General features: G+C 45.9%; 14 protein-coding genes and 1 non-coding gene across 42 annotated transcripts; 7 read left to right on the top strand and 8 right to left on the bottom strand.

The window, feature by feature from the left end:
• The first annotated feature begins 21016 nt into the window (after nt 1-21016).
• LOC117050864 (low molecular weight neuronal intermediate filament-like) lies at nt 21017-32343 on the top strand. The gene is made up of 4 exons (XM_033156766.1): nt 21017-21775; nt 25495-25812; nt 27312-27436; nt 31692-32343. The coding sequence occupies exons 1-4, from the start codon at nt 21017-21019 to the stop codon at nt 31948-31950; spliced, it is 1461 nt and encodes a 486-aa protein (XP_033012657.1). The 3' UTR covers nt 31951-32343.
• A 13515-nt stretch (nt 32344-45858) lies between these two features.
• LOC117052305 (aldo-keto reductase family 1 member B1-like) lies at nt 45859-71803 on the top strand. Its single transcript, XM_033159121.1, has 10 exons — nt 45859-45982; nt 59378-59545; nt 60145-60261; nt 62007-62084; nt 62804-62920; nt 64865-64971; nt 66493-66580; nt 69179-69262; nt 70019-70107; nt 71488-71803. Exons 1-10 carry the CDS (start codon nt 45911-45913, stop codon nt 71528-71530), a joined length of 963 nt encoding a protein of 320 aa, XP_033015012.1. The 5' UTR covers nt 45859-45910; the 3' UTR covers nt 71531-71803.
• A 2834-nt stretch (nt 71804-74637) lies between these two features.
• C8H2orf42 (chromosome 8 C2orf42 homolog) lies at nt 74638-85321 on the bottom strand. Of its 5 annotated transcripts, XM_033159123.1 has the most exons (10): nt 82275-82375; nt 81785-81836; nt 80833-81667; nt 80426-80536; nt 79929-80030; nt 79009-79113; nt 77764-77871; nt 76416-76516; nt 75448-75610; nt 74638-75282 (listed from the first exon to the last, which is right to left on the bottom strand). In XM_033159123.1, the coding sequence occupies exons 3-10, from the start codon at nt 81653-81655 to the stop codon at nt 75074-75076; spliced, it is 1722 nt and encodes a 573-aa protein (XP_033015014.1). In that variant the 5' UTR covers nt 81656-81667; nt 81785-81836; nt 82275-82375; the 3' UTR covers nt 74638-75073. The 5 variants fall into 5 exon arrangements, with proteins under 5 accessions (XP_033015014.1, XP_033015015.1, XP_033015013.1 ...); XM_033159124.1 differs by lacking the exons at nt 81785-81836; nt 82275-82375 and adding an exon at nt 85248-85321; XM_033159122.1 differs by lacking the exons at nt 81785-81836; nt 82275-82375 and adding an exon at nt 84745-85044.
• A 1200-nt stretch (nt 85322-86521) lies between these two features.
• TIA1 (TIA1 cytotoxic granule associated RNA binding protein) lies at nt 86522-111759 on the bottom strand. 6 transcript variants are annotated; one of them, XM_033159129.1, is made up of 13 exons: nt 111506-111756; nt 102570-102666; nt 101985-102083; nt 101520-101574; nt 101314-101346; nt 100010-100097; nt 94975-95050; nt 92872-92980; nt 92369-92464; nt 92195-92279; nt 91379-91502; nt 89936-90075; nt 86522-89470 (listed from the first exon to the last, which is right to left on the bottom strand). In XM_033159129.1, the coding sequence occupies exons 1-13, from the start codon at nt 111529-111531 to the stop codon at nt 89323-89325; spliced, it is 1176 nt and encodes a 391-aa protein (XP_033015020.1). In that variant the 5' UTR covers nt 111532-111756; the 3' UTR covers nt 86522-89322. The 6 variants fall into 6 exon arrangements, with proteins under 6 accessions (XP_033015020.1, XP_033015019.1, XP_033015022.1 ...); XM_033159128.1 differs by having other exon boundaries at nt 89936-90078; nt 111506-111755; XM_033159131.1 differs by lacking the exon at nt 101314-101346.
• A 379-nt stretch (nt 111760-112138) lies between these two features.
• Nucleotides 112139-112209, bottom strand: TRNAG-CCC. Its single transcript has one exon. It is a non-coding gene; the product is annotated as a tRNA-Gly (tRNA).
• A 1964-nt stretch (nt 112210-114173) lies between these two features.
• On the top strand, nt 114174-126262 carry PCYOX1 (prenylcysteine oxidase 1). The gene is made up of 6 exons (XM_033159134.1): nt 114174-114313; nt 117741-117947; nt 119780-119954; nt 122341-122552; nt 124631-124786; nt 125082-126262. Exons 1-6 carry the CDS (start codon nt 114199-114201, stop codon nt 125729-125731), a joined length of 1515 nt encoding a protein of 504 aa, XP_033015025.1. The 5' UTR covers nt 114174-114198; the 3' UTR covers nt 125732-126262.
• A 629-nt stretch (nt 126263-126891) lies between these two features.
• Nucleotides 126892-130638, bottom strand: SNRPG (small nuclear ribonucleoprotein polypeptide G). The gene is made up of 4 exons (XM_033159135.1): nt 130504-130638; nt 129229-129251; nt 128698-128822; nt 126892-127054 (listed from the first exon to the last, which is right to left on the bottom strand). The coding sequence occupies exons 1-4, from the start codon at nt 130533-130535 to the stop codon at nt 127004-127006; spliced, it is 231 nt and encodes a 76-aa protein (XP_033015026.1). The 5' UTR covers nt 130536-130638; the 3' UTR covers nt 126892-127003.
• A 1948-nt stretch (nt 130639-132586) lies between these two features.
• Nucleotides 132587-137073, bottom strand: FAM136A (family with sequence similarity 136 member A). Its single transcript, XM_033159136.1, has 3 exons — nt 136913-137073; nt 135437-135577; nt 132587-134687 (listed from the first exon to the last, which is right to left on the bottom strand). Exons 1-3 carry the CDS (start codon nt 136997-136999, stop codon nt 134499-134501), a joined length of 417 nt encoding a protein of 138 aa, XP_033015027.1. The 5' UTR covers nt 137000-137073; the 3' UTR covers nt 132587-134498.
• An 87792-nt stretch (nt 137074-224865) lies between these two features.
• Nucleotides 224866-270847, bottom strand: TGFA (transforming growth factor alpha). The gene is made up of 6 exons (XM_033159137.1): nt 270752-270847; nt 253557-253610; nt 234413-234530; nt 232831-232980; nt 227761-227870; nt 224866-225503 (listed from the first exon to the last, which is right to left on the bottom strand). The coding sequence occupies exons 1-6, from the start codon at nt 270792-270794 to the stop codon at nt 225496-225498; spliced, it is 483 nt and encodes a 160-aa protein (XP_033015028.1). The 5' UTR covers nt 270795-270847; the 3' UTR covers nt 224866-225495.
• Nucleotides 270848-298510: 27663 nt separating this feature from the next.
• Nucleotides 298511-316176, bottom strand: GMCL1 (germ cell-less 1, spermatogenesis associated). Of its 2 annotated transcripts, XM_033159139.1 has the most exons (14): nt 315835-316170; nt 314145-314268; nt 312808-312904; nt 311922-312019; nt 310742-310854; nt 309710-309775; nt 309502-309586; nt 308318-308408; nt 307608-307748; nt 306549-306618; nt 301849-301924; nt 301353-301498; nt 300300-300387; nt 298511-300081 (listed from the first exon to the last, which is right to left on the bottom strand). In XM_033159139.1, exons 1-14 carry the CDS (start codon nt 316074-316076, stop codon nt 299953-299955), a joined length of 1566 nt encoding a protein of 521 aa, XP_033015030.1. In that variant the 5' UTR covers nt 316077-316170; the 3' UTR covers nt 298511-299952. The 2 variants fall into 2 exon arrangements, 1 of the variants encoding a protein (XP_033015030.1); XR_004427244.1 differs by lacking the exon at nt 298511-300081 and having other exon boundaries at nt 300306-300387; nt 301812-301924; nt 315835-316176.
• Nucleotides 316177-316401: 225 nt separating this feature from the next.
• On the top strand, nt 316402-329141 carry TSR1 (TSR1 ribosome maturation factor). The gene is made up of 15 exons (XM_033159140.1): nt 316402-316557; nt 317365-317468; nt 317742-317958; nt 318042-318176; nt 319445-319866; nt 320011-320170; nt 320716-320882; nt 321791-322005; nt 322262-322424; nt 324316-324426; nt 325465-325597; nt 326768-326884; nt 327828-327968; nt 328680-328754; nt 328867-329141. The coding sequence occupies exons 1-15, from the start codon at nt 316446-316448 to the stop codon at nt 329043-329045; spliced, it is 2451 nt and encodes an 816-aa protein (XP_033015031.1). The 5' UTR covers nt 316402-316445; the 3' UTR covers nt 329046-329141.
• A 2033-nt stretch (nt 329142-331174) lies between these two features.
• ANXA4 (annexin A4) lies at nt 331175-358690 on the bottom strand. Its single transcript, XM_033159141.1, has 13 exons — nt 358544-358690; nt 346778-346820; nt 345622-345709; nt 344074-344168; nt 342529-342642; nt 341597-341687; nt 341288-341367; nt 340304-340360; nt 339880-339973; nt 336301-336396; nt 334347-334405; nt 334112-334234; nt 331175-333378 (listed from the first exon to the last, which is right to left on the bottom strand). Exons 2-13 carry the CDS (start codon nt 346778-346780, stop codon nt 333319-333321), a joined length of 960 nt encoding a protein of 319 aa, XP_033015032.1. The 5' UTR covers nt 346781-346820; nt 358544-358690; the 3' UTR covers nt 331175-333318.
• A 6654-nt stretch (nt 358691-365344) lies between these two features.
• On the top strand, nt 365345-452996 carry AAK1 (AP2 associated kinase 1). 15 transcript variants are annotated; one of them, XM_033159143.1, is made up of 21 exons: nt 365345-365590; nt 366018-366438; nt 395087-395205; nt 395661-395769; nt 397656-397798; nt 399270-399391; nt 400656-400737; nt 404791-404923; nt 406459-406562; nt 408146-408225; nt 409233-409369; nt 410865-411166; nt 414961-415197; nt 421015-421238; nt 422536-422693; nt 424094-424210; nt 426689-426778; nt 432492-432593; nt 435683-435784; nt 441018-441122; nt 452775-452996. In XM_033159143.1, exons 2-21 carry the CDS (start codon nt 366276-366278, stop codon nt 452855-452857), a joined length of 2712 nt encoding a protein of 903 aa, XP_033015034.1. In that variant the 5' UTR covers nt 365345-365590; nt 366018-366275; the 3' UTR covers nt 452858-452996. The 15 variants fall into 15 exon arrangements, with proteins under 15 accessions (XP_033015034.1, XP_033015035.1, XP_033015033.1 ...); XM_033159144.1 differs by lacking the exon at nt 441018-441122 and adding an exon at nt 436471-436582 and having other exon boundaries at nt 365346-365590; nt 452775-452963; XM_033159142.1 differs by lacking the exon at nt 452775-452996 and adding an exon at nt 442894-443265 and having other exon boundaries at nt 365346-365590.
• A 10634-nt stretch (nt 452997-463630) lies between these two features.
• On the top strand, nt 463631-476354 carry NFU1 (NFU1 iron-sulfur cluster scaffold). The gene is made up of 8 exons (XM_033159158.1): nt 463631-463703; nt 466832-466938; nt 467698-467833; nt 468861-468927; nt 470493-470607; nt 472479-472542; nt 474320-474494; nt 475862-476354. The coding sequence occupies exons 1-8, from the start codon at nt 463654-463656 to the stop codon at nt 475904-475906; spliced, it is 759 nt and encodes a 252-aa protein (XP_033015049.1). The 5' UTR covers nt 463631-463653; the 3' UTR covers nt 475907-476354.
• A 3003-nt stretch (nt 476355-479357) lies between these two features.
• Nucleotides 479358-521045, top strand: GFPT1 (glutamine--fructose-6-phosphate transaminase 1). 4 transcript variants are annotated; one of them, XM_033159159.1, is made up of 21 exons: nt 479358-479397; nt 487604-487711; nt 488317-488424; nt 490420-490545; nt 491589-491647; nt 493190-493324; nt 496354-496415; nt 497498-497577; nt 498924-498977; nt 500938-501043; nt 503084-503247; nt 503904-503999; nt 505058-505155; nt 505938-506058; nt 506325-506381; nt 509496-509653; nt 515008-515122; nt 516928-517055; nt 517879-518046; nt 520255-520416; nt 520713-521045. In XM_033159159.1, exons 1-21 carry the CDS (start codon nt 479391-479393, stop codon nt 520755-520757), a joined length of 2157 nt encoding a protein of 718 aa, XP_033015050.1. In that variant the 5' UTR covers nt 479358-479390; the 3' UTR covers nt 520758-521045. The 4 variants fall into 4 exon arrangements, with proteins under 4 accessions (XP_033015050.1, XP_033015052.1, XP_033015051.1 ...); XM_033159161.1 differs by lacking the exon at nt 506325-506381; XM_033159160.1 differs by lacking the exon at nt 498924-498977.
• Nucleotides 521046-527785: the final 6740 nt, after the last annotated feature.

The raw sequence follows: 527785 nt of genomic DNA on the forward strand, positions 1-527785 counted from the left end.
AAATAAGGGGGTGACCAGACTGGCTCTTAGCTGCACTCACGGTGGGAATGTGCGTGTGTGAAAGGCTTTTTGGAAGTCTGTTTTCACCAGAATTTCGTAAGTGACTAATCAGCAGCTGGCCTCAGGCCCAGCCCTGGCTCTGGGTGTATCAGGCAAAACTGCATCCACAATTGGGTATATTATGAGATATTTGCACTAAAATGTTACTGAATTTTCACGAGGGATATATATCAATATATATATCACACAAACTGGTGCAGATTGGGTATATTATGGGATATTTGCACTAAAATGTTACTGAATTTTCACGAGGGATATATATCAATATATATATCACACAAACTGGTGCAGAAGTGCAAATGAATGAACTTACAACTGGAAAAAAAGAGAAATGGAAGGACATCTAAACTGACAGATTTGTCCACCCCCAGACGCTGTATATAAACACTGGGGCCCCCCAAATGAATTTGGGCCCTGGTCCCACAGCAGAGCAGAGCTGTCCCTGGTGCGAGTTCTGCTGTCTGAGCTCCCTGCACAGCACCATGTGTGCTGGGAAGTAAAGGATGTGAGTCCCCTGGTCTCCTGTTCCTCTGAAATGGATTCAAAGAAATGACTAATCAGCAGAGGTAAGGAGCAGAAATGTCACGTTTCAAGGGAATTCCAGATGGGCGAGTCAACAGTTTTGTGGTCTCTGGGCTGTCGGAACTGAGATGGAGAGCTGCAGGGGAGCATCTGCAGAAGGACGACCCTGGGATTCTGCCTCCTGGGGCAGTTGCCTCCCTCTGCCTCACAGACAGCCTGGCCCTGCAGAGCATGTTCTTCGTGGCTAGGAGCCATGAGCAGCACTCTCCTCCATGAATTTATCTAATCCTCTTTTAGAGCTATCCAGATGGCGGCCATCGCTGCCTCCTGTGGGAGGAAAAACAAAATAAAAAATTCCTTCCAGTAGCACCTTAGAGACCAACTAAGTTTGTTCTTGGTATGAGCTTTCGTGTGCATGCACACTTCTTCCTGTGGGAGGGAGTGCCATAGTTTTAACTATGCGCTTCATGAAGAAAGGCTTTCTTTTATCTGTCCCGAAAGCTCTTTTGCCCCATACACAGATTGGAACGCTGGGGAGGGCATTTTTAGAAAAGTTGCTTTCACGTGTATCAGATTTAGGGAAAGAGGCGGGAATCTTGAATTTCCTGAAAGGAAAGCAAAACCGACAAGCAACAAGCAATATTACGTTTCTGATGGGGGTTGTTTGTTTGTTTGTTTGTTTGTTTGGCCGTCCGTTTTCTTGGGCTTTGTTTCGGTTCTGGAAGGCACCCAATATTATGCAAACAGCAAGAACATTTGAATTTGAGGCTGGCTGTGAAAAGTTTGCCACACCCCCTCTCTGTCTTAACATTTGGACTTTGGATTTCATTTTGTGTTTCAGAAAAAGCGAAGAAAGGCTGTCATTCCAAAACGGGGGGGGGGGGGGGAGGACGAAACCACGATGCTGCCTCTAAAGTCCTTATTGGAGGAGGCAGTTCCCCCAGCCATCTGGTGCTTTTCCTGCATTCATCTCTACTCTTCCTGAATACATACCAAAAGAGATCCCTTTGCCTCCATTAGATGGTAAAAGAAGGGGACATGGCTGTGTTAGGATTTTGTGTAGCCTCTGCTGCTTCAGCTTAGCTATTGTGATTAGTATAAATCACATGAGTGTCTGAGAGAGTGTGTGGGAACGGAAGACTGTCTTATCTCTTCCGCCCAAGTGTGCTATTGTAAGTTTAGTTTCATTTCTGCTGTGCCGCAGTTTGTTTCTTGTTCTGCCAGAGCTTGGAGAACACAGACGTGATGATGGACTGTAAATAAACGTAGTTTAGATCTACAGGTGTTTCCTTCTTCTTGCTGCGTGATGCTAGAAGACTTGTGTGGTCTTCTCATAAGAGATAGGGGCATGCCAGCCAGAGAGGGCCTCCTGGGAGATGCTCAGGGGTCTTGGAGTTCGCCATCTCCGAGCAAGCGTCATTCCCAACAGGCCGCAGGCAGGGCAGCCCCACCCCTTGCCAAGGACTGCATTGCCCAAGGAACCCTTGACTGAGGGTGGTGTGGGGGGATGCCACCTCCAGCTGTTTCTCTGCATCTCCTCTTTCTTGCCAGTTCAAACCTTCTGTGGCAGTGCCGTGGCTTGCGCGGATGCTGTAAGCATGCCCTGTTGGCAGAATTTTGAGAGGGCCGGTCCCCTCCTTGAACATTTTGGGGGACCCTTGGCCCCCATCCCCACCCAGATGGCACCCCTGTACCTCATGCACACCTCTCGTTGCCCCTCTCATAGCTTCAGCAAGCTGGGACCCAAAGCAGCAGGCAGGCATGGTTCCCAGTCTCTGCCAGCTCCACACGGAGTTCTGCCTACGTCCTCCTCCTTCTTCCCAGAACACCTTTAGATTTCAAAAAGGCCACATTTTTCTGTGACATCACGCCAGCTGGCAGGGGGGGTAGCTGTTTGCATCTCCAACTGCCTTTAATTGTTTCTCAGTGGCTCTGCACTTAGCTAACGCTGCCAGGCTGGCTTGCACAAGGTAGCCCAGGAATTTCTTGTCTGGCACAGTTCTGCAGCTAGTATATTCCTTTCATATCCCAAATTTTATCTAAATACTGCCCTTTATTAATTTCTCCCATTTGCTAACAAACTCTGGTACCCTAGATCTATGACGGTATTTTTTTCCCTGCAGAGTTGTTTGATTGGGGGGGGGGGGCGCGCACACACACACACACACACGCACGCAGTCCTGTCCTGAGATCTGTGCCTTTGCTCTCCAGAATGCAGGATTATGTAAGGGAAGATGGCAGCCTACAAGCATCTGTCATTGTTTCTATAAATACTTTGTACACAAAGTGCTTAGTGTGTGGCTCCCAACCAAACCAGAAATGCCAGCCTTCCAGGTGGTTGGCAAACAAATTTGCACGAGGCTATAGGAATGTACACTTTGCCGGGTCATTTCCAGCTAAGCAAAAGCCCCTGCCTGCCCTCCTGAGTCAAATCAGGGGAGTCGGGGAGCATCCTTCACACATGAAGGTCTGCAGTCCCTTAGCTGGGCCCCTGTTTGGGGGTATTCTTTCATACAAATGAAAAGGTGCAAAGCTTTCTGGGTGGGGCTCAAGCCAGAACAAAATACAACAGGAAAATTACAGCCCACCTGCAAGTCCAGCCATGGGGGCTGATCCAAGGGTTGCCCAAGTGTAATGCTAGCCTGGCAGCTGGCAGAGATGATGTTGCTTCTTAACCAGCCAAGGTCAATTGGACCGTTCAACCCTAGCACAGTGGTGATATTTAGTGTGCATTATACAAAAGACGCAGGTGGCACTGTGGTCTAAACCACTGAGCCTAGGGCTTGCCGATCAGAAGGTCGGTGGTTCAAATCCCCGCGACAGGGTGAGCTCCCATTGCTCGGTCCCTGCTCCTGCCCACTTAGCAGTTTGAAAGCACATCAGAGTGCAAGTAGATAAATAGGTACCGCTCCGGCGGGAAAGTAAACGGCGTTTCCGTGCGCTGCTCTGGTTCGCCAGAAGCGGCTTTGTCATGCTGGCCACATGACCCGGAAGCTGTACCCCGGCTCCCTCGGCCAGTAATGCCAGATGAGCGCTGCAATCCCAGAGTCATCGACTGCGACTGGACCTAATGGTCAGGGGTCCCTTTACCTTTACCTTTATACAAAAGTTTAAAATCTACAAGGCTCACCCTGCAGGCGTATAAAATAGCAAAACAAAGGGCAAGGAAAACGCTTACGATCTAGCAAGCTCTACAATGGAACTGTTTGTGGGATCTTCTGCTCATATTCCCAAAGTGCTCTGTAAAATCACCTAAGGAACGTAAATGTAAGACTGCTGGATCAGGCAATGGCTTTTCCAGTCCAGCATCCTGATCTCACAGTGGCCAGCCAGATGCCCTTTTATGTTCTTAGTCCACACTGATCAGAATTCTAAATAAATTCTCAAGGGCCCTGAGAATCAGGCAGGATAGAGGAAGCCTCTTTTGAAGAGAACTTTCAAGAAAATGGAGGACAGATTTGAGCACAGCATTAGTATGTACTTCTGTCATGCAGAGCCAAGAGAAAGGCACACAAGCATTTTGCTGTCTCTGTCTTCTGCCTTAGTCAGCACCAGAGAATGATGTTGTCATCATCACCGTCAGTCAGTCTCTACAAAATGGCAATGAGAGGAAAGGGCCACAGGTCAGGCTGACAAAAGATCAGGGAGCCAAATAACACTCAAAATACTTAAGGGGATTTCAGGGGCAAAAGATGCTCTCTCAAGAACCCTGAAGCAGCAAATCTGTCAAACGATGAGTTATTCAAAATGAGGTCATGGGGAACTGGTGCAGTCTCCAGAGTAAACTGCAGATTATATTATAGTGCCATTCTTTGGAAAAGAAAAAGAATGATCTGTAGAACTATCAATGGAAATGTTGGTTTGTATACTCCCTGGGTAGAAGGGGGAGAAATGGAGGCACTGAGTGATTTTACTTTCTTGGGTTCCATGATCACTGCAGATGGTGACAGCAGTCACTAAATTAAAAAAAACGCCTACTTCTTGGGAGAAAAGCAATGACAAACCTAGACAGCATCTTAAAAAGCAGAGACATCACCTTGCCGACAAAGGTCCGTATAGTTAAAGCTATGGTTTTCCCAGTAGTGTTGTATGGAAGTGAGAGCTGGACCATAAAGAAGACTGATCCCTGAAGAATTGATGCTTTTGAATTATGGTGCTGGAGGAGACTCTTGAGAATCCCATGGGCTGCAAGAAGATCAAACCTGTCCATTCTTAAGGAAATCGGCCCTGAGTGTGCATGGGAAGGACAGATCCTGAAGCTGAGGCTCCAGTACTTTGGCCACCTCATGAGAAGAGAAGACTCCCTGGAAAAGACCCTGATGTTGGGAAAGATGGAGGGCACAAGGAGAAGGGGACGACAGAGGATGAGATGGTTGGACAGTGTTCTCGAGGCTACTAACATGAGTTTGGCCAAACTGCGAGAGGCAGTGAAGGATAGGCGTGCCTGGCGTGCTCTGGTCCATGGGGTCACGAAGAGACGGACACGACTAAACAACAACAGCATACTCCCTGGGGGTGGCGGTGGGGAGAAGTGATTCATAGCCACCAGCATGGTTTTGCACTAAAAGGGTCAGCCTAACCGGTGCTTTTGCAGATTATGGGGTCTTTAAACAATCGGAGAGTCATTGCTCATTCGTTTCACCCGAATCCAGGTGACCTCACTCTGTTCTGTTGCAGTGATATCTCACTCAACCCTCAAACTGAAACACGTCTGGAATCCATTGTACCTGCTGCGGCCTTCTCCAAATCAGCCGGAGGGTTGAGAATTCTCTGTTAAGAGAACCAGAGACTTTGCATCAGTTCCTCCTCGGTCAGGAGATTTAATGATCAAACAATCTTGAAGCTGTTTCATTGTGGATCACTTCCACAGCATCCAAAAAGCAGTATTTTGACACCGAGAAAATGTGATTTTGCCCTCAAGGTGATGTATGTCTTCTGCAATTGTGATATCTGAGAGGATGTGGTTGCCACAACTGTTATTTTCTCTCTCTCTTTCTCTCCCCACCCCACTCCCACCCCCATGCTCTCCTACAAACCCTTATGGCAAACTCAATTTGCCAAGTGCCAAAACAGTATTAGCCACAGACATGGGGGGGTTTGGGAAGAACCCAAACTTCTGCTGATGTACAAACATCTTTGCAGGAAACCTCCTCAAAGGTGAGGAGCCCAAAAATTGAAAACCAGAGTAATGGATGAGATGGAGTCCCCTGAAAGAGGATACTACTTGTTCTGAGTAATTTCAAAGTTTTCCCACCCTGAAACAGTACTGTGCTATTGCCACTTTGCCAATCTCTCTGAAAGCTGGTGGGCTTCATCCCTTGTAAAGAAGTAACCTTGAATGCAGTATAAGTAAAGGGACATGACCATTAGGTCCACTCATGGACGACTCTGGGGTTGTGGCGCTCATCTTGCTTTACTGGCCGAGGGAGCTGGCATTTGTCCGCAGACAGTTTTTCCAGGTCACATGGCCAGCATGACTAAGCCGCTTCTGGCTAACCAGAGCAGCGCACAGAAACGCCATTTACCTTCACACCGGAGTGGTACCTATTTATCTACTTGCACTTTGACATGCTTTCAAACTGCTAGGTGGGCAGGAGCAGGGACCGAGCAACGGGAACTCACCCTGTCACGGGGATTCGAACCACCAACCTTCTGATCAGCAAGCTCTAGGCTCTGTGTTTTAACCCACAGCGCCACCCACGTCCCTCTTGAATGCAGTACACATCCCAAAAACTAAAAAGTCAGAGACTTAAAAAAAAACACCTTTAAATGTTCCCTGCTTGAAAATCCCTTGGCAGATCTGCCTGATGGGCTTAATCAGATGTGGAGGGGCTCATTTCACCCACTTGCACAAAAAGGAAAAGAATTACTGTTGTTTTTAGATTCCCCATTACAGTCAATGGGAGCAAAACATACCTTTGGATTTAGCTTATCAGATTTGGGCCTAAATGATGAATCAAATGGGAATGACAGCGGGTGCAAAGCAGATCAGGCTGCTTGTGGGCTTCCTATAGGCACCAGGCTGGGGGCTGTTGGAAACAGCCTGTTGATGTTGCCTTTTTGGTAGTGAGATGCAAGCGTGTGAAAGGTGTCCCAGCTGGAGAGAGAGTCACCAGAGTCAGCTTGCTTGGAAATGGCTTGTGACATCACAGCCAAGAAATCCACTGCTTCTCTCTAGCTGGCTTCCTTCCTGCTCTCGTTGATCATACCGTGGGTTGCGCCATGGGAGAAATGGAGCAACACATTTTAGCTGATGCAACTCTCGAAGTTGTGCTGTTTCGCACACTTTGCCAAAGAACCCTGCAAAGTACTGTACGTACGTACATGAGCACGTAATGTACAAAAGGTTTTGCTTGTTTTTTCCCCCAGGGGAACAAATCTGCCACTCCCACCACAGAAAGACCCATTACAGTGGTACCTCGGGTTACATACGCTTCAGGTTACAGACTCCGCTAACCCAGAAATAACGCTTCAGGTTAAGAACTTTGCTTCAGGATAAGAACAGAAATCGTGCTCTGGCGGCTCAGCAGCAGCGGGAGGCCCCATTAGCTAAAGTGGTGCTTCAGGTTAAGAACAGTTTCAGGTTAAGAACGGACCTCCGGAACGAATTAAGTACGTAACCAGAGGTATTTGATTCACAGCTCTGGCTACTAATCACATCTTGTTGATTGAAGAGAGAGGCAGTCATTTCATCCAGGCTTTTATTCTGTCTGACACTGAAAATCACAGGACTGTAGAGCTGGAAGGCACCCCAAGAGTCATCTAGTCCAACCCCCTGCAATGCAGGAATCAGAGCTCAAGAATCCCTGACAGGTGGACAACCATCCTGTTTAAAAACCTCCGATGGGAGAGAATCCACCAGATTCTGAAGAAGCCTATTCCATGGCTGAGCAGGTGAGGGGTATGGCATGCACATAATGCAGGGGCACCGCGAGGAGCCAGAGGGTGGAGCCAAATGCATAGGCAGTGTGGCTTCAATGGCCGGTGGCTCTCCTCTGGTGCTTGGCCCCCTCCTCCACCTGCCACCACCACCTGGGTGCTGTTTCCCCCTCCTTCCCCACCAGAGCAGCAGCAGCAGCAGGAGTTGCCGGCCACTGAAGCAATGCCGTGACACATGGCTCTGAGCTCGGCCTCCTCCACAACTGATTGTTCTCAACATTGGGGTGCCCTGCCGCCCCCAATATTTTATTGGAGGGGCAAAGGGCCTCTTAAAGTTGGTGCCTATGTTCCTAAGGTTTAGTCAGATTCTCCTTTCTTGTAATTTGAATCCATTGGTTTGGGCTCTACCCTCTGGAGCAGCAGAACACAAGTTTGGCCATCTTCTGTGTCACAGCCCTTCCGCCATTTGAAGAGAGCTCTTATATCACCTTCTCAGTCTACGAGGGCCTTGGACCCTCGTACCTACGGGACCGCCTCTCCTGGTATGTCCCATGCAGGACCTTATGGTCTTCAAATGAAAACATATGGGAGATCCCGGGCCACAGGGAGGTTAGGCTGGCCTCGACCAGAGCTAGGGCTTTTCGGCCGTGGCCCCGATCTGGTGGAACGCTCTGTCACAAGAGACTAGGGCCCTGCAGGACCTGACATCTTTCCACAGGGCCTGCAAGATGGAGCTGTTCCACCAGGCCTTTGGCCAAGGCACAGTCTGACCACCTTTCTCCTTCTGTAATCCTCATAGAACTCTAGCCTGATGGTTGCCATTAATTTGATTCTGAATTGATTTTAGAATGTATTTTAATTAATTGACTGTGTGATTTTATGTACACTGTGTCATTTTTACTTGTTGTTAGCCGCTCTGAGCCCAGCTTTGGCCGAGGAGGGTGGGATACAAATGAAATAATAATAATAATAATAATAATAATAATAATAATAATAATAATAATAATATTCTAATCTCCATGCTAAATATCCCCATCTCCTTCAACCGTTCCTCATAAGTCTTGGCCATTGACCATCTTGGTTGCTCTCCTCTGCACATGTTCCAGCTTGTCAATATCCTTCTTAAATTGTGATGCCCAGAACTAGACACAGGACTGCAGGTGGGGTCTACTAACCAAGGCAGAATAGGGTGGGACTATGACTTCCCTCCATGGGGACACTTGATTTCTGTTGATGCAGCCTAGAATAGCTTCTTCTTCTTCTTACCACCATTGACTCGTGTTAAGCTGTTGGTGGTGGCACAGTTCCTTTCAAAACAATCTGGCTTTCTGACCTTTCCATTCCTCCTAATATTCTTGGCAACCAATTTTTTAATCATTCAGGAGCAGGCAGAGAAGCTGTGTGCAAACAATTCATGGCCGATTCATGGGTACCATAGACAGACCCTGAGCCGGGACATGAGAACACACTTAAGAAGAGCCTCTTGGACCAGGCCAACAGCCCACGTAGTCCAGTATCCTGATCTCACAGTGGCCACCCAGATGCCCCATGGGAAGCCTACTGGTGGGATCTTTGCAAAAGAACAGTGCTCTCCCCACTGACAGCTTCCAGGAGCTGGTATTGAGAAGCATTGCTGCCCCTGACTGTAGCAGCAGAGCACAGCCATCATGGCCAGGGCCCCTGGATGAGGGGCCTTCTGCCCCCCCAGAAGCCCCCCAAGGTGTACCCCAAGGATAATGAAGAGAGCATCATAACATCAAAGAACTATAGAGTTGGAAGGCGTCCAAACGGTCATCTAGTCCAATGCCCTGCGATGCTGGCAGCACTGCATATGCTTCCCCCAGGAGTTCCCTCCTCCGTGCTGGGCTGAGCACCGTCAACACTGCCCTGCAACTCCCAGGGAAGCTTATCAGGGCAGGCCAGTGGAGGCTGGTTCTCACTGCAAGGGCAGGGAGGACAACTGCAGGTGGAACCAGAACAAAGGACTGCTGGAGCCAATACTAGGCAGAGGCAACTCGTGCTGGTTTGGTCCCCATCCGTCTCCTCCCTGCTGAGTTCTAAAAAGGCAACGGCAAGGCTGAGGGGGAGGAAGCCAGCAGCAGGCAGTGACGGACCCTGGATCTGTTGCCAGCAAGGAGGTAGACAAGGTGAGGTGTGGTGGAAGGCAGGCAGAGTAACCTATTTGCCCCAATGGAGCAGTCTCTGCTGGGACAGGTGAGGAGGAAGACCACCACCACCAGCAGCCAACTCCGGGTGAATTGGCTGCAGTTGCCAATGGCTTTGTTACCCAGGAATGCCTCGAGGCCCCATATCAAGTGCCCACGCATCCTCACTTGAAGAAGATGTCTGCTCGAAGCAGTGGTTCCCAAAGTAGGTGGTAGCAACCCTTGGGGGCCAGTGGGATCACTCAGGAGGTACTAAGAGTCAGGGGGTGGCAGTGGGGTGCTGGAGGTGTAAGTGGCTAGGATCAGGTTCATCAGGTTTGTTAATTACACTAAATGGTTTAAACTGGATTTTGAATAAATGAGCAGTGGATCCCAGAGCGGGAGGAAGGAGTAGTAGGAGCTGCAGCTGCTCTCCCTCCTTTCCTGCTGCATCTGGGAATGTCAAGCTAAGCGACAGGCCCTCTTCTGGTTGTGCTGGTTGCAAGATTGTGCCCAAGGTCTGTCTTTAATAATTAGTTGCAAGCTCCAGAGGAACGAGCCCAGCGTGCTGCCCTGCCCAGAAAATTAAATTGGCGATTTCAACTCATGAAATCCTACAGGCCACCCAGCAGCTCCTTGGTGCTGTCTGACGAATGTTGACAGTCAATAAACAAGTGGTTGCAGTTGCTTGGATGCAAGGAACTGCAGGGTTCAGAGCAAGATCTTCGAACCAGCGCCGAAAGTTCCCTGGTCCAATAAGATGCTCACCAAGCTCACTCCATGTACACCTGCCTCCTGCAACCTCCAGATTTTGGACTACAGGTCCCACAACTGGGCTGGAGTTGTGGCTGATGGAAGGGGCTGTCCCAAACACCTGGAGAGCACCAGGTTGGCAAAGTCAGGCGTTGACATGAATAGAACTCAGACCTTTCCCATAGAATCATTGAATCATCGAATTGTATAGTTGGAAGGAACCCTGAGAGTCATCTAGTCCAACCTCCTGCAGTGCAGGAATCGCAGCCAAAGAATACATGACAGATACCTAGCCCACTTCTGTTTAAAAACATCTGATGAAGAAGAGTCATAGAATCCTAGAGTTGGAAGAGACCACAAGGGCCATCCAGTCCAACCCCCTGCCAAGCAGGAAACACCATCAAAGCATTCCTGACAGGTGGCTGTCAAGCCTCTGCTTAAAGACCTCCAAAGAAGGAGACTCCACCACATTCCTTGGCAGCAAATTCCACTGTCGAACAGCTCTTACTGTCAGGAAGTTCTTCCTAATGTTTAGGTGGAATCTTCTTTCTTGTAGTTTGAATCCATTGCTCCATGTCCGCTTCTCTGGAGCAGCAGAAAACAACCTTTCTCCCTCCTCTATATGATATCCTTTTATATATTTGAACATGGCTATCATATCACCCCTCAACCTTCTCTTCTCCAGGCTAAACATACCCAGCTCCCTAAGCCGTTCCTCATAAGGCATCGTTTCCAGGCCTTGGACCATTATTGGTTGCCCTCCTCTGGACACGTTCCAGCTTGTCAGTATCCTTCTTGAACTGTGGTGCCCAGAACTGGACACAGTATTCCAGGTGAGGTCTGACCAGAGCGGAATACAGTGGTACTGTTACTTCCCTTGATCTAGATGCTATACTCCTATTGATGCAGCCCAGAATTGCATTGGCTTTTTTAGCTGCTGCATCACACTGTTGACTCATGTCAAGTTTTTGGTCTACCAAGACTCCTGGATCCTTTTCACATGTACTGCTCTCAAGCCAGGTGTCACTCATCCTGTATTTGTGCCTTTCATTCCCCCCCCCCCCAAGTGTAGTACTTTACATTTCTCCCTGTTAAAATTCTTCTTGTTTGCTTTGGCCCAGTTCTCTAATCTGTTAAGGTCATTTTGAAGTGTGATCCTGTCCTCTGGGGTATTAGCATATCCAGATATTTTTAAGCACACCAACTGGAGGTTGCCTTCTTCACTCTAGGCATTTTCTGCTGCCTGGCAGTTCCACACGTCTACCTCTGCTAGAACAGGAATCCCTGACTAGTGCTCAGGGGCGAAGGGGTGCTCAGGGGAGAAGGGGTGCCCGCAGAGACACCCAAATCCGCCGCCCGGGCTCCCTTGGTGGAGCGCAAGTCGGGGCAGGGAGAGGGACGGGCCAGCAAGGAGGGTTGTCACCCCTCCTTGCTGGCTTGCCCCTCTCCATGCCCCGGCTCCGCAAGCCAGCCAGCGGCGGAGCTCGGCATAGAGGCAAAGGGTGGGTGAAAAAAGCCGCTGGAAGGGGAGGGGCTATTTTCGGAGCTGCCAGGTGCGGAGCCACAGGGGCGGCCAGCGAGAGAGGTGACACCCCTCCTCGCTGGCCACCCCTGTGGCTCCACCCTGGCAGTGCCGAAAATGGCCTTAAATTTTTTTTAATTTTTTTTTTGAAAAAAATTTAAGCCCAGGGGGCAGGGCCACCACCTGAAGTGTCACCCCCAGCAGGGCGCTGCCCAGGGCCCCCCCCCCCGCCCCCTTGCTACGCCCCTGCTAGTGCTCTCTGTTTGGAGTAGGTTTCCTGGCCACAACACAAGCTGCCAGCTGGCTCAGCCCCTGGAAAATGCAGGGCTGATGTTCTTACCTGGACATGCGTAAATAGCAAACTGCAGCACCACCTGCTGGGGGGAAAGAAAAACTTCATTTTATCACTGGCATGTTGTTTTCTGTAGACCAGAGCAGGTGCATGGAGCAACAGACTTGTTAGGGGGAAGGTAAAATGAAAAGATTTAATCTAATGCTGCCATGAAGAAGGACTAGTTTTGGGGTCTCATCTCTCTCTTGGATGCAGGGCCATTTGTGCTTTATGCTGAAATTGTCCAATAAATTTCTAAGTACCTGCTCAAGATTGTGAGAGGGAAATATGAATCCCCATGACCCATGTGTGTGAATGGGTAGTGGCGGCAGCGTAAATAACAACAGAATTGTCTGGGTGCCTGGATTCAAAATGGAGGTCTTTGCACATTCTCCAGCAGGAGCGAGCGCCCAACAGAAGGGTTTAAACATACAAAAGTCAAAAAGCAGTCCAGTGCTAGAACTACAAGTTGTTAGTCTTCATGCACTTAAGTAGCACTCACACATAGTTATGTTTGACTGCAATTTCCCTCAACGATAAACTATGTGTAATAAATCTCTTTGAAGGCCTCACTAACCATATCTCAAAAATTCATGAGGCCACATAATACTAATACTGAAAAGGATGTTACATCTGCCTTTAAGAAACAGCAAGGAAATAAATGAGATTAAAATATTGTTTTAGGAAAGAGGAGGAGAGGACGACCAGCTGCAAAGGAGTAGAGATTTCCTGTACTTGGAACAGCTTGGTAGAAGCTGCAAGTCTTTCTTCAAGTTGGAACAGAGCAGGGCATCTAATACCAAGCAAAAACAGAAACCTTTCCCCTTCAATGTACAAAGTGCAGTTCAGAAAGGCAAATTCTCCCTAGTAAACCAGAAGGGGGCACTGCTGTGCTCCAACAGAAGACGCAACACCCTTTGTGGGATTCCTCACATTTGCTTTGGGCTGATATTATTATGCATTTCATTTCTATATCACTTTATATGCACCCATGTATAAGATGACCCCTATTTTTTGAGCCCAAAATTAAGAAATAATTTATTGCAACATTCTTGTGTATAAGACGACCCCCAATTTTGAGCTTTAAAAATTTGGGAAAGAATATAGTCTTATACACGGAAAAATACAGTATATTATATATTTTTAAGAGAGAAAAAAACCTCAAAGCAGTTTATAACGCATTAAAACATCAAATAAAACAATGCAGAATAAAACATTACTGGATGAAGCTAATTATAAAGTATGCATTCAGAGCAGCATAATTAACAGGAAACGAAAATATTATCTTAAAGATTTCAAAATAAAACATTACAAAGGTGGTCATCTACAGAAGGTACATTTAATGCAGCGAAGTTAACCAAGAAAAATTATCTCAAACATTTCAAATGAGAACATTACTAAAGGAAGTCAATCATGTCCATCTTTTTCTCCATCCCTCCTCTCCTTATTTTTTGGTGTGTTTTTTTGGAGGCAATAGAGATTGCTTAAAATTGCTATAATAAGATTCCTTGCAATAGGCTGTTGTTGTTGTTCAGTCGTTCAGTCGTGTCCGACTCTTCGTGACCCCATGGACCAGAGCACGCCAGGCACGCCTGTCTTTCACTGCCTCTCGCAGTTTGGCCAAACTCATGTTAGTAGCTTCGAGAACACTGTCCAACCATCTCATCCTCTGTCGTCCCCTTCTCCTTGTGCCCTCCATCTTTCCCAACATCAGGGTCTTTTCCAGGGAGTCTTCTCTTCTCATGAGGTGGCCAAAGTACTGGAGTCTCAACTTCAGGATCTGTCCTTCTAGTGAGCACTCAGGGCTGATTTCTTTGAGAATGGATAGGTTTGATCTTCTTGCAGTCCATGGGACTCTCAAGAGTCTCCTCCAGCACCATAATTCAAAAGCATCAATTCTTCGGCGATCAGCCTTCTTTATGGTCCAGCTCTCACTTCCGTACATTACTACTGGGAAAACCATAGCTTTAACTATATGGACCTTTGTCGGCAAGGTGATGTCTTTGCTTTTTAAGATGCTGTCTAGGTTTGGCATTGCTTTTCTCCCAAGAAGCAGGCGTCTTCTAATTTCGTGACTGCTGTCACCATCTGCAGTGATCGTGGAACCCAAAAAAGTGAAATCTCTCACTGCCTCCATTTCTTCCCCTTCTATTTGCCAGGAGGTGATGGGACCAGTGGCCATGATCTTAGTTTTTTGATGTTGAGCTTCAGACCATATTTTGCGCTCTCCTCTTTCACCCTCATTAAAAGGTTCTTTAATTCCTCCTCACTTTCTGCCATCAAGGTAGTGTCATCAGCATATCTGAGGTTGTTGATATTTTTTCCGGCAATCTTAATTCCGGTTTGGGATTCATCCAGTCCAGCCTTTCGCATGATGAATTCTGCATATAAGTTAAATAAGCAGGGAGACAATATACAGCCTTGTCGTACTCCTTTCCCAATTTTGAACTAATCTGTTGTTCCATATCCAGTTCTAACTGTAGCTTCTTGTCCCACATAGAGATTTCTCAGGAGACAAATGAGGTGATCCGGCACTCCCATTTCTTTAAGAACTTGCCATAGTTTGTTGTGGTCGACACAGTCAAATGCTTTTGTGTAGTCAATGAAGCAGAAGTAGATGTTTTTCTGGAACTCTCTAGCTTTCTCCATAATCCAGCGCATGTTTGCAATTTGGTCTCTGGTTCCTCTGCCCCTTCGAAATCCAGCTTGCACTTCTGGGAGTTCTCGGTCCACATACTGCTTAAGCCTGCCTTGTAGAATTTTAAGCATAACCTTGCTAGCGTGTGAAATGAGTGCAATTGTGCGGTAGTTGGAGCATTCTTTGGCACTGCCCTTCTTTGGGATTGGGATGTAGACTGATCTTCTCCAATCCTCTGGCCACTGCTGAGTTTTCCAAACTTGCTGGCATATTGAGTGTAGCACCTTAATAGCATCATCTTTTAAAATTTTAAATAGTTCAGCTGGAATATCATCACTTCCACTGGCCTTGTTGTTAGCCAGGCTTTAATCTACTAATCTACTAGGCTAGATTCTGGGAATTCTTACAAAGTGTGCCATTGATCACATGGTGTAAAAAAAAAAAAAACACCAATGTCTGACTGATAGAAAAACTAATCACTGAACTAGAAATAGCAAGGGGACATGAAACAAAAAGGCCTTTATTATGTGCAGTGCAAGAGAGGAGAATGTGGGATCTCCGCTATATTACTGAACATCTTGGTTGCCGCGATTGGAAATATAAGTAACTTAAGGGATGCTCCAGAGAGCAGGACCCAAAGCAACCGATTCAATAAAGTAGATCTGGAAGATCTTTATGGTGGTAAAAGCTGTTTGACTGTGGAGCTCCTTCCATGTTGCACCATGGTGTTTCTTTTCTCAGCACTCCTCCTGGTGGCCATTCATCCTCTGGTCGCTGCTATGCATACATGACCTGTCTGTCTCCAGCCACTGCGGTCATCTGTAAGGGTTGGGTTGATGTTATCAACCTTCATGTTATGTTTGCAGATATCTTTGTAATGCAGTTTTGGTCTGCTAACTGGCCTAATGCCTAAACTTGGGGATTCTTCCATCTTCCATCGTGTGAACATGACCAAGCCACCGTAGATGTCGCTGAGACAGGACTGCAAACATGTTGGGAATGTGGGCTTGGGAGAGCACATCTCTGTTTGACACTGTCCTGCCGTGTTGATGCCCCCAATCTTCCTGACGCAGCGCATGTGGAAGGCATTGAGGCGTCGCTCCTGATGGTTGTAAGTTGCCCATGACTCACTGAAGAAGTGTGCATGCACATGAAAGCTCATACCAAGAACAAACTCAGTTGGTCTCTAAGGTGCTACTGGAAAGAATTTTCTATTTTGTTTCCATAAAGCAGTGTGCTTAAGGTGCACAATATTAGAAATAAAGTAAGCAATTAAAAATACAATTTAATGCGGACATGCCATCAGTCACCTGAATGACGCTTAGGGACCCCACTGGCGGCCCACAGACCACCAGTTTGGGAATGCCTGGTACATAATTTAACTCAGTATGTATCTGAAGAAGTGTGCATGCACACGAAAGCTCATACCAAGAACAAACTTAGTTGGTCTGCAGGGCCGGCGCGTCCATTTAGGCGAACTAGGCAGTTGCTGGCCAGCCTGCCCCCCGCCCCAGCCTGGTGCCGCTCTGCCAGCGGCAGAGTGGCGGGGGAGGGGGGAGCAGCCCGAAATTGGGCTTCTCCGCAGGGCCGGTGCTAGGGATTGGCCGGGGGGGGGGGGGCGCCAGAAGGTGATCTCGCCTAGGGTGCAAAAAACCCTAGCACCGGCCCTGTTGGTCTCTAAGGTGCTACTGGAAGGATTTTTTAAAAATATTTTTATATTTTGTTTTCAGTATGTATTGCGCAGCTTTCCAGGTGCTATTTTTAAAAGAAATCAAAGAAGTATATTGCATCCACCTTTGCCAACCTGTGCCCTCTAAGATGTTTTAAACTAGAACTCCCATCACCCCTGTGCTGGATGGGCCAATGGGAGTAGGTTGGCAAAGCCTGGTCTAATAGTTTGCAAGTGATTCATGAATCCTCTGGCCAGCCCATCAATGCTCGCTAGGACCCCACCATCTGCCCCTCCTGCTTAGTCACCCAATGCTCCAGGAAGATGCTCTGGGTGCCTTTTCCACACAGAAACTGCACCAGGATTCCAAACATAGCCGAGTTCATCCTTTTGCCCTCTCGCCGCAGTTTATTTTCCTGCCCTGCTGAACAAAGCTGTTTCAACATCCACTTTTGATGCTTTTTAGATTCATCAACCTGACAGCAGATGGGGTCATGTCTGGTTGCTTCTGTATTTTTGACACACATACACACACTCTCTCTCTCTCTCCTCCCCTAAAAAGAAAATCTCTTGCTACAAAGTTGGAATTCTTTCCCTCACTTATTAAATATAAGAAATAAGAAGTGACCCCCCAGCTTCCAGTGAGAAAAGGATAATAATGATGCCGATTTAAATTATGTATATCCTGCTTTTTACAACAACCAGTGATCTAAATGGCTTACCAAAAAACACATACTGATATTACAGTATATATGAAATGCAGAGCACACACACCCCGGGCTACCAGAGAACACTTCCGCTGAGCCTAATTTCATCAGAGAGGGGTGACTCTAGGGGCCCCAAGGACGGCTTCTGGGGGTAGATATGGACCCACAGGCACCACACCCAGGTGACCTCTGCCAGGGGGGCAGGAAGGATGGCTGTGGAAGGTGGAAGAGTTAAACTGTCATTGCACCATATCTCCTGGCAATGAGGCTTCCTCACTTTGGACCTTTTCATTCCAAGGGATGAGCAGCTCCCTGGCTTTGTTGTGGTTTAGTCGTGTCCAACTCTTCGTGACCCCATGGACCAGAGCACACCAGGCACTCCTGTCTCCCACTGCCTCCCGCAGTTTAGTCAGACTCATGCTAGTCACTTCGAGAACACTGTCCAGCCATCTCGTCCTCTGTCGTCCCCTTCTCCTTGTGCCCTCCATCTTTCCCAACACCAGGGTCTTTTCCAGGGAGTCTTCTCTTCTCATGAGGTGGCCAAAGCATTGGAGCCTCAGCTTCAGGATCTGCCCTTCCAGTGAGCACTCAGGGCTGATTTCCTTCAGAATGGATAGGTTTGATCTTTTTGCAGTCCATGGGATTCTCAAGAGTCTCCTCCAGCGCCATAATTCAAAAGCATCAATTCTTCGGCGATCAGCCTTCTTTATGGTCCAGCTCTCACTTCCATACATCACTACTGGGAAAACCATAGCTTTAACTATACAGACCCTTGTCGGCAAGGTGATGGCTCTGCTTTTTAAGATGTTGTCTAGGTTTCCATTGCTTTTCTCCCAAGAAGCAGGCGTTGTCTAATTTTGTGACTGCTGTCACCATCTGCAGTGATCATGGAACCCATTAAATCCCTGGTCCATCCCCTCCACACCCCGGCCAGGCTCCTGCCATAATGAGCAGGTGCAACGGATATGGCTGATTCAGCATTAGCTAAACCCTCCTCTCCCCCCCCCCCCACCAGGGCCAGGCTTTAGATGCCTTCTTGAAAGGAGCATTGATTTATCAAACAAAGAGGCAGAAATTAAATGGGGAATGGACAGATGGTGCCGGCCATGGGGGGTGGGGAGAGGCGCCATCAGCCGCTGCAGGGAAGCAGAATGTGAAGAAGCCATCTTTTCATTCTCGTTTTTAAATAGTATTGATTTCTTGGTTGCATGGTAAAATCGTTTATAGTCTCTCACACACAAAAAGAAGAAAACACACCTCCCTTCCTGAGGATCTTTCCTCTGATCCTGTGGACATGTGGAGCTACAATGGGCCACAGAAAACACACACACACACACACACACACACACACACACACACACACTGACACCAGCAGGCTCTGCAAGGCCTAAGAACATCAGATCAGGCCAGTGGTCCATCTACCGGTAGTCCAGCATCCTGTTCTCACAGGGGCTAACCAGGTGCCCCAACGGGAAACCTGCAAACAGGATCCAAGGACAGAAACCTTCTCCCTTCCTGTGGTTTCCAGCAACTGATATTCAGAAGCATTTACTGTCTCTGACAGTGGAGACAAAGCAGAGCCATCATGGCTTGTAGCCAAGCTCTCTCCACCTCTATTAAAGCCACCTTGTTTGATGGCCATCAGTGCCTCCTGCAGGTGTGAGTTCCATAGTTTAGCTACGTACTATGGTGTGAAGAATGGACGCGGGTGGCGCTGTGGGTTAAACCACAGAGCCTAGGGCTTGCTGATCAGAAGGTCGGTGGTTCGAATCCCCGCGACGGGGTGAGCTCCCATTACTCGGTCCCAGCTCCTGCCCACCTAGCAGTTCAAAAGCACGTCAAAGTGCAAGTAGATAAAGAGGTACCACTCCAGCGGGAAGGTAAACGGCGTTTCCGTGCGCTGCTCTGGTTCGCCAGAAGCTGCTTAGTCATACTTGCCACATGACCCGGAAGCTGTACGCTGGCTCCCTTGGCCAGTAAAGCGAGATGAGCGCCGCAACCCCAGAGTCGGACACGACTGAACCTAACGATCAGGGGTCCCTTTACCTTTACCTATGGTGTGAAGAAGGACTTCCTTTCATCTGTCCTGAATCTCCCAGCATTCAACTCCACTGGATGCTGACATAAGGCCTTTAGTGCATTCAGGGCAAAACCAGTGGCAGGTCCTGGAGGAATCTGGCAGCCCAGAGCAAAGGCTTCCAAGGCACATCCCAGGGGACAGGTGGTGGGGGGGATCACCTGGGTGGCCCAGCAAGATGGCTTGTTGCCTATGTCCCAGCAGGGGGCTTTAGGGGAGCTCAGATTCCCTTCAGGAAAAGTGGCAACTACAAGCAGGTCCTGTTGGGAATATTACTCCCTGCCTCCCTATTACCGCCGCCAGAGCAACGCTATACAGAGTTCTTTGATAGAAAGGCTCACTGGGAGTTAAGTCTTGGGTACCCTGGACGGACCACAGCTCAGCAGGAGAGCATCGGCTTTGCAGGCAGATACATGCAGCCACTGCTGGCATCTTCAGGCCGGAATGGACAAACCCTGTGTGCAAGACGGGAGAGCCGCTGCCGGTCAGAGCAGACGACACTGAGCTAGGTGCACCAACGTAGCCCGATTCCAAAATACAGACGCGCTTTTACCCTCGCAAGACTGAACGTTTTGCCCTCGGCTGTATTTGAGGGACGATTCCAACAGATTCCACGTGATAAAACGCTTATGCCCCTGTGGAGACAGCAGCACCAAAAGAGTGGCACATGCCCTCCTGTCCTGTTCTCTATATAAAAACCTGAGGAACGAGATCATCACCCCACTCGTATTGCCCATCCCAGGGCGCTCAGCCACTGCCACAGGGTCCTTTCTCCTGCCAGACCAAATAGAGCAGACACCAGCAAAGGTTGCTAGGTTTTTAGCCGGGGCAATCAGAATAAGGTCCATTATGACTGTTGACTCATAATGTGCTTTTATATTTAATTTTCACTTTTTTTCTGTGTTGTAACGTTCTCTTGCTGCCATGGCCATTGGCTGAGGTGAATAAAGTTTCTATTAAAAAGTGGTGCATCGGTTTTTCAGTGTTGGAACAGTCAGAATGCCCAATATCCATGTAGAGTCAACTGCTAATGATCTGCCTTTCCCCCATCTCCATCGATTATCTGCCACTCTGTCTGGGGGGGGGGGTCACCCAGGGGTCTCCCAGTCTTTTTAACTACCAGCCTGGTCATTCATGTCATTTTGATCATTGGCCAGTTTTATCCTGTGTTGCTGTTTCAGTCCATTTTATTAAACTGCTTTCAATCTGTATCATAAGCTGCCTTGCAGATTTAAAAAATAAATAAATGGAAACATAACCTGATTCTGCAAAAGGCAGCACCCGATGCTCCCATGGTTGCGATTTCCGCCTCGGGGGGCCCGATCCGCCTTTTGCAATGCACCCGCATGGGGAGACACGACGGGGGCTCGTCCGCCTCCTGCCACGACACCCTCCCCGTCTATATTTCGGGGCTGGGTCAAGGCTGATCTCCGCCACATTTGCTGATGAAGCTCTTGACGGCGGCGGCCAGCGATAAAAATCCTCCTCCTTTGCCCCCCCCCGCCCCGAGCCCCCCTCCTCCCCTTTGCAATTGGCTGCCCGACGTGACTTTGTCGCTGCTGCGCCGCTAGGATTGGCGCTGGCCCGGCGATAAAAGCGCCGGCGTGCCGCGCTCCCCGCCCGCTGTCGAAGAGCCTCCGCCGGCGCCGCGACCCTCTTTCCTCCCGCAGGATCGCCCCCTTCGCGGCCCCGGACGCCCCTCGCAGCCGCGGCCATGAGCTACAGCAGGGACCTGCTCTTCGCTGCTCCGTCCTACGGCAAGAAAGCCTTCGGGGAGCCCCCGTCGCGGCTCTCGGCGGGCCGGAGCGTTGTGTACGGCTCGACGGCGGGCGCGGGCCGGGCGGGGGCAATGCAGCCGCCGCGGGGAGGCTTGGCCCCCTCGGCCTTCTCGTCGTCGTATCGGAAGCTGCCGGCGCCGAGCAGCTCGCTGGACCACCTGGAGGCGCTGCGGGCCGGGGGGGCGGCGTCGGGGCCGAGCGCGCTGAGCAACGAGCTGAAGATCGTGCGCACCAACGAGAAGGAGCAGCTGCAGGGCCTCAACGACCGCTTCGTCACCTACATCGAGAAGGTGCACCAGCTGGAGCAGCACAACCGGCTGCTGGAGGCCGAGGTGGCGGCGCTGCGGCAGCGCCAGGCCGAGCCGTCGCGCCTGCAGGCGCTCTACGAGCAGGAGGTGCGCGAGCTGCGCTCCCAGGTGGAGGCGCTGCGGCACGACGGCGACCAGGCGGCGCTGGAGAGCCAGCAGCTGGGCCGCGCCCTCCAGCGGCTGCGCGACGAGGCGGCCCACGAGGCGGCGCGGCGCCAGGAGGCCGAGCTGGCGCTGCGCGACGCGCGCAAGGACGCCGACCGCGCCGCGCTCGCCCGCCTCGAGCTGGAGAAGAAGGTCGAGGCGCTCCTGGACGAGATCGCCTTCCTGCGCCACGTCCACGACGAGGAGGTGGCCGAGCTGCACGCCGAGCTGCAGGGGGCGCAGGTGCGGCGGGGAGGGGGCTCGGCGGGGTCGCGCGCGGCGGGGCAAAGGCCACTTGAGTCGCAGACAAGGGCAGGCAGGAGACTTGCTGGATCACCCGAGGCGCCGTCCGGTCCGGCATCGTGCGCTCACAGTGGCCAACCCGGAGTGCGCGCACTCCTGTCTAAAGGACTTGATGGTGGTGGAGGGATGCTGAATGTAGCGAAAGCAGCACTTATGACCTGGATCAGGCCAATGGTCCATCTAGTTCAACATCCTGTTCTGGCAAGTGGTCACTCGACTCAGATGTCCCTTTTGGGACACCTGCAAGTAGGATTTGCGCACAGGAGCCCTCTCCCCACCTGCCGTTTCCAGAAATTGCAACTGTGGAGGCAGAGCATCGCCATCAGTGGCCCTCTCCTCCATGACTTTGTCTAACCCTCTTTGAAAGCCTTCTAGGCTAGTGGCCATTCCTGCCTCCTTTGGAAGAGAGTGCCCTAGTTTAGCTGTGCCCTGCTGTTTAAAGAAAGACTCTTATCTGTCTTCCAGCCTTTAGCTTCACTGAATGTCCCTGACTTCCAGTCTCACTCCTTTTCCAAGAGTCAAGGCTACATCCTAGGAGGTGCTTCCAAGGATCGGCATGAAAGATTGAGAAAACTAACCATCGTGTGGACAAAGCAGATGGATGGAGAGAAGTTTAGTTAGGGTTGCCATTTCCCCCAAAATGAAAATCCAGGCAGAGTTGTTGAGCTTTTTCTGTGAACAACCCCCCCCCAAAAAAAAATAGAAAGATTTTTGCGCTTTTAAAGAATTTTTGGGATTAATTCTTTTTAAAAGCACCCTACTTGCCACATGTCTGGGTTTTTCCTGCACATTTTGCAAAAATCTGCCTGTGCGCCATTTTCAAGCCCAATTCCCGGATGTGTCCGGGAAAACCCGGACATATGGCAGGCCTAAGTTTACTTCTCTTAGCATAATACCGTACTAGAACTCGAGGTTAGCCAGTTACCATTGTCTGCCTACACATGATTCATTTAAAGAACAGTTAAGGCAAGTTTTGCCTCCTCGTGGAACTGTGGGCAGTGTAGTTTGCTCAGGGTTGCCAGGAACTGCGACTCTGTAAGGAGTAAACTTCAGTGCCCGGAATTCTTTGAGAAGGAACATTGTGCTTTAAAGGAATTTCATGTGAGAGTCAGGGCAAGCTAAAGCTTCTTCACATACAGTGCAGTTATTTGGGGAATTGGTTGCTGCCAGATGTAGCAGTCCGTGGAGGATGTCCTATCTTTGACTGGGGTGGTTAAATGCAAGCCGCTCTCTCTGGGGGTCAGGAGCATGTGGGAGAGGGCTGCTTGCACACCACATGTGGGGTTCCCACTGGGGCATCTGGTTGGCCACTTGTGAGAAACGGGTGCGGTGGACTTGGTGGGGCTTTGGTCTGATCCAGCAACCTGGCTCTTCTTGCATTCTTTTGTACAGTTACAGGTGGGTAGCCGTGTTGGTCTGCCATAGTCAAAAGAAAATAAAATTAAAAAATTCTTTCCAAAGGATAAACGGACATAAATCTGATATCTGGAATCACAAGACAGAGAAACCAGTAGGAGAACACTTCAATCTCCCAGGACATTCTATAGTATAAAAGATCTCAAAGTAGCTGTCTTAATACAAAGAAATTTCAGAAATAGACTGGAAAGAGAAGTGGCTGAATTGCAACTAATCACCAAACTTAAAACCATGGAGAAACCTGGTCTGAACAAAGACATTGGATTCTTATCTCATTATACATGACAAAGCTATCTTTAGCCATCTCACCCGTTGCCTTTCCCTGCAAGACCAATTGCAGCCGTCAACAGGTTTTCCACACCTATCACCCATTCCCACCACCCTTCTGAGTAATACCCCTCCCCACTCCCTCACTATATTTAAGGGTCTGGTGACTTCCGTTTCAGTGTATCTGAAGATGTTTGCGTGTACACGAAAGCTCATACCAAGAACAAACTTAGTTGGTCTTTTAAGGTGCTACTGGAAAGAATTTTTTATTTTATTTTGTTTATTCTTTTGTACAGTTGGGAAGCGACATGGATTGTGTGCTTGCGAGCACAACTCCTCCCCTCTAGGGTCACGCAGTGAATGGTTCGACAGGGAGTGCTTCTTCAAGTGTCAGCCGATCATTGGAACTCACTGCTGCAGGGTGTGGTTGTGGCTGCAGGTTGAAGTGGATTTGGAAGAGAAGTGGCGCCTTCCAGATGTAGTGGACTATGGCTCCCAACTAGCTGTGACCATTGGGCATGCTGGTTGGGAGTCATGGGACTTGGGAGTCCTGGGTTAGATACATGGTGAACAGGGCTCTCCGCAGCTTATTGGGAGCGGAGTTTGGAGAGCAGCAACAAGAGGCTATGGCTGTGCTCTTCCTGCACAGCTGGAGGCAGCAGTGCTTCTGAATATCAGTTCCTGGAAGCCGTAGGAGGGGGGAGTTGCTCTTGTGCTCGGATCCTGCGTGCAGGTTTCCCACTGGAGCATTTGGCTGGCCACTGTGAGAACAGGATTCTGGACTAGGTTGGCCTGATCCAGCAGGCGCTTCTTACGTCCTTATGAGACACTTGACATTTCAGATCCCTGGCTGTGGCAACTGCTGCCTCCCGAAGCACATGGTCCGAGCGACCAGCCTTTCTCCCAGATTTGAGGCTGCAGGTCAGCGGAGACCACCTCTTGCTGAGTGCCAGCTGCCCCTTCCGCCACCCCAGCTCCTTGGTAGTCCAGTGGCTCTGCATACAGAAGGTCCCAGGTTCAGCTCCAGGCAGCATCTCTGAGTAGGGCTGGAAATGTCCCCTGAAACCTCATCGCGAAACCATACTGAGCTCAGGGGACCAAGGGCATAGAGCAGGGGTCAGCAAACTTACCGCGCCTCGGGCCGGTGTCTCCAGTGCCGATGGCGCAGAGGGCGGGGGAGCGTGCGCCCATACGCGTGTGCACACGCTATTTCCGGCGCACTTCCAGGTCGGAAGAGCACAGCAAATAGCTTGTGCGCATGTGCACGGGCCTCCTCCAACCCGGATGTGACTGGAAATAATGCTTGCGCATGCGCACAAGCTATTTCCAGTGCTGCTCCGACCCAGAAGTGGGCAGCCGCGCCGGTAAGAGTGGGCGGCGGGGGTCGCCACAGGCCGGATAAATGAGTCCCTTGGGCCGTATTCGGCCCGCGGGCCTTAGTTTGGAGACCTCTGGCATAGAGATTTCATAAAGGCAGCTTCCCACTTTCCTAGGGGTGGGGGCGTTTCGGTTGCTTGGAAGCCCAAAGCCCCAGAGCAGCCAATCTGGCAATCCCTGTTGGCGCTTCCAACAGGAGGGGTTAGCGGGGGCATTCTTGACCTCTGGGGGTTGGGGAGAAATTTAATTCCGTTCACAGTTAAAGGTGAAATTGCTCAGGTAACAGTTTCTGAAACAATATGCCGGCTGAAATATGCCAACACCCACCCATTGAAATTTGCACCTCTCTGAATTTTTCCTTGCAGTTCTCTAAGTTATGTACATACAATGGAGGAAAGTGTACTTAGGAATGCATATATTAGTGAAAATCTGAGCTTATCCACACGGATCTCACCTCAAGCTCCATCATAAAGCATGATAATAATGGTAATCCCAGCCACCATCATAATAAATGGAGCAGATTCCCAGGGCCTCTCATTAGGAAGGGTGGACCCTTTCCTGCCACTGAGGGCCCTTCCCTCTTATCTGTTCCCTTCCAGGTCTCCGTCGAGATCGATATGAGCAAGCCTGACCTCACGGCTGCCTTGAAAGAGATCCGCACCCAGTACGAAGTCCTGTCCGCCCGGAACCAGCAGTCGGCTGAGGAGTGGTACAAATCCAAGTTTGCCAACTTCACTGAAGAGGCGGCTCGCAGCAGCGACAGCATCCGCCAGGCCAAGGAGGAGATTTCCGAATATCGCCGGCAGCTGCAAGCCCGGAACATCGAGATCGAGTCCTTGCGCGGCGCCAACGAGTCCCTGGAGAGGCAGCTGCAGGAGGCTGAGGAGAGGAGCAGCAAAGAGCTGCGTGACCTGCAGGTGCGTCACACGGAAGCCACGGTTTGTTGAGCTAAGAGTCGTTAGCAAACCGTGGCTTGTTTTCCCAAGGTTTGGCCGTTTTCCAGCTGCCTCTTTAGGTTAACCTGCATAACTTTGCCTGTTGCCTTTTTTGTCCTAAAGGCCTAAAGTTGTGCTCCACAGATTAGTTAGGGACAGGGTGGATTTGATTTAAATCAAACTGATTTAAATCACGATTTAAATCAAACTGATTTAAATCACGATTTAAATCATGATTTAAATCACAGTTTTCTACATAAAGACTAATTCTTGCTGGTATAACTTTAATATGCAAGTAGATGAAGATTTTTAGAATAACAACTTTTCATATTAGTTTTTTTTTATCCCCAGTTTAATAGGTTAATCATTCATATTTGGACAACTTTTCATTACCTTAATAATAACAATTTAAATAATCATTACCTTAATAATAACAATTTAAATAGATTTATTAGATCCATTCCACTCCAAACAATCAGAAAAATATGGTTTCTATTCTGTTCACTGAACTTCTTGAAACTTAACACTGAAGGGGTTGATTCTGTATTCATAGGTTTGTATAACAATAGGATTAAGGTCTTTTTCTCAACTCTGTTCATGTTATAACATTTTTGCTGTGAAGAAGAGGCATGTGATCTCTGCTGAGTCAAATTCAGTTTTGAGAACTGCAAAAGTAAACCAAGCATCTGTGATAATATCTTGTAGGCAGAGAAACTGCCCAATAATCTTACAAAAACCTGTGGAAGAGCATAAATGACATTGTGAATGGATTAATGGAATTTATTTACCAAAAAATTAAACATATACAGCCTTATTCTACATAATTAAAAAAACTAATCTTTATTTCATGATTGAATAACCTTTGGATGGTAATATATTTTCCCCAAAAAGCATTTTATTGGAAAAAAATCCAATTTAAATTTTTAAAAATCTGATTTTTTTTTTTTAAAAAAAAAAAATCATTGATTTTTATCCACCCTGGTCAGGGAACATTTGTAAAAATTGTCCTTGCTTTTACTTGTCTATTGTTTTCCTTCTGCCCTTATTTCCCCATCTTCTCCCTGACAATGAACTCCATTCCTCAAGCCCTGCTCCTCCTCTGTCAATTCTCGCTTGCTGTCCCAAAGTTCTGCACACCTATCTCCTTAAAATCCACTTTTTCTGGACAGCCCCCCTGCCCCACAGCACATGATCCCATCCCCCCCATGCCTGTCTCTTCCATCCCGTCCTGTTCTCTCCTTTGACAAAGTTCAAATCAGCCATCCTCATCTCAGCGTACGCAGGAAGGTTGGACTACAACTCCCAACATCCAGTGCATTTGGCTGTGGCTAATGGGATGTGGATTCCACAGTTGGGCAGTACCTGGTTGGGGAAGGCTGGTTTTGATTGGCAGCACCTCGGGGATGGGCATCTGCCTTCCTTGTTATGCTTTAAAGTGCTACAGGTATTGATGTTAACGTAGAAATCGTGATACATTTCAGGAGACCATCAGCCAGCTTGAAAATGCCCTGAGGACAACCAAGGGGGAGATGGCCCGTCACCTGCGGGAGTACCAGGACCTGTTGAATGTGAAGATGGCTCTGGATATTGAAATTGCAGCATACAGGTAGGAGGGCTTTTGCCACCGGTCTTCATAGCTGCTTGAGATGAGTGCTGCCCATTCCTGCTCATTCTTTGGGCTGTTTGAGGTAGAAACGGAGGCTGGGCATCAACGTTTTGGTCTCCAACATGCAGGCCTCGCATAAACTAATGCTAATTTTGGGGTGGGGGCACCATCCACCAGGAACGTCCCCTGCACAAATCATTGAATCATCGAATTGTATAGTTGGAAGGAACCCTGAGAGTCATCTAGTCCAACCTCCTGCAGTGCAGGAATCGCAGCCAAAGAATACACGACAGATACCTAGCCCACCTCTGTTTAAAAACATCTGATGAAGAAGAGTCATAGAATCATAGAGTTGGAAGAGACCACAAGGGCCATCCAGTCCAACCCCCTGCCAAGCAGGAAACACCATCAAAGCATTCCTGACAGATGGCTGTCAAGCCTCTGCTTAAAGACCTCCAAAGAAGGAGACTCCACCACACTCCTTGGCAGCAAATTCCACTGCCGCTCTCACTGTCAGGAAGTTCTTCCTAATGTTTAGATGGAATCTTCTTTCTTGTAGTTTGAATCCATTGCTCTGTGTCCGCTTCTCTGGAGCAGCAGAAAACAGTCTTTCTCCCTCCTCTATATGACATCCTTTTATATCTTTGAACATGGCTATCATATCACCCCTTAACCTTCTCTTCTCCAGGCTAAACATACCCAGCTCCCTAAGCCGTTCCTCATAAGGCATCATTTCCAGGCCTTTGACCATTTTGGTTGCCCTCCTCTGGACACGTTCCAGCTTGTTAGTATCCTTCTTGGAACTGTGGTGCCCAGAACTGGACACAGTATTCCAAGTGAGGTCTGACCAGAGCGGAATACAGTGGTACTATTACTACCCTTGATCTAGATGCTATACTCCTATTGATGCAGCCCAGAATTGCATTGGCTTTTTTAGCTGCTACATCACACTGTTGTCTCATGTCAAGTTTGTGGTCTACCAAGACTCCTAGATCCTTTTCACATGTACTGCTCTCAAGCCAGGTGTCACCCATCCTGTATCCCACCTCTTGTGGGAATCTGCTCCACTATTGAACAGCTCTTGCCCTCAAAAGGTTCCTCCTGATGTTTAGTCCGAATCTCCTTTCTTGCCATTTGAATCCATTGGTTTAAGTGCTACCCTCTGGAGCAGCAGGGAACAAGCTTTCTCCATCTTCCATGGGACGTATCATTATTGATATTATTTAAATTGGTATACCGCCCTTCACCTGAAGATCCCAGGGCAGTTCACAACAGAAAAATACAAAATGAGAGCACAAGATACATAATAAAACCCAAACTAGCTGATGATCAACCTTGCACAAACACATTTTAAAAGCCATAGAATGTTAATCAGCCCGACACCCGGTTGAAGAGAAACATTTTCACCTGGCACCTAAAGTTGTGTAATGAAGACGCCCAGTGAGCGTCTCTGCGGAGAGCATTCCACAAATGGGAAGCAACTGCAAAAAATGGCCCATTCTTGTGTTGCCACCCTCTGGACTTCTTGTGGAAGAGGCACACAAAGAAGGGCCTCAGAGGGTGATTGCAGGGTCCATGTCGGTTCTTATGGTGAGAAGTGGTCCTTGAGGTATGGCGGTCATATCTCCTCTCAATCTTCTCTTCCCAACTCCCTCAACTGATCTTGGCTTCTTTTCCAGGCTTTTGATCATCTTGGTTGCCCTCTCCTGACTTTTTCCTGTCGGAATGTTTAGGAGTGTGGATGAGTATATATTATTTATATATCTCAATCCCAGCTTGTGTGAGCAAGCTCCAAACATAGCAGAGTCACATTCCCTTCTAAAACACAGCAGAAAACGGTTGCATAGGCTTGCTAAAGCCTCTATAAGAAATATATATTCTTGGTATATTCCCCTTGTTCCCTCTTAAAAGCAAAGACACAATACAGTACTGATTATAAGATATAAAAGTTTACTTACAGTCATCGTCTATGAGATACAGTACAGGTTCAAAGAGGCAGATAAGCTTAGATAAATCCATTTACATGTGGTGAAGCTGATTCCATAGGGGAACAGGCTTCACCTCTGCTTCTCTCAGCTGCAAGCTGCAAGCTGAGAGAGAGCATCCTGCTTGTTCAAATGACGAGGCAAAAAGGGGAGTCTTCTTTGGGATCTGGTTCCCAGGTAAGACCACACCTACTTCTGGTTCCTGTAACTCAGTCCAGGTAAACAGGAAGTTAAGCCTGGAGGACTGAGTTACCTTCATGTCCACTCTAGCAGTGTTGTGTTTGGCTGTGTTTACATCCCACATTTCCTTTTTTAATTCATCTGTTTTTAAATGTGGAACCCAAGCTGTGGTTTCTAGGTAGGTTTCCATGCATGTGCTGAGAAGACCCCAGACCTTCTTAGCTTCAGCAAACTTGCCTGCCCAGTCCGGCTGCACCCTGCCACTGTCCTTGGTGCTGCCCTTGGCAACATGCTGCAGGGTTTATTTCTCAAGGAAGGAAGTACTTGGTTGGGTTTCTACAGCAGTTGTTTCCAAGCTTTTTGGGGGCCACTGCCCCCTTGGTTCCCTAAACCCATCCCAAGTGACCCCAACCTTATTAAAAAGCATTATTTCAGAATAGCAGCTTGTACAACCCACTGATTCACAGAAAATCTAAAAACCTAGCCAAAATTCAACAAAACTGATGCATTCGATCCAGATTTTCAAAGGCTGATAGTCACTGACACCTCCATCCTACCTATTAAAGGTCACAATCCATCATACTTTCGCTGCATGAGAATACTCGTGTGTAGGCAGCATGTTAGAAGCTTTTGTCCATTTATCAGAGTTTCTGGAAACAGTGGCCAGCAATTGAAGTTACACTCCCAGACGCTGTGCAACTCAGTCAAGGGATTTATTGCTTGACTGGTCATAAATGCATCACGGTAGTATTATTTACAGTCATTACAGCAATAGCTGTACCGGAACACTTAAGTTTCAGTCCCTCTTTTTCTCTTTAGCAATGACATAGGCAGACACAGTCCATCGGCAGTCAGGATGCAGCCGTTTGCAGACAGCATTTGTTGGTCAGTCGTCTTAAAAGCTAAAACGAAATTTCTCCTTTTATCGGCGCTTCCAGCTGAAGCAGCGCGTGCTCAGAGTGCCACTCCCACTTATATACAGGCAAAACTCGAAAAATTAGAATATCGTGGAAAGGTTCATTTCTTTCAGTAATTCAGCTTAAAAGGTGAAACTAATATATGAGATAGGCTCATGACATGCAAAGCGAGATATGTCAAGCCTTTATTTGTTATAATTGTGATGATTATGGCATACAGCTGGTGAGAACCCCAATTTAACAATTTCAACTTGGGGGTTTTTATCAGCTGTGCGCCATTTGTTGTTGTTGATGTTCAGTCATTTAGTTGTGTCCGACTCTTCGTGACCCCATGGACCAGAGCACGCCAGGCACGCCTATCCTTCACTGCCTCCCGCAGTTTGGCCAAACTCATGTTAGTCGCTTCGAGAACACTGTCCAACCATCTCATCCTCTGTCGTCCCCTTCTCCTTGTGCCCTCCATCTTTCCCAACATCAGGGTCTTTTCTAGGGAGTCTTCTCTTCTCATGAGGTGGCCAAAGTACTGGAGCCTCAACTTCAGGATCTGCCCTTCCAGTGAGCACTCAGGGCTGATTTGTTTAAGAATGGATATGTTTGATCTTTTTGCAGTCCATGGGACTCTCAAGAGTCTCCTCCAGCACCATAATTCAAGAGCATCAATTCTTCGGCGATCAGTCTTCTTTATGGTCCAGCTCTCACTTCCATACATTACTACTGGGAAAACCATAGCTTTAACTATACGGACCTTTGTCGGCAAGGTGATGTCTCTGCTTTTTAAGATGCTGTCTAGGTTTGTCATTGCTTTTCTCCCAAGAAGCAGGCATCTTCTAATTTCGTGACTGCTGTCTCCATCTGCAGTTATCATCACAATTATAACAAGCAAAGGCTTGACATATCTCGCTTTGCATGTCATGAGTCTATCTCATATATTAAACTCCAGTAGCTAATGAAAACAATTGCTTATATAAATGGACTTTCCCCACGATATTCTATTTTTTCGATTTTCACCTGTACAACTGTTCTGGAGTCTTCTCCCCGTTTCTGGGTGAACGATTCCCTAACACGACCGCCTCCAGGGGGCGCCACCACCACTGCTCTAAAGCATCAGTGGTGGATCTTGAGGAATCCGTAGTGTTGTGTTCTGACGTGGTTTGTGTGTTTTCACCCCTGCAGAAAATTGCTGGAAGGGGAAGAGACCCGCCTGAGCACCGTCAGCAGCACCAGCAGCAGCAGTGCTTTCGGCCTGAGCTACCCCTTCTCCTCGAGCCCCCTGGCCGGCTTCAAGGGGTTCTCGGCCAGCACAGTGGCGATCCGGAAGGACAAGAAGGCAGAGTCCCAGGACAGCCCCAAGGAGTCCAATGACTCAGGAGAGTCAAAGGACGAGGACGATTCTGGAGATGAGAAGTCTGCAACGGGCGTGCCCAAAACCTAAAACGGTGTCCCAAAGGCAGCCCTCCCCACCCCCCCTCTCACTGGATTTCCTCAGAATGGGGTGAGGGTGTTGTAGGTGTTTCAGACATGGGATGGCTCTTGGGATGAGTCCGTCAGGCAGACCACGATAACCGGACACCAAATTACTCCTGGACAGATCCGCAAGCCTCTGGCAACTCTCCAGGAGCCAGCACCGCACAGATCTGCCCAGAACTCAGTTGCATATCACAAGCAGGGGCTTTAGAGCTCTTGGGCAGATAGCTGGGCCTCTTGGCTCTCTGGCATCACAAACCTCTGCAAGTTTACTTTGGAGTAAATCCCAGTGTGTTCGTCTGTGAGCGACACACAGAAGTCTTCCCGTGTCTGAAACACTTCTGGAAAAACGTAATCTTCTGAGTGGGAAACTTGACAGGGGTGTGTGTGTGTGCCTGCCCTCCATTCTACCCCCCCCCCTTTGTTGACCATCTTCAGTCTTCTAATCTGGAGGGCACCAGGTTGGGGAAGGCTCATTTAGGTTACACTAGCATTCCCCATTTCTGCTCTGAGGCTGACCTGACTTCAGACAAGGTCCTTGAATGCCGAAGTGCATAGATTCCCAAATGCTTTCAGGCCGCTGCCCCCTTGGTTCCATAATTTCAACCCCCACTGCCCCCTCCCCTATGAAAAGCATTATTCCAGAATAGTGGTTTGCATGACCCGCTAGGGAAAACCACCATGTAGTTAAATTGATTCAACAGAACTGATGACCGGGATCCAGTGAGACCAGCTTTTCAAAGTCTGGTTGTCATTTGCACCTCCAGCGCCCCCTGCTACCCCCTTGCCTCTTAGTGCCCCCCTGGGAAATCCCACTGCTGCCCCTACGGGGTGATCCTACCCACTTTGGGAACTGCTGCTCTAGAATATATTTAATACTTCCGAGTTAACGCGTTTTGTGCCTCTTTCTCATTCGAAACCTCTGACTTTAAAAGCCACAGGGCAGATTACTGTGGTTATGTGATCTCCGCCCCTATGTCTGTCTGTCTGTCTGTTCAGAAAAAGCTGCAATCAGGAGGAGTGGCAGTCAGTTCTCGGGGAGCACTGGCTGTTTTACTCTTTCCTTTTACAGGTGGGTAGCCGTGTTGGTCTGCCATAGTCGAAACAAAATAGAAAATTCTTTCCAGTAGCACCTTAGAGACCAACTGAGTTTGTTCTTGGTATGAGCTTTCGTGTGCATGCACACGAAAGCTCATACCAAGAACAAACTCAGTTGGTCTCTAAGGTGCTACTGGAAAGAATTTTCTATTTTGTTTTTACTCTTTCCTTGGCAGCTTCTTGCCCATTCAAAACTGGTCTTCCTCCCCGTTCTGCAGGTAGACAAGCAGTTTAGAGTAGCTGGGTGGTGACTTACAGCTGGCAGGGAAAGGGTTAGGGTTACTCAGATCCTTTGTCGTAGAACTGTAGAGTTGGAAAGGGACCCCAAGGGTTGCATAGTCCAACCTTCCCATGTAGGAATCCCTGACAGGTAGCCAGCCACCCAACCGACCTCTGTTGAAAAACATCCAATGTGCGCTCCCCCACCAACCAACCCCCCCCCCACCTCTGCACTTATAGATCCCTGCCTGCAGTTAAAGGCACAGTGCCTTTGGATGGGGCAGACAGGAAGCCCTCCCTCCTCACCTGTGCATGTTAAGCTTTTCCTACTTCTTTGTGCAGCTGCCCCAGGTGGTGCCTCTAGCCATGGAGGGTCAGGGAATTAAAACCCACCTCTGGGCTCCTGTTTTTCCCCCACAGGCTTTGCCCTTTTTAACAGCGGTCCTAGCCTTGGAAGTTATTCTCTTTACCTGTTAGGCTTCCTAAGGTGTGACCGATCTCTGACTTTCTAATTCTTTGTTATCTATTTATATAAAAAGGGGGGCGGGAGTTTTGGGGGAAACTGATTCTGAAACAGAAGGTAAGTACCCAGAGGGATATGGATGTCGCAAAAGAATTGTTCCTGAGCATCTGTAATGCTTTTGTGTTGATATACCCATTGTTGAGTCCAGCCTGCCCATTTAACAGGGAAAGAGCAGAAAGGCAGTTTGTGGGCTTAAGCTTTTCCCTGTGTCAAGGTTCACACACACACACAACACACAGTTTGAAATGTGTGTCCCTTTGCAAGCACACGTTTGAATGCCATTTGTTTCTTGGCTCTAGGAATGTACCCATTGCATGCTGAGCAATTTGTAGGAAGGGGTTAATTGAATATTCTAAATTTAAGGCCTGTGGTGACTGGTCCGCAAGCAATACTAGAGAGCTGCTAAAGGAGTTGAAGAATTTAAACGACCCATTTTGGGTCCTTTTTAGAGAAAGGAATTAGGCAAAGACATTTACTGGGCAAATGTTATCCCTCTCAGCTGATTGGTGGCAGGCACAGTCTGCAAGGAACATCTCCCGGTGGCAACTCAGAAAAGTGGGAGGCAACAATCAAATTGGAATTAAACATTCCTATTGTAGAATGACATTTAAATGGGAAGGTGTCAGATATGCAAAAGCATTTAAATAAGAAAAGTTCATTTTCGTCGTGTTCTACTAAAAGTTCCTGGAACTTTATAAAACATAGTCGTGTTGTAGAAGAAATAGATATGTTAGAAGGATGGATAGCCAGTCTGCCATAACTTGCATGTACAGTCGTACCTTGGATCTCGAACGCCTTGGCTCCCGAACAAATCGGCTCCCAAACAGTCGAAACATGGAAGTGAGTGTTGCTGTTTCCGAACGTTCTTTTGGAACCCAAATGTCCGGCATGGCTTTTGCGGCTTCTGATTGGCTGCAGGAGCTTCCTGCAGCCAACCAGAAGCTACGCTTTGGTTTTCGAACGTTTTGGAAGTTGGAACGGTACGACTGTAGAAGTGAAGGTACCACACAATGTTAAATACAAGTACAGTGGCATCTTGTGTGCATTTAACCTGCACAATTTCAACCATATGCAGTTGAAATTGTGCACGTTAAATCCAAGCAAAGCGGAGAGCTCAAAAAGCTTTTTTTTTTTTCCTGCGCCGGGCCCTTTTGTGATTACTGTATATTCTGGCGTATAAGACTACTTTTTAATCCAGGAAAATCTTCTCAAAAGTCGGGGGTCGTTTTATATGCTGGGTGGAGAATCTGCGGTCGAGTATATCTCAAACACTGTATTTTAACTGGAAAAGTTGGGGGTCGTCTTATACGCCCAGTCGTCTTATATGCCGGAAAGTACGGTACCCACTACGGAAAGAGCTTTTAAGCCCTCTGCCTTGCTTGGTGGAGCCAAGACCCAGACAGTGCGCTAGCTCTGGGATGCTCTTGCCAGACCTTGCAGGGAAATCTGAGGTCCGGTGAGATCTTCCACGAGGACCCCTGGCCTTCCAGAAGTGGTGCGCTGAGCAGGCCTTGCCTCTCCCCCAAGCAAGGTGGAGATCTTAAAAGGTAACCCCAAATGAAATGGAGCTTTTGAGCTCTCCACCTTGCTTGGGGGGGGGGCAAGGCCTGCTGAGCGCACTTGCTCTAGGAGTCCTGCAGTCTCCCCCCCCCCCCGCCTGCCAGCGGGGACAGCCCCAAGGGGCTGGGTATGTGCGCCCTTCATGGAATACAGTCGGGGGTTGCCAACTCCCAAGAGACTGTGATCTACTCACAGAGTTAAAGTTGTTGAGCTTTTATTTAGGAAGGAGGAAGGCCCATTGGGGCGGGGGCGGGTCAAAGTTGTTGAGTTTTTAGGGGAGCCACAGTTGTTCAGCTTCTTTCGAGGGAGCCGGTGATCTACCACAGACGTCCAGTGATCTACTGGTAGATCGCGATCTACCTGTTGGACATCCCTGTACACAAAACTCTTTGAACCGAACGTCTGCATAAGATGCGAATGTGCTGTAATCCCATTGGCCGCCCGCAGTCTTCATCTTAACAGCACGAAATTAAATGTCCCAGATGTTCCTCTGGTTGGGCGTTTTCACCCGAGAGATGCTCCCGACAGATTCTGCCCCAGCTCCCTTTGGAATGTGCGGAAGTACGCGATGCCTATTAGAGAATGCAATGCATGTCCAGATAGAGTTTTGAAGTGTCGTGTGTATAAATGTAGAGGAATGCAAATTGAATGTAAGACAAGGAAGGTCATACGGTCATTTCAAATGCTGCTTATTTAATCATTGGTGTTACCTGTGCATGAACCTACATTCCAGTTGATGTCCTGTGATTGTTATTTATTTATTTATATATTTATTTTCATTGTTTATTTATTTGGAAGGCAAATAAAATGGAAACAAAAAGCCCCGTTGAACGGGATTGTGCCTTTCCCCACCCCCTCCCTCTGTTGCCCCGGGTGAAATCGTGTTGCGATGCTGCCAGCATCAATATCCCTTTGGTTTCAAGCGGGGTGGGCTTTGAAGTTGTGCTTGATAAATGTTGAAACCAGCAGGAGTTGGAAATTGCCTAGATTTTCCTGGATCATGCCCCCTCTGCTTTAACCGCCGAAATTCAATTCAATCTAGGCAGAATTCAGAACGGTTATTGAGGCTCAACCCCGGTGCAGAACGTCCGTTCGTGGGGCCTGTTTAGGAAATTTTCAGGTGGCGCATACTTAGCCTTCGGAACTGCCTGCCACAGGATGGCTTTGAAACAGGAAGAGACAAATTCATGGAGGAGGAGGGGGCTATCCGTGGCTCCCAGCCATGTCTGTGCTCTGCTTCCACAGTTTGAGGCAGAAATGCTTCTGAATCCCAGTTGCTGGAAACCAGAGGAAGGGAGAGTGTTGCTCTTGGGCTTCTGGGCTTCCCTTTGCAGCATCTAGGTGGCCACTGTGAGAACAGGATAATGGACCAGACGGTGCCCCTATGGCCTGATCCAGTAGCTGCCTCTTCTTGCATCCCAATGCAACGAATGCCGATAGCCTTGGTGTGATTCCTGTATTACTGGAAACTTCTTCGAAGATTATTGCATTAAGACTCAGGCTGCGTTAATAAAATACTCCTGCAGAGGGAAATACACCTTTGGCAAGAACAAGAGGTACTTTCCCAGAAACTAATAGATCAGAAAGTGGCCCCCAATGAGCCATTGGTAAAGCAGCCCAGGAGAGGCAGCTAATGAAATGAGGGAGTTAAGTCTATGGATTATTGATATGGGTAGAAGCTGCTTGCCAAAGTATGTGTAGGGCTGGATAGATTAGATAGATAAATTAATTAATTGCATTTAATTATTCATTTATTTATATCCCGCCCTCCCTGGCCGAAGTCGGGCTCAGGGTGGCTAACATCAGATACATAACATTGGTATAAAATCAAACAATAATTAAATTACCTCCTAAAAACACCTCAAAATCAAATTAAAGTCTAATTAGATGGCTTTCCACAGGGTTAGGGTTGGGAACAGTAAGTGCTCCACTGAACTGAAATTTCAGCCTTCATGACATAGGAAAACAGCCAAGTGAACAGCTATTTTGGTGGAGGAGGGTCAAGATATTAACCGATACGCATGAAATTTCATATATAGCTATATAATCCCTAGTATAGTAAGATAAGACCTTCGGAGCAGGCATTTTCAAAAATAAATAAAAATTTTTAAAAAATTGTTCCATGATAATTTGTCACCACCTCCATTATGGAACCCGGGGAGGCCAGCCCCCCTTGCTATGCCCCTGTTTGTATCCCACCTTTTCATCAGAGGAGCTCACTTAATCTCCAACAACAACCCTGCAAGGTAGGGCTAGGTTGAGAGGCAGTGACTAGCCCCCGGTGAGCTTCATGGCCAAGTGGGGATTTGAACCCAGGTCTCCCAGCTCCTCGACTGACACTCTAAACCACTGCACCACACTGGCTCTCATGTATGTATGTATGTATGTGTGTATGTACGTATCACAAGAGTGAAATTGGTAAAAACCTGATGGCTTCTGGCATCTCTCCATGTGCAGCCTAAATAAACACTTTCTACCTGCTTTTAACCACTATTTTCCACATCAGGCCTGGGAGGGCAAATGTGGTCTTCCTCTCCTAAGCGGTAAGGATACTGCCCTAAACAGTCTGTTTAATGCACACTGACTCTGCCTAATTGAAGGAGACGGGAGCCAGGCCATTTGCTGCTAATGCCTTGAACCCAGTGCTGTCAGGAGCCTTCAGCAGAATTGAATCACCAATGTATTTTCCAGCCTTAACACTGGTGCTTTGCTAGGCAGAACAGGCAAACGAGATTAGGGGCTCCCAGTCTGGATCCTTGATTCTCTTCCTCTGTGACGCCTCCTATTATAAATTCAAAAAGCACAACAAACAACAATTCAGGTTTCCCGCAGATTGCTGTTTGCTCCGATTCAGCATTAAAGAGCAGGGTTTTGGGGAGGAAGCTCGCAGGCATAAAAATAGAGTGCTTGGACATGGAGCATTACAGCACAGAGGTAATGTGTGGACAAGCCCTCAGTGGATGTTGGTGGAAAAGGCAAGATGTGATGCTGGGCGATCATTCTACTTGGCCACTAGAGTGCACTAAGATCCATTGAATCTCAATACTGGTTGGGATGTCTAAAAATTAGCACATGTACTAGAGATTAGTACATATATTATTTCGGTCTTGTCACACATCATTAAACCACCTTTAAAACAAACAAAACCCTATACCAATTGGCAATTTTACAGACCCATATACATTAGAGAAGGGACCCGGGTGGCACTGTGGGTTAAACCACAGTTTAGGGCTTGCCGATCAGAAGGTTGGCGGTTCAAATCCCCACGACGGGGTGAGCTCCTGTTGCTCGGTCCCAGCTCCTGCCCACCTAGCAGTTCGAAAGCACGTCAAAGTTCAAGTAGATAAATAGGGACCGCTCCGGCGGGAAGGTAAACGGCGATTCCGTGTGCTGCTCTGGTTCGCCAGAAGTGGCTTTGTCATGCTGGCCACATGACCTGGAAGCTGTCTGCAGACAAACTCTGGCTCCCTTGGCCTATAGAGCGAGATGAGCGCTGAAACCCCAGAGTCGGACATGACCGGACCTAATGGTCAGGGGTCCCTTTACCTTTACCTATACATCACAGAACTTGCTTCATTTTGTCCAATTTCTAGCATGTTGTTGTTTGGTCGTTTAGTCGTGTCCGACTCTTCGTGACCCCATGGACCAGAGCACGCCAGTCTTCCACTGCCTCCCGCAGTTTGGTCAGACTTGTGTTGGTAGCTTCGAGAACATAACTCGAATTTCTAGCATAGCTCCTCCCTATTTGACTTGCAAATCTGTTCCTTGTGTACTTTTATGGATGAGAACCAAATTGGATAATGTGCCAAAAAAAAACCCAACCCTATGAACTTGCTGCAGTTCTTAGGTCCAAATACAGTGGTACCTCGGTTTACGAACTTAATCCATTCCGGAAGTCCGTTCTTCAACCAAAACCATTCTTAAACCAAGGCATGCTTTCCCTAATGAGGCCTCCTGCCACCGGTGCCCTTCCACTGTTTGGCTTCCGTTCTTAGACCGAGGTAAAGTTTGCAAACCGGTACACTACTACCAGTTTTGCAAAATTTGTAAACCGAATCATTCTTAAACAGGGCTGTTCTTACACCGAGGTACCACTGTATGTCCAGGAGCCTCGCAATATCAAGGGCAAAGTCGTCATTTCAGCGTGTAACACTGTTTCTCCCCATCTAGCCCTGGCAAGAGATAAACAAATCATTGATCCCCTGGAGAGCACAGTTTTAATCATGCACCAAATCTCAACTCCAAGTGCAGAGTGGTAAGTTTCTTGTGCTGGAAGGTACAGTGACCCACTTGTTCCTTTTTTAACCTAATTACGTTTGACTGAGGAGAGAGAGAGAGAAATGCCCTCTGCCATCCCCTTGAATGGTTTTAAATGCTGAGAAAGCAATTTAGTGTTACTGCAACTCCTCAGAGTGCTCAGCTCCCAGCCATCAAGCCTCTGGGTCCTTCCGGAGGCTGACAAAAGTAGCAGATTTGGGGTGTCACGAAGGACATCGGAGGGAGAAAGCTGGGAGCCCTCAGGGCAAGCCTCTTCACAGCGGCTGGGAGGGGAACAAAACAAGGCAGTTTGCAGGATACGTTGCGAGGAAATGGTATCCTGCAAAGTGAGAGAAAGGAGAATGTGACAGGGACCTCACTGGGGTTGCATGCTTTGCTTGTACAGGACTAAGCTAATGCATAGTTCGAGGCTGTGTCAACAAAAAGTGAGTGTCCCAATGGAGGGAAGTAATACTAGTCCCACTTGCATCCTGGGAATCACAGTTTAAGATGGATATTGACAAGCTGGAACAGATGCAGAAGTGGGCAACCAAGATGATAAAGGGTTTGGAACCTAAGCCTCATGAGGAGTGATGGAGGAAGTTGGCAGGGGCGTAGGTAGCCGCTGGGCTGCCGGGTGTGGCAAGCCCAGCGGCACCCATGGGGGCGGGGCGTCGCTCCGTGCGCATGACGTCATGACGCATGCGCACGGAACAACGCCTCCGCGCGGGCCACTTGGCCCGCCCCTCTCCCGCTGTGCTCCCACAGTGACGGAGCGAGCGGCGGTGCGTGGGGGTGACATGCGGCGGCCCCTCCCACCACTCCCCATGCACCACCGGTCACCCCGGGAGGAGCAGCGCTGCACGGACGGGGTGCTCGCTCGGCCGAGCAAGCACCCCGTCTGTGCAGCGCTGCTGCTCCCGGGGTGACGGAGGGAGCGGCGGTGCATGGGAGTGGTGGGAGGGGCCGCCGCTTGTCACCCCCACCCGCCGCTTGTCACCCTGTCACTGGGGGCGTACCGCCCCTACCGCCCTTCCCCAGCGACGCCCTGGGCATGTTTAGCCTGGAGAAGAGAAGATTGAGAAGTGATAGGATGGATAGCTATCTTGAAATATCTGAAGGGCTGTCATGTGGAAGGAAGAGCAGGCTTGTTTTCTGCTGCTCCAGAGGGTAGGAACCAAACCAATAGATTCAAATGTCAAGAAAGAAGATTCCCGCAGAACATTAGGAAGAACTTTATAATGGGAAGAGCTGTTTGATAGCGGAATGGACTCCATTATCATGGATTCTTTAGCTCTGATTCCAGCAGTGCATGGGGTTGGATTAGATGACACAAGGGGTCACTTCCAACTGTACTATGTTCTACGAATAGTGCAATAAAATTATTAATTGTTTCTCACCCATTCAATTGAGTGGGTGGGTGGGTGGGTGGGAGCTTTTAAAGTTCAAATCCTAACATAGCTGGCCTGTCTTTTTTCTTCCTTCTCTTCTTCTATTCCTCTGTTATATAAATTTCCTCTAGGAGTCAAAATCATCTGCCTATTTGAATGGGAATCAAAGGTGAATTTTGTTCCACAGCCACTACAGTATTAATATAGCAAGCAGGCCTGCTCTTGATATTTATTATGAAATATTCCAAACTGCCACAGGCTAGCTTCAACATCTTGATCAAATGACGTGGTGGGGTTGAAGATTCGTTTGGCACAATTATCCCGCAATCTGTATTCTTTCTCTCCCTCCCCCCCTCCCCCCCCCAAGGGTACTGGAGAAAGCCTCATGTTGACAAGGTCACAGGCTTTCCTTGCTTGGTTTGATTTCCATCTCTAAAGTGCTTAGAACTGCAGTGAGTGGAAGTGTCAGCAAAGTAATTGGCTCGCTCTTACGCAGATTGGAAAAGAGAGTTTTAAGCAAATGCCTTTGACCCAGACCCTCACTCAGGGAAAGTGCCAGTGGCTGCAAGGAGGCCCTCCAGACTGGGTTTGATTGTGGGTGTCTTGGTTTTAACACAATCATAGTGCACTAAAAAGGGGAAGAAATGGAGGCAGTGAGAGATTTTACTTTCTTGGGCTCCATGATCACTGCAGATGGTGACAGCAGTCACGAAATTAGAAGACGCCTGCTTCTTGGGAGGAAAGCAATGACAGACCTAGACAGCATCTTAAAAAGCAGAGACATCACCTTGCCGACAAAGGTCCGTATAGTTAAAGCTATGGTTTTCCCAGTAGTCATGTATGGAAGTGAGAGCTGGACCATCAAGAAGACTGATCGCCGAAGAATTTATGCTTTTGAATTATGGTGCTGGAGGAGACTCTTGAGAGTCCCATGGACTGCAAGAAGACCAAACCTATCCATTCTGAAGAAAATCAGCCCTGAGTGCTCACTAGAAGGACAGATCCTGAAGCTGAGGCTCCAGTACTTTGGCCACCTCATGAGAAGAGAAGACTCCCTGGAACAGACCCTGATGTTGGGAAAGATGGAGGGCACAAGGAGAAGGGGACAACAGAGGATGAGATGGTTGGACAGTGTTCTCGAAGCTACCAACCTGAGTCTGGCCAAACTGCGGGAGGCAGTGGAAGACAGGAGTGCCTGGTGTGCTCTGGTCCATGGGGTCACGAAGAGTCGGACACGACTAAACAACTACAACAAAAGTGCACTAGTTGTTGTTCTGCTTTAGCTTTATTCTGAGATGCTTCCCCAGTGTTACCACATACATAGAATCATAGAATTGTAGAGTTGGAAGGGACCCAGAGGGTGATCTAGTCCGACCCCCTGCAATGCAGGAATCACAGCTAAAGAGTCCAAGACAGATGGCCATCCGACCTCAGAAAGATATTCCGAATGATGAGTTGGAATCTCAATTTTTGTAACTTGAAGCCATTGGTTCAGCATCTCCCTTCTGGGGCAGCAGAAGACAAGCCTGTGCCACCTTCCATGTTATTCCATGATATTTGAAGGTGGCTGCCATATCTCCTCTGTCTTTTCTTCTCCAAGCTAAACATACTCAGTGTCACGGGCCAGGAGTCGGCTTCACCTGCCGAGCAGCAGCCTGAAGTAGCAGAAGGCAAAGTGACTCCATCTGCTGCTGATCAGCCTTCTTGCTGCTGATCAGAACCAGCAGGCTCCAGCTTTCTTAAGCAAGGTTTCCAGCCTCAGCCAGTTGCTGGAAAGAAATATCTGTTGTTCCTGGCCAGACCTTGCTGCTGCTTGCTGCTTCCCAAGACCTTGGACCCTCAGCTTTCTTGACCCCCCGGATTGTCTGACTGCATGAACTGAGGTATTCCTGACCTTTGGACTGGACTGAACCTTGCATACAGACTCTGCCTCCAGGCAAGTACGGTACCCACCCCCCCGAGACTCGACTGGTTGGCTGGCTTCTCCCTCCCCTGAGCTCTGCTATGGTTGGCAGCACAGGACTATGACACTCGGCTCCTTCAACCGTTCCTCATAAGGCTTGGTTTCTAGACCCCAGATCCTCTCCGTCGCCTTGCTCTGCACACCTTCCAGCCTGTCAATATACTTCTTAAACTGTGGTGCCCACAACTGGACACAGGACTCCAGGTGGGGTCTACTAACCAAGGCAGAATAGAGTTCTTGGGTTCCATGATCACTGCAGATGGTGACAGCAGTCACGAAATTAGAAGTCGCCTGCTTCTTGGGAGAAAAGCAATGACAAACCTAGACAGCATCTTAAAAAGCAAAGGCATCACCTTGCCGACAAAGGTCCGTATAGTTAAAGCTATGGTTTTCCCAGTAGTAATGTACGGAAGTGAGAGCTGGACCATAAAGAAGGCTGATCACCGAAGAATTGATGCTTTTGAATTATGGTGCTGGAGGAGACTCTTAAGAGTCCCATGGACTGCAAGAAGATCAAACTTATCCATTCTCAAGGAAATCGGCCCTGAGTGCTCATGGGAAGGACAGATCCTGAAGTTGAGGCTCCTGTACTTTGGCCACCTCATGAGAAGAGAAGACTCCCTGGAAAAGACCCTGATGTTGGGAAAGATGGAGGGCACAAGGAGAAGGGGATGACAGAGGATGAGATGGTTGGACAGTGTTCTTGAAGCTACTAACATGAGTTTGGCCAAACTGCGGGAGGCAGTGGAAGACAGGAGTGCCTGGCGTGCTCTGGTCCATGGGGGTCGGACTGAACGACTGAACAACAACAACGACTTCCCTTGACCTGGACACTCTACTTCCATTGGTGTAATTTAGAATTGCATTAGCACTTTTGCTGCTGCATTGCACTGTTGACTCTTGTCGTCTACTAACACCCCTAGCTCCTTTTCACACATACTGCTGTCGAGCCAGCTGTCCCCCATCCTATATTTGTGCATCTGTTAATTCCTGCTTCATGCAGGAGCCCCGAACCCCCAGCATCATCCAGCTGTGCCAGCTACGGCTGATGTGACGTGTCGTTCTACAGCATATGGAGGGCACCAGGTTGGGGAAAGTTTCCATCTGGGCTTGGCCTAAATGGTTTATCCTGGTCTGGCAAAATACCAGAGTCCCACCCTGAAAGGATCCCTTGGTTTTATCCAACCTATTCATGCCTCCTCCACACTGATGAGAGTTCCTCGGGCAGTTCTTTCAACATTCAGAACCTTACAGGCGCTTTACAAAGGGATCGGCGCCTCCCAGGCAAGAATCATGCACCCCGCAAGAGAGAACTTGAGAATCCAAAGCACTAAGCTTTCTTTGGAGGCATTCAGATTAGAGGGTGCGGTTGGGTTCCCACCGGCTTAGTATTGTGACTCGGGTAGGGTTCAGATTTCTACTGTCAACAGATTTCTACTGTAACAATGCACTTTCAAAGCCTGCCACTGAATGAAGGGCTGCAAGTTCAGACTAGTAACAGAGGACAGGAGGGTAAAGGGTAAAGGGGGACATGAGAACGGACCACCCTTGGTGCTCAACCAGCTTGCCTGGATAAGGTCAAAGGCCCACTTAGTCCAGCACCCTGCTTGCGGCAGCGGCAAGGCAGATGCAGCTGGGGAGCCTGCAAATGAGGCCTGAGGGATACTGCTGTTTGTTCCCCAGCGACTGGCATTCAGAGATAGAGTGCCTCTGAACATGGAGGTTTTCACGCTCCATAAATTTGCTCAAAAATACATCTAAATGAGTCGCAGGGTGGGCTCCCTTTAAATCACATTTGAGGCACATTCTTTCCTCCAGGGAAATCTGGGCACTGTAGTTCACCCCTCACAGAATCACAGTTCCCAGCAACCCTTAAGCCAGGGGTCAGCAACCTTTTTCAGCCGTGGGCCGGTCCACCGTCCCTCAGGCCTTGTGGGGGGCCAGACTATTTTTTTGGGGGGGAGGAAATGAACGACTTCCTATGCCCCACAAATAACCCAGAGATGCATTTTAAATAAAAGGACACATTCTACTCAATGTAAAAACACGCTGATTCCCAGACCATCCGCGGGCCGGAGTGAGAATGTGATTGGGCCACATCCGGCCCCTGGGCCTTAGGTTGCCTACCCCTGCCTTAAGCAAACCGCAATGCCCAGAATTCTTTGCACTGAATGTACACAGCCAGCGCCTGCCATCCTTCTGGAGAGTTCATGGCAACAGTAGTCATGGCCAAAGGGCCGACTCTGCCACAGGGCAAAGTGAGGCAATCGCCTTGGGTGGCAGACATGGACAACGGCCCCTTAGCTGCTCCTTTTAAGCTCTGGGGCCATTCCTCTCTCTCTCTCAAAGGACAGAGTTATTTACAGTACAAAGGGCTGTCAGTGCTGTGGAAAATGCTGTCCGATTCCCAGTACTGAGTTAAGACTCAACAGTCAATCCACTTGGCTTCTGTGCAAGGAATAATGAGGGGTGTCACCTTGTACTGTGCCTCAGGCAGCAAAATGTCTTGGGCCGGCCTTGTATGGCCAATGCAAACACATGCATGCAACCACAAAGCCTTCTCTCTTGTGATTCCTGCTTTGCAGGGCGTTGGGCTAGATGACCAATGGGGTCCCTTCCAACTCTACCATTCCATGATTCACTGACCCTCGCAGGCATGCCCCCACACGCACGCACCCCATCTGAAATGTATAAGGTCTTTATGTTTTTTTGAAGGGTGGGACTTCACGGTCCGGCTTCAGATAGTTATGTAAAAGTTTTCACCCTCGAGCCTTGCATTGGCTGCAAACATAGCCAATGACTGGGGAGCGTGTGGGTGTTGCAAATTCCCCAGTTTCCTAGATGCCGTGCATAAAAACCCAGCGCCTGGAACGGTGAAAGGGGACAGCTGAGAGAAACCAAACTCCAAAGAGTCCCGATGGCTTCCACTACATTCCTGACTCTGCCTTCTGGCAAGAAGATGCCCCAGCTTGGCCTGGGCACCTGGCTGGTAAGCAAAAAGGATGCCTTGCTCATTTTAATTTTTGTTCCTCTCTCGCTGTCAGGAAACCTGGTGGGAAGCTGAGAGCCAGACCTCCTCAAAACTTTCTCCCAATTTAGGGGTGGCTGTGGGATTCACTTGAGAGAAATGCACCTTTCCCCAGTCAGTGGCAGTTTGTTTTATTTATTTATAAAGGCATTTACATACCACTATCCAGAAAAGGAGGGGACCCAGGTGGCGCTGTGGCTTAAACCACTGTGCCTAGGACTTGCTGATTGGAAGGTCGGCAGTTCGAATCCCTGCGACGGGGTGAGCTCCCGTTGCTCGGTCCCTCCTCCTGCCCACCTAGCAGTTCAAAAGCACGTCAAAAGTGCAAGTAGATAAATAGGTACCGCTCCGGCGGGAAGGTAAACGTGGTTTCCATGCGCTGCTCAAGTTCGCCAGAAGCAGCTTTGTCATGCTGGCCACATGATCCGGAAGCTGTACGCCTGCTCCCTCGGCCAGTAACGCGAGATGAGCGCCACAACCCCTGAGTCGGACACGACTGGACCTAATGGTCAGGGGTCCCTTTACCTTTTTATCCAGAAAAGGTATCGGAGCCATTTACAACAATTGAATGTTAAACCACACAATCAAAACTTTATTTTAAAAAGTTTAAATCAGAAATCGGTGAACTGTTATGGAAAGATGGCCTGGCGGAATAGTAAAGTTTTCATGAGGTACTTAAAAGTTGGCACAGAAGGCACCTGCTGAATCTCTTGTGGCAGAGAGTTCCACAGCACTAGGCCAATGAGACTAAAGGCTCAGCTCCTTGCTGTTGTAAAATGCACCCCACCAACTTGAGGAATGGCCAGTGATGCTCCTGCAGATGATCACAGTGATCGAGCTGGGATTTGAGGGTTCAGGAGGTTCCTGAGGTACTCTGGACCTAAGTTGTTCTGGGCTTTGTTGATTAATACAAGGACCTTGAACGTGGCTTGGCAGTAGATGGGGAGCCAGTGCAAATGCTGGGGGGGGGGGAATTAGGAATGGAAAGAGGGCTCTTGTGCTCGTTCCCTACTTGTGGGTTTCCTAAAGGCATCTGGGAGAATAGGATGCTGGACTAGGTGGGCCACTGGTCTGGTCCAGCAGCCACCCTCTTCTTACTTATTATTATTTTATTTACTGCATTTCTATCCCCCCCCCCTTTTCTCTGCTGAGCTCAAGGTGGCAGAACGTGGTTTCCCCCCTCCTCATTTAACCCCCACGGCAACCCTGCAAGATAGGTTAGGCTGAGAGGGAGTCACTGCCCCCCAAGGTCATCCAGTGAGCTTCACGGCCGAGTGGGGATTCGAACCCAGGTCTCTTGCAGGCTCTAGTCCAATACTCTAACCATTACACCACACTGACTCTCAAGTTCTTATCTGTAGCCATGATCTTTTGTTTTCTGTTAATAATTTTAATATTTCTTGTAAACTACATGGAAGCTTTACTATAATCAAGTGGTATGTAATTTTTTTTATTAATATTTTTTATAATCTGGCAGGCCAGAAGTTAGCCAACCATGATCTAAACATTGGAGGAGGAGAGAGACCTTTGAGTTTAGCAAATAAGTTGACTAAGACTGAGGTTTATTGTAGGGAGACGGAGGTTTTGCTCCTTTCTAAATGCTACTATAAGATTCAGTAGAGGCCACTAGCTTAGATAGCTTTGGGTAAGGAAAAAAAAATCCCAAAAATTCATGAAGGATTGGTGGAGCTTCCATGTTCAGGGATAGTCTACCTTTGAATACTTGCTGGGAGGAAAGGAGAAAGGAGGCTTGCTGCCTTCATGCCCCACCTGTGAGCGTTTCAGAGGCATATGGCAGGCTGTTCTTGGAGATGCAATAATGGGCTGAGTTTGAGGCTGTGTAAAAGGTAAAGGTACCCCTGACCATCAGGTCCAGTCGTGTCCGACTCTGGGGTCGCAGCGCTCATCTCGCTCTATAGGCTGAGGGAGCCGGCATTTGTCCGCAGACAGCTTCCGGGTCATGTGGCCAGCATGACAAAGCCGCTTTCTGGCGAACCAGAGCAGCGCACGGAAACGCCGTTTACCTTCCCGCTGGAGCGGTCCCTATTTATCTACTTGCACTTTGATGTGCTTTCGAACTGCTAGGTGGGCAGGAGCTGGGACCGAACAACGGGAGCTCACCCCGTTGCGGGGATTCGAACCGCCGACCGTCTGATCAGCAAGCCCTAGACTCTTTTTTTGTTTTGAAGGGACCCAGGTGGCGCTGTGGGTTAAAACACAGAGTCTAGGGCTTGGCCAGTAAAGCGAAATGAGCGCCGCAACCCCAGAGTCGGACATGACTGGACCTGATGGTCAGGGGTCCCTTTATCTTTTACCTTTACACACCACTATATCTTGAAAGCACATTCAAAGCACTTCCTTGTTGTCATATCAACAATATTCCTTTGCTTTTCTGTTAGGATTATGTAATGTATATGATAAGACACAGCTGCATGCACGTCCTCTAGTTCCTCTTTGGTTTCTTAATTGAGTTGAGAATGCTTCCTCCCTACTTAACAACCATCTCTTAAGGTATGCACCTCTTAAAGTTTATTTTGATGCAAGTCCCCTGTATGTTCAAATGGCCTTAGTCTCTAGTAATACATTTAAAACTTCAGCCTCAAATTAAAAACCCCCAAGCACCTTAAATACTATTAGTCAATAAATTGTGGCATCAGCTTTCAGTTTGTCAGATTTGTGTTTATTGGCTGAAATTCATTCTCATTCATTTAATTTGCAAGAGCAGATATACTGGAATGTCCCATTCTATAATGTGAATGTTACTAGCACTGGTTGTAAAATGGGGCCTTTGTTGAAATGAAAGAAAGTTTTGAGAAATTATGTGCTAAATTAAATTTGATTAATTCAAATTAGGCACAGTGAGAAGGAGATTTAACATTTGTGACATTTATTAGGAGGTCTGTGTGTGTGTGTGTGTGTGTGTGTGTGTGAGAGAGAGAGAGAGAGAGAGAGAGAGAGAGAGAGAGAGAGAGAGAGAGAGAGAGAGAGAGCGCATAGGGAATCAGGGATTATTCCATGCCCATTTTCCCCGGAGAGATCAGCTTTGCTGCCAGGGTTTAACTTGGCAATACAGTACTGCACTCTCTCTCTCTCTCTCTCTTTCTCTCACCCTTCCCTCCTTCCTCCCTTCTCTCTCTCTCTCTCTCTCTCTCTCTCTCTCTCTCCCTTCCTTCCTTCCTTCCTTCTCTCTCTCTCTCTTCCCTCCTTCCTCCCTTCTCTCTCTCTCTCTCTCTCTCTCTTTCTCTCTCCCTCCCTTCCTTCCTTCCTTCCTTCCTTCCTTCCTTCCTTCCCCCCCTCTCCCTTCCCTCCTTCCTCCCTTCTCTCTCTCTCTCTCTCTCTCTGTCTCTCTCCCTTCCTTCCTTCCTTCCTTCCTTCCTTCCTTCCTTCCTTCCTTCCTTCCTTCTCTCTCTCTCTCCCTTCCTTCCTTCCTTCATTCTCTCTCTCTCTCTCTCTCTCTCTCTCCCTCCCTCCCTTCCTTCAATTGGCCGGGGGGGGGGCGGGGTGCGCCAGAAGGTGATCTCGCCTAGGGCGCAAAAAACCCTAGCACCGGCCCTGGCTCAGAGCATGATCTGCTGGTGACCACAGCTTAGCAGTTCCCTTGCTACTGACGCTCATTTTGAGCTCTTGATAACGGATGACAAAGAACTTTCTTAGTGGACCTTTAACCTAAAGAGCAAAATGCTTTGTGGTTTGTAATGGAAACAGTGCCGGGGGGGGGCATTGCAAAGCAAAACGAATCCGCTTTGGGAGGTGGCTTACGAGCACGCCCGTTTTCAACTCTGGGGTGTAGGAGCCCCCATTCCTCAATCGGGTGCCCTCTGCCTGTTTGGGGGACTAAAACACCCCTCCACTGCTAGCCATCATGGCCCTGCTAGATGGGTCTGCAGTTGTAACCACTGTCATAATTATCCATATCCTTTTCCCCAGGCTGGGACTCAAAGTGACTTGCCCAAATTAAAATGACACAGATAAAAGAGAAAAAAGCTTAAAACTTATAGAAAGGTAAAGGGACCCCTGACCATTAGGTCCAGTCGCGGACGATTCTGAGGTTGCAGCGCTCATCTCATGTTACTGGCTGAGGGAGCCGGCGTACAGCTTCCGGGTCATGTGGCCAGCATGACAAAGCCGCTTCTGGCGAACCAGAGCAGCGCACGGAAACGCCGTTTACCTTCCCGCTGGAGCAGTACCTATTTATCTACTTGCACTTGGTGTGCTTTCGAACTGCTAGGTTGGCAGGAGCAGGGACTGAGAAATGGGAGCTCACCCCGTTGCAGGGATTCGAACCGCCGACCTGATCGGCAGGCCCTAGGCTCTGTGGTTTAGACCACCGCGCCACCCGCGTCCCTTCAAAACTTATAGTAGACAATCGTTAAAAAGTAACCAAGATCTAACAAAGCTCTAATGGAAGTAAAACGAACTATTTAAAAGCAGGTGTTTACAGCACATCTGGGTGGGGGGTGTCAGGTTGGGAAGAGCTGCTCTGGAGGGGGAACGGGCCCCTCCCAGGCCTGCTGCATTCGGGGCAAGCTGGCAACTTTTCCCAGCCCCATCTTGCCCCGCAGCAGCTCTCCCTGTCCAGAAGAGCCAGATTTTGGCAGGTGGGAAGAGTCCGTTGGCTGGACGGAGAGATGAAATAAGAAACATTTTGCTCTGGAAATCTTATCCCATCCTGGGCAGCCAGGAAGCGCCTTGGGGAAAGGCAGGGGAAGGAGAGGAGAGGAACCAGCGGCTGGCCACCTTCCTTGTCCGACAGAAAGGCCCCTACTTCGCCCCAGGCGACCAAGCCCCAGCTGAGCTCCGGAACATCCACCCTCCCTCTCTCCCGTCCTTTGGGGGAAGGAACAGCCAAGCACAGCACAGCAGAGGAGCCACATCAACACCCCTGTCAGCTGGCGGTGACCCCAGCAATTATTACCGTGATTCATATAATTGTAAAGTTGGAAAGAATCCCAAGGGTCAGCTAGTCAAGCAGCTCAGAATGCAGTTAGATAGCACTTACATCGTGACCAAGGCTCTTCCAAGTCTCCAACAGTCCTGTGGGGTAGACCAGTACTATTGTCCCCATAACTTTTCTTTATGCTTTAAATCCTCCAGCAGGCATGTCCAAAGTCCGTTTCGGGTGCCTAATACGACCCCTGTGGCAGTTTATTTCCTGGATGTAAAATCCTAAAAAAAAACCTCAACAACTCCAGTCCTTAAAAAAGGTCAACAATTTTGGTCGGCCCTCGTGGGCCTTCACTTCATCAAATCTGGCCCTCTTTGAAAAAAGTTTGGACGCCACTGCGGGAACGAAAGGCAGGTTCTCTCCCAGACTTTCCTGATGACAACCTTGCGGGGTAGAAGGGGGGGGCAGGGATCCCACCTCCAATACTGAAGATAGCACATGCCCACCATGGCTGGCAGACACTGGTCCTCTTTATTTGCCATGAAACTGCTCACTGAAGTTGACTTTGCCTGACCTAAGGTGATTTGTGGCACAGGGGGCGGGAAGGGGGGCACATCTCTTTCAGGCCCAGGCTGCTAATTTTTATAGCGGAGGGTGTCGGATATACACCATAAAAATATTTTCAGGGCAGGCTGCATCATCAAACTATATAAAATCAGCAAGAACAACCTTATGAAATCTATAGGACACAACATAAAATAAAGAAGACCATTTCTCCCTTGGTCATCCTGTGATAAATAGGCCATTCTTAATTCAAGAAGAAACTCTGGTGGAAGAGGGATGTTTTAGTCTGGGTTCTTCAGTAAATGGGCTCCCTGCCCCCCAGCCCAGCATAATTCGCATCAGCCAACCCTCTCCCCTTCTTGCCAGAATACCAATTTCCTTTGTTTACACAAACACAAAATTTATTCCAGTTGGCGTAAACCTGGCTCCGGGCAGGACTTCTTTCAGGACAAAAAAAACAAAAACCCACTCACGTTCTGACTTTGAGAACAGCATAACGCAAAGCAGACTTCTTTGCTTGCTTGGCAAATTGAGGTCAGGCTCGCTGTGACATCCGAAGAAGAGAGAAAGACGGTCTTCGTAGCAAAGACGGCAGCAGCTTTGGGGCAGTTTTTGGTGGGCAACAGGGGCTGGGCGTGATGTGAGTTGAACTACAGTTTGTGGACTACAGTCGACTCTACGCCATCAGTTCTATAACGAAGATAGGCAGCATAGAAATGAATTTAAATGAAATAAATACGTAAAAGGATTATGGTGGGGTGTGGGAAGGGACCATTTTCAGGCAGAGCGTCAGATCACCTGAATAGAATAGGGATGGACAGGGTCAGATCCAAAAGTGGCTGGGGCCACATACACACAACCATACACATTCCCAGTACACAAACACACACACAAACAATGGGTAGAGTTAGTGATTGTTTTCTTGGGTTTGGGTAATACTTGGAGAACAGTGGTTTATTCAATGCTTTTAACTTTAAGCTACTACAAAGTTACAGAGCTGGTAAATTCTAATCTGTTTAAGCACCCTTTTTTTTTTTTAAGTGCAAATTGCAAAATGAATTATGCAAAATTTACAATGGAGAGGAAAAAGCCAGATGTATAGAGTTTGCAAACAGGTGTTCCCAAAGGCAACGAACAAAATCTGTTTCGCAGTAAATCTATACACATTTGTGGCATTAATTTGTTTTTTAGAAATATATTCTAAAGTGGTTTCTTATGTACATTAAGGATACATATTTAAAATCTGATTGTGGTTATATTGACAGATCTTTTTCTTATGTTTGTACATCTAATTAAATAGTAGCAATATATTATAGGGTGTTTTTTAAAAACCTTTTACAATTTTTTTTACCCATGACACTCAAAATATTAATGAGTCTCTTGTGCGCTCTCTGCACAATCAAGTGAATGTTCTTAATGCAGGGTCAAAACAAAATGAAATAAAAAATTCCTTCCAGTAGCACCTTAGAGACCAACTAAGTTAGTTCTTAGTGCAGGGTGGAAGGTGGCAAAGGGCCTCTTGCAAAATCAGATTTTACATTCTAGTCCATGAATATTAACACAATATACATTGGAAATGCAAAACAAGTGTATGGTTTAGGTATGTCTAGCCTGGAGAAGAAAAGACTGAGGGGTGCTATGATGGCCATCTCCAAATATCTAAAAGGCTGTCACATGGAAGATGAAGCAAGGTTGTTTTCTGCTGCTCCAAAGGGTAGGACCTGAACCCATGGCTTCAAATTACAAGAATGGAGATTCTGACTAAACTTTAGGAAGAACCTTCTAATGGTAAGAGCTATTTGATAGTTGAGCAGACTGCCTCAGAAGATGGTGGACTTTCATTGGAAGTTTTTAAATAGAGACTGGATGGCCCCTTGTCAGGGATTTTAAAGCTGTGTACTCCTGCCCACCTAGCAGTTCAAAAGCACGTCAAAGTGCAAGTAGATGAATAGGTGGGAAGGTAAATGGCGTTTCCGTGCGCTGCTCTGGTTCGCCAGAAGCGGCTTAGTCATGCTGGCCACATGACCTGGAAACTGAACGCCGGCTCCCTCGGCCAGTAAAGCGAGATGAGCACCGCAACCCCAGAGTAGCCCGCGACTGGACCTAACGGTCAGGGGTCCCTTTACCTTTACCTATTCCTGCATTGCAATGGGTTGGACTAGATGTCCATTGGGTTCCCTTCCAACTCTACGATTCTATGATTTAAATACACGTGTTGGAGTTGAGTATCATTTAAATTGGTGGGACTGACTTTTGAACAATATGCATAGGTTGTCATTTTCCAAAGCGCTAGTTCTTACAGAAAGGCAGATAAGCCATTTCTTTTTAAACCCCGTGAAACTTCTAATCTACAGGGCTCTTGAAATCATTTTACAGATACTGGAAATTCCCAAACGGTCCATTTGGACTTTTGAAGAACTTACTATGGGCAGCAAAACTTTTTTTCTTTGCAGCCACGGGGCCTGCCTTAATGTTATGCATGATTTCACAGAAAATTGTGCATTTGTTCTTGCCCTCCCCCACAAAAGGCTTCCACTGGCTCCGTTCCACAATTCAGAATTAAGATGCCGTTTGCTTGACTGACACAGGTTTCGAGTTGTATTTCCTGAGGCCAAGCCCAAAATTAAGTAAGCCCAGATGGAAGGCTTGGAAGCTTCAGTTCTCTCCTCCACCGCCCCCTGCCGCATAAACAATTTAATCTTAGCTGAGATGTGGGGGACTTCTTCACGCAGCACAGAGTTAAATTATGGCAGTGATGGCCACCATCTTGGATGGCTTTAAGAGAAGATTGGACAAATTCATGGAGAAGAGGGCCATCAGTGGCTACTGGCCAAGATGGCTATGATCTGCCTTCACAGTCAGAGGCAGCAATGCTTCTTTGTTTTCCAGCAACTGGGATTCAGAAGGGGAGAGGGCTCTCGTGCTCGGATCCTGCTTGCAGGTTTCCCATTGGAGCATCCAGTTGGCGCCTGTGAGAACAGGTTGCTGGACTAAATGGGCTCTTCTGATGTTCTTACATGTGTGCAGCAGGTGAAGCCAGCTGCAGTCATACAAGGCTGGATTCTGCAAACTGGGTAACCTTGTTATACTTCCAGTGGCTTCCTCATGAGAAGACTCCCAACTGCCCACCGACTGCAGAGTAGGAAACGATTGGCTGCGCCATCTCAACAGAAAGGGAGCCATATCTGTCAGAGTGCCCATTAAGTGGGACACTGTTATGTATTGAAGTTCTCACCCTAGGCCACCAGGGGTGTTGTGCATATACCGGTAGTTTTCACTCAGGTCCACATCAGTTAATTTAGGCCGGGAACCCTGGGCTGTTGTTGTTACAATGTTGTCAGCCGGCTGCCTATAAAAGCAGGGCCGGCTAAGCTGTTTGTGTTCAGTGCAGTTCCAGCTTACTTATAAAGAGCTACTTGGAGAAATCTCTGTGTTGTCTGCTAGGTCCACCCACTACTTAATAGACACAATCTAAGCAACGCACTATGCGATTCCTTGAAATATCCCAGAGGTACAAACACTTATGACACATGGTGTGGCTTCTGGTAAGAATAGGACAAGATTCTCTCTCTCTCTCTCTATAATTGCTTATTTCACATCATCATCTTCTTTTGTTCATCTGATAAATATAATTTTATCAAGCATTTTCAGGGCAGCTCACAACATTTAAAAAAGGATGACAATAAGATGGTTAAATCAAATTAATCAACCCAGTCAGTTGCAGTCTCCCTCACAGGGTTGTGGGGTGGGGCAAGTCTAACTGCACAGCACTTTGTAAATGATGTACAATCCTTGCAACTTGCTTGCATTTGACTTGCACAATTGCAGCTTCACAAATTTGGCAGGTCGGAGAAATAAAAATCTCTTTCCACTGTGGGCTTTCCTGCTGCAGTGAGAGCTGTTCATCTTTCAGGCTTGCTTACTGGGCTCTGGGAGTTTCCCAGAGCCTGGGAAGAAAGGTGAAGAGCTTAAAACCTTGCTGCTTTGCGTCAGGGTGGGGTGGGACAAGGCCTGCTTGGTGCACTGGTTACACAAAAGTAGGATTGTTCACGCAGGGGCGGTTCTGGGGTTGTTCTAGCTACACTCAATTTCAACTTTACGCACAATCTCAGAACCTAACCCCTGCCCAAGTCATGAGTAGACTGTCTCTCTATAGGATGGAGAACCCTAGCAGTCAGAATGAGGAGGCATCTGCCACGGCTAGTTCTTGCAAGTTGCTTCCTCAGCTGTGCCTCCGGGGTGAAGGCCCTGTTCTTGCTCAGTCCATTTGGCTTAAATCTGCACCCCAAATTCCTGGTGCAGGTTCCCCGTTATTTCACCCAGACTAATGTTCGGACAAAAGTTGGAGCGCAGATGAAGGACGGCCTCCCAGCCTGGCTGTTTACAGAAGGAGGCCTCTGCCGTGTCACGCAAGGCCCCTGGCCACGTTGCCAGCCCCGAGGCTGCCTTGAACGGTCGGCATCTGCGCCTCCAACACAGAGCCAGCCTGCCCAACCTCTCGCTCAATGCTTCCTTGTTCTGCAAAGCTGGCAGCCACCTCCATTGGGCGTTATCATGCCAAAATCACAGCCACACGCAGAGGCATGTGACGACTGTTCTGCCAGCTTAATCCCATCCACACCCTGCAAGCTAAGTGGAGCATTGAGCCAGCCATGAAACTTATTGAGAGAAAGCCACCTGAGGGCACATCTGCACAAGTGACTTACAGCGGCCTAACCCTTCCTCTCCCCTGGGGAGCAGGGAGTTCTGAGAGAGAGGCATGGGAGGAATGTCCTCTACCTCTATGAGAGAATCTTTGGCAGCAGCCAGCTCTCTTAGATCACATCCAGATGACCTGTTTCTTGAGCTTTCATCCTCGTTTGTTTGCACAAAGTCTTTGAGGAGGATATAGAATCAACGAATTGTAGAGTTGGGAGGGAGCCAAAGGGCCATCTTGTCCCAATTACATCTATTGCTTATTGAACAACAATTTCTTTGGGCAGAGGTTATGCAACAGGCGTCATCAACACAGTACCCATGGACACCAGTGTGCCAAGCAGCATGTTGCATGCATCTTAGCATATATCTCCTCAAAAATCCACAATGCACAAGAGGTCATTTACTCTTCCTGCTCAGATCCTGTTTGCACAGCCTCAGCCAATCCTACAACATGCCCCCTTAGCCATGCCTTCCGTTCACTGGTTGCCAGGATTGGCACTGGGTGCCCACCTTCCCACAAGTGTGGCAGCTGATGTCGGTTCCTTCCAACCCATTGAGGAAGAAGGCTGCGCTGGGGAGAGCATACCCACACCAAGATGTGCTCATCCTGTCTCTCTTTTCTGCTCTTTTACATGTGGCAGCCATTTTGTGCTGTGCCACACCTCCAGGGCAGCCATTTTGTGACTGATGCCTACAGCACTCTCTCCAAACTTTTGGTGGGGCCCCCCATTACAATGTCACATCAAGTAACCACTATTGTACACTCTTCTTGTCACTTGAAACCATTGGTTCAAGTCCTACCTCCCAGAGCCAGGAGAAAACAAGCTTCTTCCATGTAACAGGCCTTTATATATTTGAAGATGGCTATCATACCTCCTCTTTCTGGAGTTCTCAAAAGCTTTCATACACTATTTTGTGTCGTTTTGATTTGCCTAATTAAGCCTATTGGCCTAATAATGGATTGGGGTTGTATTATTTATTTATTTATTTAATTTATTGCATTTATATACTACTGTTTCCTCCAAGGAGCTTAAGGTGAGCTACCTGGTTCTCCCCTTCTTCACAACAGCCCTGTGAAGTAGGTTAGACTGAGAGGCAGTGACTGGCCTCCAAGGATTCCCAGTGAGCTTCATGGCAGAGTGGGGATTTGAATCCTGGCCACCCAAGGCCTAGTCTGATGCTCTAACCACTACACCACGTTGTCTTTCATTTGAACTCTTGCCTCTTTCTTTCTTGTGAGATGGGACAACTGAGCCTGGCTGATGAGACCAGAAAAGGTGCAAAGCCAGGGAGCCTGGCTGTGGCAGGGGGTTGTGTGTGTGTTTCTCCAGAGGCCCAGAGCACCTTCCTGTGCCTCGCCTTGCCAGAGAGCTGGGGTTGCCCGAGGGACTCGGCCACAAGGCAAATAAAGCAGGTGGTTTCAGGCGCAACAGCAAAGGAGCTCCTTTCTTCTCTGTTCAAATAGACAGAGCTCAAATTCTGATCCAGCCCTTGTTGACGTGAAATGGGAAAGGGCCAGTTCAAGATAATGGTTTGTGCTATCAAGTTCTTGCTTAACAAGGAAAATAAATAGTACCCAGCCCTCGCGTACACCCCTCTCAACGGGTGGACAGGGGTTTTGGTGTCCAGTTAATTCATTCAGGTCTGACTTTTGCTTCTTCCGGTTCTCCCCCCCCCCACAGACCATGGGTGGTTCCCCTAAATCTGGCCACAAAAGGGCCGTTTACCTGCAGTGTTCCCCCCTACCCAGTTTAGATGTGCATCTTACTAGGAATGCTGACCATGATACTCCGACATCAGAGGGGGAAAAAGGGACTTTGAGAATGGAAGAAATGTTTAGGATTTGGTTAAAATGGGTTGATTTAATATTTTTTAAAGATGGAATTAGAAGTAACAAGAGCAACAGTTTTACTGAGTTAAGAGAAGAAAGGATACAAGAAGCTAAGATTTGAATAATGATGTTTTATTTGATAAGAATAAGTTTTATGATTTAAGATAAGTTGATTATAATTATAAGATTAAGATTAGTTGTAAGAAACTAGATTTGATTATGTTACAAAGTTACTGAAGAAGAATAGAAATGAACGCATTAGAAAGGGCGTGAGGAAGTCCTAAGCTTAAGAGTTAAAGATGTAAAGGATTTTAAGTAATATGTGTTTATTGGGTGTATTGTGTTGTTATGTGTGGGGCGTGGGTATTTGTAATGTGGTTTAATTTGGGAAATCCAATAAATTTTTATTTAAAAAAAATAGATGTGCATTTACGCTGCTCAGGATGTCGGATCATGCCCACAGAGCACCTGACTGCTTAAGTCTTTAACAGGATTCTTTAGCTGAGATCTGTGCATTGCAAGGAGTTGGACTGTCACTGGATAACCCTGCGAGTCTCTTCCAGCCCTACAGTTTTGTGATCTTAGGCCAACAATTGACTGCCTTTGTGTCTGCTGCGGATCAGGTCAGATCAAAGACGTTGTTGCCCTAGATAGAATGTGTGCTACCCTTTATACGACTCACCTAGGGAAAGGTTTCAGTTTTGTTTCATAATTTCCTGGAAGATCAACCAGATTATTTGAGAATTAATGGTTGCTGGCCAGTGCGCACGCATTTGTAACCTGGCACAGGGGGGCTTCCCAAGCTGTGGTCCAGGCAGCAGCAGCTGTCCATGAGCTTCATTCAGGTGGCCATAGGGACTCTGTGGATTTGTGGTTGGAGACAGCAGGCAGCACATCCATCACGCTAAATATTCATGTTGATTTTTTAATTCTTGAAGTCTCCTTGTCTCAGACCACTTGAAACTTGATCAGTGGTCTTGGTGGACCATTCGGTGCTTTTTCTGTCTTTTCCAGCAACTGTACTGTGTTGTGCTAGATTAGTCATAGCATCGTTAAATCCTAAAATTGGCTGGGACACCCAAGGGTCATCTAGTCCAACCCCCTGCAATGCAGAAATCACAGCTAAGGAATCTCTGACAGATGGCCATCCAACCACTGTTTAGAAACCTCCGGTAAAAGAGTCTGAGATGCCAAATGATTTCTAATCCAATTTTTTTTTTTTGCTGCTTATATTTATTATATATTGCACTGAACCCCTGACTTCCTCTCTCACTTCCAGGCATCACCTATGCTTTCCATGTGTGTTTGTGAAAGGTAGGTCTTGAGGGCATGATATCTGCATTTCCAAGCGTCAAATGAAATCTTTTCTTTCTGTCAGTCTCCTCCAGGTATCGTCCAGGGGGCCGTTGAAGTGGCGATAAAAATCGGCTACCGGCATATTGACTGCGCCTACTTTTACGACAACGAGGGGGCCATCGGGGAAGCTCTCGAGAAAGTGCTGAAGGAAGGGACAGTGAAGAGAGATGACCTTTTTATTGTCAGTAAGGTGAGCTGCTGCTGCTGCCAAGAAGATATGAAGCCATGAATACAAGTCCCTGGGGGAGGCTGGGTCTGAAATAAGCTTTGAAAGCAAAATCCAGAAGTCTTGAAGTTTCTAGTCCACAGCTTCAAGTTCAAATTTCAGAGACCGGATTTCCAAATTGGCATCTTGTTTTCCCATCATTTGGTGGATACAAAGGCGAGGAAGTTTTTCCAGAGAAGATCCCACCCTTGTATTAAAGCCTTTGATACTTTTTTAAATAAGAGAGATTACAACAATATTTAAATAAAATTTCCAGTTATTTTGAATTCGTGCCAGCTTTTAGACATGCACAGATTCTGGTTAGGGAAACTTTATGGAAGACAATCTTACTCGGCTACGAGTGATCGCCAGAGAAGAAGGGAAACTGCCTGTGTCCTGTGATGCTGCGAGGAACAACAGCAAGAAGGGCTGCTGTCCTCAGGCTATCCATTGGGGCACCTGATTTATATAGGGAACAGGCTGCTGTCCTAGAGGGGCCTCTGGCCTGATCCAGGCACAATGCACTTCTGATGTTCTAAAATCCATGTCTCCTCAGACTCACTTGAATGCTCTTCCTTTGGCAGCTGTGGAATAGCTACCATGCTCCTGAAGATGTGAAGCCAGCTTGCCTGGAAACCCTGAAGCTGCTGCGTCTGGATTACCTGGATCTGTACCTGATGCACTCTCCCATGGGCATTAAGGTGAAATGGAAGTCCCCTTGGTTATCCTGAGCTGCTCATTCTTCCAGCTGTTTCCCCGGAAAGGTCTCTCTGGAAATGCCCTGCTCTGTCTAATCTGGAAGACCCCACCCTATAGCCCTTGATTGTGCTGAGTTTTTTTTGGGGGGGGGGAGGAGAGACACTTTGCGGCTACACAGGAGTCAGGGAAATGCACTCTGCATCAGCTCAGGGGCATTTACGCCTGTTTGCGTTTTGTACGTTTCAGTAGCACCGAGACTTGCAACTCAGAATAAAGGCTGCCTTTGGTCTGCTGTCAGTTTCAGTGTAGGGAGTTTGGATATTCACAGGTGGGGCTCACCTGAAGCAATGAAGCAGTAGGCAGACAGATCTGCCCCATGGAAAGTGATCCATGGGGTGGCTCCTCTGCACAAGCCTTGCAGAAATGAACAGCACCCGTGCAAGAGGCTGGCCGTCATGTCCTGTTCATTTCAGTATGGCTCTTGCACGAGCAGAGCTTTCCAAACTGTGTGTCGTGATGACACGTTCGTGTGTCGGCTGCAGTGTGTAAATATGTCAAGTGAATGCTCCCCGTGCTGCTCCTGAGGCTGGAAAGGGGTTTAACCTCTGGTTTGCTTGTAAAACTGAGTGACCGTGTCGCTGAATGATGCAAAACTGAATGAAGCATGTCTAAAAAGCGTGTCACCATGTCACATGAAAAGTTTAGAAAGCTCTGTGCTAGAGGAATAATCTGTGTCGCAGGTACAGCAGGAGGGAAACGGGCACCACCTGGTGGCAGCAAGACGATCCTGCTGCATGCCATCCTGGTTGACTTTATTCAGTACTGGACTGGTGGACTCAGGGAGTGCTCATGGTCCATGGGTCAGGGGGCACAATATTTGCCTTGCCCCGGGCACTGGCAACCCACACTATGCCACTGGCACCAATATGTCTCCTTGACAAGGGAGCTTAGGTATGCCTGCTTGGGGGGTGTGTGTGGCAAGGCAGGTGTGAATAGCCATGCCTTGATGGCTAGCACAGTCTCTCTCCCCCTCATGCTCTCATTCTCCTTTGTGTAGGATAAGGATAAGGATAAGGATAAGGAATAATTTATTGGCCATGTACATTTTCCAACATACTTGGAATTTTGCTTCGGCTACATTGCAATGTAAACATACCTTATACAAACACTGTTCCACTCACAATACAATGACACTGCAAAGAAACCCACCCATAACTGGCCTCCCCTTCCGCTACACAACTATGAATTTAACAATTTAATGGCTCAAGGGGAAAAACTGTTCCTGTGCCTGGCTGTTTTTGTGTATAAAGTCCTGTAGCGACGTCCAGATGGAAGTAGATCAAATAGATGATGACCGGGATGCAAAGGATCTGCGACAATTCCCTCTGCTCTCTTCCTAACTCGGGTAGCATAGAGTGTCTCTATTGAAGTCAAGCTGGCACCAATTACCATTTCTGCAATTCTTACTGCTCATTGGAGCCTTTTCTTGTCCATCTTGGAGGCTGTGCCGTACCAAGCAGTAATAGAATTACAGAGATCAGTTTCAATGATGCCTCTGTAAAATTGGATCAACACTTGCTGGGGCAATTTAAATTTCCTTAGTTGACACAGGAAATACAACCTCTGGTGAACCTTTTAAATAATACTATTGATGTTGCCTGACCAATTTAAGTTTTGAGAAATTATATATGCCTTGATGGCTAGCACAGTCTCTCTTCTCCTCATGCTCTCATTCTCCTTCGTGTAGAACGTCAAGGGTGATACCTTGCCCCAGAAGGATGGGAAGGTTCTGCAGACTGATGTCGATTACGTGGACACGTGGAAGGTAAGCAACAACCACTGTGCCTCTTGCCACAAGTTGCCTGCTGGATCAGAGTCCTGCTGATAGAGACACCGCCAAGGAAAGGGGCTCCTGACTTGGGAGTAAGCCCCACCGAATTCAATGGGCCTTCCGGGTAGTCATGGCTAGGCTTACACTGTCTGTCATGTTCCTGTCCTAGGGACTAGTTCACACACAGAATCATAGTAAGCAACAAACATAGGCAGCTTCTTAGAAAGTCCACCTTGTATCCCTGGTGGTGGGAGAGAACAATGCTCTGAGGGCAGCTCATCTTTCTAAAGTCCCCCCCCCCTGACTTTGGAGGGGCATGACTTCTGACCCTTTCTGACCAATAAGATGCTGAGTTCGTTAGTCAGATCTTGTACCTCTCCCATAGGCCTCTTAACCACCATTTTTTTTTTTGCAGAGACTGGCAGGAGATAAGTGACAGACTAGCCTATAGAAATAGCGGGGGCAGGTTAGGGTCTTTCTTCGCAGCCCACGCCACCCCCAAAACACACAGAGCTACTACTTCATACCTTTGTCTACCAGCCAGGTGTGTAGAGAAAACACAACTGGATCCTCTTCCCTCCCATGTCCCCTGTTGCCTCTAGAGTGACCTTTGCCAACCTGGTGCCCTGCAGATGTTTTGGACTACAACTCCCATCATCCTTTGCCAGGGACCAGCTGCTCTTAAACTTTTGGACTTGTCCCTTTTCTTGCAGGCTATGGAGAAGCTGGTGGACGAGGGCCTGGTGAAGTGTATTGGGGTGGCCAACTTCAACCAGTGCCAATTGGAGCGGCTGCTCTCCATCGCAAGAATTAAGCCAGATGTTCTCCAGGTATTCTTCTTCTTCCTCCTCCTCCTCCTCCTTCCATTTGGAAGTGTCAGAACTGCATCCAATAGGAGGGAGGCCATGTTAGACAGCCCTGGCCATGGGCTCAAATTCCCACTTGCTTGAGAATGCACCTGGTGGCCTTAGAAGCTCATGTTATGTGCCACCCCACTCTCCAAGCAGTGAGAGACTCCAGGGGTTCCACGTTTGTAGCCAGGGTTTGGTTTCCTTGTGCTGTTTTTAGGATGTATGGTGTAATCTTATGCAACCCGAGCATAAGATGGCGGGACTCACAGCACCAGCACCAACAGATCTTGAATCTCCATTAGTCACAGCTTTGGATTCAGCACAGAGCAAGCAGGTCTCTGTTTCTCCATCTCGCAGCCTGCTTCCAGCTCAGCTCTGTCTCTCACACTCTGGCTACTGTTCTCTTACCTAGAAGCTAGTGAGCAGCTGGAGGAAAGGCCCACCATCACTTGTTCTAGTTCTTGCAACGTAGCCCATTCTTTTGGGATGCTGATGAGGAGGACACTTAAGTGGCCAGCTAAGGTCTTTGTCTTACAAAAAAAAATCTTGTCTGGTAAGTCCAGCAACCTCTTCTGTTAGATTCTGACCCTCACTAGGTATAGGACCCCAGTAATGGGAAGGGACTCAGGGTATCATCCTGGCTGACTCCCCAAACCCACAACATCATACAGAGATGGACTTTGGTCTTGCAAATTTCAGTGGCACCCTGTGCAAGGGCAAAATTCACCACATCACAGGTGTAGTGCCCTGTGGTGCCCCCTAGGTTTGGCCTCCAGTGGGGGGGACGGACAGGTTGTGCTGCATCGTATAGGTGCAGAAGAAGATGTCTCTAGGTGCTTGCTGAGATGGTTGGATAGTGTTCTCGAAGCGACTAGCATGAGTTTGGCCAAACTGCGGGAGGCAGTGAAAGATAGGCATGCCTGACATGCTCTGGTCCATGGGGTCACGAAGAGTCGGACATGACTGAACGACTGAATGACAACAACAATTAAGCATGCTTCCAAGAGGACAGATGAAAAGCCAAAGCCTTGAGGTAGAAGCAATGAGTCTGTCCATTTTGGTTTGTCTCCGTTTTCCTCTCTCAAACATAGGTTGCCACATTTCCACATGGTGCATGTTTAGAAACCCTACAGCTCCAGCACACAGAAAGCTGTGTTGCTGTTACAGTAACCAGAGAGAGAGAGAGAGAGAGAGAGAGAGAGAGAGAGAGAGAGAGAGAGAGAGAGCTGAGCTAGAAACAGGTTGGAAGATGGAGAAACAGAAACCTGTTTAAAAACTCATTAAAACTCAGCAGCACTGCAGCGCACATGTCACCTAAGACACACATTTTTGTAAGCAATTCTGCCTAATAACACACATTGCTGCAGAGCTTCTTTTCTCAAATATAATGCACACTTTCCCTAGACATATGCATTTTGGAACACATTTTTAGGTTGCGCAGCCGCATTGCCAAATTAGGAGTGTGAATTTTGAAGAACAGTTGCATTTTGATTTGTGCATTTCAGGAAGTGCAAATTGGGCTGAATCAGATTTCTCTCCCCCTCCCACATCCCTACCCTGGAGGCTTAGTGAGGGCAGCTGGCCGGACAGACTGGCACACCTTGCAGCTTATCATTGGCTCTGGGCTCAACACTGTAAAACACATTCAGTCTTTAAACACTGCGGTTGAGGAAGGCAATAATGGGCTACATTGGATAGCCCTGTCCCAGGAGTGGGCACTTTAATCAGCTCTGCATATTTTGTTCATGCAGTGAATTATTATCTCCCATGAGTGGGCTCACTCTGCAACCTCCCAGTCCATCATTCCTCCACCCCCTGCCCCATTTTCAGGAGGCTTCCAGGCCTTTGGGGCTGTTTTCCTTAATGAGACATAATCCGTTTCCTTGTCAATAACTCTCTAGCCTCTCTCTCTTTCCTCCACAGGTGGAGAGCCACGTATACCAGACCCAGCGCAAGCTGATTGCTTTCACCAAGTCCAAAAATATGGCCCTCACTGGATACAGCCCCTTGACATCCCCCAAGCGTCCCTTGTAAGACACTGTCTTTTGTACCTTAAGGGCCCCCTGTTCTGCTCTGCACAACTTACGCATCTTCAGTATTTCCTTTGGCAGGCAATACCGGGTGGGGGGTGGGATGGCTAGCCTGCGAAGAAGGGCCCCTGCGAGTGGCTTGTGGACTTGGCATGCGTCCTGATTTCCCTGCACACAGCCTATGGCAGATAATAGATTATACCCAGTCTCTATTGAGCATTCATTCTGTTTTCTTTGGGTTGGATATTTATATGACAATAAGCATCCTGCCTCCATCCTGGTCCCTCTTTCCGTGTGTCATTCGGCCACTCCACACTTTCCCATCCTCATTACATTCCAAACCTCCCCCAGCAAACAAACCCCTCTCCTTTAAAGTGGATTGGTTGTGCTAGGGCAGGGGTGGCCAACTTCCATAAGACTGCGATCTACTCACAGAATTAAAAACTGGCAGTGATCTACCCCCTTTTGCAGGGCTTAGGTCGAGGTTTTTGAGCTTCTTTAGGTAGGAAAGCCATCCGTGTTTTGGGGGGTTTGGGTCAAAGTTGAGCTTTTTTTTCAGGAGGTAAAGTCCTGTTTGGGGGGCTTCAGGGCAAAGATGTAGAGCTTTTCTTAGGGGAGCCAAAGCTGCTGAGCTTCTTTGGGGGGAGCCAGTGATCTACCACAGATGTCCAGTGATTTACCAGTAGATCGCGATCTAGGGCAACAGAACCTTTCAACTCACTTTAATGGTGCAGACACACACCTGCAATTTGGGGGATGTGCTTCAATCCCTTCTGAAAAATAGTGAGAGTCTGTCTGGAGCAGCCACCCTCAAACTCAGCCCTCCAGATGTTTTGGGACTACAATTCCCATCATCCCTGACTACTGGTCCTGTTAGCTAGGGATGATGGGAGTTGTAGTCCCAAAACATCTGGAGGGCCGAGTTTGGGGATGCCTGGTCTGGAGGCACCCTGAGTTACATCAGAACACAGTTATCCCATGGAGCTTCATTCCTATAAACTAGGACCAGGTGGAGTGGAGCTGTTGGGAGTGAAGGAAGTTTCCCCCCAAACCTGGTCAGCTCTTGCATGTAAATGGTACCAAACCAGAATCACCAGAGCAGTCAACTCACCAAAGGTGTTGTGACTTGATTTACTGAGTTAAAAAGCAGGTGATTAATCAGTTGATTTGATTCAAATGTGTGTTCATATTACTCTTATTGAGACACCGAGGAAAAGGAAGATGATTTGTAATTTGATTTTTTTAAAAAAAACCATATGTTAGACCTTTAATAACCTCATTTTCTCTTTAATTCATTGCTACAAACATTCAACACAAGCAAAGTAGATTGAAAACCAGTCCTATCAATTAAGGTATTTCTCCGCTCCCAATCCCCCCCCCCCCCGAATTAGCTTTGGTTGCTTAATCCACATGCTGATAGCCCCGGGCTCCTTTGGAAGGGAGGCATACACACTTTAAAAAATAATTGATTAACAATGCAAAAGAAAACAGCCTTAGTTTGAAAGGCTCTTTCCCCTCTAGCCCTCCAGGTCCTCTGGATCCTAAGAATGGCATGGAGGACCCTGTGGTGAAGGAGATTGCTAAGAAGCATGGGAAATCCCCAGCTCAGGTAAAGTGTTCGAGGTGTTCGTGGAGGTGTGTGCAAATGGTACCTGTTCAAACGGAAAACTTCTCCCTTTTTGCAAGTTGGCAGAGAGCAAGGCAACGGTACCAGTTTCGAAAGAGTTGTATTAATTTTGCTTGCCAAAGAATTCACAATCATGCAACACAACCACTAAAGTGCTGCAAAGATTGTTTCTCTAACTAGCCAGCCAACCTAGTAGCACAGAGGGATGGGTGGAGGGGGGCACTGGAGGGCATCTCGCAGAGTCCTTTCCCTCAAAATGTCTGTGTCCCTAAAGTACCGTACTTACCATTTTCCTGCCATTAGTTGTTCAGTCCAAGTCTCTTTCTCTGTTGACGAAGGCCAAAGTTGCATGGCAGGCAAGCTGACATTGTGATTGCAGGGGTCTTTGGTCTTGTCAGGATGCTGTTGTCCTTTGTGGAAGACCACTGCCCTGACTAGGCAATTTCAACCAGTCCTTGCCTTGACAAGCTGTAACTTCCAAGGAAAGGAGATCGCTTCTTGGTTCCCCAAAGTCAAAGCCCTGCTTATCTGAGATGGTTCAAATTGCTGAAAGCTATTGTCGGCTGAGTTAACATCCAGTCAGACAGTTTCTCCTTCATTCAGCATGTGACTGGTATCTGAAGAAGTGTGCATGCACATGAAAGCTCATACCAAGAACAAACTTAGTTGGTCTCTAAGGTGCTACTGGAAGGATTTTTTTATTTTGTTTTGACTACATTTAAAAGAGTCGTATGATAGAGATAATGGAAGCAAAAGTGTCGTGAATACATGAGTCCACAAGGTTTATTGAACAAAATAGCTGTTCTTGATCATGGTTCCAGTTACAGGTAGGTAGCCGTGTTGGTCTGCCATAGTCAAAACAAAATAAAATAAAAAATTCCTTCCAGTAGCACCTTAGAGAAGTGGCTGAATTGCAACTAATCACCAAACTTAAAACCATGGAGAAACCTGGTCTGAACAAAGACATTGGATTCTTATCTCATTATACATGACAAAGCTATCTTTAGCCATCTCACCCCTTGCCTTTTCCTGTAAGACCAATTGCAGTCGTTAACAGTCGTCAACAGGTTTTCCACACCTATTAGCTGATCACCCATTCCCACTACCCTTCTGAGTAATACCCCTCCCCACTCCCTCACTATATATAAGGGTCTGGTGACTTCCGTTTCAGTGTACCTGAAGAAGCGTACATGCAAGAACAAACTTAGTTGGTCTCTAATGTGCTATTGGAAGGAATTTTTTATTTTATTTTGTTTTATCATGGTTGTTATTGCATGTACAGTTTTTCTTGAGCTACTTCTAGGGCTTCACGTGAGTTAGAAATAACAATTTAAAAATCCAGTAAAGGATTTTAAAAAACATAACAAAACACCTTAATGTTTTAGAATGCCTCTTCCTGAATGGTCTCCTAATAAACAGCTTCAGGACGTTGGTCAGGCTCTGACTTTGGTGGATCTCTGGAATGCCCTTTCCTAAACCACTTCTCTTTGTGCCTTTGCTCTCTGAAGTCAGTGCAGTGGCAAGGAACGGTCTTTGTTGTTGGTCTAAGGATTGGGGAGGGACCATAGACTCAGATACACAGCTACAAATAAAACGTTTTAAGTGTGTTTTAAGTGCAATATACAATGTGACACTGGATGGCGATGGCGAGCCTTAGGGAAAATTCAATTTATTTTAAACACTTTTTTTAAAAATAAAAGCATTCTCAGAACGTTTTTTATATGTATAACTGCATGAAGAAGCTCCTATGTTCAGTCCCTGACACTTCCAGTTAAAAGATTTGATAGCAAAACTGGGAAAGACCTTGGAGAACTCTGTGGGCAAAGCAGATGATAATGGGCTACATCATCTCATCTGATCCTGTGTATAAGACAGCTCCGAATATTCACAAGGATGCACCATGGCACAGAAGCTGTATCAGGAAGGGGATGGTAGATTCTTACATGGAATCTGAATTGACTGGCACTGCATAACTGCTACTTGCAGTATCTGGGATAGTAAGAATCTCTTCCAGGTGACCAGGTGGGGGGGAGCTTTTTCTACAACTGACAAAGAAAGATAAGAAAAGTTTCCTGTCACAGAGTCAGACCACTGCTCCATTTAGCTCTGTACTGGCAACACTGGCCAGCAGTATCTCTGCAGGGTTCCAGGCAGAGGTATCTCTCAGCCGTACCCAGAGAGGCCAGGGATTGTACCTGCAGAGACAGCGACTCCTTCTATTCACATGCATCACTAACAATATCCACGGATGTATGCTGGCAAGCTATATTATTATTACCAATAATATTTATTTCTAACCACCTCCCTTTTCTGTTTAAAAACACACACACGAAGTGTTTGCAGCGAAGGCACAGTAAAAATATTTGCAAGGCCTTTGTGGTGGCTGTACAGTGGAGGGGGCACTGACCATCCCATGGGTGAGGGCAGCTGGTTCAAGGCAAACTGGGTTGGTGGTCCTGGCTCTTGAAAGAGTCAGGTGTCCAAGTTTGTGATTATGAATGTTGCCAGTTCCCTGACACAGCAAGTACACGGAGAGTCCAAATGATGACCAGTCTCTATGTATCGCCAATGTCTCCACAGATTCTGATCCGCTTCAACATTCAGCGGGGCATAGCCACTATTCCAAAAAGCCAGACACCTGCTCACATCATCGAGAATTCAAAGGTAAAGTAGACATCATGCTCCTTCTGCTTTATACGCTTCAAGATGCTGCAGACTGGAGGCTGAAAGGGCCAAAGTTTGGGATGCTACTTCAAGTATTAATCGTGTGATTTTGCTGTTAAGGGGCAAGTAAGCTCTTCTGTACTTGATTATTTGAATATTTGTTCCTTTGGACTATTAAGCACTGAGAGTATACCACGTATTTTAAATCCGCATGAAAATAAATATAAAATTGCAGCATTAAGCTAGATCTTGAAATGCCCATGATGATATTCAACTATCTTGTATTCCGAGCAGACAAACTGGAAATTAATGGACATGACTAAGTTGGGTCCATTAATTTCAGTGGAAATTACTTAGATGGTTATCACCCAAAAAGACCAGTATCACAGTTAAACAATATCAACTTAAAATGGCCAATTTTTGTTTTACAAAAGGGAGGGAGGAGTTCGCCTATGTAACCTCAGCCAAATGGAAGGCCAAACACTGAGTTTTGGCACATGGGTTGTGAAAGTCTCTTATAACCCCATATAATTTGCCTCCCTCTGACATTGGGGTCAAAAGGTAGTTGGGGTGGTGGTCCCTGGAGCAGGAGAAAGCAGTTAAAAAAATAAATCCATTAATATCTTTGCTACCAACTTGAAAGTAAGGGGGTTTAAAGTTTCTGTCTTGGATATCAAGGCCTCAGATCCTTTGGGGTTTTCTCCTTTTCGAAGACTGCACCTACCTGCAAAAGCCATTGCTTCTGTTCTTTTATAGGTTTTTGATTTCCGAATGACTGATGAAGAAATGAAAAAGCTGGAATCGCTGCACTGTGGGGCACGAGCTGTGGCCTGGGACATCTTAGGGTGAGTCTGTGCGCTGAAAACATTGGACACTTTAGGGTGTGCAATACGTAATTATTTTATTGCCGTAAAGGTAAAGGGGCCCCTGACCATCAGGTCCAGTTGTGTCCGACTCTGGGGTTGCGGCTCTCATCTCGCTCTATAGGCCGAGGGAGCCGGCGTTTGTCCGCAGACAGCTTCCGGGTCATGTGGCAAGCATGACTAAGCTGCTTCTGGCAAACCAGAGCAGCGCACCCCGTGGCAGGGATTCGAACCGCCGACCTTCTGATCAGCAAGCCCTAGACCCTGTGGTTTAACCCACAGCACCACCTGGGTCCATTATTGCCTTGTATCTCACCTTTTTCTTAAAGATGCTCAAAGTGGTGCATGTGGTTCCCCCCCCCCATTTAATCCCCACAACAACCCTGTGAGGTAGGTTAGGCTGAGAGGCAGTGACTGGCACATGGTCACTTACGGCCGAGTGGGGATTTGAACCATGGTCTCCCAGGTCCTAGTCTAATGCGCTAACCACTATGCCACACTGACTTCCCAGCACAACATGGAGAGCAAAGGTGCTGTCTAGGTGGATGAAACACCCACATTGGCCTCTGTTTGACCTGTAAATAGGAGAAATGTGGCTTTCCTGAGCTCTCTCCAGCTCAGTTTCCCTCTGTAGCACAATTGTCATGAGGCTGTTGACAGTCAGATTGGCCAATTAAGACGGGCCACAGCTCCTTAGCGATAAACCCACCCACCGCATTCAACAGATTTGCCAGAGACAGCAACTCAAGTGTTCAGTGTCCTTATGTAATGCCAAGGGCAGCACAGCTGGTAAAGACTGAGCAGAGGTTTGACCCCACATAGTGGTGGCCAACTTTTCGGGTGAGCACCCTGCAACTCAAAACCACAGGAGGCAGCACTAACTTTGTTGGGTGCCTTGTTTATTTATTTCATAAATTTATACCTCGCTTGATTGTTAAAAAACAACAACAACCAAAAACCTCAAGGTGGTTTACAAAAGAGCGAAAACAATAAAATTACCAGTAAAAACAACTCTTCAAAACATTCATAACATAAAATCAGCAATAAACCAAAAACAGATCAAAACGCACAGCAACATTCTATACGTCTGGTTAGCCTTGTCTAAACAAAAATGTTTTTAGCAAGTGCCAAAAAGAGTACAGCCAAGCTGCCTGCCCGGTATCAATAGGCAGAGAGTTCCAGAGTGTAGATGCTGCCACACTTAACTTTAGCATCTTCACGCGGACACGAGGCTTTGTAAGCATTGTTCCTATTTGGAAACAGCCGTATGTGGCAGGAACGACCAGCGTTCAAAGCAAAGCTTTTAGGTTGAAGATGCTGCAGTGCTGTCAGTGATTTAAGGAGTGTTGCTTTTCCTTGCAGGATGGGGACCCACAAGTTCTACCCTTTTACCAAGGATGAGTGATTCTGCAAGCAACAGCGCTCACCCCTCCCAGGCTTCAAGGCATGGAAATAATGGAGACGGCTTTTGCATTTTGTATCTAACCAAAGCGAGTTGATTCTGCTCCTTGTCCTCCCTGTGTCTCATGGGACATAAGCGAAATGAGCACCAGTGGTTTGTCTGCAGTGAGGTCTGGTGGAAGGGGGGGTTCAGCTGTGCATCTGTGTCTGCTGGACTTTACCCTGCCCCACTGGCGGAGGAAGGGGTGTATGGTAGGTGTCATCCTTGGGGAGGGGGTGACATCGCCGCCCCACCCCCCTGGGTCACTCACTGTGGGTGACTACCCCCTGGGAGGCTAGCCCCACCCCCAAGTGCACAGCTAGCTCCGCCTCTGCCCTGCCCCACAAGTTGGAGTTTAAAAGCCTGGCTTTATATGCATGCTCAGCTTTCTACATCGCACCTGCTGTTTGAAAAGATTATGTGTGTGTGCTTGGGATGAGGGAGAATGTTAAGTGTGTTCCTTCCCCCCCCCACCCCCGAAAGTTCACTGAATGAATAAAAATATTCTACCACAGTACGATTACACGAGTCTCGTGACTTATTTGCAACTTCACTTTATTTCTGATTTGTAATTAATCTTGAATTATTTGTAGAGTTTGGAGATTTAACTTGAGGCTAAAGCAGGTATGATTGCTGTGGACCGAGTCTCTGACCCGTTACAGAACTTGCAGCTAACGCCTCAGTCTAAAAGGCATTATCAGCATTCAGAAGGACTGGCTTCCATAAAAGCGGAAGCTGCGGCCACAAGCATAAACGTCAAGGCGTAGGAGCAGAACTGTTACCTCGGTATTTCACACATTCAGCAGGGCTTTGACAATTTACGCAGCCAAGAGAAGGACCAATGCTGAGCTGGGAAAAGGGGTTATGGTCATATGTTCATTTAAATAGTGTAAATGGCAGGGTTAGAACTGCCTGTTTGAAACCATGCTCTTTTCTGTACCGCGCTGGGACAAGCAATCCTTTGTGAGGAAGCAATGAAGAAGCAGAATTGCAGCCTTTGCTTCTCCCCAGTCCTTTTATCAAAAAGGCAGCCTGGGATGTTGAATGTACCTCCAACTGCCGCCTTTGTGGTTCCTGCTTCGGGCAACACTGCCTTCTAACGTTGCTAAGCAGTACTTTTATTTTGCTTAGAGTGGACCCTAGTCCAAAAAGACCAGGGGATGGATGGCCTGTTACAAACCAAGGTCTGCTGCTGCCAGAAATAGTAGCCCCTGGGTCAAGTTCAGCATTCGAAACTCCCATTGTTCTAGGCACATTTTGAAACAGGGAATTTCATTAGCACGAGCAATTTCAGATCTAGGCGCAGTAGTGTGCCTAAGATTTCGGATTTAGAGTGGAAGGAGGACCTTTTTCTGCCTCCCCACTTCCAGCTACTCTGCAGACTGGAGAAGAGACCCTCTTAAGAATATCAGGGGGGGTGGGCAGGTGAAGGACCAGACCATGTGAAAAATGAATGTAATGTTTTAGCTGTTCATTCATTTTCAGCTTTGTGTGGCTAGACACTCCATTGTTGCACACATAACCTGGGTTTAAGGTGCCATTTGGCTGCTAGCTTTCATATCTCCGTTTCCAACACTGCTCAAGTTCTTCCCTCTCCGATAACATTTGATGCCATCTATTTCTCTACTCACTTCCGTACATTACTACTGGGGAAACCATAGCTTTAACTATACGGACCTTTCTTGGCAAGGTGACGTCTTTGCTTTTTAAGATGCTGTCTAGGTTTGTCATCGCTTTCCTCCCCAGAAGCAGGTGTCTTCTAATTTCGTGACTGCTGTCACCATCTGCAGTGATCATGGAACCCAAGAAAGTGAAATCTCTCACTGCCTGGACCATAAAGGAGGCTGATCGCCGAAGAATTTATGCTTTTGAATTATGGTGCTGGAGGAGACTCTTGAGAGTCCCATGGACTGCAAAAAGATCAAACCTATCCATTCTGAAAGAAATCAGATCCTGAAGTTGAGGCTCCAGTACTTTGGCCACCTCATGAGAAGAGAAGACTCCCTGGAAAAGACCCTGATGTTGGGAAAGATGGAGGGCACAAGGAGAAGGGGACGACAGATGAGATGGTTGGACAGTGTTCTCAAAGCGACTAGCATGAGTCTGACCAAACTGCAGGAGGCAGTGGAAGACAGGAGTGCCTGGCGTGCTCTGGTCCATGGGGTCACGAAGAGTCGGACACGACTAAACAACTACAACAAAAGTGCACTAGTTGTTGTTCTGCTTTAGCTTTATTCTGAGATGCTTCCCCAGTGTTACCACATACATAGAATCAAAGAACTGTAGAGTTGGAAGGGACCCAGAGGGTGATCTAGTCCAACCCCCTGCAATGCAGGAATCACAAGGAGAAGGGGACAACAGAGGATGAGATGGTTGGACAGTGTTCTCGAAGCTACTAACATGAGTTTGGCCAAACTGCGAGAGGCAGTGAAGGATAGGCGTGCCTGGCGTGCTCTGATCCATGGGGCCACGAAGAGTCAGACATGACTGAACGACTGAACAACAACAGATTTCTCTACTGATTTGCTTCACAACATTGAATGGCCTAAGATAATTTGTACTAGAGAAACGGGAAGCAGGGGACTTTCCCCGGGGCTGGTGTTGATGTTCATGGGAAGTTGTAATTCTGTCCTGAAACTTTTTAAAATGCCACTGATGGCTCAAGGTGCAGTGTGTGCTTAAATCATGTCCATGCCATTAGTAAGACTTAGTGCTCTGCTTTGACTGGATCCTGTTTGTTGTCTCTGTTCAAGTGCGGAAGAATGCAGTGCTATTCTTTGCAAACTCCACACATCCTCTGTCCACAAAGAAGTCTTGAATTTGGTTCCCGATGCACAAACCAGCTGATGCGTTCATCCTGCGCAAAGTCAGTTCACTTGCAGGAGTTTGCAGCAACTGCATAGCTAATTACTGGATACAGACCCCAACAACCCAGAAATTACAGCCTCAGTTTTGCTTTTGTATTTTTTGAAAGTACACTCTAGGGGTGACTCAAAGCAGGGACTGTGTGAATGGGAGAAGGCTCAAGCTTGCTGGTGTTTATCCGAGAGACTGAACTCAAAACATTGGAATTGGTTCAATTTAGTTTATTGTAGAAATATATTGCAAAATATGCCAGTAAGGGGATAGTAATTAGCCAAAGCAGCCAAGCACCTCGACATTCTGCTCCACCCTCACCAGTAATCTGTCAACTGTGCAAAATAGGGCGGTGGGGAAAAAAACAGCAATCGTAGGTTGGCGCACAGGTGAGTCTCAGCGTAGAAGTGGAGAGTGCATGGATTAACTTTGTACCAAGAAGCGACTGAAAATGCTGTTTGAAAGGAAAGAGGCAGAAGTTTCTAGTGCAGCTGCTTAAAAAGAAGAAGTGGGTCATTTGTAGTGAAGCCCCGCTGCATTCCGGCTCCTGGCGCGTTCCCCAGTCAAATGGCTAACTGATACCCGCAAAGGCTGACCAGCTACAGGGCAGGGGTTGTGCAAACTGAGCTGTGCAAGAACTGCATGGCGAGTTCAAGGGAAGGTGATGGTGGTGAGAGGCATAAGCTCCAGCGTCTGTTCAAGGGAAGTGCGCTGCTCCTGGTAGTCGGTGGTGTGGCCATTTCTGTAGTGGCCATATTCAAACTTAATCCTCAGTTCACCAATTTTCGACTGGGGGAGGATATCTGGGATCCACTCAATGATGAAAGGCGTCGGTTCCTTCTGATCAGGGGATGTGTTGCCTGGGAGGAAGGAAGCCAGAAAGAAAGAGGAGAGGAGCACTTTGGACCTTCTTTCCCCATTGTGAGTGGAAAAATCAAGTTTCTCCAAGAGGAGGGTTGGGCTCCCTTCCAACTCTACAAATCTGTGAGCTGGTGGGAAAAGAAGGGATCATCTTATACACCTACCGACTTTCAGGAAGGTTTTCAACTCCAGAGGCCGGAGGACTGGCTGCTTCTCCAAGCGCCCGTAAGTGTCTGGGATGCTCTCCACCTCAACTTTGGGGCACTTAAAGGGCTCGTAGGTGCCATCCTGGTTCTGGATGAAGCTGCGTGTTATTTTCAGAGGCATCTGGGAAGAGGAGTTGGGAATGAGAGATGAAAACACAGGATTTCTGAGCAAGCAAATGAGAGCAGCAGCCCTTTGCAAGAGGCGTCTGTAAGCCCAGAGCCTGATCCTCACCCTGCAGAAACCAGGACGCCAAAGTTAGGGGAGATAAATAATAATAATAATAATAATAATAATAATAATAATAATAATTTTTTTATTATTTGTACCCTGCCCTCCCCGGCCGGAGCCAGGCTCAGAACAGCTAACATCATATAAGTAATACAATATGCATAAAAACAAGCAATCAATCGATTAAAATGCATCCCAAAATTAATTCAAATAAATTAAAATTAAAATTAGTAAGAACCTAAGAAAAGCCTCGCTGGATCAGGCCAGTGGCCCATCTAGTCCAACATTCTGTTCCCACAGTGGCCAACCAGATGCCTGCGGAACTCTGCAAGCAGGATTTGAGCACAAAAAACTCCCCTCCTGTAGTTTCCAGTGACTGGTATTTGGAAGCATTGCTGCTTCCGACTGTGGAGGCAGAGTCGAGCCATCAGGGCTAGAAGCCACCAGTAGTCTTCTCCTTCACGAATATCTCTAACCCTCTTCCAAAATCATCACAACTAGTAGATCACAAGAGAATTCTTCTAGGAAGCTCATGCTAACCTCCGGAGGCCAGTTCCCCAAACTTTTAATCCCAGGATGCAAAATAAAATGTTATGCCTAGCGCTGGCCCTTCCTCCCCAACCCCCCAATGAATGCCCTCCCATCTTTTCACATAACAGAGAAAAGCCATAGACAAGAGGAGCAGGGGAGGTCTTACCTCAAGGGTATCAAAGATCTGTTTGACTTGCAAGATGTTTGTGATGTGCCACGTATATTTGGAAAAGGTGCCCAGGGGCAAAGCATCTTTCCGGACAAAAGCTGGAAAGGAACAAGCCCATCAAGGTGGTGTGATGGCGGCCACATTCCTCCTCCTGTGGCCAACTCCAATAGCAGAGGGAGCCAACATCATTCCCATCATTCCTGACCTTTGGCCACGCTGGCCGAGAGTGATGGAAGATGGCGTCCAACAAGACCTGGAGGGGATCTGTTGGCAATCCCTTTCACATGGTGTTGAGAAAGGAGACGAAATGTGATCTCAAGGGAGTCACAGAAACACAGAGTTGCAGAGTTGGAAGGGACCACAAGGGTCATAATCACTGTGGCATAACGTCCTTCAGAGGCCACAAGGAGATGCTGTGAAGAGAGCCATTACAAGGGACTGGCCCCCTTCAGCTGCTGCTCCCACTGTCCCTGAGAGTTCATAGAATTTTAGAGCTGAAAGGAGACCTAAAAGTAGGCTTCCTCAACCTCGGCCCTCCAGATGTTTTGAGACTACAATTCCCATCATCCCTGACCACTGGTGCTGCCAGCTAGGGACCATGGGAGTTGTAGGCCAAAAACATCTGGAGGGCCGAGGTTGAGGAAGCCTGACCTAAACGGTCATCTAGTCTAAGCCCCTGCAAGGCAGGAGTCAGAGCTAAAGAATCCCTGACAGGTGGCCATCTGACCTCTGCTTAGAAAACTCCAGTGAAAGAGAGTCTATCAGCTTCCTAGTGAGTCAGTCTCACTGTCTTACAACTAGAAAGTTCTTCCTAATATTTAGTCAGAATCTTGTTATTTGAATCCATTGGTTCTGGTCCTCTCCTCTGGAACATCATCATCATCATCATCATCATCATCATCATCAACAACAACAACCTGGCTCCATCTTCCATGGGACAGCCCTCCACATATTTGAAGATCACCCCTCAGCCTTGCCTTCTCCAGGCTAAACATCCCCAACTCCCTCAACCGTTCCTCATGGGCCTGGTTTCCAGACACCTGATCCTCTTGGTCACCTTCCTCTGCACACCTTCCAGCTGGTCAATATCCTTCTTAAATTGTGGTGCCCAGAACTGGACACAGGACTCCAGGTGGGGTCTGTCCAAGGCAGAATAGAGCAGTACTATTGCTTCCCTTGATCTACTTCTGGAACAGGATTAGCTTCTGTTGCTGCTGCATCACACTGCTGACTCATGTTAAGCTTTCTTATGCCTCAATGCAGCCTTTCTATTACAAGCAGCATTGATGTGCAGCTAATATCCCAACTGGCTTCCCGCAGAAAAGATGCTCTAAAGGTTGAGTACCTGTGGTCGAATTTGGCATCCGCTTCTTGATGCTCCCAACAGAAATCCTCTGCTGGAGAGCCTCAAAGAAAGCCTGGGGGATGTGGAACACCAGTGGCTCTGGTTTGCCTGGGTAAAAACATGCACAAATGAAGAAATGCTTTTGAGGAACAACGTAATAATGTTTAGACATTTCAACAATGAGCAAGGCTCAAGCTGGATCATAAAAAGGAAGGGGGGAACCTATGGAGGTGAAAACTCTTGAAATAATTCACAAAGATAACCAGAGAGGAGGTTGGATGTATAAGAGTGAAAGAGAGAAAAAACTATGGGGTAGCTATGTAGGATTTCCTCTGGGTGAATATTTTGTGGGCAGCTAGGGAACAGATAGAGACTGGTGTGTATGAGAGAGACGAGAGAGACCAACCAACCACCCCAAACCTCTGATATATGGGGCAGTTTTTATCAGTTAGTCCAATTCTCTCCTATGCTCAAACACATACATATATATTTTATTGACTGGCTCCTAGAGTAACCAGCAGGCATTCTGCTTGCAACTGCCCAGGTGAAGTGAAGGGAAGTGGCCAAAGTATTCTGTTTTGTGCAAGAATGCACGAATGGTTGCTTGGGGACGGACAAGCCATCTCCTTGCTGCAGTGTCCGTCCTGCGCCTGTAAAGGCTGGGAGATCAGTCAGGCTGATTTGCAGTAAGTGTACACAATTCTTTAATGAAACACTAGAACTGGCCATTCTGTTGTTTTTGACATCCTGCCTTGGTACTCCTGCACCAAACCGCTCCCACAAGCCCTCCTTTGGGGTCTGCAGTTCGCAACAGCACTACGTTCAGCTGGGAACCAGGAGTGCCCCTGTAGATTGAGTCCGTGACTCCAGAAAGCAGTATAGGAGTACAGGAGGAGGCAGGAGGTTCTTGATTGGCTCCAGTCAATCAACCTTGTCTAGATCTGGTTTCTGCTGCTGCCAGTTTATTTGAGCCCAGCTTGTAAATTAAACATAGTGAGAGGGCATCTCTGCCAGTTCCATTTAGCCATAAATGCTCTCTCTCTCTCTCTCTTTCCCCCTAAGAAATTAACAGTGTCGAGTGCAACTTGACACCAATCATATCAGTACCATCTGAGTGCTACTGGAGAATAGCCTTATGCAGACAAAAGCCACTTACACAAGACACTGCAGGATATTCCATCCAATGATCCTCTTATAATATGAACAAGAATTCAAGGGATAAAGGTGAGGTCAGAGGAGACTTACCGTCAAACTGGTAATGCATGGCTTGGTGGATGCGTTCAGTGACACTGGCCAACCACTCTTGGAAGGACAAGGTTACTTGTGATTCATCAAGCAGCTGACTGCAAGCTAAGAAAAAGGGAAACTTTTAACTTAAGAACATCAGGCCAATGGCCACCTAGTCCAGCCTCCTGGCTCACAGTGGCCAACCAGATGCCTCTTTTGGAAATCCTGCAAGCAGGACCTGAACACAACAGCACTCTTCCCTCCAATTGGAGAAAAGCCTCTACTAAAGGCCTCGTAAAGAAGCACAAATTCGGGAACAAAGGGAGAAACGAGCTAAGAGGAAGGTACGTTTGGAAAATCCTCATCGCAATCAACTCCCACCCGGAAACCTATGTCCCCACTGTGGAAGAATGTGTGGGGCCAGAATTGGCCTCCACAGCCATTTACAGACACACCCCTAAGGCGGTGTTCATGGAAGACAATCTTACTCGGTCACAAGTAATCACCAAGAGACAATCTAAAAATATGTGAATGACACAAAAGGAAAAAGGGATGGAGAGGGGGAAAGAAAACAAGCAAACAAACACAGGCACTCAACTATTAATGTTACAAAGTTCTTATAATGACCAGCTTTCACTTTAGGATGCTCAGAATCTTAAGAGGGACAAGCTCAGTGTTGAGGTTTCATGTCTTCAATTTCTTATATTAATTTCTTTCATCATGGAGAGGGAAGGCAGCGTAATACAGTTCTCAGGTGGCCACTGACCAAACCCAGACATGCATATAAGGCAGGAAGACCAAAAAGCTGAAGGAACTAAAGAACACAGCTGGAAAGTAGAGTGTAGGCTGAGCAAAACTGGCCTTTTGTGGAAAACCCTCTCAGTCCATTTCTGCTTTGCGTTCCTGCAGCTTGCCGAGCTGGCAGAAATAAAACTCACCTTGCCTTTTCAGTGAAGCAACCGTTGGCTTTTTCAATCCACTTTTGCGCAGGTTGGTGTTTGCCACGTCTTGAGGCAAGAGGGGGCTACTTGCTTGTGTGCCTTAAAAGTAAAAGTTGAAACAGCTTTAGAATGAGTGACACTGCGAAAGCGAAGATGGTGCCTGCCAGGTGCTGTTGAACGACAACTCCCTTCAGTCCCAGCTGACATGGCTAACAGGGCAGTGTGATGAGAGTTGTAGTCCACAATGTCTGGAGGATATTGCGTTGGCAACCCCAGAATAGGACATTTCAGTTGCTTCCCATGGGTATTTTCTAATTGTGGAAGTATGTCTCCAAGCCACACAGGACTCAACGAAGGCTCTAGCACTATAACAAATGCTGCTAGTAGGTATAATGCTCCCCGAAAGGCAAACTCTGCACTATGGATGCAGGTAAGAGTCATCCATATCAAAGCGGAACATGTAACACAAAGAAGTCAAAATTTAATATTCTCACCCATTCCTTCATCTTTTTTCCTCTTTTTGGCCTTGGAGGCAGCAGCCTCTCCAGAGCCCAAAGCGGATTCAGGCTGACAGAGAAGCTGGGCTCCTACTGTTGACTTCAGACCTGGAGTTGCAGGAGAGAAGAGGTTGAAGGCCTAAGTCTTCACTCTGCGTTTCTCCTCGTAAAATGTGAGCTTAAGTGCAGTGAGCTCCCTTTGCTTCTAAGCCTGCCTACGGGGACTGTGAGTGGTATTCCCAGAGTGAGCTGCAGGGGCCCCGCCCTTCCAAGGTATTCCAGTCTGCACACCCCACACCCCACATACAGGCATGGCAGGGGGATTCTTTATTTCATGCACTTGGCCTGAGCTGTCTGCTGACCACATCCTTTGAGCCTCACTCATGTTCTCTGACCTTACCCACCGCTGGAATCATAGCTGAGGAAATCTGCAAACTCCTGGGCCAAGAGATCATCGCTGGCAAAGGCACAGAGGCAGGCAAAGAAGTGATTGCATTTCTGGCTTGCCTCTTCCTTAGCAGAGGCGGCCTTGCTGGACTTCAGGGACTGGCACGAGCAGAGGAAGCGGTGTTCCGCCCTGCTCTTATGGCCAGCCTTGTGGGAGAAGGAGATGTGGAGGTAACCCAAGCTATGCTTCTGGCTGGCTTTGCACTTCACCACTAGGATATTCTTGGTAATCCTCTGAACTAGGGGCCCTGTGGACTCCGTGGCCAACTGCCATAAGGTTTGCTTTGTCTCAGCAGAGGCCTGCAACGAGTTCAAGACTGAGCTTTTCAGGGGCAACGGGGTGGCCTCTGCCTGGCAGTTCACAGCCAGCTTAATGTGCTGGCACTGGTTTTCCACCACCCCTTGTGCAGCCGCCTTCAAACATGATGGGACGTAGCAGCGTCCAGAGCTGAGCTGTGTGATGATGGTCCCGTCTACTGTCTGGATGGTGGTCTCCGAAACTCCCAGCTCCACAAAGCACCGGTACTCTGGCCCCCTGTCCCTCTGCCGCACTGAATAGACCTGTAGATCAGAGCCAGTGTTGATTTTGACCGCGTCGACACTGGCCTGCTTCCGGGTGCCGTAGCGGAAGATGGTGCCGCAAGTCTTGTTCTTGCAGCTCAGTCCGCGGGTGCCGTTGTAAGTGCCACACCGGGGGCATTTCCTGATGCCTCTCAGGGTTGCTTTCCCCAAGTCTGATAAGAAAGCTGGGACTTTACTCCTGGCAGGGTTTGATTCCATCCTTCAGGCAGCCTGGACAAAAGGGAGGCACAAAGAAATGAGAGATCTGATCAATTGGAATGCCTTGCTCCAAGCAAAGGTGCTCTGTAGGGGCTTTCAGAGGCAAACATGATGTCAGAGATAATCCACCTGTTTGTTGTTGTTGTTAAAAAGAAGCTGCAAGGGGGTCAGTTTTGAGCAGCTGTGCAGGAAGCACAAAAAAGAGCTGCTGTTAGCTATGGACAGACAGAACCATATACCGGTAGACATCATAGCCCCCTGTATATTCACATCTCAGCAGCAGATACAAGTGTGTGTGCATGTGTGTGTCGGGGGGGGGGGCAGGTTAGCCCTCTCCACAGCAGTATGACCTAACACACTGCTTTCAGCAAAAATAATAAAATGCTTCTGAGATGTCAGGTCTCGTTTGTCCCTCAGGTACACCTGACCTTTTCAACCTTATGAAACACACACAGCTTGGGTCATCTTGTCTTCATTTTCCCTATATGCCCTTTTAAATCCGGAGTGATAAATATGGCATTGGAAGAATTGCCATTAAAGAAGTAAAGGACCCCTAATAACATCCGAACTCCGTTCAAAACACTAATCAGTTCAGACATTCATTTTCCAGGTTGCTAACCTTAGGTGACCTTTCCCGCAAGGAGGATCAGATTAAGCAGAACTGCTCCAAAACTTAGGCATCTCAGTCCAGTTCCACTTGGTGGGCAACATTATCAACCAGCAACAAAAAATGTGTGTTTGTGGAGAGGAATCTGTACTGCATGCAAATCAGAGCCTGTTTTCCATCTCCTAAAATGGGAGGAAGGAACTTTCCTTACAGGACTGCAGAATGAACAAAGTGACCAGGCTGTTGGACTCCTGACTCCCAACAACTGTATCCAATGTGGCCGCAGGCCAAGAATGATAAGAGCTCTCCTCCAGCAACACCTGGGGAGGCACCATGTTGGCTGTCCCTGATGCACAGCATCGAACATACCAATCCCCACTGCTGCTTCCCCCAAAGTCCAATGGAACATCATTAGCCAGTGCTGCCTGTTCAGTCCAATGTCCAGCTATCCATGTTGAAAGTAATATAATCTGTTAGGTGCCTGTTTTACATGACCCCAGAATTGAGGATGGACCAAGAGGTGGTGGGATCTAGTGATGCCATGAATAATTCTCAAGATTCTGGCAAGAACTCGGACCATCAGCACAGTGGTGTCATAATGAAGCAGTTTCTGGCACAGAACCTCTGCTGTGATTGTTCCAGTGAGGTCATAAAGGGGGAAAGATGCATGTGAAATGTGCATCTTGCCACTGGCCCTTGCGTTCTCAGATTCTGAGTCAGAGGAATCCTGGGAAATCACAGATGTTGGGAATCACTGCTGCTGGAAGGCAAATATTGATTTGGGGACTGCTCTCTCTCTCCCCAACTCTGTCAACAGTGGAGGAGGAAAGGACTGATCAGATTCTGCCTATGTCAAGGTTCAATGGACAGCCAGGCAGACCCTTTTCCCACTTAGAAGCATCACCGCCCCCAACCCAGATGCATCATAGTTTCCAGCCTACTTCTGGCTCTTAAGGGATGCCCTGCATTTCAGATTATTCACGACACATCTCAAACTATAAACAAATGCAGAATTATTAAAATAAACAAAACTCTTCAATGATTAGTACAAAAAGGTGAATTCAAGGGAGAGGCAATCATTTATTTCTTTATATCTCACCTTTTTTTCTAAGGAGCTCAAGGTGGCGTATATTGTTTCCCCCTCCTCATTAATCCCCACAACAACCCTGAGAGGTAGGTTAGACTGAGAGGCAATGACTGGCCCAAGGTCATGCCAAGTGAGCTTGCTGAGAGAGTGGGAATCTCCCAGATCCTAGTCAGCACAGAGGGGTGGATCGAAAGCCCCTGATTCTCGATCCCCAAGCCACGCCAATCTTGAGCTACAGCATTGAAAAACTGCAAAATGCCCACCCTACCTGATGAGCCAGTAGGAGGGCTTAAAATGTGGCTATAGATTTGCTGTCTCAATCCCCTCAACCCCATTTAAGATTGCCCTGCCCCAGTATCTGCCAGAACTCATAAATATTCATTCTTCCTCCCCCCACCCCATTCCATGGTTCCAAGACGTCCTCCTAGTTCATGAACTATTCCACAGTCCATCAAGTTGTCTGGTCGCCTGCCAGCCAAGTGATCATTAAAATGAGAGAGTTCAGAGCTAGGAGAGTGGCAGTTCATTTTTTTATATCTTTTGCCCACTCCAGGCACCAGATAGCAGCACACACAGTTCCCCTCTTACCTATTTTATTCTCAGAACAATCTTATGAGTTGGGCTACACTGAGAGAGAATAACTGGCCAAGGTCACCCAGGATGATGTACTAACCTGGTCACCACCAGATGTTTTGGACCACAACTCCCAGCAGTGGAAGCTTAGCCATATGATTCTGGGGCTAATGGAAATTGTAGAGCAAAAGATCTCTAAGACACCAGGTTGCGGAATGGTGCTCAAACCACTACCTAACAGTCTCCAATGTACTATTTGCACAGGTTCAAATCAATTCATATATTTTGTTGTGAAACTTGCAAAGGTTTCCACCTCTTTAGCCACCCAGTAAGTTATCACGAAGCGTTCCTTTGCAAGTAGTACTGCTGAAACAACGCAGCAAACCAGAAAGCAGTGATTCAGGCGTTTTTAAGAACATAAGAAGTGTGTGCTGGAAGCCGCCCAGAGTGGCTGGGGCAACCCAGTCAGATGGGCAGGGTACAAACAATAAAATAATAATCATGGTTGTTGTTATCATCATCATCATCAGGCCAATGCCCCATCCAGTTCAGCATCCTGCTCTCACAGTGGCCAGCCAGATGTCTGTGGGAATCTGCGGCGAGCAGGATCCGAGCCCAAGAGCAGCCCTCTCCCATCCTGTGGTCTCCAGCAACAGGTACGCATTGTTGCCTTCGACGGCAGCAGCAGCAGAGCAGAGCCAGCCTGGCAAACCGGGGCAGCGGCTTCCTGCCCTCTCTCCTCCGTGTGCAGCCCACCCAGCAGGCGGTGGCAGCGGCTTCCGTGTGGCCGCTGCTGCCTCCCCAGGGGCGAAAGACACTCACTTGGACAGAGACCGGGCAGGGAGGCGAGGAAGCATTCGTTCCCTTCACAAAAGGGAAGGCGCTCTACGCGCTCAGGGGCACATAGCCCGTGCGAGCTTCTTCAGAGAGGCAGAAGAAAGCACTCTGCACATGCTCAGAGGCACCCTGCCTTCATAGAAGCCAGAATGCGTTTTGAGAAGCAGAATGGCGCCATCCCTCCTGCCCGCTTTGACGTGCGCAGCTTAGCCGGCCCAAGAAGAAGCCATCCTCCGACAACCGCGCTTGACATCTTCCGCATGGCGTCACCAGCAGCGCGACGTAAGGCGATGACGTCACGAGCCAGCAGCTGCCGCGCCCCCTCCTCGTTCGCATGGCAACCGCGGGCGGGGCGGGGAGAGGCGAGGCCTAGGCCAGAGAGTCTCCCTCCATCCCGCCCAACGTCATTTCCTGCCGCTCCCTCCGCAGCGGGCGCCGAGCAGGACCCTTCCCCTTCCCGCCGAGGCCCCCGCCGCGTCGCCTTTTACCTGGGCGGCCTCCTCAGCCTTGGGCCCCAGCCGGGCGGCTGGCGGAGGAAGTCGGCGAGCGGCCTCCACTATGGCTCCTTACAAACGGCTCGCGGGCCTCGTCTGTAACAGCGGCTCCCATTGGCGCAGCGGAGGCGCCGCCGGCTCGCGAAGCACGACGGGAAACGCAGTCCTGCCGCCTCCTAAGGTGGCGGAAGCCGCGTGCGGTGCTCCTCCTTATGTAAAAGGGGGCCCGGGGGCTCTAAAGAAAAGGATATGGGGTGGGGGGGATAAGAGGCGGATGCGTCAGGGCTGCACTTTATATTCCTTACAGGCATAGGACCAAACTGCCCCTACCTGGCTTTTTTGGCGGGGTGGCCTTTGCAAGTCTCGCCTAGTTTACTTAATGTTCTTTCGCGTTAAAAAGCATTTGAACCGCGGCTTGGAAGCCCCCTTGCGATTCCCTCGCTGTTGCACGCCTTTAAAGGACGGGGCTCTCCGCTTTCACCCACGAGCACCGAGGCAGGATGTCCAATAAGCTTGAGGAACCTGCTTACTAAAGTGGCAATATACCACTCCCCATAAAGTGCAAGCTGCATGGGTTGCTTGAGGCAGTGAAGGCTTCTATTCAGGATGTGGCCTTCTTTGGGTCTAGGTTCTGAAGTTTCCAGGAGGCTGCACAGCAGAAATACCCATTAGGAAAGGCTCCAGAGAATATGAGCCTGTGATTGATTAGAGCTGCTTCTATTTCATAATATGCCACAACTCCCATTTTCTATTAAGTGATTGATTATGAGTCACCTCTCTGAAAAATACAGCCTTATTACATTTCCACATGATGGTCAGCAAACAAAGCAATGTGTCACTGAAGAGTTCACCCAGAGGGTTTTTTGTTTTGTTTTTTTGCTGCAGAGTTGGAAAAACACAACCTGTCCAGTGTGAAGTAAAGATGCTAAAATAAAAAAACCAAAGGGGTTATGGGTTTGGACATTCACCTCTATGCCTGGTGAGAGATGCTAAGGAAGAAGTGCAGGCAAGTGCCAAAAGCCCACTCTTTACTTATTAACACACATAAGAGAGGTGGTGAAATAAGGTCTCAACAGCTCTTCATTTGATTAGGATGGCTACCCAAGACACTGGTTGCTCTTGCTAAGGCCTCCTTCAGAGTCTCATCACCCAAGAGAAAAAGGCTGGCAGGTAATTTAGACTTGGCAACTCAAGAGACCTTTTCCAGTTCCACTTTTCTCCCAAATCTGCGCTAGAATATCTGAACAGTAAAGTAAACAAAAGGTTACGGATGAAATACGCAAGCTCACATCTTTTATTAACATCTTAATGGCTTTCAAAAGTCACGGCTTCTGGAGTGAAGTTCTTGAACTTCTAAACACAAGTATCAAAATACATTAGTTCAAACGAAGCTTTCAATGTTCATACAGAGACAAAAATGGGCTGCTACTTTTAAAAACAAAATAACCCAAAAACAATGCCCCAGGCAGCTTTATCCTCCTTTGTTATCTGTATGGGGCATTACTCTCGTTTACATTTACCGTATTTTAAGAAGACTCCCTTTTAAAACTGAAAGGCTGCTTAAACTAAAAACAAGAAGGAAAAGGGCAACAGTGAGAGAAAGAATGCTTCACCTACTTTTTTTGTAGGACCACTGGAGAAGTTACAGCAGAAGAGGCTGACACTTGGTAAGCAACTAGTTTTTACTGTGGCTTATGTCGCAGAAGTGACCTCCAGAAAAGTATGAAAAATCCTAGTCAGAAGTAGCTAAGCAGTAACAATTGTATAACTGGAACGGCCTCATCCATTCATTTTTCTCAAAGCATTTCTAAGTCTGAGGAACTTTAGAATTTTAAGTCTTTAATTATGCTCAACAAAAACAACCTGAAATTCATGTCTTTCCTGGATGCCCAAACGGAAGAGTAGGGGAAAAGCAACCAGCACTGACATAATATTAAAAGCCTTGTTTGTGTGTTTTTTAAACTAGGTAACAGTATCTCAGACAGTTCTATTGACAGGAATTTTATTTAGGACAACTAAATCTGGGCAGTTCTATTGCTGAAAATACACACATAGAAATTCCAGTGCGACACCAAACTCACCTCAAACCTATTCCTGTCCTCTTTTGAAAAAACTGTACAGGCAGAGGTGGTAAAAATAATTTTAAAGATATGTTTAAGCATGTTTAAAAGGCAGCAAGGAGGCAGAAATAAGAGTGGTCTATGAGTTAAAGCTGTCTTTTTAGTATGCTTCATTTTTTTAAACATATGGGGGGCCAGACCCTGCTTTCAGGGTAAAAATTGGTTTTTGATTGTTATTTTTTACAGCCAGGTTTCACTGAACTCAAGCCATCTGGCTCTGCTTCCTTTACAGAATTCCAGTTGTTAAACAGTCAGGGACAAGAGTTTCTCAAGAGTCACCATAAGTTTTCCTTTGTCTTTTCCTCTACCCCCTCCCACTGCAAAATTATATTCGTAGCATACTTTCAAATTTTAGAACACCATTCACACCCGGCAAATCATGGAACACTCCCCAAAGGTGAGGGGTTGAAATCAAGACAAATAGGATTTTAACATCTCCAAAGCCAACCCTCTATCATAGGGTCACTTATTTCCATAAAACACATTTGTCATAGGACACTCCATATATCATAAACTCAATAATCCCTTGATACATTGCTCCACTACAACCAATGCAGAATAAAAAGCATACACCTCCATGGGCCCAGACATTAACCGGGATAAATAAATATTACACCTAGGGGTAGCTTTCTTTTTTGCACTCTCTGAAGGCTAAGTCAAGGAGGTAGGATAGCAAGGTTTTCTTGTTTTGTTTTTTGGCCTCTGAACAATTCAAAATGCTTAATCCAGCTGGTCCTTCAGGTTTAACCGGAGCATTCCTCATACTCCTGGCCTGATCCGCACAATGCTACAAGTAATCAGAGCTCTACACCTGTACATGCTAAATCAAGTCAAATTTACTCCACTTGAGTAAAAAGTTGCTAAGACCAATGTATTCTCTACATATTTGAAAAATGAGAGCATGACTTGTGTATTCAAAATCTAATAATGTATTTGATATTCACATGCAAAAAGCCAAGGTTTAGAATCATACTCATTAAGTCACATAGACCTCTCTGCCTTTTACCCTTTCAAAGAAGGAGACATACAAAAGCTGACCAACTTTTGTGAAAAATATTAATTTGCTAAAATAGTTTACATGGTATAGGATACATGTAAATGTAAAAACTGAGAGATTTAGAAAAGCTGGTTCATTAGAATGTGTCACATTTTTAATAATATCTGAAACTGGGTTGAAGTTCATCGGTGAAGATCTTTGCACAAACCCAACAGGGATTTCCCAGGCACCTTCTCACATCTAATAACAACAGGAAGAGTTGGATCCGTTGGAGAGCTCTGAACAACTACTGCTGCCAACCACCACTTCCCACCGCCACCCCCATTTAATAATTTAACAGCTGACAGTAAGGCAAAAATCACTTTTTGAAAAATGTCTAGATACAAAATAATGTAAACCAATAAGTTATATTTGAAACCCCAGTATAACAAAAGTGAGGAGATGGGACACTTTATACAATAGGCTCTCTTTAGAACAGAATTGTGCACAAGCTGAAGATCACAATAAACCTTCAGAACTCACACAGTTTTGGCGTGTTTTGTTTTTGTACAACTTTTCATATACATTTTCAGTCATACTAGGAATGCAACTAGAACTGCACACTACTTCAGTGGAAAAAAAGTTTGATATTGTGCAATATTCTGCCCCAATCTAAAAGTGGCAGAAATCCCTGCATTAGTTGTGTTTCAAACAAGGATCTTAAGAAACACATCTCAAAAGAGGAAAAGAAGGCAAAAGTTGGCAGATATCCAGCATCTAGTATTTCCTGTGTGTGTGTTTTAAAAAAAATGTGGACAACATAGTTTCATGATTAAAAATAAATACTGTTTTCTGACTTTTGCACTGACTTGATTGGATAGGTTTTTTTTAAGTAAACAAAGGGTTTTACAATGCTCCATATATAGCCTCAAAGCCACCAGTTGTTCTATTCCAGAGTCTTTCTCTGTTCCTCTCACTGTGTTTCAAAACCTGCCATTCGATATCCAGTTTGACTAGTTAGAACGCTTCCATTTTGCCCCTGGGGTGGGGGCGGCGGCGGTGGGGGTGGCGGCGGCACACCATAATTTGCACCCATCCATGCTGCAGAAGACTGTGTCTGACTGAATGAAAAAGGAAATGAAATAAAGCTTAGAAAGTTTACACAGGCATAATAAACTGGAATAAAGACGACAGTGAATGTCAAACCAAATATTCATTTTATCACCTTATCCACCACCACTAGCCCAGACCCACAAAATTTAACCACATAGGATGCCTTCAGAAATTCATTCCCACTTTGCACCAAATAAACAATGTACAAAATAATTTCTAAGATATATTAAGATAGTTTGTTAAGTGACTGCTGACTTCTATCATTCTACACACAGCAATGTGGATCAAAAGGGTCTGTATTTTGCTTAGAAAGGACACAGAACTGCAAGTCCAATGGCCTGTTTCAGAATCCAACATAATATGGTCCAAATGAGAAGTTTCAGAATTAAAGCCTTGTTTCATGACTGCGCAGTTATTTTCATTCTGAAAAAGATACCTTGGCACAGAGCCTGTACGAAACAGCAAACACTTACTTGAATCCCTGATTCCATGCTTGTCCATACATTCCATACGCAGGGACCTGCCAGCCATTAGGCATGTACTGGCCAATCTGCTGTGCATTTCCATACCACTGACCCCACTGCCCATAAGGTGGTGGGTATCCCACTTGATTCTGCTGGAAAAGGTCAAATTAAACGAAGTTAGCACATTGGTACAGGGAAGACACACAAAGGTGGATGGTTTTGAGTTACACTGCCACATGCCCCTTTGCCTTTTGCATCCTAAAGCTCATGTAATCACAAACGCAAAAGTGTTTTAGTTCGTACAACAAAGCTCATTCCAAAGACTTGTATGGACTGTATTTCACAACATTAAATAATTAAATCATACCATGTTGGGGAGCTGAAGAATTTGTTATTTGTTGCATATGAAACTCAACCGTAGGAGTCAGTCAGACCAGTGGTACATCAGTGGCACATCTGCTCTGTCACTGGCCTTAGGCAGAGCCAGTGTCAGAGGTAACAGAAAATAAATCGGGGATCTTACAGATGCAAAGTAAGTTCTCTACCATTAATTTCTGGCCCTCTTATGGGAAAACTATTGTAAGAAAGCTAAACAGCTAAATTTTCAGCCAGCGCAGTTAAACTGTGGAACTTGCTCCTGCAGGAGGTAGTGATGGCCATCAATTTGAACAGCTTTAAGAGAGGATTAGACAAATTCATTGAAGAGATGCCTATCAATGGCTACCAGCCCTGATGGCTATGCTTTGCAACCAATGGTTCTGAATACCAGTTGCTGGAAACCACAGGAGGGGAAAGGGCTCCTGTGCTCAAATCCTGTTTCCTGGTTTCCCATATGCATCTGGGTGGCCACTTTGAGAAGAGGATGCTGGACTAGATGGGCCACAAACCTGATCTAGCAAGCTCTTATTATGCTATCATAACTTCTGCTGCCCACAAAAATACATTTATAACTCTAGCTTGTGCTTGGGTATCTCTGCAGCACAAGCAGGGGCTTGGACCACAAAAGCTAAATTAGGTAACTGAGGCACCAAGATTCGGCACACTCCCACTTATTTCTATACAGCATGCCACCTCCACTCCCCATTTTCCAAAAAACAATTTTGTGTCAGTGCTACAGTGCTCCACACACCTTAGGATGTGTTGCTAGGTCTATGGTTAACCATAAGATTATTTTCCTTAAATCCTCTTAATTTTATACTTTTATTCCAAGAGTTCCACAGCAACTGAAGAAATATTTTCTAATGACCTTTAACACCTCCAGACCCTATTATTTGTGTATGTTTTATGGTTGGATCCCATGTTAAGCAACATGTGGGAAATGATGCATATAAATGAAATGAACAACCAGTAAAGGGGTTTGTGGTCTAACTATTTAGAATGAAGAAATCTATCAGCACAGAATTATTTCTGGATACACATCCACCCACCCCTTTTTTTTAGGTAGAGGCTTACCTGTTGGATTGGGTTGATCATATCTGGTGTTTCTTTGCCCCAGTAACATTTCACAACATGTCCTTCTATAGTTGTGCCATTGACTGAAACAATTGCATGTGCAGCGCTTTCATGAGAATTGAACCTGTAACCATTTGAGAAAATTAATCAATAATACAAAACCCCGTCAAACATCCAAGTAATACAAATCCCTCTCACCAAAAAACCATCCAGCAATTCATTTCAAGGGATAATCTATCCAATATTGCAAGTCCACCATGTGTAGATCCTTCACAATGTATGACATATGCACAAGGCCACGGGGGGGGGGTCACATCTTTGGGGAGGAAGGGCAGGATATAAATTCAACAAGTAAGTAAGTAAGTCAAGAAACTTGTGAGGGCTCCAGGGAAAATTGCAGGCCTGATACATTGAGCTGCTCAGCAATCACGGCATAGCAGGAGCAAGGTGTTTTTTTTTTTAAGGTCTTTGTGCAAGACAATGCCTTCCAGAAACAGAATGAAAGTGGCCACCATCAGCCGCCCCTCCATTCAGCCACTGTATTAGGAGTCAGAATACTGAAAGAAGAACATCTGAGTAGCTGCTGTGATGTCAAAATCAGGTGCAAAACACCCAACAGCCCCAAGACACACAAATGAAAGTTTTATGTGAATGATTGCAGGTTCCTGTTTCTTAGAAACAATGAACATGAATGGCAGGACATTGGAAGGTGCACACTTTAAGCCACAGTTTCAAAAAGGGCTTGCAATACTTTAAACTATACACTGTGGCATGGGCTTGCTAAGAAACACACAGGAAAGACAAACAGTATCATACCGTACAAAGGAGTATCCTTTATCTGGGAAGACCCGAATTTCCATTATTTGCCCAAATGGAGAAAATGTCTGGCGCATCAGCTGCTCTACAAATCGGAAGACAGAAATAAGGATGTCAGGATATGGAGTTAGGGACAACTTCCTAAGGCTACTAAAAACTCATGAGGTGCCATACCTGTTAGCCCTGAAGTAACACCTCCACAGTACACTGTGCAGTTGCTTGGACTGGACTGATTCACAACATCATCATAGGATAGTTGTTTGGCGTTTGCTGTTTAGAAAAAAAAAGGTTACACAAGTCTCTAATTTGCCCACAAAGAAAAAAACCAAACATTTGTAGAAAGAATTGGCTGTCCACCCCCAACCCCCAACTGCCATGGCTTATGCTTTGTAATATAGAATTACTGTTTCAAGTTTACAGCCACATTCTACCCCAAAGGCTTACAATTCTATGTGGCCAGGGCTCCTGTCCCTGAGCAATTTACAATCAAGGCCTGCTTGTAAGGTGTTCCACCCAAACAAAATTCTATTCAGAGCATCAAACTCACCACCTAATGGGAGGCAGCACATCAATTAAATATGCTGGCTATCCCTAGCCCTAGACTGTCAGTTCTAAAAGCTTATTCTAGGCTGGAGAGGAAATATCTCCATGTGTGTTTTGGAAGCTAAAATACTCACACTCATATGTACTCTTTGGAGCTGGAGGTTTACGTGTTGCCCAGTTTGTCCTGATTTGTCTTCCACCAAGCCACTGTCCCCCCATCTGCTGAATTGCGTTTTCTGCATCCTACAGAGAAAGCAAAACACTTTCAGAAAGCAGCTCCATAAGAAAGAAAACTACGAACAATGCTAATTTATAGCAAAAATATTTGTTTCAATTACAGAATCACTTCATTACACAAAGGCTGCAAAAGCATCAGATCAACAATTATACGTGGTCTCTTTAAATCTGCAAAAAATAAAAATACAAAAAACCTCCAAATACAAAGGCAGCTTACAAAAGGCTGTTCTGTGAATAGCCCTTTTGTCCATAAATTTTCTCCAGATGCTCCAAGTACTTCATTATGCAAATGAATGTTAAATGGCAAATGAAAATTGAGACAAAAGGTGCCTCCAACAACCAGAAAAATGGGCTGGATCTGAAGTTTTATTCGGCGTGGATCCATTGTAATGAAGTACCCTAAGTCAGTGCCATTTTAATATAAAAAATATCAACTTGCAGGTATAAAGATATGAAGCTCTATCATTCACAGGTAATCAGCTATCAAATTCTGAAAGACTACAATTAGACTCCAAACCCAAATAGTACTCATTGTTTGAATTTCCCTACTGTGCTCCAAGAACCTGCAGCTCCATGCATAGCCATGGCCATTTAGGGCCCAAATCACACATGCGGGGCAATTGCATATATTCTACTCCGATTTAGTCTGCTCACATATAAGTTGGTCTGCACTCCACATAAAAAGGAGTATGGGGACATGGAAGCAAAGCCCCCCACTCTCAGTTCCTTTGCATTACTTTACTACACTTTCAGCAGTTTTCTCCCTGGGTGGCCGATATCAAAGCCAGGCTCAGGGAGAAACTGCTTATAAGCAGCAGAATGTAAGGTGGGGGGGGGGAATTTACTGCTTCCCCACATTGTGTAAAGAGTACCCCCCCCAACCATGCTTTGTATGTGAATGGGTCAAACAATTGTTTTAACATGTGGCAATTCTGCCCCCCCCCCAACGAATCTTAGCTGTCAGGAAAAGTGAACTGTTACTACAGTTTTAATACGCTTGAAGCACAGTACGTTATGGCATGTGTTCCACAAATGAAGAACAAAGGATGAGGTTTTTAGACTGTAAGCTCCTTCCAGAGAGAGATCAAAAGGCCAGAGGCTCATGAACTGGCTCCTGGATGGAGAAACAAGTGATCTAACTCAGAAACTCACTGATCCTGAGAAAACCAGAGTTATACTGCTGCAAACCACTTTTGTAGATTTTTACCACCACAATTAAGGTGATATAGTTATATAACTGAAAGAGACCAATAGCATCTATTTTAGCATTTCAAGTTAATGTACAATTCCATTCATTAAGCTGCACTCAGTATTATTGGCAGAATATTTTCAATTAGCTCTCTTAAGATAAAAGAAAGATTTAAAAGTGTCATATGTATTAAAGATGCACCTTTTAATGGAACTACATACACAAAAAGTCCTGACTGCGGGAAATGTAGTCTATGTTTTCCCTTTACAAAAATCTTGCTCACAAAAAAAAAGTATCTTCAAGATGCTCTTAATTTACTTTAACGTAAATAAAAATCCTATACAATCCGAGAGCAGTTAACAGAAATCATCTAAACAGATTCTTATTCAGCCATTTCATAGGATGATCTTAAGCTGCCCTGAGTATGCTGATAGTTACACAAGCACATAACTATTTAATACTTGCAGAACATTAAAATTTATTGGTGATTGCAGAAACAAGGGTAAGACCTCTGGTACCACCTCCCTCCATGGAAGAATAGATCAACCAGCCCCTAACAGGATTTGGATGCCCAGTAATCCCCATCTGGCATCATCAAACCCAACTCCATCCTCTTCTTTCCCCATCCAGTCCTCTTTCCTTGTGATTCTTATCTTTTAGATTGCAAGCCTGAGGACAGGATCTGTATCTTATTCTGGGTTATACACAGCTTGCCAAGTTAGTTCAGAACTCTAAGAACTCCATTATTTTATTAGATTCTGGCAATGTTCATTTCTGGAAGAAGGGCTCTTAAGAATCAACATGCACTCACCCATTTATTGAAGAAAGAAACAAAGCCATATCCTTTAGATTTTCCTGTTGCCATGTCCTTAACAACCCGTGCATCCCTAAAAAGCAAAGAGAAGGCCAGTTAAACATAAAGAGAACAGAATCCAAGTGAAAATGTCTCACACGCAGCTCCTTTAATAAAATGAATTTCTTAAATGCACCAGCAATACATAGTCAAAGCAATTCTCCCTTTTACTAATGTTTTATCACAATAGCAAAAAATTAAACTTAATTGTGTAAACATGCAAAATCAATAGCTCTTTAAAACAAGTATTTTACAGTCGTTGGTTCACAGTTCAAAATGCTCTTACATACTGTTAAAAATACTACGCATGGTCAAAGCAGCTATTCAAAGGAATAACTGAGGGCATGTAGCTAACTAGCATATTAGCGAACGGCTCTCTTTAACCATGCAATTTATAAACTTACTATTGGCCAACACATTCTACCTACTTATTAGAAATAGAAAATAGAAAAAATGAAAAAATAGGAATTAAAAGGCATACGTCGCCTGTTAACTGAATTCTTTAATTTTCTCAGGTCAATTCGTTACCCCCTTTTTGGACTTGGGCAGCTGTAAATTTTGAGAAATTGACATTTTCAGAAATGGTTGCATTATGGAAGAAAATAAACACTAACATGTTTTTTCTTTTTTACTATACACTATTAAATAATCTTTTAAAGACTGCATTCGTAATTAACAATCATACAGGACTGATTGAAAACTACAAAGTATATAAAGTAAAAAATTTATAAAAGTAAATAGAAAAACTACAACGTTTGTCCACTGTGAACTGTAGCTTGCAGTTAGCCATGGCAATGCTGTCCATTCTTCAGAGACATTCTGCAAAATAACCAGAGCCCTATTATTTGAGATTGAGTGAAAAAAGACAAAAGACCCAGCTACAATAGCTAAACCCCACTGGTGAAAACTCTGTTTCTATTAGCTATATGCTTCTCAGGCAATTTGTATACATGACTAAATGGTCAATAACATTTTCAAACACACAGGCCTACTTTGCCCTCCCCAACCCACAAGAATCAGGCATTTATTACACGCAAACACACACAAATATAGTAAGAAAGTCATGCAGTGTAACTAGTGTAACTATACAGCAATAATGTGAGAGGCTGTACGATGCCAGACGGTCATCAAGGGAATTTCAACACACGCTACTATTGCATCCTGTATGAAGAAACTTGATTTAAGGAAGGGAGCTAAATAATGCTGAGATCGCTGAAAGTCCCAAATAAAATTTAAAATGTCACTCCATGGAAAATAACCTAATTTTAACAATGCACATATGCTTTAAAAGAGTTCATTACTCTAAGTTAAGACTATGTTACAAATTGCCTGAGAACAGTCACTTTAATCATCACATGGATGGTTCTCTCTGCACATCTTAAGGGGGGGGGGGATCCTCTATACCAGGCATGGCCAAACTCGGCCCTCCAGTGTTTTGGGACTACAATTCCCATCATCCCTGACCACTGGTCCTGTTAGCTAGGGATGGTGGGAATTGTAGTCCCAAAACAGCTGGAGGGTCAAGTTTGGCCATGCCTGCTTTATACCAAGGATAACCAACTCCCATCAGCCCCAATCAGCATGGCCAATGGTCAGGGATGATGGGAGTTGTAGTCCAGAAAAATCTAAAGTGCTACCTGCGACTCTATACTTACCCCTCAACTGTCATTCTTGAAAATGACTCAAGAATGATGTGCCCACAGTTACTATGGGGTTTTTGCATTAAAGTTCATAGTTATAAAGACTTGGAGTAACTGCACATCAACATTTTTATAAAGGAAACATGAATATTAAGATTACAAACAGAGGGGCATTTATTTGCACTAAAGAAATTATTTCTCTCAGCTTTAAAAATGAAAAGAAACTTTTGCCTATATCTTGTCTTTTAAAGAGTGTGACCATTTGTAACATTTAGAATTATAAACCAGCTATAAAAAAAAACAACTTTGAACACTCGCTATTGGAAAACTTTTAAAATGAGGGGTTTTTCACTTTGATCTGTGTCAAGTTTGTTTTCTATAGATTAATTTGAGAGGATACAGTTCACAGGCTTAAGGTCTAAGTGATCTAAGTGGCAAACAACTGTGAATCCATAAAAATATGTCAAGTTCAAGTTCTTCTTTCTCCCAGCAGCTGCTTCAGAGGTAACAAAGTGCTCATGAGAGACAGTGTGCCAACACAAAACCATTCTCCCTGATTAGGCTTAGTGCCTAATTCAAGTTCTAATTCAAGGCAGTAAACTTGGCTCACTCATGGCCAACTTATTTTTAGAGGGTTTGGGGAGGGGGGGAGAGTGTGTGGCATTTTTTTCAACCCAGTATTTACTCTGCCTTCCCTGCTCCTAGTATATCAGCACACATTAGTTCCACCGTACAACTTAGGCTTAGATCAACAGCAACCAGTCAATGCAGCTGCATCACTAAGCAGGAAGCCAACCAGAAGGTCTTGGTGTTTTGCGGACTTATTCCAACAGAAATGTAGTATAGAAGGACATCAGAACACTAACAGAACTCTTAACTTTAAGAAGGAATCTTGTTAATGCAAGCAAAGTGGGTTTTAATTTTATCAAATTAAGCATACCAGAAGCACTCTGATTTCAAAGTCACACAGATGCTTAAGCCAGACTAAAATTCATGGGACTAAAATATTTAGCACTTGCTTTGCTATCACAGACTTCGCTGCCCTAGGCCTTCATTGGTAAGACTTCTGCGAACTACTCTGTACCACTTTGTGTATAAGCAGACAGCTAGAACCCTGAGAATTTCAGGTCTTACTCAAATATGGAAGTACATTTTGAGCAGACGCTACACAGAAGTGGGCCAGCCTCATGTGGCCTTTCTGCAGATGAAATTGCATTTTTGGGGTGCAGGGATTCTAGCTCCTCCTACCCAGCTGTCCCAACCTTTTCACTCCTATGGTCTGAAGCCCCTACTAGGAGGCAGCAAGTATAACTATTTAATGTAGCCTTCAAGAAATAGGATGACTAGAGTATATGGGTAGGCCCCCTTTTAGTACTGAGAGCCACATGTTGAGTTTCATAAAAGGGTCCATGAAACTGATAACTTTTACAGTTTGTATATCAACTATATTATTTCCTTGAACAAGGCTGCTATCGTTGATTGCCTTGATTCTACAATACTCCCAAGTTACTGTGCTTGAGCATAGGTTTTAGTGTTTGTAAGCATGATTAGGTCTTCTTTACTTACCCTCCTTGTTTCTGATCCTTAGTGTTTGAGACATGTTTTGAGCAAAAACTCTTCTTCAAAGGCTAGCAAGAATATCCACTAACCAACGTTTCTTTATACAACTGTCCAGCTTTTCTGATCTTCCCGTGAAGCAATGCTTCTCCTCAAAACATGTCAGCAACCTGAAGTTCCTGCTGTGTTTGGAAACCCCCAAGGCCTAGCAGTCTTGCAGCAGTAGTTGCTAGCCCTTCTAGCTGTTGATTCCATTGAAACAGATCAGGTGACCACGGCAGCTGTTAGGCTAAGTCAAACCTTAGGGAATACATTCAGGCTCTTGCCTCCATGTTCCAACACCTCAAACACAGGTATAACCAGGGAACCTCTTGGGAAGAGGAACTTTTAAACAAAGAAACTCCATTCCTCCTCTATTTGGCCCAGGCTTGGGTCACACTCCTTGGCTCTTGGTTGTAAGAAAAAATCATGTACTGTACACGGGTGCTAACAACAGGCTTTGGATAGGTAAGTTACCCTTACACCCCACACCCCTTTTTTTGCTAGGATAAGGAACCTTTCTGACCAGCCATATAGAATGTGACTCATACGTACAATAATGCATCTCACAAAGTTGGCTTGAGTGCAAACACACTTGTGCCATAATGCATTCGTGAATCTTCTAAGATGCCACAAGGCTCTAAATTGCTTTTGTTTCAAGAGACTTATATGATTACCCCTCTGGAAATTGATACATATGAGGCTACAATCTCATTGTGTTATCAGTTTTGAGATTACCTTCCAACAAGTTCTGAGAGTTGGTTGATATACTTCACAGGAGCATGCAACACTTGGAAGAATTAGTGACAGATAAGAACAAACATCCAAGAGATACACTATGTCAGGGGCTGTTAATGTGGTGCCCCCCAGATATTGGGACTCCAACTTCCACCAGTCCCAGCAGCATAGCCAATAGGACAGTTGTAGTCCAACAAAATCTGGAGGAAACCACATTGCATATCCCTGCACTACATCTTGCTTCCATTTAAGCAGGTCTGCCTGCATACTAAAACAAGTAATTCATAACAGAAATCTTGTTCTCAAGTTGCTGCAATTATAATTCAATCACTGATGAGGATTTACATCAGATCTATCAGGAAATGCTACCAATGATGTACTTACAATACAAATATTATGTTGCAACTCAGCCTAATTGGTCATTGCTATCAACAGCAAACTTCCAAGTCCTAAAACTAAAAGAATGTTTCTCCACGGAAACAATACAGCTGGTTCCCTGGTCTGTTACACACACTTTCACATGCCTTCCAAACTAAGACAATGACTGAAACCAAGAAACTATACTGAAGGCCGATTTCTAGTTTATTTTATTTAATAGAGCACCCATTTCACAAAAAGCCAAAATCTTATAGGCCATAACTTCTATGAAATCTGATATTTATTAAAGCTGCTTTTATAAGACTATGCAATGCCTTTTCATTGGTGTAAGTCACCCAGAAATCAGCTTTCCCTTAGAAAACCCATTCTAGATTATCTAGTAATTAGATAATGAAATGAATCAATACTGTTTTTTAAAATTAAGTTGCAAGTCTAAAATACAGAAATATAAATCCAAAGTCTAGAAATGCACATTCAAATAAAGCAAGATGAACTGTTTGATAGCTCTGAATAACTACAAAAAGATACAAATATTTAGAGAATATAGGTATCCTTAAATATACTGACACTCTAATCAGCACATTTTCCTTAGTTTTAGCATCAAATTCTTGCCCCATTATCTTACATAAGACATTACTTACGATATTCTTCCAAATGGTGCAAAAGCTGCTTTAATATCTTCAGTTGTAATTTCTGGGCTGAGGTCTCCAACAAAGACATGGAAGTGGTCTTACCAAGAAAAAGAAAAAGAAATGTACAAGTTTGCAGAGAACTCATGGAAATACAGGATAGGTTTGCTTTTTAAAAAATAATATTGTATCAATTTCCATACATCTGGAAAACTACATGAGAACTAGAATCTTTTTACCTAACAGATAACAAAATACATTATGGTTTAATATATAACCATGAACAGACATGATAGTACACAATTATAGAAATTACATATAACTAGAATTTTTCATTAAATTATATCTGTAGTTATTAATAACAGAAGCTATACTTCCATGAGAGCTAAGTCCATTTAGTCCAAAGCCAAAAAGTTATATTACAGCTTTATTTTATAATGCTAGAGTTTAGCCTTAATTATACACAAGTTTAACAATAAAGAGCTAAATATGTCTACTGGTTCTGTGAGCAGAACAGAGTAGGATTTACACAAACCAGTATGGACAATATAAATTACAAGCAGCTCAATCTTAGTCATATTTGGTGAAGAACAGTCAAAAAGATACCTTGCATTGCAACAGTTTGATGTTAAAGTATTTGACAGTTTTCTGAAAAGCCAACAGTTTTGGTTGCCCAGCCTTTACACCATGTGAATCCATGTGAATTCAAAGTATGTGAAATCCATGAGCAAGTGAACTAAGACTGAAGGCAACAGAACGGAAACAGTAATCCCTTCACAGTTTGTTAGAGCCATTTACATAAGAACTGGTTGATACAAAGATCTCATATCTAAGGACTTTCTTCATACTCACATAAAGCCCATTTTAATTATCATCACCTCTAACTGATTTCAATGCACACATGACACTTTACATCTCCACCTTGGAAAGTCTACTTTAATCCTTCCCCAAAGTTTTAAAGTTCTAAGGCCAGACAAGTAGAGAAGCAACACACTGGGTTGCATAGGAGCAGAAGGGAAAATGATCCAATTGGAATAGCAATTTTGATATACCACAAGGGGGGGCTTATGGCTCAGCACAGCCAGCAGCCTTGAAGGAAGCTGGTTATCTCACCCTCACAGAGAGAGAAAGAATTCTTACAGCAATAGCAGCTTAATGGGGTCAAAGGGCTTAAGAGTCAGCAACAGTCCACATCCTGATCCATTGAGAGAGGAGGGAGAAATCTTGTGACAACAGAACAACCCCCCCAAATAGCTTCAGGCGGTTAGTGAATACCCCTGAGAGATTTCATTTTATGTTTAAGAAGATACAATTACCTTGTGAACGCAGTGTGTTGACAACGGTACTACCTGATGACAAAGATTAGATTTGTTCTTAAGTTTATTAACACAAACACATTAAATAATATCTTAGGATAATGATCAAAACAATAGGGCAAATATTTGTATGATGCTTATTGCTTAACATTTAAAACACTTTTGTGCAAATAAAGAGTAATTACTAAGAATTGTGAGGAACTTACTGCTGGTATCTTTCTTCTGGCTGCTGGGGGTTGTTGCCCAGTTCACTTTGACCTCCTACAAATAATATTTGCTAAAATTATATTCAAGGAAGTTATGTTTACATAACCCACAAACCCTCAAAATGTAGTGTGTTTGACAAATTTGATCTATGTTTTATATTATTTTGCCATATTTATTGCAAAATATGCTCCCACCTTAATGAAGTTGAGTGATATTAGGCAATATCAAATAACCCTTATTACTTTGCCAAGCTATTTTATTTGCAAAATACAAAGAATTTCATAACTTTTTAATGTACCTGTCTTTATCTATATGGTGTTTTTTAAAAATTAAAATAAAACTTCTACTATATACAACAGGATAAATGTTTACCTTTAGATCTTCTTCTTTTTACAAAAGCGGTTTCATCCACAACCTAAAGCCACACTTCTGCTCCAACTCACCCTTTAGACCTGAGAGCTTACCTTACCCATTATCTTCCGTCCATTCATAGCCGCTAAAGCTGCAGCTGCATGTCGATGCTCATAGAACTCCACAAAACAGTATGGATCATTTCCAGCTGTCTGTGTAACGCAGAAAGGAAAGCTATCAGAAACCGTTGCTGAGCCATCTCAATGTCTGTGTTGATTTTGTTTTATGATATCTCCCAAGCAAGCAGCATCATCATTTAAGTCTGCAATCCTAGGTACTATTACCATTATTTTGTGTTTAGGATTAGCAAGAAAAGAGAGTTCCACAGCAATAAGTAAGATTTTATGCCTAAAGTGTTCAAAAAGTGGACTGTATCTTTAGACTTTGTAAATTATGCACTGATTATTTTTAGTGGAAACAGAGTAATTTGAAAACTACTTATAGCTTACTACTTTTTTCTTAGTTTACTTGTTAGTTACCCTTCAGTTTAATTTGTTTTACTGAAATTTCTAAAGGGAGGGCAATAACCTGTGAAACTCCTGGGGGAAGAAATCTAAACCTCATTAGAATCCTCAAAGCCACAATTTTTATATTAAAAGATATTTTTTGTGCACAACATAACCACTGCATCAACTTACATCCATGATCATTTTGCAATTTTTGCATGGTCCAATCTGGCTGAAGAGCTGGAGAATTAGGGCTTCAGTAACATCTCTTGACAAATTCCCCACATACCTGCAAAAATTATCCAAATTTTAGATCCATGGAGGTCTGAGTCTCAAACAATGAAGACCTGTTTGCCCTGAGGGAAGGGAGAAGTGAGGAAGCCTAGGCCATAACACTGGCTCCTGACAGAACTATCAAGGAGAATTGTTGGGGCAGCCCTCACCCATCTTCCCCCTGGAGCTACTTAAGAAAGACCTGTGTGAGCAACACATAGCCTGAAGGACTCTCATTCTACATTTTATTTGTTTTTGTATTTTAAACCACTTTGTATTCCTTGGCAGAAATGCAATAAGTAAACTAACCATCATAGTCAGACTTCCTTAATAAAAGTAACTGTACCTTTCCAAAGCTAAAACAAAAATAAGCACTCAGTCACAAGAACAGGATGCTCAGAAGTTAACAAAAGAGGGAGAAGCAGGCTTGAAAATGTGTGCAGAACAAGTGAGTATTTTTTCATTGTTACTAAACCTAAAGGCTGAGAACAGGTGAAACCACAATACAGTTTTATTCAATATATTTGCTGCACAAATTACAAATGCTATAAAAAAGTTTGCAGAGCAGTAGTACAGTACATTTATAAGAAAACTAAGTAAGGTATTTGTATCCCTTTCTCCATTTATATCCCTCCACAAAATCCTTCCTAAGACTCCATGTTTACCTGACCACTGTCAGCATCAAGTGACCAAATTTAAAATTCAGCACCAAATGCAACCCCATTTTCAGCAGGCATAAATTCAATCCGGGCCTGCCAAGGAAGAAGAGAAAAATAGACAGCACACTTAAAGAGTATGCACTTGATTCTTCCTTTGAAGTATGAATCATGTGATGTCAGATGACTGACAGTTGTCAGCCCCACCAACATGTCAAAAGTGACCTGGGGTGGGCGGGCCAGATCCATCCACCACTGTTTATGCTTAGATTGCCTCTAGACAACAGGCAATCCTCATTTTGCATGGGGGTTACGTTCTGGATCCCCACACGTTGGAGGGGCCTGCATAAAGCGTTCTGCCCCTCCTCCATGCTGCCCTTTTAGTGATATTTTAGGGTCACTTCTGGGTTCGACCCCGGACACACATGTGCAATCATGGGTCAATCAGATGCCCATAAATCGGCCCTTGCCCATACGTGTATCCGACATGTAGATGAAGATGGTTCAGAATTTTCATGTGGTGCAAAATGCACTGGCTCAATGGTTAATGGGATCAAAACAATTTTCATATCTGAAGCCTAATTTAAAGCAGTAGCAGTGGCTACAGATAGGATACAGGCCCAAAATCACAGTATTGATTTTAAGCTTTAATGACCAAGATAGCATGAGTCCTGATTATCTCAGAGGTCACCTTGTCCATTATGTGCCTAACCTGAATTAAGAAGTACCAGTGAGGCTCTGCTAAGACATTCCACAATATGTGGTTAGTTTAAGGTCAGAGCTGAATCATCCTCAGGAACTTGGCATGATTTCCATTTTTACTTCTTTAACAAAAGGCAAGTTAAAGCTTTCTCTTTTTCATTCTGCCTTTGCGAGCTGAATTATTAGCCTACACTGCTTTATTATCCGATACACACTTAAGCTGGTGTATATTATTTTGTTCACCATTTTCATAATTTTAAATTGAAAAACTGCATTAAAATGTTTTAAAAATCAAGGGTGGAAAACCTTTGTTGGACCAAGAGTTGCATTCCATCTTGGCCAACCCTCCCTGGGTCTGCAAGCTGATGGTGGGTGAGACCAAAACAATAATGAACAGGCCACTGCACCCTCTCACATGCACATACTCCAAGTAAACCCACCAGCACACAGACTCTTAATCCCCAAACAACTGTCCAAGGGGATATAATTTTTATGTGGATTTTGGCTGGGGAGGGTTCACCCTTTTCTTACCAGTTACACAAAGATTATCCACCTGCATGGCAATTAGGCTTGAAAACAACCTTCCAATGGTACCAACAGAAGGTTGCTTTCAAGCCTAATTGCAGTGTGGAGCATTGCAGCAGAGGCATAGGATGGTTAACTCTTTCTTCTGCAGCTGGAACCCAACCCACAGAACAATTTCCAATGCCACAAATAGGCTTTCAAACCTGCCTCCTACTGGCACTAATAGAGCAGCAAGGCAAGTCCCAGCACCATGGAGAGCTCCAAGTGAACATTTTGCTCCAAAAAGAGCTGCAAACCTTCAGGGGAACTTTGAGCCACTGCTTTCAATCCTGCCTCTCCTCCTGGCAACCCAGTGTCTCCTGAAGGGCCAACCCTCTGGCAATTCTCCTGTGCTCCTGTCTCCCACCTGCTGCATCACTGGAATGATGAGGTACTATGTGAGTAGCTTGAAGCTGAGGCTCCAATACTTTGGCCACATCATGAGAAGAGAAGACTCCCTGGAAAAGACCCTGAGAAAGATTTGAGGGCACAAGGAGAAGGAGATGACAGAAGATAAGATGGTTGGACAGTGTTCTCGAAGCTACCAACGTGAGTTTGACCAAACTGCAGGAGGCAGTGCCTGGCGTGCTCTGGTCCATGGGGTCACGAAGATTCGGAAACGACAAAACGACAAAACAACAAATGTGAGTAGCTTAGGTCCTCAGGCCCAGGGAGAGATTCATATGAAAGTCATTGCTCTGACTCTATGGAAGCTGGTGCTGTGGGAGCTGGTTCAGTTGGCTTCTAGTTGCCAGCCTCAGTGCCCCCATGATCTCCAACATCAGGCTCATAGTCTGATGTAGCCCGCACTTGGCATCCTGATCACAACACACTTGAACTTACATACTCTTCTCTCAAATGCCTTAATTTCTACTTTTCCTGAAGTGGGATTCACAACTAATCAACTATTTGAAGGCCAATACTTGTCATATAACCTAAACTTCTTTTCAGTGTTGAATGTTTAAGAAAAATAAAAGCAGTTTGTTTTCCCCCCAGTTCAAAACAGATGGCTGTGCTTTTTAAAATGATTAGGTTAATATTAAATAATCTGGATATAAGCATGTCAGTCATACAATTACTCTTAACCAAATCAATGCTTCTACCAAATATATTAAGTTAAATGAGGCTTGTTATACAGAGAATCAATATGATCAATCCTAAAATTTAATTATTTATACCTACTAACATAGGCATTTCATTTTCGCCTCATGAAAATACAGTAAACTGCTTTAGTCTCTCTAGTAACTACCAGGCCTTCATTTGACCTGCTACAGAGTGCAGCAGAAAGGAGCACCACTGGAAAGAAGAACTTTTTAGGACTATTCTTTTAGTATTGTTAAATTATGTATGGGCTGTATGTAGAAGTGTGTGTGTTTTTGTGTTGTGAAATCGTCATGTGTTTTGTTGAGTCACATATATGATGTGTGGTGATTTTGCTGTTTAATAAAATAAAATAATTTTTTTTAAAAAAGGAAAGAAGAGAAGACAAAAACGTCCAGTGCAATGGTTCCTGCATTTCCTCACAATGTGCTTGTCATAAGAAAGACATTGTTATGAACCTATTTTCAATACACTCTCCCCAATGGCAAAAAAGAGAAAAGTGCATAAAATGTGTAAAAAAGTAAGGTAAAGGACCACTCAACAGTTACGTCCAGTCAAAGGCGACTATGGGGTGCAGCACTCATCTCACTATGCAGGCTGAGGGGGCCAATGTTTGTCCACAGACAGCTTTCCAGGTCATGTGGCCATCATGACTAAACCACTTCTGGTGCAATGGGACACTGTGACAGTAGCCAGAGTGCATGAAAATGCCATTTACCTTCCTGCCACAGCAGTACCTATTTATCTACTTGCACTTTGATGTGTTTTCGAACTGCTAGGTTGGCTGAAGCTGGGACAGAGCAATGGGAGCTCACCCCGTAGTGCGGATTCGAACCACCGACTTTCCGATTGGCAAGCCCAAGAGGTTCAGTGGTATTGTGCAAAGATATGCAAGGATTTGCATGAATAATAAAATAATAGTATACTCTTCTTTAATTCAAGAATAACACGGTTTAATGGTCAGATTTAGCACCATTTCCCAGAAAATATACAAAGAAATATCAATGACTTATATCAAACAACCCTTCTTTTGGGGAAGGAAAAGCAGATGCCTTTCATACTCTGAAATCCCTTTCTGAAGTGCCTCCTCCACCACAGATCTGTTAAATCAGAAATGCAGTAACAGCATTCATGGGACATAGTCATGGGGGGGAGTACACCCTCTTTGAATTCTGTGGTTTTATATATTCGGACATAATAACAATCATCTGCTGCCTGACAGGTCTTAAAATGAGGTAAAAGAACCTCAGATGAACAACACATGCCATTACACTGTGTCATGATTTATTTAACAAAAATAAAGCCAAAATGAAGAAGCCATGTGTGAAAAACTAAGTACACCCTTACTGCTTCCATAGGAATAAAGAAGCGATGTAGCAGAAGGTGCTGCTAATCAAATGCACTTGCTTAACTGATTATCAGCAAGTGTGACCTCCTGTATAAAAGTCAAAGTTTCAGCAGTTTGCTCCTCTGGAGCACTCAGGTGTGTTTTTACACAATCCCAAGGAGGAAAGACATCAGCAATGCTCTTAGAGAAGCAATTATTGCTGCCCATGGAACTGGGAAGGGTTATAAGGCCATCTCCCACCATCATTCTACAGTGAAAAAGATTACCGGTATTCAAAAATGGAAAATGGATGTCCCAGCAAATTCACCCCAAGGTCAGACCGTGCAATGCTCAGAGAAATTGCAAGAAACTCAAGAGTTAGGCTTTACAGCCACAGGAACTGGGAGCCTTGCAGTCAATTGAGTTGACCATGAATACTGTATACCAAAGTATTCTAGAGTCAAATGTGAGGCCATCTGCCCAACTGCTGAAGCTTGGCTGAAACTGAGACATGCAACAGGACAATGATCCCAAGCACACCAGCAACTGTACAATAGAATGGCTGAAAAAGAAAATAATCAAGGTGTTGTAATGGCCCAGTCAAAGTCCAAACCTCAACCCAACTGAAATGCTGTGGCGGCACCTTAAAAGAGCTGTGCATTGCCAAATGCTAGCAAACCTCAATGATCTGTAGCAACGTTATAAAGAAGAGTGGGCCAAAATTCCTCCACAATGATGAGAGACTGATGGAAGTCATACAGAAAACATTTACTTAAAGTTATTGCTGCTAAAGGTGGTTCTACAAGCTACTGAATCATAGGATATTCACACATGGCTTCTCCATTTTGGCTTTATTTTTGTTAAATAAATCATTACATGGTGTAATATGTCATGTGTTGTTCATCTGAGGTTGTATCTACCTAATTTTAAGATCTGCTAAGGAACAGATGATTATGTCCTGGTATGTAAAACCACAATTCAAAGAGGGTATACTTTCTTTTTCCCATGTTGGTAGCCTGAGGAAGTACCATCCACCTTGGGCCTGCCCATAAAAAGAAAGTCTAGAGTGAGAAACTAGGGCAATGTCCCCCGTTTCCAGGAACTCTTCTGGTTGTGAGATTTTTGTGGGTGAACTAAGAGTTTGTTTTGGACCCTGGGTGAGAACTCAAGAGGCTGTTAGGGAGGGTCTCAGAAGGAAAATGAAATGATATTGATATATATTAGTAACTTTGTATTAATGTGACATTTTTATATGTAACTGTATTTTTGTAATAATATAAAGTTGTCACTTCAGTTTTCTGTACAATGCTTAAATATGTTTTTAATATATTAAGCGGCCCAGATACTGTGTGTGCAAGCAAGCAAATGGTCCAAAGGGCTGAGGAAGGCAAGAGTGCTGCAAAATAGAAAATGGTAATGGTGGAGAAGAGTGCTGATATAGTACAGAGGCTAAAAGACAATAAACAAGCCACTAGTAGTTCAGCCACAACCCTTATCCGCAACATGAAGGTAATACAGATCTCCTTTACAAAGTTAGTCTCTAAGGATTATTCATGTTATTTAGAAAATATAAATATGTCCCTTCAGTATTGCCAGAGTGGCTGACAAATTCATAATAACAGAATAAGCTACCAAAACAAACAGCAGACAGCGTAATAAAATAGTTGGTTAACATAATTAGCAAAATTCATATGGTATTTCATAATACCAAATAAAAATATAAAAGGTCCTGACACTCCGTAAACAGTGTACCAATAATGGTGCAGAACTGAAACGCCCCCCTCTATGGCCATGACCTGTCTCACCCTCAAAAGGTGGGGGCACCCAGAAAAGATCATTACATTAATAAATGTAGGGGACACTTCCCTGCCATTCCATTGCAGAAGCCCTAGTTAATAATTGATCAGCTACATTTTGGACCACAGAAACACCTTCCATTGGTGGTTGCATACTGTTGGAGAGAGAAGGAGATGGAAGATGATGGTCTGCTCTACTTAGGCAGTAAAATGAGGCCTCTGCCACTCAGAGCTACAAGTGGAAATTATCATTTTTGAATGCTGATGCATATTTTGTTTTTAAACTGCAAGTAAAAAATCAATTACTGTACCCAAACCTAACTATGGGCAACAGATTTAATCTGACATTCTTTCTCCGTTTACTCCTGCCTTCCATCCCCTTCATCCACTGGCTCTCTATCAGAAAATATAGTCTGTTTACTAGTGTAGTAGCCACAGATCAAAAAGTGCAAGTAGGTGAATGGAATTCCATGCAAATAAGGAGTGGCCTAGCAAGGGAGAGATGGAGAGCTCTGTCATAGGAACACAGGCAAGCACCTTATATAGTAAGAACACTGGTTCACTTAGCTCAGTACTGTCTACACCACAGGTCTTCAACTGGTGTGTCAGGACCCTCTAATGGTTTATAGCCTAATTCAAGATGGGTCACAACAGCAGCACTGCCACTCTGCAAATATATTGTAAAAGATTAAGAAATTGGTCCCCAAAGAAGTGTTTGAGATAAAAGTGGGTGCTGCCTGGGTCTGAAGTTTGAAGATACCTGGCCAATACTTTCTAGGGTTTCAGATGCTCCTCCTCTGTGTCCACTATCAGAAGGAAAACCTCCTCCAATGTATTCAGCATAGAAATGAAGCTGCCCATGGTGTTATGAGGTTTTTTTTTGGGGGGGGGAGGCTGCATGCCCCACTAAAGATGGGTCCTTAAGGGAACAAAGGGAGTGGCTCTGTGCCACAGGGGAAATGGGGGGCCTACCTCTCTCAACTGTCTCTTTCTTAGAAAGACAGAAGGCCAGATTTCAGAGTGGAGTTATGTGAGCTTAGAAACTGGATGCAAAAGCTGTAAACTGGAAAGGCAGAGAGAGAGCCAGGCCTGATTTCTGCTGAGAGAGCGTCATGTCTAATTTCTACCCATAGGCTATGGCTATGGGAGAAGCAGGACTCTCTTGGGATGTTAATGCTGTGAACCCCTCCATCACAGGCTCAGGTTGTATATTTGTGTAAATAAACCACAAAGCATAAAAACGCCACTGTCTCTGCTGTTCCTCACTCCAAAAGGAAACACGAACTCTGAATAAGCGTCTGAAACCCCTAGAATCTTGCACCACTCACGAGATTGGGGTAGTATGCAACAATACTTTCTCTGTAAACCCTCAGGTAGGCCTATCAGAAATTCTAGTCACTTCTTTAAGTTCCTTGGGGACCAGAGACTTGTAATCCTGCCTATGTAGCATACGGTGCTACAGAGATAATAGCCAGTGCAAGGATTCTAGCTATGCACACACTCGTTGTACTGTACTGCTATCGGCTGTTCTGTTTTTCACAAGGAAATATTTTTTAAAATCTGAAATGGGAGACTAGATTCTATCCTAGAACTGGGAGATGTAGGTTCAAATCCACACACTCCATCAAGCTTCACTGAGTGATCTTCAGCCAGTCACACTAAATGCACCCCAGGCTCTCTCTCTCAGCCCAGCCAACCTTCCAGGGTTGTTGTGGAAAAAATGAGTGAGCTGCCCTGAGCTCCTTTCAAGAACAGCAGAATAAAATAATGTATATATATTAACAGTCATTAACATAAAAGAGCCTGCTGGATCAGGCCAAAGTGGGCCCATCTAGTGCAGCAGCTTGTTCTCACAGTTGCTAACCAGATGCCTCTTTTGGGAAACCCACAAGGAGGATTCAAGCAAAAGAGCAACTCTCCCCTCCTGTGGTTTCCAGCAATGGGTATTCAGAAGCACTGCTGCTTCCAAACTGTGGAGGCAGAGCATAGGCTGGTTAATAGCCATCTATTTCCCTCTCCTCCCCGAATTCGTCTCACTCTTTTAAAGCCATTTAGGTTAGTGGCCCTCGGTGCCTCCTGCGGGAATGAGTTCCATAGTTTAACTATCTGCCCTGACTCTGCCAACACTGAGCCTCACTGGCTCGCTCCGTGTTCTGGGGGGGGGGCTTCCCTCGGTCCGCTTTCTCCACGCCATGCGTGGTTTCATGAACTTCTATCATGTCGCTTCTTACTCTCCTTTCCGCCACAAAGCTAAAAAGGCTCAAACCCTGCAACCTTTCTTCGTGGCGGGGGGGGGGGGCGGGGGAGTCGCTCCCCCCTCTTGATCATTTTGGTTGCCCTTTTCTATCCTTTCTCGAGTTGAGGCGAGCAGAACTGTGCACCGTATTCCAACCGCGTTGGATCCATCTAACAGTATTTGTGGTACTAGCGATTTTCAACACAGAAGCTCGCTCCGCTGCCTGAGAGGAGAAAAGGCCAAGGCCACCCCACCAAAAAAAAATTGTAATTCAAGAGGGGCGAATGCTTCCCCCTTCGCCTCCCCCCGCCCCGGTTTTTATGGGGAGCCGAAGGGTTTTATTCGCCCGCACAAAAGGAGAAAGAGAGGCAGTGGGGGAGGGGATAGTAGACGGGACGGAGGGGGCGCAACGTGGCTCGACCCCTCCCCCTCACAATAGGCCTCCTCACAGCTTCCCTCCCGGCCCAACTCACAGCGTCTTGGGCATTTCGTCCTCCATGGCGGCGGCGGCGGCGGCTCCTCTCCCTCCTCAGCCCTCCAGCCAGGCCTGGTCACAACCGCGCCCGGCTCGCCGCAGGCCAAATCCGCGCGCGAGTGCGGCGGGGGTGCGGGGCGGGAGGCCTCCGGGGAGCCCCGACGACGGCGCGGCGGACAACAAATCCGCCGCTGGCCTCTCAAGATGGCGCTGGTGGGCAAAGAGAGGGCCCGGGCCGGCCGACGGAAAGGACCATCGGCGCATGCGCCGCAAGAAGGCAACCGCGGCGGCGCCGACAAACGCGCACGCGCGCTGGCGCCTCCTCGCGAACCGCAGCCGCTCTCTCGTGCCCAACGTAACCCCCCGCCGGCCTCTTTGCAGTTTCTTCTCCTTTCTCTTGCTTACTCTCGCGAGATTTCTAAGCCAGTCCTTGCGTGTTAGGTACGGTTTAAATCTTAGGAAAGCTTAACCCTCAGGCGCGCGCGCGCAAATCCGGCTTCACATCAACTTTACAAACAAAACAAAAAATCTCCCCCCCCCGCACTAGTGGTGTACTGAATAATAAAATTGCTTTGATTAGTTGTGGTGGTTGTTAGTTTTTGGGGTGTTTTTTTTTTACGCAAAATACTCTTGCGCCGCCCGGGAATCGAACCCGGGTCGCAAGAATGGGAATCTTGCATGATACCACTACACCAGCGGCGCTGACGAGAAGACGGCTGGGAAATAGATGTTAGGAAGCAAAACATTTAACAACAAATCACAGGTATGCAAAGGAACGGTGAAAAAAATGGCAATGGACACCAGCCACTCTCTTGCCAATGCTAATCCTTCTGAGCATGAGCCTGTGTCTGAATAGTGCGTTCAATTGTACCTGGGAATAAACCCCACTGAATTAAATGGGACTGACTTCAGAGCAGACATCTGCAATCCTACATTTGGAGTAAGATCCAGGGGGGTCTCGACTCTCGCCCCCCCCCAAATGAGGAAAACATTGTTTATCTGGTTCCTTGATTATTTTCAAAATGTATACAGTACTGTATATGCAAATCCAGTAGCATAAGCTCTTTGTGCAGCTTCCACTGACAATCAAAACAAAGGAATGCAAAGCAAGGTAAAAGACTATGAAATTAAGACCTGCATAAAATCCAATACTGTACACTTTTTAAAAACAGCATGAAACGAGCACAGAAAATAAAACTAGTACAAGGAAACTCTGAGTAGCACCCAAAGGAAATAAATCTTAAAATTCTAAGAATACCCAGAATATTCTGAAATCACTAAGTTTCCCCCCTTCAGTTCAGTAGGGTTTCATTGACTGCCTGTACATAGGATTAGTAGAACCTACAACAGTTAACATTACTAATAGCCATTATGGTTCATCTTATTCAAACTTGTTTTCACTGAGTATGCGGAGTAGTTTAATATATTACAGCAATCTCCATTGCAAGCACACACTAAATATTTTAAATTTTCAAAATGTGCCAAGGGCTGCAATCCTATGCAGAAGTGGGGTCTAGTGGGGTTGAAGAAGAATTGGCGATACGGAGCTTCAAATCTGCATTCAGCCATCAAGTTCAGGGCGGGGGGGGGGGGGACTTGGGGCTAGTTGCTAAGTTTCAGTCTAGCCAGGCTATAGGGTTGTTGTGTGGGTAAAAAGGATGGGGAAGGAGGGCAAGCCAAGAATGGCGCCTTGAGCACAAAGGATAAGTTCAACTGAGATGTCCCCAATATGTGTGTCTCTCCATTTCATCAAACCCAGGGGAGATAAGTTGTGCAGTTCTGGTCCCCCCCAATCTGAAAAAGGATATAGCTGGGAAAGGGTTTGGAAAACGGCAACCAAAACGGTCAAAGGGATGGAGCAACTCCACTAGGAAGAAAGTCAAGTAAGAGATCAAACGGTAGAAGCGTATAAAATTAAACGCAACATGTAAAAAGCAGCTAGAGTAAAGTTTCTCTCCCTTTTTCTCATGGGCATGCAATGAAGCTTAATGCTGGAAGGTTCAGGACAGCTAAAAGAAGGTCTTTGACGCAGCAAGCGCACCGTTGATCTAGGGAACTCGCTTCCGCAGGAGGCGGCGCCGATGGCCACCAACTTGGATGGCTATGAAAGAGGAATAGACCAGTTGGTGGAGGCTCTTCGCCCCGGCGGCTGTGCTGTGCCTCCAGGGTCTGAATCCCAGGAGGGGAGATTCAGAAGAGTTGCTCTCGAATGCTGCTTGCGGGGTTTCCCTGGCTTGGGGGCATCTGGCTGGGCCCCGATCCAGCATCCAGGCTTTCCGTATGGAGCCTCCGGACCCAGAGGCAGTCTACCTAGATCCCTAGGTCCTTGCGGGTACTTGGCCAACTGAGAGAACAGGAGGCTGGACTAGATGCGCCACAGCAGGCGCTCCAAGCGTGATGACAGCAGCCAGCCGAGATGAAGCTCCTCGCCCAGAGGCAGTCTACCCGTGAAGAGCAGAAGCTTGGCGGGAGGGAGCCACCCCTTTCAGGCTTTCTTTGCGGGCGTTGCAAGAGGAATCCTCCAGGCGCAGCAGCAGTCTACCCTTCTCGCGCCGCGCCGCCCCGCCTCCCTCCCGACGCGGCCTCCCGTTTCCGCCGCCGCCCCCCAGAGGCTGCGGGGCGGGGCGCGGGTGCAGGAGAGTCCCTCCCTCTCCGCTTCCTCTTTCCCGAGCAGCAGACGCCGCCGCCGCCATGGCCGAGAGGGCGCCCGTTCGCTGCCTGCTCCGCGCCCTGCCGCTCCTGGCCGCCCTGTGGCAGGGAGTCGCGCGGGGGAACCAGGAGCTGCGCCACCCGCCCTCCAGGATAGGTAGGGAGTCAGTCGCGGAGGGTGGCTGGGGCCAGAGCAGGAGGGAGGCCGGAGGAAAGAAAGGGGGGGAGGGGTCCCTCTGCCGCCTCGTTACTTTTCGGCAAGGTGCTTCAGGGCAAACACACACATATTTGCAATTGCACCTACGCGCACACTCATGCATTTATGCAAAGGTGCCCTTAAGCATGTGCAGAGCGCTCAGCTTCCAGAGTGCTACACACATGGAGGGGAAGGGCGCTCTGCATATTGCCTTTATGATCTTGATTGCGATAGTCATTGTTTTGTTTTTGAAGTTGGTGTTTCCCCACACGGATTTTGACAACGATGAGATATAACAGAGTCTTCCATTCATTTCGAAGATAATATCTAAAGGGGCTGGCTCCCTAGTCACACATTCGTCCTTTGAGTCAGCTAAGTTTGGAAACTTATGGACTGCAAGAAGATCAAACCTATCCATTCTCAAAGAAATCAGCCTTGAGTGCCCATTGGAAGGACAGATCCTGAAGTTGAGGCTCCAGTACTTTGGCCACCTCATGAGAAGAGAAGACTCCCTGGAAAAGACCCTGATGTTGGGGGAAATGGAGGGCACAAGGAGAAGGGGACGACAGAGGATGAGATGGTTGGACAGTGCTCTCGAAGCTACTAACATGAGTTTTGCCAGACTGCGGGAGGCAGTGAAGGATAGGCGTGCCTGGCGTGCTCTGGTCCATGGGGTCACGAAGAGTCAGACACGACTGAACGACTGAACAACAACAACAAAGTTTGGAAACTGAGTTTGAGATCCTGAGATACCGGTAGATCTTGCTGAGAACTTCAAGCAGATGCAAATTCTCCGCCCTGTGCCCCATCGTGATAGGAAAAGCTCTGTAGGGTGAATTTTCACATCCATGCAAATCTTATGGCATTCAGCATACATCGTTTCAGCATCTCATTAATGCAGACAAAATACCACCTTTAAAATTCTAGTATCCTTACATGGGCAGGGGAGGCCTTTTTACTGGGCCATGGCAACCAGCAGAAAACAGGGAAGTGGGCTTTTCTTGCCACCCCTCCTCCTAAGACTGGCATCACGTACTTGGGAGTTCATCCTTTGAGGAAACTCACTTCTCAATAACCATGAGCTAGTGTAGACATGCATTTCACATGAACTTTCAATTAGGTGCAAAGATAAAATCGCCTTGAAGCAAATAATGCTTTGCCACACAAAATTCTGCCAGCCCTATTAGGACATGAGTTTCTGCGCGCCATTGACTCATGGACCTGTGAAACATGTGCTGACCCTAGTTGGAAACCCACAGGTGGCTTTTCGAAACAAGCTAGTCCAGTTTTTCCTTTAGAAAATGCTTACACCAAACTCCTTACACCAGTTCGACAACTTATATGTGAGAAAGACCTGCACAAAAGCCAATGCAATTCTGGGCTGCATCAATAGGAGTATAGCATCTAGATCAAGGGAAGTAATAGTACCACTGTATTCCGCTCTGGTCAGACCTCACCTGGAATACTGTGTCCAGTTCTGGGCACCACAGTTCAAGAAGGATACTGACAAGCTGGAAGGTGTCCAGAGGAGGGCAACCAAAATGGTCCAAGGCCTGGAAACGATGCCTTATGAGGAACGGCTTAGGGAGCTGGGTATGTTTAGCCTGGAGAAGAGAAGGTTAAGGGGTGATATGATAGCCATGTTCAAATATATAAAAGGATGTCATATAGAGGAGAGAGAAAGGTTGTTTTCTGCTGCTCCAGAGAAGCGGACACGGAGCAATGGATTCAAACTACAAGAAAGAAGATTCCACCTAAACATTAGGAAGAACTTCCTGACAGTAAGAGCTGTTTGACAGTGGAATTTGCTACCAAGGAGTGTGGTGGAGTCTCCTTCTTTGGAGGTCTTTAAGCGGAGGCTTGACAGCCATCTGTCAGGAATGCTTGGATGGTGTTTCCTGCTTGGCAGGGGGTTGGACTGGATGGCCCTTGTGGTCTCTTCCAACTCTAGGATTCTGAATGTTCTGTACCATTGGTCCTCTAAACCATATGGGTCATTCTCAGCTTATGTGAGCAAGTGTTGAATGGAAGTCATACACCAGTGCACAGCAGTGCAGATTGCCCACATGACATTGCAGTCTCCTCCTCCAGTTGGAAGGGCTGTGGAGAAAGAGGCACCCTCTTCCATCTATGGTGGAACTGCCCACAAGTATCCAAATCTGGACAATGGTTTGGTCAACACATGACCAAATTACTCAAACACCCCATTCCAAGTTCACTCCAGCTTTGTTTACGAAATCTATGGGATGATCAACGGAAAGGTTTCAGCTCTCAGTATACCTGAAGGAGTGTCTCCACCCACATTGTTCAGCCCAAACACTGAGGTCCAGCTCCGAGGGCCTTCTGCAAGAAGTGAAGCTACGGGAACCAGGCAGAGGGCCTTTTGGTAGTGGCGCCCACCCTGTGAAAAGCCCTCCCCTCAGATGTCAAGGAAATAAACAACTATCTGACTTTTAGAAGACATCTGAAGGCAACCCTGTATCAGGAAGTTTTTAATGTTTGATGTTTTATCGTGTTTTTAATATTCTGCTGGGAGCCGCCCAGAATGACTGAGGAAACCCAGTCAGATGGGCGGGGTATAAATAAATTATTATTATTATTATTATTATTATTATTATTATTATTATTATTATTATTATTATTCTCAGGAACTCCTGGGACATACCTTTATGGTAGATTGGTGATGCCCCTAAATGGCATGCAAGTTTTTCACAGTAATCACCCTTGGCATCAAAATGCCAGTCTGACCCCTCCCCCTGCTATTTAATCTAGATCTACTTTTTCCGTGAAATATCCAGTAAATTTTTAAAAACAAACTGTTGCCAGAGACCTTTTAATCCGTTCCGGAGGTCCGTTCGTAAACCAAAACAGGTTGTAACCCAAGGCGCACTTTCGCCAATGGGGCCTTTAAAAAAAAAGTCCGTAATCCAAAAAAAATGGGTTGTAATCCAAAAAAAAGTCCACAAACCGGGACACACACTTCTGGGTTTGATGTGTTTGTAATCCAAAACGTATGCAAACCAGACTGTTCGCAAACCAAGGTACCACTGTATTAAGCCTCTGCCTGGACTTCCGTTGCTCATTACAGTTTATTTAAGTGGTTCCAAAACTCTTTCAGGCCACTGTGCCCTTGCTTCCATAAACACATCCCTTGGGCCTGATCCAGCAGAATTGTAGAGGAGGAAGGGTCCCCGAGGGTCATCTAGTCCAGCCCCATGCATTGCAGGAAACTCGACTGAAGCATCCATGACAGATGGCCCTCCAAGCTCTGCATAAAAAAACTCCCATGAAGGAGAGTCCACCACCTTCCGAGAGAATCTTATGCTGGTTACCTTATTCTGAGTTCTGTTGAAAGGAATTAAATACAGGAAAATTACCTTAATTCCAGGTGTGATTGGAGCTGGCGTCGGGGGCACATCTGCAGCCTATTTCCTGCGCCAGAAGTTTGGCAAAGACATCCAGATTGATGTCTTTGAAAGAGGAGAAGTCGGAGGCCGTGCGGCTACTATCAATGTGGAAGGGAAATACTATGAAGCAGGAGGAGCAATCATCCACCCCCTTAACCTGCACATGAAACATTTTGTGAAAGAGCTAGGTATGGACACCTTCTTTTCCCTAGGAGCAGGTTTCATCCCTGCTCCTTTGTTCTTATGCCAGTGGAAACTGTTTTGGTTCCTTTTCACACCCATGCTTGCTACAATGCAGCCTTCCCGGCCCACCAGATGCTTTGGAATAAAATTCCTATCTGATCCGGCCAGTTATAGTCTAAAACATCTGGAGAGCCCAATGTCTGGGAAGGTTGCTATAATTAATACCTCTTTGGAGGAAATAGGAGGGGCATTTGCACTGTGTGTGTGTGTTCGTGTGTCAACGACAACATCTGGTTATTGCTGCTTTACTTCCTCTCAAAATGTAAGCTGTAAGCCACAATCACAAAAATAAGACGGGTACATCTCAGGTGTCATAAGCCAGTGTAAAGAGGTGTGTCTTCCACACTTGCCAGAAGCTGTATAATGAAGTTGTCTTCTCTCCACCACAGAAAAGGCCCTTTCCTGGACTGCATCCCCCAAGAAGTCACCCTATGCCATTCTTAGCACCCAAGTGTGTCTGTAGGGAAGGAGGCAGTCTTTCATTTACCTGGGGTTGTTTAGTGAGTAGTTTAGGCCTTTAAACACTCATGTGAGCACCTTGATTTCGGCCCGGAAATGAACCGGCAACCAGTGCTGTTGTTTTAAAACACTGGTTTTATGAAATCTGAATCACATCTACGTAAAGTGTGACAAGTTCTGCAATACAGTAATAATAATAATAATTTATTATTTGTACCCTGCCCATCTGGCTGGGTCCCCCCAGCCACTCTGGGTGGCCTCCAACAGATATTAAAATACATTAAAATATCACAGGTTAAAAACTTCCCTAAACAGGGCTGCCTTCAGGTATTTTCTGAATGTCAGATAGTTATTTATCTCTTTGACCTCTGCTGGGAGGGTGTTCCACAGGGCAGGTGCCACTACCAAGAAGGCCCTCTGCCTGGTTCCCTGTAGCTTTGCTTCTCGCAGTGAGGGAACCGCCAAAAGGCCCTCGGCGCTGGATCTCAGTGTCCGGGCTGAATGATGGGGGTGGAGACGCTCCTTCAGGTATACAGGACCGAGGCCATTTAGGGCTTTAAAGGTCAGCACCAACACTTTGAATTGTGCTCGGAAACGTATTGGGAGCCAATGTAGCTCTCTCAGGACTGGTGTCCCAGTCACCAGTCTAGCTGCCTCATTCTGGATTAATTGCAGTTTCCGGGTCACCTTCAAAGGTAGCCCCACATAAAGTGGATTGCAGTAGTCCAAGAGGGAGATAACTAGAGCATGCACCACTCTGGCGAGACAGTCTAGGGGCAGGTAGGGTCTCAGCCTGCGTACCAGATGGAGCTGGTAGACAGCCGCCCTGGACACAGTCGTACCTTGGATCCTGAATGCCTTGGTACTTGGACGTTTTGGCTCCAGAACGCCGCAAACCTGGAAGTGAGTGTTGCGGTTTGCAAACGTTATTTGGAAGCCAAGCGTCCGACGGGGCTTCCGCAGCTTCCGATTGGCTGCAGGAGCCGTGCCTTGGTTTCCGAACATTTTGGAAGTCGAACGGACTTCCGGAATGGATTCCGTTCAACTTCCAAGGTACGACTGTAGTTACATACCAGAAAGGAAATGAACATTTCCCACCCTCTCAAGATTTCCGGAAAATACACAAGTGAACAGCAGACTTGCTGGAGTTCAAATCTTAAAATACGGGTTCCTACCAAATACTGTATCTGACAGAGAGGCCTGTTTGCACCCATCCATCACCCACCCAATCTCAAACGGATGCTGAGTTCTCACCCTGCTGCCCCAATGTCAACTTAGACTTTCTCCCAGTTCACAGGCTTTGCTTTCAAACCTGCAGGTCTTTCCGCCCATCAAGGTCATGGTGGCCTTTTGGGCATCTACAATGGAGATGAGTTTGTCTTTGAGGAGAGCAGCTGGTACATTTGGAATTTTCTCAAGCTCCTCTGGCACTACGGACTGAATCCTGTGCGGATGTACATGTGGGTAGAGGAAGTGCTGGACAAATTTATGAGGTAAGGCTGCCTTTCTCAATGCAGGCCCCCTCCCCACCAACCCTATAGCCACTGCACCTTTCTCTGACACCTGTGGGGCCCCAGCCCTTGCCAATACTTTTGAAACACCTGGAAGGCACCAGACTGGCAAAGGCTGACTTAACCCCAAACTGGGATGGTTTTACTGCATTCTGGCTAGGAAGTTGGATGTTGCCCACCTTTTAATAAAATAATAATAATAATAATTGTCAGGAAACCCCCCTCCCCACGACAGGTAGCATCCCGGGAGAGCCTGCAGTACAGGGAACCACCCCCTTTGTTCACCAGTTCGTCATCCCCCTCCTCAGCAGGAAGCGACCATTCCTCCAGTGGAGAGGGGGAGTTAGAGGCAGGAAGTCGGTGCAGGGGCTGTGAAGAGATCGCAGAGCCTGAGCACCAAGGGGGAAGCGGGGAACAGGGACAGTTTCCCACGCCTCGAGTTCGCAGACAGGAAAGACATGGAAGGGGGAGGCGGGGGTTCAGGATCCCGCGCCTCTTTTGCTGGACAAAGAACTGGAAGGGTTCATTCCCGGACTCTGCAGAGGGATGAGATGGACGTTTGAACTTTTGCCCCACTGTAAATATCTGCACAATAAAGAACTTAGTTTTAGAAGTTCTGCGTTTGGCTGATTTCTCATGAGCAACCAGTGAACGTAATAATAATAATAATAATAATAATAATAATAATAATAATAATAAGTACCAAGTATGACATGGTGCACAAATTCTCAGTGACCCTGTTAGCTACCAAAGCTAGGAATGTCATCTCATAGATTTATCCTGTGATCAAGAGGATTTATTGATTACACAAATGTAAAGGATACTGCCTGCCCTCCGCCCCCTATGCACTCTAGACTATGGACTTGTCGAGCTGGTTTTCCCAGCCACTCTCTGATACCATATCAAAGCTTCAGCAGCAAGCAGAAGAACAAGTTTGCAAAATGACTATAACCACCTGAGTATCCAGCAAGGCAGTTAGATACAAGATCAGGTGCACAGTGAAGTCTATCTTTACCTGGGGCCCCCAAATGGAAGAAGCCTACAAAGAAGAAACTATATATGTAAGGAATCAATTGCTTTACTCCAGGCCTGTTAAAATATGCTCTCCCTTAAACCTCGATTCACTGGCAGTATTTTCTGTCTCATTAAGCCAGTGCGCATCAGCATTATTAGGACCCTTTTTTATTTGCTATTTACAATCAGTTTGAAAGCACGTCAAAATTCAAGTAGATAAATAGGTACCGCTCCGGCAGGAAGGTAAATGGCGTTTCCGTGTGCTGCTCTGGTTTCGCCAGAAGCGGCTTAGTCATGCTGGCCACATGACCCGGAAGCTGTACGCCGGCTCCCTCGGTCAGTAATACGAGATGAGCGCTGCAACCGGGCCATTCCATGAAAAATGATCCTGATAAGAATGCTAGATGAGCGCTGGACTTGGGTGAGGAAGATTCGAAACGTGCAGTCTAACCATTTTTTTAAAGCTAAAGACAAAAGAAGTTTAGTTTATGGACCTTCTTTTCAAAAGTCCACCCACGTAGTCTTCACAGAAGTGTTCAAGTTAAAAGTTTTCTGATGATTGTCCCACCTGTGAGAGCATTTTTCCTTAATTTTGTATCGTTAAATTTCTTAAACTTAATTTCTGATTGCATAGTTGTAACCAATAAACATTGATTTAAACAGATATGCTGAGTTTATCATTGATTCACATCTCAACTCACAGAGTTTTTCCTTAAATCAAACTTATCTCAAGCTCCATGTCCTTTTTTTGTCCCACCCGTGACAATACTTTTAACTTTTAATAAAATGGTCAAAAATATCCATAAAAATAATAAAAAATTAGTAAAAATGTTCAGTATCTTATTAAGAACATAGTTTGAATTTTGGTTGTTAATTTTTTTGTATATTTACATTGTTACACGTGTGAATACCAGAAAACATGGTCCAAGTGTCCCACCCGTGACAATGGAATGGCCCAATCAGAGTCGTCCACGACTGGACCTAATGATCAGGGGTCCCTTTACCTTTACACGGTGGGGAGAGAAAGAAAAAACCTGTCCTATCAACACTGCACAGTCCTGTGCATTGGAATAAGTTTCAACTGAATTAGGGTCAGTATTCTTAAGAGGTTGTGCATACTGGTAGCACTCAGCAAAGCAATAATGAACTTCAATTTATTTTCTGTTTGAGAACAACACAAAGCTTCTGAAAGGACCCCACCCAATATAAGTAAAGTCTTATCAAAAACAATAAAGGTGAAGGTGATACTAATACTAATCACTAACTAATACTAATACTAGTCACTAATTCTGTCTTCCTCCTGCACAGTCTTTACTTTCTCATATCTTAATTCTTTCCCCCCTTTTGCACAAAGGATCTATCGGTATCAGGTTTACGACTATGCCTTCAGTAGCAACGAGGGTTTATTTCATGCTCTCGGCGGGACTGACTTCGTTCAGATGCTGAATGTTACCATTGATGAAGCCTTGCAGAAGACCAGCTTCTCTCAGAAGTTCATCAATGAGATGGTGACTCCAGTTATGAGAGTCAACTATGGACAAGGTGCCAACATCAATAGCTTTGTGGGTAAGTGGCAATGCTTGTTTGCAGATTTGTATCTTGCCATATCTTGGAAGGTTCAAGGAATTGAAAATAAAACCTGCTGGTTTTCATAATGCTGTTATACAAACCCATGTGGTGGGTCTGCATTTGCAATTCTGGTCACCTCACCCCAAAAAGGATATTGTAGACTTGGAAGAGGTGTTGAGAAAAGGCCAACCAAAATGATCAAGGGGTTAGAGCGACTCCCGGTTCCAGCGTTTGGGGACTTTATAGTTAACAAGATTATGCAGGGCACAGAGAAAGTGGACCGAGAAAAGTTTTTCTCCCTCTTTCATAATGCTAGAACTTGTGTACACCCAATGAAGCTCGATGTTCTTTTATCTGTCCTGAAAGGACTTCCTCATGCAGGGCATGGTTAGCCAGTGGAACTCGCTCCCACAGGAGGCAGGGATGGCCACCAATTTGGATGGCTTTAAGAGAGAATTAGACAAATTCCTAGAGGAGAGGGCTACCGATGGCTCCTTGGCATGTTGGCTGTGCTCTGCTTCCACAATTGGAGGCAGCAATGCTTCTGAATGCCCCCTCCTGGAGGCCATAGGAGGGGAGAGGGCTCTTGCACTCTTTCCTGCTTGTGGGTTTCTCACAGGCCACTTTGAGAACAAGATGCTGGACTAGATGGGCTTGTGGCCTGATCCAGCAGGCTCTTCTTATATTCAGGGATAGATTACAATAACTCAATATGTCCACAAAGCACAGCCTTTAGATATGTCACTGAAAGGTGCTGGAGGGCCAGACTCTCACAGGGGCACTTCTGCAGTTTTTTAAATAAAAAAATATCCAAATTCCTCTTCCTGGTGGCCACCACCAAATAAAAGGCATTTTGCTGCCTGGAATAATCTGCATGAAGGGGATATTTGAATGATGATCTCACTGACAAAATTCACTTTCTGGTACCATATTTTTCCATGTATAAAACTATACCCCCCCTATTTTTTCAAGTTTAAAACTGAGGGTCATCTTATACACGGATAGTGCATATGGGGGATTTCTTTATTTGGAGTCCCCAAAAATAGAGGTTGTGTTACACACGGGTGCGTGTTATACACAGAAAAATATGGTATCTGTCTGTCTCACTATCCGAGTCAAGAACAGACCTGCTGCAAACATGCTCAAAGTACATGAGGTGATTTGCATGGCAACTGGGGGCTCTGTGAGCAGAAGTTTTGCTTGCGAACCAGCCTGCCTGCTGTGGCGTCTTGGTGTCAAAAGCACGAATGACAAGAGAATTCAGCAGGAGTCCTGTGAGTAGGACCAGAGGCCCGATAAGACACAAGGCCTTGTTAGTCATTCTGGTTTTAGGTTAAATACACACACCTTTCTACAATCCTGTCTTCTGCCCTCCCAAACGTGGGATATGACTGACACTCTCTAAGCCGGCCTTCACAAGCCTGGTGCAACTCCCATCCACCCCAGACAGCATGGACCACGGTCAGGGATGATGGGAAGTTGTCATCCCGAGGGCATGAGACCCAGGAAGGCTGCCCTATAAGTTACTCTCTCTGATTGGGCCTGCTACATTTTGTTTTCCCCAAGGACATCTATACAGTGCCTGCGTGCCCGTGAGGTGGGCTGAGGCAGCCGCCTTGGGTGGCAGAGTCCCTTGGGCAGCAAAACCCCTGAAGGTATCCTGTCCGCCCCTGCCAGGGAAGCAAGGAGCAGCAGCAGCGGCTTCTGACAAGACTTCACTGGAAGCCCCTGTGCAACCTCAGCAAGCGAGGCCTTGGTGGTGGTGGCACCTTCCCATGTTGCCTCAGGCGGCAAAACAGGACTGGTTGCCCCTGCTCATTTTTTTGTCTGCCTTAAATTATGGTTTATTGTAGGTTACCTATTTGTGTGTGTGTGTGTGTGTGTGTGCTATACGTTGTGTAAAGTTTTATTCACATTTTTGTACACCCTCTCCCCCACTCTGGAATCTTCTGGTGATAAAGAAATAATAAAAAAAAGAAATATTCTAATATTATACAATCTTCAAATGTTTTTTTCTTCAGTTAGTTGTACAGTTCTGCAGTTTGTGTGAAATTTTATTCTTGCCTCCCTGGTAGGTGCCGTATCTTTGGCAGGTGCCGATTCTGGACTTTGGTCAGTTGAAGGTGGCAACAAACTGGTATGCACTGGCCTTCTTTATGCTGCTAAAGCACAACTGATTTCTGGCACTGTCATCTCTCTGGAAGAGAAAACGCTGAAAAGGGGACGCTTAGGTGAGCTTGCGACAGCATTCTTACACTTGGGATGCAGTAGAAAAAATAATAATTGCACTAGAATCTGCTGGTTGATATATATTGGTTTGGACAGGGGAAGTCAAAACTGGCTGGTAGATGTAGATAATAGAAGCCAGAAAGACCACTTGTAGTTGCAAGTACAACTTTTTTCCTCTTCAAAGCCACCTGAAATTGCTGGAAAACTGGCCTAGTGCTACATCAGGCGGATTACCCTTGATTATGTTTTAAATAAACAAAGTGTTGCTTTTTAAAAAGTACTTTCTTTGTCTCCCAGGAGATACTGCGAAGCTGTATGAAGTCACCTACAATTCTACGTCAGGATTAATGTCAGAGCTATACGACATCATTCTGATTGCTACCCCGTTGCAGCGTAAAATTGCCAACATAACTTTCCGCAACTTCAAGCCACCCATTCCGGAGTTCTCCCAGCCCTACCATCAGACTGTGGCAACGTTTGTCCATGGGCGCCTTAACACCTCCTTCTTTGGCTACCAGGATCCTTCGAAGTTCTCTTTAAGTGCCATTTTCACAATGGAGCACCCAAAGTTGTTTATCAATAGTATTGGCATTGTCTCTCCAGTTGAAGATAAAACAAAGCAGCTTCTGAGCCCCGCTGTTTGGAAAGTGTTCTCAGCCCAGCCTCTCACCAAGGAGCAACTGAATTTGCTTTTCTCGTCTTATGATTCTGTTGAAATGAAGACGTGGCTTGCCTACCCACACTACAGCCCCCCAGAGAAATGCCCCCCTATCATTCTCCATGACAGAATGTACTACCTCAACAGCATCGAATGGGCTGCAAGTGCCATGGAAATGAGTGCGATCGCAGCCAAGAATGCTGCTCTTTTAGCCTACCATCGCTGGTATGATAAGGCAGACATGATTGATCAAGAAGATTTGCACGAGAGACTCAAAACAGAACTCTGAGGGAGAATACACACGGCTGGGGAGGAAATCTAGGTTGGTGTACTGTATTTGGTGGGGTGGGGGAAGAGGAGAAGAAAAAGAATGGATCTGAAGATTTAGCAAGCTGTATCAGACCATGTGGTGCATCACCTACTGAAAGCTCATTTACTATATTTACAGGAAAAGATAGCAACGAGGCACAGTGGGGTGAAAGAATAGCTGTCTGAGCCATGCAGGTTTAATCAGGATTTTACTTTGTTAGCAACATGCAAGAGCCATCAGGTGCTGGGCCGGGGTGGATTAGCAACTGACAGCAAGTAGCTGAAAGAAAAGGAGGGGTGACATTAAATGAAATTGTTACGATTTTCCCATCAGTATACTGATGCCCACGAATTGTGTGTTGTCATACTGTCCAATTACGTATCTCCCTTACATAAGTCCCAATCTTATACACTGTGATAATGGATAGCTCAAGCCATATTATTGCTAGACAAAGCAAGATTTCTGATGTTTAGCTGCGTCTGATATAAAATACAAATGTAGCCCAAGAAAGGGGATTGTGTATTATTTAGTTGCTTACTAAAGGTGGCTACTTACAGTTGGTCAGTTGACAACCTTTTGCCATGAGGCGCAAGACTGCTTTAAGCACAATCTAAGTTCACTAAAAGTAGTAGGAAATTGATTATCTTAAATGCACCTACTGCATAGATCCAGTTTATCTGATGCTATGTATTTCAGACTGCTTATGCTGCCCACTGTTTGCACATCAGGCACAATAACGTCACAACATGCCTGGTGAAGAGCACAAAGTTAGTTGTGTCCATTAGAGTCTACTAGAACTAGCATTGAATACCATTCTATAAAATTATGTGCACTGACCTTTTGCTAGTATTCAGGAATTCTGACAATTGATCTGACAATTTCTTTTAGTCTCTCAGCAAAAGGAAGTATGTAATGGGTTCATCTTCATTATCCCAATGTGCTCTAGTACAGTCTCTTCTAAAAGGGTAGGGTGCCTTAACTGATGAGCATTACTGCTACATGCTAGGACAATTCGTTCTGTTTATCAGATGAAAGAATTACATGGAAGAAAACAGAAGAAGCCCTCATTTTAATGCACTGAGAGTCAACCATGTAGACTTCAAACCACCCTGAATTTACTTTCAAAAAAGTAGAGTAAGTTGATCCAATTTTAACAGTTTATTAAAAAAAAATCACAAAGAATGTGTCATGCCTGTAAAATCTACAATACAAAAACATATGTCCACATTGTTGCTGGTTCCACTGGTTTGTTTATACTCGTTCCAAAGCTTCTAGCATAATGATGCTGTTTCCACGTATTACCTAGAAATAAAAACACTGAAAGTTAAAACGCCAACCAAATACTGCCAAGCGGCTTAAGGAAGAATATTACAGACTCACAAAAGGGACCCGTTTCCCACATCACGAAAGACACCAGCTGCAGAAAGTCACCACACGTCAGTGCTTAAGCTTTGTTGTTATTATTCCTACAATATTTGTGCAAAGCCTTTTAAAGGGCAATAACAAACAATAGTCATACTCTTGATTTGACCCACTGACAACTCAATTATTCATTATAATTGGTCTACTTATGATTATGACTAACAGTGGACATCACCCAAAGCAGCTTAATCTTCTAAGTGGAAATACCAAAACTAAAAGGCAAGTCATCACCTGGCACTGAAAGGCCAAACTCTGTGCCAGGTGAGCTTCCTTAGGGAGACAGTTCTGAAACTGCAGCGCAACCACTAAAGTTGATCTCATGTGTTGCTACCCAGTTAACTAATGGGAGGAGAGAAAGCCAAAAAGGGCTCGTCTCAGATTGGACAGGTTCATGTGGAAAGAGGCAGATCTGAAGGGAGTCTAGACAGAAACCATGCACCTTGGCCAATGTCAAGGTACCAGCTGTCCCAGGAACATGGGACAAGAAAACAAGGGGTTATGGAGAAGTCAGAGGAGAGGAGAGCCTTCTGCAAGAATTAAAAAAGATCCACAGCTACACTTAAGAATGTAAGGGCCTGCTGGATCAGGCCAATGAGCGTCTGGTCCAGCATCCTGTTCTCACTTGAGCACAAGAGCCCACTCCTCTTCTTTGGTTTCCAGTATCTTGTATTCAGGATTACTGCCTCTAATATTATGTTAGATTGGTCTCTTTCTTTTCCCCATAACTCTTAAGTACACAAAAATGAGATCAAAGTTGGAAACACAATCCGATACAATGGCAGCCTCGGAAGTATTTCTGCGGAGAAAAGACATAAATGAAAAGTGGCTAGGGGAATGTTCTTGTGTCATCGTGTTGCGCACACTGGCTGCTCTGGGTGACCTCATTTTAAGAAAAGGATGTTGCCAAAGATCCAAAAGTGCTGTAAAATCTTTGGGGCTAAAAAGATATTTTCATGAAGAAATGCAGCTTGATTAGACATCTAGAAGATGCCTTTCAAACAGATCCTAAAATTCTTACTTTGATGTATGAGTTCCAAAGCCATTGTACCACTTTTTGCCAAGTATGAGTAAAGCTTTGGTATACTCTATTGTGAACAAGTGTCATTTACAAAAGAACATGGATATTGCCTGCCTTCAGTGCACACATGCCTTTGGAGCAGTATCCTGGTACAGTATTCAGAAGTCTTCCGTGAAAGGGGGTGGGTTGGGGGAATTATGAGGTTTATTTTGTCTACCTCTTTAGTTTGTTAATTCTTGTTCTTTTTATTACAGCAGCTTTTGTAAGCTTTGAAAATCAATAAAACACAATTAAAAGTACTGCAAGATTTTGGATTATAGTTTGACCAGGCAAAAATGCAAAACCACATAGTTGAACTCCTGCATCTTTAAAAAAAAATCTAACTCAAAGACATTTTTCTAGAAAATGCTTTTGATAAATTCTCAAGTACAACAAAAAGCTGGATGACATTAGTTGCCTTTTTCGGTTTCAACTACTTTTAAAAGGTTAATTAATTTCTACTTACCACCATCCCTATGTTGTTCTGTTGTCCTCCTGGTGCCATTTCAACACACTCATCTATTACAAGATTCATAAATGGATCAAATCCTCTTAAGATGCCTTGGACATGCCGGCCACCATTTAATTTCACTGTAAGGAACAGTCAGGTTAGATTACTTCCTCTTGGTATTTTATATTGATTCTACGTTTGATATGTCCAAGGCAACATTTATGGAATTAAGATGGACAGATATGTAGGTAGTCTGTCTTTATCCTTTCTTGCTCACAATTGTGGAACCCAGTTTAAACCAGGGGAAAGATGTACTGCTCACTTTCATACGTTTGTTTGGCAGCTGGTTGTGCATCACATGGAATCTAGGCCACTTTCCTGACTAAACATTTGGGATACTGCTACAGAAGCAAAGAATGGGGGAAGTGAGTGCAGGCTGCCATTCCGCACAAGTTAAGACGACAAGAGACAAATTAAGAGTCCCAGTAAAGTTTTCCTCCCAAAATGCAGCAAACAAACAAAAAAAAAAATAGCCATTCAACTTACACGACAGCTTCTTGTCCATAAATCTGAAAATTAAATAAGAGTGAATAATTAAGCATCACTGCAGTCAAATTCATCTCAACACAGGGAAAGGGTGAGTTATATGTCTTTAGAAAGAGAGAAAAATAGAAATAAAAGAAAAAGAGATAAGGGACATGGAAAACAAACCCTATAAAAAAGAAGTTGAAGAAACTGCTTAACTTTGGGGGAATATAGGAAGCCATCTCATGCTGAATCAGACCCTTAGCCTATCTAGGTCAGTATGGCTTACGCTGACTGGCAGCAACTCTCCAGGGCTTCAGACAGGGATGTCACCCAGCCCTTCCTGGAGAAGCTGCCAAGATCCTGCTCCTTCTGCATGCACAGCAGTTGCTCTACCACTGAGCTACGACCCTTCCCATGAGGATGATGAAAAAGGGAAATGGACACACTCTCCAAATACCTGAAAGGCTCTCACACAAAAGAGGGCAAAGACTTGCTCTCCTATACTGCCTCCGAAGTCAGAGCTAGAGCTAGTGGGCTCAAGACACAGGAGAGTGGATTTTGATGGGCCTTTAGCAGAAACTCGTTGACAGCAATAACAATTTGCCTCAGGAGTCAACAGCTACTTGGGGGTGAAGCAGGCTCTCCATCTCTAGAGGTGTGGAAACAGTGTCTGGGGAACCACCTGTCCAGGCTGCTCCTGTGTTGGACTCCTTGTATGAAGCCAGGGGATGCGGACAGCCAAATGTGGTTTGCCCCTCCGATGCTGTTGGACTGCATCTCCCAACAATCCCAGGCAGCATTGCTGGAGTGACTGGAGTTGCAGCCCAGCAACTTCTTAAAGAGCCATTGTGGTGCAATGGTGAAGTGTCAAACCAGGGCCCGGGAGACCTACCTTCGAATTACACATGAAGCTCCCTGAGTGACCTAGAGCCATCACTGCCTCTCAGCCGAGCCTACATCATGGGGTTGTTGTGGGGATTAAATGGGGGAGGGCACCATGAAAGCCACCTTGAGCTCAATGGAGAAAAAATTAGGACAGACAGAAAGACAGGCCTCCCTCTGGTTCTATGATCAATTCTCCCCAAGGAGGAAAACTACGGCAGTCCCAAACCACGTGCTGCTCTATTTTTTCGTAGCTCTATGACAAACACGCGCGTCGTGCGGTGCATGATGGGAGCGAGAAGGCCCAAGCGCCGGCTCGCGAACTAACGGCGGCCGCCCCGCGCTCTTTCTCGCCTCCTTCCCATCGGGCTCCGCCGCCACCTGCCGCCCCTGCCGCGCTCCCGCACTCACTTCTTCAGCTCCGGCGGGTGTGCTTTGCTCATCGTGTCTCCTCACAAGCAGCTCCGGCGACGAGCGTCTTCCTCCCGCCTTAGCACCGTTCTGGCGTATGACGTCACCGCGCCGCTTTCCACTCTTCCCCAATCAGGATGAATCTGTTGCGCCGGCGCGGACGACTAGCTTAACGCAATCCGCCTGCAGGGCGTGGACTACCTCGTCCTCGCAACCAATCACCGCCGAGTAGACGGCCGCGGTCTGCCCTCGTATTTCCGCCGCCAACCAATCAGCGGCTGAGATGTTTCCTTTGCGGGTGGGTCCTTTCGACTCGTTTCCACCACGTGTAAAGCAGCAAGTTATGCTTTATTTGCATTTAGGGTTTATTTGCATATATGCTAATATGTTTATGTATAGGGTTTAAGTATTTTATTTCAGACTTCCCTTTCCATCCCAGCTAGTGGACAAATAAGGACTCCATTATGCTCTTGGGAAATTAAGCCACACGTTTACTTGAGAGTAAAACTCATGTAGTGCAAACAAAATAAAATAAAAAATTCCTTCCAGTAGCACCTTAGAGACCAACAGAGTTTGTTCTTGGTATGAGCTTTCGTGTGCACCTTAGAGAGTTGGTCCCTAAGGTGCTACTGGAAGGAATTTTTTTATTTTATTTCATTTAGTGCAGTGAGTTTTACTTCTGAGTAGACAGGCAAAGAAGGGAGTCTGCCTACAATCTTGAGTATACTCGGTGCTTTTTTCTGGGGGTTACGCAGGGGTAAGCATACCCCTAAACATTTTGTGAATCTTTGTACTTTTGTCCATTTACTGTATTTATTTCCCCCCCGATTTGAACTATAAAATGGTGATTTTCTTGAGTCAAAATGAGAGTACCCCTAAACATTTTTTTTAAGAAAAGGAAGTGTGGAGAATGCAAGTCATATTGACATCATTAGTTGTTGTTGTTGTTTAGTCGTATCCAACTCTTCATGACCCCATGGACCAGAGCACGCCAGGCACTCCTGTCTTCCACTGCCTCCCACAGTTTGGTCAGACTCACACTGTCCAACCATCTTGTCCTCTGTCGTCCCCTTCTCCTAGTGCCCTCAATCTTTCCCAACATCAGGGAGTCTTCTCATGAGGTGGCCAAAGTATTGGAGCCTCAGCTTCAGGATCTGTCCTTCTAGTGAGCACTCAGGGATGATTTCCTTCAGAATGGATAGGTTTGATCTTCTTGCAGTCCATGGGACTCTCAAGAGGCTCCTCCAGCACCATGACATCATTATTACTTTATAGTAAAAGTACACAGGATCTCTGGCTGCATGCAGTGGAAGTTAAACTTAGAAGCAAATATACTTACACGGAAGCCATTTCTATTATCACATCCTTTTACCGCTGCTGCCTGGAATAATTACCATGCTTAAAATGCTGTCCCTATTCCTGTGATTGTAAACTGTTTTTAACAAGCTATTAATTCTAGATTCTAAATTATTATAGCCCATCCTGAGATCTGCTGGTGAGGGGTAGGTAATATAATAATTCCTCTAAATGCAATCATAGGCTACATTCACACCATACACCTAAAAGCATATGACTTTCCCCAAAGTAAACCAGTTCCCAGTCCCAGGCCTCTTTGTGGGGAATTGTGTGCTTTAAATGTATTTTGTGGATGTGACCATAGTTTATCTCCCATGCATCCCCAGTACCACTTTTTCAACACAGCTAAAATACCTACAATACACAGTTTTCATTTTTAAAAACCATTTTTAATTCAACTTTAAGAAAATAATTCACAGTTTAAAGAAAGGAAGGGAGAAATAGGGGCCTGGGGCTTTGTTAATTCTTGGAACAGTATTCCTGCAGGCTCATTGTCGTTGGGATGAGCACATTTACAATAAATGCTGTTTACTGGTCAGCAAATTTCTGGTTGTTGGGCCTAATCCAAGCACTCAAAGCTCTACCTCCTACATCCGAAGGGGAAAAACATTACTATTGGATTGGAAGGATGTAGTGCGAGGTGGCTCTGCAGCAGGGAATCCAAACACTAATTAAAATAGTTACAGAATTCAGACGCAACTGAGAAACCGTTTCAACACAGCAGCAATACTGTTGATCAATACACATAAATTTAATCACACGTATAATGCATTAAACAAAAAAGTATGTTTTCAATGCAAGGGTACGAAGGAATTATTTATTGTTTTGCTTGCTGAGGAGCCAGGTGGGGCTGTTATATGTCACATTCTACTTGTCCCACCGACATCTTTTAGTAGAATTGTTATGCATAAACCCGAACATGACACTTGAGTCTTCAAAGGCTGTTCCATAAACAAAGCTTCATCCAAATTTTACAGCACTCTAGCCATCTACAGCTCCCTGCATCCCTTAGAGGAAGACACAAAAAAGCTGTTTGCCCCTAACCTTACCTCCTCTTTACCATGATATACCTTTACAGTCATATACCTGAAGTTATTTTAAAGATTACAAGATAGCAAAAGCAGCCATGGCCACTTCCTCCCAGGGACAACTTTGTCTGCTAGATGCCTTATTGTAACATCTCACAGGAGTGTACAGTGGCAGCCTGCCTTTCAGATGTTTTGGACTACAACTCCCACCACCCTTTCGGCAGGGGCTAATGGGAACTTTAGTCCAACAACATCCAAAGGGTATCACACTGGCTTCCCCTGCCTTACCACAATACATTCACTGCTTCTACAGCACACAGGTCAATAGCTGCCAATGAAAAAAGAATGGAATAATTCTTTTGCTTGGGTTGGGATCCCACAGTAGGTTCCACTGGGAAAATGTTCTTCACAATTGTCTTTGTGCAGGGAAGGAGAGGAGGGAGTTGTGTTGAAGGACTGTGGGTGCTTTGTGGCCAACGAAGGATTTACCCCCGGCTGAAATGAACTTGGGAAATGACTCACGCATTAATGCCTAGACTTCAAATGAAACTGAGAAACAATACAAGGTTTTAATTTAAGAATCAAGTTTTATAAGTGTTCAGTTTGGGGCTGACTTTCAGAATGAGGAGTTTCAGATAAAAACCAGAAAACAAACGTTGCTGTGTTATTCCAGTGCCCAGCAAAAACAAAAACACACAGAGAGCTGTTTAAGAATCCGTTGAAAGCCACATTTCTGATTTAATCAGCAAAATCCAAGTGGTTTGCTTTACAGGCTGCATTTTGCATGGTGGGGAGGTGTCATTAATGCCCGCTTCCTCACTGGGTCGGTGGAACCTCCCCTGCACACCAAAAACTAGCATTTCAACGAGAAAATTTGAGCCTACACACTTCTCCCAACCTTCCCCATATGCATGGGTCCAATTTGCTCTTCTTCCACACTGGAAGCCTTTGCGCAAGCAAGCTTATAGCTAGAGTCTGAAGTGGTAATGTCGAGAAGAAGCATTAATTCTAGATTCTGTTGAAGGCATAAGGAGCCACTCAGCTTTGGGGAATTCCTATTTGGGGGCCATTTGGTTTCAGCACTGCGATTTCAAAAAATGTAATATCGCTATAGAGAAGCAGGTTTGCCCCAAGCAAACCATCTCCTTCTGAAGAGACCACAGAGACGGAACTTCTGCGCGTCTATATTTGTAAGGCAGCTGAAAGAAAGAGATGCACAGCCAGTGGCTCTTGTCTTGTTGAGACACCAGGTAGCACATTTCGGAGCTACCTTTGTCGCACCTTCCGGATTCCCCTCCCCACACCCAACATTGCTACAAGGTGGGGAAGAACCACAACAAAAGGGTTTGACACACACATCACTGATGCCAAAGGAGCCTGTCGTTTTTTTTTTTTTCCTTTTACACAACCTGACAATCTGCAGCCTTTCTCCCAAACCAAACCCTAAATTCTCAAGCACTTCAGGAGGCCACGAGTATATAGTCACACCATAAAAAAGTCATTCTGGACATACCCTATGTTTGCTTTCTACGTTTCCAGAAAGGGTAATGGTGCCCATCTTAATTTTAATTGATTATCTCCCTTTCCCGTTCCTCCGCAAAGCCAGAGTGTTTACTGGGCAATGCTGGCCAAGTTCTCCTTCATCTTTTTGGTCATGCTGGGGATGAGGAGCATGTGGTCGTCCACACACTTCGTCACGCAGTTGTCCAGCTGCAGTTTGATCTGCTTCTCTTTGCTCCCTGAATCTAAGGAGTCCTTGGCTTGGTCATTACAATGCATCGTGCAGCGGGCGAGCCGGTCCTGCAATTAGCAAAAAAAGAAACAAACATGGAAATCAGAGGTGGGCAAGGCTAAGAATAAGTTGCATTAACAGCCATCAGTGGACAAAAAGAACTTAGAAGCTGCCATCCAAACAGGACTCTTAAAGAGCTTTTAAATTATTGTTTCAAGAAGAAGAGGAAGAAGAAGAAGAAGAAGATTAGATTTGTAGAATTGGAAGGTATCTCCAAAGGTAATCTAGTTTAACCCCCTGCAGTGCAGGAATAAATCAAGGCTACATTCACACTATACATTTAAAGCAGTATGATACCACTTTAAACAGGCCTGCCCCCCCCACCGGCAAATTCTGGGTGCTGTAATTTGTCAAGGGTGCTGAGAGTTGCTGGGACACCCCTAGTCCCCTCCCAGTGCTACAATTCTCAGGGTGGACCACTTCTCAGGGAACTCTGGGGACTGTAGCTCTCCTAGGGGAATAGGGACTCTACTAACAACTCAGCACTTTTTACAAACTACAGGTCCCAGAATTCACCGGGGGAAGCCATGACTGAACTGGTATGATGCTGCTTTAAATGTATGCTGCAAATGTGACCCGAGACGTGCATTTGTTTAAGATGCTAAGCACATGAATCTGGTGGTTGAGCAATCCAGACCATTGCCCCCTCGAAAGATAAGAGAGCAACCCTGGAGGGTCTTGTGGATTGAGACCAAAGTTCAACTTCCCACTGACCAGCTAGTCTCCCACCTACACCCACACCAACTTTTCTCCTCACCTGAAATCTCTCCAGCTCCTGAGTGACCACGGCCTGCGCCTGAGCCAGGGGCGCATGGCAACGCTCAATGCACTGGTGCACTTGCTGCATAGAGGCCTTGTTGTTCTCACAGCAGGTCGCGCTGCACCGGAACATGATTCCCTGGAAAGAGCTGGGTGTCAGTAAGCGGACCTCAGAGAGAACCACGCTGGGTCTGGCCCTGCCAGCCAGGCACTCCTGGGAAGCTCACAAGCAGCAAGGGATGAGGGCAACAGCCCCCCACTGTTTGCCCCCCAGCAACTGATTTTCAGAGGTAGACTGCCTCTAAACATGGTGGTTCCATTTAGTCATCCTTGGTCCACAAGGTTTTCTCTCTAGCAGCAGGGAAGAAGAAAATCCTGCTCTGTAGCCCAGTTTTCAAAGAAACAATCCAATGGAAAGAAACTTGTGGATCAGTAAGGTCACAGGGTGAGCAGAGAGACTAGTGCAATGGTTCTCAGATTTTTTTCAGGCCACGATAAGGTTACCAGATTTTTTTCAATGAATCCGGGGACACTTTTCAACTTCCTGCTAAATAGATGGATTTTGTCAGGGGTCCGATTTGTAAATCCGGGGACTGTCCCCGGGAAATGGGGACGTCTGGTAACGCCCCCCCCCTAGTTCCTTGGTCCCACCCTCAGTGTCCTCTGCTTTATAAACTGGGCTGTATTAAAATCTATGCCCAGTCGTGAAGCTCACTGAGGTCATCTGCGACTGAGGGGAGCCTGCTGCAGGGGGGGGGGTGCAAACAGACCACCACAACCACTCTGGAGGAAGGGCAGGGTTGAAATGTGGCAAATAATGGCCCATTCTTGCTGGGCTGCCTATCCTAACCGGGCGCCCTCCAGATCTTGCAGACTACAACTTGCATCTGGAATCGTTCAGCCACACTTGTTGCGGCTGATGGGTGTTGTAGTCCAAAACACCTGGTGGGCAACATCAGGTTGGAAGGCTGTTGCTTGGGAATCGCAGAACACCCACCCGCACCCCGCCTCTCTGCCCATTTGACCCCTTCAAGCAAATCAACAGGGAGGGACGTGCAGTTTCCCAGACCTAAAACCAGCACGGTATCCATTGCGCATCGCATTTATACCTTGCTGAACACAGATGATTTAAGAGCGTGCTGGATCAGTCCAAAAGGGTCCTACCCAGTCCAGCGTCCTGTCCTCACAGTGGCCACCCCGATGCCTCAATGGGAAACCCGCAAGGAGGACCCGAGCACAAGGGCACCCTCCCCTCCTGCGGTTCAGAAACATCGCTGCCTCCTACCATGGAGACAGAGCACAGCCTCCATGGCTAGCAGCCACCGATAGCCCCCACCTCCTCCTCCATGAATTCGTGTAGCGCTCCATTAAAGCCTAGGCTGATGCCCACCCCTGCCTCCTGGGGGAGCGAGTTCCCGCGGCCCGCCGCCCTTCCCGGGGCGCATCCCCACGTGCGCTCCAAGCGCCGCCCGACCTGCATCTTCCGGATGTTCTCTCGCTCCAGCCCTTGCACCATGCCGTCGATGGCCTCCTGCACGCGGAGCTGCTGAGCCTCGGCCATGCCGCTTCGCCCCGCCGCATGGAGGAAGGTCGCCTCGGCGGCAGCCCAGCCCTCTCCCCGCCCCTCCGGGCACTTCTTCCCGGGTCAAGGCCCGCCGCGCTTCCGCGGAGCTCGCCCGGCTTCGCAGCGCCACAGCAACCTCGTGCGCCCGGCGCCCGGCACTGCACTGCGCGAGGAAGGAAGCAAGCAAGCAAGCAAGCCGTTCTGCAGGTGAAGCCAGCTCGCTTTTATCAAAGCCGCACCGGTTGGATTCCTGCCAGCCGGGCTCTTCCCCAAGCAGAGGAAGGAAGGTCCGGGCGAGGCGTTGCCGCACCGGGAGCGCGGTGTTCCGTGCTCAGTGTCTCTGCTCCGCATCCAAGGTCGGAGGCAGGAATGCTTCTGAATCGCAATTGCTGGAAACCGAAGCGGGGCAAAGGACTCTTGTGCTGGGACGCAGCTTGTATCTAGCTGGCCCAGGGTGGATAAAAAAGCAATGGTTTTTTAAAATTTATTTTTTAATTTATTTTTTAAATCGGATTTTTAAAATAAAAATGCTTTTGGAGGCAAAAATCGTTCTAAAGATAGCTTTCTATTTAAATTACATTATAGTCTGTGTAAAATTGAATATCTGAGCAGAATTAATCAGAAGATCGGCTTTAGCAGGTTAATGTTAGATAAAATTGTTTAGAAGAAATTTTTGTTGTGAATGATTTAATTGTTAAAGAGTACTTTAAGATATTGAGTTTAAGTTATGATTTATATTGGATTAAGTAAATCTAAAGAGTATTAAGAGATATGGTAAATGTTAATGGAAAAAGACATAAAGTTACCTAAAATGTATATATGATTTTGAAGGCAGTGGAGGGAACAGGGGAAGTCCCCTAACAGAGAAGTTAGAAACAAGAAAAGTACAAAGATAGGTGTTGGTTAAGGTATGTATATGTTTTTCTTATGTTTGTTGTTATTGTTATTGTTTTTATTGTGTTTATTGTTTATTATGTATTGTGTTTTTATTGTGTTTATGCTTATGTTGTGTTTTCTCTTTGTTCTATTGGAAAATAATAAAAAATCTTATAAATAAATAAATAAATTACATTATAGTCCTGTTGTAAGAAAAAATATGCCTTTATTCCCTTAGGGGGTACACAAGAGCCCTTGCAAAGTCCTCTGCAGGTTCTCCATTGGTAGGAGTAAAAAACAGAGGCCAGCCAGAGAAAACTGAGAAGCAAAGCAGCTAGTAAGCTTGATCTTTATTGAAGCTGTTGCAACAGCGGTGATTTTCAGGGGGAAAGACCCAGAACAATGCAGGCATGCTCTTATAAAGACATTTCAAAATCCCTCCTGGAGTCTAGCCCACCCCCAGAAACATCAATCACGGAAGAGGTGTAACCCAAGCTCATCACCCAGATGCATCACACCTACACAAAAAGGAGTTATGCGATGCCTCTTCTCAGTAGCCTGGCCATTCCTTTGAGATGGTAATCTTCTTTAATTCCTGGAACAATTAAATCCCTCACCCCTCCTTCCTTGCAGAGACCTATTTGGTAAACATTTGGTCATTTTGAGAGTCAAAATGGTGTGAGGCCTGTCTGCCTCAGGCATGTGGCCTGTTTGCTTGGAAAATTAATAACAATTATAATATATATACAAAAGAATTGTAAATTCTTATAACAGTCCAAAACAGGGGTCCCCAAACTAAGGCCCGGGGGCCGGATGCGGCCCAATCGCCTTCTCAATCCAGCCGGCGGACAGTCTGGGAATCAGTGTGTTTTTACATGAGTAGAATGTGTGCTTTTATTTAAAACTAGCTGGCCCGGCCACACGTTGCTGTGGCTGATTTGGTGAAATGGGAAAGGGAGGTGCCGTGCAAAAGTGGAAGTGTTTGTAAAGCACTGCTTTAGTGAAAGTAAAGTGCAAAAGTGAAAGTAAATCGGTCAAGTGGTTACAGAGAAAGGTGGTACAGCACAAACACCCACCTTTAACGATTTTATATATATATAGATGCATCTCTGAGTTATTTGTGGGGCATAGGAATTCTTTCTTTTTTTCAAAATATACTCCAGCCCCCCACAAGGTCTGAGGGACTGTGGACCGGCCCTCTGCTGAAAAGGTTCGCTGACCCCTGGTCCAAAGGCTATTCATCAGGAAATTAGGATTTGTTTTAAGTTTTTCATGTCTGCTGAAACTCAGTCTAAGTTGGCTTTTAAGGAAATTGTTATTAAGGAAATTATTATGTTTCTCCGTCCAATAAAGTACAGCAGAAAAGTTGTCCAAATATAAACAGTTAACTCATTAAACCTCACAATAATTTCATAATTATCTATGTATTTCTAATAGTATAACCAAATCTCTGGGAATTTATTGTTCCAAAAATGAAACCTTCATCTGGTTGTAAATATTAAGATTATACCAGCAGGACTGTTTTTCTGTAAAAAAAATAAAAATGATTTAAATCAAGTCTTGCTGGCTAGTGATTTAAATCGTGATTTAATGAAATCCACCCTGTATATGTGAATATATACATCAAGATGATATAAGAAATACTTTAAATGTAATAAAATACCTGGAGTTAAAAAATGGTAAAAAGCAGCAATGATGTTCATTGATGTTGAAAAAGCTTTTAATAACATATCTTGGGATTTCATGAAAAAAATTGTTGGAAGAAATTGAATGTGGACCTCAATTTTTAAAAGGAATTAAAGCAATTTATTCAGAACAAAATGTGAAGTTAATTGTAAATCAGGTGATAACGAATGAATGTAAAATACAAAAAAGGACAAGGGAAGGATGCCTGCTGTCACCGCTGTTGTTCATTCTGGTACTGGAAGTACTTGCTAGGAATATTAGAACAGATAAAGAGATTATAGGAATGAAAACTGGAAAAAATGGATTTAAATTGAAAGCATTTGCTGATGATTTAGTGATTATGGTAGAAGACCCCCCAAAAATCTCTTCCTAAGGTAATACAGAAAATTCAAAAATTTGGGGAGGTAGCAGGATTTACATTAAATTTAAAAAAAACACTAAATTATTAGTTAAAAATTTAAAAGAAGATGAGAAAAAAGATTTGCAAGAAATTATTGAGATAGAAATCCACAAAAAAAGGTAAATATCTAGGAATTTGGTGTTTCTTCTTTCTTCCATCCTTGTGCTAATAAGACTCTTGCCGCAGTTATAGCGTACATAAATAAATTCTAAAACATTTTTTGTATATCTTGTCCTAAAATTCCTAATAAGAAAGCTTCCAACTTTTTAACAAAAGTCCTTTTGAACATTTTTTTCAGTTCATTATAAATCATTTTCCAATAAAAAGCAGAGACATCACCTTGCCGACAAAGGTCCATATAGTTCAAGCTATGGTTTTCCCAGTAGTACCGGTAATGCATGGAAGTGAGAGCTGGACCATAAAGAAGACTGATCGTCGAAGAATTGATGCTTTTGAAGGAGGAGACTCTCATGGACTGCAAGAAGATCAAACTTATCCATTCTGAAGGAAATCAGCCCTGAGTGCTCACAAGAAGAACAGATCCTGAAGTTGAGGCTCCAATACTTTGGCCACCTCATGAGAAGAGAAGACTCCCTGGAAAAGACCTTGATGCTGGGAAAGATGGAGGGCACAAGGAGAACGGGATGACAGAGGATGAGATGGTTGGACAGTATTCTAGAACAGTGTTTTTCAACCTTTTTTGGGCAAAGGCACACTTGTTTCATGAAAAAAATCACGAGGCACACCACCATTAGAAAATGTTAAAAAATTTAACTCTGTGCCTATATTGACTATATATAAAGTAATTCTCTTGAATTTTTCAATTTTTCCCACGGCACACTAGTGTGCCGCGGAACAGTGGTTGAAAAACACTGTTCTAGAAGCTACCAACGTGAGTCTGACCAAACTGTGGGAGGCAGTGGAAGACAGGAGTGCCTGGCGTGCTCTGGTCCATGGGGTCACGAAGAGTCGGACACGATGGATAAACAACAACAACAGATAACAGTAGCATGTTTCTCTTAGGATTCATCCACACTTCAGTTTCCTGCTGAATGGCAAACAGGTTGTCCATGGATTGTGGTTTCTTCACTCGGACCGCTTGGACCCGACCCTAGGAAGTTTGGGACAAGCGTTGGTCTGGATGAGACCTGGATGTCTATGCTTAGACCCCTGTGCAAATGACCAGTGCAAAGCCAGTGGCCAATTTAGGCACAGAAATAAATATCTGGCTGCAGGGGGTGAACTTCCTTTCTGTTGGTGCCAGCTACCTGATGGAGCCAACCCTGAATGCAGGACTGAAATTACATTGTACACCAGTCTCCCACTGGGGGGCAGGATTGCCCTGAGCTGAAATAAGCACACAGCGGCTTTCCTCTTGAGTTCCTACCCTAAACTGCTCTCCAAGGAGAGGATTAGGCTGCCCTGGGAATAAAAAGGTAGAAAAAACGAGCAAAATGAGCGAGATGCAGCCTCTTCCTCTCAAGTATTTTGGAAACATCCTCTATGTCCAGCTGCAAATATTGCAAATTTTGCACATATATTGCACCTCACAAAATGTGTGTGCCCATATTCATTCAGCTGACAGCGATTTGCCAGGAGTTATTTATCTAAAGGTAAAGGGACCCCTGACCATTAGGTCCAGTCGCGGATGACTCTGGGGTTGCGGCACTCATCTCGCTTTATTGGTCAAGGGAGCCGGCGTCCGCTTCTGGCGAACCAGAGCAGTGCATGGAAATGCCGTTTACCTTCCTGCTGGAGCGGTACCTATTTATCTACTTGCACTTTGACGTGCTTTCGAGCTGCTAGGTAGGCAGTTTATTTATCTACATTATTATTATTATTATTATTATTATTATTATTATTATTATTATATTTAATTTTTATTTATTTATTTATTTATTTATTTATTTATTTATTTGCTGCCCACTTTTTTTTCACCAAGGAGCTCAAATGGGGTGTGCATGGCTCTTCCCCCCCAACACACACTTAATCCTCACAACAACCCTGTGAGGTAGGTTGGGCTGAGGGGCAGTGACTGGCCCAAGGTGAGCTTCATGGCTGAGCAGGTCTCCTAGGTCCTAGTAGGCCAATACTCTAGCCATAACATTTCCAAACAGCGGGTGGTTTATACTATAAAAGCGCTACTGATTTCTTTTCTGACAAAGGTCTAGTTTCTAGCCCTCATGGGTGTGATGCTAATAGGCCTGAGAGTGCACATGTCAAAATTTCAGAAGCTGGAAGGTTGGCTGAATATTATTTCCAGTATGGTGGGTGGGTGTGTTTTCCTGCCATGGATGCAGCACTGTAAAACAAAACCACCAACTCAGCAAATCTGATTTGCAAAGATGGTGCTGGCTAATTTCCGTAATCTGCAGAGGGGGTGGCATCCGTGTGTTCTTGCTGCAAAGTCTGGATTGCCTGGGTGTGGAAGGTTTAGTGCAAAAGCCCATTTTATGAGGGGTAGTAAAATAATCAATTGTGTAGCGCTGAAATGGAGAGAGTCACGCTGGGACAACTGCCTCATCCTATATGATCCCTGCACACTTCCTGGTGCAGGCTGAAGGCTGTGGATTCTGCCATTATGTAAGGAGAATTTGAATCAGCCTTCTCCGACCTGGTACCATGGTGATGTTTTGTGCAAGGCTCACATCAGCCCCTGCAGCATAAAACCTGGAGGGCACCAGGCTAGGGAACGATTATAGTCACAAGGAATATGGCCTGGTCCGATTCCCCTGGGGCCAGGGGGCAACAAGGAAGGTCAATTGCCTAGGCACCATGGAGAACGCCAAGTGATCCACCTGCTCCAACAAGAGTTGGGAGTGAACTGAGGCCTTTTGAGCCCCTGCACATGGGCATACCCAGGGGGGGCAGCTGCCCCCCCCCCAGAAGCAAAAAAAATATTAAATGGTTATTGGCAGCCTAAAAAGGGGGGGAAAGCTCTCCTCCTGAATAAAAGCTCAACGACTGGTCTTTCTCCCCCTCCCAAAATCTCTCTTTTTTGTGCAAAATATATTTTTATTTTTCAACAACAAACAAAATACAAACATGTAATAATTGAGCTCTTGCCCTCCTGCCGAGGCACAGTTGGCCACTGTGTGTGTGTGTGTTGCGCCGGCTGTTTCCCCCTCCCTCCTGCCGACAAAGAGCTGGCGTGCCTATCAGAGACCGGATCCTAGCCTGCACCCTGCTTGGTCAAATGGGGATGCAGGCTGAGACTTGGGCAGTGTCAGGGGGCGAATCTGAGGGCTGACCATGGTCTTAGCCTGGGTTCTCATCCTTCCTCGTCTGCCTGCTTTTTGTATCCACGCTACATCGTGCTGGCAAGAGAGGAACAGTTTCTGAATTTGCCGGGATTCATCGTTGCAAGGGAGCTTGGGAAAGTGAGTTCCCTTGCATGGTGAGTACCGGTAGTTCCTTTGCGAGGACTGAGGATCCTGGGAAACTGAGTTTTTCAGCCATTTGGTGCTTTCTGTGGGGGGGGGGGTTCTGTTTTTTGAAGCTGTTTTTGTTTTTGAACCTGAACGACCATGGCTTGCCCCCCCCCCCTAGTTTTGATCCTGGCTACGCCCCTGCCCCTGCATCCTACAAATTCACCTCTCCTAGTTTCTGGAGAGCAAGTCACATCTACACTGTACATTTAAAGTGCCTGCCTTCCCCGAAAAAATGCCAGGGAATGTCGCTTACCCATCACAGAGTTACGATTCCCAGTGCCCTAACAAACTACAGTTCTGAGAGTTCTTTGGGCAAAGCCATGTGCTTTTAATGTGCTTCAACTTTATGGTGTGGGTGTGACACTAGAGTCTCCTAGAGGGCATGTCTTCTGTGCTCCTGGCCTCCTGCCTGCTGCCCTCCAGTCCAGGGATCACCAGATCACCAGAATCAAGGCTAACGGCCAGAGATACCGGTAATGGAGCCTTCAATTCACTGTCCTGGTCACTCTGAGACTCCAGGGTCACAAGAGCCTCTCATGCAAAATAATTACTTCTTCTGATCAAGGATTCCAGTAGTGGGGATTTCAGGAAAGGCATGAGTCAGAAAACGATGTGATAATCAAAGGCAAATGAAGGAAATGAAGTCAAAGGCAAAAGAACCTGATACTACAGAAGGGAATGAATGAATGAATGAACGAACAAACAAACGAATGAATGAATGAATCACAAATGCATGTTTTCATGATCAAATAAAGACTTAACTAGGAAGGGGTGGGTGCCCCACATTGTGTCACAGACTGAGCAAGACTATATCTGGTATCTGGTATCTGAAGAAGTGTGCATGCACACGAAAGCTCATACCAGGAACAAACTCAGTTGGTCTCTAAGGTGCTACTAGAAAGAATTTTCGATTTTGTTTTGAGCAAGACTAAAATAGTTGACGGATTGAATCAGCTGCCTATATCTAGAGGAGACTTTCCTCTTTCTAGGAAAGGTTTTGGTTCCTGCTTCAAGTGAGATGAGCGGAAGAGAAGAAAATGTGAGCCATGCTGAATTGTGGGGACTCATGAATCATTGCTGCTCCACCTTCCTCCTTAGCACACTCAAGTTCTTCCTAATTTTGACTTCAGTACTTTCACTTTTTGCCTGCCCTTTGTATTTGAGGCCCTCAAATTCCAAAAAAAGGCTGCTCTGTGTGTACACCCTGATACACACAAGGGGCAGAGACTGGTGGTGTTTCAAATCCTCATTGATACACTGGGCAATAGATATTGGTCATAATATAGATATGGAAGCATGGGGACGATTGTGGAATTTGGATATAAAATTTACAGCATGTTATGGTTTAAGAGAAAATTATATGAAAACGAAATATCATTGGTATCTAACACCAAGTAAATTGGCAAAAATGTATAAATCTAAATCTAAATAAAACAAATGCTGGAAATGTAAAGAGAAAGAAGGTTCTTTTTATCATATGTGACGGTCTTGCAGTAAGGTTAAAGGTTACTGGGAAATGATATATTATGAATGGAAAAAGATGATCAAAATAACTTTTATTTAAAAAAAACAACCCAGAAGCTTTTCTTTTGGGAATTATAGGAGCAGAACTACCTAAATTGTACAGAAATTTATTTAGGTATGCTACTACAGCAGCAAGAATGTTACTTGCCCATAAATGGAAAGAAGCAGAAGTCCCTGTAAAAGGAGAATGGATACAAAAAACTTACGGAATATGCAGAAATGGCGAAACTTACTGGAATAATAAGAAACCCCTGCCCCACCCTGCCTCCCTCCCTCCCTCGGGCTCCCCACTGGAGTGGAGAACCTTGCGGTGTGATCAATATCTCCGATCACTTTGTGTAAAAGGGGGTGGTAGCACAATCAATGCAACAATTTAGCTGTGTCTGAGCTCTTCCTCATTGTTCCACACCTCTAAGGATAAGAAGAGCCTACAGGATGAGGGCACTGACCCTTCTAATCCAGCACCCTGGTCTCTCCGTAACCAACCTGATGCCTGTGGGAAACGTGAAAGCAGAATTTGAACACAAGAGCCCTTGAACCCTTGCCCCCCCCCCCCCGGTCTTCAGAAGCATTGCTGCCCCCGGCCATGGAGGCAGAGAATAGACCCCATGGTGGCTAGCAGCCTTTAGCCATCACCTCCACGAATTTGTCTAACCCTCTTTTAGCACCGTCCAAGTTGGTGACCATCCCTGCCTCTTGTGGGAGTGAGTTCCATATATGCACTGTGTGTACAAGTTGAATCTTCTAACATTCAGCTTCACTGCATGTCCATGGGGTCATATGTTGGGAGAGGGGCAAGGAATTTGCAAATCTGTTGTATAGCAGACCTTTCTGCCTTTTCAAAGGTTACTTTGCCTTTACATTTGGTAAAGGTAAAGGTAAAGGGGTGAAGGATAGGCGTGCCTGGCGTGCTCTGGTCCATGGGGTCACCAAGAGTCGGACACGACTGAACAACAACAACAAAGGTAAAGGGACCCCTGACCATTAGGTCCAGTCGCGGATGACTCTGGGGTTGTGGTGCTTATCTCGCGTTACTGGCCGAGGGAGCTGGCGTACAGCTTCCGGGTCATGTGGCCAGCATGACTAAGCCGCCTCTGGCGAACCAGGGCAGCGCAAGGAAACGCCGTTTACCTTCCCGCCGGAGCGGTACCTATTTTATCTACTTGCACTTTGATGTGCTTTCAAACTGCTAGGTGGGCAGGAGCAGGGACCGAGCAACGGGAGCTCACCCCGTCACAGGGATTCGAACCGCCAACCTTCTGATCAGCAAGCCCTAGGCTCTGTGGTTTAACCCACAGCACCACCTGGGTCCCTCAAATACAGAAATAGGTAATGGTAAAGGGACCCCTGACCATTAGGTCCAGTCGTGTCCGACTCGGGGTTGCGGCGCTCATCTTGCTTTATTGGCCGAGGGAGCTGGCGTACAGCTTCCGGGTCATGTGGCCAGCATGACTAAGCCATTTCTGGCAAACCAGAGCAGCACACGGAAATGCCGTTTACCTTCCCGCCAGAGCAGTACCTATTTATCTACTTGCACTTTGACGTGCTTTCGAACTGCTAGGTTGGCAGGAGCTGGGGCCGAGCAACGGGAGTTCATCCCGTCACGGGGATTCCCGTCATGGGGATTCGAACCGCTGACCTTCTGATTGGCAAGCCCTAAGCTCTGTGGTTTAACCCACAGTGCCACCTGCGTCCCATTTGGTACCCTTCTGTTTTTATTTTCTCCCTTCTCTATAATATTAAGTCATACACCACCGATGAGTCACTCGTGTCATTCAGGCCAGAGCCATCTAGTGATTCTTGTTTCATGTCGGAATACGTTTCACGGATCCGCCATGGATTCATATTTATTTGGTTATTTTATAAGTTTTTCGAGGTCTACTTTTGGTATAATTGCGCGTAAAAGCGAAAGTGAAAGCATGAATGAATAGTGTGGTTCACTTATGAGATTAATCCGCCTTTATTTTGTAGATCCGGTCATGTTCAAAGTTGTTAATGAGCGTTAAACTTGCTTCCCGCCTTTTTGGAGGGCAGCAACAGTGATTTTATTGGTTAAAGTACTAATGATGATGTCACGTTTGTTCCCTAATAAAAGGCAGAGGCACCCCGCTTAGGCACGTACAGTTTTGGGTAGGAGAAGTTCGTTTATTTCTTTAGTTGGGTTTTAGTTGAAGTCAAGTTTAGTTTAAGGGGTTAGGAGCGGGCTGGACGGGTTGGATGGGTTTTTCTTTAGTTAGAGTTAGATCGCGGAAGATCATTCGGTTTTAGTTTTAGTTAGGTTCTTTTAGGTTAGCCTAGGGTTAGGCCCGCGGAAGATATTTCGGTTTTAGTTTATTTAGTTAGCCTCGCGGAAGATCGGGCGCGCAGGGTCTTTAAGCTTAGGAGAACTTAGCTTAGGGGACGAGCCTACGCGGGTTCTGCCGAAGCCACTAAAGATACAACCGGTGTCTGTCTTCCTTTGGGGTTAAAGGGGGGAGTAAAGTAAAATTTTTAATTTCTTTAATTGGGACCGCCTATTCAGAGTCAGGGTATATATTTTATTTCACGAGGCAACTTTTCTTTTAAGAAGGCAACTAGGAACTCACACACCATCAGAGTCTTCAATTGGCTTACTCATTATCCTTCAGACTGTGAGGCTTGGCCGGCGACCGTGCTCAAAAGCACGCGGAACGCTGGCCGCTTTCCCCGCAACTGGTACCTCGTGCATAACCAGTCCAAGGCCGTGCACGAGGAGCTCCAGCACCCATACCCCGACAGTTTCACTGGAATCTGTACTGCTTATTCACCCCATCTTTGGTTTGTGACATTTTAGCTCTTCAGCTGAAGCTGCTTCCCGTCCCTTTCCCACATCATTGCCAAGCGTTTCCTCTTCTGTTTCCATTTCTTCCTCCTCCCACAGAATGGGCAGTTGCAACAGGGTGAGAATATGAATCAGGTCTATTTAAAAACCAGCGCTTTCTGTTGTACACTACCTGTATAGGCAAAGGGAAATTCCCGCCTGGGTTTCATCCCAGCTTCTCTGATTAGGTCTGGAGTTGGCTTGAATAATTTTCTTCACCTACGGAAGGAGGTTGTAGAGTTGGAACAGGTCCGGAGAAGAGTGGCTAAAATGATCAAGGGGGCGGAGCAACTCCCCCTGCAAAGAAAGGTTACAGCACTGGGGACATTTTAGATTAGAGAGAAAGCGAAGTTTTTCTCCCTCTCTCAGAACACTAGAAACTCATGGACACCCAAGGAAGCTGAATTTTGGGAGATTCAGGACAGATAAAAGAAAGTCCTTCTTCACACAATGCATATTTAAGCTTCCCAGTTTCCCCTGGGCACCTGGTTGGCCACTGTGAGAACAGGAAGCTGGACTAGATGGGACTCTGGCCTAATCCAGCAGCCTCTTCTTATATGTTTCTCTGCTTAGAGTTCCAGCCCTTAAGCCATTGCAAGAGCATTATTTGTTTTTTTCCCTTCATATATAACTTGTCCCTTGATTCTCACTGCTTTCATTAAATCCTCCCTGATGGCATAGTTAGAAAAATATTTTATTATGTTCCCGGGGACAGGGGAGGCATTTCCCTTCGGTTTTGCTCCCCGACTATAGTGGACACATTACTTGTATTTCACAAAATATTTCCCTCACCAGTTGATTGGGAAACCAATTAAGTCCTTGTTCTTAATAATTATTATAACAAGGAGCAAAAAATTAACCAGGAAGATTTCTCATATTAACAAAGAAACCTGGAGCCTCATGGCACAACCTTAGCAAGTTCCTGGAGACCCAGTTCTCATATTCTTACTTTTCAATGTGGAAAACTAATCACAAAGCCAACTGACAATGTTGATTCCTGGTGATGAGCACCAGGTCCAAATGCACAAACTTCATGAACATGGGGTTCATATGTGTTGTTATGTGTGTTGTGTATTGATTAAAGGGCTATCATATCTGTATTACTATTGTCTGTATTCACATTAGGGGAAAGTAACTGCCTTCCTGATCCAGAAGGAACAGCTACTATTGGTTCATTCAAGTTGCTGCATTTGGATCCTCAGTCTTATTGGTTCCCACCAAAAGGCAGCTTTTTGATTGCTTGAGATTGTTCCCTCCAAAATGTATTCTTTCTAGCCAGTCTTCTGTCCCTATAAATGTAGCTTCCCTCTCCTCAGTTCCCCAGTATTGTGCATCCCACTTCCTTTGGGTTACATGGTAGAAGAAAATGACAGAAATAAACAAGTCTTTAAGGCCTGTTTAAAACACCCAGGGGATGGCACTACTAGAATGAAATCCGGCCATCGTGGGGCGACCACCATTTATCCACGAGGTCACCCCTCCAACTTCCTTTATGTACTGGAATCTCAGGGCTACTTGAGAGGCAGATCATTATGGATGGCAAAGCAGGTCTGCTTACCAATGGACATATATGGTGTCTTCTTCCTTTGGCGATCACTCGCAGCCGAGTAAGATTGTCTTCCATAAACATGGTTTTAACAGTGAGCCCATAAGTGACTGTGGAGGCCAGTTCTGGATCCACACATCCTTCCACAGTGCGGACATAGGTTTCCAGGTGGGAGTTAATCATGGTGAGGGTTTGCCAAGCGTGCCTTCCTCTTAGTACATTTCTCCCTTGCGTCCTGAGTTTGAGCGTCTTCAAAGCCCATGACACCTTTGGTAAAGGCTGTTCTCCAGTTGGAGCCCTCGCAGGCCAGTGTTTCCCAGTTATCAGTGTTTATACCACATTTTTTAAGATTTGCCTTGAGAGAGTCTTTAAACTTCTTTTGTTGACCACCAGCATTACGCTTTCCATAAGGCGATCTCGTGGGTAACCTTGTCCCAAGTTGCTAAGATCTTTATAGGCTAGTAGTAACAGCCGTATAGTTAAAGCTATGGTTTTCCCAGTAGTAATGTACGGAAGTGAGAGCTGGACCATCAAGAAGGCTGATCGCCGAAGAATTGATGCTTTTGAATTATGGTGCTGGAGGAGACTCTTGAGAGTCCCATGGACTGCAAGAAGATCAAACCTATCCATTCTGAAGGAAATCAGCCCTGAGTGCTCACTGGAAGGACAGATCCTGAAGTTGAGGCTCCAGTACTTTGGCCACCTCATGAGAAGAGAAGACTCCCTGGAAAAGACCCTGATGTTGGGAAAGATGGAGGGCACAAGGAGAAGGGGACGACAGAGGATGAGATGGTTGGACAGTGTTCTCGAAGCTACTAACATGAGTTTGGCCAAACTGCGGGAGGCAGTGAAGGATAGGCGTGCCTGGCGTGCTCTGGTCCATGGGGTCATGAAGCGTCGGACACGACTGAACGACTGAACAACAACAAAGTAACAGCTTTGACTTGGCCTGGGAGCAAATTGGCAGCTAGCGCATGCTACAAGGGTGCAGACAACCAAGGAGACACCTGTTTGTTCCAGATAGAATTCAAAGGCTGGTGATCATGATCCCCAAGATGGTCCTCCACCATCACTTGAACCTTACAGGGAGAGATCCTCATCTTCTTTGGATGAGCTGTTGCTCTTTATCTCCCCAGGGGGCTCTGAAGGAAGATGCCAAGTATCTCCCTGGGCCAGACTGATATGGAAACTGATAATTAATTTCTGCTCTGTGGGACCTGCCAACACTGACAGCATCTTAGTCGATATTAGTTGAGCACTTCATATTAAAAACAGGATGAAGGGGGCCAAAAGCAGCAGCCCTGAGAGGGTTCATCAGGTCAGGGAGACATCTGGATGGAAGTCTTCCCGGGGGATCCTTTGAAGTTTAGCTTGCCTCTCATTTCTTGGGGTTACAAGTGGTGGAAAAGGACCGAACTCCAAATTCCACCATTTGTACGTAGCGGCTGAGTCGTTGAGCCCAGATGTTGGGTTGGATGCGTCTCGGAAGCTGTCTGGAGGGAGTCGTTTTGATGTGTGGTGTCGTTCTGCTGCTGCTTTAACTGGGTGCATTAACTGGGAATGTCCCCAAGGCATCAGATATACAATGATCATCACACACGGGAGATCCAAAGATTCAGTGCCCAGAGAAGAAGCCCAAAGGCTGGAGACACACAATCGCTTGGGGGAGGGGGGAGTCGAACAGGGTGCAGGGTTGCAGGGTGAAGCAGTTGCCTTGGGTGGTGGAAGCTCGGCGCTTTGCTTCATTCCTTCCCACTCGGGCTGCGGGCGGAGGGGAGGGGCTTGGCTTGGCTTGGGTGTCGCGTCGGGGGCCCCGCCCAGAGTGTAACCCCTCCAGCCTGGAACCCGGGCACCCCGCCCCCTTCACACACACCCCTCCTACGCCACTGCTCTCTTGTACCACACGTTCAAGTTTGCCCCTTTTAAGTCCTTCCAGAATGTGGCTATAATGATGCGCTGCCAGTACGAGAAATCCAATTACTGGTTTACCCACCAAGTCCTGATTCTCATTTACATACAGATTCAGCAAAGCAAGCTCTGGAGACTTCGTGATACGTTGATGTATAATTTTATTTATCTTAGACCAGGGGTAGGCAACCTAAGGCCCAATCGCCTTCTAAATCCAGCCCACGGACGGTCCGGGAATCAGCATATTTTTACACGAGTAGAATGTGTCCTTTTATTTAAAATGCATCTCTGGGTTATTTGTGGGGCCTGCCTGGTGTTTTTACATGAGTAGAATGTGTCCTTTTATTTAGAATGCATCTCTGTCTTATCTGTGGGCACAGCAATTCTTTCATATTTTTTTTCCTCAGAATATAGTCCGGCCCCCCACATGGTCTGAGCGATGGTGGACAGGCCCACAGCTGAAAAAGATTGCTGACCCTTGTCTTAGACCCTTGCTCTCCCAAATTTGCCATCTTTAGTCTTGCCCACTGCAAGTGCCTTGAGCTGCCCCTGTCCCCACACACTCGTCAGTGCATAGAACCATAGAATTGCAGAACTGGAAGGGACACTGAGGGTCATCTAGTCCAACCCCCTGAAATGCAGGAATACATAGGAGAGGTGTGTTAATGCATCTATGGAAGTTTAACCGCTGTTAAGTACCATTTCTCCATTGTCTTCAGCATTGCTTCCTTGAGGCTGGCTGAGATGGCTGACTGCTCCAAAGTGGACCGCCTACTCGGTGGGGAGGTCCTAAAGGCCTCTTTCCACAGCAAATGTGCTTGCTTTCTGCTGAAAGAGATGCACGGATCAAGGATCTCACCAACCTCAGCACGACTCACTGACGTCAAGCACTTTGCAAACAAAGGCAAAGCCCTGGTGTTCTCCACCTCCAACAAGACTGCTCATGTTGAGTTTCGGTGATGCGCAGAGACTTACATGAAGGTGGATCAAGTGAGGGTTAAGTACCAGCCATTCTGGTTCTCAGCTCCTGAAAGGCACTGCTGCTTACACTGGATATTTTGGGACTGAGCTGCAGCAGGGGGCAAGCACACCTCAAGAGGCGCTCTCCTGTTACATGCATAAGTGTTTTTTGTTTTTGTTTTTTTGGATGCAGGTATTAATTCACTGCATGATCACTGCAGATGGTGACAGCAGTCACGAAATCAGAAGACGCCTGCTTCTTGGGAGGAAAGCAATGACAAACCTAGACAGCATCTTAAAAAGCAGAGATATCACCTTGCCGACAAAGGTCCATATAGTTAAAGCTATGGTTTTCCCAGTAGTAATGTATGGAAGTGAGAGCTGGACCATAAAGAAGCCTGATCGCCGAAGAATTGATGCTTTTGAATTATGGTGCTGGAGGAGACTCTTGAGAGTCCCATGGACTGCAAAAAGATCAAACTTATCCATCCTTAAAGAAATCAGCCCTGAGTACTCACCGGAAGGACAGATCCTGAAGTTGAGGCTGCAGTACTTTGGCCACCTCATGAGAAGAGAAGACTCCCTAGAAAAGACCCTGATGTTGGGAAAGATGGAGGACACAAGGAGAAGGGGATGACAGAGGACGAGATGGTTGGACAGTGTTCTCGAAGCGACTGGCATGAGTTTGGCCAAACTGCGGGAGGCAGTGGAGGATAGGGGTGCCTGGCGTGCTCTGGTCCATGGGGTCACGAAGAGTCGGACACGACTGAACGACTGAACAACAACAACAACAACAACAGGTATTAATTCTACTGGAAGAAGCACCATTGAAATCATAGCAATCTAGGAATCAGTATACCAGTTCAGACCATTGGAGCACCCTGTTCAGTATTGTCTACACTGACTGGAAGCAGCTCTCTGGGATTTCAGACTGGAGGCTGATAACCCCCAAATTTACAATCCCACTTTGACCACGCATCTCTGCCCACCTCCAAACCAGCAGCCTGAAGCTCCACTCCCACTCTGGGCTGGAACGGAGTGTTTTCGAGGGGCATCTCATCTCTCCCCCCCCCCAAAGACAGGAGCCTCCATCTTTCTGAGCATCCTCTCTCCAATGCTTATAAACAGATGCCGGTCAGTGGGAGTCCAAAGGCATGAGAATTTCCAGCAGACCTGTAGGAGGAAATCAGATGCATGGCTGATTTAATAGCTGGGTTGCTTACAACAACAGCTTTGTGCTGCCCATCTCTGAGGCGTTCCTTGGACATTTTCACCCACTGCAGCCTCTGCAGGATCTCGCAGGCCTCTTCCCAGCTGGTTTTGCTCCCGTTCAGGGAAAAGGTCAACCAATTCTGGGTCAAAGCCTCCCTTCTTTTAAGAATATGGGTGGTATGCAACTAAGTTTCACTCAGAGTAAACCCATTCAAATTAATAACCGTGACTAAGTTAAGTCCATTAAGTTAGGTTTACTCTGAGTAAGACATATCTGAATACAGCCTACTCAGGCATATAATTTAGTCATCTGTATTTGGTTGTTGTTCTTGTTTTTTTAGCAGCCTCTACTTGCGTTCGGTAATGTTTATCTCCTTTTTTGATCAAGATGGCGACGTGAAGAGCAGCCTCTACTTGCGTTCGGTAATGTTTATCTCCTTTTTTAAAGTTCTTTTAAACTTTTTTTCCTTTTTAAGTTCTTCTCAATGTTTTTAAGAGCCTTAATGGTGTTTTAGAATTGTTTTTATTGTTTTTAAGACTGCTGTCTTTAACTGTGCTTTTTTGATAATTATTTTATTATTTTTTTAACTCTCATTAGATATTCTTCTGGTTGAGCGGCCGATACCGTTTCCTAAATAATAAAATAAAATTAAAATCAGATTACCTTCCAGCAAGACCGAATAGAAGTTTCTTTCTGCAAAACTCTGACGGAGAAAGCAATTTCTGAGACTCTAACATGAACAGTTTACTGCTTGAAAACACATTACATCTTCCAAGTACTTCTTGCAGACATGAACTAATTCACGATATTTGCAAAAGTTCCATCCCGGTAAAATAAAACAAGGGGTGACAGCTCGGAATGGATGGAAAAGTCCCCCGTTCAAAGGCCGCAGTGTGTGAAAGTAGGGTCAAAGAGTTTAAGAGACTCCAGATGTACACAGCTCACTACTCACTGGAAAGACTCAAAGGGAGCCAAGGATGAAGGCTGGTCGGCTCGAGAGAACGATTTATATGGATTCTGTTTGGAAAACCCTGCCTGGGAGATTCCAATGAATGCAATTCTTCTGAACTACCAACGCAAACACTCAGTGACTGATCTTCAAGCAAACATGCCGATTCAAGTGAAGCGTATCAGTGCCAGAAGTGAAGGGTGCATGCTCCCATACTGGTGCAAATATAATTGGCTGGTTATATTTTGCTCCTCATCCAACTAAGCATTTGTCAGGGAAAGAGGGACTACTCGGGAGGAGCAGGGAGAGAGAGAGGAGCAAGCTAGAGCTGGGAGGGAAGATAGCGATTCCTCCAGGGAAGGGGGGGTCACTGGGGTATAGAGAGCAGCTACCCATAATCTCCACAGATTCATCTTCCTCCTCCAGCCCCCCGTCAGGAAATGTCTCCGGAAGAGAGGGAGATGCCAGGCTTGGGGATGACAGAGCAGAGACCCAGCACCGTCAGTCACAGACAGGAAGATGAGCCAAGGGGGGGCGGGTAGGACGAGACGCAGACGTCATTTTAGGGTACCGAGCCGTTGGTTGTGTTGGCGGGCAAGAGGAAGCCCGCCACTCCGAGAAACTGAAACTGACTGAGCAGTCATGGCTGCAGAGACTCTGCAATTCCATTATGGACAATAAATAGTTTTAGCTTACCTAAAGGCTTGTCGTTACTCATGAGCAACATCCAAGGGAAGGAGTAAATCCATGACAGCATTGATAGCTCCTTAAAGGACTCAGGGCATAAGATCGTGGCACACATTTGCACAGGGCAGTGGACACCTCTGGACAAATTAAGGTGGCAGGAGGCTGATGAGGCCTCAAAAGCATTGTGCTTCTCCGTGTTCCCAGCAGCAACCCTTTAAGAAAAGATAACCATGAATAGTCTTTTCTGCTCTCTCGGAATCTCTGCACCTATTCATGTACGCGACGACAGCAGCGAGGATACTACTGGCCCAGAGACGGAAAGAAGACGAAGTTCCAACCAGAGAGGAATGGCTGATGAAGGTGATGGACGATGGCGAAATGGTGAAAATCAGAAAACAGGAAGAGAATAATTTTTATAAGGAACGGGAATTCACGATGTATTTAAGATAACGTTGTAAACAACTAAAAACTTTGAGTAATGCTTGTAATGGACAAAAAAAAAACCCAATGGAAAAATGGACAATATTCTTTTAACAACAGAGGAAATAAGATAAAGCAGATGGAAAATTGGATTGATAATGGAAGGGCGGAGGGAAGTCAAAGGATTGAGAGAATCCTAAATGAGGAAGTGATTGATGTGTTTGAATTTAAATTTGTTATGTAAAACTTAATAATAATAAAAAAATACAGAAGAGAGAAAGAAAGAAAGAAAAAGAAAAGAAAATCGTTTTATGAGAAAAAAAACCCGGTATTGCAGGGGGGTTGGGCAGAATGACCCCTTGGGTCCCTTTCCAACTCTACAATTCTGTGAAAGGAGGACAAGATCCATGGCCTGGCATCAACGGTCTGGGGCTTGGACCCCCCCCCACCCCTCTGATAAAACCTGTGATAAACTGGCAGGGACTGCCATTTTCCTCTTCCAGAACTGGGACCAGTCCACCTAGCTGCAGTGGAGGGGGACACGAGACAGCAAGACCCCCTCCATCGATCTGGCCTGGGATCAGCTGCCACTGAGGCCACTCCTCTTCTGGAACTGACTCCTGCAGCGACCACTCTGCCTGGCTGTTTGTTATTCCCAGAACAGCTGCATGATGGAAGTCATAGTCCGGAAGGCTGCTGTGGGTGAAAGGAGATGAAAGGGCACGGGTGAGGTCTCCCCCAGCGGGCACGCAGGAAACGGAGATGTTGAAAGCAAATATTGGACAACAGCTTGGCTGCACGAAGGGTAGGCAATGAGCCAACGATGACAGCAAGGCAGTATGGCTGTGAGACATGAGAGGGGAGCCCCTCCAGGAATGAGTGGCCAAAATTGCGAATCTGTATCGAGCAGCAGGTATGATATGCTCCCAAAGGAAATGGTGGTTGAATGCGCCCACATCCTTTCTGCGTAAGTGTAAGCCCTGCTTTGCTAATAAAATTGTTACTCAACCTCCTTCCTAAACTAGAAGCGTGGAAATTAGGTGGAATCTGTGGCAAAAGGCCATTTGGGGAGGCGGGTCTTAGGCAGGTCTCCATGGTGTAAATGACCTTTGCAAAGCAAGTTGCTGCTTGGTAATGCAAAACAAGGATGATTTCCTCAATATTACAGGGGGTGGAAGGGCTGAGTGTGATGCTGAACACAGCGGACCAGGGTGCACGTCGTGGCCGTGGACTCATAGAACTGTAGCGTTGGAAGGATAATCAAGTCCAACCCGTGCAGTGCAGGAATCACATACCTTCCAACTGCCCCATTGTAAGCGGGACACTCCCGGAGTCATGGATGCACCCCAGCTTCCGTTTGGATGCAGGAATGCCCCACTTCCCCCCTCCAGCACCACTGCCGCCGAGCTCGGGGAGCAGGATGAGCCAGCCAGCCGAGCCTCTCCATGGCCGCCACTGCCGGCCTCCTCCCTTGAGCAGCTCATAGCAGCTCCTGGAGAGTGGGAAGAAGAAGAGAGACAACCACTGCTGCAGCATAGCTGTCAAGTTTCGGTTTTGAAAATAAGGGATCAGCAGTCTCACCTATCCTGGGGACAGTCACATGGCAGTGGTGGACGGAGCCAGAAGCAAAAGTGGGCGGAGCAGCAATGTAAACTCCAAGTGGGCTCGGAGCGGAGCAAAGAGGAGGGCAGCCAGCAAAGAGGAGGGCAGCCATGTGCTCCGCGCGATGGAGCCCCATCGTCTTGTCTGATCCCATCAAAACAGGACAGGAAGCAGCAGCTGCTCAAAGGCAGCCAGGCTCCGCCCGCCAGCTAACCCTATTGGCTGGCTGAGGGGCTCGGCGGCAACAGATAGGGGATGATGCGGGGGGAGGAATACACCCCCCTGTAAGCACGGGAAATGGCTCCCACTTGCTTTGAGGGCTGAGGCTTTTCTCTCCAAGTAGGCGAGGTCTTCCCACCCAGTCCCTGGCCAGCAGGGGAGGAGCTGCTTCCATTGAAAACAGGAAAATTAAGGGAAATAAAAAAATAAGGGAGAGCAGCGGGAAACTGCTTGAAATAAGGGAGAATCCCGGGGAAAATGGGATACTTGACAGCACTGTGCCACAGCCCAGCCCCTAAAGATGTACCAGAACCAGCAGCTCCTCCTGCTATAGGTGCCGCCAGTCCTGCAAGGTTGATCTCCCTTCAGGGGCCGTCCTGGCCCCCCTTGTGCCCAGCGGAGGAGAGTTGCAGCCCTGTTCCTGCCACTGCTACTTCTCCCTGCCGCTTCCGCCCCCGGCAACTTGAGGCACGCATCATGCCTGTGTCCCAGATCCAAAGGTAAAAAGGTTGGAGGGTATGGAATCACAGCTAAATGGCAAAAGCCTGGCAAACTGTGCTGATCTTGCCTGTTCTCCTCCACTGCTAGCAAGTAGGAAGAAACAATCCCTGACTTAGCGCTGCGTCCCGGACAGAGGCCAGCATTTGTTTTCTTCAAACGGCGGCGGCGGCCCTGTGTCCTACTTTACAGAGGGCAGCCCTCCGTTTGAGGGCTTCCCAGTGCAAGTCTGGTTCAGAGATGAGGAACCGTGAAAGGGGAGAGCAGCTGAGACTTGGAAGTGTCCCACAAGTGGCAAAACCTAGAGGGCATCCCGGGCAGCCCACAAGTCACCTGGGGTCTTCCTCACTATGGGGAGATGCACTGGATTGCTATTTAAATAGTAGCAACTCTCAGAATCATAGAATCTGCATTTGTGTCAATGCCGTACTGGCCTGAATATAAGCCTCACTTTTCCCTTTCCAAATTCCGACTGTGAAAAGTTGAAGTGTGGCTTAAATTCGTGACCTTACAAAAATTGGCTTTTGCGATATCACTGCTGAAACAGACATACGGTAAAACGGGTGTGAATGCCTGCAGAATTTTAAGGGAGTGGCTCATATTCAGGTAAAGGTAAAGGTAAAGGGACCCCTGACCATTAGGTCCAGTCGTGTCCGACTCTGGGGTTGCGGCGTTCATCTCGTGTTACTGGCCGAGGGAGCCGGCGTACAGCTTCCGGGTCATGTGTCCAGCATGACTAAGCTGCTTCTAGTGAACCAGAGCAGCACACGGAAATGCCGTTTACCTTCCCGCCGGAGCGGTCCCTATTTATCTACTTGCACTTTGACGTGCTTTCAAACTGCTAGGTGGGCAGGAGCAGGGACCGAGCAACAGGAGCTCACCCTGTTGCGGGGATTCGAACCGCCGACCTTCTGATCTGCAAGCCCTAGGCTCTGTGGTTTAACCCACAGCGCCACCCGCGTCCCTTATATTCAGGCAGTATTGTCTTTTTTTTCCTTCCCCCCCCCCTTGAATTTTAAAGGTGCGGCTTATATTCGGGTGTGGCTTATATTTGGGCCAATACGGTACATCTAAATCACAGTATACAAATTCTATGCGAGAATGGCATCTTTGTTGGAAATGCATCATAGCTCGAGCAAATCGCAACCACTAAGCCAAGAGCAAAGCACAGCTGCAAATCATGGTTGGTTCGGAGCAGCCCAAACCCAATGCCCAGTTTGAATGTGATGCTAAGCCGAGGATCATGCTTTGTGTCTGCTATATGCTAGCAGGGAGAAGCATTTATGGCAAACAGTGAACAGTGGATCTACCATGATGTGCAAACAAGGCTCTTCTGTTAAGGCTGAGCTAAGATCTGGACCATCAAGAAGGCTGATTGCCGAAGAATTGATGCTTTTGAATTATGGTGCTGGAGGAGACTCTTGAGAGTCCCATGGACTGCAAGAAGATCAAACCTATCCATTCTCAAGGAAATTGGCCCTGAGTGCTCACTAGAAGGACAGATCCTGAAGTTGAGGCTCCAGTACTTTGGCCACCTCATGAGAAGAGAAGACTCCCTGGAAAAGACCCTGGTGTTGGGAAAGATGGAGGGCACAAGTGGGAGAGTCGGACACGACTGAACGACTCAACAACAACAAAAGATCACAGACTCATAGCTCATGCTCTTAACCTCCCTGCGGCACCAGCTCTGTTGCTCAATGAAGTAAATAATCCCCACCAAAAAAAAGTACCATGACAGGGTCCTCGCAGAAGGAAAGGGGAAGGAAGAGCCGTCATGCTGCAATGAGTGAAGCAACAACAAAGCATACCGGATAGTTTGCTGATGAAATGTCTCCTGTGTGATCTCATTGGCACAGGCACACACAAGAGAAATCCCATCACAAGATCGTAAGAGGATCCCAGCAAGCTCAGACCAAGGGCTTACCTCAGGTGTCTTCTTCTTTTTTGGCGATCCCTCGTAGCCAAGTAAGATTGTCTTCCATAAACACGGTTTTAACAATGAGTCTGTAAGTGACTGTGGAGGCCGCTTCTGGATCCACACGTCCTTCCACAGTGGGGACATTGGTTTCCGGGCGGGAGTTGATCACGGTGTGGATTTGCCAAGCGTGCCTTCCTCTTAGCACGTTTCCCCCTTGCGTCCTGAGTTCAAGTGTCTTCAAAGTGTACAGCTATTAACCAAATGAAAAACAACAAAGCCAGTGGACCTGATGGGATACCTGCCGAAATCTTAAAAGTGGGCAGAATTGAACTTGCACAACAACTTCACAAGCGCATCGAAAAAAATCTGGGAAAGAGAAGAGATCCTAGCAGACTTTAGGGGTGCCAAAATTATCAATCTCTTTTAAAAAGGTGACAGAACTGATTGTGGAAACTATCAAGGCATCTCTCTACTAGCTGCGGCCAGCAAAATTCTTGCAAGGATCTTAGCAAACCATCTCTTAACAATATCTGAGGTGACCCTTCCTGAATCCCAAAATGGTTTTCGGCCTTCTAGGGAGACTGTGGACATGATTTTCACCGCTCGACAGCTTCAAGAAAAATGCAGAGAGCAAAACCAACCCCTGTATATGGCGTTTATTGACCTGACTAAGGCTTTCGACACTGTAAATCATAATGCCCTGTGGACTGTCCTTCTGAAAATTGGCTGCCCAGGTAAATTTGTAAACATCATTCGGCTCCTCCATGATAATATGACAGCAACAATGGCAGATAGCAATGGCTCTCAAAGTGAACCATTCGCAGTGGGAACAGGGGTTAAACAGGGTTGTTATTGCCCCAACTCGATCCATTATTTTCATTGCCATGACCTCAGGTGTGGGGAACTAACTGCTGGTTCTCCAGATGTTGTGGGACTACAACTCCCATCAGCTTCAGCAAGCTGAGGGCAAGAGATGTATCCTAGCAATATCTGGAGGGGCAAAGTTTCCCCACCTAGCCCTGCATCCTGTTCTCATCATGGTTAGCCAGATGCCACTGTGGGGTAACGCTCAGAGGGCCCGAGCACAACAGCAGCCCCCTCCCCACTTGGGATTCCCAGTAACTGGGATTCAGAAGCGTCTTGATCCTGATGGAAGCCCCCAGCAGGCAGCCATCACAACTAGTAGCCACTGATAGATTTATCATCCATGAATTTGCCCACCCCCCCAGCCCCCACTTTGAAGGAATCTAAGCCATCAGCACATCCTTTTGTGGATTAATGGTGGGATGTGTGAGAGGAAGAGCTTTGGCATCCGAAAGGAGCAGACAGACTCTGAGTGGCTTCCAGCGCCTCTCCATTTCCAGCAGGGGGAACCACATCATAAAGCTATTCTGTGGAAATAACAGTTAAGAAAAGATTTTTATTTATTTTTTAATAGCAGCAGAACTCCTACTTGATTTGTCCTGGCGTTTTATTTTCGTCATGCTTTGCACTGAAGAATTCAGGGCTGCAAGTTCTGTTTGTGGCTGGGCAAATCTTGCCTCCAAATTGCTCGACAGGAGCTATATGGGATTCAGTGTTTTAATTTCCCAGAAATGAAGTCAATTATTCTGCTGAAAGAGCCCGGGACCTCAGAAGACTCATTCATCACCCAGCACACTGTTTCTCACAGTGGCCGATCACATCCCTCTGAGAAGCTGCATTAAAATTATTATCAATATTTGCTGCATCTCTCTCCCACCCTTTTCTCCAAGGACCTCAAGTTGGCACACATAGTTCTCTCTCCCTCCTCATTTAATCCCCACAACAACAACCCTGCGAGGTGGGTTTGAGTGACTGGCCCAGTGAGCTCCATGGCTGAGCGGGGATTTGAACCCTGGTCTCCTGACCACTGGCGCATATACAGGAGGGAAAGGGCTCTGCTCCCCTGATAAACCACCATTTTGCATCAGCGTCTACCTCCTAAGTCACCATTTCCCATCTAATCTCAGTTGCTGGGCCTCAGGATTCTAGTAAAAATAGAAGCCCAAAGTAGATCCCACAACCTTGAAGTCTGTCCTTCTTTGGCAGAGGTGAGAAGCAGACAGTCCGCAATCTAAGGCTCACCATTGCTGTCGATTCAGTAGGTGGCCTTGTGTTGTTGTTGTTCAGTCGTTCAGTCGTGTCCGACTCTTCGTGACCCCATGGACCAGAGCACGCCAGGCACGCCTATCCTTCACTGCCTCTCGCAGTTTGGCCAAACTCATGTTAGTAGCTTCGAGAACACTGTCCAACCATCTCATCCTCTGTCGCCCCCTTCTCCTTGTGCCCTCCATCTTTCCCAACATCAGGGTCTTTTCTGGGGAGTGTTCTCTTCTTATGAGGTGGCCAAAGTACTGGAGCCTCAACTTCAGGATCTGTCCTTCTAGTGAGCACTCAGGGCTGATTTCTTTGAGAATGGATAGGTTTGATCTTCTTGCAGTCCATGGGACTCTCAAGAGTCTCCTCCAGCACCATAATTCAAAAGCATCAATTCTTCGGTGATCAGCCTTCTTGATGGTCCAGCTCTCACTTCCGTACATTACTACTGGGAAAACCATAGCTTTAACTATACGGACCTTTGTTGGCAAGGTGATGTCTTTGCTTTTTAAGATGCTGTCTAGGTTTGTCATTGCTTTTCTCCCAAGAAGTAGGCGTCTTCTAATTTCGTGACTGCTGTCACCATCTGCAGTGATCATGGAACCCAAGAAAGTGAAATCTCTCACTGCCTCCATTTCTTCCCCTTCTATTTGCCAGGAGGTGATGGGACCACCAGTGGCCATGATCTTAGTTTTTTTGCCTTGTCTCCTCTTTAAAGATCACTTCTCTTGTCCAGAAGCAGATGCCTGGTGGAAAACAGTATGTGTGGTGCTGCTGAGAAGCAGCCAGTGGGAGGAAGAACAGAGCCCAGCGGGACAGACGCCAAAACCACACATTTGTTTGTTTGTTTGTTGCATTTATATCTTTGCTGGCTTGGCCATGTCGACAGAATGGGAGAAGGCAGGATCCCCAAGGATGTGCTCTACGGGGAGCTGGCTTCAGGCACCAGGCCTGTTGCCAGACCAACTCTATGTTACAAAGATGTCTGCAAATGTGGCATGTAGGCTGGCAACATCAACCCTGCCATGTGGGAATCCCTTGCAGTGCCTGGAGACAGGCTGTCAGGTCGTGCATCCACGGCAGTGAACAGAGGAGGAATGACCGCTGGGAGGAGTGCAGAGAAGAAGAAGAAGAAGAAGAAGAAGAAGAAGAAGAAGAAGAAGAAGAAGAAGAAGAAGAAGAGGAGGAGGAGGAGGAGGAGGAGGAGGAGTTTGGATTTGATATCCCGCTTTTCACTACCCGAAGGAGTCTCAAAGCAGCTAACATTCTCCTTTCCCTTCCACCCCCACAACAAACACTCTGTGAGGTGAGTGGGGCTGAGAGACTTCAGAGAAGTGTGACTAGCCCAAGGTCACCCAGCAGCTGCATGTGGAGGAGAGGAGACGCGAACCTGGTTCACCAGATTACTAGTCTACCACTCTTAACCACTACACCACACTGGCTCTCAAGACACAGCACGGTGCAGCAGACACCTTCATCTGCCCCAGCTGCAACAAAACATGTCTTGCCCTTGTCAGTCTCTACAGCCGCAGCAGGGACTGCAACCTTCCAACGGTTTGACTTCACCTCCAAAGGCACACTCCTTCATTGTCTCCCAAGACAGATGGGTGCCAACCAGCCAGCACTTATAGCCCACCATTCCTGCAAGGAGCTCAATACAGCATGCATGGTTCTCTTCCTCTCCGTTTTATCTTTGCAACATTTTATGTTTGCAAGGCGAGGTTAAGCTGAGAAGCAGCGGCTGGCCCCCAAGGCCACCCAGTAAGCTTCCTGGCCAAGGGGAGAATTCAAACCCTGGTCTCTCCCAGGCCCTGGTTTGACACCATAACCCCTATCCCATACTGTCACACACACACCCTCAAATCAATACTCAAGAAATGAGAGCCACGGAATCTCTCGGGGGGGTGGTGGAAATAGTTAATTGCTCGTGATATTTGGATTCTGCAAGCTGCTATTTGAACCAGAATTATTCCTTTGGCGGCCACAAAACCAAAACCAAAACCTTTTGGGTGCCAATTTAGCAAACATGCAATTAAATCTGTGCATGCAGTGCTGTTCCCTGTTCTTGAGCATCCCTTTAATGTGCCATCTCTGGGCCACATCTGACTTGAAGCAGCCTGCAGCCTTCTATTTCCGAGCCGTATTTTCAGGCCTGGAAAGAAACAAAACATCCCTTGCCTCAAAGGTCCAGGGAAGATTCCAGGAACGGGGTTTATGAAACTGCAGAAAGAGAAAACACACACATTTGTGTTCAAGTGCGGCGGTTTGCTTTAATTCAGTGCAGGCCATTTGAGAGAGATGAATTTCCACCACCTGCTTGTGGGATTATCACCCAGCTCTTCTGGGGACCCAAACAATGCCAGATCTACACATTTTGCCATAGGGGCAGAACTCAGCAACACACACCTCTCTCTGACGGTGAGCAAACTCCCACATAAACTTTTTACAATTGCAGGCAATCACAAAAGGATTTTTGACTCCAGGGGCGGAGCAAGAGGAGCGGGGGGGCGGGCCGCCCCGGGTACCGCCCGGGGGGGTGACACTCGGGGCAGTGCCCCGCCCCTGCGATCGGCGCCGTCGGCGCATGGCAACTTTTAAGGCTGCTGTTCGTGCGCTGCAGCCTTAAAATGTGCCATGCCGCCACACGGAAGGGGTGCCGGCCGCTTGCGCCTGCCATCTTAGGTGAAATGTGCAGTCCATCTGGAATGCTGCATGCACCGTGACGTCATGCCGCACGCGCTAGGGGGCAGCGCTCCGCCCCCAGGGGGGGTTCTTCTGCTTTGCCGCCCCAGGCAAAGTTGCTCACTATGCCCCTGTCTGACTCAGAATGCTTCCCAAACTTTTTCAGGACCCCCCCCCCCCGGTTCCATGAACTCATCCCAAGTGCCCCTACCCTATTAAAAACATTATTCAGAATAGTGGTTTGCATAATCCACTAAGGAAGAAGATAAAATTCAAAACGGTAACAATGAGTTGCACATTTATTCAACATCCAGGTATAATTTGATTAATTCAACAAAACACATTAACACGGTCCAGTGAGACCATCTTTTCAAAGTCTGTTAGTCTTTTGCAGTGCTTTTTTCCCTAAAAAAAAACCAACCAAACGTTTAGGGGTACTCTCATTTTGACTCAAGAAAATCTCCATTTTATAGTTCTAATCGGGGAAAATAAATACAGTAAATGGACAAAAGTACAAAGATGTTTAGGGGTATGCGTATCCCCAGAACAAAAGCACTGGCCTTTTGCATCTCCAGCACCCCCTACCATCCACTTGCCTCTTAGCAACCCCTCCTAGGTATTCCCACTGCCCACTTCGGAAACCACTGATTTAAATTAATCCCTTCAATTGAGCGAGGCCATCACCCATCAAGGGGTTCTAAAAGGGCCGTCAGATTTGGACAGGCTTAAGGTGGGGAGGAGGCAGTTGCCAAGTTCTTCAAGGCTTCCAAGATTCCACTTGCAATTGCGGCTGGAAATGGTCTTTGAATCCAAGGCTGGCCCAAGACATTTGGCTGCCTGGGGGTGACATAGCAAATGGTCTCCCCTGTCCTCCATTCAAGATTGCATTTTATTTCATTTATTATCTATATGGTCCTCCTCCTCCTCCTTCTCATTGTTCTCTTCACAACAACCCTGCGAGGTAGGTTAGGCTGAGAGGCTGTAACTGGTCCAAGGTCGCCCAGGGAGTGACAGAACTGAATGGGGATTCGAACCTTGGTTTCCCAGGTCCTAGTCCAGCAGCCTAACCACTACACCATCCCGGCTGTCCTGGATTTGGTGCAATATGCCTTCTTGCACCCAAGATTGGCCCAGCTACTCTGGCATCTGAAGCAGAAAATCCCATGAGTCGTTCTCCCTGGGAGTAGTAATAATAAGAATAAGAATACTAAACTGAAAGCACTCAAAACCAGCTGCCTGAGGCGGCTGCCTCACCCCGTCTAATGGCAGAGCCGACCCTGAAGCTTCTCCCTTCAGGAGAAGCTTCAGGCACTCCCTCCCTTGAGAGCCAGTGTGGTGTAGTGGTTAAGAGCGGTAGACTCGTAATCAGGTGAACCGGGTTCGCGTCTCCGCTCCTCCACATGCAGCTGCTGGGTGACCTTGGGCTAGTCACACTTCTCTGAAGTCTCTCAGCCCCACTCACCTCACAGAGTGTTTGTTGTGGGGGAGGAAGGGAAAGGAGAATGTGAGCCGCTTTGAGACTCCTTCGGGTAGTGAAAAGCGGGATATCAAATCCAAACGCTTCTTCCCTGCTGAGAGGGTCCCAGCCTTTTAAAGGTTATTCTCTGTGCTTCTGGCAGTTGCATTGCTACTTCTTCTTTTTTAAATAAGAATCTATTGGTATTTTAAAAGAAAAAATACATACAAATTACAAATACAACCTACAAAACACAAAACTAATACAATACATAACTAAAAAGACAAAAACAAAACCTCACAACCAAACATCTATTTAACTATTCTAATCTTATTTAAATCTTACTTGGGGGACTTCCTCCCAACCTCTCTTCTGTGTTCATTTCAAATATACTGTAGTAACTTTATAACCACTTTAAATTCCTCTTTCACAACTAATCTTAATTCTTATCTATTATCTTATATCTATAATCTTATTCTTAACAAAATTACACAAAATCACAATTCTACCTACTTACCGTATATACCCGAGTATAAGCCGACCCGAATATAAACCGAGGCACCTAATTTTCCTACAAAAACCTGGGAAAGCTTATTGACTCGAGTATAAGCCGGTTCACCTTTGCCGCTGTGTAGGAGGAGGAGGAACGAGCAGCCCGAAAGCAACCCTTTGGGCTGCTCCTTCCTCTTCTTCCTTTGCCAAGTTTGCATTTATGCGAGCAGTTCAGGAATGGAACAAGCTGCCTGGGGAGAGTAAAGAGCAGGTGGAGGCACGAGCGGAGAGAAAGGGCTTCTTTCTCGCCAGCCCCACCACCCGCCTCACTCGAGTATAAGCCGAGGGCAGCTTTTTCAGCACAAAAAATGTGCTGAAAAACTAGGCTTATACTCAAGTATATATGGTATATCCTATTTTAAGCTAACATTTTATACTATCGCCTATTGCATCCACTGATTTCAATTTCAAATTTCTAACTTTTCACGTCTTTTCAAATAGTCTTTAAATTTCTTCCAGTCTTCTTGCACCTTCTCCTCCCTTGCATTGCTTCTGCAGCCATTTCTATTTTGCACAATTTCTGGTGCTTCCAGATAGGTGTTCATTGTGACAACTGTGCTTCTCCTGCATGCACATTGTGGTTTCAGAATGCGATATTCTGCCCTGCCCCCACATTTAATCCAGATTGACCCTTTCCAGGGGAAATCTGATGAGTAAAAACAAACAAACCCTGTTGCCCCATATCCATTTGTGACGTCTCAACAACCTGTTTGCAGATTAATCCCTTGCTTGGAAGCTCCCCTTATTCAGCTGTTCCCTCTCATTGTGGAGATGGATAAGGGCCTCACACAGAGCGGCCCTGGAGGCCTGGTCCTGTGAAATTTTATTCAGCAGCCCTTATTTATCCTCTGAGACCTTGCCAGCAGGGGCGTAGCAAGGGGGGGGGCAAGGAGGGCGGTCCGCCCCGGGTTCCATAATGGAGGGGGTGATAAATTATCAAGGAACAATTTTTTTTTGGAAAAAAAATTCCGATTTTTTTTTTGAATTTTTTTTTGAATTTTTTAAAAAATGCCTGCTCCGAAGGTCTTGTCTTACTATACTAGGGATTATATAGCTATATATGAAATTCCATGCATATCGGTTAATATCTTGACCCTCCTCCACCAAAATAGCTGTTCACTTGGCTGTTTTCCTATGTCGTGAAGGCTGGAATTTCAGTTCAGAGAACACTTACTGTTCCCAACCCTAACCCTGTGGAAAGCCATCTAATTAGACTTTAATTTGATTTTGAGGTGTTTTTAGGAGGTAATTTAATTATTGTTTGATTTTATACCAATGTTATGTATCTGATGTTAGCCACCCTGAGCCCGACTTTGGCCGGGGAGGGCGGGATATAAATAAAAGTTTTTTTATTATTACCTGTTATTATTCTTTTGTAAGAAAATATGAAATAACGTAAAACAATTTTTGCGGGGGGGGGGATCAATGGGGGGGTTGACAAGAAATTTTCCGCACCGGGTACCACCTGACCTTCCCATGCCTTGGGGGGGGGGGTGACAACATTTTTTTTGCCCCCGGGTACCAATTTACCTTGCTACACCCCTGCTTGCCAGGCCATTATAGCAGCGCAAATCTAGTGTGGTGTAGCGGTGGAAGTGTTGGATTAGGACCTGGGAGACCAGGGTTCAAATCCCCACCCAGCCATTAAGCGCACTCGGGAACCCTGGGCCAGCCACTAAACCTCTCAGCCTATTCTATTTCAAAGGGTTGTTGTTAAATGAGGGGAGAAACCATGCATGCCACCTTGAGCTCCTTGCAGAAAAAGGCGGGATAAAAATGCAAGAAATAATGAGTATTTTATTTAAAACAAAACATAAGGGCTAGGAACTTGTTTTCAAAGCAAACAGGAATGTGAAAATGCTCAGGAAACTGAATTCTGCATCCCTGCCTGAGAAAAACACCCTGTGCCCTTTCTGTTTTTTGCTGACTCGTGGCGTGCGCCGAACTCTGTTCCTCGCTGTCCACAAGAATACATGGCAGGCAGCCGTAACTGGAGGAAGAACAGCTGTGAAGCCACAAGGGAGAAGGGGTCAGCCAGATCTGTCCATAGACAGTCTAGCATAACTGCAAGAGAGTGGCGGTGGCGTACCGGGGCTGGATCCTGACTCGAAGGAAGGAGGAGTGACCCTCTGGTTACTGGCCACCACTCCTGACAGCTACTGGTCATTAGCCAGGGTGAGGAGTGGTCTAAATTAAGGGCGGTGAAGTCATTTCACCAGCATCCTGAGCATTTACTCTGTCTGGGGAGACACAGGCCTCCAGGGCTCCCTCTGGCTTCGATTCACTAACTGCCTGGCCTTATATGGCAAGCTGCTGGAACGAGTCCATCCCAAGTGCGTACAACATCACATCCTTTAGGGCTGCAGGAAGCAACGCTGAGCTGGACCTGGAGGCCTGCTGTTTGGTTTTCCCCTTGTGCAACTGGAGCCAGGCCGTGCCTGGTGTTGAGACCCCAAGGCAAGTTGTGTGCCAGGTGCCAGGTGCCAGGTGCCAGGTGCCAGCTTCTGAAGGCCATTATGAGCAGCTATTCAGACCTAAGGTCAGGCAGTGTGGCTGCAGCTTCTGGGTTCCTGCGACATCTCATGAGAGCTCCGCAAGATCTTCCCTGAACCTGGAAGCTGCAGTCGCTTCTCCTTGCCTCTTTGGTGGCAGCAGCAGTGGGTGGTCGGGGCACCCCTTGCCACAGGAGAAGGGAGAAGTTGCAGCAGCTGGCAGCAGGGGAGGGTTTGTGCCACCCGAGGGGGCTGCCTCCATCCTCCTCCTGGGCGCTCCAGCCCAGAGTATTGTTTGCCAGGACAAATGCATGCACAGATGTTAAATCTTGTATGTAGTCATCCGCATGGCATCCACAACAGGCTAGGGAAATCCTTTAGATTGCAGATTAAGCTCACAGCCTAGAGAGTTGAGATAATTTCTCCATAGTGGCTGCTGCAACTGAGGTGGATGGGAGATTACTGGGCAACCCAATCAGATGGGCAGGCTACAAATAATAAAATAATCATTATTATTACTGTGCTGTACTATTGTTAATTAATCATATAAATCGAGAGATATGGAGTCAAACCCATCTTTCTTTGATATCCCTCTTATCGCCCTCTGATGGTGAGTTATACACGCTATAAATGCTGTATTCCACACTTATTGGGCCCAAGTTTCTGCTGTGGGAGGGGATGTTTCTAACTGGAAGCAACTCCCTGCTTTTGTAAGTTTGCATATGAAAGGAATTAGTCTGTCTTCCCTGGGGAAAGCCTCCATCCGAAGTGCTGCTGTGCCCCTCAAATGTTGCTTGTCTGGATTAGGCCATTATAGGATAAGTGATGCCTCCACAAAGCATCATCCACAACGACCAATTTACCCTGCAGCACAGGAATGACCAAAATGGTCAACAAACTCTGTCACCTGTGCCATGCTTAAAAAAATTATGAGGAATTACTGTCTGTCTTGAGCCATTTTGTGTGTGTGTGGGGGGGGGATCTACCTATGTAAACTAATCGAAGGAGCACATTCTTCCCGAGGAGGGCCCTGCATGGATAAATGCTGTTTCTGTGGGGTGGGGGCAGGACCGAAGGCAGGCGTCTCTGCGGCAGCTCAAGCTGATTCATGGGCTCAGATGCGCATTTGGCCTGTGAGCTGCTTTTTCCAGCTAAGCCCTGGAAATGCAACCCCAACTGGCCACCCGCTCCTGTCTTTGGAACAATTCCTGGCTTACCTCTGGGGAGAAACAGCTGGGCTCGCTCTGCAGTCGCTGCTCATGGCAAGAACAGAGGTGCAGAGGAGCCCTGGATTTCCTTCAGGAAGCAGCGATATTCTGTGGGGAATAAATGGTCCCCTGAGTCACTTGGTGTAGTGGTTAAGAGCGGTAGACTCGTAATCTGGTGAACCGGGTTCGCATCTCCGCTCCTCCACATGCAGCTGCTGGGTGACCTTGGGCTAGTCACACTTCTCTGAACTCTCTCAGCCCCACTCACCTCACAGAGTGTTTGTTGTGGGGAAGGAAGGGAAAGGAGAATGTTAGCCGTTTTGAGACTCCTTCGGGTAGTGATAAAGCGGGATATCAAATCCACACTCCTCCTCCTCCTCCTCCTCCTCCTCCTCCTCCTCCTCCTCCTCCTCTTCTTCTTCTTCTTCTTCTTCTTCTTCTTCTGTGAGGATCCTCCTAGCGTTCTCAGAAACGCTGCTTCTGTGGGACAGCATCTTATCTGCCGCACTTAACCTTCCTTTCCTCTCTCTCACAGAATTGTGGAATCAGAAGGGACTCCAAGAATCATCTAGTCCTACCCCCTGCAAGGCAGGAATCACAGCTCAAGTATCCCTGACATGGGCATAACCAGCGAGGGTGCGGGGGGGCAACTGCCCCCCCGAAGCAAAAAAATAAAATAAATGGTTTTTAAGTGATGAAACGAAACAAAATTAGGTAGGGCGATGGCGAATAATCAGTAGGGCGATGGCGAATAATCAGGGAGGAAGAGGTCTCTAGCGAGCCCTAGCAGAGAGAAGAGGGAATCTTCTAGAGGGGTCTAGTGAGTTCCGCGTCAATATATAAACTGAGCCGCCCGCCGCTAGTTGATCAGTATTTTAAGTGCTTTCCCGTCCACTACTGTTGAACGATCTTTCACTACCCTTCAAAGGGTAAAGACCTGGCTCAGAAGTACAATGGGAGAGGACAGACTGACTGGGTTATGTTTGATGAGCGTCCATCAGAAATTCTTCAAAGAAAATCAGGACTGGATTGAAACGAAAGTTTTGAACAAGTTTTCTTCAAACCCAAGAAAAATGATATTAGTATAAGACATGTAACTAGAATAAAAATTAAAAAAAATCAAGCAAATAATTGTAATAACTACCATAATAAAGCACTGCTATAATTATATATAATTTTCTTAAAATTTTGGTTTCATTCGCCTTTTCCGTGCTGAAATGTCACAACCTGAACAACCATGGCTGGCTCCCCCCCCCCCCAGTTTTGATCCTGAGTATGCCCCTGATCCCTGACAGATTGCCATCCAACCTCTTTTCAAAAACCTCCAGTGAAGGAGAGTCCACCGGCTTCTGAGGCAGTTCGTTCCACGGTTCAACAGTTCTTACATTCAGAAAGTTCTTCCTGGTGTTTATTTGGAATCTCCTTTCCTGCAAATTGAATCCACTGGTTCAGGTCCCAACCACAGGAGCAGCAGAAAGCAAGCTTGCTCATCTTCCATGGTGCAGAGCCAACTTTGGAAAGAAGAGCCTTGAAATGAGACGGCAGCCTGGTTGAGGGTTACGGGAGTTGCAGCACAAAGCATACGGAGACTGACAGGTGGGGAAGGCTGCCCATCAACAGGTGGATGTAAACCTCTCCCCAGGTCTTCCTTAGGAGATAAATCAAGGCGAATAGGTGCTAAAAATACACCCTTGACCTGCAGGAACAGGCCAATGGCCCATGAGCCCAATGGCTGGCCAGATGTCTTTGAGGAGTCCGCAAGCAGGGCTCAAGAGCTACTCTCCCCTCCTGTGGTTTCCAGCAACTGGTATCTAGAAGCAGTGCTTTTTTCTATTAAAAAAAAATAGAATCATAGAATCCTAGAGTTGGAAGAGACCCCAAGGGCCATCCAGTCCAACCCCCTGCCAAGCAGGAAACACCATCAAAGCATTCCTGACAGATGGCTGTCAAGCCTCCGCTTAAAGACCTCCAAAGAAGGAGACTCCACCACACTCCTTGGCAGCAAATTCCACTGTCAAACAGCTCTTACTGTCAGGAAGTTCTTCCTAATGTTTAGGTGGAATCTTCTTTCTTGTAGTTTGAATCCATTGCCCCGTGTCTGCTTCTCTGGAGTAGCAGAAAACAACCTTTCTCCCTGGTTGCTAGACCTGTTTGTGCATGCCAGAGGCTGAATGCAACTCATGACTACAGGTGCTGTGCAAGGGGGTGGCTAGCCTTTTCAGCTGGAGGCCTCCAAGGGTTGAACATGGCTATCATATCACCCCTTAACCTTCTCTTCTCCAGGCTAAACATACCCAGCTCCCTAAGCCGTTCCTCATAAGGCCTCGTTTCCAGGCCTTTGACCATTTTGGTTGCCCTCCTCTGGACACGCTCCAGCTTGTCAGTATCCTTCTTGAACTGAGGTGCCCAGAACTGGACACAGTATTCCAGGTGAGGTCTGACCAGAGCGGAATACAGTGGTACTATTACTTCCCTTGATCTAGATGCTATACTCCTATTGATGCAGCCCAGAATTGCATTGGCTTTTTTTAGTTGCTGCATCACACTGTTGACTCATGTCAAGTTTATGGTCTACCAAGACTCCTAGATCCTTTTCACATGTACTGCTCTCAAGCCAGGTGTCACCCATCCTGTATTTGTGCCTTTCATTTTTTTTGCCCAAGTGTAGTACTTTACATTTATCCCTGTTAAAATTCATCTTGTTTGCTTTGGCCCAGTTCTCTAATCTGTTAAGGTCATTTTGAAGTGTGACCCTGGGATATTAGCCACCCCTCCCAATTTGGTGTCATCTGCAAACTTGATCAGGATGCCCTCAAGCCCATCATCCAAGTCATTGATGAAGATGTTGAATAAGACTGGGCCCAAGACAGAACCCTGTGGCACCCCACTAGTCACATCTCTCCAGGATGAAGAGCAGCCATTGATGAGCCGTTAATAATGTTTAGGGGTACTCTCATTTTCCTACTTATATTGAATGAGGCCAAACTTAGATTCACAAAATGTTAAGGGGTATGCGTACCCCTGCACCCCCCAGGAGAAAAAGCACTGTCTAGAAGCATTGAAGAGACACCCCCTTGCTGACAAAGGTCCGTATAGTTCAAGCTATGGTTTTCCCAGTAGTGATGTATGGAAGTGAGAGCTGGACCATAAAGAAGGCTGATTGCCGAAGAATTGATGCTTTTGAATTATGGTGCTGGAGGAGACTCTTGAGAGTCCCATGGACTGCAAGAAGGTCAAACCTATCCATTCTGAAGGAAATCAGCCCTGAGTGCTCACTGGAAGGACAGATCCTGAAGTTGAGGCTCCAGTACTTTGGCCACTAGGGCGTGTTGAATTTTTCATCTTTAAAAATCCTGATTTGAGGGGTGTTAAAAAGTTGTGGTATGATTAGGTAATTTGAAATATATTTTGGTTACTTGTAAATATTTAGGTCTTGCTTGGTAAATATCTATGTGAAAAGTTCCTACTTTTTAATTTTTTTAAATTTTTCTGTCATTTAAACGTATATGTTATTCCCAAATTTTCATGAAAACAGATGTTGATAAGTGCCTAAAATTGATTACAAGATATTGTAGTTCTGTTATATATGTATTGTAGTTATCTGTATTATTAATATTAATATTAATATTATTAATTATTAATATGTAGTTATCTGTATTATTAATACTGGGTATGTTTAGCCTGGAGAAGAGAAGGTTAAGGGGTGATATGACAGCCATGTTCAAATATATCAAAGGATGTCATATAGAGGAGGGAGAAAGGTTGTTTTCTGCTGCTCCAGAGAAGCGGACACGGGGCAATGGATTCAAACTACAAGAAAGAAGATTCCACCTAAATATTAGGAAGAACTTCCAGACAGTAAGAGCTGTTCGACAGTGGGATTTGCTGCCAAGGAGTGTGGTGGAGTCTCCTTCTTTGGAGGTCTTTAAGCGGAGGCTTGACAGCCATCTGTCAGGAATGCTTTGATGGTGTTTCCTGCTTGGCAGAGGGTTGGACTGGATGGTCCTTGTGGTCTCTTCCAACTCTAGGATTCTATGATTCTAATATTATACAATGGTATGCGATTTCTTTTTTGCTTTGTACAACCAGTGATAACTGCTTCACTATGACTACAAAGAAGAGAACAAGGCAGGGAACATTCACACATATGAGCAACCTTATTGGAAGTGGAAGAGACATGTTGCCTTCTGAATTACCAACTTTGCGAGACATGTTAAGATATGGACTGTTGCTGAGAGAACAAAGTAAGTGAGGATATGAGAAACTATCCAGCTGCCAGTGTTGCAAAAGACTTATAGCCTAAAGTACTTGAAAAATGGGAACGAGCAAACTGTTCTTTTGTTTTCCCTGTTGTGAATTCAAGAGTTACAGTATTAGCAAAGATTCAAGAAAGTTGAGAGCAAGCAGAAAACTTGGAAGGGGCAAGTTAGATATTAAAGAAGCCTTTGCTTCAAACTTGACAAGCTCTTTGACATTCTCAATTGCAAATGTGAAATCATTATGTGCTCTGAATTTGGCTGTGCTACTGATTGCACAAAAAGAAGCTCACATTAATTGCACATGCTCTAAAGACAAGAAGATCCCAGTGAAAGAACTTGCTTTCATTAAAGGCCAGAGAAACAATATTGGTTCTATTGGACCACACCAAATTGGTTTGCCAGATTTTCCAGAACATAACAGACTGATAAAGAAGCAAAAGCGAGGAGAAGTTGAGAGAACAAGACTTGCTGATGCTGAATAGAAAAAGGAATGTTTGCAGACTTCTTCACTTCCATCACATGAAGAAAGTTCCTCCGGGGTTGGAAATGAAAAAGAATCTGATACAGAAGATGGAAGTGAATCAAATTATGATTTAGCAGCTCCTTCAACTTCTAATGGAGTTTTCTTGGCAGGGATACTGGAGTGGCTTGCCAGTTCCTACTCCAGGTGGATCACGTTTGGTCCAAACTCTCCACTATGACCTGTCCATCTTGACCTGTCCATAGCTTCCTGAGTAATTCAAGCCCCTTCGCCACGACAAGGCAGTGATCCCATGGACTGCAAGAAGATCAAACCTATCCATTCTCAAAGAAATCAGCCCTGAGTGCTCACTAGAAGGACAGATCCTGAAGTTGAGGCTCCAGTACTTTGGCCACCTCATGAGAAGAGAAGACTCCCTAGAAAAGACCCTGATGTTGGGAAAGATGGAGGGCACAAGGAGAAGGGGACGACAGAGGATGAGATGGTTGGACAGTGTTCTTGAAGTGACTGGCATGAGTTTGGCCAAACTGCGAGAGGCAGTGAAGGATAGGCGTGCCTGGCGTGCTCTGGTCCATGGGGTCACGAAGAGTCGGACACGACTGAACGACTGCACAACAACAACAATCAACTTCTAATGGAGAGAAACAGTACAATACATTAGATATTCCTAATGTTTCTATGCAGAGCATCAGATACGGTGTTGGTCTTCGTGCCACAGCTGCAATTACCACCGCTGCATTTATTGATATTGGCTTGATCACTGAAGAGAATACGGAACTTGTTGTTGACCACAATAAAGTAAAGAGAGCACAGGAGAAATTGATGTCATCATTAGACAATGAATTTGAATAAATTCAAATTCATTGTCTAATGAATTTGAAATTCAAATTCATTGTAAGGTGGCTTACAACAGCAAACAGACTTTGTCGCTTGTGAGTTTCCAAACATGGCCTAAAAGGCAAAAACCTCAATAATTTAAGGCTGATTGTAGAATACATTGTTGGTGTGTACTATCCGTGTTGGTTCAATATAAAAGTAAAACATTTGTGGATAGAAGGCCCATGTCATTTGTTGTTTCAATTGCAACAGCTTATACTGCAAAACAAGGCTGCTGTTTTGCTGACTGTTAAGCGTTCAGCGTGGTATGCATTTAGTGAAATGTTAATTCAGACACTGCTGTGCTAAAATAATAAGGAAGAAAGGAGAGCTGGAATTCAAAAGATCATCGATTTGAGAGGTGGCAATGATGATATATTTGGAGACCTTTCGGTACGTCCAAGGAAGACACCTTCTATAAACACCTCTGCTTCAAACTTATTGGAGTTGATAGACTGGTTTGATGGAGTTTATGAACCTCCATTAACATGCAAAATGACCTTGACAGAAATAAAGGAATTTATTGACAAGCCTATGCAAGTTCCTCAGTGGCCTTGTCATGGTCAAGGGATTGAAAGATGTGTGAAACAAGTCATGGAGGCTGCAGAGAGGCCAAGAAGCAGGTCGTCTGCTTTTGTCAAGAAATGAATCAATACAGGACTTGATGAAACTTGTTATTAATTCCAATTAATGTTATTCTTGTTTTTTTTAACTATAATAGGACGTTATAAGATAAAGTGATGATATGTTGTTACAGCTGGAAATAAAATTTCTTTATATTTTGCTTGTATAAAATGATTAAAAACTTTAACTTTGCTTCAAAATGCGAGTTTTTGGCTTTTTTTTAGTGTATTTCAAACAAATCTCAATTTACCAAGCTAAACATCAACCAATCATAAAAATAATTGCAGATTTGGATTCCTCATGTGCAATTACCTATTTTTAGACCCCCTCATTGAGCAAATTCACAAAATAAAATTTTCCGTCCTTAAATGACACGCCCTATTGGCCACCTCATGAGAAGAGAAGACTCCCTGGTGTTGGGAAAGATGGAGGGCACAAGAAGAAGGGGACGACAGAGGATGAGATGGTTGGACAGTGTTCTCGAAGCGACTAGCATGAGTTTGGCCAAACTGCGGGAGGCAGTGAAGGCTGATTGCCGAAGAATTGATGCTTTTGAATTATGGTGCTGGAGGAGACTCTTGAGAGTCCCATGGACTGCAAGAAGGTCAAACCTATCCATTCTGAAGGAAATCAGCCCTGAGTGCTCACTGGAAGGACAGATCCTGAAGTTGAGGCTCCAAGACTTTGGCCACCTGACCTCATGAGAAGAGAAGACTCCCTGGAAAAGACCCTGATGCTGGGAAAGATGGAGGGCACAAGGAGAAGGGGATGACAGAGGATGAGATGGTTGGACAGTGTTCTCGAAGCTACCAACATGAGTCTGACCAAACTGCGGGAGGCAGTGGAAGACAGGAGTGCCTGGCGTGCTCTGGTCCATGGGGTCACAAAGAGTCGGACACGACTAAACAACAACAACAACAGAAGCATTGCTGGCTCTAACTGTGAAGGCAGAGCATGGCTTTCATGGCTGGTAGCCATCAATAGCCAGGGCTTCCCAAGGAATTGTAGCCACGAATTCTCAATTCCAGGGCCCAAATTCAAAGCACCCCCACCCCCAGTGCATGTTATGTTTGGGCTGACGCTGATTCAGGGGTGAGCAGAGGCTCATACCTTTGAGATGAGCTGTTTGCTTCGTGTCACTCAGAAGCATTCTGGTGTGGATTCCTGATTGTTCCTTGCCAGCTTGTGAGCTTGTGGGGGATGGGAGATGGGGGGGGGTGTCCAACCGTGTGCCTTTCTCATGAGTTCAGTCTCCACAATTAGCAGGGTCACATTCCTGACCCCCGCGAACAAGATGACGACAGGCCGCTTGCATTTACCCCGGTACACGCGACTGAGGCAGCGAGCTGGAGCGCCCCAGATGTCAATACAGCCAGCCGAAAGCTGACTCCTCGGATGGCAGTCATAACTTTGGCACGGCTGCAAAGGCTCGTCAGCTGCCTGCGGGGAATTATTTTTCGCTGTTTATTATTCATTCCCCCCCCCCCGTACCTTTGCAAACAGGTTCCTCCTAGACCCAAACAGGTCAGAAAAACACAGCTTGCCCCACTGAAAAGGCCAGCTCATGCCCTGCCTAACTGGGTCACGCATGAACCACATGGGGAAATGCTGGAGAATGGATTGTGCAGCAGGCAGCGGTGCTGGAGGAGAGTAATGGCATTTTGTTTGGATTTTAGGTGGCATCCACACCATACATTTGAAACACACTTATACCACATTAACTGCCATGGCTCCCCCCCCCCCAAGTTAGCACAAGTTTGGAAACAGCAGCAGATTCCAAGTATAGAAGAATGGCAGCAAAAAATGGTGGGATATATGGAAATAGCAAAATTGACAGCTAGAATTCGGCAATCGGGAAGCGAAGCATTTGAAAAAGAATGGGGGAAAATTTTGTTATATTTAAATAGGATGTGCGGAATATGAATTGTAAAATAAAACTCATGGCTTAACATATAACTCTTTATTGGAGGTTGAAAATGTATAATGCAAAAAAAAGACAATATGTAGATTACAGATTAAGAAAATAATTTAGAATATAAGAAAAACAATAAAGAAGTGTAAAACTGCGAGAATTAATTAAAAGGAACAATAAAACAGAGGAAGATGGGGGAGGCAGGGGGGGATGAAAAGGGAGGGGGGTCTGGGGGGGTTTAAATGTTGGTTGGTTTGTACAGTAAGAAGAGTGGAGCATATAAAATGTAAGGTGAACTATAAATTGTAATGTAACCCTACGCAATGCAATGTAACCCAACGCAATGTAATGTAAATGTAAGTTATATGTATGAATGTTAAAAATCAATAAAAAATTATGAATAAAAAAAACTGCCATGGCTTCCCCCAAGGCTTTCTGGGAACTGTAGTTTGACTAATGATGCCGAGAGGGGTTAGGAGACCACAATTCCCAGCATTCTTAGCAACTACAGTTCCTAGGAATCTTCAGGGGAAGCCCTCACAGTTAAAGTGATATAAGAGTGATTCAAATGCATGAGAAACGGCCTAATTCTCCCTTTTTGAACCGATGTCCCGGGAAATTTGCTCTTCTCTGAATTTCACAATGAAGTTTTCCAGCCGAACAATGTGCACAGTAACGTATACTTTAGGGGGAAAGCGGGCATAAAAACGAATCACTGCAAATAACATTCCAAAGGGTACCGGTAATTTTTATTAGGTAAAGCTGCTTGCAAAGATGTGTACATTTTATATTACCAAAAACCATACACAAAAGGTAGACAGAGGAAAAACAAATTCACTTAAAATGCTGACGAATGAGGATTTGAATGTTTGTTTGTTTGTTGCACATTGCTGTTGATATTTGAAGAGCTTAATTTCTGATGAACTATGCAGAGTTGGCAAAGTTAACAGATAAACTACGTGAAAAAAACAATACTGTAGTGACTTTGAAAAAAGAATGGGAACCTTTTACATCATATTTGCAGAAACATATATATATATATATATGAGAGAGAGAGAGAGTCATTGGAAGGATTTAAATAAACATTTGCAATTTTTATTTATAAAAAATAAGAAATCTAATAGTAGGACAAAAATAAACAGCAGAATGTAATATGTGATGTAATAAGCCAGGGATGGAAGTTGAGGGAAGTCAGTAGGGAAGGGGGAAACTGAAATTTGAATGTAATGTAATGATTACAGATATTGTTTTTAAAAACCCCAATAAATATGATCTTAAAAAAGAAAAATCTGATGGGGTGAAAATGAGAAGTGGAGAGAATGGAAATTGACAGATTCATCCTGGAAGCTGCCATCACAGCCACATAATCCCAGTAAGGCTTTGGTGGGAGCAGCTGAGAGGAGGTATTATTATTATTATTATTATTATTATTATTATTATTATTATTATTATTATTATTTTATTCAATTTGGCCTCAGGAGCCAAAATGGGACAGGCCACCCCAGGTTAATGTGCTCCCATTTTTTCCCCCATGCACCAAAACACATAGAGATGATCACACCAAGACTCCTGGTTTAGCTGCTGCAGCCTGTAAGCAGTAAATCCATTCTACAGCCTCACAATTTGTGCTCACTTTCATCTGAGCCTCTGTGCACCTGCATTTTCCCTTCCCAGATAATCCCATGGCCTGTTGGACACTGCAGTTCAACCACTGATAAGACAAATCTTGATTCTGCAGAGGAGGGAATGTCCAGGGCCTTCCGAACAGCAGAATGCTGAACAAGAGAGATTGTCCCATAATGCAGCCAGCAACTAGCATTCTGTTACACAGAACAGAAGCCAGAGACGGACAGCTGCCACGGAGCCTTACGTGTCAAAGTAAACAGATATTGCTGTCTGCGACATAGTTGGGGTTGAGGGATAGGGAGTGCTGTATATTTCAGGCTTGGGGGTCACCAGCAGGAGGGGTGCAGGATTGGACATTTTCCATGCTCCGTCCAGCTCTGAGGACGCTTGCCTGCTCAACAAACAGCAAGGAAATCTTCACCCACCACATTCCTGGCTGTAAATAAATAGGGTCCTAAATAGGATACAAAGCAAATGCACAGTCTAAAAACAAGCAAGAACAACAACACAGAGTCTTGTGGCACCTTAAAAACCGACACATTTTTTACAGCATAAACTTTGGTGGGTTGCAGTGCAGTTCTGTAGATGAACGAAGGCTTAAAGCTTATGCCGCAGGCAAGTTTACTGCATTTCTAGCCCTTCCACTTCCTCAATGAATTCCCACAACCACCCTGTGAGGTAGGATAGGCTGAGAAAGTGACTGACTCGAGGTCACCCAGACGGCTTAGGGGCTGAGTGGAGATTTGAACCCGGGTCTCCCAGGTCCTACTCTGACATTTATTAATTTTTAAAAAATCATTTTTATTAGGTTTTCCAATTACAAAAATCACATCATATAATTATAAATATCAATTAATCCAAATAAGTCAAAATATATTGCCGAATTATTAATTTTTTATAAATGACTTCCCTTGCTTCAGGCAACTAGGATTTTGATGGGCTTCATAATTCCGTTGCTTTCCGAATCCGATGTCATCCATCTCCTTTCTGATGTTATCCGTCGTTCTTTCTGTTTTTCTTTCACGCCACTGAGTGCTTTCACAAGTGAGATAAAACAACCAAAAAGTATCATGACTGTGTGGATTTCCTGCTCTGGCATTCTATGCACCACACCACCCTGGCTCAGTTGTATATTGTTTTGGCTGCAAACAGAGAGGTAACACACTCAGGCACCGCTCTGGAAATAAAAGCAAGCAGTAAACCAACAGGTGACATGACATGAAGCTAATGCAGGTTGCTTCTATACCCTCCAACATTTCTCTGCTGAAAAGAGAAGAGTTTGGATTTGGATTTGTTATCCCGCTTTATCCCTACCCGAAGGGGTCTCAAAGCGGCTCACATTCTCCTTTCCCTTCCTCCCCCACAACAAACACTCTGTGAGGTGAGTGGGGCTGAGAGACTTCAGAGAAGTGTGACTAGCCCAAGGTCACCCAGCAGCTGCATGTGGAGGAGCGGAGACGCGAACCCGGTTCACCAGATTACGAGTCTACCGCTCTCAACCACTACACCACACTGGCTCCCACCACTACACCAGCACTTGCCCAGCTTTGGGAAGGAGATGTGAGGGCTCTAACAGGAGCCCAAGGTCACCCAGCAGCTGCATGTGGAGGAGCGGGGACGCGAACCCGGTTCACCAGATTACAAGTCTACCGCTCTTAACCACTATACCACGCTGGCTCCTATTCAATAATAATAGCTATTATTATTATTATTATTATTATTATTATTATTATTATTATTATTCTCCACCCATCTGAGCTCCCAGAGTGTATGACGCAAAAGGAAAAGGGACAGGGTTGTATATTATTGAAATTATGGTTCTTTGGTTCATATTTTTGCAAGATGCCATGGGACGAGGCCTCTTCCCGACGGGTGACCCAAACAGGTATGAAATGGAAAAATAAATTAAACAAATCAACCAAAAGAATGGTGATCAGCTGCACTGCCAATTGGGGGCTAATTCAGAGTTTGTTTAAGAGATGAAACACCCCTAATCTGTGACCTCTGAAACCATCTCCCAGCATCATCCATCCAGAATAACTGCTACACTCTCAGATCTTCTCCAGTTTGGTCTCCATTCAAAGCAAGTGACTTTTCTTCTTCCTTTCCTATTTTGCAAGCAAAAGGGTGAGCTGCAGTCCTTGTGAGGAATCACTGCTTGCCTGTGGCCACTTCCCACCATCACATGGTGTGCTGTGACGCAACACACACTCCTGTATCCTGCAACATTGTGCACTGCGCCGCCACATGCATGATGTTGATGGTTCATGAGCCTGTTGCAAAAGAAAAGGCTCCCTGTGGGAAAGACCCCAAAATGACTCACACCCCAGTGCAAGAGCAGGAAATGGAGCTTTCGGTGTTGTAAGTTAAGAAAGTGGCAACAGGCAGATGGCAAACTCCCTTGCTTCCTCCCAAAGATTTCCTTTTGTGTTGCAGTACTGGGGTAACAATCTCAATCGCGCTTATGCAAGGTGCTAAATTAGTGAGACCGGCAGCTGCTGCATGCGGGCCTGTTCTGCGGGGCTCTTTTGATTTTTGGTTACATGGAACAATACAGTACTGTACAAACATTTGAGAGGTACAAAAATGGGCAATGGCTTCCCTGTTAGACTTTATATGGTCTACAACTTAAGAGAGCAAGAAAAGGATGAAATCCAAATGTCATGCAGTAGAACTGTGAAAAACGAAATAATGAACAATCAATTTGCTGCCATTTATGGCCACTGGAATTGGGTCCTAATGGTTGGGTGGGCCCTAAAGATAAAGGGACCCCTGACCATCAGGTCCAGTCATGTCTGACTCTGGGGTTGCGGCGCTCATCTCACTCTATAGGCCGAGGGAGCCGGCGTTTGTCCGCAGACAGCTTCCAGGTCATGTGGCCAGCATGACAAAGCCGCTTCTGGCGAACCAGAGCAGCGCACGGAAACGCCGTTTAGCTTCCCGCTGGAGTGGTACCTATTTATCTACTTGCACTTTGACGTGTTTTTGAACTGCTAGGTGGGCAGGAGCTGGGACCGAGCAACGGGAGCTCGCCCCGTTGCAGGAATTCAAACCTCCAACCTGATCAGCAAGCCCTAGGCTCTGTGGTTTAACCCACAGCGCCACCTGGGTCCCCTGGGTGGGCCCTGGCGACCCCCAAAAGGCCATCCTGCTTAGTCCATCCTGCTTCCAGCACATCACAGAGCTAGCTTTCCAGTTACAAAATGGACCTACCTCACAGGACTGTTGTGACGCCAATCAAGGCTGGAAAACATTTTACAGGCCAAGGTACCTAAATAATAATAACAGCAGCAGCAGCAGCAACAACAACAACAGTAACTGTTTTGGATAACTTAGGCCTCCTAAGATTGGAGGTGGCAATAAATAGCCATGAGGTTCCAATGCCCACAGAAATGCAGAAGCATTTGAAGCATCCAGGGAATGTGTGACATGGCAAAAAATATCTGCCCCCATCAGCTCAGTGGGATCGCTGTGTCCACGCAGACGGTCGAGAGCCTTTTCTGAGCACAGAAGCTCATTAAGTGTCGGGGTAAGGTTTCTGCAGCACAGCTGCCCCTCTTTTCGGGCCCAGCCCCTCCTTCCCACCACCTCACAGCACAGCTTTTCTTGGCATCGCCTCCACCATCAGCATCAACATGATGACTACGTTATTATAGTTTTCTTGCTGAAGCCATAGGGGCTAGAAACTTGCTTTTAATAGCTGCTGAGATTTCGGTGTGCTGAATTCTGCACCTACAAAGAAATCTCAGGCAGAATAAGTGGCAGCCTGACTTGGACTGGCAAGCCATGCTGCGGGTTTGAGAAAGTTCAGTACTTTGAGGCAAGGAAGTACAATGATTGCTAAAAAATAAAAAAAAATAAGGGAGCAGTACCCATAGCAGAGAGCCTGAGAGTAGTTTGGTGATTAGAAGGAGGAGTTATTGTGTAGGGAGAGCCTTTTAATGCAGCAACGTAAAGCAGCCTGCTTCAGGCAACAAGATCCACAGGGGCAGATTCCCTGCTATGCTGCCACCACCAGAGAGGCAGCTTCTGGGTTCCAGGCTTCTTCCAGCGAGAAGGCGAGAGGGGCTGTTGCAGGGGCAAGAATGCCCAAAAGGTCATGCACATTGAGTGAAAATATCCCCACCCCCTCTCTGAGGTGAACAACTCCGTGCTAATGTGGCTTGAAACTCAGTTGCCTTTTAAGCCACAAATTGGAACATACCCAAAGCTGAAGAAGGAAATTGAAGTGGTGCAGAGAGGGTGATCTGCAAGTGTGGTGGGGGCTTATTTGGAGATGCCATTGTCTGGCCCAGCAGAGCACCCCCCACCCCCCAGATCCCATCAGTCAGGCAGGAAAAGTTTCTATTTAAATTCTCAAAATAAATGTTATACTTTCCTGAAATTATACTTGTCTACCATGCCCCAAACCCCCAACTCCCACTTTTCATTTTTGCTACGTTTGTTTAACATATCCTCCAACTTACAGAAGGCTTCCACAAATTCGCCAACTATTTTGTAATTTTCTTTTCTTGCTCTTGATAAAGGTATTATTAGCCTGTCGATGCTTTGATTATTTGCATTCTTATGTGCCGATGCAGCTGCGAGCACTTTAGAAATAAACCAATTCACTTTAAACCTCTATTTCCCCACTCCCAGACTTTTGCATTACAAAATCCTGATTTATTCCCTCAAAGTCAGTTTCCTCTTGTCAAGCTGCACTTGCTAGACAAAAACGGCCCGGTGGCTGCAACCATTCTTGCCCCCAGCAGGACTAGTTGACTGAAGCTCCTTTCAGCTTTTGGCAGAATCACACTGACAGCACATTTCACTGAAAATTCATTAAAAATTAGTAGCAGTTTGCGGGGGGGTTGTTGCTGCTGTTAAATTTCATTTAATAAGATAAGTTGGGGTAGATCATACTATTTCCCCATAATAAACTTCAATATCCCCCCCTATAAGAATATAAGACAGATGTGGACTTGGAGCTTTAAAATTTCAGCAGTGCCCTGTTCCATAGTTTAACTATGTTCTGCATGAAGAAGGGCTTTCTTTCCTCTTTCCTGATGGTTTCTTTCACAAAGAAAATGTCTGTAATTTTGGTGGCAAAAAGCTGGAAAGAACAAGAACTTCCAAAAATTTCAGATTGGCAGAGCAAATTACAAGAATTCGCTGAACTGGCCCTACTAACTAATAATCTCGGAGGAAAACCTAAACAAAAATTTGCTGGAAAATGGGATATATACAAGAAATATGCCCAAAAGTATAATAACAACTTTACTTCCATGCCAGCTTTTGAGTGCTAAAGGAAAGGCAAAGAGTTGGGGAAAGATGGATATATAATATGGCGGAATGTACTGGAAAATATCTGAACGAAGTAGAATTGTTTGATTTACATTCAATAATAAGAGAGGTAGACGCATGGAGATTTGACAGGAAGTCTGATTTGTGAAATTAAAGTTTTGTCAAGTTAAGTTTGTTATGTATATGTAGGTAAGAGAGTCTAGATATATATAGGTATGTATAGGTAAGTGGATGCATGGACTATCTAATTATATGCCTGGCTGATTTTTTTTTCTTTTTCTATTTCCCCCCCTTTCTTTTAGTTTTCTCTTAAGATATAAACAATAAGACACAGATACGACTATGTGGGATGTTAAATTTTATTCAGTAATATTGTATAATAGCAGTTGTAATACTTTTTTTCTTTTTTTGTTAAACAAAATGAATTAATAAAAATTAAAAAAAGAAAAAGAAAATGTCTGTAGTTTTTTGTGTGAAGTAAAAGCTTCTTCTGGTTTTGCGGGCTCTAGCATCACATGTGTTAGGGCTGAGCAGAATATAAAACAAATGTTATGGGTTGCTTTGATCTCCAGTTTAGATTCGTTTGCTTCCCCACCTCCTCCTCCCCCCCCGGCCCAGGATCTGGGGCTCCAGTAAAATGTATACCCCACACTCACACCCCACACCCCCCCCCCAGCAGGCAGGCTTATGCCCCCAGCATCCGGCAGAGACAATGTTTCGGGACAACAAGACAGGTTTATGGAAGCCTCCTTTGTTCAGTCTCCTCAGCTGAGCTGTTGGGAGAGATACCAGTTGCCCGTGGCCTACATTTCTTCCTCCCACCCCAGGGACACTCATGCATGCATCACTGGAAGGAATCAAGGCAGAACAAAACACAGCAGCACCGAGTCTTATCAGCTGGTCTCCCATGGGAAAAGCATTTTTGTCTCCTTGCCAAGATTCCTAGTGAATAAATGTGCTGTCTTGTGAGGCTGGTGAGCAATCCATGAAAGAGGAGGAGGAAGACGGGAGGGGGCAAGGAAATTAGGACTGAAAAAGCATTTGCTCCCGAGAAATGTCTCCTTCAGACTTTGACTTGCCAAATGTCGCTCGCTGTTCTTGTTGGCATCCCGCTGTCTCGAGAGACAATTGAGTGCGCCTCCGGGCGTGAAGTCAAGCCGCCGCGTTAGCAGCACCAAAGTGACCTCCCTGGGCAGTGTGTCTGGAGGTCCTGGGCTGCCTAGGCGACAAGACTCCCCTCTCGGCCTCACTGATGTGGTCCAAAGCGAAGCAGAGCAAGACGTTTGGCACCAGCTTGGCTGCAGGAGTTGCCAGAAGGAGGCGTACAAGGCGCCACCCAACCGTTTTAGGGACTCTGTTTCAGATTTGTGTAGGGTTTACTCCTTTTCCTGTCCCAAAAATATCCCGCAAGACAGTGTAGGTTTAGGACCAGAGTTTTCCTTCTAGAAGGGCTACCTTCCCAGGTTGATGAGCCCCTCACTTCCTTCTACAGTGACACAGGGACATCTAATGGCCTCTGATCCTTGACTTCGGAGTTTGTTAGTTGGCACTACAATCGTTAATACATGCAATTTATTTGTTTGTGTGTGTATGTATGTATGTATGTATTTAATAAGCTGTACATGCTGCTTTATTGAAAGAAAAACACCTCAAAGCGTTTTACAAAAGAAGGATAAATATCAATAACAAAAATGAGCAACAATAATTTAAGACTACTGAAAATTTGAAATAATGGAAGACTGAAAATGGATGAAAACTAGCACCAGCTTTCTCAACATTTGTTTAGACTTGTTGAAACAAAAAACGTTCTTAGCCAACACCCAAAAGAGTACCTGCCTGGTATCCATAGGCAGCGAGTTCTAAAGTCCAGGCACTGCTGTGCTGAAATATTGATTTCTTACCATTGCTGAACGGCTGTTATGTGGCACCTGTAATGTAACAGTTCTGCAGACTGAAGCCATTGAGGGGGCAGCCAGGTATGGGATTGTGCAGGTGAACTGCTCCCAAGCTGTTAAGGGCTTTGTATAATAATAGTAACACCTAGAACCTGACCAGAGGAGATCTCTGCACAAGCCGCAGCTTTGGGATCAAGTGCAAGAGACGCCCCACACAGAGTGCAATGTAGTAAACCTTTACTGAAGTAACCGGTACATAATGTTGGAAGCCGCCCAGGGTGCCTGGGGAGACCCAGCCAGATGGGCGGGGTACAAATAAATTATTATTATTATTATTATTATTATTATTATTATTATTATTATTATTATTATTAACTGCTATGGCCAGGCATTTAAGGCTGCCATATTTCAAGAAGTAAAAATCCGGACACAGAAAGAATGGCCGTAGCTTTCAAACCAATTGCAGTATTAGCGCTTGATCAATTCCATGCCATGGGATTTGAGAGTAGGCAGCTGATGAGATCTCGTAGCTGGCGCTTGCTTAAGCAGGTAAGACACACCAAGAAGTCTGAGCTGCGTTTCAAACGCTCGCATTTTTAAAGGGGGGATCTGAATTCCACCAGCCACAGTTTGTGTGATGAAACTGGGTTGTTGTTTTTTTTTTGCAGATGGCAAATAATTCGATTCTCCCCATAAAGTAATGGTGAAGTTTTGCTGTTGCTCTTCCAACCACAGATCAAGTCATGTCCTGAGCCCCATGGAGACCTCTTGCCAGGGCTGGTGAGTGGAGGAATGAGGAATGAGAAGAGAGGGCAAAACTGGATCCTAGAAAGGGACCCAGCAGGTCTGGGAGGCATTGATCTAGTTCCTGGGAAGGGTAGAAGCTTGTTGCGAGTCAATGACCCACCCCCCGCGTGGAGTAAATAAAACACACAGACACATGATTTTATGTTAATGGGTAAAATAAGGCCACAACTTTGTTGGTTACAGCGTGTGAGTGGTATTGGCTTAGGCATTGGATAAGAGCGCAACACCAGACTCCACCCCGTGGGGGGGGAGTCACTTTAGGGTTAACAACCAGTGGGAGGAGCTTGTTGGTGCAAATTCAACTGGGAGCTTCCCCTGACATCACTGGGGGTCGTGCCATGGCCCTAGCCACTAGCAGGGCATTGGACAGGATCCACGACCGCTGGATCCCTTTAAAGGGATACCCCTAGGAGGTAGGTGATGGCCACCACCTGACCTCCAACACACCACACATATTACATCACTTATTGAATATTCCAATGCCTAACCGCCAATACCATAAAGTTGTGACGAGTTGCTACGAGGTGGGCAAAAAAACCAAGAGGCCAGTGCCAATTTGCCAAATGGATAAAAAACTCAAGCAAGGCGACCAACCGAAGTCCGTAGCAAGGTCAAAAAACCTAGCAAGACCTAAAGGGAGGGAGGGCGGGAGATCCGATGCAGAGTGCAGGGTGCAGAATGAGTAAGATGGCGTTTGCCGGGCTGCTTGAATGCAGCCAGACACCGCCCCCCCCCAGCCAGCCCTATTGGCTGGCTATGGGGCATGATGCGGCAGGAAGGAGGGGCTAAGGCAGGGGTTCGAACACCCCCCCCCCCGCACAGGCGGGAAATGGCTCCTGCTTGCAACCCCTCCCCTCCGGAAAGAGGAGATGCTTTGTCAGGGGAGAGTCCTGCTCCAACTGCAGCAGTGGAGATGCTTGACTTGACTCCAGCACCACCTCCTGTCTCCACCCCTAAGATCAGACCAGAGAGTGAGTTCCTATCTGCTTCTTCTCATCAGGCATGCTCTCCTTCCTGTTCTGGTGGGCTGTGAGGAGATCTTGGGAAGCTTTTGCTTCAATTTTAGATTAACCACATCTTACCGTGTCATCCGAACCCAACAAACTGCTTATTTTCCACCGCAGTCTGTTGAGAGAAGCCAATTTCAAACCCTAGTTTATGAAGCTAGCAAAGTAAGTTGACCACAGTTTAAGGCGTAGATGCAACACTAAACTGTGGTTGATCTAAATGGAAACTTCCAATCCCCTTCAGTCACTGTACTGGAGGATGGAGGATTGTGCGAGTCCTACAATGTCTGATGGATGGAAATTTAGATCAGAGTTTGCTATATAGCAGCCCTTTCCCAAGAAGGCCTTGGGTCAAGTCCCTCCTTGGCCATGAACTCCCTAGCCAAGCCTCTGTACTCACAGGCCCATTGCAAATATTCCTAAGAACTCACATGGAAGTGCTCTGAGCCCTCAAAAAACAAAACCCAAGCAAATATTATCAGCATCCTTCTTTTCGTTTTGCTAGCTGGACTCAGAGAATTAAAATTGCTGATGGTGCAGCTGAAAAGGAGGAGGCAGGACAGAACCATTTGCCCTGCCATTTGCTTGTGACTCCTTCAACAGATACCAAAATTATAACGTCTCCTGCTCTAGAGGCCTTTGGAGCAGACCTTCAATGGAAACAACCACTGCAGCTTGTTTTTCCTTTACTGCTTGGGATCCCCGCCAGAGTTCACCCCATTTATCTTCCTTGCCAAATTGACCTGGCACCTTAGATGTGAAAGTACCTTTTAAGTCGCTCCCTGGTCTCTATGAATGATGGCTTTCTGCCAAAAGGGATTAGCAGGACACCCTTTGAAGAGCCTAAGAGGCAGGAAGAGGCATTGGGTCAAACACCGCACCACCCTAGGCATCCTGCCTTCAAAATTCAGCCTGTATCTTGCCAGCCTGCGTTTTTAGCAATTCAGAATTAGGAGCAGGTTAGCTGTGTGTCCTTGTTTTGCACAGGGCAGGGCCCGGTTTTAAGGACTGCCCAGTCCAAGCAAAGTTTAATGACAAAGAACCCTGCAAAAGGAGATCGGGGTGTGTGCTTATTGGGTTGCAGTCCAGCACCAGAGCATGTTCCTTTCATGCCAGGTTCAATCCCTGGAATCTCCAGGTAGGATAGTGAGATCCCCTGCCCGAAATCCCAAAGAGATGCTGCCAGTCAGTGTAGAGACTACTAAGCTAGATGGGAATAATAACTCTGGGAGGTGGTCCCCAGGATTCTTTGGGGGGGGGGAAGGGGAAATATGCTTTCAATGTGTGGCGTGCACACAGCCTTCCTCTCAGCTTCCACCATCCCCCATCCTGCAATATAGGGCTCATTAGGCAGGGCTACCTGATAGGTGGTAGTGTACTGGAGGGGGGGTACAGGGGGAGGAGCACAGCTCCGGGACTTATTTCAGAGTGATGACATCATAACCTGGAGCACCAAGGCGACAGTCAGGATCCTCGCAGCTAGTGCATGAGGTTCAAATAAAGCTTTCATGTTTTCCCATTTTTTTGTGTGGCACACTTCCGTACAGAGGAAGTCAGAGAATCAGATAATTGTAGAGTTGCAAGGCACCTCAGGGTCATCTAGTCCAACCCCCTGCTTTGCAGGAATCACGGTAATGATGCCGGCTCATGATTCTGTGATGGTCAGATGATCCTGATGAACTGGATCTTATGGTATATACTCCTCCTGTTACACACACACACACACACACACACACACACACACGGTAGCCATGTTACATACTTTACAGAGGTCAGCCCTCTGTTTGAAGGTATCATCTATTTGAAGATTTTTTCTGGTTTAAAGGTAGAAGGGGAGATCAAGAGCCTACAATTTGCTCATCCGCAAGTAGCAGCACCTGGTCAAAAGCTCTATGAAAAGAGTGGAGATGAGCCAGGATCCGGCCCAACTGGTTTCAACCTATCCAAGCCAGTGATGAAAATGTCCTTGTGTTTTGACTCTGTAAGATCACCTAAACTGTGGGGATAGCCAGCAGATGGGACGACCAGTAATCCCGGAGTTCCTGCTCCCACTGCGTCGTGAAAGGGTCCGCTGGCTATGATCTGAAGGTAGTTGTCGTGAGTTCTGAAGGTTACTGAAGGTTTCCGAAGGTTTTCTGCAGGTATCTGAAGGTTCTGGAGATTCTGGAAGTCTCCGGATAGAAAGATAGGCTAAGCTAGATAGTGGCCAAAACTTCGAAGGCCAAATAAAAGCTTTCGAAATAAAAGAAATAAAAACTAAGAGACTGCAGTCAATGGTGAAGAAGCTCTCAACTGCTCTCTGTGGCTGGTTTTGCTTTCGGTTTCTCTCTGGCTTGTCTCGCGCGTTCTCCACACACGCTACAGAGAGCGGAGGCTATTTATTAAGAAATCAAACATCGTCACAACATTTACAAGAACCAATCACAACCTTGTCTCTAAGCCAGTTTCTGGGCGGGAAACTATCAACTGACCGTTACATTGGCTAAATTGGCGCGCTTTGCCCCAAACGCGGAGGGATCCATGCAGCAAACTCTCTGCTGGATCCTTTGCCCTTCCTTCCTAGCGCGGAAGGTTACCTTAAAATAAGCATAAACAAACAGGTGCAGGAGCACCTTAAAAACGTATTCCCACACTAAACGTTGATCCAGCCCATCCACAACCTCTTATTAAGTGATGGATGGATGGATGAATTACACAACAACCTGGCAAGGTGGGTTAGGCCAAGGGGCAGTGACTGGCCTAGGGCCACACCCAGTGACAGCATCATGGCTGAACAGGGATTCGAACCCTGATCTCTCCCAGGTCTTAGTCCAACACTCTAACCCAGGCATAGGCAAACTCCGGCCCTCCAGATGTTTGGGACTGCAATTACCATCATCCCTGACCACTGGTCCTACTAGCTAGCGATGATGGGAATTGTAGTCCCAAACATCTGGAGGGCCGGAGTTTGCCTATGCCCGCTCTAACCGCTACACCACACTGGCTCTCTTGACAATCCTGAGGCTGCGATTTCCTTATCCGGCTCTGTTTCCTCTTGTGTGCCCGGGGGGGGGGGCGCAATGGAGGAGGAGGAGGAGGAGGAGAGGCCTTTGAGCAGGCCTTGCACACGACTGCTGCGCCCATGGAGCCTCCTCAAACCGGTTTAGCTTTGCTGAATGGTGGCAGGAATGTTTGCACACAGATCACTAGGCAACACACCTGTTTGTTTGTGCAGGGGCACCCCGCCTTGGGGCTTGGCACCCATTGGCAGGTGCTGCTTGTGTGCTGCAGAGAGGTTATCTGACAAACCCGCCGCCGTGCGCTTGGCGCTGCCAGGTGGTTTTGTGCCAGGGTGGGAGGGAAAGATTCCAGCGGCTTCCTTTATGTCGGCTGCAATTGTACTCCTTGCAGGAGCCGCTCACTCTGTTTGTTTTCCTCGCTGCCCCTCTAGTGTAACAAGACTTACCAGTTCCAGAATCAACCGAGAGCACTGAAACAATGTCAAAGGTTGCTGGGGCAGAAGATCCGGCTCAAGAGAGAAATTCGCCTCCCCTGGCGTAGAGACTAGCGTGAAACTTTTGATTGTCGAATCTGAAGCTTGAAATCGCCTGGCTGGGTCAGCTCACATACACGTATGTCCCCTGTTGTTTGTCCTCAGTCCCTGGAGATATACTGCCACTGGAAATGGAGGTTCACTCCACATTGATCTATCATGGCATAGCACCATCAACAGACCTTTCATCTGTGAATTTGCCATATATTTTGTTTCATTTGTCTACAAATAAGATAAAACACTCATTGGCCGCTTAATTCACCCAGGTATGGTCCCTTGTGGAGGCTCATATATGCATTAAATAGCCGCTTTTCTCAACATTATAGACTGAAGAGGCCTTGGGGAAATTATTGTTTCTCCAAACAAAACACTCTTATCACTTTCAGAGCTATTTCCTTTGGTCACAACTATTTGTATTTACGATTCTGAGTTGACACAAGGTGGCCCATTATTGGTAAGAGCTTTTGATTTCCTTATAAATTCGTCTGTGGCAGGTGAAGGTTCGTGCACGTTTGTTAAGTAGATTTATAATTTCCATTAGTAAGAATGAGTTAAAATATTTCCCCCAAATATTATTTGCTGGATTTTGCCGTGCTATTCTGAATAATGCCTTTTATAGGGTAGAGGGCACTGAGGATGAGTTTATGGGACTAAGCAGGTGGGGTGCGGGGGGGCTGAAAATGCTTGGGAACCACTGAACTAGGTTTTTTTTTATCAATGATTTTTATTGATTTTAATATACACATAAAATAGCTTATATTCTGTATCTAATATCGACTTCCAATCTTCCATGTTCTGTCTTCTTTAAATCAAACTTTTATATTTCACATTCTTGTCCAATTTTCATAATTTAATAACTAATCTCTCAAACTTATACATCTAATGTTCTCAAAATATACATAATTTGTTTCCCTTTTCAAACGTCTACTAATTACCTTTCCATTCTATTTCCATTTGCTGAATTTCCCTTCCCGTTATGAGGTTTATTTCCATATTAATCTATTTTACACATCTTTATGTCATATAATTTCCCCATTCTTTTCGAAAAGTTTCGTCACCCTGTTGCCTGATTTTTGATGTCAGTTTAGCAATTTCCATGTATTCCATAATCTTTTTTTGCCATTGCTCAACCGTTGGGATCTGTTGAGATTTCCAAACCTGTGCCAACAACAGTCTTGCCCCAGTCATTGCATACATAAAGAATTTTCTGTCATTTTTTCTTATATCGTCATTCAGCATTCCTAAAAGAAAGGCCTCTGGTGTTTTTCTGAAGGTATATCTAAAGATTTTCTTTAGTTCGTTATAAATTTTTTCCCAATACGCTTTAACCATATCGCATGCCCACCTAGGTTGTAACGTCAATCAGCCCCAGGATAGCGTGATGGAAGTCGTGGGTTCGAAACACCTGGAGGGCACTAGTTTATGGAAGGCTGCTCTGAGCTAAGACTTCGCTGCCCTGCTTTCTGACACCTCCAGGGAGCATCACACAACACCGGCAAAACATGTGTATATTACATAGGGAAATGTGCATATTAGGAGAAGTTTGCACTAAAATCCTGTCAAATTTTCATGAAGACTTTTTGGATTTTAAAAAGAAAGAAAATTGCAAACTGATGCAGAAAACTGGAGAACTTAACGCTTGAAAAAAACGAGAAACTGAAGTTGACAGATTGGTACATCTATCTTGATTTTACTTTCTTGGGCTCCATGATCACTGCAGATGGTGACAGCAGTCACGAAATTAAAAGACGCCTGCTTCTTGGGAGGAAAGCAATGACAAACCTAGACAGCATCTTAAAAAGCAAAGACATCACCTTGCCGACAAAGGTCCGTATAGTTAAAGCTATGGTTTTCCCAGTAGTAATGTATGGAAGTGAGAGCTGGACCATCAAGAAGGCTGATCGCCGAAGAATTGATGCTTTTGAATTATGGTGCTGGAGGAGACTCTTGAGAGTCCCATGGACTGCAAGAAGATCAAACCTATCCATTCTCAAAGAAATCAGCCCTGAGTGCTCACTAGAAGGACAGATCCTGAAGTTGAGGCTCCAGTACTTTGGCCACCTCATGAGAAGAGAAGACTCCCTAGAAAAGACCCTGATGTTGGGAAAGATGGAGGGCACAAGGAGAAGGGGACGACAGAGGATGAGATGGTTGGACAGTGTTCTTGAAGTGACTAGCATTTGGCCAAACTGCGGGAGGTTAGGGGTGCCTGGCGTGCTCTGGTCCATGGGGTCACGAAGAGTCGGACACGACTGAACGACTGAACAACAACATCTTGATGAGGCAGCCAAGCAATGAACTGGTTGGCCTTTTCCTAGTTTGGAATGACCTGGCCCTTTGTCCTCCAAACCAAGCTGGCCAGTTTCCCGAAAAGGAGCCCTGCTTGTCTCTTCTCTCCACTCCCCAGAGTGGCCAAGTGCCCTATTTAACAGAGGATCATCCTCCGTCTTTTACCTAGTGAGACTGCTGGTCAGTCCATCTACAACACAGTCATCATGTCTACAACTGACTGGGAGCAGCTGTCCAGAATAAAGTCAGCAGCCCTTCCTGAAGATGCTTGGGGACGGAACCTGCAAACCTGCGACCTTCTGCAGGTGCTCAACCATGGAGATACATTGGCCCTTCTACAAAGCTGTAATCCTCCCCTATTTCCTTGGTGGGTTCAAGGAAACACAGGCAAGAATCCCAAGCCAAACCACAAGTGTGCATTCTAGAACGCTGAGTCCACAGTGTGAGTCAGGCAGGGAGAATGTGCTTGGGCTGCCCCTGGGCAGCTCTAACTTGCCTGCTGAACAGTTACCTGGGAATGTGGTGGAGGAAATGCCCTCTCATTCGATAACCATGCTAATTACAGAAGCCCTGAGAGGATCCTCCTGGAACCGCCCTGCCCTCTGAAAGTAAACAAAATAGCAGCCGCAATTCTGGGATGGATCGGCTGCGCTCAAAGCAACATCCATGGGCTTGTGGAGGGAAAAGCAAACAGAAATACTTAAGCATGGAAGCAAGAGATAGAAAAAATGTATGCTAATTGCTGGCATGTTAATTCTACTGAGAGATGCTTGCAAAACACACACACACACACACACACACACAAAAATCCCCGTATAGTAGTGCTATAATTAATGTTGGATTAAAGGACTCAGGGACACTTTGCTGAACAATATTGTAGTTTTATTTTAAGCATCTAACTTTGCAGTTGTGGGGGGATGGAGAGGAGGGATCATTAACGGCAGAGCTAAGAAAAGAATAGAGTGACACAGCCCTTAGCCTGGAATTTGCAATTAAAAGCCACGGGATGTAGAACAGGCCTAAGTACGTCCTCGCTCTTGCTCTCTCTCTCTCTCTCCCTGACATGGTTTTACCACGAATGTGATGGCCTCTCAATTGGTGCTGGAGTTCCATTGGTGCATAGCTCTTCCTCTCCAAGATAATTCAAAGAAATATAGGCACCATCAGGGATGCAAGAGATTGACTCCCCTTCCTGGAAATAAAATAAAACCCTGGGATCTTAAGCAACGGTCTGCAAAACAATAAGCAAATTCACTTATCTCCTCCAGGGATGTTGTACACCATGTCTCCAAGAGGCAGAACAAAAACTTCAGGGATTCTGTGGTGGAAAACATTCTCCCTAAACCGAGTGGCTTGGAAGGAAGGGTGTGTGTGTGTGTGTGTGTGGAAGCCACACAACATGCTTTGCATAACTAACTGTCCCCCTCCTTCTATATTTCCAGAGTTAAAACAAGAAAAAAGGGGAAAGGGGGAAAGGGAGGGAAACCACATTAAATGAAAGGAGCCAAGGAAGCATAAACGTTCAAAGGGGAGGGGAGAATTAAAAGAGACCCATTTCCCCCTTTAAAGTATCATTTTGGGGGGGGGGATCCCAAAAGATTGGTAAGAAGAATCCCAGCCTGGTTTGATATCAAAGGCATCTATGAATTATGTCCCTTGTTGCAAGGGGAGTTTCCTTGCTCCAGCTTCACTGCCTACTGAGAGCCAGTGAGTGAGCCGTGGTGGTTAGCATGTCAGACGAGGACCTGCGAGGAAGGATTCAAATCCCCACTCAGCCATGAAGCTCCCCAGGTGACCTTGGGCCAGTCACTTCCTCTCAGCCTCGCCTACCTTTCAGGGTTGTTGTGGGGATTAAACGGGGGAGGGGACAACTATGAATGCCACCTTGAGCTCCTTGGCGAAAAGGTTGGGATAGAAATGCAATGGCTATATAGCTCAGTTGGTTACAGCGCGGTGTTGATAACACCAAGGGTGCAGGTTTGATTCCCCTAAGGGACGGCTGTAGATTCCTGCTTTGCAGGGGGTTGGTGATCCCCAGGGTTCATCTTCCAGCTCTATGATTCTATGATAGAAATGCAATGGCTGAAGAGAGAACTAAAAACAGCCCTGTTCTGGCACAGCTCCTGCACATTTCAATGAGGCTTGTGCAGGAGAACAACCCGCTGAGTGCTTCCAACTATGCTGGTGGCTGACCACACTCATTTCCTTGCTTTTCCTTCTGACAAGGCTGCCATGCTTGCTCCTGACCTGTGGAGCTTACTTACGGTATGTATTGATTTTTTTAAAATAATAATAATAAAAACTTATAAGGTACAAAACTGAATAACATAAATATAATGAAATTCGGAATAAAGACAATCTGAACCCATAAATGCAGCTGGCGTAAAATCAGTCATGTCAGTAAAAGCCAGCAGAGTAGTAAAACCACAACATATAGCCAACTCCCAACCATATAACTGTTATGAGTTTGGGGTGTTGAAATGCATGCCAGAACCCTCTAATCCCTCGATCCAGCAAGTGTTAGAATTTTGTCAAGGCTTCTAATACTTGGAGTTGGCAGGCTAGCCTCCCAGTGAGCTGAAAGCTTGGATGATGAGCCGTTAAAGGGGATTAAGAGGTTTGGTGCGAGGTGGTAAATGGGTAGGGCGCCCTCCCTCAATAGATAAAGTCAGAATTTAGAGCCGAGAGTTTTGGGGAGCAGTGATGTGACCTAGAAGTAAAGCAAGCAAGGTAGAGGGAGCAAAGTTTGATGTCTCTTTGAATCCAAAGATGCAGTTATGGAAGAAACACTCTTGGAGTGTTAATGCTGTGAACCCCGGCCCTCCATCGTATTCTCAGGGTGTATATATATGCATAAATAAACCATCTATCATAAAGACACAACAGCCTCCGCTGTGCCTCATTCCCCAAAGGGAACACAAACCCTGGTAAGTGCTTGGAACCCTGGAAGTGAGCTGCAAATATATACCTCAAATTTTACTGCAAGCTGTCTTAAATTTGCAGGTGGGTAGCCGTGTTGGTCTGCCATAGTCAAAACAAAATAAAAATTTCTTTCCAGTAGCACCTTAGAGACCAACTAAGTTTGTTCTTGGTATGAGCTTTCGTGTTTTGTTTTGTCTTAAACTTGTTACGAAACACTGCAAATAAAAATCGACACATTGCTCTTAAACAACTCGCAATGCAGCCCTGTTGTTGTTGTTGTTGCTGCTTTGAGTTCTTACTACTATTTAATATCGTCCAAGAACTATTTTCTCTTTAGTCCCAGAGAGAGATTCTGATAAGCAATATGCTTCTCTGGCATGTTGGTATATTCTTTCTGCTGTGAGAGGTAGCCAGATTCCCAGCGATGTGTCATCAATTAACATAAGTACTGACACTAAGACTCTGCTCCCTCTTTGCAGCTTCAGCTACACACAAGCACCTTCTCTGCAAGGAAACAGATCCCTGCAAAATGCAAGCCTTTTCCCAATACCAACCTCCATACAACATTTCAAACATGATGCATACAAACACAATATTTAATGCACATTAAACCTTTTAGCTTTACACTCCCATGTCGAGTCTGGCTTGAAAGTGGCAGTGCCGATGTAGCTCAGCCTGCTTTGCCCCATTCTCCAAACTTGGGCCCTTGCCTCTGTGCCTGTTGGATCCTGATAGAGACCTTTGGCCTGTCCCTGTGCCCTCGATCGCCAGCCCCACATTACACTGGCCTCAACCCCCATGGCATCGCAGGCATGTGATGACACATTTCACATAAGATATGAAGGAAGACTGGTTCTTTGGCAGCATTGCCCAAATATATATAGGGCTAGAGTAAACTGCTCTGAGGTGCTTCCCCCCAATAAAGCAGTATATAAATTTATTATTATTGTTGTTGTTGTTGTTGTTATTATTATTATTATTATTATTAATAAAATTATTTATACCCCACCCATTGGCTGAGTTTTCCCAGCCACTCTGGGCGGCTCCCAATCAGGTGTTAAAAACAATACAGCATTAAATATTAAAAACTTCCCTAAACAGGGCTGCCTTCAGATGACTTTTAAAAATAGGATAGCTGTTTATTCCCTTGACCTCTGATGGGAGGGCGTTCCACAGGGCGGGCGCCACTACCGAGAAGGCCCTCTGCCTGATTCCCTGTAGCTTTGCTTCTCACAGTGAGGGAACCGGCAGTAGACCCTCAGCGCTGGATCTCAGTGTCCGGGCTGAATGATGGGGGTGGAGATGCTCCTTCAGGTATACTGGACCGAGGCCGTTTAGGGCTTTAAAGGTCAGCACCAACACTTTGAATTGTGCTCGGAAACGTACTGGGAGCCAATCTCAGGACCGGTGTTATATGGTCCCGGCGGCCAATCCCAGTCACCAGTCTGAAAATTTATTTTATGAAAATAAAAATATATATTAATAAATGAAAGAGTTAGCACCAGGGGTTGCTGCAGGGATCTGACTCTCCATCAGGGGGCGACTTGTGGCTGGGGAACAGCTGCCTGCATCCAATGGGGCAGGCAAACAGTGGTCCAGTGCCAGGCCTCCTACTTTGCAGAGGGCAGTCTGAGGCCAGCTTAATGACAAGGAACTCTGAGAAGCCAGAGTGTGGGCAGCAGGTCTTCAAGTTTCCCATCCAAAGTTAGCAAAACCCAGACAGCAGCTTGAGCTACTCAGGTTCACAGGCAGGGAGAGTGGAGGAACTTGATTCAGTTCACATTTGCGGCCGAACTGATCAAACCTGAGCTTTCTGAAACAATATGATAACTGGAACGCAGAACCATCCTTCAAAATTTGCACTCACCCGAAATTTGTGATGCAGTACTCCAACCAATTGAGACGCGGGTGGCGCTGTGGGTTAAACCACAGAGCCTAGGGCTTGCTGATCAGAAGGTTGGAGGTTCGAATCCCCGCAAAGGGGTGAGCTCCCGTTGCTCGGTCCCAGCTCCTGCCCACCTAGCAGTTCGAAAGCACATCAAAAGTGCAAGTAGATAAATAGGTACCACTCCGGCGGGAAGGTAAACGGCGTATCTGTGCGCTGCTCTGTTTCGCCAGAAGTGGCTTAGTCATGCTGGCCACATGACCCGGAAGCTGTACGCCGGCTCCCTCAGCAAGTAATGCCAGATTAGTGCCGCAACCCCAGAGTCGGACACGACTGGACCTAATGGTCAGGGGTCCCTTTACCTTTACCTTACTCCAACCAAAAATGCATATGTCAAGGGGGAAAGTGTATATTTGTGAAAACAGCATACAAAGAAGTTGCTTGCGGAAAGTGGGTAGAGAGGAACATTTCCCCCCAACTCTCATAACGCTAGAACTCATGGAAAATCTGCTATATAACAGAGTAGCAGCAAGTTCCCACCCTCCTAACATTAGAAGAGAAGCTGAATGTCAGAAGATTTGGGACAGATGAAAGAGAGGACTTCTTTGTGCAGCACATAGTTAAACTATGGGACTCACTCCCACAGGAGAAGAAGAAGAAGAAGAAGAGTTTGGATTTGATATCCCGCTTTTCACTACCCGAAGGAGTCTCAAAGCGGCTAACATTCTCCTTTCCCTTCCTCCCCCACAACAAACACTCTGTGAGGTGAGTGGGGCTGAGAGACTTCAGAGAAGTGTGACTAGCCCAAGGTCACCCAGCAGCTGCATGTGGAGGAGTGGAGACGCGAACCCGGTTCCCCAGATTACAAGTCTACCACTCTTAACCACTACACCACACTGGCAATGGGAGCCGCCAATTTGAACGGTTTTAAAAGAGGATTGGACAAACTCATGGAGGAGGAGAAGGCTGTAGACGGCTGCTAGCCAGGCAGACTATGCTCTGCCTCCACAGTTGGCAGCAGCAATGCTTCTGAATACCCGTTTCTGGAGACCGTAGGAGGGGAGAGTTGCTCTTTTGCTCAGATCCTGCTTGCTGGTTTCCCATGAGCATTTGGTTGGCTACTGTGAGAACAGGATGCTGGACTTGATGGGCCATTGGCCCGATCCAGCAGGCGCTTAATACAGTGGTACCTCGACTTACAAATTACTTGACATACGAATTTTTCGACTTACGAATGAACATCCGTTGGCGGTTTTAGATGGGGTTTACTCGACTTACGAATTTTAGATGCGGTTTACTCGACTTACGAATTTTCCCGAATTTTTCATTTCCAATGCATTCCTATGGGGAAATCGCTTTTTTCGACTTACAAATTTTTCGACCTACGAATGTGCATTCGGAACGGATTAAATATGTAAGTCGAGGTACCACTGTATGTTATTAAATGTGTATACTAATCAAACTTCAGGCAAAGATTATTATTTTTTTGAGAAATCCATACAGAAATGTTGAAGAATTTTCATGGATTTTTAAAATTAAAAAATAGCAACTTGCTTCAGAAACGTGGAGAGCTGAATTTAATATTGGAAAAATGAGAAGCTTAGAAGAATGAGATAGACGGTTCATGCTCAGCCACAACCTTCCCTGCTACAGTGAGAGGTATTGCAGTTCTATTTAAATTAAACCAACCACTTCTAAATTAACATATCCTCATAGCTATTAGCATATGCTATTTCTGTGTGATGCTTTTCGCTGGACCATCCTTCCCCAACCAGCTGGCAGGAATTGTGCTCCAAACCATCTGGAGGACACAGGTTTGGGGGAGGCTGCCTGCTGACGTGCCCCTAATTCCAGAAGGCCCCTTCGCAGCGATTCTGGTCTCGAAGCACAGCTGCACCAGATGTGTTTTCCATATGGCTTCTGCTAAAAATGTCCTTTCTGGAGCAAAATGCGGAAGTTTCCACAAACTGGAATACTTTCCTTCTGCTTCATCCTGCAGCTCTCAGAGATCAGTGTGACCACATTTGACATCTCCCCAGGATCGCAGAAGGAGACTTGTGCGCAATCAATCCTCTTGATGAGCAGATGTTTACTCTTCTTATTACTATTTATTATTTATTAAATTTGTATAGCGCCCTTTGCCGGAAGATCACTGGATAGTTCAAGGCATATTAATACACGGTGAGAACACAAAATACATAACGAAATGAAAACGAAAAAGAAACCAAAAACTGCCCTCCAAGAAACACATACAGTGGTGCCTTGGTAGTCAAATGGATTCGTTGTCAAACAAATCGGCTCCCGTACGTTGCAAACCCGGAAATGAGTGTTCCAGTTTGCGAACTTTTTTTGGAAGCTGAATGTCCGACACGGCCTCCGTGGCTTCCGATTGGCTGCAGGAAGCCACGCCTTGGTTTATCAAACCGTTTCGGGAGTCAATCGGACTCCTGGAATGGATTAAATCCGAGAACCAAGGCACCACTGTACTATTAAATTTGATTAATTAATTAAATTATGATTAATTGCTTAACTGATTAAATATATTAATCAGATAGAAAAGAGGGGTTCCTTTCACCACCTAAAGGAAGTCATTCCTGCAGAACGTGGCCCGGCACCCCAGAGGGAACAAGCTGAACGAAGAAGATCATTAGCAGGTTTTGTGTAGAGGACCTTTGAACCATGGAAAAGATTTTATTCAAACTTCCACCAGGATCAGTGGAAGTTGGTGCTCAGTGGTCCTGGTGGGTTTGCTAGGAGGCCAGGTTCTCTCTCTCTCTCTCTCTCTCTCTCTCTCTCTCTCTCTGTGTGTGTGTGTGTGTGTGACCTCAAGATGGATTGCAATAGGCAACTCAGTAAGCCTGCACTGTATGCAGGAATCACGTTCTGGAGATTATGCCTAAAGCCAAAATTGCATATAGTAAAAACACACTGGATGCAATGGTGGGTGGGATCACCAAAGTCTCCCCCCCCCCCGCAGACGCCTCTGCCCCCTTTTAAAAGAATCCCCACCCCCAAGTGCATGAATTTGAATGTGTACAAATTAAATTTGTGTAAATCGCAGGTTTACTGTATATAAACATTCTCATACGTAAAGAGAGCCAGTGGTGGTGCAGAGGTTAAAGTGTCAGACCAGGAATTGGGAAAGACCAGGGTTCAAATCCCCACTAATAATTATTATTATTATTATTATTTATTTATTTATTTATACCCCACCCATCTGGCTGGGTTTCCCCAGCCACTCTGGGCGGCTTCCAACAGAACATTAAAATGCAATAATCTATTAAACATTAAAAGCCTCCCTAAACAGGGCTGCCTTCAGATGTCTTCTAAAGGTCTGGTAGTTGTTGTTTTCTTTGACATCTGGTGGGAGGGTGTTCCACAGGGCGGGCGCTGCCACCGAGAAGGCCCTCTGCCTGGTTTCCTGTAACTTGGCTTCTCGTAGCGAGGGAACCGCCAGAAGGCCCTCGGCGTTGGACCTCAGTCTACGGGCAGAACGATGGGGGACACTCAGGTAGTTCACTGGGTGATTTTGGGCACCAGTTGCTGCCTCTCAGCCTAACCTACCTCGCAGGTTTCTTGTAGATTTTAAATGAAGAGGAAGAGATAACCATGTGCACCACTTTGAGCTCTTAAAGGAAAAGGTGGGGGATAAATGCAAATAAATAAATGAAATAAGTGCGCAAAATTACATTCCGTAGCAGAAATGTGCCAAAAAAATAAATAAAATGCAAATACATTTTTCTGCTGTGTTGCAAAAAAGGTGTGAACTGAATTTAAGTCCAGAAAACAGAAAACCTGAGAGAATCTGAGATTGACAAATTGGCCCATCTCTAGGATTTTGGTCTGACTCAATAAAGGGATTCTTATTTTGCACCAAATGTCTCCTGAGATCAGCCGATGCTGAGAGGTCATGTGAGAAAGCCCCAGACACAGGTAACAGGGTGTGGAAAGGCAGGGATATTTTCCCATGCCCCCCCCCTCTCTCTGCAGTGCAGATTAATGCATTCTGTTGGACATCAGCCTCTTTGCAACACCCCTGCCAATAGTGGCCACTTTGTGGAGCGTAGCAGGCCTCTTCCCTTCCCTGCAGAGAAAATTAGCATCCCAGGGAACTAAGGTCTTTTGTTCCATTGGGCTGGAGCTGTAATTTGCTTTTAAGCTTCAAGGCTTTCCTCGACCTCTTTCCTGTCCCAGAGGGGTAGTGAGGAATAAGCAGGCCCATTCTTGGTAAAGGGTTTGTCTTGGCAGGTCCCCATTTCCAAGGTGCAAGATCCTGTCCGATTACTAAGCACACGTCAAATGGAGAATAACGGGCTCGATTGTCGGAAGAGCCAACAGCACTTTCCACCGGGGAGTGAACAGACTGGGAGTGAACGACCGTCTCCAACATGGCGCCCTCTGGATGTTGTTAGGGACTCAATTCCCCTTAGCTCCTGTCAGCTGGCCTTTGTGTGTGTGTGCCCCCCCCCCCAGCATTTTACATAGAATCATAGAGTTGGAAGAGACCACAAGGGCCATCCAGTCCAACCCCCTGCCAAGCAGGAAACACCATCAAAGCATTCCTGACAGATGGCTGTCAAGCCTCTGCTTAAAGACCTCCAAAGAAGGAGACTCCACCACACTCCTTGGCAGCAAATTCCACTGTCCAACAGCTCTTACTGTCAGGAAGTTCTTCCTAATGTTTAGGTGGAATCTTCTTTCTTGTAGTTTGAATCCATTGCCCCGTGTCCGCTTCTCTGGAGCAGCAGAAAACAACCTTTCACCCTCCTCTATATGACATCCTTTGATATATCCTTTGACCATTTTGGTTGCCCTCTTCTGGACACGTTCCAGCTTGTCAGTATCCTTCTTGAACTGTGGTGCCCAGAACTGGACACAGTATTCCAGGTGAGGTCTGACCAGAGCGGAATATAGTGGTACTATTACTTCCCTTGATCTAGACGCTATACTCCTATTGATGCAGCCCAGAATTGCATTGGCTTTTTTAGCTACTGCATCACACTGTTGACTCATGTCAAGTTTGTGGTCTACCAAGACTCCTAGATCCTTTTCACATGTACTGCTCTCAAGCCAGGTGTCACCCATCCTGTATTTGTGCCTTTCATTTTTATTTATTTTTTACAGTGGCAGCATATTGGAGACTGGCAAAAATAAATAAATTTCTGTAACAAGGATCAATGTAATTTAGAAAATTGCCTCATTTGCAGGAAAGGTCTCTAGTTCTAGGAAAATGCATTTGGAATTGATCTTTGGTTGTTTCAGAGCATGCATAGACTGCTTGATAATAAAAAAATAAAAATTTCCACGTGGTGTGCAAATAAAATTAAAGATAGAATGCAGCTGAAATTCATATTCCACCATAAACAAATACCTGTATAGTGTTTCACGCCACCCCAATCTCCATGCAGTGCAAGATTCCACGGATTCCAGGCTCTTGAACTCAGGGTTCAAGTTTCCTTTGGAATGAGGGAGAGCAGAGACTGTGGTGTCTTTATGATATACGGTTTATTTACACATATATACAACCTGAGTCTACTGTGGAGGGGAACAGAGCATTAACACCCCAAGAGCATAGCTGTCAACTTTTCCCTTTTCTTGCACGGAATCCTGTTCGGAATAAGGGAATTTCCCTTAAAAAAGGGAAAATTTGACAGCTATGATCAAGAGAGTCTTGCTTCTCCTGTAGTCACAGCCTTGGATACCAACAGAAATCAGGCATAGCTCTGCCTCCCAGCCTGCAGCTCGCCAGCTTCTAGTTTCCAGCTCCTATAACTCAACTCTTAACTCTGGCCTTTGTCTTTCTAACTACCAGCCAATTGAGGGAGGGGCCCCCACTCATTTGTTTTCTAGCACAAAGCCACTTCCTTTGTTACCTTAATGGCCCATAGTTAGAGGGCCATTAGCTCACCAGGAAACTAGTCTGGCTATTCCAGAAATTTAATCTGTGCTGGATCCAGGAATTAGAAGGGAGCTCAGGAATACAGTCTACGCCCCGCAAACGCATACAAATACCTCCCCCCTCTGCAAGAACAAGATGTACAAACACCTGCCCCCAGATGTACAAACGAACAACGCAATTTTTAATTGTCCACATCCAATCTTGCCCCTTTCTAATAGTTATGTATTGGTGTCATGCGGTTTTCTTTTTTGTAAATCTGTCCCTATTTTCATCTGAGGAGTGTTGGAGGGTATGTTTCCATGTATACGCAGAGCCCCTGGACAAACGGCCACGTAAGGTGTGATCGTACCTATACATGGTTAAAAACAAACGGGATAAAAGATAAGATATATCTGAGAGAGAGGACTTTGCATTTTTCTATTTCTTTTGAGTTCTCTCTTCTTTTCTTTTCTTTTCTTTTCTTTTCTTTTCTTTTCTTTTCTGTTGTTATATTTAGATTAGTTTGGTTTTTTATTGCATTATGAAAAGGTTTTTAATACGTAAAACTTCAAGTGGAAAAAACATTAATCGTGTAGATTCTGAGTTTTGTGGATATCAGTTCACTTTGATATTTACCTCCCCTATTGAACTCCAACTATCTCCTCTCCTCACAAGCAGCCATCCTGGGACACAGAGAGAGGTCTCCTGGCCTGGGCTCTGCCACCAGATGATCTGATTTGCTCTCACACAAGGAGAGCCCTGAACCTAAGTGAGTCGGGGTGTGTGTGGCATTTCTTTTATTTGGCCAACAACTTATTCACCATGGCAGAAGGACCACTCTCTAGCCCTTTGTCTTGCTTCTGCACTGAGGGTCTTTTGGGTCCTGTGGATTGAGCCATGACTCCATGAACATCAGCCCACTGGAACATGAAAGTGTGGGCTTATCAAAGAAAGAAAAATGTCCTGAATCATTTCAAATGGCAGGATTTTTATAATTCGAAATTCTGAGCACGTGGCAGATTATTGTATGCATTCAGAATTCAATTTCAGGGTGCCTAGAAAGGTACAGAATCCTCGTCTCCTCTTGGGCACCCCAGAAATAATAATAATAATAATGATATATTTATACCCTGCCAATCTGGCTGGGTTTCCCCAGCCACTCTGGGTGGCTGCCAACAGAATTAATGATAATAATAATAATAATAATAATAATAATAATAATAATAATAATAAGCGATTAAAACATCAGACATTAAAAGCTTTCTTAAACAGGGCTGCCTTCAGGTGTCTTCTAAAAGTCAGATACAGTGGTACCTCTGGTTACGTACTTAATTTGTTCTGGAGGTCCATTCTTAACCTGAAACTGTTCTGAACCTGAAGCACCACATTAGCACGATTTCTGTTCTTATCCTGAAGCAAAGTTCTTAACCTGAAGCGTTATTTCTGGGTTAGCGGAATCTGTAACCTGAAGCGTATGTAACCCGAGGTACCACTGTAGTTGTTTATTTCCTTGACATCTGATGGGAGGGCGTTCCACAGGGCGGGTGCCACTACCGAGAAGGCCCTCTGCCTGGTTCCCTGTAACCTAGCTTCTTGCAGTGAGGGAACCGCCAGAAGGCCCTTGGCGCTGGACCTCAGTGTCCAGGCTGAACGATGGAGGGTGGAGACGTTCCTTCAGGTATACTGAAATCCTTCTGTCCTTAAAAACGATGACGACTTGATCTCAGTTGGGTGTGTGAAGATGCTACAGAGGTCACTTCTGCTCGGTGTTTACTCTTGACATTCTGAATATTAGTTGTGATTCCTGCATTGAGGGGGTCGGACTAGCTCACCCTTTGGGTCCTTCCATCTCTACCATTTTACGAGGCGCACAGAACGCCTCCAGGTCTAGGAAGGAGAGAGCTGCCGCTGGCACAACTAAGAAGTCAAGGCATTGTGTCGGATGATCCTCCCGTGTCTGGCATTTAAAAGTGAATGGGCTTCCTTCCTTCCTTCCTTCCTGAGCGATGTGACCCATCTGCCACCTAAAGGGGGAGGGGGGTCTGAGAGCCCTCAATTGGTTTAGTGGGGGGAAGATGCCTTGTAAGCAGATGAAAAGAATCTGCAGGCAGTGGGTAAGCTGCCAGCGTTGCGTTCGGCCCATTAATCTGGCACATTGTCTCCAAGATCCTGGCTAAGACGGCCAGGCAAAGACTCCTTATATCCGCTTAGTCACCCACACGCCATCTGTCACAAGCGGCTGTGGGCTGAAAGAGCAAAGGCAGGGGCGGCTGGGGGGGGGGGAATATGCACTCGCCCCATCCTCCAACATGGTCTCCAAGTGGCTCTTGGAACACTTTCTCCGTTCTCAAAACAAAATAAAATAAAAAATTCCTTCCAGTAGTACCTTAGAGACCAACTAAGTTTGTTCTGTTTCAGTGTATCTGAAGAAGTGTGCATGCACACGAAAGCTCATACCAAGAACTAACTTAGTTGGTCTCTAAGGTGCTACTGGAAGGAATTTTTTATTTTATTTTGTTTTGACTATGGCAGACCAACGCGGCTTCTGTAATTTGAATGTAGCACCTACCCCGGTTTGGACAGTGGGTCCCTAACTTTTCCTAGCCACTGCCCACTTGGTTCCACAAACTCATGCCCAGTGCCCCCTCCTCCCCTCCCCTATTCAGAATAGGGGTTTGCACAACCCACGAAGGGAGATAATAGCACAATACGATTCAAAACAGCATCCATCAATTGCATGTTTGTTCAGCATCCAGTTTAAACTACTTAGCTTAATTCGAGGAACAAAATCGAGGAACGTGATCTTCCAGTGACACTAGCTTTATTATTGTTATTTGTGTTCTGTTGCGAGCTGCCCAGAGTGGCTGGGGATACCCAGCCAGATAGGCGGGGTATAAATAATGTTGTTGTTGTTACAGTGGTACCTTGGTTCTCGAACTTAATATGTTCCGGAAGTCCGTTCCAAAACCAAAGTGTTCCAAAATCAAGGCGCGCTTTCCCATAGAAAGTAATGCAAAATGGATTAATCCGTTACAGACTTTTAAAAACAACTCCTAAAACAGCAATTTAACATGAATTTTACTATCTAATGAGACCGCTGATCCATAAAATGAAAGCAATAAACAGTGTACTGCAGTCACACAATCAATCAATCAATCAATCAGTAGCTGAACTGGGTTCCTCACAGTCACAAAAACAAAACAAAAAAGCCGCAAAAACAAAAATGCAAAATTAATAGCAAAAACAGACAGACCTCAGCGTAACACTCAAAACGGAGGTGTGGCACTCAAAACAAAAGTGTGCCACTCAAAATGGAAGCGTAACACTCAAAACGGAGCATGTTCGGCTTCTGGAAAAAGTTCGCAAACCGGAACACATACTTCCAGCTTTGCAATGTTTGGGTTCCAAGTTGTTTGAGCACCAAGGCATTTGAGAACCAATGTACCACTGTATTATTATTATTATTATTATTATTATTATTATTATTATTATTATTAAAAAGTCTGATATCCATTGAAGAAGAAGAGTTTGGATTTGATATCCTGCTTTTCACTACCCGAAGGAGTCTCAAGGCGGCTAACGTTCTCCTTTCCCTTCCTCCCCCACAACAAACACTCTGTGAGGTGAGTGGGGCTGAGAGACTTCAGAGAAGTGTGACTAGCCCAAGGTCACCCAGCAGCTGCATGTGGAGGAGCGGAGACGCGAACCCGGTTCACCAGATTACAAGTCTACCGCTCTTAACCACTACACCACACTTCCAGCACCCTCCTGCTGCCACCTGGGGGGTGGGGGTGGGGTGCTACTGTCTCCTTTATACTAGAACCATTAGACTATGGAACTCACTCCCACAAGAGGGAGGGGTGGCCACCAAGTTGGATGGCTTTAAAAGAGGATTGGACAAATTCATGGAGGAGGAGGAGGCTGTCAATGGCTACTAGCCAGAATGGCTAGGTTCTGCCTCCACAGTTGGAGGCAGCAAAGAGGCATCAGTTGCTGGAAATGGCAGGAGGGGAGAGGGCTCTTGTGATCGGATCCTGCTTGCAGGTCTCCCATGGGCATCTGGTTGGCCACTGTGAGAACAGGATGATGCACTGGCTGGGCCATTGGCCTGATCCAGCAGACTCTTCTCATATACTTAGTGTTGCACTAAGACCTGGGAATCCAGTGCTCGAATCTCCACTCAGTCATGAAGGTGCTCTTGGGCCGGTAACTCATTCTCAGCCTAACCGACCTCCCAGGGTTGTTGTGGGGATTAAACGAGGAAGGGGAGAGATCCTTGAGCTCCTTGGAGGGAAAGGTGGGGTTGAAATAAAGAGATAAATAAGTTTTCCCCTTTTCCCAACCCCCCTCCCGACCCGGCTGCTTGTAAAAATTGTGGGGGGTTTTTTAGAGCAAAGCATCGCCTGCCTGCCACCTGACAACCAGGTCACTCGGGGCCTGGCGGTTGCAAAGACAAGGCTGTTATTCTGTCCGTCAAAGTGCGCAATCGAGGCCTGGATTAATTTCAGGAGATTAACGTCATACACACACATAGGGCTTGTTAACTTTCATCTGACACTGTTTGGACTGGGGTGGGGGCAAGGACAGGAGGTGCTTTGAAGGGGATTCCAGGCACCAGTTTCCTTTAGTGTTTTTCGCTCCCTTCCCTCTGGGTTGTTTTTGCAAAACACAGGTTTCGCCAGTGTCAACACAGGGGGCAGGGTTCGTGCGCCGGGTCCTCGTGGAGACACTTCCCGAACCTGGAGCTGCCCTGCAGAGGTTTTGGACTACAACTCCCATCATCAGCCCCAGCCAGGACCACCATTTTCAAGGCTATGCTCACTGCCATAAGTAACCCTCTTTTCAAAAGGATGCTAATTTCTCTGTCCCCAGTCAAATGCTGTGCCCACAAAACCATTATTATGTACTGGCTGCCCATTACACCACAGGAGCCATTGTGTCGGAAAACAGAATTTCTACTATTATCTTCCATTTATAGCCCACTGCTCCTCAAAGGGGTGTGCATGTTTCCGCCCAATCCCAGCTTTATCCTCCTCACAACAACCCTTCGAGGTAGGCTAGGCTGAGAGAGAGTAATTGGCCCAAGGCTTCGCCGCGGAGTCCTTCAACCTGGAGCTGTGTTTTCCTGGCAATTGGAAATTAAGAGACGAAGCAGAAATGTCCCTCGGTTCATTTGTCACCTTCCACATTTGTATCCCACCCTTCCTCTTAAAAGCTCAGGGTTCCCAGGAAATGACTAATCCAAGGGCCAGGGCCAGGGATGGAGGAATCAAGTAATTAATGGGCTGGTAGCTGGAAGAAGTATTGGGATGCGGGTGGCACTGTGGGTTAAACCACAGAGCCTAGGAATTGCCGATCAGAAGGTCGGCAGTTCGAATCCCCGTGACAGGGTGATCTCCCGTTGCTCGGTCCCTGCTCCTGCCAACCTAGCAGTTCGAAAGCACGTCAAAGTGCAAGTAGATAAATAGGGACCGCTCCGGCGGGAAGGTAAACGGCATTTCCGTGCGCTACTCTGGTTCGCCAGAAGTGGCTTAGTCATGCTGGCCACGTGACCCGGAAGCTGTACGCCAGCTCCCTTGGCCAGTAAACCGAGATGAGCGCTGCAACTCCAGAGTCGTCCGCGACTGGACCTAATGGTCAGGGGTCCCCTTACCTTTACCTAGCTGGAAGAAGCAGGCCTTTTCTGCCTCCAGCTTGTTGGAGAAAGGTCCATGGCAACTCTCACAGCAAGATTTCTTGCATGATCTATATTATGAATGCAGAGCACATGGCTCTGAGCCTCTCAGAACCAGACCAGGAGCGGGGAGAGACTCACTCTGCTCCCACACATCTCTTTGGCATTAGCAACCCTCCTTTTGGCTTTTGTGGACCACTTTGTCTAGGCAGGGCCAGTCCAAGGGGCTTTGCTGCCTGAAGCAAAAGGCAAGAAATTGCCTCGACCCCTTCCACGTACAAAAACTTAGCAGATCGTTGAATGTTATTTCAACAACCTCCATTGCACCCCAAGGGCATAGCACCCGCCCAGAGCTCTCTCCATGCACTGCCCCTCAATATTTGCCACCTAAGGGAGCTGCCTCACTCTGCCTCATGGCAGAGGCGGCTCAGAGTCTGTGCCTTCCACTGATCACCACCTAAATGGCCACTTTCAAGTAGAATCTAGTGCTGGACTTCGGCGTGGGCCACTTTGGTGCTGCCCCCATCCATTTAGGCCTCCCTGCATATCTTCCTTTGAGGGTTTAAGCCTGTGGCATTTGATTTATAACAGGTGTTCCCAAGCTGTGGCCCACAGACCACCATGGCCCCATGAGCATCATTTTGGTGGCCCACAGTGGTACTTTATATTTATAGTACTTATATTTATTGTTTCACTCTTTGAGTTTGATACAATGCAAATGGTAATACAATGAAATACGACGTAAGAAATAAAAGAAGCAACATGAATGCAATTAAAAATCATCCAACATCCAACAAAGGGCATTTGGGAACCACAGATTTATAGCATCAAGTTGCTGAAGCACATTAATTTTATTATTTTTTATAATAAATTATTTTTATAATTATTAGGCTGAGAGGCAGTGACTGGCTCAAGTTCACTCAGTGAATTTTATGGCTGAGGAAGGATTCGAACCCTGGTCTCCCAGGTTCGAGTCCAAAATTCTTACCACTACACCTATAAATCCCGGATGGTGAGGTGTCAAATGTGGCCCTCCAGGCCTCTCTGCCTGGCCCTTGGGATTTACCTCCAGCCCAGCCATACTCCCTTTCCGGCCACGCCCCTTCCCTCCAGGCCACGCCCCTCACTGGCCTGCATTGCCCCTCCTTGAGTATTTTTGCATGTCCTTGAACTCTGCTTGCCTTGATGGTGGATAGAGAGGAGTGAGTGGATTTGTGTAGAAACTAGAATACTGTCCAAAGGTAACATGAATCTCAGCTGCCCTGCCCACCTTTACTCCCAAAGGGAATGCAGCCTTTGAATTGGAAAAGGTAGCCTTGCCTCACTCTGGCTAATAACACTTTCACTTGTTCTAGCTCCTTGGCGCCTTCTGGAAGCCTTAGCCCTCTGTGCAAACAACCGTGTGTTGTTTGAGCTGAATGAATGCTCCTGGTGAGAGGAGGTGAATGAGTCCTGGGAACTGCCTCAGCCCTGCCATTGAGTAGCTTTCTAACCCAGGACTTCCCTTCCCACTAGGCAAACACAGATAACACCTGCAAACTGCGGAAGCGCCATCCATTGATGGGAATAATGGCCACAGCAAGCATTGTAAGCATGTCAGAGAGGTTGGGTCACTTATTTCCAGTTGTCAGAAATCTACTCCTCTCCTTTCTTGTCATTTGAGTCCATTGGTTCGGATCCTTGCCTCTGGAGCAGCAGAAAACAAGCTCGCTCCGTCAGAAACTAAACCTTAAGAGGGAGCTGGGTATGTTTAGCCTGGAAAAGAGGAGACTGAGAGGAGATACAACGGCCATCTTCAAATATCTTAAGGGCTGTCGCATGGAAGAGGAGACATGCTTGCTTTCTCCTGCTCTGGAGGGTAGGACTTGAACCAATGGCCCCAAGTTACAATAAAGGAGATTCCGACTAAACATTCAAAATAACTTTCTGACAGTAAGAGCTGTTTGGCAGTGGAACAAACTCCCACGAGAGGTGGTGGACTCTCCTTCCTTGGGGATTTTAAAGCAGAGGTTGGATGGCTACCTGTCATGGATGCTTTAGCTGAGATTCCTGCATTGCGGTGGGGTTGGACTAGATGACCCTTGGGTCCCTTCCAGCTCTAAGATTCTATGACGGTGGCTCTCATATCACCTCTCAGTCTGAGTCTTCTCTTCTCCAACCTAAACATCCCCAACTCCCTCCTCAACCGATCCTCCTCTTAAGGCCTTTCGTGTGAGTGGAATATCCAAGCTCTTGATATGATGTTGTGATATTATCCAGCAGCAGCCTTCCCCTTGGCCAAGATGCTTCTGTAATGTTTACTCACAAGTAAATCTTATTCAGTAAAGATCCCGACTCCCCAGCAATATCAAGTGAAGCAGGCTGTGTGCTTTATTTCTTGCAGGTTGATTCCAGGGACGGGGTGGTTGCTGTTGCTGTTTCCTTATGAGCGGAACTAGGCAATTAAGGAGGAACAGCCAGTTAAATTACCCCAAAATTGTTTCTCCAAATTGCCTTTGTGCATTTCTGTTCCAGTAATGGGTAGGCACTGGGCTCCTTTGGAAGGAATTGTGGAATACAAATGGGGAGAGGAGAGAAAAATCCCTAACAGAAGCCTTCCCTCCTTAAAATATGAAAACCTCAAAAGCTCTCTACCTGCTGGTGTTCCAGTTGCATTTGTGGTTTGATCACCACAAATCCATACCCTCCAACATTTTGTGGGGGAAAATTGAGGGCACCAAATCTGTCTCTCCTTGACCCCTCCCTGCTGCTGACCCCCTTCCTCACCCGTCTGCTCACTGCCGCAACGCACTTGTTTGCCCCCTCCTTCCCTCCTCTCTTCCCTTTGCTGTCTTCTAGCTTCTGCTCACTGGAAGGACAGATCCTGAAGCTGAGGCTCCAATACTTTGGCCACCTCATGAGAAGGGAAGACTCCCTGGGAAAGACCTTGATGCTGGGAAAGATGGAGGGCAAAAGGAGAAGGGGACGACAGAGGACGAGATGGTTGGACAGTGTTCTCGAAGCTACCAACATGAGTTTGACCAAAATGCGGGAGGCAGTGAAAGACAGGCATGCCTGGCGTGCTCTGGTCCATGGGGTCACGAAGAGTCAGACACGACTGAACAACAGCAACAACAAGCTTCTCCTCCTCGCAAGACACAGCATGGCCTGCAGCAGCCTATGAGAAGGTTGCCCCAGCGCGTGCTGCTTCTGGAAAATAGCGGCATCCCGGATTGGGATCAGTAGCCGGGGCAGCTTCTGTCAATTCAGGATGTCCCGATTAAATAGGGACACTTGAGGGGCATGCAAATAAGTGCAGAACACAGGCAGAGAGTGTGGTGTAATGCAGTGTTTTTCAACCACTGTTCCGCGGCACACTAGTGTGCCGCGAGATGTTGCCTGGTGTGCCGTGGGAAAAATTGAAAAATTACTTTATATATAGTCAATATAGGCACAGAGTTAAATTTTTTAACATTTTCTAATGGTGGTGTGCCTTGTGATTTTTTTCATGAAACAAGTGTGCCTTTGCCCAAAAAAGGTTGAAAAACACTGGTGTAATGGTTAGAGCAAGGGTAGTCAACTGTCACTCAGCCTAACCCACCTCGCAGGATAGTCGCGAGGATGAAATGCAGAGAGGAGAACAAGGTACATCGCCTCCAACTCCTTGGAGGAAAAGGTGGCATATACAGGAAATATAATAAGTAAATTGAGCAGCCAGGTTCTAGGCAGGCAAGCTTCAAACCGAGGGTGAAAGCCGGATCAGTGCTCCTTTTCAGGGCCGGGACAAACATCTCTGTTATGTGTGCTATCGAGTGGGTAGGAAAGAGTCAACGATTAAAGGGAGAGCAGAATTTTAATGGCTTCAGCTGGCTGCAGCCCCACCCTGGCTGCCTCGGAGCGCTGCTTCTCTTGATCACCTGGCATTCTGCTTGTAAAACCCAATCCGGGAGCCTCCCAGGGCTGCAGCTGGTCTTACCCGAAAGTCTGGAACCTGCAAGCGCTTCTCAGAAGGATGGACCTGATCTCTCGCCTTCCGTCACCACCACCCAGCAGGGTGTTTGCGACGGGGCTGTCCCTCGCCTCGGCCTCGGGACCTCTATCCTCTCTTAGGGGTTTCTGGATTTCAACCAGCGGTCCCACAAATTTCCCCCCAGCGCCCCCTGCCTTATAAAAAGCATCATTCAGAGCAGCGGCTTGCACGGCCGCTAAGGAAGATAATAATGTGATGACGTTCAAAACATTAACAGTTTGGAAACCCAATTCAAACCGCTTTGTGGCCATCAGGCATCCATGGGGCAGGAACAGTTTTGGAGCAAGGGAGGAGGGGATTAGCCACTTGGAAACGGTCAGGGGTCCATCCCCTTTCTTGGAATTGCTCTGCTGTTTAACTTATTCGCCAGGATTTTCCGAACCCCAAATGGAACCAGCGTGGAGCATGTCCCACAAGCCTGGGGAAAAGGAGAAAGGCTTGATTTTAGTTAGGGCTCACCCAGGATGCCGTTCTGGAAATTAAGTAAAAAATATAAAAAAAAATCCTTCCAGTAGCACCTTAGAGACCAACTAAGTTTGTTCTTGGTATGAGCTTTCGTGTGCATGCACACTTCTTGGTATGAGCTTTCGTGTGCATGCACACTTCTTCAGATACACTGAAACAGAACAAACTTAGTTATTTTTTATTTTGTTTTGTCTATGGCAGACCAACACGGCTACCTACCTGTAACTGGTTCTGGAAATTGTCCTGCCTGCCGAGCTGAGAAGATGCGATGCAGTTATAGTGGGTGGGGAGATTGCCCTGCACATTTGCAAAGAATTCAAAAGAGAAATTAAATTAAATTAAATGCTGCCCCATGGTCCATGAAAGCACTCTGCCTGTGCAGCAGGAGGGTGGGGGGCGCTGTCTGATTCCAGAGCTGCTTTCAGATTAGGTTTGCCAACTGACCAGACCAAAACACGAATCCTGCTCTTCTTCTCCTGTGCCTTTTAGCAGTTCCTTGATCCGCAGAAATCAGCGTGTGGTGCTTTTCATGACGGATCAACCGGAGGTCAACAGGATCACCTGCCAATATCTGCACATCCAGCAGCTGTGAAATGCACAGGCCGGTTGAAAAATTGCCAACCCTGATCCAGATTAATTTTCCAGACATCCAAGTTGTATGCCCCAGATTTGATTTTTATTTATTTTTGTCTTGAATAGGCTTAGAATCTACCAGCTGCACTACAATGACCATTGCCTGCCTATAATACGTTGTGGCTGCATTTATCCTTAAGAAGGATAAACTCAGCAACTCCTCTGATGAGATTATATATATATATATATATATATATATATATATATATACACACACACACATACATACATACATACATGCACATATATAATGCAGCCGTCTATCTCTTTTTATCTTGTGCTTCTGCCCACCCACCCTAACGCTCTAGAAAGAGAAGATTGCGTTTTGTACAACTGGCCTTTGAAATGACAACTGCAGGCATTTCTGTTCTAGTACATCTGCATCTCTTGGGATAACAGAACTCCATGTGAAGACTGGGGAAGGCACAAAGGGCATCTGTGCCAGACAGAACGTCTGTCCCAAGAGCTTGGATGGTGCCGAGCTCTCCGGTCCTTGGCAGAGACCCCCTCAGGCAGAAGTTTATTTGCCTGCTGTGTCTCCCTCCTACTGTCCTGGAAACAAGACCGCTAACCAGATAAGGAGGCTGCAACAACGCTAATCTCTTGGCTCTTTTGCATAATATGCAGAGTGAATTCTGCACATGATTTGACTGTGTGAAAAGGAAATGAGCTCTGCACCTGCTATGGGGCACTTTCAGATATCTCCTGCAAGGTTTACACATAGTGGAGCTGGGTCCTGGTGCAGCCAATCATGAATTAAGACCTGTGCTCACGTCTTGCCCATTGGCTGGTTCTGCTGCCCACCAGTTGCAAGGAATCTTTTGTCTGATCCAGCAGGGCTTTCCTGGTGTTCTTTTCATCTTATGAAGACTTTGTAGGATTTCCCTTTTAGAAGACCAGGGGATCCCTCTCTTCTCCTCTGTTTCCTTGGACTCTGCAGAGTTGTGGGGTGTATTTTACGCAACAAATGTCTCCTGATGTGTTGGGCTTGGGGCAGGTTTTGGGGCAAGGACACAGCCAGGTGGAATGAGGAGGCCAGCAGACCAAACAGCTGTCGTTGGTTTAAATTTTGTTATTCAATGTCTATTTCGGTGCATATTTTATTTTCTATTTTTAACACGTTTAATCTGCTTTTAATATGGGGTTTTTGCATTCCAAGCCAGTTTTTAATTCTTGTTTTTCACAACACAGAGATCTGGAATGAATGGCAACAATTTTTATTTCTCCTGACCTTTATAAAGAGCATTCTGCAGTGGCTTTTCAGAAAGGCTGACTAGACTATAGCTAAATGAAAACAAGCCCAGTGAAGTCCTTCTTTATTGAACCAACTGGAGAATATTATTATTATTTTGACACAAACAACGTGATCTGATTAGGATCCTTTAGCAAGGAGGTCCCTGGTAATGCACCAATGTTGAGAGTTGCCAAGTCACCAGGGGGGGGGGGAATGGCCCTGTGTGCTGCTGTCCCTTGAAGAGCTGCTTGATGGTCAGAACTCGAACAGACCAATTTTTTCACAGCATGGTAGTCACCTGCTAATAATGTCTGCAGACCAAACTGCAGCTGTAAAAAGTACGGGAGCAGTGGGCCTAAAAACATCGGCAATCTTAAATTTGGTGGCCTGCTTTGCTTAACTTCAGTGACCCTTCTCAAATTAAATTGGGATCTGGAAAAGTTGAGGACTGAAGCTTTTTATCCTTGTCCCTTCTCCTTTTCCTGAGAAGAGAATAATTAATAACTCCTATTGCTTTTATTGCTTTTATTGTTGAGGTTCCAGTATTTTGGCCACCTCATGAGAAGAAAAGACTCCCTAGAAAAGACCTTGATGTTGGGAAAGATGGAGGGCACAAGGAGAAGGGGACGACAGAGGATGAGATGGTTGGACAGTGTTCTCGAAGCTACTAACATGAGTTTGGCCAAACTGCGGGAGGCAGTGAAGGATAGGTGTGCCTGGCGTGCTCTGGTCCATGGGGTCACGAAGAGTCGGACACAACTGAACGACTGAACAACAATTGCTTTTATTGACCTTTCTGCAGGAGTTTCTGCAACGCTTGCAAATTTGCTGCCACCCTCTCAATGCAGCTGGTACGCAGGATGAGACCCTCCCTGCCCGCAGACTGTCTCGCCAGAGTGGTGCATGCTCTGGTTATCTCCTGCTTGGACTACTGCAACGCACTCTACGTGGGGCTACCTTTGAAGGTGACCCGGAAACTGCAACTAATCCAGAATGCGGCAGCTAGACTGGTGACTGCAAGCGACCGCCGAGGCCACATAACACAGGTCTTGAAAGACCTACATTGGCTCCCAGTACATTTCTGAGCACAATTCAGAGTGTTGGTGCTGACCTTCAAAGCCATAAACGGCCTTGGCCCAGTATACCTGAAGGAGCATCTCCACCCCCATCGTTCAGCCCGGACACTGAGATCCAGCGCTGAGGGTCTACTGCCGGTTCCCTCACTGTGAGAAGTGAAGATACAGGGAACCTTCTCGGTAATGGCGCCCGCCCTGTGGAACACCCTCCCACCGCAAAGAAATAAACAACTACCTGACATTTAGAAGACATCTGAAGGCAGCCCTGTTTAGGGAAGTTTTTAATGACTGATGTTTCAATGTATTTTTACTCTTTGTTGGAAGCCACCCGGAGTGGCTGGGGAAACCCAGCCAGATGGGCGTGGTATAAATACAATTATTATTATTATTATTCCCTTCACGGGCATTGGGCTTTACAAGAATGTACAAATGATCTGAGCCCCATGAACTTGCTGCAGAGGATGGATAGGGCCAGATGTTTCAGAAACAGCAGCAGGTAGGAAACAGGGCAATTACAATGTGGTCCATCCCTTGTTATTCATTCTCATCTTCCCACAATCCGCACTTTGGAGAACACCTTGAGGAATGAGGTTGCATGCCAGAACTATCTTGATCAATAATGACTGATGGGCTTCTGTTTCTCAAGGACATGTTTTGTCACGAATTGTACTTTGTTTCCTGTGATGGAGCCTAAGAGGGAGAATTCTTGGTGCATGTCACTTAGCGACAGTTCCGAAAGCTGGTTGCAAGAAGCCACAACAGTCAAAACAGGCACATAGTAGTAGAGATTAACCATCGTATGTGCTAACGTTCTGTGTGTTCATTGACACCTGCCTGAGAACCGACCTGGAAGGGCAGATCATCTCTGAGACTGTAGGAATATAATCATTGTTTATATACCGCTGTAATGAAGCCAGGCCATTAAGACTGAGGTGCTCCCGACCTCATGGCCTGATCTTGTGCTTGTCTACTTACAAGTAAGTCTGCCATCTCCAACAGTGGCAGCTTTTGTTTCCTTGCATCAACATGATATAGGGATGAAGTGAGGTTACAGGGAACCAGGCAGAGGGCCTTCTCGGGGTGGCGCCCGCCCTCCCAACAGATGTCAAGGAAATAAACAACTATCTGACTTTTAGAAGACACCTGAAGGCAGCCCTGTTTAAGAAAGCTTTTAACGTCTGATGTTTTATTGTGCTTTTAATTCTGTTGGCTGGGGAAACCCAGTCAGATGGGCAGGGTATGTATGTATGTATGTATGTATGTATGTATGTATGTATAAATAAAATATTTATTGAAGTTTACTGCTTGCTCCATCTTGAGGACTCTGACGAGACAGCAAGACCACAAAATTCCATGGAAACATTTAGTCAGAATAAATGCTGTTGTTGTTTTTCTAAGCTCTCTACATATTAATTTGTATTTACAACATTTTCATGCTACCCTGGATTGTGGTAGCTCAGTGTCCTTTCAAATTCCTGAGTCAAATTCCACCAGTACCAAGACTTGCGGACCAGGAGAGGGGGGGGAGAGAGAGAGAGAGAGAGAGAGAGAGAGAGAGAGAGAGAGAGAGACTGAGAATTGAATTAGTAAATCTGATTTGACAATTCTATTTTTCTCACTGAGAAATACTATATTTTGCATAAAATATTTCTGGCCCAGATGCAGAACAGCCTTCTGTTGTAAACATACCCAGCAAAAATGTCCAAGAAACATGTAGTAGGCAGGTTTGCCAGGCAGCCACAGCAGACACTGTTCACTGTTCACTGTTCCTGCCTGCTGGAGTTCATGGTGGGACTCATATATAAGATTATACAAGAAAAAGGAGCCACTTTGATAATATACACCAGGATACCGGTAATTATTCCTTTGATTTCAGGAGGGTGCAGCCGTATGTGGTCAGTGAATCACAACCCTCATGAACTCCTTACTACATAATTACTAGCTTTTGTTCTTTAATTTAAACAAAGAAATTGACATGTTAATGAGTTGGATGAACACCCCCCTCCCCTGTTTGTACAGATACTTTGTACTTCCTGGGGGGAAAGAATACACAATCCTAGAAACTGGGCTTTTAGTGTTGTAGCTCCAGCCTTCTGGAATGAGTGAAATTAGACTAATGCCTAGCGTCTTGATATTTAGGTGGCAACTGAAGATGTTTTTGCTGGTTTCCCCTGATCCATCCGTCTTATAGAATTTCAATTGTAGAAACAGTTTTATCGTTTAACAGTAGAAATGGTTTTGATGTTTTTAGAGCTTAATCTTTATGTCATTCTATTTTATTCTATGTCACTTTGATAGCTGCAGGCAGTGCAAATCTGCAGAATAAATGAATAAGCAGCAGCTAAAGGAACTATGTCGTTGATAACACAGAAGATGCCAGGTTGATCTCTTTTATGCTGGTGGCCGCCGTCATGATGGTGTGGCTGCCAACTCCGACAGACACAGCATCCCTGCACACCTCACTGTCACTCACCAGCCACAACACTGTGCCCACATCACCCATGTACAGAGGCACAAAATCAATGCACAGTGGCCAAGCGACACCACAACGTCCCCCAACCCAGCCCACACTGTCACCATGCATGACAAAGCAGCCGGAGTCCCCTGGGACCCCCCCCCCCAGCACCAGGCGATGCACTGAGGACAGTTCTGTATTGGGCTGGAAAAAACGTTAAGAGCACAAGCTCTTCACCTTCCCTACTCTCAATGCTACATTTGGCCTTCACACAAACAGCTGCTGGAAGCTTTTGTGTCATCCTGACCCAGATTCGCCTCCTAAGTCCAGGTCCTCCCCACCACGTTAGGCCAGAGCCATCTGAGCTGGGCTCATTAAGGTCAGCCTTTTCTAGAGATACGTGTGTGTGTGTGTGTGTGTGTGTGTGTGTAGACTTTTGGCCACTAGGAGGTTGGTTCATAATGAATGGGCACAGAATGACAACCCCCCTCCCGTCTCATAATACCACGAGTCAGAAGAAGAAGAGTTTGGATTTGATATCCCGCTTTATCACTACCAGAAGGAGTCTCAAAGCGGCTAACATTCTCCTTTCCCTTCCTCCCCCACAACAAACACTCTGTGAGGTGAGTGGGGCTGAGAGACTTCAAAGAAGTGTGACTAGCCCAAGTTAGTCTGCATGTGGAGGAGCGGAGACGCAAACCCGGTTCACCGGATTACAAGTCTACCACTCTTAACCACTACACCACACTGGCTCTCCAGGAGCGCCCAAGGAAGCAGACTGCAGCAGCTGGCTTCAAGATGGACTAGAACAGGCACCCCCAACCTTCGGCCCTCCAGATGTTTTGGACTACAATTCCCATCATCCCTGGCTACTGGTCCTGTTAGCTAGAGATCATGGGAGTTGTAGGCCAAAACATCTGGAGGGCCGCAGGTTGGGGATGCCTGGACTAGAAGGACTTCTTAAGAATGTAAGAGGGGCCTGCAGGGTCAAGCCAAGGAGTGCTCGTCTAGTCCAGCATCCTGTTCTCACAGGGGACACCCAGATACCTCAGCAGGAAACCCACAAGCCAGACTCCAGCATCTAAGAGCCCTCTCTCCTCCTGCGGTTTCCAGAAAAGTGAAGCAGCACTGTGTGGTTTCTCCACACAGTGCTGCTTCACTTACTAGCTTTCGATACTGTGAGAGAGGTGGCAGACCCCAGCTTTTGTAAAGGCGGTGTGTGAGTTTTAAGGGCTAGGCAAGTCTATGCAGGAGGTGAGGAACTCAGGAACCTGCATTGTACTGAGTCAGATATTTGGGCCCTCTACTTCAGTAATGCCCCCACTGACTGGCAGAGGCTTTCTGGGAGTGGCTGCACGTGAGAGGCAGGTTGGCCACATAACACAGCAACAGACAAGGGCCGCTTTGTGTATTAAAATCTGTGCAGAAACGGCCCTTATTTGAAGTATCCCCTTAAACCCATTAAAAACAGACAACAGAGAGGTATTATGAAAAAGTGTACTTCACTCATTTAAATAACTATAATTCAGCGTATTAAGGAAGAAATAACTGGCAATCAAATATAAACACTTTACGTAAATCAAATTAATTTAACCACACAATAAATTAATACATTAAATATGAACTTTCAGTGCAACATATACAGAAGAAACAAGTGTACCGCTGACTAAAAATAATCTTCAGGTTGGTTATAACAGTAAACGTACTTACAAAAAAAGATAGGGGGGAGTGTTAACAATATAACCAGAAGTCAACACAAAATCAGGAAGGCGGTGTCTAGCTCATTTATCAAACGTGTCTAATGTGAAAAATTGGCACAGTTCGTCCATTTTTAAGAAACATACATACTGATCCTGCTTCTGGTCAAGTATCCAAATTGAAACAGAAACTCGGGTGGGATCAGATCACACAGCTCAGGGTTAAAAGGCCACCTCTAATTTCTCAAAAGCATTGCAGGGTACAATTGCACAGAAACATACAAGCCAGCTCGTTTATTCAGACTGCAAGTCACTTTTCTTCCTATTCCTTCTTCCAGTGGAAAAATAAGGAGCACAGGGTCACATTCTGCAAAAGGTATCTAAAAACACTGCTTTCGCAGGGCTGACAAGCCACGTTGCAGCACAAAAAAGAGCTAAGTCCCGAGAATGGGACTCCGAGGTTTTTTGGGGCCCAAAACGGGACTAGGGGTGAAAGTATCCCTCGAAGAAGGTCTGAGATACCTGGAGTCCTTACGGCAGCCATTTGCAAGTTGGTGCCCTCCAGATGTTTGGCTTTGCACCTCCCCTAACTGTATGGTGCTAGGAAGGAGGGGAGATGTGGTCCAAAACATCTGGAGGACGCCAGCTTGGGAAAGACTGCCTTTCGATGGGGAAATGCTCTTCCTTAGTTCTGTGGCAATCGTGTGACCCTGACTGCACCTCAAGAGAAGAGTGCAAAAGTCCAAGACGTTTGCCAAAATCTTGTGAACTTCATTTTTCAAACAAGCTGGAGTAATGCCCAGTTTAATAAACCAGCACCGGGGAGGAAAGGAGTTTAGGGACAATATTAAAAAAAACCCTCATTTTTCCTTGAAGAGATCAGTCCTCCTCTTCAGGACAGTCAAAGAAATATTTGTGCCGAATGACAAATAAAAAAGGGATCGGACCCTTTAAAAGTAGCACAGAATGTCGTAAACTTTGGAACTAAAACTAACCTGCCTATAACTATTTCTTGAAAGGTATCAATCAGATTGGCTCTGGCAGCAATCAGGGTCAACAGGGATTTTAGACAACACGCTCAAGTAGGAACACAGATAGGGAATATAATGGAAACCATTAGCAATTTCACAGAAGAGGCTTCAACTTGCATCTTAAATTTCAATTATTCTGCCTACTCAGAAGGAACAGCACGGCTTTTGAGTGATTTAAAAAAAAAATAACTTCCTTATATATTACTGACCACTCTTCATTAGGAACTCTGCATTAGAAGCTGTCCTCTGAGGGTCCCGATTCTTGCTTATCAATTCGGCTTACAGAAGAGAGGTTTCGGCAGAATGCGGACCTCCCAAATGGTGGACATCAACTTTGTGCCAACGAGAACAGCCGTCTTCCCAACACACCTTCGGCTGCGCACTCAGCAAGGCGTCAGGACCCTCGACAACATGCTACACCCTTCACACTCAAGAGGCCAACCCTCTTCCTGCAGAACAAGCATTGGGACATTGATGCCCTTCCACAAATCGCCCCAGTCTTTGGAAACATGCATTAGAATTGTCAGATAAAACATGCACAACAAGCCCAGCTGACCCCATGGAATGTTTCCAGACACACAAGTATCTGTTGAAACACTCCAGTCTCCTTACATTGTCCTGTTAAGGCAGCCTAAAAATCCCTTCCCATTTAGAACCACAATGGGATGACTTTTAAGAATCCACCCAAAAGCGATTCAAGTAGGATTCTTATCTATTTCAATGAGCTGGGCTTTTTTTTCAATTTGATGCTAAAAACAATAACCCAAGAAGCACCCTTCCCAACATCTCTTGCCTTCTAATCAACACATTTTTAAATGGTCTCTGCTTTTCATTCTTTGGGGGGAATGCAGCAGAGCAGTCGGCTGTTGTTGTTTTGATCCAGTTACGCAGAACGGGGGTGGGGGGTGGGGCGAAAAAGAACTTTCTAAATTTGGAGGCACAGTGATCATGAAAGCTGGAAATGTGAGCTATTTTGCTGTCGTTAGGCTCCAAGATGTTGCTGCTCAGTCCTAAATCCAGATATTCAAAATACGGAAAATGTTGAGTGCTGGTAGATGCAAGTGATCACTTTGGAAAATTCATCTGGATGTTTCTGGATACAAAAAGAATTTTTGGGTGGTGGGGGGTGGGGGTGGGACTTGCAGTTGAACCCAGCGGACCTTCTTCTCAACTGGGGAATTTAGCTCTCTCAAAATCACTAACGTAGCTCATCACTTCTTTTGAGTCAGATTCTGTAATGAGTGCAGGATCCTAAGACTCGAGTCCATGTTCCATGAAGTCTCAAGCAAGGAGGAAGATTATTGAGAAACAAAGTTACCCCCCACTTGAGCTGTACACAATTCTTTCCTGGTATTAGACACCCCTTCCATGTGCATTTCTCACAGCAACGTAAACATGAAGCTTTTTTTGTTAAAATGACCAGCCTGTACTTTTCCTACTCTTTATTTTACTATGTGAAGTCTTTTGAGATTCCTTGGTTATCCATGTATGGATTGACCTGGTGTGTGGTATCACGTGTCTTCACACGGCGTGGGCCGGATTCCCTCTGGCAAAGTTCTGGAAGCACGACGCATGAATGGAGGATACAGACAAGAAGCCAAAAGTTGCAGGGAGTCTGCTTGCCAATACTGTTCTGTCCCCAGGAAGCACCTGTGTCCATCTTAAGTGTCCCTCTGGAATAATTGTAGGCCTCCTGCAGGATGCTTAAGTGGTCCCTTCTACACACGGCAGTAAGAATCCCAGCAGACCCCCGTCTCCATCAGACAACTGTGAAAATAGGCATCAAAATAGTTTAAGGATAAAAGGCTTCACTCTGACTAGGCTGTAGCAAAGCTACGGTATAAAACAATTGCATCTTGCATGCAACTAGCTTGCACGATTGACCCTCACACAGTTGAAATTGGGCAAATTAATAGCATGCAAGGCAGACAGCTTAAAAGCTCTTTCGTGCCAGGTTTTCCAGGTGTGGAAAGAGCGTTTAAGCTCTCTACCCTGCTTAATGGGTTCTGGGATGCTCACACAAGATATTGCAGGAACTTGGACAGCCCTTGCGGGAGTGTTTGCCTTGCTTGGGGGGGAGGCAAGGCTCACTTGACACACCAGCTCCATATGGGGCGGTTCTGGGTGTGTGTGTCCAGCATACAGAGGAAACTCGGTTCCCAAATGCCTCTGTTGTCGTACGTTTCAGTTCTCGGACGCCGAAAGCCCGGAAGTAAATGCTTCTGTTTTCGAACATTTTTCCGGAACCCAAACATGTGATGCGGCTTTGGCTAAGTGCAAGAAGCTCTTGCAACCAATGGGAAGCCGTACCAAGCAAAACGGAGCCGTCCTGTGACACTGCCTCTTTCTCAGTCTTACAACTAGAAGACAGCAGGAATTCCCAACTGTTTAAATTAGATTCCTCTGAGGCATGGGCCAAATTCTGCTCATTCAAAATAGATTTTACAGCCCGGTCTCCAACTTGGTCAGATGGGAGGACTTACATTTCTCCTGATTTAGACTTACAGTCCTGAGTGTCCTCGTTTGGAGCTCTGTGCAAACAAACTTAAGCCCCATCCCGCATTGAAAGGAGCTATATAATAATCTATGAGCTGCTTTGCTACTCCAGGAAGGTGTGCAGAGTTTGCATCAAATTCACTAAGTGCCTGTGGCGGAATAATGCCTGGTTCATCATGGGTTAACCTATCACTCCCATTTTAGGTAGGTGTTCCCTGGGAGGCGGAGCTAGTTGGCATTCTAAAAGTTGGGGGTTTGGCAGTTGGGGGTGGAGGATTAGAGAGAGAGAAAGGAAGGTTAGGCTTTGGGGAATGGGAGGAAAGGTCATTACCATTGCTAAAGGGATGCAGGAAATATTATAACTAAGCTGAATTACATGAGAAGAAGATTTGTACCAGTAATAACCCAAGACATCCATGTTTTCAAGTTACCTAATAAAGTTAAATGTGCTTAAACGTTCGTTGACTCTGGCAGTGTATCAGTACCTGAAGAGGTGTGACTAAGAGGAGAGAACAAAGCTTTCCTGTGGAAGAGGAAACTGTTTGCTTATTCTCCTGTCATACAGAGGGCTGGACAGTGAAGCCAAGTGTGCCACTTATTTGCCTAAAGGGAAGGCAAACTGCAGTAGTTGGGAACCCTGGTAGGGAGATCCCATAGGTGGCAAGAGGTTTTCAAACGTAGAGCCCTGAGGTACCCCAGAGACAACTCTCATATGAACACTGAAGGATTCATCCTAGTTGTCAGTGAAACTTAGGGAGAGTCACTGTTGGGGAAGTATTGAAAGGGGAGGGAATAGGATCCCTCACAGTGCCCATCTAGCCCTGCTGAGTTTAGCCTGGAGGTCTTGCCTTTTAAGGATACAGGCACTGTCTTGTGCGATGAGGCCAAAGCACTGGGAAGTCAGGTACACCTGAAAGCTCCTATGCAGAAATTGGGGGGCTTCCCCTGTGTTCTTTCCCCCACCAACCCCACATTGGTATTCCGAGGTAGACTGCCTCTGAGCATGGGGTACCATTTTGCCATCATTTTTGGTGGTCCATCCTCTGTGGGCTTGCCTATTACCATCTTAGTGATCATCCCCACAACTTGTGACTTAGGGTCGTATCCATTGCTGTGTGTGAGCGGAACAGACCTCCAATTGCATAACAGGATCACCACCCTCCCCTTCTCTTCACGCCCTTGGAATTGGGAGGTAGGAGGTGCACGAAAACCGAGGTACGGCTTCCCATTGGTTGAAAGAGCTTCTTGCGCTCAGCAGAAGCCGCGTGGCACGTTTGGGTTCCAAAAAATGTTCGAAAACAGAGGCCTCTCCAATTCCTACTTCTTGAAATCCTTTGGGCTGGAAATGCTGAAGATTGAATCTGGGAACTTTTAACATGCAAAGAGTGTGCTCTGTCACTGAGCTGGAAACTCACTGCAGATCATGGCTGTATGAACTATTGCCGGAGGCCACCAAGCCAGTTCTCACCTTACTACCCATCAGGTTAAATGCACCCCTCTAAGCTGCTACTGTAGCACCTTTATTTACCTGTCTCTGAATGGCAGCAAGACGTTCCTCCTTTCAGGAGCCCGTTGGGCTTCTCATGTCTGCAGACAACAGTTCTGCACCACTCGCAGTGTTTCCGTATCCTGCAGCAGCTGCAAAACATAACCACAAGAGGTTTAAGGCGGGGGAAGGCTAGGAAAGACATCAGAATGCAGAGGGTCAGTGGTGGCGTAGTTGTTAAAGAGTGCTGGATTAAGAGCTGGGAGACCAAGATTCGAATCCGCACGCAGTCTTGAAGTTCACTGGGTGACCTTGGGCCAGGACCGGTGCTAGGGTTTCTTGCGCCCTAGGCAGACCACCTTCTGGCGCCCCCCGCCGCCTGCCCCCCGCCAAAGCCTGCTTTAGCGGGAGGTGGGGGGTCGTGGAGAGGCAAGCAGCAGTTTCTCTGCTGTAGTGGCGAAGCTGCTGCTCGCCCGTCCTGCCCCCCGCCCCCCACCAAAGCCTGCTTTAGCGGGAGCTGGGGGGTGGTGTAGGGGGCAAGCAGCACCTCTCCCCTACAGCGGAGAAGCTGCTGCTAGCCCGTCCCTTCCCCCCGCCCAGGCCTGGCCAGCGCCCCCTCCATTTTGGCGCCCTAGGCAATTGCCTAGTTCGCCTTAATGGACGCGCCGGCCCTGCCTTGGGCCAGCCATTGTTTCTCAGCCCAACCTGCTTCACGGGGTTGTTGTGAGGATAAAATGAGGAAGGGGAGAACCATGTACACCATCTCCAGCTATTTGGAGGGAAAGGTGGGATATAAATAAACAAGAAAGGGTGGGACATCAGAATGTCGTCCGTTCCTACAGTAGAGGGGGCGGCTGGCACAGGTGGGGCCCCCTTTGTGATCACCTTCAGAATGGGCTGGCCTGGATGGGCCCTTGAGTTTGTGAACCTGGAAACCCGGGTTCACACATGTGGTAGCTCCAAGCTAGCCGCTCGCACTCTGAAAGCTGATCGGCCTCAAGTCTTACATTTGCCAAGCTTATCACAATTCAGCACTGCTGCAATCCGTTTTATAAGCATCTCAGGCCCTGTGATTAGGCACTATGAACGAAATAGAAAATTCTTTCCAGTAGCACCTTAGAGACCAACTGAGTTTGTTCTTGGTATGAGCTTTCGTGTGCATGCACACTTCTTCTTCTTCTTCATGCACACGAAAGCTCATACCAAGAACAAACTCAGTTGGTCTCTAAGGTGCTACTGGAAAGAATTTTCTATTTTGTTTCGACTATGGCAGACCAACACGGCTACCCACCTGTAATAGGCACTATGAAGTTTGTTGCTGGGTTCCAGGTTTCCTGCTAAAAGTCAGAACTCCTGAATTAAAGAGTAGAAAACTTAACAGCTGGAAAAATAAATCAAAACGGGATGTGTTTTCTATTAAAATAAAAGAAGGACTGTTCAGTTTGATTCGAATCAGTTTAAGGTGCTTCACTAATTTAAAATGAAATCTTTTGCACCAGCCTTATAAGAGACCAATAGCCTAGGGAGCAAAGGCCCAAAGACAAGAACAATCAGGTGGAACAATCCAGGTGAGCTCTAAAAAAAACGGGTTTCTGTCTCTCCCTCTCTCTTCCTGAGGAGCACTCAAGCCCTTACATCCCAGCACAACCACCGGAAACACAGCATCTGGGAGCTGGAAAAGACCCAAAGGGTCATCCAGTCTGCAATACGAGTAAATCATCCAGAAGAATCCTGCTACTGGTGTCTCAGGAGTCTGACCAGCCTCAACTAGAAGCCAGTCATTCACTGTTGCTGGTCCCATTATGTGGAATACTTTTCCAGCAGAGATTCAGCAGTCATCCTCCCTGTTCACCTTCAGACAGGCCCATTCAGCTGCTTAAATTCCATTTTAGATAAGCAAATTTGCCTTGTATTGATTTATGGCACTTGATGTTTCATTGCATATGTATATATTGTTATGCACCAGCCTGGTGTTTTCTGCGAGTGGGCGGTATAGAAATACTTTTAGAAATAAACAAAAGGTGAGTCAGGCTCTCTGGTGGCTAAACTTTGGAACTCCCTGCCTAATGATATCAGGCAGACACCTTCATTATACTCTTTTTGGCACCTGCTAGGAACATTTTTGTTCAGACAAGCCTACCCAGGTGTGCTTACAAAGTTGATGTGAGTTTTAATTCGTTTTTATTGTTGTTTTAACTTTTCAGAAGTCTTAAGTTATTGCTGTTCGTTTTCCTCAGAGATAATTTTATTGGCTTTCCTTTTTTTGTAAACCGCTCTGAGGTTTGTTTGTTTGTTTACAATCAAGCAGTTTATAAATCTTAGGAAATAAAAAAAAATGCGGACTAGACTACTGCAATGCACTGTACATGGGGCTGCCTTTAAGAACAAATAAAGAACGGTCTGAAATTTTCAGCTAGTACAAAATGCAGCTGCCCTCATGACCCAATTTGTGAGCAAGGAGGTTATTAAAACATTACAGCATTTACTATCAACACACTCCGGCATAAATACTTCTCAGCACCAAGAGAAACGGCAGGGCCTGGGGAAACCTGCTGGTGTCGGTGACTGTCCTAACTGGTTTGTTCGTTTTGGTCTCGCTGCTGGCAGAGAATGTTCCCTGAGCAAAGGTGAGAGGAGGGCTGGGGATTTGCTTGAGAAAAGGGATTAGGCAAGGCATCTCGCAAGGCGAGCCACGCAGATTGGGAAACCAACCACAGCGACACTGCAGCCCGTCCTCTAAATTACACAGCAAAGACTTTAATTTTAGCTTAATGGGTGGCGTTCCAGTTGCAACATGCATGCCACCATCTCCTGTCCTCAGAACAAAAACACACCGGAACACATGACCTCATTGCAAGAAAAAGCCATTCTAGGACATCCAGGCTGCGGATGGGAGAAATTGCCAGGCAGAAAGGGCGAGGGTGGGGGCAGAGGCAGTGCAGGGCATTTTTTTTTTTTTTGCAGCAGGCAACAGCTGGAAAACAAAACGCATGTCCAGTTCTCTCCAAAGTGTCTTTCTAAATTAAGGGAATCCTGAATTTAATTGCGTTTTTACAAAATGGAATTAAATGCTGAAATGCGAGGGGGAGTGGGTTGAAGTATTAAATGTATATTCCAAATGGTCTGTCATGGTATCTGAAATCGGAGAGTGAAGTCTGTTAATTATAAGTTTATTTTAAACAAGTAGGGAGATATTGAATTTTAGGTTAAAAGCAGCATGATAAAGGATAGAAGAAATAAGTTCAGTCTTTATAAGAATATTTGGTTAAGATTTTTGTTATAATAGAAAGATCAAGATAATGGTGTTATCTTTAATTAAAGTTAAAGTTTCTTTTTTTTATATAGAGAAAAGATGTTAGGAAAGTAGTATATCGATTCAAAACCGAAGGTGAAAAGGCGGGGGAAGTCAAAAGTCAAGATTCAGAACTAGAATTTTTTTTTATATATAAGGTATACAAACAAGAAGAAGAATCCTGGCATTATGTGTATTTGTATTTGTTTTTGTATTTGTAGGTGTGGGTTTGGGATTGTGTTATATTATGAAAACGCTAATAAATTCTGTTAAAAATAAATAAATAAATGCTGAAATGCTTCTGCAAATCAACACGAGGAATGCGAAGATGAGCAGGAGTGTGTGTGTGTGTGTGTGTGTGTGTAGAGGACGAGACACAGTTTCATGCTCTTCTCATCCACAAAGTTAACAAAGTGGTTCAATTTGCGACTAAAAATAAATTACACAATATATTTTAATGAAGAGACACTTTCAGAAAAAGTTCCCAGTACTTCCAAAGCAGCTGTTCCAGACACTGGGTAAATGTAAGACTTCATTCCACCAGCCTTCTGTCTATATCTTAAGCCAGGGTTTGTGGCAAAAAGAGATGATGCAGATCACAGAACTATAGAGCTGGAAGAGACCCAAACAGTCATCTAGTCCAACCCTCTGTAATGCAGTGAAACATGGAGGATTGTAAAGGTAACTTGCACTGAGTACTCTTTACAGATTTGCGGGTCTACCTTGTTTAAAGGAAAGTTTTCAACGTTCTGCATTAACCAATATTGGACAATGGCAGCTCCTCTGTTTTTAAGCTAGAGGCAGAATTAGGCTGAGAGAAGGTCTTCCCTTTCCATGCAATCAATTGCCTTCAGCATCCAAGAGGCCAAGTCCATATTAAATTTCATCCAGGTGCTACACTTCCATGAGGTTTAGGATGGCATTCCAAGGTGGTTTCCCATCCAAGCACTGACCAGACTTTGGCCTGCTCAGATTCAGGGAGTTGGCTGCACCACCTGGACCACTCTGAGATGTGACAAGCTAAGTGACCGGCCATAGCTCAGTGGTGGAGCATCTGCCTTGCATTCAGTGGGTCCCAGGTTCAATCCCCATCAGCATATGCAGGTAGGGCTAGGATTGTCTCCTGCCTGAAATCCTGGAGAGCAGCTGCCAGTCAGTGTAGACAACATTGAGCTAGATGGACCAGGGCAGGACTCAGCACAAGGCAACTTTCTATGCTTCTGAGATCATGCACACTCTTTTAAATTAATTTCTACCCTACTTTTCGGGGATGGGGAAGGCTTCCCGAGAGAGACCTGTACATCGCTACAACCAACAGGCTTACACTCTAAAAAGGCAGGGCACAAAAGGAAAAGTGGTTGGGAGGGAGGAGGAAATAAGCAAACTCAGCTGCATATTCCTTGTTGAAAGTTCTTCTAATGATCAGCTAGGGTGGAAAAGTGCAAGGAGAGGAGTCCACGACCCTGCATCCCTTCTTTTGCCTCCTCTGCTGCAGCTTGATGGCATGGCTACTGCCTGGTGAGACAGCTGTTGGAGGGAGGAGTCTGCTGCCTAGTATGCATTGCAGTCTATGGAAGCAGCCTTAGCCACATGTCAGGGTGAGGTCTGCCTCCAGCCTTCCAAACTGGGAAGCAGGCTGGACTTGGAAAAGGAGATCCTTCTCTCCATGAACTGTTGCTGCCCACCCGGGCCTATTCAGTAGGCTGGCCACCTTTTAAGACATGCATTTTACATAAAACACATGCCTTGGTGCACACGCACACTTCATGCTTGCAGGGATGTCAATGCAGAACATCAGTTCAAATGGAAGTTTCACTTACTGTATTAGGACGCAGATCATGATAAGGGCAACAGAGGCTATAACGGAAACCACCACCAGGGCGGTGATGGTTTGCTTTGTCTGGTTGGCGGCCACCACTGCAAGGAGGTCCGCGTGTTCGCATCGCGCCCCAACGTACCCGGAATGGCAGCTGTGACGAGGCAAAAGAAAATCAAGAGCAGTGAGTGCACAGAGGAAAAGACACAAGATTATATATATATATAGGTAAAGGTAAAGGGACCCCTGACCATCAGGTCCAGTCGTGTCCGACTCTGGGGTTGCGGCGCTCATCTCGCTCTATAGGCCGAGGGAGCCGGCGTTTGTCCGCGGACAGCTTCAGGGTCATGTGGCCAGCATGACTAAGCCGCTTCTGGCGAACCAGAGCAGCGCACGGAAACGCCATTTACCTTCCCGATGGAGTGGTACCTATTTATCTACTTGCGCTTTTGACGTGCTTTCGAACTGCTAGGTGGGCAGGAGCTGGAACCGAGCAACGGGAGCTCACCCCGTCACAGGGATTCGAACCGCCGACCTTCTGACCAGCAAGCCCTAGGCTCTGTGGTTTAACCCACAGCGCCACCTGGGTCCCTCATATATATATATATATATATATATATATATATATATATATATATATATATACTGTATGTGTGTGTGTGTGTGTGTGTGTGTGTGTGTGTGTGTGTATAATTTAAGCCAGACACCCTTTTCTCACATTCAGAATTAAAATGGGATTTTATCTCAATCAGAGGGCTAGAATGTGCCTAGAAGCAGGGTGGGAAGCAGCTACGGAAGGCTTGGTTTGCATTTCCCATTTAGAGCGAAGTGCAAAAGTCCTGTTCTCTCTGCCTCACTCCAGAGTTTGTAGTGCTCCACTTGTTCCTCACGGGAAAGACCGCACAGTGTTCCCAATCAGGGCATTAGCCAGGCATGATCCAAATAAACCAAAGAATTCTACGTATTTATACTTCTGCTGTGTAATGTGAAATTTTAGCTGCTTAGGAGCCATTTCGGCATATAAGTGGCATATACGTTAGTTTTAAAATATTAATAAAACTATTAGTATTTTACTCTTCCCCCATCTGAACGCAGCATGTGCTCTGGATCACGTTGACATGTTTATTCGCTTTGCACCAACTCTCAACATCCCAACAAGGCAAATCTTGCAGATGAAGGGAGCTTTTCCATATGTTCCACAAGGGCCCATGAGCCACCCCCATCCCCTAAGGCAGTCTTCTTCTACTGTACTCCAATTCCCATCATCCTCAGCCAACTTAGCCGATTGTCAGGGATGACGTGAGCTGCAGTCCGACAACATCTGGCGACCCAAGGGTCTAATGCAGACATAGGCAAACTTGGCCCTCCAGATGTTTTGGGACTACAACTCCCATGATCCCTAGCTAACAGGACCAGTGGCCAGGGATGATGGGAATTGTAGTCCCAAAACATCTGGAGGGCCGAGTTTGCCTATGCCTGGTCTAATGCATGGAGGCAGGGACACTTTCTTTTGTGACATGCCTACTGCACGGTTACTGCTGAATGCAACGAGGTGGGGTATTACAAGATGCAAGAGGGAGACTTACACGCAAGCTGGTTTTTCCTCTTGCACCAAGAACCTGCAAGTACCATGGAAGCAAAACTCACTATGAGCATCTGGACAGCTGTTAAAATGAGATCTCACAGCAGCAGCCACTGGCGGACCTAAGAGAGGATGGACACGAGAGAGAGAGAGAGAGAGAGAGAGAGAGAGAGAGAGAGAGAGAGAGAATGTAACTTGTGAGGTTTCCATTATTCCCATTTCACCATGAGGATGAACTAATTTGTCTATACTGGTATCTCTCAAATTTAGTTTACCGCATTTTCCCCATCAGTTTGTATTGTTTTTAAAAAGATTTTCATGAGAATTCATCAGCAGTGCTGTGCACCTTTATATACATTTCTCTGTGAAAGTGTACATGATATGAACATTTCGGCAAGCAGTTTTCCTTAATACCAGGCCTTTTGTAAATCAAATCAAATCAAATCACAAATATGCGCATTTTTAGGCATGCTTGCCCTTAGTACAAGCATTTATCCACACATTCCTTGGTTAGAGAGGTGCACTGTAAAATATGAAGTGGAGCAAAATTGGAAGGGTAACTTCATTTCAATTTGTGAATTGCTTCAGAAAGAAAATTTTAGGTAGCCAAGCATTAAAATACAACCTGCACCAAATTTCCTTTCCCCCCCCCCATGGGCATCCTAAGGACACAAAAGAGCCTGCTGGATCAAGCCAATTGCCCATCTGGTCCGGCATCTGTCTCTCACCGTGGCCAACCAGATGCACCAATGGGAAACTGGCAAGCAGGACCCAAGCGCCAGAGCAAGACTCTCCCCTCCTGTGGTTTCCAGCAAGCGGAATTCAGAAGCATGGCTGCCTCCAACTACAGAGGCAGAGAGGAGCCATCCTGGCTAGTAGCCATCAATAGCCCTCTCCTCCACAGGTTTCTCTAATCCTCTTTTAAAGGCATCTGTTGGTGGCCATCACTGCCTCCTGCAGGCACTTACATAGGTAAAGGGACCCCTGACCATTAGGTCCAGCCGTGGACGACTCTGGGGTTGCGGCGCTCATCTCCCTTTATTGGCCAAGGGAGCCGGCGTACAGCTTCCGGGTCATGTGGCCAGCAGGAATAAGCCGCTTCTTGCAAACCAGAGTAGCACACGGAAACGCCGTTCACAGTGGTACCTCGCTAGATGAATGCCTCGCTAGACGAAAGGCATTCGCTAGCAAAAGGGAGACTCACAAGATGAATTTTCCAATGGCCTTTTTTTTTCTTCGTAAAGCCGTGCTTCCTCCGACCGTGCCTCGCAAGACAAAATTTCCGCTATACGACAGCACTCGCGGAACGAATTAATTTTGTCTTGCGAGGCACCACTGTACCTTCCCGCTGGAATGGTACCTATTTATCTACTTGCACTTTGACATGCTTTCGAACTGCTAGGTTGGCACTTCCCATGGACTGCAAGAAGATCAAACCTATCCATTCTGAAGGAAATCAGGCCTGAGTGCTCACTGGAAGGACAGATCCTGAAGATGAGGCTCCAATACTTTGGCCACCTCATGAGAAGAGAAGACTCCCTGGAAAAGACCCTGATGCTGGGAAAGATGGAGGGCAAAAGGAGAAGGGGACGACAGAGGACGAGATGGTTGGACAGTCTTCTCGAAGCTACCAACATGAGTCTGACCAAACTGCGGGAGGCAGTGGAAGACAGGAGTGCCTGGCATGCTCTGGTCCATGGGGTCACGAAGAGTCGGACACGACTAAACAACTAAACAACAACAACACTTTGACGTGCTTTCAAACTGCTAGGTTGGCACTTCCATAGGATGGCGAATGTTTGGGTGCACAGAAGATGCTGCACAGAGAAACAGGGGCCATGCTCAGTCAGTGCATGTTTTTACCCAAGAGTTGTCCCTCACCTACCGTCGATGCTCGACTAGAATGATATACCTAGAGTGCATGAACCAAGTCAAGGTTTGGCATTACTGGAAGGCAAGCAGAAGGGACAGAGGCAGCGGTAACAGCTGTCAATATAAGGATACTTGTCACACATACTTTTGTGGGGTAGTGGGCTGAGAATGTGCGCCGCTAAGAACGCATCCATTTACAGGAAGAAGGTAACTGACCATGACATCATTCAACCTTTTTAGAAGCCACGTGTCTTACAACTTAAATAGTCATAATAATAAATGAAGATATATTTATGTATTTATGCAAGACATTCCCGGGCTGCCTTTCTGGACACCGTCCTCTCAAAACGGCTCACGGAATACCACATGCCATAAAGCAATCTTCCTAAATTTGGCACCCTCCAGATGTTTTCGGTGGCAGCTTGATGGGAGTTGTAGTCCAAAACATCTGAAGGATATCATGCCGCGGGCAGCTGCTACAAAGGGCCACCTTCCATACTAAGTACCACAGCCACCAGATTGGCAAATTCCACAACAATAACAACTTTATAATTTACTAGTGCTTTAAACCCGTTAAATTAACGGGCACTAGAACATACGTGGTGAAGCTTTTTAAAAAACAGACTGCTCGCCCGCCGCCACTTGTAACGGTTAGAAGTACGTCCACGCGAGCGCGCACCCGCCGCTTCAACAGTTTCGCCCGGCCGCCCGAAGTCTCTGCGCTCCAAGTCCCAACGGCTTTCCGTGGGGCACATGCGCAGTAGCGCAATCCCACGGACACATGGACTGGACGCAGAGACACTTGCACTTTATTACTGTAGATACCCTACCCATCTGGCTGGGTTTCCCCAGGCACTTTGGGCAGTTTTCAGATTACTGGATAACCCTTGTGAGCAATGCACGCCAATGTATTATTTGCCATTACTTGTGAAAAACACCCGGAAAAAAACTTTAGTGCATGAATCGTAACATGCCCAACTGGATGTTTGCATTATCCAAGGCTGCAAATTTTCCCAGCATATTTTTGTAAACCACTCAGAGACTATTGTAGGAGAGCCAATGTGGTACAGTGGATTGAGTGCCGAGCCCTAGGATCTGGGAGACCAGGGTTCGAATCTCCACTCCTGCCATGAAACTCAGCGGGTGACCAGTCACTGCCTCGACTAACCTACTTCACAGGACTGTTGTTGTGGGGATTTAATTAAAAGAGGGAGAAGAACCATGTATCCCACCTTGAGCTCCTTGGAGAAAATGTAATAAATAAGAAATAATGATTTAAATAAAAAAAGCAACAGTTCAGAGTTTCATGAGAACTACCTTTAAAAACAGGACATAGGTTAAAAGCCTCTAAAAGGTTATTGAGAAAAAAAGTATCCATGGTTTGTGAAAAACTAGAGAGGCTAACAGATCCTTTGAAAAGTACTTTTCCATGTATAAGATGCCCCCTATTTTGGGGGACTCAAATTTAAGAAAATGGGGGGGGGGCACAAAGAAGTTGTTGACCTTTTTTGGGGCGGGATTACCCAGGGCTGTTGAGCTTTCTTTAGGGGGGGTTGCTGAAAATCGCTCACCCTAACACGTCACAAATTGCACCGTCTCTTCTGTCCCCTCACCGGCAGATGCTGCCAATCAACACCACCCATTGATGCAGCAACCATTAATTTAAAAAACAAAAGACAGAACTACGGTATTTTCTTAGAGCGCTTTAAGCTGGACATTGTTAGCACTGGTTAAAGATGCTGGCCGACATCTGAAAAATCTCACCAGGCGAAGACGGAGGCTGCAAGATGCTTTTCTGGAGCAAGCAACTTCCTTCAGACTAGCCGGCCTGCACTGGTGGCTCAAGTAAACCATATGTTGCAGCAGGCGGACAAAAGCTGATGCCGCAACAAATCTGCTAGTCTCGGTTGTTAGTGGAGTGCGAAGTGGTACCCTGGCTCCATTTCCCAAAGGCTTCCAGGCCCCCTCCCACAATGTCAATTTCACACAGTGAAATCGGCACGGCATGGGCTGCAGTCTGCACACAGCCTTACGACACGATCCTGAGTGTGTTTACTCGCCAGATCCAATGTGCCCCCCCCCCGACATCCACGCTTCCCCTCAACTTGTAGCAGAAGAGGTAAACAGAATTAAGAAGGCAGGCCTTGTGTGAGAAGGTTTGAAGAACACAGCGATCTTTCAGACTTCGTAGGCAGCAGTATGCAGAACTTAAAGAGTTGTGCGTGTCTAGTACGGTTTGGAAAACTTAATTTCGTTACTTTAAGCTACATATGTCTGAGCAGAAATGGGATCAGCAGTCTGCCCCTCAGTACCGGACTGCCTCCTGTCATCACTTGGCCCAAACGCTGCCACATAAGACATGCCCCGCATTTGCAAGAGCTCAAAATTTTAGTGTGGCAACGCCTACCCTCTGGAACTCCCTGCCTCTTGACTTCAAGCAGGAGCCTTCGCTGTGCACGTTTCGGTGCTTGCTAAAAACATTTCTGTTTAGACAATCCTGTCCGGGTGTTTAGAAAGTTGATGCAAGTTTCAATCCGTTTTTAGTCTATTGTTATTTTAACTTTTGGGAAAACCTACATTATTATCAATTCTTCTTATTGATCTTTTTTTGTTGGAAACTGCTCTGAAGGTTGGTTGGCTTTTTACAATCAAGCAATATATAAATTATATGACATAAAGAAAGAATTAAACTCATCCGATTTCAACATTTCTCCTGCCTCACCCCCATGAAGGCTTGGACTTTACCCCCCCCCCCAAGCCTACACTTCCAAATGGATAGAAATTTACTTATAAAAAATATTTATATATGACTGTATCATTAAAAAAATGTCAAAAGCTGTTTACATATGTGTGTGTGATAAATAATGAAAAACTTAAAACAAGAGATCATCAACTAACCAATTTGGAAAGATGTTCTCTTAATTGCCTGCACAATTTCCTGGCGGCATCGGAAAAGTTTTCAGCAGGTGTCTAAATCTTTTGCAATTATATTTGCCCACTCATAGCTTCCTATCCTTGTTTCTCTAGCCACTGCCACCCCCGCGACTCAAAACTTACACCACAGGTTCCTGAGGACACCAATTTCTCTCCCCTCCAAAAAATGTAATCAACCCAACGCCACAAACAGCAAGACCCCCAAAGAGAACACAAAAACGTTAAGAGCCCTAATGGCTCAGCCCATCTAGGCCAGCATCCTTTTCTGACAGTGGCTGGTCAAGTCCCTGTGGGGAACCAGCAAGCAGGATCTGAGCACAAGAGCGAATCTTCCCTCCTGTGGCTTCTAGCACCGGGCATCCAGAAACATTGCTCCCTGTCAGAGGCGTAGCAAGCCCAGAGGGTACCGGGGGCGGCATTTTTTTTGTCACCCCCGGGACCCAGGGCGGCACCTGTACAGCACCCGGTACGGAGTGCACATGTGCTGAATTCTGCACATGCGCACTCCGTACGGGGTCAGAGTGTGCATGCGTGGGATGCAACACATGCGCACTCCGTACGGGGCCGCTGTGCACGAGCAGCAGCCCATACAGACTTGCATGGTGGCCTACGGGCTGCCACTTGTTCAGCAGCCCCGTACGGAGTGCGCCTGTGTGGCATCCCGCGCATGGGCACTCCGACCCCGTACGGAGTACACATGCGCAGAATTCCGCACATGCGCACTCCGTACTGGGTGCCGCTTGCGGGCCCGGCCCTTACCTCCACCGCGGGGTGACGGGTGTGCCAAGTGTCGCCCCCTCCAGGGTGGAACTCGGGGCGCCCTGCACCCATCGCCCCCACCTTCCTACGCCACTGCTCCCTGTGACTGGGATAACTAGAGGCAGCCAACAGGAAGTTCACAAGCAGTTAAGGGGCATCCTGTAACATGGGTCTGTCAGCCAACTTTTCACTTTGCAAAAGGGATGGGGAAAACCGTGGTCCTCCAACATCTGGAAGTCCAACAACATCTGGTTGGCCATCAGTTCTCCAGCCCTGCCTTAGAAAACCTGCTTGCTTTCCGAAGAGATGTAAAAAATAATTTTTTTAAAAAAATCTATAAGCACAACGAACAATCAGACCAAACATACAGTACATACAAGAGAACTTCTCTCTCTCTCTCTCTCTCTCTGTGTGTGTGTGTGTGTGTGTGTGTGTGTGTGAGAGAGAGAGAGAGAGAGAACACACTTTGCAATATGGAGAAACTGTGGCAAAACTTTTGTGCTGGTTATTCCATATAATGAACCATTATTAAGAAGAACGTTTGGTATTAAAGAGATTACCAATAAGTATGGTTCAGGAAATGTTCAGGGAATCCTTATCCTCCCGCATTTTTACACAATTATTCAACACATCCTGGGCTGTTTTAAATTGTTAGCCAACGGTTGACATGGAAAACAACATCCTGCTCAGCTGATTGCCCCTTAAATAAAAAGCCCACCCATTCTCCATTTCAAAGCCCCATCAAGTTCCTGTTGCAGAAAGTTAATGGCAAACCAGGCAGCACAGCTAATTAAAACCACAACTTCGAAATGTTTCAAATGAGACCCTGGAAGAAATTAAACATCGCCGCAAACTTTTCCTGCATTAAGTTAATATTTTCTTTGAGGGAAAAGGTAGCTTTGTTCCAGTTCTCAAAAAAAAAAAGGAAATGAAATACAGTCGTTCTTCATTGTAGTCAAAAGCGCAACAAGAAAAAGCATGTCACGTGTCAGGTCAAGAAACCGCACTGGAAGGCCCAAAGTTGACAAAGAAAGAGAATCCCACTCGGAGGAAAATACTATGCAGGACACAAGTCACTTATCTTTTGCAAGACCCCCACTTTTTGTTGCTCTTGAGCAGGGGTCAGCAAACTTTTTCAGCAGTCCACTGTCCCTCAGACCTTGTGGGGGGCCCGGTTATATTTTGGAAGAAAAAAATGAACGAATTCCTATGCCCCACAAATAACCCAGAGATGCATTTTAAATAAAAGGACACATTCTACTCATGTAAAAACACGCTGATTTCCGGACCGTCCGCGGGCCGGATTGAGAAGGCGATTGGGCCGCATCCAGCCCCCGGGCCTTAGTTTGGGGGCCCCTGCTCTTGAGTGTTTAGCTAGCTTAGAAAAAAAAGAAAAAGGTTGCCAACTTTCACACACACACACACACACACACACACACACACACACACACACACACAATGTTCATTCCATTAACTCTTTTGTGGCCACATCCCCTTCACCACCCAAATGTTGCATTTGGACCGAGGAGACCCAGTTTAACTGTCTGCTCAGCCCTGAAATTCACTGTGGGGTCTGCCGTGAACAAATCAGTCCCAGTCTACCACACAGGGTTGTTGTGTGAATAAATGGGGGAGGGGAGATGAGGAGGTGCTCACCAAGCACTCTTCCATGAAAGAGTTGGATATAAAAAAAAAATACCCCAAACCACCAGCACCCGACATTTTAAAATTCGTTGTTTATTGTATTCTGATTTCAAACCGAACAAAACACAGCTGTAAACAGTGGGAGAAGATAAGCTCACTAGGGTTATTTTTAAAGGAACGTGAGCTTAAGGCAAGCGAAAGAGGGATGTATTGCTGTCTAAGCGATCCTGTTCTTAACTGTAGTGCTCGCTTTGCACAGATCAGTGACATAATATCATCTCATTCTGTAAGGATCAACAAGATCATCTATTGACTCCAATTCTAATATTCGTATATGTGCTGTTTATTTGTATATATTTTTAAAATTTACATCTGGATGTTTTATGATGGCCTATACAGTGGTACCCTGGTTCTCAAACTTAATCCGTTCCGGAAGTCCGTTCTAAAACCAAAGCGTTCCAAAACCAAGGTGCGCTTTCCCATAGAAAGTAATGCAAGATGGATTAATCCGTTCCAGACTTTTAAACACAACCCCTAAAACAGCAATTTAACATGAATTTTATTATCTAATGAGATCATTGATCCATAAAATGAAAGCTATAAACAACGTACTGCAGTCACACAATCAATCAATCAATCAATCAATCAGTAGCTGAACTGAGTTCCACACAGTCACAAAAACAAAGCAAAAAAGCTGCAAAAACAAAAACGCAAAATAGCAAAAACAGACAGACCTCAGCGTAACACTCAAAACAGAAGTGTGTCACTCAAATCAGAACCGTAACACTCAAAATGGATTTGTGGCACTGAAAATGGAGCTTCCAAAAAAAGTTTGCAAACTGGAGCACTTACTTCCGGGCTTGCAGTGTTTGGGTGCCAAGTTGTTTGAGTACCGAGGCCTTTGAGAACCTAGGGCTTGCTGATCAGAAGGTTGGCGGTTCGAATCCGCGCGACAGGGTGAGCTCCCATTGCTCAGTCCCACCTCCTGCCCACCTAGCAGTTCGAAAGCACATCAAAGTGCAAGTAGATAAATAGGTACTGCTCCGGCGGGAAGGTAAACGGCGTTTCCATGCGCTGCTCTGGTTTTGGTGTTCCGTTGCACCAGAAGCGGCTTAGTCATGCTGGCCACATGACCCGGAAAAACTGTCTGCAGACAAACGGCGGCTCCCTCGGCCTGTAAAGCGAGATGAGCTCCGCAACCCCAGAGTCGTCTGCAACTGGACTTAACTGTCAGGGGTCCTTTACCTTTTTATACTTGTAATGCCTAATAAAGATTTGGCAAAGTAAGTCAGTCAGTCTATTGACTCACTAGCATATGTGGTCATTGTTTTAAGTTAATGCAATCCTGGGAAGTGGATCAGGGTTCATTGTGCGACTGGAAAGCAATTAATAGCCATAACTAGACAGCTGTGATTTACAAGCTGATGAAACAGCCCCTTTGATTGTCCCAGGCTTCCACATCAAAAAGGGCTCAGTTGCTCTTTTGTTTCTCCTCCTACACCTCTAGTCTGATTGATTGATTGATTGATTGATTGATTGATTTAGTTAGTTAGTTAGTATGCTGCCCTTCATCTAAAAATCACAGGGTAGTTCTCAACATAAAAATACAAAATGAAAACACAAAATACACAATGAATCAAAAGCCAGAGAATGTTAATAAGTCCAAGAAACATTTTTGCCTGCCGCCCAAAGATATATAATGAAGGCACTAGGCGAGTCTCCTTGGGGAGAGCATGTCACAAACAGGGAGCCACCACAGAAAAGGCCATTCTCGTGTTGCCACCCTCTGGACTTCTCATGGAAAAGGCATACAAAGAAGGGCCTTGGATGATGATCACAGGGTCCGGATCGGTTCACATGGTGAGAGGTGGTCTTTGGGGGTCTTGCTGTCCTAAGCCATTTAAGACTTTATAGGTCAAAACAAGCACTTTGAATTGGGCTGGAAACTAATTGGCAGCCAGTGCAGTCAGGCCAGGATCAGTGTAATATACTCAAGCCATCTTGCCCTGATGTGCAGCCTGGCCACCGAATTCTGCACCAGCCGAAGTTTCTGAACCATTTTTAGAGGCAGCCCTACATACCAGAGGATAGATGAGAGAAATTAGACAATGCTTGTCCAGATAGGCGCACAGCTGGGCCACCAGCCAAAGCTGATGGAAGGCACTCTGTGCCACTGAGGGACCACCACCCCTTGCAAGGAGGCCCAACCAGCTCTCCTCTCTCTGCTAGTTTTTATCAGCCAAGCCCCTTATCCACATCCTCAAGCCTTACTAACTGAAACTCATCCAACACAACAGGATAAGACAGTGCTCTGGATACCCCATGACATTCATCTGCTATAACAGCAGAGTCAAGACTTTGTGACCACCCATTTATATTTAAATGTGCACCTTAGTATTTGGACCTCAGCATTTCTAACATTTTTCATTGTCAAAACAAAATAAAAAATAAAAAATATTCCTTCCAGGGGCACCTTAGAGACCAACTAAGTTTGTTCTTGGTGTGAGCTTTTGTGTGCATGCACACTTCTTCAGATACACAATTTTTCATTGTGTTTTGGTGCTTTGAGGCAGGAACTGATTGTGAAACTCGGAAAAGTGCAAAACCCAGAGGAGACTTATGTTGCAACCTGTGCATTAGTTAAGAAGGGGCAAATTTTGGCAAGAGCCACCTGTACATCTGCAAAGCACCAACAGCTCACAGCTGAGCTACTGGGCCCCAGCAGGAGGAGGGTTCAGAAGGCACATAACGTCTTAGAATTGCCTTTTTCTACAATTCAAAGTGTTGCTGCTGACCTTTAAAGCCCTAAATGGCCTCAGTCCAGTATACCCGAAGGAGCGTCTCCACCCCCATCGTTCTGCCCGGACACTGAGGTCCAGCGCCGAGGGCCTTCTGGCGGTTCCCTCGCTGCGAGAAGCCAAGTTACAGGGAACCAGGCAGAGGGCCTTCTTGGTAGTGGCACCCACCCTGTGGAACACCCTTCCACCAGATGCCAAAGAGAAAAACAACTACCAGACTTTTAGAAGACATCTGAAGGCAGCCCTATTTAGGGAAGCTTTTAATGTTTAATAGACTACTGCGTTTTAATATTCTGTTGGAAGCCGCCCAGAGTGGCTGGGGAAACCCAGCCAGATGGGCGGGGTATAAATAATAATAAATTATTATTATTAGGCAGGGGGATGGGGACAGGACAGCAAGAGAGCAACGCAGCTCAGTCTACTGGAGCTTCTCTTCGTTAATGTCTGTCCCGACATGAGGCACCAGCCTTGAGCACCTTCCAAGAAGGCGGAAATCTTCCCCTCCAAACTTGGAGATTTGCGGAGCCTCCTATAATTTTGCGCCTGCCATTCTGAAGTCAAATTGAACACCAGCCTAGAAAGGAGGCTTTATCCAGCTGCCAGGAGTGATATTTATAAGCTCACCTTCCAAGAGACACAAAATGCCTTTCAACAGGGCTGCCGTGTAAATAACCAGGGGATGCATGAATTGGCCCCTTACAAACCTCCAGAGCCGTTTTGCTTTGAACCTGGGCAAAAGCGCGAAGAAAACACACACATACACAGACCCTAAGACATCCGGCTTTTTATGGTCCCACCATTCCAAGTAATTTTTCATGTGAGACAGGTCCCCCCCCCCCCCGCCACACACCTCCACACACACAGGTATTCTGCACAAGGCATATTTCTTACATTTCAGTGCTTTCCAGAAAGGCAAGTGTTGACATGTAATCTCTTTCAATTCAATCCATTCATAAAATCTACTGAACATCCTATGAGGTGGGAGGGGCAGACGGACAGACACAAGTCAGGGAATAGAGGAAAGACGAAGAAGAAGAATTCAATGCCCTTTGATTTATTGCGCTATTGCACACATAATGGAAGAAACAGCTGATCCAGCATATTCCACATAGCACTGCACCAGTGACACCAGAATATTAGTGCAGGGATAGGAAGACCTGGGTTGGGGGAATCCCAAGTTCAAATCTCTGCATCTGCCTCCCCCAACCTGGTGCCCTTCAGAGAATTTGGCACTGCCAGCACAGCCATATGATGCTGGGGCTGATGGGAGTTGTAGTCTAAATCCTCATTGGGCAACAACTTGGGGAAAGTCCCTAGGTGACCTTTTGAAGGCTCATGCTGGGATGTAGTTCAAGGTGAAAGCCCCAAGCCCTCTTAACCAGCAAGCAGTGCTGAGGCCATCAGAGACATACTTGAAAGGGGGTTTCCATTCAAATTCCAAAAGCTTCCCAAAGGCTTCACAGCCTAAGATATAGACCATGCAGTATGAGGTATGGAGCAACTATGCTGGAGAGGTATGGCTGGATGGGTCACTGGAAGTTCACTGGGTGCCCGCACTGGAAGCACTGCAAAGGCCAACCATTTGAAAGCTTGGGGTGCAATGCAACTATGTTTTACTCAGAGTTGACCCACTGAACTTAATGACTATGACTAAGGTCCATTTTACTAATGTTCCTGTAATATATTATGAAGCTAGTTATCCTTGCATGCTGCCTTTCTGGGCAAAGCATTCAAATACACATTGATAAATTGGATGAATGAATGAATGAATGAATGAATTCACATTGGATAAATGAATGAATGAATGAATGAAGGCTCATCTAGGATTCTCAAGGAGTACAAGGGTTTGTCAAAGTAATTAGCTTCTGTCAAAGTAATTAGCAGCTGTTTTAAAGACGTAACATTCTGAATTGTTACAATTCCAGTCACAATTCAAGAATGGTTTAAAAAAAAACACAACTATATCTCTATATCCAAGTTACTTAACTGTTACGAAATCACAACACCCAAGTCTATTATTTATAGCCAAGCAAGTTAGCAAGAGATTGAGTTGTTCTCTTGGCAAAAAGCCAAGAACCCAGACAGTTATAAATGCCATTGAAAAACCACACACCCCTCTATTAAAAGACAGTTTAAGTGTGTTCATTTCAAAGGGCAGATTGAGCTGGATCCAAAACTGAGCATGTACACACACCTGCGAGACGAGGAAGCAAGACCTTGCCATTTGAACAGAGGAATGCCAGATGAATACCTGGAATATTTAACTATGGCAAAATACAGCCAACTGATAATATTTAACCAAACAGCTGACCAGCTGCTCCATCCTAAGAGACAGGGAGCACCCAGGTGCGTCAGTAGTACTTTGTCAATAGCAGCTGAAACTATTCAGGATTTGGGCATCCTCTATATGCAGAGTTATACTTTATCTCCTCAACTTGTAGGCACTTTGGAATTGTCCAAATCACTTCGTAAATACTCAGAATTCAAGACCTGAATCACAGGACTGATTGCTTGTGAAAGAACTGTGGGAAAACACCAGCAAGGGGTCTTCAGATCACAACAGTTATTTGCCCTTGAATTCATTGAAAGTGATGCTTAAGAACAGGCCAGAATCACACATTTGAATCCCAGGACGTCTCTGTGGCACAGAGTGCCTTCCATCAGCTTCAGCTTGTGGCCCAGCTGTGCTCCTATCTATAGTCACTCTAACCTTTGTTGGCTATGCTCTGGTACTCTCTAGGTTAGATTACTGTTGTTGTTCAGTCGTTTCCGACTCTTCGTGACCCCATGGACCAGAGCACGCCAGGCACCCCTATCCTCCACTGTCTCCTGCAGTTTGGCCAAACTCATGCCAGTCGCTTCAAGAACACTGTCCAACCACCTCATCCTCTGTCGTCCCCTTCTCCTTGTGCCCTCCATCTTTCCCAACATCAGGGTCTTTTCCAGGGAGTCTTCTCTTACTACAACACACCACATGTAGGTCTGCCTCTGAAGTTGGTTCAGAAACTTCAGCTGGTGCAGAATTTGGCAGCCAGGTTGCTTACTGGGGCAATACTTGGCGTTAACAAAGGATATTCAGTCACCGGACGTGCAACCATTTGCTTTTCGTGAGAAACACAAACCACCTTGCAAAGCAGCGTGACTGTGCAAAACTGCTAGTGTAAAAGTAAAGAGAAGTTTGATTATTTCCCTCACCCTTGGATTTCCTCAGTGCTCCTCTGCCACACACAACAGTTAAACCCGAAAGCCACATTCTCGCTTGCCACAGCAAGGCGATTCTGAATTCTGGAAGGTTCAAGACGGACAAAACAAGAAAGGGCTTGTTCTCTCACAGTGTGTAGTTAGGAAAGTTGCTCCCACCACCAACTTGGATGGCTTTAAAAGATAATTAGATAAAACCATGAAGGGGATAAGGCGACCCATGGCTATGTTCTACCTCCAATGTTATGGGCCTCTGATGAATATACCTGTTGCTAGTAATTTCAGGTGAGAACCGTGCTGCTTTGCTGAGGCCTTCCTTCTAGGCTTCCCACTGAGACACCTGGCTGGCCACTGTGAGACCAGGATGCTCAACAAGATGGGTCATTGACCTGCTCCAGCTTCAGGCTCTTCTGATGTGCCTAGTCTGTCAATTATCCTAAAGCTGACAACTGGGTAAAGTCCAGAATAAAGGACCGACCAAAGTGTAGCAAGCTAAAGAATTATCCAGCAAGCTTCATCAGGTGAGAACTCAATTTATGTAAGGGAAAGCAGCTCAATTGCTGCATAGGAAGAAGTTACTATTCCATTGGCTTGCCCAGAGTGGCTTGGGGGACCTAGCCAGATGGGCAGGGTACTAATAATAATAATAATAATAATAATAATAATAATAGACACAGCAGCACTCAACAGTCCAACACATAAAATGTGTGAATGTTAAGATAACACAGCTGTAGTGACTACAGGTATGTAATTTTTTTTACTCTTTCTGGGAAGAGTCAGGTCAAAATTGATTTGTGGGTTAAACCACAGAATCTAGGGCTTGCTGATCAGAAGGTCGGCGGTTCGAATCCCTGCCACGGGGTGAGCTCCCGTTGCTCGGTCCCAGCTCCTGCCCACCTAGCAGTTCAAAAGCACATCAAAGTGCAAGTAGATAAATAGGGACCGCTCCAGCAGGAAGGTAAATGGCGTTTCCGTGTGCTGCTCTGGTTCGCCAGAAGCGGCTTTGTCATGCTGGCCACATGACCCGGAAGCTGTCTGCGGACAAACGGCGGCTCCCTTGGCCTATAAAGCGAGATGAGCGCCGCAACCCCAGAGTCGGACACGACTGGACCTGATGGTCATGGGTCCCTTTACCTTTACCTTAGGCATGCTTAGGACAGTGAACTGTCAAAATGTCTTACAGATATGGTACCTCTGCAGGAAGTGTGACAAATATCTAAATGGCCAAGAGTTTATGGGAAAACATGCACATGCTCAGAAGCACTTGCTCAAAAGGGTCAAGAGGCATTGTTAGCGCCAAGGACAGACAGGTGTGTGAGAAGGTATTTCACCCAGGGTAAAACAAAGTCACCCATTTTTACTACACACCAAGACAGCTGCAGGCTGGGCTGTAAAGTCGCCTTTGGATTTTATAGTTTCACATAAAAGAACAACTGGTCTGCATTCATCCAGCAGATCTCTTGATCATCTGCAAAGTGACACCTGGGGTGGTCTCTCTCCAAGGGCCGCAAAGTTTGATACAGAGGGCAAGGCTAATGGTCCTACAGAAGCAGAACACGCCACACACCGTGACACTGAAACATAGTGGGGGTGCAAAAGAAAAAAAAACCCCACAGAATGTGGCACCACGTGGAGAAGTCCACTTCCTTAGGACTTACCGGTAAGTTTTCATTTAAAGTGGAAAAACATGTTTCTAGTCCTTAGGGTTGCAAGGATGAAAGGGCACTGAACAAGATCACAAATTTGGTACCCAAATTTAAACAAACTTGCTTCATTTGTGTAATTTATATGAATTTGTTTTCTTGGCACAAAATTTTTAGTGCTTTGAGCAGGGGTCAGCAAACTTTTTCAGCAGGGGGCCGGGTCCAGTGTCCCTCAGACCTTGGGGGGGGGCAGACTAAATTGAACAAATTCCTATGCCTCACAAATAACCCAGAGATGCATTTTAAATAAAAGGACACATTCTACTCATGTTAAAATGCGATGATTCCCGGACCCTCCGCAGGCTGCATTTAGAGTCTGTGTTTGCACACAATCCTAAACTATGGCTTGTTCTAACCATGGTTTGTTCAATCATAAGTTGTTTCACAGACAAGGAAAACAAACCACGGCTTGTTTCTCCCAAACTTGGGTTTGTTTTCCAGCTACAGTACTTCTGCCTCATGATTCTGCAGCTTGCTGAGCATTTGGTGTGTGGACAAACAAACTATGGTTTTCCAGCCCACTGGAACAGGTCCGGACAGACATGCAAACCAACCATGGCCTAGTGCTTGTTGCAACCAGAGCTTTGGGTGACATTATCTCAAAAAGGATATTGTAGAATTGGACAATGTTCAGAAGAACCAAAATATTCAAGGGGGGTGGAGCAGCTCCCCCATGAGGAAAAGTTGCAGAATTTGGGACTATTCAGTTCAGAGAAAAGGTGAGTAAGAGGCAACATGATAGAAGTTTATAAAAGTATGCATAGCATGGAGAAAGTGGACTGAGGAACGTTTTTCTCCCTCTCTCACAACACTAGAATTCATGGACATCTAATGCTGGAAGATTCAGGACAGACAAGAGAAAGGACTTCTTCGCACAGCACGTAAATTATGGAATCTGCTCCCACAGGAGGCAGTGATGGCCACCAACTTGGAGGGTTAGACAAATTCATGGAGGAGGAGAGGGTTAATGGTGGCTACGAGCCACAATGGCTATGGTCTGCCTCCATGGTCAGAGGCAGTAATGTTTCTGAACACCAGTTGCTGGAAGCCACCGGAGAGGAGAGAGCGCTCTTGGGCTCAGATCCTGCTTCTGGGCTTCCCAGAAGAGGCATCTGGTTGGTCACTGTGAGAACAGGATGCTTGGCTAGATGGGCCATTGGCCTGATCCAGCAAGCTCCTCTTATGTTCTTAGCTCTGGCCCAATTATACTGCATTACTGGCTCCAACCTATTTTAATTTTGCCAGCGCCCAGGAGAGGTTTGAGGAACCGTCTAGCCTACGGTGGCAAACTTCCCTCTCCAACAGCATCACTTCAAAGACCCCAGGATTGCCTCCCCCTAAAGGCTGCTGGTTGTGGTTTCAAGGGAGCAAGAAACCCATGTGCAGGATTCCCATACGTCTAAGGCTTGTCTGCTCGGAAGGAAAGAAGGGAGGGAGGGAGGGAGGAAGGAAAGATCCTTTGGCTCCAAAATGCATAAAGTGTGAAGCAGCCACATATGAAAACGCCACACAGCGCTGGAAGCCCATACACCCAGGACAGCAACGAGTAGACTTCCTCGTAAAGCACTGAAATTATTATCACGCCCAACTCCTCTCTCTGCCTCCACAGCTGCACAACATCCTCCTCTTCTCCCACAACTGCAAAGCATCATTAGGGAAGGCTGCCGCCTGATTAGGAACAGACAGAAGCATTTCAGCAGAGATCCTGCCTCCTGTAAAGCCAAGCTGCCCTTTGATCTCAGGACCCGCATATCCCTCCGTGGAAGCCACCCTAACAGCCCAGAGCCACTTTAATTTGCTCCAGGAAGCATCTCATTGGAACAAGGCTGGCCACGTACATCTATATAGGAAGGGCAATTTCTGTACACCACAAAAGCTCGGGGTTAATAGCCCAGTGGATTAGAGGATTGCAGAAGCAGATGCCACTCTTAACCCCAGGGCACTGCAAGTTAAAAGGGAATCAGGCCAAGGGCTAAGGCTCCAGATTCTGCGTCCAGCCTACAGCTGCTTAATGCTCTCTGTACCACAGCACTAAGCAGCTTTCTCCAACCCGGTGCCCTCCAGATGTTTTGGGCTTCCACTCTCATCAGCTCTAGCATCATACAGCTGTGCTGGCTGGGGCTGTTGGGAGCGGTAGTCCAACTAGAGGGCACCGGGTTGGGGAAAGGCTGGCGCCGAGAACTTCCTTTGCAAAATGTCTAGGAAGTTTTAAAAACCCACAGACAGAAACACCCCAGATCTACAACCAGGAAAAGAAAATGCAACTGCTTAAATATAGGCTAATAGAGGAAATCCTTATCTGGGCAGAAGAGCAAAAGGAAAGCGATTTTCCAAAGACAGTTTTGACAACAGCACATTTCACAAAACTGCTGCCTCCTTTCCATTCTCAATCAGCCATACTTAAAAAAAAAAAAAACTAAAAAAAAACCTATTGGATGAAATATTTGGGAAATCCATTACTGCCATGGTCCTCAGATGTATGCAGCTGGACCCATTTTGGGTTGATGCAGCAAGGAAATTATTAAGTTTTTCGTATTCTAAACTGGGAAAGACCTGAGAGCTCAATCTATCTACTGGAGAAAGATTGATGGGAGTCAGGTGGGTGTGGGCGGGGCAGGGGAGAACAAAAATACATTCCCTTGGCACCCCCCTTCTCCCTCTCCTTTTCCTGCTGAAAATGAGGAGGGAGGTCCCATCCCTTTCAACCCAGTACTGTATTATGGTCCCTGCTGCAATAGGAACAAAATGTTGCAAGGCTGGACCAGTTCTGCGTCATTACCTGTCCTCGAAGCTTAAACAGAAGAGTATAATTTTATAACTAGGCAGCTGTGCGGTCCGTTCTTATCAAGCCCTGCTGGAATGAGGAAAGGTTTTTGTTTTTTTAACTGAGCTGCCACCAGATACCACCTCCTTCCATTTTTGCCCACAGAAAACCGGGTTAACAATGCTGGGAGATAAGAGAATCTCTCTCCTTGGTTACATCAGCTGAAAATGGGAGCAGCTGAACAAGAGGTGACCTAAAAGTGGTTTAAATGAGACCCTGGCAGCCACACCTGGGGAGAGGGAGACCTACAAACGGCAGTATTTGTACAGGTGAAACTCGAAAAATTAGAATATCATGGGAAGGTTCATTTCTTTCAGTAATTCAACTTAAAAGGTGAAACTAATGTGCGAGATAGACTCATGACATGCAAACGAGATATGTCAAGCCTTTATTTGTTTTAATTGTGATGATTTTGGCGTACAGCTGATGAGAACCCCAAATTAACAATCTCAACTTTGGGGTTTTCATCAGCTGCATGCCATAATCATCACAATTATAACAAATAAAGGCTTGACATATCTCGCTTTGCATGTCATGAGTCTATCTCATATATTAAACTCCAGTAGCTAATGAAAACAATTGCTTACATAAATGGACTTTTCCACGATATTCTAATTTTTCGAGTTTCACCTGAATTTATTTGTTTGCAAGGATTAGGGGAATTAAGAGTGAGCCTGCAGACAAGCTGGAGGAATCTGTGCCAGCAGGCAGCCACCACAGGGCAGAGGCAATGCGTTGCAGTGGTTAGAGCGTTGAGCTGGGAGAGGGGCTGTCACTTAAATAGTCACCCTGCAGGAGTGAACAGCAGCTCAAATCCAAGCTTTCACACACAAGGCAGATTGCAGCCTTGGACCAAGAGGGACTCTTAGAGGTAAAGGTAAAGGGACCCCTGACTGTTAGGTCCAGTCACAGACAACTCTGGGGTTGCAGCGCTCATCTCACTTTACTGACCGAGGGAGCCAGCGTACAGCTTCCGGGTCATGTGGTGAGCATGACTAAGCTGCTTCTGCCGAAACCAGAGCAGCACACGGAAACGGCGTTTACCTTCCCGCCAGAGCGGTACCTATTTATCTACTTGCACTTTGATGTGCTTTCGAACTGCTAGGTTGGCAGGAGCTGGGACCGAGCAACGGGAGCTCACCCCGTCACAGGGATTCGAACTGCCGACCTTCCGATCGGCAAGCCCTAGGCTCAGTGGTTTAGACCACAGCGCCACACACGTCCCATAGAGGGACTCTTACTGGTTTGTTATTTATTGCATTTATAGCCCAAGAGGAGCTCAAGAGACCAAAGAGCCAAGACCACAGAGAAGCGTTTGACCTGTGCTTTTTGACTGATGCCCAGCCACACAGGAAGGCAAAGAGAAGCCGGTGGCATCGAGCACATATACATTTTACAACTTAATGAACTCACCACTCAAGGCGGACGTTGTGTTCTCCACGGCCTGGCACACAGCTAATACAATACCTAGAGAAGGAAAGATAGCCAGGTTTGAAAACAGGGATCATTTGAGGGCATCAAGAGTTTACTTTAAAAGCTTTGGTTACAGAAAATCCCACCATGACAAGCTTTTTCATATTGTGTGTCACCCCCCTTATTATTCAGGTACATCTGCAATCCAAAGTCAGTACCCAAAACACTCTGATGCAACCCAAACAAAATAGAAAATTCTTTCCAGTAGCACCTTAGAGACCAACAGAGTTTGTTCTTGGTATGAGCTTTCGTGTGCATGAACACTTCTTCAGTGTATCTGAAGAATGCTACTGGAAAGAATGTTCTATTTTGTTTCGACTATGGCAGACCAACACGGCTACCCACCTGTAACTGATGCAACCCAGCAAGAGTAAACATTTAGGGTTGTGATTCAAGGCCTGCGTGCTATGCTGACTTCCAATATGTTTAAGGTAAAGGTAAAGGGACCCCTGACCATTAGGGTCCAGTCATGACCGACTCTGGGTTTGTGGCGCTCATCTCGTGTTACTGGCCGAGGGAGCCAGCATACAGCTTCTGGGTCATGTGGCCAGCATGACTAAGCCACTTCTGTCGAACCAGAGCAGCACAGGGAAATGCCGTTTACCTTCCCGCCGGAGCGGTACCTATTTATCTACTTGCACTTTGACGTGCTTTCAAACTGCTCAGTTGGCAGGAGCAGGGACCGAGCAATGGGAGCTCACCCCGTTGCGGGGATACGAACCACCGACCTTCTGATCGGCAAGCCCTAGGCTCTGTGGTTTAACCCACAGCGCCACCCGCGTGCCTCCAATATGTTCACTTCCAAGTAAACATACAGAAGACTGGGCTGCATGGCTCAAACTATGTTCCCCCTTCAAATATTATGTGCAAGTTCTGCACACAATCAAAGGCCAAAGAGGGGACCCTGCAATCAGCTACTTCATAAACAAATTAGCAAAAATGAATGGATTTCTTGGCAAGAGCACATTTGAGGGGAGGGGGGGGACTAAAGTCAGAGCTACTCAGACTTTAATCCGGTCTTCAACCTTCTTAGATTCAGGAGTCACTTTTAAAAACACAACTAATAAAATGGGACCTGGTTTTAATTGCCCTTTGCAGCAGCTGAAGATTCTACATCTAGGAAATAAAAGGTTTTTTGTTTTGTTTTTTTAAGAGTAACTTGATGCTTTTCAGGAGCAAATAAACCTCATCTAATAGTGTCCCTGATTAGGACAACTGCATGGGATGGAAGTAGGACAGGGGAAGAAATTTGTCCTGTTTGCATTTTAATATGCACCAAATGCAACTGAAATGCCGCTGTCTTTCAAAATTCATACATCCAATTTTAGCAGTGCAATTCTCCGACCAAAAAGTGCATTAAAAATATGTATAGTAAGGGAAAGGCATACAAAATTGGGCATTAGTGGAAATAACATACTGGACCAACTACATTATGTACATTACTGGAAAGTGCTTGCCAAAAAGCGTATAAGGTAAAGGTAAAGGGCCCCTGACCATTAGGTCCAGTTGTGTCCGACTCTGGGGTTGCGGCGCTCATCTCGCTTTATTGGCCGAGGGAGCCGGCGTACAGCTTCCGGGTCATGTGGCCAGCATGACAAAGCCGCTTCTGGCGAACCAGAGCAGCGCACGGAAACACCGTTTACCTTCCCGCCAGAGCAGTACCTATTTATCTACTTGCACTTTGACATGCTTTCGAACTGCTAGGTGGGCAGGAGCTGGGACCGAGCAACGGGAGCTCACCCTGTAATGGGGATTCGAACCGCCGACCTTCTGATCAGCAAGCCCTAAGCTCTGTGGTTTAACCCACAGTGCTACCCGCATCTACCAGGCAACAAAATCCATCTGTCAGGTGGGCAGGGCCACAGGCAGAAGTGGACACAGGAACTTGCACTAACAAGTGGGGCGGGGAACAGCATTTGCTTCACATTGTTCCTTTGATTTTGCTGGAGGTGCCAGCTGGGAAGGAAGAGGAGTTGGGGGCTGACCCAATCCCTGGAACGGCTCAGAACGGCACCAGCGAGGACACTGGCTCAGATCCCGACCACGACAAGGCAGCTCTTGGCCGAGCCAAACAGCGACCCATAAATATGCCAACAGCATCACTGGGTGTGATGGGAAAAGCTTTGGGAGTGCTTTCGCCGACCTCATCCTTGGGATCGGTGCCCACCATGATTCAAGCTGGGGCAGAGATCGCGGCATCCCCCCGCCCCCGCCCCACAGAAGAGGCACCTCTCCGGCTCAGCCGGGGTTCGGCACCCGCAGAAAACACACAGAGAGAGAGAACTCATTAGCTCAGCTGGGAATTCTGAGTTATTAAAAGACCGATGGGCCCACGCGGTTCAAAGGGAGAGAGCTTGGGGGAGTCAGGAGGCACAGGAATCCCTGGCAAGGGCTTCCGATGGGTTCTCAAAACACCGAACTACAAAAACTAGCTTTCGCACACAGCTGGTCTTAGTGACACCCCCCCCCCCGGGGGTGGGGGCAGGGGAAGGGAATCTTTATTTTAATGCATGTATATCTAAGAAGTTGCCTTACCCCAAGTCAGAGCGCTGCACCAGCATTTGGGAATGGCAGCTGTTTAGATCGTTCTTGGCTCAGCTGCCACCCACAGTCTTCCCCAGCTTGCTTGCCCTACAGCTGGTTTAGACTACAGTGCCCACCAGTCCCAGCCAATGCTCAGGGATGATGGGATTTGTAGTACATAGTATGTCTGCCAGGCACCTTCATTAATATCTTTAAGCACCAGGCAAAATCATTCCCCGTCTCCCAGGTATTGGCCTAATTAAACAATCCATGGCCTTTTAAACCGTGTCGGGCAGGCGGTTATTGTTTTTGTTTGTTATTATGGTATGCGTTTTTGTGTTTTTATATTATAAGCTGCACTGGGATCTTTGGATGAAGGGCGGAATAGAAATTCAATAAATAAAATAATAAACCAATAAATTACACAAACATACATAAACGGTGAAGGACACCAGGCTGGGCAAGAGTGAATTACTGGTTTGGTTTTGTTTTAACTGGAGATGCCATCGTGGTCCCAGTCCCCGGGGCGATAACTCCAAAGTGCCCTTGCTTTTTCATGCAGGGTTGGGGATATTGGAAGCTACCAGTGCAGTCACCTCAATACTGTCAACTCTGACCGGCAGCATCTCTCCTGGGTTTCAGGGTCTCCCTCCCAGCCGTCCTTGGAGATGTTGGAGGTTGAACCTGAGATTCCCTGCATGCAAAGCCAGCTCTGCTCCTGAGCCAAGGCCTCTCCCTACTGACAGATAATCCCACAGTACCCCATATTTCCAAGGGGGCTCTCGTTCAAACACTAACCAGGCCTGCCCCCTGCTTAACTTGCAGCTGCTTTCAAGCTGGTGTGCCTTTGCGGGGTGGGGGGGTGGGGAAGAGGGGTGCTGAGGCAGGGCTGGGAATTGCAGAGCAGGGGGAGGAAGCGAGAATGTTTCTCATGCCCCAAGACAGAATGATCAGGTCCACCCAGATGTATGGCAAAGCCCACATGAGTCACCCTGGTTCGGTTAATCCAGAATAAAGGCCCCTCCTTAATTCTGCTCTCGAAAGAGACACGGGTGGTTTTGAGGGAACTTTTCTGACAATCTTCTTGGGAAATGGGAGTCCATGCAGGAAGCAAAGGCAAGCCACTACAGGCTGCCGTCTCATTGCAGTCTTTTTTTTTTTTAAAAAAAATGTGTTTTTATTAAAGATTTTCTTGATTTACAAAGGTATGTGCAATGTCTCCCTCTTGATCCCTCTCTCTACCCCCCCACCCCACCCCCCAGCATGAGTTCACACCCCGACTTCTCCTCTTAATCATCAAATAGTCGCACTGCAGGAAGACTCCGCAAGCTGACAGGACACACTCTCAACCAGAGACAGGCAATGTCAGCTTCCACATAACAAATACAAGCGCCTTATATTCATTGAGCAGAACTACTTAAGTTGTGGTGTTGGGTGACCAGTCCTCTGGCCTTCTGCTCTTCACCCAGGGTCTCAGACAATAATAATAATAATAATAATTTTTTATTTATACCCCGCCCTTCCCAGCCAAAAACCGGGCTCAGGGCGGCTAACACTAATTAAAATCACAGCAAAAACATAAACACAATCAATTTAAAATAACAGATTAAAATACAAATTTAAAAATTCAATATTAAAACTGCAGCCTCATTTTCAAATAACCCACCAATAAAAGAATGAAGCATAAATATCAAACAGAAACCAACCCAAAGGCCAGGTGGAACAGCTCCGTCTTGCAGGCCCTGCGGAAAGATGCCAAATCCCGCAGGGCCCTGGTCTCTTGTCATAGACTGTTCCACCAAGTCGGGGCCAATACTGAGAAGGCCCTGACCTCCAAAAGATTATTATTTGAGGACCTTAAGGTCCTACACGGGACATACCAGGAGAGGCGGTCCCTTAGGTACGAGGGTCCAAATGAGCCAATGGTCCAAATCTAGGTTGCTTTCTACATTCCCTTCAAAATCACGGCACCCTCAGGGTTCAGAAGCTGCCTGATTCCACAAGAAGCTCTCTGACCAGCCTGCAGTCACTTTGTCAGGAATGCAGGGTTGGGCCTTCGGAACCGAGCAGTGGTGGAGAAGGCAGCGCTTTGGCCTCTCAATCAAGCCTCTTGCAGAAGGTTCCACAGTGAAGTACAGTAAGACCACAATTTATGCCCATTTAAACAGTCACGAATCTGACAACATAGAATTATAGTTGTAAAGGGTCCCAAGAGCCATTTTGTCCAACCCCCTGCAATGGAGGGGTTAAATCCAAGCTTAAAAGCTTCTGTAGTGTGGCGTCTGCTTGGGCTACCCGACAGAGAAAGAGTTTTTAAGCACTTCTTCTTACTGGAAGGGTAGGGGCAAGACTTGCTCAGTGCACCGGCTCTGGGATGCTCTCCCGAGATCTCGAGGGGGCACCTGAGTTCTTATGAGATCTTGCAGGAGCATCCTTCCAGAGATGAGGGGCCAAGCACACCTTGCCCTCCAAGCAGACCTGGCGCGGAAAAAGCTTTTAAATTCTCTGCCTTGCTGGGCAAAGCCCGCTCAGCGCTCAATCCCTGGGAGTCCTGGGGATTCTCTCTCCCTCTAAGTAGCTCCAAGGGTTTGGTATACATGGTTTTCGTGCAAACGTGGAGCTCTTAGACCCAGGACCCCCCCCCCCCCATTGTAGCCAGATGGGGGTGATGGAGGGAACGGAAAGAAGAGAAGGGTTGGCGATGCAAGGCAGTTATTCCTACAGCATATTGAGAACTGTGCAAACGCACACGCACACACACACACTCTTACACTTTGTTCTGCTGAATTACACGGGGCTTCCGAGACAAAACAAGCAACTGGTGTCTCAGCACAGGCAACAGCAGCACAACAAAGCGTTGAGCAGCGAGCAGCACCAGGAAAGATGTTTGCACACCAGCTCCCCAATCACAGCCGCATACGAGGGGAAGTAATTGGAAGCAGGCGCAAGGGAAGTGCAACCACAACAGAGGTCTGCCTGCCTGGAAGGAGACCCCGCAGGACCACAGAGGAGGAGGAGCGCTCCTGGAAGGAGAGAAAACGTCGTTTCCCAGCTTGATTCAGAGGAAGTTCACGGCAGCTGTTCCAAAAATGGAAACGGCACAAAGCAAGCGAGCAAAGGTGATCCCACCGACGTTTCTGTCCCAGACAACAACAAAAATCTGAACAGAAAACCATCCTTTACCATTCGGGATTCTTTAAGAGCAGGAAAAGAATCTTTTGCAAAAGCTGCCCTGTACCATGAGAAGTCTGCTCCAGCAAGTTATGTTTGCAGGGCATCAAACCCAACAAGGATGGCATCCCTGTTTCGGTTGCACAAAGTTACTTTGCTCCACACTCTTAGGCTACCTCTCACAACCTGGGCTGTGTGCACACCATGTTGACAAGATTTCAATTCTGAAACCAGACAAGCCAAAGCTTCCGGCGAGAAAAGAGGATTCTCACAATCACAGTGAGTAATGAAATATGCAGCGTGGTACAGTGGTTAGAGTGTCGGACTGGGACCTGGGAGAGGACAGGGTTCCATTCCCCGCTAAGTCATAAAGCTCACTTAGGATAGTTGCTGGCTCTCAGCCTAACCTGCCCCACAGGGTTGTTGTGCGGAATAAATGAGGAGGGTGGGAACCATGCATGCCCCACCTTGAGGTCCTTGAAAAAAAAATGTGGGAAATAAATGCAATAAATAAATAAACCAAATTTATTGTCTTGCGACTCTAGCATATGTATGTAGCGTGATGGAGGCAGCAGAACCCTGGAACGAACACCGCCCCTCCTGCTCATGTGGACTGGTAATCATGCTCTGGCACCGGGGGTGGGAAGCAGGGGCGGGGTGCACATTCTGGGGGCAGCCAAGATGGAACCCTACTGGGATCGCGCTGCCCGGGGTGCCCGACCCCCATGCCCTGCCCTTCCTACGCCAGTGGGCCCACCCCTCTGCCTCCAGCAGGCCACTTTCAAACCTACCGCTGCCACAAACACTTGAGGGCTGGAAGCATTTCCTTTATCTGAAAGGGTTCTGATCTTCTAGCTGCAGAATTCAGGTCTATGAGAAAATTCTGCCCTCCCTTAGAATTGCACAAGATGGGCAGAGCTATGCAACGTCAGGAGCTGCCATTACACTAACGTACGTCAGTGTGCTAACGCCATGTCCCAGTTGTCTTGTAATGCTGGCATAACAGCACAGATTGTGACTTCATGCCTTGGCAAAAGGAGCCTCTTGAAGACCGTCTGTGGAGAGGACCAAGGAGGGCTGGTGGGACGGGACAGGGGAACATAGAAAGAGCCTGCTGGATCAGGCCAGTGCCCCATCTAGTCCAGCATCCTTTTCTCACCGTGGCTGGACAGATGCTTGTGGGAAATCCACAAGCAGGATTCAAGCACAAGAGCCCTCTCCCCTCCTGTGGTTCCCACCAGCTAGTCATCATGGCTAGTAACCATCACTATTCCTCTCCTACATGACTTTGTCCAAATGCTCTTTTCAAGCCATTCAAGTTGGCGACCATGACTGCCTCCTGTTGGAGAGAGCTCCACAGTCAGGTACAGGAATGGGACCAAACCCTGAGGTTTCTGCCTAAAGGGGAAAGGGCACCAACACACCTTCCTCTCTCTCAAAAAAAATTCAAGGATCCATCTTTTTAGTCGAGGACCCGGGTGACTGTGCACAGTGCCATACGGCCACGCTTCTACAAAACAAACACAGCACTCGGCAATTGTTCGAGCAATTGCAAAGCCAAATTAGGAAAAGCACAATGAGTAGGCGCAGACCAAGTCGATGCAAAGCGATTCTGTGGGGTGTAAAGGCAAAACATTTGCAGCTGAAAGAAAAGAGGCCCTTCACAAGTTCTTCGGAAGAGGGTGTGTCTATACGCCCCCTCCCAGGGCACTTGCCCTGGAAAAAAAAAAAAACCACCGGGCTTCGCTTAAGCAATTTTGGGAGGCAAAAAATGAGCAACGAACAATACAGTGTGTTCCTCTTTTTCCTCAGCCAACTGGGAAATGGCAGCACAATTTTCTGCTTCAGGAGAAGTATACGGTCATTCTTGGTCTCGTTGATGCAAGTAGCAGAGAGAAGCTGAATATACGAGAGTAGTCCTGGCCAACCAGGTGCCCTCCAGATGTTTTGGACTACAACTACAACTTTGGACTACAGTTGGGCTCCCACCAGTGTGAGCATTGCATGGTCATGTTGGCAGGGGCTGGTGGAAGTTGAAGTCCAAACATCTGGAGGGCATCTAGTGGGAGAAGAGGGCACTACAGGGCCATGGCCTGATCAGAGGTGGTCTGCAACAGCAACGCGGTCACCATACCAACCCAAGAACCAAAAAAGAGCCTCGTAAGGTAGTTCAGCTTGAGCCTCCTACTAAAATGAGGGGCAGACTAGCAAGCAAATTGGCGATAGAAGGGAGGTGTGAATTGGGGGAGAGCGGTCTTCTCCCGTTCATCCTCTTTCTATAAAACTGTATCAGCTGCCTTTCTGAACATTATCTGGGGTTCCCATAGGGATGGAAAGATGGACAGTGGTAGCATTTCCCAAAAGTATGCCACAGCCAAGGTGAGCTTCTCAAAGTCACCTCCATCCATCCATCCCCCCCCCAACAAAGGATTCTGGCCTCCCAAGGAGTAAAGTCACTAGATGGTTTGTTTTTCCCACTGCGAGGTCTCCATGTGTTGCCATGGGACACAAATCCTGGTTAGACTATTCACAAGACCAAGATGCACCCAAATATCCCCCCATGAGACCACAACTAAGAAGGCAGAGCGTTCAACTAGATGTATATTATGTTCTCAAGTCAGGTGGCTAAACAAGACAGCAGAGGAATGATTGAAGGGAAGCGCCAAAGAGGTTTAACCTTGGGAGACAAAGCCACTGCAAAAATTTAAGAATGGCTAAATCAGTGGTTCCCAAACTTATTTGGGCCACTGCCCCTTTGGTTCCACAAACTCATCACCACTGCGTCCTATCTATCCTATCCTGGATTGCATGACCCCCTAAGGAATCTACGGTAATAACACAATAAAATTCAAGATAGCAACAATTAATCACACATCTATTCAAAACCCAATTAAACCTGTTTAGTTTAATTAATGCAACAAAGCTGATGAACTTGATCCAGTGATATCAACTTTTCAAAGTCTGATAGTCATTTACATCTCCAGTGCCCCCTGCACCCCCATGCCTCTCGGTGCCCCCCTAGGTAACCCCACTGCCCCCCAGTGGGAGGGATGACTCACTTTGGGAACCCCTGGGCTACATCCCAGTCACCTGCAGATGGTGGGGCTCACAATCTCTCGCCCCAACTGGGTGCCCGCTGGGTGTTTAGGACTGCAGCCCCGTGAGCTGTTGTGGCTGAGGTTGGTGCGAGTTGCGAGGTGCCTTCAGCTACATGTAAAGGGAAGCTGCCCTGTATATATATAATAAACAGATATAACAGATGGTCTTATATTATACCTGCCAAGGGAGAAATGCAGTTCAAGAGGAGCTGCAATCTGCAAGGAACTGGCTGTGCCTTCCCACTTCACACATGGCCAGTTGGCATCTTAAGCTCCCAAATGCAACAGAAAGTCTCTTTACTCAACTAGCAAAACTGACAAGTTTCGGTGGCATGAGAGAGCATTGTGTGCCAAGAGAAACCCGGCAGTGGAGGGTGGAGCTGATCCTCTCCCTGGATCGGCTGGGAACAGAAAAGCGAGCAAGAGGGAAATGTAGCAATGCAACAGGATTTCGGCCTCCTTTTCCTTGGAAATTCTCACGCAAACGTGTCACAGCCCTTCCATGCAGCAAAGCAGGCCATGGGTTGGAATCCCGAAAGCATCAGCCCTGATTGTAGCTAGCAAGCTGTTCTGTGTACTTGGGTAAAAGGCAGCGGTGGGTATAAATTCAACGAGGAAAATGTAAATTAAAAGAGACTCACCACTTGTCCTTCAAAATACAGTCATACCTAGGTTATCAAATGCCTTGGTACTCAAACGCTTTGGCTCCCAAATGCCGCAAACCCAGAAATGAGTGTTCCGGTTTGCGAATGTTTTTTGGCTTCCACGGCTTCCGACTGAGTGCAGGAAGCTCCCACAGCCAATTGGAAGCCATGCCTTGGTTTCCGAACCATTCCGGGAGTCAGACAGACTCCTGGAACGGATTAAGTTTGACAACCAAGGTACCACTGTATACAAAACCTCAGTTGCAAGCAAACACTGCTCTAGAAACCTTAAAAAAGGAATCTAACAACCATTTTCAATTGATCCATTTGCTTCCTCGCCCGTTTTGCTGTTCTCAGAACAATCACATGGATATTTTAAGAGGCCAAATGAACAATTAAATCCGGCGACTCTGAGATAACTTGCTGCCCCAAGTATATGTTGTAAAAACAGCAGGAAATTCTGGGACGTCTCTCTCCTAGGGCTATGTGTTACTTCATGTGGGGAAGGGCTGCAGCTCAGTGCACCTGCTTGGCATGCAGATGGTTCAATCCCTGGCATCTCCAGGTGGGCTAACAGAGACTCCAGTCAGAAACCCTGCTGAGCCACTGCCAGTCAGTTTGGACAATAGTGAGGTGGATAAGGCAGCTTGCTACGATCAGTGGCACCCCCTAAAAATACCGCTGCAACCCAAGCAGCCAGGGGGGTTCCTCGTGCAGTTAGGCTGGCCTCATTAAAAGCCAAAGCGATCATCTAATGCATTCAGACAACATCTTAAAAAGCGGAGACATCACCTTGCTGACAAAGGTCCATATAGTTCAAGCTATGGTTTTCCCAGTAGTGATGTACGGAAGTGAGAGCTGGACCATAAAGAAGGCTGATCGCCGAAGAATTGATGCTTTTGAATTATGGTGCTGGAGGAGACTCTTGAGAGTCCCATGGACTGCAAGAAGCTCAAACATATCCATTCTGAAGGAAATCAGCCCTGAGTGCTCACTGGAAGGGCAGATCCTGAAGCTGAGGCTCCAGTACTTTGGCCACCTCATGAGAAGAGAAGACTCCCTGGAAAAGACCCTGATGTTGGGAAAGATGGAGGGCACAAGGAGAAGGGGGCGACAGAGGATGAGATGGTTGGACAGTGTTCTCGAAGCGACTGGCATGAGTTTGGCCAAACTGCGGGAGGCGGTGAAAGATAGGCGTGCCTGGCGTACTCTGGTCCATGGGGTCACGAAGAGTTGTACACAACTCAACAACTGGACAACAACAAAACCGCTTTAAGGTTGTATTACAATAAAGCAGCATACAAAGCTTGTAAAATAAATAATCCAGTTTACAAGGCAGTAGTGCAGCCCTTCCCAGCATGGTGCTTTCATCTGTTTTGGAATGCAACCTCCATCAGCCCTAGGCAGTGGCTGGGAGTATGATACTGCAGCTCTCACTCCCCACCTCTCTTCTTCCCCAAACTTAAACGATGTATAACTTTTTACAGTCGTACCTCGGAAGTCAAACGGAATCCGTTCCGGAATTCCGTTCGACTTCCAAAATGCTCAGAAACCAAGACGCAGCTTCCAATTGGCTGCAGGAAGTTCCTGCAACCAATCGGAACCCGTGGAACCTGCGTCAGACGTTCAGGTTCCAAAGAACGTTCACGAACCGGAACGCTCACTTCCGGGTTTGCGGATTTCGGGAGCAAAAACGTTCCGAGTCACAAGGCGTTCAACAGCCAGGGTATGACTGTACTGTCTCGCATTGAATATATCTGATCTGTGGAAAGGATTCTATGAACGGAAAACATAGACTTTTGCAACCAAAGAAAATATTTAATAAAAACAATCTGAACAAGAAAAGGGGGGGGGAGTTCAGCAGCAAAACAGGGTTTAGGACAGATGAAGTCCAGACTATGCCAGCCTCTGCTTCCCAAAAAGTTAGTCAATAATGCCCAAGCCTTGCCTGCTACACTCAAGTTCGCTGAATAGCTCAGCTGATTCAGCCCCCTGGTCTCTCAAGATGTTCATTAAAATGTGGTGGTTCCGCTTCCCATGCAGGAATGCTCAGCAGAAACTTCTGGGCGCTTTGATCCATCGCTCGCTTTCAGCCGACATTTTATCCAGATGTTATTTGCCAACCATTATGCCTCTTTTAGCTTTTAATGAAAATAAGCAATCCTATTGTGAATCGTATACCAAATTGCTATTTCTGGTCTCATTAGTACGATGCCAATTTTGACTCCCTCCTCTCATTTTTGCCAGGAAAAAAAAGGAATAGGGTGTCCTTGTCCCCTGGCCTCAGCTACTGTTTTCCTGGGGAACTTCCAGCCCTGCCCCACCCCCCAAAGTGAGGGAAGCCCTTTTCGCTCAGATCCTTCGATTTAAATTCACTCTGAACTCTTGGCCCTTGAACCTGCACAGGTATGCCTGGGAGCGATTCACGGCTTTCAGCACAGAGCAGTGACAGGGCAGGGCATATAAACTGAATAAGGCCATTGCAACAGTCTAATCTACAAATCAACTGATAATGCTTGCCTGGGGTTGGTGCACACAGTGTTTTGCCCTAGGCTACAACTGCCTGCAGAGATTATGCGGCACTTCTCTGGATTCCATGCTTTTGCTTTACTGAAGTTGAGAGAACACAACCCAAATGTAGCACCAGGTGACCTTAATCACACTCACTTTGGAAGACAGCAAAAGCCACATGGGGCCCTGAAAGACACTACATACTGTGTCCGTATCCAAGTCAGATAGTTAGAAGCTGCAGTACAATCTCGTTGACACCTAGAACTGTAAAGAGTAGGCCAGGTACACCTTGAGGGCGCATCTCAGTTACTGTCCCAGTGTATCAAACAGCCTTCAAAGGTAAAGGTAAAGGACTCTTGGACGGTTAAGTCCAGTCAAAGGCGACTATGACAGGGGTCAGCAAACTTACCGCGCACCCATACGCGTGCGCACACGCTATTTCCGGCACACTTCTGGGTCGGAGGACCACCGGAAATAGCTTGTGCACATGTGCTCGGGCCTCCTCCGATCCGGATGTGCACTGGAAATAATGCTTGTGCATGTGCACAAGCTATTTCCGGTGCTCCTCCGACCCGGAAGTGGGTAGCCGTGCAGCGCCAGTAAGAGTGGGCGGCAGCAGCAGGCGTCACCGTGGGCCAAATAAACAAGTCCCACGGGCCTTATCTGGCCCGCAGGCCTTAGTTTGGGGACCCCTGGACTATGAGGTGCGGTGCTCATCTCACTTTTAGGCTGAGGGAGCCGGCGTTTGTCCACAGACAGCTTTCTGGGTCATGTGGCCAACATGACCAAACCGCTTCTGGCGCAACGTAACACCGTGACGGAAACCAGAGCGCACGGAAATGCCGTTTACCTTCCCACCACAGTGATACCTCTTTACCTACTTGCACTGGTATGCTTTTGAACTGCTAGGTTGGCAGGAGCTGGGACAGAGCAACGGGAACTCACCCCGTTGGGGGGATTCGAACCACCAACCTTCTGATCGGCAAGCCCAAGAGGTTCAGTGGTTTAGACCACAGCGCCATCCACGTCCCATCAAACACCCTTTAGTTCCACCTGACTGTTCCAGCGCTGCAAGATAGATCCCTCTTAAGCAGGCAAGGAATGGCTTAAGGTGAGCAGGAATCCTCACTCCAGAACTGGCTATCAGAAGCAGTCTTGCCCTCACTAGACCCAAATGTTAGGGTACATGTGGCAATTCCAGTTACCATGAAAAAACATGCACTTAAGAGACATCATGCTGAAATTGGAGCCAGGCAAAGAAGTGGCTGAAGATGAAGATTCTCCCTTCAGATTCTTGTGTTGAATATGCAAAAGTTGGAAGCATGTTCCATGAGAACATGGGAATGAATTGCCAGCATAGTTTACACCTGTATACCTTTGGCTTTCACCCAAGTTAAAGACAGGCTATTTATCCTATAGCTTCTCTAACCTGACACCTTCCAGACGTTTTGGACTACAACTCCCATCAGCCCCAGCCAGCACAGAGACTGATGGGACTTGTAGTCCAAAATATTTGGAGAGCACCAGGCAGGGTATGTCCAACTGCTGAAATGAAAACAAAGCTGCAACAAAATGTACGTGGGGCTAGAAGGGCAACCTCCACTGATGCCCTCACCTCCCTCATAAGGCAAGTTCATCAACCAAGGGTGCAACATCAATTGACCCTTTCTGATACAATGCCCGGGAATGAGTTTCCGCATCACATTTTGGTTGTGTCTCTTTACACACTCTACTTCCAGTCATCAAAACACAGAGAATAGACCAGCAGGATTTGGGTAGGGGTCATATGCACACATTCTCTTGAAATGCCCCAAAGATTCTTGATTCAAGATCTGGTCCTGTTCCAACCTATGTCCATTTCGCTTTAATCGAGTGCAGCTTTTCTTTTTTAGTTTTCTCTCAAACGTATGGAACCAGGACACAGCCCCTCTGCCTTTTCCGAGACCACCCAATCAAAATGAGGGGGGCAATATGCAAGTGGGGTATAGAAAGGATAGAAGACATTTCCTAGTGGATAGGGCCTATATTCTTTACATGAGGAATCGTTTACAGGTGGGTAGCCGTGTTGGTCTGCCATAGTCGAAACAAAATAGAAAATTCTTTCCAGTAGCACCTTAGAGACCAACTGAGTTTGTTCTTGGTATGAGCTTTCGTGTGCATGCACACGAAAGCTCATACCAAGAACAAACTCAGTTGGTCTCTAAGGTGCTACTGGAAAGAATTTTCTATTTTATGAGGAATCATGCAAGACTTGATTTCTTGATGCTCAATGTTTGAACTGACTCTTTTGAAAATGGTGCGCTTGACAATACTATTGCGAGGCACTACTGCGAGGCACAATTACACATTCACACATTCACAAATGCAAGTAACCACCTGATGGTACAGGAATCAACAGGGCATGCGTGTGTGAACTGCCTGCAAGAGAAAATGACTAGTTTTATGAACCACTGTTTGGATTTGCTCTGTCTGTACACACCAGGCCACAAATAAACAAGACAACCCCCCCCCCCCGACACACACCCTGAAGCCTATTAATCACAGCTTAAATTCTGCAACCTGACCCTAAACATGTTTACTCAGAAGCAATTCCCACTTAATTCAACAGCACTTAGGAAATGAGCAATCTGGATAGTTCTGCATTGTGGAAGCATGCACTATGATTTTAAGGAAGCTCCTTGGGGCAAGGACCAGTCATTTTTGACATATTAATCTAGAGCACCATGGTCAAGGATGACACCACCTCAAGCACTCAGCTCTTGGTGTATTTGTGTTGCAAGATCCTTAAGGCAATTTTCAAGTTCCTCACTGGGGAAATCCTGCAATTCCTTGATGAGACGATCTGCAACAGCAGGTCAAGGGTTCCTGAAAGGCAGAGCGGCCCAACATGTAGCTGCAAGGGGAGTGTTGGATGCAATATGGGGGTACCCTCTCCATAGCTTATTGGCCAGTGCCAAGACTTATTCCACATGTGCCAAGTATACACCCTAGAAAAGCCTTCCCCAAGCTAGTACCCGCCAGTTGTTTTGGGCCACAACTCCTATCAACCCCAAGCAGCACGAGGCCTGATAGGAACTGCAGTCCAAAACATCTGGAGGGCACCAGGTTGGGGAAGGCTGACCTAGAACACGACCCGGGTTCTCCCGTAGGGTTTAGGGATTCCACGATAGTCAGGCTGCCGTGGAAAGATCTGAGAGCCAGTGTTTTAAGGAAGGTGGCCTCTGACTTACAGACATGGGTGAAAAACTGGCTGGTGAAAAGGAAGATCACCAAGAGATTATTATTCATATACCTGATTAAACCATCTCCATTCATAACGCGGAGCAATTAAGATTTCAAAAAACAGGAACTGGGAGCAAGGGAGATGCCTTGAACCCGGGAAAGAATTACGATAAAGCCACAGTGTTAAGTGTCTAGCTATCTCCTGCTTCTGGTGTCTCATAACCGAAAGCCATCCAAGCACCTGGTAACTGGAAGCCAGAGAGGACATCTAGATATACCAACCAAACACTAACACTACTATGCCTCTAACCTGAGAAGATAATAGCTGAACTTTTAATCCTTTGCTAAAACTCACTTGCGCTTTTATAGGGAATGTGCCCCCTTCTTTCCCGATACTTCACCTGAGGCTCTCAGGGCCCCTTTCCAAACCCAAACAGGTCAGTGTCACACATGAAGCCAGAACCCATGGGGCCGTTCTCCTCCCCCACTCGACTGCCCGGCCTTTTATCAGTCTCATTTTAACCTATTACAGTATTTCCGCAGCTGATCCTTAGCAGGATTCAGTCCAAAGAACAAACTTCTTAACGGCAACACTTGCTAGTTTTTCCAGAGAGTGCGCAGAGAGAGAGAGAGGGAAAACTGCTGCCTGCTGATCTGAGCTGCTAGAATATTGTTCCTTCGGTTTAATTTATTACAAGTTACATAACGTTTAATGCCCATACAGGAGTTTGGACCCAAGTCAGCCTTCTTTGCACCACAGCAAATCAATCCCACAACAGCACAAGCTCACACCTAGCAGCAAACATCCATCAGTGTTTTTTTTAAAAAGTGCCATTTGTTAAATTCTCCAAAACAGCATCTCTCTGTAATTATCCGGCTATTTCACATTTCAAAAAGATTGCTAATCGCTCGGAACAAAAACAGCCACAGTCCATATCGTGCGTTCAGGCTGCTTTTGCTGTGTAATTAAAAGGAGGACATTCACAGGTAAGCAAAGTCGCCCTAAAAGGCATTTATTTGCCACCCCCTTTTAGAAAACTGTTTACAAAAAGACAGAAAATACCACAGGGGGTCTAAATGCCGTCCAGTTTCCATTGTTCAGTCACCAAAGCAAATAAGAAAATACCCCCAAAATGTGTGTGTGGGGGGGGGGGGAGAGGTCGCAGGGAAGCAGAGAAGGAAGAGAGAGGGGACAGATAATCCGATTGCTTCGCTTTATCAGTCAGTGGTGAAGTCTTGAGCAAAGATGGATTACTTAGAAAGCCTGGTATGTATTCTAAAGCAAGTAGCTCTCAGCAGCCGCTATGTCCTTTCAAGCAGGTAGTCCTCTGTGAGGTGGATTGCTGCCTTCCCCTCCTTTCACTGTTTTCCTCTTGGTTAAATAAAATTTCGTTTATTGCATTTCTATCCCACCTTTTTTTCCTCCAAGGAGCTCAAAGGGGGTGTGCGTGGTTCTCCCCCACCTCATTTGATCACCACCACAACAGCCCTGTGAGGTACCTTAGGCTGAGAGGCAGTAAGTGACTGGCCCAAGGTCACCCAGAGAGCTTCACGGCCAAGTGGGGGGATTTGAACCCTGGTCTCTCCCAGCTTCTAGCCCGCCACTCTCTAACCACTACACTGCACAGCCTCCCTTGTAGTCTTGCCTCCTTAGCCTCTTCTCCTCCGCCTCCGGAGCTTGGAGGGGAGGGGGGGGAAGCGGGTCTGCTGAGGAGGGGAGCATTTTCGAAAGCGGCTCTGCTGCCGGGGGCCAAAGACCCCAAAGGGAACAGGCACCGCGACTCCGCGCACCAGCTCGACGGGAGGGTCGCGCTGCCGAGGAGACGCGCGACACTCGCAGCTTCTTCGACCCCCATCCCAGGTAAGTTTACTCGCGAGGGTTCCTGCTCCGGGTTCCAAGGTGGTTTTCCTCGCGAGTAAAGACTCAGTTGGAGTAAAGGCGCCAGGACGGGAGGGGACCACTTACCGAGGGTGAGGAGGGCCACCTCGGCGGCCGCCGCGCCGACCATCTTGCCCGGCCAGCCGAGGAGGAGGAGGGGGAGCGGCGTCGGCAGCGGCGGCGTCGGTGGACTCAGCTGGCCAGTCCTCGGCCCCCAGCAACGGCGGCGGCGTCGAGCATTCCCGGTGGGTCCGGCGTGGAGTGGAGCCCCTTCGGAGGAGCGGGCGGCGCGGCCCGAGACCAGTCGGCAGCGATGCACCTGCGACTGGCGGAGCAGCAGCGAGCGCGTTCCCCGGCCGTCGGACGCGGCAGGCAGGCAGGCAGGCGAGCGAGCGAGCGAGCAAGGGCGTCGGTGCGCTCCTCTCGGCGCGGCTCCTTCCAGGTGCGCGGCGCGGCCCCGAGTGGCCGAGGCGGAGAGCAGCGTCCGCCCCTCCTCCTGGCGCTGCGCCGGCCTCCCTCCCACGCCCCCCGGGCGGGGTGCTCTGGCTCCGGCCCCCGGGACGCCCTGCAGAAGCGCCCGACGGGCGCTAGGCGGCGACGGGCAGCCGCACGTCGGAACAACTGGAAATCCGCCCCCCCCCCCCGAGAGCCGGTCCTTGATCCGCGAGGAGGTGGTCGCGCCGCGGGAAAGCATCACTTGAATGCCTCTCATTTTGTTTATTTTAGGCAGGGGGCGGGGGGCAGCTCGTTTTCCCTCGTCGGAATGAAAACCAGGGAAAAGTTTCATGGAAAAGTTTCGAATTGCAACTTTTTTTTTTAGTACAGTACTTCCACTCTTGTATGTACAGTATTAATGATTAAAAAGTCCCTTTATATTTGCAACACAATGAAAATCATTTAAAAGAAAAAAGTTTGGTTTAGAATTATTGCCCCCAAAGAAAGAATGATGCTCTAACTGTAAATTTCCCCTAATGATATACTTAAAAAAACAAAACACTTTAAACTGCTTTTAGATGATTTTCATTGTAATTGTTTTTGGAGTGTTTGAAACAGTTTTAGAATGTTCCTATACTTTCTTTTTTTTCCTTTTCGAAATGGGGGTCTTTTTGCTGCCCCCCCCGCCCCCCTTGCCCAGGCTGCTTGGCTGGAAATTCAGTAAATATAAATCAAGAAGGAGCCTCTGGGGTTGCTTAAGATTTTGTAGCTCTGCTGACTGCTGTGTCTTCAGGTGTTGCCATTACTCAAACAAGAGGCCCTGATCCATCCCAGGTATCTGCAAAACCTCGCCATTCCAAAATTGCATCATGAGAAACAAGGCAGACCTTTCCTTTCCCCACTCACCAGCTGGGCCACCCAACAGACAACATATTTTCCTCTTAGTCATTCAGGTGACTTGCACCTGTTTTACTTGGGGGTGGCCACATTATGTAGTTTTTGCAGCAGAAACCAAAAGTCATAAAGTGTGTTATGATGAGCAATTGGCTAAGAATGACCTGAAATACCTGCACATTCGTATCCAGACTGGATGGCGGCTATGGGGACAAGCGGGAGAGTGGCAGATGAGGCAACCACTTACACGGACAGACAGGTAAGGATTGCGGGGGGCTAGACTAGATGACCCTTGGGGGTCCCTTCCAACTCTCCAATTCTATGACTCTATGTTAAAGTGCCTGTTGTCTTTGTCCATGGAGTTTTCTTGGCAGGGATACTGGAGTGGCTTGCCGGTTCCTCCTCCAGGTGGATCACATTTAGTCTAAACTCTCCACTATGACCTGTCCATCTTGGGTGGCCCTGCATGGCATAACTCATAGCTTCCCTGAGTTATTCAAGCCCCTTCGCCACGATCCATGAAGGTCCGTATAGTTAAAGGTATGGTTTTCCCAGTAGTAATGTATGGAAGTTGGAGCTGGACCATAAAGAAGACTGATCGCTGAAGAATTGATGCTTTTGAATTATGGTGCTGGAAGAGACTCTTGAGAGTCCCATGGACTGCAAAAAGACCAAACTTATCCATCCTTAAAGAAATCAGCCCTGAGTGCTCACTGGAAGGACAGACCCTGAAGTTGAGGCTCCAGTACTTTGGCCACCTTATGAGAAGAGAAGACTCCCTGGAAAAGACCCTGATGTTGGGAAAGATGGAGGGCACAAGGAGAAGGGGACGACAGAAGATGAGATGGTTGGACAGTGTTCTCGAAGCAACTGGCATGAGTTTGGCCAAACTGTGGGAGGCAGTGAAAGATAGGCGTGCCTGGTGTGCTCTGGTCCATGGGGTCACAAAGAGTTGGACACAACTGAACAACAACAACAACAACAACAACATGTTAAAGTGCAGGGCTACAAACTTAAAACATCTTCTTTTAGCTTGAAAGACTAACAGATTTTTTTAATGACATTAACTTTCACAGCTTGCTGCAGACCAGAACAGCTTCTGCCACAATAAATCTGTCGGCCATCAAGGTGCCACAAGACTCTTTCTTCTTTGTACTACGACCCTTCTGAAAAGCCTAGATTAATTTTCTCTGTATGTTCACAAACTAAAATTTTAGCTGAGGCCAGTTTTAATGAGCAAGTGTTAAAAAAAAAAAAGTTCACCAGTGATGCTGTAAATAGGGAACCACTCTTGGAGAGGGGGCGGGGCGGGCAAAGGGTGGTGGTGTTTTTTGTTTCTCTTGGGTGACTATAAGCCAGAAAGAAAAAGGATATTAACACAAAGGCCTTTCCGAAATATGTAGTGAGCCTCACCAGTAAAAAATTTTGGGGGGGGGGTGGTCTTTCGTGGAACTCACCATGTATTACTACAACACTGATACTAAAAGGCATGGTGCCCCCTGGTGGTGTGGCAGTGGAACAGAAAAGAGCCTCGGAGGGATGGGGGCGGGAGTCAGACTATGCCAGTGTGGTGTAGTGGTTAAGAGTTAAGAGTGGTTAAGAGAAGCCCCTTTGCCACGATCCATGAAGGTCCGTATAGTTAAAGGTATGGTTTTCCCAGTAGTAATGTATGGAAGTTGGAGCTGGACCATAAAGAAGACTGATCGCTGAAGAATTGATGCTTTTGAATTATGGTGCTGGAGGAGACTCTTGAGAGTCCCATGGACTGCAAAAAGACCAAACTTATCCATCCTTAAAGAAATCAGCCCTGAGTGCTCACTGGAAGGACAGACCCTGAAGTTGAGGCTCCAGTACTTTGGCCACCTTATGAGAAGAGAAGACTCCCTGGAAAAGACCCTGATGTTGGGAAAGATGGAGGGCACAAGGAGAAGGGGACGACAGAAGATGAGATGGTTGGACAGTGTTCTCGAAGCAACTGGCATGAGTTTGGCCAAACTGTGGGAGGCAGTGAAAGATAGGCGTGCCTGGTGTGCTCTGGTCCATGGGGTCACAAAGAGTTGGACACAACTGAACAACAACAACAACAACATGTTAAAGTGCAGGGCTACAAACTTAAAACATCTTCTTTTAGCTTGAAAGACTAACAGATTTTTTTAATGACATTAACTTTCACAGCTTGCTGCAGACCAGAACAGCTTCTGCCACAATAAATCTGTCGGCCATCAAGGTGCCACAAGACTCTTTCTTCTTTGTACTACGACCCTTCTGAAAAGCCTAGATTAATTTTCTCTGTATGTTCACAAACTAAAATTTTAGCTGAGGCCAGTTTTAATGAGCAAGTGTTAAAAAAAAAAAAAAGTTCACCAGTGATGCTGTAAATAGGGAACCACTCTTGGAGAGGGGGCGGGGCGGGCAAAGGGTGGTGGTGTTTTTTGTTTCTCTTGGGTGACTATAAGCCAGAAAGAAAAAGGATATTAACACAAAGGCCTTTCCGAAATATGTAGTGAGCCTCACCAGTAAAAAATTTTGGGGGGGGGGTGGTCTTTCGTGGAACTCACCATGTATTACTACAACACTGATACTAAAATGCATGGTGCCCCCTGGTGGTGTGGCAGTGGAACAGAAAAGAGCCTCGGAGGGATGGGGGCGGGAGTCAGACTATGCCAGTGTGGTGTAGTGGTTAAGAGTGGTAGACTCGTAATCTGGGGAACCGGGTTCGTGTCTCCGCTCCTCCACATGCAGCTGCTGGGTGACCTTGGGCTAGTCACACTTCTCTCAGCCCCACTCTCCGCACAGAATGTTTGTTGTGGGGGAGGAAGGGAAAGGAGAATGTTAGCCGCTTTGAGACTCCTTCGGGTAGTGATAAAGCGGGATATCAAATCCAAACTCCTCCTCCTCCTCCTCTTCTTCTTCTTCTTCTACAACTCTCTTCAGCCTGTAGTCTAAAACATCTGGAGGGCTCCAAACTGGGAAAGACAGTGTGGGTGCTTCGGCTGATAGTTGGAATGTATGCAGAACCATTGGCTGGGAGAATGTTGGTGGCCTAGAACAGTGTTTTTCAACTACTGTTCCGCGGCACACTAGTGTGCCGCGAGATGTTGCCTGGTGTGCCGTGGGAAAAATTCCAGCCAGAATATCAGCTTTGTGTTCAGCCAAACAGGCCCTGGTTGTGCACTGAATAAAGTATTTTATAATTTTTCATATTTCTGTTTACTTACTATTTCATAATAAAGTAATTATAAAATACTTTCTTTGTGTTTATTTGATTCCTATTCAAGAGAATTACTTTATATATAGTCAATATAGGCACAGAGTTAAATTTTTTAACATTTTCTAATGGTGGTGTGCCTCGTGATTTTTTTCATGAAACAAGTGTGACTTTGCCCAAAAAAGGTTGAAAAACACTGGCCTAGAAAAGCAAATTTGACTCATTCCTTTCCAAATGAAGGTTGCCACGTTTTCAAACTGGCCGCTGTGCCTGTGCCTCTGATGTCCGGCGGTCTATGTCCAAACAGCAGGAAGCTTTGACTTCTCCAGATCAAGCTGCTCCATTAAGGGCACGGGGGGGGGGGGATGGGGCGGGCGTTTTTATTCCCTGTCACCTGACAACCCCACTCAACTCCCCTCTGTGTTATTTCTCATCTCTTTGGGCAAGCTTGGTGACCACAATGTTTATTTATGTAAATAGAAGGTCGCTCCATTGTAATCAGCTTCCCACTCCTTGCTTGAGTCATTCATAAGCACAGTTGCTCCATCTCTGGAGGAAGAAAAAAAAAACAGCAATCTCAGTGATTATCAGAGCGATTTGAACCCCAGAGAGTGGTGGTGGGGAAGCGGGAGAGATTTCTTCAACAGCTGGATGGGTTTAGTGGAGAAGAAAAAACTAGGCCCATCTTAATCCAGATTATTCAGCGTTAAACAGCTTTTGAGAGAATAAAACTGCTGTAGGCATGTTTGCAGATCAGCCCCTTTGAGCCATTCAGATAAGCAGGTGGGAGGGGAGGCTGTAGGGGACCCAGGGAGAAAGAGACACACAGCAGGTGCTGCTTTCACCCACTTTGTATCACAGGCTGCTGCGTCTGACAGCATTTCCTTATTTAATCCCATTCCGCATTGCATTGGGTCAACTTTATCTCCGTTGCAGCAAATGTAACAGCAGTGTATATTTTTACCTTATGTGCAGGGGCTGGGGCTTAACTTTGTTTTGCTTTTCTACAGTACTGGAGCAGAACCATCCCAAGAAATCATGATGCCTGACAAGAGGACCCTGCTGGAGCAAAGGTCCTGCTCCCTGTTCTCACAGTGACTGGCCATCAGGTGCCCCAATGGGAGGCCCACAAGCAGGACTCGAACGCAAGAGCCCTCTCCCCTCTGGTGGCTTCCAGCAACTGGCGTTCATAGTCTCTTACTGTGGAGGTAGAGTTTAGCCATTCATGCCTTCATGAATTGGTCTCTAATCCTCTTTTATTGGTCTCTAATCCTTGAGCCAGTGTGGTGTAGTGGTTAAGAGCGGTAGACTCGTAATCTGGTGAACCGGGTTCGTGTCTCCACTCCTCCACATGCAGCTGCTGGGTGACCTTGGGCTAGTCACACTTCTCTGAAGTCTCTCAACCCCACTCACCTCACAGAGTGTTTGTTGTGGGGGAGGAAGGGAAAAGGAGAATGTTAGCCGCTTTGAGACTCCTTCGGGTAGTGAAAAGCGGGATATCAAATCCAAACTCTTCTTCTTCTTCTTCTTCTTCTTCTTCTTCTTCTTCTTCTTCTTTTAAAGCCATTTAGGTTGGAAGTGGGTGGCGCTGTGGGTTAAACCACAGAGCCTAGGGCTTGCCGATCAGAAGGTCGGCGGTTCGAATCCCCGCGACAGGGTGAGCTCCCGTTGCTCGGTCCCAGCTCCTGCCAACCTAGCAGTTCGAAAGCACGTCAAGGTGCAAGTAGATAAATAGGTACCACTCCGGCGGGAAGGTAAACGGCATTTCTGTGCACTACTCTGGTTCGGCAGAAGCGGCTTAGTCATGCTGGTCACATGACCTGGAAAAACTGTCTGTGGAAGCGGATAAACGCCGGCTCCCTTGGCCTGTAAAGCGAGATGAGCGCCGCAACTCTAGAGTCGTCCACTGTCTCCTGCAGGAGTGAGTTCCAGAGTTCAGCTCTGCATTGCGTGAAGAAGTCCTTTCTTCTGTCAGTCCTGAATCTTCCAACATTCAGCGTCTCCACCCCCATCATTCAGCCCGGACACTGAGATCCAGTGCCGAGGGCCTTCTGGCGGTTCCCTCACTGCGAGAAGCAAAGCTACAGGGAACCAGGCAGAGGGCCTTCTCGGTAGTGGCGCCCGCCCTGTGGAACACCCTCCCATCACAGGTCAAGGAGATAAACAACTATCTGACATTCAGAAAAAACCTGAAGGCAGCCCTTTTTAGGGAAGTTTTTAATGTGTGATATTTTTGTATCTGATTTTTGTTGGAAGCCGCCCAGAGTGGCTGGGGAAATCCAGCCAGATGGGCGGGGTATAAATAATAAATATTATTATTATTATTATTATTAGAAGCCCACGAGTTCAAATATTATGAGAGAAGGAGCAAAACTTTTCTCTATCCACTTTCTCCGTGCCAGGCATCACTTTATTAACTTGTATCATGTCACCTCTTACTCGCCTTTTCTCTAAACTGAGCTCAAATGCTGCAACCTTCCTTCTCCCCCTAGGTTATTGCTCCTTCCCCTTGATCATGAAGACCTCCTCCAGCCTCTAAAGCAGCCTTGTCCAAGCTGGTGCCCTCCAGATGTTTGGGAGCACAACACATCATCAGCCCCAGCAAGGGCCATAGCTCAGTGGCAGAGCATCTGCTTCCCACACAGAAGGTTCCTGGTTCGAATCCTGACATCTCCAAGTAGGCCTCGGAATGTCCCCCATTTGAAACCCTGGAGAGCTGCTGCCAGTCAGTGTTGACAATACTCAGAGAGATGGACTTGGCACATAAGGCAGCTTCTTATGTGCCCAGACATCACGATGATACGATGTTCAGAGAATATCTGTGTTGACTGGGGCTGATGGGAGTTGTAGTCCAAATAAGGGTGGGTGGAGGAGCATCAGCTTGGGCACTGGGCTGTGTTTGATTTTAATTTAATTTAATTTAATTTAATTTACAGTCACACCTTTCTCCAGGTGGCCCCAGAGCACGTTCCAGAATAAAAACATTAATGCAAAGTATAAAACATTTGACAAAATTCAGGTAACCTCCTACACACAAAAGCCAAGCATTAAAGACAAGGCAACAGTCAATAGCTAAAGCACAACAAAGTATAAATAAGCAGAACACGTGTCCTGCAGATATTTTAAGTCCTACCGAGGCCCTGGGCAAAGAGGGCTGCCTTCAGTTGCAACAAAATAAAAAATAAAAAATAATGCCTTCCAGTAGCACCTTAGAGACCAACTACGGTAAGTTTGTTCTTGGTATGCAGTCAGCATTAAGCAATAAGGGAGGCACCCACCAGAGGTGTTTTTCTTTCCTATTTTATTAGGTCAAATGGGGGCAGCCGATCCTGCTCATTGGTGCCTTGTCTATCTCTTTCCACTTGTTTCATGGAGAGGAGACAGCGAAGAAAGCAAAAGTGCAACCAGCATAAACCTGGGAGGGGTGGCTAATACCGCTGAGGACAGGATCACACTTCAAAATGACCTTAACGGGTTAGACAACTGGGCCAAAGCAAACAAGATGAATTTTAACAAGGAGAAATGTAAAGTACTACACTTGGGCAAAAAAAATGAAAGGCACAAATACAGGATGGGTGACACTTGGCTTGAGAGCAGGACATGTGAAAAGGATCTAGGAGTCTTGGTAGACCACAAACTTGACATGAGTCAAGAGTGTGATGCAGCAGCTAAAAAAGCCAATGCAATTCTGGGCTGCATCAACAGGAGTATAGCGTCTAGATCAAGGGAAGTAATAGTACCACTGTATTCCGCTCTGGTCAGACCTCACCTGGAATACTGTGTCCATTTCTGGGCACCACAGTTCAAGAAGGATACTGACAAGCTGGAACGTGTCCAGAGGAGGGCAACCAAAATGGTCAAAGGCCTGGAAACGATGCCTTATGAGGAACGGCTTAGGGAGCTGGGTATGTTTAGCCTGGAGAAGAGAAGGTTAAGGGGTGATATGATAGCCATGTTCAAATATATCAAAGGATGGCATATAGAGAAGGGAGAAAGGTTGTTTTCTGCTGCTCCAGAGAAGCGGACACGGAGCAATGGATTCAAACTACAAGAAAGAAGATTCCACCTAAACATTAGGAAGAACTTCCTGACAGTGAGAGCTGTTCGGCAGTGGAATTTGCTGCCAAGGAGTGTGGTGGAGTCTCCTCCTTTGGAGGTCTTTAAGCGGAGGCTTGACAGCCACCTGTCAGGAATGCTTTGATGGTGTTTCCTGCTTGGCAGGGGGTTGGACTGGATGGCCCTTGTGGTCTCTTCCAACTCTATGATTCTATGACTCTATTTTCTTCCCATGGCTGTTTCCAAGAGATTGGAAGACAGAGTCCAGGGCAGGCCTACAAACTCTTGCTAACCCAAGAATATAAATGAGATGCACCCGGGAGGAAGTTCTCCTGCAAAAGCCTCATGAGAACATACAGGAATTGAGGTTGTAGTCAGCTAAGTTCCACTCAGAGAAGACCCACAGAAAGGTAGCCAACTAGCCATGCCCATTGACTTCAATAAGACTATCATTGGCTGCAACCCATAGGCAGGAACAATTCTGGGTGGATCAGCTCCCATCTATCACAACTTTTTGTCTTGAACTACTTGCACTCCTGGGACCTCAGCCCTGCAACTATATGGACAATAAATGCGGTGTAGTGGTTAAGAGCGGTAGACTCATAATCTGGGGAACCGGGTTCGCGTCTCCGCTCCTCCACATGCAGCTGCTGGGTGACCTTGGGCTAGTCACACTTCTCTGAAGTCTCTCAGCCCCACTCACCTCACAGAGTGTTTGTTGTGGGGGAGGAAGGGAAAAGGAGAATGTTAGCCGCTTTGAGACTCCTTCGGGTAGTGATAAAGCGGGATATCAAACCCAAACTCTTCTTCATCTTTTTTTAAAATCCTAAAATTTTCAGAATTAATCTAGATTCTATACCAGAACTAATTTCCTGTAGGGACACTTCCTTGGGAGAAAAGTGGTAGGGTTGCCATATTTCAAACAGTGAAAATCTGGACAGAAAAAAAGTTGGGGGGGGGCAAAGTTGTTGAGTTTTTTTGTTTTTGGCCAAAGTTGTTCTTTGGCAAATTCGCAAAACAGGGAGAGAGGGTTTTTGAGATGTTTTTAAAGACAATCGCCGAAAACGACACTGCCAGCATGGGTCGCCATGCATCCGGATTTCCCCGGACTTTTTAGCGATTTCCACCCGGACACTGCTTCCAACAGTGTCCAGGAAATTCCAGACATATGGCAACCCTACTGTAGAGATTGGACTCTGTGAGACTGACATCAGCGTAAACCTCCCTAAGATCAGGCTTCTAGTCATTGGCCCTAGAAGTTCTTACAGACCACATCAAGACAGAAACCCTAAAAAGTCCGTACTGGGAAAAGTTATTCCATACTTCTAAGAAAATTTGGTTAGGAACATTTTGCTATTTCTAAGAAAATTTGGTTAGGAACATTTTGCTATTTATTTCTTACAGTGTTGTTGATGGAGATGGAACTGTAAAGAGTATTGTATGGAAGAACGCTGAAAAATATTATTGCATTTTTTGGGGGGGCTGGGCCACATGTGAATATTGTAAGCAGACAAAATCCAGCATTCATTTGAACCGAAAGCACTTAGAGATTCCAAATGCACCCTTTAGCTTCAAACTTGACTTCAAGACCTGACAAGCGCTGGTCAAGCGCTGGCCTGAATGTTACCTCTTTGGAAGAGAGTCGGCAAGTCTCTACCACAAGACGCAGACCACTTTAATCTCCAATAAGTATAAATTTCTTATGCGGCAGTAAAAGAGTCCACCTTATATCCTGAAGGAAAGTACTCCGACAAGGGAACTCTGTGTCTGTTTCCAACATAAAAGGGTTCGGCCGCAGGTTTACTTTGGATGAGAAATTCAGGAGATGCAAAAAAGCGGCTTTGACATCTCATACCTCGCTACTCCGTTTCTCTTGTAGAAAATAAATAGGAACTTGCCTGGATTTTTTCGGTTGATTCCTCTTGCTAGCAGAAGTGCCCCTAACTTGAAGCAAGAGGGGTGTGTGTGTGTGTGCGCGCGCGCGACCACATCATGCGTATAGAGTTGCCAATTGCTCACTTGGTTAGCTGCACTCTTGATAGCAACTTATTAGGTGGATATTTTTTCAGGCGGGTGTATTAGGTAGATCAGGGGTAGGGCACTTGTATGGTCGAAGATGATAGGAATCGTAGTCCAGTGGACGTGCAAGATAACAAAAGCATTATTGGGAATGATTTATAATGAGCTGAAAAAAATGTTTAAAATAACGTTTGTAAAAAACAAAACAAAACAACCAGAGGCTTTTCTACTAGGAATTTTAGGGGCAGAGAAACCAGAGGAGCAGAAACGATTATTTATGTAGCAACGACAGCAGCCCGGATACTACTGGCCCAGAGATGGAAGGAAGACAAAGTCTCAACCAGAGATGAAGGATTGATGCCAAAATGGCGAAACTGACCGGGAAAATCAGAAACCAGGAAGAGAAGAACTTCAAGAAGGAATGGGAAGAATTTTTTAATGTATTGAAGAGAACACTGTAAACAATGAAAAACTTTGGCAGGATTTGAGTAATGCTTGTAATGTACTAAAAATTATGGTTAAAATGGACTACTTGAAAGAAATACAGTAACAGAGAAAAGAAGAGAAGAGGTTGAAAAAAGATTGTTAACGGTAACCATGGAAGGGCGGAAGGGAGTTGAAGGGTTCAGGGAATGCTAAATGATGTTTAATGTTTGAATTTTAATTTGCAATGTAAAACTTAATTTAAAAAGATTGGGGAGGGGGAGATAGGATTTGTAGTCCACCAACACCTGGAGGGCCACAGGTTCTCCCCTCTCCTGGCCTATAGCAACCCAGGAAGATACAGGTCAGATCCCTGTTTAGTCCAGTCATTCTATCTCAGTCTGTCCTACTTTACAGGGTTGTTGTGGAGATACAGGGTGGATGACCAATCACACACTGATTTCCTTGGAGAAAGATGATGATGATGATGATGATTTCACATACAGTGGTGCCTCGCTAGACGAAAATAATTCGTTCTGCGAGTATTTTCGTCTAGCGATTTTTTCGTCTAGCGAAGCACCAATGCAAATAGCGGTTTTCGCTAGACGAAAAAAAAATCATCTTGCGAGGCAGCCCCATTGACTTTTTCATCTTGCGGGGCAGCTTCCGCTAGACAAATGCCATTCGTCTAGCGAGTTTTTCGTCTAGCGAGGCATTCGTCTAGCGGGGCACCACTGTATTGCCCTTCCAAAAGAAAGATCGAGCTTGCCATATGTATGAGAGTTTATAGTTGTGTGGTTGCCTTTGCAAACGCGTTGAGGCTGGCTGTGGCTCTGTGGCGAAGGTTTGCCTGGATCTGCCACCACCAAAATGTCCCTGTGAATGGGGAAAGCAAAACAGCGCCTCCCCTCTCTGTCTCCCCTTCAAAGGTTAAAGGCAGTGACCTAGCAATTTCCTGAGGGAATGAATCACCTTCTGCCAACCTCCGGATAATAAAAAGTTTAAAACCGGGACTGCAGATTAGCAAGCCCTGGGAAATCCTCGAGGGCCGCCCCTCAAGGATCAGGCGTGACTCAGCTCAGCAGGAATGCCAGGTATTCAGCCCGCCAACTGTACCTGTGTCCTACTTCCTGCATGGGAGGGAGTTCCCGTTCTTTGGTGTGCTGTGCCAGGTATCTGGGTTTGTTCTGAGAACTGGATCAGCAACAAAGGGCGCCACAGTCCCCAAGTGCTGCAGAGAGGAAGACAGCAGAGAACTGCTAGGAGGTTTCCTTCACCAGAAGGGCGCGCAAGGTGTGGTGCTGTCAACATGTCGAGGGGTCCCCACTTCACCAAACCATGGGACTGTAGAGCTGGAAGGGACCCAAAGGGCCATGGAATGCAATGCAATGAATCAATTACAGCTTCAACCAGCTTTCGCTGCCAGGTTGTGGCTTATTGTTTCTGTTGTTCTGTTGCTAAAAATAATCATTCTCTGGTCTGTTGCACTTGGGCATTGCACACGCACACACGCGCGCACACACAAAAATACTTCAGCATTCAATGTAAATTAGATAAATAAAAGGTAAAGGGACCCCTGACCATTAGGTCCAGTCGCGGACAACTCTGGGGTTGCGGCGCTCATCTCGCTTTATTGGCCGAGGGAGCCGGCGTACAGCTTCCGGGTCATGTGGCCAGCATGACTAAGCCGCTTCTGGCGAACCAGAGCAGCGCACGGAAACGCTGTTTACCTTCCCGCCAGAGCGGTACCTATTTATCTACTTACACCTTGACGTGCTTTCAAACTGCTAGGTTGGCAGAAGCTGGGACCTGTGGGGATTCTTTTGCTGGCGCCTCCCGTGTGCAGGACGAAGTTGACCTCACACGGGATGCCAGTTGCAAGGGTAGGCAGCCTGCGGACGGGACGGCCGGTAATTCCGGAGTCTGCTCACACCGCGCCGTGAACGAAGAAGAACCGCTGGCTGCAATCTGAAGGTTTCCGAGTTCTGTGAGTTCGTGAAGATTGCCTCGTTGAAGAAGGTTGCAAGCGTCTGTCTGGTCCAAAAACTCCGAAGAGGAAAATAAAGCTTTGTTGTTGTTCAGTTGTTCAGTCGTGTCCGAAGGTGGCCAAAACTGAACGGCCAAATAAAAGGTTTTAAAAGCAAAATGAAAATAAAACTACGAAGACTGCAGTCTGGAGGGTAACGGCCTTGGCTGCCCTGCGTGGATGGATGGTTTCACTTTCGCTTTGCCTAGGCTTGTCACGCAACGTTCTCACTGGGCTTTTCCGCGCGTTCTCCACACCACAAACAGGGAGCGGCAGCTTTTTATTGAGAGAACAACCAACGTCATAATCGATACACAAACCAATCACAACACTGTTGCTGCCCTAAATTGGGCGGGAAGCATATTAACTGACCATTTCCAAGTTCAAAGTTTGGAGCCAATAAACTCTGCAGAAGGATCCCAGCAGCGAATCGCCTGCCGGATCCTGCTACCACTTTTCCTTCCAGGTGGAAGGATACAGTAAAATTAAGCATAATTAAACACAATTAAACACAAATAACCACAGGTGCGAGTACACCTGAAAAGTATATTCCCACAGGGACCAAACAGCGGGAGCTCACCCCGTTGATGGGATTCGAACCGCCGACCTTCTGATCAGCAAGCCCTAGGTTCTGTGGTTTAGACCACAGCACCACCCGCGACCCATAAATAATAATAAATAGACACACATAAAAAAACCCACAAATAAATGTGTATTATCCAGAATGTGATTATCCAGAGCTTCCCTCCCTATATATGTACCTGATTGTGGCATTTGAATTGTACTTGAGAATAAGAAAGCGAGGTCTTGTTACAGTGCTGTCCTATGCATGTTTTCGGGAAGCAAATTCCATGTTCAGTGGAGTTTGCTCACAGAGAAGTGCAGATAGGATTGCAGCCTAGAAGAACTGCCTGTATTATTATTTTTATTATTATTAAAGATATTTATAGGCTTACGGATAAAAATAAGAACTGCTAAAAACATAGAATAACAATAATCAGAAAATAATTAAACATGGACAGAATTAAAACGACATACATATATAAAATCTATTAAAGTCATACAAATAATTACAATAAAAACAGCACGGCACCAGCCCTTTCATTAAAGCAGTCAGTTCTCCAAAAGCCTGTTGGAATGGAAAAAATCTTCATCTGCCTGTGGAAGGACGACAAGGAGGGAGGCTGTCTAGCTTCTCTAGGCAGGGAGTTCCAAAGTCTGGGAGCAGCCTCGAAGAAGTATGAAAAAACACTGCAGACTTTAGTCTCTTTGTTTTTCCAGGACTTGATTTGAGTTTAGATTTCATGCACCAAGCAGAAAGTATCTGGATGCCCCCTGAAAAGTCTGCAGGGAGAGCAACCAAGACATGCTATTTGGACCTGCTTTCAAACTACTTACGGTAATTTGGTGCAACATAACTGAAATTAATGAAATCAGGAATTCCACCAGTGGCAGACAAAGTATAATCTCCTGGAGTATGGTTGTTCTGCGTCCCTCTTCCTTTAGCATCCCCACCGTGCACCGTTTAAAAACAAATCAATAGGAATAAACATGAGCATCTCTGGGCATGCACTGAGTGCCTTCCCTCCCTACTGGGCAACTGAATGTCTCTCTCTCCCTGCAGAGCAGCGCTCACTTAATTTTCCATCACTGAACGTTCAGTGTCCAAAGACTACTGTTCTGCTGCTCAGTTAAATAGTAAGATATTTAGTCACTTATTAATTAGCTGAGCTCGAAGCAAACGGGATACGGCATGCCCTGTGGAGACCTCAGGGAAGGGCTGGGAAAACACCAGAATGAGTTGTGGAGCCAGGGGTGCACCAAACAGCCAGATCCTCTCCTGATCAAGAAATGTGACCCAGGCAGGGGGAGCAGGGGACACCCATGGCCGGAAAAGCAATGTTGCTGCGTATTTGTGAGTTGACAGGTAGATCCAGCACCCTGCAGCAATTCAGCTCAAGGGCAGCGCAGGGGTTAAAGCAGATGTTTCTTTCCACACTTCTGAGTTCAGGATCATAGCTTTGAAGTCAAATCCAGCCGGCAAAAGAAGTGGTGACCAACACAAACAGCCCACGGGCACTCTTGGAGCAGAGGCTCAGGGTCCAAGGGGCCACCCTTGCCAACCTACATGGGCCCCACATTCTGCCTGCGCCATGAATTCCTAGTGGCCTGGAGCACATTAGTGTGCCCTAATAGAACTGCCAGTGTGACTCTGGAAATAAAAGGCTGAGCCCAAGGCAGGGCCAGATCTAGGGGGCCTCAAATTTGCAAACCCAAAACTTCATGCGAGGGCATTTCTCCCCCATTTCAATGTCATTTTGCTTCAAAAGAAAGGTGGACTTGGACATCGTCTTCCTCCATAATCCTCTAAGGGAGGATACCACCCTCCCCCATAATCCTTGGGATATACAGTCAAGTACACAGCACTGCGGGTGGCACTGTGGGTTAAACCACAGAGCCTAGGGCTTGCTGATCAGAAGGTCGGCGCTTTGAATCCTTGCGACGGGGTGAGCTCCTGTTGCTCAGTCCCTGCTCCTGCCCACCTAGCAGTTCAAAAGCACCTCAGAGTGCAAGTAGATAAATAGGTACCGCTCTGGCGGGAAGGTAAACGGCGTTTATGTACACTGCTCTGGTTCGCCAGAAGCGGCTTTGTCATGCTGGCCACATGACCCGGAAGCTGTCTGTGGACAAACACCGGCTCCCTCAGCTAGTAATGCGAGATGAGCGCCGCAACCCCAGAGTCGGACATGACTGGACCTAATGGTCAGGGGTCCCTTTACCTTTACCTTTACACAGCACCCCTCCCTTGAGGGGAGCAATGAACATCCATTGATGGGTTTCCCGAGGCCAGGTGTTCCCACAGCCCATCCTCGGGGAAGGCCGGAAGCCATGCACAAAGGAGATTGCCCTTTGCATCTCCTTTGTGGCCCATTGTGAGCCACTGCTCTGAGAGGGATTCCTTGCAGTCTAAATGTGCTAGAATTTAGTAAACTTTGACAACTGACCAGCAGACCAGGCCCTCTCAGAGGTCCAGAATGGCATTGCCATCTTCAGCTGTTGAAGCTCCTAACCACACAGAAGAAGGGTGGCCATGCACCCTATTTTGGCACAGGGCAATCCTCAGAGAAGAATTATCAAAGCAACTTAAAGCTCTTTAAAAAAACAGCAACCACGAGAGCCAAATATGATTCTGCATTATATTAGGGGGAGTTGCTTGCAAAAATGTGTATATTAGGCAAAAATGCATACATATATTAGGAGAAATGCACAAAGTAATGCCTGGGGGATCTAATGAGAGAGAGACCCGTGTGCTTTTTTTTTTTTTTTAAACAAATGCAAAGTGATGTGGAAATGGGATGAACTGAAATTAAGATTAGGAGGAGAAACTGAGATTAATCAGATTGGAGAGACCCATTCATTCCTGCTGTGAGGGCCCGACTGAGTGTCTGAGCTTCCTTTCTGAAATATACTCGGAGTCCAGTGTGAATTTCATGCTCTTTATTCAGCTCATAGTAGTGAGGAATGCAGTTCCCCCAAAACGTTTGCTTTATATACACTATTTACACAATGGGCCCCACGTGATTGGCTAATTCCGGGATACTCCTGTATGCCAATCGGAGTGCGGATTCACTTCCACCTGGAGCTGGATTGGGTGGCTCCTGCGGACCAATCAGACTGCTGCAATCTCAATCCTATTGTTCTGGGACCAATCAGACTGCTGCAATCTCAATCCTATTGTTCTGGGACCAATCAGACTGCTGCAGTTTGGATCCTATTCAACTCAGTACATAACACCTTCCCTGTGCTTGACAATCATGGAATGATGGCAGATGATTCACTGCAAGGCACCAAGAGACAGAGAGCACCACAGAGGAGCTCCCTGCCTGCTCCAGCATCAATCTGCAGGAGCTGAAAGCCTCTGCCCAAGAGAAGTGAGATTTGTGTTTGGAAAATGACAATTTTCTGTCTAGGAAAAGCCAGCTCCTGAAAGGAGGCCTTCTTTTGGGGGTTTCCAGGAGCCAGAGGGCAGAACAAGAAAAGCCTTTGAATGGCTATGTAAACGACCCAGCAGGCTGCCAGCAAGGAGGAGACAGGCAGCAACAGCAGCAGCCCAGCGGAAAAACCATCAGCATGCTCAATTGCCAAGCACAAACACATCCTAAAAGCTGCTGGATTTCTCAAGGGGGTGACCTCATGGAGCAGCACACATAGCTAACGTCGCTTCACCCTGCAGCTGTGGGTAGGCATATCACCAGAACAGTTTATATTCTCTGTGTGTTTAAAAGATATTCTGCACCAGTTGCTCCAAATCCCACACTAAGAAAAGTAGAATTCTCCAACCTGCATTTATTCTGCAACCTGAATAAATATGTGCAAGTTCTTCTGGAATGTTTGTTGTCATTTCACATTCTGGTTTTTATTACTGGTTCTGGTTCTGGTGGTCACACACGGGTCAAGGACGACCAACCCGCCCGCCCCCCGCCCCCGCTTACCCAAACCACTGAAAACCTTATCCAGCCACTTTTCAGCAAATGTTACCCGCCAAATCTCTCCGCATCCGTAACAGATACAATCCGGCTCCTTTTCAAAGGGGCTGAGATTCTTAGAAAGTCGAGGTCGGTCTGCACACATCCTGTATATTTTGCGCACACCTGCAACGCAGGTACCACTCTGTGCATCCTTAGCAACATCAGTGTAGCTGTACTGCTGAGCCTTCCGCACACAGCCTTCTTGCCTTCCTCTGCCGCCTTGGCGTGGAATACAGTGGAAACTCCAAGACACAAACTATCACCCTGCAGGTCAGTTTTGTCTTTTCCCCGAGTTCACCTCCTCATGAGCATCCATATATCGCTGGACCAAATAAATGCCTGTTTTCTCTAGGCTCAACAAAAACAAGTCTTTATTTATTTCAGAACATCATGTTTCAAGTACTTCAATAGTTCATCAGCTTAGTTACATCTAAAGTATAAACTCTTTCAGCATAACCGACTGATCTTCATCCTATCCTAGCCTAACCACCACTATCCTGGCCCCACACCCCTCTTCTCCCTGTCTCCACACACCCCCTCCCTCTTCTCAACTGCCAATACAGCTGTTCCCTCCTTTTAAACCGGGGACCGCCCGGCCCCCAAAGGATGAACAGTCCGTCAAGATGAAGGTGGATTAACTCCTTCTGAGCCGGGATGTAATAACTCCTCCACCCTAGGGCCAATCCGTCACACCTTGGTTCTCAAACGATGAAGACCTGTAAGTAAGTGTTCCGGTTTTCGAACGTTTTTCAGAAGCCAAACGTCCAATGCGGCTGTCGGCTATTGTTTCCGGGGCGCCTGCACCAATCAGAAGCTGCGCCTTGGTTTTCGAACATTTTGTAAGTCAAACGGACTTCCGGAACAGATTAAGTTTGGCCCTTTTGTTTTCACTATTTATTTTGCGTTTCTGGTTTTGAGTTTTTTTCGGTTAATTTGTTTTTGTGACTGTGTGGAACCCATTTCAGCTACTGATTGATTGACTGTGTGACTGTGTGGAAATGGATAAAAGCCCCCCCATCCAAACAATGACGATCATCAGTGCAGGTAAGGAAAAAAAAAGAAATTTAATTTTTATCATCTACAATACTGTCTTATTTATTTTATAGTACAGTACATTGACTATTGCTTTCATTTTATGGATCAATGGTCTCGTTAGATAGTAAAATTCATGTTAAATTGCTGTTTTAGGGTTTCTGGAACGGATTAATCCGTTTTGCATTACTTTCTATGGGAAAGCGCGCCTTGGTTTTGGAACGTTTTGGTTTTGGAACGGACTTCTGGAACGGATTAAGTTTGAGAACCAAGGTACCATTGCACAAAATAAAACAGATACTGTTGCACTCGACCCCAATCTCTGAGCAGTGCAAGATTCCAGAGGTTCTAGGCATTTAACCCAACATTGCTTTGGGAATGAGGCACAGTGAAGACGGTGGTGTCTTTAGCATATATGATTCACACACACACACATACACACACACACACACACACACACAACCTTAGCCTACAATGGAGGGGTAGACAGCAGTAACAGCCCCAAAGGGAATTGTTTCTCCCATAGCCACAGACTAGGATTCAAACAAACATTGCTCTCAAACGTTGCTGACTCTCTCTCTCCAGCTTTCTGCTTTCCTTCCAGGTCACCTCACTGCAGCTGAACTCTAAACTCTGGCTTTGTCCTTCTAACTAATTTTTTAAAAAATAATATTTATTAAAAGTTTTTTCCAATTAAATCCAAATTACAATACATGATTAAATTTTTCCAAACTCCCCTTTCTCTCACCAAGGGGAGCATACAAAACAAACCCCCCTCTCACTGGGATAGTTAACAATTCTTTCCCAATTTAACCACTTACTTTGCACATATCATCTTTACAGACTTCCCCGATTCCGCCCCCCCCCCGGTTGATTTCCAAATTAACCCTAATTCACAGTTATTACCAATTAATCCCCATATTACTTTTTCTCCTTTACACATTTTCCTTATTTCAATCTTTTGCTAAATAATTATTCATCTTACATATCTTATTTATCAATTTACCCATTCCTCTGCATTCACTATATTCCTGAACCTCCATTGCCATTCCACTTTGTCCTTCTAACTAACCGTGAGCTGGGGGAGAAGCCCCACCCATTTGCCATCCCCTTTGTTTCCCTTCATGGCCCATCACCCAGGCTATCACCTCAGCACAGGAAACGGGCCTGGATTATATTTTAACACTTGCTGGGTTCAGAGGGTAGAAGGGTCTTGTATTAGGGATACCATATTTCAAAAAGTGAAAATCCGGCCACAAAAGTTATTGAGCTTTTTGAGCAGGGGTCAGCAAACCTTTTCAGCAGGGGGCCGGTCCACTGTCTCTCAGACCTTGTCGGGGACCGGACTATATTTTGAAAAAAAGGAAAAAAGGTACTAATTCCTATGCCCCACAAATAACCCAGAGATGCGTTTTAAATAAAAGCACACATTCTACTCATTCAAAAACACCAGGCTGGCCCCACAAATAACCCAGAGATGCGTTTTAAATAAAAGGACACTTTCTACCCATGTAAAAACACGCTGATTCCCGGGCTATTCGCAGGCTGGATTTAGAAGGCGATTGGGCTGCATCTGGCCCTCGGGCCTTAGTTTGGGGACCCCTGTTTTTGAGCTTTTGGGGGAAGAAGAAGAAGAAGAAGAAGTTGTTTTTGAGCTACAGTGGTACCTTGGTTGTCGGGCATAATGCGTTCCGGAAGACCATTCGACTTCCGAAACGTTCGACAACCAAGGCACAATGGGCGGTCCGCAAATTCCACTGAGAAAATGGAGAAACGAGCCTCGGAAGCTGTTTGACTTCTGAGGCGTGTTCGAAAATGGAAGCATTCACTTCTGGGTTTTCGGCGTCCGAAAGCCGAAACGTTCAACTTCCAAAGCATTCGACAATTGAGGTTCCCAGCGATATCTGGGAAATTCCAGATGTATGGCAACCCTGTCTTGCATACAACCCAATCAACCGCCACCTCATAACAATACTATGACTAATATAATGCTAATACTAATTACAACAGGATTGACAAATTAGTAGTACAATTAATGGTGTTCAAAGGACCAAGTCATTCACTTGCCGGTACATACATTAAGCCATTCACTTACATATATATTTCCTGTTTTACAGTGGGAACCAGCTGGAAAATGTGTCTATAACCTCCTCCCCTGCACTCTTTCGCTATTCATAGAATCCTCGAATTGTAGCGTTGGAAGGGACTGTGAGGGTCATCTAGTCCAACTCCCTGCAATGCAGGAATCTTTTTGCTCAAGGCGAGGCTTCAACCCATGACCCCGAGATTAAAAATCTCATGTTCTGCTGACGGAGTCTCTGTACTCAATCACATAAGCAAGCGAGAATATGGCAAAATTTGAGATGCCACAGAGACGCTACATTGCTCCTTTCCCCTAAAAGTGATACTGAGATAGATTAATCGGCTCGAGATTAACACGTGGACTGGTCACTGCAGAGAAGGAGAGTTGACCTGGACAGACCCAGGTGCAGATCTACTATGAAACTTGTTGTGTATTGATTCAAGGGTTATCATATCTGTATTATTATTGTCTGTATTCACATTAGGGGATAGTAATTGCCTTCCTGTTCCAGAAGAAACAGCTACTATTGGTTCATTCAAGTTGCTGCATTTGGATCCTCAGTCTTATTGGTTCCCACCAAAAGGCAGCTTTGTGATTGCTTGAGATTGTTCCCTCCAAAATGTATCCTTTCTAGCCAGTCTCCTGTCCCTATAAATGTAGCTTCCCTCTCCTCAGTTCCCCAGTCTTGTTTGTCTGAATAAAGAGTGTTACATGAAGAAGCTGTCTTCTGCCTGCTATGTCAGAGCTGAGATCACTTGCTGAATCACGATCCCCACGTTACAACAAAGCTAATAAAGCTTAAGCTTCAGGATCCCTAATCGTAGGAGGGGCCCCCATGTGACTTCAGTCCACATTGCTATTTTTTTTTCTTTACGTCTAGTAGACTCAATTTGAGTCGCACAACTAAGGTGTAGGAAATTTGTATTCACACCAGTGACTTGGACATGTGAGATAATCCAGTACCGCAATTTTAATCAAAATCTGAGGCGTAGTAGTTATTTAAAAATAAATAAATTGTGGTGATCTGTCACAGAACAGTCCCACTTAAGAAGGTAACAGTGGTTACCCAGACCTCACTGCCGATTGTGAAGGGGCCGCCGCCATACCAGTTCAAGATTCAGGGCCCCCAAAATGTAGGTCCGCCCCTGGCCAGCCCAGCCCACTGACCTTTTGCTCCTGCCAACTCTCAGCTTCACTGCCAGCCAGATTGTCTTGTGCGCCCCTGTCCCCTGCCAGCACGTCTAGCCAAACCACGCATGTTTAGGCCTTTCAGAAGATCCTCGTCAAAGAGCCTCTTAATTTTCTTAAGCAGCTGTGTGTGCACAAGGCAGAGGGGGCTCTGGATGGGCTCGGTTGCCTCGAGACCGTTAAGCGTGGCCCCGAAGCAGCCACCAATTCATGCACTTCGGAAAGTCAACACTTAGCCCACTTCAGATCTCACTGCATAAAGGCCTCTTCAGCAAAGAGTGTTTAATGGGCTTCTGTCTAGTGATGGGCTCAGCGCCATGGGACTGGAGGCAAAGCACACTTAGCAGCTGAAAAATATAATCTGCCACCATGTTCTGAGCGTCACGTTTGAGTTCGTTTGCTCCAGAACATGAAGGCTAAAGCACAGAATATACAAAGCTCTGCTGGAAACAAGTCACCTCCCTGTAATTTAGACTCTGTGAATATTTGGGGTGGAGGTGGTTTGGTTTGGTTTGGTCCTGTTTGTTTGTTTGTTTGTTTTAATTTTAAAACATGCTTTATTTAAACTTCCATGATTACAGAATTAACAATAACAATAACACAAAAAAGAGTAACATTCACAATTACAGTTGACCCACTTTCCCATATTTGAATACTAGTACATATATATATATAAAATACTGTATTTTTCTGTGTATAAGACTAGGCCCCCCCCTTTAAAATAATGTCAAAAATTATGGGGTGTCTTATGCACGGATAGTGACTTTCCCCATTTTCTTAAATCTGAGTCCTCAAAAATAAGGGGCGTCTTATACATGGGGGCGTCTTATAGACGGAAAATTACAGTAATATGTAATCACCTTTTGAATTCATCCAAGATTATATTTAGCATTTATCAACTCTGGTCCTGTTTGGTGCTGTGCCATCATTTTCTTTCACAGCATTTCCTTCTCCTTCTTCCTGGATTAGTCTCAAGAGGAATCTCTTCCAATCAGGGATCAATGAAACGATGTCACAGTGCTACAAAGCCAATCAGCTTAGGCTGTGTGATGGCAAGGGAAGGCAACTGGGTGAAGGACAATGGAGGGCAATGTAAACAAAAAAGGAAAAGGAAAGCCTTTCTGTAAGGAGTATCAAAAATTGCTGAAAGGAGTTTACCAAAATGTTCACCAAAAAAATCTGAATTATTTGAGATTAGCTGAAATCCTTATTGCAGACACCTGGGCTACCGGTACTTCCAGACCAATGGCTCCTAGGAATACCCAGTCCATTGTAAGCTGAAAGCAGAATTGCACTTGATTTCCTACGCTGTACAGTTAGAAGGTTTGCATCCCATTTTTGTCATGTTCTGTCCACACCAGGTAGATGTGACACAGGTGATCTGGGTGGGGAACAGGAAGGTAGCTAAACGAAGCACACATTTACTATAACCTTTGAAGTGAAAACAAAATTGAAAAATAAAAAATCCCTTCCAGTAGCACCCTAGAGACCAACTAAGTTTGTTCTTGGTATGAGCTTTTGTGTGCATGCACACTTCTTCAGATACCTGAAGAATATCTGAAGAAGTGTGCATGCACACGAAAGCTCATACCAAGAACAAACTTAGTTGGTCTCTAGGGTGCTACTGGAAGGGATTTTTTATTTTTTATTTTGTTTTGACTATGGCAGACCAACAGGGCTACCTACCTGTAACTTTGCAGTGAATTCCATGTTATCACTTGTTTCTTTTTCAAACAATATTTTAATTACCACTAAAATGCTTTTCTAGCTGTCTTTCCCCCCCGTTAATAAGACTTTTAAAATGTTGTAGTGCTGTGACACTGTAATACTATTTTTTTAATAAAGAAAACCTAACGCAGCCTTTCTTTAGAGGTGACCAAAAAGGGTCCTTCCCACGTTTGTTTCAGAACATTGAAATGCTATAGCATTATAACGCCATATTTCAACCAGGGAAGCATCTCTAATTCTAACCCAGTTTTTAGAAAAATATTTTGAAGTGGTTTGGTCATGGAGGCTCCCAACTTCTCTGTTTTCATGGCCACCTCCTCCTCCATCCACCACTGCAGATGTTCCTGATGGAAAATCCTTGGCGTGACGGAGACTCCCCTCACATTTCCAGAGTTCACACAACCCCATACCGCCCCCAGACATTAATCACCATCTGCTACAACTCAGACAGATGTTCTCTGCCGATAACAGCACATTCTCCAGACCGTGGGTTGCCCAATTAATCCACAGATCCTGATTACCAACTGTTACGATAAGTTCCGAGGTGGTGTTCAAAGTCACGGGGAGGAAAGAGCAGGAGACCTCAAATGGATGGGTGTCAAGCGATGATGACTAACACGCTTGGAGGGTTTGCTGCACACTTTGTTTTGGCTGAGAGAACAAGCCTCTCATGCATGTTAGCAAAGAGGGATGGGTAGAGTAAGGAGCAAGGGTCCTTTGACTAGCTCCTTCTCAGTCAAAGGCAAGATCCCTCAGATGCTACCACCCTCCTTGAACAGAGGGCCAACTCTGAAGAACAACTCCCAGCATGCTGCAGCCTGCACCCCACAGGATCGAACCCTTGGTCAGAAAAGGAAGAGAGGAGACACAGTACCTCCTTATTCCCCCACCCTCCAACTGACGGCATGCCTAATTAGATATTACCCCCACTCATGGATTTGAGGTAGCGTGGGTGGTTTCCAGGTTAGCCTGGGTCTGGGGGGTGCTGGGGCACAGCCCCATATGCCTTCTCTTCTTCTCAATATAGCAACCCCGTAGTTTGTTTCACAGATGTTTGTGTATAAAAAAGGCTTTTCTTTCAGCACACCTATTATGTGGCTCAGGGGTTCTTCAATATGGTGCTTTCCGAATGTTGCTGGACTCCCAACTCCCAGCAGCCCCAGAGGGCCCCCAGAACCAGCAGTTAGTCAGGATGATGGGTGTTGTAGTCCAATAACTCACTACTACGAAGGTAGATGTGGTATTAGTGGCACCGAAGAGGTTTGTGGAATAATGTGTATATTTTGGGCTGCTCAATATTCTTATGAATTTGTGGGGTGCCAGGGGCACAGACCCCCCTAAATTCTTAGATTTGGTGTCAGAAATAAACCAATGTTTGGGGTATTAAGGGAAGCTGCCAGATGCTGAATCATGTAGTGTCAAAAAAGACAGGCCGAACCAGATTTGAAGACCAATCAACAAAGAGAGCAGAGTTCTGGGCCTTTAAGAATGATTGGCAAGGCAAATATGGCCAATTGGCAGAGAGGTTGGAGCCCTCTCTCCCCAGTGAGTAGCAGAGGCAAAGGCCCAATGGTAGCAGACAAAGGGCAGGTTTAGGATTTCAATTTAGGCTTGGAGTCTGTTAGCAGCAAGAAGGAGAAGCAGGGGCAGGACTTCATGTGAGCTGGGGATTACAGGCTGGAAACAAAGAGTGACAGGATGGCTATTTGCTATCCTTGGAGCCCCCCCTTAAAGAGGGAAGCCAGACCCTGTTGGGATGTGAATGCTCTGAACTCCCTCCATCTAGACGCAGGTTGTAAATATGTGTAAATAAATCATACTTCATAAAGGCACTGCAGTCTCCACTGTGCCTGATTTCTGAAGAAAAAACAAACCTGGGTAAGTACTGGGAACCCCTGAAGTCTCACCCCGCTCGGAGATAGAGGTGGCATGTAACAGTATGATCACTGTGAGGATTGAGAGCCAGTTTTCTCCCACCTGCTCTGCAGATAGGCCTCTGAATGCCAGACCAGGAGCAAGAGAGGGGCTGGTGCACTCCTGTCCTGCTTGTGAGCTCTTCAGATTTTTCTTGTGTATGAACAGAATCCTTCTTGGATGGGCCTGGAATTAAGCAAGGATCTCTTGTTCCATTAAAAGTACTCAAGAGGGTGCAGAAATTCTGAGGCAAACATTCACATTCAAAATGTGGATTCAATCCTTTAAACGGAAATGTTACACTTGCTACTGGAATGGAAGTGCTTTGAAACTTGGGTGAATCTTTGCAAACATTCATTCCAGGTCTTTGCTTAGGAAATGCCAGCAGGAAAATAATAAAAGAAAATAATTTTAAATGGCCTGTTGAGCTTTCAAAGGCCAGTTTTGCACAACTTGAGAGCTTCCTGGGGGAAAGAAGGCAGCTGTGTGGCAGAAAGCACAGAAGGGCCCCTAAACGCAGCAGAGCTGGCTTATTGCCACAAGTTGAAATAAAGACACCTTACCATTGAAATAAGTTTCCTTCTCCATCAAGTCTGTTAAATCTGGAGTGTCCAGTTACCTACATGCAGCAATGCCTGTATGTAGCTCACAGAGTAGACTATGGGATTAGGCTGCCCCCTTCTGGCTGCCTTGTGAGTGTAGCATATGTACATTGCCTGCTACAGTCAAAGCTGGAAGCAAAAGAAACAAGAATGGTTTTCATTCACAAAATTGATCTAAAACAGAGTAGTGTTGAAGTCCACAAAGTAAAGCAGAGTTTTGCCATGATGTGCACTTTTCCTTTTTGATGTTTGGTTCCTTCGAGTTTAAAAAGTGAGTTCCAGGGACACTGCAATCATTTAAAGCATATTGAAATGGACTCTTTCCGTCACTAGTTCTGATCCCGATGCTGAAAATGTGACCCAGTAACTCACCAATGCCTCTGAAATGGAAATCGCAGAAGTTAACCACAGGCCTAACCACACCTAACAGGGGAGGCAAAATTCATCCCTGGGAAAATCCCATTAAGAGCCACCTCCAGCAAGTGCTTCCCTTTGCATTGCTGCAACCAGAGAAAAACTAACAACTTTTTGCAATGAATTTCATGTTCAGAATCATCTGATGGTTCACTTTGAGCCAGCTGATAAGCTTGATGCTTAGCCTGCAGATAAAAGCATTCTGGTTTCATAAATCTGCCCAGGACCCCCCTCTCACACACAAATAAATCCCACTGCAGCCAACTAAAGACAACCAACCACGCCCTGTCCCCCAGCCTCTCTCGCTACTAAGGAAATATAATAAAGCAGTGGTTGGTTGTATTATGCATTAGGATGGTCGTACGGAGTGCCTTGCAACAAAACCCTCCCCTCTTCAGGAGGCTGGGTGTGGTTGCATAGAGCAGTGGTCTCTTCCAACTCTATGATTCTATTCTGGACTGAGGGCAAAGTTTATTCTGAATTTAAGATACCTGATGGTGATGACCAAATGAAAACCACATACTGTATTTCTTGTGTGATTCTGACCACAAACTGATTCTGATTAAGGCAGGCTGGACTGGGGAGACATCAGTATGAAAGGAACTTCTGCTCCATGGTGGTACCTGAGTCGAACTCCGAAGCAGAGAGCACTGGATTGGGCAGCCTTAAACTTCAAGCACCTTGGCAATGCACTCTTGAGAATAAGGCATGAGGATTCCTGAACAGACCACACCACATGCAGTCATTCAGCACCACCGAGAGCTCCATAATCATGGCACCCTTGGGATGCAGAACCCAGGAGACCTTATCTCATTGACTGTCTCTGGATTCAGCATTGTGGACATGGGAATTTGTTCTTCAGACCACCTTTCTAATGCCGGAAGGGAGGAAATTCAACACAAAGCCTCTGGGTAACATTCCACAGCTCTAGGGTAGTCATCGAGGTTTTGCTCTTGCCCTGAAGCAACTCCCCAAAGCATCAACTGTCCAAAAAACTAGAGAGGCTGATAGCCAGCCAGAGAAGGGCCAGAGGGAGGCAATAGCTGGGGCTTTTTAATTAAGCATGGTGTGGTGAAAGCAGAAATGAAGACCTTTTTCTCCTTCTCTCATCATACCAGGACTCAGTGGGGTTGAAGCTAAATGTTGGAAGACTGAGGACCACCCAAAGGAAATGCTTCTTCATGCAGCACATAGTTAAAACATGTTTACAAGGCATTCTGATCCTTATTTTTCATAGACCCAAACGCAGACCCCCCCAACGCAGACCCCCAGAGAGAAACCAGGACCAGGCAATCTAAATTGTGAATGGTTTATTCACAGTTTGCTAATATATTATAGCATACAAAGGGTATATGACAAAAAATTGGCTACAGACAAAAATTGAAAGGCATAAATTCCACAGCAACCCCCACCCTCCAATACGTACAAACTAAATCCACTTACATCTTACCTTTAATAGATCACTTAGAAAAAAAAAGTAAACACCAATCCAAAACATGAATGCTTTGACCTCAGTTCCTAATTTGGATTCTGCAATGTATCTAAAAAAAAAACGGTTCAAACACACTCAAGTTCCTGAGCATAACTAGGATGTAAACTCCCAATATTTGTGTAATGAAACTAAAATCACTTTAGAAAAAATCTGTACATGATACCCCATTATCTCCAACAGAATGCTAGTGTAAACCTCTGTGTGTAAGGTACGCCATGCAGAGTTCTCCATAAGCCAAGCACTTTGAATACATAAGCATTTTAACTACGGCACACCAGTTTCTGCTCCAACCCCCACAGCCTTCCCAAGTGAGCTGGAAGGCCAGATCCCAAGAAGCCTCCTGCGCCCATTAAGAGCTGCGTAAGGTTTGAAATTTCATAAAAATAGCTCTTCAAAGAACAAAGAAACCCCAGCCTGCCCAATGCAGCTATTCAATACCATTTACAGTTCTTAAAGGCAGGAGCTCGTGGGTCTGGACTTTGCTACCCCACAAGGGGAGACGTGTCCAGTCCTCAGCATTGGGGGATAGTCTTGTGTTTAACCATGCAAGAAAGCATCTCCCCAATACTGGCATGGCAGTCTGCAGAGAGACCCATGCCTGGACTTTAGTTCAATGAAACCCATGTACCAGAACCACCTCTACTTCTATGTAATCCACAAAATGAATTTTAAAAATACATCCAATGTTTAAAAAATATAATCTTGAAAACAAAATAGGATATACATGTAAATATATATTATACTCCTCATTAGGAAATATTTACAAGTCCCAAATGCTAAATGAATTTAAAAAAATAAAGGGGTAAAGGTGAACCCTGGTGCACAACCACTGAAGGCAGTGGAGTTTTATCAAGGCTATAACTGACCCTTAACATTTGCAGGTTCAGCCTGAAGAGGCGTTACCCTACATGTTATCCCACATGTAATTATCATGGATTTTACGGATGTGCTATTCACATTTAAGGAACATGTCCAGTTTAGTTAGCTGCATTTCCATCTTGTCTGTAACTGGCAAGAAACTGGTAATGATTCTCAAGTGTAGCCTTCCCTTTGGCTCTTTTAAGATTCACAGGAAAAATGCCAAAATTATGTTGGAAACCTTTCAGATATGCATAGGAATGTACAGATAAGGGCTGGAAGCTGCATTTCTTCTGCTACAGTAAGGCCATTTTACTACTTTTCTCTCTGTGCATCAAGGGCACTTGAAATAAAAAAAGTCATGAGAACAAGACCCAAAGGTATCTCTCAGCTTTCTAGGTTATCCAGCTGTCCATCAGTCTCTGTCTTTTTCTCTGGGGACGTATACAGGAAATTGCAGCAAATATACAGAGGGAAAACCAGCAGTCGGCTGTCCAAATTCATCACTACCTGTTCCTGAAAAGCAAAAGTAAAACCATATTTTTGGCAACAAAGGAAACAAGATTTCCCCCCTTATAATTCATACTGCCTGCAGGAAGACCTAGAACTCATTCTGTCCCATTCTCTGCTCTTATTCCTGCTGTTGCTCCCTGGAAACACTTTTCAAGGGATGAAGAGCCAGTGCTACCTTGCAGTAGCATCTAAAATGAGCCAAAGGTGCTGAAAACACATACCTGATCTTTTTCAAGGGTTAATATCTGATATCCTGCTGTTCTACTACAAATAAGCTTCCCACTGCTATCAAAAGAAGCCAGACGCAACCTAAGGGCAGATAAAAAGTTACACTAAGCAAGCTGAAACCGATTTGGGAGAGGGGGGAATCAGAAGAACTGTTTGTATTGGGGGGGGGGTTGGTGGGGGGGCAGGTAGAGAAAAAATGCCAACTGGCATTTTTTATAATCAGTGTTACAGTTCACAGAAGCTATACAGCCTCTTCCAGTATATAGGGTGATATGAGGGAGGGAGGGAGGGAGGGAGGGAGGGAGGCAAACAGAATCTGTAAAGCTGCCAGCAGACACTGGCGACCCTTACAATGGTAAACATTGTGCCAGTGTTATTATGTTGGTATAAATTTTGCCACTAAACACAGGCTTCCATGGACTGGAACTGTCTGTATGACTTGGCAAGTGTCATAATATTGTATCTACAAACCACCTAGCAAATTCCCCAATATCTATTTACAAACTGGAACCGAGGAGGAATTTGGGCAGAGGGGAGAAAGGGTGCCTTAATCCATTGCTCCCAAGTCATGCTCTTCATCTTTCTTTGCATGCTTGATCCCTCATGCCTTTTCTCTGAAAAAACTGTGGGGTTGGGAAAGCTTGGATACATACAGTAATAATAATAATAATAATAATGATGATAAATTTTTATTTATACCCCGTCCTTCCCCGCCAAACCGGGCTCAGGACAGCAAAGGAAGCAAAATGGATATATTCCCCCCTCCCTTCCCTAGCACCCATATTTTGGGATGAATAGAGGCTAACCCTTGTCAAGGAGCAGCAGCAAAGGGACTCCAAGAAATCACACTAAAGGGCAATTTCTCAAAAGTTGATTCCCTAAACTCCTGCCAACAGCTAGGACGTGCAACACTGTCCTCTACAGTCAGAATATTTCTCAGTGGCATCAGGGAAAAAGTACCTCCTCACTGCAGCAACACAGTATAGCTTGACCCTGAAACAGGAGTCCAGGGTGGAGATAAGCAGGCAGAACCACAGTGCACTCACCTGAAAGCAATGTTCCTCCGGGGCTGCAAGCTGACTGAGCCACTACACGGCTGATTCAAAGTGTTACGCTTGAAGATGATGTAGCGGTTGGTGTAAGTCACCAGCAGATCAAAGCCAAAGTTGAAACCTGTCCATCGCCAACAATACTTGAAGAAATAAAGGAGGTCATTGCCCCACATATAGTTACATACTAAACATATGCTTTAGTTTTACACCTGAATAGGTTGCCACAGATCTATTTTGATCTCAGTACAGGAAAACTGTGATATTCTATCAATAGGTTTATTGCTAAAAAAAGCTCTATGGTGGTTGTTATCAATAGTGATGGCATGTTGGCATACCACCTGTATAGATGTCAATTAAGGTACTTAAGACTCATAAGAATTTGTTTATAAAAACACTATCTGCATTATAACCCAATTTTCAGCAAACCACTCACAAAAATTGTTAATGAATTACCCGCTTTGAAAGGGCATGGAAAAACACTTGTGCTTACGTCTCCATCCTTTGCAAGCTTCCTGCCACACCGCATGCTGTTTGCTTCCAGCTCGTCCTTATTAATTTCTTGAGGCCTTTGGACATACAGAAGAGCCTTTTATAAAATGTCATTTTTTTCAGATGAAAGAGCAAGAAAAGTGGCCTGTTAAATCGGGTACATAAACATCCAAGACAAACTGCAAAGGTGTTGAAAACATTTCAGGAGGTTCTCCCTGCTGCTTGCATCAAAATTCCTTGCTCATCCTTCAAAGCAGTGTTGGGGAATGAGTGTCCGGACCCCTGGGCGGTCACCTGTGGGGTACCTCAAGGCTTTGTCTTCTCCCCCATGCTTTTTAACATCTACATGAAGCTGCTGGGAGAGATTATCAGGGAGTTTGGGCTTGGTGTTCACCAGTATGCGGATGATACCCAGCTCTACCTCTCATTTAAAGTGGAATCAATGAATGTGGTGAACATCTGGTGTGTCTGGAGAAAGTTGGATGATGGTAAATGGATTGAGGTTGAATCCTGACAAGACAGAAGTACTATTTCTGGGGTACAGGGGGAAGCAGGGGGGGCTCCTTGGTCCTGAATGGGGTAACTGTTCCCCTGAAGGACCAGGTGTTCAGCCTGGGGTCATTCTGAACTCAGCTGTCCATGGAAGTGCAGGTTAATTCTGCATCCAAGGTGGCTGGCTTGCTCCATCTGGTACACCAGTTGAGACCCACCTGCCTGCGCACTGTCTTACTTTTTAATGGTTGATGCTTTATTAAGTTTTAAATATTTTGTTGGGAGCCACCCAAAGTGGCTGAGGCAACAGAGTCAGATGGGTGGCATATAAATAATAAAAATGATTATTAAATTATTATCAGTCCGATCCATTCCTTGGGTTATATACAATAGACCAGGATAAGATTGCTACTGAGCTTTCTTGTGCTGGTAGAGGCCAAAGATTATCCAGGTGGATCAGCTTATTGCAGGATACTGCCAACACAAGGGAGAAAACTAGTTGGGTGGCAGTGATGTTGTGGTACGAAGGTTTTCAGCCTAGCCTGATCTTGCTTAGAACTCACTTTCAACCCTTTCATTTGTATATCATTACACAAGTATAAGTCTAAGTAAAAACACTCCTGCTAACCAATGCAGAATGATTACAACCCTCCAGGCTGGCCTAGTTCCAGTGGAGGGGAGTCTAACAAAGCGAGTAAATGAGTACAGCACACACACCAGAAGCAGAAACACCCCAAGAAACAAACACAGTTCTCACATTTACATATTTTACAATATTATATCCTACCTATTTGGACTCAACAATGAGCCTTACCATTAAAATTGCGAGTTATGCAACCATTACAACAAAACTACAAATTTGAGTGTGTCAAGATCAGTGAGAACCATCACAACAAGGGGAGACATGGAGCTACATCACTAACCCCGAATCTGCAGAACCACAATTCCACAAGCAGGAACTTGGCAATGGGGAACATTGGTGAAATGGTGCTTGATACAAACAGAAGAACTGCCAGTCAAGGCCAATAAAGTAGGAAGGACAGATGACCAACACCTGTGTTATCAGAACCCTTACAGCTACTCTGCCTACCATGCACTTTGAGGAGTCACAATTCCATCCTTACCACTGGAGGTTGCAATGACAAAGAACTCCAGAGTTAAGCAGATGGGAGCTAATAGCTCAAAATACCCTCCCTTCTTTGAGGAATCCCATAGCATACTTCCCTCCCTTTACTCCTAACCTCTGTGTCAGGGAACTGTCCCCGGCTCAGCGCAGGGTGGTGGAAGGGTTCTCAGGACGCTAGAGAGCCTCAGCCCCACCTGACCAGTAGCACCTCCTCGTCCAGCAGAGGGAGCAGCGAGGTCTCCAGTGGGGAGGGGCAAGCAGCTTAGAGGCTGGAGAGCCGAGGCTCTGGGGATGTTGCAGAGATACTGCACTCCGCAGAGGGGTGAAATGAAAAGAGGGGATACCGAAACTCTTATGTTGGGGTCAGAACCGGAAGGGGCCACTCCCGGATTTTGAAGTCGGTTGAAACAGACTTTTTAGCTCTGCACTGTACATAGTATGCACAATAAAACTACTAAAGAAACGGCTGGAGTTTTGCCAGGTTTCTCATGAGCAACCACCCAAGGACCTTACACTCTGGTTCCTGCTCTGTAACAAGTCATTGATCCATAAAAGGACCCCCTACCTTTTATCCCATGCCTGCTAAATTTATTCAGTCTTTGCAGGACGACTCTTCAAAAGCTTTTCGGAAGTCTTAGCATAGAGGGTTCTTCTTCTTTGGCCATCCCTCGTAACCAAGTAAGACTGTCTTCCATGAACATGGTCTTAACAGTGAGTCTGTAAGTGACACTAACCACTACTCGGAGCAGACCCAATGAAATGAAATGGAACCAAGTTAGGCAAACCTATTCATTTCAATGGGCCTACTATAAGCATGACTAGCACTGAATACAACGCATTCCAGCTAATGGCTGGGTTCCCTTCTGGGCACTGCATGCCAGTGGGTGAAGTGAAAGCAACACACACACACACACTTCGCACAAACCACACATATACATGTCCTACTTGTGCATTCCCTCCATCCTTGTCTGATAAGTTTCATAATGAACCAACTTCAAACAATAGGTTACAGAGCTGGCTGATTAAATTAAACTTTGCTTTACGCCAGGAACCTGGTTTGTACATAATGCTAAGCTGAGGCTCTTTTGAAAGTTAAATTACACTTGGCAGAAGTCCTCCTTTTGGCTGTGTGAGGAGGAACACACAAGCCCAACAGCAACCACAGGTTTGTGGAGGCTCATCCATGTAGCCAAAACCAAGGCTTGGTGTTCTGTGCAGCTCAGATCAGTCTAAAATCTATAAAACAAATGTATACACACACACACACACATCTTGGGCAGCATAAAAGCTTAGGCAGGAAACCTTTCGCAGGTAGAAAGCAAACAACTTAAAACTGTAAATGACATACTGCAGAAGTTACTACTGAAAAGTTGGAATTCTGGATATTATCTTCTCCGACCATGTATTTAGAAAACTTCACCCTGCTTCTCTCAAACTGAAATAATTCAGTTTCATGATCTGCTTATGTTTCAATACACTGTGCATCTGTACTTAGTATATTTGTAATAGACTGAAGCTGCCTTCTACATAATCAGGCCATTGGTTAACCTAGAGCAGTTAAGAGAGTAAACGCCATTAGGACTGAGAGAGATTAATTTCTGGGTGAATATGCACAGAGGACTGGACTGCAAAGGGCATTTGATTTTGCAATCTGTATACAGTCATACCTCCGGTTACGGCTGCTTCAGGTTGTGCGATTTTGGGTTGTGCACTGCGCCGAACCCAGAAGTAACGGAACGGGTTACTTCCGGGTTTCAGTGCTAGCGCAGCACCAAATTGTGCTTTGCGCATGCGCAGAAGCGCCAAATTGCATCACGCACGTGTGCAGATGCAGCGGTGTGGGTTGCGAACGCGCCTCCCGCATGGATCGCATTCACAACCCAAGCATCCACTGTACTGCCTCATTTAAGCTAATAGGCAAATAGCTAAAAAGGGCAACACCTACAAAGAGTGTGAATCAGTGCAATTCTTTATGGGAAAGGTTTGGGAATTGTTTTTTAAATAAAAGAAAGACCAAGTTATTTATGTGAAGGGCAAGCTTCAAATTCATAAGCATCAAGATTTAAGGACAGAGAGAAATGCAAGTTCTTTCCCAAAGAAAGCTTTGATTACAGATCAACTTGAGTGGCCAAACATTTGATGCTCATGAAAGCACAACCAACCCCTAACATCACAACCAGTTATGTAACATCTTCAGCAAAGTGTGTGAAAAGGCTTTCATACATATCATAATGTAAAAGCCAACTTAATGTACTAATTTTATTAAATAAAGTTCAACTGCGCTAAAAATAAAGTCACAGAACCAGGCCTCCAGAAATCCACTCATTAAGGTGCAAATAGCAACAGAATTTCTCCCAAGTACTCTGCAAATTGCAGAAGCATTGAATTTTCGCTGTTCTGGCTTTGCAGAAGGATGACACAGTGCAAACAATGCTGAAAAGGCCCTGGGCTACTGGAAACCAATACAGTGGTGCCCCGCTAGACGAAAATAATTCGTCCCGCGAAAATTTTCGTCTAGCGGGGTTTTCGTCTTGCGGAGCGGCAATGGGAGCCGCGCTCCGCAAAACGAAAAAAAAAAGACGAAATTTTTTCGTCTTGCGAGGCAGCCCCATAGACTTTTTCGTCTAGCGGGGCAGCCTCTCGCTAGACGAATGCTTTCGTCTAGCGAGTTTTTCGTCTAGCGAAGCATTCGTCTAGCGGGGTACCACTGTACCAAGCTTTCCCTCTAAATCTCTAGAATATACAGAGGCCTTAGGGAGAGGGGCAGGGTCCTTTCATCCTTTGCACCAGGCTTTGGAGGATGAAAAAAGCAGCCACTTCTCTCTTTTCCAACACTGCCATAAGCATGATCAGATGACTCTGGGAATGATGGCAACGCCAAGCATCTGTTGAACACAGAAAGCCAAAATTTCTGGGCTGCTGCAGACAACCACCCCCAAAAGACCAGAACTCATAAATTTAAAATGTTAAATTAGCCACACTTTGTTTTTCTCTTTCATTATGAGAGCCACATTCTGAGGTGCCTGTACCAGAGAAGGGGGTGCACTAACAAACTTATAGAGAAAGGGGTGTGCTATACATACCCAATGTCATTGTCTTGTTCTGCTCTGAGCATGGCAAACCACTGCTGTTTGTAAACAGAGGACAGCCATTCTAAAATTTAAAAAAATCAAAGTGGGTCCTTTTACAGATGGGGAATATAAGTTAAGCAGCACTTTAAAAAGTCTTATAACTTAAGACAAATCTATGCACGTTGCTAACTACAGGACCCCACCACCCTACACTAAACCATTCAGCTAGTGTGACAGAAGTACAGAAAAAAGGGGGGGTTCCGCTGTTTGAAAGAACACACACACACACACACACACACACACACACACACACTACTATGGTTAAAATGAAAAATGGTCAGTCATTAATTTGCACCTAGGTAATCCAGTTTCAGCTAAGACCTTACCTGGAATGGTTTCTATAAAATTTGGTGCTCAGAGTATTTAATTCATCCATCCTTTTTGCCACTTCAGTCCAACTTAAACAGGCCTCAGTTCCACCCAAATCACTAATTTCCTCTCATCTCAACATTTGCCACTTCACCTCATTCTCATGCCCATTCAGCTTTCCTTTCTACCATTAAATCTCACTCAGTTTAGTTCTGCATTTTTCTGTAAAATCTTCCACCTTGTCATGTTGACACAAAACCCCAGTTCCTCCCAACAACTTCCAGAGAGTGCCAAAACATTCTTGTTTACTAAACTAAAATAAACTATGGTGACAATCGATGGCGGCATTCCCAAGACATGCAGAAAACACAAGCCTAGAACATACTGCAACAAAATAAACCTTTCACTTACAGTATGACATTCACCACATATGAGCCCAGGACAGCACTATAGCTATGGAGGCATTTTCACCTGTCCCTGCATTTTGAGGGGACAGGGGAACGGTATTCCTAATCCTCCCATCAGAGATCCTGCAATCCGGCATTAAGCTGTAGGAATGCTTTGCACCCAAACCCCACTTGATCCACAACCACTTTCACATTAGTAAACTGGATCTGAACCCCCTCAACATGGCCACATATTCAGTCCTGAACCCACCTTGTCTGCAGCCATGGGGGAAAGAGAGAGCTGCTCCAATCTTACCTGCAGGTATCAGACCATCTCGCTCAACAATTCTTGCTGATGCCAGATCGCTGACTATGTACTGCAGCCGTAGGTGTCTGAACACTGCCAAAAATGCACTTCCTGGTTCTGATTCCAAGAATGAGATGCCATCCCCAAAATCTGCAATGTGATAATAAGCAATCCATTATAAATTCAAAAACTTTTTTGTTATGTTTGCACAGCTGAACTGGCCCTGCCCCTCCTCCCAAATCTGCTCTGGGGGATCACTCAACCATCTTTAGCCAATTTCAGGGGATGTGGGAGCACACATCAGGAGAAGTGCTGTTGCACTCACAGAAGTCATTCTGCTAACAATGAATTCATTGGATTCCACCCAAACTATTTATGGTCAATTGTACAGTAACAGAAAGTAGGAAATGCATTCTGCAGGCAAAGCTGAAAAATATCAGATTTTCCTTTAAATTGGAACAATTTTATTTTCATTCACTCACTTTACTTTCATCTGTTTTAATACAACTAGATCCTGCTTTTTTTTAAGTGCTCAGGATCACACATAGAACTATGGTTTATGAAGCTAAGTAAAGGATAAATGCTTTCCAGCCTACATTAAATACGCCAATTGCATATTATCAGCTTCAAAGTACAAAGGTACAATATCTTGCACAAAGAGAAGATTTTATATTTTCAACCTGCACAGTCATTCGCAAACTCCAGAGCTGCACAAATACCTTTTTTACGCTTGGAAAACCAAACATCCGCTTCATTTAAAAGGTGCTTTAGAGATCCATTCCAAGAAGGCACCAGTTGAAGGAACATCCACTGGATAAAAATAAACTGGTGTAAGTTTAATTTTTTTCATTGGAACATTTTTCATTCAGTGTGAAAACATACACACACCCCTTTTACAAGCAGCCCCCATTTACGCACATTCAATATGAGTGTGATGTTTACGCGCATTGTGCCGAACCTTGAAGTAATGCAGAAACATCATAACGACATCTCTGAAACGTCATTAAAAGAGTGGAAGGGGGGCAAGGGCAGAGGCAGAATGGGGGGTTTGTAGGATTTTTCAATGGGTTTCAATTACATTGGTACCTTGGTTCTCAAATGCGTTGGTTCCCAAACGCTGAAAACCCAGAAGTAAGTGTTCCAGTTCTCGAACGTTTTTCAGAAGCTGAATGTCCAATGCGGCTGTCGGCTATTGTTTCCAGGTTGCCTGCACCAATCTGAAGCTGTGCCTTGGTTTTTGAACATTTCGGAAGTCAAACCGACGTCCAGAATGGATAAAGTTTGATGCTTTTGTTTTCGCTATTTATTTTGCTTTTTTGTTTTTGAGGCTTTTTTGGTTAATTTGTTTTTGTGACTGTGTGGAACCCAGTTCAGCTACTGATTGATTGACTGTGTGACTGTGGAAATGGATAAAAGTCACCCATCCAAACAATGACTATCATCAGTGCAGGTAAGAAAAAATAATAATTTAAATTTTTATTTTATAGTACAGTACAGTACAGTACATTGATTATTGCTTTCATTTTATGGATCAATGGTCTTGTTAGATAGTAGAATTCATGTTAAATTGCTCTTTTAGGGGTTGTTTTTGAAAGTCTGGAACGGATTAATCCGTTTTGCATTACTTTCTATGGGAAAGCGCGCCTTGGTTTTGGAATGGACTTCCAGGACGGATCAAGTTTGAGAACCAAGGTACCACTGTATACACGATTTCACTGGTGCACATGGTGCCTTCGAAACTAACTGCCTCGTAAACAGGGGCTGCCTGTACTGGAAATAAGAATGTTTTATGACACAGCAGCACCTGGACCAGAGCAATTGTGGATTAAGCCTGGTTTGGTGCAAATACACCATTAGGGCACCTGTTTCACACACACAGGACTATCGGCGCCTTGGTTACTACCTTTTTAAGAGCAGTGTACACATCCATCTCCACTTGCATGACAAACAGGTTAGAGGAACTGATCAGCTGTTTCATGAGGTTTATACTGGAACAGAAGACATGTACATGAAATGTCAAGGTAATGAACAGATTCATTTAAATTTGTATAATTTTAGGCTAAACATCTCTCAATATCTCAGTTAATCCAAGATAGCTGAAATCTCAATACCTGAGTTCTTTGACGAGTTCCACACACTGGTGTGTCATCAGGTTGTTTAAGAGCCATTCAAGGCACCTAGATTTAACATATATCAGTCTTATCAGAGTGCACAGAAAGATGATTTTCCCCAAACAATTAAACATCTAGGAAGAACATTTTAAACAGCTTGCAGAGTAGATATTTGCTCCCTATTACCAAATATCACCATATACCATGAAGTCCCCACATGCAATGCCTGCTCATCCTGCTATAATTCCCTTCACTCCCACCATGGATATTACATTTCCATTGCATCCAACAATATAAAGCAGGCTTCCTCAAACTCGGCCCTCCAGATGTTTTTGGCCTACAACTCCCATGATCCCTAGCTAGCAGGACCAGTGGTCAGGGATGATGGGAATTGTAGTCTCAAAACATCTGGAGGGCCGAGCTTGAGGAAGCCTAATATAAAGTATCACTCTGAGCCTGTGTCATCCTTCCAACTTTCTGATTCCTGGTTACCATAGCCCACAATACAGTGGTATCTCTGGTTACGAACGGGATCTGTTCTGGAGTCCCGTTCGTAACCTGAAAGTTCCGCAACTTGAAGCACCGCGTCTGCGCATGTGCACGACGCGATTCGGTGCTTCTGCGCATGCTGTCATCTTGTGCGTCTGCGTAAATTGCCGAACCTGGAAGTAACCCATTCCGGTACTTCCGGGTTCGGCACGTTCGTATCCCATGACAAATGCAACCTGAAGCAATCGTAACACAAAGTAGACTGTACTCAAAAGTCCTAGCTTCACTGTATTGGACAGAAATGTCTTCAGAATGTCAAGCCTACTTTTACTTACCTAAAACTAATCCCCTATTTTCTATAGGAACATGAATATCCCGAAGAACATACTTTTCAGAGTAATTTACAAAACAGGAAGATGAAAGAATGCCCATAAAGGAGTCACATTAGCTGCTTCCCAAAGTGATTCCAAGGGGAATTACACTATTTTTTAGAAATGCCATCTCATTAGATAAAACTCATTTCAATGCAAAGAAGATACTTGCTTTTTTTTCAGGGAATCTAATCCATATGTTCCTGAAGAATTATAATAGCTGCACACAGTTTTTGCATTAATTGTTTCCTTCATTGTCTCACCACATTGCTGTATTAAGCCATCCTGAAAATACACAATGACAGAAAAAAATCTCCAGTGCCTAAATAGTATGTGTAATCTACTCCCCAGAATAGCCTAGGAGGAAAGTGAACTCAATAGATAAATTATTGATAGTACCTACAAGCCTGGAGGAAACCTATATATACCTCCAGTCATCATTCAGTTGCCCCCATTTTGGAACATAAGAAACTATGCCGTCAAACTAGTTATTGTGTGCGAGAACTGCTAGCAGCAGTCCAAAAAGACACTTTTCTAGCTTTCCTCATGAGAGCCCTTGGAACAGGAGCAGGAAACTTGCAGTCCTCCAGGTGCTGTTGGACCACTATTCTCAAATCCCTAGACCTTGGCCATGCTGGCTGGGGCTGAAGAAAAGCTGGGAGTCCAATACCAACTCAAGGGCCACAGGTTCCCCACTGCTGCCTTAGAGGGATTGAACATACAACCTTAAAGCACATGTATTGCATATATAATACAGAGAAGCAGCAGAAGGTGGAAATTGTTAAAAGGAACAGTTACAGGGCATTTATAAAATGTTCAGCTTTTCATTATGAAATGAGTATTCTTACATATTATCATCATTTATATTTGGGTCCCTTTTGTGAGGAAAATGACTAATAAAGCAGCTTACAAAATAGTATGAACACAAATGTTATAGTATACACAATCAACAAAAGCCTAAAGACACATTTATTCAAATTAAAGAGAGGTCTTACAGATCCTGCCCCACTAAAAGGGCTACAAATTTCAGAAAACCCTCAAAATTAAAGGCCACCAGCCCAGGGGAAAAAGCAAATGTTTTACCCAGGTGTCTAAAAACATATAAAGAAGGTGACAGCATGCCTTCCTGGGGAGAGAATTCCACTAGCATGGAACCACCACTGAAAAGGCCCCTTTCATGTTGCCACCCTCTAGACCACCTGTGGAGGGGGCTCACAGAAAAGGGCATCAGATGATGACTTTGGGGCCCAGTTGAATTCATGTCTTTTGCCAAGTTAAACATTTTACAAATGCCCCATAGCTTATAAACTGAAAGGGGAGGGTGCCAAATAAAGGTAGCCATTTCTACTTACCAATTGCAGCATGCTGGCTGCTGCTAGGAGTGCAATGACTCTGCTGGGATTTATTAACACTTCATCTCGATAAAGTGACCCAAATGCTACCTGTAAGGCTGGGAAACAAGCATCCCATCAAAAGCAGTCAAATGTACAGGATGGGTATATTACACAAAGTTAAATTATTAGTGTTTTTAGTTAATTAATTCCTTTGCATCCAACGTAAGTGCTCAAAGTGATGTTTAAAATTTTAATGTCAGGAAACCCTCTAAGAACTTTCAACACATCAACAACACTTAAGAAAGGAAAACAAACTGCATAACTAGCAACTGAGAAACTGAGAAAGCAGTCTAATGCATTAAGAAGCATTAAGCAGCAGAGAGAAGCTGTTGAGAAGCCAAACCGCTCAACAGAAACAGCAATTATGACAGGTCAGGAACATGACAAATATAAAATCCTACGTTATCCAAATGATCCATAATAACCAACCTAAACTAAAACTAAGGGGGAACTCTTAAGTCACTGGAACGGAGTAGTCAGACTTTAGCAAGCAACTATTTGCTACATCAACAAATAAAAAACAGATTTTCAAATGCTCTGCTCCTTTGTAACTAACATTCTGGTGGGAGTCGGACTGTTCATCTTGTGTTTTTTACATTGACAACATAAAAAGTTTTAAAGAAATCCCAAGGTGCCTGTCTTTAACACTGCTCCCAAATGGAAAAACCAATTTTCCAATGAGTTCTCCAGAATCTTCTCCTAACATTCCCCAGATTTCCAACTCTAAATGTGATTCAAATAATGTTTTAATAAACAATTTATTTTGAGAACTAAAAAAAATCTTAGCTGACTTGACAAAGTACTCACGTCTTCTGTAAAAAAAGGAACAGCATCCTTTGCTTACCTTCTACATCAATATTCTGATCAGGAATTTCCAGTTCTATTGTATCCATTTCCGATTCCTTCCAAGAACCGCTGAACATACTCGAAAAATAGCCAGACTACAAAAAAGACCCTGATTTTAATTCAAATGCTTAAAATTTAAGAATATACGCAATTAAAATATATAATAAGCAAATTAATATGGTACAAAGAAAGTGTGCTGTACATCCATATCACGAGGCATTATGACAGATCTCTTCCATTCCTAATAAATTTCAAGCAAATTCTTCATTAGCCTTTATTTCAAGCATGTTTGATCTCTAAAGTATGTTTGAGCACTCTTTTTTATGCCATGGTTTATGACAATAGAAACGAGTGTTCAGACCGTGTAATACCCACCACCCCATGTGCCTACTCTAGTGTTTGATCCGAGTTAAATCAAGCTATGGTTTCCCATTATCTCTGAAATAGATTCCGGAACAGAAACCAGGATCAAACAAGGCTTTCATTCCTGGTTAGTACATCACTATCAAGTCACAATTTCCTGTTTCACGAGTAAAGGGACACTGCTTTTAACCAAGTTTGGACAACACACAACTAAGATTATGAATCATTTTGACCAAACAAACCTAAACTACCTACTGTAAAACAAGAGGGGGCAGAAGTAATTACAAGAATATTGAATACTGCCTGAAATTTGAACAAAAACTCCCATGGGCAGCAATTTAGAAGGGTACTGGAAAAGGAACCACATGCAAGACGTACAAATAGATGTACAAAGGTGGTCTCATGCTACAGAAATACATACATTGCTATATGCATACACAGTTAGGTGTAGGTAAATTAACACAAATACACACACCATGTAAGTACTGTATACCTTTTCATTAAAATGTAATTCATATAAAACTAGAAACAGCTAGTTTTCCATCCAAGGAAGTGAAAACTACTGCTCTACTAGAACTTTCCATCACAGCAGGAGGTGACCCCATTATGAGATGCTACCACTCACAGAAGTTTACCTGAGAGATCAAAAGAATAAAGTCTATTTGTACAGTAGTATATTTCTTTTGACAACCTTATTTTTTCCAAGGGAAACAATCAATATGTTATGTTTAATTTATTCAAGTGAGCTAAAATATGCTTTGTTAGCCATTAATGTACACCTCACTGCTGCTCTTAAGGATTCTGGACATAGTGGCAGACAAGGGATAAAGAGAGTGTCTAACAGCACTATCCTCTGCATGCTTACTCAGAAACAAGTTCCACAGAGTTCAGTGGAACTTGCTCCCTAGTACAGTAAAGGGATTTAGAATTGGAGCCCAAGATCTGCCTAGGAAAAAAATGTTTTATTCTTACCTGACATAAGTATATCTTGTGCAAGTTCCATTCTTCTCCCAGAGCACAAATCTTAATATCACTGTTTTCACCATTTAGAAATAAAGTCTGATATATATACTTGGAAGTGCTTTTTAATTTTTTCCTGGATTAAGGAGAAAAAAAACAAGTGTTGAATTCCAGCACATAACATTTTGAAAGCTTGTTGGACCTTCTTTGCAAGCATCCCATTGAACCAATGGATACTACAGAGCATATCCTGGCTCAGCCAACACCATTTACTGATCCTTTACCTGCCTGCAAGCTCTCATAAGGGACATAAAGTTTTCGCGTTATCAGCTCCATCCTGCTGCTGAGGTTCTCATACAAGTAGGATCATATCTAGTTTAGCCTTAAAACACAGGCTCACCTTAGGCCCCAGGAATGTATGTCATTTACGTACTTTTAAGATGTTACCAGGCATGTGCATGTTCTGTTGGAACTTCTGTTTCTGCTATAATAGTGCTTGGATTTGCAAAATGGTAAGGCCAGGAGCTCAATACATGAGCTCAATAGTAAAGCATCTGCTTTGCCTGAAGAAGGGGCTGGGAACAATCCCTGCTGGCATCTCCAGGTACAGCTTGGGAGAGACTCCCTGTCTGAAACCTTGGAAAGCTCCTCCCTGTCACTGTAGGCCAGTGGTTCCCAGTGGGGGCAGAGAAATTGCTAGTGGCAGGCACTAATAATAATAATAATAATATTTATTATTTGTACCCCGCCCATCTGGCTGGATTTCCCCAGCCACTCTGGGCGGCTTCCAACAGAAATCAAATACAAAAATACTAAGCGACATGGCGGGTGGCTGCTGGTAGAGTAAAAGACTAACAGATTTTGACAAGCTGATGCCAATGGGTCACATTTGGTTGAATTAATTCATCCTCTCTCAATCTTGGCTCCCCAGATGTTGTTGGCCCTGGTCCTGGTAGTAAGGTGTGATGGGAGTTGTATTCCAACACCTGGGGACCCAACTTTGAGAAAGGCCGAATTAGTTAAACTAAACAGTTTTAACTGGGTTTTGAATTATTCTGCAATTGGTTGTTAGTATTTTAAATTTTGTGGCATTATGCTCTTCCTCAGTGAGGCGTGCAAACTGCTGAATAAAGGGGGGCATGGGGATGAGTTTATGGTGGTGGTGGCCCCCAAATGTTTGGGAACCAGGGGCCCTGTTAGAAAGCACTGAGCAAGATGGGCAGATCATAGAATGGTAAGAGTTGGCAAGGTCCCGAGGATCACCTAGTCTAGGCACACGCAAACTCAGCCCTCCAGATGTTTTGGGACTACAACTCCCAACATCCCTAGCCAACAGGACCGGTGGTCGGGGATGATGGGAACTGTAGTCTCAAAACATCTGGAGGGCCCAGTTTGCCTATGCCGGATCTAGCCCAACCTCCTGCAACGCAGGAATCGCAACAGCCTGACTGGGTATGAAGCGGCTGCCTCGGTTCCCCAGAGGGAGCTGCAGGAGGCCCCCACCTGCAGCCCAGCGCGGTTCCCCGCACCGGCGAGCCAGCGGCCCCCGCTTGCTCCGCAGCACCTGCCCCTCGGAGGCTGGCTGCCTCGGACGCTGGAGGCCTCAGCCGGGTTCTCCAGGAGCATGCTCGGTCCCCGCAGGGCGGCATCCTGAGGCAGCGAGTTCCGCAGGTGAGCGCGCCGCTGCCCTGAGGCGAAGTACCTCCTCGGGGTGTTGAGCAGCCGCTCCTCCCGCTCGCTCTCGTCGTCGCTGTCCGTGTCGCTCGGGTACGCGCTCAGGTCGCCCCGCTTCCTCTTGGCGGCGACGGCAGCCCCGCCTCGGCCTCCGACGCCCCTCAGGCCCGCCGCTGCCGTCGCCACAGCCCCCGCCGGACCTTCGCCGCGCGGGGTATCGGGGGCCGCCGCCGGCCGGCCCCGCCACGCCTTGCTGCTCAGCAAGCCCATGGCCGCTCGGCTAACTCCTCCTCATGGGGTCCACGCCAAGGCCGCGGCCGCCGGCGACTCAGCGACCCGCGGCAGCAACGGCCGCCGCCGTTATAGCCACGGCCGCTGACCGACGCACAGCGCATGTGCAGCAACGGCACACGCCATAGTCCCGGCTGGCCTCCACAACAACAAAACGCCTTTCGCAGCCGTGCGACTGGCAAGGGAGAGGGAACCTTCGAGAGGAAGGCTAGAGCGGCCCACAGCCCGGGAGGAGGTCAGAAGCAGAGAGCGGACATTCTAGGCCCGGAGGCGGGTCTTGGTTTGTGTCATCGGAAGCGTAGGTACGTCACGTCCTGCCCCGTACCTAGGCGAGGGGAGAGCGTGGCCATGGCGAGGAAGAGCGGAGGCGGCGGGGCCCACCGGGCCGGGTCCCTAAAGCAGCAGAACAAGCCGCACAAGAGCGGGAGGCACAGCGGGAGCAGCGCGAAGAAGCAGGGAGGTGAGGAGGCCCGTCTGTACATATATATGCAGTCCTGTCTTGCGTGAGAGTCGATGACATCCTTCAGCTCAGGCAACTCGGCCCTCCAGCTGATTTGAGACTACAATTCCCATCATCCCTGACCACTGAGCCTGTTAGCTAGGGATGATGGGAGTTGTAGTCCCAAAACAGCTGGAGGTCCGAGTTTGCATATGCCTGCTTCAGCTGGTCGGGGGGGGGCTGTGTCAGAGAATTTGAGACCAGTTTAGCTGCGAGACCCCCTTTTACCCCATGTACGCCCTCTTGAAACCGCTTCGGTCAGCGGAACTGGCAGGATTACAGGTGCCGCCTAATGCTCCTTTCTGCAGCTGTAAGAAATTGATCTTCTCCTGTGGCAGCACCTGCGCTTTGGAACTCCCCGCCTATTGGTATCGGGCAGGTGGTGCACTCTTTTCAGCACCTGCTAAAAACATTTTTGCTTTGATACCCAGGTATCTAGAACACTGGTGTGTTTTTAGTTTATTGCTGCTTTTAATTTTTGGAACATTTTGATTGTTTTTACAGGAAAAAATTCTCGCTTTATTCATATTGTAAACTGCTTCGAGGTTTTATTCCATCTAGCGATATATGAATTTGAGTAAATAAACAAAATAATTGGTGGGCAATGAGTAATAATGATACGCTTGGCTCAGCAGTGTGGGTGCATATGCTCAAGAGCAGTATTTAAACAGTTTCCCTATCTCCATGTCTTCCTCTGATTTGTGTTACGTATGCATAGCACCATAAGCATGGAGGGCTTTTTCTTTTCTCTCTCCACCCTTTCCTTAGGCCGGGTCCCTGCTAAGACACTCAGCCAGCAGCAGCACCGCAATTTGGCCAAGTTGGACCGCAAGCACCGGGCCTGGCAGCTCCGCCAGCACTGCAGGGAGATGGTGAGTCAGTGAGAAGCTGGTGGGGTGGAGGGCAAACCTCTTCCTGCTTCTACAGGGGAGGGAGAAAAACATAAGAAGGGCATCTGTTGGATCAGGCCAACGGGGGTCATCTATTCCAGATGCCTGTGGGAAACCTGCAAGCAGGATTCAAAGTTTCCAGCAGCTGGCATTCAACAGCTGCCTCTGATGGCAGAGCATAGTCGTTGTGCTTAGTGGCCATCAATAGCCCTCTCCTCCGTGAAAGGACTTGTATTTGCTTTTTCTCGGTCACAGGTGTTGGAAGAAAAGCGGAACTTGGGTCGCAAGGATGGGCCACCCCACTTGGTGGTGGTAGTCCCGCTGCATGCTGCCGTCGCTATCCCAAGAGCCTTGAACCTGTTTCAGAGCAGTGCAGCTTCTACTGTGTGCCAGACCAAGATGGGCCCACCAGGTTTTGGCCTGCTGTGCCACCGATCCAGACTGCGGTGGCGCTTTGTGGTGGCTGACACAGGTAAGGGCACCTTGGCGTACTGAGACACTTGCCGTTGCAACATGCCAGCCTCCACCTTCACCTGTGCCTTTCTTGTCACCCAGGGAACCTCCATGCTGTGCTGGACCTTGCCAAGGTTGCGGACACCCTCCTTTTTGTGCTGGATCCTCATGAGGGCTGGGATGCTGCTGGAGACTACTGCCTTTCCTGTATCTTTGCACAGGGCCTCCCCAGCTATGGTGAGAACAGTGTCAAAAGCTGCTGTGCTAGCAGGCGGGGACTCTTCCTTCACCAAATCCCTCCTAGCAAAACAGAACAGTGTTTGGATGCCAGGGTTTTAAGTGGGGAGGCCAAGCTGCATAACCAGGAACAACATCTGAATTATAGACTGTGAGGGAGCCAGCTAACCACTTAAGACACAGGGGGATTTACTGTTCTTCTTATCCTGATTTTCATACAAAGCGGCTCAAGTTAGCGAGAGGCAGGCAGGCTTTGCCAACATGCATATAAACTAAAAATGCAACATGTAAAAGTGGGGAGTAGCAGGAAAAGGGAGAGGAAAGAGTCCTTCAAGGACAGAATGATGTGCTGAGTTACAAGCATTTACATTCAGTTCAGGCAATGCTGATCCTCCCTTGCTGATGTTCTTGCCTGAGCAGTGGATTGTGGCTCTTTTCTCTTTGGCCAAAGGGTGGGGCCAGAAGGTTCTTTCCTCTCCCTTCTGCTGCCTTGGGACAAATGACAGACAGAGCCAAGTGTTATTTCTGGCCGGGAAGACGGGTGTAAGATTGCAGCTCATGTTCCTTTGGCTGATGGATGGGGCTGGGCTGATCTTGCCATGATGTTCTTCCTGGGAGGCAGGGGAGGGGGCCCTTGATCCTCTGGTTGGTGGCAGAGGCCAGTGAGAGCTGCCCTTCAGGTCTGCAGCCCCAGGGAAAGTTCATATTAAAAGGGACGGATCTTTTGTAGCTGCTGCCCGTGAATGCTAAATTGAGCAACCGTGTTCATTGACAGTCTATCCCCAAGCCACAGATACTGTGTACAAACAGTGCAGGGCTGTTGTGTCTGCTTCTCAAGAGACATTTGGCTGGTTTGAATTGTAAATGGGATGGCGGATGAGACAAATTTTGGATCTGATCTGCTATGTCTCACCCTGTGTTGTTGAACTTATACCAACTTATGGAAGGGCTGGGCAGTGGGCTTCCAATCAGTGCTGCATGGCTGCTTACGTTTGTAGAATTGTAGAGTTAGAAAGGACCCCAAGGGTCATCAGGTCCAACCCCCTGTAATGCAGGAATCTTTTTGCTGAATGTGGGGCTTGAACCCACAACCCTGAGATGAAGAGTCTCATGCTCTACCAACTGAGCTATCTCAGGGATACCTTGCTGGCATCTAGAGGTTTTGGTCCACCCTGCCTTGGGGAGTCCCCTGAGCTTCGCAGCTGCCTGTAAGCAGACATTAAGGCCTACCCATCCGTTGATGCTTCTCTCCCGTTGGTCACCTGCAGGCCTTGCTGTTCAGGGTCTTTCTGACCAGCCGCTAAAGAAGCAGATTGACTGTCGCAAGAAGCTGAACAAAGCCATCGAGAAGAGGTTCCCTGAAGCCAGGCTCTTTCCCCTCGACACAGAGCAGGAGTCCGCCCTGCTGCTGCAGCACCTGGCCAGCCAGAAGCAGAGGCACCTGGCCTTCCGAGATAGGCGGGCTCACCTGCTGGCCACTGCCGCCACTTTTGTGCCCAGCACAGACAGTGCCTTGGTGGGGACCCTGAAGGTGTCTGGCTATGTCAGGGGACGGAGCCTGAATGTCAACAGCTTGGTGCATATCGTGGGACACGGGGACTTCCAGATGAGTCAGGTGGATGCCTCCCCAGAGCCCTTTGCTCTGAACCCCAAAACTGCAAAAATGCACCCAAGGAGCATGGGGGACCAGGTAGGTTCTGTTGCCTGGCTGGTAGGGTGGGGGGGGGCAGGAACTAGAAGCTAGGAGGAGGCAGCAAGTGCTGGAGGGGGGGAGGGAAAGCGGCTGCTTTTCCCCCAGGTGCCCATGCTTGAGCTTCTCTCTCCTGGTTCCTAGGATGACCTTGTTAGGAGAGAAGAGGAGATGGAGGAAGACGTGAAGGTGCTCAGCAAGGCTGATGCCAGCAAGCAAGAGTCTCTGCAGTCAGAAGTGGTCCCTGACCCCATGGATGGAGAGCAGACCTGGCCCACCGAGGAGGAGCTGAAGGAAGCTGAGGGTCAGTCTGAGCCTCATCCATCCATCCTGCCTGCCTCCTTCTTTACACCACCCATCTTGAAGGAGCCGGGCTGAGGCTCTCCTTCACTTTCAGGCTGATTATGGTCTGGGCTGGGCTTCAAATGCTGCTTCTCTGTTAAATTATATATTTCGTTAACTTTATACACTGCTTGATTATAAAAAGAAAAACCTTCCAAGTGATTTTTTTTGGTAAACCCAATAGAATTATCACTAAGAAAAATCATCAAGAATTATTTGAGACATTCAGAAAGTCTAAATAACAATATACAAAAAAAAACATATTACAGCTTGAGCCAGCTTTTTAAATGTCTGGGTAGGTTTATAGTTTTTGGCATTGCAAATCATTTTATCACTTCTTAACGTTAGTGAGTAAAAGCACCAGCAGTGTGTGCTTTTAAGTAGTTCAGCTTCACTTTCCTGGTGCTGTAAAGCAGCCTTTGCTGTAACCGCTTCACTTTGGCCAGATGAAGAGCGGTCAGTTCGCTTTCTCCCTCTGACACTGCCTAACTGCACTTGCACTTCCAGAGTCCCTGGCACAGAGGAAGAAGATGGCCAAGAAGGTCCCCAAAGGCACATCTGCCTACCAGGCTGCCTGGATCCTGGACAACAATGACGAATTAGAGAGTGGCAGTGAGGACGATGACGAGGAGGAAGACGAGGAAGAGAATATGGTGGAAGAGCCCATCTCCCAGGTAATGGGATTGGGGTTAGTGCACAGCAGGAAGGTGTAGGCAGACATCTGATGGGCAAGTGGGGAAGGAGGAGAGCCGGGGAGAATGGGTTCATTGTAGGTATTCTGGACTGTTCAGTAGCAGCTGGGTGCAAGAAGGGGGGGGGCTTGATGTGCAGGAACCCTAAAATGTTGGCTTGGCTTACTAGCTGGACTCTGTGCTTGCTGCCAATACTGTCAAAGTCTTTTGGCGTGTGCTCAGAGGGTAGGGTAGAGAAGCAAAGGGTATCTCTTACTTGATTCGTGTTGGGAAGAAAGTAAGAAACTGCTGGAGAGAGGCTTGAACCTTGGAGCTAGTGGGACCCAGCAGAAGGAGTCATCTTCTGCTTGGCCTCCTCTCTTGAGAGCCAGGAACATGTTTTGGTGGTGAGATAGATTAGTAGACCCCCTGTTGATGGTGGAATGAAGAGCGGCATTGTGGGTGCTTAGCACTGAGAGGTCAGAATTCGGGGAGGGGGATAGGAAGCCACCATATGCAGAGTCAGACCATTGGTCTGTCTAGCTCGATATTGTCTGCACTGACTGGCAGAGGCTCTCCTAGCCCTACCTGGAGATGCCATCAGGGGTTGAATCTGGGACCTGTTGCTTGCAAGATCCACTCAGCTGTGGATCTTCTCTGATCCATAAAGAAGAACATGGTTGTAAGAGTGTAGCAAAGAGAGATAGCAAGCCATGAGTGTCTGTCTTGACTGCAAGCCTAGTATTTCATTTTAGTTTTCATTTCATTTCATTCTTCAAGTGGTAGTATACCAATTAGACATTGTGCCTTTTTCCTTTAAAAGATTTCTTTCTTTCTTGAAGATCCACTGCAGCTGCTCACTTTCTCTCTGTCTCTCACAACCCCACGTGGGTTGCTTTTTTGTATGCTAGGATGGGAGTGGCAGTGAAGAGGAGGAGGAGGAGGAGGAGGAGGAGGAGGAGGATGAAGTGGCCACAGAGGAAGAGGAGGGTGCAGCCATGAGCATCCTGGACGATGAGAAGATGGAGGACAACGAGGCAATTCTGGAGAAGTACAGGGAGGAGCGGCAGGAGGAGATGTTTCCAGATGAGGTGGACACACCACGAGATGTGGCGGCCCGGATCCGGTAAGAGCCTCATACATGCAGGGTGAAAAGGTAGGTGTGCCTGCAATGGGATGGCAAAGTCTGCCCTGGTTTGCTACATTTATCGTGGCCAGTTGCCAAAGCAAGGCTGGGTCTTGATGCCCAGGTTCATGTTAGGCTGGGCTTTGGGAACCTCCTCCTGCAGCTGGTTCATAGGCAGCTCCTCTGCTGAATGTGGGATAGGCAAAGGTAGGAGGCCGGGTCTCTTGGAGCGCTGACTCCCTCTGGTTGTCTCCAGGTTCCAAAAGTACAGAGGACTGAAAAGTTTCCGGACCTCTCCATGGGACCCCAAAGAGAATCTGCCCAGGGACTATGCCCGGATCTTCCAGTTCCAGGATTTCTCCCGGACAAGGAAACACGTCTTCCGGCAGCTGGAGAAGGAGGAGAGCAGTGGAGCTGAGGTAGGCCTTTCCTCCAGGCTCCAGTTCAGTCGGTCTGGTTCTGCCATACACCCTGAAGGCTCCTTGGTCCCATCAGTCCTGTTAAAAAATTGCAAAGCTGGAGGGCAGAGGAGTGGGACTCAGCCTGACCGTGGGCATGGGATCGTTTGCACCCAGCTTCCTTGAAGCAAGCTCAGGGCAAAACAGGAGCGAGCCAAAAGCGCCTGCAGGAGCAAGACCTCCATGTGGCATGAGCTAGTCCATGCCACAGTGGAGGGCAAAAGCCATGTCGGCTGGGGTTGCCTGTGGCCTGCGATTCCTTGGTTGTGTAGAACCTGCAACAACTCAGCACGGAACTGAGAGGCTTGAGCACCTTGTGAGTTTTCCTTCAAACATGAGAGCAAGTTTCTATCTCTTGGGGATGCAAAGAGAAGCTGGAAAGTGCAAGTCTTCTGAAATCTTGGAAGCCAGAGACGGGCCTGAATAAAGATTCCTGTGACTGGGGGCAGAGCCTCAGCCCCCCCTTCCTTGCTCCTGGCTTCCCTCCAAGACAGTCCAGAGCAACCTCCCCCATCTGATGCCTGCCAGGTGTTTCGAGCTGCAATTCCCTCTAACCCTAGCCTCATACATAAGCTCACGGTGTCTGATAGCAGCCGTAGTGCAAAACCTCTGGGGGGCATCAGGTTGAGGAAGTCTAATCCACAATAATGGGCTAGGTTTTTTACTATTGGTTTTATTGAAATGATTTCATGGATAACAAAGGTACATATAAGGTCTGTTTCTTTTTTTAGTTCATAAACTCCTGTCTGCAGGTCTGTTACATTTGGTGTGAGATATTTCTATCATAGACATTGTGAGTGGGGGAGAGAGAGAGGTGGGAGAAGGAAGGGGGTAATGATTTGTCCTTCTTTTGCATAGTGCGTGCACTGGGTTTTGTGTCAGTGTCATATGAGTAGGTTTTTCATCAGTTGTTAGTTTTTGTTGGCGGTGAGAGAAATTGGGGAGCCCAGAGCATGGCTGGTTGCATTCATCTGCTTGCAGTGAGTTTTGTTTGGGTGTGAGAGGGGGTGGGGTTGCTGGATCAAATTAGCCATATCAATTTGTATGCTGTTTGGGATGTGTGTGGGTTATGTTGTTGTCTTGTAATAAAGGGGAGTCACACGGGTGAAGGCATCTTGCTTGCCCCCCTGCTTAATTTCAGTTTGCTGAGTATTGGGCTAGGTGAACCAATGGTTTGATTCTGTATAAGGCAGTAGGGTGTTTTCATAACCTCAGCTCGATAATCAGTGCAGGCTTTGGAACTTTGAGCTTCATTTGGCAGCCCTTGACATGCAACCTCAGCTTACTATTGAGATTTCTCAGTTTGGGTGAAACTGCATCAGAGCTCGCAAACTAAGGCCAGGGTGGGGAGCCCGTGGCCCCCCGATGCTGCTCGTCTGTAGCTCCTGTTAGCCGCAGCTAGAATGGCCAGTAGGCAGGGCGAATGGGAGCTGTTGGCCAGCCACAGTTGGAGCTCCTGTCAGCTGCCCACCCCTGCTTTAGAGAAAGGGTGGGGGCCTTGCCTATCCTGATCCATTGCTTGGGGTTTCACACGCAATGAGTCTGTGTACATTTATACCAGCTCTTGGCATTTGGTTGTCTGGGACAGCCTTTGCCAACCTGGTGCTCTTCAAGTGCTTTGAAGGACAACTCGTGTCAGCATCGTGTGGCCATCTTGGCTGACCAGCTTGCTAAAGGCTGGTCTGGTAAGTGACCATTTCCAAATTGCTTACAATCCTTTTCTGGCCTCCAGTACATGTTTGCTGATGGGCAGAGTTACTGCTCCTTCCTGCTTTCTGCACCCACCATTTCCTACTTTGCTCCAGGCGCTGCCAGGTTCGCTCTTTCACCCCTCTGTCTTCCCTTTCCGCAGGTCGGCTGTTATGTCACGCTACACATCTGCAGTGTCCCCGTCTCGGTCATGGAGAGTTTCCAGCAGCAGGTGCCTCTGTTGCTCTTCACGCTGCTTCCTTATGAACAAAAGGTGAATGGGGAGGGGAGCAATTTGGGGGTTCTGGTCCCACCCAGCTGTGCCCCCTTCATTTAAGCTGACAGCTTTTCATCACAATGTCTGAACCTGTCTAACATTGGAAGGGCAACCAAAATGATCAAAGGGGAAAGGTTGCAGCATCTGGGGGTTTTTAGTTTAAGGAAAAGGCAAGTAAGAAGAGACATGATAGAAGCTTGTTAAATTTAGCATTGCATGGAGAAAGTAGATAAAGAAAAGTTTTTTCCCCTCAACACAAGAACTTGTGGACATCCAAATGAAGCAGAATGTTGGAAGATTTAGGACAGATGAAATAAAGTCCTTCTTCACGAAGCGCATAGTTACTGAGGTCCAGTGCCGAGGGCCTTCTGGGGGTTCCCTCGCTGCGAGAAGCCAGGTTACAGGGAACCAGGCAGAGGGCCTTCTCGGTAGTGGCACCCGCCCTGTGGAACGCCCTCCCACCAGATGTCAAAGAGAAAAACAACTACCAGACTTTTAGAAGACATCTGAAGGCAGCCCTGTTTAGGGAAGCTTTTAATGTTTAATAGACTATTGTATTTTAATATTCTGTTGGAAGCCGCCCAGAGTGGCTGGGGAGACCCAGCCAGATGGGTGGGGTATAAATAATAAATTATTATTATTAGTAGTAGTATAGTTAAACTATGGAACTCTCTCCCAAGGTGATTGGCCGCTAACCTGGATGGCTTTAAAAGCTTAGACCAATTAATGAAGCAGAGGGTTATCGATGGCTACCAGCCACAATGGCTCTACTCTGCCTCATTTGGAGGCAGCAGTGCTTCTGAATATCAGTTTCTGAAAACCACAGGAGGGGAAAATGCTCTTGTGCTCAGGTCTTGCTTGCAGGTTTCCCAGGGCCATGTGGCCACTGTGAGAACAGAATGCTGGACTAGATGGGCCCCCTTTGGCCTGATCCTGCAGCCAGGATCTTGTTCTGTTCTTATGACACCTGACAATCATTTGGTGATTGGAGGCCCCCTCTTTTCCTCCCCCTTTTTTTCTCCACACTCTCTGCAGATGTCTGTGCTCAACCTCCTGGTGAGACGCCAGCCGGGTGACAGTGAGCCCATCCGGTCTAAGGAGGAGGTGATTGTCCATTGTGGCTTCCGCCGCTTCCGAGCCTCCCCGCTCTACTCCCAGCACAGTTCAGGTGAATGAGCATTTCCCCCCCTCCTGTGCCCCAGGCTTCCTGTTTGGGCCCCTGCAGTTGGTTTTTTGAATGTGTGTGTCCAAAGAAGTCTTGGTGAAAGTCCTATGCTGAACACGTAGAACAGGGTAGCAGGTCTTCAGATGAGATGCAGCCCTTGGGACCCTTTCCATGCCCCAGCCCTGTGTTGTGCCGTTGTTGAATAATATGGGTGGTCTGGAATGTATAGTGCAAATGCATCTCACATGAGGCTTCTGTTCCAGGAGCAGCACATGTATGCAAAATTGCACATAGCCAAAAGCTGCTGGCTGGCAGTGGGGGGAACCCCATGTGGAGGGCCTCCCTGTGTTTCCACTTGTCAGGTGAATAAATCCTGCTCCCTTGGCTGCAGAAGGGAGCAAAGAGGCAAGCAGGGAGAGAGGCAGTAAAGAGGCAGGAAGCTGCTGCAGATCCATTCCAGCCTTTATCTTCTGCTTGCTCCTCCATCTGTCTGCCGAGCAGAGAAAAATATTTCTCCTTCCTCTGCCTGCCTGCCTCCTCTGCTCTGTCTTAGTCTCTCTCCCTCCTCCACTGCAGCTGTTGCCTGGAAGGGTGCCACGAGAGCAGAGTGCATGCGATTCAATTTTTGCAAGTAAGGGGTGGGTGTGAGGTGCAATTGCACTACATTGTTTGCCTGGACAAAGAAGTGTGTTTGTGTGTGTCTGGTGTTTGCATGGTTGGAATGCTATATAGCCTGCTAGCCAATGATAAGCCAAAGGTAAAACTCACATCTGTTGCTCCACCTACCACTGGAAGGTAGACCAGGTGGACCTTCAGGCTGGGGGAAAAAAATCCCCATCTGGGATGCAGAAGGCCCCTGCTACCTTTCTAGCTGCATCATCCTGGGCTTCGGTGCTGCCTGGGACATCACACAGCTATTTGCCCTGAGCCAGACAGACACACTTGCTTGACTGGTCTGAGTACCAGGCAGCTACTTCCTGATGCTCCTAGGAAAAGGGAGGCAAGGTGAGGGTGGCAGAGGCGGCAGTCACAGCTTTCCATTCTCCTGTCCCTGGGAGCTTTCCCGGACAGAGCTCTATAGCCTTGTAATTCCACAAAGGGGCTGAGGATTGGTGAAAGAGACCTTTCTGCGGCTCCAGGGCAGGGGCTGACAGTGTGCTTTCCTTCCCTCAGCTGGCAAGCACAAGCTGGAGCAGTTTCTGCGGGCAGACACCGCCACGGTTGCCACCATCTACGGCCCCATCACTTTCCCACCTGCTTCTGTGCTGCTGTTCAGGCAGAGGAGCAATGGTGAGTTTGGCATTAGGGGGAGGGCCTTTGGGGCAGGTGGGTAGTCAGCCCTGGGCCTTTTCTCGCTGCTGCCTCAGTTCCTGCCCATGAGCAGCAGCCTGCTCCAGCCTGCCGCCCTCCCAATGCTTTGGGCTACAGTTGTGCTGACTGGGGCTGATGGGAGGTGTAGTCCAAAGCAGCTAGTGGGTGGATGGGCTGGGGAAGGTTGTCTACAGCAGTGGTGTCCAAAGTGGGCAGTATCGCCCCCTGGGGGTGGGGGTGGGATTACCTGGGGGGCCTTAAGAGGCAGAGGAGGGCAGGAGGTGTCAGACTTTGAAAAGCTGGCATCACCGCATCAATTCCCTTGGTTTTGTTGAATTCATTGAACCAAATAATTTGAATTGGGTTTTTGAATAAATGTGTTTTGAATTTTATTGTGTTACTATCTTCCTTCCTGGGTCATGCAATGATGGTTTTTGTAGCGTTGGGGACACTGGGGGTGAGTTTATTGAACAAATGGGCAGTGGCCCTGAAAAAGTTTAGGAACTGCTGTTTTTACAGCAGCTTGGAACCTACTTTCTTCGTTGGGAACAGCTGTCTGTTTGAACCACCGCATCTTATTTATTGGTGGCACTGTAGCAGTTTTTAAATATTTGTGTTGGTGTGTTTAATGGTCACTGTGCTGTGTGGGTGGGTGTTCCTTTCCCTTTCCTTTTCTTTAGCATGGGTAGCAGAAAAGGATGACAACTTTGGCTTTGGGCCAAGAGCATTTCCAGCCCCTTGCCATCGATGCCAGCTGGTTACTATTGATATCGTTTCCCACTTGAAAAGTGGCGCAAGGCTACCACTGTTTTGTTGGCTGGGTGAAGCCTGCATTTATTGCACAGGCTGTGGTGAGCTGGCTCCTAGAACTGAGCGCCGTTGCCCATCCGGCAGCACGCTTGATAATTGCGTTTCTCCGCAGGGGGTCACAGCCTCCTGGCCACAGGCTCCCTGCTCAGTGTCGACCCTGACCGGCTGGTGATCAAGCGGGTGGTGCTGAGCGGCCACCCTTTCAAGATCCTCAGCAAGATGGCAGTTGTGCGCTACATGTTCTTCAACAGAGGTACGGTGGGACCCAGAGGGAAGACTATCTGGCAGAGCTGCTGCCTGTTAGGGAGGAGTTGGGAAAATGCCCTAGACTTGGATCTGCAAGGCAGCACAGGCCTTGCCTGTCCACATGCTGCCAGTCTGCTGGGTTTGTCTATGGGATGGCAAGCTAGCTGCCGTGGAATAACCCAGACTCTTTGGGGAAAGCCCTTTTCTCAGTGGCTGCTCTGAGACTCTGGAGGGCCCTAGAGAAGCTAGACTGGCTCCCCCTTTCTTGTCCTTCTGCTGGCAAGCGAAGACTGTTTTATTCCAACAGGTCTTAGGGAACTGGCTGCTTTTTAAGGAAAGTGCTCTAATAGTGCCGTGCTGTTTTTATTATCTGTATCTTAGTAGATTTGTTTTATATAGTTTTAATTCTAATAAAGCTTAATTGCTTTTTGTGTTTTACCTGTGTTGTTTTAATTTGTGTCAGCTGCCTAGAGTCCCAGTCCAGGGAAAAAGTGGGATGTATATAACTCGTTTCCCCCTGGAAATGCAGTGCCTGAATATTGAGCCAGAGAGAGGTTCTGCTAGTTCAGTGCTATCCTATGGACACCCTCCACCCCACTGTATTCCAGAGCACCCTGTGAATGAAAGCAAGGCCTGGGGAATTTCATTTTGGAATGTGCACCAGTGGGCAGCAGCTGAGTTCCAACTTACTCTTTGTGTTTTCTCTCATATCCTACAGAGGATGTATTGTGGTTCAAGCCAGTGGAGCTCCGGACCAAATGGGGGCGCCGGGGGCACATCAAGGAGCCTCTTGGTAAGTATGCGGGCCCAGCTCTTGAAGGGGATGGAGGCGCTTAGCTTATGATATGAGCATGCCAGCAGATAACTCTCTGAACTGTGTTTTAAACTGCTGCCTCTGTTGGCAGGTACCCATGGCCACATGAAATGCCAGTTTGATGGGCAGCTGAAGTCCCAGGACACGGTGCTGATGACCCTCTATAAGCGGGTCTTTCCCAGATGGACATACGATCCCCATGTGCCGGAGCCACCGCGGGAGAGTTTGAGCAGCCTCCTGCCTGGCCAGGAGGAAGAGGAAATGGACTAGCAGCTGCAGGGAACCCAGTTTTGTGTAACTTTGCACTTGGCCTATGTTCATTTGTATCCTATTTATTTTTGGAGGAAAATACTATTTCCAAGACAAGCTTTGGCCTCTGAATTGTTTATTTACATGTGTTGTTAGTGACCCAGCAGTCTTGGGCACCGTGATGCCCCAGAGAAAGTGAGCTGTCAGTGGCTAATTCCTCCCGGGGTAGTTTGGGTTTATTTATTAAATGTATTTCCAGCTTGACCTTCATCCAAGGGCATGACATGAACAGTTTTCATACCTTAGAAATTCAAAACCTTAAAATTGCCACCCAGGGAAAGAAACACCAGTTGCAGCTGCACCCTGAAGACCTAGTAGCCAACAGAAACCCAGGCAAGGAGGGGTGACTTTTCCTATTCTGCATCTGTACTACTTGTACTCTTGGGGGGGCATTCTAGAAGCAGCACACTACGGTGGATGTGGGTGGCGCTGTGAGTTAAAACACAGAGCCTAGGGCTTGCTGATCAGAAGGTCGGTGGTTCGAATCCCTGTGATGGGGTGAGCTCCTGTTGCTCGGTCCCAGCTCCTGCCCACCTAGCAGTTCGAAAGCACGTCAAAGTGCAAGTAGATAAATAGGTACCACTCCGTCGGGAAGGTAAATGGCGTTTCCTTGCGCTGCTCTGGTTTCGGCAGCAGCAGCTTTGTCATGCTGGCCACATGACCAAGAAGCTGTATGCCGGCTCCCTCAGCCATTAACGCGAGATGAGCGCCGCAACCCCAGAGTCGGACACGACTGGACCTAATGGGCAGGAGTCCCTTCACCTTTACAGTGGAAAGGACCCTGTCCTTTGCCATGGTGTAAAGGTACTCCTTTTGATGTTGGAGAATGAGAAATGCTTTCTGTACCCTTGCAAGGAGGGGAAAGGGAGGCGGCATCTTTGTTCCTTCAGAAATTCAGATCTTAAACTCAACTCTCAACCTTGTCAGGGCAGGGAGTTCTCTAGCACCATGTCATCTCGGGGGCCTGAGTCACTGCTTCTCTAAAATGAGTACCTTTTATCAAGGGCTCTGAACTAACAAACAATATGGTTGCAGATTATAAAATTCCCACATAAGCTCCTCCCCAAAACCTTTCTCTGCTGTTTTAATGCTCCCAACTTTCTTGTTGGCTTTTATAATTTCTTGGACGTTGTGACTGCTACTCTCCAGCTGACTAGAGCAGTGGTGTCCAAACTTTTTTCAAAGGGCCAGATTTGATGAAGTGAAGGGCCGCAAGTTGTTGACCGTTTTTTTTAGGATTGGAGGTGTTGGTGTTTTTTGGTTTTGGATTTTTACCTCACAAAATAAACTGCCATGTGGGCCAGATTAGGCCCCAAAACCGATTTTGGACATGCCTGCTCTAGAGTCTGTTCTCTCTTTTGCGATCAAGCAAAGATGCTGCTATCCCCAGGCACTCATAAGACTTCCAGGAAAGGGACGTTCCTTGATTCTAAACTTGCCAATTCCTCACCAGCTGTGGCACAGGCAGCAGTAGGGATGTTTTTGGGAAACAATCAAATTTGCTACCCTCATTTACTACATTACCTATGGCTTTAAAAGATTAGACAAATTCATGGAGTAGAGGGCTATGGATTGCTACTAGCAATGATGTCTATGCTCGGCCGACAGAGTCAGAGGCAGCAATGCTTCTGAATGCTAGTTGCAGGAAATCACAGGTGGGGAAGATTGCTCTTATGTTCCAGTCCTGCTTTAGGCTTCCTGTTGGGGCATCTGGTTGGCTAGTCTGAGAACAGGATGCTGGACTAGATGGGTCACTGGCCTGATCCAGCACAGCTCTCCTTTGGTGGGTGAAGGGACACTACTGAATATTTCTTTCCTAGGGTGCTTGTCCAGAGCCTCTTGTTCAGTCCCTACAGTCTTCTCTTGTCCATCTTATCAGGAGGCTTCTACCCTTTTTTTTAAAGCAAAGTTTACAGCACACACAGCTTTGGTTTATTAGAGTGGAAAGCAAGCAACATGATGCCATTTCAACCTCCTGTTGCACTGCCACATTTTTGCAATGGCTTTACAGTTGTTTCTCATTTAACCAAAAGTCTGGGTTGTCTTCTAAAGGAGAACTAGTTTTAGAAGACTGAAAACTTACTCAAACCTCAGGTTCAATTCCCACTCTTTTAGAAGCAAAATAGAATTCAGACAAACATGAAAAAAGTAAATCACAACCTGACAGGTTTTTGTTTTTTTCCAAATCACAGATGAGAGGGCTTTCTGAGCAGTGACACTAGGACCAGCTGCTGTACATAAATTGTTTCCTAGATCAGAATTGCTCTCTAGTGGACGAAAGAATGAAGGAGACAATTTCTCTTCATGCTTCTGCTCCAATCAAAGACAGAACTTCCTGCACTCATATCTATGTCACATTCAGAAGAGTCAACCTTTATCACTTTTGCTCCTGGTGCTGAGTATCAGACTGTTTCTTAACTTTTTGCATTTCACAGGAAAGGCACAAAAAGGTGTTACATTTTTGGCAGCAGAATATATACAGACACAGCAATTTACAACTTGTGATTCTAAAGGCACTACAGAAGACGGCAGGGGAGGATTGTTTTGTTTTAAATAAGTGCTCTAGCATTCTGAGTAGGAACCAAATTGCATTCATTTGCTGTTTACATGTTTTGTTCTGGACACAGATTTTCTGTTCAGAGCATGTGTGAAATTCTTTGCTTTACATTCCCCCCCCCCAAAAAAATATGCACAATTGCTAAAGGGCAAGAACTTGTGAGGAAGGCAGCAGCATTGTAGGGAGGTGACCTCGCTACAACCTCAGTCTAGCTGAAACTGCCCCCCTCATTTTTCCTCCAGAAGCACTTGATTTTCTTAAAAAGTGCAAAAACCCTGAAATCAACTACACATAAATGGGAATGAGGCCCAGCCCACTTTGGGAACTAAACAAGAGGCTGGACTTGGCAATATCCAGATTTACTAAAAAGAGCAATTTTTTAAATGATACATGCAAGCAGCCGTTCCCATATACGTTGACCGAGAAGCAAGTCTCCCTTGCCATGCGTACGAAGGGTACTGTGTAAAGGTGGTATGGCAGCCCCAGTGGCAAGGCCATGGCTGGGTCATTACAGGGAGCCCTGAACCAATAAGGCAAGCACCAGGCAGGCAGTGCAGCTGTTGCCATTGCCATTTGCCCAGAATGCCTCGGGGTCTTATTTGTTGAGGCCCCAAAAGAATTCTGGGGAAATGAAGACAACAGGAGTACAAGTCACCTGGCTCAGGGGCTCCTCTTCAAAACACCAGACCCTAACAATGTTAAGAAATTAATGAAACAAAATGTATGGCTGGCCTCTGGGGAATTAGGGTAAGAAATACAATGTACAGGGCATTCTGCTAGCAGTTACAGTGAGGCCAAGGGTTGAAATCCAGCACTGCCCTTTCATTATGCAATATTTATTCCTGATTTTGCTGGACATGGGAAGTTAAGTAACAATGCTTACGTAGTCTTCTGTATAAGAGGGTGTAGTTGTGTGTGGGGTGTACTTTGGGGAAGGGCCACAGAGCACCTGCTTTGCATACAGAAGGTCCCAGATCCTGGAATCTCCAGGAGAGACTCTTCTCTGCAATCTTTGGGAGTTGCTGCCAGTCAGTGTAGACAGTGCTGAGCTAGATGGACCAGTGGTCTAACTCAATATAAGGCAGTTTCCTCTTTTTCACTTCAGACTGCAAGGAAGGCCTATGTTTCATTTATAAATCTACAGAATACTAAAGCTAGCCTTCCCTAGCCTGCTACTCTCCAGATGTTTTGGGGCTATAACTCCCACCAACTCCAACCAGTCTGTAGTCAAATGTCCAAGGATAGAGGGGGTTGTGGTTTGGCAACAGCTGGAGGTCACTAGGTGAGAAAGGCTGACTTAGGTGTTCAGCAGTCCCTTCTGTGCAATCCCTTCAAGAGTGAGGAGTATAGACAAAAGAAACCTAGTCAAGAGGACCTGCAGGAAATTTGAGAGTTGCTAGGTTTTTTGTTTGTTTGTTTTTGTTTAAATCACACACAGGTTTGCAGGTCCAATTTTAGAAGCCAGGGCACAGAAAAGATTCAGAGCTCCCCACACGTATATTATCTGCCAATGATTCCAAGGAGAAATTATTTCCAAACCTATTATAGTACACAAAATCTAGGTTAGCATGATGCAAAGCTGGCATAAAAGGATTACTGCAAGAGATTGAGACTGCAGGCAGCGTGGACAAGACATGCTGCCTGGGTGTAGGAAAAGGCAAGAGGCCATTTGGGCTGTTAGTCTTCCCCACCACAAAGGAGGAGCAGGACTTTCCTGTAGTCTCCTGAGGTGTCGCCCTGAAAGAGAAATTTGAAGCCACTGTCAAGTCATGCTTTTGATTAATGGTTTAAAGCAGTCTCCCCCAACCGGGTGCTCACCAGAGGTTTTGGACCAAAGCTCTCATCAGCCCCAGTGCCATAAGGTCATGCTGACAGAGACTGATGGGAGATTTACCTTATTTATTTCATAAAAATGATACACTACTTGACCGTAAAAAAGCAAACCTCAAAGCAGTTTACAAGGAGGCTAAAACAAAGTTATCAGTAAAAGCAACACTTTATCTTTTGAATGTTTTAAAATCGGCAATAAACTAAAAGCAGATTAAAACATACACCCACATTCTACTTGTCTAAACAAAAACCATTTCAGCAGGCACCGAAAAGAGTGCAGTCAGGGTGCCTGCCTGATTTCATGAGGCTGGGAGTTCCAGAGTACAGGCGCTGCCACACTAGATGTAGTTCAACATATCTGGAGAGCAACGTTGTGGGTGGTGGTGGTTTGTATCTGGCTTTGCTATGGCCATTAAACACTGCTTCAGGCTGCTCACATGAGTGTGAACCTCTTTGGGGACATTGTTCCTGCAGGGAATTCTCCTGCCCAAGCCTCACAGCAATGAGTGAGAGCAGCTCAAGGCTGCGGTGGAGACCACAAGGCAAAGCTTCTTTAGCCACTTAGGCCTGAAGCCTACATGGGAATTTAAAGGCGCTGGAATTGGGTGGGGAAACAAATGAACAAAAAATGCAAGCTCACCTTAATGAAGGAGTAGAGGGATTTTCCATACATCCGCTTGAACTCCGCCTTGATATCTATCATGTCTATCTCACAGCGGGAGACCATCACTCGAATGAGGGTGTCGTCATTTGTCCCTAAACCCTTGATTTAGGGGAAGGAGAGAAAACAAGCAACTGGTCACTCTGTTTTTGCATTAAAACAAACAAACAAACAAGGCACATTCAAACCTTTCTCTCTCCCCCACACCATTTACCTTCATGGATTTGTACAGCCTTTCAGCAAAGTAGGCATTCCTATTTCTCATACAGTTTACTGCAAGGAGAAAAACAAAGGGAGCAAGGTTAGCAAAGCAAGAAAAGAGAGCTGGAACCAGACAGTATAGCTTTTCAAGCAAACAGAGGGCCTGCATTTTTGAAGAAAGAAAGTGTGGAGTCAAGTGTACTTGGCCAAGAAGAAGCTGCCCAACATGGGAGTCCCTTCATCAGCAGCCATTATCCGGTGAGAAAGCATGAAGGACTCTAGAATAAGGGTAGGTGAAACCTGTTGCCCTCCAGAGGTTGCTGGACTGCAACTCCCAGCATCCCCAACCAGTGCTGATTGGAGATGGAATCCAACTTTTTAAGCAGAGGTTGGATGGCCATATTTTATGTATGATCTGGTTTGAGATTCCTGCATAGCAGGGGGCTGGACTAGATGACCATTGGGGTCCTTTCCAATTCTACACTTCTATGATTCTATGAGTAGGGACGCGGGTGGTGATGCGGTCTAAACCACAGAGCCTAGGGCTTGCCAATCAGAAGGTCGGCGGTTCGAATCCCCACGGCGGGGTGAGCTCCTGTTGTTTGGTCCCAGCTCCTGCCAACCTAGCAGTTCGAAAGCACGTCAAAGTGCAAGTAGATAAACAGGTACCGCTCTGGTGGGATGGTAAAACGGTGTTTCCATGTGCTGCTCTGGTTCGCCAGAAGCGGCTTAGTCATGCTGGCCACATGAGCTGGAAGCTGTCTGCAGACAAACGTTGGCTCCCTTGGCCTATAGAGCAAGAGGAGCGCGCAACTCCAGAGTCGTCTGCGACTGGACCCAATGGTCAGGGGTACCTTTACCTTTATGATTCTGTGAGCTGGAGGGTCAGACCTGGCCTGGGAAGTCATAGATTCAAATCCCTGCTCAGTCATGATATTATTATTGGCCAAGTTCAAACATCACATTGAACTACAGTTTAAAACAAAAACAATAGTTTTATTTTGAAACAGAACCGTTGATTAAAACTTCTCATTCTGCTGCCTTGTTCCAAGAAAACAGGAATTTGGCTTGTCCAAGGAGTTTGGGTTGTCACCATTATTTAATATTTATTATTTACTATTATTATATTTATTTATATCCTGCCTTTTCCCCAGACCAGGATTCAAGCCGGCTTACGCAAATTAAAACAACGCAGATAAAATACAAAAAAGCTAAAAACATATAAAAGCTAATTGCTAAAAAGTAATTAAACTCTTAACAGAATTAAAATATAGAAAACACATCCATTAAAATACATATATTATTATAAAATGGCCGAACCCATTTCCCCTCAAGCGTTAGTTCTCCCCAAGTGTTAAAGGGGGTGAGATATAAATCATTCTATTGCAATGACTCCTTACAAATATTAAATTCTAACATATATTGATAAAATAAGTAAGACAAAGAAATGCTGCAGTATCAGTTTGGAGACAAAAACCATCTTTACACAGATCAGTCCACTAATACACCTCAGCCCAGCAGGCCAAAAGAATAGAATTAAAAACACCTTCAGCAGACAATGGAAGGTTGGTGCGGGGGGCAAATGAACCTCCCAAAGCAGGGAGTTCCAGTCTGGATGTTACCAACGAAGTGGTCTTTCATGTTTGTACAAACTGTTACCAGAATGCGGGGAAAAGTCTCCCCTGCAGATATTAAGGAGCTTCGAAGGCTCACATGGAAGGAGGCAGTGCATTAGCTATCCTGGGCATAAACCATGAAATTCACTGGGTGACCTGAGTCAACCTATCTCAGTCAAGCCTATCTCACAGGGCTGCTGGATAATCTTCATGTAGAGTTTATTGGACTTCTTGAAAGAAGGGTGCAGAAACCAAGACCATCATTGCAGGGCACCTCCACGACTCTTTCAAGTTGCCCCACAAGATCATCCCATCCCCCGTTTCATTTTAGCAGCTCAGTAGATTACTCACCTATTGCTAACAAGGCGTCCTCAAGATCTCCTGACATTTCAGATTTAATACTCTCTGTAATGTCTTTGTTAGCAATCTTCCTGTAGTCATCAAACACTGGAAAGCAGAAGGAGGGTTTTACTAGCAAATTAAAAGTAAAAAGGTGCCAAATCTAGAAGCCCGCATATTTAGGATTTTATTCAACTAATTTCTACTAAGAGTGGACTCACTGAAATTAATTGACAGAAGTTAGCCATGTCTAATTTCAATGGCTCTACTCTGAGTAGGACGAGCACTGGCTACAACACTTTAATTTGCCTTCTGTTTCACTGCTTAGATGAGATAGAAAATTGGGGAAGTTCCCAGGTTTCTGATATTTGATTTATGATTATTTTAAAGGAAGAAAATGTCAGTTCATTAGAAATATTTTCCCTTTACTCATCCACAGTGCAGGTTTAAACAAACTCTGACAGTATTTACACAACCTCAGCCACTCCCAAGGAATTTGTAGAAATTTCAACTCAAGGAATATAGAATGCCTTGGTTGCTGTGGTATCAAATTGGAAATTTGATACACCAAACTACCTCAATTCTGCCTTTGGATTATAGTTGAACTCTGCTAAAGAGATAGAATAGACTCTATTGTCTAGACTGTATAACGTGTCGATCCAAATAAACATGGGTACAACAGATGGTTCAAAGAAGATATGGGAAGCCAATTGGCAGATTAGCATCAGTAAAAAGGTGTGGATTTCAATATGGAGAAAATTTCCTTTTAAATTGGTAGCATAAGAGGTAGCATTTAATTTGTGCTAAAATGGCATGTCACTCAGTGGCTCAGTTCTGGGATGAAGTATCTGTTCAAATAAAACCACTTACTGGATAAAATGTCTCAAAATGCCTAGAACTGGCTCTTCTCAATCCATTTATGGGAGACAGTATTAACTTATACAGTTTTAACTTTTAGAAAATTCTCTTATCTTAGCACCCAGGTGCATAATAACAAGATTCTGGAGGAACTTAGAGGGTGTTTCTCTGACAAATTGGTAGAACAGAGAGGCAAATAGCACTTGTAGAAAAATAAAATAATAAAATTGGCACAAAGCTTGAAACAAAGTCTCTTTTGTAAACGAATAGCACAGTTTCATTATGTACATAGCTAAAAACAAAAACAGACGACTCCCCTCACATTATAAAACGTTTTGGTTAACAAACTATTTATTGCCTTCTATACAAAAAGTAAAAGGGACCCAGGTGGCGCTGTGGGTTAAACCACAGAGTCTAGGGCTTGCTGATCAGAAGGTTGGCGGTTCGAATCCCTGCCACGGGGTGAGCTCCCGTTACTCGGTCCCAGCTCCTGCCCACCTAGCAGTTCGAAAGCACATCATAGTGCAAGTAGATAAATAGGGACCGCTCCTGCGGGAAGGTAAGCGGCGTTTCCGTGCGCTGCTCTGGTTCGCCAGAAGTGGCTTTGTCATGCTGGCCACATGACCCGGAAGCTGTCTGCGGACAAACGCTGGCTCCCTTGGCCTATAGAGCGAGATGAGCGCCGCAACCCCAGAGTCGGACACGACTGGACCTGATGGTCAGGGGTCCCTTTACCTTTACCTTTTATACAAAAAGTAGCCTGGGATAAGAACTTTAATTCTGCATGTATTGCCTAAACACCAGCTTCTGGTGATATATTACTTTATTTATCTGTGTGTTGTTGTATATGTTGAAAGAATTAAAGAAAAAGGAAAAAAGAAATATTTTGCAGATTTCTGCACAATGGTGGCAAGTTGGATTGAACAGACATGGGGGTTTCTAAAACAGTGTGTGTGAGGACTTAAGGGTGGTTTTTGTTTTTTTAGGTTTTCTACATATTGTAGGTGTTAAAAGGAAAGACCACCGTCTATATTTTTCCTTTTTCATTCTACATTAGTGTAGTCTCAAGCTGTGTCCTTACTTCACAGCCCTATCAATTAATTAAGGTTTGGCCAAGGCAATCCACTTTTGGATTGAACTAAAAGGCAAAAATGCAAAAGGCCCTCAAAGGTTCAGGAAACTGCTTGTGTTTGCACATCTTCCAAGCTACAGTGCTCTGTATACAGCTTGCTGGCCCACAAATTTTTATTTATCTAGGAGGAAGAGGATTAAAAACCCACAGAGTGAATGAAAGACAAGCACCAACAGGTGGTAGCCAAGCAAATGCAGCAGACTTGTCTTGAAGCCAACTCTTACTGTAAGAACTGGTGGAGCAAAAAACAGGAAGATACAGGATCTCCTTCCCAGGAAATCTGTGGGGTTCATGTCAATGCAAGTTTCCATGGGCATGAGAGAAAGACACCATGGCAGCATATAAATGCTCTGTGAATTTTGCAATCTGGCAGAGCATCTCATGTAAGCTCCTCCACAGGAGAAAGAAATTAAGTTGGAAAGAGTCCCAAAAGGAAACTGTAGTAAGAGTATCTGTCAGGGCTGGTTGCACATCCTTAGAAGTCACGCCAGGGCTGGCTCCACCCATAAGAGTCATGTTATTGCCTTTGCTTGGACCACAATGCTTCCAACTGTCATGTGGAAAATCATATGCTTGCTTTTTAGCTTCCCTTTTGCCATTGCTAAGAAATGGCCTCTGCTGATAAGATGTCCTGTTGCTGCTGCTATGTGAATGTTCTGTATTTTATTGTTAGCCATTGTTACAGAGTTCATGAGATGTTTGTCTGCCCGATTGATATTATGTTATGTTTTGTCATTGTTGATGCATTACCTTGAAATGCTATTATATTTTAGTCTGTATGTGGTTCTGATTGACATCAGTCATGAAATTAAAAGATGCCTGCTTCTTGGGAGGAAAGCAATGACAAACCTAGACAGCATCTTAAAAAGCAGAGACATCACCCTGCCGATAAAGATCCGCATAGTTAAAGCTATGGTTTTCCCAGTAGTGATGTATGGAAGTGAGAGCCGGACTATTAAGAAGGCTGACCGCCGAAGAATTGATGCTTTTGAATTATGGTGCTGGAGGAGACTCTTGAGAGTCTCATGGACTACAAGATCAAACCTATCCATTCTGAAGGAAATCAGTCCCGAGTGCTCACTGGAAGGACAGATCCTAAAGCTGAGGCTCCAGTACTTTGGCCACCTCATGAGAAGAGAAGAAAACCCTAGAAAAGACCCTGATGTTGGGAAAGATGGAGGGCACAAGGAGAAGGGGACGACAGAGGATGAGATGGTTGGACAGTGTTCTCGAAGCTACTAACATGAGTTTGGCCAAACCGTGGGAAGCAGTGGAAGATAGGCGTGCCTGGCGTGCTCTGGTTCATGGGGTCACAAAGGGTCCGACACGACTGAACGACTGAATAACAACAACAAATGTTGTTCTGAACCTCTTTGAGCTTGGGTTTACCATGGAAAAGCAGCATACAAATAAACTCAGGTTGATGATGATGAAATTTCCTACACTTCAGTTTGGTAAAGAGACACTTTAAATTCCTACCTCTTGGCATATGTACGAAGCTGGAGAAAGGGCTCCCTCCCCTTTGCATATATTCCAAAAGCATCCCAGATGCCCAAGGGGAGTCTCTGTACAACAACCATCCAAAATGTTCAGCCTCTTACCCCTCAACAGGTGGTTTCTGCTTCTTGAGCACAGGATAGTCATGAACTGGGCCTCATCAGTGCCCCACCTTTTCTCCCCAGCTTCGTACAGACACTGAAAATGAGAAGTGCAGATAAAAAGGCATCAATTTTTAAAAGGTCAGTGCAAAAGGACAAGGAAACCCAGGAGGGAAGCAGAGCCTGTGGGGGGAGAAGGGAGGTCTAAACAAGAGCTTGGCTGCGGCATCCAATAGCCAGGACAAGTTCCAAGTAGGTAAAAAGGTGGAACTTATCTCACACATTGTTTAAAACCACAGCAGAGAGAAATAGCCCTGGGTTAGAAGAACTGGCTCCCCTGAATGAGGCAACTGTGATATAAACTGCTGCCCCAATGTGGTATTTTTCTGCAGTGAGATTTGTTCTCTGAGTGCAAAGAGCTACAGACCTGGGCATCTTGCACGGCCAGGCCCTCATCAACATGGCTGCTCTCATCTCTGTTGCCCTGGAAACAAGAGGCATAGGTTAAATTCAGTCTAATGCAGGCGGTGGGAATTTCCTAGTGGGGCACTGTAGGTGTCAATGACTATCAGACTTTGAAAAACTGGTATCATTGGATCAAGTTCATCAATTTCGCTGAATTAAACTAAACAGTTTTAATTGGATTTTGAATAAGTGTGCAATTAATTGTTACTGTTTGGAATTTCATTTTGTTATTATCATCCTTTGGTCATGTAAACCACTATTCTGAATAATGCTTTTTATAGGGTAGGATAGGGGGCACTGGAGATGAGTTTATGGAACTCATCCCCAAAAAGTGTGTCCCCCCAAAAGTTCAAATTTTACCTCTGAGAAGTCACAGCTTAAATGAGGGGAGATTCCAAGGCCACAAAATTGCCCTTGGATGTAAACAGTCCATACCAGGGGGTTCCGAACGAATGGATAAGCATTATGCAAGTGGTTCATAGCATGTCTGCCTTAGATATTCACACTTACATATCATTGTGTTTCTATTGCTTCTTTTATTTCTTACATTGTATTTTGCTGTATTGGCATTTGGATTCTGTTGTATTCAAAGTCTAATACAATGAAATACACTGTAAGAAACAAAAAAGCAACAAAAACACAATTAAAAATCATATAGCATCTGCCACAGCGAATACAATTGCTACAACAAGCAGGGTGGGGGGTTCATCAAGGGTCTGCCAAAACTATCAGCAATTTTCAAGAGGTCTGTGTGGAAAAATGTTTGGGGTCCACTGGTCCAGACAACTATCAAAGCAGCAAACCCATCAACAGGATGCAGGGAGAGAAACAGTGGAATACCAGCCTGGTGCTGTGGGGTGTCAGTTGAAAGAAATATTTACAAAGAAAGAAATGGGTGGTTGTGAAAGGTTGCCATAAGGCAGCCTTGGCCAATCTGATTACTTACAGTGGAAAGAGACACCAGCACTCTCCGGAGGATGGAGGAGGTGTCCGAGACAATGTCATCCTCAAGGCTAACCCCATACTCTGTCAAGAAAGCCAAGACACAATGGCTATAGTGGAGTAGGGTTACTGAAGCACTCCAGAGAGTACTGAGAAATTAGAGTCACATTCATTCCCACCATGACAAGGTAACTACCTCAGGCAGCCAATTCAGGAAGGAAGATTAGACAGATCTGGGCACGACCTAACACCACGTTCTTCCACACAAGCAAACACCACAGGAAGAAACTCAGGAACATCTCTTTATACTCACGATGTTTGTAGGTTTCATTAATCCGTCTGATTTCCGGGTTGGTACGAGAAGCCAATATTTCTATGAGGCAGCCCTCATCTGTCCCTGCCCCCTGAGAGAGAGAGAGAGACAAACAAACAAACAAACAAACCAGACAGAGAAGATGAACAGAATGACCACTAGGGAGAAAGGGAGAGTTCTCATCCCAATGCAGGCAGGATTTAAATTCTGAACTTCCCTGAGGAGTCCTTTCTTTGGAAAAACAACAACTTAGAGAAACACCAAGATGGGGGGTGGGAAAGTGCCCACTGGCCTCAAAACGGATGAGACTGCAGCAGTGCTCATTCTACAGTGGTTTTCATTCTGCTCAGAGGGTTTTGCCCTTTTTATTGCACATTAATGATGGTGTGTGCCTGCAAATGTTTTGGGGTGGTCACTTCACTTCACTTCCAGTCAGTGCATATCCTGCAACAACCTGCTGAAATCAGATTACTTTTTATACCACAAACATTCTGGTTTTTTATTCTCCTGTTTCTGTTGTGCCATAGTCCAGATGCAGGGGGAAGCATCCCAGCACAGACGAAAGATGAATAAATCCACCACCAGGGCAATATAAGAGCACATTGCAGAATGCGCCCACTATCAAACACCAGTGTGGTGGGGCACTGTAGTCAGAATTCATCATACCCAAGGCAGACCCATTCGGGTTGCTCCAGGGCAACTTTTATTTGGCTGCAACATAGTTTTATCTGAACCTTCTGGAAGATCTGTTTCCCTTCCCATCTCTCCTTCCTGGCTGTGATACCTGCACTGCACAGGATTGGACTATTTGACCAGTTGGGTCTCTTTTCCAAGGCCACCATTCTATGATTTTACATGACAATATTGTAGGAATTATGCTTATTGGGCAGAGTCCACTCATACTTGGGCTTCTGTTATAAGCCTTTGCAAACCTTGACAGCTCTTTTCAGCTCCTGCACATCATACAGAGTGATGGGTGTCATCAGTCCAATGATAACCCTTTCAAAATTCCCACTCAACTCAGACTTCAAGTCGTCAATCAAATCCTGTTGGGGAAAGACATGTTTTGGATGAATATCTCACATAGAAGCAACTGTGAAAATGTGCTTTTAAGCACATCAGAGGTAAGAAAAGTCAGTGAGAGTGGAGGTCCTCCACTTGGCTTAACAGGAATGCAATAAGGTGACCCCCCCCGGGAGGGGGGAGAAAGAATCCAACCTTTTCTTTCTTTAAACAAAAAAAACAAGAATAGCTTGTTTCATACTGCTTTGAGGTCATTAGCCAAATGAGGGGGGAAAAGTTACTCCAAATAATTTTATAGTCTGGATTCACAGAGGTTTACTTAAGACAAACATTTGTACTACAGGCTGAGAACATCTGCCAATTATTAACATCACTGTCAACTGAGGGGACCTGTAAATTCATTTTTATGGATGGTTACCGATATATGCATATTAATCATTTGTAAGCACCACTGGAATATTCCTTTTATTACCCCCAAAGCCCTCAGAAATACGAGCACTCACTGCTACCTTTGCTACTTACTTTTATTAAACACAGTTCACCATACTCATAATCTGATAAGTGCTTTACAGGCCTCTGAAGTTAACCTGCCCTTGAGGTTTTTAATAGTCCCATTTTCCAAATGGGCAAACAAAACTGCGCTTGTGTGACTTGCCAAAGGCCCCAGAGCACATGCACGGCTGATGAGACACTTAACCCCTGCTCTGCTGTCCAACATTCAGCCCAGCCTTGCAAATAAATTTCCCCAAACTAGAATTTTTTTTAACTAGCCTGCCTGCTAACTTACAACTGCACTAGGCCTATGTGGCCGTATGAGCCTGTCATTTTCCCTTCACCCCGAGCAGAGGAGAAGGCCTTTTAAGTGTTCACACTCAGACTGTGGAACTCCCTACCAGGGGGAGGTCTGTTTGACCACCCCCTCACTTGATCTGTAGTCAGCTAAAGAACAAAAATGGCCTTTCCATTCCTTCACATTTTTGGACTGCCAGCCTGAAGACTCGTTAGCAGGCTGCTCTTCTGTGTATGCTTTCAACTGCAGAACCTGTTTCTCTTCAGTACTGGAGTGGTTTATTGTGTCTTTGATTTTAATGACGTTTTTTGTAATATTGGCATTTAAGATGATTAAATAAAATAAGAAGCATGCAGTGGACTGGGGAAGAGAAAGAAACCATGCTTTATCTGGTTGCCTGAAATGTATTCCTACTCATCACAAGTGACTAAGTGAGTGGCTATTTAAAAGCTGGGGAAACTGCAGGTGAGGAGGAAACAGACTCAAGGGAGGACACGGATATGTCATTTGGGCAGGTGAAGTATCGTAGGCTGATCAGTACAAACAAAATACTTGCCATGACAGATTTTAAACTATAAAACTTCTAAAATCTCAAAAACTAGAGGTGGGGAGCAGGGAGAATAGAGAATCAAGGAACTACACAGTTCCTAGTCAATGCACCTACCCGCCCAATGGTGGATTTGTAGGCTATCTTAATCTCCTGCCGTTGGGCCAAATTCCTGTTAACCAAAACCTCAATAATGGCGTCTTCATCTGTACCTGAGGCAAGAAAAGCAACCGACTTATTTGAAATTCAAGCAAGAAAACTCATCAAATGGTACAAAGTGTAAATATGCTCACTGACACACATGCACACCCACTAGTTTACACATTGATGCATATGCAGCCTAAGAAGGTGGATGTGAATGAAGGGGACTGAGCATGGGTCAATATAGATTAGTGGGGTGGTATTGTGCAAGACCATCAAGAGGGAACCCCAGCTCTGCTCTCTTCCAATGGGAAAACACTAGTCATTAAATAGGGAAGATACATTGTTGCCAGGTTATTATGGCATTTGGCAATTAAATTTCCTCTCTTCTTTTCTTCTATATCAAGTCGCACCTGCCATGTCCTATATCCATTAGGATACAGATTTCTACGAAATCTTTTGTGGAGCTATGAATAAGCTACTCTCTAGTCCTCCTTGAATCCAGGTGGTTCCGTTTATTGTTTAAAAAAGGACACTTTCAGTTTTGAGAGCCTCAATGATAAATAAGACTCTTCTCTAAGGGTGTGGCTTGGCTACCTTCCTGGAAGTCGCCTGCAAGTCCACCTATATCTTTGGTGTGATGCACCTTGACGGCTTCTAGACTCTGCTTATGGCACAATGGGGTCCAAAATTCTGCTGAGCAGATTGGTGGAGGGGACACAGCTTGGCAGGCAATTCTTGCCTTTCCACCACAACTCTAATCTGTAGAACTGAGTGGGAGATGTGAATGCTCTGTGCTAGAGTGTCTGCTTTGCATGCAGAAGGATCCAGGTCTAATCCATCACGCCTCTTGTTAAAGGACTGAGCATCAAAGAAAGGAAGACCTCTGCCCAACACCCTGGAGAGCCAATGGCAATCAGAGTAGACAGTGACCATGCTAGACGGACCGTTCTCTATGGATGATTTCTTTTTATGTATACGTAGATGCAAGATAACCAAGGCCGTTTCAACAGCCCTTGATACAGAACTAATGGCTTGCTCTGTTAAAACTGTTTAAATCCCATGGCTATTAGCCCAAAGCCTGCAGAACCACTGACCTGAGGCAGAAGAAAAATAATGAGTGTTACATGAGAGGCACAGAACACTTTCCAGCTCAAGGGCTGCATTCCCTTGTGGAGGCAAAAGTGGGCAAAGCAACTCTTAATTTTTGTACAGCTAGTACATTCCAGCCACAATGTAAAAGTGAAAGACTTATATAAATATATACCTACCTCCATCCACGCAAGCAAGAGGTAATTGTCACAAGCCAAGGACACACTCCAGGCAGGCAAAAGCATCAGGAAGGGTACAGAGCAAGGCTGGCGAGAGTTGTGGCCTGTGGAGAGCCCCAAGAGCCAGACAGAGAGGTCTGGAGGGCCACTGGTTTTTAGTGCCTGGTCTTGAATTTCCCCACCCCATGAGAGAGAGAGAGAGAGAGAGAGAGAGAGAGAGAGAGAGAGAGAGGCAGAGGGGGCAGGGACTCACCTAGTCCCTTCATGGCCTTACGAAGTTTCTGGGCATCCTCTTCTGCCCTGAAATTGGAAGCTCCTTTGATAGTTCCCCGGTTTCCTGACTAAAGCAAAAGAATATCAGCTGTTAAATGCCATCACAAACAGGGATATACCACCAGTGGCTGTGGCTCCAAACAACTCACCTGGGCTCCAAATAGCTCATTGAAAGCCATAGTAGCAAAAGCACACAGATTGTGAGGTGTGCTATATTTCTTCAGAATGGTGGCTGTTATGTCTGTTGCTTACCTGTCGCCAGTGGGCAACACCAAATTCCAGTAGAGATTCGGAAAGCTGCAGCTCAATGCTAGAGCACACACGTGGTAGGTGGAAGACCCTAAATTCAATCTCCAGTTAAAGGAGGATCTCAGGTGGTGGGAAAGATCCCTGCCTGAAAGCTTAAGGAAACTACCACAACTCAAAGTAAGGCATACTGGACTCTATGAACCAATAATCTTAACTTGGTATAAGAGAGCCAGTGTGGTGAAGTGGTTAGAGTGTTGGCTTAGGACCAAGTCAGGACCTCCTCAGCCATGAAGCTCTATGGGTGATTTTGAGCCACCCACAATCTCTCAGCTATCCTACCTCACAGGGCTGAAGTGAGGATAAAATGAGGAAGAAGCGAACTACAGGTATGTATACCACCTTGAGCTCCTTGGAGGATAGGTGGGATGAAAATGCAATAAATATTCTCTTATCTTGTTTACCTAACAAAAAGAGTGCGGGGTCTGACTCCTCACCCTACAAAAGCACATACAGGTTAAGTTCCCACAGGACAGAAGTGGGAAATTATGATACGTAGAACAGCCTTTGCCAACCTGATGCCCTCCCAGCACACTGGCTGGGGCTGATGGGAGTTGTAGTCCAACAACACTGGGAGGGCACTAGGTTGGCGAAGGCTGCAGAAGAGGATATATGAGGACCCAGAAGCCCTGACCTTTCTGCTGCCAACTGTCAGTTCTGTTGGAACCTTCCCATGACACTATCATATAATTCTTGCTCTGATAAGAGTGAGTCTCCCAGTCTGTTTTATTTCCCCAACTCAATATCACAGAACAATGGCCCTGTTTATTGGGCTCTTGAGCGTACCAGGCACAGCTTGGTACATGCTGGGGGAAACAGGAATCACTCACCATGACAGCCACCTGGTCTGGAGTTTCCCAAGCCAATGATTATCTGCAATAAAACAAAGAGGTGATTTAGATAATATTTGACTTCAAATGCAGTGCTCTCCTGGCATGGGAGAGAGGGGCTGCTAAGCCACCTGGTACCACCCAGTACCAGAGAGGAACAGCCCTGCCTACTTTGGGGGCAAACATCTAGACATATCCTTTCCCCAAGGAGTTGCAACACCACATACGTCTCAAAACTAAACTACAACAAAATCCTAAGATATTCAAGCGTGCATGGGGCAGTTCTGCACAGCCTGTTCTCAGCTGAAACTCCTCAAATGCCATCTAGTTTAGAGAAAAGGCGAGAGGGGTGACATGACAGAAATTTATAAAATGATGCATGGCATGCAGAAAGCAGATAGGGTCATGCCCCCCTTTCTTTCATAACACTTGAACTCATGGACGTCTAAAGAAGCTGAATGTTGGAAGGTTCAAATCAGATACATCTTCATGCAACGTATGGTTATTCTATGGAACTCACTCCTACAGGAGGCAGTGATGATCACCAATCTGGATGGCTTTAAAGGACAAGTTCATGAAGGAGAGGGCTATTGAAGGCTACTAGCCACAATGGCTATGCTCTGCCTCCATAGTCAGAGGCAAAACTGCTTCTGAGTAACAGTTGTTGAAAAACACAGGAGGGGAGAGTTGCTCTTGTGCTTTGGGTACTGCTTGTGGGCTTCCCATTGAGGCATCTGGTTGGCCACTGTGACAACAGGATGCTGGACTAGATCCAGCAGGATCTTCTTATGTTCTTAACCGCTATGAATAAGATATTCTTCAATCAGTGGAAATCCTCTTTTACTGTGCTGGCATCTTTAGCATCAGCCCCCGCCCCCCAATGGTCTTGAACCTGGGCTGTGTCCGAAGAGATGGCCACACACAGCCCCACATGCCCCTATTATAATTGAAAGTTTGCGGGCATTTTAATTGTAAGCTGTGTTGGGAGACAAACTTGGTTGAAGAAGCAAACAATGACAAAACTCATCTTGATGTGAAGCAGAGATCTGGCACCACAGAGCAACCTCTGGACTTGAAGTGCTTTGATGGATTTTTCTACCAGCATTGCCTGTCCCAGAACAGCACGCATGACAGCAGAAAGCACAAAATAAGAAGAGTCTGGCTGCTGGGGACCCATCTAGTCTAGCTAGCATCTTGTTCTCACACTGGCCACCAAGATTCCTGTGAGAAAACCGTAAGCAGGGTTTCAGAAACAAGTGGTTTGTGCCAGATCAAATGAATGAACAAATCACTTCAGCGGTGGCCAGCCATATGTGATGTCAGATATAGGGCCACTCTAATGATTGACCCAGGTGGCAGATATAGGGCCACTCTATAAACCACAGAGCCTAGGGCTTGCTGATCAGAAGGTTGGTGGTTCGAATCCCTGCCACGGGGTGAGCTCCCGTTGCTCGGTCCCAGCTCCTGCCCACCTAGCAGTTCGAAAGCACATCAAAGTGCAAGTAAATAAATAGGGACCGCTCTAGTGGGAAGGTAAACGGCATTTCAGTGCGCTGCCCTGGTTCGCCAGAAGCGGCTTAGTCATGCTGGCCACATGACCCGGAAGCTGTCTGCGGACAAACGCCGGCTCCCTCAGCCTATAGAGCGAGATGAGCGCCGCAACCCCAGAGTCGGACACGACTGGACCTGATGGTCAGGGGTCCCTTTACCTTTACTCCCATTAGATTGAGGGAGTGGGCAGAAGCCAAATTGTGGATAATAGGTGCAAATTTCTGGTGGAGCACCAAACTGACTGTGGAGATTCTACTGATTCAAGAGTTCCCCAGAAGTGACAGCCCCACCCAGCCAGCAGCATCCACAGCAACAGCACCACTCATGCTGTCTGAAGAGGCTTGGTCGGAGTAGGCTTCACAAATCTAGGAAAATACAAAATGCAAATATACACGTGTGGTATTGCATCTTCTACAAACACGAGGCAAATCTAGTATTTAAATTTGTTATACGTAAAAGATGAACCTTTTAAGCAGACGCTTTTTAGCCTAATTCCCAGGTTTTTGTCTCAGTCATGTCAAGCTGCCAAGGAAACAAGGAGCATGGTTTTTTAGTCTGGAAGAACTAGGCAAAGCCTGCTTCAAAACTCAGCTCTTCAACAAATCTTTGAGTCAGACTGTTTTAAGTCTTTCTCCCCAGTAAAAGCAAAACCAGAATAATGTGGAACTGAAACGGTTTCCAAGCACATCGTTTTCCAGTCTCTCTTCTCCAAACCCAGGCTATGTGGGGTTGTGGTTTGTTTGTTTGTTTGTTTGTTTGAGCTCATGTTGAAGGAGAGAGCTTAACCACAAGCCCAGGTTCCAGTAACACAGACATAAGAACAGACTCTGGATCAGGCCAATGGCCCAGCTAGTCCAGCATCCTCTTCGCACAGGGACCAAGCAGACACCTCTTTTGGAAAACCTGCAAACAGGATCCAAGCATAAGAGTACTTGTCACTCTTGTGGTTTCCAGGACCTGGCATTTAGGAGCATTGCTGCCTCCAAATGTGGAGGCAGAGCATAGCCATCATGGCTAAGAACCATCAACAGTCCTCTCCTCCAAGAATTAGTCCAATCCTCTTTTAGAGCCACCCAGGTTGGTGGTCATCACTGCCTCCTGTGCCACATGAAGAAGTCCTTTTATCTGTCCTGAAACTTCCAACATCCAGCTTTATTTGGATGTCCATGAGTTCTAGTGTTTAAAAAGGCTCCAACAACTTCTGAGGGAGTTCGTTCCACTGTCAAACAGCTCTTACTTAATATAGCTGCTCCCAGTGAAACCATGAGCAGAATTTATGACTTTTGGGGTTGAGGGATAAAATATTTTGAGGCAGAAGGAGCTGCTAGGTACCAAGTTCTTGGGTAATGTCAATTAGCCTATTGCCAAACTTCAAGCTCACTTAAATTTTGATGTACATACGTTAAATGAGTTGCCACTCGTTGCTTCCCTTAAGTGTTATGTTACAGTGAGATTATTATTTAATTAAGTATAGTTATTATGCAACTTTACTTGCACTGTTTCATATGTGACCCTCTTTGAGCACAGATGTATTTGGGTGTAATGCTGTATACAAATAAGTTGACTACTATGATGACTAACCAACAGCAGAGCTCTTCTTATGAACAGGAAAGATCTGGTGGATTCTAAGAGGGAACTAACCAGATGACATATTTTGCAACTGTGGCAAACCCACGATTCTAAGGGCTTGTTTCTGAGTAGACATGGGTTGGATTGTGCTGTACATCTTGCAACAAAACGTTCAGATTCCAGTTTCTGTATCTAAACTCACAGCTTAAAAAAAAAGAAAGTTCCAGAGACAAACCACAGGCTGGTGATTAAGCCTTGTAAACTGCCTGGTTTTCAAACTACTTCAGAACCCAGCTCTCCTCAAGAGTTCTTCAGGAAAAGGGTGTGGTAATAAATTAGTAGCTGGGGCCCGAACTATCTATCCTACCACTTTTATGGTGTAGTTAGAAATCACTAGGTAATACTAGGCCGAAGAGGTAGAAATTAGGAGAGGAGCCTTAATCCCTCCCTTCTCCAGCTATGATCCTTATGAAAATCTCTCCACTTCCAAAGCTGCAAACAGCATTGGCAGAAAAAAGCTCTCACTGGCTTCAGCAGGAGCTTCCACCCACCCACCTCCTGCTAACACTAACTGCAATGCATTGTAGGAGAGGTAATTTGACCTCATGGAATCATAGAAGACGGAGCAAGCTTGTTTTCTGCTGCTCCAGAGGGGAGGATCCAAACCAATGGATTCAAATGACAAGGAAAGAGATTCCAACTAAACATTAGGAAGAACTGTCTGACGGCAAAAGATGCTCGGACTCCGATGGAAGGTGATGGACCCTTCTTCATTAGAGATTTTTACACTGAGGTTGGATGGCCATCTGTCAGCGATTCTTCAGCTGTGATTCCTGTATTGCAGGAGGTTGGACTAGATGACCCTTGGATCCCTTCAAACTCTATAGTTCTATGATGCTATATCATTGCTGGCAGAACGTTTTCCCCATCTAATTTCTCTTAGTAGTCTTAGTAATTAGTTGCACCGCCCCGTCCCCCCGCTTATCCCTTAAGGAAATAAAAAAGCTAGAAAACAAAGTATCCCAAAGGGCTCTACAGATGTGTAAATGTAATGATTTACTCTTGGTTTATTTGCCATGAGGCATAGTCAAATAAGCAGCATGGGATATCATAATCATTTAGAATCATTTTCATCCGTTTTGCATGCCCCATGCACAGCAGTGGAAAATACAACATCAAAGTCGCGTTGACTGCTCTGCCCCTCTGCTACATTTCAGTAGGAAAAACAAGGTCAGCAACTTTCCTCAAGCGGACGGTTTTCATTTGCCAGCTACAAGCATAACAAGGTTTATTCATTCAAATCTCTACTTCCTGCTTTTAGTTCTGTAGGAGACACTGATGTTGGGATTCGCTTGGGAAATCTAGTTGGCACTGACAGATTAAAAAAAAATAAATTAGGCAACCCTAAGTGGCGTCACAACATGAAATAATGGCAAAGGTTACCAACTGACCAGAAAAGGCCTGCCCAGGTTTCCTAAAACCATTTCACACCCTAGCAGTGCCTTCAACATCAGCTGGACCTGCAGAAGAAGCCATTTCACACCATGGAAATGAGATCACCCCCTGCAAATGTCAGTGCACATCAAATTGCCATTAAAAGCCACAGATACAGAGGTTGGCTTAGAAGCTGGCACTCCCACGTGGCAGTGATTTCCATAAATCTATTATATGTTGAGTGAAGAACTTGCTGTCTTTGCCAATGATTCTGAATCCTGAACTTGTGGACATCCACAAACTGAATGATGGAAGGCTCAGGACCGACAAAACGAAGTACTTATTCATGCAGGGTAGAATCGATGGAACTCACAAGAAGCAGTGATGGCCACAAACATCCATGGCTTTAAAAAAGGATTAACAAGTGCATGGAGGAGAGGGCTATCAATGGCTACTAGCCCTGATGGCTATGCTCTCCCTCCACAGTTGGAGGCAATGATGTTCCTGAACACCAGTTGCTGGAAACCACAGGAGGGGAGAGAGCTCTTGAGCTCTGGTCCTGCTTATGGGTTTTCCCACTGGGACATCTTGTTGGCCATTGTGAGAACAGGATGCTGGACTGGATGAGTCAGCTTCACTGGGTCACCCCAACGAGACATCTACCTCCGAAATACATTTTTGGCAGAAAGGATGGGGATTTAATAAAATAAGTAAAATAATAAAAAATTATGGGTTGAATCCCTGTGTCAAATCTGCTGCAGAAAGTTGTAGGAACCCTCAGAGCAAATTTGGGGGTATGTGTTCAGTTCTTCTCTCGCCTCTACAAAATAGCCAGAGGAACAAAAAGAAGTGAAAAAATAAACGAGTGCCCATTTGCAAGATCTCGATTTTATACTGTGGTAACACCTACACTTTGAAACTCTTCACCTATTTACATCAGGCAGGCACCTTCACTGTATCCTTTTTGGTGCCTGCTGAAAACATTTTTGTTTAGACAGATGTTTAGAAAGCTGGTGTGAGTTTTAATCTTTTTTAGTCTATTGTTATTTTAGCTTTTCGAATGTCTTACATCTTCGTTAAATCTTATTGATTTTTTTGTAAACCACTTTGAGAGTACTGTAGTTCTGTTTAACTTTACAATCAAGCATAGTACAAATTTTATGAAATAATTACAGCGGGGGTAGGGAACCTGCGGCTCTGGAGCCGCATGCGGCTCTTTCGCGGCCCTGCCGCGGCTCCGGGGTGGCTGCCTGGGGCGCGGAGGTGGCGCGGAGTGGTGGGGGCACTGCGCCTGAGAACTCCTCGGCCGGAGGGAAGACGCGCCAGCCCTGCCAGCGATGGAGGGGCGGTTTGCTGGGGGGAGAGAGAGAGGGAGGGAGGGGGCAGCCGGGGGGAGGCGCGGGGGGCAGGGCCTGGTGCGACGGCGGCAGCGCAGTTGGCGGAGCGGAGCGGGGCCGTCCCCGCCGCGGCCCGCCACTGTGAGCGCGCAACAGGCGCTCCTCCTTCGGCTCCGGGGCGGCTGCCTGGGGCGCGGAGGTGGCGCGGAGTGGTGGGGGCACTGCGCCTGAGAACTCCTCGGCCGGAGGGAAGACGCGCCAGCCCTGCCCGCGATGGAGGGGCAGTTTGCAGGGGGCAGAGAGGGAGGGAGGGAGGGGGCAGCCGGGGGGAGGCGCGGGGGGCAGGGCCTGGTGCGACGGCGGCAGCGCAGTTGGCGGAGCGGAGCGGGGCCGTCCCCGCCGTGGCCCGCCACTGTGAGCGCGCAACAGGTGCTCCTCCTTCGGCTCCGGGGCGGCTGCCTGGGGCGCGGAGGTGGTGCGGAGTGGTGGGGGCACTGCGCTGCGCTCCTGGCCCGCCTGGGCTGCGCCCGCCGCGCCATCCTCCTGACCCGCCGCGCCTGCCCGCTTCCCTCCTTGGAGTGTCGGGCCCGGCGGGCGGCTGGGGTGTCCTTGTGGGGCTTGGCTCCGTTGCGCCTTCCCCGCTCCCCGGAGAGGCGGGCGGGCGGGGGACCTTCCCGGCGTCGGTCGCCAGATGGTGCTGCTGCCGCCTCCGCCTGGCTTTGCTGCTCCGCCTCACCGTCCGGCGCCTCTTTGGCAGCGGGATCCGGGGGGCGCCTGGGGGCCCGGCCGGGACTCGGAGCCTTCCTGCACCGCTGTGCAACAGGAAGGCCGGGCGGCGGCGGCGAAAACGTCCGGGCTGCTTCTGAAACCTCCGCCAACCGGTGCTTCGCCAGCGCTCGCTGCAGGCGGTGTACATGCTCAACGATGGCCCCAAGGGCGGCTCGGGGGCCCGGAGCCCCGAGGCCGGCGCGCTGCAGAGCCTGGCGCGATTCCCCCCCAAAAAAACCTGTTTTTTGCTTTTTGGCTTTTTGCCTTGCTCTCCCACCCCCCCTCTTTTTTTTCCTCCCCTCCTTTTTTAATCCAAGGGGAGAAATCCCATTTTTAAAACAAACAAACAAACGAAAAATAAACAAACACCCCCCACAGCTGCTGCAGCCACTCTATTTGAATTTTATTATTACCCTTTTCTCCCTCTATCCCCCCTTTTTCTTTTCTCTTCCCCTTTTGTTTTTGTTTTCAAAAAAAGGAAAAAGAAGAAAAAGATTTCCCCCCTTTATTTTTATTTTTTAAACTACTACATATTTTTAATAGATATTCTCCCCACCCCATCCCACCCCCAATTTATATTTTTCCACCCCACTTTTCCATTCCCACCCCCCTTTTTCTTTCTTTATTAATTCGCTTGCCAACCTATCTTAGAGGGGGAAGCCCTCTCTCCCACCCATCCCACCCCCAATTTATATTTTTCCACCCCACTTTTCCATTCCCACCCCCTTTTTCTTTCTTTATTAATTCGCTTGCCAACCTATCTTAGAGGGGGAAGCCCTCTCTCCCACCCACCCCACCCCCAATTTATATTTTTCCACCCCACTTTTCCATTCCCACCCCCCTTTTTCTTTCTTTCTTAGTTCGCTTGCCAACCTATCTTAGAGGGGGAAGCCCTCTCTCCCACCCACCACACCCCCCCAAAACAACTTTGAGCTGAACCCCAAAAAACGGGGGTAGATCACTGCTGAAAGTAGATCACAGTTTCTTGGGAGTTGGCCACCCCTGGTATAAGACATGTAACTAGAATAAAATTTTTAAAAAACCAAGCAAATAATTGTAATAACTACTGTAATAAAGCACTGCTATAATTATATATAATTTCCCTAAAATTTTGGTTTCATTCGCCTTTCCGTGCTGAAATGTCACAACCTGAAGGACCATGGCTTGCCCCCCCCCCCCAGTTTTGATCCTGGGTACGCCCCTGAGTCAATGCAAAAAAGTAAGAACTTATTCTTGTTGTTTTTACTAATTATACTTTGCATTGGCTCCTATACGTTATTTATTATTATTGCATTAAGGTAAGAAACAATATATGCAGCGTTATATTTGTTTTAAATGTCGCAATGGTTTTGCGGCTCCCAGGTTGTTTTTTTCCCTTTGGAAACGGGTCCAAGTGGCTCTTTGTGTCTTAAAGGTTGCAGACCCCTGAATTACAGTGTTTTAACTGTTCACATTCTTCATCTGCTATACCAAGTAAAGTGCTTTTAGAGGATATTATTTTTATATGGCTGTTTTATTTGATTGTCAATGCCTGCATTTCTGCCCTGGGCAAGTGCAGGATGCAAGGAGGAGAGATGCACAATAAATGAATAAGTAATAAGAAAAGACGCTCAAAATTCAAGCAGAACAATCCCAAGTTAATCAGAGCTTTGTTCTCAATTCCTTTCTTTAAGTCTTCTCAAACAGACTCCCCTTGGCAAAGGCCTCCCTACAAGCTCTGGACATGCTTTCTAATCTACCCAACCATGGAAAACTAACTATAACAAAACCTTAGAGTGGAACAAAACCTGATTTGTATTGTGACTCTTTCATCTATTTAGCCCCATGCAAAGAAAACTGGCTACCAATTCTGGGGTAGGGGTGGAAAAAAGTTTCCAAATCCTAGGAGCAAGCATCACCTTTTAAAAACTAGGAACTTAAGTTTTCCCAACTCCTATCCTAGTAGGACACTGCTTGACGGAAGTCAACCCATACGTTCTCAAATGCACCAGCCAGACCAAAGCAGCACTAGCTGGAGCAAAGACCTTTGGCAGCCATCAGACAAGCACCCATGCTATTGAATGTATGATAAAACAATCCTCTGCAAAGGCTTTTAGAAGCCAGAGCAGCACTGAATGCTGCAAATCTGCCTAAATCTGCCCCCTCCTTTTCAAAGGGCAGTTTATGGTTGTGAGGTGTCTGTGCACCACACCTGGTGAAATCTCAGAAGCCACAGAAACTGTGGAATACATGTACTGTATATACTTGAGTATAAGCCTAGTTTTTCAGCACATTTTTTGTGCTGAAAAAGCTGCCCTCGGCTTATACTTGAGTGAGGTGGGCGGTGGGGGCGGCGATAAAGAAGCCCTTTCTCTCCGCTCGTGCCGCCACCCGCTCTCCCCAGTCAACCACTCCTTAAGAAGCGTACAAGAACGGTGGTTCTTTACTCTCCCCAGGCAGCTTGTTCCATTCCTGAACTGCTCACATAAATGCAAACTTGGCAAAGGAGGAAAAGGAAGGAGCAGCCCAAAGGGCTGCTTTCAGGCTGCTCGTTCCTCCTCCTCCTCCACAGCGGCAAAGGTGAACCGGCTTATACTTGAGTCAATAAGCTTTCCCAGGTTTTTGTAGGAAAATTAGGTGCCTCGGTTTATATTCAGGTCGGCTTATACTCGGGTATATACGGTATGTTTTTCATTAGTAAGGAGGGAGAAGGAAGGTTTCAATGCCTAATATCAACCTTCCTCAACCTGGTATCCACCAGCTGCTTTGCACTAAAACTTCTATAGCTGTCAACAGCAGCACTAGTAGGAGCTGATGGGAGTTGTAGTTCAGGTTGGGGCAGGTTACTCAGTATGGCTCCTTTCTACAACTCCCAGAAGCAGAATAAATTATGCAAATAAGAAAAGTTGCAGCATAGGGAATTGTGCACATCTGCTAAAAAATGAGAGAAATCAGCTTCTCTTGTGACAGAGTTTTTAGCATGGAATCTGCACAGGTGACAAGAAGCAGGTCGAAAATGCTACTTTAGTCCACGCAATTCCCAAAGTACAAGCTAGAGCAGCTTAGAAAACACCAACTTCAGCTCCTGGCTCTTAATAAATAAACTGATGGACTTGTTTAACTGGTTCTTCTTGCAGCACCAATTAGAATATCATTATTCAGCTTTATTATCCTGCAATTATAATACTAGCATGTTAAATGAGGCACCTTTACCCTTCAAACAAGAACACTGAATCAAGCTTTAAGAACCCAGGTGTGGCCTGCTCATACAACGAACAAGAAGAGAAACAAACAACCTGTGGCTGGAGGGGACCTCTGCTCTCAGGACCAAACCAGCGTGCCTCATGGTAACTAAACACAGACATGTGTGCCTGTGATTTTTTAAACTGAACAGAGCAGAAAGATATGAGTGAAACTCACCTCCCCATCATGCACGCACCCACTCCCAACCCAGACATAAAAACTTCTCTCCTACCTGCACACCACTGTTTGAGGCAATTCCCAGTCCAAACCAGCTTTCCCAAACCTGCTGCCCTACAGATATTTTGAATTACAATTCTGATCAGCCTGCTTCAGGAGCAAATGTCAGGAGAGTGGTGCTGGATCTTGGCTCTGAGGCTTCTTTTCCTTTGGAGTAGGACTGCCCTCCACCCACTCTTAGGTGAGGGATGCTAGTCAGCAGATCCTGAGGTGAGGCACAGCACACTGGCATCATATGTCCACATGCACCAGAGTAAAAACATATCTGCTTCCTAGTCAGGTTTTGTTTCACGAGACTGGGGAAGGAGGCTGAGAGCTAACAGCTTTAAAAAAAAAGAAATCCCTTAAATTCCCCTTAAAGGCAAAACAGGGAGTGGATACTAGCACATGCAGACTGTCTAAAGGTAAAGGTAAAGGGACCCCTGACCGTTATTTCAGGTTGATTTATATCTCAGCTTTCCACAAGTTACTATTTGCTTATTTCATAAAAAATGGCATGTCACATACCTGCACAAAACTGCAGCTCAGTCAGAAAACAAAACATCCCTGAACCCCCAAATAAGCCTTGGTCTACGCCACATCCTATCTCCGTGACCTTCAAGACCCCCAATATTTTCACCTTCAAGACCTACAATATTTTTATCCCATCAAAACTGTCATGTTCATGGAAATGCAATTTGACCCTAAATGACAACTTCAAATAAGGCTGGGGTGGGGGCAGCCTTGCACCCCACAGTACGCTTTAGAGCAGGGTTTCACAAACCTGGTTCTCCAGCTTTTTTTGGACTGCAAGTCCCATCATCCCTATCTAGCAAGACCAGTGGTCCGGGACAATGCAAATTTTAGTCCAACAACAGCTGGAGACGTATATTTGGGAAGCCCTGTTTCAGAACCCCAGATCATATAGCCACACTTCCAGAAACAGATATGGCAGCATGGGAAAGAGTTATTTTTTCAAGTTTTCAAAATGAGCTGGGGGGGCGGGGGCATGGGCATAGCCAGGATTTTTGTTACCAGGGGCAGGCCTTTAGTTGTGGCGGGGGCAGAACCTCAATTTGCTATGTATTTTTTTTATTAAATTTCATTGATTGGGGTGGCAACTGCCCCTCCCTGCCCCCCTAGCTATACCCATGGTATTGGTATGCTTTTCTCTTGTCCTTAATATTAGTTTTGTGGTTTTTATCCTGAATTTTTATTCTATGAAGGGCGATAGGCAGTTTTTAATAATAGTAGTAGTAGTAGTAGTAGTAAGTAGTAGTAGTAGTAGTAGTAACTTGCGAGGCCTAGTAGGCAGCAGCCCATTTCAGCATTGCAGCGGAAAAGTTCAGGCGCCCCCTCCCCCGCCAAGACGGTGCCCGGACTTCGGGCCTCTTCCCGTCCGCCGCGCCCAAAGCGGAAGGCAAGCGGCGCTCTGCCCGCCCTCAGAGGCACTCTGCCCGCGCCATGCGGGGGAGACTGAGGCGAGCGCCCAGGGTGGCAGCGCCCGCTCCCCACTGGCCCAGCAGCCAGCCCGCGGGCGAGGGGAAGGAGGCCGGTGCCCAAGCACCGCCAGGTTGGCGAGGGCCCGCTCTCTACGGAACACGCCACGCCCTCGCGGCCTCTGCAGCCCCAGAAATGGCACACACCCGCCCGACTCGCCTCACCTCACCTGCCCGCCTGCCTGTCCAGTCCGCGCCGCTGCCGAAGCCGAGCGCCGCCTCGCCTTTTCATAGGCGCGGAAAACCCGCCCTTAGAAGGGACGGACGCCGCCCTGGAGGCGGCTGAGGCGAGCGGCTCGGGTTTCACCTCGGCGGGGAAGCCGGCGCCCTCCGTGAGGCGAGCGAGCGATTTCTCCTCAGGGAAGCCTCTTTCCGCCCTCCCGAGACGGTCGCGTGAGAGCCTCTTCCCCGACGCCCGCCGAGGTGAGCCCGGTCTGATGCGGCGGGAGCCTCGGACGGGGGAAGCGGCCTGAGGGAGGACGCCGTGGCTAAGGCGGGATTTGAACCCGGGGCCTCCTCTTCCCTGCACTAACCACGGCTGCACCACCGCTGGCGGGACATCGGGCTTCAGTAAGGAAAGCTGGCAGGCAGCTGTTTTATTGCTATATTAAATTTGGGGATGTCCGCAGCATAAAAGCACAAGATGAAAACACAAAATACGTAAGGGAAACCAAAGCAAAACAAATGTATAACTCCCCACCCGGCCACCCCAAAAGCAGGCAATCCCCCAAACTGCAAAGGCGCCATATAGTGTGCCATCCGCACTATGCATTTAAAGCACTATGGTGCCACTTTAAACAGGCACAACTTCCCTCAAAGTCTCCCGGGAACTGTAGTTTCTCAAGGGGCGACAAGAGCTGTTAGGAGACCTAGTCCTCTCACAGAGCTACGATTCCCTCAGAGGGTTTTAGCCACCAGTCCCTCTCGAGGAACTTTTTTGTGGGTCGACTTTTGCTAAATTTGAGATGGGATGCTGTCTCTAGGGTCAGAGTTTCTGGCTCCCTTCACATCATACATTGAAGAATTCTAGTAGCTGCAGTTTCTTAAGGGTGCCGTAAGTTGTTATTCCCCCCCCCCAGCATTGTAGTTCAACAAACTACAATTCCCAGGATGCTTTTGGGAAAGCATTGCAGGGGGTTGAACTAGATGACCCTTAGGGTCCCTTCCAGCTCTATAATTCTGTGATTCTAAGCCATGATAATTTAAAGTGGTACGATGCTGCTTTCAACAATATAGAGGGCAGATGGGGCCTTGGGCGCAGCAAAACCACGGTAATGGGAGCACCATATGAATTTAAAGCCTGACTCCTGCCTGAGCCAACCTCGGTATAGAGCAGTATATAAATTCAATCAATCAATCAATCACCTGCCCCTCTGGCAACCCAAGTGACCAATCCATCCACTCTGCACTATCCATCCCACTGCTGCAGCCAATGTTGCTTGGCAGAACGGGTACAGTGAAAAGGGTGGAACATTGGAAAAACCCCAGAAGAAAGGGGTTCAGGTCAGTAGCAGCTCTTTTTTTTTTTTTTTTTAAAGGCATTCTCTTTTGTTATTTTCATCTGACCTTCCAAATTACGATAAATTGTACATTTAATCTTATAAGTAAAGCAAAGTGTAGGAGACAACGATGGGCTGGTGATGGTGGAATGAAGCCGAATATGAGTTGCTCTGCTATTTTTTCTTTACTAGGGTGTGTGACTCACAACCATTCCTTCCACCTTAAGAAGCCAAAGCAGGTTAAGAATTGGGGGTGGGAGAGAGAGCAGCATCATCGCAAGGATACAGATTTAAGGAGGAAATGCGGGGCACTGGTTTTCATCCTGCTGCTCACAAGAGGTCACTATTGCTCCACAGGTAGGGCTGACCAGCAGTTCTGGATAATCTTGGCTTTTATGAGATTTATCCAAGTCTGGCAGATTTCCAGTTACAAAACGCTGAACTGTCTGGAAAGTTGGGTCAATAAGGGAGTAAAAGCGGGTATTGTATGAAGCTGCTGATGCCCTGATTCTCAAAATGGGGGCCTCCCAAACAAAATGCAGGCTGCCGCTAGGATAAGCTCAGAAGCCTCATTCCTTAGGCTTGCTCAGGCTCATGGAGTTTTATGAGCTAGGAGGTCTTTTTCTCCACCCAAATTTATCTGAAGATAAAACAAGTTTGCTTCCCCAAAATTGTATTTCCAATTTGTATGTCAAGCATCCTCTGAGTACTCAAGTATTTACTTTCACTTGGCATCCATGAAAGACAGTTTCAATATTTGATAGTGTTTAATAGTTCACCACCCAATCATAGCACACCACCATCAGTGTATAAGTCAGTTAGAAACCTCCACTCTACCAACAGGGGGTGCCGGAGCACCGCCACCCAGATAGGCAAGGGATGTGGGGAACAGGTGCTATCTAGTCCAGCATCCTGTCCTCACAGTGGCCAGCCAGATGCCTTTGGGAACCCGTAAGCAGGATCCGAGCACAAGAACTCTCTCCCCTCCTATGGTCTCCAGCAATTGGTATTCAGAAATTGCTGCCTCCAGCTGTGGAGGCAGAGAATACAGATACTCTTACCGCCCATTAATTTGTATAATCCTGTTTTAAAGTCTTATAGGGAAAGAACGTGTTTTTCCCACATGCCCTGCAATAAAGACTTCACTCTGTGTGTGTGTGTGTGTGTGTGTGTGTAATATATTTCTTACTAGGGAGGGACCTCACTGCTCTGTCTCCATCTGCCTTCAGGGTGAGATTCTGACAGGTGGGTGGGGAGCTTGATGGGTTCAGAAACATGATGGCCCCTCATGCAGGTTACCTGGACTGTGGGGAGGCAGACCTCTCCAGGTGCTCAGGTAGGATGGATGCCGATGCCAAAGTGCATGAGACACTCAGGTGGGGGAATGACAACCAGGAGAAGCAGTAAGCCAGGCCTCCTGGTCCAGTGTGCCACATAAGACATCAAGTGGCCTATTGGACAATATATATAGTTTGCCAGAGCATGTGGGCATATAAAAAAACCCTACCCATTTAAATACCACCTTTCCCCCAAGGAACTCAATGTGGTGTACATGGTTCTCCCATCCCAATTTTGTCCTCACAGCAACCCTGTGAGGTAGATTAGACTGATAGGCAGTGACTGGCCCAAAGTCACTCAGTGAGCTTCATGTAGCTGAGTGGGGATTTGAACCCTGGTCTTATAGGTCATAGTCCAACGCTCCAACCTTTACACCACACTGGCTCTCCTGCCTCAATTCGTTTTTTAATCAACTAATAATTCATCATAAGAACCACTCCCCAATCCTTTTTCAAAGGACACCTGGGGGTAGAAAAGGCTTCCTTATAGAGAGCCAGACCAATGGCCCGCCCAGCCCTCTGACAAGCAACAGTTGTCCATGATCACCTCTTACCTGGAGATGCCCTGTATGAGCCAGGCCGCTGGTCAATACAGCACTCATTCCAATTGGTTCAGCTATGGCTGGATGGGCTTTGCCTCTCCTAGCATGGGATTTGACCCTGCATTTGACCGTCTGAAGCTTGCACATTAAATGCAAAGTATCCTGCCTCCCAAGCTTCCTCTTGCACACCCTGTGATGCTTGCTGCTGCTGTCTTGTGACAGGGCAGGTAAGAGAAATGCCTTGTGATGTGGTTGAATCCTGACTGCTGCTGTGGCTGAACAGCTGAGGAACCGCTCTTCAACATTCGTTAAATTGGAAATATTAATATATGTTGTAATTTTTCTTGTTTACCTTATGATAGGATTGTTTAATTGCTTATTAGCCCTGTTTATATGATTCTGTAATTTCTGTGTATTATTTTTCTCTGTTTATTTTTATTACTTTGTTCTCTGCACTGGAATTTAAAATATTCAGTGAAGAGGGGGCTATATGTACTGTAAATAAATAAATGTTTGCAGTTTAGATATGAGTCAAAGGACATGACACTCAATGTTTAATGTTAATTACAGGTGAGTCTTAATTGTTTGAGGGTTTTTTCCCTTCTTAATTGCCATACGAAATGATGCCTCTAGAGTCCTTCAACCCATATCATTCTGTTCAATATGAAACCAGGAACAAGCTGTTTGTATATCTACAGCCCATACTAATCAGGTGTTAACTAATCAGCTATATAATAAAAGTTTTTGATGTGGAACAGTTGGTTCTTTCTCAAGTAGCATACGTTATTTTATATGCAAGCATTGGAAAAGACCTTGGAAACGATGTTCGTGCAATGTTTTTGTTTCAATATGGAAAATCTTTTGTTTGACCAGAAAAATCCATCTTTCCACTGCAGAAAATTTCCATATTATAGTAGCCTGTATTTCTGGAATGAGTATCAATTGGCTGGTGTTTTTCTTTTAAAAACAGGAAAATGAAGGGTTGTAGTCAATGCTAGTGCTACCCAGAGTAGACCCATTGAAGTTAATGGACACGCCTAATTTAAAATTTATTAATTTCAATGGGTCTGCTCTGAGTCTGGACTTAGCTGGATACAAGCCCAATGTCTCCATTTAAGGCACAATCCTGTGCCACGGTTGCACCAGCAGAGTAGCATTTGGAGGTGGCACCAATGTAATCCAGCTGGTGGAAACAAGTACAGTGGTACCTCGTGTTGCGTAACCTCCAGGTTATGGAGTCTTCGGGTTACGGCCGCAGCAAACCCGGAAGTGTATACTTCCAGGTTTCGCCGCTTGTGTGTGTGCAGAAGCACTCTATCACACCACGCATGTGTGCAGAAGTGGCACGTCTAGTTACGGATTTTTCAGGGTGCGCACGGCACCCCGAAACGAATTAAATCCATAACCAGTGGTACCACTGTATTCCAGAGTAATGACAATTGCACACTAGTAAATTCTTTCCTCCTTGCTTGTCAGGTTCCTGTCCTCTATTGTTCTCTGTAGGATAGACTGTAGAGTTGGAAGGAACCCAAAGGGTTATCTAGTCCAACCCCTGGCAATGCATTCTCCCATTTCATATCTCTCTCTCTCTCTCTCTCTCTTGTTCCTTCCACCTTCCAGACTCTCACACCTTCTTATATATCTAGAGTGCTTTTGTGTGGATGTCTCTTGCTTTCCTCCTGCCACAGCAATGGCAGCTTGCTGGGTCAGCTAGAGAGTGGATGGTGCATCCCGCAGCTGTCAAAGAAGGGGGCTGCCACCCCACAGCTCCTCTGTGGCGCTCCTTTTCATCTTCTTTTAAAGGATAAGATAATGTGAACAGCTGTTCACCATGCTATTGTTATGGGCACCCCAGTTCTCCAAGCAGTGAGGTTTCAAGGGGTGTGGCACTTAGCATGGGATGTGGTTTATTTGGAATGAGGTCAAAGGTGGATTTAGGGGAGCGCAACCGGTTCTCCCGCACTGAGTTGAGAGGGCGCCGCAACATTGACTTAGAATGGAAGGTGAGAGGTTAGGTGGGGTGGGGGGTGGCAGTGCATTGCACAGGTTGCCACTGAAATTTGAAAGCCCAAAGTCCACTACAGAATAAGGTTGTTTGTACAACTTAACTCCAGCAGATAGGAACATGGGAAGCTGCCATATACAGAGTCAGACCATTGGTTCACCTACCTCAGTATTGTCTACAATACTGGAGATGTTCTCAAATGTAGACAACAATGTTGTTAAAATCCCACAAACCAGTCTCTGGCTAATCCATACTGATAGTCCTATTTATAGAAATGTTAAGAGTTGAGGATCCCAGCATTGGAAGTGATCCCTAGGGTGCCCTCCAGATGTTTTGTCATAGCATTCAGTGGCTGTATTAAATAGTGAGGGACTGAGGTGGGTGGTGTTCAAATAGGAAATGATTTTAGAGGCATACAACAGCCTTGCTCAGATGGGCATCTAATATAATGGTTATATTTCTCCTAGAATTAGTTTAATATCAATATAACTTCGTCAACACCAACAATGTTCTTCCTTGGGCATGGATCTGATACCTTAAACCATTTTTAATTTTACTATTATTAATCAAATTCATTCACAGTCCTGATCGACAATTAATTTTGGGCAATTTGCTAATCCCAATCAATAATGAGTTTGGGGTAAACTGATCCCTGCCTGAACGAATTACTATCTAAAAAGTGTGCATGCACACAAAAGCTCATACCAAGAACAAACTTAGTTGGTCTCTAAGGTGCTACTGGAAAGAATTTTTTATTTTATTTTATCTAAAAACTGTTGATGTACCAGGTGCTGTACAAAGGATGTACTCTCTCTCTCTCTCTCTCTCTCTCTCTGTGTGTGTGTTTTGTAACAGTGTGTATTTTGTAACATGCAACAATTATATAAAAAATTTAAAAACAATAAACGGTTCTGAATATTTTAACAAAGCTGTGTCAAAGTGTATATAGTAAATTTATTACACTTATTACTGTACAGCATATGATTTCATATGCGTATGTATTGCTTAGATTGGTGGCCATAAGTAAAAAGTATTCTGTATCAATAACAATTAGAATTTATAGGAAGAGAGCAGGAAGGAAGAATTTTTTTTTAAAAAAAACATGTAGTTTATGCACTCCTGTGTGTGATTATGACAAAGAGCGATAAATTAATAAATCCATTACTCACAAGCTCCCACCCAACAACCCTATCAGGCGTCATCTGGGACTTGTAGTCCTGCGAATCGACGAGGTTGCCAGAGATCCCTCAGGCAGGGAGGAGAAACTACCATTCCCAGAATGCAACGCGGCCAGAACGTCTGTTGCAATTTAAAAGGGGAGGGAGAGGAGGAGGAAGGGAGGAAGTAAATGTGAAGTCCCCTTAAAAAAATAAATAAATCCCCCCTACTTTTGTTTGTGGAATTATTTCACGGATCCGTCGCTTCAGTCTGAGGACGGAGGGGACGGCTGCGTGCTTGCCTGGCTTCACTGGCTGGGAAGGGGTTAATGGGGAGGGGCGGCGCGTTGAGTATTCCTCCTCCCTCTTCCGCCCTCCTTCCTCTCGCCCGCCGACTCCCTCCCTTTCTCCTCCCCCTCCCCTAGCTTTGCTGGAACTGGGACTTCCTGTGGCAGTTCATTTCCTGGTCGGCAGGGGCCGCGAGCGGAGGAAGGCTCGGCATGGTCTCCCCCCGGCCAGCCCCAGCCTCCCTTGACGCCCTTCCACCTCCTCCTCCTCCTCCTCCTCCTCCGCAGCGGCTCCCCCTCCTGCTCTGCCCGGCCGGCGGCGCTCCTCCGGCTGCCACTTTGTAGCGATGCTGCAGGGCCGGAGCGGCGCCCGCAGCGGAAGCGGACATGGTAACAGTGTGGCCAGGCCGGGTCTCTCTCTCTCTCTCTCATGCAGCGGTAGCGGCAGGGGCAGCAGCTGGGCACCCCCTATCCTGCCTTGCTGGGGCGGTGGGGGGGGGGGTCCCAAAAGTAGGCTCTCCCCTCCCCACCACTCTTGGCGGGGGAGGGGGAGGAGAAGGGGGCAGTCATAATAACGACGCGTACCCTTTCCCCGGGCAAAGGGACCCCCCTATTTTCTTTACGGGCGCCTCAAGAGTAGAAAGAAGGGATGCCCTTTCGGGGGGGGGGTGCGAGTAAAGGATTCCTCTCCCCCCCCCCCCGCCCTGCCTGAGGGATATATTTCTCTCCAGAGAGGGTGATGATGCTGTTTTTTAATATTATTAGACAGTTGGAGCAAATGGCAAAAGCCTCTAATTCTGTCTCTTCCTCCCAACAGGTCTGAATAATACCCAGGCTCTGCCTTCCTGGACTGGGCGAGAGGGAACAAAGCATATGACCTCTAAGGAAAAAGAAGATATTTTGCCGCAAAGGGATTAATTTTTGTCTTGCTTCAAGACGTCAAGAGCTGTGTACATAGACACACACACACACACAAAATACACACAAACACACACATATATATATATTTGGGGTGTTTGTGTGTCATACTGGACTTGCTAAGCTAAAAGTGTTTAGGCTGCACACGCTTGGAGCCATGAAGAAGTTTTTTGACTCTCGGCGAGAGCAGGGTGGCTCTGGGGCCGGTTCTGGGACCCTCGGAGGGAGTGGCAGTAGCACTGGGCCTGGGAGTGGATACATAGGCCGGGTGTTCAACATTGGGAGGTGTCAGGTGACTGTGGATGAAGTTCTGGCGGAAGGTAAGATGCAGCTGATGGGAGTTTTGCCTCTCCTTCCCCTACCCCCTCCTTCTCTCTTAACATCTCCACAAATGAATGGAAGCAGATTCTTAACCCTTCTTTGAATGTCCACACACACAATTTCCATTCTGACTTCTTTCAAGAAAACGTGCCACTTTACCTGGGTGCCACCTTTGCTTATTAAAAGGACTAGAATGTTGTGTCAAGGCAAATTAATAAATGGTAGCATTGGTCGCTACTGTCTATTCTGTGTTTTAATTAACAGTAAAAAAAAATTGGTTTGGAACTCGTTTCTACAAATGCATATAAACAGAACCAGCTAACAGGGTTAACAGTATATAAGTTGGAACCCCCCTCCCCCATTGGCAACAATATTATGTAATATGGCAGGCTGCATTGGTGCATATATTAAGGGAGTGAATTGTTTCCTTTCATGCTCTCCCCTCCCCCTCATTTGAGTGCTCTTAAGTAAAGGGATAATTGGATGCATAGGGGTAAATTTGTCATTTATTCATGTGCCTTTGTAAGATGCATGCTTACCTTGGGGGTTGTGGACCACAGAAATCTGGGTGACATTTTAATGACTAAAGGAGATTCCTACAGGGGCCCATAAAGCTCACCCATAAAGTTTGCAGTGCAGAAAGCCCTTGGCTTTTTGCTTCAACTTGATTTGGTGCAGTCTAGCTAGAATGTTGAGATACCTCAGGGAATCTTTGTCTTCCCCCACCACTCCCCAGCGTAGAAAAAAACCCAAATTATATATGGAACTTTTAGCTTTGACCTTCACAATTGTAGTATTATTTAGGCCTTGCACGGAGCCAGTAATCGGACAGCATCTCTTTAAAAAGAGGGGGAAATGTACAGTTTAGAATTTATAATGCATTGCATAAGACCTGAGTTACTAAGAAAGAAAGAAAGACCCCTGTTAGCAGAACTGGATAGAGGTATTCGAGAGGGTGGTTGTTGTTTTTACTCTGTATCCCTATGCCAAGGTAAATTTTATTGAGCTGGCTTTCCTAAAGAGACAGTGTGGCTGCATTTACAAAGAACAGTGTTTTTCATGAAACGGTTTTTTTTGGAAAAAGATGTTTGAGTGTGTTGAATCCAAGGCTGATGCTCACCTAGAGCAAGCCAAAGGCTGCTGGTCATGGTGAATTGCTGCAGGCATTTTTCTGAGCAGAGATAGGGAGTGGGCAAAAAGCCAGCCCTCGTCATCTGTCTCTCTCCAAAAATAACAAAGCCGATAAAAAATGGCGAGGCACTATTTTGACTGAATTGTGTACTGTGTACCTGCCTCTACTGGCTTCTGACAAGGCCCTGGCTAGGAGGTGCTCTCAGGACTAAGCTACAGATACGCTTTGCCTTCCTCTTGCTTACTACGTAAGTGTTCCGCAGGAAACAGAGCACCTCATTTGAAGATGGTTAAATAACTTGCCGACAGATCCTCCATGTGATGCTGACACGAGCAGGAAATGATCTGTACCTTGTACTGGGAGGATTTTCTCCTCTAGAATTTGTTGAACTGCTCCTCTTCCTCTCCATGGCATCGTTTGTGCCTTCCTCCCTGGAGCTCTCCTGTTCTCAGGGTGGTGCTTTAAGAGGAAGATAAATGTTGTGACTCAGATTTCTGGTGCATATTTGATTTGGAAAGAGCAATGTCTGCTGCATGCGCATGGATAGATATAGATAGTAGCCCGTGTGTTTTCAAGGCATGCTTAGGGGCTCCTGAAATAGTCCCAGAATAATGGGGATTTGGGGTGAAGAACATAAATGAATAGCACAAAGGCCCAGGACAGCTTCCGGTGGCTTTAAAGGGTGGCTTGTTAGCCATGGTTTTTTTGGGATGTGTCTTAAACTGTGGTCTGAGCCTGCAGGATTAACTAAGCTTCAGTGGAGAGGCCAGAATCACCTGAAAGTTTTATTCACTCACCCCAGGTTTGACACCAAAAGCATTTCTCAGGAAATGTGCACCCTCTTCCAAGAGCCCACCCATAAAGTAGATGCTGTGTGAAAGGTAGGAGAGGTGACTGTAAGAAGTATGTGTTTAAATGTAGCTTTTAATGCATGGTGTCTAACCATATCATTAGGCAAATACATGTATATATTCTACAGTGTCCTCTGGTGACCTCTTTTGATGGAGAAATTCAGCACACAAACCGTGGTCCGTGTGGGATCAGTTGGGGTATTGGTTAGAATGTTGAATTTGGGGCCAGGAATGCCCAGGGGCTCCCATCTGGCCATGAGATTCTCCAGGTGAACTCTTGGTCTAACCTACATTGAAAGGGTTGCTGTGATAAATGAAAGTGAGGAAGATATCTGTGTGTATCATCTTGAGCTCTTGGACGAAAATTAGGATTAAAAAACGAACCTTTCCATGATCAGCTCTGAATGTTCTGTGTGAGCCTGGAGGAGGAAAACACGGTTCTGCATTTGGCCTCTTACCTGTAATGGGCTTCTTGGATCAGTGCATGTAATACAATGGGGGGAAATGATTAAAATTCTAAGTTCACATGTTTTATTATAGACAATGCAATTAGCATGGTATGGTGTATTTCAAATGTTGATCGGGAGCCCATGCCCATCATTTTACGTATCCTCGGAGCAGCCTCTTAAGACAGGCCAGTTCTATTTGTTAAATTTCTATGTCCATCTTCAATTGTAGTTAGAGTGCTGAGACCAGGAAAGTAATGCCTTACTGAGGCCACCAGCTGAGGATAGGGTGGGAGAAGAGATTTGAAACAGGGACTTTACAACTTGACCTCTATCTACTGCTATACAACCAGCTTGACCCAGTTAAGAGCTTAACCTGACTTCCAATGTCCGGGCTGGGGACTTGTAGCCCCCCAGATGTTGGTGGACTCCATCAGCTACAGCCAGCAGGGCTCAATGATCAGGAATTGTGGGAATTGGGATTCAGCAGTATCTGAGGGCCAGAGGCTCCCCAACCTGACCTATATAAACTATCTCATGTGAAAGACTTGCACAAAGGATTGCTCTAGAGCAGCCTTTCTGATAGGCTGGGACTACAACTGCCATCAGCCCTAGCCAGCATTAGTTATGTTGGCTGGGATGAAAGTTGTAGTAAAACGCATCTGGAAGGCACCAGATCAGGCTCTGACTTCAGCAGGCCTTCAAGGTTAAGGTTTTCCGATAAATCTGTGGATAAGTGTCTCCCAGTGTTGCATGACTTTTGTGAAGAAACCTGATTCAGCCATAGGATGCTCTCATGGACAGAGGTGAGGGGCCTTTTTATGATCCAAAGGCTACATTGGCTCATGAGCAACCTTTGGGTGGGGACACATGCCAGTGGTGAGTGGGACCCTCCAGAGGCAAAAGTTGGGGGAGCTACAGAGCTAACTCTTAGGATTGTGTGGTAGACTACTTCCAGCCAGGCAAAAAATCCACTCCATGCAGGCAAGCAAGAGACATTATGCAGTTCAAGGACACACTTCCAGGCAAGCAAAAAAGCGCTGCAGGAGAGCAGTGGAACAGGATGATGTATGTATGGTATGTAGGTATGCATTTAATATGCCACTGATATATGCCCCAGCCATTCTGGTGGCTCCCAACAAAATATTAAAAACACAGTAAAACATCAACCATGAAAAACCTCACCTGTCTTCAGATGTCTTCTGAAAAGTCAAATAGTTGTTTAATCTGTTTGACATCTGATGGGAGGGCAGTCTATAGGGAAAGTGCCACTACACAGATGCCCTTTGCCTGTAAGGTATGGGAGCAGGAAGGGGTATGTGCCTTGGAGAGGGGCAGGGCCAGATTAAGAACTTTAGAGGCCCCAAGCACACGAGTGGCACAGGCACACGGATGGTGCTGTGGTCTAATCCACAGAGCTTAGAGCTTGCTGATCAGAAGAAGGTCGGCGGTTCGAATCCCTGCAATGGTCCCTGCTCTGTCAGCCTAGCAGTTCGAAAGCACATCAAAGTGCAAGTAGATAAATAGGTACCGCTCTGGCGGGAAGGTAAACTGTTTCCGTGCGCTGCTCTGGTTCACCAGAAATGGCTTAGTCATGCTGGTCACATTACCTGGAAGGTGTCTGTGGACAAACGCCAGCTCCTCGGCTCATAGAGCGAGATGAATGCGCAACCCCAGAGTCATACATGACTGACCTCGGCAGGGTTCCCTTTACCTAAGCACTGAAAAGATTATGGTTCTCCCCTTCTGTAATTTGAAACGAAAACATTGTTCAACTTTAGAATAAATAAATAAATCGCCGGATCTGATTGCCTCACATTATTTTGATCTACGTTTGTAGGATGTCCCCTGGTTTAGGTGGGGATTAAGTAATAACCCAAGAACATAAAATGAACATAAGGAACATAAAAATGGAGGAAGAGTGTGGAGTGGAGGGTAAGGAAGTCTTAACAAAGCTCTGATTTCTCCTACTGTGACTACTGTGATGTTTTTCTTGAAATAACAAATGTCATTGGGGAAAAAAAACCCTCATTGTGTGCATGTCCTTGCTTTGCTGGTGCCTTAAGCATGTGCTTAGTTTGCCTATTGGATTATTCAGCATTGGAGAAGGAGCCATGTACAGAGGCCTGGAGGGTTTGGCCCGAGGGTTCCCCGCCCCATCTACCTTATGGGAAAGGGAGAGAAAATGGTCAGTCACACATGCTCTCTTGCTGCGATCTCCTTGCTGCTTTGTGTGTGTGTCGTGTACCAGAACTGTGTTGGCAAAACAGGATAAAGTGCCTGCTTGGGAACAAACTACTGCCGGGAGCGCATTATGTGTTCATTATTGCCTTGTTTTTTTCTTCAAACAGTAGTGAAATTAAGGCCATACTTGAGTTGGGTGGCAGAGATGCAGGCCCTGGGTCTAATTCTAGCCAACTGTTGGGGAGCTGGACCTTTTGTCTCTTTGCCTCCAGGCTGAAGGTGTTGGTGTCATCACCATGCAGAGTGCTGCTTCTTGAGAATCAAGGTGATGGGGAGGGAGATTTCAGCTTAACCTTTTTACTGACATGCAGGCTTCCTATCAGTAATAATTTTATTGGCATTATACAAATCTATGGTGCAAGTGCATTTGGAATACCATGTACAGTTCTCACCTCAAAAAGGATATTGCAGTGTTGGAAAAGGTTCAGAAAAGGGCTTGGGTCCTGCTTGCTGGGTTCCCACAGGTTGGCCATTATGAGAACAGAATGCTGGAGTACATAGGCCATTGGCCTGATCCATCAGGCTCTTCTGATGTTCTTAATTAAAGGAGGAACATTTCATTATCATGCAAGTACCAGCACGCTGTCTGAAGTGCTGAGGTACTGGGTTACCTGCTCTTCAGTTTGTGAGAACTAGGTCTGACATAGGGTATGACTGCTGGATCAGTACAAAGGCCCATCTAGTCTATTGTCCTGTTCTCACAGAACCTGAGTGCAATAGTGCTCTCTCCACATGAGGTTTCCAGGAACACATATTTGGAGACATGCTTCCTCTGACAGTGGAAATAGAAGATAGTCATCGCAGCTAGTACCCATCAATAGCTCTCTCTTCCATGAATTTGTCTAATCTTCTTTTGCAGCCATCAATTGGTGGCCATCACTGTCTCTGTGGCAGTGAGTTCCATAGTTTAACTGTGTGCTGCACAAAGAGGGACTTTGTTTTCTCTGTCCTGAATCTTCCAACATTCAACTTCATCAGATGGTCCAGAGTATTATGAGAAAGGGGGAAAAACCTTTCTATATCTACTTTCTCCTGACCACTAATAATATTACACATCTCTATCATTTCTAAACCAGTGTCATATAGTGGTTAAGAGCGGTAGACTTGTAATCTGGTGAACCGGGTTCGATTCCCGCTCCTCCACATGCAGCTGCTGGGTGACCTTGGGGCTAGTCACACTTCTTGGAAGTCTCTCAGCCCCACTCACCTCACAGAGTGTTTGTTGTGGGGGAGGAAGGGAAAGGAGAATGTTAGCCACTTTGAGACTCCGGGTAGTGATAAAGCGGGATATCAAATCCAAACTCCTCCTCCTCTTCCTCTTCTTCTTAACTAAAAAACCCCAAGTGCTGTAACCTTTCGTCATAGGGGAGACGCTCCAACCCCTTGATCATTTTGGTTGCCATTTGCTGTACCTTTTCCAGCGCTATAATATTTTTTGAGGTGACCAGAACTGTACACTGTATTTACCCTTCCCATGCCTTCTGCTTCTGGTGAAACTTAAGGCTGGATTCCTTGTGTGGCTTCCCACATGCATGTCCCATCAGTTGTACCTGGTTTTCACATGCATGTCTGTGGCTTGGTTTCTTAATATAATACAACCCCATAGAGCATTTGTGGTTGCAAAATTCATTTCAATATTGATTGTGCCCATGTAAGGTGTGGAGTGCGGGTGGCGCTGTGGTCTAAACCACTGAGCCTAGGGCTTGCCGATCAGAAGGTCAGCGGTTCGAATCCCCGCGATGGGGTGAGCTCCCGTTGTTCGGACCCAGCTCCTGCCAACCTAGCAGTTCGAAAGCACGTCAAAGTGCAAGTAGATAAATAGGTGCCGCTCCGGTGGGAAGGTAAATGGCATTTCCGTGCGCTGCTCTGGTTCGCCAGAAGTGGCTTAGTCATGCTGGCCACATGACCTGGAAAAACTGTCTGCGGACAAACGCCGGCTCCCTCGACCAGTAAAGCGAGATGAGTGCCGCAACCCCAGAGTCGTTCGCGACTGGACTTAACTGTCACAGATCCTTTACCTTTACTTTAAGGTGTGGAGTCCCTAAGACTTTATATGTATTGTGTGACTTGCATTCTGATTTGGGACTTTGCCATGTTTACACATCATGTTAAGCCAGGCACCCCAAAACTTGGCCCTCCAGATGTTTTGGGACTACAGTTCCCATCATCCATGACCACTGGTCCTGTTAGCTAGGGATGATGGGAGTTGTCGTCCCAGAACATCTGGAGGTCTGAGTTTGGGGGTGCCTGTGTTAAGCTGTGACGTTTAGTTTGTTTAGCAGTACTTTGGATGAGATCCTTGATGGTGCCTGCACCCCAAGCTCCTGGATAAGATTGGTTATGCATTGTTTAATCTGGCAAGGTCCCATATCTTACTGAGCACATGACTAACTTTTTAAAACTGCTGTGCACCTAAGAGTTCAGCTGACTGGCTGCATTAGTTAAACTGGACAAACTGGATATCTTTCATTCCTTGTTAATTTAGCTCTGCATTTTAACCTGTACAGGTCATATGACTGTAATAAAAATTGGCTGACTGGCACTTGATTTCTGTAGGCTTGCTGGCTAGCAGTGAGTGTTGTGACTGCAGAGTTCTCTTTGCATTGATTTATCTGTAACCTCTTTCACATGTGCAAGTTGCTGGATGCGACATTCAAATGTGTGTGTGAACCTGTCCCTCATCAAGACTACAGTGTTGGGCATAGCTGTCAACTTTTCCCTTTTCTCGTGAGTAATCCTATTCGGAATAAGGGAATTTCCCTTTAAAAAAGGGAAAAGTTGACAGCTATGGTATTGGGTAATAGCTTAGTGTGTGTGTGAATGAGCCATTGCAGGTGAAACACCACAGAAAGAGCCTTTCTTTCTCCCAACGTCCTTTCATATAAAGGACCCCTGGACAGTTAAGTCCAGTTAAACTTGACTATGGGGTGCAGACCATGCGGTGCTCATCTCACTTCAGGCCAAGGGAGCCAGCATTTGTCCACAGACAGATTTCCGGGTCATATGGCCAGCATGACTAAACTGCTTCTGGCGCAACGGGACACCATGATGAGTGCCAGAGCTCACAAAACGCCATTTACCTTCCCGCCACAGCGGTAACTATCTACTCGTGCTGGTATGCTTTCAAACAGCTAGGCTGGCAGGAGCTGGGACAGAGCAACTGTAGCTCACCCCGTCCCACAGACTCAAACTGCCGACCTTACGATTGGCAAGCCCAAGGGGCTCAGTGGTTTAGACCACCGTGCCACCCCCTCCCTTCCCTTCATATACGTTGCACTGAAGCCCATTTGCACACTGAACTGTCAGTCATCACATGAATAGAAATCAAGCAGTGCATATTCATGGGTGAACAAATCTTGGCTTTCTTGCTGATAGTTACAGCTGGATGGGGTTGCATATTAAAGCAACTCTTCTCGGCCCACTCCCTACAAGGAACTAGGCTCCATAAATCAGAGGTGGAGCAGCTGCTTTGCATGTAGATTCCAGGTTTGCTCCATGGAAAATTCAGCTTAAAGATCTTGTGTAACAGTGCTGCGAATGAACTTCCACCTGAGACCTTGAGGAGCCACTGAGTTGCCAGGGGGTGTGGTCTGGGAAGAGCACCAACAGCCTGGCAGTTGCTAGAGGGTCACATTCAACCCACAGAGCAGAGGCTCCCCACCTCTAGGTTAGAGGGTGAAGCTAAGAATGCATGATAGCATGGTCACATCTTATGCAGGGGTTCTGTTCCAAGGGTTCTGGGCTATACACGAAAATCACATACGTATACCCAAACCCTTGGAGCTATTGTAGGCTAGTGGGTGGGTGGGGGTACAGAGAGAATCTACAGCAGGGGTCAGCAAACTTTTCTCAGACCTTGTGGGGGGGGGGCGGACTATATTTTGAAAAAATATATGAACAAATTCCTATATATGCATTTTAAATAAAAGGACACATTCTACTCATGTAAAAACACGCTGATTCCCGGACTGTCCGCAGGCCGGATTGAGGTGATTAGGCTGCATCCGGCCCCCAGGCCTTAGTTTGGGGACCCCTTATCTACAGTACTCACAGAACTCTTGGGCAGAGAGGTTAAAGCTCTTTTTGCACTGGGTAACCCCTCTCAGGTTGCTCATGCGAGATCACACGGGAACTTGGATCTCCCCATGTGATCTTGCGAAAGCATCCCAGAGCTCGAGAGCTGAGTGGGCCTTGCCCCCGCAAGCAAGTCAGAGAGCATAACAACACTTTTCGCACTGGATAACCCCAAACGAACTATGCGCAAAAAAAAAAAACTTGCACAATTTCAACAAGCCTGCCTTCAGTTACATGTGGTTGAAATCACACAAGTTAAATACATATAAGACCGAGCGACTCTTTCTGGGAATGGAAGAACAAGCAGTCAACCAGACTCCTATCTGTCTGACAAGATATTTCAGGCTTGTCGGCAACCATTTCCCTATTTGTTTTTAACTAATTCTTAGTTTGCTACAGGTAACCAGGAAGGAGTTTTCCCACAAGTTATTTTTCTCATTCATATTGGGGATGTTCAGACAGACAGGCTAGAAGAAGATTTGTGGGCCAGCAGTCTGTTGACTGGTTCATTCTTAATAAATAAATAAATAACCCAGGGTAGTTGAGTCTCAGTCCTCTTAAGTAACTACAGTAGTACCTTGGTTTAAGAACAGCCCTGTTTATGAACTATTCGGTTTAAGAACTCTGCAAAACCGGAAATAGTGTCCTGGTTTGTGAACTTTACCTCGGTCTAAGAACGGAAGCCGAATGGTGGAAGGGCACCAGTGGCGGGAGGCCTCATTAGGGAAAGCGCGCCTCGGTTTAAGAACGGTTTTGGTTTAAGAACGGACTTCCGGAATGGATTAAGTTGATAAACCGAGGTACTACTGTACTGAGTTAGGAGAGGTAAGGACTTTCTCAATTGCTCTTAATGCAGACAGAATGCTTTGGTGGGACCCTTAAAAACATAAACTCTGGGTTTCATAGGTAGTGACGGTTATGACCCCCCCTTTTTTTACTGTTGCTATATTTTTCCCATGGAAATTTTTTCCAGTTTTAGAAATGCACCCTTTCATAAAATTAATTACCGGTACATCATATCTGAATCCGTTGCAAGTGAAATTAGGCAACTGGAGCAGCCACAATACCAGCCCGATCTAAATTTGTAATGTCCCCCCCCCCGATGACTTTCCCTAGGAAGCACATAACGTATGTACCCAGACATTGCTAAAATTTGTAGGTTAACAGCTTTCAGTGTTTCCATTTCTTCATATCTAATGTAGGGGAAGTATGTACTATTGAGTATTCCAGTAAAAAATTTTAATGTAACCTTTGATTTTGAATATAACATTTAAAGTACACTAAGTGCACTCTACTGATCCCCCCCCCCTTATTCTTAATACAGGCTTCAGCTCAACAATTTCCAGATATAGGAAAAAAACTTACCATATTTTAAAGTGTAGAAAATGAACATGACTGACTCATTAAAAAGTTTTGGTTACTAGTTTTGCTTACTACTGGTAAATAGAAATTGCAAATGCGAAAATGTCTCTATTGATTTCCTGCAGTGGAAAATGCTTAAATCAAAATATTCCAGAACCCACCCATCCCACCACTGGTCATAGTCTCAGGTTTCCCCGGACTGCCAGTTCTAGAATAGTGCCTCTCTCTGTTCTCACCCTGCCCCCCCCCCCAAATCTTTTTAACATCATACTTCTGCACCTGGGCTATATGTAGAATTCTCAACATTTATGTAGAACTGCAGAATTTTCTCTAACCCTACATTCCTCTCTGAAAAATGCCAATTCTCAGAGAGGACCCTAAACTGAAAGATGGATAAATCCTTATTAGTCTTAACCACAGAGGATAAAGTAGACCTCCCACCAGGAAGAGGGAGCATGTGATCTCATGGTTTTCTCATGTTTGCTTACAAAGGAGGTTTAAAAAGGTAAAGGGACCCCTGACCATTAGGTCCAGTTTTAGGAGTGTCTCTGTGGATTAAAGCATAGAGTCTAGGGCTTGCTGATCAGAAGGTCGGCGGTTCGAATCCCTGCCACGGGGTGAGCTCCCGTTGCTCGGTCCCAGCTCCTGCCCACCTAGCAGTTTGAAAGCACGTCAAAGTGCAAGTAGATAAATAGGGACCGCTCCAGCGGGAAGGTACCGGTAAACGGCGTTTCCGTGCGCTGCTCTGGTTCGCCAGAAGCTGCTTTGTCATGCTGGCCACATGACCCGGAAGCTGTCTGCAGACAAACACCGGCTTCCTTGGCCTATAGAGCGTGATGAGCGCCGCAACCCCAGAGTCGGACATGGCTGGACCTGATGGTCAGGGCTTTACCTTTACCATTAAGAAGCAAATGGTTCAGATAATGAGGAGCAGCAAAGTTTTTCAAGCACATCTGTGAAGCTAGGCTTTCTCTTGACTGACTCTCTAAGCTGAGTCATGCTTTTGGGCACTCTGACACATTGCATGTGTTTCTCCTTGTAATTTAAATGCTATTTATCAGGGCTGTAATGGAGAAACTTTGTTGATACGTGGTGCCATCGCAAGACGAAATTAATTCGTTCCGCGAGTCGTTTGTATTGCGAAAAATTCGTCTTGCGAAGCACGACCATAGGAATGCATAGGAAGTTAATTCCCATAGGAATGCCATTGAAACTTTTCGCTTGCGAAGCACGGCCATAGAAAAATTCGTCTTGCGGTCACCTAAAAATCGCAAAAACCCTTTCGTCTAGCGAGTTTTTCCGTTGTGCGAGGCATTCGTCTTGCGAGGTACCACTGTATGTACAATGAAGTTGCCTGTGTTTTGTTGTTATTTTACAGTGCAGTTTCTCTTGATTGAAAAAGTAGAAGCATGCTTTGCTCTTGCACTTCCCAAAAAGCCTGGTTTTGAAGTGTGTGAGCTAAAGTCCGGCCCTCCAGGGAACCGCTTTTCTTTCTATGTGAGTGAGTGTTTTGGTGTTATTATTAAGTTTTGGCGTGTGCCTCCCAATGGGGGAAAGGTAAGCCCAGAGAGTTGACTCGTGTATAGTCAGCTTCCTCTGGGACAGGCAGATTCTGCTGAGTCTGCATCGAAATACAGTGACACCCAAGACTGAGTCCTGGCAGAATTAGTCACTTGTCAGGGCCAGGCAAGGCCACACAGCAAATCATTCTGAGGGACATGGGACAGCCTTTGTGTGGATTGGTACTCTGGCCTTACCAGCATCTCCAATAATTCCATGGATATATTTGTCCTGGCACAACAACATTGGTGAATTACAGCCTCAGTAGATCAGGGTTCTACAATTCAAGGTGCTTAGGATGGGTATTATCATTCCATTATGAATCACTCCCTATTAAACATCCCAAAACAGTTTCAAATCAGTAGAGATTACATTGGGATATCATAAAAATGATATATTTTAACACATCATTCCCCTGGAAGCTCAAAGTGTGTAGGGCATTTCATCTGCCTATGCTGTCTGATCTAGGACTGAAGGTGGCCAACTCAGTGCCGGTTTTAAAAGTGATCCAGAAGGATCTGGGAAGTTACAGGTAGGTTAGCCTAACACAGGCATAGGCAAACCTGGTCCTCCAGATGTTTTGGAACTACAATTCCCTCATCGCCTGACCACGTGGTCCTGTTAGTTAGGGAGGATGGGAGTTGTTGTCCCAAAACAGCTGAGGGCCGAGTTTTGCCTATTCCTGCCTAACATCTGTTCTTGGAAAACTGGTGGAAAGCATTTTTAAAGGTAGAATTACCAAGCATGTAGAAAAAACAAGGTTTTGCTGAAGAGCCAGTAGACTTTTGAAAAGTAAGTCCTCTCATCCTAGCATTTTAGAGTTATTTTAGCAAGCAGGTGGAGAGAGTGACTTGGATGGTCAGAAGCTTTTGATAAGGTACTCTTTACCAAGACAACTGAGCAACAAGCTACTGGGGAGAGAAGAGAAGGTCCGGGCTAAAGAGAGGTGAAGGTAACTGGCCAAAAACTGAAAAGCAGATAGTTAGAATAAACAAACAGTTCTCACAATGGAGAGAAAGGTGGAGTGGGGTTTCTTCCAAGGATATGTATTGGGACTGGTGTGTGTGTGTTTAACTTGTTCATAAGTGGTCCAGAGTTATGGGTAGCAGTGACATGGCCAAGCTTGCTGATGACGGCAAATTAATTATCCAGAATGGTGAAAACCCCGTATTTGAGACTGTGGAGAGCTCCAAAAGGACTTTTCCAGGTAGGAGGTGAATGGACAGCAAAAGGTAGAATTCAGTGGCAGCACTAAGGAGATTGTTTTGTCAGCACGAACATTTCTGCTTGTTAGAGAGAACAATCTCTCCGCCTATTCTGGAGCTCTTGTACATCCAGAGTGGATTGGGGTGGTGGCAAGGGCAGGAAGCCCATTGCAGACAGCAGGAGTTCTTGTGTTGCTTCCGCTAGGGCACCAGGGTTAGCTGCACAAGGCAGTGTGAGTGAGTGGAAAGTGATGGCAATTTGGAGCACAGGATGGGTCAAAACTCGCAGTGCCTAAACGAGCAAAGACAGAGAATCCTAGAATTGTAGAGTTGGAAGGGACACCAAGGTCATCTAGTCCTACTCCTGCAATGAAGTGATCTCAACACACGACTCCCCCCGTCCAGTTGAAACCATACTTACCCCTGTTAGTTTTGCAATGTGTGCTAGCAGTTCATCATAAGATATGGCTGGGTATGTCAATGAAATGTCAGACAGTTTGCAATAGCTTCAAAAGAATTCCATTGTATGGATCATTAGGAAAACTGCCAGTACATAATGCAATTATATAAAACTATGGTACAGCCATTTTGGCTGTGAGTCCTGGAAAACCTGCTCCTTGGCCTTATAGGCCTTTTTCGACCTGGCCTGGAGGGCGGGGCCCTGACTGACTCCAGCTGCAAAAGCTGAGACTACTCTTGGGCTCTTTGGGGTATTGTTTAGCGGGGGTTGTTGGGGGCGGGGTTGTTGCTGTTATTTAAATCTTTATTATGTGTCTTTATTTTAGATGTTATTTATGTGGAAATTATTTCAATTTAGTTGCGTACATTTTGATGTTTTATTTATTGTTTATGACCACTATTAAGTTGTAGTTATGTATTTTTTTTCATGTTGTAACTACATTGAGCATGATTTTATTTTTTTTACTATGCAAAGGCAGCATACGAATAAAATATGTATGTATTGTGCAGTACTGTATGCAGTTCTGGTCCCTGTGCTTCAAAAATAATATTGTAGAGCTGGAAACGGTGCAGAAGAGGGCAGCTAAAATTCTTGAGGAGGTGGAGAGCCTTTCCTGCAAGAAAGGGGCTTTACAGCTGAGAAAAATACTACTAAGTGGGAACGTCATGATAGAGATGGTACAAGATTATGGATAGTGAGGAGAAAGCCCTTATTTTACTAGCACCCAGTGGGGCTATCCAGTGGAGCTGAATGGCAGGAGATTCAGGACAGAGAAAAGGCTGCTAGCTGTGATAGGCTCTGTGTATCCTCAAGGTCATGGCAGCTTGCCTATTGAGTGCCAGTTTTGGAGGCTGTTGCTCTCATTATTTGGTTGTGGGGTTTCTAAAGGGATCTTGGTGGTTCGCTGTGTAGAAAACGATGTTGGGTCTTGATCGCTCTCTGGTGCTGTTATATGTTTGAATGGGCTTTGCAATTTTTCTGCATAGTCCCCAATATCACCTGTAGTGGGATGGCTTGTTTTGTACTCAAAGTAATGACAATGATATATATAAAAGGTAAAGGGGACCCTTGACCATTAGATCCAGTCGTGTCCGACTCTGGGGTTGCGGCGCTCATCTCACTTTACTGGCCGAGGGAGCTGGCGTACACTTCCGGGTCATGTGGCCAGCATGACTAAGCCACTTCTGGCGAACCAAAGCAGCGCACGGAAACGCTATTTACCTTCCCGCCGGAGCGTACCTATTATCTACTTGCACTTTGACGTGCTTTCGAACTGCTAGGTGGGCAGGAGCTGGGACCGTGCAATGGGAGCTCACCCCGTCACAGGGATTCGAACTGCCAACCTTCTGATCAGCAAGCCCTAGGCTCGGTGGTTTAATGCACAGCACCACCCGCATCCCATGATATATATATAATTGAAATATTTTAGTTGATATTTTAGAATGTAAAATGCTGTTTTATTTACTGATTTGTTTTACCTTGTGGTCTCATAGCCGAATAAAGTATTATCTTTCGAAACTGCTAGGTTGGCAGGAGCAGGGACCGAGCAATAGGAGCTCACCCCGTCACGGGGATTCGAACTGCCAACCTTCTGATCACCAAGCCCTAGGCTCTGTGGTTTAACGCACAGCACCACCCGCATCCCATTTTAGACATATATATATGTCTAAAACATGGGTCGACCATCTTTCCAATAGATCAAGTGTTCACATGAAAAATGCATAACACAATAGCCTTGGGATGCTTGCATAGAAGGCGATTAACAAATTGAGAACAAATCATTAAATGATAGTGCTCATGGCTAAGTACTCGCTCAACAGGAAGCCCCCAGCAGATGTTCTTAAAGAGACAGTAGTTCCAGCAGCCTCCCCAAATGGGTGTCCTCCAAATCTTTAGGATTACATCTCCATCTGTCCTAGCCGGCATGACTTTCTGGAGGGCAGCAGATTAACAAAGCCCTGGGTTAGAGTATTGATTTAGTCTCTAGAACTGGGGAGATGTGGGTTCAAATCCCTTCTCAGCCCTGAGGATGCCAGTCACACACTCAGCCCAGCCTGCCTCTGTAGGGCGGTTGTGACTTGTGACAGTAAAACAGGAGAACATGTATCTTTGGAAAGGTAGGATAAACTATAATAAATAATATGAAATAAGTAGAATATTATTATAAATTCATGTCTTTGCTAGGTTCACAATTTACAGAACTTGAGATGTATGCTTGAGGAAAGATATTGGTGGAAAAACATTTAAGAAAGCAAAGAGTGTGCTGCACTAATTGATATTATGGAGATAATCAAAACTACACTTCTAATTGAAACTGGTTGCGCAATGGTCTGATGCTGCACCCAGCAGGTTTTCAGGTGTGGTGCAAAAGTGGTGGTAGACTGAAGGAGACCGCCTCCCCTTAGCCAGGCTCTGATCTAGTACTGTACTTAGTTTTCGCTTGAGCAGAACAGGCCAGCTTTGAGAGCTGCTCTTTGAGCATGCAGAGGAAAAATCTGTTGATGATTCAAGACTCTACTTCAGACCTCTCAGGCAGCTGGGAAAGGCCTCTCCATTCTGAAGACTAGTTGGGGCTGAATTTTTGTGTCTTGCTATGCAGCAGTCAACAATCCCAGTGATGAGTGGCCCTGTTCAGTGTTGCAGACTGCTGAGGGATGTCCTTTCATTGAAAAGGCACCTCTGGCTTGGGGGGCTGATCATGGCCCTCCAGGCTTTTCCAACTGGCCCCCCGTGGGGGCTCTCCCCATGCCACACCCCTCACTGACCCAGGACTGCATCCTTTGCTGTGCTTGGAATGCCTTTGATTTGTGATAAAAAGCTTCTTGCTTGTCTTGGTGTGTTTATGTAAACACACTTGCATATGACTCTTGCATGGCTGGAATAACCTATAGTCACATCATCCATTGCATTGCTCACTTTTCCTCTGCCATAATAGTGTTGTTGTTGTTGTTGTTGTTACCCTGCCCATCTGGCTGGGTTTCCCCATCCACTCTGGGAGGCTTCCAACAGAATATTAAAATACAGTAGTCCGTCGAACATTAAAAGCCTCCCTAAACAGGGCTGCCTTCAGATGTCTTCTAAAAGTCTGGTAGTTGTTGTTCTCTCTGACCCCTGATGGGAGGGCATTCCACAGGGCGGGCGCCACTACCGAGAAGGCCCTCTGCATGGTTCCCTCTAACTTGGCTTCTCGTAGCGAGGGAACCACCAGAAGGCCCTAGGCGCTAGACCTCAGTGTCCGGGCAGAACAATGGGGGTGGAGACCATAGCTGTCAACTTTTCCCTTTTCTTGCGAGGAATCCTATTTGGAATAAGGGAATTAAAAAGGGAAAAGTTGACAGCTATGGTGGAGACGCTCCTTTAGGTATACTGGGCCGAGGCCGTTTAGGGCTTTAAAGGTCAGCACCAACACTTTTAATTGTGCTCGGAAACGTACTGGGAGCCAATGTAGATCTTTCAAGATCGGTGTTATGTGGTCTCAGCGGCCGCTCCCAGTCACCAGTCTAGCTGCCGCATTCTGTTCCTTATGCAGCTCTTAGTTTGAAAAAGCTTCCCTAACTCAGACCTCAAGGGTAGAATCTGGTTCTCAGGGGTGCTTCCAAGTTTTGCTACTGGAAACTGCTTTAACTGATGGCACTACCGGTAAATCTTGGGTCCCCTGCATGACAGGTGTGTGTGCATGCAGGGGACCCAACTAGGACCCCTTCCCATTCTGTAGGCCTGTCTTGCCTCTGGCACTAACATGGCCTCTCTGGACTGCCAACAGAAATGAGTGGCTTCCAACTGCACTGGAAATCAGGGTGGTCAGCTGTGGCTTATTCAGTTCAATTTGTTGTTGGTGCAGGTAATTCCAGGATGACCTGTGAATTCTTCCTCAGGTACTTTGCTAGATGTGTGAGAGAGAGTCTGGAGCATCATGTGCTTGCCGAGAATGGCAAACTGCTTTCAGCGTTCCCTGGGCGAGGTGACTTGTTTTCTCCAAAAGAAGTGGCAATGTGGGTCAAGGCCCATATTTCCTTGATTCTTATGTTGTGCCAGCGTTTATTTTATTTTTTATCTTTGACTCTTTCTTGAAACGAATGAGCTTGAAGGGATTGTCATCTCGGCATTGCTGAGCATGTAAACAAGCCCTCTGCATTCTGCTTGAGTAGCAGTCTGAACGGATTGGGGCTTATTCATGGGCTTTATATTTGCTGCTTCCAAACTATTGTGACAGCAGAGGCCTCTCTCTGTGTTGCACTGGATTTTGAAAGCTGAAAAGGTTATTGCTGGCTTAAGGGGGTATTTACATAGATCTACGTTAGCATTTTAATACAGGCCTTGGAGTTTTTGTGCCTTCATTCAGTTTTGCCTTTTCATCATGGCCATGGCAGATGCAAGCATTGTTGTAGTGCTTGTTTACCTGCCACTCACTCACCCCAATCAAAGGGAACTGAGTGTGCAGTTCAAATATCTCCTCAGATAAGAATTTGCCAGGTGGATGAAGGTATACCTCTTTGCTTGCTCTCTCTACTAGATTGGTTTACCTTTCTGGTGGTGTGTAGATGAGCTGATAGTAAAGATTACTGAGGAAATGTATGCAAAATACTTGAACCACTAAAAAAAAAAAGGAAGAACCTAGTTCGCACATCACAGTAAACCATGGTCTTTGGTAACCTACAGTTTACTGTGAAGGAACAGCATGATGGTGCATGCTGCTCAACTATGCCCACTTTGGTCCTCCCTTTTCCAAACTGAGTGACTTAGTAAAAGGTAAAGGGACCCCTGACCATTAGGTCCAGTCCTGTCCGACTCTGGGGTTGCAGCGCTTGTTGTAGTGTGGGAATAGTGATTCAGCAAGTGATTTCAGCTCTCTGACATAGCAGGCAGGAGACAGCTTCTTCATGTAACACTCTTTATTCAGGCAAACAAGACTAGGGAACTGAGGAGAGGGAAGCTACATTTATAGGAACAGAAGACTGGCTAGAAGGGATACATTTTGGAGGGAACAATCTCAAGCAATCACAAAGCTGCCTTTTGGTGGGAACCAGTAAGACTGAGGATCCAAATGCAGCAACTTGAATGAACCAATAGTAGCTGTTCCTTCTGGAACAGGAAGGCAGTTACTGTACTTTCCCCTAATGTGAATACAGACAATAGTAATACAGATATGATAACCCTTGAATCAATACACAACAGCGCTCATCTCGCGTTACTGGCCGAGGGAGCCGGCGTACAGCTTCCAGGTCATGTGGCCAGTATGACTACGTGCTTTCGAACTGCTAGGTGGGCAGGAGCTGGGACCAAGCAACGGGAGCTCACCCCGTTGTGGGAATTTGAACCGCCGACCTTCTGATCGGCAAGCCCTAGGCTCTGTGGTTTAACCCACAGCGCCACCCATGCCCCTTGAGTGGCTTAGAGTTACATGTAAATCAGTACTTGTGGTTACCAGGGTTTGTTCTTTGCTTATGGTTCGTTTGGGGGAATTGCACATAATGGAAAGCCAGCTGCTCTGTGGTTTATTTCTGAGCTTGGAACTTTGGAGAAGCAAAGAGGGTGTCACTGCATGCTGCCTGTTCCCTGTAAGCCATAGTTTATTTCAGACCATGGCTTACTGTGATGTGTGAATGAGACCAAATTACTACTGTTTAGTTACCTCCTCCTTGACAACAGTGAGTATGTGGAATGCACTTTCTCATTCTGATGATGCAATTCCTTTCTGAGATTTCCATTTTCTCTGCTTTGCCTTGTAGCAAAGGTTGCCTTCCCTACATTGGCCTCTGCAGTTTCTTGCTGGCTTGACATCCGTGCTCAGGACCACTCGGCAGCCCTGTGCTCTCTGGTGCTTATGCAATTGCCTCACTTCTGCTCCTATGGGCTTCTGTTGCTGTTAAGCTGCCATTAAGAACGGCAGCAGCTGAAAACGGCTTCTAGCAAGCTGGCTGTGTGTTTGGTTCGTAGAGAGTTTTATTTACTACGCATTAGAATTTTCTTCTCACACTGAGACTTAAAGAGCTGAAGTTGTCATAGGGTGGACAATGCTTGGAATTGCCTTTTTCACCTGAAGTAATTGAGGAGGCAGCACAGAGAGTAGTAAAATGGTTCTGTGACATTCTCTAGTTGTGTAACCTTCTGAAACAAGGGGCGGTTCCTGCTATGCAGGAATACAGGGGGGGGGGGTTCTGAAGAATTTCTGCTTTTCAGAGACCCCAGTTAGCAATTAGATTTTAACAGGGCTCATGTTTTCAACAAGGACTGAAAGATCAGTACCACTGACTCTGCTTGCTGACTTATATGCATTTATATAAACCTGTCTCTTCTGTTATAAGCAGTGGTAGGGCCCTGCCCTTATACTGCTTGGATTTCCCCCCAAAACAACTGCCAGCTTCAGACAGGTTTTTCGCAGGACCCTATCAGAGGTAGAAATATTTAAATTCCTTCTCCACACATTCCCTTTGGTTTTTATTAATACTAAAAAAGGTAAAGGACCCCTGACAGTTAAGTCCAGTCGTGAACGACTCTGGGGTTGCGACGCTCATCTTGTTTTACTTGCCAAGGGAGTCGCTGTTTGTCTGCATACAGTTTTTCTGGGTCATGTGGTCAGCATGACTAAGCTGCTTCTGTCGAAACCAGAGCAGCGCAGAAACTCCGTTTACCTTCCCGCCGGAGCGGTCCCTATTTAGCTACTTGCACTTTGATGTGCTTTCGAACTGCTATGTGGGCAGGAGCTGGGACCGAGCAACAGGAGCTCACCCCGTTGCGGGGATTCGAACTGCTGACCTTCCGATCGGCAAGCCCTAGGCTCAGTGGTTTAGACCACAGCGCCACCCGCATCCCTATTAATATTACACAATAGTAAACACACACACAGGGGGGGGGGGTGAATGGAACTTTGCACCCAGGGTGGATTTGATTTAAATCAAACTGATTTAAATCACAATTTGAATCACAATTTAAATCACTAGTCAGTAAGGCTCAGGGTGGATTTAAAAAAAAAACTGATTTAAATAAAAAAATGATTTTTTTATTTAAATCGGCTTTTTTAAATTTAAATTGGATTTTTTGATTTAAATCCACCCTGAGCCTTACTGACTAGTGATTTAAATCGTAATTTAAATCAGTTTGATTTAAATCAAATCCACCCTGTTTGCACCTAACATGAAGTTGCATTAAACATCACTGTAGTTTGGCCCTGACTTCTAATTCTCCAGAAATGTGTTAACTTTATACATGTTGTTTCTAGTGGTGATGTTAATCATCCTACATTTCCTCTAAGCAGCTCAGGGTAGCATACATGGTTCCCTTCCCATTTTATCCCCACAACAATCCTGTGATGTAGGTTGGGCACTGGGTCACCCAGTGAGCTTCATGACGTAAGTGGGGAATTTGAACCTAGGTCTCCTAGCCCCAGTACTAAGAACTGCACCATTTTGACTCTTTTAAATTATTCTGTCGTCTGTTGTCACCCAGAGATTTGTTTGTTCTTAAAGCTTTATCCCACAAATTTATTGGTGAATTAAATACAGGTTATAGGTCTGTATGACTACATATTTTTTAAACAAACACCTCCAAGTCTCCAAAATCAGTGCTCTCCACAATACCACAAGCTATTTTACCTCCTGATAATAAAACCAAAGCGAGTTTTTAGCAGCTGCTGTCTCTTGAAACAGTCAGGATGTGTTAAAGCACTGGGGGGGGGGGGAAGTCTCTGGTATGTGATGTTGTGATCTCGGTACTGGAGTAAGAAGCTTGGACACGAAGATGTAATGTCATGCTGTACACTTTGTACCTGAAGGGACATTGTGTCTCTCTAACACAAGGATGGATTCTCTGTAATTGGTTTTGAAGTGGTCTGCCTGTTCTCCCCCCCCCCCAGCTGTTTTCCACAGTCATCATGGTGACCCTTCCCTACTCCTGGTGAATGTGAAGGGGAGAAAACTTCTGCTCCAGGTTGGAGCTGGGAAGGTGGTTGGGGGACTCTTCCCCCTCAGTCACCTTCAACAAAGTCCCCCATGATATTCTTGCAGATATTCTTGGTGCAGGTCTGATGACGTCAACAGGCAATCCGCCTTCCTATTGGATGCTGTTGGAGTCTTCAGTTCTGTTGCTGGTGACACGTAATGTGTGCGCCATATTTTTTTTTGGCTTTATTCTATATTTTAGGCATGACATGTTTGGTTTTTTAAAAATTTTATTATGCTAGATCCTTCCTCGATGGTCATGTTACACTTTGTCCTAATTTGATGCTGTTTGGTGCAGCAGTTACGGAGCAAGGTGGTGTCGCGTGCGCACGCAATGGAAACATTTATATATATATATAGACTTGGACAAAGGAATTGAGGGGATGTTGTATTCTGTCTTGGTCAGAGCACACTTGCAATACTGTGTCCTGTTCTGGGCGCTACAATTTAAGAAGGATATTGACAAGCTGCAATGTGTACAGAGGAGGGCAACCAAGGTGATCAAGGGTCTGGAAACTAAGCCTCATGAGCCACAGTTGAGGGAATTGGGCTTGTTTTGCCTTTATAAAGGACTGTCACATGGAAGATGGAACAGACTTGTTTTATCTCCTGCTCCAGATGCTAGGACTTGAACCAATGGCTTCAAGTTACAGGAAAGGAGATTCTGACTAAACATCAGGAATAACTTTCTGAAAGTAAGAGCTGTTCAACAGTGGAAAAGATTCCCACAGGAGGTGGTGAACTCTCCTCCTTTGGAGTTTTTAAGGCAGAGGTTGTATGGTCATCTGTTGTATGATCTAGTTGAGATTTCTGCATTGTGTGAAGGTTGAACTAGATAACCCTCAAGGTCCCAACGCTACAGTTATATGATTCTATTATTGTGGTCAGATGTGTCACAAGAACTGATGGTTGTTGTCCCGGGTTTGGTTAAAGGCTGGACACAGAAGGACAAATGGCAAGTGGCTTGGAGTAAATGCCACTGTGGAGTGTGCAATGCCCAGTGCCTGCTTCTCACTCTACCTCGGTTGCCTAGTTCCATTTCCAGATGATATACAGGAAAACTTGTGTGAATCTTTGTGGTTTAGAAACGTATGCTGGGATGGTGCAATATAATTTTCCATGCCAGGTCAGTTGACCCTAATGGGGAGGGCACAAGTGCCACATTGTGGTGGCTGTGAAGTATTGATGAGGCAAGGGCAATGCATAGAGAAATAATAAAGGGGAGGAGCTTTTCTCTCCCATGACAACAGCTGAGCCAAGGTTCTTGGAGATCTTCCTCCACCAATGTTTTGGGCTACAACTCTCATTAGACCCTGACAGTATGTATGAAAGTGTAGTTCAAAATTTCCAGGGGAGGACTGATCTAGTTTAAGTCTCTTGCCTTGGTACCTAAGAAGTAGTCATAGTTTCGTCTGCTAAGGAAGATTAATTTGGAGGTGCTATTTATTTCCTCCTTTCAGTTGACTTGTTTGGCTGCCTGGATGCTTCTGAACGGTTTATGGCTGAAAGCTGTTATTTTCATGTGGAAAAAGCTGTTTGTTCAGCATACATCCAGCCAAGGAAGGACTGTTACTGTGTGGGTGTCTTTAAAATTGACCCAGAGGAAAATGGAAGCTGGGTATCATGTTCTGAAGTGCTGACAACTGATGTATATTTTAGAAAGCGATGTTTTGTATGGGCTTTTTCTGCTTCTGGAAAATGTATTAATAAAATGAAGTATTAATAAAATAAAATGAACATGTTGACAATAGATCTGTGGAGTCATTTTCCAGCTACAGAAACACCAGTGTCTTGGTGGAAATATTAGGGAGAGGCATAAAGATAGGCTTGGAATGGAATAAAGTTTAATTGGCTTCCCACACAGTGTTTATCTGGAGCCCCATGGAAATGGGTGAGTGCATTGTCCTTGGAGCCAGGCAGGCAGGGCTGGGGAACCTACTTGCCTCTTACATGTGGCTCCCAGATTGTTGCCCATCAGGAAATGTGGCCCTCTGGCTCAAAAAGTTTCCCCATGCCCTGATTTAATCTGATGTATTCTGATGGTAGCCCCAAAGAAGGTGACAGTATGAATAATAACAAACTCTTAAGCCTATGAGCCGATAGAATTACAGTTAAACCCATCACATTGCAACATCTGGCAGCAGACAGAGGGGCAGATCCCCCTGTCCAACCAACCTTTGGGCATAAAGATCCAAATACAACTCCCCAAAATAGGTAAAGGTAAAGGGACCCCTGACCGTTAGGTCCAGTCCCGGACGACTCTGGGGTGGTGGCGCTCATCTCGCTTTACTGGCTGAGGGAGCCGGTGTACAGCTTCCGGGTCATGTGGCCAGCATGACTAAGCCGCTTCTGGCGAACCAGAGCAGCGCACAGAAACGCCGTTGACCTTCCTGCCGGAGTGGTACCTATTTATCTAACTTGCACTTTGACGTGCTTTCGAACTGCTAGGTTGGCAGGAGCAGGGACCGCGCAACGGGAGCTCACCCTGTTGTGGGGATTTGAACCGCCAACCTTCTGATTGGCAAGCCCTAGGCTCTGTGGTTTAACCCACAGTGCCACCCGTGTCCCCCCCGAAATAGATGCATTCTTAAATGGTGGCAACCTCAAAAATCCTCACTGCCACTAAGAGGGCACCAAATTGATCACGCAGCTTGAGGCATAGCCACAGTGAAGGTGCTGTTCTACGTTCTCACCAAAGGTGTCTCTGGCACTGTTGAAACATGCAGGAGAGCCTCCCTGGCTGATCTTGAAGCACGGTCCAGCTCAAGGAGGAGAATGGTGGGTCTGCATGTATCCTGGCCCTAAGCGCTATAGCATCATGGGGGGGGGGGTTCAGCTAGGGGGGGGGGTTCAGCTACCCCACCTTCTACCTCTGGAAGCCTTCCTGGCAATGCCAAAGGGGGCACTGATCTTTGGGGATGCTGAACACTAGAAATTTAATCAGACTAACTTAATTCTTGGCTAATTTGTCATGGATTTTATATCAGTAGCTGGAGCACCTGGGACAAGGATGAAACTCTTCAAACCTCCTTGTTCTTTTTGCTACTGCCAGGAGGTGAAATGTTGCTACGCTGATTGTACTGAAATGCTGTTCTTTTGTGTGCTGTTACCTTTGCTATTAAGTTGCTGTTTGGTTGTTGCCATTATTTTTATTTATTTAATTTCTGTACCCCCCTTCATCTGAGGATCACAGGGCAGTTTACAATATTTATTGTTGTTTAGTCGTGTCCGACTCGTTGTGGCCCCATGGACCAGAGCACGCCAGGTACTCCTGTCTTCCACTGCCTCTCGCAGTTTGGTCAGACTCATGTTGGTAGCTTCGAGAACACTGTCCAACCATCTCATCCTCTGTCGTCCCCTTCTCCTTGTGCCCTTCATCTTTCCCAACATCAGGGTCTTTTCCAGGGAGTCTTCTCTTCTCATGAGGTGGCCAAAGTATTGGAGCCTCAGCTTCAGGACCTGTCCTTCCAGTGAGCACTCAGGGCTGATTTCCTTAAGAATGGATAGGTTTGATCTTTTTGCAGTCCATGGGACTCTCAAGAGTCTCCTCCAGCGTCTTTTAATTTTGTGACTGCTGTCACCATCTGCAGTGATCATGGAACCCAAGAAAGTAAAATCTCTCACTGCCTCCATTTCTTCCCCTTCTATTTGCCAGGAGGTGATGGGACCAGTGGCCATGATCTTAGTTTTTTTTTATGTTGAGCTTCAGACCATATTTTGCGCTCTCCTCTTTCACCCTCATTAAAAGGTTCTTTAATTCCTCCTCACTTTCTGCCATCAAGGCTGTGTCATCAGCATATCTGAGGTTGTTGATATTTCTTCCAGCAATCTTAATTCCGGTTTGGGATTCAAGTTTACAGTACAAAAACACAAAAATGCACAACATAGTAACAAACAACCCTTTCCCTGCCACGGTATTAAGAAATTGTTCTTGCAGTTGCTGATTTTGTGATGCAGTGCTATTCTCCTTGTTGTAAGCAGCTTAGAGTGCGGGTGCTTTTCTGTGTGTGGAAAGGCAGCATACAAAAATAAAGTGATGAGTAATGATGACAAAGGCAAAAAGCAGGGCCTGCAACACATTGTATGGAGTGCTACTCCCTGCTTTATGCCACTGGGGCAGGGGCTGCCTGAGACAGGGGTTGAGGGAAGATAGATTATTTCTTGATTCAATTTGTTTATCAAGATGTATATACCACTTGATTGTAATAAACCTTGTTGTTGTTTCTTAAGGCTCTGACTCACTGTATTTTTACAGGTTGCCACATCCCTTCCTGGCAACTTTCCCCAAATCTGCCTGCCTTTCCTTCATGCCATGGCAGTTCCTTCCCTCCTTCCCTTCCCTAAACGGCCTCGGTCCTGTATACCTGAAGGAGCGTCTCCATCCCCATCATTCATCCTGGACACTGAGGTCCAGCGCTGAGGGCCTTCTGGCGGTTTCCTCTCTGCAAGAAGTGAAGCTGCAGGGAACCAGGCAGAGGGCCTTCTCGGTAGTGGCGCCCACCCTGTGGAACGCCCTCCCATCAGAGGTCAAGGGAATAAACAACTACCTGACATTCAGAAAATACCTGAAGGCAGCCCAGTTTAGGGAAGTTTTTAATCTGTGATATTTTAAATGTATTTTAATATTTGATGGAAGCCGCCCAGAGTTTGTACCCCGCCCAACTCTGGGCGGCTTCCATCAAATATCATTATTATTATTATTATTAATTATTAATTATTATTATTATTCCCTGAACTGTGTATATTGTCAAGCCTGTAGATAGGTCTGACCTGAAGTTGGGGATTTGGGGTAATGGTGGTTGACGTCAGAGAAGCGTTGCAGTTCCTAGTGGGGAGCAGAGTTTGGGGTTCCTCCTCCTCCTCTCATGAATGGTTGCAGGTTTCCCAAATGCCTGCCCCCTTCTTCCTTTTAGCTTTCCAATGGTTCCTGGGAGGTTGGGCTTGATGCAAAAATCTTCATTGAAATGTAGGCTGGGGTTATGCCGTGAGCTACATTTTGGTAGCGTATCGTGCCTCTTTCCCCTCAAAATCTGGATGTCTTGACCACTCAATTTCTGCGTTTGATCTGAATAATGTCTAACTAACGCTCCGAGGTGGCCTTGACACTGAATGTAGATGACATTAGCATCTGGGTCTTTTTCTTTGTAGTTGAGTGTAGTAAGCCCTGCTGCATACTTGGCAGGATTGAGAGTGGACAAGGATTATGAACAGTGAGAGCTGCTGGGGCCCTCTTCTGAAGTGTTGTGTTCACCTCTGGTACAACCACCTCTGAAACAGCTGTGGTGCAATGTTGCATCTCTTGTGGTGAGTCTGTGGCTGGCTGTGGTGATTTGAACTGGTGGTTTCTATTAGTCTGCACATGACAACAGCTCTTCAGTAAGTAGTTCTTATTTCAGTTAGAGGAGATGTGTAGGGGGTGCTGTAAGGCAAGTTCCTGCCTCTTGGAGCTTTGAGAACGTAGCTTCCACCCAGGATAGACTGTAGGTCCCTTAAGAGGTATATAGAAAGCAACCTCATTACAGAGCCAAACCATTTATCTGTCTAGCTCAATAACATCTAGCAGTGCCTCCCCCAGGTTTTAGCACTACTTGGAGATATCAGGGATTGAACCTGGGATTTTATGTGTGCAAGGTAGATGCTCTGCCACGGAACTATGGTCCTTCCCTTAGCTGTAGAACTTCCATGTTGTGAGCTATAGATGACAGTGGAAGTGGTACCATTTTGTTGCCCTTGGGAGGTTGATATGCATGGAAATCCTCCATAGAATTGTAGAACTGTAGAGTTGGAAGGGGCCTCAAGCATCATCTAGCCCAACCGCCTGCCATGCAGGAATTACAGCTAAAGAATCCCTAACAGACAACCACCCATCCAGTGTTTATAAACCTCCAAGGAAGGAGAGTCCTCCACCTTCCAAGGGAACCAATTTCACTGTCGAACAGCTCTTAACACCAGAAATTGTTTTGTTGGAATCTCCTTTCTTGTAATTTGAATCCATTGGTTCAGAGCCTATAATCTGGAGCACCGTGGATTGAGTCATCTGCTAACCTGGATAAAAGGCTGGTGTTGGCAGAATTGAGGGTGTCCAGTTTTGGTTTTCATTATTGCTGATCAAAGCAATGGAAAAAGCAATGGGAAGATGCTCAATAAAATATCCTGGCTGGCTCATCAGGGGGGAAGAGAACTCTGGCAGAGGTTGTGAGTTACCAACTTAATGGCATATGGGCCTTGTTTGGTGCCCTTCAGATGTAGCCAGACTATGTCCCACCACCTCTCACCATTGGTCTCGCCTTTCATGGGGCCGATGGGAGGTGCAATTCAAACATTTGGAGGGCACCAGGTTGGGGAAGGCTGGTATAAACAAGACCACTGTACTGGGTTTCTGGTTCTTGCTGAGAGATGATGCTTCCATCACATCTCTTCTTGTGCAGCAGATTGTTATAAACATGGTGCACTGTAGGAATGTTGATTGATTGTGGTTTGGCTGTAAAAGTTGTGGCTTGTGGAGTGAAATTAATCAGCGTCCTTTCACTGTGTTGTTGTATGAGTTTTGTTCCGAGGTAATATCAACCAGAGGGGTTATTCTGCTGTGGAAGACCAAGCTTCTCCTCTATGTGTAGAAATCAGTTGCTGTCTGCTCCTTTCATAGATTATCAGCAATGAAGCTGAGAAAGGAGGAATGCTTGTTCAAGACCACCCAGTGAATCCCTGGCAGAACCTTCCAAGTCCATGATGCCTGAGGTCCTGTCTATCTGTCCTTTACCATATGCCAGCCTCCCCTAACCTGGTGCCCTCCAGATGTTTTGATTAGAAACTTTGCCCTTCAGACTCTTTCTTTCTTTCTTTCTTTCTTTCTTTCTTTCTTTCTTTCTTTCTCTCTCTCTCTCTCTCTCTCTCTCTCTATCTCTATCTCTATCTCTTTCTCTTTCTCTCTCTCTCTCTCTCTCTTTCCTGGCATGGCTTTGTATTGGGCTTGTGATTCAGTTGCAGAGGCTCAGCAGAATTGCCCACCTTCAGAGGATGCTACCCATTGCATCTCCGTATGAGTCATTGTTTTAGATGGCCAGGACTTCCAGGAGGCACACCCAGAACAGTGACTCATGAAGAAACAATATAGGGCAAACTACACTGAGCAGAGGTGATTCTTGTGCTCTAAAAACAATTCCTCTCCAGTGAGAGTTCCTCCAGTTTTAATTCAAGGATGAAAGTATCTTGGGTGCCTAGATAGCCATATCTCTTTCCAGAGAGCTTGGATTGATTTTCTGCATGGCTCCCCGAGGTCAGGCCTGCTTAGTTTCAACAGCAAAATTGCTTGCCCTCAGATTTCAGACGATCCCCTAAAATTGCTATCTGAACTTTTGCACATCTTGTGTCCGCAGGTGGGTTTGCTATTGTTTTTCTGGTGAGAACCAGCAATGGGATGAAATGTGCCCTCAAACGAATGTATGTCAACAATGAACACGACCTACAAGTCTGCAAACGGGAAATTCAGATCATGGTAAGCCAGCGCAGGACTCAAAACTCTGGAAGTTCTTGCAGAATGTTTTGGATAGATACTATTGCATGGATTGGAAAGTTGGGCCTTCCTGTTTGACAGATCTAGGAGGGAAAGAAAACCACTCCTGTTAGCACTGCTACAAAGCCAGCTGTTGTTTTAAAAATGTAACTGCTTCTTTAAACTGAGTAACTTGAGTGAGGGCGGGAAGTTCAGGTCTCAGAGCTTGGCCAGGATATTCGAGAAATACAGAACAACCAAAAATCACGTAGCAGAAGTGAATTTGAATTTGAAAAGTTATTGGATACCCAGAGAATGAGGAGTGATACAGGTAAATGTCACTGGCATAACATGTCCAGGTAGCTTAAATCTGTTTTGAAATTTGTTTGTTTACTTAGATGTAGATTTTTCTGGTTGTGACTTGCAGTGAACAGTACCTCTTCTCTTACTTTTTCCAGAGGGACCTTGTGGGACACAAGAACATTGTTGGATTTATTGACTCCAGTATAAACTCTGTGAGCAGTGGGGATGTCTGGGAAGTCTTGATCCTCATGGATTTTTGCCGAGGTGTGTACTAGTTCAGTGGAGCCATGTTTACAAACCTGTATGGTATGACTCCTGTTCTCAGAAGGCCTGCACGATGTCCAGATATTCAAAGGTTTGTCTAAATCGGAGTGCTGTTCAAATGCAAGAAGGTGCAATGGAAAAAGATTCAGGCCTTAAAAATAAGTTCACAAACAATACTAGTCCACAAGATTTACCCCACCTCTGGCAACTAGGCAAGCAGTCATTGTCAAGCCATGCTTAGGAGAGAACTCTGGAGGCTCATCACAACTCACCTCAAAGGAATAAGCAAGCTCTGTAAAGTCGCTGGATTATTTTCCAGCTGAGATTGAAATAGGGATTTGGTGAATAATTTTTAGCCCTTCCCTATGCAATTGTGTTGCCCCATTATGTTACACAGGAGGAAAGTCATGAATGCAGGAATAATTCTGCATAGGGTGCTGGGATTCTAGGGCAAAGCTTTTGGGGCATGCGGCTGAAACCTCTTGAGGCACCAAACGTTTCTTAGAAGCAGCTGTGCTCATTTGCAGAGATGGGAGCATTCACACTCCCCCTGAGCTCAGAGGGAGGACTGTAGCTCAGCAATAGAGCATTTCCTGTGTGTGCAAAAAAAAAAAGCCCTAGGTTCAATCCTGGCACCACCAGATAGGGTTGGCAAAAGAATCCTGGAGAACTCCTGCCAGTCAGTGTAGGCAGCAATGAGCTAGGTCAACCTGTGCTCTGACTTAGTATAAGGTAGTGTTTCCCAAACTTGGGGGGGGGGGCTCTTCGTTCCAAAAACTCACCCAAGTGCTGCTGATCCTACCCTGCAAAAAGCATTATTCAGAATAGCAGTTTGCAAGACCCGCTAAGGAAGATAGCACAATAAAATTCAAAACAGCACATTTATTCAAAATCCAGTTGAAACCATTTCATTTAGTTAATTCAAAGTAGAAGAATCTGATCCGCTGATACTAGGTATTGCCTGAAAAAGATTTTTATGCATAAAACATTTATATATAACTACCTACCAAACATGCACAAACCTTCACCTACCACAGATGTGTGGCAACTAATTTATAAGGCAATTGATAGCTGCTAGCCAGTTATTAGGGACGTGGGTGGTGCTGTGGTGTAAACCACTGAGCCTTGGGCTTGCCAATCAGAAGGGTGGCGGTTCTAATCTCCGCGAAGGGGTGAGCTCCTGTTGTTCAGTCCTAGCTCCTGCCAACCTAGCAGTTTGAAAGCACGTCAAAGTGCAAGTAGACAAATAGGTTCCACTCTGGTGGGAAGGTAAACGGCGTTTCCGTGCGCTGCTCTGGTTTCGGTGTTCCGTTGCACCAGAAGCGGCTTAGTCATGCTGGCCACATGACCCAGAAAAAACTGTCTGCAGACAAACGCCGGCTCCCTCGGCCTATAGAGCGAGATGAGCGCCACAACCCCAGAGTCGTTCGCGACTGGACTTAACTGTCAGGGGTCCTTTACCTTTTTATAGCCAGTTATTGGTATATTGTGACAACTCACAATTGTAAATACAAGCAAGCGTGACCAAAGGAAATAGCTTTCAAAAATATGAGAGTAGTTTAACTTTAAATACGAAATGAATGTGTTTTGCTCTAGGCTCTAGCATTGTCAGTTGTACATGTGAGCAACATGTTTAGAGGAGCCCATTTCCAGTGCCTCCTGCCACCCCCTTGCTTCTTGCCCCCCCCAGTAGTCCCACTGCTCCCCAAGGGGTGGTACCACCCAGTTTGGGAACGACTGGCACAGGGCACCTTCTGATCCCCTGTGCCAACATGCTGCCATGTTTCCTTGAGTGCCTTGTGGTTAGTGAAGCCTCTTAGAAAGTTCAGTGTCTCACCACTGGTATTGGCTCTCCCTCTCTCTTACTCTGCCATCACTCTTTCCAGGAGGCCAAGTGGTGAACCTCATGAATCAGCGCTTGCAGACAGGCTTCACGGAAAGCGAAGTCCTGCAGATCTTCTGTGACACCTGCGAAGCTGTGGCCAGGCTGCACCAGTGCAAATCACCCATCGTCCATAGGGATTTGAAGGTAACCCACAGTGTCCTTGTATAGATGCTTGGCGTGCAGATAGTATTCTGGTGCCCAGAGATTCTCCTCAATATTAAAGCAGTGATAGGTCCTCATGACTGGGTGCATTACAGGCATTTCCTTTTCACTACATTGCTGGTATTGGAAAACAACAGTTTTGTGCGCAGGTATCGCTCACATTTGGGCTGTTAGGTTTTTTGCACCACCAGTTTCTGACTAACCTTGAACTGTCGTCAGTGGGCAGTTGGTGGAACCCCACTTGGTAGGTATTGTCTTGCCTCTCACTGACTGCTTATAGCAGACTTCCCCAACCTGGTGCCCCCCCAGATGTTTTGGGGGCGGGTGTTAGACCTTAATCACATTTATTATACAGTGTTTGAGCCTCTCTTCCAAGTTGTGTGAGCGCTCAAAGTAACACTACGATTACAGAAAAGTGGTGTGCATGGATTTGTGCGCTTAGAAATCTTTATGGTGGGGGCTGAGCCTGTGTCCCCAGCCTCTCAAATCAGGGGATCATAATCTCTTTCAGGGCATTTAAGTGATGTCAAAGGTTCTGCTTATCTGAGTTTCTCAGTGAAATATATTTGTTTCTCTTAAAGCAAGACCAGGGGATCTGGTACCATTCCAGATGTTCTCAACATCCTGATCATTCACCTTGTTGGCTGGGTCTGATGTGATTGTAATCCAAAGCATATGTAGGGACACAAGTTTCCTGCCTTTGCTCTTGGGAAATGATTTCTCAAAATCAGAATTTCTCAAAATCAGAAAAAGGATTTCTCAAAATTCCACCAAGCAAATGAGAAGTACCCAAGATGAGTGTAGAAACAATCATTTATTACTATGAATGTGTTGAATAGTTTTTGTTGTGTGCCTTGGCATCAGTGCCACTTATTGTTTTTAGGAAGAGGGGATTTGTATCTTTGTGAGAACATAAAAAATAAATGCTGGAACATCTGTAGAACATTACGGAGGTAATCCTTTGTGTGCAGTGGGATAAGTAGGGAGTGACAGTTGCAATGCTCTGCCAGAATCTTAACACCCACTGTAAAATTCCTAAATAGTCCACAGCAGCCTTTCCCAACCTAAGGCCATCCAGATGTTTTGGATTACAGTTCCCATCAGACCCAGCCAACACCACTGTATGGTGGAAGCATGGGGGAGAGGGCTGATGGAAGCTGTATTTCAAAACTTTTGGAGGACCCCAGGTTGGGGAAGGCTAGTCTATGAAGTATCAGGTGACCTTCTCCATTGGCGATATCGCAGTCACCGCATGAAAAGTCTTCAGGGAGGAAAACCAAGTAGGACTTGGATGGCTGGGGGATTGTGGCTTTCAGAAGTCAGGGGCACTTTCCACAGTTGCCACCACTGCTCCCAAGTTCACGTTTCCCGTTCCTGCTGGTGGAAAGAGAAATGTTTATGCAAAGGGATTACGTTTCTCCTTTATCCTGGTATGCGCACCTTTTCTTTCCAGGTGGAAAATATCCTCCTGCACGATCGTGGCCATTATGTGCTGTGTGACTTTGGAAGTGCCACCAACAAATTCCAGAACCCTCAGCTTGAAGGAGTGAATGCAGTGGAGGAAGAAATCAAGAAGTGAGTGAGGGATGGTTTAGTGGGCCTCTCCTGTGTCTGGCTGGGGCTGCTTCTGCATGAAAAGCACCATAGCTGGTTGACTATGCGACAGAGAGAAAAAGAGAAGCCTGTTTCTGTGCTTTTGGAACATTAGTTTATTGTGGTTTCAAAACTAGAAGAGGGTTCTTAATTAGCTGGGCTGCTTCTAACCTTTAACCTGACACTTGAGGTGGTATGTTTTTAGGACCCACCTTATTTTTATGATTGTAAGTCGTTTTAAATTACCGTATTTTTCACTCCATAAGACACACTTTTTTCCTCCTAAAAAGTAAGGGGAAATATCTGTTCGTCTTATGGAGCGAATGGTGGTCCCTGGAGCTGAATTGCCCAGGGGCCAAAAGAGGATCATGCTTTTTATTTTACAAAGAGAAAAGGGAGTGTTGAAAGGACCCTGCTCAGCAGCTGATCAGCAAGAGATCGGGAGAGAGATAAGAGTCCCGGCTCCCTTTCAGCCCCGCCCTCCATTGTTGAATGTGCTGCAGAGGGAGGTTGTTTGTTTCCCCAGCGACATGTGACTGGCTGATTAGATTATCTGTCTGGAAACTGTAGAAAAGGCTCCCTTTCCTTTAGAAGCTGCAGAAATGTGAGTTGAACCCCATAAAAATGGGGCTTTTCCTCTTTGCTTTTCCCACTTTGCAAAAGGAGCTTTGCTTTTCCCCCTTTGCAAAAAAAGCTGCAAAACCTTTAGCTGATCCTCAAAAAACCAGGGCCTTTCCCTTTGCAAAAAAGCTGCAAAATGTTTAGCTGATCCTCAAAAAACAGGGTTTTTCCCTTTGCAAAAAAGCTGCAAAACCTTTTAGCTGGTCCTCAAAAAAAAACAGGGCTTTTAGAAGAGGAAAACCAGAAAAATATTTTTTTTTCTTGTTTCCTCCTCTAAAAACGAGGTGCGCCCTATGGTCCGGTGCGCCCTATGGAGCGAAAAATACGGTATTTTAACTATTGTTTTTAATGCTATAGCCCACCCTAGGATCTTAGGGTGAAGGGCAGAAAACAAACAAACGAATAATAAATGTATTGGATTTCAACAGCAGCCTCTTTTTGTGGTAGTCTGGGATGCTGTGTTGAAATCTCTTATTTCTGAGTGCCCTGAGCTCTGTCAGTTCTAGATCTAGAGATCATTCAAGGAAGAGTAAACGTTTGATGTGAGTTGTAGAGGAAACACCACATAGTTTATAAAACCATTTTGACTTATCCGGCTACCCTGCGAGTTTTGGTTTCGTTGTAGGTACACCACACTATCCTACAGAGCACCAGAAATGGTCAACCTCTATAGCGGCAAGCTGATTACTACAAGAGCAGACATCTGGGTATGTAGAAGTTTCTGTGAAGTTACTTGCCTGCTTGTGGCTTGCTAGAAATTGTACTGGCAAACCTCTTGCCCTGGTTGCCCGTCCCTCCTTGTGGTCTTCTGTGTCTGCCATGATTCCCAGTCCCTTACACCTGCCCCTTCACTCAGTGGCAAAGCAAGAAAGTGCCACCCCTTCCCCACCAAAGGTACCCTTACCCTCCACTGCCGCCTTCTCCCTCACCCACAACAATGATGATCAGAAAAAAGGGGATTAAAAAGGAGGCCAGTGGGGTGGGGAGAGGTGGAGGCGTTGGCAGGAAGATATGGCAGTGGCGGTTTGGCAGTGGCATTAGTGGTGTCAGCAAAGGCAGCAGGTGGCGTGCTCTTTATGGGTCCAGGTCTGGCCCCACTCCCAACTGTCCTGTGCCTGCCACGCTGAGGCAATTGCTTCACCTTGCCTCATGGCCAGGCTGGCTCTGCTTCCACTACAGCATGGCTGGCTGGAAGCTTGCAGGTCAGTCACTCTCTTGCCTCCCTCAAGGATAGAAATGGAATCAAAGTGTGAACCAGGCAGAGGGCCTTCTCGGTAGTGGCGCCCACCCTGTGGAACGCCCTTCCATCAGATGTCAAGGAAATAAGCAGCTATCCTATTTTTAAAAGACATCTGAAGGCGGCCCTGTTTAGTGAAGTTTTTAATATTTAATGCTGTATTGTTTTTAACACTCGATTGGGGGCCGCCCAGAGTGGCTGGGGAACAAATAAATTATTATTATTATTATTATTATTATTATTATTATTATTATTATTATGGGTGGCATGTAACTAAAATTGTATCTCTGACTAAGGTCTTGCAACCTAAATGGATTGATTGGCGGACCTTGTGCCCATGTGCCTGATGGCAGCTTTATGTACCACTTCAGTAATGATTCCTGGGACTGAGAACTGAATTTCTCCAGCAGCTGATGATCTTTTACAACCCAAATTCCCTCCCACTTTTGGTCTACACACGCCTTTGACATCCTAGGGCAGCAAACTTTCCATTTTGGGCAACCCTTTGGTTATGTGGGGTATATTTAGCAGTGCAACGAGGCATACTTATTAGTATGTTTTATTAATGTGGTTTTATATATACATTTGTTTTTAAATATTTAATCAGCAGTGAATTTACATTGCAATTTGGATTTGTTCTTGTGCCTCGGTTCCCCCCCTTTTCATCTTTAGAAGTTGTAACGCACCCCAGAGCCCTTGTGAATAGCATGGGGCTTAATAAATCAAAATGTGTAATGGGAGATTATGCCAAGAGGCTGCTTCCTGAGTTGCATTTCAGAAGAAAGGACTAGATGCACTAAGGACCTGATCAGCCACTGTGCTAAAGGCAGAACTCTCAGCCCAGTACAGAGCTCAGGCCCACCACCCTGGTCTCCTCCCCACATCCCATCCAATCTATTCTTGCAGAGAAAACCAATAATTGAACTGGACCATATTGCATTTATTTGAATGACTTGTTTGCCTGGAAAGACTAGAGTGGGCAGAGGGCTTCCTCAGTGAGAATTGCATACTTTATCCTGTGAAACATCTGGATTCCCCCCCCTTTTTTTTGTTTCATTCATGAGGTTTGCTTCATCATCTGCTCCTGTAGTTAATATTCTAGACGAAGTTTTAGCAGGTTTATTTCTCTTTTCCAAAACATGTATATTCCTTGCAATAGCATGCTTATCTGGTCTAACTGCTTCCCACACCACAATAACAATTGCATTTTACATTGGTGGGTGGGCCAGACCCTGCCTTTTCTAAATCTCTGGGTTTCATAAACGATGACTGGGGCTGATGGGAGTTGTAGTCCGAAACATCTGGAGGGCACTTGGTTGGAGATGGCTGCACTACACTTTTTTCTTCATTCACTTCCCAGTAACTGGGATGTGATCAGCATAAATTCTACTTCTGAGCTCTTTTTACATCACTAGTGACTTTGGAAACAAAATAATAATTTTAATCAATTCTCATAACTGCTTAAGGCAGTCCAAGTAAAAACTACAGCCTTTTTGCATGGGCCTCAAATGTTTTTGAGTGGCATCAAATGTTATTCCTTTGTTTTCTAATTGTGCTAGAACATCCTTTCGTCAGGGTGCAAAAATAGCACTTTAATTATTTTAAATAATTGATTGTTCATTGCTCTGTTGCCGCCTCTTGCCAAAAATATTTTCTTCTGTTCTCCAGTTCTTTGATAACTCATAGATAACTAATTATTGATGTTTTTTTTTCTTTTTATCAATAAAAAACCAATAACATATAAAATCTACACAAGTTAGAGAAGCTGCATTCAGAAAGCAGACTCCTGAGCATAAACAAGACACAGCCTTCAAATAAGCAGATGGACAGAGGGGGGCATCAGGATTCATGGATGTACCGGTAACCTTCGTGTCTTGCAGCCATGCATTTAAAATTCCAAGACGTACTGTGCTGGGAGTTTCACTCCCGTTTTTTAATCTCTAACCAAACATGTAGAGGTTCCTTGAAGCACAATACAAGCACTTGACTGAGAAACCCCTCCCCTCCCCCATGAAAGGACTTTGAGATGATTCTTTACCCGCCATCATGTTTTTCTTTCAGAGAGAACTTGTATCCTACTTCTATGTTTTATTTTCGCTGTGTGGTGGTTGCTCGCAAGTAACGAGGCAAAAGTCCAGCCTGTCTTTTAACAGGTTTATTGTGCATACTATGTACAGTGCAGAGCTAAAATTCCATGCCTGTATCAGTCATTCGCAGAATCTGGGAGTGGCCCCTTCCGGATGCGACCCCAACATAAGAATTTCGGCACCCCCAGTCTCCGCCTCCCCTCTGTGCGGTAACGGGTGACGGAAATGGCATGCCTCCCTCCTCACCCGCCGGGCGAGAGGAGTGCAGGGTCTCTACAGCATCCCCAGAGCCCCTACGCTCATGGCCCCTGGTCTCCTGCCCTTCCCCACTGGAGACGTCGCTGTTTCCTCCGCTGGAGGAGGTGCTGCTAGTCAGGTGGGACCGGTGCTCCCTGTAGCCTCCCGAGAGCCCTTCCACCACCTTGCGCTGAACCGGGGACAGTTCCCTGACATCCGCATATCTTGAATACTGCTTTTCACTTAAAAAAAAAATTGACACAAAATTTAAGACCCGTATCTTATGTGCAAATGCTACTTTTGAAGAACTAGACTAAATGCCTTGCTCCAAAGTAGGTAACAGAGATCATTACCTGCAGATAGTAGAAAATGTTGGTTGTTGGGATTAGACATGCTCTCTTCATCTAGGGTCCGTGGGCTGCTAGCTTCCCAGAGTTCTCTTCCTGCAAAACAACACGCACGCACACAGGCAGGGACTGTTTCAAACACACCAAACGACGGTCTCTGTGTGCGGAGGAATTGGTTGCCCTTCCTTCCCGCCATCTACTTAAGCCAGTATTCCCCAACCTGGTGCCCTCCAGATGTTTTGGAGTATAACTCCATCCATCCCAGCAAGCATGGTCATTCATAGTTGTAGTCTGAAACATTTGGAGGGCACCAGGTTAGTGAACACTGGCCTAGAGAAATGCATTGTGTAGACACTTCACACTGAGGCCTTTTTGTGGTGCTTTCTTCTTTGAAAAGGAATCACACCAATGAGATGTATGTGTTTGGCCTCCATGTGGATGGTGTGAGCTGCACAAGGGTCAGAACTTGGCCTGCAGTGTCTGGTGATTAGTTTAATTCAGAGTGCTCTGTTTTGGAGAATTGAGGCAACTCGGTCTTAAAAATTCTGCCATTTTTTTTATAAGCTTTGAATTGCAGATTTTGATGTTACACATCTCTTCCAGTTCAGAAACAGCAATCTTGGTTCACCAGAGGCAAACTTGGAACAATTGCTAGCAGAGCCAGCAATTCCTACATTCCTAGCTTCAAATCAGGCTGGTTTTTGCTGACCTGAAATCTGATGCAGGTCATGTCAGCAAGAGAGGTTTGTTTTCTGTTGTTGCAACTAGAATCCAGCAAGGCCTTACATGACAACGGAGGTAACCAGGTCTCCGTTCCTACAGCACACTAAAGAATTATTCGTCTTCTTTCAGGCCATGGGCTGTTTGCTGTACAAGCTCTGCTATTTTACTTTGCCATTTGGTGAGAGCCAAGTAGCAATTTGCGACGGAAACTTCACCATTCCTGACAACTCGCGCTACTCTCAAGACATGCACTGCCTCATACGTGAGTATCTATTTGGGAATACAGCTCAACTCTGATTTTGAAAAGCAAACTAACATGAAACTGCTCCTACCTCCTGCCAGGTGTTTGGGTATGGAACCCAGAATACTTCTGTTTATAAGGACAAAGGTTTTGGGCACAAGTCTAGGAGATTTATTTTTGGTGCCTACTTCTGTGAACTTCATCAGATGCTCTTCTATTGCTGCAGCTCTCCCCACACTGTTGCCTCTACCACAACTGCCATCAGTTGTAGTTGTAGATGGAAGTTGTAGCCCAAAACATTTGGAGGACACCAGTCTGGGAAATGCTGAAGGGGCAGTGGTTAACTGAATAAACAGTTTTGAGGGTCTTTGAGGGGAGTAAGTTCTGCTCCATATGTGTCGTCTTTCGCACCCCTGCCCTGTGATGGAAAGTAAAATAGGGCCACTAGGAAAGTAATTATCCAATTAGAAGCTGGAACTGTCAAGATGTGAAACTGTACCTGCTCCTCCCACCGTCCCCCTCTTCTCTGCCAGGTATTTTCCCTTGGAGGAGATTGTAACAATGTACTAAACAGTTCCCACCTTACAGGTGGGTAGCCGTGTTGGTCTGCCATAGTTGAAAGAAAATAAAAAATTCTTTCCAGTAGCACCTTAGAGACCAACTGAGTTTGTTCTTGGCATGAGCTTTCGTGTGCGCATGCACACTTCTTCAGATACACTGAAACAGAAGTCACCAGATCCTTAAATATAGTGAGGGAGTGGGGAGGGGTATTACTCAGAAGGGTGGTGGGAATGGGTGATCAGCTGATAGACTGCAATTGGTCTTGCAGGGAAAGGCAAGGGGTGAGATGGCTAAAGATAGCTTTGTCATGTATAATGAGATAAGAATCCAATGTCTTTGTTCAGACCAGGTTTCTCCATGGTTTTAAGTTTGGTGATTAGTTGCAATTCAGCCACTTCTCTTTCCAGTCTATTTCTGAAATTTCTTTGTATTAAGACAGCTACTTTGAGATCTTTTATAGAATGTCCTGGGAGATTGAAGTGTTCTCCTACTGGTTTCTCTGTCTTGTGATTTCTGATATCAGATTTATGTCCATTTATCCTTTGGCGTAGGGTTTGGCCTGTTTGTCCAATATAGAGAGCTGAAGGGCACTGTTGGCATTTGATTGCATACACAATGTTGGAAGATGAGCAATTAAATAGTCCTGAGATGGTATGTTTGATGTTGTTGGGACCACTTCCCACCTTAGAAGCTCTTCCAAGACTCCAAAGCCTTTAATCAAGAACACTTCGAAACTCTTAGAGAGAAGCAGGCAAGCCCACAGGTCACTAAGGCTCCTTATAGTAGCAGTAGACTATGGTTTGCTGTGGTGTCTGAACCAGGCTAATAAGCAATGTGAGATGTCCTTGGGTTTTGGAAGCTATGCACGTCCCTGTGGGCTGGGTTTTCCAGCATCCATATCCTGAAAGCGATACTGGGTAAGACTTGTCCCTGTCCTTCCTATGCCATACCCAAATGCCACACCACCAAAGCCTAATAGGTCTTCTGTTTCTTAGGGTATATGCTGGAACCAGACCCTGACAAGAGACCTGAAATATACCAGGTCTCCTATTTTGCATTCAAGCTCGCTAAGAGGGAATGTCCGGTCCAGAATGTACAGGCAAGTGATGACTGATCCATCTTTGCTGAAGGGGCAAACAAAAGACAACACAAAAGGGAGGGAAACCACAACAGTTTAGCTTCGTGTATGGGGAGGTGTGCTTTCTCTGTACAGTATGATCGCATCTTATGTAGGGAGTTCAGTTCCAAGGGTTCTGTGTATACCCAAAAGTCACACATACCCAAAGCCTTGGTATTTCTGCATGGCTAGTGGGTGAGGGGGAGAGAGTGAGTATGCCAGCACTCCCAAAACCCACACGCCGAGCAGGCCTTGCCCAGCAAACAAGGTGGGAATTTAAAAGCTTTTTTTGTACCAGGTCCACTTGGGTTACCTGGCACAAAAGAGCTTTTAAGCTCTCCGCCCTGTTTGCTGGGTAGGACCCTCTCAGCACGCTGGCTCTGGAAGGCTAGGAATGCTCAGGTGAGATCTTGCAAGAACTCTGACAGCCCTGCAAAATCTTGCAAGGGCACCCCAGAACCAGTGTGCTGAGCGTGCCATGCCTGATAAGCAAAGACAGGGAGCTTAAAGCTCTTTCTGTACTGGGGAAACCCAAGTGGGCCTGGTGCAAAAATGGCTTTTATTCTCTCTGCCTTGCTTGGGTTTAAGCTGCAGAGTTTTAGCCAGCCCTCCTTCAACCATGTTTGGTTGAAATCATACAAATTAAATGCCTTCTGTACAGCCAAAGCACACTTTTCTCATGAACTGTAGTGAATTTGTATGGAACTTTACTTAAGAATATGCTGGTGGTAGTAGCAGTTTTTGTCCTTTTAGTGTTACACCGCTACTGCTATTTTATTTTCAGATGTGTTGTGTTTTGTGTTACAGCCTTATAGTTTCAATATTTTGCATGTTAATACATTGTGACCTGCTCTGGAATGGGCAGCCCTGTAAGGCAGGCTATAAATAAATAAATACAGTTCACCATCATAAACATTTGCCTGACTACAATTATAGAAATAAATAGAGGACCCAGGTGGCCCTGTGGGTTAAACCACAGAGTCTAGGGCTTGCTGATCAGAAGGTTGGCGGTTTGAATCCCTGCCACGGGGTGAGCTCCCGTTGCTCGGTCCCAGCTCCTGCCCACCTAGCAGTTCGAAAGCATGTCAAAGTGCAAGTAGATAAATAGGTACCGCTCCAGCGGGAAGGTAAACGGCGTTTCCGTGCGCTGCTCTGGTTCGCCAGAAGCAGCTTTGTCATGCTGACCACATGACCCGGAAGCTGTCTGCGGACAAATGCCAGCTCCCTCGGCCTATAGAGCGAGATGAGCGCCGCAACCCCAGAGTCGGACACGACTGGACCTGATGGTCAGGGGTCCCTTTACCTTTACCTAATTTCTATGCTAATATTGCAAGGGTTTTGTATCTTAATTCTGTCTGGCTTGGGATTGTTAAGTGGAAAAGTCTGCAATGCTGTTTCTCCTCTTTCATCCCAAGCATTTATTAAGTATCTTAATAAATTTTACCTATTCATGAAGTGAAGCCTAGGAGAGCTTTAGGTTTCCCCATTCAGTTTGCCTCTTGCTCTCGGTTGCCTCTGACAGCCCTCTGTCATTTTCTGCTCTGTGTGTGGGTTTCCATTTGCAGAACTCTCCGATACCTGCCAAACTCCCAGAGCCCGTGAAAGCGAGTGAAGCTGCTGCTAAGAAGAGCCAGCCAAAAGCCAGGTGAGGGTTCCTGACTCTTCCATGGTCCATGGCAGAAGACGGGAAAATGCTTAGTGTGTGTGTGTGGGTGTTTCATTTCTCTATAGTATGTAAAAAATATTTACTGCATTACTGCCCCAAGGAGCTCAAGGGGGTTATACATGGTTCTCCCCCACCGCATTTAACCTCCCCAAGGTGAGGTAGCTTAGGCTGAGAGGCAGTCACTGGCCCAAGGTCAACCCCAGTGAACTTAATGGCCAAGTGGGGATTGAAACCCTGGTCTCCCAAACCCTAGTCCAACACTCTAACCCAGGGGCCCTAAGTAACCTAAGGCCCATGGGCCACAAGCAGCCCATGGGGGTCATTTAACCGGCCCATGAGCTGCCCCCGAACCGAGCCACCCACTTGGTGAGTCCCTGTGCACTGCACTAAACCGGCGCTGCGCTGTGCGGGGACTCGCTTCCGCGGCGCCAGAAATTGCGTCTGTGCAGACGCCGGAAATTGCGGTCGCGATCCGGCCCACGGAGGGATCTCTGCTGGAGTGAACCGGCCCAGGCGAGGTAAACCTTGCCGACCCCTGCTCTAACCACTACACCACACTGGCTTTCAGCGTCTGCTCTTCTACTGCTACCCGTATCTCCTCTGCACTAGTGCCAACTTGCATGACTTAGCGGCTCTAAGGGCCTAAATGGCATACCTGGGATTCTGCAGTTAAATTTCTAGGGCTGCAAAACCCCAGCTCCACAGCTGGAACGAATTATGCAGTTTAGGAGAAAATATGCGTAGAGTTGCTTAAAATTGCATGCTTTGTGTAATTTGTGCCATTGTCGTGCATAACATGGATCTTGCGGTCGCCTCTTTCTGTGTGTGATTTTTTTCTGTGGGGGGGGGAGGGTTGGCTGTTTCAGGGGCCATTTGCCAACTGGAAGGTTGCGGGGTGGGGATGCTCCAATGAAAGGGTGGGTCATAGAAAGGGGCTGGTTCCTCTAAAATGTTAGTTGTGTGTCCATGTTTCCTTCTCCTTGCAGGCTGACAGATCCTATCCCCACGACTGAAACATCCATCACCCCACGCCAAAGACCCAAAGCTGGGCAGACGCAACCAAACCCGGGGATCCTGCCCATCCAGCCTGCTCTGACTCCCAGAAAGAGGCCCACAGCACAGGGTGAGAGGGCGTCCCACTGCGGGCTACTTCCTAACCTAATTTTCGTTCTCTGTGTTGGCAAACTTGCACTCCTAAATGCACAGGCGGGCTTCCTTCTGAGTGCTCTGCTGGTCATGTGGACCAGAGGTTCCCAAACCGTTTTGGGGGCCCGCCCCCTGGTTCCATAGACTCATCCCCAGCACCCCTTACCCTACCCTATAAAAAGCTTTATTTCAGAATAGCGGCTTGTACAACCCACTAAGGAAGACAGTAGCACAATAGAATTCAAAACAGTAATGATTTATTCAGCACATTTATTAAAACCCCAGTTAAAGCTATTTAGTTTAATTAATTCAACAAAATGGATGAACTTGATCCACTGATGCCAGCTTTTCAAAGTCTCATAGTCATTTATGCGGTGGTTCAGTTCCAAGGGTTCCACGTATACACAAAAATCACACCTACCCCAAACCCTTGGAGCCATTCTGCAGCCAAGCGGGTGGAGGTAGAAAGAGTCCTCTGTGCTCCCAGAGCCCATGCAGCGGAGCGGGCCTTGCCCAGTAAGCAAGATAGAGAGCTTAAAAGCTGCTTTTGCGCCTGGTAACCTCGAACATACCCAGCGTCAAAGTACCTTTTAACCTCTCCCACTTGCTTGGATTTAATGTGTGCAATTTCAACCAACCCTCCTTCAACCTCTTATGGATGAAATTGTGCAAGTTAAATGCAGTGGCGTATGGAGCTGCTTTGCCACCTGGAGCGGCAAATGCAGGGGCACCCCCCCAGGGGTGGGTTGCCGCTCCGTAGCACGTGTGCATTGTGATGTCACAACGCATGCGCGCTATGGAGCGCAGTCTGTCCGGGCTGCTGGACGCAAGCAGCTGCACGGACAGGCTGAGCGGCAGTTGCTTGCGCCCGGCATCCGGGATGGAGTGCACAAGTGCGCACATGTGCAATCTGTCCCAGATGGCGGGCGTGAACAGCACCCCATTTGTGCGGCCACTCATAAGGCTGCAGTGTGCGAGCAGAGAGTTGCTGCGTCAGCAGCCGGCGCATGGAAGTGGTGTCGGGCGGCTTGGGAGTTGCAGGGGGCATGGTGCCGAGTGTTACCCCCCCTCCAGGCTGGAACAGGGGGCGTGCCGCTCTCAACGCCCCCACCTTTTTACGCCACTGTTTAAATGCATGCAAGATGAGATCGTACCATAATTCTCTTGAAGATTAGGTTGCAAACCATTGAAAAACAAGGCACCCGCTTTTCTTCCCCTTTCTTCCATTTGCTGCCTATTGTGCCTTCCTTGCCCTTCTTTTATATCCCAGCCCCTTGATCCATCCTCATTTCCTAGAATCACAGAATTGTAGAGTGGGAAGAGAACCCCAAGGGTCACCTGACCCAACTCCTGCAGTGCGAGAATCACAGCTAAATATTTATGCATTTAAGTGTTTAAATAAAAAGTACACAATTTGGGGGGACAGGAGTAAAGGAAACGGGTGCATTCTGACCTCTCCTCTTGCTCTGCAGTTGCTGCTCCAGCGCCTTTGGCCGGGGGTCAGGCCCCCCTCCCCACCAGCGTCCCACAGCCGAAAGCCCTGCCTCAGCCGACTCCGCCTCTCCCGCAAGCTCAGCCTAAGCAGCCGCCCCCTGTACAGCCGCCTGCTGCCCCCCAACCGCAAGCCCCTCCAGCTCAGCCTCAGGCCGCCACCCCACAGCATCAGCTGTTCCTAAAGCAGCAGCACCCACAGCCGCCAGCGCAGCCGCCAGCCACATTTTATCAGCCCCAAGGACCTCAGCCACAGCCGCAGCCTCCCCTACAAGTTCAACAGGTGAGGCTGTTTTGGGGGGTGGCTGTTTTTCTTTTCTCTTCACAGGGATTTTAAGGCAGTTGCGACTTGGCATCAGAGAGGAGGTTGAGTCCAAGGGCCCAAGGGCGGATCTCTGAGTCTTCCACTTTTGGAGTCAAAGCTTTCAGGAATCTTTCAAACGAGTTTGTATGGTCATAGAGAAAATATATGAGACAAGGAGTAGGTGCAGAAGGTATTAACAAAATGAAAGCCCCACCGTCCCATATCTTGCAAATTTGAGCCTCTGTTTGAGCACATAGAATCAAATGTAATGCACTAAGAATAATTAAATATAGTCAAAACTAACATATAAACGATGCGAAAAGGACAATCGTGACTATAAGATAGAAAGGGAATTTTTTTACAAACTATTTGAAAAGACAACAAAGAGACTTAGACTCATTGGCAGGTTTTGAATAAACATACACAATTTTTTTTATTAGCAGAACATGAACAAACAGGGAAATGATATGTACAATGTTATAACATGCAGGAACAATATGAATCAATCAGAAAAGGGAACTGAGGGAAGTCCGAGGAGGGTGGGAGAATGTAATTGGTTGTAATATTGACAAATTGTATTGATTTAAATTCTTTTCAATAAAAATATTTTAAAAAAAAGAATAATTAAATATATAGTACTTGGTGAGTCCTGCATTTGGGCCACTTTGAGATGGCTTTATTTATTTCCAGTGCTTCACCCTAAGGTTCCAGGGCAGGTTAAAGCATTAAAACACAATATTAAAGACAGTTTGAAACAACTTAGAACTATAAGATCCAGTTGAGTTCTAAAAACATACCCCTCGAGTGTCTAAAGCCAGGGTAAAGAGGTATGTCCTCGCCATTCTCCGGAAGCTGTAGAATGGAGGTGCCAGGCCTACCATCTTTTACTAGTCTGGATGGTAATGGAGGAGGAAGTAAAGTCTGTAATGACTCGATGGGCGCAAGATGTGGGGCACAATATATTGATGTCAAGATGGGAAAAACTTTGGAGAGCAAGTTGGAATTTCACCCCCTGCCCTGCAGTGCAATTAGAGAAAGCATAATAATAATAATAATAATAATAATAATAATAATAATAATAATAATAATAATAATAATAATAATTTATTTGTACCCCGCCCATTTGGCTGGGCCTCCCCAGCCACTCTGGGCGGCCTCCATCAAACATCAAAACACAGATTAAAAACTTCCCTAAACTGGGCTGCCTTCAGGTATTTTCTGAATGTCAGGTAGTTGTTTATTCCCTTGACCTCTGATGGGAGGGCGTTCCACAGGGTGCGCGCCACTACTGAGAAGGCCCTCTGCCTGGTTCCCTGTAGCTTTGCTTCTCGCAGTGAGGGAAACGACAGAAGGCCCTCGGCGCTGGATCTCAGTGTCCGGGCTGAACGATGGGGGTGGAGACGCTCCTTCAGGTATACAGGACCGAGGCCGTTTAGGGCTTTAAAGGTCAGCACCAACACTTTGAATTGTGCTTGGAAACGTACTGGGAGCCAATGTAGATCTCTCAGGACCGGTGTTATGTGGTCCCGGCGGCCACTCCCAGTCACCAGTCTAGCTGCCGCGTTCTGGATTAATTGCAGTTTCCGGGTCACCTTCAAAGGTAGCCCCACGTAGAGCGCATTGCAGTAGTCCAAGTGGAAGATAACCAGAGCATGCACCACTCTGGCGAGACAGTCTGGGGGCAGGTTGCATACCAGATGGAGCTGGTAGACAGCCGCCCTGGATACAGAATTAACCTGCGCCTCCATGGACAGCTGTGAGTCCAAAATGACTCCCAGGCTGCGCACCTGGTCCTTCAGGGGCACAGTTACCCCATTCAGGACCAGGGAGTCCCCCACACCCACCTGCCCCCTGTTTCCCCAAAACAGTACTTCTGTCTTGTCAGGATTCAACCTCAATCTGGTAGCCGCCATCCATCCTCCAACCGCCTCCAGGCACTCACACAGGACTTTCATCGCCTTCACTGGTTCTGATTTGAAAGAGAGGTAGAGCTGGGTATCATCCGCATACTGATATATATGTTTTATAGCTGGTATATTACTCCACATAAGCTTTCTAAGACGTATAAGAACATGCAAAACACCTGCTGGAGATGTGAGGAGGTTGGAGACTTATACCATATCAGGTGGAAATGTAAAAAAAATTGAATTATTTTGGAATGAAATAATTTTCTAAATCACCAGAAGCATATTTATTAGGGATTACAACTCCAGACATACCTAATAAAATGAAGAACTTTTTCTTATACACCTCTGCGGCAGCAAGAATTCTGGTGGCATCCTACTGGAAGAGCGATAAAATACCCAGTTAAAAAGAATGGCTTCATAAAACTGTAGAATACATTGAGTTGGCCTTTCTATCATAAAAAAGAAAAGAAAACCCGAGAAGTAGATTTGCTGAAGAGTGGAACAGTTTCTTTATTTAAAAAGGAGGTGCGGCCTTAACACGGTTCACACATTGGAATAACTCTTGTATAACTCAAAAGAAATAGTGATAAAATAATTTGTGAGACTATAGATTATATGATTAGTTTTATAATAAGGGGTGTCAGCGTTATGCTTTCCTTTTTTTCCTAGTTTTTCTATATTGAATCAAGGAGAGTTGGATTAGGGAAGTCAAATGCTTTATATAATTAAGTTCTTTTTTCAGTGATGAATGGAACTGTTAAAATGAATTGGATATCTGAAGAAGTGTGCATGCACACGAAAGCTCATACCAAGAACAAACTTAGTTGGTCTCTAAGGTGCTACCGGAAGGATTTTTTTTTTCATTTTTTTTTTGGATATATGTGTTATTTTTATATTTTTCGTGTTTTTTTGTTATTGTTAAGTAATAGAACTTAAGTATATTTGTTAAAATGTATATGAATGATGTAAAGAAGAATGGAGGTGCCAGGCGCACCTTTGCAAGGAGGGAGTTCCACAGTTTTGGGGCTGCCACAGAGGAGGTCTTCTCCCCCTGGGCCACTACCGCACCAAGCCTCTGAAGTCGGAAGAGCTACCCAGGGGTCCCCCTCTGCTGATCTCAGCACCCGAGAGGTTCTGTAGGAAAGGAGATGGTATTTCAGGTGTTTGGGGTCTTCTGAGTCATTCAGGGCTTTAAAGACCAACGTGTGCACCTTGAATTAGGTCCGTAAATAAACTGGCAACCAGTGCAGCCATCTCACCCCTTGCTTTTTCCTGTAAGACCAATTGCAGTAGTTAACAGTCGTCAACAGGTTTTCCACACATACCAGCCAATCACCCATTCCCAACACCCTTCTGAGTAATACCCCTCCCCACTCTCTCACTATATTTAAGGGTCTGGTGACTTCTGTTTCAGTGTATCTGAAGAAGTGTGCAGGCACACGAAAGCTCATACCAATAACAAACTTAGTTGGTCTGTAAGGTGCTACTGGAAGGAATTTATTTTTTTATTTTTTGCTTCAAAATGAGTTACACGAGACCCAGATGGAACTCCAGCCAGAAATCTGGCTGCTGCATTTTTGGACCAACTGATGTTTCCAAAACAAAATAAAATAAAAAATGCCTTCCAGTAGCACATTAGAAACCAACTAAGTTTGTTCTTGGTATGAGCTTTCGTGTGCATGCACACTTCTTCACGTTTCCAAGTCATCTTCAAAGGCAGCCCAACACAGAGCATGTTGCAACAATCCAGTAACAAGGGAAGGTGAATTTGGGGAGACGCTCTTACTCCATTGCATGTGCTGAAATGCAAAAGATTGCAGCTGATCGTTAAGGAAGGGTTCTGAATGCTTGCTTGCTGTTTTGTAGATCCAAGTGGCGCTCCAGGCACCGCAGCCACCAGTGAAGCCACAGTTTCCAGTGGCGCAGCCAGGAGTGCAACCACAGCCTGTGCAGAATTACATGCAGCAGCAGCAGCTGCTGGCACAACAGGGGTCCACCCCACAGAAAACAGCTGCAGGGCAGCAGAAGCCGTCGGCTCAGATCCTGCCTCAACCGCAGGTGCAGCAGGTGGCGGCACAGCCAGTCCCTGTGCAGGATCATCCGGTAAGGATTGGGAGGAACCTTTGGGCAATAACTCTGTCTTTGCTTTGCAGTGTTGCTTGCATACTTCTTCCAGATCCTCTGCCACTGGGCCACGGCCCCTCCCCACTTCTCATGTTAGTGGGCAGCAGGGAAGGAGAGAATGTGGCCACGTCCAGAAGACCCTCATTTGATTTCTGTGCCACTTTTCATTCAAATGGATCTCAAAGCGGCTTACAAACAATAAATAGCAGTAACTTGATAGAACATAATAGAACATTGCAAATATTGCATAAATCATGTAGAGTAATTAACAAATAATCAGTGAAATAATTACAGTCTATAAAACACTGTTAACAAGCAGCAACTAAAAATGATGAATGCTATCAAACTAACAATGATAGTCGAGCCTCAGAGGTAATTTGTGAAAACAGATAAGAACCCCAGCGTTGTCCTCAGTTTCTCCTTCTTTGCAGATGTTCATATTTACCCCTTCTCTCCCTCTCCCTCTCCCTCTCCCTCTCCCTCCTCTGTCTCTCTCTCTGAACACAAACAGAAGCATGCATTTTTATTCAACTGCTCCAATGCATGCTTAAGACTGGAGAGAAATTTGCATTAGTGCTGATCCAACTAAGGTTATTGTCCCCCTTTCTGGCCATGCTTTTGTGTTTCATACAACAGTGTTCCAGAGATGGGGAATCTGTGGTCTTCCACATGTTGTTGAACTACAATTCCTATCATCCCCTGACTGCTGGTTGGGCCTGCTGGGAGCTGTAATCCATCAAGAATTGGAGGGCCATTATTCTGCAGCTTAAAAACTCACCGTGAACAGAGATGCTGGAACTGAGTTCAAGCAAGTCCCCACTGAAAAAAGCCCTGGTTAAGCATTAGATAAAGCATGGAAATTTAACACTTTACTGCAAAGAAGGGGGGGCAGGACAAATGTGGTGGGGCAGTGCAGATGCAGGAGAGGCTGTGAGCAGACAAGAGAGAGAGTGAGAGTGCCAGACAGTGCCGTTGCAACGGGGGACGGGAGGGTGGTGCGCCCCGTGTTCCATGTCTGGGGGGGTGACAAGTAGGCACCCCCCCAAAGGGGCTCGCGGTGGCGTGAGCAGCCATCACACCGCCGCAGCCGCATGTGGAGGATCCTCTGTTTGCGGCTGCAGCCGTGAGCAGAGGTTCCAGGCGCCAGCGGCAAACCGCTATATACAGCACATGTGTGGCATTGCACGCATGCGCTGTACATAATGATGTAGCACATGCGCTGTACATAGCGGTTTGCTGCTGGCGCTGCTCGAGCGCTGTACGGACAGCGGTGGGATCCCTCCGTTGCTGCTACAGCCGAGAATGGAAGATCCTCCGTTCGCGGCTGCAGCCACGAACAGAGGATCCCGGCACTGCCCATATGGCGCTGGAGCGCTGCTGCCAGCAAACCAGCGCATGTGCAGTGTCGCTACGTATGGTGCATGCACTGTACGTAGCGGTGCTGCAAATGCACCATACATAGCGGTTTGCCACCTTGGGTGCGATGACGCCTTTGTTTGCCCCTGGTGCCAGAATGAAATTCTTGCTCAGACACTGGTAACTGTGGGCCAGGTCTGACCCAGTGGTTCCTTTTTTTCTTTTCTTTTCCCCCTGCACATCACGTTGCAAATTTCTGGAGATTCTTAATGAATGCTGAACAGAAAACTGTGAATCCTGTTGAAGTTGAACATGGAAAAAACTGTCTGGTTTGGCACCAAAAGGCTGCATGTGGGTGCGATAGTAGTTCTTTTTCCTTTAAAAAAACCCAAAATCATTGGTTCAAAAGTTACAATACATTTACAATACAAATCATTTTTAATCAATATATCCCTTCCACAGACACCTCTAAGATGATGGTGGCATTAAAATATCCTGTTCTTCAGTAAAAGAGAAAAAGGGAGACCAGATCGTGCCAAATGTATATTTTTTGGAGATGCCTTTGATTAGGTGTTCTGATAGAGCAGGCGTGTCCAACAAGTAGATCGTGATCTGCCTGTAGATCATTGGATGTCTGCGGTAGATCATTGGCTCCCCCCCAAAGAAGCTGAACAGCTGTGGCTCCCCTAAAAAAAGCTCAACATTTAACCTCCTCCCTGAAAAAACTCAACTACTTTGACCCGAACCTCCAAAAAGGGGTAGATCACTGCTAGTTTTTAACTCTGTGAGTAGATCGCAGTCTCTTGGGAGTTGGCCACCCCTGTGATAGAGCAATGCTTCAGATGTTATTTACCCAAGCCTCTATTGGTATTTTAGAAGTTTCCTTCCATCGTTGGGCAATAACTAGTCTAGCTCCTGTGAACAGGAAGGAAAATAATTCCCACGTTTAAGGGTAGAATTTGGGGTCAAATCCAATGATAATAAGGCAAGTGCTGAATTAAAAGGGCTAGATTGTTTAGTGATTTTGGAGGTCAGGTTAAAAACTTTCCCCCAAAAGGCACGAACTATGGTACACTCCCACCAAACATGAAAATAGGAACCTCGTCCTCTACAGCCTTTCCAACATAGTGGTGAGCTTAAAGGATTTATCTTTGCAAGGCGTGTGGGGGTCCAATGCCACCAAAAGGTAATTTTAAAGGAAATTTCCTGGAGGCGAGCCAAAATTGTTTTTAAAGATGGATTTTGCCATATTGATTGCCACGCTTTTTCACTTATTGAAATTCATATGTCAGTCTCCCATCTCATTCGAATTTCTTCTGCATTTCCTGCAAAGCTTTCTAATATAATACCATATATCACTGAGAAAGTCCTTTTTGTGTCGTGGCTTGGTCTGTTACACAGTGATTCAAAAGGTGTCAAGGGTCTCTTTTAAAATTGCTTTACCTTTTACAAACACATCTCTAATTCTATAGAAACCATTTGTTTCAAGATCTAGGAGTTGGTTATATTTGTCTAGATGTTTAAATGAGGGGTGATCTAGCAGAAGCATCAGATGTGATGTCCTAGGAGCCAATACTCAGTTCCGATTCCGCCACGCCATTAATTATACTTTTAAAAATGGGTTTGCCCACCATTTCTTGTTCCTTCCTGAAGGGGCAGAGCATGCACTGATAGTCTTGTGTGGCCACTTTCTATCTTTATCCATGGAATATCTACTTTGCCATTAATGAGAGGTATCAATGATTTAATTTGGAAAGCTGCGTAGTATAGTTCAAGACTGGGTATTCCTAACCCCCCTTTATTCCTATGTCTAAATAAGATTTTTTGACTGAGTCTGGCTCTTTTTCCTAATGAAGTAAAAGAAAGTAATTTGTTTTGCCATTTTTAAGCATAGCAGGAGAGGTGTATGTTGGTAAAACCTGAAACAGGAAAGATAATTTTAGTAGAATTGGCATTTTTATAGCTTAGGCTTGTGCGCTTCCATTTTGAGAATTTTTTATTTATCGTTTTGAGCAGGGGCTTATAACTTCTTTGATTTAATTTTTGAGATCATCTGTTAAGGTTATCCTGAGGTATTTTAAACCCCCCATGGGTGACCCAGCGGTTCCTTTCTCCTGCTCTGGATTTTTGTCGGGCAAACAGTTTGCAGCTTAATCCCAATCCTTGTTTCCAATGTACTCATGACCAAACATTACAAATCCTCCATTTGATGACTATAATGTATGCATTCATCCCAAATAAGTGCTTTTTCACTTAATGAGAACCAGGGTTTTCCCTGTAGCGAGTGGAGCAGCTGCCTTAAAGTATAAAAGGAGTGGAAATGTGCCAGGGATCCCCCATCACTGCAGATACTCGAGAATGAAATTTCACATCCGCCTTCTCCTGCTGCATGCGTACACACACACACACACACACACACACACTTCATTACTATTCAAGTGTAATCATTCCTCATTGTTTCTTTTTGTACTAAAATGCAGCTGCTTTGACTGTTGTGGGGGGTGGTGGTTGTTTAAATGAAAAGGATGCACAGCATACGAATAAATTACAGTAAATGCCTTCCAGCTGAATCTGTAGTTATACCAGGTTATTCTTGCCACACATTTTTTTTCCTGTAATGCCCAAATCTATTGGTAACCAACTGGTTTCAGGAGCAGATTTGGAGAGAACACTCTAGGATGAAGAATTATGGGTGGGGACTTCCCCCCATTATTCATGTTAACAGAATGGGGGTGGGTGAACATAAAAGGGGTATGTGTATCTTAAGAATATCTGAAGAAGTGTGCATGCACACGAAAGCTCATACCAAGAACAAACTTAGTTGGTCTCTAAGGTGCTACTGGAAGGAATTTTGTTTTGAGAGCCAGTGTGGTGTAGTGGTTAAGAGCGGTAGACTTGTAATCTGGTGAACCGGGTTCGCGTCTCCGCTCCTCCACATGCAGTTACTGGGTGACCTTGGGCTACTCACACTTCTTTGAAGTCTCTCAGCCCCACTCACCTCACAGAGTGTTTGTTGTGGGGGAGGAAGGGAAAGGAGAATGTCAGCCGCTTTGAGACTCCTTCGGGTAGTGATAAAGCAGGATATCAAATCTAAACTCTTCTTCTTCTACTACTACGGCAGACCAACACGGCTACCTACCTGTAAATAAAAGGGGTGGTTATTTCTGTCACAAATTTCTGTCACAAATATATTCACAACATCATTTCAAACTAATATTTGTTGTGGTATTTGGCGGGGGAAGCTGAAATATGATGGAAAAAATAACCCAAGCCTCCAAAAGGTGTAAACATCCCATTCTGTTCGCTCCTCTTTATATTATAGATATATTTTCAGGATTGCAAGTTCTGTTAAGTCAGTGTGGTGAAGGGAGCTGGCCAGATAGAGCCAGGGCTCAGATCCCTGCTGAGAATATTTATATTGAAAGAGAGCATAGAAAAAGGATAAAGCAACAGCAAGAGTCCTTACAACAACCTTGTAAGACAGGCCAGTATGACTTGAATCTGTGAGGCTCCTGTCTTGCAGTCACCCCTTGAGCATTTTGGACATTTCTTCAGCCATGACGATTTTTAGATCTGAAAAAATAAACCTATGCTGCCAATACCCGTGGTAAATCAGTATACAATAAGCAGCACAAAAACGGCGCACACAAATCTGCCAAACCATTCCACGTATTGAATTATATATTGGTAGTCCAATCAAAAAGAAAGCAGTGCAAAAAGTCAAACAAAGAAGCCACAAACAGAAAACTCATTCAAGTTAGTACAACAGGACAATTTCAGTCTTTAAATGTCTAATGAGTTTTCTGTTTGTGGCTTCTTTGTTTGACTTTTTGCATTGCTCTCTTTTTGATTGGACTACCAATATAGATGACAATTTTTAGAAGCTTTTCTGGAAGAAGGAAAAAAAAGCTGAGATCCTGAGAAATCCAGTTTCTGTGTCTGGCAAGCAAGCCAGTGTTTCAGTGTATGGAACAGAACGGCTGCCAGGAGCCCAAGGTTGTGCCCACGGTTCTCCTTCTCCCCCTCATTTAATCCCCACCACAACCCAGTGAGGTAGGCTAGGCTGAGAGGACACCCAGTGAACTTCATGGCTGGGTGAGAATTTGAACTCTGGTACTAGTCCGAAACTCTAACCACTGCACCATGCCGGCTCTTCTGTGAGCGAACTGTTGTGGCTTGGAGATGCTGTGTGGTGTGTTAGTCTTCTAGGTTTGGCTGATTAACATGTTGAGGGAATAAAGTTCTGGGTCTTTCTTACGTTTTTGCCCGAAAGGGGGGGTCTACATTTTATTTTTATCCCCTTTCCCTTTTACCCCCCTCCCCGCCACCGGGACAGAATTCAGAGTTTGGGTTGTCCCTTCTGCTTCTAAGAAACAGCTTTGCAACTCCTGTGGTTAAGGAAATAAACTCGGCAACTTTCTCTTCCCTCCCCCCCCCCAGCAAGCGCCTCCACGACATCAAAGGATACCCACTACCCCGCCGTCAGCTGTCCAGGGGCAGAAGGTGGGCTCCCTCACTCCCCCGTCCTCCCCCAAGACTCAGCGAGCGGGACACCGGAGGATCCTGAGTGACGTGACTCACAGCACTGTCTTTGGGGTCCCAGCCAGCAAATCAACACAGCTTCTGCAGGCAGCGGCTGCTGAGGCCAGCCTCAACAAGTCCAAGTGTGTATTTTAATTTGGGGGGGGAGGGGGTGTCTCTTCTTTGTGCATTTTGATTCTCTTTACGTTTTGTTCTGATGTGGGGGCAAGCTGCCTCTGTCTGCCTTTCTGGCGCCATGTCCTAATAGCCTTCCTGCTGTTGCTCTTGGAACGAAAAGAGGAGTGTGCTTGAGTTGCAAGAGGAGCATTTATTTTTATTTATTTATTTTTTAATGAAAATTTATTAAGCTTTAACAACAATACAAAATACAAATACAAAACACTACAACAAAAACTACAAAACTACAAAAACCGTAACAAACAAACACTTATTCAACTATTCTTATCTTATTCCTAACATTATTTTGGGACCTCCTCACATCCTCTCTTCTGTGTACATTTCTAATTGTCTTTAGTAACTTTATAACATTATAAAATCTTCTTTCTCTATTCTAATCATTATAAACCATAATCATCATTTACCTATAATCTTAATCCTAATAAAAATAAATAAACATAACATTTCTAACTACTTCTTATATCCTATCTTAAAATAACTTCTGACTTTATATGTCCTCTGATTTTAATTTCAAATGTCTTATCTTTTCACATCATTTCAAATAGTCTTTAAATTTCTTCCAATCCTCCTGCACCGTTTCTTCCCTCTGGTCTCGGAGTTCCGCGGTCAGTTCTGCGAGTTCCATGTACACAAGAGGAGCATTTATAACCCTGGGCTAGCAACTAAGCTTAACCTAAGAACACCAGAAAGAGCCTGCTGGATCAGGCCAATCGCCCATCTAGTCCTGTTCTCACAGTGGCCAACCAGAGGCCTGTGGGAAACCTGCATGGGGGATTCAAGCACAAGAACACCCTCCCTTTCTGTGGTTTCCAGGAACTGGCATTCAGAAGCATGGCTGCCTCTGACTGGAGGCAGAGTATGGCCATCATTGCTACGCTCCTCCTCCATCATGTTGAAAGTACAGGCAACTCCCATTTATGGTGTGTATTGTGACGTTCTAAGGCAGCACACGTTTAAGTGAAATTGCGTATATTTCAAACACAATTGGAAAAGCTTGCAAACACCCTGTTCTTTCCCCTTTTGCTTTGCCCATGTGAGTGTAAATGGGGAGGTGTGTGTGGGGGGGAGTTGCCTGTATGGATCTGTGTGGACAATTTTCAGGCTCACAGAACTTCAAAGTCTACACAGTTGCATAGTCGGCACACATTCAACAGCACCTGTAGACGTTGCAATGGCGTTACGAAGTAAAGATGGCAACTGAATTTCCCGTTTTTGTTCCCTTTTCGGGGTGGCTTCCTCCAGGTCTGCCTCGACAACGCCTTCTGGATCCCCCAGGACATCACAGCAAAATGTCTACAATCCACCAGATGTCTCTACCTGGAACCCTTTTGATGACGACAACTTCTCCAAGCTCACAGCAGAGGAGCTGCTGAACAAGGATTTTGCAAAACTGAGTGATGGTTAGTGCAGTCCAGTAGTGGCTAAAGTGCCCTCAGAGTGGAAGCTGTGGCAGCCTAGGCTGTTGAAGATGAAGGGCCTCCCAAAACTTTCTAGGCTGTTCCTTGGGAACAGACAAGCTGACTTTTTTTTAAGGCTCTCTTGGTCCAGTGGCCTAAATCAAGACCATTGGAGTTCTCATAATCGGTCTGACAGAGGTCCCACCCCCTGCACTTGATAGAATTCATATTTCAAGGTTAATTTGGCACAACATAATTCCACTTGATTGTACTATTAGATTCCAGTTTCACCTTCCAGGCTTCTGAGGCTACAGAGGGAAACAGCTGTGGTAGCAGTATATGACCATTGCTGTCTGACTTCCCCTGAAATAGACTTCCCCTGAAATCATCCACAGGGTGATCAGCAGATGTGGGCCAGTGTTGTGGGAGTCCACTGGCAGTTGTGTTTATACTGTGCTACCAGCCAGAGTTCCCTATCCTTAATGCCTTGTCAGAACCATCAGGGGCATAAGATTTTTTAATGCAAGTGTTGCATTTCTTGGTATCCTAGTTGCAACCAAAAGACATACCGTGTGCTGTTTCTCTCACAATGCAAACCTATGCATGATTGCTTGGAAGTATTTTCGCTCTGTTCAGTGTGGACTATTCCTTAGCATGTTTTTATGATTGTAGCCTAAACCAAAGTGACTGGCACCGGTTTCCTCCCCAAAAAAGCATCAGAAACAATCCTAGGAAGAGTGAAGGAGCAACATGTGGAGTTTCTGTCTGGCTTAGTTGCTGATCCTTAAAACTGAGAAACCAGGTCTAGCTCTGGCTTGCAATAAGTACGAACAATAGTAATATCCAGGGGGTTTGGAATATTTCCAAGATATGCTTAGCAACTCATGATGCATAAGAGCGCTTAATAACCAGGTCCTTTATTAATTTGTAATGTAAAGATAAATCCAGCTCCTTTGTTGGCTTGTTAGTAATAATAGATGGATCAAACCAACTTTTATGTCATTGGGAGATGTTGACATTTTTGCTGGTAGCTGCTTGTTTAGAAATAGCTAAATGTTGGTGCTGTGCAGTAGGCCTGTCTAGAGACTCATGGTGTGCTCAGTTATGGTCTGTTGCTCTGGCCAACAAATTGACCTGCCAGGCCAGAAACAAGATGAATCCTTTCACCACAGGTGGCATCCATTCATCTCCTATATGAGACATGATAATCGAGAGTACCTTCCCAGACACATGGTAACATCTGGAGAGACCTATTGGACTAGAGACTTTAATATGCATTATAAACTGGTTCTAACTGCTGTTAATGCCTTTTCCCAAGAAATGGCAGAATTTTGTTGTTGTTTTTTTATTGTATTTTAAATTATATACAATATATAAAAATAACCAGCTCCTTGGAATTTCAGGTAAACTTCCAGAGAAGCTGGGTAGCTCAGCAGAGAACCTGATCCCAGGCTTTCAGCCGGCTCCTTCCGCAACACAGGCAGATGCGTTTGGCTCATCTTCTCTTGCACCTGTGTCAGGTATGCCCGGATGGGATGTTATTTGCAGCTCCGACCAATTCAATGCAGAAGGTCTTTCCAATGGAAGCAGGCAGTGCTTGTCAGGCCGATTCTGGACTCTGGTTGTGTGTCTTTCAGTTGCCATCAGGGGAGATGGGACGCAGGCTTCAAGTGGGCAGAATAGGGCTGGCCAAGCTGAGGATAGGGGAGCACAGGGCCTCAGCTGCAAGTCAGTCAGCTATGTTTGGGCCAGGTGACCCCCATATCCAGATCTCCAGCCCAGGTTCCCTGAGGGGGCAGGACCTGTAGTGTGAAGTGTTTCAGGCAGAAGCTGCTGCCCCGTTGGCTAAGCAGAAGGACCAGGTTCTTGGCATTTATACCATGCCTGGTCAGTTGGGGTTGGCACTGCACACTCCAGTCTATCTTGTGCCTAAAGAAGACTTGTGAGGCCACAGCTCTTGTGGTCCTGGGTAGTTGTTAGGCCACGACCCAGCCTCAAGCTGTGAGGCTCTTCATTCCCTTAGCCGAGTGTGGGCAGCACCTGCTTCAGAGATGTGAGCAGGGTTACCCAGCAAGTGGGGAAAGTCAGGACCCGGGAAGGGCTGTACTTGATTCCATCTGGAGTGGACCATTCATTAGCTTCCTTCTAAAACCTGAGTCCCTTCTGCAGGCTTAGAGAAGCTGGCCAGCCTAGATCCAGCCCTGCCTCTAATCTCATGGAGTATGATCAGGTTTTTATTGAGTCTGGCTGGTTTCTGGAGCTGCTGGAAGCCCCCGCTGTATGCTGAGTCCACCTTGGAAAAGAGCATAGCCGGCAAGTAGCCCAAATGTGTGCTTTACCCGCTATATTTTCATGTTAAACGCTAAATGCGATGAAGCAGCCCAACTGTGGCCCAAAATGATGTTTTTTTAGAGCTTTGGTGGATACTTCATAAAACATAAACCTGGTAGTTGTCATAAATTCTGGAGTGACTTCAAGATTATGCTACTTAAGCCTTTCCCAATCCACTGTCCTCTAGACATTTTTGGACTCCAGCTCCCATCATCCCAGAACATGGCAAATAGGGCTGATGGGAGTTCCAGGAGCCACCAGTTTGGGGAAGGCTGTCCAGCTGCAATGTGCTGTATGTGTGGCTGACTTTGAAGATAGTTTGGGAACTTCATTTATTTATTTATTAAAAACACATCCTGCTTTCTACTATGTAGGTCTCACAGCAAAAAAATAAAATGCACACATTTTAAAACATGAATTAAAGCTCCAAAGTCTAAAACTTCAGGAATTTAAATTCTCGAGAAAAGGAAAAAGGGAAACATCTGAGCAGCATTCAGGGTGCAAAGGTCTACTTGGATAAAATAGTTTTGACCAGGCACCTGAAACTCTGTTATGAGTGGTGCCAGTCTAACTTCTTGTGGGTAGGCCCTCCATAGAGTTGGGGCCACAACATTGAAATGTGGGTCGTGCTTCCAGCTTTCAGGTAGTGCAGAACTCAGAGACCCGCCTGTGGACAGTTGTGGGCCAATCTTCTCATCTCGCATCTGCTGAAGCAGCTGCGCTGGCTGCCATTTGATCATGGGACAATTCAAAGTGCTGGTTCTGACACTTAGAACCATAAACTGCTTGAGTTCTGATTATCTCAAGGGATGTCTCCATGCATTTAAGATCATCTGTAGAAATCCTGCTACAGGTTCCAGATAAACCATTGCAAGGAGCAGAGAATATGGGATTGTTTAATATTGGTTTATTTGTTTTAATGTTTTGTATTTATTTTTTAAGGAGCAGGGTCTTCTGTGCAGCAGCCCCATTGCTCTGGAACTTTTCCCCAAGGGAGGTTCATTCAGCCTCAGCCTTCTTGGAGAAGTTCAATGTTTTTCAGAGGGCCTTTGATTTCTGGAGCTGCTTGCTTCTGCTCTGCTTTTTGAGGGTTTTATCAATTTGATTTTGCCATTTTTATAGGATGGTTTTATAAACCTTTATGAAATTTAATGAAAAGTGGTATAAAGCTGTCGGTAAGAGTGATAATATAGTATAGCCATGCATCTTGACTTAGAGACTTCACTCAGTTGTGAAACTCTCAAAGAAATGCAGTAGCCCTCCCCCCAAGGCTAACAGAACATATGAATAATGAATTAATCCTCATCATGTGAACTGTTGAGTTTGGAGAAGGTGGAATGACCTGATGCCCTTGGAAGAAGAGTTGTTACTTTGGTTCTGTGGGTGGTCTATTGTGACCTTGGATCAACTCACCAATAATTCACTGATAAACCTTTTTGGTTGAGTGACAGAATCATATCTGCAGCTTGCTGGAGGGGTCCCATGGGGGTGGGAGGCTAATACTGCCATAACTCCAGATGTATGTGACAATTAAATGACTTTTCAATGCATCTTTGGTCTGTTCGGCATCTCCCTGTGCTCTGCTTGACATCTCTCTCTCTCCCTCTCTCTCTCCCTCCCTCTCCCCATTCCTTCCTTTCCTAACTTCCCCCTTGCTGCTCACCCAGCTGAAAAAACAAAAGATATCCTGGACTCTAGCCCTCCACTTCTGGCTGTTCCTGATCCTTTCATTCCTCTTCCACTATCAGATACGCCAGGTAACTGTGACTTGCATAAACAAGATGTGATTTAGCAGAAGGGATCCCACCCAAAGGGGTTGCCACCCAGAGTGACTGTTTGGGTGGCCTTGTATGCAAATGTCAGTCCAGTCATACCTCTGGTTGCGTTCTCTGTGGGTTATGAATGCGCCGAACCCGGAAGTACCGGAACGGGTTACTTCTGGGTTTCGGCACGCGTGCATGCGCAGAAGCGCCGAATTGCGCTGCGCACATGCGCAGATTCGGCTCTTCAGGTTGCACTCTTTTCATGTTGTGAACGGGCCTCCGGAATGGATCCTGTTCGCAACCAGAAGTACCACTGTAAGTGAATTCAGATGGTGTGTTATGTTGAACCATTCACAATACGACTTGAGAGTCGCCTGTTTGCTTCAGTCTGCTTCCTGGAGGTACCTGGATGCCAGCAGCTACCAAGGGGGCTCCTCTGAGCCCCCTTCTGGTCCTAACTTGGTTCTCAGGTGGGTTGGGTTCAAGGTATTTGCATTTGGCTTTGATCTTTTATGATCATGGTAGAAAATGTATTAGTGGATATTGTCTCTTAGGTCACCGATAAATTATTGGCCTGTCAGGCTGTCAGGGAATCGTGAGCTTCTATCTCATTTTTCAGAAGTTACTGGGGTGGGGAGTGTTGCAATAAGGGAATAATGGATAAATCCATATGTACCAGCTAAATATTTTTAAATCTATTAATTCCATGAAAGGTCCCTTTTCTGCTTCTCTTTTCATATCAGCGGGTTTTCATGGGATATGTTCCCAGTGAATTATGTGCTTTGGTGTTACCTGGCTTTTATTTTCATTTTTTAAAATAGTGCTTTATTTGCTACCCATGGGCTGCAACTGCTAATGGAAATGTAAGTGCTGCAAGAAGGACAGAGGTGACTGGAAAGCATCTGTTCAAATACTGAGAAATGAGAAGTTCAGGCTCAAGGCATTCATCTTCTCCTGCCTTGGAATGGAAGGGAGCCAAGTCTCCTTAAAATAAGCTCGTGGCAGGCTGTCTTGCTTGATTAGTCATTACAGAGTGTGGTAATGCTTTTAATTCTGTGCACTAGGCATTGGTCCCCCCCACTTTTTTTTCTCATGAGGATGAGCCCTCCCAGCCACAAGGCAAGGTAAGGGCAGTGAGTGGCTGGCATGTCCTGTCTAGCATGGTTTCACTATCAATGGTTTAAATTCACAGCCATCAAGAGGATTCTCCCTCTCTCTGGCTGCTGTTTTAACACCATATGCTGCAGTCAAATGAAAGCATAGCAGAACACCAAGCCTTTCTTGCTGATGCCTGTTATTTCATAAATAAAACAAGTTACTGGTGGTGAGAATGATAATCAGGCCCATAGCTGTTACATGCAAAATTTGGTTTCTAGAAAATCTCTTTTCAGCTCCCCAGCTACACCCAGCCTTGCAAAGCAATTTTTTAATAGTCCTTACAGCTGTAAAGATATGCTTGAAAGGTTAGGCGGGGGATCTGCTTGCTGAAATCTTAGTAGCCACATGGGTAGATTTCCAAAGTCCCACAGCATAACTACTTCTCTGCTCTTCCTCCAAGACTAGCAAAACCCAAAATAATTTCTGCAGTTCAAAAGCAGCATTGCGTGTTTTCCGGATACCAGATTCAGTTTTTCCTTGAGCTGTGTTTGGATTTCACAGACAAAAGGCATGAAATATGTGCTTTCCTTTCTCCTTCTACAGTTTTAGCCGCCCTTTGTAATGAGCTCCTAAGATGGGGTTGACTTGTTTTGGAGAACAAGACGTGCTCTTGGTTTGTTGACACCTCAAAGGTTAAAAACATGGCAGCCGCCTAGAGCAGCTGCTTGGAAAAGTCCCATGGTCTTTAGCCAGCCTTTGCCAAACTGGTGCCCTCTAGATGTTTTGGACTGTAACTCCCATTAGCCCCAGCCAGCATGGTCATTCTCCCATCAGCTGCAGTGCTATACAGCTGGGCTGGCTAGGGCTGATGGGCGTCGTAGTCCCAAAACATTTGGAGAGCACTAGGCTGGCAAAAGCTACTCTTAAGCCTGGTATTCTGAATGTACTGTTTGACGGGATTCTTACTAGATAGTTTTTCTTCCCCAGCTGATGTCCAAGGAAAAGGACTCTGCTGCTGTGTGCTTTATTGAAATAGCTGTCCTTTTCTTTTCTTCCATGGTTGAAGAGTGAGTAACATGCTCAAGAAGACTATGGGTTGGTTTTTGTTTTGTTTTGTGCATCTTGATTATTCAAAGTGATAATTAATAATGGTTGAATTGCATTTTGGGAGAGTTTCTTTTTTCCACCCTAATTAAGGATGCCTGCTGTAACGTGTGCACTGTCTGTTTATTTTTGGATGTTTAGCCAGGACATGCAAACAGCATGGGGTGCTTTTAAAAGAGAAGTCCAGGTGGCAAAAGCAAGTATTTTTTTATCCCCAAGGTCACTTGCTGAAACAGCTCCACCTGACTCAACCGTGCCCACTGCAACCTTGCACAAGGGTAAAGTAATACTCACATTCACCTTCCACCTGCTTTGCAAAGCTGACAAAGGGAGAAGCAGCCCCTGCAAGCCAATGGGAATGGGGGTGGGTGGAGCTTGCAGCAACTTTTCTTCTGTTGCCTTTCCTTCTCCTCTCCGTGTGGAAGAGGAAGCCCCTGTGTTGTTGTTGTTTATATCTCGCAGCTGTTGGTATTCATTTGTCTTGAGAGACAATGGAGTGCACCTCCAGGGGTGAAGTCAAACGACACCGTTAGCAGCACTGATGACCTCCATGGGGCTCAAGCCTGGGCAGTGGAGGTCCTGGATTGCCCAGATGATAAGACATCCCACTTGGTCTTACTAGTGTGGTCCAAAGGAAAGCAGAGCAATAGGTTTGGCACCAGGTTGTCTGTAGGAGTTGCTGGAAGGATGCATACTAGGCACCATCCAACTGTCTTGTGGATTGGTGTAGGGCTTTCTCCTTAGTCTTTTCTTCTCCTGAATCCCAGAAGGAAGGCAGCAGAGGTTTAGGATCAGAGTTTTCATTCTCATAATGGGCTTCCTTCCCAGGCTGATGAGCCCCATCTTCCCCTTCACTGCCCTCTACAGCACATGCAGAAACCACATTCTTGACCATTGGACCCACTCATTCCGCCAGAGCCTGTCTTCACATGTAGGTGAAATCCCTAACTCACTGAGGGTTTGAGGCCCATTGACTGCCCTCACCTGGTTTAGCCATTTTTTACAACACTTATTTTTAAATTATTATTTATTTATTGCATTTATATCTCACCTTGTTCTCCATGGAGCCCAAGGTGGAGTACATAGTCCTTCCTCTTTAATCTCATTTAATCTCCATAAACAACTCTGTGAGATAGGCTAGACTAACGGCCAAGCCCCCCCCCCAATGAGCTTCATGGCCCAAGTCCCACTCTGACCACAGCACCACACTGGCTCTGATAGGATATCACTGTATGCATTTTTTCAGAAGCACAGCCCATTAAGGTCAATGTGACACACTCCCAGATAAGGCTGCTGTCGTATTCACCAGGGGATGGGGAACTGAGTCTGGTCAGCAGGCTGGATCCAAAAGTCTCCCACCCCACAGGCCACTTTGGCAAGTGAGTGGGACACCCCCCCCCCCCCCCGCCAGTGCGCATCAGGTCAGGTGCTTCAACTTCAAAGGGAGAATCAGCACATTCTAAAATGTGCTCCAAATTCTTCCTTTCCAGCTGGATTTCTGCACTTTTTGAATTTGTTGCTGTAGGTCTGGTGCTGAATTACATCAGTGGCTGGAAAAGAGGAATCAGTATGGTGTTTTTTATTCCCATGTCCATTTTAAGATTCCCCCCCCCCTTTCATGCAGATCCTGGTTACTTAAATGTGCATGCACACAGCAAATCAGCCAGAGAAAAATTTGCACACAGCTGTTGAGAGATTCAAAGCCCTCTTCATGCAAATCTACTAATTGCAGTCCTCCAGGAATATAATTTGCATAATGCGTAATTCATTTTGTCTTTGGGGGACAAAAGGCCAAAAGAGAGAGAAAGAAATCATGTTGGCTTCTGGGATTTGAGAGTCCCAAATAGAGAAGTCAAGCCACTTATCACTGTGTGACAATGGCAGATATGCAAAAGATCTTGGAGAGAATAATTGCACCTGCTCCTGCTTGAGTGTAAATGAAGAGAGGTTCTGGCTTTACTGCACTGAATCAACTTTGGGAGCTTCTGTGCACATTATGGGGATGGTGCAAAACACTGAAATTAAACAAGAAGCTCTGGAATGCTGCACCAAAGCCTGTCCCCTGTGGTGACCATGCTGGCTGGGATTGATGGGAGATGTACTTCATACACCTGGAGGGCATCAGGTTGGGGAGGGCTGCCCTGTGGCATGAGGTCCCAGGTCACAACTGAACATCTGCCATAAAACTGCTGTAGCAGAACATGCAGGTTGCTGAAAACATCCCTGCCAGATTTGGAGGGAGAAGGGACATCTATAGGACTTTCCCCTATACGTTCCAGGGAGTGAGATCACAGAAAGTGCACACCCCAGAATCCCACTGGACAATTCACTTCTGGCCTTCGGTATTAACTAGGATTAATTCTTTTCTTTAGGCCACATGAAATAAAAAGGGGGGGGGAACGATTTGTAGGATGTGTGACTCGATCTTTCTATGATGTAGCTAACACCATGCATGCATGGTGGTTTGGCAAAGTTTTTGTGAACTAACCACAGCGCTTGCACAGAAACAGGAGCATGCAGTTTACATGTTTCTGTGTTTCATGAATGCCTTTGGGATTCTGCAGCTCTCCTTACACATAGAAGTACATTTGAGCCGTGGTACCCATTCCTGAAGACATGGAGTCAGGGAGGGCGGGAGAGAGTTACTAATGCCAATGATGTACTTTTCTGGGACTGTTTCTTCTCTCCACGTTGATAAGCTGAGAGAAAAGCTGTGTGTGTGTGTGTGTGTGTGAGAGAGAGAGAGAGAGAGAGAGAGAGAGGGGCAGCTTCAGATGAAATGTGGCCATTTTGAGATTTTTGCAGTCCTAACACCTCCTTTTATTCCTTTACTGATTTTCTCCTTCTATCAGTTATGTTAAATGACCACTTCCAGACATATTCCAGACATCATCAAGTATAACTGAGCCTAGAAAATTGAGCACTTTTAAGAGGTCAATTGAAACCCTACATTTTAAAAATCCAATGTGTCTCCAAAAAAACCCCCACCACACTCAAACTAAAAGGAACAGGCAATGCAGATTGATTAATTTGTATTGTTTGGCTTGGCACTTTGGGTTTTGTGTGTGTGTGTGTTTGAAAAGGAGTCAGCAACAATTCTGGGCCAATTCTCTACTGGCTAACAAGATGTTTTAGTGCAGGATGCTAGAACATTCACGGTGATGAGCCAGTTAAATGGGACACCTTGGGGAGACTACAACAAGTAAAAAAAAGTGTCTGCGGTCTTGTTTCTGTTTATGTGATTCAGTTATTAAAGGACCAGCTGAAAAAAAATCCAGGGCCCTGACTTTTCAGGTTGTTGCATGCTTAACCAAAGGATCCATGTCTGCAATTAAATGCATATATTGGTGAAAATAACCCTGATAGAAATCCTTTAAATGTTAGGTGAGTTGTTGACTTTGTTGAACAACTGCTGTTCTGCTTTAACCATTTTTTGTGATTTTTGCTTCATTTCTTTCTGCTTCTCTCCTTCCTCATTTCCTGCTCTCTCCCCCTCCCCTGCTAGAAAAACTGATTGAGGGCCTCAAATCTCCTGAGCCTGCACTTCTCCTCCCTGATATCCTGCCTCTCGCTGATCCCTTCGGTAGCACCCCTGATGCTGTGAATGGTAAAATCCTGAAAAGCCTCTTTGGCGTGTTCTGTCCTGCATGTTGACCCACCAACATTGCATGTTTTGAACCATAGCAAGCAGGTGCCCAGAGGTCAAGCCAGCCAGAGCCCACAAAAAGTGACTTTGGGAGACGGAGGGTCGTAGGATGTTGTTCAGTGTTTGGAATTCACTAGCCTATCACTGAGTCTGTGAATCAGACATGTGAAGTTCCTGCATCCTGGGCATCACCGCCAAACCACCCCCTTCCCTTGTTCCACTAATTCTCCACTTCCTGTAATCTATCACTTCTTCCTCTCATTTTTATCCTTCCCAAGTGGGAAACTCAGGCCAGATCTACATGTGCAGCAAAAATGGGGTGGTAGAGTCCTGACGTGAATGGACTGAACCACTTCAAATTATACAGGACGGCAGAAAAGGCTCATTCACTGGGCAGACGTGGGGAATCTTTGGCCCTTCCGATGTTACTGAACTTGCAACTCCAGTCAGCCCTAGCAAACGTGGTTGATGGCTAGGGATGATGGGAGTTGTAGTTCAGCAGCACCTGGAGAGCCAAAGGTTCCCCACCTTAGGGGGGGGGGAAGCCCTAATTATTGGCTGGGCTCAGATAAACAGAAGTAGTTTACCTCCATATATGCCCATTTGACCACTTTGATCGGCAAAACTGGCCTTGTTACAGGTGCCACATAATACCTGTTCAGTGTTCGTAAGAATTTGATTTTTTTGTGTGGCAGCACTTATACTCTGGATCTCCCTGCCTGTGGATATCAGGCAGGTGCCTTCACTGTAGTCTTATCAGCACTTTCTAAAAACATATTAGTTTGGCAAGTCTGTCCAAGTACAGTGGTGCCCCACTAGACGAATGCCTCGCTAGACGAAAAACTCGCTAGACGAATGCATTCGTCTAGCGGAAGGCTGCCCCGCAAGACGAATTCGTCAATGGGGCTGCCTCACAAGCGAAAACCGTGATTTACATTGGTGCTTTGCTAGACGAAAAAATCGCTAGATGAAAATACTCGCAGAACGAATTATTTTCGTCTAGCGAGGCACCACTGTATCTAGAATGCCAATGCCAATTGTAATCTGTTTCTCTATACCATGCATAATTTTATATGCTTCTAGCATGTTGTCTCTTACTCACCTTTTCCCTAAGCGAAAAAGTCCAAAACGTCATAAGGGAGTCTTTCCACCCCTTGATCATTTTGGTTGCCCTTTTCTGAACCTTTTCCACTCTACAATATCCTTTTCAAGGTGAGGCAACCAAAACTGTACTGGGTATTCCAAATGCAGTTGCACCATAGATTTATTTAATTGTATTATGATACTGGCAGTTTTATCTTCCGTTCCTTTCCTGGTGATCCCTAGCACGGAGTTTGCCTTTTTCACAGCTGCCATACACGGGGTCGACCTCTCCATTGAGCTATCTACTATGACCCCAAGGTCTCGTTCCCGGTCAGTCACCTACAGTTATACACAGTTATACAGTTATACACCTATGAGCGTCTATGTGAAATTAATATTCTTTTCGCCCTGCTGCCTATTTCTTCAGCTTGGAGAGGTTCCTTCCGCAGCTCTTCGCAATCTCTCTTTGTTTTAAAGACCCTGAGCAATTTAGCACTGTCAGCAAACTTGGCTACCTCACAGCTCACCCCTAACTCTAGATGACTATGAGCAAGCTAAAAAGCTCAGGTCCCAATACTGATCCTTGGGGGGACTCCACTTTCGTCTGGAGAGCTGTCCATTTATCCCTCTTCTTTGCAATCTACTAACTTAACCTGTCCCTGATCCACCAGAGGGCCCCACCTTCACCCCCTCCTCTTTCCTGCTCTTCAGTCTGAAATGATGTGCCCACCTATTTCTGCTGTGTTTCTTCTTGCATCCTTAGAAATAGTTTGGCGTGCCTGGGTCCCTCTTGCTCTTGAGGAGCCTCAGTGCTTTTCTCCTCAGATTTTGGTTTCTCTCTGTGCATTCTTTCCCTTGCTCAAAGGCTCAAAAGCCCTGGATACAAAACACCCTCTGGCCCTTGCAAGCCTAAGCTCCCAGATCATCCTGAATAGGCCCAAAACAAGGCTGGCTGGCTGGCCTCGTCAATCCTCTGGTCTCCCTTGTGTCACATCTTCCCTCACAAAGCTGAGAATTAAATTGGGGTTTTTAAAGCTGTTGCATGCATGGAATGGCCATAAATATATACCTGATGTTCCTTTTTCCAAAAATGTATCTTGAAAGGTGCACTTAAGCCACCAGTGTTGCAAGCACATTTTTTTTTTTCAGTTCAATGCATGCCATAAACCTGGACACTTTTTGAAAGCTAAGAGACCCTTCCTAAGCATTTTAAGTAGCAAATTATTTCCAGCTGCCCGTTTGCCGGGAGAAGAAATTGAACCAGCTACCAAGTTTCATGGCATGTTGAAGCCAAGCCTTATAAATGAAACTGAATCGCCGGAGTCTGGGCTGCATGCTTCAGTTTTGGAGACTTGTCTACATGTGTTAGAAAGCACATGGGGGGCAATAAGGAACGTGAGCCTGTCAGGCTCCATCTGCTCATCCCTAGCAATGAGAGAAGCTCTGCTGTGCAGAATACATCCGAATACCACAGCTCAGTGGGCAGGGCCAGTTGCCCAGGGTGTCCCCAGGGACCTGCTACTTGCGCCATCTTGCCTGGCCAAAGGGTCAGGTTGAAAAAGAACCCTGCAGTTGTCCCCGCGCACATGATTCTGCATCCTGGAGGGGCATGGAATCTCCTCCCGTGGCTGTGGCATTGATGCTGTCAGAGGTACGTCTGGAAAGGAACCTCACTGACACTCGGTAGTATTGGGCTTGCACAGGCCTGCCAGTGTGCTGGATCTTTCTTGTTTTGTGCTTTCCTGGGTGCCCAGGAATGCACAGTTGTGCCGATGGGAATATCCCTTTGAAAACCACCCTCAGACTAGACTGACATTTAGTAGTGCAATCCAGGTGTTGGAATGTCTCTGCCTGCTGTAGGATGTCCAGGGCTTAGTGTTTCAGGGTACGGCCTTCTCTTCCTTTCTTCCCCTGCTGAACCTCAACTAACTTTGGCTTCTGCTCTGTTCCTTTGTGCCTTCGGAAAGGAAAAGCTGAACTAACAGTTGAGAGCCTCATCCCAGGCCTTGAGGCTCCTGTGTCGCAGCATATATCATCGCAGACAGACTCTGTGGCTTCAAACAGAGCAGGTTGGTGGGGGGGGGGGAGGCTTGAGCTCAGGTGGGCCATGATGTCAAGCTGGTGACATCATGATGAAGAAATGGGTGGGCTTCTGTGTCTTCCATTCTCAGCATTGGGCATTGTCTGCAAGCTGAACTTTTGTTTAGAGTGCTAATTTGAAATTTTATAAAGATCTATACACCTTCCCTGGGTGTGCACACACACACACACACACACATGCACAACCTCTCTCCAATGCTACGCATTTAAATAAGGCAAAATATTAAAAAGCATAACATTCTGCAACCTGCAGCCTTGGCATTATCAACACCACGCTCTCACCGAGCTAGCAGATTAGAACCAGTCTCATCTACAGTACAATCCAGAGTGCTGTAACTGTAATCCTCCTATCACATTGAATTTCAGCTCCTTAAAATCCAGTGCTGTTAAATAAGCAGCAAGGGTTCCCCAAAGCCCTTTAAGCTGATATTTTAAGAACACCTCCACCACCTGAAATCAATTATTTGTTCAGAGGCTGCTTGTATATGCCGAGTCCTTTCAAAATGACTAATTTTGGCCCCACTTCAGCCCAGGATTTTAAAAAACGGATGCATTCAAGCTCAGGATGAGTTGCAAGCAGACAGCTTGCCAGGTGTGACTGCTAACCTCCTCTTCTCTGTACTGTTTTCTTGCTTGCTAACCGGGGGACGATCAGATTCTGTCACTGGGGAGGACTCCCTGCTTGACTGCTCTCTGCTTTCTAATCCTGCTGCTGACCTTCTGGATGAGTTTTGCTCCTTTAGCCGTTTCAACCCAAGCTCACAAAGGTAAAGTACCTTTAAGTGTTCTGTACCAATGGGAGAGAAGGTTGGGGAATGGGAGGAATGTGCAACATGAAAGTGGTGGAAGCATCTGTGTTAAAAGCTGTGGTGGCCCCTGTGTGCCAAGGCAGGATGGTGGTTCAATTAGCAGGAGCCTGTTAGTTCCAAATTATTTTTTGTGCCAAATATTAATGCCTTCATCTCTTCTTTCCTGGGTCCAGTGTGATCTCTTAACATGAGTTTCTGGGGGCTGGATGGGGGTGGGGGCAGAACCCCTACTTTGGCATGCCCTTCCTCTTTCTTTCTCTTCAGATCACAGTGCAAAACTTCCTTCTTCCACGAACATTTTTGTCATAGCTCTTTCACAGTTGATGCAGCTTAGTGGCCATGTGCTTGAGCTGCAAGTTGGGCTCATAGGAACTGAGCAACACACTCAACCGCTCCCACCTGGTGCCCTCCAGATGTTTTGGGCCGCAACTTCCATCAGCCCAGGACAGCCTGGCCATATGATTCTCATATGATCAAAATTGTTGCCGTTCCTTCAGCGCTTGCCTGTGAAGTTCTTGCTCTTCCTCTGGTCTCTCCATCCTCACTCTCTAAATGTAAGCTGCTTGTGGGGGAGGCCCACCAACAGTGGCGAGCAGCTGTAAACCTCTGGCAGTTGAATCCTTTGGGTGGAATCTGATATCGAGGGCTGCCTGCCTGCCTGTGCTCCACTTGGTTGTGTCAGATGTTGCTTCTCAGCATCTTTTGCTTGCGTTGACCTGTAAAGAGCAGGGCCTTTTCATTGGTGGCTCCCTGCTTGCGGAATGCTCTCCTTGGGGAGGCTCGCTTGGCACCATCGTTGCATATCTTCAGGTGCCAGGCAAAAGGATTCCTTTTTAACCGGGCCTTTTGCTTTTAACTACCTATGACCTTTTAGATAGGATGGGATATTTTAATGTATCTCCTCCCTCCCCAGTCTTAATGTGTGCGGGTTTGCTCTGGGTCGCCGTGACATAAAGCAACTAATACATTTAATAAATGATAATAATGATGGTGATAAGTGTCCTGGACGCACATGGCTAGCGCTAGATAAATTAATTGTCCTCTTGGCACACATGCAGTGCTTTAGGAACGGCTGACCGCTGCCTTGTGTGTTTCGCAGTGTGGCTTCAGGCCTTTGGGGAAGAGCTTTCCAAATCTGGCCTGGCCCCACCTCCCCCAGCCAGGCTGGCCATTGGCTCTGTGTTGGGCAGGAAGGGATGTAAGGACTCAAGTCCTTGCTTGAACATAGGAGAAAGTGAACATAGTAAGCTGCCTTATACAGAGTCAGACCATTATCCTGTCCAGAATTGCCTGTGCTGACTTGCAGCAGCTCCCAGCCCTATATGGGGATGCTGAGGATCAGAGGCACCAAGTTCTGCATAACAATGGGGGGTGGGGGCTCGTCGCGTGCATGTGACATCACACGTACAACACCCCCACGTGATGTCACAAGTGTTGGGAGGAGGCCACGAGGCCCAGTGAAGCCCTCTGTCACTGCAGGGAGGCCTGGCAAGGCTCAAGATTTGGGGGGGGGGGGTCAGCCCCATCACAGCATACTTGGGTGGGGGGAATGAGCTCTCCTCAGCCCCATAGAGTTGGAACATATGCTGGAGATGGAACCTGAGACCTTCTGCATTCAAAGCAGGTGCCCTGCGGCTGAGCTACACCCCTTCCCTTGAGCAACCAGATCTACTGGAGCTGCAGCGCATCTTGCGTTTCTGGCCTTGCTTTTTTACCCCTGGCTTGTTCTCTGCTCTTCCCTCCTGGGTGGGGCTCTTTGCCCTCGCAGCTCTCAGTTCCTGGCTCACCCCACACTGCCTGCATGTGGCCCAGGTGAGCTTTACCCACCAAGCGGCAATAAAATACTCCTCTTGGTATGGGCTATATCTGCCTGGAGTTCTAGTATATCAGCATCTTTTCCTGGGCACAATGAAGCACGAGCGACAAAGGAAATGAGCAAGAGCACCCGTTTTATGTTTTATCTGTTAGCTGGATGTGCAGTGAGCAAGTGCAACGGGAACGGATCCATGTTGCTTCCACTGGAGTAAGAAACGAAGAGTGATTTACAGTTCTAGCTTGTTCTAAACATTAGGATGAGGTTTCTGAGGATAGGAGCTGTTTGCTAGTATAACAGCTAACCTCAGGGCCCTCTTTCATTGGAGGTTTTTAAACAAGGGTTAGATGGGCATCTGTCAGGGATTCTTTAGTTATGGTTCCTGCATTGCAGGGGGTTGGACAAGAGTCTCTATATATAACAAAAAAATTAAAATTGGAGACCATCAACTAGCCGTTATGGAAATATGTGTGGTTAATTCCCAACATTAGCGTGGCAGAATAGAAGAGTTTTCAGCAGGTGTTTAAAGATTGAATCAGAAGGCACCTGCTGAATCTCTAGTGGCAGGGTGTTCCACAGGACAAGGTTCTGTTTTGAATTGCTGCCAGATGAGCCTTGTCAACTTGAGGGATGACCAACAGTGCTCCTGCAGGTGATCTCGGTGATCAAGATGGGATATAAGGGTTTAAGTGGCCCTTAGGGCACCCTGGACCTAAGCTGTTCAGGGCTTTGTAAATTAATACGGGGACCTCAGACCTGGCTTGGCAGCAGATGAGCTTAGTTAGGGTTAGTTAGGATTCTGTTGGTCTCTAGGTTGGAATCTGGATGTGGGAAGAAGCGAAAGTGTATGACGTGAGTGGGAAAGGTTTAATTTGCTTAATTTCATCACCTAAAAAGCAAAACAAGGCAAAGATGTTGTTGGATTCCCACTCACTCATCCCAGCTAGCATGGTCCATAGTTGGGGGTGCTGAGAGCTGTAGAATATCTGGAGCTTCCCCATCTCTAAAAGAACTCATTTTTTTTTTGGCATCCTCTTGGCGGAGGTAGAAATTAACAATATTTGTTTAAAAGTTTTGGGGGGGGGGAATGTTAACAGACATTGCATTTCTTCCAGTCTGTAGCACTTTGAAAGCAAGATTTGATTCCTTAGAGAAGTTGCCTTTCTCTTGGGGTGTGTGCAAACAGTCTGAAGCTGGTACCCTGAGTTTCTTCTAGCATCACTTAGGCACCTTATGCCACTAGGAAGCTCTTCCGTCGCAGGACCACTAAGTGAGAGCTGCTTTTGCTGGGGGTTTGCCACTTTTCAAAAGTGACTCGAAGGGATCTCTTGTCAAAATCTGTGCCAGAACTGAAACCACACCTGACAGCTCTGGGCCAGCCTGAAATAACCCCTTGCTGTCAGGGGGTAGTGTTGCTTCCCACGAGTAACGACTCTCGACTCCCGATCTGTATATTACATTGCTTTATTATACAACTATGCACAAGTCAGAGCTAAAGTTCTAGCGTCCATTCAGTCACTTTCAGATCCCGGAAGTGGCACTCGGCGGGAACGCCTCCCAACACAGTAGTTGGGGAACCCCAAATCTCCTCCTCTCTTCCTTCCGTTTGATTCCCCTACGTTGTTGAGGCGATGGTGCTGCCACTTCCCCCCTCTGTTCCCGAGCTGCTCAGGTGGCGTTCAGGCTCTCTAGAATCTGACAGCCCCTCCACCATGTCACTCTGTTCCTGCTCGTCACTGTTGCATGACCTGCTCAGACTCTCCAGGCGTTGCTCGAAACCTCAGCATCCGAGACCCCTCTCAACCCCCTCATCGTGCTCTCTGCTGACCCTTGGTGGTCCCCTGACACTTGCCCTCCACTGTGAGTGTCTTGGGAGCATGCGGGAATGTCACTGAGCTTGTGGCTTGGAGGAGGAGCCCTGTTTTCCACAACTGTGGCATCTTGAAGGGGGTGGTAGACGATGTCTGCCTTCACAAACGGTGTTCCCACCATGAGTCTGCCATTCTGTGAACCGCCCTGAGACCTCTGGGTATAGGGTGGTATATAAATTCTAATAATGATGATGATGATGATGATGATGATGATGATGTCAGCCAGAGGCCCACATCCTCCTGGTGGAGCAGAGCATTGCCTCATCTGAACCAGGGCTTGGGCTTGTCTCTCTCTTCACTGCTTTTTCTTGCCCCTTGTGAGATCAGGTCCCTGGGAACATTACTAACTCTCTAATGCAGCCTGGCTGCTTTCTTTCTCACAAACTGCCTCTGCTGCTGCTGCTTCTGTTTATTTCCATGTTTATACCTCGCTCTCCTTTTTAACTCGTAACAATTTAAAGCTCCAGCTTCCGACCTTGCCTTTGCCCGCCTGGTGTGTCCTCCAGCTGTTTGGGACTGTGGTGGGAGGTTTTTCGACCACACAGCTGGAAGACATGGCAGGTTGGGGGAAGGCTCTCGGTCCGCTAATCCTTCTTTGCAACAAAACACATGCAGCTAATGTTGTTTTGGGTGGTTTCTAACCAGCTTTCTCTGCTCTATCTTTTTGCTCCTTTTTAAAACTTCCACCCCTCTCCCCATCGTGCTGCAGAAGATACTAACCTGATCTCTGGCTTCGATGTCCCTGAGGGCTCTGAAAAGGAGGCAGGAGACGAGTTTGACCCCATCCCTGTGTTGATATCCAAAAATTCACAAGGTAAGCAGGCAGACTGGGGGTGACTTGAGATTTGAAGGCAGTGTCTTTCTTTGTGGTAGCATGTATGGCCTGAAACTAAACCTGAGGCTCAGGGGTCGCAGGGTCTCCATGCCTGAGCCCAGTCTTCTTCAGCTTCCATAGTCTTGGCAGCGCTGAGCTCCTTTCAGTTCCCACTTCTTGTGACAAGGACACGTTGAGGAGAGGTGAGCATCCCAACACCTTTAGTAATAAGAAAATTATTTTCGAATCTGGCATAACAGTGTCACTGCCCCAAATCTCCTGATCGTAAGGGGGTGGGCGAAATACCTCTAATCAACTCCAAAGGACCCTTGTGATTTAGAACCAAATTCCAGTATTCAAGATTTTGGTTAGGCTCCCACCAGGGGCCTGTACCAACCTAATGAGATTAACAGTTGATTTCCATCACTACTCCACGGCTCCTTCTAATGCCATGCCCTCTTGGTTTAAAAAGCTGCTTGCAAGGTAGCATGATTAGGAGACAGCCACCCACCTCGTGCCCATGGAACTAATCCTGAGGGTCTTTGAATCCTCACCCAGAATTCACTGACGGGAATCTCTATAACACAAGCATGATGATTTGTGGTGGAAGGAATCAAGGGTAGGACCTCTTGGCCAGGTGACCCATTGGATTCACAACCCCTGTCTCCCACGCACTGTCATCCTGCTTTTTGACTGGGAGTTTCATATAGGCCCAGCAGCGCACAGCTATATTCTAAAACACAACACACCTTAAAGCTAGAGAGTGTATTGGGGTGCTGGGCTGCAGTTGAACATTCTGTCATAAAGTACAGAAAAGCAGCTGTGCCGAGAAAATGCAGGATATAGACCGTGAGCAAGGGCAAGGGCACCTTTTGATAAGACAAGTGTAACATTGAGGCCTCCATGGGAAGACATAGAAGCTCCCTGTTGAATAACAGTTTGGTGCTCTGCAACTCTGGAAATTGCCTTTCCCCCTTTGTCCCATGGTCCATGTGCACAGGACTCCCCCTCTCAATTCTTGTCACGGAGCCCTGACCGGCAACAGATCCCTGCTCTAATATTTCCTTAACACTGTTGTAAAACGTCCTAGGGAAGAGGAGACTGCATGAGATTGCTTAGAGAGGGAGGAGCTCTAGATCTAAGCCCCCGACCCTCCAGTTATTCTGTTTACTTGTTTCACGTAATCTATACACTGCTTGACTGTAAAAGCAAACAAACCTCAATAAAATTATCAGTAAGAAGAACCAACGATAATTCAAAACTTTGAAAAGTTAAAACAAAAAATAGACTAAATACAGATTAAAACTCGCACCAACTTTCTGGACAGGCTTGCCTAAGCAAAAACGTTTTTAGCAGGCACCTGCCTGACTTCTAGAGGCAGAGAGTTCTGAAGTGTAGGTGCTGCCACACTTAAAAGTTAATTCTCCTGTTGACATCTGTATCAGGAGTGCAATGCCACAGGCAGAGCCGCTGTTGTCCGACTTAACTGTTTAGAAGGGAGCTGAGACCTTTGGTCGTTGGAATCTCTCTTCAAAAACCCCATTGAAGACGGTGTCTGCAAAACTCTCTGCATCTGTCTACTGTAACTCCAAGAGCCTCGCTTGTGTAGATTCCAGACTGCTGCTGCTGCTTTCTCTTAGTTTGTAGCTTGCTCTTCCTTTTGTTTGCTTGTGAACGCCCTTTTCATATTATTTATCGAAATAAAAAAGCTAACTTTTATTCCCTTTAATTCTCTTGCTCGATACTGAATTGCTATCTCTCACACTTTCAGGTGGGCATTCTAGAAACAGCAGTGGAAGCTCTGAATCCAGTCTTCCCAACCTAGCCAGGTCTCTTCTCCTAGGGGATCAGCTCATAGACCTGTAGCAGCCACTCAGTAACCAAGGCGGTTTCTGTAACGTACCTTAAATCAATGTGGTTTTTTTTTTGGTTTTGTTTTGTTTTGTTTTCCCAACGGAGCTAAATCTTTAGTTGTCAGGTGATTTTGTGTTCCTGTTGTTGTTTGTTTAAAAATAACCCTGCAGATGGAAGGAGCCCACGCCCTGAGCCCCAGATCATGGCCTCCCTCTCTTGGGACTCCCCTGCCCTCCGTCTCAGCACGTCCTTGATGCAACTTGCTACCTTGTGCACTTCTCTCTCTCTACTAGCCTATCTCTAAGGGGAGCACTGCTGTTTATTACCCTCTTTGCTATGATTTCAACCCCCCCCCACCAGCTCCACTGGAACCATAACTGTACATGAATTATGTGTAACCTGTGTATTATCCTTACTAGAAATGCATACAACTAATAACGTCTGGGCCCCCCATCCCGCCTTAGCCTAGAGAATGCTAACCAATGGTATGTCAACTTCTTTCGTAATCTAAAAGCCAGAAGGAGAAGGACCGTGGAAATAAGTCACCATTGCCCTCTCTGATGTGCAAGGGGGCAGTGGCTTTCTTGGGAAGGCTTTGGGGCTGGACTCTGGGCAATGCCTCCTCCTCCACCACACCCAAGACTGTGCTTGAGATCTGCTGAGTAGATACATTTCCAGGCTTGGAAAGTGGACATTTTGCTCCCTAACCAGCATTCTGCAGTGTGCTTAGGAATGGGCTGTGCTTAATAAAATAAGATTTTTTAAAAAAACAACAACAACAACACCCAAGCTATGGAAATTATCCACCGCAAAATAGTTAAACGTAAAACATCATAATGTCTAAAAAGCATGGCTAAGATTTTTTTTTTTCCTGTTGGAGGAATCCTCAGTTGAAGAGGGCATTTGTAGCAACAGATGTGTACTCTGGTGGAGGGCTTGGCCTGTAGAGGAATTCTGTAAAATTAATGTACATGTCAGACATTCCTGTGGGTGAGGTTGTTTTTGGGTTTTTTCTTTTGGTTGTCTCCCTATGTTGCAACTAGGTATAGTGTTAACACAGTACTATGGAGCCATCCCCCCCCCTTCCCCAGTAGGCAAGGACTGTAATCTTTATTTAGATCCTTCAGTCTTTGTAGAGCTCGCATGCACACCTTGTCAGCCAGTTGAGAGTTAAGTGCTTTCCAGCTTAGGTGTACCTGAATGGGTTGTACCTTTTATTTCCACCTTGATATGCTCAGTTTCGTCAAACTACTGGATAGAGTAAACTTGTTTTCATCAGCTTCTGATCTTCAAGTCCAAAGTTAACTTGCCACTCTGAAGATGTTCTTCTGAAAGGAAGGACCTACCCTGACTCCATAGTGGAATAATTATTAGCTTAATGCTAACTCTGTGTATGTGTATGTAGCGTATTGGTAAAAAGTGCAGTTTTCCCACGTGTGAAAGTATGAATGACTAAATTTATAGATGTATCAGCCTCTCCTACTGAAGGAAAGACACCTTGATGACATCCCTGAGTATTCCCCCTTCCAGCTTCCCCCCATCTAAATCTCCCCCTCAGAAATTAGCTTAACAAATTCTGTAAATAGGATTTAATTGTCATGTCCGTTCTCTCTGAATCTTTCTAAGATCTACATGCACACTTCATGATAAAAGTATTGCTTATGTGTGATGTGTCATTTCCGTGTTCTGCTGCACTTTCCTGATGATTTACATGACAGAACTATGGAAATTATCTTAGTAAAATTGTTGATAGATCTTTATATTTTTTGGGAGGGCGGGTGGGGTGGTTTTGACTTCTGAATCCCGAAGCACAGGCGACCGGGGTCTGGAGTATGTGGACAAAGCTTTAGATAGAACGTTATTGTATAGTCAGATACTGAAAAATATATGGAAAAAAAAGAATGGATTTTTTTAAACAAAGTAACCACCTGCTGTGTATAAGAAACCAAAAAAAAAAAGAACATTTCTGTGAATTAAAGTACTTTTAAAAAAGAATGTTTAACATTTTAAGTCTACTTGAACTTGTTGAAGAGTTCTGGACACAGAATAATGGAAGTACCTGGTTGCTTGAGGACAGTGCTGTGAACTAAACAACTGTGAGTGTTGGGGCTTTTTAAATTTTTGTTTTGTTTGTTTTTCCAAAAATGAATCATGCATCTGGATTGGCAAATCTAACATGGTGGAAATAATTTATCCTGTACTGAGGTTTATGAATTGACCAAAAGTCATTGAAATGACGTGTAGCAGATTCTTAATAAACAGCGCAAGACTGAAATTCTGGGAATGATTATTAGCCCCGTTGCAATATATTGCTGGAGGTTGAGTTCCTTTTTTTCAAAAGGGTGGATCAAGTATAGGGTGTGTGGGTGTGGGTGTGTTGCAAGGCTGCTGTTAGGCAGAATCAGACAGTCGGCAGCCCATTTTGGGATACCAGTAAAAAAGGACAGGGAACAAATATTTTGATTATGATCATGGGGGGCATCACCTGGATTTTCTGCCTCAGGACCAAAATGTCTTTGACTGTCTGAGGCAGTGGGTGGAGGTGCTTGAAATGTAATGTCTTGGGAGAAGGACTTGATTTCTCATATCCGTAAAGACGGGGATAAAGGTGTGTCTTCTACTCATGCCATGAGCCCAAATCTCTGTCCTGTGTCTTTACTGGGGGAACTATTTTTTCCTCAAAAAATTGATACCAAGCACCAAAACCCAGTTTACAAGATTACAGATAGCTGTGCAAAACCCAGCACAGATGAGAGCCACCCTCCGGCAACCTGATTCCCCCTCCAGATGTTTTGAACTATGGCTCCCATATCCCCAGCATTATACAGCCATGCTGTCTGGGACTGCGAGTTGTTGCTGCTGTTTAATTGGTCCTCTCATTTCCAAAAAAATGAAACACTAAGCAACGTACAAAAATGTACATAAAGAACGAGTATAAAACAAGAATAAAACAGCTTAAAATACACAAATTATATATATAGATCCAGCCCACACCACCCTGCTAAAATTAAAAGAACCAAAGGCCCTGAGTGAATAAAAAAGTTTTTTCCTGGTGCCTATAAGAGAGCTAGTTATGGCAACAAGCATGCCTCCCTGGGGAGAGCATTCCCTAAATGGGGCCACCACTGAAAAGACCCCTTCTTGTGTTGCCACCCATCACACCTCCCTCAGAGGGGGCACCTCAGATGAAGAATGTAGAATCTGGGTTTGTTCACTTGGTGGTGAGGGGCAGTTCTTGAGGGTACTGGGGTTTGTAGTCAGAAACATCTGGAGAGCACCAGGTTGGGGAAGACTGGAGAAGATGGTGCAGGGAAAAGATGGGGCAATGATCTAACCCAGTAGAGGGCAGCTTTATATTAATCTCTGAACGCATCCACAAGGGCAAAGCTTGTTGGTGACTTTATGTATCCAAAGAAGAAGATACTCACTTGGACCTTTTCCCAGGCCCAGTTCCTGAACTCTTACAGAATCTACCATTTTCATTCATTTAAATAAGTGGTTTACAAAAATGAAATGAAATTATCAGTAATAAACTAACAGCAATAATTTAAACTTTTGAAAAGTTTGAATAACAACAGACTGAAAACAGATTGAAACTCGCACCAGCTTTCTAAACATCTGGGTAGCTTTGTCTAAACAAGGATGCTTTTTTGCAGGTGCCCAAAAAGTGCAACGATGGTGCCTGATATCAAGGCAGAGGGTTCCAAAGCGTAGGTGTGGCCACACCATCATGTGAAGACCTAATTCCGTCTATGCTCCTGTCATTGTGAGGTGCCACAGTTACCCTACTCACGCTGCTTTGTTGTCTCAAAAAGAGGAGGTTGGAAGCATGTTTATGAAAAGAGGTGTCAGTACAAAGAAGGACACCGCTTGGTCCAAGATGAGTGCTTTCTTTGGTGTCCTCGCAGTCTGAGGACACAGCCCCCCCCATCTCATCAGATTAGTCCCCTGCAATATCACTATCTCCACAGCCTTGCAGAAGACTGCACAATAAGGGGCGGCCTTTAAACCAGAGAGGTAGAGCTCTCCTGTGTGTCCCTCCAGGTCTTGTCGACCTACAGAAAGGTTTAGTTCGCTGTAGGCACCCTGCAGAGACAACATTGCCCCACTGCAGCTGCCTTAGGAGGAGAATGCTTCAGTGGAGCTGTCCATTGTACTGTTCTTGCCTGGCCTCCGGTTTGACTTGGCCTGTTTTGCCTTTGCCAGACACTGCCTGCTTCCCCTGTGAGTCTCAGGCTCCTACAGAGTAGGTGGAAGAAGGGCTTTAGTTCAGCAGCAGATCATCTGTTTTTCTTGCAGAGGGTTCCAGAGTCACTCCCTGGCATCGGCATGTAGTGGTTGGGAATACTGAGTGGATGGACTGATTGTCTGACTTGGTGTAAGGCAGTTCCCTAGGTTACAAAATATGCAGGATCAATAATAATATTAATATTATTGTGCTTAAGCTCTGGCATCCTGAGAGGGTGAGTACAAAAAATACCCCATACTTTTAGCCTTCCAGAGTCCAAAGCCCATCTCCTTCTCAAACTGCTTGGCAGGGGGTTGGACTGGATGACCCTTGTGGTCTCTTCCAACTCTGTGATTCTATGGAGGGTTTTTTTGTGTCTTTCTGTCTTCAAATCTGCTTTTATTCTATTCGGAATAGTTTCTCCTGTTCAGAACAGTCAAGGAAAATCCAGCTGTTTCTTGACTAGTGAGCAAATACCCACTGACCATTCTGAGTCATCAGTCAATAATTTGCTTGGTCGTAGATATGGCTAGGCCAGCATCCCTAACCAATGTATTTGGATTATGTAATTGAGTGTTTTGAATTAAAAACAAATGTAAGGGTCTCTACACTGCTGTGTGTGTCCCCCTTTATTGTAGTGAAGGTAAACCCACTATCCTTTTTTGCGTTATTTAATGAAGGTAGCGTCACTTTGCCTGTATGGGAAGGAATCAGTTTTTTGTTCTGTGTTAATATTAAATTTAGTGTGCTCTAATAATAGGATCTAGTAATTACAGCAGGGGTGGGGCCCTCAAAGCCCTTCTACCTGGCCCTTGGGACTAGACCAGGCCCCTCTTCTTCAGCCCTGTTTTGTGCTGTTGCCTGGCTCAAACCACCCTTGAGCTGGGGTAATGTCTCTTGCTTGCCTGGGTGGAAGGTTGTTAGAAACCTCTGTGCATGTGTGTGTACCTTTGCACAAAGTCAAGAGGCACTTCTGTTTCCCTGCCCGTTCTTGTTTTGTCTCTCCACACCCACCCACCCCAGAAAACTGCCCACAAGACAACTTGGTCCTTGGGCTGGAAATGGTTCTGTGCCTCTGAATTACAGGACGGACTCAGACATATTCTCAGATTGCTCACCAGTGTGTCTGCAGCAGCTTTCTCCAACCTGGTGCCTTCCAGATGTTTTGAGCTACAACTCCCATCATTCCCATCCTACACAGCCGTATGTTGCAGCTGTACTCCAAAACATCTGGTGAGTGCTGCATTAGCGAAAGCTGCTGTGTAGGATTGCCGCCTGAGTCCCATAACTTTTTTCTTATCAATCATACTGCTGGCTAGGAATGCTGTGCTGGAACCATCGCAAAAAAATTGAGTTGGAAATCACAGAAATGGGTCAGAATCCTAGACAGACCTTTAAACCGTCTCTTAGCTTTCTGCCCTTTCTCTTCTTGTTTCTCTTGGTTTCTGGATCCTCCTTTCAGCACACTGGGCCTCATTGCTCATCCCGTTGTCTTGGCCCTGCCCTTCCAGAGGGTCTCATCTATGCAAGATGGGTGGCGGGTGGCGAACTCTCAGTGGCTCATCCATCAGTCTTGTGCATCCTGCAGTACCAAATGTATTCAGGACACGTTATTGTTTTGATGATCTTACAATTAACTGGACAGTGCTCTTTATTCTCCCATGGACTATAGGCAGGTGTGTAGGAGGTTTTATGTTGTTACTGAGCTATGCAAACTAGATTGGATGAAGACCATGGGGAACCCGTTCCTCAGAATGCATTGTGTTCCTGCACAGTTCCCATTAATTCCCATGAACTTGTGTGGGAGGCATTTGCAGGGAATTTAGAAAGCCTTGGCCCATCACATATTTATCCAGCCTTTCTGCCAAGGGACACAAAGCAGCGTGAACTTGGGTTCCCAGGCAATGAGGTTCATAATATGCAATTTTGCAAGATGTTCCACATCCTCACTGGGTTTCTCCTCCTGGTTTCCAAGTCTCAGATGCAGCTGAGTAGTTGCAGGGCTGCCATTGTTGGTTTGAAACCTACCCAGGCCTCTGAAGTGCAGTAAAGCAAAATCCTTTCTGCAATTGCTGAAGAAGAAGAAAATTTATTGCCAAATTCTTCAAACGCCTGACCCCAGCACTGAGCAGGTTGCCATTCCAATTTGTATGGTGAAAATTTCCCTCCCTGGTCCTCATAATATGGTTGCTCTATGTGCAGGAGGCCTGGGTATGCTGTAGACTGATTTGTGCACACTTTATTTTTGAGCTGCGTTTTGTGTTTGTTTAATCCTTCCGCCATTGCACAGTTGAAAAACAATATATTATGGATATATGCAAGTACTATATCATTGCAGAGTCTAATTGTACAGAACAGATGAAATGCAATTGTGTAAGCACTGAACCAAACCAAAATGGGGCCTATTGAACTAGGCAGTGGGTGGGCAATGGGGATTTTCTGCGGGGTGGGGTGGGGTGGGAATTGTGCAGATCAGATCTTCGTACGGGGCACTTGTGTCAACTGCTGCTTTAGATGGTTGGCGGAGTGAAGGCTATCCTCTGCCAAGCATGCAGGAGAGCTGTATTGCACAGTGGTGGGAGGTGGGGAAAGTAGCCTTGGCCCAAGGTGTTTTCCCTTCTGCAATATAGGGTAATAAAGGGTAAGGAGGACTGAGCTAACACATGTCAAGCAATTGATAATGCTCTTAAAGCACTATATAAATGCCAATGTTTTGTTTTTTTTAATGAGGCTGGTGAAAATGTAGTTTGATTTCTGTTTTAGAGCTCCTTGCTCAGGAATATGAGAGAGAGAGAACCCAGACATATTTCTCTTCCCACCCCACTCACTCACTCACTCACTCACTCCCCTTTCATAGCTTTAAAGCGACTTTCCTAGTTAGCACATCCACTAGGCTTGGAAGCAATGCCTGCTGCTCACCTGGAGCACCTGTGCATGCCTTTCTAGTGGAATTAGTGAGCCTGAAAGTCAAAAGGAAGCCTGCCGCTTGCTGCCTTGAATCCAAACGCAGCAAGACAGGCTGGCTTTATTTGTATCACGGCGAATATGACAAGCTAGTGTTTAATGCAGATAACACACACAGCCCCTCCAAAGAGAGATTTTTAAAAGGGCCTGCTCTTGCTTTTTAAATTCAAAAGGTGCCCTTAGTTCCTAGCTGAACCTGCAAGGGTGATAAGGGATGCATCTCAATTGGTTATAGCCAGAGTAACCGCTGATGATATTGTAGCCAGCTGAAGCCATGACCCAATCCACTATATTTTTCATATGCTCTCTTCTTCCTTTCCCCTTTATCTTTTTTGTGGTGGGGGACAGTTGCAAAGCTCATAGCTTTCCTTTAGGGAGGGGGACACCTGAACCTCTTGGGAAAAAAATGCATATTACACACCCAACGTTCAGAGTGGTTGTGTTTGAGATCGGTTTTTTCCCCCCTAGAGTGTTTTTTTCCGTTACTGCAGTGGGAATGATTTAAAATATAAAAGAGGGAGTCCTGTTAACGGATCGCTGCATATTGGCTTCAATAGGCTTTCTGTACAGCATGTTACATTGCCTCCCATTTCTTGCCTACGGTCGCCATGCACTTACAGTGTAATATATCAAAGCTGATGGTCTCTCAATAAACAATCATTTTGATGCTTATCTTTGAAGTACTGTCTTTGATTATTGGGAAATAAGTAGTTCCAGTGCCCTGAAAAGCAGGTGGACCTCCACTGGAATTTCCCCCTCCAAAGAATGAACTACTTTCTCCCTCTTTTTAAATTTTATTTTTTTTAAAAAAAACAAACAGCAGCACGACAAGGACAACTCTAGTCAATCTAAGTTAGGTTTGCAAAGCAAGAATTAATGCTCCAGGATCTCTTCAAACTTGAGGCATCATCCACCTGTGCTCAGTGGTCTTGAGGGCACAGCCTTGCTTAAGGATGTGTGATGGGCCTGGCTAAATAAGAACAGGGTCTGCTAGTCCAGAATCCCCAAAACTGGCAGAGTGTAGACAAAGATAGGCCTGTGTCCCCAGGTGGCTGTGATCTGCACTTTACCCTACAGACCGCACGGGATTTGGTCCCCCCCCCCTGCCTTCTAAAAGTGAGTGATGCCCAAAATCCTTTCCATTCTTTTAAAATGGATGATAGCAATGCGAATGCTTTGGGATTTGGTTCTCAACCGTTTAGTTTTCATGTGCCTTTTTCCTGTCCCTCTTGCTAACATGAGTCCTATGCCATGATAACCTGCTACTTTCTTGGAAGGTAAGCTATCTTGTGTTCTGATAACTGTTTGTGTGATCCATCTGGCCTAGAAAAATAAATAGGGATTCCTCCAGTGAGGTAATAAGAGAAAGTCCTTCCATTTTCCCTTCATTCTTCTGCTAACCAGGCATTAAGCTTCTAGTAGTTAATATGGCTTTGGACTGGATTGAGCCAACATTGCAGTGGTTTACACCCCATTTCAGCCTTCATCAGCCAGATGTTTTGGACCACAACTCCCATCAGCCATCATGCAGCCATGTTGGCTGTGGAGCTGATAGGAAATGAACATCTGGAGGGTAGCAGGTTCAGGAAGGCTGCCATAATCTTTGCATCTACTGGGCTAGGATATAAATAGAATGGCTACCACCTGTGATTAGCAGCCATTGCTCTTGAGCAAGTGGGCAAGCAGAAATCCCCAGCCTGGTTTATCCTCCTTCGCCAGCAAAAGATTAGCAGAGAATTTGAGTAGCTGGAGAACTGGCCTCTGAGTCTTCATGTCTTCATGTCCTGGAATCCACTAGGATTGGTGGCCATTCTTTAGGGTGACTTGCAGAATTAAAAATCTGAAACTCTGTCCTGAGACACTGGAACCTCCCTGCTAAAAACTAAAACTCAAAGGAAAAAAACCACCTCAGATTGGATTCATTCCAAGGCAGCAAATACAAATGTTTTCTTTTGTTCATGCGGTTTGGATTCCCACCTCCCCACTACCACACTCAGCAACAGAAGTTGCTGCATGATGTGGGAGAGAACCACTGGGGATTATTGGCCACTGGGGGGCAACAGGCAGGTAGACAGGGTGCTGAAAACTCTCGCCAGCTAATTGTGCACCCTGTTCAACCCCACACTTAGTTTCTCAACACTCAGCAGAATCTGACCACACTATTCTAGTTCCTTCACCCACCACTGCCACATTGTCTTCCTTGTTTCAAATTAAAAAAACAAAACCCAAAGCGACGGTTGTGTGCTAGTGACCCTCAGCTGTGCAGATTTCTGTGGTTGCCATCCCACTCGCCACCCACTCCAGTCATATCCCGAGGTTTGAATGTCTGTGTATTTAACATCTTCCATCTTTCTCCAAACACATTTTTTGTGGAGTCTTGAAATGTGAGAGGACATAGAGTCGTCTTCCAGTCTATGTGCTGTAATTTACCCGGCTTCATCTTTGCATAAATTTATTTATTGTTTTAAATGTATTTCTCCCTCCCTCCATTCCCCCCCCCCCATTTGTGCTGCTGATTTTGGATCAATCATAACACACCTGTGCTTTAGTTCTGCCGAGAGAATCCTAAGGACGGCAGGTTAACACTCTTGTTTTGTGCGTTGTAGGTCTGCAGGGGGAGCCAACCATATATTTTGTGGTCAGCGCTGAGCACGGTCCGGAGTGTCTGCCGCTGGCTGCTTCCCAGTGAAGAAACGGCAGCCTGAGATGCTGGATGGAAGATCACGGAGCGCTGAACACGGAGAAGAATCGGAGTACTTATCGAGGGATGGCCCTTCCAGCAACAGCTCTTTCCACAGCAGTGAAGGGGAAGGGACGGACCACGAGGGGGACATCTTGGATTGCAGTGGATCCAGGCCTCTGCTGATGGATTCCGAAGAGGAAGAGGAAGCTTATAAACTGAAGCCTCAGCATCTGGAAAGGGTAGCATTTCCCAAGAAGACCTTAACCTGCAAGTCCCCCAGAGCGTGGGGGTGCAGATTGATGCTTTCCAACCCCCCCAGAGGAACTTCGGACGAGAGAGATGTCTTTGCCACAGCTCCATTCCGAAGCTCCATGACTCTTCACGACGACCTGGACATCTTCGCCAAAGCGCCGTTCGTCTCCAAGAGCCATGGGCTGGCGAAGCAGCAGGACGAGGGCGACGTGTTCCTCCGGGCTCCGTTCACGAAAAGGAAGAGCCAGGAAGAGTTTGTGCCGCACAGCGTGGCAAAGGAATCCGGTCCCGGCAGGGTTCTTGGGCTCGGCTGGAGCTCCGCAGTACACCTTTAACGCTGCCTTCCAGAACCTAGACACAGGGCTGCATGGCTCTCCTCTCCCGCAAGGTCAGTATTCTGTGGCCTCACCGCCCCTGCCATCCGGTGCTCTCCCTCAATCTGTCAGAGCAAGCGAAGGCCCAGACCCTCCCAAAGATGCATCTCAAGAGCTGGGCAGCACCCCGACGACACGCTCCAAGCGCACACACTCCCCCAAGACGTCCTCTTGGGTTTGAAGGCCAACCAGCCTTTCCGTCCACAGTCATTGGCGAAGTATTCCCGTCACTACAGCCCAGAAGGGGACCAGGGTGTCGGCGCCCAGCCCATTGCAGCTTACAAAGTGGTGTCCAGACCAACAAGCAAGCCATAGCAGGGTCCATTTCTATCGCCTCTCTTCTTCCAGGACTAAAGAGCTGCCCAGCTCCGACCCATTCTCATCAGCCCCCTTTCCTTCTAAGCAGGGAAAGCAGAAACCCTAAATGGTTTCCATTGTGACAGGAGGAGGAGGCAAGGCTTTGAATGCGTTACCAAGAGCCTACAAGCCCTTTGGGCAAAATGCACTCCGTACGTACCTAGAATGTCAAAACTACAGTTGCTGTGATACTCACCTGAATCATATGAAGTTGGTTTCAGGCTGTGAACGACTTCCAGGCTGTAAGGTTTATCGCTTGCTTTTTAGATGCTTTTTCTCGCCCCACACTCCCAAGTTTCCCCCCGGTGGGTCTTTTGTTTTGTTTGGTTTTCGGTAATTATTTAAGCCAGGGAATATATGGGACAGAACTGATTACCTCTGATAGTAGCACCCACTAAGGATTACGGAACACATCAACAGCACACCAAGAATGCTTTCAGAAATGCTAGCCAGGTGGGACATTATTTAATTTTTTCTAAGCTAGAGAGAAGGATAAGCACACTTTTATTTTAGTTGCTACTAATGAATCTTCCCTTAAAACCCGCAACTGTTAGTTTGTAACAGAAGTCTTGTTCTGCAATGTGTGTTGAAGCCCTCCCCACAAAAGGCAATTAATGTCTGGGTGTCTTAAACCCTGTTGGTTCTAAGTGACAGTGACTCGGTTCTGACTGTTGTGGACCCAGTTGTACCCTCTCTGGAAATGGTAAGTGAAATGTAGAAATGGTGGGAAACGGAGTGGCTTTTGCATGTTCCCAAAGGGAGCGCTTGACTTTCCCACCTGCGATACCTAGTTTGCAAAGCCAGTTTTCTGTCAGTGAACAGATCTAAACCCAGATGCCACCCCTGAGGGCCCCCACCCTACCAAGCTCTTCTTCTGCTCATAGAGAGGAAAGCAGCTCCCTAGTCCGGCCCTCGGCACTTCCACATACAGAGGTTTGCTCCAATTGTGCACCCCATGGGTTTGCTGAGGGCGGGGCAGCCACACACACCCCATGCACTTTCTATAAACTGGGTGCAGGAATGACGTTGAGTGAGCAGGACTCCAGAGCATTGATGGGTTGGGTTCTAAACACACATGAGCTAATAGACAAGAACTTCTAGTGCAGTTACTTTTCTGGAGCTTGACAGTTGCTGAAACCACCCCTTACTTTGTTTTCTGTATCTTGGGGGTGGGGTGGGGGTATCTTAAACCTCCGGCAGGTTTAAAAATAAAGAAGGATGTTGCATGCTGTGACAAAGATGACCGTAGAGTGGTGTGGAAAGTGTTAACGTTAATTCTGCTGACCTCAGCGTGCTGTGACATTTCTTGGTGGCTTAAAGCTGATTCTACGTCAAGGTCCCAACGACTGAATGTGTAACTTTGGTGAGTCTTCACTACCTGCTGTTTTATGAAGGACAATCTTGTGGTTTTTAACAGACAATCCAAGAAGCTGGTGCATCACTTGTGAGAGAAATCCTTGTGAAACTATTGAAATGTAATGGCAAGTTGACTCAACGGTAGTCAATTTTGTTGAATTGTGCCTTTTACGGAAAGGTGTCCTCACGCCCAGTGGCCAGACCCAGACGTTCAGAAATATCCTGCCAGCTCTTTTACCTCACGTTCTTACAAAGGAATATTTTAAGTGCCCCCTGCCTGAAAGGGGCTTGTCTGCCAGTTGTCAGAGGCAGCCCTGCCCTGCCCTAAAGTCAAGTGATGACAATTTGGAGGTGGCTTTGAGGGTCCAGCATGAAAGGTGGATCTGGCCCAGGGGACACAATTCACTGAGCAGTTCTTCATGGCAACCTTTCCATTGAAATGCATGGGGACCTTCTTGCACAGCTTCCATCGCTTTGAATGGGGCTGGCACAGGAGAGCTTTCCGGCAGATGGTGCTTTGTGTCCGTTGGAGAAGGGGGTGGCCTCTGAATTTCCTGTCTCAGGCACCTAAATATATTGGACAAATCCCAGCTATGAATCATGAGCATGGCTAGCTGGCTGGTCTCCCCCACTCCAAAGATTTTATCCTCTGCTTATGTGTTAACTGTTTGGTGAGGAGGGGGGTGGGGGAACCTTAGCTGCTCTTGATAGGACTGTATTTTATGGGTAAGGACCTGCTTGAAAGTCCTCAGACTCCGAAGGGTCCTTAATGACTCAAGATCTTTCCTATTCTTTTGGTACTTCAGATGAATTCTATAGCACTTTGTTACTCCAAATGGGGACATTGGTAGGGTGATGGCTTGAAGCAGGCTTTGCTGAAGCATTTTTAAAAGTTTAGGAGACAGATGTGAAGGCCTTAACTGTTGTTGTTTTTTTTTGACATGCAACTTGCGAATCTGTTTCCTTGCTCCTTACTGCCAGCTGGGAGTCCTTGCACTTTTGAGGACGGTCCAGTCTGATAATGATCACGAAAAGCTTCTTTCAGTCAAGAGTCCAACTGCCTGGCGGAGGAGGAAGCGATGGAGACTGTTAAAGCAGAATATCTGCCCAAGGGAATCGAAATGTTTGCGCAGCCGCTTCACAAGAGCAGCATGCTCCTGTTATGCCTGTGTGGCCTGCATCTTGAATACATTCACTTGGGACTATCCCAGCTATTTAGGCTAGTTTGGATGCACCTCTGTCAATGTGCAAAAAAGGCCCTTCCTGCAAGTTTTCATGGCCCATCCGTCTTGCTGTAGAGCCAGGACTCGGTTTACCAAAAGCTTGGACTCTGGATACTCTTTTTTGTGAACTCAAGCGCTGCATTTGCTGTGAGTCCTTGCTAATACTTCAATCTTCATCCTGCACCTACCTCTACTCTTTAAGCAGATGCTGGTGTGCCCGTGTTCCTTTTTGTCTGGTTGGTTTTTGACATCTTTTGCTGTAGTCCTTGTGCAATTGATAATGGCTTGTAGGGAGACGCAAAGAGGAATTTGATGCTGCTTAATACCCTGTAGTGGGGTGGGGGAAATAATTCTTGGAAATGTGCTCGCACAGACTTTTGTGCCTCCATTGTTCAAAACACAGGCAGCTGAGCAAACATCATTTTGAGCTTGCCTTTAAAAAACAACAACACAACCCCTAGATGACTGCTTATCGGCTGTGTCTTCGCAGGTTTATATATATATAAATCAAATAAAAAGACACCTTTAGGAAGCCACGCTCTGTTTCTCTGTGAAATGTTCGCTAATCCATACATTGGAAGTTTAACTTATTTTTGTGTGTGTGTATTGAAAAAAAAAGAACTTAGGCGCTAGAATGAGAAAATTAAGAAATGCAGAAGATTTCATCCTTGCAGTGTTATAGATTCCAGTGTAAATTCCGTGATAGAGTGTAGCCTGTACTCTGTTGACAGCATCCAGCAGCTCAGCTTTGAACTCTCCTTGACTCAGGAGGTTGCATATTCAGTAGGAATAAACAGAGGCTGCAGCTAATTAGATTGCCGTTGGTGTCAGTGGGATTTCCCACCTATCTTTTGACCAATGACAAATAGTATTTCCAGTTCTAATTCTGCTACTCCTGTAGGAAGTCATGGCACTTGTTACAGTCATTCATGAAACTGCCACCAGTATTAGTCGAGTGCTTTTAAACTGTTACAAAAACCCTATGTCACTCCACAAATAGTTTTTGAATGAATGCATTTTGCTTAGTTTCCTTATCCTTGTTGAACAAGACGGTACTTCAGCAGAGTTGTAGGTCATGGCCAAAGACCCAAGCACAGTTAGGCTCCAGTCCTCATAAGAAGCTCCATGGATGGAATAGTTCCTCTCTTCTCCTCACTTGTGTGAGAATGCACCTCATTCTCTGGAAAGTGGGGTGCACTTAGCCATTTTAAAACTAGCTTCCCCCTCATATGTGCTCACATTCCTAGCTGAAGTGAATCAACTTGAAATGTTGGGGTCAGGTTCCTGATGACCATATGGGTTTCCTTCCCACCCTCATTTCTCCACCCTACCCCCAGTGCTTTGGACTACAACACCCTTCCCATGAACCCCGGCATCATATGGTCATGCTAGCTGGGACTGATGGGAGTTGTGGTGCAAAACATCTGGAGGGCACCAGGTTGGAGAAAGCAGAGCTACGAGACTGTGACTTGCATGAAGGGGCTGATACCTGCCCCCACCTGTTCCCGTGAGGTAGGGCACACCTTCCTGGCTCACCAAGTGTTGCGCAACACACAGAGAGAGACCTTCAGCTGAAAGTTTGCCCTACAGCCCTGGCATAGCAAAAGCCTGGATGGTTTCCCCTCTCTGTTTTATAAGGTTGCTTAGTAGATTTAGACAATCTTAATAGACTGTTCAGTAGTAACCTGAGTGAAGCTTAATGACACTGTCAATGAAGCCGGTGTTCTTCTCCAGCAGGGCTTACGTAGGAGTTGCATGCCCTGCTTTGAGGGGTTGCACCCTCTAGTCAAATCAGTGCAGCTACGAATGCGTTTCATGGGTATTGGTCAGCGGATGTGGAGCCATTGAGCTCCACTTTTCCCTCGTGCAAATCACCCGAGCACCTTTCAGGTGGTTCAGATAGCCAGCTCATTGAAACCTCCCTAGTGTTGCCCTTCCAGTTCTGCACAATGTTACTCCCTTGCTTCTCTGGTTAAGCTTTGAGTTGGGGTGTGCTTCCTGGTTTGGTGGCAGCTTTGCCTGTGGGGTGGGTGGTGGGTGGGCCCTGTTGAAGAGCAGAAAGATTAATTTCCCTGTTCCATTCTGAAGTTGGACAGGATCCCCTTGGGATTTTATGTCTCAGGTGCCAGAAGGATTTTAGCCCAGTACAGTTTATGGCTAGAAGATTATGGCTTTCAATGAGAGAGAGAGAGGCAGAAAAAGCAGAGAATGGCTCCCAAGAACACTCTGGTTTTCCTCCCGAGGTTCCCTTCTCCCTTTCCCACCTGTGCTCCACCCCCATCCCTGCGCACACCCTCCATCACAGTTGGGCTTGTGGGTCTCTGCCTCATGTTTGGGATCAGCGTTAAAGCCACGGGGCTATGAGATCAACCACACTGAAGGAACACACAGATTTCGATGGATTCAGCTCCCACCGAAGAACTCTCATGCTGGAAAGGTTTCCCCGCCTTCCTCATGTTTGGTGGTTTTTAGATGTGTCTTGGGTGTAGAAGGCACCTTGTGTGTCTCTGCTTTTTGGAGCCATTCCTGCATCTGGATTTGGCTGTCGTGACACTACATCGGCTGCAGCCTGTTTTGTTCTTCCCTGCCTCTGTGTGTACAATGGGAACACTTTCACCGTTTTAAGACTAGTCAGCTGTGATATCAGCTGTGGCTATTTCTTTCTTTCTTTTAAAAAGGGATTATTTTCTTGTGAAGGAAGGCCCAATGGTAATTGGATCGAAACACCTGGCCCCAGAGGTGGAATTGCAAATGGGAAGAGGGAAACCCGTATGCAGATAATAAAAGAGAATTGTGACTCATTCTGAAATTGTCTTTACTGTCCTGGCAGCTTGAGGGGGTCCTTTGAGAGGGTCGCATCCAGCCCTCTCCCCTTCTGCTGCTGCTAATCTGGAATTGTCTCTGTGTGCAGTTATGAGTCATGAGACCAAGACTTTTACTCCAAGCTTCTCTTGATACAGTCAGAACTCAACAGTGTTGGATATACCTCTCTGATATGATAAACTGTTTGGAGGCTGGAGTATATATATATATATTTTCCCACTCTGGTTGCATTAAGTCTTTTATGAAGAAATGTTAGCGCTGGAAACTTGTATGCTTTATTAAAAACTATCTGATTCAAAGATCCTCACTTTGCTGTGTGCTCCTTCTTGCTCACAAGAGTCTTTCCAAGTGCTTAAATGCAAAGGATGTGTCCGTATAAACTTGTTGATTTTCTGCAAATGCCAAGGGGGACAAAACCCAAGAGCTAACTCGAAAACTATGCACCATTTCCCCCACAAATGTTTTCAGCCGGGCTGAAATTTCATCTCTCCCCAACTAAGTTTCAGCGCACCTTAAAAAAAATATTTGCCAGCAAGTTTACATTCCCCTCACTGTCAGTTGCCTTCACTTGCTCTTAGTGATGGTACCATGTAGTCAAAGCTCATTGGGTGTAAGAACACCAGAAGAACCTGCCGGATCTAGTCCAGCATTCCTTAAGCAGGACCCAAGCACAAGAGCCCTCTCCCCTCCTGCGGTTTCCAGGAACTGGTATTGAGAAGCATAGCTATCTCCAGACATTTTGGCACCTGAAGCAGACCCCAAAACGGTGCCTTCCTCCCCACAAGGGAAGATCTAGGAACAGAGTTGGGGTGGGGTAGGAGAAAGATTGGGATCTGCTGCTTGGTGGATCCTGCCACCTGAGGCAGTCACCTCACCTTTCCTCCTGGGTGAGCTGGCCTTGGCTACCTCCAACTGGGGAGGCAGAGCATAGCCATCATGCCTAGTAGCCACCAAAAACCTCTCCTCCATGAATAAAGCCATCTGGGTTTGAGGCCATCACTGCCTCCTGTGGGAGCAAGTGCCATAGTTTTAACTATGAGTTGTGTGAAGAAGAACTTCTTTTTAATCGACCCCGAATCTTCCAACATTCATCTTCATTGGATGTGCACAGGTTGTAGTGTATGCAACTTCATCGAACCATCTTTGTGCCTCACACGTTTTAGGAGAGTCTCACAGGTGGCTTGCCCAGGAAGGAAGCTGCAGCAGCAGTGAAGCCTCCTCAGCCAGCAACTGTGGGCCGGTGGGGATTATACCCTCCAACATTTCTCCGATGAAAATACCACCCAGTAGTTAGGGGTGTGGATTCTACTGCACAGGCCTTCAGCTCCATTAAGAATGTCACAGCTCAGCTGTGCTGTCACCCAATGCTGCTGCAAAGAAAATTGCATATGCTTTGATCTATAGCAGGGTGATTGGCAGCCTTTGATGCCATGCCTCCCACCCACCCTCTGCAGCCCTTGAGCTGCCTTCCCAACGTGGTGTAGTGGTTAAGAGCAGTGGACTCATAATCTGGTGAACTGGGTTCGATTCCCCGCTCCTCCACATGCAGCTGCTGGGTGACCTTGGGCTAGTCACACTTCTCTGAAGTCTCTCAGCCTCACTCACCTCACAGAGTGTTTGTTGTGGGGGAGGAAGGGAAAGGAGATTGTTAGCCGCTTTGAGACTCCTTCGGGTGGTGATAAAGCGGGATATCAAATCCAAACTCTTCTTCTTTTAAGCAAGGTGCTGGGCTTTGGGAAGGAGGCATGAGGCTCTGAGAGGATCATAGAGTCCTGCTTCCTCCTTCCTAAAGTCTAGTTAGCACTTTCCCATCTTTGAGAACGAGGTAGGAGGACTCTAGGTCCCTGCCAGATCCTCGAATCTCCTTTCCAAAGACCAGAGCCTCACATAGCCAGCTTTGGGAAGGGAGGATGAGGGCGGATTGGGGTGTGTTTCAAATATTGGCCACTCCACCCTCATCCCCACACACAAGGCAGTGTGTGGCCCATGGGTTCCATTTCAAAGTACTCTTGCTGCCCACTTGGTCTGAAAATTTGGGTCAGCCTGATATCTATAGCAGGCATAGGCAAACTCGGCCCTCCAGATGTTTTGGGACTACAACTCCCATCACCCCTAGCTAACAGGACCAGTGGTCAGGGATGATGGGAATTGTAGTCTCAAAACATCTGGAGGGCTGAATTTGCCTATGCCTGATCTATAGCCTGCATGTGAAAAGCAATAAAACTTTTGAGTGTGAAAGTCCTCAGACTGTCTTAATGTTTGTGCAGGAAAAACCCAGCCTTGAGCTAGGCCGATAGGAGGAGGCACCCTGTTCTTCTCACTGAACCAGGTATCCAGCTCTGATAATGCAGGCCTGCTTCCCCTCTGAGAATGTGACAGTTTCTACGCACGTGTAAAGCTAAGGAAAGGAAAAGCATTTATATAAGTATGTGAAATGCATAGGCTCCACTTTTGTGGGTGGTTCAGCGGCGGTGGCTGTTCTGACCAAGTAAAGGCATCTCAGACAGGCGCCACCAGAGTTACACACAAACATTGAAAGTTTGACAAACAGGACAACAACAAATACATGAAGCAAACCTTTCTGGCACCTCTATCCTTCTGCTGATGCTGCCCACAGTCCAGGAAAGCAGGGTCGTGGACTTGAATCCCACAGCAGAAGCTCATGCTGCGACTTCTGCTAGTTCTCTTGTCACCCTTGAGCCCCTCAATGTGCATCAAGCCTGCCTACAAGTGATGTGTCCCATAGACATTTATCTATCTTCATGGGGCTATGAGAGCAGTCATAGCAGCATTCTAGTTACAGAGAGACTGGGCAGTGGCATAAGGTCTCACCTCCTGGACTTCGGCCATAACCCTCTGCACATTTATTTAGGATTAAGCCACACGCTACATTGGTGTGCTGGCTTCTGAGTAAGTACACCAAGAGAAACAAAGAATTCATAGAATCCTAGAGTTGGAAGAGACCACAAGGGTCATCCAGTCCAACCCCCTGCCAAGCAGGAAACACCATCAAAGCATTCCTGACAGATGGCTGTCAAGCCTCCGCTTAAAGACCTCCAAAGAAGGAGACTCCACCACGCTCCTTGGTAGCAAATTCCACTGCCGAACAGCTCTCACTGTCAGGAAGTTCTTCCTAATGTTTAGGTGGAATCTTCTTTCTTGTAGTTTGAATCCATTGCTCCGTGTCCGCTTCTCTGGAGCAGCAGAAAACAACCTTTCTCCCTCCTCTATATGACATACTTTTATATATTTGAACATGGCTATCCTATCACCCCTTAACCTTCTCTTCTCCAGGCTAAACATACCCAGCTCCCTAAGCCGTTCCTCATAAGGCATTGTTTCCAGGCCTTTGACCATTTTGGTTGCCCTCTTCTGGACACGTTCCAGCTTGTCAGTATCCTTCTTGAACTGTGGTGCCCAGAACTAGACACAGTATTCCAGGTGAGGTCTGACCAGAGCAGAATTGTAGAGTTGGAAGGGACTCTGGGGAGCCCAGAACCCCTGCCATGTAGCAATCACAGCTAAAGCATACCTGGCAGGCGGGCCATCCAGCCTCTGTTTAAAAACCTCCCAAGGAAGGAGAGTCCACCACCTTCCGAGGGAGTCCGTTCCACTGCCCAACAGCTTTTGCCGTCAAAAAGTTATTCCCAATGTTTAATCGGAATCTTGTCATTTGAATCCATTGCTTCCTTTCCCTGGGACAGCCTTTCGGATATCACCTCTCGGTCTCCCACAAGCTACACATAATCCAATTCCCCCAATCAGTGCCGGATTTGCGTATAAGCTAAACAAGCTGTAGTTTAGGGCCCCACTCTCTTAGGGCCGCCCCAAAAAATTTAAAGGAAAAAAACACAACTGGATGTACATTTCCAAAATATAAGATAAAAAACAAATAAAATAAAACCTACATACAGCAACAGTGTTTTGTGTTGTGTAGGCTCCCATTTGTTATGTGCAAATGGCTTTAGATACCTATTAGGTCCATAAATTAACCATATAGCATATATTCAACACAAAAAAACAGCGACAATTTGTTGTTGACAAAAAAAAAAGCTGGACATATAAAGGGCCCAATTACCTTCAGTAGCTTAGGGCCTCATCAAACCTAAATCCGGCCCTGCCCTCAATCATAACAAAATTATAATAAAGTAGCAACAACAGTACTTGAATTAACTTAATATAATAAATCACTGCTCCGCGGAGAGTGAAGAGAGGGAGTGGGCGGGGCCTCGGGACATATGACGCAGGGACCCCCCTCCTCCCTCCCGCCTTCGCGTTTCATTCGCTTCAGTCTGCAGTTCCCCACTCCGGCCAGCAGGGGCCGCCCGACTCCAGCGGGCGAATCAGGCGCCTGCGCAGGCAGCCCCTCACGAGGGGTCCTTCGGCTGCCGCCCCTCCGAGAGGGAGAGGGAGCAAGATGGCGGCCGCGAGGCGGTTGGCGGTGGCGATGGCGGGGCTGAGCAGCCGGTAGGTGACGGCGTCCGTGGCGCTCCCCGTCGTGGCTTCTTTCCCCCTGCCTGGGGAGGGAACGGTATACACACCCCGCATAGTTCGCAGAAATTAAAAAAAGGGGCGGGGGGAAGGTGTTTGGCTTTTAAACAGGACAGCCTGTCCTACCTCGCGGGGTTGTTGTGAGAGATGAAGGGTCGCTTGTGTTGGGTCCCCTTCCGAGGGAAGGTGGGCTCTGGAGGCAAGAAAAGGGCGTTTGCAGCGGTGGGATTCTGTGTGGCGTGATCCCCTCGGTGTCTCCGCGGGGTTGCCTGGACTCGGTGCCGGATTTACGTATATTTATTGCGCTAGCCAAAGGCCATGGCATCGTTCACAGGGGGGACAAAAGGAAAAACAGCAATAACCATAAAAACATTTTAAAAAAAACATTTAGCACTACCGGTGCAATAAACCACGGCCAAGTCTCCTAGAGATTATTTTTTGCATAAGCTAGAATAGCAGGGAAAGCTCAGGTAAAATATGCCGGTTTAAATGTCCGAATCCCCTTTGCCAGGCATGTCCAACAGGTAGATCGTGATCACGACGTCTGCGGTAGATCACTGGTAGATCATTGCCCCCCCCCCCCCCAAGAAGCTGAACAACTGTGGCTGCCCTAAAAAAAAGCTCAACATTTTACCTCCTCCCTGAAAAAACTCAACAACTTTGACCCAAACCCGCCCCCCCATGAGCCTTCCTCCTTCCTAAAAAAAGCTCAACAGCTCTGACCTGGAACCCCCCAAAAGGGGGTAGATCACTGCCAGTTTTTAACTCTGTGAGTAGATCACAGTCTCTTGGGAGTTGGCCACCCTGCAGTTGACCACTATTTTATCATATATTTTCTCCTCATCTTAGCCGCCAACGCATATAATGCCACTTTATAAGTTACAAAGTCATCAGTGTCACTCAGCAGCCATTTCACCCTTTCCACCCTGTTAGTGTATTCCATTCGTACGCAGGGGTTTTATAAATCTGTCTCTTGGATCTATGCATTGCAATAAATAATGGTACAGATCCTCTACACAGGGTTGCCCACATATACAAAGGCTCTCTTTGTATAAGCTAAACAAGCTATAGCTTAGGGCCCCACTCTCTTGGGCCCCCAAAAACATTTAAAGGGAAAAAAACATTTCGATAAAATACATATTTTGTTATGTGCAAATGGTTTTAGATACCTATTAGGTCCATAAATTACGATATAATAACAACAACAACAACAACAATAACAACAATAAATTAATTTTTTGTACCCCGCCCATCTGGCTGGGTCTCCCCGGCCACTCTGGGTGGCTTCCAACAAATATTAAAATACATTAAAATATCACAGATTAAAAACTTCCCTAAACAGGGCTGACTTCATATACCGGTGTGTGTGTGTGTGTGTGTGTGTGTGTATATAACGCAAAAAAACAGCGACAATTTGTTGTTGACAAAGGACAGCTGGACATAAAAAGGGCCCCATTACCTTCAGTAGCTTAGGACCTCATCAAACCAAATCCGGCCCTGGCCTGGAACAGCCGCCTTTCCCGTCTACAGCAGGCAGGGCCAAGAAGCCCTGGGGTGGGGTGACCTTGGGCTGCTTTTCAACAGCCACACCGACCTTGCAGGGTTGTTGTGAGGATTAATGCGGGAGTGGTGGTGGGGAGAAGACAGCGACTGTCCTGAGGCCACGCAATGAGCTTCCTAGCTGAGTGGTTGGGATTCGAACCCTGGTCTCTCCGTGGTCTGACACTCTTAATCCCTAGCCCACCTCTGGCTGTCAGGGTTGCTGTGAGAGTGGCATATGGTCTCCCCTCTGAGGAAGAAGGAATAACAGAGCCTCGTGGCGTCTTAAAGCCTAACCAGTTTTTTTAATGGTTTTATGGCTTATGGCATGTTTTGGACTACAACTCCCATCATTCCCAGCACCATACAGCCATGCAGGCTGGGAGTTGGGAGTCTGAAAGAAAGCAGCTTGGGCAGAGGATCATAAGCAAGAAAGCATGGACTACTGCTGGTCGATGGCCATAGTAAACTGATTGATTGATTGATTGATTGATAAGCAACAAAGGCAGTTACCTGCCCTGAGGAGCGAAAGTGTCCCCAACAGGTATCTTAAATATTTGGTTCCATTTGTTGATGAAAGAATAAGTAAGCTTTTCAGTACTTGGCACTTCACACTAAAAAAAAAAGCAAACCTGTTTTTTTCATGAAAGCAAACTGGTTTAACAAAAAACACCCTCTTTTAATTTTGGGCCATCACAGCTGTCCTGATACTTTGGCTTCCCAAAACTGTCATGCAAATGACAATACTGCCTGTTTTGCTAACCTGCACTTTTTAAGCTCTAGAGGCGTCCTGCATGCTTCCTGTTTTGTCTTTATACAGTGGTACCCCGCTAGACGAATGCCTCGCAAGACGAAAAACTCACTAGACGAAGGCATTCGTCTAGCGGAAGGCTGCCCCGCAAGACGAAAAAGTCTATGGGGCTGCCTCGCAAGACGAAAAATTTTCGTCTTTTTTTTTTTTTCGTTTTGCGGAGCGCGGCTGTCATTGCCGCTCCGCAAGACGAAAAACCCGCTAGACGAAAATTTTCGCAGAACGAATTATTTTCGTCTAGCGGGGCACCACTGTAGTTAAAAAAAGATAGAGACATCTTTATGAAGCCCTGGATTGAAAGCAGGAACTATAATCTAGAGGAGTAGTTACCTTTCCTGCACGGTGCTGACCTCATACACTTACAAACTCAGTTTCTGCATAACATCTCACTATCTTCTGCCCTTGTCAAACCACAAAGGAGAAAATCTTCAGAGCTAGGGAACTCTGGTGGGTTGGTTGTTGGAGTTGTGTTTTCAGTCTTCACTCAGCCATTGACTGTTTTCAGTGTTCTTGTTCAGGTTTGGTCAACAAAGTAGCTGAGATCATGAAAGGCACAAGGGAATATTTTTACTTAACTTGAGCCATAAAATAGGGCAGGGTCTAACTTGGTACTTTTGTTGTTGTTGTTCAGTCGTTCAGTCGTGTCCGACTCTTCGTGACCCCATGGTACTAGTTAAGCCTTTATTGAGCCTCAGGACTATAAGGAATCTGAAATTGTGACTTTTTGGTAAGGTTGGTTTTTGTCTTCTTTAAGATTCTGCCACTTGGGATTCAAAGGGGTGAACGTCACTGCTAAACAACCCCTACACATTGCCTCCCAACAGAACCTGCTCCTTCCTCCCACAGTACTACAGAGGAAAGGTGAGTGCTAGGTTTGTTCTGCAGTTTGCGATCACAATTCTGTGGGGGAATGCAGTGATAAAAACTTGCAATTCTCCTCTGAAATTGCTACATCACGACAAAAAGTATATTGAGTAAACATACTGTACTGTTCAGTCCAACATCTCTTCTTAAGTTTGTGTGTGTGTGTGTGTGTGTGTGTGTGTGTATTTCCATAAAGTCATCAGAATTAGTTCCATGTATAAAGTGTGTATTTGCTTCTAACTTTGGATCTTTGGATCTGTGCTTCCCAAGTTTTGTTGATTTTCTGTAAGCCAAGAAAATAAAAAGTGAGCCTCTCTTAAGAGAGAGAGTTGTGAATGCCTAGTAGGCAGAAGATGGATCGAGAAAGGCAAGCCCCCCCCCCACCTCATTGAGCAAGTCCATTCTCAGCTCTCTTTTTCTTTACAATGCTCATTTTCGTTACTTGTTTGAACTCCTGCAGCAGAAGGGACGGGTGGGAGAGACAAGATTGCCTGATCAAGAAACTTAGTCCATCTAAATAAAATTGCCATGTTCAGTGACAATATGCCTCTGAGACAAATATATGGGGAGGTCTTTGTGTTTGTGCCATGCTTGGCACCAAGAAGCTTCTGGCTGACCCCTCTGGAGGCCAGGATACTGGACTAGATGGGCCTTGTGCCAAATCCAGCCCAGTTCTTCTTGTTTATGTTTTATGAAGGTTGGGTGCAAATCAGATTACTACAAACCTCACAGTTTTTTATTCTTTTTTTATTTCAGCAAGGTCTATGTTTGTTCAGACACAGGACACTCCAAATCCAAACAGCTTGAAATTTATCCCAGGAAAGCCAGTGCTGGAATCTAGAACTATGGAATTCACCTCTCCAGCTTCCACGTATTGTTCACCCTTAGCAAGGTTTGTTGTTGCCTTGTTGTCGGTTGTATGACAATAACTTAGTCGTGTGTCCAGATCAAAGTACTTTTAAGTGGTACTTACTTAGGAGCAAACTACATATTGCACTGTAGCTGCTTTAACGAAGCCCTGGGAGCAAAGCTTTATTGGTAAGTGGATGCTTTGCATCAGAGAAGGGAGTGTTTAACCTTTTCCCTGACTTCCCCTAAAATGCCCCCTCGCCCAACTGTTGTTGGCCCTATCCCTGTTCTGGACTTATCTGTGCCTTGCAAGTACTAATCAGGACCCTGTGAGATTGAAAGCAGACTGGGGACAGAGTTTGCAGCAGAGGGGTTATATGTAGTTTACCCCTTTAAAAAATCTGTTCTGTTGTTGTAATGGGTATTAATCAATTCCAATAGCATAAGAAATGTTATTGGACCCTAACCCCTCCCCAAATAAAGATGGCCAACCAGACAAAAGAAAAAAAAAGTGGGGGGAATGATTAGTGCAAATCAAACCTTGTCAAATCAAGTCAAGAAATGTCTAGTCAGTCCAGGGTGCACTTCCACAGGTGTCCATGTGAGGCAGGCAGAACCTATGTATGTTCCTTTACAGCAGCATAATCAATAAATCTTGTTCAAGTAGTGTAACATTTATACGGTGTGGTTCCTTTGAGATGAGCATGGATTTCACTTGTTAAATGTTCCTTTAAAGTCAAACTCCACATCATCTTCCATTCTCACATGAGGGTCCCCAATAATGTTCTGCTATTGTAGTCAGTAATTGGTTGGTTATTGATTCAGTCTCTCTAAATATTTTACACGAGTAGTTTCCCCTTATTATATATATACAATGAACTCAGTCTCATGCATGTCTACATGCAAGTATTCTGGATTCAGGGAAGTGTTCTGGGATTGGAGCCTTCGTGGCCAGGCAGTCATCAGCCTACAAACGTTTATGGGTATACTGATACAAAGAAACCTGGAAGCTCACAGTGAGCAGGAGTTTTGAATGAAGATCTTTCTTTTTCTTGTTTTTGTTTTGGTAGGCAGCTCTTCAGGATTGAAGGAGTTAAAAGCATTTTCTTTGGAACAGACTTCATCACAGTCACAAAGGTAAACCTAAAAGAATATTGTAATGCTTTAATGTCTGCACAGGGAATGATAATAGAATCAAAGAATTGTAGAAGGGACCCTGTGGGTAATCTTGTCCAACCCCATGCAATGCAGGAATCTCAACTAAAGCATTGATTGCAGATGGCCATCGAACCTCTGCTTTAAAACCTCTAGGGAAGGAGAGTCCTCCACCTTCTGAGGGAGATTGTTCCACTGTCAAACAGCTCTTGCCGTCAGAAAGTTCTTCCTGAGGTTTAGTCGGAATCTCCTTCCATGTCACTTGAATCCTTTTGTTTGTGTCCTACCCTTCAGAGCAGGAGAAAACAAGCTTGCTCCATCTTCCATGTGACAGCCCGTCAGATATTTGAAGATGGCTATCATATCTCCTCTCAGCCTCGTTTCCAGGCTAAACATACCCAGCTCCTTCAACACTTCCTCATAAGGCTTGGCTTCCGGACCCTCCACCATCTTGGTCAGCCTCATCTGCACACATTCTATATAAATATTCTAAACCAGTGGTTCCCAGTTGTTTTTCTGCAGATCCCAGGGGGTCGGCGTAACCCACCCAGGGAGTCCATAGCACATCCCTGTTAACCGTATGGGGCATCGTGTTTGGCCTGGAAGACTTGCATCCCGGTTTCGCACTGGGACATGTTGGAGGGTGTGGCGATCACACACAGGGTCCCCGGACGTTTCACGGTCGATTGATCCCTGTGCCACCACGCTCTACTCTCTCGCTGCCACCAACCAGGCCCTACCTGGTAAATCTATTGAGTCCAGTCAGGGTTAAATTGTAAAATCAAACCTATGTTTATTTATTACAGAATAACAAGCATGTGGTTTCATAAACGATTGCAAACAGTGTCAAACATGGGTGTCTTCCCAGACCTATAACTCCCTCTACTAGCTCTCCCTCACTTAACCACTTCTCAGCTATTTACTTGGCTTCTATTCTCCTAACTGGTCTTGACTTAGTTTCCCTGTTACATTAACTTCACCTACGCACACTCTTTCCTAACTCACTCCCACTCCAACCAATCTCCCAATTCCAACCCACTCCCACAACTAACTAACTCTCTATCTCCCCTGCCCACTAACTGTCACTCTGACTCCACCCCCTCTGGGTTCTAGCTGGTACCTGGTTTAACTATTTCACCTCCAGCACCTTCATGTTACCGTCACAGAGGGTATGGTGGCAGCCTTCACACAACAAAAACTAGCACAGAGATGCCAACATTTTCAAAAGTAAGGGGTCCATGGCTTGGCTTTTGAAAAACAGGGGGTCTGCAGTTATTAGCTAAATGGGAACCACTGTTCTAAACATTCCAGAAGAGGAGTGCACTTCTGCTATCACTTACTGTGCAGACCACGCCCCCCTTAAAACTTTCCAAAAATAGAAGATACAAAAGACATGCCAGTTTTTAAGTTGCTGTAGTGCCAGAAACTATGCGCTATTCATAGATTCAAAGGACCTACATTTCCCCACAAGGCTTAAAAAAGTGTTTTTTGGTCTGATTCAGCAAAGCTATTCATGTATACCTAACCTATTCTTGAAATCTTTGTAGGAAAATGAAGAAGTGGATTGGAACTTAATAAAACCAGATATTTATGCAACTATTATGGATTTCTATGCTTCTGGCTTGCCTGTTGTTACTGAAGAGGCACCTCGTACAGACACAGGTAAATGGCTAATATTGAATACGTTGATGGAGGAGAGTATTGGATGTTGGTGGCAGGTTACATCTCTACTTGTGAGCTTGCCTGGCCACTGTTGGAGATGCAGTGTTGGGCTAGGTAGGTAGCTCACTGGTTAGATAGAAAAGGCTGGTTCATTATTATTATTAAATGTATATCCTGCCCTTCCTCCCAAAGGAGCACATTGTGGCAAACAACAAGGAACAAAACAATGCAGACATGAGAAACAGTTCCTGGACAGATGCAAATGGTGTTCTTGAGGGCTGCTTGCAAGGTCTTTGCTTCTCTGATAGGCCAGGGCTTACAGGGACACACTCTTGGTTTTTTTTTAACCTCAGCTCGCTCTAGGCACAGCTTTCCTTCCTATTACAATACAGTACCGTGTTTCCCCTATTTTAAGACACCGTCTTATATTTCTTCCCCCCTCAAAAAAAACACAGGGTGGCTTATTTTCAGGGGATGTCTTATTTTTATTACTGGTAATAAATATTGATTAAAAACGAACAGCCGGGGCAGGACTCAGGCGAGAGGCTCCCCCCCCCCCGCGTCTCTCGCACGCTGTCTCCCTGTGCACCAGGAACAGGCAGGGCAGGACTCAGGCAAGAGGCTTTTATTTTTTAGTGCCTCTCGCTTGCTGTCTCCCTGCCCGCCAGGCTGCAGGACTCGGGCGAGAGGCTTTTTCCCCTGGCCTGTGCCTCTCGCTCGCTGTCTCCCTGCACGTCAGGAACAGGTAGGAGTGGCTGAGGAGGTGATGGGGATGATGGTGGCACTATGGCTTATTTTTGGGGTACGGCTTATTTTTCACAACTGTGAAAAAAACCTGCTATGGCTTACTTTATGACTACGTCTTAAAAAAGGGGAAACATGGTATCTGAGGAGCTTTTGATATGGGAGGACTTACATGACTTTTATTATTGGATTGGGGTATAAAATCAAACAGAAGGTCTTAAATTTTAGGATTTACTATGGAGGAACAATTAATAATAGAGTTTACCAACAATATTCATACAACATGGAAATTCAGTGGAATTTGATATTTGGGAATTTTGATATTGTAAACAAAAATAATTTATGGTAATTACATCCAGAGCTCCCCAGAAAAGACCTAAATATGGTGGCTTAGCAGCACCTGATGTTAGCAAGCAGCCTTGTTCTGCCATGACTCAGTGGTGGAAATATTAAAACTCATTGGGCATTTGAGCAAACAGGGATCCCAATATTAACAGTGTGGATGTGGAGATCAGAAAGAAGCCAGTAGATCAGTCACTGCAATATGTGACTTTCTGAAAGCAAATAAGATAGTTGAATTTATGAAAAGATGAGACTCTGGTCACAAGAAGATGGGGAGGTTTTTAATATTAACTGCCTGGTAAGCAATGGAATGATTCATGTTGTAATAGCACAAGATCTTTTAGAGATGTTGCTGCCAGGGAGATTTCTCTTTTACAAGATTCTGTACTTATGGTATTACATCCATACAAGTTACAGGAAACGCGTAAATGAGACCATCTTGTTTGAGATGTGGCCAAGGGTGTGTGGGGTTTGAACATATTTGTGCTTGTAAAGATATAACACACGTGGGCTATGAAGCAAGCAGGACAACAGCTAGCACACAAGGGCTGGGAGTCTCAGAGCAGCTTTTGCCAAACACAAGTAAGAGCGCACTGTTGTGCTTCTTTTGTGGCAGGGACAGTGGTGGTGCAGGCTCACTTTTCTGCGGTCATTTCATCCCCAAGAAGCTATTCAGCAGAGCTTTTCCGGGCGGTAAATGGATTATTTTCAAGGAATGTTGTGGAAACATTTATCAAATAAGATAAGCATGATTCATTCCTTTTGTCTTGCATAAACCACACAAGCTCCATCTGAAGAAGATGATGAAGTTGTATTAATGATAAAAGAGCTCCTGGATACTAGAATAAGGTACAGCTACAACTGTGTTTCCTATACCCTGTTGGTGTTTCATGAAGTTGGCAGAGTTGATAGCCAGTTTGATGGATTGGCAGAGATGCCGGTGCTTCTTCCTAGGTAGCCTCTGAAAAGAGTATTTTGTTCAATTTGCGAGATGCTGCTGGCTCAGGTCTTTCAACCAGCTGTGCTCCCAACCCACTTTTCCTCATGAGCTTTTACAATGCTTTGAAAGAGGCATGTGACTTAAAAATTCACTTCAGAAAGCGATTGCAGTAAACATCTTCTAAATAGGGGAGGTATGAAGAATTTAAAATAGACGTGCTTTTATCCCTCTGATCCCTGAATATTTATTTCTGTTAGGAGAATCGCTTGCCCTCTGGTGTTAGCCAGGAGGACAGCAGGGAAATTTGTTGCAGTTGCACATTTATATATTGGTGCTTATATCAATATCTGCATTGAAGCACTTCCAGCATTTTAGTGAGTGCCAGTCTGACAGACAGAGCCTTCGTTGTTCCTTTAGAAAATAACAGCATGTCCGTTGGGAAGTGCTGCTTTCATTGGAATGTAGGTGCAGCTTGTTCTTGAATGAATACCCAAGCCCTGAATTGGATGCATTAATTTGCCAGCTACAATCTGTTTCGTCTGTTGTGATGACATTTCAGAAGTCCAAGTGGGATTGACAGGAGCCCTTGTACAATTCAAGCGAGCAACATATCTTTCACAATGTCCTAATTAGACTAAAGGATGTTGAGAGACAAAATATTGCGGCAGCTGTAAATAAAATTTGCTCTCCCATATTCTATGATTTGAATATCCTAGATAGCAGGGTCAACTATGTTACTAAACTAATAATACCAGCCCAACGTAGGGCATTTATGTTGGCCCGACTGAATATCTTTCCCTCGGCATTTGTCAGGGGTAGATATCAGAATATTCCCAGAAACAAGAGATACTGCAGATGTTCCCTGAATGTCCCGGACACTGTAGAGCATATTCTCTTTTATTGTCCACTACACAGTACGCTGCGTGAACGCGTGTTGTCCCCCCTTTTGGATGGTTTGAAACCGCAGCATGGTGGAAGTGTTGGATTCTGTCTCTCTGACATTGACCAAGGGGTGATTGTGGGGGTAGTCGAGTTTTTGGCAGCAATGCTTCAAGGAGTACTTTAACAGGAGGAAATTATAGATTTTACATATACACACATACAATCAGCCTATGAGTTTAATTGTTGTTTCTTTGTCTATATATATTTTAAAGTTCCAGTATGTGATTCTTTCTCTCGCGATTTTACTTGTAAATGACTAATAAAGGTTTGATAAGTGACAGGAGCAAGGACTTGAGCATTTTACATAGCTTCTCATTACCACTACCCAGATTGCAAAGAGAAGATAAAAGTCGCAAACTGGGCAAATGCATGCAAAATGACTGGATTTGTATAATTTATTTCAGTTTCAGTAATCAGCTCTTATTGTCAGTATAATAGGGGTTGCCCTGGCAGAGAGCATGCACATAAAATAAACAGAAGATACTCAGCTTGGGATCAGCTGTTCTAGGAAAAAATTGCTGATGGTGGATTTGAAGGAGAAGGGAGGTGTTTTGATGAACTGCAAGAGATGGGCTGTTCTGAGAATAAGCATTAGTGCAACAGAGAAGGTATAAGGGTGGGATACAAAGAAGAGATGGCCAAAGAAGTGTGGGGGAGAACTACTTCTAAATGTATAGAAATGTTTGGGGTTTTAAGTGGTTTACTCCACTAATCCTTTGAAATCTTATCGACAATGTTCCTCAGGCCAACAGTCCAGGAAGATGGTGGGGATGTCATCTTTAAGGGCTTTGAAGATGGGATTGTGCAGTTAAAACTGCAAGGCTCCTGCACAAGCTGCCCCAGTTCTATCATCACCCTGAAGAATGGGATACAAAACATGCTGCAGTTTTATATTCCGGAAGTAGAAGGTGTGGAACAGGTAGGCACAAATTGAAGGGTGTTAAAAATTGGGGTGGTGTAGTGTGGTGTGGTTAAGAGTGGTAGACTTGTAATCTGGTGAACTGGGTTCGCTTCCCCACTCCTCCACATGCAGCTGCTGGGTGACCTTGGGCTAGTCACACTTATTTGAAGTCTCTCAGCCTCACAGAATATTTGAAGTCTCTCACCTCACGGAATATTTGTTGTGGAGGAGGAAGGGAAAGGAGAATGTTAGCCGCTTTGAGACTCCTTCGAGTAGTGATAAAGCGGGATATCAAATCCAAACTCTTCTTCTTATAGAATTTCTTCTCCACATCTGAAAGTGTCTCTGTACAAGCAAGTTTTTACAAATGAAAGTTGACATTTCAAATCCAATAACTGGGTTTGGTGCCAAAAAAATTAGGTATAGAAGGGTCATTATAGAAGTAACAACAGAGTATGAAGCAAGATTTCTCTGGGCACAAGTGAGACCAGCACCAACATGTTGCAGTTTCCTTTTGCACCCCTATCCCACCTGGAGTGTTTCTCTTCCGGGTTCCAGCCAATCCTGCTGTCCACCAAGATGCTTTATTCAATATCCCCACCCTCTGGCTGTCTTTCCCCCTTTTTCCCAACTGGTATGCAATATTTCAGTAAAAACAGCAGAGCTGTGCTTGCCAGCATCACAGAAACAGTGATTCAAGGCATGGGGCCCAGTGAACCACTAACAAATCACAGAGTGTATCTGTGGATACAGAGGGGATGAGTGGGGCGGTGTCTAAATCAGCAGTGGGGAACCTTTGGCCAGCCAGATGGTTCATCCCTTCATCCCTGACCATGGACCAAGCTGGCTGGGGCTGATGGCTTACAGCAAAATCTGGAGGGCTGCACCGATTGTGTTGTGTTGAGAAAGAGATGGCGACGGCATTTACTTTGCTTTCTCCAGTCTGTGGCAACAAGAGTTATGTGGGAACAGTGATCTTCAGTCAAGATGGCTTTCCTCATGTTCCTGACAATCTCATCCACACTCTCAGCAAGTCATAGTTCTTTGGAAGTGCTGCTTCATTTTGAGCTGGAAATGCTGGGTTGGATGCAGAAAGAAGGAAGTTATGCCATGGTTTTCTTGAGATAATTCTACAGGTGTAAATTTAAAGTTACAGTAGGTGTACTTATAAATTTATACGAAGTGGCCATTTGTGATTTTAAAAAGCATTAATCTGCTTTTCAAAATGACATTCAATATCTGTTTTTCATTTCATCTGTATTGTGGCGGCTGAACTACAAGGATCTTGAGGACCTTTTGATTTCTGACACCTGTGTGTGCATGTGTTTTAAATTTTTGAATTAACAGCTGCCTATCCCTTAGTATTGCAATCTGCTATCTTTCAGGTTGTCGATAACGAAGAAGAAGAAGAAAAAGCAAAGTCAACCTAAATCAGGGAAAGCTTTGGACTCTTAAGCAAAAATTATTCTCCAAGCTGATTTGTCTAAATTAGCCACTCACTATAGAAAAATGTTCAGCTGTTGTCACCACTTTTCCCAGACACAGGACTGTTTCCTTCACTTCTTCCTGGTTCTAAGAAAGCAAGTGAAAAGTATTCTTAAAAGTGTGGTTGTCTGTTTGCTGCTATTCTTGTAAACAAAAAGAAGAAAATGTATAGATTTTGTTTGGACAGAATGTGTCATTCATAAAATATTTCCCTTTATAGCCCATACTGTTGGAAGAATTATGTAGTGATAAATACTGATATAAATTATTGCTTTATTATTTTGAGGACTTCCTGTTATATAAGCCATGCTATTATTCTTCGTAGGTCTGTTGTCTTATCAACACTGCATATATATCTTTGCTACTAAATGCACAATACTGGGTGAATCCTGATAACGGTTTCCTTATTATTGGTCACAAATGGGGATTAGAAACTGAACTTAACCCTTGAAAATAAGAAAACCAACTTTTTTGCTACTGTATTTTCTTGAATACATCAAAGTAGTTTCAACAAGGAAATCAGAGTGTTATGGCCCAGCAAACCCACATTACCGTAATGGCCCGACTATAAGCTGCACCCAAATATAAGCGGCACCTTTAAAATTCAAGGGGGGGGGGGAGAAAAAAAAGACAATACCCGAATATAAGCCGCTCCCTTAAAATTCTGCAGGCACTCACACCCATTCTGTTTTACCGTATGTCTGTTTCAGCAGCGGTATCGTAAAAGCCAATTTTTGTACGGTTGCGAATTTAAGCTGTACTTTGACTTCACGGTCAGAATTTGGGGGGAAAGTGAGCTTATATTCAGTCCAATACGGTAAATGAATTTTAAAGTGTGCTGGGAAGAATGTGTGAACTATACAGGAGCTGGGACTCCCCAAGGAAACTGGATGCCTTTTCAATAAAGGCAAATGGGAAATTGCTTTGCCTAATACTCACATAAGCATATGCTGTGCAAGGGCAACCAGAAGCAACCCATGCCCTGCTTGTCTTGCATAGGATGCCACTGCAGCTCTTGTGGCACTGTCTTTTCCTTGCCCTGGGTTAAGAATGAGTTGCTAGTATATGACTACTATCGGTTCTGGCCATCTTGAACTTTTTAGTGGGTGACGCACTTAATAAGTTGTGACTCATTCCAATTTCCTGGAAGAGAACCCTTCTGTATTTACTGTTTTACTTTTCCCTGCCTCTGAAAACATCACATTACCTAACATGATGCAATCAGCACACCTAATCTTCACAACAGCGTTCCTTTATTTTATCTGAAAGGACAAATACAGTGGTATGAAAAGGATACCTTGTTACTTGAGAATTAGTAATCCGGCAAACCCCCCCCCCCCCAAGAGACTTTGAAGACTCTTCAGCATTTCCTGGTGGATCAGCAAAAACGAGTCAATTCTAAGTTAAACTGGGTGTCAGTTTGTCAAGGCTACTTCCATTCTCAGGAACTGCCAGCAAGCGATCAGTCGAGGTAGTAGCGCATGGATCTTGCCTGCAACAGCTCCCTTTGGTTTTAGGTACCTTTTAAGAGTAAGAGATGACATATAGACATTTATAAAATTATGCAGTATTTTTTTCCTCCCTCAATGCTAGAACTAGAACAAAAATATCAAAGGAGGCCTTGTTGAAATCGAAATATGCTTAACGTGCATGAATGGAAACGTAAGAACACCACCAAGTGTGGTGAGGCACATTCCATGGGAAGGAAGGTGAAGCAACATTGGGGAAGATTCTGTTTCTAGTGTAGACCAGCTTCACAAACCAGGCATGCAAAAGGTTGCCCTCCCCTGCTGTGCGCCCCAGCACCTAGTGCACTGTCGCCATGCACGTTATTTCTTTTAATCATATCCCACCTTTTCTCCATGGAGAATCAAGACATGGCTGTCCCCTTTCTCTGTGATGTGGGTTAGGCTGAGACGTGGCATCTGTGACCCAAAGTCACCCACTGAATTTCATGATGGCAGAGGGGGGATCTGAACTGTGGTCTCACCCATGTCCAAGTTCGACCCTCTAACCACTGCACCACATTGGCCCACAGGAAGTTGCCTTACACAGCCTCTGGCCATTAGTCTGCCTGGCCTAGAATTGTCTCTTGGGACTGATGGCCATTCTCCAGTTTGGAAGGGAGCCAGGGGGCCTTTTCTGCTACCCGCATCTTTTAAGTCGGAGAACAGGTGGGGCTGCCAGGCTAGGCCAAGCAAGACCTCTTTGCAATCATCTGGAGGCATGAAGGTGGCTACTGGACCACCACCACCACCACCACTCTGCTGCTTGTCCCTTGCACCAGGTACCGAACAATAGACTGTTCCTGAACATGTAGGCTCCAACGGGCAACTCGAGTTTTGCCGGAAGCGTTGTTTTAAAAAGCCCCACAATGCTCTGGTGCTACGGCAAAGAAGGAAAGGAAAATTATTTTAAAACTGATTTCATATTGCGTTCTAATCCCACCCTGGGATCTTAGTGCAAAGGGCAGGAGATAAAAAAGTGTAAAAGTGAAGGGTACTAAATACATAAATAGCCCCGATAAATATATCGGAATGTACATACATTTTATTAAACTATATAGCGGAATTTAATTTGTAAAATAAGTACAAATGGAAAGTATGTATAAAATGTATGAAACAATGGCTGATGTAAGAAGTCGAAAATACAATAAAACATTTATGTTATTGGGGGAAAAAATACATAAATAGCCCCAAAAGGGAGCCCCATTTTGCCCAAGCCTACCAACCAGCGGACTGATGATAATAACGACAACCGCACACAAAGGGGTGCCTTGTTTTGCTGCAGAGTCACCATCAAAAAGCAGAATGATGATGACGACGACCCCTAAAGGGGCGCCTCGTTTTGCTGCAGCCTAGTCACAAAAAAGCAATAATAACAGCAATCCCCAAGGGGTGTGTGTGTGCCTTGTTATCCCCCCCAACGGGCGCATTGTTTTGCCCCAGCCATGAGCCACCAACCAGGGGACCGATAATGGTAATATTAACCTTATTAATCACAATAACGCCAAGGGGGCGCCTCGTTGGGCCCCCGCCTAGAGGCCCCCCCCCCGCCCGAGCGCGGCCCTTCCGGCTTGCGAAGCTCCCTCTCCTCCACCTGAGGCGGATACTGATCCGGCTGCCACGTCGCCCCGAGTGACACGGCAGCCCGGAGGCCTCGTGAGGCGGAGGAGGAGCCGGCCCCGCTAGGCCGAGCCGGGCCCAATCGCGGGCCAGGCAGGGAGCCTGCGCCCCTCGCCCGCCGCTCCCCTGTCCGCGGGAGGAGGAGGGGGAGGAGGAGGAGACGACGCCGTTGCCACCGCCGCCGCCGCCTCCTCACCCGCCAGTCCCCGCCGGCCCGTCAGCGAGGAAGCGCCTGTCCAGCCTCCGCCGCCGCCTCGTCCTCCGCGCCTCACAGCCGCCCTGCTCGGTCTCCTTAGGCGCCACCATGTGCGGTGAGGAAGGAGGGAGAGAAGGAGGGAAGGAAGGAGCGAGGGAAAGGCGGACGGCGGGGAGGGATGGAGGCTGGCGAGGTGGGCGATGCTGAGGCGGCTCCTCTCGAAAGGTTTGCCCGCTTCCCTCAGGGCAAACGGCAGCGGGTTGGGCTAGATGACCCTCGGGCCCATTCGTGCTCTACGGTCGTGCATGCAGTAGCCTTTCCTCAGCCCATGTGCAGAGTGCCTCTGAGGGAGGGGGGACGGCAGCACCTGCCTCTCTTTCTCTTCTTGCCCCCCTCCCCCAGCTGCTTCCTCCTCCACCTCATTTGCTTTCCTCCTCCAACTCTTTCACCATCACTGTATAGAGGGCCTCGGGAAAGACCCGGGGGCTTAGCCCAGCCTTCCCCTCCCTTGTCAAAAGTCCGACGCTGGCTCTCTTGAGCATGTGCAGAGTGCCTTCGCCTTCAGGGTGGTTCAGAAGGGAGATAATAGGAGGTTAGTGGGGACGGTGTGAATGTGCAGGTGGAAATCAGGTGGGTGAGAGAGATATGGTTTGTTTACAGGCAACCCCATGTTTGAACATTGCGGAACATTTAGGAAACCTAATAAAGCAAAATCAGGGAAATATTGAAGGGGGAAGCTCTACAACTGGTTTAACAATAGTGATCCAGTACTGTAGTAGTAGTAGTAGTAGTAGTAGTAGTTATAAAGTGGCATCAGGGTCTGTAGTGCTTTGAAGACCAGTAGCATAAGCAAAACACAGGTCTCTGCCCCAAGGAGCTTACAGCCTAAATCTTATGCAGGTGCTAAATTGAAGGGGGACAAATGTCTTGAGGGAGTGGCGCAAGTGAGGCTTGTGGGGAAATTAGCGTGAGAGGAGACGACTGTGTGATACTGTATTGGGAAAGCGGGTGTAGATTGCTGATGATAAGGTAGGGGGTGAATTGGCAGAATTCAGCAGGGAGATATTTTCAACTTCGTTTTCCGTTAAGCTTAGGGTGGCTAAATAAAACAATATGGCAATAGGTTAACCTCCTAGAAATATAAAGGGGAACAAGGGATGGGAAGGAGTGGCAGCCATCCGTGCAGTAGAGGAACAGCATAGGTGTGTGTGAGAGAAGTAGACAGGTAGAAAAGCAGATTTGCCTATTCAGGAGCTTCTCCACACCAACTTCAGGGCTGTCTGCCTTTCTAGCAACTTGTACTGAAGCTAGGGTTTGCCAGCAGCGTTGCTGTTGGTAGGTGGAAGGGCTGCTTCCATATCTCTGGCTTGCATGTAGGTTTTTACTCTTTACGTGGTGTTTGTTTTGCGCACTGAGCTGTTTACAGTGGTTCCAGAAAGATTTTATATTTCATTTAATCCCCATTTGACGTTGTGTTTGCACATGGCCTACAAGCACATCCTTTTGATGTGTTGAAAGGTGCTGTTTAAACTTTATTGAGTTTCAAAAGCGGCTTCTAATGTGGCACAGAAGAAGAGGGGACGTGGGAGAAGAAAAGAGAGTCCTCTTATGTAGGCAAAAGGCAAGGGGTGTTTGGATCAATTCCAGAGGCATCATCATTAATAGGATCATTGCTAATAAGAGATTAAATGGGGAAAAAATATTTTGCAGCTTTTTCCTTTTTAAAAATGTTGTGAGATGACTACCATGAAATACATATTTAAAATACCAAAAAGAAAGAAAGAAAAGAAATAGTGCAGAGCGCAGCAAAAATGACATAATACAGTACAAGTATAAAGAGGAGATGATAGGCACATATCTCTGGTGGTGATGTGCCACTATGCGGCACATAGTTAAACCATGGAACTCACTCCTCCAGGAGGCAGTGATGGCTACCAACTTGGATGGCTTTAAGAGAGGATTAGACAAATGATAGAAAGGGCTATCAATGGCTGCTAGCCAGGATGGCTAGCCTCTGCCTTCATGGTCAGAGGCAGCAGTGCTTCTGAAGACTAGTTGCTGGAAACCACAGGAGAGGAGAGGCCTCTTGCGCTCCATTCCTGCTTGCTGGTTTCCCGGCGGCATCTGGTTGGCCACTGTGAGAACAGGATGTTGGATTGGATGGGCCATTGGCTTGATCCATCAAATCCAAACTCTTCTTCTTCTTCCTCCTCCTCCTCCTCCTCTTCCTCCTCCTCCTCCTCCTCCTCCTCCTCCTCCTCCTCTTCTTCTTCTTCTTCTTCTTCTTCTTCTTCATAAAGGGTACAACTACAGATGAGGCTCCCTGATCTTCACCTGCCTAACTTATTTAGAGATCCTAATAAGAATGTCTCATTATTATTTTAATAATATTGGAAGTTTGTATGTATATAGTTCTTTTTGTGTTTGGGATGCTTCATGTGCATACATTTATCAACTGCTTTGAACAGTATATAAATTTTATGGAATAAATAAATTGAATCAAAACACATGACCCCACTCATCCTTACAAATTCCTTCTATGTTAAATTGATCAATATGATTATCCCCTTACTGTATTCCAAAGGACTAGGCACTGAAGAAAAGCAAAATTGGTTTGCTTGAGGCCACTTAGTGAACCAGGACCTTCTGGTTGACCACTCAATTAACATTTGTATTATCTTGGTGTGCAGACGTAGGATAGGTCTATATGTGCTTATTGAATCCCAGGCCATTGGGCCCATCTGGCAGTGGTTCACCTGGGTTTATAGCAGGAGTCTTTTCCAGCAGCACATGGAAGGTGTCGGAGATGGAACATGCTCTGCCACTGAGCCCTTCCCCATATATCAACTATTCTTTCGGCTTTCTTAACACTAAGGATTTCTATTGTACTCTGTGTCACCTTCAGGTATTGGTGTGGGGTTTTTTTAAATGTGGGACACAGGTTCACGAGAAATTTCTCATGATGAGCAAAGTGAAGAAGAGCTGTAGTCACAGTTTGCTCATGTGCATTTAATGCTATGCAAATTTGTCTCAGAAAATGGAAAATGGGGCAGTGCTAAGAATAGAAGAGGCAATTTATGCTATAAATAGTTTGCTGTGAGCACAGTGCAAGTCTTTCTGTGAATTCAATCTTGGGAATGTGTGGGATTCTCAGATTGCATAGCATAATCTGTTCTTTGTCTACAAACACATCCTTTAAAATATTTCTGAATACAGTTATAGACTCTTGAATGTCTTGTTCCAAAATGAGAAAGCAGAATTTCTTGCCTTTAGAGTGATGGAGACTGACAAAGCCAATGCCTTTTCTTCAGGTCATATTTCTGAGGGGATTATTCCTCTTGCATGTTTGAAATTGTAGGGTTTATTGCCCTTGCAGTTTTATCTTTACCCTGACATTTCTGTATCTCGCTTGCTTATTCTTCGATGGACTAAGTATAATTCATCTATTGTTAATGGCCCAGGTAGAATGTAGATGTCCAGACAAACCAGTGTAGCAGATATATATATATATACCTTGTTCATAGTTGAATGTGAAACTTATAGCCGGTTTAAACTTGCTGCAGAGGTAAGGATGGGAGCAAATCTTACAAGATCACTTTCTTTTAATAATTAAACTGGTGCAGCATCAAACTGGAATAATTTCAAAATCTGATAGTTATTCATAGCTTAGTGGGTTAACATCGCCAGGGGTGGGAGAGGGGGGGTTGACTACAGGACTAAGAGCAGATTCCAAGCATTGACTTCTAGGTAAATAAGAAATGCCTGAACTGACAGAGCAGTTTTTTCCTGTTCAGCAAAATAGAGTGAGATTGTTGGCTCTTTGTAAATGGGTAGTTTGTTCTGGTTTTCAGTGTACAACTTTAATTTGGGACCTGACTTGCTGTGAAATTGTCCACCCTAGTAGAGCACACAGTGTTCATTTCTGACCCATTTGGTTTGACTAAGTGTAGTGACTGGTGCTCTGTTTAACATCTGCAGTGAAATAAATATTTCTACTGTTGACATTAATTTGTTTCAGCAATTTTTATCCTGCCCTTCAGCGCAAGTGCTCTCATAGCAACTATCATATCCAAAGAATCTCTCTCCACCGTGCCTCTTAACCCCAGTATGAGCTATGGGGCCCACTAAAACATTTTTGTTGCATGTGGTCATTCTTTACCTTCTCTCTGTTCCTGTCTCTCTCTCCCCCTCCCCTTTGAAATTTCCCCTGTATTCTATCATTCTGCTTTGTTCTTTATCCTCTTCCAGAAAGCTTAACCCATACCTTAAACAAGTACAAAAGGAAGTGTGGCACCTGAACCAATCTGGTTTAGGCTGGGCTGCAATCAAGTTTCTGGTCTCAACCCACTAGCCTGAACCCTCATGTTTCATAGCCAGGTGTTGCCACCAGGAGTGAAACAAGCACCTGCTCTTCCTCCTTCTGGGTAGCTTCCAATTTCTTGCTGATATCAAGCTAAGGAGGCCTATAGAATTCTTTTGACTTTAAGGTTACACAAACACAACCCTTCTTAAACCCCCCTATTTTTTATCTGAATTCTGAAGTACAGTATTGACTTGCAGTGGACATGGCTGAACACAGCTGAATTTGTGAATTCTAACTGGGCTCTCTCAGAAGAGGGACAGCAGGAAATCAACTACTTTAAAAGGGAGGATGGTAGCTCAGTAGCAGAGCATCTGCTTTCCATGCCAAAGGTCCCTGGTTTGATCCCCACCATCTCTCCAGGTAGGTTAGGGAAGACTCCTCCCAGCAATGCTGCAGAGACCATGGCCAGTTGGTGTTGACGGGCTATGGTCTGAAGTTTAGCTATACAATTTTCTGTTTTATCTGTGGTGAATCACAGTTGCCCCCAGGCAAGTTTTGGAGTTGCAAACTGCCCTTTAGGCAGCTCTGAGTGGGGCCGTGTCTGGAGACCCCCAAGGGCAGCCTTGTGCTAGCCTTGCATTCTGCTGACTGCATGTGTCTATGCTTTCCTAGTGTTTGAAACTTAGGGAGCAGCTGCACCGCCAGTAGTAATTATTAGCACAAATATCTAGCCTTACAGAAGTGACCTATTGGAAAACCTACAAAGGAAAACATATTTGAAATATAGGATGTGACAGCCATGTGAAATAGCTGCTAGGAGGTTGGGCACCGATCCTTGTAATTTTGTAATATATTACTGTGCTTTAGGTGACAAATTATATTTGCTTCCAGAATAAGGTAGAGAGCTTTGAGCTGCCAAAAGTTGGTGATTCTTCTTCCCATCTGCCCCTTTTAGGTGCCTCTCTAGATGAGCTAATAACAATTCTTCTTGGGAACTTATTTTCAACCCTGTCATCACAGAATTTTCAAAAAGAACATTTCCTCCTATGGACTATGATCTTCTTTATGAGCTGAATGAGTAAATTTATTTCACTGTAACGTTTTACTGCCTTTCTTCTTTTCAACTCATGCAAATGAGGAAGTGGTCTTGGGAGTGTGCTGTGTATGATTAGTTGTTAAAAATATGTGATAGCAGCACACCTTAAAATCAGTGTGGTGCTTGTACACTTGGAGGGAGCAAGGGATAAGGTAGGATTGCCATACGTTCAAAGTTTCACAGACATAGCTGGCCATTTGGTCTTCGGAAACAGTGTCTGAGTACAAAGCGCTGAAATGTCAGGGAAACTCCGGACGTATGGCAACCCATGTTGGAAGTGTAGATGTTGGCGAATTTCCTTAAAAATAGCTTAAAAGCGTCTTTCGTTTTTGAGATTGGCCAAAATGAAAAAAGCCATGCATCAGAATTATTTGCAATATCTGGCCAAAATTATGAAACCAATAGCACAATAGGGGCTTCAAACCAGTTTTGAACAATATATCAATATATTGCCTAGCCCTGAACAGTACATCTGTGGAATGTGCTTCTTTTCCCCTGGGGTCAACCAGTGTTGGCTTGCCTTAGTAACTAGGAAATCCCACGGCTTTTTGGGTGTCTCCAAGGCTTGCGGTATAAGGCTGGCTATTCAGGCATGGTGTGAGTGGAGTGTGTGTCTCTCTCTCTGATTCCATGCTCTCACCAGAGCCAAAGATATGTTTGCTGGTAGATCATAGGTCAACATTTGTCCCTAGATGAGGGACCATAAGGAAGAGGAAGAGGAAAGGGATGAGGGTGTCTGGTGAACTGAAAGCACACCATGGTAACAGGCTGCTAGTGCTATGTGGGGCAGATCTTTGGCTACAACTAAATGAGCAGCGTTTGCCAACATGGTCTTGCTGACCCACCGCAAGCTCCCTGTTCACATGCTTCTGACTTAATGTGAGTAATATGAATACTGAAGCAGCCTTGAATGATGGCAGGACTGAGCCAGGGAGCCAGTGAAGTGTTAAGCAAGAAAGTGGACCCTTTTCCTGAGGCAAGATTGGCTGCTGCTTGAAGCAGACAGTCTTGTCGGTGGTGGCCCCCTATCTTTGCAATGCCTTTCCAAAAGAGATCTGCTCCCTTGGTCATTCTAGGAGAGTTTTTTTTGTGTGCCAGCTGTGTACCTTTTTGAGAGGTAAGGGTTATAATTGGAAAGAAATGTGAACGGTTGCTGCTGGGGGTGGTCACTGTAAGGATTAGCCCAGGCAAGAATGAGAATTTTGAGACTCAGTCTAGTTGTGAGGACAGCAGAGCTCTGTTTAAACCCAGATGTCCTCCAGTCCAGTTATGTAGAAAGGGGTGGGAGTAGTGGGGTCTCTCTCCATTGCTTACATCCCTCCAGTTCATGCATTTTTCTTGCATCTGACTTTCAATATTGGAGCATGTCTAAGGAGAAGAGCAACTGGTGGGATAGGCAGACTTTCAGCAAGATCAACTGTGCCAGTTGTGTGTTGTTGGGCAGGTAGTGGGGTTGGAGAGAAGTGGGGTTAGCACTCCATTGTTCACGTGGTTCTTCCAAGAGTTAATCAGTCTCTTCTTTGTTTTTTCTTAGTTATATTGGGGGGCGGTGTTCCCAAAGTTCTTCTCTCGAGTTGGAATGCTTTACTGCAGTGAAGTGTTCGTAATTTATAATGTTGTTGGCTATAATGAAATTGAACACTTCCTTGTAGCCACTGGGAGTTTGCAACCTGTCTGAAATCTTGATAAACTGGAATATCGTGACTTAAGCTCCCCATCCGGCTTCCTCCCCGTTTCTTGTGCCTTGCCAACTTTATAAGAAGGTGCGAGTACGGCAGTGCCCTTTTACAGAGGGAGTTCATGCATGGAGATTATAAGGGATTTCCTTATAAATCTCAAATGCAGTACATATTGAGCATGCAAGTCATTATTGTGACAAGGCAACTCATTTGTTGTGCTTGAGAAGTTGGAGCACATGATGGACTTTCCCAGGAATTGTGGGATCCATGGATTTGTTATTGCTTGGGGCTGGCCCATTGGGTTTACTCTGATTTGAACTAGCACTGAATACCACAGTGTCTAAAAAGTAAAAATCCCAGAATGTGGGGCTTTTTTTTTCTCATGCAGATGGTAGCAGAGATGAGGCCTAAATCAGGTGATCCGGAGCTACTGAGATAATTCAAAAAATCCATAAGAAGCCTGCTAGATTTTCTAGGACCAAATCTAAGAAGGGTTTTTGTCTTTTGTTTTGGAAGGATGGCTGTAATGGAGGGCTGCACTTTGCAAACTCAAAATTCTTTGCCCTACATCCTTGCACTCCATTCTAGAGTTCACAGAGTGGAGCCAATCCATTGCACTCATCTACAATATGTTTTATACTTTTTAATGGTTTTTTATTTTATTTTTTATTTTATTTATATCCCATCCTTCCTTCAAGAAACCCCATCTTAATGGATCCTTCTCTCATCCCTGCAGTTGCTTTTACACACTCTCTGTTTTACTTACAATTTTAATTGTGCTTACAGTGGTACCTCGGGTTACATACGCTTCAGGTTACAGATGCTTCAGGTTACAGACTCCGCTAACCCAGAAATAACGCTTCAGGTTAAGAACTTTGCTTCAGGATAAGAACAGAAATTGTGCTCTGGCGGTGCAGCGGCAGCGGGAGGCCCCGTTAGCTAAAGCGGTGCTTCAGGTTAAGAACAGTTTCTTAACGAATTAAGTACGTAACCAGAGGTACCACTGTATGTACAATATATATATATTATATATATATAATACTGCTTGGGAGAAATGTAGCAAAAAAAAGTATGGTGCTTTTTCTTCCTGTGGCTTGCAATGTTTTATAAAAATGAGTTTATTGACAACACTTTGGGGGCTGTGCTAATAGAAATCCTACACAAGCACTGTTTCAGTTCATAGTTGTGAAATGCAGTATTGCATGTATATAGTCTTTGTTTTAATTTCTAATCAAACTTGCAGGCATCTTTGCTTACCTGAACTACCATGTTCCCCGAACAAGACGGGAGATCCTGGAGACCCTCATCAAAGGGCTTCAGCGACTGGAGTACAGAGGATATGACTCTGCTGGTAAGCTGCTCACCCTTGTCTTTCAAACTTATTTTCTGTGGATATGGTTTTAAAAGTACCGGTATATGGTTGCCAGTAAAGTCATGGTCTGCAGTGTGTAAGCAGCAAGGCTTGGTGTGACTTATTCCACCTTTCAGTTCACATGCAACAAGTTAACATGTTTAGTTGTATATCTTGGACACAAACTGTTATGTGCCCAGGTATTTGGATTAAGTTTAAATCTCACTAGGCTTTTTGAGATGTCTTTTCCCAATGAAAGAAATCTCCTTTTCCTCACAGGAGCTGTATTGTTTGACAAGAGTCTAACGGTTAACATAACTGACCCTGTGCAGTTGGAATGCTTGGATATTCTTCAATGTCCCAGCAATGCAGCCAATGGCTAAAAGGGAACACCTAGGCAATGTTATGTTTCTAAATCTTGCACTGGCTTTTTTTGTAATTACGTACAGCCATAATGGTCTGTATGTTCTGAAACCCTGCAGTTTTATTCTAGCCTGTAGAAAAATGATTGTGGAAGTTAGGTTAATGATCTTGGAAAGCAGAACAATTAATATTTCAAGCCAAATGAGGTGTGTGTGATTCACCTTAAGCTTTCTGTGTATTAGGAGTTGGAATTGATGGAGGCAATGATAAAGACTGGGAGGCCAATGCTGGCAAAATTGCACTCATCAAAAAGAAGGGGAAAGTGAAGGCTTTGGATGAAGAAGTGAACAGTAAGTCTAGTCCTACACAATCCACCTTTTCTCTTTGGTGGTCTTTGTTCGTGATCTCAATACCATTCAGCAACCTTTCAATGTATTGTTAGGTGCAAACTGAAAACACTTCCCAACACATGCTGTGCTCATTGGTATACTAAGTGATAAACTATATATTTATTTCTATAATGCAGTTCTCAGATAAATCAAATTTTCTAATCCTCCCTGTACATCTGCCTTGCCTGTTGAGAGCAAATGTAGAGATTATAGCATGATCCCTTGTTGTTGGGTCATTCTTTGGCCAATTAGACTCACCTTTGGAACACAGACCCTTTCTCTCTCTTTCTGGTTATAGTAGAGGCAGCATGAATAGGGAGAATGGTAGCGGAGAGTATGCATGAAGAAAAAGGGGTTACAAGATAGTGGAATTCACGCACTCTGCATTGTCTTGTCCATCACTTCCAGAGTGAGACCTCCTTTCTTGTCTGTTACTGATAAACTAGTGTCCTGTAAACTGATAACAGCAGATAACCAGACCACCTTTGCCAAGTGAGAAACTACTGAAGTTCCCAATGGTGGATTTATTCACATGCATCGCCAAACCATGGTTTGATGCTGCTTGAGTGGCCTCATGCGTGTTCCCCTCCCTCACATTATGTCAGACATAGGCAAACTCTGGCCCTCCAGATGTTTAGGACTACAATTCCCATCATCCCTGACCACTCTTCCTGTTAGCTAGGGATGATGGGAGTTGTAGTCCCAAACATCTGGAGGGCCAGGGTTTGCCTATGCCTGCCTTATGTGCTCCAATGCAAGTTGCTTCCTCTTTAGCACAAACCAGAACTTGCTGTTAAACTGGCCAACTATGGTTTGGACTTGCCCTCCAAACTGGGATCACAAACCAAACCATGGTTGGAAGCTGGTTTGCAGTCCTGCATTGGAGGGCACATGCAAATCATAGTTCAGCTGTTAGGGAATTTGCAGTAAAGGCAAAAGTAAAGAATTAAAATGGAACGTGTGAGTAGAATGCTTGTTCATATTGCAGCCAATGATTTAGTTTATACAGCAGTTATGTATTTCTGTAGCTGCTGGTCTTAGGAATTGTTTAAATCAAATGTTGATGCTCTAAGCATGGTAAATTGATACAGCCACAAAATAAGATGGTCTTTTCTTAACTTTCTATGTACTAGAAAAATGCAAGTATTAAATTGGTGTGATCTCTGGGTGGGAAAACTGTAAACAATGGAGAAGCAAACGTCTCATGTTTTGCGTTCCGTTCAATGCTCTCTATTTAGGAAGCAACAACGTGTGCTAATATTGTGGACAATACTTTGTTTTAAACTATGGCTGTTTTCAGAGAGGCATGGTGGAGGACCTCTGCATTGTGGACTTACTTTTATCGTAAATGTTGCTGACTGAGATGGCTGGCTTTAGTCAGAACTTAGGTCGGGATGGTTGACGTTTTTTGTCCCACATTCCCTTCTGGACATCCTTCCAGGGGACCACATGCCAATGGTGGGCAGGGCCAGAAGAAAAAGTTGGTAGAGTAATGAATCTAAACATTGCCTTTGTTCACGAGGCTGGTTTCTACAAACACTCATGCCCCTCTCTGTCTGCCATGCAGATCAGCAAGAGGTGTGATACACATTTCAGCCAGGCAAAAACACTCTAGCAGGGTGCGGAGTATGGCTGGTATGGGGGGAGGGTGGCCTGGGGAGATTCCTCAGGGCCAGATGGAGAGGTCTGAAGGGCCACATTTGACCTTTAGCCCAGAGTTTCCCCACCTATAATTTATGTGTTGGTGGAAGTGGACCACTTCACACATGCAAAAGATCTGTAAATGTTAGAAAAGAGCTCACATTCATGAGTGAGTAGCCTGAAAGCCTTGGTGTTTTTCGTAAAGCCTCACGCTGCATTTCTGAAGCCAGTGGGTGATGTCAGCTGAAACCTTTCCCTCCATTCAGTAAGAGTTGGGGATCCTCTTATGAATGAACTTTTCCCCACTTTACATAGAACAACAGGATATGGACCTGGACATTGAGTTTGATGTGCATCTTGGAATTGCCCATACCAGATGGGCCACCCACGGCGAGCCCAGTCCTGTCAACAGCCACCCACAGCGATCAGATAAAAACAATGGTAAGACACAGCCATTACCTTTTGGTGGGTGTGAGGGATGAAGTGACGCTTTGACTTTTGTCCTAGCAGAGGCTTCTGATGGCTGTTCAGAGTTGATAAAGTGTCAGGCAGGCAACCTTCTTGGATAGCTGTGTTCATCTTCTTGAACAAAGTACCAGGTAGCAAGACATGTAAGAAGTAAATCTTAGTGGTCTTAGCCTTTATTTCCAGGTGGTAGGAGGCAGATAGTCAGAGACTGTTTCAAGTTAAAAATAAGGCTAGTCTCAACTCCTTTTAAATATGCAGAATGTTCACAGATGATAATGATTTTAAAATAACTTTTTAAAAAAGTGAGTCGTGGATTACAGAATAAATCATATATTACCTTATAGAGATTTTCAGAAAAGGTTAAATTTGAGTACTCCCTATTATATTGTTTCTAGATAAAAATCTGTGATCTGAGGCACTGTAACGACTGCTATAAAGCCCTTCTGTTAGTATTGCACTAAGGTTAAAATACATGGGTTACAAGCATGGGTTATAATTCCCATTAATCTGTTGTATGGGTTCGTTTAATCTGTTAAATGTCTTAATTCTAAAGGCTCCTTGGGGCTGAAATTGAGCTGCCAGCTAGCTACCTTGTACTTTGTTGATACATCCTGTTTAGCATAGGCAACTATCATTCCTGGTGTGTTTAGTACAGAAAACAATTTTGGGTAATGGCCCACATGGAAGATGGCCTACATTCTCTCTTACATTAGGAGATTGAACTGTAAATGGTTCTGGGATAAAGTAAATTAATACTGCAGTTGGAGGCAGCAGGTGGCATTAAACTACTCTAACTTAAGCAGCCAAGCAGGGATTGTACTTTCTTTATTAAATTTGATCATCCATCTATCATGTGCTTGTGGTTGGCTTGGCTTTGGGAATCCTAGTTTCTGTTTCAGGCTTTTGCCTTTGAACAAGGTGCTTGGCACCTCTCTTTTCTCTTGGAATGCCTCCCTATTTTTGCGGGCTGTTTTATGATCATAGCTACTAAAGTGTTTTCTCCCCCTGTGTTTCAGAATTTATTGTTATCCACAATGGCATTATTACAAACTACAAAGACCTGAAGAAGTTTTTGGTAAGTGAAGCTCCTTGTGCTGTGCTGTGCTGTGCTGTGAGTTTAAACAAAGTGGGAAGTCTGAATCTGCTTGTGTTTGGATCGTAGGAAAGAATCACTTGGGCCTGGTAGTTTTGTTCACAAATTATGCCAGCATTCTTCGGATGCTGAGAAGGGAGACACTTTAGATGCCTTTAAAGTATTTATTACATCAGCTCATGCTCTAACTTTAAGGAGTGGTTAGATTGTATGTTGCCCTGGGCTGATAGGTATCTTCTATGTCACCCTGTGAAGTGCCTTAGGGATGCAGGAAGGCACCTTATCTCAATTCAGGTTGTTGCTTCATCTCATGCTGTACTGTCTGCACCAGGCTTCCCCAAACTGATGCCCTCCAGGTGTTTTGGACTACAGTGGTACCTCAGGTTACATACGCTTCAGGTTACAGACTCCGCTAACCCAGAAATAACGCTTCAGGTTAAGAACTTTGCTTCAGGATAAGAACAGAAATCGTGCTGTGGCGGCGCAGCGGCAGCGGGAGGTCCCATTAGCTAAAGTGGTGCTTCAGGTTAAGAACAGTTTCAGGTTAAGAACGGACCTCCGGAACAAATTAAGTACGTAACCAGAGGTACCACTGTATAACCATAACTCTCAACAGCCCCAGCCAGCATTGGTAGCAGCTCTCCAGGGTCTTTCCTTCCCTGCCTGCAGATTGCATCTGGGACCTTCTGCAATCAAAGCATGCACTCTTGTCACTGCGTTTATGGGCCTTCTCCCATGAACATTAGTGGCGTTATATAATAATGAATATTACAATCTTACCAAAGCTGGATAATTTTATCTTGCTTCTAATTTCTTTCAGGCTTAAGTGTGTAATGTCATCGTGTGTCTATTAGGTTAATGGTATTGTATTGACTTCAGATGAAGTAGTAGAATTAAGAAATCTAAGGAGCAGATGAATATATTTCCAGGAATAGTCTTCAAGGTGCCGCAATACTTTTTCTGTTGTTTGCAGCCACAGACAACACAGCAACCCCCTCTGGAATTTTTCTTTGCAAAAAGAGGTCGTGGGGTTATTAACCTAATTGTTTACGGTCATATGTGGCACCAGATACATTATCAGCTGCTCTAGAATGCTATTGCCAATCTTCCCCTCCCTAACCAACAAAAATTGAATCGCGGCCCATTCTGGCCTTTGAGAACTTTGCCATTGGGTTCCGTGCTAGCTTGGTTGCATTTTGTGGTTAGCATCTGCTCTGCTTTCTGCAGGAGCGCAGCAGTGAGCTGGAACCATGCCCATCAAGACATGGTTGTTTTGCTTCTGCATTCCTTTATCTATTCTATTTGATTCTTTCTCTGAGCAGGAGGACTTGAAATTAATGAATGAAAGTAGAGCAGTTGTAAGAAACAGGAGCAGCCTGTGCAATATTTTTAGAATATGGTTGCTATGATACAAAAATAGTGTGTAGTAGATATTCTTTTGTCCAGCCCACATGTGCAATACGGTATTCCATATTTCCATTGTTTCGACTAACACAAGTCATACTTTTTAAATGTTTTTTTCAGGAAAGCAAAGGTTATGAATTTGAGTCTGAGACTGACACCGAGACAATTGCTAAACTTGTCAAGTACATGTATGACAACCGTGAAAGTGACGATATTAGCTACACCACATTGGTAGAAAGGGTCATCCAACAGCTGGTAATTCTACATTTCTTCATAAAGCAATTATCACCCATAGGAGACAATGTACAATTCTTAGGTTTTGCCAGACCTTTTAATATGTTTCATGGTGAGGCTTCAGGAATTACTTAGTCTGCTTTCTCTTGCAGTTCATAGCTTTTACCAAACTAGATGTAAGTTAATTGACTAATTGAGAGACTATCCTGTGATTCTCAGACTAGGGATGATGATGATGATGATGGTGATGATGATACCTCTCAGCAGCTTTTGTTACAGTCAGCCACAGTGTTGAAATCCTGATCATTCAGATTGGTCTTGGGAGTCTTTTCTTGTGGAACAATTAAGGTTGTGTTGAAGGAGTTCTGCTTTCTCCTATGGCCATTGACTTATACTGCACCACAAGAGTCTAACCTGCCCCCTCCACATGCTTTTTAACGTCTGCATGAAACTTCCAGGAGAAATACGTAAGGACACAAGAAAAGCCTGCTGGATCAGGCCAGTGGCCCATCTAGTCCAACATCCTGTTCTCACTGTGGCCAAGCAGATTCCAATCAGTTATCTGGCAATTTGGCTTGAGGTGTTGCCATCTGTGACACACAGCTCCTTCTCTTGTTTCCAACTTCTCATCCCTGTTGAAATCCTGAAGGTGGTCCTGGGTGGGTGAGGGCAAACAATCTGAGATTAAATCCAGATAAGACAGAGCTGGGTAGAAAGATTGCCTGCTCCCAAGCTTGCTGGGCTGCTGGTCCTGAATGGGCTACTTTGTCCCTGAAGAACCAAGTGCATTCTCCTGGACATTGATGCTAACAAGAAAATAGTGGTGACACAAAGTGCATTTTACCAGCTGGGACTGTCTCCCCAGCAAGAGAGGTTGGCTCTTGCCAGTCACATTCATACTGGACTACTGCAGTGCACTGTACCTGGGGCTGCCTTTTAAAGATGGGTTCGAAATTTTTGACAGTGCAGAATGCAGTGTCCCAAATTTTATTGGGAACTGGGTGGTAGGAACATGAGATAGTCCTACTGTATCAGCTGACCTGGTTACTAGTGCATTTATAATGCTGATTCTGACTTTTAAAGGCTTGAAGTGTCCAATATATTTGAAGGGTTGCCTTCACTTGTGCCAAGCTCCTGGTGCTCTGAGGTCAGCAGTGGGGGCCCTTTTAATTTGCTGCCTCCAAAAGCAGTGGAAGCCAGAGGGGCAGCCCCACAGCTTTGGAATTAACCAATTGTTCATGGCTTCCCTAAAAGGTTGGTCTGCTTCTGCTGTTGGCTTTGATGATACAGGTGATACTCGAAAAATTAGAATATCGTGGAAAAGTTCATTTATTTCAGGAATTCAACTTAGAAGGTGAAACTAACATATGAGATAGACTCATGACATGCAGAGCGAGAGATGTCAAGCCTTTATTTGTCATAATTGTGATGATTGTGGCGTACAGCTGATGAAAACCCCTAATTCACAATCTCAGAAAATTTGAATATTGTGAAAAGGTGCAGTAGCTACTCAATCCATAACACCTGCAAAGGGTTCCTGAGCCTTTATATGGTCTCCCAGTCTGGGTCAGTAGGAATCACAATCATGGGGAAGGCTGCTGACCTGACAGCTGTGCAGAAAACCATCATTGAAACCCTCCATTTGGAGGGAAAGCCTCAAAAGGTAATTGCGGAAGTTGGATGTTCCCAAAGTGCTGTATCAAAGCACATTAATGGAATGTTATGCGGAAGGGGAAAATGTGGAAGAAAAAGGTGCACAAGCAGCAGGGATGACCACAGCCTGGAGAGGATTATCAGGAAAGGACCATTCAAACGTGTTGGGGACTTTCACAAGGAGTGGACTGAGGCTGGAGTTAGTGCATCCAGAGCCACCACACACAGACGGATCCTGGAGATGGGCTTCAGATGTCGTATTCCTCTTGTCAAGCCATTCCTGAACAAAAAACAACGTCAGAAGCGTCTTACCTGGGCTACAGAAAAAAAGAACTGGTCTGTTGCTCAGTGGTCTCAAGTCCTCTTTTCTGATGAGAGCAACTTTTGCATCTCATTTGGAAACCAAGGACCCAGAGTGGAGGAAGAATGGGGAGGCACACAATGCCAGATGCTTGAAGTCCAGTGTGAAGTTTCTACAGTCTGTGTTGATTTGGGGAGCCATGTCATCTGCTGGTGTTGGTCCACTGTGCTTTATTAAGTCCGGGGTCAACGCAGCCGTCTACCAGGAGATTTTGGAGCATTTCATGCTTCCTTCCGCAGATGAACTTTATGGGGATGCTGACTTCATTTTCCAGCAGGACTTGGCACCCGCCCACACTGCCAAAAGTACCAAAACCTGGTTCAATGCCCATGGGATTACTGTGCTTGATTGGCCAGCAAACTCACCTGACCTCAACCCCATAGAGAATCTATGGGGCATTGTCAAGAGAAAGATGAGAGATATGAGACCGAGCAATGCAGAAGAGCTGAAGGCCACTAATGAAGCATCCCGGTCTTCCATAACACCTCAGCAGTGCCACAGCCTGATAGCATCCATGCCAGGCCACATTGCGGCAGTAATTGATGCAAAAGGGGCCCAAACCAAGTACTGAGTACTTATGCATGCTTCTACTTTTCAGAGGTCCACTATTGTTCTATTTGCAATCCTTGTTTTGATGATTTCATTTAATATTCTAATTTTCTGAGATTGTGAATTTGGGGTTTTCATCAGCTTTACACCACAATCATCACAATTATGACAAATAAAGGCTTGACATCTCTCGCTTTGCATGTCATGAGTCTTATCTCATATGTTAGTTTCACCTTCTAAGTTGAATTCCTGAAATAAATGAACTTTTCCACGATATTCCAATTTTTTGAGTATCACCTGTACTTTAGTAATTTTAGGTGGTTTCCCTGGTCTCTCAGGATACTGTTTCTGAGACTTAAGCTGCAATGTATTGTAAGCTGCATTGAAAGAGTTTTCTCCCAAAGGCTGCATATTAATATTTTAATTAAAACATTTAAATGATGTTAACTGAAAAAGTAAAGTGTGTGTTTGTTTGTTTTTCCACAAGGAAGGTGCATTTGCCCTTGTATTCAAAAGTGTTCACTATCCTGGTCAAGCAGTTGGAACCAGGTAAATACCATCCCAGCAGTATGCTATGTGTTTCTCTAGGCCAGTTTCATTATTTGTGCACCCACACCCTCTTTTTGATAGGCTATCATAGATTTAAGCCAATTTTGAATTGGAGGAAGTTCTGTTTGCCATATCTATTATGCAACCCTGTGGTATAATATTCCCTGTTTTTCAAGTTACCTGCTGATGCAAAAATATTCTCTTAGAAAAATGACCCAATTCTTTAATGTTATTTTCCACAAACAGTTCAAAATTAGCAAAACAACCAACATCCTGACTGTGATGACTGTTTAGATTTTCCAGGCTGAATCATATCAGTTTTATAGCTTACTCCAAAAAATTGTGAGAATTGTAGTTTGTGAAGGGTCTGGAAACCTCTTTTGAAAATCCTTTGCTTGCCTCACCCAGACCTGTAGTTCCCTTGGTTCCATTAGGTGAAAGGGATTTTCAAGGCAGTGATCTTGTTTGCACTTAACTGATCTCAGTGGTACTGACTTTTGAGTAAGCATTTCAGGTATCAGCTGATATGTGTAAGACAGACAAGTCCTCAGATGGTAATCAGTTTGGTTCTTTTAAGATTTTGCTTGGTTGCATATTTCTGTCACATCTTTACAGTCTCAAAATTCAGGGTTCTGGAGAGTTTGACCCACAGATTGTGAACTATACATTCAGCTGGTATGGGATGCTTTTAACTGTCTTGGCTTAAAAGCTGCCCAACTCTGAACTATATAGATTGTGAGTTAGTGTTGTTTGCCATTTTGCAAGCTGTAATTGAGATCAGATTAGTGAGGTCTCCCCCCCATCTTTTTTGTTCTGTGCAATTTTGAAGCTTGGATCTGTGTCCTGGTCTGACACAAACACACCACCCCAGGCCCATAACCCTATCCCTGCCCCCTCCTCACAGGGTGCTTTGCTTGAACTTGCTGTCTCCAGGCCAAACTTTCTTCTCCTTGGTTATATCCTTCAACTTGGGCTGTGCTGACACTTAGCTAAGCTGCAAATGTGATCCGGCCCTCCAAAGGGAAGAATCAATGCAGAAACCAGTGTTTATTGGCCATGACAGCTGCATGTCTTGTTTTCAGGAGAGGAAGCCCGCTGCTCATTGGAGTGCGGAGTGAGCACAAGCTTTCTACTGACCACATTCCAATACTGTACAGAACAGGTAAATATCACAGCTCAAAGAATTTCTCGGCTCCTTTCCCCCCCCCCCCCCCTTTTAATGCAAGTGTAGCAGAAGTGAGAAGTTTGGTACTATCTGCTGAATTAAAACCTTATGAATATGGAGATGAGATGCTATGGGAGACTTCTAAAAAGCAAACCCTGTTGTGTACTGCATTCCTTAGTTGGATTTGGATTGTGGAAAGTGCAGAAAAATCTAGTTCTGTTCTTACAATGTTAGAAGTCATGGCTCTGCATAGGTGGTGGGCTCTCCTTCATTGGAGGTTTTTAAGCAGAGTTTGTATGGCCATCTGTCAGGGATTCTTTAGGTGTGATTCCTGCATTGCAGAGGGTTGGGCTAGATGACCCTTGGGGACCCTTCCAACTCTATGGTTCTATGACCTGCTCTACAAACCTGTATTGTGCTTTGCAACAGCTGAAGCATCATGGTTTCCCTAAATGAATCCCCGTGGTCCTAGTTTTAGTAGAGGTGCTGTGAATTCTTGCTTAGAGATCCCACATGGCCTCTTCTTCCCTGTACTGTTCCTAGGGATTTCCGGCCAGAGGGAAGGAATGATTGTTAAATCAATCCACCCTTAGATACACAGTGAGCAGCTTGGTAGTAAGCAGCTCCCCTCATTTTGCATAATATCACTATATACCTTGTGCACATGGCACCTTAGCTTTCTGGTATGAAGACTGACCAGTATCTTCAGCTCGTCTTGTCCCCCAGCAAAACACCCCTGTGGCTTTAGGAATGTATGCATTCCTTCAACTGGATGGCAACTAATGCTACAGTCCTATAGGCTTGCCTTAGAATACCGGTATCGCCACAGCAAGGTTTATTGGCCCTTTCTTTAATTATTTTATTTGAATCTCACTTTTCAGCAAGCAGCCCAGGATAGTACCTCTTGGAGGTAGGTTAGCCTAAGGGCAGGTGACTGGCTGAACACCGTCTAGTGAAGTATGTGACTCGGCAGGGGTTTGTAGCTGGGTATCCTCCCACTGTTCTGCTCCAAGTAGCTCCATGCTGATGCTTCACCCACAATCTGACAGTTATGAAGGTTTATTGGAAGTATCCCTCCCAGGTGCAAATGCTAATGCAGGTATTCATGTGGGGCAATGGGTACAGGAGCCCTCTTCTGCTGCTGCAAAACCGCTTCATCTCAGCCCCATGGGCCAGAAATTCTCAGGACTTAACACAGTTCAAAAAGCACCGTGTGAACTGCACTTCCAAGCCAAATGTCTACCTTCTGCTTGTATCTAATTTTTATTTTAAGTTGACATTGCTGAAATTTCTTTCGTTGTCAATGACACACTGAAGTTATTTTTTTCGTGTTACACTTTCAGCCACACAACCTATGGATCATTCTATTGATGGAATATCCATAAAAATGGAGGAAGGTGCCTGAGACATAATTCTTCATTCTATGAGGAGTCCTGAAAATGAATTAAGACAATCACTTTCTCTTTAATGTGTAGCTGATTGCTTTCCATTTGAGAGGAGGGACCAGCTTCACAGGGTATAATCTACTATGTTCATTTGAGCAGAACTTTTCATTTCTTAGCCTGCTTTTCTGGGTGCAGAAGTGCATACAGAAACGGTGTTCTTGGCTTTTGATTGTCAAGATGTGCAGCCTTGTTTGTTCAATGGAAAGTGATGGCAACATATTAAAGAGATGGCATTGGGGGCGGGAGATTCTGCATGTGAGAATCCTAATGGGGCTTTTCCACTTAACCAAAAGGTCCTCTGATCCCTCTCTCACCTTCTCTGGTTTCTCTGTCTTCTGCTGATTTTGTTAATTTGAAACCAACATCCAGGTTTGAGGATGTCTGACTTAACTGGAACTGGCTTTTTTCTTTTTTAAGTCAGTATCAACATGAGAGCCATGTTTTAATACTAAAATTTAGAATACATTTAACATTGGCGCTGTCGAGTACTGATCTGAATACTAACAGTTTGCCAGCGGGTAGATAATCATGGTAAAAATGGGGGCAATGCCAGGAAAAATATGGTAGCAAATCCAAATGTATCTTTGGCTTTAAGGAAGAGCTGCTTGTTCTGTGATTCACTGCTACTTTAAATCATTTGTGTGCAAATATTCTTCACAGAACATGCCCATATTTTCACCAGCTCTGACTGTCAGGTGTCTTAAGGCTTCAATCCATCTTGTGTCCTATGGGAGCCAGTTCCATAGTTTTAACTAGACAGTGCATGCTAAAACTATGGAGCTTGCTCCCACAGGATGCAGGGATGACCACCAGATTCAATGGCTTTAAAAGAGGATTAGAGAAATTCATCGAGAAGAGGGCTATCAATGGCTACCAGCCACGAAGGCTATGCTCTGCCTCCACGGTTGGTCGTTTGTATTTCTGACAATTGTGAGAGTCATCCTGAATCAATACTTAATTTTAAGTACAGCATGCTTGACTCTAGAACAGCCTGTTCAAAATACCGTACATTCTTCACTGCCCCAGTCCATGTTCTCCTGATGTAAACTACTCCAGGTAGCTCAGTTGTCTTCAGAAAAGCTATTCTGGCTCTGAGGTTTTGAGGGCAGCAGCCCAACACCTGTATTAGCTGCCTGTCCAGGGCCCACATTGAATTCAAATTTAAGAACACCTGATTATCTTAACACAAATGCCATCTATTGTTGTTGTTTTTTTTTTAAATTGACAAACACAGAACTAATTCAAAAAGGCTTGGATGTTGTGCATACGGAATTGCTTAGAAATTGGCTAGTTTAAATCATGTTCTTAAGAAAAGCTAGACTGTCATTTTACATGACAATCCCCACTCCACACCAAAAGGCATTCAGCGGTTTCACATCCTTCACCCTTAATCAAAGCTGAGAGCCAGTGTGGTGTAGTGGTGAGAGTGTCTGACTAGGACCTGGGAGACCAGGGTTTGAATCCTCACTCAACTGAGAAGTCCACTGGATGACCTTGGACCAGTCACTGCCTCCTAGCCTAACAGGGTTGTTGGGATAAAATGGTGATGCAGAGGAGAAGTCCGCTGGCCTCCCTGAGCTCTGTGGAGGAAAAGTAGGATATAAATGGAAGAAGTAAATAAATAAATAAAATAAAATTGCACAAGGCAGACTCCCTGGGAAAGCCTCCTGCACAGCTCCTGTTGAAATGAAAAGGCAGTGGCATTGGTCTTGCCCACTTCCTTTCAATGGTGCTTCTGCAGGAAATACTCCCGTGGACTATGCCAGCAACCTTTAAGAAAGTGAAGCTTCATGTTGGTACTGTGACTTGGTGACTTGGGGTGAATTTTATCAAAGGAATGAGGTGCCTTCGTTTGCTGTCAGTTGCTTTGTGCGCTCTTATGGCAGCTAACTGAGCTCTCTTGCCTCCGCAGGCAAAGACAAGAAGGGGAGTTGCAGCCTTTCCCGGGTGGACAGCACCACCTGCCTCTTTCCTGTCGAGGAGAAAGCAGTGGAGTACTACTTTGCATCGGATGCGAGGTCTGTGGCCCCCGTGGAGTCAGCCAAGTCGCCTTCCCACAGCATGCACCAAGGAGGAGGTTGGCTGCTAGGCTAATGCAGTCAGTGACAGGCTACCTCTCTTGGATGAAGGGCCAGAGAGGGGAGAAGAGATAGTGACTGGCATTTGTGTGTCACTTTCAAGTAGCATGTGTGTTATATGTGGCATAAAATGTTTCCTCACTTGACCTGTTTTGTGGACACCTTCAGCACCTAGTGTACTTCCAGTGGAACAGGAAATGGGTGTGAATCTAACAGACGAGGTACTCTTGGTGTCAGAGCCTCTAAGGCAGGCTTCCTCATCCTCAGCCCTCCAGATATTTTTGGCCTAAAACTCCCATGATCCCTAGCTAGCAGGACCAGTGGTCATGGATGATGGGAATTGCAGTTTCAAAACATCTGAAGGGCCGAGGTTGAGGAAGCGTGTTCTAAGGCTTCTGATTATCCTAGAGCCAGCAGGTTATAGCTGATAGTCTGGGACCAGCTTGTTTATATTTTAAATTGCTCTCCTGCCTTTCCTCCCAAAGGTGCCCAGGAGGGCTCATGACTTCACGGTTGTGTGGGTGTTTGAAGCTTTCCAAGTGGCCTCAGTTCAATTGCTATATCTCTGCCTAACACCATATATGTTGGTGTCAGCTCCTTAGAGGGAGAGCAGGATAGCAGTTAACTTTCCTGTGCTAATATCATCGCTGTGGACCGCAGCAGATGTTTGGAATATTTGCAAAAACAAATAAATAAAATTATTTATTAGCAAACCTGAATGGCTTCCTACTCCTTATCAGTTCTGGGATCAGTTCTCCTGTAGTGTTCCAGCTCCCTTTTACCCACTCACCCACTGTTTAATTTACTAAGCTTATCAGGCAGCCTATTTAGTCCTGTTGAAAGAGGAAAGTGAAACTACCAAATGCCTAAGCTGCTTGGGGTGCGTTCTGACCCCAACAGCTTCTCAAAATAGGGTGAAGAACGCCATAGCATTTTGTGTGTGTCATAAGTTTTGTTTTTATGCTGTTCTACCTCTTCAAAAGCAATGGAGTATTTGAGTGTGTAGTTTAATTCTAGTTCTAGTCAGCCCAACTCAGTTCTACTCGGAGCAAAACTATTAAAACTACCGTAATGACCCTCAGTCATGTGCATTAACTTCAGTAGGTCAACTATTGCAGGGGTCTGTTGGAGCCCAGACGGACATTTTGCCTTAAGGGTTAATTCTGCTCCAATTCAACTTTCTTGACACAGGAGTTAATACTCTCAGGGTACAAACCTCCTACACTGATTTCTTATTTGTAATGTTCATCGGGGAGGGGGCACCTTTCATGCTATTTGGGTACATTAGACCCACTTCTTCTCTGGTCCCAATAATTAGCCTAGGCATCTTTTCTGTTTTCTTTTCAAGAGCTTACTGATAGATAGTCCAATGAGGAATTTAAATTAACGCGGGGGGGTGGGTCCAATTAGACCATGTTTTTGAAATGCACAGACAATAAAATCTATTTTCTTATGTTAAACAGGAATGATTTTGTGATCAGTCATGATCTTTGTTTCTAGCTGGTCTTAAAAGGGCCTGTAAAAAAATGGAAAAGGGTTAAATAAATGCAATAAAATTAGCATAAGAGCTGAAAAGTAGGTTACAGTAAAATGATAAAGCAAGGATGTTAAAAATGATCCAGGTAATATGTTAAGTTGCAGACCCTTCATAGGTTTTTTTTGGAGGGGGGGGCTGTAGTTATATTCCATTTCAGCATCGTAGTATTTATCATTATTATTATTAGTAGTAGTATTTCAAAGTTTATATAAAAATACAGTAGGACCAGTCAGCTCAACTCTTATCTCAAGACTGGTATATCTACTCTTGCAAACACTCTGGTTCTAATATGGTTTCATTACTGGATAACTGGAGTCCAATTGTTTTGTAATGTGTCTATTCAGTGAAACTTACAAGTTATTTGCCCATAAGCATAATAGTCCAGATTCTTCTCCTTCTAGTTTCCATCAGTGGAAGGCGAACCATTCTCTACTCTTTTACAGTGCAGTTATTGAGCACACCAACAGAGTGATTTTTCTGGAGGATGATGATGTGGCAGCTGTTGTGGACGGCCGTCTCTCCATCCATCGAGTCAAGCGCACAGCGGCTGATCATCCTAGTCGCGCTGTCCAGACCCTACAAATGGAGCTCCAGCAAATCATGAAGGGTATGTCTGTGTTGATAGTCAGGGCTTCCCAGTTTCAGGTGTTTGTGTTTGTTTGTGAAGATCCTTTCTGGAGGTTTGCGGGGACACAGGCTACCTACCTGGAGGCTTACAATTTTTTTTAAAAAAATGGCACAAAATGGGAAATAGACAGGGAGGGAAGAGGAAAATCAAAATCAAAACTCGGGTAGTAATTTCTGAAAAGCTGTTCCTATCATGACCAGGTGGCACAGCCCAAGAGCAGGACTCCATCCGCTCTGCTGCTTCACAGTTGTAGTTTATGTATCATAACTGAATTGGCTGCATTTTATTCTTTTCTTTACATTTCCCAGGCAATGTTGTTTAGCCGCCCATGTTCACTGTACTAAAATATTTATATGTAAGAAGTTGCAATAATAATAAAACACCACATTCTGAAATAACGAACAAGAAAATATAAAGAATTTCTCCATCAGCAAAAAGGACAAAATTATATTAGGATGTCTACTATCCTATACATACTAGGAAGCAAGATTTTTTTCCAGCCAGAGCTCACCAGAACTCGGTTCTGACACCTCTCAGGTGGGCACCATTGCCATCAGCCCCAGAATAAACAGAATAAACATTGCAGTGTTGTTTCCATCCAGTCTACCTTTTGCTGCTGTTTCTTTTTTTTTAAGGTAACTTCAGTTCATTCATGCAAAAGGAAATTTTTGAACAACCAGAATCCGTTGTCAACACCATGAGAGGAAGAGTCAACTTTGATGATTACACCGGTAACTAAGTCAAAAGCATGTCAATTGTGTTTGGGTTTTTGAGGCGCTTTTGCTTAATAAAGTACTGCTGATTAAGGGGGGAGTGGGGCACAACAGGATGGTCTGTATACAGAGAAATTCTATGCCCCTTTTGCCTTGCGTAATGTAAGGATGATTCATAGAACTGTAGAGTTGGAAGAGACCCCAAGGGTTATCTAGTCCAAACCCCTGCAATCCAGGGATCACAACTGAAGAATCCCTGACAGATGGCCACCCAACCTCTTCTCAAATACCTCCCCTGAAGGAGAGCCCGCTACCTTCTGAGATAGTTCGTTCCACCATCAAACAGCTGAGGTAGAAGTTCTTCCACACTATTCCACCTCTGCTTTCTGTTGATTGCACTGTGACCGCTTTGCTGATGAACAAGTTTTCCTTCTCCGCTGGGATGCTTATTAGGACTGAGGGGCCCACACTTGGTACTTGCCTTCTTCCTGGTGTCTAAGGAGATGACATTTGCTTGACCCTACTGTGTACTGTAGGGACGCGGGTGGCGCTGTGGGTTAAACCACAGAGCCTAGGGCTTGCTGATCAGAAGGTCGGCAGTTCGAATCCCCGTGACGGGGTGAGCTCCCGTTGCTCGGTCCCTGCTCCTGCCCACCTAGCAGTTCGAAAGCACGTCAAAGTGCAAGTAGATAAATAGGTACCGCTCCGGCGGGAAGGTAAACGGTGTTTCCGTGCGCTGCTCTGGTTCGCCAGAAGCGGCTTTGTCATGCTGGCCACATGACCCAGAAGCTGTACACTGGCTCCCTCAGCCAGTAACGCGAGATGAGCGCCACAACCCCAGAGTCGGACAAGACTGGACCTAATGGTCAGGGGTCCCTTTACCTTACTGTGTACTGTAGATGATGAGAGGAGGGAAAGCTCTGAGATTCCTCTAAATGGACAAAATAATTCCTGAAGTCTTAGTTGAAATGTCTCTTATGTTTTTCCTTGAGATGTTGTTGTTGTTGTTGTTGTTGTTGTTGTCGTTGTCGTTGTCATGTTAAATACCTAAACATTTGTGTCTACATTTATAATAGTGAATCTTGGGGGTTTGAAAGATCACATCAAGGAGATCCAAAGGTGTCGGCGTCTCATCCTAATTGGTTGCGGAACAAGCTACCATGCTGGAGTTGCAGTAAGTGGCAGACTTTGAGTTTTCCTTTTGAATAGCATTTCAAACACATTGAACAAATTACTAGTGCTGTGCTCCTACGATGGCATCTGTGAAGCTGTGGAGAGTGGGCGCTGATAGGAGGTGAATGTGGCTCTCATATGGCTCCTTGTAACCGTGACCTGTCCTTGTAGCATCATTTCATTGGTCTGTTTGGTTCTGCAGATGGGAGGCATATCTTACTGAAATTACCTACTGGGTCATTAATTCTCAACTGGAGCATGGAAAGACATACTCAGTAGAACACATAGGAGACAACTCCTAGGGACTGAGGTCCCTTTCTCCCATCCCCAATAAAATATTGGAGGGGGCCGGGCCCCTGCAAAGTTGATGAGCATTGGCATTCAAATGGTGTTCGTGTACCACGTCATTGTGCGAGGCAGGGCTTAACTCCCCCCCATATTTTATTCAACTTGGTACCCCTGGTAGAACAATTGGTATGTGGGAGTCTTACCAGAACTGGAAACTCACTCCAGTTCTGATGTAATGAATCACATTTTCTTTGAGGACTGTATAGTTTATTTTGCCTATGAGAATATGTTTTAATGATGCCAACCTTGGACCCTCTTTTTGTTTCTTGCACTGAAATTGAAAAGCTAAAATGGCATCCCTTGTCCCTGCACACTTTCTCCCTCTTTAAATGACACAAAGATGGAGAGTGGGAGCAGGACAAGTCCAGAATCTGCTGCACTGCTTCATAGGCTGAGGAGTACTTCTCTCCTTTTTCTTTTCCTTTTCTTTACCAGACACGTCAAGTTCTGGAAGAATTGACTGAATTGCCTGTCATGGTAGAACTTGCCAGTGACTTTTTGGACAGGAACACTCCAGTCTTCAGAGACGATGTCTGCTTCTTCATCAGCCAGTCAGGTACGGGAGGGTCTTTGGCCTGGGAGTAGTGCTGGGCAGGTGGCAGGCCAAACTGAGACCAGTAGGCGGCTACCTTTTGCTAGGCTCATGACCTTTGACCTGGCGTGCTACCGAGGAGGGAGGTTTAGAATCCTGTAGAGCCAGGAGCCGCCAAGTCCAGTCAGGATTCTCCCTGCTTGGAGCTCTTAGCACGTGCTACTTCTTAGCCATTGCTCATACAAACAATATGTGTTTCTGTTTGTTTGTTTGTTTGTTTGTGTTTTTAGAAGTAATGAGTTCGGCATGCTTAGAACCAGACATGTGCAAGTTATCCGGGGCAAAATGTAAGAGTTTCAAAACAAAGGACAAACCCTGTGTGAATGTAGTGAAATGCAGCCTGAATTTCATGCATAGCTGTCAAGTTTCGGATTTGAAAATAAGGGACCAGCAGCCTCACCTATCCCGGGGACAGTCACATGGCAGTGGTGGGCGGAGCCAGAAGCAAACGTGGGCGGCACTGGTGTGAATGCGCGCAGTAGGCTTACTGTATTTTGGAAACGCTGCCCGTGGGCTACAACGCCTGTAAGCGCGGGAAATGGCTCCCGCTTGCTTTGAGGCTGCAAGGAGGTGAGGTCTTCCCAGTCCCTGGCCAGCAGGGGGAGGGAGAGGAGCTGCTTCCTTTGAAAAAACGGGAAATTAAAGGGATATAATAAATAAGGGATAGCAGCGGGAAACTGCTTGAAATAAGGTAGATTCCCGGGGAAAACGGGATACTTGACAGCACTGATTTCATGCCTAAACCTGAGCTTCAAATATAAGCTAAAGATTAAATCATGTGCATACATGTTTATTCATTATGTGTTTGTGATATTTATCTCTATATCCCGCCTTTTCCTTGGTCCGGGACTCAAGGTGTGTCTTACGCAAATTAAACCGAGACAGATAAAATGCAAAAAATGAAAATGATTAAAAAGTAACTAAACTCTAATAGAACTAAAACAATATTTTTGTTTTTATAAAAATCTGGTGTATATCTACAAATTACTGAAGGAACCTTACTACTTTACCAGAAAAGTAGTTTTGACTATTTATACCAGAGGTCAGCAAACCTTTTCAGCAGGGAGCTGGTCCACTATCCCTCAGACCTTGTGGGGGGCCGGACTGTATTTTTTTTTGGGGGGGGGAATGAATTCCTATGCCCCACAGATAACCCAGAGATGCATTTTAAATAAAAGGACACATTCTACTCATGTAAAAACACACTGATTCTCGCCGTCCGCAGGATTTAGAAAGCGATTGGGCCACATCTGGCTCCTGGGCTTTAGGTTGCCTACCCCTGATTTATACTATAATATGGTATAAGTAAAAAGGGGCTAAATAGCCAAAACTGTTTTTTATAATCACTTCCAGCACCATCGCTGCGTTGAAAATGAAATGTTGCCGTTCAGATGAAATGGTTGAAGCCTGGGCACTTTAGTTTGCCAAATAAACTTTTTCTGTGGAATAAAAGCTAAAAACCAATTGTAGAATCTTCTGCCCTCCTGGACACATGAGTCGTATTGGGTAGTCACAAACAGCAGATTCCTTGCAGGGTTTCCCATCCCTCTGGGGCAGCCTTCACCGACCAGTGCCCTCCAGATGTTGGACTGCAACTCCCATCAGCCCCAGCCAACACAGCTGATTGGAGTTGTAGTCCGACAACATCTGGACGCTCCTTTAGTGCATAGTGATTTCTTCCTTGGCCAGGGGAACTGCTAGAATATATTCTGAGCGTAGAAGGCGCCTCTTAGAATGCTCCCTGCTGACCATAGTGATCGAGGAGCCGGCAGTCTGCAGGCTGGGGATTTGACACCCTCTGCTGGTGATTTGCAGACATGCCTATAATCTTCTTTGCCATGCACTTGGTATTCCTGTTGTTACAGCGTTTTCAGTGTAATAATAAATAATGAATTCTGTAAATTCATAAGAAGTAGTTAGTAGTTTGAACTGTTTTATGAAAAGCAGCTGTAATTATGTCTTGTACACATAACATACACATAACACAAAGAGCCATCTAGGCCAGTGTTTTTCAACCACTGTTCCGTGGCACACTAGTGTGCCGCGAGATGTTGCCTGGTGTGCCGTGGGAAAAATTGAAAAATTACTTTATATATACCGGTAGTCAATATAGGCACAGAGTTAATTTTTTTAACATTTTCTAATGGTGGTGTGCCTCGTGATTTTTTTCATGACACAAGTGTGCCTTTGCCCAAAAAGGTTGAAAAACACTGATCTAGGCAGATCAGTCTAGATTTGCTCTAGTGCCAGTGGAATATATCCGGTAGATGGTTGATTGGTAGGGTGATTTCTTTCCAGAAAAAGGATTTGGAATCCTGTAGATATTGTTGCCATTTACTTCTCTTTCTCAAGGAAGCAGAGGGTGGCCAGTGACTTAGTATTTGCCCAGTTTACTGATTTTACTCTCCTTTTGCATCATTCCAAAAACAGTGTGCAATTTGGGTATTGTTTAAAATGAATAACACCCCCCTCAGTTTGCCATCTTAACATCTGGCTGCTATTCTTATTACAATATCTTGTCCGGTTTATTTAGATATTTTATATCTTGCCTTTCTGCATCTGGGTGTACTCCAGGCAGCTCACATAAAGGAACAACAACAAATCATAAAATCCAAATCAGCAATAATATGTTTTCCCTAGGTAGTACGCTATTGTAATGCAGCTGCCTTCTGTTCATGATGCTGAACAAAGAAGGGGAAGAACTAGAGTTCTTCAGAGAGCATTGCTGCTTTGCTTAGGTCTGTGGTTTCTCGTCTAGGGTGCCTATCTCCAGCAGCAAAAAAAAAGTTAATGCAATTCTAGGCTGCATTAACAGAAGTTGAGTGTCCAAATCAGGGGAAGTAATAATAATACACTATTCTGCCTTGATCATACCCAGCCTGGAGTCCTGTGTCTAGTTCTGGACATCGCAGTTTAAGAAGGATATTGAAAGCTGGAAGGGTATGCAGAGGAGGATGACAAAAATGATAAGGGTCTGGAAACCAAGCCTAATGAGGAACAATTGAGGGAATTAGGTATGTTTAGCGCAGAGAGGGCTGAGAGGTGATAGGATAGCCACCTTCAAATATCTGAAGGACTGTCACATAGAAGGTGAAGCAAGCTTGGTTTCTGTTGCTCCAGAGGGTAGGATCTGAAGCAGTGAATTCAAATGACAAGAAAGGAGATTCTGATTAAACATCAGGAATGACTTTTTGATGGCAAGAACTGTTGGACAATGGAACGGTCTCCCCCGGACTCTCCTTCATTAGGGGTTTTTAAGCAGAGGTCAGATGGCCATTAATCAGGGATTCTCTAGCTGTGATTCCTGCATTGCAGGGGGTTGGGCTAGAATGATTCTGTGGCCTCCAGGTTAAGCATTTTCTGACTCTTGATGGTGTCTAATGGTATCTGTCTCTCTGCAGGTGAAACAGCAGACACCCTGATGGCCCTACGCTACTGCAAGGAGAGAGGAGCCCTGACTGTAGGAATCACAAATACTGTGGGGAGCTCCATATCTCGTGAGACAGACTGCGGGGTTCACATCAATGCTGGGCCAGAGATTGGGGTTGCCAGCACAAAGGTAGGGGTTCCTTGTATCATCAGAGGCACTCACACTTGGCACCAATAAAGCTCAGTTGAGTCACATAGATTTGCATATCTTGTAATACATGCATCTGCTCTGAATCCTATGTTGCAATGCAGGGGGTTGGACTAGATGACCCTCAGGATCCCTTCCCACTCTACAATTCTGTGATTTCTCAAGGAAAGGCTGAGGGAGCAGGGGCAGGCATAGGGGTTCTTTCCCAGTTCATCTACAGTGTGCAGAGGGTGTTTAGAAATACCCACATTTTGAATAGTGCCCTCCAGGTTGCGTTAAGTTGAAAGAGGCATAACTTCTTAAAGAAATCCTCATTTGAAGTGCAGGCACACAGCACACACCCCCTTTCCCAGCTATTATTTATTTGAATTTTTAGCTGCTTGTTACCCAGAGGCTTGCAATTGACTTACAATATATTTATTAAAATAAGCATTAAAATGTTAATGCATTCATGCAAAAACACAGAGCATAAAAATGCAGCCCCCCGTAACAGTCACAGGAAGCGCACACTACCAGTACAAATATCCTCCAAGCTCAGTGGCTCCCAAACCTGTTTGGGGCCCTGCCTGCTCTATAAACTCATCCCCAGTGCCCTTACCCTACCCTGTAAGAAACATTATTCAAAATAGTGGTCTGCATGGCCCACTGTGAAAGATAATACAACAATAACATTTGGAAAAGTAGCAATTGATTGCACATTGACTCAAATTCCAGTTACATCTATTTAGTTTCATTAATTCAACGAAACTGATCAACTTGATACAGCGATACCAGGTTTTCAAAATAGGATAGTCATTTACACCTCCAGTTCCCCCCACCCTTGCTTGCCTTTTAGTCCTGTCCTGTCCCCCCCAGGTAATCCCCTCTGGGTGCAGTTCTGCCCACTTTGGGAACCACTGCCCTAGTCTATCAGATGCATGGGATTCAGGTAGGTAGCCATGTTGGTTTGACGCAGTCGAAATAAAAAATTAAAAAATAGTCCAGTAGCACCTTAGAGACCAACTAAGTTTGTTCTAGGTATAAGCTTTTGTGTGCATGCACACTTCTTCAGATACACAGAAACAGAAGTCACCAGACCCTTATATATAGTGGGGTGGGATTTTTCTCAGAAGGGTAGTAGGAGATGGGTGATTGGCTCAATGGGTATGATAAACCTGTTGATGACTGTTAATGACTACAGTTAGTCCTACAGGAAAAAGCAAGGGATAGTATGTAGATGACCAAAAATAGCTTTAGCATGTGTAATGAGATAAGAATCCAATATCTCTGTTCAGACCAGGTCTCTCCATCGTTTTCAGTTTAGTATGCATGGGAGTAAAAGTAGGTGCCTGAAAAATACTAATGAAGGTGGCGTTCCTCAAATGGAGAGCCAGGACTGAAAAGACCTTCTCTCTTGCCATCCTCCATCAGGCACAGGGATTACTGTTCCAGGTGTCTTCCGCATGGTTCTTTCTGTAGGGCTGCTGTGTTAGTGGAAAGAGCCACGCTCTTTGAGCCACCTGCAGGCAGTAGGCAGGGCCAGAACTCCAGCCTGACTTGAGGATGTTCCTAAAAGGGGCTGCTCTGTAGGTATCTCCTGATGACCACTCAGAGAACTTTAGTTATTGGTGAGCAACCTATTCATACCTGTAAAGGTAAAGGCACACCTGACTGTTAGGTCCAGTCATGGACGACTCTGGGGTTGCAGTGCTCATCTTGCTGTATAGGCGAGGATGCCGGCGTTTGTCCGCTGACAGCTTCCAGGTCATGTGGCCAGCATGACTAAGCCGCTTCTGGCGAAACCAGAGCAGCGCACGGAAACTGCATTTACCTTCCCACCGGAGCGGTACCTATTTATCTACTTGCACTTTTGACGTGCTTTTGAACTGCTAGGTTGGCAGGAGCAGGGACCGAGCAACGGGAGCTCACCCCATTGCGGGGATTCAAACCACCGACCTTCTGATCAGCAGGCCCTAGGCTCTGTGGTTTAGACCACAGCGCTACCCGTGTCCATACCTTTTGTTGTTGTTGTTGTTACAAAAACATACCCGGGTCCATACCTTTACTCCTATGCAAGAGAGACCCAAATAAAAACCAACCCCACAGTCTGTGGATTGTGCTATGTGCCATATTATTGGACTGGGTTTTAAATTGTACTGAATAATTTTTAAGAAATCAAGACAATTGATAAAGACTTAGATGGAGAAGATGGTACTTTAAAAAAGAAACAACTGGTGCAAATATTAATCTGCTCTGTTTGTTATGGTGCATTTTTAAAGTCTTGGAAGGTTACCAAGGTTTTGCTTTGTGGTGTGGGTTTGAGATTAGGGACTTTTTGCAAGCTACAAGAAGGAGAATATAGACGACATAAATGTTAGGTAATCTCTTGGTGTATATCATTTTCATGTACATATATAACTCAACTACTTTTTATATTAATTTTTTCTTTAAAGCTTACTAAATAAATAAATAAATAAATAGGGACGCGAGTGGCGCTGTGGGTTAAACCACAGAGCCTAGGGCTTGCCAATCAGAAGGTCGGCGCTTCGAATCCCTGCGACGGGGTGAGCTCCCGTTGCTCGGTCCCTGCTCCTGCCAACCTAGCAGTTTGAAAGCACATCAAAGTGCAAGTAGATAAATAGGTACCGCTCCGGTGGGAAGGTAAAAGGCATTTCCGTGCGCTGCTCTGGTTCACTAGAAGCGGCTTAGTCATGCTGGCCACATGACCCGGAAGCTGTACTCTGGCTCCCTCAGCCAGTAAAGTGAGATGAGCACCGCAACCCCAGAGTCGACACGACTGGACCTAACAATCAGGGGTCCCTTTGCCTTTACCTTTAAAAACAAACCATTAACACCCAAACGTTGGAAGAGTCTTTGAGCAGTGAATAAGGCAAGATCCCAGGTGATGGGGAGCTCCTCTCCCTATCTCAGTAGATTCCCACCAGGGCTTCCTACATCTCCTCCCTGCTGCCTAGAGTTGCTTTCCATGGTTTGTTGTGTGAGCTGCTGCTGCAGCTGGCCATTCTGCACTCTCCCCCCCTCCCTTCTCCAGACCTCCAGGCTGTAGATCCCCGTAAGAACACCCTTAAGAGCCTTCTGAGTCAGGCCAGTGGCCCTCCTAGTCCAGCATCCTGTTCTCACAGTGTCCAGCCATGTTTCTGTGGGAAACTTGCATGCAGGATCCGAGCACAAGAGCAACTCTCCCCTTCTGTGGTTTCCAGCAACTGGTATTCCAAACCATTTCTGCCTCCGACTCTGGAGGCAGAGCAGTGCCATCCTGGCTTGTAGCCATCAATAGCCCTCCCCTCCCTTTGTCTGGTTCTCTTTTAAAGCCATCTGGGTAGGGGGCCATCAGTGCCTCCCATGGGAGCAAGTTCTGTAATTTAGCTCTATGTGCTGCATAAAGTATTACTTCCTTTTATCTGTCCTGAACCCTCCAACACCCTTCCCCTGGGGGGAGGGGGTCAAAGAGGGTCCCTGGCAAATATCTCAATATTTCTTCAAGGTGATGGAGCTGCTTCTTTTTCCTCTTAAGGTTTTTAAAAAATGTGTTTAATGAAGAACGAGCCTTGGCCAAGATTTGTATGCAAAGGCGCCTGCTCCTTTTTCGTGGGGAACGTGCTGCAATATTACATGAGCTGAGAGGGTCTGAATTCACTTGTTGGAGCAATCAGGGTATTCATTGCAGCTGACAGTCCAGCTCATTTTTAGCCTGCATTGGCAGTTTTGAAAATATTGGTGTTCCTTTCCATGAGGCCAGTTAAGAACTTCAGAATCTGTTTCTTAGGCTGTTCTTGGCTGCTCCAGGGACCCAGGTGAGGAGCCACTGTTCTGGCCCAGAGGCCCTGGAGCCTGGGGTAGCCCATGGCAATGAGAGGGGAGAGTGCCATTGGACCAGATAGCTGGCAAGGATCAATGGTTCCTAGCCACCATGGCTATGTTCTGCCTCCACTGCCAGGCAATATACCTCTGAATACCAGTTGCTGGAAACCGCAGGAGGGGGATGTACTTGTTTTCCACTATTTGGCCACTGTGAGAACAAGATGCTGGACTAGTGGGGAAGTTTTTTATTGGGTGGGGTGATGGTCACCCAGACCTTCCTGGTCCAAGCACAGCACTCTGTCCTCAGCATCTGGCAGCCCAGGACTAGGAGGGGTATAAACATGTATTTTTGTGTCACGGACGCTATTTTGTCCTGCTCATGCTCCTGAGCATGTTGGCGGCATCCCAAGAAGAGCAGGTGTTACACATTACATTCTCCCCTTGCCCCATTTAAGACTGCATTTCTGGAATATGTAATCACGGTTTAGGAATCGAAGTTAACTCAGATAATGCTTTTTGGAGGAGACTATTGATAAACTTGAGAAGGCAGCTGGTGGAAGTTGTCAGACAATGACAGGCCTTTTTCAAGTTGCAGTGGTGGAACCTCCAAATTAGATTCAATACTTAGGAGTCAATAGAAAGTAGCTCCTCTAGATTAATAACAGATCTTCTCCCTACATCTTGCCATTTAGTGCTCTAGATACTGGAGTGCCCCCCACCGTGTCTAGAAATAAGGTTCTTCCAAAGAGGGATTTGGATTTAGGGCTGGACTAGGATGCACACCCTCCCTCCAACACACAAACACACACACATATTTCCTCCTCAGAGTCAGCCTTTCTCTGCATTGAGCATACACAGGTTCTCAGCCTGCTCTGAGTTGCTGGGTTGTGCCTGTTGTTTTCTCTCTAATCAGGCTAGAAGAAAAAAGGAGAAGATTGCAGGGCATGCCCCTTTCTGTCAGGCTTTAGACAGAATTCAGGGGTATTGACTGGCGCTCCCCCCGACACTTTCCTGCCTAAGGATGTGAAGATGTACGAGTGCGAGTTGTGCCTTGGGTGCAGGATCTCTGCCTCTGCCCAGGCATGAACAACAAAATTACAGAGCCTCCAGCTGTAAGAACTGGCCACACACTCAGCTGCTCCCTTATTCTTACTCTCCAGGTTAGCTAGGATAATTGTCGTCAAGTACGTTTGAGAGTGGCTAGGTTAGATAACTGATATAAGTTCGACCTGATGGGTGGTGTCCCTTTGCTGCTAACTGGAGGTAAAATGAATAGCATTGTCTGTGGCGATTGAGCTCCCTTGGATTTGGTATCCTCTTTCTCACTGGAAGAACCAATTCTTTCTGGTGCTTAGGGGCTGGCCTGGTTTGTGCCAGGATCAAGTGGGATAGTGAAACCCTGTGGGCACCTGGGCCCCCCACTTGTATCCCAGCAGTACCCTCCTGAGCTGCTTTCAGGTGTGAGTTTTGGACAGCTTGCAGCATCTTAGCAGACCTGGCAAGCATATGCACAGTGATGTCCTCTCTTTCCGCAGGCCTACACAAGCCAATTTGTGTCGCTAGTGATGTTTGCGCTCATGATGTGCGACGACAGGATCTCCATGCAAGAAAGACGGAAAGAAATCATGCGAGGCCTCAAGTTATTGCCAGGTGCGTACAGGCGCTCTGTGGCGTCATGACAAAATGTGATTCTTTGAAGGAGAACAGCAAGGCAAGGATCGACTTGATGAGGGTAGTGGGATGGCTCACTTGCTTCCTGGTTTTGTGAGAAGCTGGGAGATTTGGAGCAGCAAGGATCTCATCCAGATCAAGTCCCTCACTGCCACATAGCCTGTATGGAACTATGAAGCCGGAGTGTTCTCTGATGCTCCATTCTTGGTTAATCCACACTAGCTACTAATCAATTTTTAGGCATAGTTCAAAGTCTTGGTTATTAAACAGTTTTGGAGTAGGATCTTTGATGGGCTGCTTCGTGCTGCATGAGCCTGTTTGTCTGCTGCACTCTCCTGAAGGCCTTTCTCTGTAACCTGATGCCATCAGAAGTCTGGGCTGGGTTGAGTGGCAGGGCCTTTTTGGTTCTGGCACCCAGACTCTGGACCTTAGGAAGCCTAGTTAGAATCATATAATTGCAGAGTTGGAAGGGACCCTGAGGGTCATCTAGTCAAACTCCCTGCAATGCTGGAATATGCAGCTGCAACCTTGACATTGTCAGCACCACACTCTAACCAGCTGAGCCCCTTCGTTTGTGGTGACTAGTGCTCTGTCTCTTTTGCCAAGCTTTCGGTTGTGGTTTTTTGCTCATTGTTCATCTTACTGTTTTGATTGTATTTTAATTGATGACATTTGTCACTTGGGGGGGGGGCTAAATATGTTTTTTTTCCTTCCTTTTTATTAAATATTTTATTGGTTTACAAAAGTATGAGCAATGTCTCTCTTTTTTTCAAAGTAACATTTTTACGGATCAGTTTCATTTGTTGAGACATTAGTGTTATATTAGGAAGAAAAGGAGGAAAGCGGTGGAGGGGGGAAAGGTGAGTGGGGGTGGGGTCGGGTGGCCATGTTTCTGTTTTACTTAATATATGTGTGGGGTTTTGTGTCAGCATCGCTTGGGCAGGCTCTCTGCTATTCGCTTGTGTTCCTTTGGTGGTGAGAGAGGTTGGGGTTGGCCAAGGTGTGGTTGTTCATTTGTGATTGGCTGTGGTCAGCTTTGTTTTCATGTGTGAGTGGGGTGTGTGTGTGTGTGTGTGTGTGTGTGTGTGTGTGTTTGGATCAGGGAAAAAAAATTCCTTCCAGTAGCACCTTAGAGACCAACCAAGGTTGTTCTCGGTATGAGCTTTTGTGTGCATGCACACTTCTTCAGATACCAAGTGTTTGGATCAGGTTAGCCATATTGATTCGTATGCTGTTGGTGGATTTTTGTTGTTGTCTTCTTGGGCTGTGGATGTGATAAAGGGGAGCCATACCGGAGTGAAGGCGTCTGCTAAAGATGGTTTTTTAAATAAAATAAATACATGAGGTCTGTGGGTAAACTCTTCAGCTGTAGAAGATGGGCTTGTGCAGGAATAATAAGTTGCATATGAAAGTGAAAACAGTCATATCTTCAAGAGAACAAAACATAATTATTTAAAAGCCACGTCAAGCATTGCATCAGTGTATCTTGGTTCTTTATTGTCACATCCTCAAACGTGGATCACTTTATAAGTTTTGTTGGAGGATTTAGGAAAACCGCCTCCCACCTCTTTTCTCCAGTGCTAATGCATCCCCAATAAAAATTGGCGGCTCCAGGTGATGGTTACTTTTACTCTCTGAAGGCCCACTGATTTGTGCAGTTTTCAGTACAGCTTTTAAATGCCACGTTGAACATTGTTTCCAAAGTGCATGTAAAGCCACTTCTAGTCTGATTGCAGCGGCACCTGCGTGTTAACATGTTGCCTCCCTCTTGCTACTTGCAATAGACTTGATCAAAGAAGTCCTGAGCATGGATGATGAAATCCAGAAACTGGCCACAGAGCTTTACCACCAGAAGTCAGTCCTCATTATGGGCCGTGGTTATCACTATGCGGCATGCCTGGAAGGTGCTCTGGTAAGAATCACATTTTCCTTCAATAATAATAATAATAATAATAATAATAATAATAATAATAATAAGTCTTATCCATCATTATGTGTGTTAAGTTTGGGGGGTCAGACCAGACAATGAGCAGATAAATGAGGAAGGGCGTTTTTAAAAGCATGTCTCTAGTCATTATAATTGCAAAGGGAGGGTTTAAAGCTGCTGTCCCCAACCTGGTGCCCTCCAGATGTTTTGACTGCAACTCACATCAGCCCCAGCCTGTATGGGAGTTGTAGTAGTCCAAGTGATCTGGAGAGCACTGGATTGCGGAAGGCTGGTTTAAAGTGTATGGGCAATCCCTGACAACAGAAAGAATCCCAAATGGACTGAGTAGGTTTTATAAAGGTCAGAAATGCAGATGGGTTTTAAATCAGGCCTGCAAATATGGTTGTCTGCTAAACCGAATGCTGCTCAACAGCCATCTCCTGTGACCTACCAAGAGTTTTGCAGTTCTCGTGGTAGTTTTTTGTGTTTCTGCAGTCTGTGGCAGGCAGAAACCAGCTGGAGGGTTCTGGAGCCACTATCCACAGCTGTTGGTTTGTTTTTAGCTTGATTGAGCACCTTCCCCCCCCCCCCCAAGGAGCTCATGGTGGCATGCATGGTTGCCCCCTCTCATTTAATCCCCACAAGACCTCTGTGAAGCAAGTCAGGCTGAGATGCAATGACTGGCCCCCAAGGTCACCCAGCAAGCTTAATGGCTGAGCGGGGATTTAAACCCTGGCCTGAGGAGGATCTTTGTTTGAGAGAGAGAGAGAGAAACTTCATGGACTAATGTGTTGCACCTTCTCTGCAGAAAATAAAAGAAATCACCTACATGCATTCGGAAGGCATTCTGGCCGGGGAGCTGAAGCATGGGCCCCTTGCCTTGGTCGATAAACTGATGCCTGTCATCATGATCATCATGAGGGACAGCACGTACACCAAGTGCCAGAACGCCCTGCAGCAAGTCATTGCCCGGCAGGTGAGTGCAGGCGGGAACAGACAGAGCCCAGCTCTGCTCCACAAAGTCCCGTCTTCCTTTGCTTCCCCTCGGGGATAAAGGATGAGGCACTGGAATTGGCAGTGCCCAAAGGTGTCGGGAGTGGGTGGTGGGAAAGAGGGATCTGTTTCCTGTACCCCTCAATCCTTGGTGTAAGGGTTTCGTTCACCTCTTGCTTGTGTGTTAATTCCAGGTTGGAATGTGGGATCCTCAGGCCCCTTTTGAGTGGTCAGGGTCACAGCCAAGGCTGCTGGCATTCCTCAGGCAAGATTTCCTCCTTGCACAGCCAGACAGTTTTACTTTTATTATTTACTGCATTTATCTCCTGCCTTTCCCTAAGGAGCTCAAGGTGCCATACATTCTTCTCACAACAACCCTGTGGAGTAGGTTAGGCTGAGAGGCCTGGGGTCACCCATTGGGGATTTAACCCTGGTCTCCCAGGTCCAACACACTAACCACCACTGCTGACTCTCCTTGCCCTCTCCTGCATCTGCATCAGTTGCCTAGAAGTCTTGCCTGCTCAAGGCACGGATGGGCAAGCTGAATATCCAAGATACTTGGGAGAGGGGTTTCCTCTTTGAAGCTGAATAGCTCTTTCCCTTTTATGGATGTTTCTAGGGGACAAACGTAACCGCATCTGTTCCCGTGCTCCCCCCGCCCCCCCGCATTTATGTATAAACGTGCCCCATATTTCTGTCAAATGGGAAGCCTGAGCGAAGGGAGCAGCTCAGGGGGCACTTTGACCTCCGCCAGCTCTTATGCCAGAACTGAGTAGCAGTGCCTGGAGCAGTGGAGAAAAGGGGTGAGGGAAGAAGCGGGAAGGCATCACCTCTTCCAGCCGAAAAAATGAGGCTCTGAACCTGAACAGGAGCTGAAGGAAATAGCCATTTCCAATGGTGTTTGCTTCTCTTTGTCAGCCCACCCCCCTTGAAGACTTGCCTCCTGGCTTGCTCCTCTTAGGATCTTCTCCAGAGTGAAACGAAACTAACCGCATCTGCTCTTCCCTGTGTTTTCACTCAAGAGTAACATAAACCAATAACTAGGGAGATGGTAAATAACTGAAAAGTGTGTTTCTTGACTACACTCATTGTTTTCATTTGGGCCGACAAAAGTGGCATGTAGCAAATGAAATGGCAAACATCCAGTGGTTCCAGGCTGAGGCCCTCTTCAACTCCTTGCAGGCAGAGCTTGTTGCTGGTAAAAAAAAAGGAGGCCTCTTCCATCCTCTGTAGCCCCACGTGAGCCAGCACAACACTGTGAGGCACATTCAAGGCTCCCAGGCTGCTGTTTCTCCCTTTCTTGGTGGGAACCAGCCAGAATGATGCCAAGTCGAGTGGCTTCCAGACCAGCCCCATCTGGCCAGCAAGCAGAAACCACTTTCCAAGCTGGCTGTTGTGACACCTTTTGAATTCTGCTGGCGCAGCCTTATTTCATTCGTGGGAGAAAAGCACTTTTTCAAGCTCTTTGTGCCCTGAGACAAAGGTCTGAGGAGACAGAAGAGTTCATGGGGCGGGATTGGTGGGGGTAAGGAGACAGCTATCCCTCCTAGCTTGGTTTCCCGGCCTCCCACACAGGACGGGGCACAGCCAGAGCAAAGGAGACTGGCTTGCACTGCTCTCTGGGTACCCATGTTCCCTCCAGCCTGCCTGCCTTCCTAGCCCAGGATCAGGGTCAAGCAGTGGCCCAGCCAAAGTGATTTGCCCCAAGTTTTGCTCAGCCATGCTCTGTGGCGTGGTACCTTCTGCAAAGCAGGTGCAGGAATGCTGCCAGCATACATCAGTGTGACGCTTGCAGGGGAGAGGGATTGAGATTGCTCTCCTCTGTCACAGTTTGGGGTCTAGCACTCCAAGACCTGCTTGCAGCAGCTGAAAAATGGCACCCAGCAGCGATTGGAACCCACTGGTGTCAAAGAGAGCTGTGAAGGTGCAGTAAATAATACCCTGAAGGTGGTGGTGGAGCTGCTCCTCCCGTTCTCCTTCCCACAGGCATGTTGCCAGGAGCAGTGCGATTCTTCTGGCCTGCCATTTCCTCATGGTTCCTCAGGGGCAGAGGAGACCTCTCAGCCTTTGCCTCATCTTTCTCTCAAGTGTGTGGGGAAACTGAACCGAAGAGGTGGACAGAGGCCTCCTCAGTTTGGGAGTGGAGAAGAGGCTGCCCCGCCTTTTTCCTTTACACTTGTGCTCCTTGCAGGGTCGGCCTGTTGTGATTTGCGATAAGGAAGATATTGAGACCATCAAAAACAACAAGCGAACCATCAAAGTCCCTCACTCTGTGGACTGTCTGCAGGGGATCCTGAGTGTCATCCCTTTACAGCTCCTGGCTTTTCATCTTGCGGTACTCAGAGGCTATGATGTAAGTATACCACACTTTTAAAGATCACCTTTACTCCTTCAGTGAACATAAGGAGCGCCTGCTGGACCAGGCCAGTGGCCCATCTGGTCCAGCATCCTCTTCTCACGGTGGTGTTTCACAAATCACTTAAGGTGGTGTGAGTCCACCAGCTTCAGCTGGGTTAGGTGGGCAGCTTGGGCGCCTTGCCAAATAAACAAGCAAGCAGAGAGAGCATTTGTGTCTGTAACAAAACAATGCCTTATAATGGCTGTTCAATTTAAAATGTCCTTTAAAGGTTTTTCCTTTTTCTTTTTCAGGTTGACTTTCCAAGAAATCTGGCCAAATCTGTTACAGTTGAGTAGCATACTCTGTCATTAATACTTTGGCAGATGTCAGCAAGAGACTCTCTCTTTTGGTACTGGGACACATTGATTTTAAAAGTCCTTCTTTGATTCAAATCTTAAATCCCCTGTTCAAGAGTCTTTATAATTCTGTTGCATTTGTGACTGTTAAATGTTGAATCCACAGGCTATGCCAGCAACATTGTTAAATGATGATCATTTCAAGATACAGTTTTTTTCTCTTTAAAAAGTCATAATCCTCCTTTGTTGTCTAGCTGGATTGTTTCAGGCCTCCATAGTGCTGAATTGCATAATTGTCTAAATATCTATAAGACATGCAGGCTTGTAAGATCTTTCAAGAATGGAAATGGGAAACAAGAAGGTAGTGCTGGACATTTTAAGAACGGAGTGAGAAGCTGGGGCTGTGCTCTGCCACAGGAAACCAACTTGTCCCATCCTGCAAGGATGTTCACCATCATCAGAACTCGCTGTTTTGAAGGGGCCTGTTTCATAATGGATTTCTGCACCTCTCCATGCAATAAAGACGGGAGTAGTTGGCCAGAGGAGGAAGGACCCTCAACATTTGTTGCTTGGCCCCTGGCCCTTTCTACCAGTTCAGTTCTGTGTGGATCCACCATTCCTTGTCTGCACAGGCCCCATTCTTTCATCCTCTTGAAAATGCTCTAAAAATGCAATGCCTAAAGAGGAAAGAGCCCTGGTTGCTTGCTCCTGTAGAGTGTAGACTGAGGTGGAGGCCACTTTGTGCATTCATTTTTCTTAATGGTGTAAAGTCACCATAAGGTGGGTCACTTCCTCTTGCCTCTTTCACAACATAGTAAAGACATCCATCACCATATAAGGAATGCAGTCAGAAGAGAGAACTGCACCCCATTTTTACCTACTGGAGGATGAAAAGTTGAGTTACCCTTGGGTGAGAGAAGACACAACTGAGGGTCTGTACCAGTTGCTACTAATGTTATTCCCAGCATCTTCTCTGAAGAATCAGAGCAGTGGTATTGTCCATTTTATTTGGAGGATAGCTCTTCAATTAATGATCCCAAATCTGTTAAGGTGAACATGTCCCACATAAACATGTGGAGGTCAAGCTGCTATTTTCTAGAGGTTAGAAACTAGGGCTGAGCTGAAGTGAGGGAGGGAAGGTGGTGTGAACATGCTCTGTGCGAAAGCCTTTGCCCGCTTCAAAAAGCAGCCGCCCCTTGACACTTTGGGAGGGGTCTCTGAATAGGGGCAAAAAGTGTTTGTCATTTTGTAAAAGCAAATGCATCCTTTGTTGCCGTCCGCCTAGGCCAATTTGACCTATTTTTTGGCACTGAGTTATTAACTCTTGGCAATGAATCTAGCAGACTGCAGAACGGGAAGATGGAGGTGGAATTTTACTCCACTTGGGTTAACAATGCAGAGATGTCTTCCTTCTCTCTTCTCTAGCTCTGCATGAAAAAACTTTTGAGAAATGAAGCAGCCATGTGTTCTGCCTAGTATTAAGTTGATGTTTGTGATGAAGGTAGTGAGAAGGGGGATAAGAGAACATGCAATACAATATGAAGACCAAAGATGAGCTTCAATGCCAGACTGGTGTACTAGGGCTGAACAGGTTTGGAAACCACTGATGGAGCATACATAGATGGCAAAAATCCACGTTATCTGAATGAGCAGCCTCCCAATTCCCTTGTCCTTAGGTGATGGGACAGAGGTGGCACCAGAGGGCTGTGAATAAGCTTCCTTGCTGAGGCTGCTTTCACAGTTTTTATTTCAAGGGAAATAAATGTACAAAAGCTAAGAAATATGGCAAATAAGCCAATTTGCAGAGCTCAGTAGAACACCAGCTTCTCTGCATCCCCTTTTATCAGTTGAGAAATAAATGTCCTAATAGAGAGGATTTAGGGATGCTATGATGTGGGGTTTTCTTGGGCTAGCAGTTGTGTGACCCTCTTGCCCTGCCTGATATACAGTCAATGGGATGAGGCGCACAGTGTGTCTGAGTATTAAGAAAGCCTTGGACCCTGATGCTCAGCTTCTCTTGTGCTCACCATAAAAAAATATTACCTGCCATTCAGTTGAAGGTTTAAAGTGGCCCATAATTGCCATTGAACATTGTAGAGTTGTGAAGTATTGCATTAAACAAAACAAAAGTCCTTACCTTGCCAGTGGTTATGCAATGTCGGGAGGGGCGGCGGGTTTCTTTAATCTCAGTGGATATGTGTCTGAACAGCCTGTCGTGCAGTGTAAAGGGAAAGGCAGGGCTGCTGGAAGAGGTTTCACTCCACTCGTGACTTGGGCTACTTTACATAGATGTAGAGCACCAGTGTGCAGGGCAGAAGGACTCAGAACTTGTACTGTAGGGGCTGGAAGTGATGCTAACTGATGTGGGAAGGTCTGAGTGCTCTTCCTGTGCAAGTTTCCATGTGCGATTCCCCCTCATTTTGAACACCACGGTTCCAGAAGTCTGCAAGCCTTTTAACAACCAAGTGAACTCATGTAACTCAACAGTCCACCAGCGTGGTCTTCAACACTTCCATTGTGGCCAATGTTGTTAAGTACAAGTGGCATTATGTTTCTCGTGTGTCCTGAAGAAGACTGACGTGGTTTACTACTGAAGACGACTAATGTGGACTGGCTGATGAAATCACAGCTGTGTGTGTGTGTGTTTAAAACTGGAACATTTTTGCAAAATGTTAGCCCAGTTTCTCTGCTCATTTTCCTTTTGAATGTATATATACATCTCGTCATGGTTTATGGGGACCACTCTCTACTAATTTTGTGCTGTGTGCTCTGCACAGCTCAGAATTTTATCATTTAGGTTGTTTCCTAGCTTACTTTTTTGTATTTTGCTCTTTGAATAATAAAAAGTGCCCAATCTTACCATGACTTTGGCTTAGAAATCCTTGTTCTCTTGTGTTCTTCCCATAAAAAGAGGCTCCAGGCTAAGGATGGGGAGCCCTCCAGATGTTGCTGGTCTCTAGCTCCCCTCACCCATTATAACTAACATTCTTTTCTGTGTATCGGCCTAGCCAGGATTTATGTTGGGGTGTGTGTGGCAGAACCAAGCTATCTGCAATGCAACGGGTCAGCTTCTGATGCACAGATGCCCTTTCCCCACTTCTATGAACAGAATACATGAAGGCAGAGCTCAAATTAGTTCTTTAATAACATCAAAATTTAAAAGAGTAATGGCTGTATCTAAAAAATCAACAACAACCCCACACAATTCATGCAAATAAGTCAAGGGCACCGAACAAGATTCTTCTGCTTGCTGAACAGACATTTCTCTCATCCACCAAAAGTCGCCACATCTACAGAGAAAAAGTTCTCTTCTGACTTGCATCATCTCCATTAATTGCTAACCTCCTCTTCTCTCCATCCTTCCAGGGACTTCCAAGAATTGCAGATTGGCCACCGTTAATGATATGACATGCACTTGGCTTTTGAATCTAGGAATAAATAGATTCAACCAAAGTAGTTTCTCAAGATTTGGTCAAGTATGTTTTATCAGTATGTATTCAACTATTTGAATCTGTGAGCCTGTGAAGTGGTTAGTCATTTTGCGATTTAACACTTCCTGAAGCTGCAGAGAACATGGTGTCTCATCCAACTGCTTCCATGCTTTTTGTTTTACAAAGAACTCTCTTTAGAAATGGCTAGTTCTGGAATAGTTGCTATAATGAGCTCAGGATTTTCTACTAACAAAAGATGTATACACAGTACTATATGTCTGCATATAGTACACTGGCCAGTTCAACCTCTCTTGTTACATAACATTAATTGTTCCTGGAAAATCAATCAGAGTTTGAGGTCCATGGACACAATCCAATCAAAGTTAAGCACTGATATCTCACAGATTTCTCCACCTCTAACATGAAAATAGTTTTGAGCTGATTCCGATTGCTCTCACGGCACCTAAACAATGTCAGGCAAATGGAAAGTGGTTGAAACCTGAATTCTGCACGGCCCATGCTCTTTCTCCAAAGAGTTAAGAGTGGATTGGGTCCATTGTCCTCTTTCTCCACCACCTCTTCCACACAAATAGACCCCTCAACTGCTGTTTACAACTGTCCATAATGGTTTAAGTGGAAGATCTCCTGCTCAAGAGTCTTCATGATTACAATTAATGCTGTGTAAAGGAGGCATTCGTCATTACAGGGACTATCCATACATTAATAATAGCAATACAACCATAACAGGGGGGAATTAAACAAAAAACAAGCACAGCTTGATACAATAACATGCCATGAAATATCATTGGCTTTATAATAATTTACTACAACATGAAAAAAAAAGATCTTTTATCCACACAGGATAGGAAATGCTTCCACTTAAAATATGGCAAGCATACAACAATAAAATATACACCACAGATTTGGAATTTTGCTTTTAAATCATGCACAGAAAATTTGTGTGCTAAAAATAAAACATCCTTGGCCAAACTTACACTTTTAAATTCATTTGTTCCCTCCCTCTATCCTTAGTTTTTAAATCTTTTAAACTGGGGAAACAAAATTAATCTTTAACAAAACCGGAAGCTATCAAAATACACTTATTTTTCCTCTGAGATTATTCCAGCGTTGCCATCAAATTAATGCTAAATAAATGTTGCATTTTTCTAAAAGCTTTTTTATTCCAAACTTTGGGGGCACCTGCAAGGCTCTGTAACAAGTCAAACCTACTCCCTGTATTACTTTCACCCCATTTGTTCTATACTTTCCAAGCAGTCTGCCAGGAAGTTTTCTTCGCAAACCCCGTTACGAGTTGTGCTGTTCTGCACCTCCATTAGGTTTGCGCAAGAGAGCTTCCAAGTGGACTGAGCGCTCCCATCTTCCAGCAAGACGAACTTCTGCTCAGCTAGATTGTGGCAACCAGCTGGACCTTGTGCCGGAGCTTCTCGGACAACGGCAAGGCCGCCTTGTGACCAAACTGCAACTACACCCTGAAAACCCAAACAGTGGCTATTTCCGGAGAGGTTTGTGACCAGGCAGAGTCCCGAGCTTTTACAGAAGGCTGCTTTGTTCTGCCTGCAGACGGAGCAGCTGTTGCTGTGCAGCTGGGGAAAGAAGAGAGCGGGGAGATGAAGCGGCAAAAGGCAGGGGAATATCTCTCCACTGGCCACTCTCAGCTCATGGTAACTGCTGACACCACAGCCCTGGAGACAGATTAGGCACTTCCAATCTGGATTAAGTTGCTTGAGTTGCAACTTTATACAGTTGTCCTTAGGATGCTTTTGAATGTTACCAAGGGCAGCAGAAAACCAGGAAAGAGCACTGACCAAACCAAGGGGCTGTTTAGCCCGGCATCCTGTTTTCAAGAGTGCACATCCTGAGGGCCCTGGGAAGCTCAAAAGCGGGGCCACGGAGATGATTGGAGACCTGTTGTTTCCTAGCATATGGGACAGCTCAGCACTATCCTGCCTTGGACCATGGGGTATTCCATTTAGCTACCATGGTACAGATACCCTTGGGTTGACGTACCATCCATGAATTTGACTAAATCTTTTTAAAGCCCATTCAGCTGACTCACATACCTGAATGTTGGAATCCAGTTAGAGGCAGCAACGCTTCTGAATCTGTTGCTGGAAACCACAAGAAGAGTAGAGTGGTTTCGTGCTCAAATCCTGCTTGTGGGTTTCCTGTGGACTAGGTGGGCTATTGGCCTGACCCAGCAGGCTCTTCTCATGCTCCATGCACATCTGAAGATTATGCATCTCTCCCCCAGGGCAAATGCACAGGTTCCCTTCCTGGACAAGTCAATGACATGCTTGGTTTTCTACCACATGCTGCAATGTGCAAAGTCTTCCAGCCCAGATATTCTCAGAGCACCCAAATAGCCAAGTTACCCATGCAAGGCCACCTTCTGGCTGCAATGAGCCCACAAAGAATTTATTTGCTGCCTACCTTAACAATGAAGGTGGACATGCCCTATGGCAGATACATGCACAAGCATTCCCCCTGGACTGTGGCCTTGATCTCTTGCAGTGAATGTCTATGGGAGCACAAGGGAGCCAAAGGCCACATTGCAAAGCAAGCTCAACGTGCTAAACGCTGACCAGATCCTGCCCGTCACCATTTTGAACAACTTTAGGAAGCATAATTCTGCAGAAAGTTGTTAAAATCCTCCAAAAACATCAGGAGGTGTGTTTCCCTTGGGGAAAACTGATCCTAACGATTGCATGGGGCTGCGTGAGTTTGCCCTTACTGATGCAATTATTTTATCTAATTCTAACATCTGTGTTACTAAGGCAGGTTGTCAGACATTTTACTACAGGTAAAATACGTACATTTGCAGGACTGGAAAACTGAGTCAGCTCCCATTTATCAAGGGCAACAATGCAACCTGTGCATCTCCTGGGAGGCTCAGTGTTATTGCACATTTTGGTATTGCCCCAGCAAAGTGCTGCACCCCCCCCCCCCCAACTAAGGTTAGTTTCCAGTGGGTGCCACAACGTAACTGTCTTACAGCAAGTCAGGCCATTGGCTTACCTAGCCTAGCACCATCTATCTGGGCTCACAGCCGCTCTCTGGGCCCTTGCTCTGTCCTGTAATCCAAACACCTTGAGCTGGAAACAGCCTTGGACCTCCTGAGTGCAGATCCCATTGAAATCTGGCTCCCCAGTCAAAGGCATCCTCCTCACAGGCAGGATGGAGGAGGTGTACAGAAATGCCAAGTGTAGGCAGGCAGGCAGGCACGAGGTGGCTGTGTGAATTGCCCCTTCAAAACGGCAACAAATCAACATAGATTTTGTAAAATAAGTACCGGAGGAAAAGAGTCTCACACCATGCTGAAGTCAAAACATGATGAACTTTTTCAGGTGACATCCACAGAACCAATATCCAGGCCACTTCCAATTTGTAAGGGTCTGCAATCTTTAGCTCCCCTCGACAACAGCGGTTCTCTCCTGCTACATGCTCTGGGATCCCTCTTTGACAGATTGCCAAGAGTGTCTTTCCCATGGCCAAATACCAAGTCAGCAGAGGACATGAAACTCAAGTCACACCTCTCAGATCAGCATCCATCTCACTCCCCTTTCCAAAGTACACACG

Source organism: Lacerta agilis, chromosome 8 (genome assembly GCF_009819535.1).
Source record: "Lacerta agilis isolate rLacAgi1 chromosome 8, rLacAgi1.pri, whole genome shotgun sequence".
NCBI classification, from domain to species: Eukaryota; Metazoa; Chordata; class Lepidosauria; order Squamata; family Lacertidae; genus Lacerta; species Lacerta agilis.

Excerpts from the sequence above, each read along its gene's own strand:
- LOC117050864 (XM_033156766.1), top strand. The coding sequence starts at position 21,017 with ATGAGCTACAGCAGGGACCTGCTCTTCGCTGCTCCGTCCTACGGCAAG. Across the intron at positions 21,776-25,494 it reads CCGAGCTGCAGGGGGCGCAG|GTCTCCGTCGAGATCGATAT; the intron begins GTGCGGCGGGGA and ends GTTCCCTTCCAG. Across the intron at positions 25,813-27,311 it reads AAGAGCTGCGTGACCTGCAG|GAGACCATCAGCCAGCTTGA; the intron begins GTGCGTCACACG and ends GATACATTTCAG.
- LOC117052305 (XM_033159121.1), top strand. The coding sequence starts at position 45,911 with ATGGCTTCCACTACATTCCTGACTCTGCCTTCTGGCAAGAAGATGCCC. Across the intron at positions 45,983-59,377 it reads TTGGCCTGGGCACCTGGCTG|TCTCCTCCAGGTATCGTCCA; the intron begins GTAAGCAAAAAG and ends TCTTTCTGTCAG. Across the intron at positions 69,263-70,018 it reads ACATCATCGAGAATTCAAAG|GTTTTTGATTTCCGAATGAC; the intron begins GTAAAGTAGACA and ends GTTCTTTTATAG.
- C8H2orf42 (XM_033159124.1), bottom strand. The coding sequence starts at position 81,655 with ATGGAATCAAACCCTGCCAGGAGTAAAGTCCCAGCTTTCTTATCAGAC. Across the intron at positions 79,114-79,928 it reads TGCTTCACTGAAAAGGCAAG|CTTGCAGTCAGCTGCTTGAT; the intron begins GTGAGTTTTATT and ends CCTTTTTCTTAG. Across the intron at positions 75,611-76,415 it reads AGATCTTTGATACCCTTGAG|ATGCCTCTGAAAATAACACG; the intron begins GTAAGACCTCCC and ends TCCTCTTCCCAG.
- TIA1 (XM_033159128.1), bottom strand. The coding sequence starts at position 111,531 with ATGGAGGACGAAATGCCCAAGACGCT. Across the intron at positions 102,084-102,569 it reads ATTGCAAAATGATCATGGAT|ACAGCTGGAAATGATCCATA; the intron begins GTAAGTTGATGC and ends TGCGTTACACAG. Across the intron at positions 92,465-92,871 it reads TCCAAAGAGTACATATGAGT|CAAACGCCAAACAACTATCC; the intron begins GTGAGTATTTTA and ends TTTTCTAAACAG.
- PCYOX1 (XM_033159134.1), top strand. The coding sequence starts at position 114,199 with ATGGCCGAGAGGGCGCCCGTTCGCTGCCTGCTCCGCGCCCTGCCGCTC. Across the intron at positions 119,955-122,340 it reads GTGCTGGACAAATTTATGAG|GATCTATCGGTATCAGGTTT; the intron begins GTAAGGCTGCCT and ends TTTTGCACAAAG. Across the intron at positions 124,787-125,081 it reads GCTGAAAAGGGGACGCTTAG|GAGATACTGCGAAGCTGTAT; the intron begins GTGAGCTTGCGA and ends TTTGTCTCCCAG.
- SNRPG (XM_033159135.1), bottom strand. The coding sequence starts at position 130,535 with ATGAGCAAAGCACACCCGCCGGAGCTGAAGAA. Across the intron at positions 129,252-130,503 it reads CACCCGCCGGAGCTGAAGAA|ATTTATGGACAAGAAGCTGT; the intron begins GTGAGTGCGGGA and ends TTTAATTTTCAG. Across the intron at positions 128,823-129,228 it reads TATGGACAAGAAGCTGTCGT|TGAAATTAAATGGTGGCCGG; the intron begins GTAAGTTGAATG and ends TGTTCCTTACAG.
- FAM136A (XM_033159136.1), bottom strand. The coding sequence starts at position 136,999 with ATGGCCGAGGCTCAGCAGCTCCGCGTGCAGGAGGCCATCGACGGCATG. Across the intron at positions 135,578-136,912 it reads AGAACATCCGGAAGATGCAG|GGAATCATGTTCCGGTGCAG; the intron begins GTCGGGCGGCGC and ends AGCTCTTTCCAG. Across the intron at positions 134,688-135,436 it reads AGGAGCTGGAGAGATTTCAG|GACCGGCTCGCCCGCTGCAC; the intron begins GTGAGGAGAAAA and ends TGCTAATTGCAG.
- TGFA (XM_033159137.1), bottom strand. The coding sequence starts at position 270,794 with ATGGTCGGCGCGGCGGCCGCCGAGGTGGCCCTCCTCACCCTCG. Across the intron at positions 253,611-270,751 it reads GGTGGCCCTCCTCACCCTCG|GTATTGTATTAGCTGTGTGC; the intron begins GTAAGTGGTCCC and ends TTCCTTCTCTAG. Across the intron at positions 234,531-253,556 it reads CACAACGTCCGCCTTGAGTG|GTCCGCCAGTGGCTGCTGCT; the intron begins GTGAGTTCATTA and ends ATCCTCTCTTAG.
- GMCL1 (XM_033159139.1), bottom strand. The coding sequence starts at position 316,076 with ATGGGCTTGCTGAGCAGCAAGGCGTGGCGGGGCCGGCCGGCGGCGGCC. Across the intron at positions 312,905-314,144 it reads ACAAGATATACTTATGTCAG|TCTGGCTATTTTTCGAGTAT; the intron begins GTAAGAATAAAA and ends TCTTTTTTGTAG. Across the intron at positions 309,776-310,741 it reads TTAGATTCCCTGAAAAAAAA|GTGCCTTGAATGGCTCTTAA; the intron begins GCAAGTATCTTC and ends TGTTAAATCTAG.
- TSR1 (XM_033159140.1), top strand. The coding sequence starts at position 316,446 with ATGGCGAGGAAGAGCGGAGGCGGCGGGGCCCACCGGGCCGGGTCCCTA. Across the intron at positions 320,883-321,790 it reads TGGAAGAGCCCATCTCCCAG|GATGGGAGTGGCAGTGAAGA; the intron begins GTAATGGGATTG and ends TTTGTATGCTAG. Across the intron at positions 328,755-328,866 it reads GCACATCAAGGAGCCTCTTG|GTACCCATGGCCACATGAAA; the intron begins GTAAGTATGCGG and ends CTCTGTTGGCAG.
- ANXA4 (XM_033159141.1), bottom strand. Across the intron at positions 339,974-340,303 it reads TGGCCGTGCAAGATGCCCAG|TGTCTGTACGAAGCTGGGGA; the intron begins GTCTGTAGCTCT and ends TCTCATTTTCAG. Across the intron at positions 334,406-336,300 it reads GGACGCCTTGTTAGCAATAG|TAAACTGTATGAGAAATAGG; the intron begins GTGAGTAATCTA and ends TTCTCCTTGCAG.
- AAK1 (XM_033159142.1), top strand. The coding sequence starts at position 366,276 with ATGAAGAAGTTTTTTGACTCTCGGCGAGAGCAGGGTGGCTCTGGGGCC. Across the intron at positions 404,924-406,458 it reads AGACATGCACTGCCTCATAC|GGTATATGCTGGAACCAGAC; the intron begins GTGAGTATCTAT and ends TCTGTTTCTTAG. Across the intron at positions 406,563-408,145 it reads GTCCGGTCCAGAATGTACAG|AACTCTCCGATACCTGCCAA; the intron begins GCAAGTGATGAC and ends TTCCATTTGCAG.
- NFU1 (XM_033159158.1), top strand. The coding sequence starts at position 463,654 with ATGGCGGCCGCGAGGCGGTTGGCGGTGGCGATGGCGGGGCTGAGCAGC. Across the intron at positions 463,704-466,831 it reads ATGGCGGGGCTGAGCAGCCG|ATTCTGCCACTTGGGATTCA; the intron begins GTAGGTGACGGC and ends GTCTTCTTTAAG. Across the intron at positions 472,543-474,319 it reads CTCCTGGATACTAGAATAAG|GCCAACAGTCCAGGAAGATG; the intron begins GTACAGCTACAA and ends AATGTTCCTCAG.
- GFPT1 (XM_033159159.1), top strand. Across the intron at positions 490,546-491,588 it reads GCGATCAGATAAAAACAATG|AATTTATTGTTATCCACAAT; the intron begins GTAAGACACAGC and ends CCTGTGTTTCAG. Across the intron at positions 520,417-520,712 it reads CGGTACTCAGAGGCTATGAT|GTTGACTTTCCAAGAAATCT; the intron begins GTAAGTATACCA and ends TTTCTTTTTCAG.